Raw genomic sequence first — 576,716 nt, forward strand, 5'->3', positions numbered from 1 at the left:
TAAAGTGTGACATCAACATGAGACTGGAAAGCTGCCTTGCATCGTGGACAATTCCAGAAAGGGGACGACGGATCGGGTGAGGGGACAGCTGGAGGGTCAACTCGTTGCCCAGAGTGACCTTTTCTGCGGACCCAAAAGCCTTTGTCACCCACTAGCAGAGGAAGGAAGGGTAAGACACCAGCGAAATGACCCCAAGGCAGGCTTTGCATAACCAAACAATGAGCTGCGAGGTGAGGTCAGACTGCCCTCTGGGAGTGATTTTCATGTTGAAGGCAGACGCCTTTCCTTCGGGGTTTGGGGAGATGTTATTTATTTTGATGGCACCTCGGCACAGACGTACCACACACAGTAGGTCCCTAAACGGAGGGTGAGGAGACCACCTCCGTGCGTTGGATGTCTCAACCTTCTGATCTTTCCAGGCGCCTGAATCACAGCTTCGGAAAGCTCTGCGTTAGCTTTGAGCATTCCCGTGGTTCCGGGCCAGGCGTGGTTCGAGGGAAATTCTTCCAGCTTAGAAGTTTAAGGAAGGATGTGTGTGTGTGTGTGTGTGTGTGTGTGTGTGTGTGTGTAGTTACAGCCCGTTTGCCATTCCAGTTCTTCCTCAACAAGGTTACCTCTCTGGTTAGAGGTCTTGGGGATTTTGCACCGAGGACATGAAGCTCGAGTCTCAGATGTCAGATATGGGGAAGAGCCCACATATACCAGAAGGCTCCGCTCCTTTACGTCAGTGGGTACACAGGACTGGGATCGGGTGGGAGAGATCACAGTCCTGTCTGCGAGGGGGAGCACAGAGGATCTGACAGAAGTTTCTAGGGAAAAATGAACACTGGAAGGCAGATTCCAGGTTCCCGGGGGGGAAACGGAACATTTTCGAGGGCACCCTCCCCTCAACAGAGCCATGGCTTCCTCTCAGGAATCTTGCAAGCCTGGGAAGGTGGAGTCGGGTGGAGGGAATGAGAGAAGGCTCCGATGTTGAAATCACGCTAGGGGATTGAAGTTGGAATCCCTGAACTAAGCTATTGCAGAACCATCTATTACTCCGAGTCTCCCTCAAGCACTGTTTACATAATCACCGACTCGAACGCTTAAACAGTATCTTCTCCTGCTTGACAATGGGTTTCTGTCTCTGAGGGGGAGAAATCGCAAGAGTGGAAATTAGTGGGGAGACTCTCTCTGCGGAAGGGTGAGGGGAGACAGTCTCAGTCGGCGAGATGTCTCCACCCTCTGACCTTTTGGGGCGTCTCAGCCCTAACTTCAGAAAGCCATTTGTGAGTTCCCTTTCTCCGTGGGCTGTGCCCCGCTGGCGTGGCCTGCGTGGCAGGAGAGCGAGAGAAACTTCCGGTGAGAAGCCAAATAGGGATTCTCATCTGAAAGCTCTTCTAGGGAAGCCCCGAATCCTTAGGCACCTCGTGCTGTGCCTGCTGCCTTCTTTCCTCAGCATTTCTTCCCAGTTCATTACTGTCGCCAATGCATTCTCTAATCCGTGGGCATCGAGACCCGGGCCCTTTCCATTTCCTTACAAGGCAGGCAAAGGTGGTGTCTTTAATGTAGTCCACCCGAACTTGACCTGGTGGGGAGTTGGGGTGACCTGGACCTGACTTTGGGGTGACCTTCCAGGGGAGACTCCCTGTATTCGGGTCCTATCCCAAGCAGCACTTCTCCTCTGGCATCACTAGGGGCAGATGTCACAGGAGCTTCACTTACGAACACCCCAATCCTCCCAAATCCTGTTTCCTGAGATGTCGCCTACCTCAGTGTTTCCCAACCTTCTCTCATGATGAGAATCACCTGGTGGAGTTGTTAAAACACAGATTCCTGAATCCCAACTAAGAAGTGCTAAACTAGAATTTTTGGGAACATATAGGTAAAATTGTATACTTAACTAGTGCTCTAACACAGATGTTATATACAGAGCACTAAGTTAGGTATGCAATTTTACCTATATGTTCTCAAAAATTCTAGTTTAGCACTTCTTAATTGGGATTCAGGAATCTGTGTTTTAACAACTCCACCAGGTGATTCTCATCATGAGAGAAGGTTGGGAAACACTGGCCTACCTTGTCTTTGAATCTAGAACTTTAGATTCACCCCAAGAAAGACAGCTATAAAGGGCACCCTTAAGTGCTGTCATGGCAATTGGAGACAATCCCCAGGGCTTCGAGGTTAAGAAGGAGCTGAAGGAGCTAGATGCCTTTGCGTGGCTGACCTCCCGGTCTGCGGGCTCCGGGAGCACCGGTGGCCTGGGGTGGAGGAGGCCCCAGCCCTGTGGGGAGGCTCAGCGGACTGCTCCAGAGGCGAGAGCTGGGAACATGGAGTGGCAAGCGCCTGTCGGCACCAGGGGTGCAGACCACGGTCAATGCCGTTTACCAACGGCCTTTTAAAGACGAGGCCTAAGCCCGGCTTGCGTGGCTCAGTGATTGGTTGAGCATTAACCTATGAACCTGGAGGTCACAGTTCCATTCCTGGTCAGGGAACATGCCCAGGTTGCGGGCTCTGCCCCTACTGGGGGTTGGGAGGGGAAGTGCAGAAGGCAGCCAGCCAATTAGTGATTCTCTCTTATCATTGATCTCTCTCTCCCTCCCTCTCTTTCCTCTCTCTCTCTCTCTCTCTCTCTCTCTCTCTCTCTCTCTCTCTCTCTCTTTTTTTCTCTGATATCAATAAAAATTTATTTAAAAACAAAAGAGACGAGGGCCAGGGCGGGAGTAAAACTGCAGGACCCGTGGTAATGAAAGATTTCCGTGAATCTCAGAGACCAACTCACAAAGGGGCGGGGAGAGGGAACCGGGAGGACCAGCAGCCGGGGGGGAAAATGGAGGGTCCGCTCCCACATCAACAATGGATTCACCGGGAAAAACATGTCCTTATTTTTAGAAAGAAGGGTAGCTTGAAATTTCCTCAATTCTTCTCAGCTGATGGCCTTGTCAGGAAGACCGAAGGGGAGGGAGTCAGGGAAAAGGCCTTGGGAGCCTTACTGGATGTGGGAAGCAAAGGTCAGGCGGAGAGGTCTCTGTCAGCGATCGATCTCCCCAAGGCTGCTGAGGGTTTTGATGTTCGCCCAGCAGATGGCCGGCATGTGGTCACATCGGAAAAACAATTCAGGTAAGTGGCTCCTGAGAGACTTTTTTTTTTTTTTTTTTTAAAGGGGAAGTCACATTCAAGGCTTGGTTGAGACGTCACAGAGGTTGGCGTCTACGTGTTTGGCTCCTTCAGGTAGGCACACCGAGTGGAATGTTTGACAAGCACCTCTATGCACAGGAGGCTAGTTTTTATTTAAATCTGTATGCTTTTATTTTAATAGAGAGTTTCTCCGATAGGGAAACTTCCTAGAGAAGACACTGATTGCAGGACGGCCTTGGCCTTTTTTTTTTTTTTTTTAATATATTTTTTAAATCAATTTTTTACAGAGAGGAAGGGAGAGGGATAGAGAGTTAGAAACATCGACGAGAGAGAAACATCGATCAGCTGCCTCCTGCACACCCCCCACTGGGGATGTGCCCGCAACCAAGGTACATGCCCTTGACGGGAATCGAACCCGGTACCCTTGAGTCCGCAGGTGGACGCTTTCTATCTGCTGAGCTGAACCAGTTAGGGCCAGCATTGGTCTTCTTTTCTGGTGCCATCACATGCCACACACAGTACCCGGGAAGAGCTCCTTGAACTTGGGGCATGTACCTTGGGATTTTTGGGGTGATTCCTAGACAGCAAACGCCATCCACAGTCTGTACGCCTTCCCATACCGACGGGAAGACAGAAATGCGACCCCCAAGGACCGCAGCGTGCTTGCTGCCGTGTCCCCGCGTCCCTTCGCTCCGGAAACCCCGGGGCCCCTGGCTCTGCAGCGCCGGTGTCCGTAGGCCGGGCCAGGCCCGGATCCCAGGCGGTCCTCGGCTCCTCCAGCGACAGCACTTCCTGCCCGGGGAAAGCTGCAGAGGTGGTGGAAACAACTCTGGCCTCTGCAGACTGATAGCGAGCCTGAGAAGGAGAAACCGGGCTCCCGGCCAGGGACTCGGAGCCAGCAGCGAATTTAAAAACTATCAGCGAACTGGACACTGGCCTTGGTCGGGGAGGGGGTGGGGGATCTGATACACTGAATAGCTTTGTTTTCCGGGGGAGCTGTGGTCTGTCCAGGTCATTCGGGGACTGGAGGTGGAGGACACCAGCCCCGCCTCCCGTCCCCCCGCCTCCCGTCCCGGCTCGGCCACCTCAGAGCGGGTGCAGGCAGATGGCCTTGACCACGGGCCGGTTCATCACCGTCTCCGATGAACGTGGCCTTGAGTCGCTACACATGTTACAGAGGAAATCGCGGGTGTTGAAATCTCCTGTGTGCCACCCGCTCGCTCTGGGACCTCGGGCCAGTCTCTTGGCCTCTCTCTAAGCCTCATTCCCTTGCCTGTGAGATGGCCAGACTTGGTCGAACTGTGGGCATTCAGTAAGGGTACCAATGCAGACTCATTTCAGTTCATTTGAAACCACCTACAGGGGAATTCAGGGCTACCCATGGCTTTAAAGTTTGTTTGTTTGTTTGTTCGTTTGTTTTTAAATGTATTTTATTGATTTTTTTTACAGAGAGGAAGAGAGAGGGATAGAGAGTTAGAAACATCGATGGGAGAGATTCATCGATCAGCTGCCTCTTGCACACCTTCTACTGGGGATGTGCCCGCAACCAAGGTACATGCCCTTGACCAGAATCGAACCTGGGACCTTTCAGTCCGCGGGCCGACGCTCTAACCACTGAGCCAAACCGGTCTCGGCAAGGAGCTTCCTTTACCAGCTTTTTTGCATGCTCGCTCCCGTGGGAGAAGTACGTAGGGCTGGAGACAATGGAGGGATGCCCTTCCCAATGCCTCAACATTCCAGAAGCCCGGATGCTGCTCATTTTCCCCTGCTCCCTGCCACACACACACACACACACACACACACACACAGCTTTCGCCAAGGCCTTGCCCCTGACCTCCCGTCCCTTCGGCCGCCTTTGCTGTGTTTGTACGTTGGAGGGACTCAGGGCGTTGGGCATGGGCTGGCTGAGTCTGGACTCTGTTCCCTCCCACGACAGTCCACCTTCTTCCTCGGGGAGTGCCCGCCGGAGGACGGGAGACCAGCTTTCTTCCCTGTGCTTCTGGCGATTCTGAGTCATAACCTTGGGTTTCCGGAAAGAATGGGCGCCTTCACCCCATTATGAAAGCTGTGTATGGGTGTGTGTGTGTGTGTGTGTGTGGGAGGGAGGAGCAGAGGGCAAGGGGCAAGGAAGGCTGTGGTGGGGGTTAGGAGGCAGACTTCCCACCCATGTCCAGGGCGGGGAAGACCAGACCAATGAATGGGCGAACCCTCGGAAGTCACCCTTCCTTATTCTGTCTGGCACACCAAGGCCTTTTGCATCTGGTCCGGGGCTCTTGTTCCCTTTTGGCAAAGGCAGCACATACATGGAAAGGAGAAGTCTCACCAAGATTAACCTAGGGTGCTCAGGGGCCAATGCCCCGGCATTTGGGCGAGGCCGGAATGTTACGAGAAGCAGGATACGGGGCTGGGGTGTATGCTTCTACTTCTCATCCGTTTCTTCTCCCTCGGGCTTGGGGGCTGCAAGGGAAGCCATCCGGGGCCCTGGGAGCTCTGCGCTGACAGGAAACGTGTGGAAACTGACATATCCTCCCGGGAGGAGGTGCTAAGAGGGCAGCTGGCAAACCTGTGGGTTGGGGCCATCCGAGGACTCGGTGTGTGGGAAGAAACACAGACCTTTGTGGTGGAGGTTCCCATGATGGTCAGGGCTACGGGGGAGTTGGAGAAGGGTCTAAAATGTGCGGGGAACTCCAACCTTAGGGACCCTTTGGGGTCTCCAATGTTCCATTGGACTCCTGCTCTCCGAATGAGCCCTCTACAACTTGCCTCTGTGCACCCACCCCTTCCCCTCTTCTGTCAAGACAGCAAGCCTCCCACCCAAGCAAGGCCGCCCACCCTTGGGGTGTGGTTCGAGTCTTGGGGGGCTGTGGTTTTTGATGCCATTGATTCTCTGAAGAGGGCCTCCTCCCCTGAACCCCCAAAGAAGGCCACTTCCCTTTGCAGAGTGCTTCGGAAAGAGCTCCAGTGACCCTCCGGGCCCCAGCAGGGCCACGTGGCCTCTGAGCTGAAACACGGCATGAGCCGGGTGCTTGGTGAGTCCTCCTTTTGCACCCCTCCTGGTTGGGAGCTCCGGGCTGCCACCACAACCAGCGCGACGGGCTGCCTTCATTGTCTAGGAAAGTCGAATCAAACGAGGGCAAAGAGCCGTGGGCCCCAGGGCGTTGGGTTCCTCCCGTGGCCTGGCCGTGCGGGAACAAAAGGGAGGAACGAATGTGCAGGAGGAACAACCCTAACATTTATTCTCAGGTGCTGAGCAGGAGCGGGGAGGCGCCGATGGGGTTTCTCTCTAGTCCACAGAGTCTGTCTCCCTGAAGACAGGGCCACTGCTCCTGGTGTGGATCCGGGGCCCTGGAGTCTCACTGGCCGAGAAAGTCCGTCTTGTTATCCTAAAGCCCTGGCCTCTAGTCCCCTCAAGCCTACCTCTCCCGGGAAACACCGTCCTGTGACCAGAGAAGCACTCGCACCCCCTTGTAGGAACTCAGATGAGGCGGGAGAGGAGAGGGGACAATGCAAAGCATGGCGGGTGGGAGAGGATGAGGCTCATAGCCTGGGAGGAAAGGGGTGTGTCAGGTGAGGTGCTCCCCAGGTGAGGTGCTCGCATCCCCTCCTCCCCCACCTCCCAGGACACCAGTCTCTGATGGGGCCGGTCCCACCTCAGAGTTCAGAGGCATCAGTCCAGGGACAGAACTACAAGAGCATGGACACGAGAAACACGGAACATATTGGGGGTGGGGTCAGGCTGCCAGCCAGTGTGTGAGAGCTGGTCCTGTGGCCAGGCCATGCCTGGCTCTGGGCAGCAGAGGGCGCTGGGGCGCCGGGGCAGCTCCGAGTCCGGGGCAAGCCTTCTGCCTCCTCTTCTCCCTGGCTTTGGACAGGGGCACAGGCGCAGTGGGGAGAGCTTTTGGGCAGCAAGGGGCAGAGCTCACGGGGAGCCTGGAGAGTGATTGGCAGTTTTCACCAAAGCAAAGTTCTAGCTGCCTCTAGTGCCTGTGGGAGGGGCGCTAGGGAGGGGCCTCCAGGAAAGGGCTGGGGACCAACCAGCGTCCTGCAGGGAGCACGGGGCTCATCTGCGTCCTCCTGCCTCCCCTGGCACCCCCGTCTCTCGCGCCTCTGCCGAGGCCGCTGGGGACCCAGGTTTGTGCTTGATCGGGGCTTCGCAGGAGGGTGGTGAGGTGGCAGAGGCGCTCGGGCCGTCCTGGAGGCTGCCGGTTCGGGGGTCCTCTGCAAAGTCCCTGTGTAATCTGGAGAGCCAGGATGCGCAGTGACCCCAGTTCCACCCTTCCTCCCTCCCCCCTCCTCCCTGCCCGCGCTGGCTGGACCTCGCGACCCTCAGATCCTCAGACGTGAGTCTGCATCCGCCGCTGCAGGGGCCGGCTGGGGTCGGAGTTCTGCGAGGAGGACTGGGAGTGGTGGGAGGAGGAGGCCGAGGCCTTGCTGGCCTTGTCGAACTGCACGTAGCCGTCCTGCTTGCCGCTGCTGCTGACGCTGCTGTCGCACTGCGTGTCCAGGAAGGAGCTGCTGTCGCTGAGGGAGCCCCGCTGGAACTCGCGCTCGCAGAGCTCGATGGACGAGCTGCCCATGCCCAGCACGAACCTCTGGCTGTAGTCATAGAGGCGGGCCTGGCCGCTCAGGGTGCTGTAGATGTTGGTGAAGGACATGCCCGTGGGCACGCGCTGCTTGCCCGTGGGGCGCAGGTCCGGCTGGCAGCTGGACAGCGAGATGGTGGGCGTGGAGTGGTGCTCCTTGAAGGTGTTGACGCTGTAGTAGCCGTTGGTGGGGTCCTGGGGTGGGGGGCAGAGCAGAGGGGAGCAGCGTCAGGGGCGGGCAGGCTGGGCTGAGCTTCCTAGGCTGAGCCGGCCTTCCTTACCTGGGACCCTGGAGTCTCACTGGCTGAGAAAGTGAGGTGCTCCCAAGTGAGGTGCTCGCATCCCCCCCTCTCCCACCTCCCAGGACACCAGTCTCTGATGGGGCCGGTCCAACCTCAGAGTTCAGAGGCATCAATCCAGGGACAGAACTGCAAGAGTATGGACACGAGAAACACGGAACAAATTGGGGGTGGGGGGGGGGAGGAGGGAAAGGCAGGCTGCCAGCCAGGGTGTGAGAGCTGGTCCTGTGGCCAGGCCATGCCTGGCTTTGGGCAGCAGAGGGCGCTGGGGCGCTGGGGCAGCTCCGTGTGCCGGGACAGGGTGTGGACAGATGGGAGGGGGGGACAGCAGGGGAGAAAGGTGGGGAGGGGGGTCTGGAAGGGGTACCCCGGAGAAGAGAGGGCTGCCAGGTGTTCGGGTGGCAGCCCAGAGGGAGGGAGGGCGCTGCAGGGTGGGTGCGGGGCATCTTTAGTTATGTCAGCACAATGCAAGGTTCTTTGAGAACCAGACTCTGTGGACTTTTTTTTTTTTTGCTTTTTGTCCAGAACACGGATACTTAGTTTTCAGATGCATCTGTGAAAGGGCTGTGGGAGAGAACGGTGGTGGGACTTCAACCTGAACTCGTTGCCTCCTTAGTGTGGGGCTGAGACAGCAGGTGCTCATGGGCATGGGGGGGGGGTGTCCCCACCTTAGGGAGAGCAGAGGCACCTGTCCCCACGGTGACCGCTGCCTCGCTCTTCTATGTGCTGCCGTTGTCTGTCTGGACCGGGGCTGGGGCCCTCGGCGCTGAAGGCCGGGCGACACCCAGTCCCTCAGCTCGGGGCCACGCCTACCTTCAGGTTCTGGAACTCCTTCTCCTCCTCTTTGAGGACCTCCAGCTGCTTGAGGACAGAGTCTTGTTGGAACTCTCCCCGGTCCATCTGCAGAGACGAGAGGCCAACTCGTCTCTGCCTCCCACTGCCCGGCCCACAGGAGGCAGGAGGAGAACTCAGGAGTGGGGGGTTGGGGGGGAGGGAGTGGGGAGGGTGCGTGAGGGTCAGGTCTCTGAGACTGAGCTTACTTCCCTACAGAGCTCTCACTTGGCTGGTTCAATTCAATTCATTGAGCGTTTACCGAATTTTCAGGACAAGCATTGTGCTAAGGGGCATGTACCCAGAGTTTAAGACACAGGTGTTCTCATCAGTATGATGGATCTGTAGGAAAATAATTACAGAACCTCGCCCAGCCAGTGTAGCTCAGCGTCGATCCATGAACCAGGAAGTCACCGGTTCGATTCCTGGTCAGGGCACATGCCCGAGTTGTGAGCTGGATCCCCAGTAGGGATGTGCAGGAGGCAGCCAATCCATGATTCTCCCTCATCATTAATGTTTTTCTCTCTCTCTATCCCTCTCCCTTCCTCTCTCTCTGAAAAAAAAGCAATAAAAACAATCATTATAGAACCTCAACCAGTGGGCAGGGGTCGGGCCGCAGCAGAGCCGGGTATCCTCAGGGCCGGGCTCAGGGAAGGCGTTCAGAAGGAGTGGCAGTCAATCACGGTGACCGTGGGCCACACAGCAGTGACTCAGATGTACTGAGTGTTCTTCCTTAACCGACACCAAAATGCTGAAGAGAAGGATCACTTCCCGTTTCTCGTTCCGCCCTCCGCACACCTGGCACAGCGCCTTCGGTATGGCGGTCATGGACCTAAGTGCTTTGGAGGCGGAATCCTACTTAATGTTTTTGATTAATTCCTTGGTTTGCCGGTGCCTGATCTACGAATAGGGCTGTTACCAACCTTACGTTGGTGCTGGAGGAGTGAATGCAGTGGCATCGCTCTGAATCTCCGAGAACTAAGGTCATCTTTACACCGAAGGTGAAAAACAGAACACAGGCAGCACACAGTGGGTGCGTTAATTAACCTGAATGACCTCAGAAGCAGCTGGCATCTCTGGAGAGCTCGCTGTGCTCCGCAGGCTCTGGGAGGTTTGCCCCCGAGCCCTCAGCATGGCCCCGTGGACTCTGACTTTCACGCCCATTTCCCAGATGAGGAGACTGAGGCACGGAGCGGCCCATGATCGTTCCCCCTGCAGCAGCATACCACCGCGAGGGTTTCCTGGCCGTGTTTTCAGGTTTGTGTGCACAGCTGGGAGGAGGAGCAGGCGTGGGCTAGCTGGAGAAGTTCTGATTTGCTTACGGTATGCAAGTCAGTTTCCGGAAGAGGAAACTATGCCTCTTGCAGACTTTTTTTTTTTTTGAGGGGGGGGGGCGGTTATTGGGACATGGGGCATATACTGACTATCTGTGATATCTGTGGGGGTAGGTGTGTAGAACAGTGTTTCCCAAACTTTTGACATATGTGTACCCCTTCTATAATTTTCGTAATGCTGAGCACCCCTCGTACTCATGAGAATGTAGAATTAGGCCGCAGCTAAGCACGGTGCAGTGCATATCCCCACCAAACTCCGGTGCAACGCATACCCCCACCAAACTCTTCCCGTACCCCTGGGGGGACGCAGACCACACTTATATGTAGAAATATAAGTCCTATGGCAACATCCTGTGGCTGTGTAGGCATGGCTTCTCTCCTGACCCAAGGGGCAGGTGCTGTGCAAGCCGGGGCTGCCCCTAAGATGTTCCGGAGTCTTTAGAACCCAGAGCAGACGCAGGGCCGTTCTCTGAGGGCCGAGAGCAGGCGCCCGGCCTGTGATGGGAGCGGGAGGGAAGGGCATGTCATGATGGATGCGCTGCTTCATGAAGCACCTCCGGGGGCAGGGGGGCGGTGGGCTTGCCCTCCAGGACTTTGGGGGCACAGAGGTTGGGGCGGGGGCGGGGGCCGGGGGGTAGGACAGCATTCTCACCATCAGCTGCTTGATGGTGGGGTGCTCCTCGCCCTCCCTGCCCGAGGCGGGCTCCTTGTGGACGATCTCCACTCGGATGTCGTTCTTGGCCGACACCACGCCTTTGAGATCTGGACACGGAACAGGAACGCGGCGATGACAGGTTCCATCTGCATCCCCGGGCATCCGGGCCTGAGATGGCCAACCCCTCCCACCCTCCCATGGCCCCTCGGAGTTCACCCTCCAGCCCCGGATCCCCGCGGCTTCACCACGTCCTACCTGTCTAGATGAGCTGAGGGCTCTGGGCCTAATAAGGTGACCAGACATCCCGCTTTTGGAGGGACAGTTCCGAGTTTGAACAATTTGTCCTGCGGCGTTTTAAAAAAAAAAACTCCCATTTTTTGGAAAGATTCTTTTAAAATCTTTTGGACTTTTTAATTTTATTATTTTATTTTATTGATTTTTTTACAGAGAGGAAGAGAGAGGGATAGAGAGAAACATCGATGAAAGAGAAACATTGACCAGCTGCCTCTTGCACACCTCCTACTGGGGATATGCCCGCAACCAAGGTACATGGCCTTGACTGGAATTGAACCTGGGACCTTTCAGTCCGCAGGCCGACGCTCTATCCACTGAGCCAAACCGGTTTCGGCTCTTTTGGACTTTTTTTTTAAAAAAACGCTGCGGGACGTGGGACAAATGGTTAAAAATCGGGACTGTCCCGCCAAAAGTGGGACGTCTGGTCACCTTAGCCTAAGAGCTCTGCCCCTGTGAGCTCCGGGTTGCGCGCACCTCCGCCCGTCACTGCAATTTCTGGGGTTTATGAGGCTGTCCTCGCCCCTTTGTCCACCACACAGCGCCAGGCCCTTTCCTGCTACTGAAGTCTCCCCTCTTCTTGGGGGTCTTCTCTGACCCCATAGCAGGCTCTGAGCTCCCCTGTCAGAGCATCACACGCCTGACTGTTAGGAAGGACCTACTGGTCAACCTCCAGCTCAGAGCAGAGATCTCCCTGCTGTGCGGTGGGCCTGCTCCTGAGTCAGTGCTTTCAGGATGAAGGCCGGGCACATTCTAGAGGGGGCAGCCGATTTTCCGTGGGTTGGCACCTTGTTAGAAAATTCTGGCTCAAATCTGCTGCCTTAGAGTTTCCCACGGAGAAAGTGGTGAGGGAGGTCCCGAGACTGCAGCGCTGGGGGCGTCCATGCGGCTGAGCGTGGAGGGGAGGGGGCGTGAGGGGGGCACCAGCTCTCCCACAGCGAAGGCTGCCTTGGGGTGGAGGGGGCAGGCTTCCTATAATGACTCACGCCCGCCTTATGCTCATGGCACCGCGTGAGGGCTGCGTGGGGCCACACCAGTCACGTCCCCCACCCCCTGACTGTTACCCCCCACTGGGGGAAACTGAGGCTGGGGTCGTTGTGGCCCCGCCCACGCTCCCAGGTAGAGGAAGCGGGGCCGGAGGACTGTGCCTGCGCTCTCTCCACCTCTGCGCTGCCGTCCCATGGGACACGCCTGCGTGTGTCCGGGATGGGAACTTGCACATGATCTCCAAGGAAGATTTGATTGGAAGGCAGGCCCGTAAAAGTCTGCACAGAGGGATTCCTTTTTGCTTTTCCTGTGTGGGTGGCCAGTAGCTTTTCAGGTTGGACTCGCTGGCCTCGGAGGGTGGGGTTGCTAGCGTTCTTTCTGGCTACACTGGGCCATCCCCAGTGCTGGCCGACTGCCCTGTCGGGGGAGGGTTAGTGCAGGGCAGCCCCCTCGGAGGAGTGCCCACTATGTGCCCGATGCCTGCAAAGCACCGCTCCCATGGAGATGCCCACGCCCCATCCCTGCCCGCAGTTCCCAGCACCACCAGGGCGCCTCCTGCTCCCTTGCTCTCGGGGCGACCTATGCATGGCTTTCTCTCTGTCCCCCTCCCCCAGATCCCGGGTCCCCCCCCTCACCCCCCGTACTTCTCTGGGAGCGGGCACAGCAGAAGGCCACGATGGTTGCCATGAGCACGAGGAAGGCCACGCCGGCTCCCACGGCCACCCCGATGATGACGGCCATCGGCACGGACTCTGCGGGAGAGAAGCAGGCACAGCTGACCAGGGATTCCACAGCCCACGCTCCCTTGGGCCTCACCCAGTTCCCTTGGGTGGGTGCAGCCTCTGCCAAGCGGGGCTGGAGCGCCCTGCACAGGGCCCTTCCGGGAAGTGCCTGTAGGGGGCGCCGGGCAGGCCCAGGTAGAGTCCACTGGGGCAGCTCAGGTGGGACATGGGGAGGGGGAGAGGGCAGGAGGGAGACAGGGGAGCCGTGGTGGTGGGAGAGGGAGGCAAGCAGACATAGGAGGGGGGCCAGGGAGGGGACAGGAAGGGGACAGGGGGAGGTGAGAGGCAAGGCTGGCATGGTTAGGTCTCCAGGGGTTAAGCCGGGCTGTCACGCAGTGGCTGGAGAATGGTGAGCCCTGGCTTGTCTTTGGAAAATGACTGTGGTCACTGCCCTTGTCCGTTCGGTTTGCATTTTCCTTCTCGTCCGTTTCCCAGGTGCAAGAGGCTGGGCTCAGAGATCCAGCCTTCAGAATTAGTGCTCAGGTCGTAGCAGCGCTCCCTAGGGGCCTGCTGGGCATCTGCAGTTGCAGGTGTCAGAGGCCCGTCTTCGGGGCCAGGAGAGCAGGGTCACGGCCCTCTCCTCTTTAAGGAGAAGGGCTCCTTTTCCTTGCGGCCCTCCCCGCCCCCAAGTCCTGCTCCTAGGCCAGTCCTCTGGGCATCCTGGCAAGCTTTCTCAAGGGCCCAGGACTGCAGCGAGGCAACTGGTCTGTGTTACGAAGCTGTGCCCGTTGAGTCTCTGTGGCCTGTGCCTGCCCCAGCCCCGCAGAGATGAGGGTAAGGGGGGGTGGTGTTGGGGCAGGGGTTTTCGGGGTGCTCTTCCAGATAGCCTCGGCCTTTCTGTGGCTGTAGAGGGGGCCCAAGCACACGATTTGGGGCCCGGAATAGTCCATGGGGAATAGAACTAGAGACTGCAGGGGCCCCGAGACCCGAGGGCCCACGGAGTCCATCTCTCTCACCTACAGATGGAGACACTGAGGCCCAGAGAAGTCAAGTGAAAGACAGTTGGTCAAGGGCACTCAGCATCCGTGGGGCCGGGGCAAATCTGGGTCTCCTCTTGTCCCCCCCCCCCTCCCAACCCCCACTCCGCCCCACTCTGATCCTGCCCAGCTCCGTCCACTGTTATCACACAGCCGCCGCCAAATCTCCCGTGCGCTGCACAGCCCAGATGCCATTACTTCTGAGCGACTTGCTTAACCTCTCACCTGTGAGGTGGGATGGTGACCCCGCCCACGCAGGGCTGTGCTATGGGGTTCAGGGGAGGGAATGCAGCGGAAGGCCTCGGAGCTGAGCTGGGCCCCCGGCCCTAGTCAGCCTCTGGCCCGTTTCCCTACGGGAAGGAGGACTGTCCCAGATCCAGATCGCAAAGGGAGGACATTTCCTTGTAGCGTGAGTGCTGCCTCCCTCCGGTCCATGCCATGTTCTCAGTGTGGATGATCGGGTCAGCTAGCTGTTTGTCTCGGGCCGTGGGTTAGCCCCTCATTGTTAGTTTATTTAAAGAGAACAAGAGCCTGGCTGGCGTGGCTCGTGGTTGAGTGTTGCCCTATGAACCAGGAGGTCAGGGTTCGATTCCCGGTCAGGGCGCATGCCCAGGGTTGAGGACTCGATCTCCAGTGGGAGGGGTGGGGGACGTGCTGAGGCATATAGCCGACCAATGGTTCTCTCTCATCAGTGATGTTTCTATCTCTCTCTCCCTCTCCCTTCCCTCTCTGAAATCAATAAAAATATATTTTAAAAAAGAAGAAGAAAACTGCAACTCTGGCCCTTGGAGATGCTGCTTGGGGGAGGCGGCTGTTCCCTGCCTCCTGGCCAGAGAAGGTGCTGTTGGTTGGAGGTGGTGGTGGTGGTTATGCTGGTGCATCCTTCCAGCCCAGGACTCACCACACCAGCTCCTTGTGACCGGCCTGCTGGTGGCCGGGCCACTGTGGGAGGGCCCGGGAGGGTGGGTGGAGGAGGGTGGGGCAAACACTCAGGGATGGACAGTGCAGGTGCTTGGGGGAGGTTTCCACAGTCAGGAGCGAAGGACTTGGCCTCGGTGACCTTGCTCTGACAAACGGAGGATTTCCGTCTCCGGTTTCCACTCCATCAGGAGAGGGAAAGGGCTTTGGGAGCCCGTTGGCTCTGTGCTTCTGCATTTGATTGATTTGGGCTTTGATCTGGGTCCTGCTAGGACACCTAGCCAGTTTCCTTGGAGTGCCTTGGTCTTGTCTCAGCGGAGCTCAGAGCCCAGCTGTGAAACCAGAGAACCAGGGAAGCCCATTCTGCCTCTGGCATCCTGTGAGCCACCTGTCCCCCAGCTGTTTGCAGCTGGAAGGCACCATCTTATCTGGAGCAGGAGGGCAGGGGCAGAGGAGGGCCTGATGGAGGCCAGCAAGGGGGCTGGAGGGTGGGGTGGGTGGCATTCCTCTGTCTGGCCTCCTGCAGTCTGGCCTCTGCCCGCTGAGCTGGTTGTCCTTTCCTGGACACAGCACCCCTCCGATGTTCCCCAGAGAGAGAGGGACTGGAGGGAGGAGCCGCCCTCCCATTCAGCCTCCTCTTCCTCTGAGGAGGCGGAGTCCCAGCCGGGAGGGGGCAGGGACCTGTGGGTGAGGTTAGGCAGATGCATATGGGATAGAAACGGCAGGAGACACCATGGCCAGCACCAGGAGGGGCTCGGAGGGGCTTGTGGGGGGACAGCAGGAGGCTGATGACTTGGTCCTGAGCTGGCCTGTGCCCCACTGACGCGGGCTGAAGGAACTGACCGGCCCCAGCTCCTTCTGGCCCAGCGAGGTGGGGGATCAGGTTTGCAATGCCCTGGTCCTCTTTGCTGGGTTTCTGCTTGGGGAGGGGCGGGGGGGGGCGGGGGCATTTCCTGTGGGGCCCAAGACAGAGCAGCTCAACCCAGGGACCCTGACAGCCACTCTGGGGCCAGGTGCCTGGGTGGAGGGAGGTGCCTTGTGGTGGGACAGCGCCCCGGGGAATGGCAGGTGTGGGAGCAGGCAGCCACGAGCAAGCATGGATTAGCATGGATGGCGCAGGGTACAGCAGGCTGGGGGCCCCGGCCCCCGGAGGCCCCTGCTGAGCTGGTGATGATGTGAGAAGCTGGAAGGGCAGGAAGAGATGGAGAGAGAGGGAGGCTGCCCCACAGGGCAGGAGCCAGGGCTTCAGAAGGGAAGGGATGGGAGGAACAGAGCAGAGGGCACAGGTGCCTGGACCCTGCAGCAAGCAGACTGTGGCTCTGGGGGCCGTGGACTAGGAGGCTGGCGTCTGGGGTTCCTTGACCCGTGTGGCTGGGAACCCCTCTCCCTGCTGCTGCCATTGCACTGACCCCTGGAGACTGGGGAGGGCGGAGAAGTTAGCCGCCTGCACAGACCTCCCTACTCCCTTTGGGGCCCCTCCCCCGCTAGCCCTGAGGACCCTCTCCCCCGACCCAGGGAGCTCTCGTGTCTCCTTCCATACCTGCTTCCAGCCCGGCTCCCGACTTCATTTCCGAACCTGTTTGGAAATAAAGCAAGCGTCCACAGCCAGGGCCTGGCTGGGCAGGTGGGGTGGGACTGGGGGGAGGGCCGCCACCTGCAGGGGTCTGGGGTGAGGGGGCTCCCTCCTCAATCATGCCCTCGGGACTCCCCAGTAGACCCAGGCCATCCCAGCTGAACTCAGAGAGACTTAGAGACTCGAGGGGAAGGGGCCAGAGAGAGAAGTCAAGGCTGAGTGGGGTGGGGGGGGAGTGGGGGGTCTGAGAAGGGGGTGAGGGGGAGCATGGGGGGGTGGGGGCACCGAGGGGAAGGCATGGAGGGGAAGCAGCAGGCACTGGAGGTTCGGGATGACGTGTGGATGATGTTATGCAAAGTATGTGCAAAGCATGATGCGAAGCAGCACCGGTGAGGGGAGCGGTGTGAGGAGACGCTGGGACCCACAAGGTCCTGGGGCCCCAGGGCCCAGCGGGGACCACCTGCTTGGCACAGAGCCTTTGCCAGGGCCTGACAGCCTTTGGGGGGGGAAGACTTAATCTTGGAGGGGTCAGAGAGAGCCAGGGCTGAGGCCCCCTGGATGGCCCTGGCAGAGGGGCAAGGTCTGCAGCCCATTCAGGACCCCGTGTGCCGCGGCTGCGCCGAGCGCCTCCGGACCCCACTCTGTGCACCCTCCCCCCACGTGAGGCCTTGGAGAATGGAGTTCATGACCAGGGGCTGGGCAGTCTGCACCCAGGGTCACAGTGAACTTACCCCCTCCCTCCTTCTCTTCTTCCTCCTCCTCTTCCTTTTCTTCTTCCTCCTCCTCCTCACCTCCCCTGCCCCCTCCCTCTGAGCCCTTCTGCCCAGAACAGCCCCCTAACTGCCTCCTGCTTAGCCCCTTGGTCCAAGTGTCTCCCATGCCCCAGGGGAACTGCAGAGGGTCTGGGCTCCCCACCCAGTGGTTAGGGAAGCTCCGTCGCCTCCCTTTCGCTCAGCTTGGGTGCCTCTGGGGGACTTTGGGGTGTCTGGCCTGGCTTGTCGTGGTACCTGGCTAGGCCAGGTTCCTCAACCACACATCCACCCTGGGTCTCCCCGTGTCCCGCCCAGTGATGCAGGCTGCCCCCTCAGTGGATCACACAGGATGTCAGACCAGGTAAATGCTGAGCGCTGGCCAGTGGGGCCTTTAGAAGGTGCTGGCGGCTCAGCATGGCCATGAATGTGGCTCGCTCTGGGGTCCCTTTCCCTGAAACCTCACCCTGACAGGCCACCTCCCTGGGCAGCTTCCTACCCCTCCCAAGGCTGCGGGGCCGGTGAGAGGAACACTGTGTCCGGTCCTGTGTCCTACCCGCCGGCCGGTAGCCTCAGTAGGCCTTCTGTGCCCCCAGGGCCTGGGAGGCCTGGCCCGGCCCTGCCCCGGGGCGGGCGGGTCCCCGGCCCACCTTGCTCCTTGAGCCGGATGATCTCGGTGTCGGAGCCGAAGCTGTTCCAGGCGGTGCAGTTGTAGATGGTCTGGAAGTCGGCCCGCACGATGTTGCTGATGGTCAGCGTGGAGATGACGCCCTCCTCCGTGCTGACCGTCTCCACCGTATAGCGTCCCGACGTCCCCGACTCCAGCACGTTCTCCTTCCACGACCAGGCCTGCCCGGGGCGCCAGAGTCAGGAGGGGGCCCTGCCTGGGCCTCCCGCGTGGGGACCTTGAGCTGCAGGGCTGGTCTTGCCAGGCTCACGGGCATGCCCACTGTCACCAGCCCTGGCACACACACACACGTGTACACGCACAGCCAACACACCGCAGAGGTGCATGTACCAGGCACACACAACATAAGCCACAGTACATGCGCACGGTGCCCCACCCTATCCCACACAGGGTCAACGGGTGCACACACACACACACACACACGTACATGCACACATGTACATGCATCTGGGCCACCTCAGCATCGGCCCTGGACCCCTCTCCAGGCCAGTGAGAGAGTATGGGCAGTGACAGGAGCCCCCTGGACTGGCCTGAGCCAGTTCTCCCTGATGCTCCCACCAGCCTGGCGCTGCCCCCTGGTTGCTGGAGGCAGAGGCCCAGCCCAGAGAGGTTGACTCTAGTTTTGTTACTTTATTTTTTTTTTAACCCTCACCCAAGGATATTTTCCCCCCCATTGATTTCTTTTTAGAGAACATAGATGGGAGGGAGTGTGAGGGAGGGGGAAATATTGACATGAGAGAGACTCATCGATAGGCTGCTCGGGCACGTATGGGATTCAGCCTGCAACCAAGATACGTGCCCTGGACTGGGAATTGGACACAAGGCCCTTTGGACCGCAGGGGGGGGGGGGGGGGGGGAGGGGGCGGCGGTCTCACCGCTGAGAGGAACTGGCCAGGGCTGGTTTAGTTACCTTCGTGTCAGTCAGGTCTGGACACAACTATGTCCTGAGAGCTGTGACCACCTGAATCTAGCCAGGTTTCTAGGGGTGATGGCAGAATTTCCCCCGAGCTGTTTCACGCCCTGTTTGCTCAGGTTCCTGAGAATGTGGTCCTGCAGGTAGGACCGTGCTCCGAGGGGGGCCCGGGAGCGGAGCAGCTGCTCAGGCCCCGCACTTGACTTTCTCGGTCGTGGGCTGTCCTGTGACTTGTGGGATGTGCAGCAGCTTCCTGCCTCCTGTCAGAGCCAGCAGCACTCTCCAGGGTGACACCCACAGTGTGTCCAGGAGACAACACGCATCCCCTGGGGCCAAAATCTCCCCCTGAGAACCCACCTCTGGCTGGAGTTAGACTCTACGCAGAAGAAGACTGAGTATGTGCAAGAGTGAAGGGGATTGGCGACAATGGGTGTGTGTTGTGCTTATAATTAAAAAAAAAAAAAAGGGCCCTAATTGGTTTGGCTCAGTGGATAGAGCATCGGCCTGTGGACTCAAGGGTCCCGGGTTCCATTCCGGTCGAGGGCATGTACCTTGGTTGTGGGCACATGCCCAGTGGGGAGTGTGCAGGAGGCAGCTGATGGATGTTTCTAACTTTCTATCCTTTTCTCTTCCTCTCTAAAAAATTATATATATATATATATATATATATATATATATATATATATATATATATATATATATATATATATTTTTTTTTTTTTTTTTTAAAGGGTGCTGGGAACAGGGAGGCGTAGGTTCTACGTGTGAATTCTTGCAATCTTTGTGTGAGTCTTTCAGTGAGTTAACGAAATGCCCGAGAGAGTGTGTAAGAACAACACCCCCCTAGAAATACCTCCTGTACGGGGTGGCACCCCAAGTGGGTGCCGCCTCAGTGCCCCAGCCGGGCACGGGCCCCCAACCTCCCTGGCACTACTGGACCACGAGAAGTACAACTGCCCCTGGGAGTTGGCCCGGAGGACCCTCCTCAACCTTTGGCTTCCCAGCCACAATCCCTGCCTCGCCTCCCCCAGTGTTGCTCAGTGTTCACCCTCCTGGGTATGTGCCTGGGCTTCCACCGCTTCAGGCGGGCGGGGGCACAAGGCTCCCTGTCACCACGGCCAGTGCCCGGAGGGGTAGGCGTGGATGGGGCTGCCTCCGCTGCACTGCGTGGAGATTCGGCTAAGAAAGGGGGTGATGGGGGAACAAGGATGTTTTCAGAGAGGAAACTTGGTGCATGAGGCAGCTTCCATTCTCCATGACGGAGGCCGGGGGGGGACTCTGGAGGCTTGGAGAGGGATTTGACACTATACACTGCACTCTGCGTAGGACTTGGCCAAGACCTTAAACCCAGGAGGGTGTAGAAATCATGTATTTTTCTTTTCTTCCTGCTCCCCCACTTATTTCCCTGTTCCCCCACTTGCTCCCCTGCCCCCAGGATGCAGAATTCTGTTAGAACTACCCATGCCAGCGCCCAGCTCCAGGGCAGGGAGGTGTGAAACACACTTGCCGATGGACCCTGGCAGGACAGCCTGCTCTGCAAGAGGAGACCGCCTGCCTGTGACGTTTATCCTCCTGACGCCTCTCCAGGACAGCATGGGGGAGTGATTTCCCGGCGGGCTGGGCGGGCAGGCCGAGGAGAGGGCGCCCAGGTGTGGCTGACTCCCCGGGCGGGCGGGCGCCCACAGCTGTGGGCCGTTGTGATCCCCTCCCCACCCTGAGCACTCACAATGCGGTCCGGCGGCGGCGTGCTCCGGATGAAGCACTTGATCTGGCCCTTCTCCCCGTGGAGGGCGTGCTGGGTCTGGGTGCTGGAGATGATGGGGGGGCCTGTGGGGGAAACAGATGGCGTCAGGGGTTCGGGAAGGACAGGTCCTGAAGGCTTGTGGGAACCAGGTGAAGTGCAAGCATCCGTCACGGAACCTCTTCCGGGGCCATGAGCCGATGCTTCTGAGTCAGAAGGCCCAGGAGACATTGCAGGGGTTCAGAGTGAGTCACCCTTACATGTGCTCCTGTGGAGTGTGGGCCCCAGAGGAACTTCCTTCTCCCCTGAACTACCGGTAAGAATTTACATGAGGGGCCTTCCCTATAATGAGACATTGTCGGAGTTTGCATTTCTGACCTACACTGAGTGGCCAGATTATGATGATCTCTGAACACATAATAATCTGGCCACTGTGTGTGTGTGTGTGTGTGTGTGTGTGTGTGTGTGTGTGTTAGAGGCCCGGTGCATGAATTCATGCATGGGTAGGGTCCGGCCAGCTTGACCAGGAGGAGGGGACATGGGCCATGGGCAGTTGGCCGGCCTGCCTGCTGGTCGAAATCCTGGTCAAGGGAACAATTTGCAAGTTAGACTTTTAGGATATACACTGAGTGGCCAGATTATTATGCGTTCAGAGATCATCATCATCCAGCCACTCAGGGTACATGCACAGCAGGGCAGACTGAGGATCTGCTGCTCTTACCGTCCTGCCCTGACCTCCCCCTGCAGCCCCAAGGTGGCCCGCCCTACCTTCTCCTTAGCTCGGGGTGCCATGTTCACCTCCTTTTAACCCTCTGTCCCTCTCTCATGCATGTGGAGTTCCCTTATGTATGTATGCAATTAAATGAGGTTCTTATCTCTTGTTAATCTGTCACAAATGGACTCGAGTACTCCACCAGCTAAAACAACCAGATGGGAGACCGGGTGTGTTGGGGGGGGGGGACACACACACGACACACTCCTTTACTCCACAACAGAAATGACTGTGGGAAGAGGTGGGAGTGTTGGGACCCCAGGAGCGAACGGATGAAGTGCCAGCCAGCACAGAGGAAAGAGGGTAGTTCTAGCTGGCGGACAGGGAACGGGAACGCTTTGTGCAGGAGGTGGTCAGCCTGAGAAGGGAGTGGGGGGCTGCCAGGAGGAAGGGTATAGCAGTGCTAACGGAGTGGGCACCTCCGCCTTCGCCCTCTGTTCCAGTGCAAGCCGTTTCCTCAGGTCTCCAGTAGAGGGCGCGCTTGCCTAACAAACCGGGTATCCTGGGCAGGGCCCAGCTTCCAGGGAGAAATGGTGTGTGATGTTGAAGGGTTCTGAAGGAATCTCCCTGCAGAGGCACAATGCCTTCCTCTCACACAGGTCTCAGGAGATCCCTGTGAGACCCTGGCTCCAAAGCTGATCCCTACATCTTCTCACCCAGCTTGTGCATGTGTGTGTCCACGTGTGAGCACGTGTGTGCATGCATGTGTGCTTGTGCACGTGTGACAAGGCACGGTCTTGGAGTCCCTGTCTCCCTGGCTGCATCCGACAGCCCTAGCGAGTCTACCTGAAGTCCAGCAGTGCTTCTGGTCTCGTCTGCCTCTTATCTATCCCCAGTCTCCTGGCGGATGCCCGCCGGGCCTGGCCCACGGGGGAGTGGCTAGCTAGCCGGTCATATCTGCAGCCAACTCCCTGGCTGGGTGGGCAGTGGAAGCCGGGGGTAAGAGGGTGGTGGCCCTTGTGCCCTCTTCCCAATCCTTTGGGTAGAGGCCAGGGCTCGGGTGGCAGGAAGCGAGGGAGGCAGTTGGAGAAAGGGACCTCGGCACAGGTAATGCGATGCTGCCGGGAACACAACAAAAACCCGCTGCCAACGTAATTGCTGTTTATTAGTCGCCTTAATTAAACCGGATTTGCATTTCTATGAGTAGCTCTCAGCCGAGGGGGGGGGGGAAAGCGATTGGGAGACACTCAGGTGACTTACTGAGCTCAGGATGCAAATGGCTTGGAGCTGGGGAAGGCAGATGTGGGGGGACCCTCCAGACGAGGGGTTCCACACTCAGCTGGCTGTATGAGTGGGCTAAGCCCTCGGCACCCGCCGGGAAGAGGCAGGAGGGCCGGGCGGTCCGGGGCTCCACCGGGCTTTGTGCCGCGGCTGGGATGGGAGTGATGAAACCAGAACACTGCTTCCCCTCCTCCTCCCAGGAGCTAAGCATCCCAGGGGGGGGAGAGGTGCGGGGGGGGGGGGGGAGGGCGAGGGGAGGGATGAGGGACGCCTATCTGGCAAACGCGTCTGTTAAAGGGCTTCGTAAAAGAAACCGGAGCTCAGAATCCAGGTGGATGGGGTTGAGGGAGTCACCGCGCAGCTGTCCCACTGCTCGCCTCCCCTCCCTGAGATCCCGGAGTGAGCAAAGCAGCCGGCACCTGTGCCCGCCGACCCCCAGAGGGCAAAGGCTGGAGGTGCCAGCGGCTGGGATTTGTTCTGAAGAAAGCCCCATCCTCCCGCCCAGTTCAGGCCCCTTTGCCGGGGGCTGCACCGCCCCTCCCCGCTGGTCTGCAGGAGCCCCTGCCTCGGCGGCTGGCAGGCTCCTCTCTCTGGCCACTTCCTCCACCCCCTCCTCCTGGCGAGATGCCCCTCGTTCAGCAGCAGCAAACAGCTCGCTTGCTGCACTCCCATCTCTCCCCTGGGGCATTCTCTTCCTGGCCACCCAGGGGGGCTCCTGCAGGACTGGAGGCGGGAATGGGGGCTGGAGGGGGGGGGGGGTCGGGGGGCGGGGAGAAAGCCAGACCCTGGAAGGAGCAGATGGACTCCCGGGCAGACGCCCAGGCCCAGGCTGGGGTGTCCCATCCCAAGATGTGCGTTACCTCCCCAGAAAACCACTTCACATCTCTGCTGGGAATCCCCGAATGTCTGAAGGGACCCTGCGTTGTCAGTCCCTCCTTGAGTCACCCCGGTTCCCCCAGAAACAAGGAGGCTCCTGTCAAAGCTTCAGGCTTGGGGGACCCCCCGGAGTCTCTCTGAGTCAGAGGGTCGAGTCATGGGCCAGCACTGCCCAGCGCCCTCCCAGGGCTGGCATTGGGGGTTGGACCAAGGCCTGGCACCGCCTGAGCTGAGTGTCAGACCCAGAGCTGCTGGCAGGAAAAGGCTGCCGCCTGTTGCCATGGATACACGGAGGCGCCACCAGATGCTGTTATTTTTAGCCCTGCGGTGCCCGTTTGCTGGTGGCGTCCTAGGGGCACACGGGAAGGCAGGAGGGCCCCGAGGCAGGGCTCTGACCGGCACAGGTGGCCCGGGAGCACGCAGGGGTCTGGGTGGGTAACCCCGTTCTGGGGGGACTGCCATAGCCCGTGGGGTCATGGAGAGGAAAGGAAACAGATGGAGGGGGCCGGTTAGTGGGGACATTAGGGGGGAGGGTGGCTAAGGGGGCACTGAGCTGGTTAGTTTTCTAGCAAAGCAGACGCATCCATGCAGCTTCCTGAGTGGAGATGAAGCCACCTGGGACTCGGCTCAGCCCTGGCAGACGGGGGTGGGGGGAGGGGGGAGAGCAGGCTTGCAAGGCCCCCCCCAGGGCATGACAGACCCGAAGCAGGACACCAGGAACCTGGCGGTGGGAACTTTGGAAGAGGCACAGGGACGGGCCTTAGTGTTTCTCACCCTCTAAACCACCTGGGGTTCCTGGCCGCGGCCCCGGCTGCCTCACAGCAGGGACCCTGAATCTCTGTCCTGGTGCCACCACCGTGGTGGGCCAGCCAGGCCCGGTCTCAGCCCCGTCCTCTATAGTAAGATGACCAGATCATCCAGATTTCTAACAGTTTTTCCCCGCGTCCCGCGGCGTTTGAAAAAAGTCCCGATTTTTGGAAAGATTGGAAAGATTCTTACCAAAAATCGGGACTTTTTTTTAAAACGCCGCGGGAAGCGGGGAAAAATTGTTAAGAAATCTGGACAGTCCCGCCAGAAGCGGGACGATCTGGTCACCTTACCCTACAGGCTGCATGTAGCAGTCACCCGGTGCCTCCCGCTGTGTCCTGGGGAGGCATGAAACCTCTCCTGCTGAAGTGGTTTTTATATGCACCCAGGCACCTCCCAGCCCCTTAGCGGGGACCCCCTCCCTGCCTCCCAACTCCCCCCGCCCCCAGCACTTGGTCTCGTCCAGGGTGGCTCCATTGCAATGGGAAGGGGCCAATCCGGAGCCCAGAGACACGCCCTGAATTCCTGCCAGGGCCGAGGTCAAGGTAAAGGATGGGTATGGCTTTGGCTGCCCAGTGACCCCTGACCCTTCTTTCCTGGCCAGGACAAAGCTCGTCGGCTACCACTTGCAGGGCCGAGACCCTCAGGAGAGAAAGAAGGAGAGAGGTGTCTGGGCTCCAGCACAGACTCTGCACCCATAGTTGGGGGTGATGGCAAGGCCCAGAGCAGATGACAGTCCGTGGGTCACTGCCTGGGACCCAGACACCTTGGGTCCCTCTCCTCTCCCTCCCCTCTACCCCCCACCCTGGCAGGAGTGTGTGGGTGGGGGTTCTTACCATTGACAGTCAGGGTCACCTCTCGCTCCCCGGCCCCCACCCGGGGCACCACGGCTCGGCACACGTACTTCCCAGCATCCTCCTGGCGGACGGCTTTGAGGGTCAGGGTCTTCTCGTTGCTCAGGACCTAGGAGAATCGGGGAGCATCAGACACAGAGAGTGGGGGAGGGCAGGTGCTCTCTGTCTTTCGGAACCAGAGAGTCCTCGGACAGGCCTGGAGAAAGCCACACGTGTCCGGCATCTCCGTAAGAACAGGGCCAGGGGTGGAGCGGGGGGGGGGGGAGGGGGGGGAGGGAAGACCCTGCAGGTGGGGGGGGGGTCCACACCACAGAGGGTGGGAGGCAGCCCTGGAGGTGGGGTGCGGAGTGAGTGAGGAGGAGGGGGACGCCGGAGCATTGACCCTACAGCTGACCTTTGCAGGCCCCCAGACCTGCCTCTGCCAGTCACTTCCAGGATGGCTTTGGGGTGTGGTTTGGGGGGTAGGGGAGAAAAGAAAACACAGGCTGGCTCCGAGTCGGAGTCCTGGCTTCTGCCTCCCCACCTCCCGCCAGCTCTGGCCGGTCCTCCGGAGACACGCTCCTTTGTACACCGAGGAACAGGCCATCTTAGCAGAGGCACAGAGAGAGCAATGAACCCAAACGCTAACGGGTGACAACTCTGTGCCTCTCACTCCCAGGGTGTGGGTGACCCCCAGCTGTTCTTCCCAGGGTCACGGCGGGAAACCCACAGCGGCTGCTCCTGTGAAGGGCCGAGGAGGTCCCTGTGGGTACCTGGGGAGTCTGACACCCCAATATAAGAGTGACAGGGCCCCGGAAGGCAGAGCCCCCGGGACCGGGGTCCCCCACCCCAGGCAGAGGCCCCCAGGGTCTGAGCTGTGGACTCACCACGCCGGAGCCCCGTTTCATCCAGACGATGGTCAGGGAGGGGTTCCCGGTCCAGGCGCAGCTGAAGACGGCCTCTGAGCCCAGGTCCACGAGCAGTGACTGGGGCTCCGATGTTATCCGGGGCCCGACTGTGGCCGGTAAGGGACAGACAGGGCGCGGTGGGCCGGGGCTCTGGGGACCGCTTTGCGGCTGCCTCCCTTCCCCCATATGGTGCCTGGGCTGCCTCAGCGGGCGCCAGCCCATGCCCTCACACTTCCGTCCCCTGCCCTGGGGCCTCGGGTCAGGGATAAGGGAGAGGCCCGCCCGTCTGGACTCGGACAGCACCAGCCGAGGAAAAAGGTTCCGGCCCCTTGTGCCTAGATATGCCTTCAGGGCACTCCCATCCCCTTCCCCCACTCTGTCCTGGTCCCAGGAAGCCCCCAGCCCAAGGTGCGGGTAGAGGGGCCTTCCTCCTTGGGCCTAAAGACTTCATGGGCCTGCCCTCAAGTCCAGTGGCTGCTCCCTGAGCCTCCGGGCCCCACCAGGGGCTCTGAGCTGTGGCACGGAGTGGCCAGGCGTCTCCCTGGAGTCCCCACCTCTGCTCTCGGGCTGTCCTCGGTCCTTGGGCTTCCCAGCCTCTTGTTCGAGCCCCATGGGTTGCCCTGCTAAGTTGGGGGGCTAACGGAGGCTCTTCTCTGCACCCCCTTCCCCTGAGCCTCCTGCCCACCAAGCCTAGCCCTGAGCGAGAACGACGATGAACTTTCAGGCATCGGACAGAGGGTGTGCAGGGTGCGGTTTTCTGGGAGGGAGCATGAAATCTGGGGTTGGGTCGGGAGCTGGATGAGCCCTGCAGGTGTGGGAGGGAGCACAGTGCTCAGCTGAGTCAGGGGAGGCGGGTAGAGGGGAGGGTCAGATGCAGAGGAAGTGTGGGAAGGGGCTTTAAGGTTAGAAAGGGCCGTGGAGGAGCGAATGGTCATCGCTGTGATGCACCCAGCTGCCCATCGGCTGGGCGGGCTCTGCCAGGCCCCTGGTGGGGGAGGGCCAGCTCGGGGGTGGGGGTGGGGGCCCTGAATGGGAGGGGCAGGCTGAGGGGACGGGCAGTGATTTGCTTGGAGCTTGCTCTCAGGTCTCATCCTGCCTCCACACGAGGAGACTCTGCACAGGGCACAGCTCCGTGAGCTGGCGAGGCGAGGTGAGGCAAGGCACGCCTTGTGCCGGGGGCCAGCACCGGTCCCTGGGCCCTGAGCAGAGACCCGCCCCCCCCCCCCCCCGGGCCCGCGCCTCCAGGGGAGCCCCCAGGCCGGGCACTCACAGTAGACGTCCACGGTGCGGCTGATGTTGGTGCTGCCCAGGGCGTTGGTCACCTCGCAGGAGACGGGCTCTGAGAAGTAGGTGTAGTCCACGGCCGTGCGGTACACCTCGCCTGACGCCTCCTTGATGACCTGGCCGCGCTTGGCCCACCTGCAACGCAGGCCCAGGGGCTGTGGTGGCCGAGGTGGCCGGGGTGCCCCTCCCGCCGGGGGGAGGGGGCAGTTCTCTGGGAGCCGGGTCTGGGGCAGGGGGGCAGCCCCTGTGGGTCCTTCGGGGGAACTTTCCAGGCCGGGGAGCGGTGGGTGGTGCCGGGGGCGGGCTTCGGTCTGAAGGTCACCAGGCAGGTGGCCAGGGGCACTGGCCGAGTGGGTTATTCTGGAGGGAGGAGGTCTGGCTGTCTAGTCGGTCAGCCATCTGGCTGGCTAGGCGATGGATACCACACTGTCAGTCCTCAGACAGCGTGGCCACGCGCTCTGAGCCTGTCAGGGACCCTGTCCTGGCCACATTGGAAAAGAAGGAGGAGGCGAAGTCTGAGACCTCAGAGGCCCAGGTGTCATGGTGTGTGCCCACACCTGCAGGCATGACCCTCCTCAACACCCACCCACACACACACACACAGAAACGAGGCTCCTGGAAGTCAGGGTCCACGCAAGGTGAGAAGCTGAGGGAGAGGGATGAGCAGGGCTCCCTACCACCCCTCCCCTCGGCCAGGTCTCTCAGCTCTCCTGTCCCGGCTCCTGTCCCCAGAGCAGGTCCCCTCACAGTGCCCCTCTCTCCCTCCCACCCGCCCCATCCCCAGGGGTGACACTCGCTCTTTTTTCCGTGCAGTTTCCACCCTCCCTCCCTCCCTTGTCTCGCTCCTCGAAGGCCTCGGCTCCATCTGTCCTGGTTTTGTCAGGGAGGCAGGAGGCAGGCTGTGCTGGCTTCTTCATCAGCCAGTCATCCGACCAATCATAGCCAGCCGAGAAGGGGAGGGGAGGGGGGACCGAAGAGCCTCGGGGCTGTCTGGGTCCTGGCCCTGGACCGCAGAGCACTGTGTGGGCCAGGGACCGGGCAGCCCCTGCCCCGGGGGGCAGTGCTGAGGTCCTCAGAGGGTGTGAGTGCGTGTACGTCCGTGGGGCTCTCCCTCTAGTCTCCAAGGAGGACAAAACTCACTTTAAAATCACAAAGCTTCCCTAGCTGGGTTTGGCTCAGTGGATAGAACGTCAGCCCACAGACGGAAGGGTCCCGGGTTCGATTCCAGTCAAGGGCACGTACCTTGGTCGCAGGCTAGATCCCTGGCCCTGGTCAGGGTGTGTGTGAGAGACAACCAAATCCACGTGTCTCTCCCACACCACTGTTTCTCTCTCTGTGTCTCTCCCCACGCCTTTCTACTCTCTCTAAAAATCAATGGAAAAAATATCCTCGGGTGAGGATGAACAACAGAAATAAATTAAAAAATCACAAAGCTTCCGGCTGGCTCCTCCTGCAGTTCAAGCCCAGTGCTGACAGATCCTTTGGCCCCCACCACTGTCAGCCTGTGCCCACGAACCCCTGTGCCCACAGCACCCCTGCTGGCCCTGCTTGCACCCCACTTCCTCTCACTCCCAGCTCCATCCTGGGGCCACCGAGGCCCGTCCTCTGCGCTTCCTTCCCCACATCGGTCTCCTGCCCAGCCCGGCTCTCCAAGCCCGGAGAGTGCCATCCCCCAGGCTGGCACCATGTGGTTCTTATTGCGAATTAATATCGGGTAATTATTAAGAACACGATTAATAAATAACAATTATCGTTTTAACAACGGAGCCATCCGTGCTCCCTGAGAGCTTAAGGAGCTTCCCAACAAACCATTATGAGTTATTCATGAGTCACTTCAGTTTCCAACTTTAATTTAATGACCCGACTTAATTGGCACTGCCCCTGCCGGAGGCGGGTGCATCGAGGGATAAACGGGACGCGTGACTGGGGATCTGTGTCCAACCCCTACTCCTCCCGCCGGGCTGGAGCGAGGGGGTCGGGGCGGGACCCAGGCCGCTGTGCGCTGGGGGGGGAGGCTGAGGAAGCCGGATCCATCCTGAGGCGTCCTCAGGACTTTTGGCTAACCAGGCCACGGGGAAGGGGACAGATAAGGACAAGTGCCCACCTGCAGGGAACCCCCAGGCCCACCTGACAGCTCCCCCCGACTGTGACCCACAGGGTTGGATGGAGATGGGGCAGACACCCCGAGCCCAGGGCAACCCACATGGTCTCTACCTGTACGCCTGCTTGTTCCTTTGTTAACTTTTTAGTTAAAAAACAACCACTTTGTGCCGAAACCAGTTTGGCTCAGTGGGTAGAGCCTCAGCCTGCAGACTAAAAGGTCCTAGGTTTGATTCCGGTCAAGGGCATATACCTTGGTTGCGGGCACATCCCCAGTAGGAGGTGTGCAAGAGGCAGCTGGTCGATGATTCTCTCTCATTGATGTTTCTAACTCTCTATCCCTCTCTCTTCCTCTCTGTAAAAAAGTCAATAAAATGTACAAAAAAGTATTAAAGAAAACAACAACAAACAAACCACAAACCAACCACTTTGAAAGTATGGGGAAGTTGCAAGAAGAGTGCAAGGAACCGCCTTTCCCCTTTAGCGGTCATTCTCTTGCTGTCTCTGCGTCATGACCCCACCTCGTGTGTACCCTTACACCTGGTCACCATTGTTGTCATCACCGGGGTTCTGCTCTTTCCAGAGGGGGGGCCAGGCCTCAGGATTTTGCTCCAGACTGGCCCCTGGACCTCCTGGGCTGCATGACTCCAGGGATCCCCTAGCCCAGTGCACAGCTAAGCCACACAGGGCAGATGGATTTGCATCTGACTTAAAAATATCCTCGAGCCCTGGCCTGTGTAGCTCAGTGGTTAGAGTGCCAGACCGAGCACCAAAGGGGTTGTTGTGGGTTTGATTCCCGGTCAAGGACATGCACCTTCGTTGCAGCTTCAATCCCAGCCCTGGTCAGGGTGCATGTGGGAGGCAACCAATCCATGTGTCTCTCTCATCCAATCAATGATTCTCTCTCGTCATTGATGTTTCTCTATCTCCCTCTCCCTCTCCCTTAGTCTCTCAAGTCAATAAAAATATATTTTAAAAAATAATAAAAATTGATGGGAAAAAATATCCTCAGGTAAGGATTAAAAAAAAAAAAAAAAATCCTCGAAGGCAAAGACTGTCTCCTGGTTTCTGGCCCCCACGTTGTGTTTCATTATCTGCCCTGCAGGGGGCGATGCTTCGAGTCCAGCCTGAACCTCTGGCTGCCTCTCCGGCCCATTACCTTGGATTCTGCCTCTGTTTGGGGCGGCACTGCCCCTCTGCCGTCCCTGTCCTCCCCCTACACCGGCCAGCATTTCCTCCTCGGAGACCATCAGCCTCTCAGGCCCTGGCGAAGGCTGCAGCTTAACGACCCATTTCCATGGCAGAGAGAGCCTCCGTCAGGTCTGGGCTGGCGGGCAGGGACGGGATGGAGTCAGGGCCACAGTGAGATCCAGGAGGAGTGGAGGCGAGTCTGCCCTTGAGCACCTCTGAGGTCACTCATGGTCTCGTGGATGCCTCATGCGGGGAAGGTACGCAGGCAGGAGGGGCCCAGAGAGGAGCAGCTCTGAGCAGTTACCCCATCCGTCAGCCCGCGTCCCGAGAACAGCACACGCCACACGCTGTGCTGCACGCTGAGCGCCATATGCGACTCAAATAGCAGTGCCTGCCTCAGAGAAGCTCCGTCAGCGGGGACAGAGGAGCGTGGAAGCAGTGGTGCTGTGAGCCAGGGATGCTCTGGGCCACGGGCTTGAGCGGTCCCAGGTGCCTGCAGGACAGGGAGCTGTCCCAGAGCCCCCACCTGCCCAGGTGAGCAGTTTGGTGACGCAAGACCAGAATCCAGATGCTGACCTCACTGGATCCCCTGGATTTTTTAATATATATATATATATTTTATTGATTTCTACAGAGAAGAAGGGAGAGGGACAGAGAGTTAGAAACATCTGCAAGAGAGAATCATCGATCAGCTGCCTCCTGCACGCCCCCTACTGGGGATGTGCCTGCAACCAAGGTACATGCCCTTGACCGGAATCGAACCTGGGACCCTTCAGCCTGCAGGCCGGCGCTCTATCCACTGAGCCAAACCGGTTTCGGCCCCTGGATGGTTTTAACATATTTTTTTCCTGAGCCTCTCTCCCTCTTTTCAGAAAGAAGGGATCACAGAGCTGTCCACACCGGAGGGTGACACCTACCGTCTCCAGTGGAGTGGGAGCGCACCTGTGCGTGAGGGAGAGGGACTCTGCCGGCCAGGGTGTGTGGGTGGGGGAGAGGCAGGCGGGAAGGGGTCTCCACCTGGCTGGGGTGGGTGGGGTCGTGGGGCACAGAGAAGGGGGGGCACCCCCAGTGAACCAGCAGGGTGCCGGGTACCCAGGCCCACAGCGACAGCGTCTGCTCAGCATGGCCCTCACCTGTACTGTGTGACGGCCGGGTTGGCCTTGGCGGAGCAGTGGAAGGTGACCACGTTGTCCTCCAGCACCGGCTGTGGCTCCACCGACAGGTTGACCAGCGGGGGGTCTGCAGGAAGAAGAGAGCCCCTTGTAGGCCGGGGAGCTGTGTCCACGGTTTTGGGGAAGAATGAGCCTGGAAGACCCACCTAGTGACCTGGAGGGTACAGGCCAGAGTTCCCGCCCCCACGATCCTGGGGACCCTCAGAGCAGCCACCACTGCAGGACCCTCAGGGCTGCCCCACTCCCTGGAGGTGCCTGCTTCAGGCAGTCCTGGGCGGGGGGAGGGGGAGCCGGGGGCAGTGGGGCTCCCTGTGTAGGTCCAAAGCCTGGTGTGTCAATGAGCAGCCAGCTAGCAGGTACAGCTGCCCGGCCTCAGGGTCGTGCTGCCCACCATCCAGCTTTCGGGGAGAACAAACGGCTTCAGAGAGGAGAAGGGAGACGGGGGTGTCATGGCTCGAGGGGAGTGTGGACACTGAGGCTGTGGAAATACAAGTGGCCTGTCTTTGAAATGGCCGTGACCTCTGTCTGTGCAGAGGCTCCGGTGCATCCGTTCCCTGGACCATGGCATTCACACCCTTTCATCAGCCTAATCATCTCCCCGGCGTCCTGATGGGTGGCCCCCAGCCCCTGGTGCCCCCGATGGGCTTGGCGCCCTCCTTCGGGGTGATGAGGAGCTCACAGAGCAAAGTGGGGGGAAGGCAGAGCAGGAGGGAACAGAGAGAGGGAGAGAGACAGGGAGACAGAGCAGGAGGGAACAGAGAGAGGGAGAGAGGGAGACAGAGGCAGAGAGGCACTCTGGGGGGGCGGGGGGTTGACAGAAAGGATGGCAAGCGGAGACCTACCTGGGAGAGAGACGAGGAGGAAAGGGGGGCAGAGAGCGAGAGGTGCAGAGGAAGAATCAGAAAAAGAAGCGGGGAGCTTAGAGTCAAAAGCGTAGGTCACAGGGCCACAAAGAGGCGGGTGGCAAGGAGGAGTCACGAGAGCTCGCCTCCCGGGAGAGCTATGACCCCCAGAACCCCCAGACTCCCAGCCACTCCCGGTTGCTGCCCATCAGGTGAGCGCCGGCCCAGGCTGATGGTGCCACCCGGGCACCTGGAGACCCAGGGAGGAGCCTGCATCTCATGGGGTTTGGGGGAGCAGGCTCTGCGGGTATAGGCACTGGAGAGCTGCCCTCTGCGTCTGAATGTGTGGCTGGCTCCCGTCCCCCATTCCGACATCAATGTTAGGAGGCGAGTGGAGCGCCCCCATCCAACTCTTGGGGAGGAGGTGATGGCGCCGGTGGGACAGAGGCTAGAAACCCAACACGGAAACTGGGGTGGGGGGTGGGGGGTGGGGGGAGCAGTTCCGGGAGGCCCACCCCACCTTTGTCAAATGATGGGTCTTGGGGAGCAGGGGGATGGAGCACATACCTATGGGGACCCTTCTTGCTGCTTGGGCCCCTCTTCCATCACCCACCTGCCATGCTCAGCTCACCCAGTCTCCCCACCTCTTTGCCACACCCTCCACACCTGCCTTTCCTGCAGGGCCTCGGACCAGGAAGCCCGCCAATGAGAAGAGAGATTTCTCCACTCACAGATGTGCCCCCCTTCCTGGCTGCTGGGCCAGCTAATGCCCACACCCCCACCTTGGTCGCACCTCCACCCTGGCCGCAGCCCCCGTGCTCCCCCTCGGGGCCCCTCCTCTCGTTGTGCAGGGTATGAACTTGCAAGGCATCTACCAGGCTCCAGGGGCAGACATAGTGTATGCCACATCCAACCATTACACATGATTTCAATCCCACGCGTGATGTCGGCTGCGTCACTGGCAGAGGGCAGCTTTGATGGAGCTGGTGGAACCGAGATCACATGGAACAGATGTTACAGATGAGCCTGTTAGTGCTTCTATCAGCAACGTGTGTGTGTGTGTGTGTGTGTTGTGTGTGTGTGTGTGTGCATGCTCAGGGGAAGTATTCCAAGGAGGAGGGGGAAGGGAAAGAGCGAAATTCCATGACTTGGTGGTTTTAGAGCACATCCATTTGCAGCTTGGCAGCTGGATGCAGAGTCCAGATGCAGCGAGATGTTGGCGTGTTAAGCGTTCTCTCCCATTACCCAATCTGGGAGCTTTGTCTTCCGTTGGGTAACACGGAAAGACCGAGGGAAACAAACAACACATGTGCTTCTGTTGAGTGTGTGGCTGCTTCCCGGCTGCCTGAGAACAGGAGCAGGCTGGCGGCCGCAGCTCCTCCGGCCTGTGGCGTCCACGGCCCACACCTGGGTGCTTACCGAGCGAGCAAATGGAGTGACGGAGGGAGAGGGAGGGGAAGGCGGGTGGCAAGGAGAGAGCCTAGGAGAGAGCCTAATCTTTGCTTGGCACACACATGCACACACATGCAGACACTTTCGGGAGGGGACATGTGGATGGAATCCCCTGTCAGGGCTGTGGGGGGCCCTGGGCTGTGGTGGTGGTGGTGGAGGGATCAAGGGGAGGGGTGGCTGCACTATGTGCATGGTGACAACAGCTGACAGGTGCAAAGTGCAAAGGGGTCACCAGCGCAGGCCTGCAGAGTGAGGCTGCCTACATCTGAAACGGCTGTGGCCTTGGGCATGCTCATCAGACTTTGGAGCCTCAGTTTCCCCAGATGGGGCCATCGTCATACCTGCTCTGTACCAAATGGCTGTGCAGAGTGAATGAGATAACACATGCCAAGTACAGACGGTCTTTTCTCCCTTCTCTGCCCTTGACCGGCCACTCCACCAGACCCTCTGAGAGGGGCTGGCGCTATTCACCGGGTGTGGGACCCCGAGGGACTGCGTGGGGCCGCCTGGGAAGCCAGCAGGGCCAGGGGTGACTGACATGGACAGACGTGGAAGCTCTGCCTTAGGCAGGTGTAGAAACGCAGCTTAAATAGGTCACTTGCCAAGGACCCCCGTCTGAGACGTTTTCGCTTCCAGTGACAATAAGGACAAGCGGGCCCTTTGGGTGCACACACATTCAAATTGCCAGGCCAGGAGCTGTCTGACCCACGTGCTGCCCGAGGATGTCCCGCAGGGAGGCAGCCTGAGGAGCTGGTTGTGCAGGCCGGTCCCTTCCCAAACCCACGCCCAGATCGGGGTGTGGAGCTCCTCCATGCCCAGGCCAAGGTGTAGGGGTTCCTCCATGCCCAGGTCAGGGCTCCTCTGGGCCCAGGCCGGGCCAGTACTCACGCTGGATGTCGATGGTGACCGAGGTCTCCTTGCCCGCGGGGATGGCTTTGTTGGTGGCTCGGCACACGATGCTCTGCCCGTTCTCCACGTCCCCGGGGGAGATGAACAGGGTGCTCACGATGCTCTCACGCTTGCCGTCACGGAGCAGGGTCTGGGGGGAGGGAGAGAGGGAAGGCCCAGGTCACCTGGCTGGCAGGGCCTGGCAGCTTCAGGAAGAGGGTGCCCTGTGCTTGGAGGCGGGCAGCTCAGGACCCCAGGGCGCCGTCTCTGCGCAGAACCGGGATCCCCTGGGCTCCTGGCCTGGCTGAGCGCTGGGCTGCAGAAGAGAAAGGAACCAGAAAGCTCCCCATCGCGGGAAAGTCAGCCTGGACTGGCAAACCCCGGAGGAGAAAGGAAGCCCGGCCAGGCTGGACAGGAAGCAGGGGGCAGGCCCTGTGCAGTAATGCCCATTGCTCTGCCTTTTGTGCCCAGGGAGTGGGCTCCAGCTCTGCAGGAAGCTCTGAGGCCTGTGTGACAGGCACAGCTGCTGTCCCGCCACAGGAACATGGTCTATCAAAGGGGGTGTAGCTTGGGGCGTGGGGGTAAGGTAAGCTGACCAGATGTCCCGCTTTTGGCGGGACAGTCCCGATTTTGAACAATTTGTCCTGCATCCCTCGGCGTTTTAAAAATGTCCCAAGTTTTGGAAAGATTCTTTTAAATCTTTTGGACTTTTTAAAAATGCTGCGGAATGCGGGACAAATTGTTAAAAATTGGGACTGTCCCGCCAAAAGTGGGACATCTGGTCACCTTAGCTTACACGGCTTGAGGGCTGGGCTGGATGTTCTCCACCCCTGCCCTAAAGCCTTCGGAGGGAGCATGGGTCCATCAGCACTCCAAGTGCAGACTCAGGGCCTCCCCCCCTGAGAGACAATGACCGTCAGCTGTTTCGAACACCAGGTGTAGGCCCTTGTTCAGGCGGCCCTTAGGAAGCCAATCCCAGTCCTGAGGCTTCTGGTCTCCCGTCTTCTGTTCCTTCGTTTCCATGGGACCACGAGGTCATTCAGCAGCTGGGTCCCCCTCGCCCCTCCCCTGTACCCCCTTTCCGGGCCCTCCCTGTCAGTGTGGAGCCCCGGGAGGGGAGCCCGCCGCTGACCCTCGAGGTGGTGCGTGCTGGGACGGCATGTGGGCGGGAGGGCCACTCCCGGGCGGGACTGGCCAGTCCTCAGACACTGCCGATTCCGGGCAGGCGCTAAGCCCCTCCAGAAAAGGAGTGGCGGGTGCAGCCTTATGTCACCGGGGGATAGAATAAGAGACTTCATTTCCTTAATCCTCCTTTAAATGAAAAAGATGAAGAAGAAGAAGAAGAAGAAGAACAACAACAACAACAACAACAACGGCTTGGTTTCTCATCTTCCCAGACTCTGGAAGGACGGGAGCGCCATCCCTGTTCAGCAGGATCTGAAAACCGAGTTCAAAGTGAGTCAGGAACGTGCTGGGCGGGGCTGAGATTTGCCCTTGAGAAGGACCCTGAGCCACGACTTTCCCTCCACATCTTCTCAAGCATCGGAAGGAGGTGAGTGCGATCTCCATGTGAAGGTGGGAACAGTTAGGACCCCAGTGTAGCCTCCAAGGTCACAGGGCCAAGGTCACGGAGGCTGCTCTCTGGGTCTGCAGGCCAGTGTGGTCCTGTTTTAGCCGGGGCACAGCCTGTGGCCTCCAGCCCCGGGCCATGACCCGAGCCTCCGTCTAGGTCAGCTCATCCCCGTGTAGACAAGGCCGGACTCTGAGATGCCAGAGAGACCCCCGGGGCGGGGCAGATGTCCGCACTGGCTCCCGGAGGCCGGAAAACTGCCTGGGCCCCGGCTGGTGCTGGTGGCGTGAGGCCTTCCCTGGGCCATCATGGGGTGGTGGCCTTAGCCCTGGGCAGCAGGGTCCCCGGAGAGGGGTTGGGGGAGAGGGATGTGGGAAGTCCTAGCTAGCCACGGGGCAGTGCGGGCAGCGGGTGGGAAGCAGGCTCCAGGCCAGGAACTGGATGGGGACCGACAGAGGCACCTGCACCGAGAAGGCACAGGGGTTGGCCCCCAGTCCGAGCCCAGAGGAGGGCGCTGCCCCGCACCGCAGCAGCGGGCTGGCTCTGGTGGAGCAGCAGACAGCCGGCGTCTATAAATAGCGAAGCGATAATAAGGACGATTTCCTGGGTGGAAAGAAGACCTGGGGTGGAGCGTGTCTGTGTACGTGTCCGTGTGCATGTGTGTATGTGTGCATGCATGTATGTGTGTGTGTGTAGGGGGAGTGAAGTGGGGAGGGTGTCCATACTATGCCCTCCCCCTTTCTGTGCTCCCCCATTGTGCTAACATGGGGGTTCATTGGACTCGGCTGGCCCCTCCGCGGATCCCCTCTTCGCGGTGAGGGGCAGGGCTTGCCCGCGCTCCTAACGAGGCTCCGGGACGGCCTCCCGCCGCCTCCCCACCCGGGGTGCTCCTCTGCCTCCGAACGATGATTAATGACATATTGACTGTGTCCGGGCGTGTGCTTTTCTGGGAAATAAAAATTCTGGTTCAAGCTGTTTGTTCCACCTAATTAGAGAACAGGGAGATGAGTTCATTAAGCCAGGGAGAGAGGGGAAGGCGGGCTGGCGGCTCCCACAGGAGGTTCACCCCGGCTCCCAGCTCAGGGGGACCCCAGGCTCTAGGCCCAGGGAAGGGCCAGGTCTGCAGGCATGTCCTGGGGGAGCAGGCCGAGAGAGGCCAGGGAGGCCTGGGAGCCCGCAGGGTGGAAAGCTGGCTTGGGGAAGGGCAGGGAGGTGGCGGGGAGGGGGCGTTGGGTGGCCTGCTGGCTCCAGCCCAGCTTCCCTCTCTCTCACCCTCCTTTGTCTCCTTCCCTCATTCCTTCCTAATCTCCCCCCTTCTCAGCTTTCTTTCTTTCTTTTTCCTTCCTTCTCCTCTGACAGATCTCCCGTACTCATATGCAAATGAACCTTTGGGCTCTGAGGCCTAGAAGGTCCCAGCCAGGCCGAATGTTCCATCATTGGCTGATTCTTGTCACAGCCCACGTGGTCTTCCATCCCAGCTCCTCTCTTCCTTGAACTTGGCTCTGGGGACACGCTGGGGGCCCTAGCCCCCCACCTCTTAGTTCAGAAACCTTCGTTCCTATGCAAATCGGCTCATCCTGTGAATTATTAACGGAGCGAGTCTTCTGCTTCTGGGCCACTACTGCCAAGGCCCGGGGCAGCCCTCCCTCCCTCTGGCTGGGTGGCACGCATGTGCTGCCGGGTCCCTGCCCCGGCGGCCCCTGGTGCCCCTGATGGCAGCTCTCGCAGGTGCACGAGGACCAGGGCAGCAGCTGCGTGTGCAGGTTGTGCTGAGGCGGGCGTGCACCTGACCCGTGCACCGGGGTGAGGGCGCCGAGCAGTAGCCTTCGTGGGTGGGTTTCCAGCTCTCTCTGTGTCCAAGGACCTTCGGGCTGTCCCGGTGGCTCTGTGAGGTCTGGGGCTCATCTCCAAACCCCGCCTTCCCCGGGCACAGCTTCCTGTCTGTGCCCCTTACCCCATGCCTGCCCCTGAGGGCAGGCCCTTGGCCCTTGGTTGGCAGTGGTTCTGGGGGCCGGGCTGGCCAGGGGCAGAATGCGCTCTGGGAGCGGGCGTCCAGTGCAGGCAGCAGCCAGCGACCCCGCCCTCCCCGCCCCGCTCCGGGGGGGCCTTCGCTGGGCAGTGGAGAGGCAGGCTGAGCCTGAGAGAGGGGCGGCCAGGAGATGCCTGTCATGGGGTGGGGGTGAAGGGGACCCCATGTGAGGATGATGGAGGTTGTCAGGGGATGCAGTGGTGGGGGCCTCAACACCTGTGCTTAAAAGAGGTCTTGAGTGAGAGAGACCCAATGCTTGGCCACTAGGCCTCCTCTCCTGCTTCTTCACTCACCTCCCCCACCTGTGTCTTTTAAAAAAAAAAAAAGCCAAAAACATCTGATTCCCTTCTCTACAGCTGCCTGGGGAATCCGCGAGGGCCGGCTGTCTCGTGGCCTGAATGGGATGGATGGGAAGGTGGAGGCCTGCACGGTGCATTCACCCAGACCGTCTTCTCAGACACCTCCCTCTGTGCCCTGGGGCGGGGAGTGACGCCCGTCACAAAGATGCCAGGAAGAGTGGAGGCCGCCGGGTAGAGGCGCTAGGCCTGCTAGGCAGGTGGATGAAGGATGCTGGGGTGACAGGTGGGGAGAGAGTACCCGTCGGAGAGGCTGCTGGAGGGAGCTGGGCCCAGTGTGGGGCTGGTTATTCCCCAAGTGCTCTTAGCCTGGGCCCAGTGAGACCCAGGGTCCCGCCAGCAGCCTGAGGCCGAGGCCGGAGGGAGCAGGGGTGGGGCCAGAGGGGGAGGGGCTTTGAGGCAGGTACATACACACCGTGCTAAGACCCAGCACCTCTCCGGGGTCCAGGCCTCGTCCCTGCACCGGGCAGCAGCTTGTGAAGTAGCAGGTGGAGCAGGGCCCTGGCTCCTCGGGGAGATTTCTCTCTGGACTCAGCCTGTAGTGTCCCCCCTCTTCCTCAGCCTGTCCTGCCCACCCCCCTGGTTTGTGTATGATGCTGGTGCCAGGCCCAGGGAAGATGGCCTGAGCTCGGGTGTCCAGGACGGGGACTCGGGGAGGCTTTGTGGTCACTCCCATGTTGTAGCAGCCAGAGGCCCACTGGGAGCCCAGGCGCTCACCTCAGGCCAGGCCAGGGGGCTTGGAGGTATGTCTTCATAGCAGAGAGGTGTGGACAAGGAACTCGGAAGGCTGATGGCCCTTGAACTCGGGCAAAGGTCAGGGCTGTTCACTCACAACGTTTAGTCCGGACATCGGTAGCGGAAGCAACTTCCCCACCAGACAGTCATGTAAATCCTTCCTGATAAGATGGTCTCTCTGTTGCTGGAAATTGCCAGCCTAAGGGCTCTAGGTGGATCCCAAAATGAATAGCAAGGATGGCAAGGCTGGAGCCCAAGTGTTGGAGTCCTTCCTCTTGAGCTGGGATCCCGCCTGGTCCCCCCCCCCCCCCCCGATATTTCCAAATGATTGTTTCTTATCTCGGCTCTTTCATTTGCGTGCGGCTCCTCTTCCAGAGCCTGAACCCTGAACCACGCAGGACATGGGAATTCACAGGGGTACGCGAGGCCCACCAGCCGGAGGGGGGTGTGTGTGCATCTCCTCCAAGAGATAGAACGCTCAGATAAGCAGAGCCATAGAATGAGAGAGAGCCATGCAGAGAGCGACAGAGACAGAGGAAAAACAAGAGCGACAGACAATAGAGAGAGAGAGAGGAGAGAGCGAGTTGCAGATGTGGGGTGAGCTGCCCCCTCCCCAGGGAGCACCCACCCCCTGTCCCGCCCCCACCAGCGCGGCCCCCAGGCCTCACCTTGGAGTAGGTGGCCCCGTTGATGACCTCTCCCTTCCGCAGCCAGACGATGGTCGCGGCGGGCTTGGCGTTGTCTGCGTGGCAGGTGAGGTTGAGGGGGTCCCCTGCCCGCAGGCTGATCACCGGCCCCCCCAGGATGACGGGGTCGTCGGGTGGCACTGTGGGCAGAGAGGAGGAGGGAGGTCAGGCTGAGGGCAGCCTGCCCCTCCAGCTGGGCAGCCGCGGAGCTGGCGGGCTTCGTGGAGCTGATGACAAACAGTAATTACCATTCTTTAATAACCGTTAATCCCCGAGCATTGTCACAGTGATAACAGCCGTAATCCCGCACACACACGCGGCGTGTTTATTGGCAGAGGCTGTTCCCAGCAGTGCCTCATACTCTGCTTGCGAGGGGCCTGCGAGGGGACAGGGCAGGCCTTGAACCTGGCCACAGAGCAAGGAGCAGAGCTCCGATGCCCAGACAATATCTGTAGTCTCTTCCTATTTCACAACTTCTTCTCCTCCTCCTCCTATTCCATCTCCTCCTTCTCCATCTCCTTCTCCTCTCCTCCTTCTTTTCTTCTTCCTCCTCCCCTCCCTCTCCTCCTCTTCCTCCTCCTCCTCCTCCTCCTCCTCCTCCTCCTCCTCCTCCTCCTCCTCCTCCTCCTCCTCCATCTCTCAACGTCAGTACAGTGGAACCCTCGAAGTTGCGGCCTCTCCCAGGACAATCCGAGGGCAGGTCTCCCTAGAGATGCCCCGGGCACCCTGCTTCTCCTTGCTGGAGGGGCTGGGACCTCAGTCCTGGAGGCTGGGAGACGCTGACTGCAGTCTGCCAGGGAGTGGTCCAGGGGTAGCTGGGGACAAGCCAGGGCCCTAGAACAAGGACCCAGTGACCAAGAAAGTTCATCGTCCCCTTCTCCTCTCCCCACCCAGGCCCTGTGAAAGCCTCTGCGCCCGGGGCTGGGGCAGGCGGTCTCAGAGCTCCAGGCACCCCCACTTCCCCTACAGGTGCTGCTTTCCCCTCTGCCCTCCCCCGGGGGGCGCCCTGCAACCTGCCTGGCTTTCTTCTCCTTCCCCGGAGCTCCTGCATCTGGACTCTCCTAGGGCCCAGAGCCCCTCAGGGAACAGCTGGAGGCTTCGGGTCCCCTTCAGCCAACTCTCTGTCCTTCCTTCCTGCCTCCAGGCCTGGCTCGGGACCCAGCCCAGTGAGCACCAACCTCTGCATGCCCTTCCGCCCCCCCAGTTTCTATTCCTGACAAAGAACAAGCCCTCAGGGCACCCAGAAGTCCTCCTCAGCCCCAGGACTCCACCCGGATCCTGGCCCGGGGAGCAGTCGGCCTCATCTAACCCTGCCCGGTCTCCGGGGGGCCTGGGCACAGGCAGATGGTGGGTGTGGGCTGGACAATCAAGGCACCCTGCACCCCCTCATTACTGCCGGAGGATGGGGGTGTGGCCTGGGAGCCCAGGGAGGCTAATGAGGGCTTGGCACCATGGGGGTGGGCGTTCTGTTGGCCGAAGAGGGAGCTTCATCTCTGAGGGCAGGGCCTTCCAGCTGGGAGGGCTGGGCTGGGCTCCTGGGTCCTCTGCTGGCGGGGGCAGCTTTCTCTCCGGGAGGGGTCTGGGATGCAGGGGCTCCAGCCGAGTTTGCCCAGGGCCAGGAAGATGGGAAAGCAAGGCCCGGAGGGAGGCAGCTCCTCCTTCCGGTTTTATTTCCTCAGATCTGAAATGGGAGAGGTCACCTGGCCGGCGTGGCTCAGCGGCTGAGTGTCGACCTATGAACCAGGAGGTCAGGGTTCGATTCCTGGTCCTGGGTTTCGGGCTCGATTCTCAGTGTGGGGCGTGCAGGGGGCAGCCAGTCAACGGTTCCCTCTCATCATTGACTGTTTCTGTCTCTCTCTCCCTCTCCCTCCCTCTCTGTTTAAACAAACAAACAAACAAATAAATACATGTGAGAGGTGAACAGGGGGTCTGGAACGTTCTCCCCAGCACGAACATCCGTGGGGCCTGGCAGTGGTTGAAGCCAGGCCACGGCTTACAATCTTCGGGGAGAGGTTTTGAAAACCAAGGCCACACACCCTGACCCGCCGGACCGATTCCTGGAGCTGGACCCCCAGCAGGAGGGCTTTCCAGCTCCCGGAAGACGGTCCCGTGTGGCCAAGTGTAAGGACCGACTGTCTCTGGGCCTTCCTTGCTGCTCGTCATGCCTCTGGCCACCCCGCGGGGACTGAGCAGGCCTTTCCAAAACACAAAGACCGTGCTGGGAATACCGGATTAGGGAGGGAGGGGAGCGGAGAGGGGCGGGCGTGGGCTGCAGGGTGGATGCACACGCGCCCACACCGCCACCCTCAGAATGGGTGCTGATTACATCTTCCCAAATAAGCGGTTATCACGCCGGGTATTCATGCAGCTATGCATTATTGATTGGCCTTCGCCTGGCTGCACACCAGATGGGGTGTCGGGGAGGGGGGGGGATGGTGGTGGTGGTGGTGGTGCAGATGGGGCTGGGGTGTGTGGGGCGGATGGGGGAGAAGGGAGGAAGTTGGGGGAGCCCACAGGCTGAATAGAAATCAACGGTTTCTGGCAGCTGCAGCTCCCCAGGTACGGAAGGGGGACTCATTCCCTCTCTCTTTCTCGGAGGGACCCAGAGCTGAAGTGTTTGGGGGAGGGGGGCGGGAGAGTAGTGGTGGTGATGGTGGGGGAGCCTGGAGCAGCCTGAGCCTGGACATGCATTATTCATGAAGACCTCACAGGATTGGTTATTATCCCGAACCACTACAGAGTTTGGTCTCCTAATTTTTAATCACAGGGAAGGTGGGAGCGTTCGCCTTTTGTGATTAATCCGGAGATAAAAATAGTTGGCTGCTTTGGTGGCGTGCTCCTTGTCAGTCAGGACAGAATGCATTCCCTGTGGAGTGACGGAGGCCTGGGGGGCGACCAGAGCGGGTGTTTGGGGGTGAGGGTAGGGGTGATGGGGGGCTGGCCCCCAGAGCTGGAGCAGCCAGCGGAGGCCCGGCTCTGCGCTGTCCAGCACGGCCTTTTCTGTGTCCTCCTGTCTCGCTGGCTTCGTCTCGTCCATGAGGGCACAGCGTTCATTCACATCCTCCGAGAGGCCCATGCCCTCGCCCCTCCTCTGCTCTCCATCACACCACCCGCCTGATTTCCCCATCGGGGGGGTCATGTTGTCCATCTCCTTATGGTAGAAAGAAAGCTCCCTAATGACAAAGGGAGACCCTGATGTCTTGGTCGCCGCGGCGTCGCCGTATCTAGATCAGAGCAGGAGCGCCTAGGGCTGGTCCCGGCCAGGTTCTGCTTTCCCTCCCAGCACGTAGGACGGTGTCTGCCCTCAGTGAGCATTCTCCCTGAACGGCCGAGTCGGAAACCAAGCTCCCCGAGTTCCCCGTGCACCGCGCTGGGCCTTCCACCCGGCACTCAGCCCAGGCAGAGGGCATCCGGCTGTGGGCCCGTGTCAGGTTCCCTGCATCCGGAGCAGAGGCTCCGTCCTCTTTGCATTTTCCCATCTCCTAGCCCAGTGGTTGGCAAACTGCGGCTCGAGAGCCACATGCGGCTCTTTGGCCCCTTGAATGTGGCTCTTCCACAAAATACCACGTGCGAGCACGCGCATACCATGCGATTGAAACTTCATGGCCCATGCGCAGAAGTCGGTTTTCGGCTCTCCAAAGAAATGTCAATCGTTGTACTGTTGATATTTGGCTCTGTTTGACTAATGAGTTTGCCGACCACTGGGCTAGCATATTGTCCTGGATGTATAATAACAACCACAATAGGAATAGGAATAAGAGCTCACACTGATCCAGGGCCAACAAGACAGAATTCTAAAAATCACCATCCCACCATGTAAGGAAGCGACCCCATGTAAGGAAGACGGTGCAATGATGGTGCATATTTTGGAGATGAGGAAACCGAGGCACCACGGGGTGAAATTACTTGCCCCAATGAGCAGCCGCCTGGCTGGGAAATAGCGTTTTTCCGCCCTGGTTCCCCGGCCCAGCCTCAGCCTGGCCAGCACCGGCCTCGCAGCCCTGAGGGAGCCCCCCGGTGAGGAGGAGACGTCGGAGGCAGAAGGGCAGGGCCCTTCCAGGGCGGAGGGTCCGGGGTGGGGCGGTGAGGGCGGGGGCAGCTGCTGTCAGGGCCAAAGTCAAACCAAGCCGCTTGTTTCCCGCTCCAATTAGGCAGGGCATTCTGTTTATTTCAGATTAAAACAGGGTCGGAGCCATCTTATCAGCGAGGAGCTGTCTGTGGGGAGAAGGACATTTCATTTTAAAAAAATATATATTTTATTGATTTTAGAGAGGAAGGGAGTGGGGGAGAGAGAGATAGAAACATCAATGATGAGAGAGAATCATTGATTGGTTGCCTCCTGCACGCCCCCTACTGGGGATTGGGCGCAACCCAGGCATGTGCCCTTGGCCAGAATCAAACCTGGGACCCTTCAGTTCGTAGGCTTATGCTCTATCCACTGAGCCAAACCAGCTAGGACAGGACGTTTCATTAATGCTGAGCAGACGAGTCAATCACAGGATGTAGGCAAAGCCGGGGGGTGGGGGTTGGGGAGAGCGATGGCAGGGAGGGCCCCAGTCTGGGGCTCCACCCACACGGCCGTGTGTGTGTGTGTGTGTGTGTGTGTGTGTGTGTGTGTGTACCTGTGTGTGTCTAGAGGAGTCCTGGCTTGGGTGCTGGTGGGTGGGGTGTGGAGAGCATGTGTGGAGGCACAGGGAGCTCCCCGCCTTGGTGGGAAGGGGGTACCTGTGAGAGTAACGGGGAAAGGAACCGAGTGGCTGGTGGAGGAGGTGGGTCTGTCGAGTGTTGGGGGGGTGGGGGGTTGTCAAGCCCAGGGTGTGGGTGGCCCCCTGGGCCACCTGGGCGGTGGTTGTGCAAACGGCCACAGGACAACGTGACAGCCCTGCTTAGATGTGTCCAGGGCAGGAGTGACTGGCACGGCCCAGCCTCGGCTCCTCTTGACTTTGACTTGACCTTGGGGTTCTGATTAGCACGGCTGGGCCTGGGAGCTGAGCGTGGGGGCACGCGCTGCCATTTCCTTGTTTTCTCTTTCCTCTCTTTAATTGAATTATAATTGACACACAGTATTAAATTTGTTTCAGGTGTGCGGCGCCGTGATTTGATATTTTTATGCACCGCAAAACGATCCCCACGCCGTGTCTGGCTACCATCTGTCACTCCCCAAAGTTATTAAACAGTATTGACTAGATTCCCCTGGCCACACGGCACCTCAGGCGACTTATCTGCTTTTTAACTACGTGTTTGTAACTCCTGGTCCCCTTCACCTGTTCCGCCCGCGTCACTTCACTTGGACCTCACTGTAAATGCCTGCTGCGGGACCCTGTGGTGCCCTTATTTTATAGACGGGGAAACTGAGGCATAGAATGGCCAATCCCCTGGAGGCAAGCCACACGAGGCGCAGGTAGCGGGACCAGACACCTGACTCAGGCCCTGGTGAGTCCAGCGGCCCAAGACAGCCATGGGAATGAGACGCGGTCCCCTTGCCCCGGTGTGGCTCTCTCGGCTCTGAGGCCGCCGTCCTGACCCGGCAGGAGGCTGAACGTGTGACAGGCGCCTGGCTGGGCCCAGACGTAGAAGACAGAACTGATTTGCTGGATTTGGCCGTGACCTCTGGGGGCAGTGAGCGGCTTTCCCAACCAGAACCCGGAGCCTCAGCTGTGTGTGTGTGTGTGTGTGTGTGTGTGTGTGTGTGTGTGTGTCAGTGGATGTGGAGCCACAGATATGCTCTCGGGGCCAGTTCAGCTGCCTCAGACACCTCTGTGCCTGGCGACCGTGTCTAACTTCTCTCCAAGCTTCACAGTCTAAAGCACGCTCACACACAGCGCTTGCCTGATGCTCACGGTGACCCTTTTAGCTAAGCAGCTACTATGTCCATTTATCAGATGCGAACACGGGGCTGTGTGGCCTTGCAGGGATGCTGGTCAGACCAGGGCCAGAGAAGGGTGGCAGGGAAAGAGCGGGGAGAACTTGTCCGTTCAGTCCTTCGCATCACTGGTCAGTAGCAGGGCCTGGGCTGCAGGCCCGCTGTATGGTGGCTGTGGGGGTGGGGGGTGGGGGTGTCAGGCTGCCTCGGCTTGCAGGTGACCTTGGTGGCCATGCACCTGCCTGCCAGACTCACTGAGTGCTGCCGTCCTGGGGCCTGGGCGAGGCCCTTGTTTTTCTTTCTTTTCTTTGTTTGGTTAATCCTCACCTGTTTTGCATTGATTTTTAAAGAGAGTGGAAGGGAGGGGGGAGACAGAGAAACATCGATGTGAGAGAGGTGCTGGGTGCAGAGGGCAAGGAGACCTGGTCCCTGGCCACGGGGCACGCAGTCCAGGTAGGGGAGACCCCCATAGAGGGGATGCCACAGGGACCTGGAGGGGGTCCTAAGCTAAGGTGACCAGATGTCCTGCTTTTGGCGGGACAGTCCCGGTTTTTAACAATTTGTCCCGCGGCGTTTTAGAAAAGTCCCGAATTTTGGAAAGAATCGAGACTTTTTAAAAATGCCGCTGGACGCGAGGCAAATCGGTAAAAATCGGGACTGGTCACCTTATCCTAAGCCAGACTGGGGAGGCTGGGAGGCTGAGGCCCTGGGGGCCGATGCAGCATGCTGGGATATGTGTGCAGGGAGTGAAGAGAGAGAATCGTGTGCAAACCCTGGAGAGCTGACGAGCGAGGTGGGAGCGTGCAGGGGAGCTGAGGCCGGGGTGGGTGGGCCCTGTGTCGGACATTTTCTCCCGGGGCCTGTGTCTGCCTTGCCCAGTCCCAGCTCGAACTCTCTCGGCTCCATGACTCTGAGCCTGCTCAGTTCGAGGGTGGCACAGCCAGGTGCCAGCCCAGCCAGCCAGTCAAGGCCACATTTGAATTCCGGACCTTGGCAGCCTGACCTCCTGTGTGCCAGGCTGCAGTCCCTGACTCCCTGGAGCCCAGCAGGGGCAGCAAAGGTGTCTGCTGCCCAGGCGCTGCCCTCTCCTCCCCCAGGGGTGGGGTGGGGTTGGCAGGTGCCCACACATGGCTGCTGGCCATAGGACTTCGGGGCTGGTGGGAACCAGCAGGGCAGGCTGAGTGTCAGGGGGAGAGGCAGGGCAGGGCTCCCACACACAGATGGCCGACGGGAGGTGCAGGTGGCCAAGCACCCCCTCTACCTCTTCTCCCCCCCCCCCCACCCTCCTGCTCTGTACCCTGTGGAGGCCCTAAGCAGCCGTGTAAGACGTTCACTTCCATGAAGCCCATGCTGGAGAGATGCCCCCAGAGCCAGTCCAGCTCCTGCTGTTTGTGTCATCCCAGCCCAGGCCCAGACTTGAGAGGACAGGACCCTGCTCCCTGCTGTACAGATGCCCTCCCTGCCCCTCAGGGCCTGTGGGTACGTGGGGCAGGTGTTGGCCCGGAGGCACGTGCTCTCCCAGGTGGCAGACGGGGACCTAAGGCTCAGCGGGACCAGGGGACTTGCTCAGAGTCTGTTTGTCAAGCTCACCGCCTCCCTCGGAGCTGGAATTGGGCTGGGCCAGCAGTGGGGGCAGGACTTCAAGGTGGGGAAATGAAGGGTCCCTCGAGTGGAGTTTGCAGGTGACGCATCAGCTGAGACCAAAAGGGGACTGTTGGGGGGAAATTGGCATTCCCCCTTATTAATTACATCTAATTCGATCCCAACAGTGAACAGCAGCCTGCCTTCGCGAGGCCGAGCTCTGCCCGGACCCTGAGACGGTGGGTGTCCCTCACCGGCAGCTGTGCCTACCGGGAACGACGCTGCTAATTGTCGCGATGCCACATCCTATCCGGTGCCAGGTAAGGGATGGCGGCGAGAGATAATTATAATCAGATCTAATTAGCAATTAGAACAGATCCCAACTAGAAACTGTTTGCAGTTAAATATTCCCAGAGAGGAGAGGTGCTAACGCTCTCCAGGGCACTCCAGGCGCCCCAGACCGCGGGAGGGGGTGGAGGGGAACGGGCGCCTTCACACCCCATGACTTTTTATCCGGCGAGTAAAGGAGACGCACAGAGAACTCGTGGGGCAGGGAGCAGGGGCGGGTGGGGTGGGTGGGCCCTGGGCGGCTGGGCCCTGGGGCAGAGGGAAGGACATCGGGTTGCCTGGCTCCTGTGGGCAGCACCCTCCCCACATGGGCCCCGAGGCCGAGGTCCCTCCTCCCCAGGGCCTCCTGCAGTGGGCCCCGGGCAAAGGCCACTTATTAAATGGCTCGGGACCTTGAGGCCTGGGAACTCCTGGAGCGTTCGAGAAACTGCAAGAAACTGCACGTGGCTTAGGCATTGTGGGATATGTGCTGCTAGAAACACTGACGAGCCAAAACCGGGTTGGCTCAGTGGACAGAGCGTCAGCCTGGGACTAAAAGGTCCTGGATTCGATTCCGGTCAAGGGCATGTACTGTACATTAGTTGCGGGCACATCCCCGGTAGGGGGTGTGCTGGGAAGCAGCTGGTAGATGTTTCTCTCTCATCGATGTTTCTAGCTCTCTATCCCTTTCCCTTCCTCTCTGTAAAAAAAAAAAAAAAAATCAATAAAATATATTAAAAAGAAAAAGAAAAGAAAAGAAACACTGACGAATTGAAGGGGGGGTTAGAGGCATTGCATAGGAGTCCCCTCCTGGCTAATGACAATGCATAGGAGTCCCCTAGCCACGCCCACCGATGGGCCTACTGTCACCAGATGTTTACCAGAGAAGCCAGGTGTCTGCATTTTTAATACAAAGGCTTCCAGAATCTTAATTGTAGGCAACAAATTATCACCCCCCCCAAACAAAAACAAAAACAAACACACACACACACACACACACACACACACACACACAAAACTCCAAAGGAACTCTGGGAGCTAACCAGACCTGTCTGCGTGCCTGGCCTGCTTGCCACTTGCCAGCTGCCACCAGAGAACCGGGGTCCAGTGGTTCCTGCGGCCTCTGCCCTCGCTGGGGTGTGTGTGTGTGTGTGTGTGTGTGTGTGTGTGTCTCTCATCCTTTGGCAGACCCCTGCCCAGCACAGTGCAGGCATTTCACATGCCATGGGGGTCAACACATGCATTAGGGGAGGACACAGCTCTCGACACCCCACCCCCATGTGCTCCAGGCCCAGGGGCCCCATCCTGGGAGCTCTACCCCCAGGTCCCCAGCCCCTGGACCCCCCTCCTCCCCTCCACCCTTCCTCTGAGAGTCCTTCCCTGCTGTGGATTTTTCAGGCCGGCGGCAGCACGATCCCTCTCTCTCCCTTTTTCTTTCTTTCGGTGCCTCGTGTCTAGTAATAAGTAAGCGGGAAATGAAGGATGTGCGAGAGAAACTGGAATGCAGTCCAAAGGTAAATTGTGGGCTTACAGGCCCCTGGGAGACGGGCTCCGGCTTGGACATGTTTCCTCGTGTGGGAAGCCGGTCTCTCCTTCTCCGCCCGGCTCCCGGCTCTTCGATTTGCATCTCGGAAAGGCAATCTTGAGAACCGATTTCCCTCGGTTGCATGTCATGGGTGTAGAGACTACGGTTGTCCTATGGTAATGACATCAACAGCGCTCCTACCTTTGCCTTCATTATCTGTCTGTCTTGCCAGGGGACCCGTTTAATAAGATTTATTATAGGTGGTAAGGAGGGGGGTAGGTGGGCAGGTGTGCGGCTTTGATAATGGGCCAGCTGATTCCTCTACCTGGTTGTCTCCGTAGAAAAGCATGAACTAAAAGCGTTGCTGCGCTTAAGAAATAATAATGCCGACATCTCACCTGCCTCCCCCTTCATGATTTCTCTCTCTCTCACGTTTGCCCCCTGAACCTGTTTGGGTGAGGTGCTCTCACAGATAAGAACCAGGGGCTCTCGTTCTCTTAGGCAGATAAGCAGCTACGTGTTGATGATTCTGTGTGAAAAGGGAGCTGCGGCCTAAACCGGGTTGGCTCAGTGGCTAGAGCGTCGGCCTGCGGTCTGAAAGGTCCCGGGTTCGATTCCGGTCAAGGGCATGTACCTTGGTTGCGGGCACATCCCCAGTAGGGGGTGTGCAAGAGGCAGCTGATCGATGATTCTCTCTCATCGATGTTTCTAACTCTCTATCCCTCTCTCTTCCTCTCTGTAAAAAGTCAATAAAATATAGTTTTAAAAAATAAAATGATACAGACGCTGTGGAACGTAGTATAGCACTCTCTTAAAAAGTTAAGCTTCTTAGCTACTCCACTCCTAGAAACCTATAAAACCCATCAAAAGCCAAAACATATCCATCCGCCTACACCTGTATACACCTGTATGTGAAGGTTCATAGCAGCATTATCCAGAACAGCCCCGAACAGGAAATAATCCAAGTGTCCACCATGTGATAGAAGGATGGACAGAATGTGGTCCATCCATACAATGGATGCTACTCGGCAATGAAGATAAAGGAAATATTGACACGTTGCACCACACAGATGAATCGCACACACGTTACGCTAAGTCCGTGGTCGGCAAACTGCGGCTGTGTGGCCACCTGTCTGGTCCCCCTTTCTCGCCTTCCTCCATTAGGCTGTCGTGTGTTCCCGGCTCTGGCAAGGGGACTTCTCAGCGGCTAGCACCTTTCTTGACATGTTTACATGTGGGAAATCCTTCCTTTCGACAAACATTTACAAACACCTTGACAGGCGTGGGGACATGCGAACTCTGTTGGAAGCGGCGGGCCTTCCTGGGCCGTGGGGCTCAGCTCTTTAGCTTTGTGAGCGGGAGGCAGCTGTGTGGGCTGCTGGGGGCCTCTGGACCTCCCACGAGGCAAACCGCCTCCTCAGTGACAGGATAATTTAGTGCCGGGGAGAGGATGGTGGGCAGCCCCCTGGTGAGGAGACTTAATGGGGTGGAAAATGGATGCTGTGATCTCAGGGCCCGGACTCCCCAGGCGCATCTGGGGAACAGGGGTTTTCTGAGGCCTCAGTTCATCTGGGGTCCCCGGGCCAGGGTGAGGGCTCAGACAGGGCTCCCGGAGTCCCTGGGCTGGAAAAATACCGCATTGCAGTCCATCTGCAGGGAGAGAGGAGCCAGACAGCTGTGGGTCTGAGCGGAATTCTGGAGAAGGGAAGAGTCGACTTGGATGAAAGGGCTAGGGCAGCCTAAACCGGTTCGGCTCAGTGGATAGAGTGTCGGCCTGTGGACTCAAGGATCCCAGTTCGATTCCGGTCAAGAGCATGTGCCTTGGTTGCAGGCACATCCCCAGTGGGGGATGTTCAAGAGGCAGCTGATCGATGTTTCTAGCTTTCTATCTCTCTCTCTTCCTCTCTGCAAAAACTCAATAAAATATATTTTAAAAAAAAAGGAAAGAAAGAAAGAAAGAAAGGGCTAGGGCAGTGGTCGGCAAGCTCATTAGTTAACAGAGCCAAATATCAACAGTACAACGGTTAAAATTTCTTTTGAGAGCCACATTTTTTAAAAGTTAAACTATATAGGTAGGTACATTGCTATTAACTTAATCAGGGTACTCCTAAGCTGGTCTTTGCTAAAAACTCAAGGGGCCAAAGAGCCGCATGTGGCTCTTGAGCCGTAGTTTGCCGACCACGGGGCTAGGGTCTAACTCTGTTTCTCTCATCCTGTGTGACCTGGGGCAAGCTGGTAGGCCTCTCTGTGTGTCATCTTTTCTCATCTGGGAAAGGAGGGAGCCGTGGGGGTGCCTGGCAGAGGTGGGGAGCAGTGCATGAGGCCTGCGTGAGGGTTAGCCGGGCAGGTGGCACTGGGCCTGCCATGCCTCCCGCTGGCGGCATCTCCGACAGGTCCCAGCTCAGCACGTCGACAAGGAACAGAGCTAGGACCCGCCCCCCTCCCGAGGTAACCATGTGTCTGTCCTCTGCAGAGAGGTGCCCGCTGCCCAGAGCCCGGGGCCTGGCTCCTGCTGTGGGCACTGCCCGCTCTGCCCCGTGGTGTCCTGCGATGGTGACACAGCGGGTGCTCCGGGGCCCCTGCCCGCTCTCCGGCCTTCTCTCCGGGCCGCTCCTGGTCTGGGCTCTGTGACTTTGGCTCTAGACTCCCCCGTGAGGCGCCACCCCTGCCTGCTGCCCGTGGGCACTGAGGGAAGGCTTCCGCTGAGCAGCATTTTCCTTTCCCATTTCATGCTGTAATGGAGATTCATTGCGAGTTTTAAATCCATAATTCGCCATGAAACCCTCCTCTCGGGCGCGGGCTGAGGTCAGAGCGGAGAAGTTGTGAGCGGGAGGTCTCCCCGTCCAGCTGGGCCTCTCGGCCTCCCCGGCCGGCCTCAGCCCGCCAGCCAGCGACCTGGGGGTGACGCACACGGTGCCGAGGGGCCGGAGCCAGGAGAGGGGCAGCTCACCCCGCGGGACTGGCTGGCCCTGGCCTTTCCTCTCTGGTGGCCGTGACCCTCTGCCCTCGCCTCATTGTTCATTAGGGGAATCGATATAGGGAGGGGGCCTCCTGCTGGGGGTAGCGTGTGTTACCTCCTCCATTCTTCTCTGGGCCTGGCCAGGAGGGAGGGAGGGAGGTACAGTGGCCAAAGAGAGGGAAGGAGGGGACTCAGCTTCTGGACCAGGGGACACAGTTGTGTGGCCTGTGTGGGAGGAGGAGAGGGAGAAGCCAGCAGTGGGGTGGCGCCGGGGAGGGCCCAGGCGCCTGGCACGGCTCCCATCTAGAACCACAGGAGATAAGTGAGCTTAGCTGGCTCCCATCTCCCACCTCCGGCTTGTCTGCTGCACTATTTGGGGTGTTTGCAGGGTAATGAACGTGGCAGGAAAAGGCACACAGCATACATGAGAAGGGCACCCCAGCCTGGCCTGGCCCAGGCAAAGCAGCCTAATGAGGAGATAAGGAGATCGATTCCGTCTATCTTCCCGGGCACTGAGCGGGGCTGCTGGCCGCGTGCTGGACGGGACAGCTTCTCCAGGACCTGGAGCCTGACCCCCAAGAAAAAGGGGCCGCTCGTGGGTGTCCCCAACTCGGCAGGAACCTCAGCGACACCCACCACAGGTGTGGCGATCACTGTCAACGCCGGCACGCTGGCTGCGAGAAACGCTTTATGTATATATACCACCCTGTTTCCCCGAAAATAAGACAGTGTGTTATATTAATTTTTTCTCCCAAAGTTGCGCTAGGTCTTATTTTCAGGGGATGTCTTATCTTTCCATGCGCTAAGTCTTATTTTCGGAGGATGTCTTATTTTCGGGGAAACACGGTATTTCATGGCACGCTCTGTAACCCTGAGAAGACACAGGGTTATTCCCACTGTGCCCCCATTTTACACACGAGATAACTGAGGCCCGGAGGGTTGCATGACTTGCCCATGGTTATTGAATGGCTTCCAGAGTCTGGGATCTGAACGGCGGTGCCGTGCCACCTCTCTACCCACGACCCCAACGTACAACGGACTCTCACAGTGTAAACGCCCCACAGTGTGCCCTGATCCCTTTGACCACAGTGATCAGATGCACATGTACGTACTGAGCGCCTAGTAGGTGCTCACAGGCTGGGCTCGGCATGAGGATGCACAATGTTCCCCCCCGCCCCCCCGCCCCCGCCCTGAGAGACCCGGGGAACAGGCATGTGAACAGTTTCTTTCCATGCAACTGGGTTGAGTGTGGCAATGGAGGTGCGTGCAGAAAAGACTAAGGGAGCTCAGAGGGGGAGCAGCCAGGTCATGGGAGATCCAGGAGGGCTTCCCAGAGGAGGTGATGTCTAAGAGGAATCCTGGCAGCTGAGCACGTTCGCCAAGGGAAGAATGGCGGGAAGGGCATTCTAGGCAGATATACACAATGACGAAGGGGCTAGAGGTGTAGGGCCGTGGTCGACAAACCGCGGCTCGCGAGCCACAGGCGGCTCTTTGGCCCTTTGAGTGTAGCTCTTGCACAAAATACCACGGCATTTTGTGGCGAGTCTATTTGGAAGAAGTGGCGTTAGGAGAAGTTTAAGTTTAAAAAATGTGGCTCTCCAAAGAAATTTCAGTCGTTGTCCTGTTGATATTTGGCTCTGCGACTCATGAGTTTGCCAACCACTGGTGTAAGGGGGTGGGGAGAGCGGCAAGATGGTTGCTGTCCTCAGAGCAAGGGGGTGGCAGAGCTGGGGCTGGAGCGGAAGCAGGGGGCAGCCCTCAGAGGGCCTTGTGTACCCCGAAGGGCACTGGGCTTTGTTCATGGAGGTGCTTTCTCACCCCCGAAGAGCCACTCAGATGCCCCCTCCTGCAGGGTGATGGACGGGGTTTCTCACCACTGGTTTCTAGCACAGCTTTAGTAGCCAGTGCTCCTGGGGTCTGTGTCAGCCCACCTTCCCTGCTGCCTCTGTCTGCACCCACCTCCCCAGGTGAGGGGCTTGGCAGTCGGGGAGCTGCAGAGGGAGCTCGAGGTTTGGAAAAGGCACAGGTGGGGGTTCGGGTGGACCTTCTCTGCTGCCCTTCCCCCCACCCCCCAGGCCCCGGGCCGGACATCAAGGCGAAGACGCCTCTTGATTGGGATGGGCTGATTCTCCGTGAATAATTCATGCTGGCTTAGGAAGCTGTGTTTCTGATGGAGCGACGAGACAGCGGAGTTAATATTAGAACGGGCCAGGAAGGAGAGGGGAGGGGGAGGAAGGCTGGGAAAATACCTTTGTAAATAATTAATCTCACATCCACCACCCTCCCCCGCCTGCTCTCGGCCCTCCTCCCCCTGCTCGCCTTCCCTTCTCCCAGTGTTTATTCCGCCTGACACGCGACATAACGAGGCAGTTTACCTGTTTAACCTGTTTGCTATTTACGGCTGTCTGTTTCCCTGCTAGAACGCAGGCCCCCCGCAGGGTGGCGGCTGGCTCTCGCGTGCTTATGGATGAATCTCAAAGTGCCCAGGTCGGCGCTTGGCATATCATAGGTGCTCAATACATGTTTGTCCATCAAGTCCTGGGCACCCCCTTCCTCCCTGCTCTGCGTCCCTCAATGCCTTCTTCCCAAGTTTTCAGGCAAGATCCCCTTTCGGCTCTGGCCCTGGGAGAGGTTAGATATTTCCAACCTTGGGTTCCTGCAGGTGGGAGGAGCAGTCTGCATGTGTGCATGCGTGTGTGTATGTGCATGTATGCATATGCATGTGTGTGTGTGTGTGTGTTAGTTTGATGCTCACAATAATTCTAGGAGCTTGGTATTTTTATTATCCCTCTTTTATAGTAAAAACCAGAAACCTCACTCATTCACACATCCATTCACTCATGTATGAAAAAATCCTCAAATATCATTGCGTGCCTACTCTGTACTAAGTGCTGGTCCAAGAGACTTGAACCAGAGGCCCAGTGCCAGCCCTGAGGACCTGCCCGCGGTCACACGGTGAGTGAGCTGCGTGCAGGCCTTCCTCCTCTCAGGCTCTTCCTCTCGTACCCCGGCTCCACACAGGTGTCTGGTGGTGGTGGTGGGGCAGTCTCCTGATGTTCAACCTAGCAGTGTCTCTGCAGAGATGGCCCAGGAGGGTGGAGGCTGGGTCGAGAAGAGGCCTCTGGGTTCAGGTGTAGAGCCCATCGCGGATCCCGGGGCGGGGCAGGATTTGAGAGGTCCTGTCTCCGGTTTCGCGGTGGAATGCTGTCTAAAACACCCTCAACAGTCACCCCCTTTGCCTCCATCAGTACGTGAATCTCAGGTCCAGGGCAGGTCGGCGCATTCTCCTAAAACACTTGGTGGGCCTCTGGGTCCTAATGGTGGACGTCAGGTGTTTGGGGAGCTGGACAGTTCCTACAGGTCATCTTATGGACCACTGCCTTCCTTTTACAGATGAAGCAGCTGATGAAGCATCCATCTTATATTAAAAACTGCTGTTTGAAATTTTAACCCTGCTATTTGGCTTCTGTAGATGCTTGCTTGCTTAAATAATAAGGAAAATAAGATGACTCCCACTTCAGAGAGGCCATTAAACCTTCCCCAGACAAGGTTATCAGTGCTGGCACCAGGCCAAGCCTTTGGTTGAGGTCTCAAGGCCCCAGCACATAGGGGCTCTTTAAGAACTTGCAAAGGGGGCCGGAAGCACCCCCTATATGGGAGACAAAGAAGGTAAAAACATATAAATAGGGAAAATTCCTCCGTGTTGGGGCCCAGAATTCGAGAGACATTTTCCCCTGGACCCTCGCGTAATAGATGAAACTCCATCTCTCTAAGTATTGCTTGGTTCTTCTCCGGTTTTCTGTAACACCGAGACCTCGAGAGCTGAGTAGCAGAACCACGATCACACCGCCGCTTTAAGATAGGACCAGGGCTGTGGCCTCCAAGTTTGCTGCTATTTCCAAACACCATGATTTTCAGATGTTCTGGGGGTGGGAAGAAGCATGTCTGGACGTGGCTTGAGTCAGAGCATGGTCCCTGCCTGGCTGGGTCGCAGAGGGAACGGCCTGCCTACCCACCTGGGCCGGGGTCCCCAGTCTTGGCGTGGCTCAGCCTCCCAAACACAGCCTCTGACCCCCTTTTCCTCTCGGTTCCCCAGCTCCCTCCCTCTCCCTGCCTCCTGGGGTAGCTCGAATGCTCAGCTCCACGTTGCTCCTCGCCTGATTGCATCTGAGAGCTGGAGGCGCAAGGCTAATGAATCTGTCTGTGACTCTGGGCTTGGCCGCTAGGCCGAGTCCCGGTGCCCTCCCCGGAGCCCGGCAGGCTCTGTGAGCTGGCTCTTCGTCTTCTCCACGTGTGCGTGGACGATGCACATTTCCACAATGCACATCTGCCTGCTCTATAGCCTCTCTCTCGTATTTGCCCTCCCCACTCGGTGCTTTGATGGAAGAAGCCCAAGGTCCTGGGGCCTGGCTCTGTTCCAGCCAAAGTATTTGCTTTGCAGTGTGGCCAGAACACCATCTGATTCTGCTCTCCCGTCTTCCGCCAGTCCTAATCAGGCCCTTGCTTTATTTAATTAAAAATCGATCTCAGGCAAATACAGGCTGAATTAGGAAGCGCTCTCATTCCTGGAGCAGTACGGGAAGGGCTGCCACCCTCCCAGCCCCCTTGGGGAGCCGGCTGGGACATTTTCCCAGGCTGAGATGCCACCGCCGAGCAGATGGGGTCTTGGTTGGGAAGCTGGCTGGGCAGGGCAGAGACACACCTCTCCCCTCTGCCGGAGCAGCTGCTCTGTCTGGCCGCCACCACGAGCAGACCAGGGCTCCCTTTCCAGATGGCTGGTGAGCGTCTGCTTGCAGGGCCTCCCTCCAGGACAGTAGGTGGGGCTGTACACCGCGGAGAAACCCAGCCAGGCCTCAGCCAGGCGGGCCTCAGGCAGAGCCGGGCAGGCCAGTCAGGGGCGGGCACCTGCCTGACCAGCTGAAGGGTGGGGCTGGCAGGACCCGCTGGGGGCTCGGGGGTGGGGCCTAGTGTGGCCCTGAGGAGTCCGGAGGACTGTAGGCAGAATCCGGGAAAGCTCTTTCGGGCCCAAGGTTGGCTTGTTTTGGAGGAATTGTTTCGGTGGAGTGTGCAGGAGAGGCCCCTGCTCAGGCTCTCTTCCTGGCTCTCAGGAATTTTACCCAGAGCATCCTGCTGGGGCCCCTGACAACTCCCCCTTCTGCCTCTTCAACGGACCCCCATCTATATATATAAAAGGCTAAGTGACCATCCGTCCGTCCATCTGTCCGTCCATCTGTCCGTCCAACCATCCGACCGTCCGACCGGCTGGTACCTATGACTCGCACTGGCAATTTAAAAATAAATGTTGACTCGAGCATGCATGGCACATATAAAGCTCTCGCTGGGGCCAATCACACACGAGTGTTTTGATCTGTCATTGTCGGTCGTGAATTTGGCTGGCACTTCTATTATAGAGAAAGGGCGAATAGTGGTATTAAATTATTTCTTCTGATTAATTCCCTTTCAATGTGCAGGAATCCATGCACGGGGCCACTAGCACTTGGATAAAACATCATCCCTGCACCACCCAGCTCTGTGCCCAGAGGCAGTGCCAGGCAGTGGCACTAGAGAGGGAGGTGGGGAGGGCAGCTGCCATTTAGATGTGACCCCAGACAAAGTCAAGTCTGTTCAGATGAGACCCCCAGGCCCTGCTCTCAGAAGCAGGACCCCCAGCCAGATAAAGGGGATTCTACTGGCATTTAGGGACGTAATGGAGGGCAGGCAGAGAGCTTTGGCGTGGAGTTGGAAAATCTGGGGCTCATTCTGAGTGTCATTAAGCTGTGTGACCCCCTGCAAGGGCCATTGCCTCTCTGAGTCTTGCTTCCCTCACCGTGACACAGTGGGAGTCATTGGGACTTTGTTTTCCAACTTGAGATTAGGAGGCAAATCACTGGTGATGACCTGCTGAAGGCCTGCTACAAGGACAGCCACGTCAGGAGATCATCTGCACCTCCTTTAGGTCCTGCATGAGGCATGGGTTCTTCAGAGGATGGGGCTGAGTCCTCTCTGGAGAGGGAGACCCTACAGCTCCACTTAGCACATCTGTCCTGGCATTTTGCAATTCCCCCAGGAAAACTATTGGTCACCCAGTCCTCCTCTTCTCTCCCCTCAGTCCCCATACCTGTTCCCGTCCTGGGAGAGATGGCAATGGCCGTCCCACCCTTCCATGTCCCCGATCGCTTTCCGGAAGGCCCCTTCTTGACCACACAGCCCCAGCCTTTCTTTTTTTTTAATTAAAATTTTTTTTATTTTTAATTTCTTTATTGATTATGGTGTCACATAATTGTCCCCATTCCCCCATTTCCATCCCAAACCCCTCCCCATGTATGCCCCTACCCCCCTGTTGTCCATGACCTCTGGTTAGGCTCATATGCATGCACACGAGTCCTTTGGTTGATCTCTCCCCTTTGCCTCCACCCTCCCCTACCTTCCCTCTGAGGCCTGACAGTCTGATCGCTGCTTCTCTGTCTCCAGGTCTGTTTCTGTTCATCAATTTATGTTGTTCATTATTTCCCCTAGATGCATGAGATCATGTGATACAAGGAATTCCCTTATAAGGACCGAAACTGAGACAAGCCATAATGGTTATGCTGAGAGGCAAAGCCCCAGCCTTTTTACCCTGCCCACCTGCTGGCTTCCCTCCTTCCTTTCCTGGTGGGCAGAGGAGACCAAAGGCGGCAGGCGGCTCTGGGCCTGGTCCCGGGTCCTCCTCCGTCCCCAGCAGCCAGGCTCCGAGCGCGGTAAGCGGTCCTCCGGGGCCTGTCTGCTGGGCGTGGGTGGATCTGCCTGTACGCTGGCTGTGTAGATCTGAAGATAACCTGACACATGCGTAAATATTTCATGTCGGCGTGGCCACGCGCCTCGTCTGCTGGGCCGGGAGGCAGCGCCCTGACGCTGACCCCGTTGTTGGAGCATCTCAGCAGCTGCTGAGAGGTAGGAGGGCAGAGCTGGGGTCCCCTCTTCTGGCTGCCGAGCCCCAGGCAGCTGGCAGAGGCTCCCTGAGGAGGCAGTGAGGGGGTGCACAGAGCTCCAGCCGGCAGACCCTGGGCTGGGCTCTATGCTTCTTGGAGCCTCGGTTTCTCATTTGGGGCAACAGTCCTGTCCCACAGGCTTGCATCGAAAGAGGGAGGAAGGAGAAGTGGAAATGCTTTGCGAGTCGCTGTCTAAATGGAGCTGCTACGACTGTGTGCCAGGCCCTATTCCCAGGCGGATGGTCGCCAGCAAGATCTCGCAGGGGGAGGAGGTGACCCTTAAGATAAGGTGACCAGACGTCCCACTTTTGGCAGGACAGTCCCGATTTTTAACAATTTGTCCCGCATCCCTCAGCGTTTTAAAAAAGTCCAAAAGATTTAAAAGATTCTTTCAAAAAATTGGGACTTTTTTAAAATGCCGCGGGACTGTCCCGCCAAAAGCAGGACGTCTGGTCACCTTACCTTAAGAGATAGTGAGCTCATTCCCTGTCTGTAGGCAGGTCTGCCCGAGGCGGGGGGAGGGGCATGCAGGGGGCACCTGTTCAGGCAGGGTGTCCCAGGGACACTGGGCTCCTGGGAAGCCGAGATGAAGAGAGACCAAGAGCAAAGGTCTGATGTGGACTAAGAGCCTGAAGTGAGTTTTCCGAGGCAGCCCCCGGCTCCCACGAGCAGGGAAGGGGGAAGGAATGGGCAGTGGCGGTCCCTATGGATGCTGACATCACAGGGCCAGGCCAGCTCCAGGCGGATTCTGGTGGGGAAGTGGCGACCTGGGGCTGTTCACACCCCGAGGGAGGTCAAGTCCAGAAGGAAGTGACTCAACGCTGTGTCCCAGACTTCTCTGTCTCCGTCGCCCAGCCAGGGCCCAGATTCCACAGCAAACGTCCTCTGATCGATCGAATACGTGAGCCTCTGGGAGCCCTATGTGCTTCCCAGCGGATAGACACACTGGGGTGGACAAGGTCACAGGAAGGTGGCATTGGCCTTCTGATTTCCGGGGCCGGGGTTACTGACACACGGGGGCGTGGCCAGAGCCCTGGGGGACAATGCTTGGGGCTGTGCCCGGCAGGAGGCCCCGGAGGGAACCCTCTGGAACAGAGCACCAGGTTTTCCCAGAGCACCCTTGCCCCATGCGCGCAAGCGCTGGGTTCTTACCCAGGACGGTGAGGCGCGCAGGGCGGGACCGGATGGCGGCCTGGATGGCCTGGCACTCGTACACGGCATCGTCTTGCAGCTCTGCCCTCAGGATCTTCAGGTGATGCTCTCCCGACAGGTGGTTCCCCACCACCAGGTACTGCGGGTAACCTGTGGGCACAGCAGGCATGTCACGGGCGCTGGTCTAGGGGCCGAGGCGACATTTGTAATACGAGAGTGGGGGAGCTGTGTTTTTGTCTCTCACAAGGACAGCGTGAGCACTTATGGGCCCAGACCCAGGAAAGAGGACCCGCCCACCCTGACCGTTAGGTCATAGGGAAATGCTGTTATCGATAGAATACTGTTCACAGTCTGAGGTGTCCCACCAGGTTCTGGCCTGTCAGAGTGGTAGTGAGGTCTCCGTCACTGGCTGTATTCAAGCAAGGGTTGTAAGATCATCTGTCAGGGGGCACTGCAGAGGCGATGTCTACCCTGATTAAAACATGGATGCCCCTTGCCGAAACCGGTTTGGCTCAGTGGATAGAGCGTCGGTCTGTGGACTGAAAGGTCCCAGGTTCGATTCCTGTCAAGGGCATGTACCTTGGTTGCGGGCACATCCCCAGTAGGGGGTGTGCAAGAGGCAGCTGGTAGATGTTTCTCTCTCATCCATGTTTCTAGCTCTCTATCCTTCTCCTTTCCTCTCTGTAAAAAAATCAATTAAAAAAAATATATATAAACCTCCCCCCCCCAAAAAAAAAAACAAAAACAAAAAATACATGGATGCTCCAAGGCCCCTTCCACCTCCATAAGCTGAGGGCGGGGCAGGGTTCCCTGAGGCTGGGCGATCCTCTGCCAGGTTTCCCAGGATGCTTTAGGGGTGCTCCTTTGTGCTTCTCTTCATGGCTAGCACTGTCCCTGCCCTCCACAGCTGTCAGGCCTGGCCAGAGAGGCTCACAGCTGTGTCCTGCCTGCCCTTCCTGACCTCTGCTGGGCTGGGGGAAGGAACCCAGGTGAGTGAACGGCTGGAAGTGGCTCCTAGCCAAGTCCTCCCCCTGCCGCCGCCTCCGCCTTCAGTGCTACCCACGCCAGCCCTCCGCCTGGCCCCCGGATCCCGGTGTCCTGCGAGGAGGTCCGGCTCTCGGCTCTCCCGCAGGCGGCTTGGCTGAGCTTGTGTTTTTGTTGTCTTGCAAGCGAGCGATCAGCCTCGGCTTCGCTCTCAGGAGCTGCTGCAAACAGCAGTGACGGGTTTGTTTGTGTTTGCCTAATTAGGCGGCAGAGCTGTGATGCTGTCCCAGGGCCTGGCAGCATCTTCAGAAAACATCAGCCCAGAAGCTGAGGGGAGTGGGAGGACCGTTCTAGCATCCTCGCTCTCTCCTGCTCCCTCAGGGGATGAAAATGACTGGGAGCCTGGGGTCTGCAGTCAGATTGCCCGGGTGCAATGCCAGCTCGGCCACTTCCTCCCCGCATTGCCTGGGTTTAGCTGCTTTTACTCCTTCGTGCTTCTGCTGTCAGTAACGGGGACATGCTCGCACCTCCCAGGGTTCTGGTGACCATCACGCAGGACAATCTAGGTAAAGGGCCCGGCACACAGGAAATAGACTGTAAATGCCGGTTTAAAGGGAAGGGACCGTGAGGTGGGGCAGCAAATGTTCTATTAATATGAGTGAGGGAGTATATTTATACATCTCTTTGACTTTTTTTTTTTTTAAATATATTTTATTGATTTTGTACAGAGAGGAAGGGAGAGAGATAGAGAGTCAGAAACATCGATGAGAGAGAGTCATCGATCAGCTGCCTCTTGCACACTCCCTACTGGGGATATGCCCGCAGCCAAGGTACATGCCTTTGACCGGAATTGAACCAGGGACCTTTCAGTCCCCAAGCCGACGCTCTATCCATTGAGCCAAACCGGTCCCGGCATCTCTTTGACTTTTTAAAAAAATTAAAAAAAAAATTTTTTTTTTCAGCTGAAACCGGTTTGGCTCAATGGATAGAGTGTCAGCCTGCGGACTGAAGAGTCCCGGGTTCAATTCCGGTCAAGGGCATGTACCTTGGTTGTGGGCACATCCCCAGTGGGGTTGTGCAGGAGGCAGCTGATTGATGTTTCTCTCTCATCGATGCTTCTAACTCTCCATCCCTCTCCCTTCCTTTCTACAAAATCAATAAAATATATTTTAAAAAGTATTTTTTCAGCCGTGATGACCAGAGAGACAGTGAGCTCTTCAGTTAGGGCCCGGCTCCTGGTAGACGCAACACAGGCTGACGCAAGGCCGAGCCTCCGTTTCCCCACAGGAAATACTTGCTGATGTGGATTAGGCCTGTTTCTCTCACTTCCTCATCAGCACTTACTGGGCTTGCAAGAACCTGTCATTGCGGTCATGATGCGACCTTGGGGACAGGTGATCAAATGCAGGGGAAACAGCTTATGGGGAGTTTGAGCTCACAGGCGCTGCAAGGCGAGGACCTGCCTTCATCCTATAAATGGAGCCATGCCCGAGGGGCCACAGACGCCGGTTCATCAGAGCCCGCTGGCCTTCAGAACCGAGCAGGACCCGGCCCTGGGTCCCAGGAGGCCACTCATGGGCACCGATGCCAGAGGCTCAGGGGTCTGTGCAGGGAGGGCCAGTCCAGGACCCATCCAGGGCGACCTGGGCCCTCCGTGGCCACTGACTCACCGAGACCAGAGCTTCAGACTCCAGACTCACCACTGCCTGTGGTCTCCTTAGCCAGCATTACCCCTGGGACAAGCTCAGAGACACGCAGAGCAACTGGGAGTCCCATCTGGGAAGGACATACCCTCCCCCAGTATCCCCAGGGGGAGGGATCAGAGTCCCTGGACATGGCTGATTCCCACAATCCTTAGGTTTGATGGCAGCCCCATATATTTTGGGGGATATTACTGTGTTTCATCGATGCTCAGTTGGGCTGCAGCCCTCACACCCCGTGTTGCTATTGACCATGGCTGTCATGTTTCAATATCCGTTTTTTGGCGAGCTCATAACTCACACTTTAAAATATTCATCTCCCCTCCCCCCCCTGCTATCACGCTGCGGAGTGCGCTTCCAGGGACTTTCCTGAGGCTGTAAACCAGGGGAGGCCACCGTTTCCTGTTTCCTCTCCCCCTCCTCCCTCGCCATTCGCCCACCGCAGGGACCCCCAGATCCCTTGGCTGATTTTTACAGCTTCTGCCACGCCTAGCGGCCGTCACACGCCTCCCGCCTCCCCAGTGGCTGGTGGGGAGTGGCCAGGAGGGGGAGTCCACTCTTTTTCTCCCGGAGGAGAGGAGGGATCAGAGAGACATCTGTACGGGCTTAAGGGCTGACATTCACAACAGCCGACAGATGACAGGGCCTGGTGCCGCCCGATGGGGACGCCCTGATGCCAGCCCTCAGTGGCTTCAGGAGCCCACCAGGGCGCCCTGAACGCATCCCAGGCTGGGTGGGCTGAGCAAGGTGTGGACTTTGTCTCATCCACTCTCTTCCCATCCCACGGCGACCCCGGAAGCCGCCAGGTATCTCGGTGAGTTTTCCGTCCACTTGGCTCCCGCTGACGGACGGAAGAGCCAGGCGGTGACTGAAGAGGGGAATCTACTCTGGTCCGAGACACAAGAACACTTGACCTCTGGAAATCGGACTTGAATCATCTCTGATTTGGAATGGACCCTCCTGGGCGACGCTGTGCTGGGTTTGGACCCCTCACCAGGTCGAGGGCTTAGTGCGAGGTCAGAATCAGTTGTCAGAGGGGCCCTTAGAGCCCGTGGGACATCTCGGCCCGGCCTCGCCTGACTCTGCCCATGGCCCTGCCCGGACAGCTGGAGGTGAACGGGAGGGTGAGGCAGGGGCGGGGTCCAGGCCCTCCGGGGGAGGTCTGCGGGTACTCACTCGAGAGGTCCCTGCCCACGCCCAGAGCCAGGCCATCCTTGATCCACAGCACGAAGCCGTCATATTCCGGGATGGCACAGAGCAGCGTCACCGGCTGCCCCGACACCACGGCCTGGTCTTGGGGCTGCTGGCTGAAGGAGTACACGTGGCCTGGGGAGGAGACAAGCAGAACGGCCGGTTAGTGCAGGGAGCAGTGCCTGGAGGGCTTCTCCTCATGTTAGGGAGGCAGGCTGGCCCGGGGGACAGGTCCCCACCCCCCAGAGCACCTCCTGTCCTGCCTGGGGCCCAGCAGCGACTTCCTCATGCCCCCCTCCCCCCGCCCCCCTGGCTCAATCCCCTGTTTCAGAGCTGGGTCCCGACTGGAGCCCCATCAATCCCTAACCTCCCTACACCCACACCTGGTCCAGCCTTCCACCCCCACAGGCTGTGCCCGCCACTCACTGGCCTTGGGACACGCCTCTCCCTGTCCATCTGGCTAACTCTTAAGTGACACCCCTTGCTGGTACCCACTTCCACACAGGACAGAGACCCCGAGACCCTCCGTCCTGCAGCATTCTGAGTGGGGTGTGCTTCAGGGCAGCAGGAGTGGAGTGGTGAGCTGTGGTTAAATCTGAGAAGCCAGGAAACAGTATTGTGTTAGTGGCTCAGGATGGGCCTCAGGCCGAGTTCATGGAGGGGGGGGGAGGAAAAGAGGGGGAGTGGGGTGCAGTGTGGTGGTGGTGGTGGGGGTGTATGTGGCACGAGGGAGCAGGTCTCACATTCACACATCAACCTGTCCCTTTCCTTTTTGGAGCAGTCCCTACCGCATCCTCACTGTCACTGGGAGAAAGCCATGACTGTGACCCCATGCCCCCCCATATACCTCAGTGAGGTGGCACCGAGCCATCGAAGTCCTAGCACAAAGCCTAGTTTATCAAACACGCCAGGCTTGTGCTAGGACTTACAACGTTAGCTCACTAATGTTTTCATCCCCGAACCAACCAGATGAGGCACCAGGAGGTGCGAGGTAGTCACAGGGCAGTGGTTACTGACAGACCAGGTGCCGCCTGCACCTTCCCTGGATCGGGGGCGCCCCCCCCCCCCCGCCAGTGGCCCTTAATCACCCCATTTCACAGGGTTAAGAACCGGAGCCTCAGAGGCTAACCGAACTGTTTGATGCATCTAGGGCCATGGTCGGCAAACTGCGGCTTGAGAGCCACATGCGGCTCTTTGGCCCCTTGAGTGTGGCTCTTCCACAAAATACCACGGCCCCGGGCAAGTCTATTTTGAAGAAGTGGCCTTAGAAGAAGTTTAAGTTTAAAACATTTGGCTCTCCAAAGAAATGTCAATCGTTGTCCTGTTGATATTTGGCTCTGTGGACTCATGAGTTTGCCGACCACTGGTCTAGGATGAGGCTGCAGACACAAGCCTTTTGGGCTCCAGAGACATGTTTGCATCTGCTGAGCTATGCTGCGTGCAGATCCCTCAGCCTTGCTTGGAAGGGTTGCCAAGAAGGGGGTGCTGTGACTGCGATCCCGGGAGGCCCCGATGCATGGAAAACAGGGCAATGATAGTTACTGAGCTCCTGCTGCAGTGCGACCATGCCTCACATGCCTTCCCTCCTACGGAATTACATCGCAGGATGGAAATAGCCCCATGTTCCTGCAAAGACATCAGGATCAGAGAGGCCAAGGAACCTGCCTAAGGTCACACAGCAGATGAGTGATGGAGCAGGGGTTTGAGCTGGGGTCCTTTGACTCTCAAGCATCCCTTCTCCCCCACACCCTGCTCTGCAGCTGCTGACAGTCCAGGAAAGCTGGGCCTGGCTGGACTGCTGCCCGGCCTCTCCTCCCGCTGGAAGGGCCAAGGTAGCTTCCAGATCTGAGACACAAGGGCCCAGGCTCAGGCCACAGAGAGGGCGCTGCTTGGTGTGTAGCTCCAAGGGGAGCAGGCTGGGGGCATCACGCGTGGCAGCGCCCCCTGGAGGAGACGGAGTCCACAGGCTGTGGCAGTCCCTGTGCCTGGCAGGTAGCTGGGCCCACCACCTGATGAGATCTTGGCTGGTCTCTGAGGAGCCTCATTAACAATCACGTTGGCGCCGAATCGTGGGAGAAGCACTTTTTTATTCCGAGCTGAGCTTTACCAATTAGATTTCACAGGACGTTTTAATCAGCTGTGTGTGGCGGGGTAATTTCCCCCCTCCCCCTGTCTCTTCTGTTTCTCTGTTGTAATTAGACGGTCTCTGGCACCAAAACAAGAGTGAGAAGGAGGGAAGAGACGAGAGAGAGGAGGAAGGAGGTGGGAGAAGGAGAAAGAGGGTGAGGGGCCCGGTGAGGAGAGCAGGAGAAGAGGGGGCCTGGAGGGGAAGTAAGAGGAAGAGCAGAGAGAGGAGGAGGAGGGGGAAGCGGAAGGGGGGAGGAAAGGGGAGAGGAATGGAGGGGAGAGAAAGGGAGAGGAGGGGAGGGGAGGGGGTGCAGAAGCCACATAGTGGGAGGGGGTGGGGAGAGAACACGCTGAGGCTCTTCCCTGGGCTCTGATGATGATTTCTCAGCTCATCCTTTTATTCCAAAATCGTTCTCAAAAAGAGCTGCCGGCGAGTGTGCTATCAGAGAGAACGATCAAGCTGCCAGCGGGGAGCGGAGGGGTCAGACCGAGAAGGCCTTCTCCGAAATGGGGCTCAAGTCCTCAGAAATGTCCGTTGATGGGGACCCCTGAAAGGGTAACCTTCTCCTTGGTTCCCCCACCCCCCTCCCAGTCCTGCTTCTTCTTGCTGCTGGTGAGCATAACTAGAGAGCTGGGCGCAGGAAGCATCCCAAGGGGCTGGAGGGGCGGGGCTGGGTGAGTCCTGGACTGAGAGATACCCCAGCCTGATGGTGGTACCCCGAGGGAGAAGAGGACTGTTGCCATGGAAACAGGCTCCAGAGGCAGGCAGGCTGGGAGGAGAGCTGTGTGGAAGCAGGCCTTGGCAGGGACTCTGAGTAGTCCCTGTGTCACGGTGGAGGGTGTCTCCGGGCCAGGAGTTGGAGCAGGCAGAGGAGCCCCCCAGATTAGACCTGGGGACCACAGACCGCAGCCTGAGGGGATGGGAGAATAGGAGTGGCCCGCCTGGAGGGGCGGCGGTCTCCAGATCTCTCATCTCAGCATCTGCTGCTCACTCTCAGTGTGTTTGGGGTCCCCTAGCTTTTCTCTGGGAAGGGATGTTTAGGGGAAGGGGAGAAGAGGGACACAAAGACAGTCTCACAAAACCACCCAAAAGGCAGAATTTGCAAATTATTTTCGGACAGGCAATGGCTAGTGCTTTAGCTGACAATTTTTTAAAGTTTAATTTTAATTTTTACACATTCAATACAAGACATGAAAAGAAAAAAATACAAGATGCACCCCCCCCCCCCGTTTTTCTTTTAAATCAATGGGATGCTTTTTCAAACAGAATCGTAAACCGAGTGTCACTCTCCAGAGAGAGATAATTGAGGTGCTGTGGATGGAGAGGCGGGGGGGGGGGGGGGGGGGGGGAAGGGGTGGAGAGAGAGACACACTTCTCTTCACCCCTGGGACAGACCCCGCGGCCTCTGCTTCCAGCTCAAGACCCCAGGAACACAGATGCGAGCCCTGGTAAATGAAGTGACATGGCCAAGGTCACACAGTGGGCCCAGATGTAATTCAGAGTCACACTGAGTCCAGGTGTAATTCAGGATCACACGGAGTCAACGTATAGTTCAAGGTCACACTGGGTCCTGATGTAATTCAGGGCCAACAGTAGGTCCAGGTGTAATTCGAGGTCACACAGTGGTAATTCAAGACGACAAAGTGGTCTCAGGTGTAATTCAAGGTCAAACAGTAGACCCAACTGTAATTCAATGTCCTGGGTGGGCCCATGTCTAACTCAAACCCACCTTTGGCTGCAAACCCTGTTTTCTTGCCATTATCCTGTGTTAGCTATTGAATTAAGGGCCTGAAATCCAATTTTGATTCTCAAACAAGTACTCACCCCACAAAGCAGGCATCTAAAGGGAGGCAGAGAATCTTTGGACTGAAAAGCAATTTCTCGGTTCTTCCCTAAGTTTACATAGCCTCCTCCCTACAGCTCTGGTCAACACCACCGGCTAGGGCTCAGAGCAGAGCCCTGTACTGGCCACCATGGGGGAGCGGGGGTATGAAAGAAAGGAGGTATAATAACTATTGGTACTTTTTATTATATAATAACCATCCTATCTAATAAAGAGGGAATATGCTAATTAACTGCCACACCCTCAAAGATGGTGGTGCCCACTGCCACAGATGGTGAAGCCCAACCCCCTCAGCCCTGCCTGGGTGGCAGGCATGGCATGGCAGGTCTGGCTGCTCTGTGTGCCTGCCTCTGGAGTCCCCCCAGCCTCCTCAGCCCCCCAGCCACCCAGGGCCGGCCCGAGGTGCAGGCAAGCCTCAAATGGTGGCTGCCCAGCCGCTCAAGGCCGCCTGAGGCTCAGGTAACCAGGGCCGGCCGAGGCTTGCACTGTCGGCAATGGCAGCAGCAGAGGTGTGAGAGAGGGCAGGCCAGGCTGAGGGACCCCCCCCCTTCTTCAGTGCATGAATTTTCATGCACCCGACCTCATAATTATTTATATAATAATTATATTATCATATGCACATTATATAACTAGGTAATTATTATGAATAATATTTTTATTGTTCTAGAGCTAATAATAGCCAACTTTCATTCAACGTAAACACGTATTAAGAGCTTTCCATGGTTATAGGATTGAATTCTCTCCACAGTTGGTCCTGTGAGACGGGACCATATCAAACGCACGGGAAGATGAGGCTGTCCAGGGGCCCAGGGCACTGAATGATGGAGCAGGGACATTAGGCCCGGCAGTCCTGTCTCAGAGCCTCATCCTAATGAGCTTTCGTACAGTTCTGGGCCCCTGGTAACTCACACAACCTGCCCGAGACCTCCCGGGCCAACCTCTGCCCTTGCCTAGAATGGAGAAGTATCGCGGGAACTGCAAAGGAGCAGGCGGGGGGAGGTGCATGTGGAGTTATCCCTCCCGGCGCCTCACCTTGGCCTCCTCCCGGGGCCTCAGGGACACATTAGCATAGCCTGAACCGTCACCATTTGGCTCTGGGAGATCCCCTCCGTCTTCCAGCGAAATACTTAAACTATTAAAGACCCCACGATTCTCTGTGAACTCACACTCCCCTGGCCCCTGACCTGAGGTCGCCCCTCCATCTCCCTTATTTCCTGGGGAGGAAAGAGGCATTTTGCTGGGGGAAGACTGAGATGATAAGGGGGCAGAGTGATTTTTACAGCAGTGTTCCAGGGAACTGGTTGCCTGGTGTGTGTGTGTGTGTGTGTGTGTGTGTGTGTGTGTGTACAGTGTGTGTAATAGATGGGAAGGGGGCTCAGGGGCCCCATGCCTATAGTGCTTGGGGTTCTCCAGGCTAGGCTCAGAGGAGCCATGGTTCTCACCCAGCCCTGCCACTCATAACCGTCAGCCTCAAAGCTCCTGGAGACACATCCTGGTACTCTAGTGTCTTGTGTCTCATGCCACTCCCAGGGGCATATGTGTGTGCATCTCTGGTGGTCAGGTCCCTGGGAAGCCTCTTGTCCCCATAGGGACAGTTGTCAGTGCTTGCTTGGTGGTACGCGAGAACAAAATAGGATGTTTTATGTAAAGTGCACAGCACCCGTGTGTCCTCCACATGGCAGCTCTCCTGTCACCGTGAAGCTGGTATTGGGCGTATACAGGGCGTAAGCGCCCTGGGGGTGTATTTAGATGCAAACCTAGGGAGTCGAGGTAGGTCTGATGGTGCTGGCCCTCGAAAGCGTGCTCAGAAGTTGGCTCTGGATGAGACATCACCAAAGGCTGTGGCCACGTGCTCAGACCTGAGTTTCAGAAGGATCATGGTGGCAGCTGTGAGGATGGGTGTGGCCACCCTGAGGATGGGTGACAGAGGGCTCTCTGAAGGAGAAGGACCAAGCGGGAAGGTTTTGCTGTCACGGGGCTCAGGGTAATGCCGCATTGGGGGACGGAACATGAACTTAGGAGCATAGGGGCTCCTCTCTCTGGAGGAGCAGCAGGGGGCTTAGGAGGAGCAGTGGAGGGCTCAGGGGGTCCGGTTACTACTAGTCTTGGCCCTGTCACTTGTTGTATTGGTCAAGCTGCTCTTTCTCTCTGGGTGCCTCGGGTTTCTGAACTGCTCAGTGAGGGTGTTGGGTGAGGTCCGTAGTTTTCATACTTTTCATTTTTTTTAGTGCATCCAACCCTTTGTCAATGGCATCTCACACGGAACCTGGTGTATAAAGTGTGGCGGCAGAGCTGGGTGGAGCTGGAGGCTCTGAGTCCAGCACTCTGGCCCCTCTGCAGGGGACGCCATGGTCCTCCGGGGAAAGTGCAGGAATCAGAAGGTCCCGTGCAGCTAGGGTGGTCTCTAGGTGTCCATGAAGGGCAATGTGGCTTCATCCCACTGACACGTCCACGGCAGGCCTGGCCCAGGATGCACTGCGTGGCTCAGGCGGGCTGGCCCTGAAGCATGAGGCACTTTTGTGTCACTCACTAACCCTGCTCAGCATCTAGACCTGGTGCTCATAGAGGAATCTCCTGGCTGCTGGAGTCGTTCCCAATCGGAAGTAGATCATCTCATGGCTGGGCCCCAAATTTGTCCCCTCTCGGAGCCCCAATACCATCCACTCAATTATCTCTGTTAATGGAGAGGAGCAAGGGTGTGAATAATCCGAGATGATGGACATTCTAAAATAATGAATAATTCTTGGGAACATTTATTTTCAACTTTGCGATGCATTTTGGCATTCATGCTTGAATATGGACGGGTTGATGCTCTGGGAATGTGTAATACTTAAAGAAAAAGTGCCAGCCCGGCCAGCGTGGCTCAGTGGTTGAGCTTCGATCTATGAACCAGAAGGTCATGGTTCGATTCCTGATCAGGGCACACACAGTGTAGGGCATGCAGGAGGCAGGTGATCAATGATTCTCTCTCATCATTGATATTTCTCTCTCTGAAATAAATAAAAAATATATATATAAAAAGAAAAAGTGTCAATGACAGAGCCCCCTTTTGGGTCCCGCTCAGCCAGTGGGGACATCACCATTGGAACTGGCCCACAGCTGGGGTCAGGCCACCCTCTCCCATCCCCGGCTCGCTGTTTGTGGCTCACACCTTCCCTAGGAGGGGATGGGGGGTATCTGCTGATTTGCTTTTAAAGGACTTCCATTCCCTTTGGGCCTCATGCAAATAAGAAGCGACTAAGAAACTGTGAAATGTTAACTGAGGACTTCATTAAGCAATCTTGGCGATAGCATTTTCCAGGAATGGGGACAATTTGCCAGCAGATAATTGAGAGCGGACTATATATGTACTCTAATTAAAAAAGCGATTCTTCTCCCTGCCCTGGGGTTCTGGGCCCCGCCTTCTGCTTGCTGGCTTCGGGATATTAACCACAACTAACCCTTGCGTGTGCTTTATATGTCACAAAGCCGTTCACACATGTTATTTCGCTTGCTGCACCCTCACGACACCCAGTGGAAAGGCTGTCACGCCAAGGTCCCACCGCAAGCCGGTGCCTTCCCTCCCAGCCCCTTCCATGTCACGTGGTCTCCCCGTCACCACCTCACAGTGGCTCTGGCAAGGGCTCAGATTATTTGTGTCCACCCCGAGAATGTGCAACAAAGAAAACAGAATAAAACGAACTTGTAAATGCTACCCTGGTTTTTGTTTTCATTTAAAAAAAATTGATTTCAGAGAGGAAGGGAGAGAGAGAGAGAGAGAGAGAGAGATAGAAATATCAATGATCAGAGAGAATCATTGACCGCCTGCCTCCTGCATGCCCCACACTGGGGACTGAGCTTGCAACCCGGGCTTATGCCCCGACTGGGAATCGAACTGTGACCTTCTGGTTTCTAGGTTGGTGCTTAACCACTGAGCCACACCAGCCAGGCATACCCCGGTCTTTGTTTTGATAATTAGAAGAGGAAATATTGGTAAAGAGGAGATTTTGCGCAGGAGGAGCCCAGGGAGGAAGAAGAGGGAGCGTGCCCACTGCTGGGGGCCAGGACGGGCTGAGGGGTGTCCTTGATCCCGGGAGGCTGCGGCTGAGTCACTGAGCCCTGGCATCACTGAGGACGAGGTGGTGGGAAGGGGAGAGCTGGCACGCCCAGAGTGTCTGGTAGCAGACATCGCCCGGCTCTGGACTAGCTATTTCTACATCGACAACCCCGAGAGGCAGAGAATCACTCCCACTTTATGGCTCAGGAAACACAAGCTCAGGTCGGCTATGTAAGCTGTTCAAGGTCACAGTCAGGCTGGGTCTGGGCCCACTGACTCCACAGAGCCGGGTAAGACGGAGCCTGGAAGAGCCCTGTGGCTCCCTCTTCAGAAAACAGAGACTGACAATGCGTCCTCTGCTTGTCCCAAGCTGACAGAAGCTGACAGGGTAACCTGCAAACCACACTCAGCCAGAGAAAACACCGATGGTCCCGGCACCGGGGCCAAGATCAGCTCCAGGAACAACCATTCAGGGCAGACGTCACCCGGACGCCCTCAGAGGCATGGCCGGCCGTGTTTTGAACCCCACCTGCCTGCACCCCTGTTCAAAGGCCCTTGGCAATGCATCCTCAGCTCAGTCCTGGGCTGGGGAGTGGCTCCCATGGGCCTTTGCGGCAGGCACCTGGTGCCGAGACTCTTGTCTGTGGTGGGATGACTTAGGGAGGACCTGCTGTGCCCGGTGAGGCCCTTCTGCTGGGCACAGGATCTGGGGCTGCAAATGGGAGTCCTTTTGGGGGGGGACAAGGCCCATTCCTGCCTGCCCCCAGGATGTGTCTGTTTTCCAACAAGGACTGCCCCAGGCTGCTTCACCACTCCTCCTCCGACGACGGGAGAGCTACCCCGGCTTCACCAGAAAGAGCAGAGCCGCTCTCCCCACTTCCCCGAAAGGCAACCATATTCGGTACCACTCGGCGTCTTGGGGAGAGAATTCATGCCTGTAATTAGTTACTGTATATCACCGTGAGTACTCTCGCTCAGGATTTACTGGGCAAATCCCGTTTAGCTGCACAATAACTATAGGTCCTCGCTGCTTATTGGGTAATTTACTAAAGGCTGGGAGAATGGGGCAGGAGGGACTCCACAGGAGGCATTGTAACCCCTTGAATCAAACTTTATGAGTTGGGGTTTTGGCAGGGAGGCGGCTGCCGGTTGCCAGTTCTGGTGGCTTTGTGTTGCGGAGTTGGCGGGAACGACCGCTTCCTTCCCTTTGTTTATGGCAGGAGAGGTCTGGGACTGGGGCTGGGGCTGGCCCGTAGCTGCCCCAGGGGGGCGACAGGGCCTTCTGGTCCAGAGGGCCTTTGGCTGAACACAAAGCAACCTGGCAGGAACTGGCGGAGGTGGGAACCCAGGCGTGGTGTCCTGGGGGCTCCAGCCAAGCCTGCCATTTATTCATTCCCTCCACGGGTCTTCTTTGTTTCTGGGCCAGTGGGTGGAGCGCAGGGAACCGTCCTTGGCTGGCAGCATCGAGATAATCCTAAACCCTCTCCTTTTTCTTGCAAGGGCCGTGATGGTTGGGAAGTAGCCATTCCCGGGCACTCGGCCGACATTCCCGGCCTTAATCTGCTCCAGCGACGCCAGTCTTTGGCCGCTCGCGCTGTTCTAAACGCCTCTAACCTAGTTAGTCCAGCGAGAGGGGAAGAGGCACAATAATGAAAAACGCAATGTGCGAGCACTGCCTGACGCAATCTAATAAATTACTCGGTACCCGGCTGCCAGCTCCGATGAAGCCCGGTATTGCCTGCAGTAATTATTTGGATCAAATGTGGTTTATCTGCTTCATATGTGTGCTCCTGTGCTCCGTGGTAACTTATAAATGTCACCGCGGTGTTTATTTGTTATAATGAAACTTAATGGCGTTGGAAAGCCGGGAGCAGAGTTTGGTGGGGCGGCAGGTTTAAAACAATCTCTTCATCTGGAGAAGGGATGAGCCAAGATATCAGGAAGCTGCCCACAGGAAAGAGGCTGGCAGAGAGGGCTGTGCATTGTGCCCTGTGGTGGATGGAGGGTCCTGTCAGGAGGCAGGAAGACTTTGCCTGAGCACCATCCCATCCTCTCTCCACCCTCCAAGGTCACTCCAGGGGTGGGAGGGGTCCAGACTTCACCCAGCCTGATAGGTGGCCCAGATAACAGGTTTGGGTTTGTCAGGCTCTGGGAAGGCCAAGGTCGTAATGGTTGGGGATGGAAATCCGAACCCATGGTGACCGTGTGATGAAAAACAGACCATCAAGGAGGGAAGGAGAAGAGGGGGAGGGGATGGAAAACCCAGGGAGGGTATCTTAAAGGGCCAAAGAGAGGAGGCAGTCTCCTTTGGTGAGGAAGGGGCGTGGTTTAGGGAGCACCAGGCATGGACAGAACAGGGAAGGGCTGGCGGTGGGAGGAGGCAGGGTGCCTGCTGGCTCTGTGAGCAGCCACGGACAAGCACGGGCCATTTAGAGCAGAATAAAGGCCGTTGGCTCCAGGCAGCCCTGGATCCCGCTCTTTCCTCACTGCATGGCTTTGGACAAGAGATTCCTCTTTCCCCAATTTCACATCCTTACGTGGGACCTGGGAGTGATAGCGGATACTTTCAGGACTGTGGTGATGATGAAAGGAGGTGATGGGGCCTGGAGGGCATGGCTCAGTGGTTGAACATTGACCTATGAACCAGGAGGTCGTGGTTTGGTTCCCGGTCAGGGCACATGCCTGGGTTGTGGGCTCGATCCCCAGTGGGGGGCATGTAGGAGGGGGCTGACTGATATTTCTCTCTTATTGATATTTCTATCTCTCTATCCCTGTCCCTTCCTCTGTTTCTTTCTTCTTCTTCTTCTTCATACTTTTTTTACAGAGAGGAAGGGAGAGGGATAGAGAGTTAGAAACATCGATGAGAGAGAAACATCGATCAGCTGCCTCCTGCACACCTCCTACTGTGGAGGAGCCCGCAACCAAGATACATGCTCTTGACCAGAATCGAACTTGGGACCTTTCAGTCCACAGGCTGACGCTCTATCCACTGAACCAAACTGGTGAGGGCCCTTCCTCTGTTTCTAAAATCAATAAAAAAATATTTTAAACAATGAGGTGATGTACATAAAGGGGTGGACACGGCGTTTGACATATAGTAAATGATAAACAAATGGGTGTGGCTGTGATTGGTATGTAGTAGATGTTCAACAAACATCTACTAAGTGAATAAATGAATATTACTTCCCACCTGTGTGCATTGCAAAACCCTCTGCCAAACAGCTCAACTCAGACTGAGACGTCACAGCGGTGCAGGGCTGACCTGCAGTCACCCCTGGGTGGTTATAGAAACTTGCCCAAGGCTGCCCAGCTGGTGGGTGCAATGGGCACTGGCTTTCCAGCCTCCCAGGGCAGGATTCCCTCCCCCAGTTATGCTGGGCAGCCCCCCCATCTCTGCTGGGAGGCTGAACTCTTCCCTCTGGACCAGCTGCCCTGCTTCCCGGAGTCCAGTCCCAGAGTCTTGATGACCTTCCTGGCTGCTCAGGGAAGCAGAGCACGCAGGGGTCTTCCTGTTCATGCCATCTCAATACCATGTTCAGTGTGTACGCACGCAATAGTCATTCTCGCTCCTCAGTGACACGCATGTGCAGAGCTCCTAACATCCTATCTAATAAAAGAGTAATATGCAGAATGACCATCACTCCAACACACAAGCTCAAGATGCTGCCCCCATGTGGTCAAAGATCCTGCCCCCAGGTGGACACGAGATGGCCAGCAGGGGAGGGCAGTTGGGAGGGACCAGGCCTGCAAGGGAGGGCAGTTGGGGGTGACTAATCCTGCAGGGGAGGACAGTTAGGGGTGACCAGGCTGGCAGAGGAGGAAGTTGGGGGCAAATAGGCTGGCAGGGGAGCAGTTAGACATCAATCAGGCTGGTATGGGAGTGGTTAGGGGGTGATCAGGCTGGCAGGCAGAAACTGTTAGGAGCAATCAGGAAGGCAGACAGGCAAGCAGTTGGGAGCCAGCAGTCCTGGATTGTGAGAGGGATATCTGGACATATCCTTGAGGAGTCCCAGATTGGAGAGGGTGCAGGCTGGGCTGAGGGACACCCCCGGCCGCGCCTCAACCCCCCTTGCCCCCCCGCCCGAACGAATTTCGTGCCCTGGGCCTCTAGTCATAAATAACAGATGGAAATTCTTAGTCACCTGTTACTTCTCCCATAGCCGGGCCCCTCCCTCCACATACCTCCTGTCCCAGATGTAGGCTGGACCCACTGCGCTTCGTATGGAATGAATTATCTGGAATTCACTGCCCTGAGATTGCCAGAAGGAGAAGAGGCGGCCTGGGGAGGGGGCACGTTAGCTCTGATGGCCTCACAAGCAGGCTCTTTACCCTGTCCTCACCCTCCATGCTCTCCTGCCTCACCTGCTCCAAACTCACTGCCTCAGGAAATACGCCAGAGGAGGGGCCGCGCACCCACATCTCCCTGGAGCAGCATTGCTGCGGCGTGTTAATAGGTTTTCCGTGAAATACGGGCTCCGTGGTTAAATAAGGTGGAGAGAAGCTGGGTTAACCCTAATTAAACAAGTCTCTCCCACTTGAGTCCCCAGACTTTATTTGCCAAACGGCATGCCTGGCCCCCAAAATGGTGGGTATGGTTCTGGGAGCCTCCCAAACTCATTTGACCATAAAAACGTTTTCCCTAGAGCACGAACTACGACCAGCATTCCTTGGAACCCTCTTTGGGAAGTCAAGTTTAAGGCTCACACCGGCCCCTAACTCATTACGTGAGCAGGTCGGGGGCAGCCTAAGCAGCGGAGGGGGTGTGTGGGCGGTGCCATGTGGGGAGACAGGGGAGAGAGCAGGCCTTGGCCACAGGGGAAATCTATGTGGACATGGAGTGGGCGCTCAGTCATGTCTGCCTTTGATGGAGACATGTCAATTCCCTGCCTAGCTCCGGGGGACAGCGGAGGTGGGAGGACCAGGCCTGGAATCTTAGCTCTTCAGGTCAAGGCAGTAGCTGTGTGCCTTCAAGGAGATGCTTGGGTCTTTCTGAGCCTCAGTCTCTTCATCTTCAAAATGGAGACGACAGCATCTGCCTTGCGATGGGGAGAGGACTCGGTGGTGAGTGTGGAGGTGCCTCTCTAGCCCCACCCCCCTGCATTTCTCCCACTTCCTGGCAGTCCCCTGATATTACTCAGAATGAATGGCTTCCCCCACCTTTATGCTCCAGGAGTACGTCCCTCATCCAGTCCTCAGCTCCCCCGCCCGGCCTTCTGCTCTTTCATTACACGCCTGTGTCTCCTCTGGACTACACAGCCTCGCGGGGATGTGGCCGATGCTATCAGTGCCCACCTGCGTCCATCAGGCCCGACCACGTCAGGGCCCGCAGGAAACTCCCAGTCGCCAGGACCTGAAACCTCCCTCGGAGGCTCTCTCTGAAGCTGCAAAGGCCACCTGCCCTCACAAAGCGCAGCCCACACCCACCAGGGAACTGACTCCCACCTGAGCAGCCCTCAGGCAATGAGTGACAGGAGCCACCCTCTGGGTGGCCGGAATTCCACGTCTCTGGTTGCCCACCTGGTCGTGGGATTGAGGATGCCCCTCCCTCCATATTGGATGCTTTCCCTTCTCCAGGTCAGTTCTCTGTCTTCCATCCAGAGCTCTCTGCCTCCCATGTGGACATTATACGCAGGGGCGCCCAGCGGATGTTATCCACCTCCACGTCCCTCATAGCACCAGGCACATGCTAAGATGCCAGATAAACCTCCCAATCAGACAAAAACAAGCCATAGGGCCTGGCCGGCCTGGCTCAGTGGTTGAGCATTGACCTATGAACCAGGAGGTCAGGGTTCGGTTCTCAGTCAGGGCACAAGCCTGGCGTTGTGAGCCCGATTCCCAACGTGGGGTGTGCAGGGGGCAGCCAATCCAGGATTCTCTCTCACCATGGATGTTTCTATCCCTCTCTCCCTTTCTCTCTAAAATCAATAAAAATATATTAAAAAACAAAACAAAAAAACAAACAAACCAACCAACCCTAGGAAGGATCACAGGAGCGATTGTCCTACCACAGCTGGCCCAGGGGCTGGGGCCCGAGGAGCCCGGACCAGAATGGCAGTGCTCTCCCCTCTCCCGGGAGGCCACACCCTCTCCTCTGTGCCTGCCCCCCTTGGGCAAGCCTTGGCGGGAGCCAAGAACCGGTGGCCCGGCCTGGCGTCCTTCCTTCGTGAGAGGAGAGCAGTGTGGCTGAGTGTTTGAGAGCCTGGCGTGAGCGATGGCCGGGCAGTGCTGCTCTTTAAGACCAAGACTGGTGGTTCCTGCCGGGGCCTGTGGCTGGGAGGCGGGAGTGTTCATTGCTCTATTTATCCCACACTCCGTATGCAGTTACTGAAACTGTCACCGTGCCCCATATTCCGGGGGCTATTATGTGTATTTCAAACCATTATATAAATGCACTTGATTTGGTGCTTCTGAATGTCATTAAACCCCTCCCCTCCCAGTCACAACACGGTCTCCATGGAAACGGACGCATGGGAGACAGACGGGAAGGCCGAGGGAAGCAAGCAGGTGGGGCAGGGAGAAAAGGTGTGGAGCCCGAGGACAGCAGCTTGTGGCCTGTGTGGTCCCGGGGAGGCGACAAGGCTGCTTTATAGAGGGCCAGCTCCTTCGGGGTTTCATGGACTCTTCCTCTGAGAAAAGCCCCGGATAATTCATCTCAGCCAGAACCTGCTCATCCCAGCGTACAGCTCTAAAAACTCGGTGGCACACAGGCCATTAAACACCCTCATTTATGCCGACTCTTTCACCCTGAGCGGGGGGTGGAGGGGGGTCTCGGCAGACAGCGAGGGAGTCTTTGAGGCTAGCTGAGCTGGAGGGGTGGGGAGAGGAGAAAGGAGGCTTCCTCCAGGCACCGCTGGCAGAGGGTGAGACCTGGGGATTTTGCCAGGGGCTTCTCCCTCAGTCACCGGGTCCCACTGCCAGCCGTGCACTTTGGAATGACAAAACTGTAGACACTTGGGGTGGAAGGGGTGGTCTATGTGAAAGCCCCTTTGAGGAGCTGCCCAGGGCCTTGGTAGGTAGTGAGCTTCCTGCCTTTGGAGGGATTCAAGCATAGGTTGCAATGGCCTCTTATCATACGACTAGAAGCCTGGCACATGAAAGTGCGGAAAATGAACTGGGAGGGAAGGGGTTGGGCCTGAAGGACACGAGGACCAATCAGGAGGGCCAGGTGAGGGAAGGAGTGATGGGGACATGAGCCATCGGCTCTGAGATGGACAAGAGTGGACGGATTCAAGAGATATTTGGGAGGCCACATTTCTAGGTCTTGGTGAGGGCTGAATACAGATGTGAGAGAAACAGGGTTTACAAAAGAGCTCAGCAGGGAACCCCCCAGATCTTCTTAGATAGCAGGCCTTCCGGTAGGAATGGTGGCCAGGGCAATGGGCCTGGGGAAAGTTCTGGAATCCTCCATCAGATTGCAGCAGCGAGGGAACTGGCAGTGCCCCTGCTCTAAGACGCTGAGTTGAATTAAATAACAATCATGAGGTGCCCTGGAAATCCGAGCCTCGCCATCAATAATAAACAGGGATGTTATACAAATAACCCGCTCTGCAGCCCCAGTGGGAGAAAACACATCAGTAAGAAAAATGAAATAAGAAAAAAACGCACCCCAGAGCCCCAACTAACAAAATGACAATATTAGCCAACATCCTGGGGGCTGGAGCAGGCAGTGGAGGAATGGTCTCTGGAAAATGACGGGGCCCTTAGCATAAGCCAGACTGCGGAGGCTGCACAGCGAGAGGGGAGGGGCTCACAGGCTATCAGACCCTGTCTCACTGGTCCAGGGCCCTGGGCCAAGGTTCAGGCCACCCTCAGCTGCTTCCCCCTGCTCACCCCCTGCTCCTGTCTGTAGGCCTGTCCCCCCGCCTCGTCTTCCCCCTCTCCCACCCCTCAACCAACCAGTGAGTAGCTGAGCCAGCCTGAATTCATGCTCAGAGAACAGACAGGAAAAATCAACAAGATGCCTTCTGAGGCTGCTGAGCAAAGCGGGTCAGTCCGTTTCCTAGCGCTGGTTCCTTCGGTGACCAAAGCATTTACATTTATGGGATCAGTGGTGAGAATAGGGTGGGAGCAGACTGTTGCGAGCCAAGATAGATTTTGTGAATCATCACATTTTAAAGGCTTGTCGGTGGTCATAGTCCATTACTCAGACTGGAACACAAGAAGGTAGAAATCTGAGTGTGAGGGGACTCGCCGAGGTCACACAGCTGGCGCCCCCCTCTGGGTGCTCCTTCCACTGCACCAGCCAACCCGGCACCTCCCTCACCATCTCTGACAGGGGACAGGCAAGAAACAGAGGACTCTTTAGGCTCATTTTCATGGACTAAGGAATTGGGGTGCAGACAGATGGCTAGACTTGATGTTGTCAAGAGCAGTCAGGGCTGCTGCTGAGCCTGATTCCACCCACCTGGCTGAGGGGTGGAGGTGGAGGTGTGCTCCCTAAGCCTGGACTCGAAGGGGGGTACCACCCAGAGCCGGTATGGGGGCTGCCATCTGTGGAGGCCGCCTTCTCCCAGAGAGGTGAGGTTGTTTCTTCCTGGGAAGATGGAAGGGAGGGTGCTGGGAGGCATGTCTGCCTTCCCTTCACTGAGCTGGGAGGCGCTGTGATTCTAAAGGTCCGGAATCTGTGATTCCACCGCCTTCCAGAGGGGGCGCTGTGGGAGAAGGCCAGCTGGGTGCAGGCTCAGCTTGTGAAAAGGGCCAGAGCTTGCCTGACTCCCCCTCTCCCTTTACACCTCATCCTCACTGCTCTTCTCAGGAGTCCTAGGGCCTGATGGCATTGCTGGTTCCTAGGAAATGGGCTTCCCCGCCTATGTCCCCAGCCCAAGGCCCTTCCTGACTTTCTCCCCCATCAACTGGAAACTCACCTGTGTCCAGCCCCTCTTCCCCGGACCCCTCCCACTTCCTTTGTATTTTCAGCTACCCCAAAAAACACCAAACCAGCTGAGTGTTCGGGACTGCCCCTCTGTTCACGGTCAGAATCCCAGGGGCGCCGGACCAGACATCAGGAGGCCTGGGCTGTGGTCCTGGGTCTCCCAGTAATTTCCTGTTGATGGGGGAGGGGAGGCAGCGCTCATGCTCCTGGGTGCCTCCTGAGTCTCTGTGCTGCGCTGTGAGTGCTGGGGTTGGTTATGCTCTAAGCGGGTGTGTGTGTGTGTGTGTTGGGGGGGGGGGGGAGGACATGGAGGTTTTCAGAAAGGCAGGCAGAGTCCCACATCAGATTCAGTGTGACAGCTTTTATCTGCCCATGACTAGGATCAGCTCTGGGCAGGCATGTGCATGGAGAAGGTGAGTGGTTATGGGACCTCCAGGAGAAGGGGGTGATGGGAAATGCCAGGAGAAGAAGGGAGGGTGGAGGTGGAGGTGGTGTGTGTGCCTGTTGGGGGTGTGGGATGAGGGAACCGTGGGAACAACTCCCCTTGCAGATCTGGTGGAACACACCTTAGAGATGCTCTGGGAACCAGCCCAGCAGTACGTGGGGTGAGGAAGGAAGCTGGTGTGGAAAGAAGGGGGAGGAGCCCTTCAGGGGGCCACCCCTCCCAGCCCCCTTTTCTGCTGACCTGCCTAGGCCCTGGCCTCCCAGGAGGAGCCTTAGACCCGGACTTGGAGGAGAGGCCGATAGGAAGATGTGTGGACCCACTTTGCACTTTGGGTGACTTTGCTCGTCATGGCACTAATTAATTACTTAAATTAAACTTGACCAACTACTTCCTGGTGGGAGACACTGGGCCAGGGGAGGGAAGGAGTGGGTGGGATCCTTGTCTATCGGTCTCTTTAAGTGGGGCAGAGGGTCTAGTGAACTGGTTTAGGGTAAGCATCACACAACAAACAGGCTGGTTGCTTCAATGGAGCCCAATGGTGGAGGAAGAGGAGGATCCAACTTGGGGGCTCTCTGTGGAGGGAACAGTAACACGGAGAAGGCCCTGCGTGTCTTTATCCTGGGCTTATGGAAAGCAGGGGCCATGTCCTACTTAACTTGAAAAGCTCCAATGCTTAAAACCACGCCTGGATCTTACTATAAAAATGATTTCATTTTTAAAATGTATTTTTATTCGATTCATAGAGGAAGGGAAAGGGAGAGAAAGATAGAAACATCAATGACGAGAGAGAATCGTTGATTGATTGCCTCCTGCATGGCCCCTACTGGGGATTGAGCCCGTAACCTGGGCATGTGCCCTTGACTGGAACTGAACCTGGGGCCCTTCAGTCTGCAAGCCGACTCTATCCACTGAGCCAAATTTTAGCGAGGGCTAAAATGGATGTTATTTTGCTCGTAGGTATTCAATGACTGTTTTATGAATAAATAAATGACCTCCTTCCAGCAGTTCTCATTTAAAGCACCATGTTACTTAATCACACGAAGTCGATGAGGTCAAACAAACCTGGATTCTTATGCCTGGCCTGGTTTTATTTCCTCCTACCTCGTCTACCCTCCATTAATTTTTGTTCAAATCTCCATTTGAGGCCACAGGTGTGATGAGTCCAAACAGGAAAGAACACACACACACACACACACACACACACACACACACATGCACGCACGCATGCACGCACACATACAAACCACATATTGCTAAGCACCTCCATTCCTGCAGATGTTGCCCACTCTACCCAAGCAGGCTTTTAAGCACCCTCCAATAAAGCAGCTCTCCTCGACTATCACATGCCTTCTTAAATGATATTTGAATCGTGTTTTCCCTTTATTGCTTTGTGTAGTTTAACTGCACCAATTGTGATCACTCTAGCTTATGATAAACCCCAAATCTATAAAGCTCCTGCTCATTCATTATTTTTCTCAAGCTATTTTTTTTTTAGGGGGGAAGTAGCGAGGAGGAGTGGGGGGAGCAGTGGAGGAAGAAGAAAAGAAAAAGATACCAGATTAACAAAGAGGCATAAAATAGGAGGCCACTTCTCCCCAGGTGACAGACACCCTACGAAATACCGTTAAACAGAACAAATAAAAGTTAATACAGGACACGTAAGGCTTTTATGTCTCTTCTAAATTAGAAATATAATGATCACCACCTTATCTTTAATGGAAGAAGCAGCTAATTGTTCTAATATCTCACTGATTCCAGCATCTGGGAGAAAAATAATTATTTTTTACTGTTTTTACCAGTGGTTCCATTTATACCAAGGTGCAGGGTGCAGCATGGACAGAGATTTCTATTTCTTGAGCTATGTCATGGCTGCTATTCCAGTTCAATTATTAATATGTGGAAGTTATAATTATTTTCGGTATTGGTACAAGATAATTATAAACCATAAAACAGCTCCCCATGCTTGCCGATGCCTTTTCTCATCTGCAGGCGTGTTGGAGTTTGGGCACGTGAGTTTCAGAAAGAGAAAAAAAAAATGTATCATGTGGCTAGACTGTCCAGAATGGGAGCAGGGAGGGGAGTCTCACCCACTCCTCCAGGTCCCTCCTGCTTCTCCGCCGACCAAAACCGAGGGTGACCCACCTCATGCATCTCCTCCTCTGCCCCACTGTCGCACCCCCCTCCTAGCCTCTCTCCTCCTGGTTAGTTGAGACTTGTAACCATTCACACGTGTTGGTTTAGCTGGTTAGTCCCCCCGCCCCCAATCTCCTTCTACACCCAGAAATAGCAGCACCTATTGTGTGTGTGGTTGTGTGTGAGTATGTGCATGAATGTGTGTGTGTATGTTGGGGCATTTGGGAGGGGTGAGAGACACATGCAGAGAGAGAAAGAGAGAGAGAGAGAGAGAGAGAGAGAGAGAGAGAGAGAGAGAGAGAGAAAGAGAGAGAGAGAGACAGGAGTGAGGTGTTGGCTGCCCAAGCCATTAGTTATGCCTCGCTGCCTCCCTCATTCCAAGTATCTTGCTTGATTCTCAATTAGTCATCTCCAGGGGAAGGGTGTAGGTTGGAATAAGGCACCTGGGGTCTATCATTCTTAACCAAGCCAACCGTAATCAGTTGAAAGTAATGACACGCTTGTGCAGATTGTATGTGTTTCGAGGCAGGTGGGGGCGTGTGCTCTGAGAGAATAGATATTGTTATGGCATCTCCCCATTTTAAAAAGAAAGATATTATAAAAACGCTGTTTTCGCTTAGTTGCTGCACAAGGTAAGGCTAACTGTCCTCAGAGGTCACTGGTCCTGGTCTTGTGCCTGGGCCCTCGTCCAGTCCTCCCTGACCCCCTCCCTTCTTCTTGACCTTAGCAACATCTAAGAAGTTCCTCTCTATCAAATGCTGAATTTCTTTTTTTTTTTCCCCTCACCATTTTTCAAAGTCATGGTCCAGAGTATTCCCATGGTTCCTTTCAGCGACGGCAAATGCACCCAGATCCCTTGCCATTGATTGTATTGTGTCCTCTTTCCTCCCAATTTATATGCTGAACTCCCAGCCCCAATGGGACTGCGTTTGGAGAGGGGGCCTTTCCAGAAGTGATTCAGGTTACATGAGGTCATATGGGGAGCGCCTTGATCCAATGGGATTGCTGTCTTCATTACATGAGCCACCTCAGGTCTCTCTCTCTCTCTCTCTCTCTCTCTCTCTCTCTCTCTCGCTCTCTCGCTCTCTCTCACTCTCTCTCGCTCTCTCTCGCTCTCGCTCTCGCTCTCTCTCTCTGCCATGCGAGGACACAGTAGGAAGGTGGCCGTCTGTGGGCCAAGAAAAGAGCTCTCACAAGAACCTGACATGTTGGCACCCTGACCTCGGACTTTCTGTCTCCAGAATTGTGAGAAAATAACCTTCTGCTGCTTAAGCCTGGGCGTGGTTACAGCAGTTCGTGCAAGGTGGGGGGCAGTCAAATCATGCTTATGAGTTACGTGATAGGATTCTTTGAGGGCCCCAGGATTGAGAGTCAGCATCCTTCTCCTTGGTCAGACGCCCAGAGTTTGAGGTTTCAAATCCAGCCCAGCTCGGGACTTTTTAGCTTCCCCAGTCTCTGTTGCTTCTCTCATGGGCATCACCAGGAAGAGCCTGTGGCAGCCTAGTCAGCACCACGGACAGAGGCACTTCCTATGTCCCCACAGATGAGAAGCTACAGCCTATAGTGCTCTCTTGAAGGCTGTGTTGGGAGAGGAGGGGGTAGGCTGAGCAAGAGAAAGCCAGGAAGGGGGACTGACTAGAGGCTGGGATGTGGCAGACAATCCCAGTCCTGGGGCTCAGCCCTGGGACTCCCACAAATGGCAGTGGCCTCTTGGTGCCCCTGCCCTCTTACACAGACAGGTAGTAGAATGGGGAGGCGACACCCTTCGTGCTTATTGTGCTGGCCTGCCTCTTGTCACTCTGTCACCACGATGGGTGCTGGTGATGAACCTATAGCTGGTGAGGCACTAAGTTTGGGGAGCATAAGCAGGTGTGGGTGCCATGGACTGTGGGTTGGGAGGAGAGCCCACTGGGAAGCATTGGAGGGGTGCCCTGGAACTGTACTTTGGATAGCCCAGCTCTGAAAACAGGGAAAGTACAGGTGAGTTGCCTCCCCCAGGCCTGGAAGGGTGCCCAGGGCGTCGGGAGAGGAGGGGCCCGGTCAGAGCAAGCTGGGCTGGCTGCAGGCCAGGGCTTCATGTGTCTGACTTTAATGAATAAATGGCATCCCCAGCCATTGTTGATCTACTTTTGAGTCCTGACAAACAGTCTGTGGCATCTGATGGAAAGGGTTATTAGCTCGCAGAGACAGATGGCCGGGGAGGAGGGGATTGGCTCTTTATGACAGCGAGCCCAGGAGCGACAGCACGCCTTCCATGCCCCAGCCTCCGCGTCCATGTCAATGCCTTTCCCAAGCTTCCCGTGACCCGGTCTGGCCTCGGAGGAAAGACTTGGAGCGAGAGGAAGGTGGATGAATACGGGGGAGTTGGAGGGGGATGGAGCTGGTCAAGAGGGCAGGCCTGCAAGTGGGAACCCTCGGCCTTATGTCCCTTTAGTATCATCCCAAGTGCCCCATCAGGTGCTGTTCATTCAATCGGCATTGAACAAACGTGAGCGACTGAGGGGAAAGGTCAAGAGGTCTGGATTAGAAAAGATGATAGAAGCAGATTTAATTGCACCAGGTGGGTGGGTGGGAAATAAAAGGTAGGGAAGCCAGAGGAAGAGAAGGATGGGACACAAAGGGAGGAGGAAAGATAGCCCATAAGGAAAAGTGCTTCAGCGTCAGCATACTGTGTTTCAAGCACTAGCGACTCCTCTCCACGTTACCATATGGATAGCTTCGTGGAAACTGAACTGATCTGCCCGCTGTCCCTTCTAGATTCCCCAAGTTCCTTCTCTGTAACTACAGGGCTTAGTCTTCCCCGCCCCCCCCTTCCCCCCGCCCCCCCCCCCACACACATTGCTCCTGAGAGGATGGGTGTGTGATCACTGACCTTCATTCATTCTCCGAAACTTGTCCTTGGCCATGTAGCCCAGCACGAGACAGCATCCTCTCTTCTGGAGGCCCAGCTCTGGAAGAGAAAACATAGGTGGGTGAGTCGGGAGTGGGTCAGCTGTCAGAGAACCCCTTTTGCAGAGGATGAGAGAATCCCTTGTTGCTCTTATATACTTAGTCATTTCACAAGCCTTTGCACTGCACTGACTCAGCTCTAGGCATCATTGTCAGCCACAAATGCCTTATTTGATTTCCACACCCCTCTGAGGTACATATCATTATCCGCGTTATTATTTTATTTTATATACATCTATAATATTATTGATTTCAGAGAGGAGGAGAGAGGGGGAGAGAGATAGAAATATCTATGATGAGAGAAAATCATGGATCGGCTACCTCCTGCATGCCCCTGACTGGGGATCGAGCCAGCAACCCAGGCACGTGCCCTTGGCTAGAATCAAACCTAGGACCCTTCACGCTACAGGCCGGCGCGCTATCCACTGAGCCCCACGATTCTTTTAGACTCCCCACCCCTCCCTCTTTGTTTAGAAGTCCTACAAACGTGACAGCTGCCACAAACAGGGGGATGAATAAGGGGTGTGATTTCTGGAAGGCGGTGTGTGACTGCACCTTCTCCGGGGTTTTGCCAGCCTTTCGGGGACCCAGGCGCACCCTCCCTGTTTCTCAGAGAAGGACCTCCCGCTGAGTGGCGTGTGCAGCAATGTGTCCCCAAACACTGGGTATTTCCAGGCTGCTGGAGCCCCGGCAGGCTGGGCTCCTCCTCCTCCCTGTGTCTCCAGCCCCCTCTGGTGCCCAGCACACTCTCCCCAGCAGAGCATCGGGATGGAAGGGAGCCCAGGGCCCAGGAGAGACAGAGGAGTCAAGCGTGGCAGCTCTTGTCCTGGGGAAAAACAAAGCTTGGAGGAGGGGTGGTGGCGAAATGCCATGGCCCAGGGAGGTCCCTGGCTTTGATCTCCTGACTCTTTCAAGGGGTTTATTGACTATCAGGAAAGAGCCAGGGAGAAGCAGGCCCGAGCGTGCCTTATCCAAAGGCGCTTGCCTCCTCTTTCCTTCCCTTCACGGCCCCTCCTCTGAAGGCAGGGCTGGCCAGGTCTAGCCGCCCTCACTTCAAACAGCCTCACATCTCAGGCGCCCAAATTGACGGTGTTAAGTTCCCTCATCCGAGGCCTTGGCTCTTTCTTCGGGGGCTCCTGCGATATGGAGGGCGGGAGGATCAAAGCCTCTTTGATGTTTACTTACAGTATTTGTGGATCCTGCCTAACAACCGCCTGGCCTTTGAGAGCCAGGAATGCAGCACGCAGGGAGGGGGCCGGCGGAAGCACAAGCTGTGAGGAGGCTCGGAGCCCCCCTCAACAATAGCCTTTTGCCCCAGATTGTATTGTAACCACAGGCAGCGTTGGCCTGGCCATTACAGGTGCAATGCGATTGCTCATCATCAGAACCTGTACAATTGCTACAATTCTTAATATTGTTTCCAGTGACTTCTTATGTCCACCTCCAGCACATCAGCAGCGGCTGCTTATGAGAGAGGGAGTCTGAATTCCTGCACTGAGCCCAGGAGGCGATGGCAGTAGGAGGTGGGGGAGTGAGGGGGGAGGCACTGAGTCCTGGGGCAGAGGTGCTGGATGGGTTTAGGTCCATTTCTTGTAGGTCTTCCTGTAAAATCCCCTAAGTCCCCAGGCAAATGGAGCGGACATAATTTTCCTAAAAATTTAGAGTGTGGACTGAAAGATGAAATAGAGAAGGGGCCGGAGACTGGGAGACCAGAACACAGGCTTTATTGAAGAGAAGAGTACCACTGCCAGATGCTTCCAGAGATAGAGCGGAAGAGGACGAGGGCCGGGGTACAAGCACTTTTTAAGGGGAGGTGAGGGGACGGGGCTTAGGGCACTCAGCACATTCCTGTAAGGCCTATGATTAGGGACCTAGGGACTTAGAAATCCGGGGCTTAGGGTATTTGGCAGGTGCTGATTGGTGGTTCAGTGCTCAGGAATGTCTGGCTGCAGGTGGAGTTTACATCTGTCCATCAATTGGAGGGAGGGAGGATCTATCATGGACAACCTGTGGAATGGAGATTATCTTTGTAGGCCAAGCATGTCAGACTCAGAGGTGAACCCGGGCCCAATAAATGAGTTTGACATGCTTGCTGTAGGCTGTCTCTGCCGCCCCAGCTCAATCCATCCGATGTCAACCTAGGAGGCTGCCCCCAGAGTGACTGCGGGACGAAAGAGGCCACGTGTCCAGTTGTTTTAAGTGAGAGCATCACTGACCAAGTTTGAGTTTTGCAAATGACCAGGAAAAGAAGTAAAACAAAACAAAACACCCCACCACAACTTGATGAAGAAAAGAAGTGGAGGGTGAGGCAATTTCTCAATGTATTTGGCTCATTTAATTTGACACGTGTGGGTTAGTCTTAATTACAGAGGCAGCTACATTCCAAGGCGCGGATAAGCACACTGCAGGAATTTATTAAGGGAGAGGGCTCTCTGGCCTCGTCTTCATGGAGGAGTGGGGAGAAGCCACTGGGATCTTTGCAAAAGCAAGCAGGTTGGAGGCTCAGGGGCGTGGGCATTAGCCAGCCATTTGCAATATGGGATTGCTCCCGAGAGGCCTGCCAGAGGAACACTGGAGGCCACTGGGTCCAAGGGAGGAAGTGCCAGCAGGGCTGGAATGGGGGGAGGGGAGGCGAATGGGGAACCCAGGTGAGAACCTGGGAAGCAGGAACTAACTGCTTTGAGTCAGGGAAACTCTGCCAGGCCCCACTAACCTGGCTACGAAGGGAGAGATGACCAGATGTGACAGAAAGAACAGGGATTTATGAGCTCGGCCACCCTCCAGCCTGCTACCTTCCCTGCTACATGGCACTGGGACCAAGGGTGGAGCCAGATCACAGATGCTCATTTTATTTATTTAAAAAAAAAATGTATTGATTTCAGAGAGGAAGGGACAGGGAGAGAGAGATAGCAACATCAGAATCATGGATCGGCTGCCTCCTGTACGCCCCCTACTGGAGATAGAGCCCACAGCCGGGGCATGTGCTCTGACTGGGAAGTGAACCGGGACCTCCTGGTTCATAGGTTGATGCTCAACCACTGAGCCACGCTGGCCGGGCACAGATGCCCATTTTATTTATTTATTTATTAAAATATATTTTATTGATTTTTTACAGAGAGGAAGGGAGAGAGATAGAGAGCTAGAAACGTCGATGAGAGAGAAACATCGACCAGCTGCCTCTTGCACACCCCCTACTGAGGATGTGCCCGCAACCAATGTACATGCCCTTGACCGGAATCGAATCTGGGACCTTTCAGTCCGCAGACCGACACTCTACCACTGAGCCAAACCGGTTTCGGCCAGATGCCCATTTTAGAGAGGCAAGATGTGGGTGTCTTCTCCACATGGACGGGGGGCTACGGACTTTGGCCGAGCACTTACTAGTATCAGTAGCAAATCATCAGAGACACCAAAGCTGGCAATTGATTAACGTGAAATAAGTTGTCCCGGCTTAAAATAAAAGTCACAGCGAAGAAGTGAGGGCCACCTGCAGATGGGGGTGTGGAGGGTGCTGTCTAAGGAGAACCAAGGTTTGGGAAATACTGCTGAGCAAGGGAACATTTATTAGAAAATATTATGTTTCTAAGGGAGAAGGAGAGATTTCATCCCAGGGCCTCCTGGCCTCTAGGCTATGAACAACAGAGGGTCTGCCCTGTGCCTTTAAGAAAAACCATACACACACACACAAAAGCAAAAACTACCTCTGAGCCCCTGGTCCCCAGCACAGTCCTGCTGATTTAATGAAAGGGCCAGCTAGAAAATCTTGGGCAGTGATCAGTTTTCTGCCCAGGTTGGAATGGAATCAGGAGGCTTCTACGTGGCCCAGTGGATTGGGCGAGAGAGAGAGGGCGGTGAAATGAATGAAAATTGTAATTCGTCGGAACAAGAGTCGAGGAGACACGAGACTTCCCTCCTGAGGGGAATAAAAAGCTTTGGAAATGGAACGGCTTTTCCCTTTAGTTTCAGAGGGCGAGGACGGGACTTTTCTCCTAGCCCCGAGGTTTTAAAATTCTTATTAGTAATAACGGCGAGACCGCGGTATTACTTCGCTTTTGTGGAATAACGTATTTTCTCCTGACGCTGTCACAGTCGCTCTCTCATCAGACACTCACAATAGCTCTGCGATAGGCAAGACAGAAATGAGTTCCCTCATTCCGGTCTGAGAATCTGCGGTGCAGAGAAAGGAACGTGACCATTCCAGGAGAAGCACTGCTTGGGAGTGGTGCTCAGGCCCAGGTCCAGGTTGGATTCCTGGCTCAGTGCTCAGGGGAGGACTGTGATCGCAGGGCTGTCAATGCCGTGGATTGTGACGGGTTTGGCCTTTGCTGGGTGTCCTTCCCTCGCTCACAGGTGGTCGTTCAGTGATGCCTCACCCAAGGATGCTGGTCGCGTGTTTGCAAAGTTCTGACCTGCATGCTGCTAAACTGTGTTTGTTCTGCCGAGTCCTGTGTGCAGCCTAAGTCCTCACATCCCGGACATTGATGCTGCCCCTGAATCATGGGAAGAACCGTTTTCTGATGAACCTCCATAGCAGTGTTTTTCAACCTTTTTTGGGCAAAGGCACACTTGTTTCATGAAAAAAATCACGAGGCACACCACCATTAGAAAATGTTAAAAAATTTAACTCTGTGCCTATATTCACTATATATAAAGTAATTCTCTTGAATAGGAATCAAATAAACACAAAGAAAGTATTTTATAATTACTTTATTATGAAATATTAAGTAAACAAAATAGTGAAAAATTATAAAATTCTTGTCTTGTCTGCACCTACGGCACACCAGGCAACATCTCGCTGCACACTAGTGTGCCGCGGAATAGCGGTTGAAAAACGCTGCTCCATAGTACAGAGTCTGAGAGAGGCGGAGCCCGGGTTTAGCAATCCCCAACTGGCACTGGTTCACAGCCTTGGCCCTCCAGGGTGAGCGGTAAATGCTTAATAGCTCAATAACACCTGATTCATAATTTCTGACTCTCGTTGCTTGCTGGTTGTAAGTTTATGAAAGGGAACCGTAAACTTTACATTGTTGTAAAGACATAATTGCTATTTCATTGCTTATTTAATACGAGTTAATTATGTTAGAACTAAGTTTTCCCTCCCTGTTCGTATTAAGAATCAATTAGTTGTTTTAAACTATTGATTTGTATTTAATTAACTGTGCTGTTACACACCAATTAAATTCTTATAAGAGAAACGTGAAACAGCTGTGATCTCAAATTACGTTCTAAAATTAATGAATTACATGAAAAGCTGACGTGGAGTTAGCTTTGTTTTGGGAAGAGTTGACAATCATTGGGATAGTTCCCCGAAGTTTCTGTGGCCGCCACCCCAAACCCATGGGTTCCTGCCTCAGATGCCAGATGACACGCACAGGGCAGGTCCCTACGGCAACAGCAAGGACCACATGGGTGGAGCACTTTGCCAGCCCTGCCTCCCTCAGCTGCCTCAGCCAGGCCATTTCCTGGAGGGCACAGCCCTGCCCACAGTGTGCAAGGCAGGCAGCATATTAGCAGGTCTTCACCACCAGCTGTGGGGTCCCATGTGCCCGCAGGAAAGCTGGTGCCCATGTGGTCACCAGCCCTCTGGCTTCTCCGAATCTCTGCTCCACTGGCCCGAGCCTGTGGGTCACAGGCATGAAAAAGACAGCAGGCGGAGCAGCACTGGCCATTATTCTCCCCTCACCTGTTTCACCCTCACACTGACCTCATGTAGGTGGGTATTATTATGCCTGTCTTTAGTAATAGAGAAATGGACATTCCAGAAGTGCAAGGAGTTTGTCCAGCATCCTTCAGCTGCCATGGCAAAGCGTGGTGCATACCTGCGTGCCTAACTCCATGCCTGGCACACCCAGGTGCCTACCCTCAGACACTGCCTGGGGCCTTTTCTCCCAACTGATTCACTACTATTTAGCATCCTGATAAAGCCACCAGCTGACGCAGAATGTGACCTGCTTCAGGGTCACTCGGACATCAGTGTGGGCCCCATGGGTGGCGGAGTCTACACATCCCTCTGCACAATGGAATCGGGACACTGCCCCCCTCCAACACCCCTTCCAAAGTGGGGCTGGAACAGCCTAGCCTCCCCTCCATTGGCTGGTAGCATCACAGGCTCACCTGCTCAGGACCAGGCTCCCTTAATTCACCCTCACAATGAAGTTGCCACGTGCTGATTACTTACGATTTATTAGTCTCGAGGCTAAGCACTTTGCATAGATTATGTCCTTCAATCATAAAACCCTATGCAGTAATTACTATTATTATTCCTGTTTAATAGGAGAGGAAACTGAGACTCTGAAAGATTAAATAACGCTGAGGGCAGTGCAGCTGTAAGCGTGGGGCTGGGAGGGAGGAGGTAAGACGGATTTGTAGGCGTCTTACTCTGTGGGCTTCTAGTATGCTCTCTGCGAGGTGCAGGCCTGGGGCGTGGGATAATGTCAGCTGGAGACCTTCCCGGGTGACAGTTTTATCACATGGACACTGGATCCCCATGGGCCGCAGCTCTATGGGGACTGTGACCCAGAGGCAGGACCAGGAAGGCTCCCGCCCCGGCCTGTCAGCAGAGGGGACTTTTCCCATGAGGCACAGGGGCTATGGAAGGCCATTTACTTTGGAGGCTTTTAGACTTTTCCTGAGAAGTCGTTGGACATTGGTGACTAATGTTTGAATGGGGCCAGATGTTCAACAGCTGTGTGCCTGGCTCTCGGAGAGGCCTTGCTGGTAGGCCAGGCAGAAAGAGGCCATCTCTTTTCTCTTCTCTAGGGGGGTCAACATGGTCCCCAAAACTAAGACTGAGGGGATCAGAGGCCTGCCAAACCCCCACCGCCCCAGGCCCCCACCCCACCCCTGTAGTTCTCCAGATATCTGGGGAGGGAGAGGCCCAAGAAGAGGCTATACATTTAGGTTGACCTGTGGATTTTATTTTCATGCAGTGAAGATGTAAATTATTAGCTGTTGTTTCTTTTGTGCAGATGCAGCTCTCCCACTTGGTGTGCGGGGCAGGAGGGGGGAGGCGAGGACAGCAGGGAGCTGTGGTCAGGGACACCTCTAAGAGAGGGAAGGGTCATGGCATGGGCTGGGTCTACCTCGTGTTCTTGCCCAAGATGCCTTATGGAAGGAAGGTCCACTGGTTCCAGAAAGCACCATGGAACCCCCACTGGACAGGGGACCTTATGCTGAGGGGCCCAAACATGGTCAGAGAACATGGGTGTAGCAGCAGCTGACACCTCCCCCCACCTCTACTCCTCCTCCCCCTCTCCCCTCCCCGTAGCCTTAGAAGCGCCATCAAATACAAGTTCTCTCCGAATCTCACAACACCTGAGACAGTGTGGACTCAGGCATAGGGGAGGGGAGGGGCCTCACAACTTGCCTTGGCCAGCTGGGAATGGCAGGGCTGGGATCTGACACAAACTCTGGGTAAATCCACTCTTACTCCCCTGCCCCCTGCCTGCCATCTCCCAGGAGCCCCCAGATCCAAGCTGGCCAGCCCAGCATCAGAAATCAAAGAGCCTTTCTTCTCTTGAACGATAACCTTTTGGGGAGAGCGTGCGGAGGAGACCAGAGAGCTTTGATGAGGGAATCAACCTCCGACAGGTCTGGGGGCGCCATTCTGCACTGGCGGCCACCACTTAGGAAAGAAATGGAAGTTTGCTCACAGGAGGCTGGCCCAGCAGTGGGCTGATTGCTAACAGGCACGCCCGGAACCCACACATCCATAGGGGAGCCCCGGAGAGGGGACCGCATTGGGGGCCATCCAACCCGCAGCCCCGCGTGAGCCGAGGACGGGATGGCTGGGTGGCAGGAGAGGGAGACAGGCCCATCCTCGCCCATTGTGGTGCCGGAGAGGGAAGGAATTAGAATCCAGCTGACGCCTTAGACAAATCTCCCCTGAAGAGAAAATGGTCTCTGCTCCCCACCTCTTCCCTGCGCCCTCCCCCGACCCCACACACACCAACCTGCTTATCGGGTTGCATGTGAGCTGTTTATCCCAGAGACTGGCCATGCTGAGCCCTCCGCTCTGTTCTGGTGTGTAGGAGATGGGGGTCCCTGTGCTTCTGTGACCTGTTCCCCCATAAGAACCATCAGAGACCTTGGCTCAGGCTCTGGCCAGGCCACAGAGGACGTCACAGCGATGCAAAGGAGTCTGGTGGCCCGGCCTGAACTGCAGGAGGATTCGTACCTCTTGTTAATTTGGAGAAAGGTCTCCAGTGGAAGACACAGTGAGGAGGCCCCGTCTAAGACAGGAAGGGCTCCTCCCCCTCCCCAGAGCCAGTTGATCCCTGGCTGAGCTCTAACCTCAGAGGCCTTTCACCAGTGGGACCGAGGGTCACATCCCTCCCAGCCTCATCCTGTTTTGCTGACCCCTGAGCGCCAGAGAAGCGCCCTGGTGGGTGGCCATGACAGCTCCTGAGGCTCACGGCAGGGCCTCCTGGCGGGTCTGCTGCTCAGAAAGGTCAGGCTCTGACCTGCCTTTCAAATCTCCAGAGGGGCAAACCCACAACCTCGCCCCGGGCAGCTGGTCCTTCCCAGCGCCTCTCGGAGGCCTCCTGCTGCTCTCTGCAAATACTTGGGATAGTGAGTGGGCAAGGAGGGTTCTTCCCACCCATTGTGATCGGGGTATCAGCAGGTAGCTGGGGATGAGATTTTAAAGGGGAGGATCTATAGACCTGGGACCTCCTGGGCAGCGCGACACAAACAGCTAAAATGCATAGCCACTTTGGTGTTCAGTGCGTCGTATACACTGAGTGGCCAGATTATTATGATTTCTGAACACATAATAATCTGGCCACTCAGTGTGTGTGTGTGTGTGTGTGTGTGTGTGTGTGTGTGTGTGTAGTAGAGGCCCGATGCATGAATTTGTGCATGGGTGGGGTCCTGCCAGCCTGGTCAGGAGGAGGGAACACAGGCGGTTGGGCAGCCTTCTTGCTGGTTGAACTGGTTGAGGAGACAATTTGCATACTAGCCTTTTATTATATAGGATATACACTGAGTGGCCAGGCTATTATGCGATCAGGGACTATAATAATCTGGCCACTCAGTGTATAAACGATCTCATTTAATTCTCCTACCGGTCCTAGGGAGACTCCGGTGATCCTAGGGGGCTAGATGAGGACAAGGAGGCTTGGAAAGTTGCAGTCCTGGGCCCAACTGCAGCTACTCCATGAAGTGGTGGAGCCAGGATTTGCATCTGAGCCTGTCTGACCGCACCCCTGAGTTCTACTCAATCCTGGACACATACACCCCAAGTTTGTGCACACGCTTGCCCAGGGATGGAGAGTCACCACTCATAGATCCAAACCTCCCGTCCCCGGGAGGAAACCATTTCTGCAGTTTTCCCAAAAACGTTCTGTGTGTGAGACCAACGGAGCCTGTAGGCTGCCCGGGAGGGTGCCATCTGGGAGCTATCGCCCAGGTCCCTCCTCCGGAGGGGCCACAGGGATGGTGGGCAGCTATGGGCAGAGAGACAGCAGAGGTCCAAAACTCTGGGATCAGCCAGTTCCCTAAACTATTAAGTTCTCACTCAAAGGCTCACTAAGACCCTCTAGTTTGGGGTTTGTTGGATCCGAGGGCCTCCTCTCCTTGATGTCTGTGGCTGAGAAATGAAGCAGGGAACTGAGGACCCAGGAAAGGGTCCCCCTACTTGCGGCCACCCCACTTTTTTTGAGTGTCGGCAGCTCCATGGGACGAGATGCCATTTTCAGCTCCAGTCCCTGGCACAGCATGAAGGCCCTCCGGTCTGCTTCTTTCTGGAAGGATCCCGAGGGGTGGGGGCACTTAGCTCACACAGGGCGTGGCTCCCCTTTTGCTGAGGAGGACTCACGGTCTGGGAGCCAGGACGGGCCCCCTGGGGGGTGACTCCATAGGTTATTAAAGAATTGCCAGTTCTTACACTGTTTGCACTAGATTAACCCACACTTCCGTGTGTATTTTCTGACACCTCTGGTCTTGTGTACATATTGGATTTTGTGCATTAATCAGAAATGTCACAGAATGTCAGGAGTGGAAGGGAACTTAGAAATCACCCCATTCAACCTCGGACAGAGGAAGAGACTGCCGTGCAGAGCTGGGAAGTGACCTGCCCAGTGCCCCAGAGGGTTGGGGGTGGGGGCGGCAGAGCTGCGTCTTCCCATTCAGGCAGCCCCCTGAGTGACAGAGAGATGCCCCGCCCCCTGCCTTTCTCCCAGGTGTCTTTCCTGACCCCAAGGCCAGTCTCGTTGCATCGTTCCGAGCATGTGCCCTGCAGAGCCAGCTCTGGGCCCCGGACTGCGCTGCTCCCTCTTCCAGGCATTCCTGCACTCCTCTCAAGCATCTCATCTGATCTGTTTAGGACCTTCCTCAGAAATGCCTTTTACCCACCCATGCACGGGGCACCCCTCTTCTGAACCCCCCCTACACCTTGCCATGAGACCTCCTATGGATGCAATGATGGTTTAGTATCTTTGGTTCCTCCCCTGCAGACTGTGAGGTGGGGATCATCTATGTTGATCTTCCCATCTCTACTGCCTGGCACGGAGCCTGGCATAGCAGGCACTCCATAAACACGTACACGGGGTGAGTGGGGTGGGGCTGTCTACCCTTATGTCTGTCTGATGGCCAATTCATGTGGCACCTCGGGTCTCTTCCAAGTCTTGGGGCCAAGGTGAGGGCTCAGGTCTGAGAGCCTGTCTTGTACCCCTTCTATCGCCACGTGCCCTCCTGTTTCAGAGGCGCACCCCGAGTCAGCCTCAGATACAGCTTTGACTCACTGGTCCTAACGTAGAACAAGACCCACTCCAATTCCATGCAATCCCCCCAAAATCTCTTCTCCAAGAGACACAGGCCTGGGGAGTTGGGGGGCTGGGATGCTTGTAGCTCAGAAACTGCCCTCTGGCTTCCCTGTCTTCATTCGCGGTCCTTCCTCAGCGTCTCCTGAAACAGGAGGTGGGCAAAGTGGGAATTCGTGGAGGAATCCTCGTCTCACGTGTCTGGGGAGGAAAGAGGATGATGGCCTGGGTCTTGGTCTCGACTTCCATGTGGCATGGCGTGACTACAGGTGTCTAATAAAACTGGCAGAGTGTGCGCATCTGGGAGGAGGGGGTGTGCGGCCCCTGTGGGGTGCATATGCCGTGAACAGTGAGCACCTCGCAGAGGTGAGTGTGCGGGGCGCGTGGGGATGCTGCTCGGTGTGCGGGCCCTGGGGAGGGGCTGCACTGATGCTCACATGACTCGGAATCACCTCCCCCACTGGAGGGCTCTCTGAATATGACTCCCACTAGCCCCCCATGATTCCCATGGAGATCTGCTGAGGATTTCCCACGTGGGAGGGTAGTTAGCTCCTAACACGGGATTGACACTCACAGACGCCTCCTGGCTCCCCAGTCACATAAGGCACCTACTCACAGTCCCATTTTACAAACAGAAAAACAGACTCTCTTGGGAGTTCAACAACCTGCTGAGGTCACACAGTTAGTGGCCATGGGGCTGATGGCAAAGCCTGGCCCCTCCTTCATCTGGCCTGGTCTGCCCGGGTCCCCCTGGCGCCTTCTGGGTGATCTGCAGCACATCCTCGAAGCTCTCTGGGCTTCAAGCTTCTCATCATTCCATCGAGGAGGGGGGCTCTCATGTGACCCCTTCCCCCTGCTCAGCTCAGACCAGGGTCCCTCTCACAGGCTGCCCGCTCCGGGGCCAGGTGACCACGTTTTGCCAGCAGCCCATGGTGGCTTCGCCAGTGCACTGAGCCTGGGTTTGCGTTCTGCCTCCGGTGTGCTATGAGAGTCGGTGTCGACCCGCACTCCCCGGATGCCGCCGCCAGAAGCCATAATCCAGACACAGAGGCAGAGTTTAGCGGAAATCCGCTGCCACAGCAGCAGGAAACGAATGGGAAGCAAGGATTTCCGTGGCTGCAAAGGCTGCCATTGGCCTCCAAACCCAGGCGCTGGGCAGGAACAGCTGAGAAGCAGGTGGACATCTCTGTTCCGGGTCTCCCCGGAGTTTCTGGGGGTGTTCACCGCCCTAACACCCCCGAAGATGGAAGGGGCAGGTCTCAGGTCTCCCCTATTTCTGGGATCGGATTCTACCGAGGGCTGACCGTCCAGCAGGCCAGCACTTCCTGCACTCACACCCATTTTCATACGAAGTCACAGACGCAGGACTCTCCCTGTTTTTGATACGAAGCTCAGACAGCCCAGGTGACTTGTGTAAAGCTATGCCATTGGTGAATGATGGAGCCGAGAAGAGCCGCTCATGACAGATGGGGGATACTGGTACCTTTTTCCATCTCCCCCGGCCCCACGTCAGCTAGTGATCCTCACAGAACACTCCCCTGACTGGTCAGCCTGCTGAGCTGCCCGCCACCCACTGTGCACGCCCAGTGCCTCCTCCATCGGACACTCGGTCTGTGGTCACAGACCCTCCTGCTGGCCTCAGCCGGCTGTGGACGCTTCCGGAGCCCAGGGAGTCGTGTGGTCACGGGAGAACATGTGCCACTCTAGGCTTGCCAGCAGCTCTAGGGCAATAGGCTATCTTTCTAAAACAAGGCTTTCTAGCTCTGAGACTCGGAAACTCCAGCTTTGCCCAACTGCAGGCCTTCTGCCCAGCCCAGGAGAGCTGGGATCATGGCCAAGGTCCAAGCTGTTCAACCCCCACCCCCCCCACCCCCAGCCCATCAGTGATAACAGTCCTGGGCAGAGCCCCAGGGCCTAGGACATGCCTAACCCCTGGGGGGCTTCTGAAAACACACACAAGCATAATGAGCGTGTGCCTGCGGCCAGACAGTCCCTGCTTCCAATCCCAGCTCCACCGCTGAGTAATCGGACCATCCCAGACAAACATTGAACTTCTCTCTGGCGGCTTCCTTGTCTGTAAATGGAAATAAGATCTCAATCCACCTCAAGGAGCTGCCTTGGGGATGAATGAGATGAAGCACTTAGCACAGGGCCTGGCATGGAGGAGGGCTCCCTAAAGGGAAGTCCCACCTCCCCACCCCCTTCTCACATTGGAGATGGACAGCTGGAGGCTGCCGGGTAGGGGGGCTGCCTGTGAGCCGGCCACTGAGGAAGCTGCCCGCCAGTGTCGCCTTAGAGAAGGCTTCGCGGGCCATTGTTTTAATCAATACTATATTATTTCCTCGGAGGCATCGAGCCCCGTGTTTACTGTGTGTAAATAGGGTTTTCCAAGGATGTGAACGTGTTAGTTTAATGTCGCTGACATCCGGGCGCTTGCAATCTGGTGACTGCCCCTCGGGACCTCCAGGAAAATGAGATGATGTCCTGCCACAGAGCCGTCCTGAGGAGCGACACTGGAGAAATACAACACGGTAGCGGCCAGGGCGCCTGACGCATGCTGGCAGACGTGGGCTGCGTGCTTGAGAGAGGAGAAGGAGTAACACCGTGGGCCCTGGGGGCACGGTCCTTCGGTCCTTCTCCTGGGGAGAGGGTGTTCACAGCTGGTGGGCCAGACGGAAGGCTTGGGATTCTCTCCTCTTCGCTGTCCAGGCGTAGGTGCTGCACAAAGCCTCTCTGTGGTCCGGCCAACTCCTGGTGATGTCCTCCCCGCCCGCGGCCCCGGGAACTTGTCAAATCAGATGGTCCCTTCTCCCCTCCTGACACATGGCCCCACGGGCTGGAAATCCACTCAGTAAGTGTTTCTCTGGCTGGGCCCCCAGTCCCATGAACTTGGTCCTGCCCGTGGACTCGGTCTTGCCCATGGATTCGGTTCTGCCCGTGGACTTGGTCCTGCCCATGGTCCAGACAGGCCAAGTAAAGCAAAGGTGGCCTTTCCACATCTTCCAGGTGACCTTAAGTCTCTTCTCCTACAAGGATGCTCAGAGTCGCAGGTGTCAGCATGACGGACCCTTCACCCCACCGGTCCGGAGCTGACGCAGGAGGGGTCCGGTCACCATGACATCTCGACCCCGCGTGTCTCAGAACCAATGGGCCAGACCCTGAGGGTGGCCTCTCAGCAGCAGCAGCGGACAATGTGGTTCTCTGCAGTGCACCGCAGAGGAACTGGCTTTTACCAGGCGGTCCGTGGACGTCTATCACTCAGATGGGCGTTCACCCCTGATTTAATGGAGGATGGGGTAGGAAAATGCTTGGTGTTCCACTTTCATGCTGGAGGGCAGCGAGGGCTCAGGGAGGAGCTCGTTAGAAATGTGAGGACGATCCATCCACTTGCCCACGGTGCTTGTCCAACTCTGGGGCACATCTCAGGGAAAGGTTCTATATAAACGCCAACGGCCGCTACCCATAGGCTCTCCATCTGTGCGCCTTAAACCTCCTGCAGGGAAGGTGACCGGCTTTGAGCATCTGCTTCCCCTTGCTGCCTGAGAGATGCAAGGGAGGGGGCGTTTTTTTGGCCAATAAATATGATCTCATCAACCCTGGCCAGATTCCAGCCTGAGTAATGGCCGTCTGCCCTCCCAATTCCCTAGGCAGCCAGCATCGGGAGCATTAGTCTTCACTTCCTCTCTTTAAAAACAAACTCTCTACCTGCGAGCATTACTCAGCCACGGGACCCCTCCCTGGGGGCCGCATTTCCAGGACGGGACGGTGAAGGATGCGCTCAGATGACCGAGCACTTTTGGGAAAACGCAGCCAGACGTTCGGCCTGGAGAAGGCACCGAGGATCTTGAATCGGGAGGCCACGCAGTGCACGATGCACGCAGAGCTCAAATCAATAGGAATCCCATTGCTTAGCGTAGCCCTGGTCTCAGTCACTGAGCAGTAACTAGGTAGCGGGCAGGGCAGCTGGACCACGCATTCAGCTCACGTTCAAGGCCGTCTTGCTGAGCCCCGAGCTGCGAATGCGTGGAGGGGTGCCTTTGGGCTTCTCTGCGCACATGGGCACTGCCTCCTTAAAGTGTGTAACCGCCCCCCTCTCCCCCACTTCTCTTTGGTTGCCATCCAATATTTATAAGGACACTTGAATCCAAGTAGCCAGTATCATTACTTTCCATTTTATAAACCCGAAAACTGACACTCTAAGAGATGAATTAGACAAGTCGTTCAGGGTCACATAAGCTACGCAGCAGAAGGGGGACTTGAACTTGAACTCTGGTTCTTATGATGCCACGTGAAGCCTCCTCATTGTTTCTGGACTGTGAGGACGTTGGTGCTATTAAAAGGTGGTGCAGGGAGGCCCCGGGGTCACTCTCATGGCCACGGATGTGAGGGGGCTGAGCTCACAGAAAGGTTTTGAGGAGGGACTCGCCCAGCCTTCAGTTGTGCATGAATAGGAGGGGGTTGGGAGTGGGGAGCGCAGACAGCACCAAGCCCTGAATCAAAAGCGCCACTGCTTTTGTCTCACCGGAGGACTGGAACCTGGGAGATGTTCATTTAACATATTTCTGCCTTCTGAATGGCTTTTACTTGTTACTAAATTGGAACTGCAGTACAATATAGGTGAATGATGAGGCTGTGTAATACATCCCTGCAAATTCAGATTGGGAATGATTATGACTTAAGTAAAATAGTTGAGTACAATTCTCATCGTCATCTATCTCTTCTCTTCTTTCCCGTGTTCCTGGGGGCGGGGAGTGTGGGGAATGAATGACTCGCCGAGAAGCCAGGGTCCGGGTGCAGGCAGGGGCTCAGGTCCACCGTGCAGGCTTCAAAGACGGAGGGAGAAGCTGCCATAAGGAGGTGTGGGACCTGCGGAGCAGGGAGAGAGCCCTGGGACAGAAGGCCAGGCTGGGAGGGGCCCTGGCTCTGCCACTTGTTAGCTGTGTGGCGTTAGGTAAGTTATGTACACTCTCTGTGTCTTCCTTTCCCCTTGGCAACAGGGGCTTTATGATTCTTGCCTCCTGGGACTGTTTGATTAGGGATGAGATCATGAGATCAGGGATGTGAGAGCAGCACTGCAGAGTGGCTGAGAGCTTCATTGGCCCTGTGACCTTGGCTTTCCTCATGCAGCCTCTCAGAGCGCCAGGGTCCTACCCCCCAGAATGGGAGTGAGTGCACTTGGCCCCGGCTACTGGAGGGGAGAGACATCAGTGGGATTTTCTATGTTACAAGTGCTTTGCCAAGTTTCAGCCCCCTGGGAGTCCAGCACAGGCTGGAAGGGGTGGGAGCAGGCATCTGAGGGAGGCTGGGGCTCCCTTTTGCAGAAACAGCCTACAATCTGGACAGGTGCCCTGATCAGGAATTGAAACAGCAACTGTGTGGTACACGGGATGACGCCCACCCAACTGAGCCATACCGGCCAGGGCTCCTGTGTCTTACATAATAACAGACAAACATGTAAATTGACAGTACCTCTGCTACGCCACCAGCTAATCAGGAGTGATATGCAAATTAACCCAACAAAGATGGCGGTTAATTTGCATACACAGGCACCAAGTGACAGAGGCGGGATGCTTGCTTCATTGCCATGGTGATGATGCAAGTGTCCCGCCCCACCCCTGATCCCTCAGGGCCTCTGGGCAGCGTGGAAAGGCAGGGCCTGAGTGGAAAGGGGCTGAGCCAGAGTGGAAAGGCGGTGATGGCAGCATGGGAAAGGAAAGCACATTCTAGCACAAATCTTCGTGCATCGGGCTTCTAGTTATTAATATTATTTATTAACCACTGTATTATTTTCCATATAAACCACGGCAAACCCACTTTGCCCGCCATGTAAAAAGAACTCTCACAACACCTCGTCAGTATGTAGTGTGAGCACCGTCTTACGGATGATGCTGCTGGGACTCAGAGACGCTAAGCGCTTTGCCCCAGATCACACAGCCAGGAAGCAGCAGAGGCGGGACTAGAATGAGGCTCCCATCGCCAAGGAAGACCCAGTTGGCCAGCAACCCTCCTGTCCCTTTGAGCCGGGCCACACTGCCCCGAGAGAGTGACAGGATCATCAGAAGATACAAGACCCCATGGCACAAAAAGCCTTGGTGGGGCAGCCTTGGTGACGGAAGCTAGGCAGTCCTCCCTGCCAGACCCTTCCTGGGCTCCCAGGCTCAGCCTGCTTTCTCCAGGCTCTATGGGCGGGGCAAGGTCATAAATCATCGTGATGAATATGCGTTAAGAGCTGAGTCATGAGCTGGCAACATGACTCTCCCTTTAGGAGCTGAGGGCAGTGGCTCAGGTCTCTAAGGGGGACCCTGGCCCCCAGGACGAATCCCCTGTTCTGGGCTTGGGTGGACTGCATAGAAAGCCATATAAGCGGAGGCCTGGGATCCTGCCTCGTGGCTGAGCTGCCTTCTGCAGAGCTGTTTGCCAATCTTCAAGGTGACCCGCCAGAAAGCTTCCGTCACTGTGATGCCCAGTGTTTGCGCCCAGGCGGCAGTGTAGCAAGAATGTGCCTTATGCTCAGATCGAAGGCAGAGCCTGGCACGGGGTAGCTGCTCAGCAAACTCTCCAACAAAGTAACCAGGGGCACGGAAAGCCTACAAGGCCATCCCTCGAGCATGTTATTCACTTCACTCTACAGAGGTGGCACCCGAGGCCCAGAGAGGTCAAGCCACACGCCCACGGTCACACAGCCAGGGGGTGGTGGGAGAAATGCCAGGGCCGGGCCTCCTTCACTACTGAAGGGGGACGGTGAGGAACGTGAGGACCATGGCTGCAGGGTCTGTGGCCTATCTGACCTCTGAAAAGCTCTTCCCAGACGCCCTCGCTGCACGGAGTCTGCGTCATTGGATGCAGGTCTGTGGGGAGGAGGTGGCTTTCACCTGGGAAGGCAGCACTGGCCGAGGGAGCAGTCGCTTCTCTCCAGCGCCCTCCCCGTTGTCTTGGCAACACTCACCTCTTCCCAGCACCCCTGCACCTGCGCACCTGCAGCCCCACCTTCCTCTCTGGGGAAGGAGGAGGAAAGGCCACGGCTAATAAAGTAGGAAGAACAGAAACAGTCTCCCATCTGCTCTCCCCCATGGGCTTCATGGCTGCTGCTGATGGGGTCTGGGAGACAGAGAGAGAGAGGGGAGCGGGTAGAGGCCGGCTGCAGGTCCCAGGGCAGAGGGGGTGTGTGGGCACACCCATCTGCCAACTACGAGACTCTCTAAAGCCGGAGGAGAGAGCAGGATGGGTCCTTATATGTTAGAGCCCCTCCATGGAGCCACCAGAGGAGAGCTAGACGCCCTGTCACCCAAAACCCATATGTCCCCATTCTCTTCCTTTCAGGTTCCTTCCCTGCATGGCTGCCTCAGTCTCCCCAGGGGCTCCTCCTCTCCCCACAGAGTCCCCTCAGCTCTCAGAGGCGGAGCCTGGCTCTCGCCAAGAGCCTCACTGGCGGGCCTGGGCCTGGGCCTGTGCCTGGACCGGAGCCTGCCTGTCGCTCTGCGGCTCTGCAGTGCGGGCTGACAAGGCCGAGGTCACCTCGGTGCCGAGGAGGCGACGGGACCCGCGGAATTAAGTGGCCAAGTTTAGTTTTTAATTAAGCCCCCGTGGTCTTTAAGAAAGGTCACCGCAGCCGCCGTCTTCTTTCAGGCCGATACGAAAAAGGCGTCCGGAGTCAAAGTTCTGAGATGGCAGCTGTGTAACTGGAAATGCCACAGGAGGGGCTTGGGGGAGGGAGGAAGAGGAAGCAGATGGAGATGGTGGGGGTGCGGGGGCGGGACCCTGTCACACTGCTCTGCCATCAGCTATCAGCCTCACAGTTCCCATTTGGAGCTCCACAAAGGGCAGGTGGCCCCTCTACGCTCTTGGGGGCCTTCCCCCCACACGTGCGTTTGGGGCTTCTGTGTCTGCTGCGACAGTGAGCAGTGGGGCAGCGAGTATGAATGGGGCCGGCTGTGGCAATGCGACCCAGCTCTCTGGGACATGCATATGTCACTGACCGCCATTCTTTTGCTCCGACTCCTGCATACATTTAAAAAAAAAAAAATATATATATTTTGTTGCTTTTTCACAGGGAGGAAGAGAGAGGATAGAGAGCTAGAAACATCGACGAGAGAGAATCATCGATCAGCTGCCTCCTGCGCACCCCCTATTGGGGATGTGCCCGCAACCAAGGTACATGCCCTTGACCGGAATCGAACCTGGGACCTTTCAGTCCGCAGGCCGATGCTCTATCCACTGAGCCAAACCGGTTTCGGCCCTCATATATTTTTCTACAAACTTGACCAATACTGTGTCGCTAGGAACCACAGTTCTCATCTCGAGTGGCACACAGCAGCCACTCCATTCCTGGGCGACATCCTGGGATGATCCTACAGTGAAAGTAGGGGCATGCGCCTGGTTCCACATCGACCTAGGAGAGTAGAGGCTTGAGTTCCTTTGAGTAGACAGCGTAGCCCAAGAGAAGGGTGGTTTGGGTGGGGGAAGGTAGGGATGACCAGCATCTTTCTCATCTTTCTTCCTCTTGCTGGAAAGGTGTAGGCGATGGCTGTTGCTTCAGCAGCCACTTTATGCCTATGAGGTCTGAGCTGAGCAGGGAGGCCGGTATGTGCAGGATGGGCTGCCTGCCCGCCCCACCTCTAGCCTTCATGTCATATGAGAGGACAGGGGACCCCTCATTTGTTTGTGCCCCTGATACCCTGGGCTCTGAGTGACAGCTGGATGGCCCACTCTGCCCTTCACTCCTAGGGGAGTCACTAGGTGTCTTTGAGCTTCAGTTTCCTCACCTCTGCAATGAGAATGAGAACTCTTGTTTGGCCTTGAGAGACCTCATCTCTGCTTCTAGGGTCTGTCACAGGCCTCGGGGAATGCCCCGCCCCTCAGCCCGAAGGTCACGTGGTTTTACAACCCAGCAGCGGCCTCCCTCCCATCGTCCTGCGAATAATGGTTCCAGGACAAGGCACCTGCCTGCCTTCCGTCTTCAATGGCATGCTCAGCTGTGATCGAGTCCCCTCACTGGCTCCCTTTTATCTGGGGACACAATGGCTCTTCCCAGCTCACCCAGGCCTCGCCCCCCTCCTGGGTGCAGAGCTGGCTGCTGTGTCAAGATGCTGAAAAGGAGGCTTCAAAGAGTCCCACACCGGCCTCTGGTGGCCTCATGCTCACAGAGCCGCTTCTGGAAATCCTCAAAAGCCTTATGAACCTGCGGAGACGTCCCAGACGCGGGAGTCCGTGCCCCGTTTCCAGGGCTCCCAGCTGCGTCCATTGTCCCCTTGTGCCTGCTCCGTGACCGACTGGCCCCCGATGGACACTCCGAGGCGGTGCCTGCATTTCTTTCCCTCCCTCTTTTCTTCTTCTTCTCTGTTGCCTTGAACTCTTGGCGAGGAAAGGTGACTGCTTTCTTGGGCTGTGGATTCCCTCAAACTACCCGCCCCCCAGGTGTGGGTCCCCATGCCACCCCTTCCTCTCCTGGCTTTGGGCTGGGTCTGGGGCAGGCATGAAGGGGCATAGGAACGGGGACCCACTGCCTTTTCCTTCACACATGAGAACTGCTAAGTCTGTTGTGCCCAGTGAAGGTTCCTGGGTGACCACGAGCCTCTGCAGGGGACCTGCTCACAGCTGGTGAGTGCGGCAGCGGTGGTGGGAGCCTCTTCCTCCTTTGCTGCAGGCGGGTGGTAAGGAGCGATGTGTCCCCTGACTGCGAGAGCCCTGTCTGACTGCTGGCTTAGGCCCGATCCCTAGGGATATCAGGTCTAAGCCAGCAGGCAGACATCCCCCAAGGGGTCCCAGACTGCAAGAGGGCGAGGACCAGGCTGAGAGAACATGCTCACCCCAGTGCACAATTTTTGTGCACTAGGCCTCTAGTAGTGAGATAAAGCTCCAGGGAGGCGATTCCTGTTTCTATTAGTAGCCTCAGTCACATTGGGATTTCTGCTAGAACCCAAAGATCCAGGAGGGGCTTGACCCAGGAGGCCCTAGGCATCTTAATACACCTTGCCCCACACATTAATCCTAGGGAAAGTGAATCTATTTTTCCTGTGAGAATGACTGCTCCCTATCTAACCCCCCCCCCCTCAGTTTACATCTATATCAGAGCACAGATCACATTATATTTTAATTTTTTATATGCTCCCTCCTTACTCTCTTCTCCCTACTGATCCCTTAACCCAGGAAGCTCAGAATCCAATGACATCTATAGGAAATCGCCTGGGATTTCAAAACCATCATCTGAAGCAAAAATATAAAGCCTTTCATACCCCCTCCCCCCCACCCATCATGTTCCAGGAAGCCAACACACAGAGCAATTTCGCCAACCTAGGAAGTCATAAAGAGATGTATTTATGAGGCGGCCTCTATCGAAGCGAGGAATTTATGCCTCTTTATGCTCTTGTTGACAATAATCACATCAATGGTGATGTCATATAATTTAAGAACCCTTCGGAGGGAGGATCAGAGAGCGACTGGCAGGGCCCGAGCCGCGGCGCCTCCGGGCGGTGGCCGCGCCTGGGCCCGCTAATGGCCAGAGGCGACGGGAAGGCAGCCGGGAGCACCTGCAATCTCATCTCGTTTCTTCCCAGGCACCGGGGAAGAAAAGCAATTTGTTTGCTCTCCTGCTCCAAAGATGAACTTCCCGCGCTCAATCACACGTTATTATCCCGATGTAAGTCAATTTACCTTTGAATCTGAAGGCTATTTTCTTCCTAAATGGCTAATTATGGGAGATAGATGGCTGTAAACAGAAGCCTTCTCCTCCGCCACTCAGCAGGCCCTCCTCCCGGTGGCACCTGAGGGAACCTGGGAAGGCGGGCCTGGCTTTGCCCTGCCTCCTCCACCCCATCCTGGCATCCCGGGCCACACGTCTCCACCACCCTGCAGTGCCATGAACCCCCAATGCCATTCTCACAAGACATTCGGAGTTCCACCTCCCGACCCCTGCCTGCTGCTGAGCCCCTAATCTCAGCTTCCCTCTTGAGCTCATTATTTTGGGGCGATGTGCCCCTGAACCCACCACTCCTCCTAACATGACCAACCTTCCAAGACAGTAGCTGCCCATGCTGCAGACATGGGGTGTGGAACCCAGAGGAGAGAGCACAGGGAGCATGCAGCACCTCCGTCCTGTCTACTCTTAATCCCGTCTACCCTGGCACACAGTAGGTGCCTAATAAAGGCCAGCTTCTGCCCTCCCGGCTTTCCCACCCCTCCTCGGCTTCTGGCCCTCCCAGAGGACACTGTATTGTAAGTGGACGGCAGCCAGAGAGCTGGGCACACGGGCCGGCATGGATTTTGGAAGACGAGGGTTTCTCTGAGGATCTGTGAGGAAACAAGTCAGTGAGGCTGCCTCTTTGATTCTCTGGCAAAGTCAGGAGAGTGACCGCCTGGCCCAGAGGGGCAGCGGCTTTCCTGTTACAGGATCCACACCATGCGGAAGCTGATGGCGATTTGTTTACTAAGATGGGGGACGGCTTTCCTCCTCCTCACAAAGCGGAATATTTGCCCAGGGCGGTGGCAGAGGGGTCAGCCGGCGGCATTTCTGTTCACCGTTTGATGTGTGCTGAACCCACAGGCTCTGGAGACTGGCCCGGGGTGTGCGCGCTGCCAGGGGGGCCTCCAGCCAGGGGAGCTTTCAGGTATGCGGGTTACGGAGCCTGTGAGGTGTGGGGTTACTAGGGAGGAAGCACACCTTCTAGTCCTCTCCCCCAGGCCTGGCCTGGGGCCCTCTGCCCTTTCCGCCTGGGACACAGATGCCATGATAGCCTGGAGGACTCGACAGCGTGTCTTTATGCATTATCTCATGTGATCGTGTCTTCATGCATTATCTCATATGACCATGTCTTCATGCATTATCTCATGTGATCGTGTTTTCATGTATTATCTCATATGATCATATTTTCATACATTATCTCAAGTGATCATGTCTTCATGCATTAGCTCATGTGATTGTATCTTCATGCATTAGTTCATGAGACAGTGTCTTCATGCATTATCTCATGGGATCCTAACCATCATCCTGGGAAACCACCCTCAGCTGACAGAGGAAGGACAGGCTCAGAGAGGCCAGTGCCCAGCCCAAGGTCACACAGCTAGTAAGGGACAGAATTGGGACCTGCATCCAGGTCTCTGCCTTCAGAATTCCAGAGCAGAAAGGATGGACATTATGGAGAGCAGCTTCAGTGTTTGGACAGGTCCAAGCCTTAAACTGGGGAGAGGGCACAGTGCAAGTCCCAGCCTAGAGGGCGGGGCCCTCCCAGCACAATGATAGCCAACAGCTGTCCTTGTAAGCTTGAGCCTATGGTCCGAACATGTGGCCCGAGGTGCCTGAGTGATGGGGGCTTGATAGAGTTCAGGTGCATGTAGTTGAGTAGGATTGAAACCCACCAGAAGGTTGTAAACCCATGAGAATGTTGCAAATACCTTGACCATGCCCTTACTTTGCCTTGTGGCATCAGCTATAAAATAAAGACATGGCTTGTGTGTGTCCTTGCTGTCTCTCAGAGAAGCGGCATCCCACCGAGACCCAGTTTTCATTCTCTTGTCTGTCTTTTCTCAGTCCTTCACCACCCCCACTCAGGGTCACCCTTGGCCGTGCGGGCATGACACAGGATGCGTGGCTCCAGGATCCGTGTGGGAGCCTCCCCTTAGATTGACTTACTAGGCCTGGGGTTCTGACCTATGACCCTCACTTGGACCTTGGAACCATGTGGTTTGCCTGGCCAATGCTTGTTGAACGTGTGCTACGTGCCGGGCCTGCCCTAGGCAACGGGCACGCCCACCTCCTCCAGTCTCCTACGCAGGCCTGGGAGCATGCTCTGACCGCTAGGAGGTGGAGCCAGGGGCAGCTGTGGGCACTGCCCTTGTGGACCGGCTCCGATACCTGTGCTCTCGGTGCTGCTTCTGCACACAAAGGCTTCGGACGGAGGCCACAGGGTGGTGGGCAGATGTGCACCGGTGCTGCCCTGGTGCGTGGGCCCGAGGCTGCACAGAACGGTGCCTCCAAACAAGAGCGCCTCAACTCTGCCAGGCTTCGGCGTTCAGAACAGAAAAGGACTGCGAGGGGAGGTGAGGCCGGGCAGCAATGGGGGACACGGGGCCGAAGGCCCAGGCACTCCGCCGGGAGCGGCCCTCACCAACGTTGTGACCTCGCTCAGGTAGGTAACCTCTCTGAGCCTCCCCCCATCATTGGCAGGAAAGGGAGACCGGGCTGATGGCGGGACGAGGGAGGAGCCATGGAATGGCCCATGAAAAACTGCTTTGTAAATGGCAGAGTAGCAGACGCTAATATTATTATTGCTCCCCCCGATCCTCAGCAAAGAGCCATGAGCACAGACCATGCACAGCACAGGGGGTCCTGCCCCATCCCCCGCCCTGTTTCCAGCCCTCATTGGTCCTGCTGCCCTTTCTATTCAGTTCTCCCATCTTCTTGCCTCTTCTCCTGCATTCCTGTTCTTCCCCCTTCCCCTCCTGGGGCTCTGTGGGTAACTTGAACTAGTAACTCTGGTGGGCTGGAGACCTGGGACCCCACGAAACCACATCTCGGGTGCTGCCTCCTCAGCCCCGGCCAGGTTTGGGGTTAACACCGTGGATCTGGGGCTTTCAGGTGCTGGCAGTGGGAGTGTGGCAGTGGGAGTGATGGAGAGACCACGGTCTCCAGGCCTCAGATCACCTGGGCCCGGGTTTCTGCCTCAGAAGGGGGAGTCCTGTGGTGACTGCCGCCGGGGAGTGATGCCAGGGCTGGGGCCCGGTTCCAGGGAGATGATGGATGCGAGGCAGGTGCCAGGAGGGCGGCCCAGCTCCCACTCCTCGGCTGAGAGCCGCACACGGGGGCTCGGCTCGGGCCCGTGCCCGGCACTCCATTTCCCAGAGACAACCGGTGCGTTTTAATAATGTCTGCTTGGGTTAATGAAAGTTGTCGGTTTCACTTAATAAATACATCACCATTCTTGGCCATACCTATCCGTCATGCTGGGCCTGGCGCTGTGCACGCTGCCAGGGGGAGCAGAGGGGGACGTGGGGAGCTGGGGAGAGAGGCAGGGCTTGTGAGCACGGGGCAGTCCGTGGGGAGCCAGGGTTGGGATGGGCCCAGCGGGTGGGGGCAGGGGGGTCCCCTTGGGAGTTAAGCAGAGAGATTCTTCTCCATGCACCTTGCCTCCAGGGCCCCATGAGAGGCAGACAGGCAGAAAGGGACATCCAGACATGCTTCCGTTCCTTCTCCAGCTCGACTGCCCCCTTCGAAGGGGCACCGGGAGGTAACGTCTCCAGGTGGACTCAGGCCCACTCCGGATGGCATCCCAGGCCACCCCTGGCAGGTCCAGGTTCCCAAGCCCAGGAGACTGGCAGCGAGGGGAGGGGACCCAGGGCATGTTTAGCATTCCGGGGCCATTCTCAAATTCTGCGGGGTCCTTACCATCTCCCAGTCCTGCCCCAACAGGGAGGGAGGGACCCACACAGCTGCAGGTGATTTCTAGCTGGAGTGAGAGGCTTGAGACCTGCCCTCACATCACCTGGGATTCCAGGGTCGGTGACTTCACCCCCAATGTTGCCCCTCAGGGACCACTTCCTCGCTTTCGAGGGGTTCTCCTGAGCATCAGTGAACCAGCCATGGGGCTGTTCTCAGGGCTTGGGGGCAGCCAGGGCCTCCCAGGGCCATGGGCATGGGTGGGCCTCCGCCACAGGGACAGGCTGGGATCTGGCTTCAGGGCAGGGGAGTGGATGGAGGGGCTGTGCTGAGGTTGGCCCGTCTCCCCCTTTTTCGATGGGGGCTGGGGTGGCGAGGCCTTCAGCTCGCTCGAGCACATTTTAGTGTCGGACCAGATGAGTCTGTGATGGTCGGAGCGTTTTTGGGATAAAAATGTGGACACTCTTAGCTACAGAGGAAAGAGTGGAGGGGCGATCAGGAGGGGCAGGCGAGGAGGTGGGAGCTGACCCCGAGCATTGCTATCTGCTGCCAGGGGGTGAAGGGGGGATGGGGAGCAGGCTCTGCGAAGGTGGCATCCTGGGAGCAAGAGCTCTGGCTCCCACGCGCCTGGAGAGAAGCAGCCCTCCCCACTCAGAGCTGGGCTGCCACAATCATCTACTCGCTGTTACTGTCCCCGGGGGCTTCCTCTGTCATCGGGGTAGTAACTCTGGAGCATAAGGTCAAAAGAAGGCTGCACCCCAGCAACACCTGGCTCTCCATCCTTCCTTCCTGTGCCTCCTGTAGTCCCATTTTACAGATGGAGAAACTGAGTCCCCACTCCTCGCTCACAGGTCGAATCCATCCCGGATGGGCCACCCTTATCTCCCCAGCCCTGTAGGGTGCACGGATGAATAGAGAGGGGCCCTGAGATGGGACAGCGGCATCCCCAGGCACCTCGAGGACCCTGCAGCTGCAAGGCTGGGAAGAGAGACCAGGCCACGACACCACGCCAGCCTCTTGCTAACCAGAGGTCAGGGTGGGTGCCACGGCCCACCCCCACCCCTTTGACCACCCCCCAGGGCTGGGTGGCTGGTCCGGGCACAGGGCTGGCTCTGGGTGGGTGCAGACGCGGGTGGTCTCAGAGCCCCCACAGGAGCCGCCCACCCACCTGGCAGGTTCAATACCCACAGCCTCTGTGAAATCTAATTAGCGCAGCCTTCCTTCAGCCTCTCTGCCTGGGCTCCTCCCCTCGCCCCAGGCTACCCGGTGGAATGAAGCTGCGGACCATCACCTCATTAAATCCTCTAACCTTGCTTTCCCACTGCGTTTAGCTCTCGGTGCTCTCCTGTCTGCGGGAGCTTCATGTCTGGCCTCACCAGGGCGGTTCCCAGGCAGGTGTCTCAGGCATGTGCCTCCTCTCCCCACAAAGTGGCTTCTGTAGCCACAAAGCCCCTTTCTCCTGAGCCAGTGGCCACCCCGAACCATCCATCCACACAGATTCTGGCTCCAAGGGGAGCCCCCATGTCTCTGTTCTGCCTGCTGAAGGGGATGGTGTCTGGGTGGGGCAGGAGGTGGTGCAGAGCATCAGCAGAGAGGGCACCCTCAGGCTGGTATCGCACGCCGGTAGCCAGCACGGCGATTGCACTTTCCTGGGGCTACGACAGTGGCCCAGGACGCATGCTCCTGGTGCCCGATGGGGGACCGGATGCTCATGGGGAGACTAAGCCTGAGGCAGGAGTGGGGGAGGGGGAGCCAGGCTGAAGATGCCCCCTCTGCCTTCAGGCAGGTCACTTGGTGGCCCTGGTAACAAATGAGCACCCCAGGTTGGGCAGCAGAAACATGGGGCAGTAGAAATGCAAAGTGTTATATGTAGGAGACCCAGAAGAATCGTCCACAGACACAGGGAAAGATACTGCCAAGTCTCCCTCCACATTATCATGCTAAATCGACAACACCCATCCACCTGGAGTTCACATCACCTTTGCTGGGGCCGGGGCCCCAGGAAGGAAGAGAGAGAGGGAGGGAGGGGCCACTTCTGAAGGACTGAGGTTTAGCACAGTGGTGGGCAAACTCAGTCAACAGAGCCAAGTATCAGAGCACCTGCATGTGGTATTTTGTGGAAGAGCCATACTCAAGGGGCCAAAGAGCCTCATTTTGCCGTCCACTGGTTTAGCAGACACACCTGTATGGCTCCAGGTAGCTCTCTCAATGTCTCAGTTTAGCCTCTTGCCAAGAGGGCTAATGTGTGTCTATCCCCCCCCCCCCGCCCCCCCAGGTCTGGTGGCTGGTGCTGGTGGGTTAACTGCACGCTGTTTAGGTGGCATCTATAACTTAGGACTTCCTGTCGTCTGTTGCAAGTGTGATCACCATGGCCAGCTGCCTTGGGAGGTGTGTGAGAACGGACTCTCTCTCAACCTACCTGACTTGACTTGGAGGCTAAGAGTGGTTTCATGAAAGGCATGGACTGTCCACAAGAGACCGGGGAGAAGGGGAAGGATGGTGACTGCCAATGGGGTGCAGGAGCATGGGAAATCTTGTGGTCACATTCAGGGCGCTATCTCTTTTGAGCCTACCACACCCCTGGGTCCTTCTCTAGTGCCTTTGGCCACACAGTTCTTCCTCAGTGAAGGAGCTGTGTTCTCCTGCTCAGACTCACCTCCTCCAATCTAGAGCCCTGTGGCCTGGCCCCCTGCCCAGGCCCTGTCCAGCCCCGTCCACACTAGGTGGGCACAGCTCTCATCACCACAGTAAGTACCTACTTGTCGACCCCCCTCTGGAATCCCAGTCCAAGAGAGCTTGAGTAAGCCTCCCTTCTCGGTATGGTGTTGGCAGGGCCCGGGCGAGCCTGGCATATAATACGTGCTTCAATCCGTATTTCAATGACTACATCCATATGGCGTCCACGTGGATTAGTTTGTTCTGTCTTATGCTTGTTCTCACATGCTCTCTAATTATCTGGTGAGCTTGTAAGTTACAAGGAATAGTTGTGTGTGTTTTTCTAAGTACACGCGTTTTAAAAAAATGAGATAGAGCTCGCATAACATAAAATGTGCCCTTTTAAAGTGTACATACAGTCCGGCGGTGTTTAAGCATGTTTACAACCCCTTGCAATGATCACCATTCGTTAATTCGGGAACATTTTTCTCACAATAAACCCTGTACCAGCCAGCAGTCACTTCCCATACCTCTCCCTGCTGCCGGCCCCCACGATATGCCTGCCGTCCCTATGGATTTGACTTTTCTGGATCTTTCGTAGAAAGGGAATTATGAACACGGGGCCTTCGTGCCTGCTTCTGCCGGCATACGGTTCCCAGGCTCATTCGTGTTGTGTCACAGTAGTGCCTTTCTTTTCATGGTGGAATAATGCTCTGTTGTATGGGTATGTGCATTTTGCTGATTGGTTCATGGAAAGCTTTTGTTCTCCTGGGCAGATACCAAGGAATGGAGTTGCTGGGCTATAGGGTAAACTCTATGTCTAACCGTTTGCAGAACCGCTACACTGCTTCCTGAGGGCACTTTTACTTATTTACTTACTTACTAGAGGCCCGATTCACAAAATTCAAGCAGCAATGGGGTCCCTCAGTCTGGCCTGCACCCTCTCCAATCCAGGACCCCATCGGGGGATGTTCGACTGTCAGTTTAAGCCTGATCCCTTCGGGATCAAGCCTAAACCGGCAGTCAGACATCCCTCTCACAATCTGGGACTGCTGACTCCTAACTGCTCGCCTGCCTGCCTGCCTGCCTGCCTGCCTGCCTGCCTGCCTGATCACCCCTAACCACCTCTGCCTGCTGGCCTGATGCCCCTAACTGCTCTCCCCTGCCTGCCTGATTGCCCCTAACCACCTCTGCCTGCTGGCCTGATGCCCCTAACTGCTCTCCCCTGCCTGCCTGATTGCCCCTAACTGCCTCTCCTTGGCCCCCACCACTGTGGCTTCATCTGGAAGGACGTCCAGAAGGTAGCTTGGCTGTCCAGTCTAATTAGCATATTATGCTTTTATTATTATAGATATTTATTTACTCATTTATTTAGCTATCTAGTTATTTATTTAAAATATACTCATTGATTTCAGAGAGGAAGGGAGAGGGAGAGAGAGAGAGAGATAGAAACATTAATGATGAGAGGAGATCAATGATTGGCCATTTCCCACATGCCCCACCCTGGGGATGGAGACTATAACCCGGGTATGTGCCCTGACTCTGGAATTGACCTGTGACCTCCTGGTTCACAGGTCAACACTCAACCACTAAGCCACACGATCTGGGCTATTTTTATTTACTTTAAATGAAGGAGATGGACCAAGGTTGTGGTTCTTTGTTTTTTATTTTCATTTACTGTTGATAAAGAACTCCTTTAGAACCATTTTAAAAGCCACAGGGTGTCTTTCCAGATAAATGAATATGTGTGACTGCGCATAATTTCAGGGTGTAAGAACCATGAGAAACCAGCTTTGGATCCTCGTGCTCCGTGACCCAGGCTCACACACACAGCTCTTCCAGGTTCTTGCCTTCTCTCAAACACAAAGCTCCCGCGGTGTGTTTGGCTTTTCCTCGTGACTATAGGAAATGCATAATCTGACTAATGATTTCTGATCCATGTTCTGATTTCCATCTGGGATCCAAACATTCAGCAGCCAATCGCTTGCCCTCATTTTCCCCACCCGCTCTGTAATCATCTGATTGATGTGCAATTATCTCGCTCAGCTTCACCACACACTTTCCTCCTCCTCGTGTTTGCAATCCGGTGCCAGATAACCTTCATTTTCCCCCATTTATTTTGTGTATTGGCCACTGTTTGATGCGATTACTTTTTGCAATCATCTTCCATTAGGTGAGAGAATATTGCAGTGGAGAAAGAAGGAAGAGGAAAATAAATGCCTTCCCGACGAGCTCTAATATTTTATGTTCACAAATAATCTCCCAATAGCAGAGTAATAATATTATTTTCTCCATGTGCATTTATTAAAATGTAAAGCGGCTCCATCACATGGGGGACTGAAACCCTTGCGTTACTGTGGCCAGAAAAAATATCGTGTATTTATTTCAAAGCACATTTCTGGAATTTTAATATTGTTGCTTCCTATTTACCCATCCCCCCCCCCCTCCCCAAATCTCTATCTAGCAGGGGCGTGAACCTGAAGGGTTGATTTCCGAAGAGGCATTCATTGCTGAATGCTCAGGACCTTAATTTGGTTTTAAGAATTGCTTTTGGCTCTTGATTTACAATGAGGTTCTTTTCTGTGCGATTCTCTTGGCTGAAAACCGAATAGAGCTCTCCCCTGGTGGGTGGCTCTTTGACACCACATTTTATGACTGAGGTACGGAGGTGAGGGAGCAGCTGAGAAGACTTAGAAAGGAGAGAAGGTGGGTTTTAGGGGTTGGAAGAGTGTCTCCATTAGCTATTTCTGTAAGCATCTAATGGAATACCCCTTGGACTTTAGTTTGAAGTCAAGATGTGAACCTCTGGGCAGCCTATCAAAAAAGACACTAGTGCCCTAGCTGGTTTGGCTCAGTGGATAAAGAGTTGGTCTGCGGACTGAAGGGCGCAGGTTTGATTCCAGTCAAGGGCACGTACCTTAGTTGCAGGCTCGATCCCTGGCCTTAGTTAGGGCACGTGTGGGGAGCAAGTAATTGATGTCTCTCTCACATTGATGTTTCTCTCTCTCTTTTCCCTCCTTTATACTTTCTCTAAAAAATCAATGGACAATATCCTCGGGTGAGGATTAATAAAAAGAAAAAAGAAAATAAAAAGATACTAGGCTGATAGAAGCCCTTAAAGTAGCTCTCTGACTTTGGACAGATACAGTCTGCCCTTTGGACAGATTTCACAAGTGAAGAAGGAATTGGTGAGTAGACAGATGGGTTTTTAATCCTAGCTGTATATTAGAATACTAGAGGCCCGGTGCACAAAATTTGTGCACAGGTAGGGTCCCTAAGCCTGGCCAATGATCAGGGCTGATAGGGGCCTCTGGTTGCCAGCCAGGGCCTTCCTTTGTTCCGCCCCGCTCCCTGGTGGTCATAGTGAGTCCCCCCCCCCCACATGTCATAGCGAGTGACTGAACTCCCAGTCTCTCTGTGCAACTGGAGGTTAGGGGGGGACATGACACTTTGCATATTAGCCTTTTATATATAGAGATCCTGGGAGCTTTGATGCTCAGACCCATAGAACAATTAAATCAGAATTTCTTAGGGGTGAGTGAATGGATCTGGGCTTTGCTGTCTTTATGAAACACACCCCAGGCGAGTCCATCATAAAGCCCAGGCTGAGAACCCCTGGTCTGGATGATCTCAAAGTTTCCTTCAGGCTTCTGGTTGCCCAAGGCTCTGAGCTGGGCAGTGATGTGTTACCAGCCGAAGTTGGTGAGACAAGTTGGCAGGCGAGTGAGCCACAATCACTGGGTTGTGAAGCCGAGCTGGGGTTTGAGGTGTCTCAGCCGAGGGGCTCTGGGGGAGCCCGAGTGGAATGGAATTTCTCTCGGAATCAGGCCTTGGTTGGGCAGGTAAATATTCCTTTCTTTGGGGGCCCTCAGTGCTGAGAAGATGGATGAGCCAGGGCTGGTAAAATAGCTTCTGTTCCTTGGAGAAAGGCGTGTAGAAAGATGAGGCAGGCATGTTGTTTTTAGAGTGGAACCGGGGCTGTTTAGCCTAGAAACGAGGGACTTCAGGGGACGTGAGTTGCAATCGTCATGAGGCTGAAAGGTTGTCATGCGGAAGAGGGATTGGGATGGTTCTCGGAGCTCCAGGGGGCTGAACTCAGGCCAACCAGGAGAGGCAGGGAAACAGCCTTTGTTGCTTTAGAAGGAAGAATTGTTGTGACACAGAGCCGTGCTTCCGTATTCCCTGTGTGTGCCCCTGTCTTAGCAACGTCTTCTATGACCATCCTTCCACCTCGAGGCCATATCTTCTCCATCTTTGTATTCCCAGCACAAGTTCAGTTCCTGACATGGTCCTTGAGACATGTGTATCATTTCTGTGGTTATTAAGGACTGTCATGAATGCTCACTGTGTATAGAACATGTCTCTTGTGTTATTTCCTTTAGCCTTTCCGGTGCTCTGTGGGGTAGGTATGTTATCACCAAACTCTGCAGCCAAGGAAGCTGGCACTTAGGGAGGTGAAGGGGGATGCGCATGGCCACAGCCAGGAAGGAGCGGAGGCTGGCTGTGAAGGCAAGCTCATCTGCCTGAACACCTGTGCTTCCAGCTGCCTGCTGGGACCCTGGGCCGGCTCCCAGCCGAAGGCATGCAGGTGGAAAGTAGGCAACTATTCACTTGACCTGGTTTTGCCATGGCAGTGAGTGCTAGCTAAGTCAGAAGGGTCCCAGGTGGTGATGGAGCCAGAGGCTGGGCAGATTTTAAAGTCTGAAGTCACCTGGTTACTGCTCCCCCGGCCTCCTACCCTAGGCCCCACCAACAAGGTCCTGGCCTGGTCCAGACAAAGAGACTCATGACCTTCGGCCACACAGGCTCCAGGGTGGAACCGCTCTCTCGGCAGCTGTGGTCACCTCCAGGGAGTGGGTATTGTGGCTTCTTCTGCCACCTGCCTGTGTTCCTCATGAAGCCCCATGGTCACGTGTCTGTGACCACAGGGAGCAGACTCCTTCATGAGTCCCTGGTGACAGGACAGAATGGAGAGAGAGAGAGAGAGAGAGAGAGAGAGAGAGAGAGAGAGAGAGAGAGAGAGAGAGAGAGAGAGAGAGAGAAGGGGAGGGGAGGGGAGGGGAGGGGAGGGGAGGGGAGGGGAGGGGAGGGGGAGGGAGGGAGAGGGAGGGGCATGCTTCAAGAAACATTGTGTTAGCGTCTCTGCATTTCCCGTAGCCTCCATGAGAGCATTATTGCGTGGCTCAGGGTACAAGGCAGAGGGGTGAAGGGAGATGATGAAGGAAGGAGTGCTCCAGGGAAGGCTTTCATCCAAGCGATGGCATAGCTTAAGGCACAGAAGTAACATGCCTGAGATGGCACTGCCAATTAGCAGAAAGCTGCAAGGAGAACTGAGATGGGAGCTTGGGGGAACGAATGGGAGAGGGGCTGGCTTGAGGCAAGACAGACAGGAAAAGGAAGAGGGGGAGGGAAAGCTGGTGGGACTGGTGATTCCTTGAACAAGGCGTCCCTGCTTGGAAGGCGGTGGCGTTCTTCTAACAGAGGGTCAACATCAAGCGTAGAAAGAGGGAATTTAGTTGGATGCAGCCATGTTTGGTGGGTTAGGTGTCCCAGAAACCTTCTCCGAAGGGGTTAGGGAGGTCGTGATGAGAGTCTAAGAATGAGCAAGGGGGTGAACTTCGGAGAGCTGGGCATGGAAAACACATGGTCCCATTTGTTGCTGAGAACAAATGTCGAGTAGGTGAGAAGATCTCCATTTTGCATGGGTCCACACACACACACACACACACACACACACACACACCCCGCACACCGTGGCAGTGGCATGGATATGTATGTGCACATGCGCACTGGATGCCTTTCTGGGAGGAGGGTCCATCGCTTTCATTCGAGCTTCAAATTTTCATCAACGTTAAAAGCATAGAACCACTGGCCTAGAACGTCTAATCAGGGAATGTTTACACTGAGTGGAAGTTTCCATCAGCCCCTTCTCTGATCCCACATCACCCTCTTCCTGCCTGCTCCAATGGCCTTCCCATGTTTCTTGAATCCCTTCTTCCTGGCTCAGCCCCCCATGTTATGTTTCTGCTCTAGCTCCTTATATTTCACCCAAACCCAGAGAAAAGGACCCCTGCTTTTTGCTTTTTTTTCCTAAGAGAAGAGCGTAGTGAGGAAGGCTGCAATCAGCTAACAGGGACAGGAACCCATAGAGAACTGGGCACAGGGCCTGGGCCTTTCTCTTTCTTCTCCGGTACTCACGTGTCTTTGGAACTAACCTGTGCTTCTGACTTGCAGATTTTTTTTTTTTTTTTAAAGAGCAGAGCAGAGTCTGTGAAAGGGCTTGAATGCAAGCCGTTGCAAAGGGCAAAGTCATCTCCAAAGAATTATTATTCATTTCCCATTGCAGTTAATTTTGGCACCTTCATCAGGATTTAAATTCTAGTACCATATCATATCAAAGGGGGGAAAAAGTATTTGATGTACATGTTAATTACCGCTAAGATGTAGCTACTTAAATCAAGAGTTTAATCTTTATTTGACTATTCAGAACAGCTCTGCGTGGGGGGGCAAAGAGCGGTGAGCCCCTTTTGATTTGGGTTATTTAAATAGATGATGAGAACTTCAAGTAAAATGGCTTCTTATTTTTCAAAACCAACATCTGAAATTAGTACCCAGCTAAAGGAAAAATAGTTAGGAAAATCAATTTCCTCCAGGAATTCCCAAGTCTGCCTGCCCTATGAAGTGGGAGAAGGCAGGGGGGTAATATAATTTCATTAGAGGCCCCAAGCATGAAATTCATGCATGGGTAGGGTCCTTAGGCCTGGCCAGCCATAACGGCGAATCTGCAGGGTGATGGGGGTTGGGGGTGTGCTGTGGGGGGTGGAGAGGATGCTGGCACCTGCCTTGGCTGGCCTGGTGCTGCCTGCTCACTAGTCCTGCCCCCCTGCTGCTGCTGGTCACCTCCCTCTGCGGGGTGACTGGCAGGGTGACTGGGGAGCCTCCTGCTGGCACCCATCTTAGCTGGTCTGGGGCTTGGGGGCAGCTCTTGCACTGAGCATCTGCCCCCGGCTGGTCACTGCATGTCATAGCGACTGGTTGTTCCACTGTTAGGTCTATTTGCACGTTAGGCTTTTATTATATAGATGAGCTCAAAGACCTGTGAATCTGCAGAGCGATAGTCTAATGGTAAGTGAAATGTTAAAAGCTTGTTGAGAGGCATCAAGAGCAGATCTACGCAGAAAAGAATATTCTATTCTTTAAAGCCTAAATTGCCTAAACAATGCTCCTCTTGAATACATTCTCTCTAAGAACCATCTCGGATGAATCCCTAATGGGCCTTCTCTTTCCTACCATGAAACTATAAAAGCCATTGAAATACCAAGCCATTTACCAAGTGATTAAGTCATAGCCATTTGTTATAGTTTTGCTAGAACATTGTTTTCTTGAATTTCCAAGGCTGTATCGCCTCAGCTATAACATGCTGCTTCTAATAATGCCTATTGATTTTACTGTATCACCTTATATTTTTAGATCTGTTTTACTGCCTTGCATTAAATCCTCACCTTAATGTGCTATCTACAATGAGATATAGCCCCATGTTCCTCAAACGTTATGAAGCTAATGCTCTTGTCTGGCATGGGTGAAATATGCTCGTTTTTTGGCTGCTGACCAAGTTGGGGCCTGAAGGTGAGGGGAGTCCTTGGCAGTCCCTGGGCCTGTCGGTTGTATTGTTCTGGAGTGGATGGCCCTGAGGCATTGTCTTCGTGGCTGGGCATGGGGGCGGCAGGTGTGGGAGTCAGGGCCTTGGCACAGATTTGAGGATGTGTCCGGGATGGCATTTGTGTCACTATTTTGCTATAGTTGAATCTCTCTTGGGATTTGTGGTTCAGGCTGTATCTTCAAGGTGCTTTGCCTACTGTAATTGTTCATGCGCTAAACTGGCCATTGGAGAACTTGGTGTTCTTAGAAGAAGTTAGTGCACCTTTGGGTGCTATTAAAATACATATATATATATATATATATATATATATATATATATACACATATATATATATAGAGAGAGAGATTACAGACAATGGATGGGAGAGGGATAGAGAGATAGAAACATCCATGATGAGAGAGAGTCATTGATTGGCTGCCTCCTGCATGCTCCCTACTGGGGATGGAGCTCACAACCTGGGCATGTGCCCTGACCGGGAATCGAACTGTGACCTCCTGGTTCATATGTTGATGCTCAACCACTGACTGAGCCATGCTGGCTAAGTCCTCCTGATTCCTTAAGAGAAAAAGACAGACCAGCCAAAGGAGAAAGTCCCAGACTCAACATCAGGCCAGAAGACAAAGACATATGGTGAAATTCTAGGTCCACGAGAAAAGGAACAAACCCATTGGAAAAGCCCTCTTCCATGTATTGGGGCCTGTGTTGAACCCAGCGATAAAAGTTAAGTCTTTTTTTTCCTTCCCAGTTCAGAAGGGGCTGGCAGGCAGAGATGTGAGCCCATTGAGAAAGCCATAGTGAGTAGTCATCTGAATTTAATACATAATACTTGAGCTGCTCAGAATCAGAGATTCAGAAGCTCAGATGAGGAGAGAGGAACCAGTCTCTTCTTCACCTGCTATGATGGCTTTTCCATTTGTGGCCTCAGAAGGACCGTCCTCGCTGGTGAGGGACGTTGATTTAGAGCTCTGAGATGCCTGGAGGACAGGTCAAGTGCCTAACAAGGAGAATGGCATTTTGCGTCCAATCAATAGAAATGAAGCACAAGGACAGCAGGAGGAACAGAATGAAATATTTTTTGGGGGGGTTTCAGAGAAGGGGGCTGTTGGCATAGCTGGGCTCATCTGTTATTCTCATGAAAAAGATTATTCTTTTCTCTTTTCATTCCCCCTAGGAAAACCCAAATCAAACCAAACCCTGGGACCTTCTTAGACCACGAGGCATGAATCACTTATACGAGATAGAGGAGGAACACACCATTAGGTGCTTAAGAAGCAATTAGAATGGAAAGATCAAGAGCTTGTGTGGTTCATGTCTGGCAGGTAAACAAGTGCCTATCTGCCCTGGTGTGAACCCAAGCTCCCCTCCGCAGCCTGCGTGCCTTCACGGCGGGCTTGGAGCACGCTCCCATATTGTTCATCTGACAGATTGCGATCCGCAGAGGCAGGCTGCCTGGGCATGTCGTGTAATTCAGCATTAAGTATCCTATCGATTCGCCCAAGTGCTGCCATGGATGTTAATGGAGACAAATACTGTGGCTGTGATTTTTCAAAGGGCCGAGTAATTCCTGAGCATCAATAATAGCTGTCGTTATGGAATGTGGGTGACCTGAAGGTGCCTGACTTGGGGCCAGCCATGAGGGTGGGCAGGGGAAGGGGCCCTTGGATGCTGGCCCAGGGCTAGAGGAGGGAGCGTGTGCTTTTCTGGGACCTACGATGGTAAGGACGATGGGTATCGGGGTGGGGGTGGTGGAAGCAGAGGTATTGCTGACAGCGTTTCCCAGTGACCCTCACCACAAAGGTTATTGGCTATCAGAACGCAGGGCATCCTACACTCTTTTTTAAAAATGTGTTTATGGGTTTCAGAGAGAGGAAGGGAGAGGGTGAGAGGGATAAGAAATGCCAATAATGAGAGAGAATCATCCATCGGCTGCCTTCTGCACGCAGCCCCTGGGACTCAAGCCCACAACTCAGGTATGTGCCCTGACAGGAAATCAAACCATGACCTCCTGGTTCATGGGTTGACACTCAACCACTGAGCCACACTGGCTGGGCCCTGGGAAGTCTGTTCCAGAGAAGAGGGGGGTGGTCCCCAGCCACTCGATAGCCTTGATAATAATGAGTAGAACCCCTCTAATACCGTTGTAGTAAGCCCTGATACAACCATATCCTGTGCCCTTCTCTGCCTGAGCATCGTCATTCCACTGACTGCTTTCAGAGTTTCTTACTCAAGGTCACACAGCTAGGGACTGGGCCCCCGGGATTTCTTGCTCAGGTCTATCCTCAGTCATCGTTAGGTAAGATCTCCAGAAACTCTGAGTAAATGACCTGAAAGGAGTGATATTTCCTTCCAAAAAGGCTCCGTAAAAAACCTCAGGGTTAGTAACTGTAAGAGATCAATTACTCACCAATGCAATTTTAGTCAAATCCTGCAGGCTGCCCAATCTTTCCTACGTTTCCAATCCCGTCTCCACACGGCTGCTCACACGATCCTTCTGCGAGACACATCTGAGCCTGTCACTTCCTGATGGGAAGCCCTCCATCAGCCCCTCTTCCCCTCTAAGAGGAAGAGATACGCTCCTTGGCACCATCCTTACAATCCCGCCCTATCCCGGTCTTCAGGTGGATGTCCAGTGCCTTCTGTCCCCAGCCACTCCAGTTATCGCTGACCATTCTCCATCCTCTCCATCCCTGCATCCTTTGTACATGAAATTTCCCGGGTCTTCAACACCTTTCCCCCATCTGCTGCCCAGGGAACTCCTGTTCATCCTGAGAAAGAGCCCGTTCTCCTGTGTCCTCTGAGGACCACCCCGTCCTGTGTGGGGTGAGGAGCAGACCCCCTAGGAAACGGCCCCTCCCTCGGCACAGCTTTATTCTAACGGCTTCTGAGGTCCTGTGTTTTCTTGTCTACTTCTATTGCAATTTGAACTTCTGTGGCGAGGAGATGCGCCTTCTTCTTGGTTGTATCCCACTTCTTGGCGCACAGTAGGTGGATTCTGTGCTCTTATCCCATAAATTCAGGAAATGTGTTGTGGAACAGAAAGCCTTCGGGGTAGGCGCTGCCAGTAGGGTTTGGGGCACATACCTTGGCCCCATGAGACACACCTTTCTGTAGCCTTGGCCCAGGGTGAACCCGCAAGGGACTGAGACCGAGAGGCAGAAAAGCAGTGCCTTCACCGAGCAGCATGTCGGAGAACTGGGAGGGGTGTGCCCTCTGCCACCACGTTCTCTGAATACGGTGCCCCTGACCCGATGTGCAACCATGGGCCCCGGGGGGCAGACACTGACATTTAAATGGAATCAGAGCGCACAGCCTACGTGGGTCGTCACCAGCCTGATGCTGAGCAGAGGTGGTTTTCAAATATCTGATGATGGTGTAGCAGGTGCAGGGAGCAGTCAGCGGGCACACAGGCCACAGGGCTGAGGCGGAGTCCCTGGTGCCAGGCATGGACTTTTTGGGGCCGGACAGGGGTGGGGGTCTGGGAGGAGGGTCAGGGGACAATAGGAGTGTGCTGGGTGAGGGGCTTGGAACCGTGGCTTCTTACTGGTCAGGACGGCAGCGGGTCAATGCTGGTGCTGACGCTGCTGCACTTGTGCACACCAGCCTATTAAGAAGTGCCGTTAAAGACGAGCACACCATTGTGAACTCATTCGCAAAAGATGCATGTACATGTGCATGTGAAAGAACTAGGTGAGGCTTATCTATGGAGGCAGCATTCAGTTGTATTTCACTTTAAAGAGAAGGAAGTGGAAATGAGGGAATTGCAGGTCTGGACTGGGTTCATGGGAGTGGGGGTGGGCCTGTGGGGGAATGGCGACTGGATGGTGCTTGGGACGCCTGGCTCATGGGAGAGGGGAGGTAGGTTGAGGCCAGACTGTGAAGAGCTCTGAAAGCCCCGTGGAAGTACTGTGAACTACTAAGCCCTGCAGCTACACCGTACTGCTTGCCAGGCTGCAGGGCGGCCCTTGCTTGCTTCCGGTGGTGTTTGCTTCCCCAAGTCCGGGGCTGTCCCCGGGTGAGGGGGACGAGGGCTCTCCAGAATGAGCAATGTCACGGCAGCCTCCCTGGCTCCATGGTGACTGACTGACACTGTCCTCCCGCTGTCACGCGGCCAATGTGTCTATCTCGGTACATCGTCTCCTAATTAACTCCTCTTGTCGGGTCCAGCAGTTGGCTTCAGTCAACACGCTCCTAGCAGCTGTCGCTGGGACCCTGCGTGGGGCCTGCTGCCTCATTAGCTGGAGAGAAGGGGGGTGGCCCTGGCACAGGGCGCAGGAAGAGGGGTGTTCTTTGTGGGGGTGTTGGCAGGGCTAGAGAGATGTCAGACCTCAGAGAGAACTCACGGGGCTCCGGGGAGGATTTAGCTCAGAGTGCTTGGGCTTCTCTCCTCCTCAGTGCAGTGATGGGACAGGGTGGTCCAGTGTGCCTGGGTGGGAAGGACAGGGTGGTGCCAGCATGCCCAGGTGGGAAGGGAAGGACAGGATGGTGCCAGGGTGCCCAGGTGAGGAGGACAGGGTGGTGCCAGTATGCCCAGGTGGGAAGGGAAGGACAGGATGGTACCAGTGTGTCCGGATGAGAAGGCCTGACTCCTCATGATGACTGCCACCATCTAGGAAGGGCCAGTGTCCCCCTCTAATTCATATGATGAAGCCCTCCTACTCACTGCGATGGCATTAAGAGTAGAACTTTGGGAAGTAGTTGGGTCTAGATGAGGCATGAGGGGGAGCCCCCTCTTGGGGTTAGTGCCCTCTAGAAAGAGAAGGTTTCTCTTGCATACACCAAGAACAGGCCATGCGAGGACCTACCGGGAAGAGGCCTCCCGGGAGAATCCAACATGCGAGTTCCTACCAGCCTCCTGAGCCGGGGCTGCTGCCTAAGCCACGCGGTCTCTGTAAGTCATTAGAGCAGCTTGAATGGGCTAAGACAGAGGCTCAGCCTCCTCATTTGAAAAATGGGTCTGATCCCAGCACCCCCGACCTCACAGGCCTGTGGGGCGGGTCTAAGGAGAAAAGGGAAATTCCGAGGGATCTAAGATGCTGTGAACTGTTAAAATAACAAGGCCTAAGAAAGCACTGTTCTAACTTGGGGACCAGGGTGATGCTTGGCTCAGACAAGATGCTGTGGCGTTCCTCTGACTACACCTGGCCCATCTTTCCAGGGCTCCCTGCCCGCATTGTCCTATCACGCCTTGCTTTCCCTGGAGGGATCCTGCCTAAGCCCTCTCCCTCCTCAAAGGCCAGCCCGGCCTCCCCTCTCCATGAGGAGGAGCAGGAGAAGATTCCAGAAGGGATGCTCTTCTGTCTCTGGTTGCCAGCGCATGGACCAGGGCTCTGGAGGCAACCAGCCTACCTCCCAGGGACATGTAGACAGACACAGGCCTCCTTCAGTCTCTCTCCTGGCCCTACAATGTAAGTTCGTGCCTATAATCTGTGCCTGCAAGCACATAGTAGGCAGCTGATACATGCCTGTTGCATAGGAAGAGCAGTGCATCTCATTCTCGCAGCTCCCACACAATGGTGGGTGATCTCTCAGTTTCTTTCAACAATATGTTCTGTGTTTTATGGTCAACCTTCCTATGGATCGCCTTCTGAGATCTAGCCTCATCTCTGTTCAGGCAGGGCATCTGTGTTTCCTCTTTGTCCCTCCCGGAAAATAGGAACTCCATTGCATCCTCTCCGTCTGTCCTGGAGGGGTGATAGTATGCACCCCACCTTCCTCGAGTCCAGCCTGCTACCTGGACCCAATCCCATCCCAAGAGTCTCCCGCTAGTCCTTGATCCTGTTCAGGGCCCATCCTGGGAAAAGTCTGAGCGACAGAGGGTGTCATGCAATTGTCTGATTTAGACCAAGGAGCAGACTTTGCCAGCCAGCAGAGGCCTCACACCCACACAATCTGTAAATCTTCCGTAATGAGCACATGAGGCCTCATCCTAATGAAGGAGCCAGGAGTGGCTGGCCATGGAATTTAGCCTGCACACCTTCATTAAAATGCTGCTGCCCATGTAGTTTGCCCCTTTCTTCTCCTCCTTTGCCCTGCTCCCTGCCCAGGAACCATATTCCCTGCTGCTGGACCAGGCCTGTTCAGAGGCTTTGAGCCCCTCCTCAGCATGGGCCAGCCTGGGCTTGGTTGGATGAAGATGTGTCCATGTGAGTGGGGGCAGACCAGGAGTTTGCTGCCCGGAGCCAAGCAGATGTGTGCACCCCAGGGAGCACAGTGGGGATCCAAGCAGGCTCGCAAATGAGTGGCAGCTGTCAGCCTTGTGCACTTCCTGGGGTGCAGCTCTAGGGGGAGGGCCAGGGCACCAGCTGACGGACTTCTGGGCCAAAGGGTGTTTCTTGAGCCTCGAGTGGTCCTTTTCTTTCCAAGTGCTGGAGTGGGGAGCAAAGGCAGCTGTGAGGAAGGGGCTTTGCGGTGCTTTCTCTGAGGGGAAGGGGTGTGATACTGGGAAGTGCCTTCTATGTGCTTCTCCAGACCCGTCTCCACCTGCCCCTGCCCTGGGAATCTGCGCTGCTCAGACTCCACCCATAGACACCCTTGCCAGGGCTTTGGATTGGATCTGGCCAATGAGATGGCCTTGTCAGGAGATCAGAGGGAAGGAAGACAATGAGGCTGGACTGTTTATTTCCTGGACCTTTCTCTGAGGCCACCAGGGCTGGGCTGTCTCTCCCTGGAGTCCACGGTTCCTCCTTCAGGCAGGCCAACAGCTGAGTGTCCATGAGACTCTCTCTCTCCTGGATCTCCCACGTCCTCTAACCACCTCTCCCCTTCACCCTCAGTCCAACCCCTCCCTCTCCCCCTGGAGGCATTCTACCCTTAGGGTCCTGTGCTATTCTTGGCTACTCCTGGAGCACAGCCTTGCAAACAGCCCCTTTATGAAACTCTCCCGGGGTGACTCAGTGCAATGTGTCATCTGTTTTCCGCCCGGATCCTGGTCGGTCCATCTGGTCTCCTCCTTCTCACCACACGCCCAGTCAAAGGGACCCTACTGGTGTCAGGGTGCTCCTGAGGTGGCAGCTTTGACGTGGGACAGAATGCAGTCTTGTGGGTGACAGAGATCCCCATCTCTAGGTAATGAGTTGGGTTCAGAAAAGTGCCAGTGAGCTTGCTTCCCAGGACCCGGCGATGGCCCTTAGACTTCTCCAGGGCTCTGTGGAGGGTGGAGTAAACCTGTGCATGTGTATGTGTGTGTGTGTGTGGTAAGGTGGAGTAAACCCTCTGTGTGTGTGCGTGTGTGTGTTGGGTAAGGTGTGTTGGGTAATATTTTCATGCGGGCTATTGTCCTTATAAAGAGGCCACCCCAGTGGAGTGACTGGAGTAGTATTCATGGGCATGCTCTCTGTATCTAATATTTAGCCGAGAACTGAAGCAGGGCTTTTGGCATTTGACGGGAATGTCTCCCTCTTTCCTTCTTTCCCTCTTTTATTTGCTCCCTGCTGGCCATGAAGACTGATTTCAGGCATTTCGCTGGGAAGCGAGCAGGGCACTGACCCCAGGCTGGGAAAGACTCCACTGAGATACAGCCTCTGAGCCAGGCTCCCAGGATCCTTCTTACTGGCGATGATTTACCTCCCCACCTCTCCCTTGAGCAGGGTTGCTGATCTTGGCTCAGCTGACCGCCTGCCCCCTGCAGGAGCCTCACTCCAGGGCCCTGAACTTGGAGAAGCAGGCCTGGTCCCCAGCCAAGGGGCTTCTCTTTGATTTCTGATTAGCCCTTGTGCCCAATGGTTTGGGTTGGTGTTCTCAGCCCCGCAGGCCCTGGATTCCAATTAGCATGACCACCCACAGTGGCCCAACAAGGTGAGCCTGCCCTTGACCTGTCCCTGTGGCCAGCCACACTGTAGGTCTGACCATCTCTCAATACACCTCAGTTCCCACTCCACTCCACCGGCTGACTGTGAGACTGAGGCACTTCCTCCTTGCTGTGTCCTGCCTGAATGTCAGTGACCCACCTGCCCTGTATTCCCTGTGCCATTGTATGGACCGATACTTCCTTCTGGTGCGCAGTGGCATATGGCTACTATTTTCACTTTTCACTCAGTCATCTGTGCTCCAGTCAGTATTCACCCTTTTTTTTTTTTTCATTCATTCTTTCTGCTACTTAATGAGCAACCTCTAGGTGCCTGAATTGGCAACATCATCTCATTTAATCCTCACCTCTCTCTATCCGGTATGCTCTATTCCTACTGATGTTTTTCCTAGGAGGAAACTGAGTCAGAGAGAGGCTAAATGGCTTGCCGAGGGCCATGCGGCTGGCCAATGTTGGAGCCAGGCTTGGAAGCAGGAGGTATAACACTAGAGTTTGAACCTCAGCCATGTTCCTATTTGAAATGATTCATATGCTGCATTGGAAGGTCCTATGCAGATCCCCTCTTTCCTTCCCTAACACACGTCCATCAGCTCTGTCCGGAGCAGGTGTAACTGTGTGTGTAGGAAGAGAGAAGGAGAGAGGAGAGGAGGCCCAGAGGGAGAAGGGTGGGGAGGTGCCTGCCGAGCCAAGTCACCCTGACACGAAGCACAGGAGGGAGTGCGTGTCACGCTGTCACAGCCTTTTCCTGTGTTGACAGGGTAACAACCCCTTACTTTGTGTAGCACTTTGCAGTTTTCAAAGCACTCTGAAACCCATTAGCTCATTTTATTCCCACAACAATCTTGCGACGAGTCAGGAATTGTCAGCCTTATTTTGCAGGGGAGCAGGCTCAATGAGGTGATGTGGTTTGTCCCGAGTGGGGGAGCGGGGCCCACACCCTGGACCCCCCCCCCCCTTCCACCCGCTCCTGGCTGCAGGCTCTGTGCCACATGCCTTCCTTTCTTCCTACCACTGTCTGAGTCTGAGCATTTAGGAAGGAGTTGCTGGCTTCCCAGACTCCCCTCACTCCTGGGGGCCAGGCCACCTCGAAGGCATAAAGCAGGGGTTCTGTCGGGCATCAGCATCACCTGGGAGGCATTCAGAGCTCTCTGGGCTCCGTGCCTGAGTTTTTGCCTCAGGAGATCTGAGAGGCCTAAGCATCTGCATTTCTTTCTTTTTAAAAAAATATTTTTTTTTATCAGTTTCAAAGCAAAAAGGAGAGGAAGAGAAATAAAAATAGAAACATCAGCGATGAGACAGAAACATTGATTGGCTGCCTCTTGCATGTCCCCTACTGGGGATGGAGCCCACAACCCAGGTATGGGCCCTGACCTGGCATTGAACCGTGACCTCCTGGTTTATCAATGGATGCCCAACTACTGAGCCACACTGGCTATGAAGAATTTGCATTTCTAACAAGTTCCCAGGTGATGCTGCTGCTGGTCCAGGGCCCCCACACTCTGAGAACCCCTGGTGCCAAGCCAGTCTTGCAGGGGCATTTAGGTGGCTTTCTCTCACCTGGGCTCATCTCCTAACCCAGTGGTCGGCAAACTGCGACTCGAGAGCCACATGCAGATATGGGCTTAAACACAAGGAACAACAACAGCCTGTAATTATTGGAATTGAGAGTCTAGGTAAGTGGTCGGCAAACTCATTAGTCAACAGAGCGGCAAACCATGGCTCGCGAGCCGCAGTTTGCTGACCACTGTCCTAGGCTAACGAAACCCCAGCCAATGCGAGACTCCTCTGTGTGGGTCTCTCCTGGAGGTGAGGAATGTATGTCACGTCACCGCCTGCCTGCTGTGTGGCTCAGAGAGTGAGAGCACACCTCCGGCTTTTTGGTCCCTGCACACAAAAGGAATATGTCCACGCGAGATTATTAATTCATTGTTCCATTAAGTTATGATCTCTAAAATTATCACAATATTTGACTGGGAGGAAGGCAGAATTGAATAGCTTGTTCCAAGTAATGTGTGAATAATGTGACTTTATTACTTCTCTCGCTAGTGAGTAATTGTGACGGACACATTGGCAATAACACAGATCACCTTCTCCCCCTTCCCTCTCCCTCCCCTCCCCACGGAGCGCTTGCTTTCTTGTCTCTGCTGCTTTCTCACTCAGCCCTCCCCACTGCCACCCCTTCCCTGAGCTGCCTCACCTCTTTCCTGTTCTGCTTGACACCCAGGGCTGTGGGGACGATGTGCTGAGGGCCCAGGGGGGCCAGGAGACATGGTGAGCCCCTCGGCCAGCCTTACAGGCGCCCCCTGTAAGGCCTGCTTGAGCCCTTGCTCACATTGTTCCATGTACTTTCTCATCATCTGCCATTTCCTCCAAGACTCTTGTATGTCCATTCAGGGGGGTCCATGTCACACATGTGTGAGCTGGCTGGGGCACACACTCTGTGCAGGGAGGTGGTTGTTGTTGCAGTGTTGAGCAGGGTCTATACTGACAAAGGTGTGTTTTCTTATTTTGGATCCCCTGTAATCCTGCTAAATCTGGCTTCTGTCCCCAGCTGGCCAGGTCTGGGGCGACACTGAGCCCCTAATTTCTGCCCCTAGGTCTTCTGGACACTCAGGTGGCTGAGGGCTGAGGTCAGCACCTGGGACAGCTCCCAGCTGCTAAGAGCGTCCTCAACTGCACAGTATTGGCTATGGGTGTGAGGAATAAATAGTATATTCAAGATTCCTCATCAGCCCTTCTTTCCCTGGGCCGCTTGGGTCTAAACGTTATTTTAAAAAATCACTCCTTAGCTGTTAAAATTCAGTTTAAACACCATCTTGCCTTACTGTTTCATCATCCATCAGTGCACATGTTTGTACCAGCAAATATATTTATTTAGGCAGAACCCGGGTGCTTACAATTTCTCTACAGCATAGACACAGAAAGGACAGGAGGAATGGATGTATCCAATCGACTTGTTTCACACAGGTCAGTCATGCTCCTACTGCAGTGGTCCAGTTCAAACCCATTTCTAGGCCCCTCCCAACTCTTCAGAATGTAGTTTACTCCACGTGAGTCAGACCTGACCACTGGGGACCCTTCCCTCTTGCTCTGGAGGTCCGGTTGGGTGATTTGGTTTGGTGATCTGGCTTAGCAAAACTCCCGTTGGAAGGGAAAATAGTCTTGCCCGGCTGGAGTGGCTCAGGAGTTGGGAAGTGACCCATGAACCAACAGGTCACTGGTTCAATTCCCAGCCAGGGAACATGCCCAGGTTACGGGCTTGATCTCCGATAGGGGGCATGCAGGAGACAGCCTATTGATGATGTTTCTATCTCTCTAGCCCTCTCACTTCCTTTCTTTCTAAAGGTCAATCCTATATATTAAATACCTAATATGCAAATTGACTGAATGGTGGAACGACCAGTCACTATAATGTGCACTGACCACCAGGGGGCAGACGCTCAACACAGGAGCTGTCCCCAGTCCGCAGGCACCAGGCCAGCCAAGACAGGTGTGATTGGCAACTCCTGACTGCCCCACAAATCAGCCCTGATTGCTGGCCAGGCCTAGGCACACTACCTGTGCATGAATTTCATGCACTGGGCCTCTAGTATTCTCTGTTTCTGAGGCAACCCATGCAGAAGGCCAACTTGCCTTCAGGTGGTGCGTGTTGTTGATTCTGCTCTATCATAGGGAGAGTGAAATCGGGCCAACTTTTCTTTTCTTTTCTTTTCTTTTTTTTTTTTTTAAATATATTTTATTGATTTTTCACAGGGAGGAAGAGAGAGGGATAGAGAGTTAGAAACATCGATGAGAGAGAATCATCGATCAGCTGCCTCTTGCACACCCCCTACTGGGGATGTGCCCGCAACCAAGGTACATGCCCTTGACCGGAATCGAACCCGGGACCTTTTAGTCCGCAGGCCAACGCTCTATCCACTGAGCCAAACCGGTCCCGGTAGGGGCCAACTTTTCTTGTCAGAGCTTCCATTTGTGTAGAAACTTTGTGCTATTATTCCATTTAGTCTTCACAATAATTGGATGAGTAAGGTGGCTTGTTTTTCTCCATTTTACAGCTGGCCAGGGATGGAGCCAGGAAACCGCACCCTCAGCTGGGCTCTTTATAATACCAAAGGCCAGCCTCCCTGGCCTCACCACTGATATCTGGGACACCTCTGGGCCTGCTGCTCAGGTATGGAGAAATGGTGTGGTAGCTAAGCTCTGCAGAGTTGAGGGGAAGGTCCATTTGGTCTGGAGAGGCTGGGGGCTTTCTGTGAGATGAGGCTCAACTGTTGGGTCATGAGAATTAAAGCTTTGCCTTCTCAAAAAAGTACTATGGGGAACCAGGTGTCTGGTTAGTTTGGTCCTGGGTACGCCTGGCAGGAAGTGTGATTAGAGGGAGGAAAGTGTCACAGCTCTCCCTCACTCAGTCCTCCTCACATTCATTTTCACCAGCTGGTGACACCTGCTCCCTGGTCAGGAGTCAGGTTTCTAAAAAGAGCCACTCTCAGCCCTAGGCTGGTGTTCTTTTCTTTATGCCTCTTGCCTCTTTGGTCGCCAAAGGGGCTCATTGCTCTGTGGGAGCAAAAGGGAGAGTGTCTATGCACCCAGAGAAAGAAGCCAGCACCACCCCTCACACAGCCCAGAGGTATAGTCCCCACCAAGGTAGAAAGTGGGCTCAATTACAACTTCTGGGCCCTGCCTACCTCTACACTTCTCCGAGATCAGGAATAGTGCCAGGCCCAAGAGTGAGCACAAACAACATCTTTTCCTTTAAGGACTGACATTAGAAGAAGTTCTATTTTTAAAAAATATATTTTTATTGATTTTTTTACAGAGAGGAAGGGAGAGAGATAGTTAGAAACAACGATCAGCTGCCTCCTGCACACCCCCCCCCCCCCACGGGGGATGTGCCCGCAACCAAGGTACATGCCCTTGACTGGAATTGAACCCGGGACCCTTCAGTCCGTAGACTGATGCTCTACCCACAGAGCCAAACCGGTTTCAGCTAAAAGAAGTTCTAAATTTCAAAGGCAGGAACATGCATTTGCAGGAACATGCACCAGGAGGGTGCATGTTCCTGCTAAGCACTGTCTCCAATTTCCTCCCTCCCTTGTCCCATGGAGGTTTAACTTGACGGTGACATTGGGCTTTCGGGGGGGGGGGGGGGTAGTGGGGGTGATGGTGGTGCAGAGAACCCTCCTCATTAAAAGACTCGGTTGGTTGGGTGGCTTCAAGGATCTCAGAACCTCCAGGCTCTTGGGCCACAGGACAGTGGGGCTAGGGGGCAGAATAGCAGCCAAAGGCCTGGTACAGGAGATGGCTGGAGGAGAAGAAACCAGGAGGGTGGAGAAGGCTGCAGGGGGGAATTCCTTCTCAGCTGGGCATTGTCTGTCACCAGTGATGAGCCCTCTGCCAGCTGGGTGAGAGCAGACGCCTGGTGTCAGGAGTCAGACAGGTTGGAGACATGGCTCTGACACCAGCTGGATGTTTGGTGTTGTTGTGGAAACTCTTGGGACCTCAGTTTCCTCATCTGTAAAAATGGAGATGGAGATACCTGTCTGAAGAGCTAGGTATAAAAATGCCAATAAAGGCAGAATGTGGCCAGGGCATGAGGGGGGTGGGGGGGTGGGGGGGGGAAGAAGGCTGTTCCAGTTTCTTCTCCGACAAATGCTCCTTTTTTTCCCTGACAGGAAAAGTATGTGGACAGGGAATGTGGAAGCACCACCTTCATACTGATCTCCATTACAGAACCCTGAGTGAAAACCATAAAGTGTTCTGGGGAATAAGTTTAAGCTACATGCAGGGCCAGCAAGCCTGCAGGTAGTGGGAGGGACAGTGAAGGAAGTGCCCTGTCTCCTGTAAGACTCGAAGGCCCACCTGGTGTGGCGGACATGGGAATTGCCTTAGCTCTGCCACATTATTTTTATGACCTTGGGAAGGTCACATACAACTCCAAATTCCAGTTCTCTCATTTAAAGAAAAGGGAATAGTCATAGCACTAGGCTTAGAAGTCCACAGACTGTGAGATAAGGGCTATCCAGGCACAATCAATGTGGACCATTATACTTGTGGTTATTTTTATGCCTGAGCTAATTATATTCGCTTCATATGGAGGAAAACCAGTTTCTAAGAGTTGGGAGGATAAAATGAGGAGTGTGAGCAGCACCTGTCAGATGTCCTAGAAGTGAGTTGTCTTCCTTGTTCTCTCAGGCTGTCTTTGACTCAGGATGCTCAAACCTTGCACTTGTCCCTGACAGGAAAAGTGTGTGGACAGGGAATGTGGAAGCCCTACCTTCATACTGATCTCCATTACAGAACCCTGAGTGTCCACCCCACATCCTGCCTCCTGGGCTTGCTCCTCTTTGGTTCACACATCCTCTTTGTGTCTTTTGTGTTGCCTCCTAACCCAGCACCACTGCCTGCTGTGCCTCCACACCTTTCAGCTGTACACTCTTACCTACTGGTGCTCTCTTGGCCTGCCTGGGACCCTTGTTCTTTTGTTATTTATGGTCTTGGCCTCATGGACTGAGCTTTTTGTGTCTCTTTAGAGTGAAGAAATGGGATAACACCACACTGGGAATCCAGATGATCTAGGCTTGATTTTCAGTTCTGGCTTAACCACTTTCTGTGTGACCTTAGGCAAGCAACTTAATGTCATTGAGTCTGCCATCATCTATACAATGAGGGACACCTATCTCATTGCATTCCTGAGAGAGAAGAAGGGATGCTAATATGGACACACTGAGGAGGGTAGGTATTTACTAGGTCACTACTGGGCTACCTCTCTTCTTCCTTTTCTCATTTCTCCTGCTTGAAGTAGGATTTTTAGCTGAAACTATTTTCAGGGGTGAATACAGAACTTCCTCTTTCCACTTGGGCTGATTTCAGAGTAAGTGGGACATTCAATAATCAGCAGTAGCAGCATTAGCATTGCAACTGACCGATTTTCCCTTCTCTCTCTGCATACTTCGAATGCCTTTGCTAACACTGTCGTGCCCTCCTCTGGCCCTTGGCCTCGTGTTCCCACTGCAGATGGCATGCTCCCTGCTTAGCACGATGGGTCAGGCTCTGCGCAGCCTCCTCCCTTCTCTTCTCCAGCTTCCTGCTCAAGCCTCTGCCTTTCTGTTTGCCCAGAACCTGCCAGGCACACTTAGCCAGCTTGTCCCTTTGCAAAGTCCACCTTTGTGTTTATTTCAATTCCCAGTATTAGAAGAAAAAAAAAATTAATCATGTCAAAATCCTGATAAAAATATAGCTTAGTGTTGTCAGGGCTGATAAAATCCTACTTGAAGAATGGAGACCTATTTCTTTCCCAAAAACTGGCTACCTCTGAAGACTGGTCACTTAAAAAAAAGATAACAATGCAGAGAAGACTTTTTCTTAGCAAAAGCTAATAATCAGTGGTTTCAACATTTACTGTCTGTCCATCCATCCATCCATCTGTCTGTGTGTCCATTTGTCCAATAAATACTTAAGAGTGTCTATACTGTTCCAAGCCTAGTGCTGAGCTCTGGGAACACATAGGTGACTGTTGGGAATACTGACAGGTAAACCGATGGTCACTGTACAGTGTAATAGATGCCAAGAGCACAGTGGGAATGTGAGATGAGACATCTGAGTCAGTGAGGAGAAAGGGATGGCTTCTCTGAGCAAGGGGACTCTTGCATTGAAGACTGAGGCATGAATTGGCATTAGCTTTGCTGAGTCCCTTTCCCTGGCTTATGTGGTACCAGATTCAGTGAACTTCAGAATCTTTATAAAGTCTGTCCAGGACCTAGTGCACCATGTAGGAGAACTGTGATGTTCTAGCGATGGGGAGTTCAGAATGGGAATGGGAATGACCTTGGCTTTAGAGTTTAACAATGACTTCCCCAGAATCAGAGACCTCAGAACACTTAGGTTATATTACTTTCTCTTGACAGAATTCCACTAAACTACACTCAAGATTGGGAGAGAAGCCTCTTCTTTGTTTTTAAAGAAGCCAAAGGCCCAGCACATCCCCCTTCCAGTCCATCACCTCCTATTGGAAAAACGTACTTATCTGTCCACTGGCTGCAATTACAGTCAGTCTTCTCCTGGGAGACCCAGAAACTCTTCATGTTTCACCAACTCTTCTTCTCAGCTCAGCTCAAGACTACAAAGTTGTTCTATATTCTCTACTGGGTCTGGCCTGGGCTCACAGAGTCTACACAGACAGAAATAATTACTGTTATAATTGGGCAGCAATATGATCAAAAAGCAGAAACATTTAGATGAGGGCAGCCATTTTGCTGTAGACAGAGAGGGGAGATAGCCTCACAGAACGTGGAAAATTCTGCTTCTTCATTCCTCCTACCAAAAGAAATCCTATACTTAAAAAAAAAGTCATCCTCACCAGAGGATAGGCTTTTCTTGATTTTTAGAGAGAGATGAAAGGAGGAAGAGAGAGAGAAACATTGATTGGCTACCCCAGTAAGTGCTTCGACCAGGGATTGAACCTGCAACCCAGGTATATGCCCTGGCTGCAACCTTTGGTGCATGGGATGATGCTCCAACCCACCGAGCCACTGGGCCAGGACAAAATTCTAAACTTTCTTATCACTGCAGTCATTGGATCATGGATCAGCCTGGTAAGTGGAAGCCCAGATTGAGGACTTAGAACTTATGAGGTGTCAGAACCTTGGGGAGAAGGCTGCTATTGGGGGGGAGGAGAGGGGCAGTGTACAAAAGGACTTAAGTCCTGAAGAGCCAGGTAGTAACTGGAGTATCAACGAGTCTCCCACAACCCATCTCCCTTTCTAGATTATGGAAGCTCTGTTTTGCCCATCATTGTAGCCCCAAGGACTGGGACAGTACAGTTTGATTAATTTCTGGCGGATGAGTTAATGTTCCCAAGGCATGTGAGAGGAGGCTCCATTGGCCCTGCCAGCATCTCTCAGCCCTGGGCTGTGATTTCAAAGTCTGCAGTGTCTTTGCGCCTTGGCCAACTTCCAACCCTCCCAAGGCCCAGTCAACGGAAAGAGGTCGGTGCCAACGGGCCTGGAGACAAAGCTCTGGGACCACCTCTATCTCCTCAGCTTTGCCTCCAAAGGCCACTGCCTCTGACCTTCTGATGACATTTCAGAAAGAAACTGTATGTACTGACTGAATCAGCCCTCTCTCCAATGAAGGCCCAGGATGCTATTTGGTTTTCTGCTTGACTTTTTTTTTTTTGCTGCTTTTCTTTTTCTGCTTCTGGGTAATCATAAAGGGGAAAAAGTCCCTTTGGTGGACCAAACCTCATTTCACAGTTGTTTGTATTTATATATATTTTTTAATGAAACCCAATCCCTTAAGCTTTGAAAAGTAACCTTCACTGAGCTCAGTCAATCATTTTCAATGTGGCGGCTTCTAATCCGGGCGAGTTCAGAAGGCAGATGCTGAACCACCACCCGTGACATCCCAAAACAGTTACCCACAAGTCTCAGGGCTCCGTAAGATGGAGATCTGATCATCTAATCCCGACTCCATCCTTGCCTGATTTGTGCAATTAGCATTCTCTCCCGCGTTGATTTTGTTCAGATATATTGGGCCCATCAATCACCCACTTTCCAACTCATCTGTCTGGATCAGTCAATTACAAAGTTATTTTTGAGCCACTAGGATTCCTGTGGAACAGATACAAGACGGAGCTAAACTCATTTTCAGGTTTGACCTCGGGGGCCAGGATCTGAGAAGGCTTGGTTTGCTTACACTTCATGGCCATCCAATCCAATCTGGCCTGCAGAATAGAAAGGCCACTTGCTTAATTGGGAACACTTTAACATAGATATCCATTAACTTATGCTAAATTACAGTAAAACATCTATGGTGGAACCTGATGTGACAACTGCATGAATACTAAATCGCTTCATTACGACCAGGACCGTGACAATGAGCACAGAATGAACGTGCCCAGAGAAGACAATTAATCTTCCACCTTCCCGAACCACGACTGTTTTCTGTTCCCCTGCTCCGTCCTCAAAAATAAGGCACAGAGGCTCCATGAGACTTCCCTTCAGCACCTGTCATCTGCAGAGTGGAGATTGGCTTGGGCCACCCTGAAAAATAGCCATAGAAGTAGAGAGGGAGGGAAGCGGGGGTTCCTGGGGTCCCACTATGGTTTGGGAATGGAGGCTGTTAGGACCGACTGAACACCACACACACACACACACACACACACACACACACACACACACACACACATGGAATTGGAAGGCATCCTCATCTGGAACCAGCAAACAGACTGTCAATTCAGATTAGCAACTTCAAAAGTGTTCCAACCTGCTCCCTGCATACATTACATGCAAAGATCTGAGGGAAAATTTGGCCTCTGAATTAAGTCGGTTTCTCCTTCTGGGCTGCTGGTACCTGAAAAGCATGGCTAAGAGGGCCCAGCAGCCGGATAAACGCACCCTTTAGTGCTTGGTCTGAACCACACAACGCCTTCTCATACCACTTCCTGTAGGTTCTTCCTGACCCTCCAAGAGAACCATGGGGCCCCTCGTCTCCAGAACCATGTCCAACTCTGCGTGAGGAGCAGCCCACGAGAGGCAAACATGAGAACACTTCCTGGGTTCTCCACTCTGATCCTTTCCCTCTAGGTCACAGGCCTCTCCTCCCTGCTGGCTTCCCTCCTCTCCTTGACCCCAAAGTCCCCTGGCTCAATCAGTCCTTGGATCTCTTCTCTTGTCTGAACTCACTCCTATAGCTTTAAACATCCGCTCTCCTCTGATGTCTCACACAGCCTGGACCACTCCTCCTAACTCAGACTCCTCTATCCAACTGCCTCCCTGCATCTCCATGTGACTGTCTAGTAGGCACCTCAGATTTAACTCCTGGTCTGATCCTAGAGACCTGCCTCTGCCACAGGCTTCCTCATCTGTTAGGAGGTGGTTTTAGCCTTCCAGTCTCAACCCACAGGTTGAGAACCGCTGCTGTAGAGCCTAAGACCATCAGAAAACAACAGATATTTACATTATGATCCATCAACAGTAGCAAAATTACAGTTATGAAGTAGCAGCGAAAATAATTTTATGGTTGGGGGCCACCACAACATGAGGAACTGTATGAAAGGGTCACAGCATTAGAAAGGTTGAGAACCACTGTTCCAGTGACTGCGGCCAGAAATCTTGGAGTGATCTTAGACTCCTCTCATTTTTTCACACACACGTCCACATAGTGTATTGTCTGAAATTATATACACAGACCAACCGCAGCTCACCACTTCCTCCGCTAGCTCCTGGCCAACCCACCATCACCATCCCTGCCCAGATGATTGGCACAGTCTCCCTGTGATTCTGGGTTTCCCAGGGCCTCTACCCCAGGCCGTGTCTCCGAGGAGCCTCAGTGCTCACCAAGCTAGACTGCTACTGTGTGATGCCCCCCCACCCCCCCGCTCCGTTTCCCTGTTACACAACAAGGAAATCTCTCTCACAAATCCTCTGTCCTCCCCAGAGATCCCACCATATTTAAATGGCAGAAGCCACGTAAATGTTAATTTATAGAATGTTCAAGAACTCAGAGGAACTCCATTCTCTGCAGAGCCCCATGCTGCTCACTGACTCATCGCCACCAGTCCCCTAGTGTGTGCATAGCCCCAACGACCACCTTCTCAGGGCCGGAGGGTCAATTCTGCCCCCTTCCCCCCCCTCACTTTTCCATCACACACAGGCCAGGTGCCCAGGGTGAAGACCCTCCCTGTGCAAGGTGACGGGGGTCTGTGCCTGCCTCAGTACAGCCCAGGTCCCAGCGGGGCTGCTCACGGAGAGCCAGGAGCCCATCTTGAAAAGGTGATCTTCACAACCCACGGAGGAGAGCCGGTGCCAACCATCTTGTTAGCACACCAAGTAACAGATTTGGACAGACGCTTCCTTGCTTTCTAAGTCCAGCCTCCACATGCTCCCTGCACCAGTCTCCCTGGGGTTGGTGATTAGTGCTCACTGTTCCCTCTTCTGATAGCAGCAAGAGACTCCATTTGTGCCAAGTCTCCCTGTAACTGCCGTGGCTGTGCCCCCACCAGGCAAAGCGTTCCTGGGAGATGACACTGTGTTTGCTGCAGGACCCCCACAGGGAGCAGGAGGGAGCGGGATTGTCTCTGCGAGAGCTCAGGGCCACATGGCCAACTCGGGCAACACTCGCCAAGATGCGAATTCTGCCCTCCCCCTTCTGTTCCTCCCTCTCCTCTGCCTCTTCCAAGCAAACTCTTCATTTAAGCACAGGCCAGATCTCCTTGGGTGACCACCATTTCCAAGCTAACACCTGGGAACAGGCCACAGACAAGAAGCCTCAGAAAAGTCAAGAGCATCTGACAGGACGAAGTGCTTAGGGACAAACTGACGTTTTAAGGAGCGACGTTACAGAAGGGGGACTGGATAGAACCAGGAAGTAGCTCAGGAAGAGTCTGTCTGAGGCGGGGGATGGATGGCATAATGTCTGTTGTCCCTTCCAGTGCATGGTTTGTGGAAAATTCTCAGCTGTGCATCAGTTCAACAAAGTGAAATTTACTCAGCATCCAAGTGAAGAATTCAAAACTAAGATTTCCGAGTTCAAGGATTCTACAGTCAAGTAGGGTAATAAAAGAACATCAGAGCATCTCTCTCTCTCTCTCTCTCTCTCTCTCTCTCTCTCTCTCTCTCTCTCTCTCTCTCTTTCTCATCCCTTTCTCCTTTCTTTCCATCCAATACAAGGCAGACTGTACTAAAGCAGGGGTAACTTTGGTCTGATGTGGACAACTCTGGAATTGGTTTTGCAGACTGCCTCTTGCCAGTCCTGTGATATTGGGCAGGATATCTAAAACACATTGAAGCTTCAGTTTTCTTATTCCTAGAAAATGGACAGGAATGATACCCATCTTAGAGGGTTAGTGTGAGGGCTACTAGTCAACAAGATAATGTATATTAAGGTTCTTTGCATGTAGTAGAGGCTAACGGACATTCGTGGAATGAATGAATTATAAGTAGAGAAAATGTCAGGAAAACACAGAGGTGAGCGCATCCACGGTTGGGAGGAACTGTGTTTGAGACGGTCTTGAAAGGCAAAGAGGACTTTGGCAGGGGTAGTTGAAAGCTCTTCCAGAGTTTCAACAGTCAAAGTCCCTCTCTGTCCTCACCCATTTTCTCACTTCCTTTTGAACTTCTCTCTCATTTTCTCTTGGCCTTCATTCTATTTGTCCTTTGCTATTTCCTCACTTTCCTCTCTGGCTTCATTAGGTCTGAACTCAATGACCACACTTTTATTTTAAGACCCTCACCCCAGGATAGGGTTTTATTGATTTTTTAGGGAGAGGGGAACAGGGAAGAGAGAAGAGAGGAGAGAGGAGAGAGAGAGAGAGAGAGAGAGAGAGAGAGAGAGAGAGAGAGAGAGAGAGAGAGAAGAGAGAGTTAATGAACCAATTGAGTCAATTAATAAAGCAGAGGAGAGGCACTTAAACTGGGCTACCATGTTTGGCCTGAGGCCTCCCACATCTGAGCAGGAGGCATCATGGCACAAGGCGAAATCCTAGGTTTCTAAAGAAATAAAAAAGGGAACACTCTTAAAGCCTCAGTTAATTAAAAACACAAATAGCTCTTCGGGGACCATTCCTTGCCTCCCCTTCTCTCTCCTGGCACTGAACCCTGAGCGGCAGATAAGGTGGCATCTTTGTCTTCACTCTGGACCACAGTTAATTAAATGCCAAAGCTGACTGCTCCCTCGCACACCTTGCTTTATTTCCTCCCCTCCCCTCCCCTCCGTGCTGTGGAGGGCCAGGGCTAATACTAATGCATATGCTGTTCAACCTTTTTAATTAACTCCAACTTCTCCCCAAGATTTATGTTTAAACAGTAAATTTTTTGTTGATACTCAAATACATAGGCGGCACTCAGAATGATGCATGAGGACTCTTGTCCTCAAAATGATTCTTCCTAAGCTACCACCGGAGACGCTTTCATGAGCCTTTTTTTCTAAATTAAAATAATAATACTCTGCTGAGCAATAACGCTTTACAACCCGCAGATAATTAACCCGCCTCCCCCCCCCCCCCCAACACACCCCCAGGTCGGCCTTGGCATCTGCAGGTTGGTGACGCCATGGCCCAGTGGGTCTCTCGCTCCTCCGTGTCCACACAGCGGGGGGCTGAGTTTGTCCTCCCGCAACTGTGAGTAATGATTTTCATTTAAAACCCATCTTCGTTCTCCGGCCGCAGCTCCATCTATTATCCTCGTTATTTATTTCGTTCTTGTTGCGGACACAGGGAGAGTCAGCGTGTCGGGTCTGCAGCTGACCTCCCAAAACAGAAGCCAAGCACGCCTGGGAAAATCCCATGGGCTTCAAACTCTTGTTTAATTGCAAAATCCGTTGGTTTTCCTGAGATGGTAAATTTGTGCCCCGAGAGTTTTTAATCATGCCCTGTGCTGTCACTTGTAATTGCAACACAACTGCGCTCAGCCAACAAAACCAATCTACCTACCCAAGCTCCTGTCCCATTCTCCCCATGGAAACAACGCGTGTCTCCCCCCCCCCCCCCCCCCCCCAGCTGCTGCAGTTAGACTCCATCGACGAGCCAATTATTTCAATTTTGGCATCAGATTCAGAAGAGTTTCCTGATCCTCAGTAGCATCCACGGAACTTGGATTCCTACAGCTATTTAGTAGTGATGATGGCATTTAAACACTTAGTCTTTTCACCATGATGCACAGGAGGACAGATGATCATTTTAGGCATTTTCCTGGGCAGGCTCAATGGGGACCTACCTCAGCCTCACACCATTAGACAATGGTTATCTCTACAATTCTCTCTACAATTCTGCCAGGGGCTAGAGAGAGAAAAGCCCCCAGACCCATCTACTGGGCGTTCAGTTGGAAGTCAGAACGAGGTCCCAGGTCTTGCATACCTATTTCAATTAATTCCTTTATTCACTCATTCAACAAATATTTAATGAGTTGCTAGTAGGTAAGGAATCTCAGCCCCAGGAGAGAGGCTGAGCTATAGAAGATACTCGCTTTCCTCGCTAATCAAATTCAACACAACCCCTACCCGAGGTCCACGTTATTTGAAGACCGAGTTTATGCACATGTTTGCCATTCATTCTGCAAACATTGATCAGGCACCTTCTGGGAATGAGGGAGTTTCTGGGAGCTGAAAAGTTTACAAAGAAGTCTGATCTGTCAGTAAGTCCTGGTGGCTCTTTCTTCAAAGGAAATTCTGCCTACCCCCATTCCACCTACCCTCAGGCCAGGTACAATGATCCTGCGCCTAGGTTATTGCCAGGGACGCCAAACGGGTCCCCCTGCTCCTGCCCTCACCTCCCCACAGCTCTTCTCCACAGAGCAGTCTGAACGATGCTTTCAGACACAGAAGCCAGATATGTCATTTCCCTATCCCAAACCATCCCTGAGGAAAAGGCAAAACCCTACAGTACCCTGCCTGGCTTTGCCTCCTTGTTCCCTCCTTTAGCTTCATCCCTTCCTCTTCCTTTTTCTGAATCTCGGCTCCAGTCTCTTCCATCTCTTTGCTGTCCCCTAAACTCACCAGGTATGTTTCTGTCTCGGGGCCTTTGTGCTTGCTGTTCCCTCTGTCTGAGATGTTGTGCCTTTAGGTCCCCACATGGCTTAGTCCTCCACTTCCTCAGGACACCGCTCAGTGGGTCAGCTTCTCATGAACCGCCTGATTTAAAATCTGCCTCTCACCCCTGTATAGATCCCTTCCTCCATATCCCTCTCCTACTGTATTTTCCCCAAGAGTCCTTATCTCCACCTTACATATTATTTATCTTATTTGTTTCTTTTATGTCCCCGCACTATTTTTCAACTCCATGAAGGCTTAGATATTTGCCTGTTTTATTTAACGGAGTATCAGTGCCTAGCACACAGATATTTAATAAACATTTGTTTTATGCATATGTATATACACATTTATAATATATATATATCTTATAAAATAAAGAGATAATATGCAAAATGACCCTCATGACCTCACATCACAAGATGGCTGCCCCCAAATTGACACAAGATGGCCAGCAGGGGAGGGTAGTTGGGGGAGTACCAGACCTTCAGTGGAGGGCAGTTGGGAGTGACCAAGCCAGCAGGGGAGCAGTTAGGTGTCAATCAAGCCAGCAAGGGAGTGGTTAGGGGGTGATCAGGCTGGCAGGCAGAAGTTGTTAGAGGCAATCAGGCAAGCAGGCAAGGCAGGCGAGTGGTTAGGAGCCAGCAGTCCCGGATTGTGAGAGGGATGTCCAACTGCCAGTTTAAGCCTGATCCCACACCGACAGTGGGACATCCCCTGAGGGGTCCCAGATTGGAGAGGGTGCAGGCTGGGCTGAGGGACACCCCTCCCAGTGCATGAATTTTGTGCACCGGCCTCTTGTATATATACACAGTACTGTCATGGCCTTTAAGAAACATACAATCAAATAGGAGCAATGTCTGAAAATAAATAATGAGCTGTTTCAAGGAAGTTAGAAATAAAAAGCTACGATGGGTAGTTCAAAGGGTAGAACATTTCATTTGCCTGGTCAAATGAGCCTGTGATCACCCCAGCCCATACCATCCTACAGGCATGGAGTATTAGAAAGGAACCACAGACCCTGTTGACAGGACACGGCTCCTTGCTACAGGATCCCTCACCTCGACCAAGAAGAGCTTTTGGGAACTGGTGAGTATGTAGGATGTGCAGTGTTTTATGGGCCTTGATGGCTGTTCTATTAGGGATCCCTCTTGCCCCTCCCCAAATCAGTCCCAAACAAATCCCCCTGAAAACTGGACTCCAGTCTCAGGCAGGAAACCTCTGGGGCTTGTGGCTGCCCTCACCCATGTCAGTGGTGTGATTTGCAATGACTGGTTTTGACAGGCCACGTCAGGTTATTGCTCCTTTTCCCACAGCCTAACTGGATCTTGAGGATAAATCTCCTATTTTGATAACATTTAAAAATAAGTGGCAGCAGTTCATGCATAATTACTTTGGAATTATCTTGGGGATTCATCAGGTTTGATTATGGGTGCATAATGAATTTACCAAATTTGTGGGTATTAGGGAGATATTAATTCCATATGAAAGCTCACAATTCATTCATGTGCCATTTGTTTTCATTCCTTTTTTTTAATGGGAAGCTAATTAGTTTAAATTATTTGTACTTGTACAAGGTCCTGAAACACATATAAAGAATGATTATACCAGAGAACCCAATAAATGGGAAGCTCGAGAAAGAGCACTAATTGTGATGAAGGGTTCATAAAGCCAGAGATGTTCAATTTTCGCATTTGGGGTGGCAATAATAGGTTCCATCCTGACACCTCCATAAAGTCATGGGAAGGCCTAATGAACCCTTCTGGATTCAGGAATTTAAAAGAAGGTGGGGGAAGTGATTGTGCCAGCTGTAGAATGAGACACATAGGGAAGCTGACCTTGTTCTAACCAGAGAAGAAAAGATGAGATGGCCAGGGCTTGTGACTTCTGGGCCCTGAGCAAGACAGGCAGGTGTGGTCCCTTTAAGAATGGGAATGCCTTTAAGAAGGGGAATGCCTTTAAGAAGAACATCCATATTTCTGGAGGTCACTGGCAAGTTGGGGGACATCAGTCCCTCAGAAGGAAGGATGGGCATCTTTGGGTTAGGGCTCAAGTATCAATGGCCCCTTTTGGGTTCGTATGGGGAACGGGTGCCCTTTGTTCAATGAGCCTGGGCTGGAGTCTCCATGGGTTGGTGGGCAGCAAACTATCTTCTTTCCTTAGGACAGTGGTCGGCACACTGCGGCTCGCGAGCCACATGTGGCTCTTTGGCCCCTTGAGTGTGGCTCTTCCACAAAATACCATGGCCTGGGCAATTCTAAAGAAGTGGCATTAGAAAAAGTTTACGTTTAAAAAATTTGGCTCTCCAAAGAAATTTCAATGGTTGTACTGGTGATATTTGGCTCTGTTGACTCATGAGTTTGCCAACCAAGCCCTAGGATATAAGGAGGAACCAAGGCAGGATGGAGCCTGGATCACTTCTCCCTTACCCCCCCAACCAGGAGACTATGGTAGTAATAACAATGGCTACCATACCTTAGGCACATTCCAAGTGTCAGGCACAGTGCTAGGCACATTACACACACATCATGCTATTTCATCCTCATAACAGTGCCATGGTGTAAGAACTATTACTACCTCCACTTCACAGGCCAGGGGACTGTGGACAAGAGGTCGTGCAACTTTCCCAAAGTCATCCATCATTCAGGAAGCCGCAGAGCCGGGACCACCGGGCTGTCTGACCCCGAAGCCCTGTATGTAATCCCTATGCAACACGCCTCCTTCCTCCCGCTGTCTCCCAAACGCCAGTGCTCTTATTACAGCCCCATCACTCCTCCTCCTATGATGGCTACCCCAAATGGGGAGCTTCAAAGACTTGCTCTTTTGTGCAATTTTAATCTCCCATTTTCACTCCCACGGCAAGCCACCGGGTCAGAGGCCTTTTGATTTCCCACCCCCGAGGTCCACGCCTACAGAACAGAAACAAAAGGGCCAGCTACCTGCCTGTCCCCTACTCCCCTACCGCCACCAGAGAGAGCCCCACAGGGGTTAACACAGAAAGAAGCTCTGCTTTGGATGTGACACCGGCTTAATTTATATCTGATTAAAACAAAGTCATTCATCCATGCGTTCAGCAGCAGTATTTGTTAAATGTCTTCTACTCTCTTAATTGGGTTTTGTTGGGAGGGGAGGGGTGGGAGGGAGCAGGAATAATAAAGCTTATGCCAGACACCTTGTTTATAATTTTCTTGGGAAGAATGGATGTCCACACCTGAAGAATTAAGTAAACAAGAGAGTGATTGAATAACCGGGCGGCTAAGCGGTGCAAACAGTGAGCTTCCTACAGTCAAACTGAGGAGAGAGCAAGCACGGGGGGCCTGGTGTGGTCCAGGAAGGCTTCTAGGAGGAAGTGGGGTGAGAATTGCTTGTTGAAAGAAGAGCAGGGACAGCAAGGCAGAAGGGGCGCCGGCTGGACGCAGCCAGGACTAAGTTCCTGGCCTCAGCCGGTCACCAGGTGCTTGACCTTGGGGGGAGTCGCTCGCTAGGGCCTCATTTTCTTTGCTGAAAGATGAAGACAATGATACCTCTCAGGATTGTAATGAAATTCAAATAAGTAAATGGATAGGAAACTGCCCGGAAAGATGTGACATGCAGCTGAAAGGTCAGATCCTGCATGAGAAAAAGCAGCCCCAGAGACAAATGAACTTGAGTTCTTTTCAAGGTCACCTGGACACGCAGGCCCCGCTCTGGCCTGGCAGCATGCAGGTGACACGCTGCTGGCCAGGCAATGAGCAGAGCAAACCTGACCGGCGGGAGAAGCTAGGCCAGATGGGGTGAGACCAAGGCCCAATCCTGAAGGTGCACCGACTTTAAGGGGGTTCAGGGGGACACTGACCCAGGGATGAGAAGTAGTAAGGGGCAGGGAGGCACTAGAAGTTTCTCTTGTCTCTCGTGTTATCAAATGGGAAGTAGCATCTTGGCTCCATTGTAGGCAAAAAGGGTGGTTGAAAAAAATACCTTGTAAATGCCCGTATGCTGATCCAGGAGGAAGTCCCACAACTGTTTCCTATAGGGAACCCACCGAGGGTAAGCGGGGAGTCTGCCATGCCTTTAGAATCCTCCTGCAGGCCAGGCAAAGCCTTAGTCACAGTGAGGCCACAGCCCTCAGTTCCCGAGTGTAGTGTCTTGAATCCCCTATGCTCCTCCAAACCTCCCCTCTCCTGCCCCCAGCCACGGGCCTCTGGTTCCAAGGAGAGCCCAGACACATTCACGTCTACCTTGAGAATCTCTTTAACTCTCTCTCATCTCTTTTTTTGTTAATCCTCACCCAAGGCTATTTTTCCATTGACTTTTTGAACGAGAGAGACAGGGAAAGACAGAAGGAAATATCGATGTGAGAGAAACACGTCAATTGGTTGCCTCCTGCACGAGCCCCAAACAGGGCCTGGGCCGGGGAGGAGACTTCAACTGAGGCACGTGCCCTTGACCTGAATCTAACCTGGGACCCTCTGGTCCACAGTCCAATGCATTATCCACTGAGCAAAACGGGCTAGGGCTCTCAGAGACTCATTTTGGATCTCTGCGTTCAGTTTCCTTCAGCTGATGAATGAGGTTTTGCTGTTCAGATTTCTGGAGGGGGACCTTCTCTACTGGGGGAGGGGGAATACTGCTTCTATAACAGCGGTTCAAGGATGAGTTTTCCCATGAGCACCCAGGACTTTTACTATTTCAGGGATAGGACACAGAATCAACCCCAAGAGGGTGGGTCTAGAATACACCCTAAACTGAAAGGAATTTCCATTACACAATTTGCCTTTTTTCCCCTCCCTCCAAACACCTGTCTCTGGAATACTGAAGATGGAGATAGACTTGGCCTTGCTGGGAAGACCCCCACAAAGGAGCTTCCTGGGGGTAACTTTCCAAGATGAGGAAGAGCCATGTAACCTAGATGCTCCCTGGCTTCAGAGAGATGCCCTCTCTCGCCCTACCTAAGAACGTGATGGCCCTAAAATCCATTATGCCTCAGTCTGAGGGGGCCTTGAGTCTGACCACATTCTCCCAGACTCTCCAACTGGACGGCACACGGCTTGACATTGGGAAGGTTGGCCCCCTTAGAATATGGACTCTTTGAACTTCAGTAGAGTCTGAGGAATCTAACTCTGCACTCCAGTTCCTCCCTCCTCCTTGGTGCCTTTGGACTTTGTTCTGAACCTTGAGTGTTTTTCTTTTTAAATATTTTTATTGATTTCAGAGAGGGAGGGAGAGGGAAAGAGATACAGAAACATCAATGATGAGAGAGAATCACCGATCGGCTGCCTCCTGCACGCCCCACATTGGGGATCCAGCCTACAAACTGGACATGTGCCCTGACCGGCAATTGAACCATGACCTCTGGTTCATGGGTTGATGGTCAACCACTGAGCCACCCTGGCTGGGCAAACCTTGAGTGTTCTAAGGGTTTGTTTCTTTAAAGCGTTTGCCTACTCTCTCTCAATATTAGTAACCTGTTGGGTAACAGGCCAGGGGGTTACAGAGGGCCATTGTTCACTCAACAGAGGTCACTCCTCCGTCTCTCCTGGCCTGGAAAAGGCAGCTGAAACCCCCCTGATTTTAATTAGATGGAAAGAGACATTGGGGAGCCTTTCTGGCTCGCCCACTGGCAAAGGCTATGGAAACCTGGGTCTTGATGGCCTTTGATTGGCAGCTCTGCCAAAGATTCCTGGGAGGGAGAAAGTGGGTGAGGCTGGGCAAGGGAAAAGGGTGTAAGAAGGGGGATTTATCATGTGAGTCAGGATCATTCTTCCTGACGTCAAAGCCACATCCGGGAGAGCTTTGGCTGACACTTGCTTTCATCTGGGGAACAATATAAGCAGCATCTCTCGAAATTAGGTCGCTCTGGCAGAGGCAGGGGCTGGCCAAGGTGCCAGCTGCCCGAACTCTCATGGGTTCACACAGCGCTCTGCTCTGACAAACGGCTCCTTTGCTTCCCTGGGAAATCTGACTCGCTGAAGGCCCACACTGGCCTCTCTTCTTCACCCTCTCCCTCCACAAACAACTACCGTGGTTGGGAGGTTAAATCACTTCACCCTTCTGGGGGGGAGGAACGCTGCAGGGCCATCTCTCTGTGGCTGGGAGCCACTTTGGGAAGAGAAGGTGTGTGCAGTTTTCCGGACATGCCACCCTTTCCGGAGCAGGGTGTGCCCTCCCTGGAGCAGGATGTGCCCTTCTGCCCTGGTGAGCTGTATGGATGCCCCCCCCCCCCCCCCCCGCCCATGGTTTCAGTGGCTGCAGCATCAGGGGACAGTCCTAGTGGCCAGGTCTCTAGGCTCCTCTGAGCTCAGGTCTCTATGTGGCAATAACTCAATGGAAACCCTGCCCACCTACTCAGACGGGGGTGGAGGTGGGCACACCAGGGGCAGCAACAACAGACATGGACTCTCATTGGATTTTGAGGACAAAATTAACATTCATTCATTCATTCATTCATTCACTTTTGCATGGATACTGTTGCTGACTAAGGTTGCTTCATACCAAAACACTGTTACTGTAAAAGGGGAGTGGGGCAGAGGAAAAGGTGAGAGCAGGTGTTGGGAGCTAATTAAGAGTCCTCCAGATGAGGTTGGGAAAGAGAAGATGAGCTGGGTACCTCAGGAGGGTTCCTTGGACTCGGGGGCTGTCGAAGATCCCTGCTCTGCCAGGAGCTGCCTCTGGAACCAGAACCCCAGCCGGGCTCCCGGGAGCCAGGTGTGAAGGTGCACGAGGTCAGGAGGACCAGTGAGCTCAGACCCTGACCTCAGCAAGATGCCTGATCTTCCGCCCTCTGTACCTGTGAGAGGCTGAGCTTCTTTCTTCCCACGGTCTCGATGCTTCTTCCTTTGCAAAATGAACTTGTTCATTTGCAGAGAAGGTTGAACTAAGGTAATGTACTTAAAACCTTGGCTTGAAATAAGCCTTCAACAATGGTTGGTCATTCTTATGATTGTTTTGGTACGTTTTGTGAAGGAAATAGAATACAAGATGCTATCATCGGAGTCTCGAGAAAACCACGAATAATGACTTCCAAACCTTTTATCTTAATAGTTTTCCCCCCCCCCCTCCCGATGGGATTTCCCATGGAATCTCAATATATGCAATTGGTGTCAGTGACGTATAAGGCAGTGGGCTTGGGTCCTGGGCGCGGAGGAGCCCAATGAGAAAACTGCTGGCTGAGAGTCTTAGAGAAACAGTAGAATGTTTCCCAAAGAGGAAGGATTGATGGGGGAAGAAAGGGGAACATATGTAATACTTTCAACAATAAAGCTTAAAAAAAGAAGACCAAACCAAACCAAACCAAACCAATCCCTGAAAAAGGAGAGCCTGGCCTAACCCTAGCCCGTTACCATGTTTTGGCGAAACAAGCAAATCAACCCAGAGAGAAATGGGTCAGGAGAAACCACGGAGCGGGGAGGGGTAGGATACAGGTCAGATCTGGTGGAATTGACACCCAGGATGTGTGTGGGTTTTTTTTTTTTTTTAATATATATTTTATTGATTTTTTACAGAGAGAAAGGGAGAGAGATAGAGAGCCAGAAATATCGATGAGAGAGAGACACCGGCCAGCTGCCTCCTGCACACCCCCTACTAGGGATGTGCCCGCAGCCAATGTACATGCCCTTGACCGGAATTGAACCTGGGACCCTTGAGTCTGCAGGCCAACGCTCTATCCACTGAGCCAAACCGGTTTCGGCAGGATGTGCTTTTTGAGAGAGAAAGGACCCCATCTTTTTCCTTTTCTCATCCAGAGTGGGGCCAGGAATTGTGGAAACACAGGGCTTTTAAATGAACTGGAGTTAAGGGGTGGAGGAGAGGGCACAGAGACAGCCTGCCCTCCTCCCTGTCCGCCCCCCTCACCGCAGTGGGCTCAGGGAAGGAGTGGGAAGCAGCTGCCTGCTCCGGATGGGCTGAGTGGAGCTGTGGGCTTGGCTTGTGTGGATGCAGAACCCTGCGATGTGTTTGCTCACAGGCACGCTTCCCTAATCCCATTGCTTCTTTCCCTTTGTGTCTCCTCAGTTCTCAGCGAAATTCAAAGCTGGCCTGACTTCTACCTACTGGGAAGACAAGGAAATAATTGGACGAGACTGAGGCCAGCGACGCCAGCAGAGAACAGCTCACGATCAGCCCACCAAGCCCGCCCCCAGGTGCCCTGGAGTCTTAACAGGGAAGATGGGCCTCGCCCAGCGGGAGAATCCCGGTCCTTCTGCGCCTTGGCCACGGCTCCCACTCCCAGGAACCCGCAGGCCCCTTCTCCCCACGGGAGCCTTTCTCAGGGAAGTCTTTTCAGACCCACTGCTTTGATACCCCCATGCTACCACGCACACCACGGCAAAGCACAGAATGAGCAGGCGCTGTCTTCCAAGAATGAGGGAACTTCTGAGGGTCCCGAATAATAAGGATCCTGCCTCGCAGTGCACACCAGCAGGTACACCCAGCTTCAAGGAGATGGCTATTTCTATACATTCCTGGACGTGGTACCTTTGATTCTCTGGGGAAGCTCAGCCCCCACTTCCTGAGTTAGCCCTCAAGGAAAAGCACAGAGGCCACTGTGGCCCCATGCACTCACGCACACACGCTTCCTGGCCTCCTGTTCCTCCTCTTAGGGCCGGAGGTGACTCCGGGATGCACCCCGCAGTTTCCATGATCCATGGACGTCTCAGTAATGAGGGTTCACCACACGGGGCCCTCGTTTAGCCTAATAACTTCCATAAGGTAATATTTGATTTGTACTAAGCATCTGATTAAACAATGTATTTAACCTATTGATCTTTTATCGCCCGCCAGCCCTAGGCTCCTGGATCAACTTTAATTGCCGACTTGGAGAGCTTTCCTGAGTGGGATTTGCATCTCGTTAAGACCCTTTCGCTGTCTTCGAGTCGAAAGCTTTCTTGTTCGCTTGCCTGTGGGCCTTCTCCCACTTCCTGCTCTGCTAGCAGGCCCTCAGGACAACACAGGGTTAATCTACAAGGAGGAGGGTCCCTGAAGTGGCCACAGATCCTACTGCTTATTTTAGAAAGTCAACGACCCCCTCAGCAACTGGACTTCCTCCTTTGTGCAACTCTGGTATTTGCAAGACTGGAAATTGTCCAGCGTGACAACCCGTCTTTGAGGCCATTGTCACAGCTGTGGCATTGACCGGACCCTTCCATCTCAGGAAAACAGGCAGCAGGCACCCATCGGAAAATCACAGAAAACCAATCCCATTGGCCCATTAGCTAGCTAATTGCTCTAATCTGAGCGACCTCTTACACAACCACGGAAAAGCATACTTTGTTCCTCTTGCCTGCAAGGATAGAGACACGGATCCTAGTATTAATAACAATTAGGTGATTTACATGCTGTCTTTCCTTCAAGAATCCCAAACATGCTGCGTTTGTTTATTTTCCCCCCTCTTATTATTTTTTAAAATATATATTTTATTGATTTTTTACAGAGAGGAAGGGAGAGAGATAGTTAGAAACATCGATTAGCTATCTCCTGCACACCCACTTCTGGGGATGTGTCGCAACCAAGCTACATGCCCTTGACTGGAAGCGAACCTGGGACCTTTCAGTTCACAGGCCAACGCTCTATCCACTGAGCCAAACCAGTCCCCCCCCCCCCACCCCCACACTCTTATTTTAAAATTAGCTCTACAAAGACAGAGCTAGCTTCCCTGTGGGTCCTCCCAAAATGAGAATAACACCTTAGCTTAGAGGGTTAGGAGCATTCAATGAGAAAATCCATGTAGGAACCCTTACAATAATGCTGGCCACCTAGTAAGTGCTCATAAAACAGCCACAGCTACTAGTACTGTACCTTCTAAGAAGGCTCTGTGGCTCGTGGGTCGGCCATGGGAAGGTCAGGCTGGGGAGAAGGTACCCACCTGGCAAAGGCTGTCTCCTTAGGGTGCCTCCTGGCCCATCGCAGGTCAGACGTGCACGAAAACTAGCGGCCGGTGGAGGGAAAGGCCACGAAACGCCAACGTTCCTCTTCGCTCATGCCACTGCCCCCAGATGAGATGAGAAGCCAGCATGCTCTCCGAACAGAGGTTCCCAACAGGTATCTCCCACAGGGTACGTGCTTAACAGCAGAGCAAAGGAAAGACGCCACCACCAGACGGCCCGAGCTAGGGTTTCTGTGAGCAGCCCCAGGCATCTGCCGTTCGCAGAGCTTCCTGGGTGATCCCTACAGGTGCAACCCGAGTGAGAGCCACTCCCCCACGACGTGATTTCCTTTCCCTCAAGTTCCTTCACCTGCAGTGAGCTTCCGGGAGAGGCTGGTGGGGATGAGGTGCTTGTTCTGTAGGCACACCTGAGAGCGCCACATCCCAGGAGGCCTTCTGGTCCTTCAGGGGGCGCTACAAAATGTAGGGGAAGGGACAGCTGGGCAGCCTGCAGAGAGAGCGACTTGGGGTACATCTCCAGGGTCCTGTCAGGATCTGGGGCAGATCATGGGCACCTACGGGGCATCAGCACAAAGGGAGAAGCCCTACAACACTCCCCAAACAGAGGTCCTCTTCATACCCTAAGCCAGTGGTCAGCAAACTCATGAGTCTACAGAGCCAAATATCAACAGTACAACGATGGAAATTTCTTTGGAGAGCCAAATTTCTTAAACTTAAACTTCTAATGCCAATTCTTCAACATAGACTCACGCAGGCCTTGGCATTTGTGGAAGAGCCACCTTCCAGGGGCCAAAGAGCTGCATGTGGCTCTCGAGCCGCAGTTTGCTGACCATGGCTCTAGGGAGCCTTTAAACTCCACACCGGCTTCCCTCTGCGTCCCCTCCAGGTGATGCTGCCTCAGAGCAGGGGACGCAGGTGCACCTATCGCCCGGATAGCCACGGAGAACGAGATGCCACGGGGACACCCTAGTGCACACACTCTCACATGCGCTGCGCCTGCGCCCACGCCACCAAAGGTGACTGCAGATAATGTGCTCTTCCGCTCCATCTGCACCGCTGCTCACCTCGGAGAGCGTGGCTAATTGGGAACCGGCTGTGTGTCTTGGACCACTTCCAGGAGCGGAGCCCAGTACCTGGATGATAAGAGCTCCCCAGAGAGCAAAGCAAATGGCTGGAAACCTGAGGCAGATGCCCACTGGAGGAGGAGCAAATAAAAAAAAAATGGCTTGACCATTCCCAGGCCAGGAAAAGCAGTCTTGTCTGGCTGGTGTGGCTCAGTGGTTGATCTTAAGCCTATGAGCCAGGAGGTCATGGCTCAATTCCCGGTCAGGGCACATGCCTAGGTTGTGGGCTCGACCCCCCAGTGTGGGGCATGCAGGAGGCAGCCGATTAATGATTCTCTGTCATCATTGATGGTTCTACTCTCTCTCCCTTCCTCTCTGAAATCAGTAATAATATATAAAAAAATATTTATTTTTTAAAAAGGAAAATGTTAGAAAGCAGTCTTATTCAGCATTCACCTTGACTGCCAAGGCAGCAACCATAAACCCGTCCCACAGCCAGGCCACGCACTGGCTCTGAGAAAGCTGTGGCTTGGTTAGTATAGGCTGAAGCCATTCCAGGGACTGACCGGTCAACGATGTCACAGGATTTCCCCTGGGCTACATATTAACACCATCCGGGACGCTACGGAGGCCAAGGGTTTGGCAAACGACCCCTTTTGCATTGACTTCCGCACAGAAAAGGTGGGAGAGAGGGCGGTGGGGGACCGTCTGAGGGCTGACAGAGAAAGCCTTGGGCAGAGGGGTCCTCACAGAAGCCCAGGCGCTGAAGAGAGCCCCAATGTGTCAGAGCCATGCCCCCTGTCCTGTAGCCTCTGGCGAAGCACCCCAAACAGGTCTCCCCCCAAAAAAGCCCGAGCGAAAGAAGGAAAGAGGAGAAACACCGCACATGGCGGAACTGCCTTCTGGGTACCTATCTGTGGATGGTGTCATTTTTCTTACGACACCAGCTTCCCCAACGGAGCAGGCGCTGTCTCTTGGAATAAATCGGGCTGCACCGGGGGTCAGACCTCGGACGGGTTTCTGTTCGGTGGGACGCTATTTATCACAAAGGGAGTGGGTATGATCGTCAGGCAGGGCTCGCCGCCTGCCTTTGGCCAGAGGAACGACATGACACCTTTTATGATTCTGTGTTCTGACCCAAACGCTAATGAGCAATGGACCCCCTGGGCTGAGAGGTCATTGAGGGAGGTGGCCAGTTCCTCGGAGGGTCAGGGAGCAGACGTCGAGGGCTAAGGTGAACCATGGGGTCTCCTCCATGGGGCCTATATCAGCCAGAGACTCTGCGGACACTTTCTGCGGGTCACCCCCTGGTCCCCACCCCCTATGGGAACCCAAAGACATGAACCATGAGGATTAGAGACAGGCTTCTGAGGGCAGCTGTCCAGGGCGGGGCTGGACACAGTGGTTTTCCCTGCTGGTGCCCATTAGGATCACCTGGGAGAGCATGAGAAGCACTCAGTGGTTGAGTGTGGACCTGTGAACTGGGCGGTCATGGTTCAATTCCCGGTCAGGGTACCTGTTGGGTTGTGGGCTCCATCCCCGGGGGTGGGGGGGGGTTGGGGGGGTCATGCAGGAGGCAGCCCTTTAGTGATTCTCATTCTCTCTCATCACTGATGTTTCTATCTCTCTCTCCCTCTCCCTTCCTCTCTGAAATCAACAAAAATATATTATAAAACAAACAAACAAAAAAACAACACGAAAACAAACCAAACAAAAAAGCATGGGAACCCGAGCTCTGCCTCCAATGATTCTGATTTCATGGGTCTGAGGTGGCCCCAAGCTTAATGATTTTTAGAGGCTTCTAGGAGACTCGGTGCAGCCAGGGCTGAGCAAGCTGGAGCAGACACTGCTACTGTGATAAGAGGGAAGCAGGAGGCCCCGGTTCACTAATATGCAGATCGGAGGACCAAACCCGGGGTCTGAAACAGCGTTCCTCATCTTTACCGGGTGCCAGGAGACAGCCAGCGCGGGGCTGGAAGCCGAGGGGGCGGGAGGAGGGGGCGGTGTGGGTCGCAAGGAAAGGGAAAGGGAGAGACACAGAGAGAGAGTTAAAAGCCTGCTGGGAGGAAAGAAGTAAGATTGATTTCCTCTGTTTTTTGCAACCAGGTCTCCAGTGCAAATGGAGATGGTAAATGATGATGGTAAAAAATGCAAACGGCCCCAGCAAAGGTATACAGGCTGCCTCTGACCCTCCGATGGGTAAGAGAGGGTGGTAGATGTCTTACGGAAGGTGCCCCTGTCCCCCCAAAGTATTGTCACCTCGGAAAACGCAGTGTTTCCATCTCCATCCCAGAGGGGTCAGGACAGTCAGTAAGTACCGGTAGCACTGGGACTAATGCACCGCTCTGGCCAAGAGCCCATCCTAAAAATTGGCAATGACTTTGGGGAGCTGCTCATCGGCCACCAAAGAAACCCGAAAAGAGGCTGGCACCTTGGAGAACACAGTGATGTCAGAAATGGCAACACAAAGCCTGTGAGGGGACAAGAAGGGACTTCTGGGCCGGGAGACGAGAGACCCCGTGTGCCCCCTGCTTCTCAGGCCTTCTCAGCAGCAGGTCTTTCTTCCAGCTGCGTCCTTCTCGCTAATTTATTTCTTTTTTTTTTAGCATTAAAAAATTTTTTAAAAAATATATATTTTATTGATTTTTTTACAGAGAGGAAGGGAGAGAGACAGAGAGTTAGAAACATCAATGAGTGAGAGTCATCGATCAGCTGCCTCTTGCACACCCCCTACTGGGGATGTGCGGGCAACCAAAGTACATGCCCTTGACTGGAATCGAACCCGGGACCCTTCAGTCCTCAGTCTGACACTCTATCCACTGAGCCAAACCGGTTTCGGCTTGCTCATTTATTTATGTAAATAAATAAATAAATAAATGAAATAAAAACTTGGGCGAGATGCTGTGGAAGAGCAGGCAGGGAGGAGCTGTGGGGGGTGTGGGTGTGCCCAGTGTGGAGAGAGCCGGGGAGGGAGGGGCACTGAGGGAACCTCATACCAGGTGCACCTTTATTTAACAAGAGGAAGCCACTGCCTGCTCCTCTCCTAGGACTGGTTCTCCCCAGGGAGGGACCTGGCTCGGCTACACAGGGATTCGCTGAGCTGCTTGTCATCCAGAACACTTCTGGGAGCAAATGCCTTCGTGCGTCTTGGGAAGCTGGTCCCTAGGGAAGTGGGGAGGGCACAGCACTGCCCCTTGAGTGGATTTCTGCCTCTGAACTATTGCTCCGGTTCCTCTGTGCATCTGAAGGAGGTGAGAGAGCGTGGCCGCTCTGTATGAAGCCCTCCGGTAGTACATCCCCTCCGAGCCTGCTCTGATCATCTGGGCGAGCCACCACCATCCTGTAACACTCCAGGCTTAGGCTCCTGGGAGAAAACGGGAGGGTCACAGGCCTGGGGATCGGAGGGAACTTGCTGAGTGTGTGTGTATGCACCAGGGAAATTAACCCAACGCTGCCAAGTGTGGGAATTCTGTATGGCCACCCAATCAAGGCTTCGTTTTTCATTAACATTCTCATTCATACCGGAGCTGTTTGGAGCAAGTTGAGTGGGAATATCCGTAAGGCTCCTTCCACCCTCTCTTACCGCTGAGGATCAGAGAGAGGCAGGCTGCCTACGTTGGCTGGGGCCATTTGCATTTTCCGCCATCATCCTTAGCCTCACCCCCAGCACCTCTCAGATAGAGCAGGCGAATCAAAGAGAATCATGCGGAATCTCCGGTGGTCCCACGTGACAGGCAGGGAATGAGTAAAAGAGGAGGCATGTGGGGGTGGAGAGGGAGGCTTGGTGTCGCCTCATGCAGCAGACTTCATGTTTTCAGCATCGAGAAGCATCTACCTCCTCCCACTGCCAACTCCCAAGGAGACTGGACTGGAGCGATCTTAGAGGGAGGTGAGCCAGGTCTCGGGGGGCTGGGATGTTGAAAGGGATGACCGCCTGCAACCCTCAATCTCTGGGGTCATTTCCAAATCAGAGCTACCTGAGCATCTTCAATCCTTCTAGCTCTGCTGGGCCCTTTCCTTTTTTTAAATGCACATTTTTATGGATTTCAGAGAGGAAGGGAAAAGGAGAGAGAGATAGAAACATCAATGATGAGAGAGAATCACTGATCACCTGCCTCCTGTATGCCCCCTCCTGGGGATCAAGTCTGCAACCCAGGCATGTGCCCTTGACCAGAATCAAACCGTGACCTCCTGGGCCATGCTGGGCCCCTTTCACACCCTCATGGCCCATCATCCCGTGGAGACACCACGGTTGTTCCCTGGGTTGTGGGATGCTTTGGAAACTGGTCCCCCAAAGGCTGTTTCCATGACACCTTGCTGAGCTGCATCCCTTCCCATCCTTAGCTGCAGCTGCATGAAACTGCTCCCCAGTCCATGGACACTGCATTCTGTGACAGGAGTGCCCTTCCTGCTTCACTCATGGCTGCTGGACCTCATCCCTCTGTCCTGCATGGACCCACTGTCCTGGCCCCTACCCACAGCGTGAACTGTGGTTTTACTCTAGGTTTCCACAGACTTCAGTGTTATCCTATATAATAAAAGCCTAATATGCAATTTGACCGAAAGGCAGAACAACCAGTCACTATGACATGCACTGACCACCAGGGGGCAGATGCTCAATGCAGGAGCTGCCCCCAGCCTGCAGGCCCCAGGCCATCCAAGGCAGGTTCCAGTTCCCTCCCTCCCCCTGCCCCAGAGGGAGGCGACCAGTGGTGGGGGGTGGGGCTGGCCAGAGGGGGCACAGATCAACCCTGATTGCCCTGCCAGGCCTAGGGACCCTATCTGTGCATGAATTTCATGCATTGGGCCTCTAGTTAATAATAATAACATGATGTGGGTGTGTTTTTATTTTCCCCTTCATGCTGTGAGCAGAGACTATATTTGTTCAGCTAATAGCCTCTAGGACAGTGGTCGGTAAACTCGCGAACCACATGTGGCTCTTTGGTCCTTTGAGTGTGGCTCTTCCACAAAATACCACGGCCTGGGTGAGTCTGTTTTGAAGAAGTGGCTTTAGAAGAAGTTTAAGTTTAAAAAATTTGGCTCTCCAAAGAAATTTCAATCGTGGTACTGCTGATATTTGGCTCTGTTGACTAATGAGTTTGCCGACCACTGCTCTAGGAGAAATACAAGGTAACTCACTGCTAGTTTCTTGTAAAATCGGTCAAGTTCTTATACAATTTCCCCCAGTTCTCTGCCGTGATCCTACTCACTTTCCAACAAGCTGGCCAGCGTACATTCCATGTTGCCCAATCCAGCGGGCACCATCTGCTGATGGGGGACTGCATGAGGCATCCCATTTGTCCCACACATGTGGCTGCCACCTGAGGCTGCCAGCTCCGAGGGAACTGTACCAGGAGAAGACTTCAAACAGGCTCTGGTACCGTGGCCCCGAGCCAGGGATGCATTTTAGGGGACACGGGCGTGGAAACAGCCCTATGGGTGAGGAGCAGAGTTTGCAAGCACACTACGTGGGTTTGGGGCCAGTTTCCATCATGCGTCGGCTGAGTGACCCTGGGAAGGCCCCTTAAACCCCGAGGGTGTCCATTTCATTGTTTGTAAAATGGAGACCATAGTAGAGCTGACCACCTAGGGCTGTTCCATAAATTACACGAGGTAATTTCTAGAAGGGTGTAGACTAGTGCACAGCAGTGCGGTGTAAGTGCAAACTATTGTTTTTATCACTTAATCAGGTCCTGGTTTGGGATGGTAGGGCATTTTTATTTGGAAAAGGAGGCGGACTTGCCCCCTGGGTTGAGAACCATCTGCCTCCTATTTTCTAGAAGTCAAGGAAAATGAATCAACAATAAATAGGTACAGCAGGATGTGGGTGAACCAGGAAGAGAAAAAGCACGGATTCCTGGCATCCAGTTCTCACTGGCAAATTATTTCAAGTTATCCTGCTGTGCCCTCCTCGCTGTATCTCTCACACACAGTCCAGGTGCCACCCCCACCCTCCACCTCATGGGCACCCGCGCCAGGGGAAGGGAGAAGGAAGGCATGTGTGCAAGCGCCCCGCATAACCAGCTCCTGAGAAATAGCGGGCCGTCGGCCCTGAGAGGTTTACCAGGATGGGAAAAACCTAACGAGAAGAAAGTTGCAGCTCGGCTTATGGAACAATAACCCGTTTCCCTCACTTAGAAACAACGAGAAGACATTTGTCTCCCGTTCCATGGCACCAGGAAAGCCATCGGAGTGATTTGTGCCGCCTGCGTAGCAGTCTCTTTACCGCCCGGCTATTTCCCCGCCGCGCGATGTTAACACACTTAGGGCTGAACGCGGCTCTCTCTTTCTCTCCGGTGAGGTTTTCGCTTTCCCCATTTTTATTAGTGTTGACGGTGCGGTCTTTCATCGGGAGAATAAAACAGAGACCATGTTTGAAGGAGCCAGGCGTGCCGCTTGCTGATGAGTGATGCCGGTGTGGCTGTGCGCATTTGGGTTTGGAATAGGACAAGTCTGTTGAAAGATTCCTAAGAGTGGGGGTGTGGGGAGGGGGGCGGGCAGAGGAACAGGTCCTGACTGATAGCCTCAGGGTCAGGGACCCCCAGTCCTGGGAGATTGAGATCCTGACGTCGATCCTAGGAAACGCTGGGGTGACTAGGAACCTTATCGTCCAACAAGGCAGGTTCACGTGCCCGTAGCTCTGTATCATTGTGTCCAATTTATTTCAAGGGATGCTATCACTTAGGGTTAAAAAGCAAAGGGAAGAAAGATCCAGGTGACTCTAGGACGTTGGGCAAAGAAATCTCAAGGAAATAACTTTGAAAGTTGAGAGTTACAGGAAATAGAATGGAAAAAGAAACAAACAAAAAAAAAACACAAAGCAATCCGAGAGTGCGCCTGCCATGAATCCAATCACAGCAGAAGTCCATCTCCCAGCCCTTGACGCCTAGACAGGTTCCAGTTGCAAACATCTCCCCGAAGTGCTCTAGGCACAGGCTGGATACGAAGTCGCTTGACAAACATTTCGGATCATAACTGCCGGCCAGGGAGCGGCTGCTGGAACCATGATGGGCTGTCATGTCAGGGAGAGAGGGCTGTTTGCACTCAGGGACCGCTCAGGGTCTACATGGAGCTTCACAGAAGGAAATTGCCCGGAAAACAGCGGGGTTTGAAGGAGGAATTTTCCACTCTCCATGCGAGGTGGAGGGGAGATTGGGGAGGTGACAAGCCCAGCTCCTCGCACCTGGAGCGCTGTGGCAACAAGGACGGCTTTGCCAGGATGGACCAGCACCTAACCAAGCCCCTCTTTTGCTTGCCCCTGGGTTGAGAACCATCTATCTCCTATTTTATAGAAGTTGACCCTGGGAAGGCCTCTTAAACTCTTAGGGTGTCCATTTCTTTGTTTGTAAAATGGAGACCATAGTAGACCAATCTCAACTCCAGCTGGCCCCACTGCACGGCCAGGCTGCCTGGTTTCAGACACCCGTCTTGGGGAGAACTATGTGTGTGTGTGTGTGTGTGTGTGTGTGTGTGTGTGTGTGTGTGTAGGGAGGGAGGGAGGGGGGCTGCTTTAGAGAATAGATGAGGCCAATAGGGCTTAGGGAAGCCTCCTCGGTTAGGCCCGCTCCTCAGAGACCTTGCAATACCATCCACCCACCTGCTCATATCTAAAAGTCTCCCTTTGTTTCTCCCATGCCTTCTTCCACTGTGCTCAACATGCCACCAAGTCCTCTTGGTTCTTGATCCAAAATACACCCCGAATCTGATCACTTTCCCTCCACTGCCCGCATTCCGGCCCAAGCCATCATCAATCTTTGTTGGGCCTGTGTTAGTAGTCTTCCTAACTCGCCCCTCTGCTTCTTTTCTTGCCTCCTAAAAACCCAGACCCTGCCTAGCAGGCACAGTGATCTCTTGTTGTTAATCCTCACCCAAGGACACCTTTCCATTGATTTTTAGAGAGAATGAAAGGGAGGGGGAGAGACGGAGAGAGAGAAACATCGATGTGAGAAAGACATATCGACTGCTTGCCTCTGCACTAGCCCAGACCAGGCCCGGAGATGGAGCCTGCAACCTACGTACATGCCCATGACTGGACTCAAACCCAGAACCCATTCCTCTGTGGGCCGATGCTCTATCCACTGAGCAAAACTGGCCAGGGCCATAGTGATCTTTTTAAAAGATAACAGCATTTGGCAAAATTCAGTGACCCTTCATATGAAAAGCTATAAACTTAACTAAGAGTAGAAGAGATTATCATAATGCAATAAGAGGAGAATAAGAAAAACCTGGAGCTACAATTACACCTACTCAACCCCTCCTCTCACCATTCCTGTTTGACCTCTGCACCGGAAGTCCTACCTAGTTCACTAAGACAGGCAAAAGTAAAAATGTATACAGCTCATGAGGGAAGAAATAAGACTGTCTTTATTTATAGATGACATGATTGTCTATGTATAAAACCCCAAAGAATCTTTAAAAAGCTCTTGGAATGAATAATCAAGTACAGCAAGGCTGGAGAATAGAAATGCCAACTGCTTTCAAAAGGAAGTCAGAACCATGGAAAGCTGTCTACCTCATCCCACCCTTGAAGTCTACTTTTTAGTTTTTGTGGAATGTAATCAACAACTTAATGAAAGGAAATAAAAAAAATTTATGTCTTTAATGAAAAAAGAAAGAATTCACTGCCTTACACTATTCCTGCAAAAATTAGAATTTGAAATAAAAAAAATACACCAGCTGAAATACCACACACAAAAGAAGAGGGACTTAGGTATAAACCTAACAAAATAGGTATAGTATTTCTGTATGTGGAAAACTACAAAACTCCAATGAAAGAAATCAAATATCTAACTAAATGGAGAGACATTCCATGTGTGTAGATTGGAAGATTCAATATTCTTAAGATGTCAATTCTTCCAGACTTAATCTTATAGATTCCACACAATCCAGTAAAAAATTTCAGTAAGCTATTTTGTAGATGGAGACAAATTGAATCTAAAATTTATATGGAAAGGTAAACACATAGGATAGTCACCACAGTACTAAAAAGGAATAACAAAGCTACCCAATATCAAGACTTACCTTAAAGCTACAGTAATCAATTCAGCACAGGACTGGTGAAAGAACAGATGGGTAGATCAATGGACCAGAATAGAGAAGCCAGAAATAGAGCCACACAAATATATTCAACTGATTTTCTTTCTTTCTTTCTTTCTTTCTTTCTTTCTTTCTTTCTTTTTTTTTTTTTTTTTTTACAAAGGCACAAAGGCAATTTAATGGAGAAAGGACAATCTTTCCAAAACATGTTGTTGGAATAATAATTGGCCATCTTTAGGTAAAAAGAACTTAGATACATCTCACCCCAAGTTAACAAAAAGTAACTCAAAATGGACTGTCAACTTAAATGTAAAATACAAATCTTAAAATTTCTAGAACAGAAGAAAATCTATGTGATGTTGGGTTTGGTGATGAGCGTTTAGACACAACACCAAAAGCAGGATCCATAAAACTAAAAAACAAAACAAAAACAAAAAACAAAAAACAAAAAACAAACCCCACAAAGATAATTTAGATTTTATTAAAATGAAAAACTTTACTTTGTTAAATATACTCATAAGAGATTAAAAAAAATCACTGACTGAGAAAATATTTAAGATCACATTTTTACATAAAGAACTTGTTTCCAAAAATAGACAAAGCACCTTTAAAGACAACACTAAGAAGGCAAATGGTCCATTTAAAAAAAGGGCAAAAGATCTGAACAGACACTTCACCAAAGAATATAGACAGATGGCAAGCAAGCATATGAAAAGATACTCAATATCACCTGTCCTAAGGGAAATGCAAGTTGAAAATTCAATGAGATACTGCTACACACCTATTGGAATAGCTAAAATAAAGAAAAGCTGATCACACAATCCAAATATGAAGAGCAACTGGAACTCATTCATTGCTGGTGGGAATGCAAAATGACATAGCCTCTTTGGAATAGGATTTGTGAGTTTCTTACAAGCTAAACATACTCTTACCACATCATCCAGTAATTGTGCTTCTAAGTATTTACCCAACTGATTTCAAAACGTATGTGCACAGAAGACCATGGGAACCCTTATAGCAACTTTACCCTCAAAATTGGAAGTAATCAAGATGTCTTCCAATGGATAAATAGATGAACAGATGTGGGTAAATCTGTCTAATGGAATACTATCTATATATATAAAAGCCTAAGTGACCATCTGGCTGTTCAACCATTTGACCGATTGCTATGACAATGACCTCCGGGGGGCAGATACTTGACACGGGGGCTGCCGAGCAACAGCAACTTTGCAGAGTCCCTTCTCACACTTGGGGACCACTTGAGGGATGTCGGACTTCCAGTTATGGCCTGGTCCCCGCAGATCAGGCCAATCGACCCCACCTGCTGGAAGGACCGCACTCACTCTGCAGATGGCCTTTCGAGCCCTAGTGCTGCCCCATGACGTGCAGCAGGCTGGGGAGGGACCATGGGAAGTTGGCTCCAGGGCATGTCCGGCCATCTTGCCCAGTCCTGCCCTGCTGGAACCCTCTAATTAATTTCCTTTCAATGTGCATGAATCCATGCCCCGGGTCACTAAATGAGCTATCAGGCCACAACATGTGTGAATCTTGGATACAAACTGCTAAGTGAAAAAAGCCAATATGATGACACTACCTACAGTATGATTCATTTATGTGCCCCTGGAAAAGGCACAACTATATGGGATAAGCATCCCAGTGGTTACCAGGGGCTTGGTAGGGGAGAGGGTTGAATAGACGAAGCACCAGGAAGTTTTTTAAGGCAGTGAAACCATTGTGTATGATACTGTAATGAGTCCCTCAGGTCCTGGCACAGAGGTAGGAGGATACAGAGATAATAAAAACGGCCCCCAGAGTACTTAGGGAATTTGCTATCTAGTTGGATACCGGACAGAGTATTTCTCTTCTTGTATCTATAGCAATGAGTTCTTCCCTTCCTTGTCACCTAACCCAGCTGACTAACTGGGCTCACGAATTCTCTCACTCCTGTTTGAATCGCTGTCTCACGTCCCAGCTGCTTTGTGTTCACTTTTCCTTAAGTCACAAACTTTTTCAAGCCAAATTTCCAATCTGTGCTTCGTGAAATGATAGAAAGGAGCCAGCCTACAACACAGGCTTGAGTTTCCTCCTCTCTGAGCGTTCCTCATTGTCTGGGGGAAGTACCGAGACAGGACCTGCTCTGGGTGTGCATCTGGAGCCAGCAATGAGGGGTGCAGCCAGGGGCATGGAGACGCAGCCAAAGGAGCAGCAGCTCTAGCTCACGGGCACTTGGTTGCACTGAGCTCACTCAGGCAGCAAAGACCTGCAGGGAAGCCGGTGACCCAGACAAATGAAGTTCAAGGAAAGAAGGCCGCACTTGGCTGGGAAGGGCAAGGAGAGACGCTGGTCAGCGAGAGCTGTGCTGCGTGGGCAGAATCCGAGCCGGTGCCATCTGTTATCTGGTCAGGACAGGCGGATTAGAGGCAGGGCCCGGGCTCAGGCAGGCGGCACCGAGAGGAAAATTTATGAATAGACCTTTAAGGCTGGTCACCGTGCAGCCCGGCAGCTCTGGAAATTAGATCCAGATGGATAGGACTTCGATAGTTTCTCCTGACGAAGGAATTTATGTTAATTCTTGGGACCCAAGGGGGAAGGAGGAAGCATTTACAGGCAGGGAATCCATAATTGCTTCTTAATATGTTTTCCAAAATTCATCTGCGTTCTCACTCATTGCCACAGTCGGGGCTGGCACGGGGTCTGGGGAGGGGAAAACAAATGGGAGCCCTGGGCCTCCCTCCCCGACGGGCGCCTTCTGTGAGATTTCCTGGAGCAGAAATGGAAGCAGGCTCCCACTTGGGGAACAACTTTGGGCTGGGGTCTGTGAGATCTCCCTCCACGGGGACATGCATTAATCCTCGCTCTGCTAACAGAAGCATGAACAGATGCTCTAGCCCTGGCCAGGGTGTTCAGTGGTTAGAGTGTAAGCCCGTGCACCAAAGAGTTGTGAGTTCGATTCCCAGTCAAGGGCATATACCTGCATTGCAGTGTTGATCCTCTGCCCAGGTCAGGGTGTGTGTGGGTGGCAACCAATCAATGTGTCTCTCTCACACCGATGTTTCTCTCTTTCTCTCCCTCCCTTCCTGCCACTCTTTCTAAAAATCAATGGAAAAAATATACTCGGGTGAGGATTAACAAAATAATAATAATAAAAGATGCTCTATACATCAGGATAGATTGTTCCCGCCTCAACATTTAGCATTTCTTGAGTTAACTACTGGAAGGGTTGTGGGATAACAGAGCTCAGTAAATACCAGTTGTGTTCATGCCTTTAGAAATGAGTTTCTGTGATCCCACAGAACTGAGCGTGGTTGACCCCATGGGCTGGGCTTTCCTCGCTTTGCTCTGTGATCATACACTGGGCACATTATTAATTTTGGCTCAATTCTATGTTTTAAAACCCTACAATTTTAGACTTCGGCTCCAACGAAAACCATTTAGCACTGGCTTCCATCTGCCTTCCTGGTGGTTACAAATGGGGTAGAACCGTGGGGAGAGAAGTTTGCCATCATAGGACTGAAACCCGAGGGCAGCAGTGTTAGACAATGCTTCTCTAGTTGGGGGTTTGGAGGTGGTGGGGTCCGAGGGTCGATCACCAACGCGTAACGAGGGTGCATCCCTGCGCCTACTGTCTGTCTTTGTCACTCCTGAGAACAAAAAGCCTGCTTCCTGGCTGACTGGGACTGGGGCAGGGTGGAGGGAGGGAGTAAAAGGAGGTGAGCTGAGGGGTCAGTTCATGAAAGGTTTGGACTTTTCTGTAGGGAGTTCAACCTTGATTCTATAGGCAACGGGAAACCATTTGAAGCAGGAGACTGGTCCCTTCAGCAGCTGTCTGATCATGAACTAATGAGAGATTAGAAGCTTGGAGACCACTCAGGGGCCACAGCGGGAGACCAAGCTAGTTACCTCGCAGAATAGAGCAACCTGTGGATTGCAAGAGAGAAGGAGAGGAGGTGTTGACACCGTGCTTTTGATTTGAGAAATGGAATGGATGGGGATGGTCACATCAGAAGGAGAAACCCCGTGAGAGAGAGAAGTTTGAGGAAGGAAGAGGATGACGGCTTCCTGTTGGAGCATCCTGGATGTAAGATGGTTTGGGGACACCCAGGTAGAATTGTGTGAACTATTTGGCCATAGAGGCCTAGAGCGCAGGAGAGTCACCCCACTGGAGATACAAATCAGGGTGCCATCAGCATCAGGTGATAGTGGAGATTGTGGACACAGGCCCAGTCACCGAGGAAAGGAAGCACAGACCCCTGGGAGTTCCATATGCGAAGGGAAGGCAGAGGTAGGGAGGTGCTAGAAGGGAGGAGATTGAGCAAAGGCTGTTAACACCAGTTGTGTCTTCGGTCCTGTCCATCCCTGTCTCAGTCACGGAAGATTCCCTCCCATCCGGGGCCTCTCACGCCCCCAGAGCTGTGGGCTGGCTCTGAAAAATGGCCTCACTCATGCAGCTCCTAGACAGGGTTTCACGGTGCAGCGGGAGATGTTGTGTTTTTGTTGTTGTCCTTGTTGATCTCTTTGGAGGGGTGGGGAGGTCCTCTAAAGAACTGCCCCTGACAGTCTAGGGACATATATTCTTGAGAGGCCTTTGAGTTCTCAAGGTGAAGCTACTCTGACGTGGCCCTGACCTTGTGCACCCCTGTGGCCTGCTCAGATCAGAGATGAGTCTTGACTCTTATGCACCCACAGCCGCCCATGCACCAGGTGGTACCCATTTGTGCTACTGTGATGTTTTATTTGTATTAGAACTGATTTTTTTTTTTTTAAAAGAAATAGCTGCACTGAGTCTAGTTCTCACACCATACAATTCACTCACTTAAAAGTTTACAATTTTGTGGTTTTCAGTATTTTCACAGATAGGTATGGTCACCCCCAGAGTCAATTTTCATCACCCTGAAAAGAAACCCTACACCCTTTAGATCTCACCTTCCTATCCCTTTAACCTTAGCCTCTGACCGCCTCCTCCCCTCCCCACCCCACCCCAGGTAACCACTCCCCTCCTTTCTGTCTCTAAGACTTCCCCCTTCTGGACATCCCATGGGAATGGCGCCACAGAGCATGTGGTTTGCTGAAGCTTTTAAAGACTTCACTACCCTCCCTGGTCACTCTGGGGGAAGAATGTGGGTCTAGAGCAGTGTTTCCCAACCTTCTCTCATGATGAGAATCACCTGGTGGAGTTGTTAAAACACAGATTCCTGAATCCCAACTAAGAAGTGCTAAACTAGAATTTTTGGGAACATATAGGTAAAATTGTATACTTAACTAGTGCTCTAACACAGATGTTATATACAGAGCACTAAGTTAGGTATGCAATTTTACCTATATGTTCTCAAAAATTCTAGTTTAGCACTTCTTAGTTGGGATTCAGGAATCTGTGTTTTAACAACTCCACCAGGTGATTCTCATCATGAGAGAAGGTTGGGAAACACTGGTCTAGAGCACAGTCCGGGAGCCTTTCCATGATCTCGTCTCATTCTCTGCACCTCTGCAGGAAGGCGGACTCTTTAGCCCCATTTTACAGGAGAGAAAGCCAAGGTCAGAGTTGACATGACTCCCCGAGGGAGCGGTGGTGCTGGGGTCGGTGCCCAGCTCGGTCCGGCTGCCACAGTCCCTGAGTTGCTACATGCTGGGTGCGACTGCAGGGCTGGGATGGGGCCGGGAAGACAAATGCCTGAGCGGTAGCTTTTGAGAGACAGGAAGCGCAGTGGTCTGCGTAGTCTGAATATCAGGATGCTCTGGACCATACGATTCCACCCGGAAGCCCTTTCCTGTCATCAGTATCGGTGTTGGGCCCGGGGGCCCTGGAAGACCCCCACCCCCATGCTCACAGCCAGGGCTCTGCCACCCCCGTGGCGGCGGGGAACTCATCATCTCATTAGAAAGGACGCGGCACATTTTCTCAGTACGGTTATGTGTGGTAATGAAGCATGCAGCAAACCGCACAAGATAGATGGCAGCTTTCAGTCGTGGAGCCGAAAACTTGGTTAACTTAATAGTCTATTTATTACCTTCACTTGAAGCTTACAGTGCTGGATTAATATCACCCATTGTCCCCCTCGCTACACAATTAAAACTAGTAATTGGGGATGGCACTTGCTGGCTCCAGCACAGATGGGGACAGAAATTTGGGACCGGGGATGGGGGAACAGGGGGAGGGAGAAGCGAGAGATTTTCCCCAGGTCAGCGTGGTGCAGCCATAGCCCTTGCTGCTTGAATGAGAACTGCGTCTGAGGGCTGACCTTGAAGAAGGCATGAACTTGAAAAGAAAAGGACGCCTCTGCTAGCAGCTGCCTGCTTGTGCCCACTCCCACTCCTTCAGGCAGGAGAGAGGCAAAGCTGCCACGGATGGCCAGACACCCTCCCATCAGCAGAGAGGAAGATGGCTGGGTGCCCCCTTATTTACTGAGGCCAGAGGGGTGAGGCTGAATGACAGAACCATGAGATGCTACTCAAAAGCCACTCCTCACTTCCTGCTCCCTCCTCTACCTACTAGTGAAGAGCTTGGGAGACGGCCAACTTCTGACCAAGGAGGCCCAGGGAGAAATTGCTAGGGCAGTGGTTGGCAAACTCATTAGTCCAGAGAGCCAAATATCAACAGTACAATGATGGAAATTTCTTTGGAGAGCCACATTTTTTAAACTTAAACTTCTTCTAACGCCACTTCTTCAAAATAGACTCGCCCAGGCCGTGGTAGAGCCACACTGAAGGGGCCTCATGTGGCTCGAGAGCTGCAGTCTGCCGACCATGGCGCTAGGGAACTTCTGGGGGAAGCTATTTTGAGAAATGGAAAGATGATGATAATGGGGAGGCTGTGCATGGGCAGGGGCTAGGAGTGTATGGGAAACCTCTGTGTCTTCCACTCCATTCTGCTGCGAGCTTAAAACTTTTCTAAAAAATGAAGTCTATTAAAAAACCACAACAATATCTTTTTTTAAAAAAAGGTAACATGATAGGGATCGTAGAATAGTAACAGCGAGGGAGCCTGGGGTCTTGATTACAGGACTCAGCTGGCAGACCACCTCCATCCCCGACTTCTGTCAAGCAAACAATGCGTGTCCTTTGGTTTAAGCCACAGTCAAATGGCCATTGTGTTACTTGTAGATGAAAAACTTCCTCAGGAATATAAACGACTCCCACTTACCGAGCCCCGAGCCCATGCCTGTGGTCACTGCTGTGTGTCCATTCTGAAGCTTCCTTCAACAACACCCCTGGACGCACGTGCTATTATGACTTCCATTTTGTAAGTGAGATCATTTGGATTTAAGTGTATTAAGGTCATACCACTAGGAAATAGCAGGGTCCGAATTTGAATCCAAGTCTTTCTGATTCTAGAGCGTTAGTGATATTCACCATTCTCCTCTGCGACCTCCTAGGGGTTAACTTGGGCGCTGATGCCTGGGAATGAGTGTGGCTTGGTACTCAGCCTAAATAAAGAGCTTTGTCCACAAAGCCCACTGAGATAAGGGGACCTTCAGTCTAACCGGTGACTTGGCCTAGCATTCTACCTACCCCTGCCCCTGCCTACCCCAGACAGTCCTAACAAGCCTCATTCATTCACAGGTTGAAATTAGTCAAACTAGTCTAACCTGCCTCAGCTAATTGGATGGTCAAAGAGTGCCATGGGTACAAGGAGAAAGGTGCCCAGAATGAGTCCTAGGGTGAGAAGACCCCCTGTCGAGCCCGAGGAGCCCCCCTCACAGCTCCTTCCACGGCAGGTGAAAACAGAGATTGGGATGGCTCTGACATCCGGTCTGCTTCTTTCAGCAGCCCGTCTGTTGCCTACATGTGAACTACTCGAGACTGTTCCCGATTCCCCGAGGTGTCCACTCGGTACCGGCTGCATAGCTGATGCTCAGCAAATATATGTTGCTTTTGTGACCAGTCAGGGTAATACACAAAATGTGATCTCAGTGAATGTGACTCATCCTTCTATTCCCCAATGAAAAGGCAAAAACAGGTGTTTCCATTGGTAACATGGCAGCCAATGAAACCTGCCATGGGAGGGACTATTTATTGATCCTTTTCCATTAAGTCAATATTCATCAACCCCCTTATGCATATACATAGTATCGATATGTAAATATATAGTGTCTATATATAAACACATTATACGTAGTAATCTACATAAATATATAGTATCTATACATAAATATGCATAGTATCTATCTATAAGTATATAGAGTGTCTATATAAACACATTATATGTAATATTATATATAAATATGTAGTATCCACACTAATAAAAGAGAAAGATGCAAATTGACTGTATCTTCATGCCTACCAGCCAATCAAGATTATGCAAATTAACCCAACAAAGATGGTGGGTTAATTTGCATACATAGGCACTGAGCAGCCAGGGGTGGAATGCTATGGCAATGATGCAGGTGTTCCGCACCGCCCCAGCAGCTCCGGGCCTCTGGGCAGTGTGGGAAATCGGAAAGGTGGCTCCAGGCCAGAGCCATGACAGTGCTAGCAGCCAGGGGAAGGAAGGCCCATTCTTGCACAAATCTTCATGCATAGGGCCTCTAGTCTATACATAAATATATAGTATCTCTATATAAATATATGTAGTGTCTATATATAAACACATTATATGTAGTATTTATATATAAATATATAGTATCTATACGTAAATATACATAGCATCTACTGTATAAATATATAATGTCTCTATATAAGTACATATAATATCTATCTATCTATCTATCTATCTATCTATCTATCTATCAATCATCATCTATTACAGCCAGCAGCCAGTGCAAGGAGTTGGCCACACAGCTGCTTTCTCTCTCTCCCCTCGCAGCCAGCAGCCCACTTATTCGCCAGGAGGTAGGGGAGTTCTTCCCTCTGTCTCGACACCTCCAGGGTAGAACCTGCCCAGGGAGGGGGAAAACTCAGAATAAACATATGCAAGAACTGGGGCTTAAACATCCCATGAAGATTAACTTCTCTGCAGTAATTGCCTTAACTAGGGGATTTTGAATGCTTTGCAAAGTTTCTTAGAGGAGAAAAAATATGCAAAGTGAGTCTTATAGCAGCCAACAGAGAAGATACTCAGAGAGAGAGAGGGGAAAAAAGGTATCAACCGTAGGAAGCCCATAGCTAGGAAAATTCCAGGCACTGATTCTAAGGGATTTAATAAGAATGTAATTTGTATAATTAACCATTCATCAATGTCAATTTCATTAAATGAATGCCAGAAATATTACCTTCAGCAGCACGACCTAACAGGATTGGAATATATTATATGAAAAATGAACACTTAGTGGTCCCCCTCCTGCTCCGTCTGTCACAGCAAGATTTGCAAGGCTGAGAAATAATTTAAAGGGTAGTAAATGAAACTGGCTAAGGCAAATGTGTGCATTTGGGTAACTAACTTCCATCGCGATGTATGAGAGCACACGTCAAAACGTTTTCCTGCGGTGATGACTGAAGGCACTTGGGACTCCCTCCTAGATGGTAAAAGGTGCGAAATACTGGCAGGAGCTTGCCAAATGTGCTCCTGGTCTTAGCTCGCTCTCTCCCTAGACAGGCTTTCTAGGGTCCAAGCCCAAAGGTCGTGGATTTTTGTATCCAGAATTTGCAGACATTTCCTGGCACCTCTGGAGCAGCCTGGCACGGAACCACATGCCTATCTGCCCAGGAAAGTGATGATGGATGCCCAATAGAAAGAAATTATCCCGGGTTTTATTCATGCAACTGCCTACAGCCATCCGGCAAGCAGGGGGCTGGAGGTGGGAGGGCTGATGCAATATTTGTAAATAGGACTTATTTTCAAGCTTGCTCACGAGGGAGGCTGTTGACGAGGATTCAGTTATTTCGGTTTGCCCTGGGAAGAGTGGAGAACCGAGGTGGCAATAGCTTGCCCACATGTGTGCCAATGGGAACGTGTGCCAGACACAGACAGACACATACACAGACCACCGCCACTACCACTACCACCACCACCACCACCACCACCACCACCACCACCACCACCACCACCAGATCAGTCACGTAACCTGAAGGCTGATGTTTGAGCTTTGCAAATTATCATCCATGGAGCAAGCATGGTACCCCACACATAGTAGGTGCTCCATTTGTTTAATTGAATTTCTCTTAGCATCAGCCCCACTCCCGTTCTCTCTGTCTCAGAACACAGCAAGGCTAATAATATATTAGATCAGTATTCCTGAGGAATCTGCCTTTCAGAACCCCAGGTCCAGAGAGACAAGAAATACATCACAAGCAAACCAAATGTACTTAAAAAAAAAAAAATGAAATTATGCAACAGAAAGGCTTTCCGGAATGTTTTCTTATGCATTAGATTTCAAGCACTGCACAGTCTAGGAGGCACAAAGAAAATATTAGTTTGGCAAACAGGAGACCCGATGTCAAGATTGGACTAAATCTCCACGGCCATTTGCAGATCTAAAGTACTATGTTATCTGTTATTCGGCGCGAAGCAATAAAACATCCCTCCCCTATTTGATTGCTGGGAAGGACACCGGTCGGAAGAGTGGCTGTCACAACACCAGTGTGGCGTGTGTGCCCAATTCTGTGTCCTAGGCCCGTGGCTTCTGCAGGGCTCCGAATGACTGCTTAAATCATGTGCTTCTGTTTCTGGAGCATCTCTTGAGTGCACTCTCTGCTACCCAGCCCCATGGTCCTTTTCTCTTGTTTCTCGGGTTGGATGGTATTGGCAGGTGCTGGGTCCTCTCTGAGGCACACCGTTCTCATCTGTAGAACGGGCGCTTCCTCCCAGGGCTACCATGAGGATGACATGCAATGGCATGATGTGTCTGGTCCAGGGCCTAGGGAGGGGGAGCAGGTGTGTTCAATCAGCCTTTGCTTGTTCTCACTCCACCCTCTTCCCTCCAACTAAGGAGGGTCTCCGAGTGGTGTTCCTTCCTCAGTCTTCTCTGAGAGAACAGGTTATCTGGGCAATGGATTCCCCCTGAGAGTATGAAGTTCCTCTGCCATCTTTCAGGGGGAATAGATATTTTAATAAAACCCAGTAGGAGGGGTTCATGTTTAAGATGAAAAGGAAGAATAGAACTCATGATGGAAATCAGGTTATCTTTTCAGGAGGTATCTTTAGAGATGAGAGTCAATGTCAGGCCCTTCGATCAAATGTTCTGACCCTGACATTGGGACGAGGGCTCCTGGAGCGACTTCCCAGGGCATGGGCTGACCCTTGGAGGTGGAAGTGGGATTCTGAAGGACGGGAATGCTTGGATGGTTTGATGGCCTGTAAGCAGGACGCACTATGTGCCATCGGGAAAGTCCCCCAAATGGCTGTGGTCCTCAAGGGGAAACAGCCTGATATTGCTCAGAGCTCTGGGCTTGGGGGTGGGGGGTCCAGCTTTTTCCTAGACAAGGTCTCCGTGTGACTGTGGGCAGGTAACTGGACCCCTCGAAGCCACTGTGTCTTCTCTGCAGTCTGGGAAGCACATGGCCTGTCATTTATTTATTGTTTAATCTATTTTTATTGATTTCAGAGAGAAAGGGAGAAGGAGAGAGAGATGAAAACATCAATGCTGAAAGAGAATCATTGATTGACTGCCTCCTGCACACCCCACACTGGGGATGGAGCCTGCCACCCGGACATCTGCCCCAACTGGGAATCGAACCATGACCTCCTGGTTCATAGGTCGACGCTCAACCACTGAGCCACACCGGCCAGCTGGCCTGTCTTACAGAGGAGCTGGGGGATCGCAGGAGATGGGCTCCTAGCAGTGTCGAATGTACAGTGAGATGCAGAGCACAGGGGCTGGGAAGGCTGGAGTGGAGAACCAGTGCACTGAGCTGATGCAGCCCCTTCTCTGCTTTGTCTGTGAGCAGAGAAGCTCCAATCAGGCTCCATTCAGCAGGACCAGCGGCCTCCTCCCTCTCAGGAGGGAGACCTGCTTATGGGGTAGGCAGAAGAGGCATGTCTCAAGCACTGGCCGGACCCCAGCCCAGCAAGGTCCACCATAGTCCATCGGAGTCATGGGGTGATTCCTGCCTGGCCCCTTTCGGGAACTGTGGAGGGCGATGGCCTCAGGGGTCCTTCGCAGGAGAGTGGGAGCCATAGCCCAGGGTTTGATCTGGGCTTTGGGACCCTTCCTCTTCACTCTGAAGGCGGCTCAGCATTGGCTGAACTGAGCCTGATGCTGTGGCTAGCAGGGATACCCTCACCCGGGACCCTCACTGTGCAGCACCGAGGGGCAGGAACTGGAGGTGATGGGCTGGAAGGAGCCAGGCTGGCATCAGCAGATGCGGCCTCTGTGCCCAGCTCTGCCCCCCTCCAGCCGGAGGCCGCCCGCAAGCTTGGGGACCTCGCTCTGCTCTGAAAGAGGGAGTTGTACTAGCTCGGGTGTTTCAAAATGGCTATTACTTTAGACTGCAGAATTCTCTTCCCAAATCAGATCTAAACAAAGAACTGATACATGAAAACATGCAGAGGCAGAGCTCCCTAGTTAACCAAGCTGCCCCCACCCCCGTGTACTTCGTGGAACCTCAGGGCTCTGAGGAATAGGAGAGGGACCATCAGCATAAATCATGCCCATTATTCTGTGACTCCCTATGACCAGCGGTGTCCCTTCATTATTTTGATGAATGTCCCTGTGAGTTAATAGAAAACATATATTGGTCTCTGTCCCTGGTTCCTGGCACAGGCTCCTGGAATCCTTGTAGTTTCCCGGGCAACAGGAGGGAACTCCAGGTGGGCACCTGGGCGGGGCTGGTCACTGGGAAGACCAAGGCACGACTAGAAGGAGGAAGGGCAGTTCATGTGTCCTTCCTCAGATCCTTTAATGAACTGGTAAACATAAATATGTTTTCCTGAGTTCTGTGAGTCCCTCTAGCAATGAATCAAACCTGCAGGGGGGAGGGGGAGCATTCTGGGAACCTCCAATTTGTCGCCAAATCAGAGAAGTTGTGGGTCACTTGGGCACCTACTACTGTGATTGGCGTCTGAAGTGGGGGGCAGTCTCGTGGGACTGAACCCTTACCCTGTGGGATCTGAGCCATCTCGGGGCCCAGTGTCAGGATGAAGCTGGAGTGTAGGCACCCAGATGGCAATGGAGAATAGTTGGTGTGGGAAAAACCCACCCACACGTTGGAATGAGGCCCAGAAGCCTTTACCTCCCGACCCAGGCGAGCCCAACTTGGATGATCAAAAAAAAGAGAAACCAATTTAGAATTACGTTTAGGTCTTTGGGCAGGTCTCCTCTGTTAGTTTACATTCCCCAAGAAGGCATTTATGATGTCAGAGTGACTTATAGTTATCCCCGTAGGCACTGAAGCTTGTAAAGGCCACCTAATCGCCTTGCTTTGCTATTCATTAGTCATTTACACCTGTGAAGAATGGGGAGATGGCGCACAGGGTGTGTGTGTGTGTGTGTGTGTGTGTGTGTGTGTGTGTGTGTGTTCCTGTGTGCACAGGAGAAGATGAGGTACCTGCTGGCCCAGGCCTCTAAGGATCCTCAGCGGGGATAGGCTTTCTGGCATCATCTCACTCTCTACCTTCCTCTTCTCTTTGTCTCTCTCTCCCTTTCCCCACTTTCTTCCCTTCCCCTCACTCCTGCAGCCACTGGGATGGGAAGAGAAGCTGGAGGTGATGCAAAGAGAAAGGACACAGTGAGTCTCTTCAAGGAGCTCCTGCCTCCTGGAGAGTGAGCACTGCAAACAAGCCCATCGCAGGAAGGACTGGGGAGGGGTCCTCAGGGGAACCCCTGAGAACAGAGGCAGGAGCTCAGCTCAGCCCTGGGGAGTGGGGACCAGGCAGGGAGTTGGGTGGGCGCACAACCAAACGCAGAACCTCTCTCTGAAACCCAGCAGGTCTGGGGCGGGGGAGTTGCTGGGAGGAGCACTGGGCTTGGAAGTCCCGTGGGGAGGAGACAGATAGCTGCCTTGTTAGAGGGAGGGTTTTGCAGGCAGGGCTGGGCCTCCTGCCTCCACACACGCTGGCGGGACTGGCTCCGGAGAGGGGCTGCCCCCAGCGCCTAACAACATCAGTGATAATTAATAATCTATACTGAGTGAGATTACATTAATAATTATTTTAATTATGATGTGTTCTCCCGCCCCTCTTTCCTTCCTGCCTGGGCAGGCTTGGCACTTCTCAGGATTACAGTCATAATGGTAACAGATAAACCTTAATTAAAACATTCCGAAACACAATGGCTGAATTAAAATGCTGCGACTGTTCCTATCTCATTTTGGTCTCTGGCTTATGTCGATGAATGTTCCCCCCTGCCCCCCCTCATTGCCAGCATTTTGGCTGTTCCGGGAGCTGCCCACACCGCTCAGGACCCTGCCCCTGCACTCCTGGGGGATGGGAAACTCACTGGGGTCGGGGACCACTCAGGCCATCTCCTTCGGAGCCTCTTCCCACTGTCCGTGTGCCTGGTCAAAGCTGGATCTAGTCCCCATGTCTACCTCCATTCATGGCATCGTTTGTTCACATTGTCTTCAACTGAAGAGAGGTTCTCTGCTCTGGGCCTGTGGGCATGATGCCGGGGTTTGAGCCAAGCCAGCCTCAGGCAGCCCTCGACCCTTGATTGGCCGGGGTCTCTGCTCCCGTCTCACTCTGAGCTTCCCCACCATCATCCCATCTACCTGCCCATCACACAATGGCTCATGTCTAGAAGCAGATTGCCCTGTATCGTATAGCTTCTCTGAGATAATCTCTAGACGTGTTTACAGTGCTGAGCATTCTTCCATGAATTCATCCATGTATTTGCTCACCAGGAAGCACTTAGGGACCATTCTAGGCATTGTGCTTGGTGCTGAGCTACAAAGACAAAAGACATCATCTCTTTCTCAGGAACCGACAGGAAGAAACGGCGCACAGACATGGGGGTCCTGTGTGCTGGGCAGTGCGGGAGGCAGTGCTGGCTGCTGTGGGGGCATGGGGTCCCAGTGGGACACTGACTGGGACAGGGCTCAGGTTCAGGGATGGAGGCATGAAAGAGCCAGGCCAAGGAAGGTGCTGATGAATTTATACGACGTTATCTCACACATTTGCTAACCGCTGCTTGCTGCTTTGTGCCAGGCAATGAGCTGGTAGCCATTGCTCTCCTGGCTTTCTTGCCAAAGCTAATTTGTACGTTGCCTTGACTTGGGCCATTTGCATAAAAAAAATCTCCTGGATTGGCACAGAGAAGAAGGAATTCACACACACACACACACACACACACACACACACACACTCACACACACACACAGAGCCATAACATAATTTATCTAGTCCACAGTTACTTAAAAATATTTTTAGTTTTGAACCATTGAACCTTGAAAATAAGGCAACCCCACCCAGTTGGAAGTGCTCGTGTGGGGGATCCACAAGGGTACAAACCAAAGCATCTGGGAGTTCCTCTGCCCTTGGGGGCTGCCCAGCTCTGGAAACAATAGGGTGGAAGGAAGGTTCTAGAATTGTCTATTTGCTCCAAGCAGGCTCTACAGCTTACTGGGGCATTCTCCTGCTACCATCTCTTACACACTCACTTCATGGACATATTGATTGATTGGTTCATGCCTTAATGTATTAAAAAAAATATATATATTTTATTGATTTTTTTTACAGAGAGGAAGGAAGAGGGATAGAGAGTTAGAAGCATCAATGAAAGAGAAACATCGATCAGCTGCCTCCTGCATACCCCCTACTGAGGATGTGCCTGCAACCAAGGTACATGCCCTTGATGGGAATTGAACCTGGGACCCTTCACTCTGTAGGCCGACGGTCTAACCACTGGCCAAACCAGTAGGGCAATGCATTTTTTTTTCTTTTCTTAATTCAACCTACTTACACTGTTCCTACATGCCAGGCACTGTTTTGGGCATTGGGGGTTCAAGGATGAATGTTACAGGGTCTCTATTTCCAAAATGCTCACAGTTTAGCAGGAGTTGGAAAGTGTATAGAGGGTGGCAGGCAAGGGAAGCCGTATAGCGATGGTGTGAGTGGTGTGAGCAGGTGTAGAGGTACAGGCGGGCATCGGCAGACGCCACTGCCACCAGCGAAGCCCCTCTGCCTATCAAATGAGAAAAAAATCTAGAAAAAAAAGCAAGGATCTAATGCTGAGAAAAGGTATCCTGGGCACTAGTTAAATTGGAGAGAGAAATAATGTTATGTAGGAAAATGTCCAGTAGAAGGAGGTGCATAACTTCTTTAAGAACCACTCCTGCCTCTGCTGGTCTGTCAGTACTGAGCAACTGAACTAGATGGGCTTGAAGGGGGGTACAGCTGACTTTTCAGCATCAGTGCCAACCATGTAGAGCGTCAGTGGGCATAGTCCTCCCACTTGCCCCTTTCTGCGGTCTGGCTGCCTCCTCACCCCACTCTGGCTATAGCCAGGTTAGCTCAAGCGCGTTCAATAACCTCCCCTTTCCATTCAGAACATGATTGCTTGTGTGCTGTACATGGGAGTATTGATTGGGAAAACATCAATGACCGGAGGACCTACCTCCGTGGAAATGTTAGGGGAGGGTGAGGGGAAATGAAACCAAAGAGGGAGTGAGGAAGCACCCATGGCCTCCAGTTGGAACCCGCTCAAGTATTTGAAGCTAATGATGTTTAGTTGCCTTTTTCTTTCCTCCTTTTCTTTCTTTCTTTTTTTTTTTTTTTCCTCCCCAGGAGTTCTAAATGTCAATATTGCATTTATCACTGAACAAGCTAAAATCATAACAAATATAATGAAAGGAGAGAGTAAGCCTCGGCTCTCCTCCGAGAATGATTGGCGTGTTCGAGCCCTCGATTGGTTGGGCCTTTATCTCGGCGGCGTCAGCCCATAATTAAACAATAAAGGAAGGAATTGTCGCTGCTTGCTTTGAATATCTAGTGCCGGTTTTCTGTGGGGAGGACAGTGTGTGGTGTCTAAGCCCCGCTGCTGTCCCAGTTTCCTGTAAGGAAGGAAATGTGTGTATTTTAGAAGCTTTGTTCTCGTCTCTGTCGATGCTGCAAGGCTCAGAGGTGACATGGTGGCTGTCACAAGGAATGTTAGCTTAGTGACATCGAACACTAACTACCCAAACTCTCTAGGCCCCAGAGAGGAGTGGGAGGAAGATGAGGAAGGAGGAGACAGAATGAGACAATAGGTGACAGGAAGACATTTCTCTGCTCCTGATCTTGCTCTTGTTGACTGTGTGTAAAGAAGCTATTAGTGGGGAAAGAGAGAGAGAGGTAAAGAAGCTGTTAGTGGGGAAAGAGAGAGAGAGAGAGAGAGAGAGAGAGAGAGAGAGAGAGAGAGAGAGAGAGAGAGAGAGAGGGAATGAATGAATGGAGCGTAAGCTCCCCACCTTCACCAGGTGATGTGCTGACCTTCTGTGACCCTGCTGGACATGTCAGCAGTCTGTGATTTGCTATTTTATTTTATTTTTAAAATATATTTTATTGATTTTTTACAGAGAGGAAGGGAGAGGGAAAGAGAGTTAGAAACATCGATCAGCTGCTTCCTGCACACTCCCTACAGGGGATGTGCCCACCACCAAGGTACATGCCCTTGACCTGAATCGAACCCGGGACCCTTCAGTCTGCAGGCTGACGCTCTATCCACTGAGCCAAACTGGTTTCGGCTGATTTGCTATTTTAGTAACTGGAAAGAATCTTGGAAATAGATGAAGAGAGATACTTTTCCGATGAGCCAGTAGGCTCGGCCAGTGGCCTCTGAGATGAATACGTGGCATAGGAACTAATCCATCTAGACTTGGGGGAGAAGGAGTCCTCTGGAGGATGAGCCCAATCAGGGCACGGACTCAGGCATTCCACCTGCCATCTTCCCCCAAGGTGTGTGCACACCACAGGCTGGGCCACACAAGCTCTCCAGGCTCCAAAGACTTTGTCTCTTAGGTTCCGAAGGAGGAGACACCTCCAGATTGTCTAGCTGCCCGTCTTGTCCCCTAGCTCTGTCTCCCCTTGACACTCCCAGGTAGACACGTCTAATTATTCCATCCCAGCCCAGCTTGAAGATGGGAAAGGATGTCTTGTTAGCCAGTTCCCCTGGTGGCTTCTCTTGTGAGGGTCCAGAGTATAGTTAGTTTGGCTTCAAGTCTGTGCAAGTCGCTGCGTGTCTGCCTGTCATTTTCCTGCGGCTGCCTGGGTCTCGGCACAGGAAATCCTAGGACTGACAGGTGAGCACCGAAGGCATAATCTGCGAGTCAGATTTCTCCCTGCTGCTCAGGAAATGGGGACCCCTGACAGGCAAGCGAATAAACAGGGGGAGATGCTGGCTGTTAACTGCAAATGGCAAGCAACACCATAGAAAGCTAGTTAGGGAAACAGGAAGAGGAGCGTGAGTGCTGCCTCCTATTTTAGTTTGGATTTAGCTCTCTGCCTCCCTGCTTCTCTCCCTCCAGGGTGTCTCCTCATCCCTGGAGGAAGCCCGGGAAGGAAGCCTCAGCTGCACTCCAGACTGGACCTATTTTAGCCTTTTCTGCAGTGCAGACCACGTTTAAGATTATTGATGGCCTATGCCCATTCCTATTTATTTATTTATTTATTGTTAATCCTTATTAGAGGATATTTTTCCATTCATTCCCCCCCCCCCGCCCCCCCGGGGGAAGTGGAAGAGAGAGGGAAAGACAGAGAGAAACATTGATGTGAGAGATACACATCGATTGGTTGCCTTCGGCAGACACCCCCACATGGCCCTGACTGTGGAAGAGCCTGTAACCAAGGTACATGCCCTTGACCAGAATCGAAACTGGGACCCTTGGGTCTGCAGACCAACGCTCTATCCACTGAGCCAAACCAGCTAGGGTTCCATTCATTTATTTGTTGACATCTTGCACTTCTTTTCTGTATTTTTAAAAAATATACTTTTTATTGATTTCAGAGAGGAAGGAAGAGGGATAGAGAGAAAGAAACATCAATGATGAGAGAGTCATTGATTGGCTGCCTGCTAGCATGATCCCACTGGGGATCAAGCCCACAACCTGGGCATATGCCCTTGACTAGAATCAAAACTGGGACCCCTCAGTCCAAAGGCCGATGCTCTATTCAATGAGCCAAACTGGGTAGTGCCTTCTCTGTCCTCTTCACCAAACCCACACTCCATCAGGGAAGTCCTTCAAAGCCTAAAGACTTAACCTTTTCTTTGACGCCAGGGAATGTTTGAGAGACACTAGCTCTGTGTAGGTTTTTAATATCGTAAGTCATTGTGTCATGAACAGTTTTAGTGCCATGGACAGGGATGGAAAGATTGCCTGCCTCCTCTGCGGATCCTTTGGGGAGGTCCTGATTGGAATTTCTCATGGGAAGAATGCATGTTTTATGTATTAGATTTTAGGGTTTCTTAAGGCCTGTGTGTCCTAGACAACCATCTGGGAGGGTACCTTGGCTTTAAGTTTTTACTCCTGTGAAAACCTTTTCTGGACTCAGATGAAGTCTCCAGTTGGCAAGGGAGGAAGGAGCAGGCTTTCCTGACTAATCTCTGAACTGGCGAAGGACAAAGCCTTATAACGTTGTGTCAACACTAAAAGAAGTTTCCATTTGATGTTAAGAAAATCCCACTCTATGACCAGCTGGTGTTGTGAACACAAGCACATCCTGTGGCTAACAGTAATAACAGAGGATTTTCTGGGAAGTTCCTGCCTATGTTCTATTAGGCGAGTTTTCCTCCTCCTGTAGGTATTCTTCACGTGAATTCTTTGTCAGCTATGTGTGTGGCGAATAACTCGCCTGGGTTTGTAACTTGTTTTTTTACTTTCTTTGGGATGTCTTGATGAAATAAAGTTCCTAACTTGATTAAAGAAACACCCATGGTCAGTAAACATAAGAAGGAATGTTCACCCTCCTAAATGAGCAAGGAAAGGCATTTCAAGGATAAACGAGGCACCATGCTCACCCACTGGACTGTTAAAATGAAGGCGCTTGACACCATCAAGGGATAGAATGTGCACCTACAGAAACTTCTGTGCATTGCTAATGGTGTGAGATTGCACAGCCATTTGGAAACAGTTTAGTGTCATTTTGTGAAGGTGAATATTCTGATACTTTATAACCCAGCAATCCCACCCATAGGAGGGCAACTCATTCACACACACACACACACACACACACACACACACACCACCAGTGGATATATCTGAGAATGCTCCACCGGCACTATTCATAAGCAGCAACAACCTGAAGCCATACAAATGTGCTCTGATGGAAGAATGAATGAATACATTGTGGTGTGGGCATATAGAGGAATAATAAACTTCAGTCAAAATGAATGAACAATAGCTACAATGAAACAATGGATTAGTCTCAGTAATAGAATTTGAGTAAAAAAGGAGGCCCCACTGTAATAAATATTGCATGATACCCTTTGTATAAAGTTAAAATAAATCCAAACCAAAATATTATTTTTTAAAGAAACTATGTAGCTATAATAAAACTTTACTTGGAAAAAAGAAAGGAAAAATAAGGCAACGACAAACATATAATTCAAGAGCATGCTTAGTTACTTTGGGCAGAGAAAGATAGGGATACAACACAAGATGATGTTAATGCTTTAGCTTTCTTGTTTCTTGGTGATTACATGGACTCTTATTAGAGTATTAAAAATACTTAAATGTGACCCAAGATGTTTCCAGTGGCATTTCCATACAAATAGTTGGTCTTTACTCATGCTTCAGACTCCCCTAAAATCTCTCAAACAAGCAACATCTGGCCTCAGTGAGCCCTGTACCTCTCACTAAGTGGCCCCAAGCCTGGCATTAGCAGCAGCTGACCTTGGTTACCAGCTTGGCCTTGCCTGGGCACACCCAAGCTCAGCACAAGTAGCAGCCACCTGCAGATAGCTTGTAGCCCATGCCAGATGGGTCCAGGCAGATCACAGGCAGTGGCTGACCTTGGCTTATACTTTCTGGTAGGCCCCAGAGCCAGTGCACCCAATGAACAGCTTCAGACCACGTCAAAGTACCACCCCACCACTTCCACAAGCAACACCCTCCAGAGGCAGGCTCAGCAAGCACCAGAGCCCCACTGAAGTAAGTCCTGCTCTGTGGGGAGGGCCCCTGCACAGCTGATCCTCCATGATGATTGGTGGTTGCAGCCAATCCTTGCAGCCAATCAGCCTGGGGGTAAATCCCTCCCATTGATGTGCCAACAGCAATCAAGGCTCAACTCTAACAGGAAGCTGTACACAGCTGACATGAGGGAGGAGATGGGGCGAACCTGAAGTGCCCAGCTTGGGTAACTGGGGAGGATGTGCCACTGGACGCTACAGAACATCTACTAACTAAGGCCACTCTACCATGCCCGGGAGATGTAGCATCTCTACATCATAGAAACAAACATGAGGAGGCTGCCAAAATGAGCAAAGAAACATGTACCAAATGAAAGAACAGAACAAAACTCCAGAAAAAGAACTGAGCAAAATGGAGACAAGCAATCAATTGGATGCAGAGTTCAAAACACTGGTTATAAGGATGCTTGATGATCTTAGTGAGAACTTCAATAGCATAAAAAAGGATATGGAAACCATAAATAAAGAACCACTCTGAAATGATGGATATACTAAGTTAAATGAAGAATAATTTATAGGGAATCAACAGCAGAGTAGATGAAGCCAGAATCAAATCAGCAATTTGGAATATAAGGAAGTAAAAAAATATCCAATGAGAACAGCAAAATGAAAATGAATCATGACAGTGTAAGGAGCCTCTGGGAAAACTTCAAGTGCACAAACATTCACATCAGGGGGTTCCTGGAGGAACAGAGAGAGAGAGCAAGAAATTGAAAACCTATTTGAAAAAATAATGATTGAAAGCTTCCCTAATCCGGTGAAGGAAATATACATAAACACCCCCATGATCTAGCAATCCCACTTCTGGGTATATACCCCAAAGGTATATATTTTTAAGCAGGGGCTTGAAAAGATATTTGCACACTCATGCCCGTAGTAGCATTAGTCACAATAGCCAAGAGGTAGAAGCAACCCAAATGTCCACCAACAGACGAATGGATAAACGAATGTGATATGCGCATACAGTGGGAGCCTGTTCAGCCTTAAAAAGGAAAGAACTTCTGATATGTCATAAATGGATAAACCTGGAGGACATTATGCTAAATGAAATAAGCCAGTCACAAAAGATCAAATACTACATGATTTTGCTTATATGAGATACTTACAGCTGGCAAATTCATAGAGACAGAAAGTAGAATGGCAGTAATGGGAGTTGGGGGGGTAGGAGAAAGAGGGAGTCCCTTAATGAATATGGTTTCAGTTTTGCAAGATGAAAACATTTTGGAGACCTGTTTCATGTTTCACAACAATGTGAATGTCCTTAACACGGCCGAACTGTGCACTTAGAAATGGTTAAGATGGTGATTTTTACATTTTTTAAGGAACTATAATTAAAAAACAATAACAAAATATGTAGAAAGCAAAAATGTGGGAGGCAGTCTCTAAGTAGTCAGTAAATTACTGCCACATATTCAGGAGAGAGAGAGAGAAAAAAAAATCTCTGATTTAATTTAGCATTTAAAAATAAAAATCACACTGAACTCTCAGAACTCCAACATAACAACCTTCCCTCATCCCCTGCCTCCCTAAATATATATATATAAATGAACACACACATACATTAGGACATAGAATGAAATGAAAGCCTGTGATTAGCGGTCTATGCAATTCAATTGTGTCTTAGCTTGGGTCACTTATGAAATGGAATAAGGCCACGGATCAAAACCTCCCAGCTAGCCCTCCTGTGAAGGAAACCTTGGAGTCCCAGAATTACTGAGTCTGGAGGAAGGAGCATGGCCAGAGGCTGGAAGTGACCGCCCCTTCTGAGTCTCTTCTCCTTGATCATTGGGCTGCTCTCTGGGCCATGATCAGGACAGATCTTTGACTGCAGAAAATGTAAATGCTTGTTGATGGCTTATGAAAGGAGGTATTGAAACGTACTGAGTCCACAGTTGATTTACTACCATTTGAGGAATCCACAAGCTGGCTCATCTAATAGCAGCTGACATTCCTTTCTTGATCCTATTCGACTGGATTATCTGTTTGGCAGTAGCAAAGGCCTTCTCCCCTGACCTGCAGCTGGGCCCTGGGTTGACCACGCCATGGCCAGACCTGGAAGAACTCAGCGCTCAGGACAAGGGAGGATGAGAACATACAAATGGGCATCTTTACAACAGTGCTGCCTTTGGGGTTCTTTTTTTTTTTTAATTTATATTTTATTGATTTTTTACAGAGAGGGATAGAGAGTTACAAACATCGATGAGAGAGAGTCAGCCATCAGCTGCCTCTTGCACACTCCCTACTGGGGATGTGCCCGCAACCCAAGTACATGCCCATGACTGGAATTGAGCCTGAGACCTTTCAATCTGCAGGCAGATGCTCTATCCACTGAGCCAAACCGGTTCTGGCAAGGTTCTGTGTTTTTGTTCTGTTAGGAATTCACCCATTAGTGTTTGTGGTTGATGGATGCAAAGATGTCCTCAATTCTCTACTTTTCTCTGGATCCACAGCCATTGCAATGTGACTTCTGCATTAGTGTGAATCTAGGTAGGGTTACTTCCTAGTGAGAAAGTCACGTCTGACATGTGAGAGGAAGAGAGAAAGAGAAAGGAAACAAGAGAACTTTCTGACCAGGTGCTGGCCTGGGCTCACCCCTCACTACCATCCAAATGCACTTCTGTAAAACTCAGATTCTCCCAGTCCTGCCCTCCCCCGATCCCACCCCTGTCTGCCCACCTGGTCGCACTCTTGAAACTTGAGGACATCTTTATCTGCTCATCTATGGCTGCACAGAGCCGGGGCAGGACGGGCAGGGAGGAGGCAGCCCGGGCAGCGTGCTCAGGTAGAGCAGAGGGCCGCTCTGGGCCAGGAGGGAAGTCGAGGCTGGCAGGCTGCAGCGGTGATGGGAGCACAGGCGCCATCCCTGAGGAGCGACTTTGGTTTTTCCTTTTCGAAGCCGTCAGGCAGTAAAAGGAAATTGCAGGGATGGGGAAATAATGAAAAAGGCTCTTTGTTTCCCCCCTCCCAGTCCAAACTCCTAGCTCATCAAACCTTGGAAACACTCACTGCAAAGCGCCTGCTCCCATTTTATTGCTTATTTATGGGAATCCATTTAAAGGGAATTGCACTTTTCTGCTGTGTCCCAGCGCTTGTCGGAGTTGTGTCTCCCCTGGCTGCGGGGCTGTCTGGACTGGGTGCTCTGGTCTCACTGTGTCAGCATCATGCCAACCCTTGCCCTAATTCATCGGTGTTTCTGGGGTGTCTCTGGCCCGTTTGATCAGATGAATCAGGTCTATCATGTCGGAGGTGGGAGGCCTCTGAGGCTCAGAGAGAGAAGGTGTGTCCAAGATCACAGATTAGTGTTGGCGTTAGAATTGCATTCGGCTTCCTGGCCCATTGTTTTGTGTTTGTTTGTTTTGTGTTTGTTATTTGACTGTATCATTGCTCAGAAACCTAAAGGCCATTGGGGTTAGCTTTACTCACCTCCCACCCCCAACCCTCTCCCCCAAAGTCTCCAAGTCATGGCAACCCGAATTCCACTGGGCTGGTGTAGTTGGCATCAGCCCCTCCATACTTCCCAATGCCCCACCTACCATGCCCCTTGCCCTACACCATGTCCCTTGGAGCTCAGCAAGCCCCTCTAGAAGCACCGAGGGCCCCATACCCTGAGTCCCCTACCAGCCACCATGAGGGCAGGAGCAGGCTGGGGAGTCAGACCCACCAGGGTTCAGGCTGTGGCTCCACTGTGCCAATTCCTCTCTGTAATGGCGTTCCTCAGGGTGGCAGGTGTGAGAACAATGGCACAATGTACTGCAAAGGGCTGGACCAAGAAAAAAGTTGCATTAAAGAAATGTGGGCTCCTTCCTTTCAGCTCCTTGGTACACAACACTGTTCTCTTTGCCTTCACCCCCTGGCATGCTTCTACTCACCCTGCAGGCAGCTGCTCTAGCTTTCATCGCGCCCCCCCTCGCCCCCCCCCCCCCCCCCGCCCTCGGGCTCCTTGCAAATATCTAGTCACTTCCTCATACTGAAGACCTGCGTTCCCTGGTGGGTGGCCCGCCTCACTCACTGCTGTAATTATGGGCTTGTTTATCCAGGAGATGATGACAGGACTGGAGGGTGGGGGCTTCCTCCGTTTTCCCGAGGACCGAGGGTATATGGCAGAGAGCCCTGGCCTGGGAGCCAGAGAGCCAGGACCTGGCCCGTGTCTCTGACGTGGGCAAAACTCAACCTCCGGGAACCCCGTTTCCATCTAGACTGTGGAGACAATGATTCCGCTGGCCAGGGGCTGTGGAGCAGACACTGAGTAAACACTGGTTCTCTCCCACCTTTCCTGTGTTCAGTTCTGTGACCGGGACACAGTAGGAGCTCAGTGAATGAATGGATACATCCATTGGGATCCTCAATGAGACCCTGGGATGGAGAGTTGTGGGCTCATTGGAAGTCAGAAGGTTTGGAAAGAGAAGACTGTTTTTTCCCCCCTCCTTTCACATCCTAAATGTCCCTCCAGTCTCCTGTCCCTGGGGCTCCGCCTCTTCTGTGAGTTCAACGTGGGCCCCGGGACAGAAGACCGTGAGGCTTGTGGCTCTGATTGGGGTCCTATCACTTCATATTGGACCACGCCTTGCTCAGCCATGCTCTTGAGAGGCTTGGGATCTGCTGGGGGCCAGGCAGTTGGGGGAGGGGGGTGGTGGGGAGTGAAGGAAGAAGAGAGGGGAAGAGACGGGAAGGGAGGGCGACATTGGCTCAGAGACAGCGAGTCCGTGCCAAGGAGAGGAGCCGGGGACGTCGGTGAAGTCTGAACGAACGCAGAGTCAAGCACAATAATAATTTGGGCAACGTGGCAAATGGCACAGCTGAGGAGGAAATAGCATTGTGAACGTAAAAACTCCTAAATGGGGCGCAGATGGGAGGGAGAAGTGTAATCTTCTGGAAAAGCCTCTAATTGTCTGCCCACACCGACAATTTCAGCGCACGCTCCCTCTCTCCCTCCTGCGCATAATTACACCATCCATCTGTCCATCAGCAGGTTCGCACCGAGCCTCGCTGCTGCCACGGTGTCACCCTCACGGGGAGATGGGGGGAGGGGTTGTGGGGAGGGAATGCGAAGATTTAAGAAGCCTTCTGACACATCTCCTGAAGAAAAGACAGGAGAGACAAAGCTCTCTCAGGCCTGCTAAGACTCTACTCTAAAAAAGTCCTAATCTGTTCAAATGCTATTACGGAGTCCAAAGGAGGCAGGCCACACAGCCCCCCGCCCGCCTCTCACGCCCACTTTGGTGGTTCTCATCTGCCAGGTGTCTTGGTGGGTCCACCCCGTGGACACTGGCTGCAGCTGGGAGAGCTGGCCATGTGTCCTGCAGGTGGCAGGTGAAAGAACATCCAGTCAGGGCTGCCCCTGAAGTGTGTGTTTCGGGGGTCCGATCCAGGGCTCTGCCCCATGGGGAGAACGAGGGATCCAGATGGAAGGAGAGACGTGTCAAAGGCATTGCTCCTATGGGAGCAACATCATGAATGCAAGGCCCTGTTATCTATCCACCCAAGGTCTCAAACCCACGCTTTAGTGCTTGTAATTAAGGAACATGGGTCACAGTCATGGTCTTGTCAAATTCTTCTCCTCCAGCTGGAGACCTCATGGAAGTAGCCCACCCAGACTTGACGTTTCTAGCCCAGAGAGGGGAGAGTTGCTGAGAGAGACACATGCTCCTTGAACTGGTGTTGAACTGTTACGCGGTCGCCGGCCACGGTGGCCTGCATCCTTAGGCCTTTCTTGGTAAGAACCAGCACCGGGCCTCCGGGCTGCATGGCTAGGCAGCTGTGCGAGGTTCTCTCGCTCCTTTGCACGTGCCTTGGTCTGCCTTCACTAACTTCTCAGCAGCCCTGATCCAAGCTGGAGTGCACTAGCCCTCTTGTCAGGATGAGTCCCTCCTCCCCTGGCTGGACCCCGCCCTCGAGGGCACCTGGTGGGCATTGTTCTCAGAGGATGGGAGTGGGTCTCAAGAAGCAGCCAGGAGCCCCAAGCCCCGAGCCCCTGCCTGTGAGGGTCAGTCCCCCATTCAGCACATTAGATCTCTTTTCCTGCACCCCCCTCCCCAGCTCACAGCATCTCACCTGCATCAATGTGTGCTGGGCTAAGATCTCCCCGAGATATTTACTGGCACAGCCATTCATCCCCATGCTTTCCTCAGCGCTGCCGGGCTAATGAGCTCCGTCCCTTTAAACCCACCTCCTGCCTCAGCCCTTCCTAGCGGCTCCTTGCTTTGTGTCCCATCGTGGAGACAAAGCCTAGAATGAAGGCCCCCAGATTCATGTCATTTAGTGAGAACCCACAGCCGCCAGCTCAGCGGCCCATTCATCCCAAAATAGCCCCTGAAAGCCCGGCCCTACGTCAGTGTCTCTGCAGAAGCCATGCTGCCTCGTCATGAAAGGGCCATCTGAACACGGAGCTGCAGCGAAAATATCTCCACGCATTTCAATCTTCACCCAACAGTGGGGCCTGTTCCCTGAGAGCACAGTTCCTTTGCAAAAAAAGGATGCCCCCCCCCCACTCCCAATGACAAATTCCTAGATGAGCTGACATCACGGGCGACATCTCAACATACATCCTGAATGCCAACAAGGCATGCGGAGAGCACGGAGCCCTGGATCCCGGGTCCTGATGTGGGGGCCAGGAGGGACTGTGTGTGCTGCTGTTGTAGGGCGTCCAGGTGACATAGAAGGGAGGCAGCAGGCGCACATGCTATGGCCACATGGCTCCCTCTCCTGTGGCTGTGAGCTTGCAACCCGCCATCCTGTGGCCCGTTATCCTGAAGCGAAAGACTCTTGCAAAGCCACAGTTTGAGTATTTCTAAAAGTAACTTCTCTCCTGATATGCTTGGGAACTCTGAGCAACTTAAAGGAGAAGGAAGCCAAGGAGCACAGCCACCCTCCCCCCTCCGTCCCCTTTGCTAGAGGAGAAAGATGGGAGGGCAGAAGTTGGAGGGGATGCACTGGAGCCCCAGGGGCAGCTCCTAGGAGGATCCAGGCCACGTCCAGGCTAGGGAGGAGCCACGTCTTTTCTGGCTGAACTTCAGCTTTTCCAGCTGATGGAGGAGAGGCAGGCATTTGGTGAAGATGCTGTAGAGGAGAGAGCCCTGGACTAGCCAGTTCTAGCCAGGTCCTGGGTTCCAGGCCTGCCGTTGACTTGCTGTGTGGCCTTGGGCAAGTGCTCTAACATTTGTTAGACTTTAATTTCTTTCTTCATAGCAGGATGATAACATACTTCCCCATTTAACTTAAATATAAAGCATGGCAGCTGTGAGTGTGGGCTTGGAGCCAAAGACACCTAACACAGGAGCTGGGCTCTGCCTCCAATGAGGGCGAGCAGCACCTGCCCCCTAGATCTGTCGTGAGAATTAAAAGACAATGCGTGTGAAATGCTTAGCATGCGGTTGGTCAGGGGGAAAGTACCTGCAGATAAGTAGCCACAGGTGTTGTGCAAGCTTGAACCAAAAAAACAAACAGAAGAGTGCAAAATCTCCTTAAAAAGTGCAGAAACTCACACACACGACCTTATTGTGATCACTGTTATCTATTGCACGTGATGTACCTTCATGTGACATCCCAGTGTGGTGGGCATTACCCATCATTCAGTGCCCAGATGTGCCACCAACAGCTGACGTCAGGGGTGCTGGAAAGGAAGATTCTTACCTCCCTCCCCTCTGACACACACACACACACACACACACACACACACACACACACTCTGACCAGCCCTTCTCCCAGCAGTGCCCCCTGCTTCCATGGACAACAGCCTCCGTGGATACACTGACTTCTGTTCAGCACAAAGCAGAGCATAACAACACCTCGTGGCCTCCTTGTGCAAAACACTTGCTCTCTCCAAGTCTCAGCTCCCTGCCTGCTCCTGCCATGGCACCCACATGGCCCAGCCACCCAGCCCCCTCCCGGTGCACACGCTGGGTACACGCACATCCTAGGGCCAAGTGTGCCCATCTCACAGGGTGCACGTCATCCCCTGAGGACACCTGCAAGGACAGGTGCCACCCATGCCCCACGGGTCCCCAGGAGGGGAAACCTGTTACAGGGAACAAGGCCAGTTCTGTGTTGCTCGTTCATCGAAGGCCGTCCAGCTGCCCTCCTTTATCCCGCCTGGAGCCCTGGGGGACATGCGCTGCTTTTCCTTTGAGAAGCCTCTTTATGCTCAGTGTGCCAGCAGGATGGTTTATGGTGAGTGAGGACTGAAACTTGGATGGCACCCTCTCTGAGCTGTGAATGCTAGTCAGCCAGTGGCGGCTGGTGGGTGGAGGCCCCAGGAGGAGCTGGGAGAGCTGGTCTCATTCCAGCTGTGCCACTTCCTTCCTGTTTACGAGGTCCGGCCTCCTCCACAGACTGGACTGCACCCCGTACAAGGCCAAGGTTGCCAGTGTACTCTAGAAATTTGCATGTGTGTGTGTGTGTGTGTGTGTGTGTGTGTATGTGTAGCAGAAAAACATACTGGAGGGTGATAGGCGGCCACAAAGACATAGCTGCTCTGCTACCAGCATGTGGAGGGGCGTCTAGACAAAACCTTAAGGGAGATGCTGCTTTTGCTTTTAGAGGCTTGGGGTGTGCCCTCGTGAGTCCCGTTGCAGGATTGTGAGACCCTACATGGCACAGAGAGGCACTAGCTAGTCTCCAGTGCCAGTTGCTGGCCAGAGGGTGAGTCAGCTGGGGCCTCCGGCTCGGGAGAGCCTTAAGCTGACTGCACAGCCCTAGGTGAAATCAGACAGAGCAAGTGACTCACTGGCCCGCATCAACCACGCCACAGAGCCACGAAAGACAGTCAATGGTGGCTTTCCTGTTAGGGTCCTGCCTGTCAGGGTGGCTTGTTACCAAGAAAGAGAGAAGAACTAAAACATGTAGATTGATTGTATTCATTTTAATAACTACCTGGTAATTCGGCGATTGCTGTACTATGATTTTCTAAAACTGTTATGCTAAAGGGCATTTATGTCCTATCTAATTCCTTGCAGGGACATAGCAAAGGACATCCTGTATATATCTATTTGTGCATATGTATGAACATATAGGTTTAATTCCTAGAAATGAAATTCTCACAAAATGACACATGAATTTAAAGTTTGTGTAGATATGGCCAAATGGCCCTCTGAAGGGGTCGTACCTCATTTTGCATGCTCACGCAGAGTGTCTGAACCTGATTCCCTGTGCCCTTGCCCACAAGGGCATGGGGAGATAATCAACTTTTCATCTTTTCTTGTCTGATAGATTAAAAAAAACCACATCAGCCATGTTTTAGTTTGCTTTACTTCAATGATGATTGAAGTGCTTCGTCTTTTGATATGTTTATGAGGTATTTTTTCCTTTTCCCTTTTCCCGTGGATGTCCTTTGCCCATTTTTCTCCTGGCTCATGAGGGCTTTTATTCTTTATTGAATTTTAAGAACTCTTTTCCCATATTGAATTGTAAGAGCTCTTAGATGACAAATGAAAGAAATTAGCCCTTTATCATTGGTGTTACAAATACTTTTTCACAGATTATTTTTTAGCATCTGACTTTGTGCATAAGTATACACACACACACACACACACACACACACTGCATTTTCTCTTTTTTTTATTTTAATTTTTTTTATTTGCTATTTTCCATCCAGGTGGGATTTGTTTGGGTATAAGGAAGGAGGAAGAAATCTTGTTTAATGATTTTTCTCCCCAAATATCTAGCCAGTTGCCCAATAGCCCTTATTAAATAACTAGTGTCCTGGTGCACAGATTCCTGCACAATGAAAGCAAATTAATTTGAAGAAATATTTTAATATCAATATTCGCCCTTTCTCTATAATAGAAGTGTCAACCAAGTTCATGATCAACAATGACAGATTGAAACACACGTGTGCGATTAGCGCCAGCGAAAGCTTTATATGTATCTCGCATGTGCTAGTCAACTTAACCTTTTATATATATAGATTGATCCTTTCTCTACTACTTTGAAATAGCCTTTATCAGATACCTCCTCCACCCAGATATATCTGGGTTCATTTCTGTGCTTTCTGCTTTGCTCCCTTGATCTCTCTAGTTGAAGCCATGACTCCACCTCTTTCTATTGTAATCCAACCCGTTCTTCCATAAAGTCCTTGCAGGCTTCTGTAGAAAGTCTCCCTTCCCTGCATCATTTCCTCTTGAGAAGAAATACTTCCAATAACTGCCCTTAATCCCTTTCCTAGGGCCTTTCTTCCCAGGGCCAACACCTCCCTCTTTTTTAAAAAAAATATGTTTTTATTGATTTCAGAGAGGAAGGGGGAAGGAAGAAACATCAATGATGAGAGAGAATCATTGACTGTCCGCCTCCTGCCCACCCCACACTGGGGATCAAGCCTGCAACCCGGACATGTCCCCCAGTTGGGAATTGAACTGTGACCTCCTCATTCATAGATCCACACCGGCTGGGCAACACCTCCCTCTGGTTGCCTCCTCTGGGAAAATAGTTCCTATTTTGTGAGCCATCCATACTCTTTCATTCTCTACCTGTCACTCTCCTGCAATATACATGGGTAGCTGGGTGGAATGAGTGGTGAGTCAACCAGGAGGCTGATGGATTTCCTGCTGATGGGTCAGGGTTAGGGTTAGGGCTAGGAAATCCATGCCTCTGAAGGACCCGTGTGCCATTTGACGATCATGAAACCATATGGTCTCCCTCGTCCACCTCCTTTCACAGGTGAAGAAATCCCTCACCAAGGAGTCAGGACATGCCCGAACTCCCCGGAACTCACCTGCCTGGCAGGTTACGATGTCACAGAGCTAGTAAAGCAGGCACAAGGCGAGTGCGAAGGCAAGCATTGGAGAAAGCCCCTGACAGCTCAAGCCAACAATATTAGAGCCACAGCATCTCCCTCGCCGAGCGCATTTAGCCAGAAAGCACTCCAGCTTAGGAATTCTCTTTGTTTGCCTCTTGGAAGACTGGGAAAGCAGGTCTGTAATTCCGCTGTGAGTACACTGTTTTCCTTGTACAGGGAAGGGCTGCGGGGATTCCGCCCAGCACAGGAGGCCAGGAGGCATCACCAGCCTAACAACAACTTCATTAACAAGGCACAGTCCCCAGGTGGGCTTCCTGTGGCCAGGAAGGCGTGCGGTTCATGTCCAGGAGGAGCACTAGGGCGCTGAAAAACCTAGAATGGTCATGTAGCTGCACACTCCTTGGCGGATGGATCTAGATCCTCATCTCCCCCCAACCCCCCACCTGTCCCCTTCCTCCAGTGCCTCCCAGGCCCTCAGTTCACCCTCAGGGTGACCTCTGCGGGGGTCACCAGCTCCTGCTCCCTCTAGGCTCCAGCCCCCGTTTCTGTCCAGCGCACCATTCTCCACTAAGTCAGGTCTAAGACAGTGGGATCAACTACCGTCTCTCCCTTTCTTTCTTTCTTTAAAAAAATATATATTTTATTGTTTTTTTACAGAGAGGAAGAGAGAGGGATAGGGAGCTAGAAATATTCATGAGAGAGAATCATTGATCAGCTTCCTCTTATACACCCCCTACTGGGGATGTGCCCCCAACCAAGGTACATGCCCTTGACAGGAATCAAACCTGGAACCTTCCAGTCCGCAGGCTGATGCTCTATCCACTGAGCCAAACCGGTTTCAGCTCTCCCTTTCTTTTTTCATTCTCCCCTCCTCATAGCCACACTGTCCCTAAATTCAGCGTTTCTTCCTTCTAGTGTCTTTGAAATGCTTCTTCTTCCCTGCCCCACTGTTATTGCCCTGATCCGTGTTAGCCCTACCGTTTCTGCCTCCGCCCTCGTCCAGCCTATGTTCTCATGGCCAGACGGATCTTTCTCAGCATCTCGCTCCTGACATAGAGAAGGACAGCGATATTTCGATGCCTCCGTTCCATTGGGCACTGTCTTACCATCTGTGCTTGTTTCATTTGATACTGTCCACAACCTTAGGAACCATTTTTATTATCTCTAAGCAAAAGGATCATGAAACTATTGTAAGTCATTTGCTAAGCATCCAAAACTCTCCCCATAATCTGGCTCTGATTTGACTCTTGGGGTTTATTGCAGACTCTCTCCCAAGATGCAGTTGGTTCCGATCAGGCCTTTCTCTTTTCTAGGAGTAATGGGGGTGGCAGGGCAGGCCCAGGAGGTTCAGTCAGACAGGAAAGCCGGAGTTCACACCCACGTGAAATTCAAGTTCACCCAAACAGCTGCTAATGAATGGTTGTGGTGGTGGGAGGGAAGGAGCTGTTATAGGGTTCATTGCAAACCCTGTTAATTCACGTGTTAAAGTCCTAGCTCCCAGTGCCTTGGAATGAGATTGTATTTGCAGACAGGGCCCTTTAAGAGGTGATCAAGTTAAAATGAGGTCACTAGGGTGGGTTCTAATGCAATGTGACTGGGGTCCTGGTAAACAGAGCGCATGGATGCACGGGAGGGAAGACCCCATGAAGGTACAGGAGAAGTGGACATCTCCAAGCCAAGAGAGAGAGAGAGAGAGAGAGAGAGAGAGAGAGAGAGAGAGAGAGAGAGAGAGAGAGAGAGAGAGAGAGAGAGAAGCCTCAAAAGAAACCAAACCTGCCGATGCCTTGATCTCAGACTTCTAGCCTCCAGAGTGTGAGAAAATAAATTTCTGTTGCGTAAGCCACCTGGCTGTGCCTTGTTGCAGCAAATTGAGCAGTTTATACAGGGCCCATTGGCACTGGCTGTGGAAGTGGGGGAATAGGCATGGGGCATGAGGGCAGGGTGGGGGGCAGGGAGAGGAGACAATAGGAACTATCTTTACTGAGCATTTTCTATACACCACGCAGCACACACAGCATGCCGCTGTGCGGGCATTTCTCAGTTACTACCTCTAACCCCTAAAAGTACCCCTGCAAGTAGCTATGGTCACAGCCTTTTAGAGATGCAGGTGCCAAAGCCCTAAATGGTCGTAAGTGTCCCTGGAGCACAGGTAATGAGCGTGGGCTCTGGGATGTGAACCCCAACATCAGGGAAGCCTCTGCTTATTTTGCTGCATTGACTCAAGGATGGGCCTGCATTGGGCGGTCCCAGATCTGCCATAGGTGGCAGGGCCCAACCTCCAGGTGGAATCTAGGAGTAAGTGCTACGCCTAGGAGGGCCTGCGTACCATATTCAGGGGCAGAAACACGGGATCCATGGAGCTGAGGAAAGAGGGGCACCCACCTCCCTTCCCAGTTCTATGCAGCGTGGTCCTGGCAGTGCCAGGACAGTTGAGCATCACTCAGTGACCCTCCGTGGCATGCGGACAGGCCTCAAGGCACAGTTAGCCTGTGTGCAGACGGGCGCCGGGAACACGTCTCTGCACGGTGGGTGGTCTCCGTCAATAACCACCCTCCTCCTGCCCACCAGGGAGGGCGCCCTCCTTGGAGTCCCTGGTGCCCGAGGGGAAGCCCATTAGTCTCACTTATAATTAGTGTCTCAATGAAGGCTTTGGTTTGGGTTTAATGGGAAAAGTGATTCCGAGTTAAACAGATCACAATGGATTGCTAAGAATGGCCTTCCCGAAGTTCAACAACTGCTGCCAACAAGGAGTCCTGCTTCAGAGCGGCGGGGCCTCCTCCGTGATGTTAATCATTAATTTTAATAATTAATGAACCCTGAAGGCATGCACGGCTGCAGTCTCACCCTGATACGTCTCTTCACATGAGCGGGATGCAATGGGACGGAGGCTAGGGGAAAGGCTCACGTCGGAGAATGGGCAAGGGGTGCCCTGGGTGTCATCGCCCCAAAGATAATGGGGTCCCCTGGGAATCACTGCTCCAGAGATAATGGGGTGCCCTGGGTATCACTGCTCAGCTGATAATGGCCCAAGTTCACCTGTCCCCCACAAATCTGTGGTCTACATGATTCCATTCAAATTAACCAGTTCATTGCCAAACACTGAGAGTTCAGGTTTCCAACATTAACTGCTAGAAGCTGTCAAGTACTTTTATTTATTGTTTTTAAAAAATATATATTTTATTGATTTTTTACAGAGAGGAAGGGAGAGGGATAGAGAGCTAGAAATATCAATCAGCTGCCTCCTGCACCCTCCCCCCACTGGGGATATGCCCGCAACCAAGGTACATGCCCTTGACAGGAATCGAACCTGGGACCCTTCACTCAGCAGGCCGATGTTCTATCCACTGAGCCAAACCGGTTTCGGCCTGTCAAGTGCTTTTAGATCCTTAGAGAAAAGCCGTCTCCATCCTTTCCTGGACCAGAGGGGGCAGGGGCAGGGGGAGGTTACCACAAAATAATCTCTATCCTGTTTGATTCATGAACAAGTAACCAGCGACTTTAAGAAGAATTCTTTATATAATTTATTAAACCAGTGTTTCCCGCACAGCTGGCAGAATTAGCACCATGTTAGCTGTAAGGAACTAGTACCTTGTTAGCTATAAAGAACTAGTACCATGTTAGCTGTAAGGAAAACAAGACCTCAGTCCTGCCCAAGCCTCACAGAAATTTGGAAGCAATTGGAGTGGCTGTGAGTCAGCAAGGTGGGGATTTCTCACTCAGTCCCCGCTGCCTGGCACGCTTTGCCAGCTAAGGCCAGGGCTTCTGCAGGCCCCAGAGCCTCCCTCCCCACCTTGCTGGCTGGTTCTGATGCGTGCCCAGCTATGGAGTCCTCCTTACAGAAGCAATGACATCCCTGGGAATCTGAAAGCCCAGAGACACGGTAGAGCACCTACTCTGGGGTCCAGGAGGACCATTCGGCCGTGGCACCTGCTCGGGTACCATCGCTGGCCAAACCCTCTCCCAGTGGTCCCCTTTGGACGTGGAGGATGCCAGGGAAGAACAAAGCAAAGCGGGAGCCTGGGGTCCCCACGCCAGGAGCCTTTTCTCTCTGTGTTGCTGGTGAGTCAGTTTGCTTGAATGTGAATTATCTGCATTCACGAGAGTGACAGTCTAGCAGGCTGCGTGAAGCTGGAGGAAGAGCTGCCTGCTGCAGATAAGGTGTGTGTGTGTGTGTGTGTGTGTGTGTGTGTGTGTGTGTGTGCACCCTGCGGGGCAGGAACTGTCTTCACCCTCAGAGCAGGTCCTAGAGGCCTTTCTGAGTGAGGCAAGGGCTGGGCGGGATGAGCCCTGTGGAGGCCCCACCTGGATGATGCCTTGAGAGCAAGATGGGGATCTCTCAAGCCAGGGAGCTGTCTCTATTGCCTGCCCCGCCTCCCCGGCCATTGGATTTCAGCCCAATCTCAGCCCATCCCCTCTGCTTCTGAGGGATTTCTGAGGAAAGACAACATGGGGGCCTAGGATTGCTGCCCACATTCTCCTGGAGCTGGTTCCTGGGCCTGGGGAGCCAGGATGCAGCTGAGGCCGTGCCTGAGGTCCTGCACCAGGACATCGGGAGCCTGCTTCTGCCCTGTTGCTGTGTGGGGCTCGTGGGCGGAGAAGGGGTAGGAGGTCTGTGAGTTCTATACTGTGGCTTTCTGAGGTTGATGACACCCAAAGAGCTGCCAGCGGGGAAGAGAAGCAGGTGGGGACAGCACTCTTTTTTGGCCGAGACACCTCTCTCCATCCTGGGTCCTCCTAAAATTTTTGCTTTCTGGCTCTTTTAGGGGATGTTTTCTGTCCCTGGAGCTAGAGCAGCAAGAATGAGGGGGCACACGGACAGGCCAAGCACGGATGCTGTTGGGGTGCTGCCATCTCCTCTTAGCACGCAACTCTACACGCAGAAGCACCTGCTCACACACCTGTGCCTCTCTGCAGGGGGCCACCAGGGCGGGGGCACATGCATAGCCTGGGAACAAGGCAAGTGGGGGGTGCAGGGGAGTTTTGCCTGGAAGCAACTTATATATAGGGGTTTGTGGGCAAATATCCCAACCTCCTTGCCCCTCTGTGGGCACAGGCCATGCCCCCGAGATGCCTGGTGCGGCTGAGCACAGTTGCAATCAGTGGTGTTTGAATGACAACGAACCCTTCACTGGTTCCCTTCTCTCCCTTTCCTGCTCCCCTCCCCCACCCTGCCCCCCAGTGTGTAGGATCATCCCCCTCAAACGAACCGATGGCATGCATTTGAATCCTTGTCTTCAGCATCTGCTTTGAGGGGGAACTAAACAAGATGGTGGGATGGTCCCAAGTCCCCGAGGAGGGGGACACATGGACCAAGTCCCAGTGTAAGAGGAAAGAGGCCTTTGGACAATTAGCAGAGTTTCACTGATATGACTTATTTATTTTTTCCCCTCTGGGTCTTAAGCCACAGGAAGAAGAATTGGGTTTTAATTTTTTTTTTTTTTCTAAATTCACGCACCACCCTTTTCTCTGTGTGACTGCATTGTTAGGGTGTGGACACTCCCAACAATCGGCTCCTTGTGCAAGCCTACTGCCCCTCCCCCGCAGGAGAAGTGTCCGGACAACTGACTTGTAGTCTCTGTTTTGTCATCTGATAATTCTGTTTCCTTTTTCCTTAAAGGAAACTGTAGAGAAAGAATCACTTGAGAAAAGCAGTCTTGGCCGACTCACCCCATCCATTTGTCTTGGGGAGAAAAACACATCCATTCAGTGATTTTTAGTTGCCTTCCCAAGGATCTCAGGGCAGAGTTGGGCAGTGTGGGCAGTTGGTGTGCTTTCACCCCGCACCGGCCAGCCCCGCATGGCTCCCCAAATTAAAATGCTAGTTTTTAAGCACTTGCTCTCCTTCAGGGGGATTTCTGACAGCTAACGACCCACGTGGACCCATCTGCGGGATCTTACAGAGAGAAATGACCAGGACAAATGGCTCCAAATGGGGATGTAAACGCTTTTACAGTGACAGGGAAGAGATATTATGGGCGGCGCGATGAAATGCACTTTGGGAATCTAGGGAAATAGGGGCCGCTTTGCAAATCACAAGAGGAAAAGGGATGGGGAGCGCCTGAAACGGTGCAAAAAGAGAGAAGCAAGGTGAGCTGAGAGAGAGAGAGGGCAGGCAGGCAAAGGGAGGAGAGGAAGAGCAAGCAGAATGTGCAAATGTTAGCATTCAGATGAGCGCGAGGAAGGAAGAGCATCTTCAAACATCATCGAAGATGGAGATGGTGGTGGAGGGACTTGAGTCCCAGGATGAAGTGGGCGAGAAGGCTCTCGGGGCCCCTCTGGAGAATACAAGAGTCATTTGCAGTGTGATTGACTAACAGAGAAATGGCTCATCTCCAACTTCCCACAAGATGCAATTTTCCTTTGGAGAGCGCCCTTCACATCCTAGTGTTAGGTTTTAGATGCCTTGGCAAGAGGGTGGGCCTGAGAAGGTTCGAGGATAAGGTGTGGGTAAAAGAGGCGAGGGAGGTGAGGGGAAATGCTGGAGGTGGTGAGAAAGAAGAGGAAAGAAGAAAGAGGATGGAGAGAGGAAGGAAGACAGGAAGAAGAGGAGGAGGAACAGAGAGGAGGGAGCTACGAGCAAAGAGAAAGGATAGGATGGGAATTTGGGAAGGAGAGGCAGGGAGAGGAGAAGGGGAGGATGGGAGCCGGAAAGAGAGAATTTGAAAAGCTTAAGCTAAGAAGAGAAGAGCAGCTAACATTTATGGGAGAACCTTCTAGATGTCGCACACTCAGCTAGGTGTCATTTTGTTATCTTATTCCTGACACCAACACCATGTTGGTGAGATCAGACTCATTTTTTACAGAAATGGGCCTCTGAGAGTTGAATAACCTTGCCCAAATCCCAACGCTGAGAAAATAGGGAGGTTGGAATTCGCACTCAGGATTAAAGGAAGGTTAAGATGATTCAACATTGGCCCCATCCCCCGAGGGACAGGCCAAATACCTGTGCTCCGATCTAGAGTGATACCAATTTAGCACAGAAGATTCCTATGTGATCTTGCAACAAGTACAGAACATAGGCCTCCAACCACCAGGGGGAGCTATCTCCCCAGCGGAGACAAGAACTAAATTGACCCAAGAACCAATGAAGTTCTTTTTGCCAGCTTGAGTTTGCGGGGAATGGGTTGGTACTTAGGGATAGCCACTGCAAGAAAACCGATTTGAATTAGCTGATTTTCACTGCACCCTGGACCCCCTATTCTCAATCAGTATCTGTTTTGCCTCTTTTTCCTCAACTTGCGACATGGAAGGCGAGCCTGTGTCAATGCTGTTGGCCTTGGGGCGCAGAGCCTGTAAGTGTGGTACCTTCTTGATAAATGTGTGAGCAGTAAGAGGCCTTGCAGAAGCGTTCAGTTCTACTGAACCCCGTTCAGGTCCGGACCTCAAATCCCACTGTTCAACAAAGAGCACCACAAAGGGAGCTTCCCCCGCTTTCCACAGACCCTCATGTTGGACCTCACCTTCAGGACCCTTCTTCTTATTATTCTTTTTTTTTTTTTTTTTTTTTAATATATTGATTTTTTTTACAGAGAGGAAGAGAGAGGGATAGAGTTAGAAACATCGATGAGAGAGAAACATCGATCATCTGCCTCTTGTACACCCCCTACTGGGGACGCGCCCACAACCAAGGTACATGCCCTTGACCGGAACTGAACCTGGGACCTTTCAGTCCACAGGCCGATGCTCTATCCACTGAGCCAAACCGGTTTTGGCAGGACCCTCCTTCTTGAGTTGAGCTCATGGGGGTCTTTCTGGGGGCGTGGGCTGAAGGCAGGAGGAGAATGATGTCTTACTTTGCTCTGGTAATGATAGCAATAAGATCTCCCTTCCCAGGCGGTGAGATAGTCAGTGGGCACAGACTGCACGCTAACACACTGGAACATGTCACTATCCCCTGTGAATCCTCTATGGGGCTCACACTGCTGTGTGAACCAGCCATGACAGAATGTTCTAGAAGCTGGCAGCTACTAGACCTCACACTAGGCCTATCGAACCAGAATCTCTGGGAGTTCTTTCTGCAAACTGGCCCTTCTCTCACCTCCCTCAGGCAGGTCTGTGCTGGGCTTGCCCTTGGGGACCACCTTTCCTGCACTCCTGTTCCTCTGTCCCCACTCATCTCTGTCCTCAGGTTGCCCAGCCTCCCCACTTAATGCCCCCTTGTCCTTCTTGGTGATTTTGGGGTCATTGCGCAACTAAGAAATCAGTCTCCATCAACGCCATCCTTCATTTCGAGCCACAGTGGAAAACACTTCTTTGCGATTACAAATAGCCAGGTTATTTTCTGCCGAGCCTCAGCCTCTGAACTTAATAGCATGCCATAATGCCACCCGGGCTGATGTGTGGCATATCTAATATCCATCTTTCTCAGAAAGAACCGCACTCAGGAATTAGAAGGGACTTTAGCAGCAAAATAATTAATGTGGATAACCGTCATCAACGCCACGAACGGAAGAAATACAGATGGCAGTGAGCCGTGATGGCTGATGGGCTAACCTGTTTTGACGGACATTTTAAAAATGTTTTCCTCGGGAGGTTCATGATGGGAGTTAAAATGCCCCTTTTCCTCATGACTGGAGCCTGGTCTTTCTAGGTCAGGGATTGATGGATCTCCTTACCTGGGCAAGGGAGCGTCCCAGAGCCCAGGCTAACGGGAGGGCTTGCATCCAGGCCTGGGCCTCTCTCCCATCCTGACTGCAGAGGCTGTGCAGAAGGGAGGCTGCTCTCTCCTACAGTCGGACTTCTGCCTCCGTCTCTGGCTGCCTGGAACTGCAGCCTGATACTCTCTCCAGCCCTGGTCCCTGGGGGACACAGGGTCTCCCTGGCTGGACTCCCCTCAGTGGGAAGTAGCTCTTTAAAGATCCTAGCAAGCAAGCAGGTGCAGGTCACAGAACCCAGCTCCAAGAGGCTGCACAGCCATGAAAAGTCACCATAGAAAAGGGAATCATCCAATCCACAGGCAGAAGTCTACTGAAACATACGTGGAGAAGGGCAGCACAGCGCAAGGCTGCTCTCACTTTCAGCCCCCAAGCAGCACTGGAGGCAGAAGGGCCATCCGGGTTCTGTCTTCCCTGCTAGAGCGTAAATCCCTTGGGGCAAGAAGATTGTGTTTGCCTTCTGGATTACTGCACACCCTCCCCCCCACTTTGCCTAGAATAATGGCACAGCTTGTCAGTAAAGATCTGTGGAAGGAGTAGATGTTGAAAAGTCTACCCCTGGCCAGGCCCCGCTCTAGCATCACCTCCTCATCGAGCACCACTGATGCAGCCAGATCTTGCTTCCTTCCTGTTGGCTCCCACAGCCCCTTAGTTTACTGTGTGTTATGGTTATTTTTGCACAAAGTCTCATTTCTCCTACCAGCAAGCTCCAAGTGTCACCTTTGTCCCCGGGACAGAATGGGCCCTCCCGCCCCCCTCCAGTCCTCTGGGTGCACACGGAGTATAGTATTTCGGACACATGTAGGACTCCACCTCCCCATGGGCTGGGACTGGGGTTTAGCCATCTCTGTCCCAGCATCTCTCTTAGAGCCGGTGGCCCTGGCACATGGGAGGCACTCGGTGAACAAAGCTCCTCAGCTGTGTCCCTGGGATAGAATGGCAAGGTAACAGGACCAGGGCTGAGCCAGGAACTCCCCCGTTCACTGCGGGGTGAGGGATGGTGGTGGAGAGGGAGCTGGAAACGGTGAAGCAGAGAAGGGGGGGGGGGGGGTCATGTTCTGTTCATCCCCCGCTGGCAGGAAGAGGTAACGGTCTCTTAAAACCAATCTGCTCGGCCTCCTGATGTACATGCCCAGTGGCTCATGAAGAGCTGGGCTGACATCCCTTTGCACCTCACCTTCCAGGCCAGGGAGCATCTCTTGGACGCGTCTCACCCACGTTTCCTAAAAGGCCCGGGGAGAGCCACCGGAGCAAATGCCACATGTCACCCTCTTCTCTACCGTGAACTTTTGGAGGACTACGACGGTGCCTTGTTTATATTCTTAGTATCTAGGCCAGCGCCTGATTACACAGAAGATGCTCAATGTTTTTTTTTGTTGAATTACATAAATGACATGACACGATAGGAAAAAGGAGGGGGGCAGGGGAAGAAGGAAGAAAGAGGCCAGCACGGATGCTTGCTGGGACCTGGAACTTGGGCAACAAACCAACAGAAATACTCCAAACACTGAGAGAGAAGCTACTGTCGTGCTGGAGTGGGGACATCGCTGTTATCTCTCTGCTTGGGGCTCTCAGGGAGTTCCTTCCACTCAGGAGCATGGCTGCAGGAAGCTAGATGGCTAAGATGAGAGCTTCCAGAAGCTCCAGGGTGACTCGGGAAGAGTGGGACACCCAGGACCTCACAGGAGGCGAAGAGAAGGGCCGGGCTGCCTACTCGGAGCCGTCATGTTTTGTCAGAACCGAGCCTTCTGCTGAGGGTAGAGATGGAGACCATACCCTACTCTGATGGGGCCTCAGGGATGACCTGGGAGACAGGCGAGGGGCAGAGTGTCAACCCTGTCCCCCTTGAGAGTTAGGTTTCTCCTGCCGTCGGCAAGGTGGGGACTGGTGGCTACATGAGATGTCTTGTTTCCGTCTCCTTGAGGTTGATTCATTTTCTCTGGACCTCAAACACCTGTGCTGTGGGCCACTAAACTCATCACAGGACGGGCCCCCCAGTTCAGTACACACACACACACACACACACCCACACACCCACAGCAGACTTTCTGTCACAGCATATTCCTCTTATGAACTAGAGGTGGAGTGATCGAGCTGGCAGATGCACCCCCTGGAGGTCCTGGCCACGTTGCTCCCTATCAATCCACCCCCCTACCCCTAGGATCTGGGAGGGGCTGCCACTCGGTGGAGGTGGGCGGGTGCTATGCGTTTCCAGCTGCAGCAAACCATCCTCCCCCAGAGGGGTGGAGGTGTCTCCACAGCTGCTCAGCAGCTCTGTCCTGTGCGGAGTGAATCCAGGTGTGTGCTGGCTGCCTTCCTTCTGCGGGGGCTGTCTTTCCCCTGGTGAACTCCAATGCTTAGCGTGGGAAGCAAGCCCCCTCGCCCCTCCGCCCTGGATGGGGCTCTGAGGCCCTTCTGTGGAGCCCTGGAGCCCCCGTATACCCACTGCCAAGACTTGCGTAGGAGCCAACTTCTTCCCGGACTTGTGAGCGACCTTAAAGCCAACGCTCCTGCATTCCTCCCTTTTGATCACCAGCCGAGGAATCAAGGAACCGTGCCTTGGATAAGTATTGATGGCACCTTTTCCTGGTGCCAGGCAGTGTGCTAGGCCTCTGCATTCCTGGTTAAAGGCAAAGGGACAGAAGCTCCGAGAGGTGAGGTTTGTCCAGGTCACTTCCCTACAAGGTGGCTGAGGCAGAGGCCTGCCTAACAGGCTTTTTCCTTTGCCAAGGTTTTAACCCCTGTGGGTCCTAGTGAGGGGGGGGACAGACTAGGAGGACGCAGGCGGGTATTTCCCAAGCCTGTGGGTAACCACCGAGGCAGCGGGCCAGAGGCGCGCGCGGCCCCTGTGATGTATGGGAGAGGACAGCGTGGTGCCGCGCGTGCCGTCAAGAATTAATTTCAAGGAGATGCCGTTGAAGCCCCAGAAATGTAACATCAGCGCCGAGAGATCAAAGATTGCTGCGTCCGGCGGAGTGAGCTATCAGGAGTGATCAAAGCAAACGAGAGGGCTCAGCCCGGTGCCCTGTGCATTAGCGGCCTGGCTCTCCGACTCAACACAGAGTGACTGTGGGAACCGTGCCCACGCCACCCGGACGTGTTCCTGGCATGCCCTCACAGCTCCTTGCTGCCGGTCCGTAACCACGATCACACCTGCCCCTGGGCCCTTGGCCACCAGGCCGGCCGGCCGGCCTTCGCTGCTTCCGCAGAGGCAGCCTCATTCGGAGGGCATCTCAGGGCCCACCATGCCTGCCCAGCCCTTGCAGGAGGACGCAGGAGTGGAGTTCTGACCTGGAGTCCCTGCAGACCACCCTACTGGGTGCCCTTCTCATTCTTTTTTTAAATAGAAAGGAAGGGAGAGGGATAGAGAGTTAGAAACATCGATGAGAGAGAAACATCGACCAGCTGCCTCTTGCACACCTCCTACCAGGGATGTGGCCGCAACCAATGTACATGCTCTTGACTGGAATTGAACCTGGGACCTTTCAGTCCGCAGACCAATGCTCTGTCCACTGAGCCAAACCGGTTTCAGCCCTTCTTCCCATTCTAAACCCAGCACGTGGATCGGGCTCTGAGGCCCTTCTGTGGAGCCCTAGAGTCCCCGTGCACTCATTGTCACAACCACAGATTTGGTGTTTTTTGATTTTTTTTTTTTTAATCCTCACCTGAGGATATCTTTCCACTGATTTTTAGAGAGAGGGGAAAGGAAGGGGAGAGAGAAGGGAGAGAGAAGAGGAACACTGATGTGAGAGAGACACATCGATGGTTGTCTCCTACACATGTCACACACCCCGACGGGGGCCCGGGATCAAGCCTGCAACCGAGGTACCTGCCCTTGATCTGAATCAAACCCAGGACCCTTCTGTCTGTGGGGCGACGCTCTATCCACTGAGCCAGACCGGCCAGGACAACTTTGATGCATTTCTGTTTCGTAAAGCTCGGACATTCAGTGATTCTGGGGGAGACATGCAACCTAAATTTCCTCACAGACTTCAAGAAGGTCTCTGACATGCTCCCTGCAAGGTCCTCTCAGAAACGCCCATGCTCTTTGCAGATCTCTCTGGTGATAAACTTGGAGAAGTCCAGATTTCTCACGCTGCCTCTGATAGGGGCTCCAGCCTGCTTTCCAGCCTGTCTCCCTGCCATGTCCCCTCCTATCCAGGCACCCCGCATGGGACCACACCCCATTTCTGAACATGCCATGAGCTAGGAACACCTTTTTCCACCTTCTGCCCGGAGAACTCCTACTCATCCACTAAGATCTGGCTCAGATTCCCCGCCCCCCACTCTTTTTTAAAAAAAATATATTTTATTGATTTTTTACAGAGAGGAAGAGAGAGGGATAGAGAGTTAGAAACACCGATGAGAGAGAATCATCGATCAGCTGCCTCCTACACACCCCTGACTGGGGATGTGCCCGCAACCAAGGTACATGCCCTTGACCGGAATCAAACCCGGGACCCTTCAGTCCACAGGCTGATGCTCTATCCACTGAGCCAAACCGGTGTCGGCTGCCCCCCACTCTTGAAGGGCTCACCTCTTTCTCATGCCCTCTACAAGGCGCCTGCTGCTCTGGCTGAGAAGGCCTATCCCCTGGGACACGCCCCCATCAGAGGTCTGTTAAGGTTAATTAGACAAGCCTGCCACCCCACCCACTGGGAGTCCTTGGGGCAGGGCCTTAGCTCTGAGTTCCTGGTGCTCCACAGCTCGAAACGACTCCACACACATGCTTGTGAAATGAGAACTACAGCAAAGGCAGGTGTGCAATCAATGGGGTGTTTCCGTGTTTCCTTCCTGCCACCTTCCCCCCCCCCTCCCCCCCCCGGCAAGGGCTGGCTCCCACGTGACACAGCTGGACGCCCTCGGCACAGCAAGCTGGCTGTCCCCACCACTGTGAGGCCCCGCTGCAGAGGTGCAGGCTGCCCCCTTCTTCCTCTCCACCTTCCCCTGGGAAGGAGTTCTCCACCAGCAATGGGGACTTGCTTCCACCGGAAATGTCTCAAAAGTCACGTCCATACATGGAAGGGGCCCCGGCTCGGGGCTGAGTCTAAACCTGGAGGACTTGGCTTTCTCCATTCATCGGAGGCAGGGAGGCTGAGAATGGCTCCACGCCCCGCCAGTGCCTGCCCCTGCTGGCTGGCGCTGCCCCCTGTCCTGCTCTTCCTCTGCCCGCCAGAGCCTGGCCATGCCCATGGCTGAGCCGTGTCCTCCTGGCCCTCCCTCTCATCTGTCTGCCTGACAACGTGGGGAATTCAATTTAGCTCCCACAGAAAATCAGATTTGACTGAGCTTGATCCATTTCCAGGATTGCCGCTGAAACCTAACGGTCTCTGCTTTGGGCTCCCGGCGGGGGGCGGACAGGGGCACACCTGCATCTGAGCACCTAATCGGGTGTGTGCGGACCCTGCTGGGGCATCTGCAGGCAGCAGGGCACTGGCCGGAAGCACTGGGTCCGGTGACGAGGAGCCCCAGAGGGACGCTGTGAGCTCGGAGTGGGATCCCCCAGGGGTGAGCATTTCTCCTGCAGGCCCCACGCCCAACAGCCTGGATATCCACCTGCAGGCATTTATTTTTATTTTATTTTTTTAAATATTTTATTGATTTTTTAAAGAGAGGAAGAGAGAGGGACAGACAGTCAGAAACATCGATGAGAGAGAAACATCGATCAGATGCCTCCTGCACACCCCCTACTGGGGATGTGCCTGAAACCAAGTTACATGCCCTTTCCCAGAATCGAACCCAGGACCTTTCAGTCTGCAAGCTGATGCTCTATCCATTGAGCCAAGCCGATTTCGGCTCCACCTGCAAGCGTTTAAATGGAGCCAGGGCCATGGCAGCACATCCTTGGCGATGCCTGGAGACCGTGCTGATGGTCAGGACTCCATGGATGGAGGCCAGGATGCTGCCGGACTTCCCACAGTGAGTAGGATGCCTACTATCCAGGGGATCATCAGGGGCAAGCACGAAGGCTGGGAGGCTCTGCCACTTCTCCTCACTGTCCTCAGGCCCCCCTTCCAGCCACTCCCCTCACTGCCGCCCGAGAGGATTCTGAACCCACAGACCCATCACCTGCGCTTCTCCATCCCTGAACTTCTCAGCATCCTTGCAAACTCTCTGCACTCTGGCCCCTGCCTCCCACCTCCTCCCAGCCTCACCTTCCCTTCCTCTCTAACGCACTGCCCAACAGCAGCAGCAGCAAATAATTTTCACTTGGAGGAAATCATGCTCCTTCATGCCTCCAGGCCTCTGCCCGGGCCTGAGGGACCTGCCCCAGTGCCCATCCTTTAAGACACAGCCCGATGTCACCTCCCTCGCGACTCTGATGTGTACCTATCACACGTCAGCCATCACCTCAAGGTCACAGGGGAGACTTCATTTCTCTCTGGAGACCCAGTGCCGCCCGGTGCCTGGTGCATGGACAGGAACAGGAAGCCAGCTTAGACAGATGTCACACGCCTTGCTGCTGGGAGGACCAGGGTTGGCAGTCAGGTCTTCAGACTATAAGCTGGACCTGAGGCCACTTGTGGGACTCAGGCCACTTGACCCCTCTGGCGCCCCGTAGAGAAGAGCAAGAAGCTGAGGGGGCCTGGCTGCTGCCTCCCTAAATGCAACCATTGATTCACAAGCTGAAAGGCAAAAGCCAGCCTCCCCTCCCCCTGGCCCGTGTTGGATCAAAAGCAAAGAACAAAAAGGGCTATGAAGGAAGGATGCTGGAAATGGTAGCTACACTGATGCAGGCAACTCTTTGAGGAAGCAACAGAGGACTCAGTCCCGGCAGGGAGGAGAGGGTGAGGCAGTGCTCCCGGGCTGATAAAATCATTAAGGGGCTGGCTGGCAGCCCCAGCTGGTTTCCAGAGATCACCGGGAGAGGGGCCTCATTAATCCCACTGCCTGCCTCGTGCTCCGCCTCGGGGCCTCACAATCTGCCCCATTAGGAGACTGAGAGTTCCTACAGGAATGGTGATTGGAGCCAGAGATTTGGGAAGGAGGATTCTAAGGAATAGCTGGCATGATACAGCCATTACCATGAGACTGTTATTAACAATACAATGATTTCATAGTTTACAATAATGAAATCATTTAATCAGCTAGGGATGCAGGCATGCCCAAATCCTGTCCTTGAAATAGTCACTTCTGAGGTCACCCTGAAAAATACAGGCACACAGCGGAGAGCAAAGTGTTGCTTCATTGTCCCTGGGCCTGGGCTCGACCTTCTGGAGCTCGCTGGTCTGCTCGTGTGTGGCCAACCCAGCACACACCAGCCCCAGGCAGGGACCAGAATACCATCTCAGATTGGCTGCCACCAGGGAGAACACCAGGAGGAGAGAGAAGGCGCTTTGAGGAAGGTGACCTTGCCTTGCTGAGATGCTGCCCACCAGGAGGTTGTGCCTGAGAGGAGCCCAGGTGGAGAGCGCTGGGATCTGACCCCAGAAGGCACAGGGCAGACTAGGCAGCAAGTCGGAGTCCCTCTCTTACCAGAAAAGCAGAGAGCAAATCAAAGTCAGGACAGGCCGACCCCCGAGGGAAAAAGCGATGCCTACACATTTCAGTTGGGCCCGAGCAGCCAGCCTACCTGTGCAGTCACAGGCAATGTGGGGGAAAGCCACTGGCAGGGAGGCAGGGACCCCCGGTAAATGTGAAGAGATGAACCCTGGGCTCCAGGGGCATCTTGATCCATTGGGAGCATCTCACCTCTGCGGGAGCGGGGACAGCCTGCTGGGCCGGCTGTGCCCTTTCCTGAAAAGTCAGAGTATTTCACAGCCTGGCTTTTGGGTTCAGCCACGTGAAAGCGAGATGAGAAAGTATTTTTAGAGGCGGTGAGGACTCCCAAGGCCCCGGGCCCTGCAGGCCTTCAGCAGGAGTCTTGGATAAGGAGGAAGCAGATCATAGTCAAGGCCAAGGCTCCTGTCCACATGGCCTCTTGGACCTCCCAGGGTGGGACACGGGCTCGGAAGCTCAGGACACCTTAGTGGATTCCCCAGCCTCTGGAGAGACGCTGTGCTGGGAAGATCAAACCAATTTGCATCGTTGGAAGTATCTAGATTCTTTCCTTCTCCCTCCGAACTGTCACTTGCAGTAAACACGATCATGGACATTCTGCCATGATACGTCCACCATCATTAATATTCTTAAAAGGCTCTTGGAAACACATTTATACAAAGCTACACGACCAGCCCCTACATTTACTTTCAATGGAAATGAGGGCTTTGGCCAGAGTTTTGATGTGCTGTTTACTTTAATTACTGCTCTGCCCCTGTCTGTGTCTGGACGCCGCGCCATTTAATATTTTATGAATTTCCTTTAGCTCATTCCACACCCCCGCGCCCCCGCCTGCCCGCACTCCCAATCTGTGTGATTCTATGGGGCTGCTGATGCAATTTTTTTTTTTTAAACTTGCACTTTTAACTTCCCCGAGGCTCTCTGTAAACAAGCTGTGGCATGTCTAGGAGCCTCTTCCCCGGGCGATAATGGGAGGGAGTAAATAACCCAGCAGACGGCTGAGCACGGAGCGGGCACAGGGCTGCCAGGGTGTTGGGCCTAGCTGGGGGCTCTGAGTGGCATCCCAGCATCTTCAGGGGAGGCAGGAGGCAGCCCCCGAACCAGAGCTGCTTCTCAAAGTGTGGTCTGGGGGCTCGGGGGCACCGGAGCCCCACCCCAGACCTACTGAGTTGGAATGTGCATTTTTAGCAAGATCCCCACAGGATGTGTGTGTACCTTTAAGGTTGAGAAGCACTCCACTAACGGAAATCAATCCATGGGCGAGGAGAACACAGGCTTTTCCCTGTCTCTGTCTCAGAATTCCCAGGCTTTCATGGGAAAGCAAAAAAAAAAAAAAAGCTCTGTTTTTCAGGATCGATGGCAGATTCTCAGGGCCGTTTCTAAAGAACTACTTTAAATGTTGTGTTTGGGTTTTGCCTCTATCTTCCCACTCATCCATTTGTTCACTTGAGAAATCTTCATTTAGCCCTGTTACGTGCTAGGAACTACGGAAAGTGGTAGGACATGGAGCGACACCTGCTATCAGAGATGTGTGTGGTTTGCTAAGGACACACTGAAGTGGAGACCGATGGGGAGGTCAGAGAAGTTTCATTGATGAGGTCAATGTTTGAACTGATTCTTGAAGGATGAGTAGAAGTTCTACAGGGAGACGAGAGGGGAGGTCTGGGGGAGGATAGTGTTAATTGGGGTTAAAGGAGTGAAGACGAACAGACACGGATGTGGAAATGCTCCACAGGGGGTTAGGGTGGGTCAATGGCATTGCGTTCCCGCCAATGGCATGGTCCAGTCCATTTCTGGGCTCTGGGGCTGCACGCATGGCCAGAGTGCCAGCCTCTGCAGCAGGGACACTCTCAAGAGATGCTTTCCCATCCCCGGGAAGAAAGGAGTTCGTATCGGGACTGTAGTTGGCTGTTCCTGGATAGAGGAACAGACATCGAGACTCAGCATTGGAAGGAAGATGCTTCAACCAATTTCTAGTAGTGACTCCTCTTGATGGCTCCTCTTTAAAATCTGTGAAATGGGTTCCTGTGAGGGCTAGATGGGAGAGACTATAGAGGAGAAACGGGATCTGATCCTGAGTCTGAGGTTGATGAGTGAGCAGGGAGGTGAATAACAGTAAAGACAAGGGAAAGAGCAGGGCCAGGTAAGCATCGCTGGACCTGAGCCACGGGGACCACAGGGATGACCCACCAGGAGAAAGAAAGGGGGAGTTTCCAGTGGCCCCATTTCCAGCCTCCTCTGCTGGTACTTGATACAGAAACGAGACCTGTAACCAGCGACAGAGCAATACACACACTGAAGAGTAACCTCTGGCAGGGCAACCCCGACCAGGGATATCACCGCCATGATACGCCTCAGAGACAGAGGGCTCTCTGCAGAAGGTGGCTTTCAGATCACAGGCAGCTGTCAGGCCTCGGACATGGGAAACAAGAGAAGAGGGATTCGAAACCAATAACTCAAGTTTAAGGACAAATGTTACTTCCCTGGTTCTGGATGTACTGGAGTAAGTTGTTCTTTGGGCAGAACCAAACCAAAGAGAAGACATGGACTTGTCATAAGTGAACACATCCAGCTGAGACTCACTTTTCCATCCCCTACCCTTCTTATACATGGTATCTACCATGGGCCACAAAAGTGAGGGAAACCACCCCTGATACTGAAGGTACAGAATAAATACCCGACTATGTCTAGACCCTGCCCTTCTAGGCATCAGCATTCCAACAGGGATCTGGGGAGGTCCCTTAGATACCGTCCCATTTTTTAGATCTGAGTGCTTTTACATTCCTGTCTTAAGAATTTTTTTTATACTCACCTGAGGATATGTTTATTGATTTTAGAAAGAGAGAGAGAGGAAGAAATAGAGAGATAAACATTGATCTGTTGCCTCCTGTACATACCCCTACTGGGAATTGAACCTGCAACCTAGGTATATGCGCTGGACAGGAATTGAACCCAGGACCTTTTGATGCACAAGATGATTCTCCAAACAACTGAGCCACCCAGCCAGGGAAAGCTTGGATTTTTTTTTTTTTATGTAATTGTGAGCACAGTACCTGGCACAGAGTAGACACGGGTTAGTTTCTTTTTTTTGCCTAACCTCTGCTGCTGGCTGGCTATCTGCATGTGAATTGGTTGGAGTTTGGTCATAAGAGGGACAGTCTGGAGAAAACAGATGGTCTGGTTTATTTTCAATCATAATCACCACAGTAATAGCTCCATTTGTTGGGCAATATACCATGTGTCAGAAGTTTTACATACATTTCCCCATTTCATTCTCCAATTTACAATATGAACTAGGTAATATCATCTCCATTTTGCAGCTAAGCAAACTGAGGCTCAGAGAGGTGAAGCCAGTTGGCCAGATATAAAAGCTAGGCTGTAACTGCTAGAGCCGGGACTTGACAGAGGTTGCCTCTGGCCAACCGACCCAATCCATGTTCTTCTCTGTGTTCCTATCACCTTCAAACAGAGAACGTGAGAGTTGGGAGGAACATCTGCTATCACCTAGGCCAGTGGTTCTCTACTGGTGGGTCTCATGCTACTGGCATCTTAGTGGGTAGAAGCCAAGAATGCTGTCCAACATCCCAGAGTTTGGTCTCCATAGCGATGGGCTCTCCTACCTGCAGTGTCAGTAGTGCTGAGGTTGAGAAAGCTCAGTCCAGACCAACCTCCTGATTTTACAGATGTAAACATTGAGGTGGGGGTAGGGTTATAGGTCATGCTTATTGCACTGGCCTAGAGGTCCATGGGGAGCCCCATAGCTCCCCACTGTCCTTCCAGCACCCTGTGCTACCGGGAGCAAGAACTTATTGAGTGTATCCTCTGGCTATCGGAGAGCCTGGTAAGTGAGGTGCTCCCTAGTGATCCGTGGAGTGTGCAATCTGTTATCCTCAAGAGCAGTGCCCCATTTAGATTTCAGGGGGGAAAAAAGCTAATTTTTTTTCAAGTAGTAAGTTTCCCCACTCTGCCCCATCTGGCAGTTTCTAATGCAAACTAGGTGGGATCTGGTGAGTCTGCCCAGTGGGCGTGCTTGCCAAGGGGAGACAGAGGGGCTGGGGACAGCCTTGGAGGTGGAGGTGGCTGTCTGCACACTGGGCTGGGTCCGGGGGCAGGACAAAGGCAGGGCACCTTCAGGGCAGAGCATGTGCTGGCTGCTTTCAGCTCTGGCCACAGAAGGTGGGTGAGGGCAGGACACAGGGAGTACTGCCCTATAGCTCCCTCATTACCCGTCATGAGCATTACCATCCACACAGCCCCCACACTCCTGGGGGTCCAGTGGAGGGGGTAGGGGCCTCGGGGTCACCTGTGGACTCTGGCAAAGGACCTGGGTAAGTTTTCAGCATCTCAAAGTCTCGGTTTCCCTCCGGGATAATGAGGGTAGTCACAGGTCATACAGTGGTGGATGCAATGAAGTCACTTATAAGAACACGTAGCACATAATATGTGTTCCATGTTGCTGCCAAAAATGTGACTTCCATCAATGCGAGTTGCCTAACTTCTGCATAGATAGGACTTGCCAACATAGCATTTGATGACACTTGTGATCCTATTAACTTGATCTCCTATTGGCCTGTGATCATATTAACTTGATCTCATATTGGCTTCTTCAGAAATCAGTGTCTCCAGCTGCATAACAGCCTCATGCTACAGACTGAGCAGACATAGCTACTGAGTTTGCTCTCATTTCACAGATGAAGAAACCGAGGCTCCGTCTGAGGCATTGAGAGTTTTGAGGACACCTGGGACATGCCTGTGCTGGCTTCTTCCCCATCTCAGAGTTCTTGGTTGCTGAGGGCATCTGGGGACATGTGAGCTAAAGGCAGCTCTGTATGCAAAACATTGGCTGGGGCAGGACATTTAAAATACACACTATACCGAAGGCTTCCTATCTGCTAGGTAGGAAGGGTGCTGGGCAACCACTAAGCCCAGGATCCAAACCAGCATCTTTCAGGCTCAGGTGAGAAGCCTCTAACAGCCAGTCCCACCCCCACCTGACCTGGTCTCCTGCCTCTCCTTGGTACAGGAGGCTCACACTTGCCCTCCTTGTGATGGCAGCGGGCCTCCCGGAGGAGACGGAGCCAGAGCCTGCCTGGCATGCCCACTCTCAGTCCCCCATGAATGAACGTGAGGCAGGATTTATATGGAGCACTCACGGAGCCCGTTAGTATTCAGGCCGAGTTTCCAGGCTTTTCCAGGAGCGCAGCATTGTGGTTCAATATTTGCTTGCTCGTAATTAATAGCACTTAATCTGTAAATCTTGAGCTTGTTTCTCATTTGTTAAGAAAAGAAGTCAGCGTGGCCACCCCATCTTTGGCTCCTTCCCTCCTTCCCTCCTTCCCTTCCCAGAAACATCCTTTCCCGTGTCAGGCCCAGCAGGTCTTGGGAATACAGATCAAACCAAACGCTAATATATATATATATATATATATATATATATATATATATATATATATATATATATCCCAGAAGGAAGTTTCTGAGCCTGGCCAGTGTGGCTCAATGGATAAGTGTCAACCTATGAACCAGGAGGTCACGATTTGATTCCCCATTAGGGCATGTGCCCAGGTTGTGGGCTTGATCCCCAGTGGGGGGCATGCAGGAGGCAGCCAATCAATGATTCTCATCATGGATGTTTCCATTTCGCTCTCCCTCTCCTTTCCTCTCTGAAAGCAATAAAAATATATTTTTAAAAAGTTTATGAGAAAAGAAAATTAATAGAACTCTCCCACTCAAACCCAGGCTAAGAAAGAAACTCCTTAAAGTAGTATGCCGCTCCCATTTCCTCATTCTTCCAGACAATGTCCACGCACACAGCATCCTCTGTGGTAGAGCCATCATTCATCATGTGTAAGTGCGTTCCAGGTGCTTCAATACGTTTTATTTAATTCTCCCAACACCTCAGCCATCTTAAAAGGCAGGCATGCATTATCTCCCTTGGACAATTGAAGGAATTTGTGTTTCTGAAAGACCAGTAACTTGCTCAAGGACAAGCAGCTAGAAAGTAGCAAAATAGACCTAAAATCCAGACAGGTCTGGCTCCAAAATGGAACACTTCCCGCTGTTCCAGTTGCTGCTAAAAATGTGACTTCGCCCGGCTGGTGTGGTTCAATGGTTGAGCGTTGACCTATGAACCAGGAGGCCACAGTTCCATTCCTGATCAGGGCACATGTCCAAGTTGCAGGCTCAATCCCCAGTGGGGGACATGCAGGAGGCGGTTGATCAATGATTCTCTCTCATCCTTGATGTTTCTATCTCTCCTTCCCTCTCCTTTCCTCTCTGAAATCAATAAAATTAAAAAAAGAAAAGAAAAAGTAAATGTGACTTCCAACAACGTGAGTTGCCTAACTTCTACAAAGGACTTGCCCACATAGCATTGGATGATGATGACACTTGTGATCATATGAACTTGACCTCATATTGGCATGGTTCTCCATAAATCAGCCTCCGTCTATGTAACAGCCACAGACTGAGCAGACATTCTGAAGAGTTACTCTCATTTCACAGATGAAGAAACTGAGGCTCAGGGCATTGAGAATTTGGAAAGGAACAGCTCTTGAATAGCATGCCTCTGGACCGAGGGGTTTTGTGTGATCAGTGGCCAGTAAGGTCTGGAATTTTGGGGGTGGTGGTGGTGAGAAGAAGCTGATGACAGTGAGGGCATATGGGGTGGTGCACCACAAGTACCACCCCAGGTTGTGCAGCGACAAACACCGACAGTAGATACACAGCCAACACTGCAAACCAGGCAGCTTGTGTCAGATTTTACAAACCTCGGGGAGGTTAGGGCCAGCAAATAAAACGTGCTCCGTCCTGCCAGAGCTGGGGGGACTGGGCAAGAAGGAGCACTTAGAATTTTGACACTGCACTTTGATCAGTTTGACGGGTTTAATATTATAGAAATATTTCACTGTTTCAGCAGAGAGGAGGAAATCTAATCATCCATCCTGCCCAACTCAAGATTCATCACGAGCCACTGGAGGGGTGGGAGTGGAGGTGGGGCAGAGAGAGAGAAAGACAAAGAAAAGGCTGATTTAAAAATCCAGCTTAACCTGAGGTAATTGGGCCCATTAGTTCACACTCTGTTCCTCCCTTCTTCTTTTTTTATTTTTATTGAAGTCTTTGCTCTAGTTCCAAGATATTATTTTTAAGAAGTGGCATCTAATTACGGTTTCTCTCCCCATTCATTTGGAGCAGGTAATGAAGGCTGTAGTGGGGAGTTCTACTGCGATTAATGGGAGAAAATGCAGATGGGCTAGGTTGGAGCTGCGGTGTTAAATACAATTTTATACATAGGATTGAAAGAAACAACGTGCTCTACTGCTGAATTTAGTGGCGATGGGCCTCATTCCACGTTCGCCGTCTGGCAGTTGTCTGGACCAGAGCCCATCAGGGTGCCTGGGGCCAGCCTTCTGTGGGCACACGGTGCTCAGACTTGGGGGTTACGGGAGAACCCCCATTCACAGATCTCTCTCCTCCCGGGAAGCACTTTGCTTAGATTTGCCATTTATTCCTGTGGATAAACCATGGCTCTCTCCCAGCATCCTCTTGGATTTTGGGAAAGAAGATGAACAAGACCATAATTCCTCAGCTACACTGAGACTCCCTAGGTGGAGGGGCTGATTGGGGGAGCACTAGGGATCCCGACAGAGCATGGGTGCGAGGGAGTGGTTAGGGCGTGGCCATTAAAATGGGCTGAAAGACAACTTTGGCCACATTCGTAAACTTTCCTAGCCTGGCTCAGATACCTCCTTTTCCTGTCAGGAGCAGAGTGCTGGGCTTACATTAAAATCAGGTCATGCTACCTGGGAAAAGCCAGACTCATTGAGCAGAAGATGCGCATTGCTCCGCGCCAGTCCCCCATGGTATGACAAGTGACAAAAGCTCTTGGCAATAGCACCAGACAGTACTTCCTTTGGGGTTTGGGGAAACTAGGGGATGTGGCAGATCAGGGAGAAGGTTTGGCCACCAGGAGTTTGTTTCCACAGGCCCTGAATGGAAAACCCTCCCCAAGCATTACGTAACCAGCAGGCAGACCCTCCTATGACACGAGGAAGAGGTGACTCAGGTTAAAGGGAAAGCACTCTTCCCTATGCACAGGCCTCTTCTCTCTGCCCAGCTTCATCACTTGCTCTGGGCCTTCTCCTCCCCATCTTCTCTCTCACCACCTTTTTGGAGCATAGGTCTAAGCTCTGATGCAATCCCCAGGTTGCTACTCATCCACCACCTGCACATGCACATGGATGTTCATATGTGTGCAGTTTGAGAGAGGCAGTTGTGTTTGTTTCACTGATTAGTCTGCCGGCTTCCCCGGGGCAAGCGCAATGAGGTCTACAAGCGATGGTCTTACACCTCACCGGAGTTCAATAATTGCATCACGATTCTTCAAGGAAAACACCCGAGAGTCCACAATAGAGGCCGTAAGATGAATGGGAAGAGAGTGTAGGAGACACGTAGGGGAATAGGAGTTGCAAAGGGATCCTTCTGCAACAAATCACAGAATGCCAGAGGCAGAGAGGAGAGATCCCTGCAGATAACATAGGCTAGTGTTGTCATAGCAGGGCACGCATTGGAATTACTTGGGGGGAGGGCATGAGAGACACTGAGATTCTGAGGCTCCCCTCTGGGAGACTCTAGTTCAGTAGGTCAGGGTGAGAAGTCGAGAATCTGCTTATCAGGAAATCCAACTCTGCTGACACTAGGGAACCTGAGAGGCCTTGTGCCACATGAAGAACTGGAAACCTAGGAAGAGTAAGTAACTCATCCCAAGCCAGAAGGGTAGGGAGAAGGGGAAGAATAAGACAGCCATTCCCCAGTCTTCCCATTACTCCTAATTGCGCTTAATGACTGCTGTACTGTAGACACCCTCTGGGGGTCTGAGGACACCAGGGGGTTGAATGGAGGACACGTGGGCTGAGAAGGGAGAACCACTTGGAACACACGCGTGCTCGGAACTCTGTTTACACCAAGCTTTAAAACGAACTCCCCATTTCCAGCTTCGGCTTCCAGACTGTAACCTTAATCTAGCTCATTTGCATAAGCTTTAAAATAAGCCTTTAGAACAAATGTAAATGGATGTTCAAAGAACAATATTATGATGGGTTCAGTGTAAATGACACAAAAACATATGGACGGCATTTCTTGAGGATGCCTCAGAGTTCTGCTGTCTGTGTGGATGCAAGGGAGCTTATGATCGAGGCAAAGCTAGGGGTTTGGAGGAGGGTGGCGTTCATGAAAGGATGACATCCTGACCTCTCCGTGGTCCTAACGTGTTTTCATGCCTCAGTGGGCTGGACTGATAACTTGCAATGGCCAACACGAAAGCCCTTCTGCCAGCTGAACTTGGATCATAGGAGCAGCTCACCCCACACCGTGGAACACAGAACACGGATGCCAGAACTGAAAGGAACCAGAGATTTCCCATGAAACACCCCTCACAACAGGGATGAGGAAGCTAAGGATCAGAGAGGGCAAGTGACTTGTCAACATCACACAGCCATGATGTGGTTGAATGGAGACATCCACCCAGACGACATGTCTAACTCCCAATCTTATTTACTCTTGAATGTATCACCCAGCTGCTAAGGAATCAGCGAGCAGTGGCTTTCAGAACCAGACAGGCCAAACACAGTTTCAGGGAGAGGTTGGGAGCAGACCTTTATCGATCAATGGTTTTACCACGTCAATGACACACTGGTTGCCGGGCAACGGGGCTTCTCTATGAAGAGTCAAGGAGATTCCGAAGATGATGGATCTGCCTTAAGCAAAACCCAATAACAAGGCACTTTCAGGTCAAAGACTTGTTTTGCTGTGGTTTGGAGTTTCTAGGTCAGCTGCTCAGAGGCTGTCCCCTGCTCAGCTTATCTGAGATGAGGCCCTCAGTAAGGGCCTCCTCAGAGGGGAGCGTCAGGAAAACCAATTTAAGATTTCCTTAGACAGGGGAGATGGAGATATGAGCTTGTTTTTTTACCAGTGTTAGTATCTAATCTTACGGCGAGGCTCACTCTAAGAGGATCTGGCTATAAAAACCCCAATCAGAGGAGATGGCGTGGGGCTGGGAGGTAGGCTGCTTATCTCGAGCAAGTCAATTAACTACCATGGGCCTCAGTTTCTCCTTTCATAAAATGGGTGGTGGTGGACTCGTTTCATGACGTCAGTCTGTGGACAGGTGCTGGCTGGTTGCAGACTAAGAAAGCACCTGGACTCTGTGAAGAAAGCACAGAGACTCTTGGGCCCAGATCTCAGCCATTTCAACTCAGGTATGTCGTGGTGCTTAGTAACAATCTCATTCATTCATTCATTCATTCATTCATTCATGCACAGGTATTGCCGGCACATGCAGGAGATGGTCTGGACTCCGTGTTATGCACTGGGGAAGTAATTATGAATGCATGCTGCATAGAGAGTGCTATAGAAGGCAACTGGGGCATATAATTGTTTCAAGAAGGACTCTTGTCTGATGAATAGCTGTGTACTATATTTATCACAGAGTTGGGATTTGGTCAAAATCGGGTTTGAATCTTGGCTTTGCCACTGACTAGCTGAGCGGCCTTATTTATGTAACTCGACTAACCTTTTAGATCTGATTGTCATGTGGGGACATACAATGGGCTGTACTTCATGAGAGTGTCATGATGATTACAACAGATCATCTGGCTGAGCCGCTTCCCCGGAGCCTACCTCCTTATCCCGGCATTCAAGCCCTCCCTCCACCCCCATGGCTCACAAGCAGCAGGTTCACATGTGATTCCTGGGGTTCCCAGGAGCATGTGTGTGACGTGTCTGTGAGGGTGGGAGACACACGCAGGCCGGCATGTGCAGGGTCTCTGTACCTTGGGATGCATTCGGCAACAGGAAGGATTTCTGCACTTCTGCTTGGCGCATCAGGGAAGGCCTCGTGGGGGAGGTGACATTGGACTTGGCCTTCATAATGGGTGGAATTTTGGTGGAGAGGACACAGGGCCTGAGAAGACAGGAGTTGTGCTTGGGGAAACGGTGAAGAGCCATTTGTGGAGAGGGCCTGGGGGCGGGGGGTGGGGGGAGGGGGCTTGAGTGCCAGGCTAAGGAGGCAGGTTATGTTTGTATTTATTTATTTATTTATTTATTTATTTATTTATTTATTTATTTATTTATTAATTACAGAGAGGAAGAGAGAGGGACAGAGAGTTAGAAACATCAATGAGAGAGAATCATCGATGAGAGAGAATCATCGATGAGCTGCCTCCTGCACCACCCCTACTGGGGATATGCCCGCAACCAAGGTACATGCCCTTGACGGGAATCAAACCCTGGACCTTTCAGTCTGAAGGCCAACACTCTCTCCACTGAGCCAAACCGGTTTTGGCTAGGCTATGTTTTAGATTAGGGCCACAATCGGCATCACTTTCTCTTTCGAAACACAATCTGATTTTGGGGGCAAGGTAAGCCTTTTGAGAGGCATTTGTTGACTAAGTGACGACGAGGTTGGGGAGGAAGCAGCCTTTCTGGAAAATTTATCTGGAAGAGATGTGCAGACCAGAGAGGTGGGAGGGAGTTGGGTGGTGGGAGGGTGGAGGCTGGAGAGGGAGATGGAGGCCAGGAGGCCAGGCATGCTGTCATCTTCCAAGTGGGTGTCCAGACAAGTGGCTGGACGGGAGGAAAGCAGTGCCAACCTCAGTGACTTGCTGGAGGGGAAAGCATGGGAAGGAAGAAGGGGCAGAGACCTCATTTTCCAAAGTGTGTACCTGGGAGAACAGTGGTTCCCATGGGGCCCGTGAAAGGGGCTGAGGAAGAGGACTGGGTCAGGGCTCCCAGTCCCATGTCCCATGGTGCTGGCTATCGTCCGGTAGACAGTAAGGACTCAACCTACACCATTCTCATTACTGTTCTTTATGACATGACAATGTCCACAGCTCTCCACAGCTGCGTTCCCTGCTGGACTGTGAACTTCGGGAGGCAGGTACCGTGTATGTCTTGTTGCCTGCTGTGACACCAACACCTAACATTGTGTCTGCCACATAACAGATGCAAAACAGCTATTGATAAAATAACTGGGAACTGGTGAACTGAGGAACGCAATCAACTCTGCTCAAGACATATTAGGTCTGAGGGGCGGGCTCTGTCCCGGTGGACATGCCCACTAGGTAGCTGAATGTTCTGGGTTAGAGGTCCAGTGTCAAGCAGGGGCCCCTGGCATCTAGCAGGTATCTCTGCCACCCCAGGCAGTCAAGCTGGCCCTGGCCATCCCCTTGAGAGGATGTAATGAAGTGTCCTTCAGTATCACCTTCCCACCTTCCCAGCCCCTTATCCCGACACCACGACCAGACACTCTGAACTTGAGCTGTGGCCATACGTCTGTGACACAGAATGGCCTCTTTTGCCCGAAGAAAACTGTGGAATCGCAGGCTTCCAACAGAAGCTTTGAGATACCCCCCTATGGCGACTCAGAAGAAAGAAAAAAGAAAAAGAAAAGGAAAGCCTGAACAATTTCCCAGCCCATTAAAAACAGCACTTGGTTCGCTGTTCCACATCTGAAAAAAAGACAAAGTGGAATTTCACAATGTGGTCCCGGGGCCTGAGATCAGTGAAACAAGACCAAGACAGGAAAAGAGAAAAGAAAGAAGAGAAATGAAAAAGAGAGAACACAAAACCTAAACAAAACCCCAGATAACTGATCGTTTGACAGAACGTGCTTAGTATGCTTAGCCTGGCCATTTCCGGTGATTTCTGTTTCTCCCACTAAATTCCCATTTCATTCTGCATGAAATCACGCTTATGAGGCCCAAACGAGGGATCAAAGAGATAAGAAAAAAAGTATCCAGATACCTTGGGTGCTCTAACCACTGAACTTCCTCATCATGCAACACTATCTGGATCTTTGTGGCTTCACAGCTCACCTCTGTGATGGAAGGGCTGCTTGGACTTGCAAAGAAAGGACCTTCTGAAAGTTCCAGAGGCCAGGCTGAGGGTTGGGGCTTATTTTGGTGGCAGCTCCAGCCTTCCTCCCGAAAGGGACATTGTTAATGGTCCCCCTGACCAGCCAGAGCTCGCTTGGCCTCTCTGTAGCTGCTGATGCTGTTGGCCACCAACAGCATTTCTCTTTCTTCCTTGTCATTGTTTTCTTATGCTTTTCCTTCACCTACTCTAACCATTGGGTTTCTGAATAGCCCTGTCTTCTGCCTACCCCATACATGTTCATGGTCCCGCCGATGAGATCCTAACAACATTTCTCATTTTTGTCTCCATTCTCTATCCTCTTGCACTTATTCAGCAAAAATGTAAAGAACCTCAGAGGTGCCAGACTCCGTGCTGGGCATTCAGGGAAGTGGACAGGAATGGTGGGTCCTCGCCCTTCAGGAGCCTGTGGTTTGGGAGAGAAGCAGGTACTTAAGATAAATAGATATAGCACAGTGCAATGTGTGATGTGTGAGGTGTTATAGGAGTGTGGAGGGAGAGAGCCAGGACTGTGCCTGGTGTAGCAGGACCAACTTTATCCAGCAGGCAGTGCACCAAGACTCCAGATGCACATCCTTAGCCCTGAGCTGCCTTTGGTCTGAGCTCCTCTTGAGTCTAACCACTTGACAGCCTCCACTGGCATATCCCGCAGAGACATGGACCTCAAGATTTTCCAAAGTAAATCCTAACCTCCATGCATCGCCATCACCAGCCACCGTTCTCCAAGCGGAAGTTCTTAGAGGGGTCCTAGAGCTCTCTTTCTTTCCCTGCATCCCCCGCATCCTGCTGACTGTATCTCTACAAGAGTTCAGGCCTGTCCTTCTCCATCTCCATGATCACTGCCCACGATTGCCAATCATGACCATGACCTCGTTATCTCTAACCTGGAGGACTGCAAATCTTGCAGTCACTTCCCAGCTCCCTGGGAATGAATAACCAGGTGCAGAGAGTGGAGAAAGGGCCTGTGCCCCTTCTGTGTGTCGCAGAGTGGTTCTCTGCAGAGAATTCTCTCTGTGGCCTTGCCTCTGAGGGAGCCTGGTCAGCCTGAAGCCTTGTGGACGGAAGTGTATTGCCCTATTTTCCTGTCCCTCTCTGGCCCTTGGTGTAGTCTTCGCTGGTGACTTCCCGCTGTCCTATTTCTCAGTCTCCACCTGACCCTTGCCTCGCTCTGTGGCCCCTGAAAAGGGCCACTCCCTTAATGATCACCTCTCTGTGACTGATCTCTCTGCTCTTTGAATCTGGGCAGGTTGATCTTTATTTTATTTTTTTTAAATATATTTTATTGATTTTTTTTTACAGAGAGGAAGAGAGAGGAACAGAGAGTTAGAAACATCAATGAGAGAGAAACATCAATCAGCTGCCTTTTGCACACCCCTTACTGGAGATGTGCCCGCAACCAAGGTACATGCCCTTGACCAGAATTGAACCTGGGACCTTTCAGTCCACAGGCCGACGCTCTATCCACTGAGCCAAACCGGTTTCGGCGGTAGGTTGATCTTTTATGTCAAAACTAACACGTCCCTGCAAAGCTGAATGGCTTTATGCCATCCCAGTCCTGGCAACTCAAGGATAGGCCCAGGGCCTCTGACCCCAGGGTGACATGCCCCTTCGGTGCTATGGGGCCTTCTGGGCGTGCCATCTTGCTCTCTCACTACCCACTTCCTTCCCTTTTCCAATGAGCTGCTCAGGCTTCCGTGGCAGCAGGCAGTGCTCGCGCCTGAGGAAGCTGTGAAAGCAATAAAAGAACTAAATGTTTTCTAGGTCACTGCCTGATCAAGTCCCCACTTAAACAATAATCTTGCCATTGCATCTGCAAAACCCCAGACTCAGGCCCCCAAAGGTTATTTCATCAATAATTCTGGAGCGTGCCTCCGGCTAGAATGATTCCCAGCAGCATTTCAGGCCATCTCTAAGCAGGCTCTGTGGAGGGGGGTCCTGGCCCCAGGCAAGTGCTTAGGCAGGAGCCATTAATATTGTTGAGGGGAGGTGGGGCAGGAGGGCGAGGAAGTGCGTGCGGTGGGGAGGGACGGACAGGATTCTTCTAGAAGGGGGCAGGTAAGCGAGGCCATGGGGATTTAGCCCTTGGTTGGGGCCCTGCCACCTGGCGCGGGAAGCTGCTTTTCCCGTGTTTATAAATGTGGGCGAATCCAGGCCAAGTGTGCCATCCAACCTGATGATAAAGTCTCCCTGACAAAGCCAGCTCTGCACGGGGTCCCCGCCAGCCGCAGCCTCCAGCCGCTCTGGGCTCCGGGCTCCCCGCTCCTCTGCTCTGCAAGTCTTTTCTGATTTACTCTCCCTGTTTACCGGGCAATTTGCAAGAGCAAGTAATTACTCCTCAGCTCACTGAATCACAGGTGGGGGACCACTTAGGTCATGGTGTTTGACCTCCATCTAGCCTTCCCGGGCCTCCTTGGACTTGTGTTCCTATTAGCATCTCATCTCCTCCCGCCTGCGGTCTCTCGTGGTGGTGGTGGTGGTGGTGGTGGAGCGAAGCCACGGCCCCGGAGAGCCCAGCCTTTGCCCAGTTGCCTCTCTGAACATCTTACTGTGCATGTCCCACCTCCCTCTCCACACCCAGGGCTATTACACGCTGTCCTCCCAGCTCTGGAGCCGGTGATTAAGGTGATTAATTCCCTGACTTCGTTTACACTGTTTTCGTGGAAGCATTGATAGCTCCTGATGGCGTCCCCCGGAGCCAGACCCTTTCTTAACTCTATAAATGTGGCTTCCTTGCTCCCTGCTGATAGGACTTATCTGCTAATCCCTGGAACATTTGATGGTATTTGTTTAGCTTGGGTATTCTACATCCGTGTTAAATGGTGCTCCGGCTCACTTCCCACATCCCCCATTCTTGGATGTTGAATGAGGAAGGCTCACCCCCAGCCCCCCCCCCCCCCCCATTGTTGCTGGTTTTCTCTTGGGAACCCCAGTGGCGGGAACCAGAAGATCACGGGGAGAGGAGGTGAGCAGATGGCTCATCACTGCATCACACGGGCATCTCCCAAGGAACTAGGCTCATTTCCAAGTGATGTCTTCACCCTTATACTGTTTCAATGCTTCCTTCTCTGCCGGAGAGTCTTTCTTAGAAAAGAAGTTTCCAGTAATTTCTCCAAGACGGACACAAAAGAGAGCATCCAAATAGCCTTTCAGTGGAAAGGAGACACATGGAGGGGAGGGAGCGAGAGCTGGGACTTGGCTGCTGCGATCGTTTCCAAGCCCCTGGCTGATGTGCTGAGGCTGACTGCCCAGCCTGGGAGGAAGTCTGGACTCACAGTACACAACTGGGCTATGAGGTCCCCGGAGAGCTTAGTGTATAACTTCCCTTTCACATGAGGAAATCGAGTCAGGGCTGGGAAGCCCAACAAGGCCCCGCTTTGATGTCCAAGGGTCTTGGGTTCTACTGTCTGCTCACCTGTTTACTAGACACAGGTCCTGGAGGAGGTTCCCTGGCATTCCTGAACCTCAGTCTCCTCATCTGTAAGAGGAAGGATGTACTATCTACCTCGGGCTAACAGTGAAAACGACAGTAACAAATGGGCCCCAGACACAGAGCAGGCCTGAAAGAGACAATATTTGTCCCCGAGGCACAGAGCAAGGAGGTGAGCTGCCAGAAGTCACTCTGGTCACTCTGGAGCCAGACAGTGGGTCCTTCATGGACCGACTCAGGGCACCTGCCATGGTGTTACTTCTCCAATATCTACCCTGTTGAACAAATGCCTGCTCCCTGAAGGGGCCATGACCGTGTTCTCAGGATGCCACATTGGCTGTAAAAGTGCTAATGCTCTACCTACAGGGGCTCAAAGCTCACACTAAGCTTTGCGTGAGGGTAGCCAGAGACTGGCACGTCTATCCTATCGCATCCTCTTTGGAAATGAGGGCCCAGATCAGAGGGGTGGGGCAGAGAGAGCCTTAGGAACATGCTATGAACTTTGCCATGAATGTAGCAGCCAGGCCTTCTTGCAGGGCTGTGGCCTGGAGCAGAGTCAGCAGCCCAAGTGGGAATGGAAGAGTGTCCATTTTACTGGGAAAGACCCAAGCCCAAGAGCTTGGCCAGGTGACTTACAAACGCGATTGAATTAACCTCCCTCTCCCCATTCCAGGAAGGAGGTGTGATTTCATTTTATACATAAGGAAGCGGACGCTCAGGTACATCACACGAATTGTACAAGTGAGCAAGTGGCAGCGCGAGGATTTGAACCCAGGTCCTTGGTGACGGATGTGCATCTCTTTCCGTTGTCACGCGTGTGCTAATCAAACGGAGCGACCCCCGCTCTAGAGATGGCTTTCCTTGACGTGCATCTATCTCTAAGAAGCTAAACACAACTACGGATTTCTAGAAACCCAGTTAAGTTTGTTATCTTAATAGGATCATGTCTCATTTCTCCATGCGGACGTGGGCAGGCGTGATCTGGACAGGGGAAATCAATTTGGATCCTTTAGACCAAATGCATTTCATCTTCGGTCTGTGCTGTGACATTGATCAGCAAAAAGATGAAGCGTCCACACTCCCTGTTGACAGGGCAGACAAGCTGTGTGAATGCATTCTGTGGAGGGAGGGGTCTCAGACTAAAGGGCCCTTCTCCTCGGCTCATTCAGTCCACTCGCCCTCAGCCTAATGTGCCCGGGGAAGCAAACTGTCTTATTCAGAAAGGTCTCCAAGGACAGCCTGCCTCAGCATACATTTTCTCCCTGCCTGACAATTCCTCACAGCCAGAAAGTCCTTATACATAATCGGAATGTCTACTGCGCTGAGCGAAACCACTTTTCCTTCTGTTCCATTCTCACCAGCGATGGAGAACAGCTGGGGAGGTTTCGATATCTCTGTTATGAACTTGAAAGCGGCTTTAAAAACATCGTTCAAGTGTTTCTTCCCCTGGCGAAACAAACCAGATTCCTTTAGTATTTGTCACAGAGAGAGATGGTTTTCTATACACCTCGCTCTTTGAGAAGAGAGTTGCAATAATTTTGGAATGTGAGATCAATTGGAAAGGATAAGAATCACCAGTGGTTCAAGGCTGTCCCAAGTAATTATTATAATACTAGGTGCCAGTGAATTCACCCTGAGTATTTTTGTTGAGTGAAAAAGTGAAAAGAGTGAGACCTAGTACCGAATTCCAGTGTCTAGCCAAATATAGTGGGGGGGGGGGGGGGGGAAGACAGAGAGGAAACAGAATGGAAAGGGAGATGGATGGGAAAAGAGACACAAAAGTCCAAGCTCCTCACTTTGTATTTTTGGGGAGCAGAGTAGGTGAAGTCTTGCAGCCAGTCAGAGTGTGGGCTACAGAGAGAATTGGTTTGAAACCCCTTCTGTCTGGGTGTGTGACCTTGACCAAGCTACCTCTCCTTGTGGCTCAGCTTCTTCTTTTATAGAATAGGGCCAGTGGCATTTATCCCCGAGTTGGGAAGGTAAAAGAAAAGATTGTGTTAAAATATTTCCCAGGCTCACGGTAGGTGCTCAAAACCTGTAGCTCTTGTTCCCTGAGACCAAGCTTGGCTCTGGGTCTTGGCTTTTGAGAATCTCCAAGAGCCCCCTCACTTTGAGATGGTGCAGATTCCTTTCCCAGGCATTGAAAAGATGGCCTTAAAGAATGCTGGGATTAGAGGTGCATTTTTGAGTTCGTGGGCTGTTAGGGGCTAACTGGTGGGTGAGTTAATTGTGCAGCTGCAGAACGAACATGCTCATCACTGTGTTGATACTAACGGTTGCATTATAGCAGCATCCTCACAGCAGGACAAGCCCAGCGGGTGTTGTACCTGAAAATGGTCGCAGAACCACACAACACTCAACCCATTCAAGTTTGGGCACAATTTATCTGTTCCTATATAAAGCATCATTTTTGGCCCAGCCGATGTGGCTCAGTGGTTGAGCGTCGACCTATGAACCAGGAGGCCACAGTTCGATTCCTGGTCAAGGACACATGCCCAGGTTGGTGGCTCTGCCCCCAGTAGGGGCTTTGCAGGAGGCCACCGATCAATAATTCTCTCTCATCATTGATATTTCTGTCTCTCTCTCCCTCTCCCTTCCTCTCTGAAATCAATAAAAATATATCTTAAAAAAGTGTTGTTGTTCTAACGATTATTAATTATTTTTCCTGAATGGTTTATGTGACAAAGGGATGCAAATTATATTCCTCCTGACAAATCTGAATCCATGATTCTCCTAGCTTCTCTCTTGGAGGAGAATATACCCAAAGTGGAGAGTATTAAAACACACACACACACCACATACACACACACACACACACATACACACAATTGGTACTTTGTGTCTACCTGTGGATTTGAGGAGGAAAGGGAGGTGGGGTGAGTGGTGTTGGAAGGTGTGAGGGGATATTGGGAGGTAGCCCTCTGTTTTCCCTAAAGGTGTTGAAGGAAGGGGCAGGAGACCCTACGAAACTGAGCTCCCCCTTCTCTTCTACAGTCTCTTGTGAAAACACAGAATTCTGTTCCAGCAGCAAAGCTCTGGAGTCCCCTGCAGCCAGTGGACATGATGCACTAGCAGGGATGGAGCCCTCCTCAGGTGGTTCTGTCTTCTCCTCCTCACAGGAAGTTAGTGAGGAGCAGCATCTGCTCAATACACCTGCTCTAGAGTAGAAGAAAGCAAACCAGGCAAAAAAAGTTCCCGGGATAGACGTTGGTCAATGTTTGCCTCCTACTGTCCATGTCAGAAGAGGTCACTCAGATCAGGTAACCCGGTCGCCCAGCTCTGACTTGTCCCTCTGCCTCCGAGGGTCTTCTGGTCTTCCCTCCGACTCATAATAAAGATGTTCAGGCTTTCAGAATCAGATCCAGAGCCACAACCCATCCCAAACCTCAAGGACACCCTGTGGGGACTCAGCACCTCCACCCCAGCTATCCACACCTGCACAAGCAAGTTGGCAGCCTAGATTATTCGGGAGAGACAACAAACCAAAGACGCAATGACAGAAAAGAGGCCACTATGCTGTATATTTAGTAGAAATAGAAGGAAATCAAAGGCAACTGTGGGGCATGCCTCCTCCCTAGTATCCTAGATGGATTGTCAATGTTGATTCATTTACTCAGGAATGGGTCCACTTCCTCAGTTCTTGGACAGCGTAGACATGGCGAAAGGCTACAAATTGGGAGCCTAACCTGATAAGGCAGAAGGCTGAGAACCTGGGTCCACGATTGATTGGACCTCCTGCCTGTTCTCATCCGGGTTCCCCGAAGGAGGCCAGATAAGTCCCTTCACCAGCTGTCTCAGGGTCTATAGAATGGGAATCTTCAAATCTATTCTTCTCACAGGGCTCCGTGCATCTTCCTTACATGCTCCGGAATGATTAGATAGAAGGGCCCACAGGTAGTATTAGTCTTAACGACAATGGTCTTAATAAATATTAATGCTGCCCTACAAGGGAGTGACGGGTGTCGGAAGAATTTGCTTGTGTTCCACTTAAGACTGGAACTGGGAAATGAGGGGAAGCGCCTACCTTGTCACTATTTGTCTTTCTTACTTAACGATGTTAAGATAGATGATGGCTGCTAAACAATTTGGTGGCAGAACGTTATAAATGAAGTTCTGTTTTCCCTAGAAACTGCAGAACCATTTGAATTAATTTAATTTGAAATATCAAATTAAATTAAACTGTAGCATAATCCCCAAGGGAGAGCATATTTCATTTGCAATGTCTTTTGATAGAGTGCTCCTTGCCAAAAGTTTTGCTTTGCATCTGCCTACAGATCTAAATTTATTGCATTAGCTCAGAGAAGACTTTTTAATAGAGAGCAAGATTGAAAGAAAACTTGATGGAAAAATAAAGATGTTCGGTGCTGAAAACAGTATCCTCAGAAAATGCATCTAACTTGATGCTCTTGGGATGTCCCTCTCTGGCCTTCAACTTCAACCATGTAGCTGGTGGGTAGGGGGAGAGCTTTCTTTCTTTCTTTCTTTTTTTCTTTCTTTCTTTCTTTCTTTCTTTCTTTCTTTCTTTCTTTCTTTCTTTCTTCCTTCCTTCCTTCCTTCCTTCCTTCCTTCCTTCCTTCCTTTCTTTCTTTCTTTCTTTCTTTCTTTCTTTCTTTCTTCCTTTCTTTTAAAAAATATATTTTATTGATTTTTCACAGAGAGGAAGAGAGAGGGATAGAGAGTCAGAAACATCAATGAGAGAGAATCATCAATCATCTGCCTCTTGCACACCCCCACTGGGGATGTGCCCGCAACCAAGGTACATGCCCTTGACCGGAATCGAACCTGAGACCTTTCAGTCCGCAGGCCTATGCTCTATCCACTGAGCAAACCAGTTTTGGTGAGAGCTTTCTTTTGATGGTGCTAATTAACACAGAAAATATCAGATGGAGATGGGCAAAGGCTACGTGGTTTAAGGGCTGTCAACTGAATAACGCCTTCTCAGGTACTGGTGAAGGGGCTTTGTGTCAGCTGAGAAGCAAAGAATGGGGATAAGAGATAAATTAAAAAGGTCACCTCTAAAGTCAGGGGGAGCCTGTGTGTTTAGGGGTGTCAGGTGACTGCGCTGTGTCCTTCCTGAGATGTCTCTCTTTCTCAATAATCTCTAAGTGCCTTTTTGATGAAGTCTTTGGGTCTACAGGTTGGAAGAGAGGAGATGATGGTGAATCCAAGTTTCCTAAAATGTAGGTCACCACACAATGCCACTTGGGAAATGACAGTCTTTGCTATCATGGTGAGACATCCAAGAAACCACACCAGCAGCTGCCAGTGAGCAGGTGCACAGTAGGAGAGGCACCTGGGAAGAGAAGTGATTGCTGAAACAAACACGTCTGGCCCTTTAAGCAAGGTGTGCACCCAGTTTAAACTGGGCCCAAAGAATCCAGATAAGAGTCTCTTAATCAAATTTTAAAAAAAGCATTAGGCTTTAATCTCCAGCACTTTACTAACCTCCTGCTTTGTTTTAAATCTTGATTGGAAGAATTATCCTGACAAGAAAATTAGTAGTAAGTCAATAAGCCTGTGGCCCAAAGATAGGGTGTTAAGAAGAATATATTTTTGCCCCAGGCCCTGCAGGCTGCACACACAGGCCTGCAAGCGGTCCACTCCTGGCCTGTGTGCTGCCCTGGGTGGCAAAGTTCATTATGATTTAAGCCTTGGAAGCCCTGAAGGGCGGGTAATCATGTTTAAAAAGATAAGCGACATGGTGAGGGAAAAACCCTGCTCAAGAAGAAATTCTCATTTTCAGCAGCCATGGTGGGAAATCGATATTACTCTTTGATGCAAAATGAGAACTGGCCTTGATAAAACCTCCTTCTCGTTCTCTCTTTACAAGAGAAACATACCAGGGGGAAGACAGTGAGAGAGGGAGAGAGGGGGAGAGAAAGAGTGAGAGAAAGGAAGAAGAAGAAGAAGAAGAAGAAGAAGAAGAAGAAGAAGAAGAAGAACAACAACAACAACAACAACAACAACAACAACAAGGCGGCTCATAAGTAGGAAAGGGTCTGCCTACTGACATCCTCCCTGAGCACTTACACGCCAGCCCACAGCCAACACCATTCCTGCTTCAGAGCTTCCGGGGCAGCCCGCTCACTCCGGCTCTCCTTGTCAGAACTGGTCTCCGTGGCAGCTTCAAGTCACTTTTCTCCCCGCCTCTTATATTTGTTTTATATTTGGAACTTCCCCCCATCCCACCCATCACCCCACATGTGTGCTCATTGAGGGAGAGAGAGACATACAGATGGATGGAAGCTGGACAGATTGGGAGAGAGCCCCTCACCAGCTTTGATGACCCAGCACCCAATGCTGGCACCTCACTGGAGAATATTAAATCACACGCATCCAGTTATTATCTTGATACAAAGGAAAGTCTTGTGAATCCACTAGCATCCCACCCTCTGTTGTTAATTTAGGATGGCAGTTTTAGAAACATGGGGAGATTGCTGTTTTAATCACCAATTATGTTTTTGGCCAATAAAGCTCATATTGTACACATTAATATCTACATATTTATAACGTGATAGACCTAGGCATAATTAAGTGGCATGTTGATAGTTACCAGGATCGTATAATCATTCACATTCAGGTCTGCCTGATGCCTCCAGTGGTCTGCTTCACTCACGACCCTGCAGTGAAAATTGTGTGGCGTGGATACGTTCTGCCACCTCCCTCCCCCCCTATTTAAATGGAACCCCTTTAAAAAGGTCTGTCAAATGTGACATATGGCCCATAGATTGAACGTCTTAATGCACTGCACTCAATGTCAACTGTGTCCCACAAACTCCAGTTTTGGAGAAATCCGTGAAGAGGGAGGGCCTTTCAGGAAAATATGGCAGGTCTCGAGGGTGCCCTCTGAATGATCTGGCCAACAGCTGACCAAGTCCGGGACAGATTGTAGTGTCGGCCCAAGCCCATGGAATGCTGGTGGCATTATGGCACATCCCTGGAAGAGAGAGCAACCATCTGTCATCTTGGCTGCAACAGGTTCCCCAAGGAGAGGGGGCTACGTCTCTGCAGGGGGCAGGAGAGGCAAGAAAACAAAACCTTTCCGTGGGGTCACTCTGACATCTGCCCTCTGTTCCGCCTCCATTCCCAGCATGCCTGGCGGCGTTCCCCTTCCTTCGCGTTGAACAGCGCTGTGCACTGGAAATTCAGTTGGGGATGCATCCACATGCTCCTGCCCAATTTGCTGGCATCCTGGGTTGAGTCTCCCTAATTTGCTAAGTTTTTCAAGGTGCATGCTTCTCCTTTTTGCCCTCTAATGCCTAAGCAGATCTGGCAGGTGCTCAGCTAAGGCTTGCTGAGAGAAGAGCTCCACTAATGATTCTTCTAGAACTTTCTGGCAGGGAAAATTGGTGGTATTGTGGTCTGTTTCCTCACAGGTGCTGCCGGGACTCAAGGCATTGGTGTCTTGAGTGCCTGGCCAGACACAGCTACTGAGATGCCCAGGTCCGCCTCTCACCCAATGTGGCTCCGAGTGTCCCATTTTTATATGCCGCGTTACACACACCATTTCTGAACCTCTCCAGAGCCCATGCATTTCTGAGCATTGGCAATCAAGCATAAAGTTCTGGGGCAAGCTGTGAAATCTCTGAAATGAAAATCAATTCCATCTCCATTTCATGGGGACTAATGTGGCATTTACAACATAAACAATCACTTCTGTTAGGGAGGAAAATTAAAAGCTGTGCTACATAGAGGCACAGTGTTTAAAGTTCTGGTGGAAATGAGCACTTGGCTTTAAGATGATTACAAAGGAATTGGAAAAAGGAGGAAAAAAGAAAAGAAAAAAGGCAGCCTCAACAATTCAGAAGTGCACAAAGCTTCATAGCACAAATCTGCTATGACTGAAGCCATTGGCCTCGGCTCAAGACCTCCAGGGTTCCAAGGGCTCATGAAAGTCAAGTCCACATCCTTTCCTGATGGAGTTAGAAGACACAGGGATTTTTCTCACGGGAAAAGGCTGGAGACCTACACAATGGCAGGGAGCCCAGTGGCTCAGGGTCCCCCAAAGGTCTCCTGAATCTTCCATCTAGTGATACGTCATTACATCATCCTTGGTTTCACTGGTTTCTGGGTGCAGAATCCCAGCATTTACAAGATAAAATTAAAATAAAAGGCAGCATAGAAAGAGTCTATTAGAAGTTGAAAAGCAGGAGGTAAGCCCGGCTTTCCTACTAGCTAACTAGGGAACTCTAGACAAGGATCCTAACCTTGGAAGGCTCTGTTCCTCATCTGTAATTGAGAAGTTAGACCATGTGAACCTTAATGGAGATCCCTCTAAAGTTTTATTATTCTTTTAGTCTGCATTGGACTCCAACCATTCAGTTGGCCTCATTTGCATGGGTGGCAGGGAAAGATAGAAGCTGTTACCAATCAGGAGGCACTCATTTGCATAATGGCTGTGCTTCACTAATTAGCCAGAAAGACTTCCAGTACATCCTTGCAAGGAGGCAGGAGGGTTCCCCGCTGTGACAATATTTAACCCGGCTCCTGGCTTTGGCTATTAAGACTCTCAGAGTACTAGCCAGTAACGACCTGACTTTTCTAGGAAGCTGCCCAGGCAATTAAGAGCATTAATTAGCATAAAGGAATCTTTCTCAATTAGCTAATTCGAGAGAGGGCTGGCAATGCTGTCTTGCGGTCTGGTGAAGATTTTGATCACAGTTCTCTGCTGGTTGTATTACCCGTGTCACATGCATAGTTTCATTATTCTATTTTTGTTCTGAATCAAATAATTTGTAGTGATTCTATTTTGAGGGGTAGTGATTTTCATGTGATTTGAAGAGAAGTTAGATGAATCTTGGATACAGGCAGCCTTCATTAATTCTAACGTGAGCACCAACAACCCCGGGTATGGGCCGTTGTACCCATGTCAGCCAATCATCCCATCGGACCACTTGATTTGCCTTGATCAGAGAAGCAATTTGCTAGACATTCCCTCCATCACCCCCAAAGTGCTAATCACCTTTTCCAAGCAGAAGACAGGTGGGAACCCCCCCCCCCCCCCGAATCGCGTGCCAAGGCCCCCAGATGCTAATCGCTTATGAACATCTACATTACGACTGGAGACCTTGCTTGCCTGTGAGGTAAGGAAACATTGCCTGTGCCTGCAGGGCGATTATTTACCAGTGTCAGAAATAACCATCACATTTGCATAACTGTGGGCTGGATGACAATTTCTCCCTCAAAACTGCTTCTGGGGCAGGAAAAGCTTTAACCCATATGAAGTGTGGCATGCTGTTATTTTTTATCCAGGATGAGATGGACTGGGACTTTCACCATGGGCTGTTAGAGTGCTGACTCGGAAAACCGGAGCTACTGAAGGAAACAACTGAAAAATGCTTCTTGGATTATGTTTACTCTGAGTGCATGGGGTGCCCTCCTGTGTAAGCCATGGGACCTCTACCCCAGGAAGTCATGTAACCTGTTGGGTGGAGAGAGAATGAATTTTATCTCTTAATTCTATGTTGTCTATTTTTTTTTTGATATAGTGTATGATGCCCATAATACATTAGAATTTGGAGTGTGTATATAGAATTTATATAGACCTGCATATATGCATTCCGAGTGGATGCTAACATTTTTTTACAGATGGAGGCTGGCCATAAAAGAAAAGGCTTTGGCAATCGTTAGTAGACAACATGTCCTGTGGTGCTGGCCAGGAGGGTGACTAGCTTTGAAAGGGAATTTTCCAAAAAGGACAAGCTCATTAGCTGTATTTGCAAACATGCTGTTAGAGATGGTACTTCTAGACTATAAAGAGGCCCCACTGTGCGCATGGCACACCGATATCTTTCGCATCTTATACACCTTTCCATTCAGACTGTAACCAAACATGCTCTTCTAAGACACTACCATTCTCAATGTCGCCTCTCAAAGTGAAGCGTGATGTAGGTTCAATTCTCTTTGGGGAAGGAAGACATATCTGGATGAAGATAGGATGAGGTGCTTTCAGAGAAGAATGGCCACAGAGCAGAAGTAACAGGAAATAATTCCAGCCAAACAAGCCCTAGCATAAGTCTAGAGTTCTTGGATACCACCCCTACCTCGGGCCTCCTTGAGCAGACAAAATGACCACCAAGATGTCCCATGGCACTGCTCTCTATGCAGCACCCTTCTCTGGATCCCCAATAGCTTCTGCTCTTGGGCCTCGTTCATTCAATCACAAACATTTCCGGGGGTTTTAATAGGGTCCACTCAATCCTGAGATTCTCTTACCCTCTCTGCTCCTGCCTGGGAGGTCACCTACAGGTCTCCATGCTGGAATTCTGAGAGGCTGCCAACTCCTGGCTCCTGCTTATTGTTCACTGCTCCCCTACTGAGAAGTCTGGATCCTCACGCATGCTTCACACAGAGCACTAACAGCAGCAAGAGGAGGGAGGACTCAGAGACAGCGAGAGCTTCCCCTGCCCAGCCCACCTGCACTGTTCTTCCTGGTCACTGGATCCTTCAGCGTGTCCCTTCTAGCATGTTCTTACAGTTTGCTTTTCTCTGGCCCATAACAACTATTCCACGTGCTTTTGAGACCCTCCTTCAGGTTCATCCTTGAGCTTGATGTGGGAGTGATCCGAAGAGGCACCTAGGAATCAGTGCCTGCTCTCTAGGAGCTTGAGCCACAGTTGGAGGAACTGGTGCCACACAAGGCAGCACGTGTATAAGTGCTAGGCTCTGTTCAGGACCTGCTAGGACTCAGGAGGCAGTTGAGATACAACAGGGAAGTCTAGGACTCGAGGTCAGACCATCACAAATCTAGTCTTCACTCTATTACTTACCAACTATGTGACCAACCACTTGCATCTCTGAGTCTCTGTTTCTTCATCAATAGAATAGGAACCCTGGTGCCTACTGATAGAACTGTACAAGAGTAACTGAAGTGATGGGTGTGAAAATGCCTTATACACTAGGAATTGCTGTGTATGTTAAAGGTATTACTGTTAATGGAGGGTGCTCACTCTGGTTTGGGTGGTTAGGGAAGGCTTTATTCTGTTGCCCATTTACCCATCTAGGACCAATATTTTTTAAACATACACGGAAGTGAGAAGCTGAAGGTCACTTCCTCTACACATTCCTTGATGCTGGACCAGGGAATGGGCACAGCATCCATAATCTTGCTCCAACCCACCCCTTCTTCCAAAGAATCTTTTGGGGCTTGGAATCCCTGTCCTGACCAGTTGGAAACTTGGGGCAGAAACAGGGGCTCGAGGCCAATGCAAGGCCTACAGGAAGAGGAATGGTAATCAGCCTGTCAGGTAACCCCCCACTCTGCCCAGGCAAAGGCTACTGACAGGCCCCTCTGGGAGGCCCACTGCAGGGCACTAGGTTGCTTTGGCTTCTCCAGAGAGTTTCTTACCCACTGAGGTCTGTGGGGTAGGGTGACTTGCTTGCTTGTCACCAGCAGAGGGCAGTGTCCAGAGTTCACTCCTCCTGCTTCCTCCAGGCCCTTCCTCTCCTCCTTTACTCTTCAGTGGGAGGCTTACAGCTGACAATTCAATGTAAGTGTTAAGATTCATACACAGGAAGAGGATTTAGATGGTAAGCACAAGCCTAACTCACAGAGCACATTATATGGTTACACTGTTATTACTTTGGGACTGACTTTCTCTTCATGCTAACTCTTCTTGTAGAAATGTAATTACCATGTCATTTCTGTATATCACTAGATCTTATGAGGTAGACCAGTGGGCACCCCACTCAGCCCCTGGGGACTAGAGCAGAGTTACAATCTGTGCTGTTTCTTTTTTTTTGGTTTTATCTTCTTTCCTATAAAATCTCTTGGGGGATCCTCCCCAGGAGGTAGCTCCCTGCTTTCAATCTCATTTTCTGATATCGAGTTCTGAATTTCCCATAATTGAATTTAGTCTGGGTCCTCTGGCTGCTCAACTTGGCTGGCTCACCCTTCATTCTGTGGATGCCCCAGAGAGGGCTGTGTCCACAGCGGGACCCTGTGGCTGGGTACTGAGTTGTATACGGATGCTGAAGCAGATGGGCAATGTTTGTCAGAAACAGTGTTCACTAGACAAAAACTACTAGCTGTCCTTGAATATCCATTTCCTACCTCTTTGAAATTACTAAAGGACACCTTACCTATCAGTGGTAAATAAGGCTGCTCAAAATAAGCTCTACTTCCCCCAGCCTCCCTTGCAGCTATGCAATTAAGTCCTGGCCAATGGGATGTGAGCAGAAGGCATGGGCACAATTCCTGGACTGTGTCCTTAAAAGAAAAAGTGCTTTTAATTGACCAGAATCTGATCACGTCAGTGGGAGCTGGAGCAGCCATGGTGGACCAGATATGGGAGGCATGCTCTGTTGCCCATTCCCGACTGGCTGTGATAGAGAAAGGAGCTCTTTTTTGGTTGGCAACATAGTTAAGTTGGACCTCTGTCACATGGTCCTCAACAGTGACCTCTGCTCTGGAGGTCTTCCATGGGGGACCCAAGAGTTGGGTCCTTGCATGGTCTCCTTCATTAACCTGCACTCCATGGCTAAAAGCTAAGTAGGTGCTGGCCTGAAACACCACTGAGTTTGGGGCCGTCTTTGCAACACCCTCCTCTATGCTTGGTCCTGAATTCCTCCTCTGTTTCTGTTTCCCTTTGGTGGTGGCTAACGGCCCTGGAGACACCATCTCAGAGCCACCCACACTCAGGGCCTGTGGAAGTCCAGTCTGCAAGCATGACCAAGCCAGAGGACAGGGGCAGGAGCCCGGGAGAATGATCCCAACTTCCAAGCACATCATTCTCCTCCTGGCAGACAGGACACAGGGCTGGTCCGAGCTCACGAGCTGATGCTGGCTCGGCCATTAACTAGCTGCGGATCTTGAACAGCTCGCTTCCTCCTGGGGCCAGAGGATTTCTAGACTTCCTCCCAGAGTCAGCATTCTGTAATGTGACTGTTCTGTGGCCACAGTGTCATCTTCAACACCGGAAGCAGGTGACCTCAGGAAGGTGCACATCTGTACCGAGGGCTGGGCAGAGCAATTCCTCTCCCCTCCCCTGTCTGCTGCAGGGGAGGAGAGGGTGGAGAGGCATAATGAGGTGGCAGACCATCTGGGCCTTCTCTTGAAAAATCTAGTCCCTCTGGAGCCAGGTGTCACACTCATGCAATAAGTGAGAATTGCCTTGTAAGTTACTCAGGAAATGAGCCCTGGCTGAGGGACCACAGCATGGAGGGCTGGGCTGGGGGAGGAATGAAAAAGTAGGGAAAGACTCTGCAGGAAGCAAGTGGTGCCCTCAGCCCAGGTCTGAAGCCAGCTCCCCCCATTCTTCATGTATGACCTTGAACGACTTTCCAAGTGTTTGAGCCTCTGTTTCCTCACTTGAAAAATTAGGATGATAGAATCTCTCTGCTCCGTGTGCAAAGTGGGGCAGCAGTGTTTCTGAAGCATGCAGCACCCAGTAGGTGCTTAGTGAAGTCTAGGTGCCCACTCTCTCTTCCTCATTCCTCTTCTGCTCTGAACACATCAGACTGATGAAGCAGCCTGCTTAGTTTCCAGCTGACATTCTAACTCCCATGCCTTCTGCCCTCTGAGTCATTTCTCTCTTTTCCTTTATTTTCCCCCCTACAACTTTGTACCACCCTGGCAGAATTCTCCCATCCTCCTCCTTTGCAGAGGGCAAGGAAAGGTGGACTTACCCGCATGCCCAGTGATATTTCAGAAGCTCTCATTAAGGGGAAGATCATGCATGCCATTTGAGTTTTAAAAAAGATTCCCATCAGAATGAGTAAAATGCGAACTTTTCGCCAGTCTAACCCACTCACCCAGGGACCCTGGGGCAAAATGAAACACAACTTAGTTTCTCTACGAAAAGCTTCAGAGAGCAGGTCATTCTGGTCACCGGGCCCACAGCAGTAGAGTGACGTCTCAGCAAATATCGCTTCTGTCACGTGTCCTGCCTCTCACTGCCTCTCTCTCAGCTGCATGTAGATGGGAGAAAATGACAGGGCTGGGCCCTGGTCGGCCTTAATTGGAAGCTGCACATTTCTGTCCTGCAGATAGGTGGCGGTGTGGACAGGGACCGTGTGGCCCCCCATTGCTCTCTGCCAATGCACTGTCCAAGAGGTGAGGACCTCCGTCCATCTCTTATGCCCACCTTCATCTCTGTGGTATCCTCACTACTTTATGAGGTTTCTATCAGCCCTTCGGGAACCAGGGGCAGCTGATGTCAACCCCTAAAACATTTTCCCATTCAGCCTAGGAGCCTTAGTTTATGTGAATATTTGCTCTCTGGAAATGGAGACCTATTGCTGGTGTTATAAGTTACTAGAGGCCCAGTGCACAACGTTCTTGCACTGAGGGGCGTCTCTCAGCCAGGTCTGTGCCCTTTAGTGGTCCGGGAGCCCTCAAGGGATGTCTGACTGAGGGCTTAGGCCCACTCTTTGCATTTGGACATCCTTAGCACTGCCACGAAGGTGGGAGAGGCTCCTGCCACTGCTGCTGTGCTTGCCAGCATCAGCTATAAGCCACAAGTGGTGCTCCCCCTGTGGGAGCGCAATGACCCAAGGGGCTGCTCTTGAGGTGAGCGTCTACCCCCTGGTGGCCAGTACACATCATAGTGACTGGTCATTCCACTGTTTGGTCAATTTGCATATTACCCTGTTACTATATAGGATTTCACACACTAGTAAGACATACTACTTAGCTGCTTTGGGTTCATTCTAGCAGTCTCTGGGGCTCAGAAACATGGTTACTTCCATGGTCCTATGTCAGGCCTCAAAGGTCACTCTGTGTTAGACTTGGCCTTGGGCCTGAATCCTCTTCAGTGGGTCATCTAAGAGTCATTCTCATCAATACCTAAGCTCTTTTCGTCAAGCACAAGAGTTCCGTATTACAGTTGGAAGAATTCTGAAATACCAACAAGCAGTACACAGGTGATAAAGAAGGTGATGTCAGCTAAAGATGGCACAAGGGGACAGCCATGGCATTCTCAATGGAAGAAGGAAACCATTTGCGAGTTCAGAGGTTGATAAAAAGCATCCAGAACCTTCAAGCCTCCTGTGGCCACAGACTGGCAACTGAGAAGCAGCTGGTGGTTACCAAATACCCTGAACCATGTCCCATGGTCCTGTTAACTGTTTTACAACTCAGTTTTCCCATCTGTAAAATGGAGACCATGAGGATGGATAACCTTCTAGGTCTGAAATCTTGACACAATGGTTTTGACGCTCATCTACAGATTTACCCGCTTACTACAATCCCATTAGCTAAGCCCTGTGCCCTTGCTCACACTCTCACCAGCGTTTCACTTTTCCAGACCGATTCCAAAGGAGACAGTGTGAAGCAAAGACAAGGGCCGCACCACCATGTCAACCTGCCCAAGTCCCCCCTGAGGACCAGCGGGGACATCTTAAAGGCAGCAAGCATGTCACTGGGACCAAGAACCAGCCATCAGAGTCTCATCCTGCACTCTGCTCATCCTAGACACGTGAAAAGCTCTATCTTAATTTATCAGTGGTGCCAGCGTTCAGCTGTGGGATAAACATGTTCTGATCATTGCTGCTCACCGTGACTTACTTCTACCTTTACTTTTATTTAGGAAAGCCCTTTCTCTTTGGGCTCCAGAGAGAGGGCACCACTGCAACTTTCTTCACTGTCTCCCTTTGATGAGGTTAAAGGTCAGGCAAAGGGAGTCAGGCACTTATAGAAGAAGCAACAGGGTGACAAAGTTGGCCTTGGTCAGGAGAGTTAAATAAATCACTCCTGGCTCCTGCAGCTTATCTGAGGATGTGGTGCCCTACAGCCAGGCGCCCTACAGCTAGATGCAAGTTCGCCATATCTTTTCCCAATAAAAGCTTCCTCTTCCTCCTCCTCCTCCACCTCCTCCTTCTCCTCCTCCTCCTCCTCCTCCTCTGCCTCCTTCTCCTCCTCTTCCTCCTCCTCCTCTGCTTCCTCCTTTTTCTCTCTTCCTCCTCCTCCTCTTTCTCCTCCTCCTCTTCCTCCTCCTCCTCTGCTTCCTCCTCCTCCTTCTCTCTTCCTCCTGCTCCTCCTCCTCCTCCTCCTCCTCCTTCTTTTTTTAAATTTGCTATCTGGATAAGGAAGCATTCCCCCACCAAGCCCTATAATGCAGTGCTCTGTGACCTCCACTCTAACTTGATGCTAAAGAATCCACCTCCAGCCATCGGAGCTTGGCCACACTGGAGGGATGCTCTCAGGGGAGTAAATCCACCTTCGTGTTTTGCTTTTTACTTCCACTTCCTGTGACCCATTGCATTGGCCAGTCCTCTAGGGGTGGCATCTGCGATTGTTCCATCTCGAATGCTTGTGGGTTAAAACGATCCTCTCTTAGATGCATCTACTTACTGGAGTCTCTCTCCCACGCCTCACCCCTCTCTTCCTCACCGTCTTCCTGACTGTTGGTTGGCAGGGAACACTAGGAGCCCATAACAGACAGCATGTCATTGTCCCTGACAGCCTCGGTGCTCCAGGATGGGCCTGCCAAACCCATTACGGTTTGGCAGGCCCATCCTGGGTGGCCCATTCTGCACTGCAGAATCAGAACACTCACTCGTACACAGAGAAGAAAAAAATTGTGGAGAGAGGGAGCAGGGTTAATTTCTCTAGCTATTTTGCTTTCTTTCTCCCTCCCAGCATGTGGTGTGATTCCTCTTTCATTGTCTTTTATTACATTACAAAGATAAGCCAGTGCAAACCATATATCAGGGAAGGCAATGGCATCACTCGGGAATTGGGGAATGGTCCAAAAGAGCTTACTATGCCTCGTGGTGAAGCCAGCAGCTTCATCCCATTATCATGTCCCCACACGGGGCATGTTCGGGATGCTGTTTGCTGGGGTCTCGCAAGCTCAGTAGGCGCTCACAGGATTCACTTTCCGTCTCGGGTAAGGGGAGGGGCTGTTGTAGAACTTGATCATTTCTCTGACTGGGGATCGTAAAGTGCTGTTGATAATGATGATAATTAAAGTGATTTGCTAACAGTAATTAGTCCCTAGGACTCCCTTGTGGAGGTAAGAGATTGCTCCATCTGGAGGCCCAAAGAATTGGAGTCTAAGACAGAGCTAGTCCTGTCTGGCCATGAAGGGCTGGTCCAGGGAGGACACAGACTGAAGGCTTTGCACAGAGAAGAAGGGTATGGGGGCAGCTCTGTGGGGGACATGTTTAGCATGAGATAAACAGGATGTTTTAATGCAACAAAGAGATGTGCCCCTGCTGAGTGGGGACCTTTAAGATAAGGCTGGCAGTGCATCAGTGGAAGTGGTTTACCAGGGAGCGTCAGGTTCCCACAGAGAGATGGAGGGACTAGTCGCTAATACTATGTGGCTAGCAATTAGATTGGTGAGATAAGGTTCAGACACAGGAAACTCTCATAAGCCAGTACAAGGCAAGAGATAAGTGTTTGGCGAGAACGATAATTTCCTAGTGTCACCATTAGCTTTAGAAATAAGCACAATTCATCTGTACGGCATTCAACGCTTCCTGAACATCTCTTATCCTCACAACTTTACGGTTCCTCATATCAGCTTTATTCAAAAACGATCATTCATTCACTCTATCCATCCATCCACTCATCCACCCATCCACCCATCCATTCATTCATCCATCCATCCATCCATCCATCCATCCATCCATCCATCCATCTTTTTCACTCATAGATACTGAGTAGGCACTGTGTATCTAATCTCTGGAAATGCAAGTGAATTAGCCAGGAAAGCTGAGGATCTCATGAACTTATGGTTTAGTATGTTTAGAAGAAACAGACAATATAAAGAAAAAAAACCATGATAGGTTCCAATAAGAAAAAGTGAAAAGGAGAAAATAAAGAGGAGAATGAGTTGTTGTGGGAAGGTTGGAAGACCACTTTGGATGGGATGGTCAGAGCCGGACTCTTGGAAGATGTGACCTGAATATGAGCATCCTCTCCCCACAATGGTGGTGGGCGGGGAGAATGGAGCCAAGGCTAAGAATTCCAGATGGATGGAATAGCAAATGTGAAGGCCCTGAGGAGGGAACGGGCTGGGTGTCCTTCAGGACTAGAAGGAAGGCTGCCATGGCTGGAGCTCAAGGAGCCTGGGGGAAAGTGGCCTGGTGGTGTCTGAGTGTGGCGGGCATTGCCAGCCCTGGCAAGGCATCAAGATTGCTTTCTATGTGTGTGGGAGGTAGTGAAATGTTTCAAGCAGAGAAGTAATGTGATTTGCTTTGCGTTTCAAAATCTTTTAAAAACGATCGGTGCTTGTTGTTTCCAAAATACACATTTCCGTGACTCTGTAGAGGCTGTCCCTTGGGACCTACCCCTGCATTGTGTTCACCTGCCAGTCTCCCACGTGGCCTTTGAGATCTAGCTCAGGCATCTCTTCCTCCGTGAAGCCTCTCCCCGACCTCATGGCAGGCCCCGTCTTCTGTCAACCGCTCCTTTCTCTTGCTCCTTTGCTTCATACTTCTCACACGCGTCTACTCTCGCACAAGTCTAATACACTGCCACCACGTGCTTACATGTGTCTCCCCTAGTGAAGGACTGGGAACATGGTAGAAGCTTAATAGGTTTGACAAGGACCAGTAGTCAGGATAGATTCCACAAAAGCCAACCTTGAGAGATGGATCAAATTTTGATGGATGCCAAAGAGAGGCCAGAGGGTCCCAAATCCTGCAACACCTGCTCAAATCAACACAAGACACGATGGAGGGATTTTTGTCATTGGAAAGGAGTGCTCACCGCAGTGAACACCATGCGACCCTTTCCTCTCTCCAGGAGAATGCCAGCAGTCCGTTAATGAGAATGAGAGATGGTGACTTGCATATGCCACTCATGCATTTTGCATATTCCCATTTAACGCTGAAATGCATGGACAGACTTCTCAATCCCCTAGTTCGTCCTCTTCTTCATTTAGCAACTTTTAATTAAACGTCTCCTGACTACACTGCTTAGTGCAAGGCCCTGTGAAGGCTCAGAAAGCAGACATTTGTCTTTGCTGAGCTCATAGGCTACTGCTCCCAGGGCAGAGGCAGAGGCAATATATGGTCTCCAGCTCAGATTCTGGTCTCATACTGACTCTGACAAGTGCATCTTGGGAAACTGGCCTCGCCTCCTTGAGCCTTGGTTCCTCCTGTATAAAATTAGGGCGAGGATATATACCTGGGAGGGGTGGGTTGGCAGAGTTGGGCACAGAGCTACAGCTCTGTGAATCATAGCTGTTGGTTATCAGGGTTTTCCCAGCTCCCTCTATGGGAGGATTTGCAGGTCCTATTAACAACTACTGGTTAGACTCTATCTAGGGGCTCCCAGGTCCCTTCCTTTCCAAATACCAAGGCTGAGTCCAATGAATTGCACTTCAACATGGCACAGGGATTGAGCATGTCACTGGGAAGCCTGTGTTGGGTGAGGGCAGCAGGATAGAGGAGCCACACCCACCTCTTTTTTCTCCAATTGTGAGCAGAAGTCACTCATTTACTTCCTTTCTCTTCTCTTGCCTTCCTTATGGCTCAAAGAGATCATGAATTGATTGCCCCTGACGCACAGACACCAGAGAGCCTTCTGGTCTGCTCCACACACTCCTGCCCTTCTCTGCCAGCCAGACACTTTCTCTCCCCATCACTGCAGCCGCGGAGGCATCGGGGGTCAGCGAGTGGGTTGACGCGAAAGCGCAGACAGGAGATTCATTTGTGCCAGGGAATTCTGAACAGATAATAATCGTCGGCAGATGGCAATTAACAGAACCTTTTAAAAAACACCGTGATGGCTATAAAGTGAAAGGCGCAGCACAGCGACCCTCTTGTTACCAAGTCATTACAGAGATGGCCTGTTATGCCTGTTCCGCAGAGGTTTTGAAGGATCTGATATTTCCACTTGGTCATGTTAAATGAGAGTGATTCCCTCGACTTCCACCTGCCTCCCTTGGAGCTCGTTCTCTAAGATGGCATTTGAAGACCCGTGTTGGCATTTGAAGATCTGTGTTGGCTTCTTGGAACCCTAGCCCTGGGTCTACTGACAATCAGCTCCCTGTGAAGATGGAAGGGGGAGGAAAGAGGAACTAAGGGGCTGAGAACATGGTAGAAGCTTGATAGGTTTGACAAGGGCCAGTAGTCAGGATAGATTCCACAAAAGCCAACCTTGAGAGAGATGGATAGAATACCGCCAAGTGTCACACACCAAGTCTGTGTGAGCCGTTTTTGTCTCTATCACAGTCATCCTGAACACCTGGCAGGCAAGGAAGCTTTCTCTCCTCGCTTCATCATTTAAAATATATACATATATATTTTTATTGATTTCGAGAGGAAGGAAGAGGGAGAGAGAGATAGAAATATCAAGGATGAGAGAGAATCATTGATCGGCTGCCTCCTGCATGCCCCCTATTGGGGATCGAACCAACAACTCGGGCATGTGCCCTTAATCGGAATCGAATCTGGGACATTTCATTCTGCAGGCAGATGCTCTGTCCGCTGAACAAAACTGGCTAGGGCTTGCTTCATCATTTTTTAACAGATAAGAAAACCGAGGATTGAGAGGTTAAATGCCTTGCTTGAGGCCAGTGAGCAGAGATGACATGTGAACTTTGACCTGCCCGATGGGAGGCTGTGCCCTTTTCTACTCCCCGACACTTCCCGTACCCGCACGTCTTCCCCGCAGAGTTTAAATGGTGATTCATTATCCGTGTGTCTAATGATTTGTTTGCCTCTTTTCTTGACTCTGTGGTAGGCTTTTCCCAGGGCAGGATGTCACTGTCTTTTCTTACTCAGCACTGTGTTGCCAGTTAACAAATGTTTGCTGAATGAATGATTGCTTTCCTCTGTGGCCCTGAATCATTAGATGTGGCCAAGGGAAGATTATCTGGGGGTCAATCAATATCTTTATTAAAAGACATTTTCACGTGAAGCAATAGACTTGGTATAGGCGAACCCTCTGGCTAGATGTGGCTTTTTATCCCTGAATTAAGGTCTGAGACCCATCTCTACCATTCCTGTGTGGACAGGCTGAGCATGCATCGATGGAAAACAGTGCCCACTTGCCTAATTATATCCTAACTAGAGGCCCAGTGCATGAAATTCATGCACGGGTAGGGTCCCTAGGCCTGGCCAGCAATCTGTGGGGCAACCAGCAGGGCAGTCGGGGCCTACTCCGCTGGCACCTGCTTTGGCTGGCCTGGTGCTGCCCACTTGCCAGCCCCCCCCCCCCCCCCACTGCTGGTAGCCTCCCATCTGTGGGGTGACTGACAGTGCAATTGGGGGCCCCACTCGCACCTGCCTTAGCTGGCCTGAGGTCTGTGGGCTGGAGGCAGCTTCTGCATTGAGTCTCTGCCCCCTAGTGGTCAGTGTGCATCATAGTGACCCATTGTTCCACTGTTCAGTCGATTTGCATATTAGACTTTTATTATATAGGATTATGTAGGATAGCCTCAGATGCAGTCCTGCCTCCGTAAGCCCCTCCCTCCTCCACATGCTTCCTGTGCAAGGTGAAGGGGAGGGGCAATCTCAGGGAACCATGGTCTCTCCACCAGTCTGGAGAAACTCTAGCTGATTCTCCGGGCAGACAGAACAAGGCCAGCTCCCAGGTATGACTTGGCTCTTAGCTATTCTAGCCCCCAAAACCTGCCAGAGCACCTTGATGAAATCCCAAGTGTCAGCTGGAAGAAAAGATGCATTACACATTTAAAACAAAAAATAGCCAGCCTGGGTTGCCCAGTGGTTGAGCATGGACCTGTGAACCAGGAGCCGGATCTGCTCCTCAATGGAAACCAAGCTACTCCTGCCACAGCCTTCGAGGCCCCCAGAGGGGCTGTCCCTGCGGCTCACTGCTCCATAAAAAGCCTTGGGCATGGCCTGTAAGCTGCTCCGCCCCACGGCACCCCGGGAAGTACCCCCTGCTGCACCCCAGAACTCCTAAGTGTGCTTTATCTTCATAAAACAGTCACCGAGTTTTTCACTACATTATAGATAACCAGCTGTCCACTAGGCTTGCCTGTTTCTGAGCAATTAGAGCCAACGACAAGCACCTCCCTCCCCGGGTCTGAACAGCTCCTCATTCTAGAAATCACTGCAGGCGCCTGGTTGTTCTGGAAAGAATATGCGAGCCGCGGGAGGCAAGCAGAGTTGCTGCCTGCCAGATGGGCTCGCTTAAGGAGTCATCGGTTGAAATATTCAGAGGGATGCCTGGGAAGCTGGTCCCCGGCAGCAAAATGGAATTCTCCCCAGTCCCACGGAGCTAAGCACCGGGTTCCATGCCTCTCCCAGCAGCACGGGTGATCCTTCTGGAAGGTGTCCATGTAAGCTCTGTGCAGGGGACACGGGTGGTGGGAACTCCTGGTATCCTGGGCAGATGGAGGGGTCAGACTGGAGCTGAGTCTTGCCCATTGCTCTCTCCAGTCCCCCACCCCCCTCCAGGCTTCTGTCCCTGCCCCTCTGCAGACAGGAAAAGGTGTATTGGGGGTGGGGGGGAGGACTTGAGCATGGCCATGCAAGTCACCTTTTGTCACCTGCAGAGTAAAATTGCCTCACCTGTGAGCTCATGGAGTCATGTAAATATTTCTATCACTGCTTTACCTCTGACAGCTCCTTACAACTACTTATCTGTTCACCGATTTTCTGTTTGATGGCCAGCTCCTTGAGGAAGGAATGCTTTATGATCTGGTGTCCCTGGTACCTTCTAGGACATCTAGAAATAATGGTAGCTCAAGTGAATGAATGGGAGAGGGGAGACTGACCTACTACACACTTGTAAAGACTAGGATGGTTTGCCCTCCTCCTTCTACCTTCTCTCTCTAATCCTTACCAGAGGATATTTTTCCATTGATTTTTAGAGAGAGTGGAAGGGAGACAGAAAGACAGAGAGAAACATCAATGTAAGAGAAACACATTGATTGGTTGCCTCCTGCATGTGCCTCAACCGGGGCATGGGCTGGGGAGGAGCCTGCAACAGAGGAACATGCAGAATGAACCCAGAACCACTCGGTCCCCAGGCTGACACTCTATCCACTGGGCCAAACCAGCCAGGGCTCTCTTTTTTGTTTTAACTATAAGAAATCTGTGCTCACTGTACAAAGAAATGAAAAACGGAAAACAAAACTAGAGATGATCCAAAACAACAAAATATAAATTATTCAACCCCTATGATTCCCACCAGTGATAAATACATTTAACATTTCAGTGGATGGCCTGCCACCCATTTCTAGGGCTACGTATTAATGAAATTCACTTGCACATATTTTCCTTTTTAATTAAAAGGGGATCATGCTATATATGTTGTCTGCTTCTGGCTCCGTCGCTTCAAATGAGATTGGAAATGAGGGCCAGCAGGCCAGGGGATTTGTCTTGAAGCTGTGTTTGCACAGCAATCACCCACCTTTACTGAGATGCCATCTCTGACGAGGGGCTGAGTCGGTGTGAACACAGACCCATGGGTGAGCTGGAATGTACGAGGCCAGCCCTCAACTGTTGCAATTTGTATTACTTTTATACTTTTGCTATGCCAACAATGCTGCAATGACTATCCTTTGAGCCAAATCTTTCCACAAATCACCCATTTTTTCTTAATTTCCATTTCTAGAATATAAGTTTCTGGAACATGGTTGCATATTTTATGGCTTTGAAGAATATAGCCTTACTGGTCCTACAATGTCCAGACCCAGGAGCAGTGCATGGAGAGTCTCATGTCCACTTGAATGAAAGGTGTCAGGTTGTCCAGGCAACCCCCAAGATGAGCCACTCCAATTCCATCTGAAGACCGGTGTGTATCACTTGAGGGCAGAAACATGGGCATGCTTAGTATTTCATTGTCTACCAGGTGTGTGTCCTCAGTATGATGAGCTATGCAGTTGTTCACCTGCCTCTGGACACACCCCTGAGGTCACAGGTATGAACGCTCCTAGCCCAGTGCCTGGTCCACAGCAGTCACTCAGCAGATGCTCCCTCCATCTGTGCCATCACTGCTGCCGTGGGCACAGCCTTTATCAGCCCATGTCCCGTGGCTGTCTCCAGCCACTTGTCTTGAAAAGCCCCCCTCATCTGGAGGCCAGAGTTATTTATATAAACAGTGTAAGGTGGGCCATGGCATTCTCTTGTTTCACTGTCTTTAGCGGTTCCCCACAGTCCATGCGCTGAAGTATGGACCCCTGGGGGAGGCCAAGGAGGCTCCTGGCCTGGCTCTGAGCCCCTGCGGCTCCATTTCCCACGGATCTCCTCCACTTGCCCACATCTCGGTTATACTCTATGTGGGGTCTCCCAGCAGGATTCAGCCCTTTATTCCTCTGTGCCTGGGAAGAGGGTTAGGCTCTCTCCCCCGAACACATCTGTCTCCTTTCTGACCTTGTTTGTGTACAGAATTGGCTACTGGGAAATGGAAATGAGGGTTTTTCTGCCTATCCCACCCAAGTGATGCCATCCTGGCCTTCTATAGTCCCAGGGTATCTCGAGCACTCACTATGTGTGGTATGTCTCCCGCTGTACTGTAGTGATCGCTTTCTTGTGTATCTCACAACTAGACCATTGAGAATCACGCCTGTGTTTTACTTTACATTCTCAACATCAAGATTAACACACAGTAGGTGCTTAATAAATGTGTCTTGAATGAATGAGTGAGTGCAATGTCAATATCCTCCCATCCTTTCTTCTTTCTTTTCTTATCACACCCCAGTTTTCCTTTATGTCCACATTCTCAGCATCTGACAGCAAGATCCACACACAGTAGGTGCTTAATAAATGGGTCTTGAATGAATGTGCGAGTGAAATGGTAATATCCTTCCATCCTTTCTTCTATTTGTCCATCTACAGGGCTCCATCCACAACAGTCACTATGGCAGCAAATGAGTCATCCTGACAGTTCCTCTTATTCAGACAGTGCTGCCGGTTTCCCAAGCTCATGAAATGCCATCCTGCTTCCTTCTTAGCACCAAGCAGGGTTCTGTGAGAACCAAGAGCTCTGTACCCTCTGTACCTTTGGGAGGAGGCACAGTGCTGGTGGGGGCGGAGAAGACAAGTGTGAGGTCAGTTCCCCATGGAGGGAGAGCCGGGCAGAGTCTGCCTTCATGGCCTCCATGGGAAGCCCCGTAACATGTAGGGGAAGTAGGGCTGCTGTTCTGGGATCAGAGATAGGGGTTACAGACAAGGGAGGAGAGGGAAAGGGATCAGGAGAGGGGAAGGGGCAGGAAGCAGTGGGAGGGGAGGAGAAAGGGGGAGAGAGAGAGAGAGGGAAAGAGAGAGAGAGAGAGAGGTTCACAGGAACACAGGGAGAGACTGCAGTCAAGAGACTGCAGTCAAGAAGGAGACAATGAGGAAAGGACAGGAACCCACATTCGTGCGGGCTACGGTGTGAAGAGCAGCCTCTTTCGCCAACACAACCTGAGGGGTGTGCGGGAGTGAGCCTCTGCCTTCTCCTCCATGTCATTAATTACTTTGTGGCTTTAAATAAAACCCAGCGATTGGTGGGGAAGCCTGACAGGGTTTCTTTTAACTTAATGCTTGCTGAACCATCCCTTCTATCTCACTTACCTGATGTGGAACATATGCTGGGATCAGAGTGACAGAGAATAAATCACCAGATTTGCTTGGCTTCTTTGAAAAATGAATCCGGGGCCTGAGATTTCTCATCAGTATATATCTTCCCCGAGCAGCCTCCTGACAGCGAATCAAGCTCGGAGGATGTCCTGTGCGGGAGGAAACCGGCACCCAGAGGTGCCCAGATGCCCTCATCTGGCAACGCATCCATCACCTCGGGACGCAGGTCTGGCCACCTGTCCCGGACCGGCAAGTGTTTCCAGGTGAGATGTGAGAGCCCGCTGAGATGAGATGCGAGGACTGGGATACAGGGGCGGTCTTTAGGTGATTTCAACTAGTACGCAGGATGGAATTTTTACTCTGCATCTAAAATCCTCCATACAGGGAGGGAGGCTTCATGCAGGGAGGGTTAGGTGCGGGACCAGGGAAGCCTGGGGGAAGTGGGGTTCATCCCAGCTCTGCCACCTGCAGCATGAGTGCGCCTCAGTCTTTTCATCTATAAAATGGGGTGGAAGTAGCCCTCTGGCTTAGTTTTCTGAGTTCCAATGACAGTCATCTCCTCCCCATTCTCATTGCTGGTTCCACTGAGTTATAAGGTTCCAGCACCATCCCTGCCTGTGTCAGATGCTAAATAAATGCCACTTTCCATCTCTAGAGGGTGCAAGAACTCCCAGGCCTCTGGGCTGAACCAGAGGGAGAGCCTGGGAAGTACTTTTATTATTTATTTATTATTATTATTTTATTTTTTAAAAATATATTTTATTGATTATTTACAGAGAGGAAGAGAGAGGGATGGAGAGCCAGAAACATCTATGAGAGAGAAACATTGACCAGCTGCCTCCTGCACACTCCCCACTGGGGATGTGCCCACAACCAATGCACATGCCCTTGACCGGAATCGAACCTGGGACCCTTCAGTCTGCAGACCATGCTCTATCCAATGAGCCAAACCGGTTTCAGCTATTATTATTATTTTAAAGTATTTTTTATTGATTTCAGAAAGGAAGGGAGAGGGAGAGAGATAGAAACATCAGTGATGAGAGAGAATCATTGATCGGCTGCCTCCTGCCTGCCCCACACTGGGGATAGAGTCTGCAACCCCAGGCATATACCCTGACTAGGAATCATGACCTCCTGGTTCATAGGTTGATGCTCAACCACTGAGCCATGCCAGGTGGGCTGGGAAGCACTTTTAACTGGATATTTGCATCAGGATAAACGGGGTGTGACAGTGTGTGTGGTGTGGATGCCAGTAAGGTGGTGGCACTCAGCCCACACCTACTGCTCTCTGGTGGCACCTGTGGGAGAACACACTCTTGTGCCTGACCTTTCCATTTCCCATGTGTGTCATGTTGGACAAATGACGTATTCTCTCTGGGCACCGCTTTCCTCATCTCTACAATGGGGAGGTGAGCTGGATTGCAAATCTTTTAAATTCATTTTTCTAGCATTCATGTTCAGATGATAAAAGTCATGAATACTTATTACAGAAAGCTTAGAAAAGGCATCAAAGTATAAACAAGATAATTAAAACACACATTATTCCAGCACTCAGACAAGCCACTGTTAATATTTCGGCGACTCTCCTTTCTCTGTACACAGTGTTCTGCAGGGGGAAGTCAGACTGTGTTTATGATTTTTGTATCATGCTTTTTCTCCCCCTCAACATTGAATCATCATTAGCTTTCTCTCGGTGCCATTAAAACATTAGTGGGGCCTCATATTGAAGGTTCTTTCTGACACTCAACTTGTATCTCGTTTTCTAATGAAAACATTTGTCCTCCGACAGCAACAGAGCCACATGCAAGAAGTGCCCTTGAACTTGGACGAGGCCTTCCAGTTCCCACTGACCCCTCAAACCACTCAAAGCCCTCTGTGGCACACCTAACCTACCCACTATCCTTTGCCGCCTTAGCTCCAGGGAATCACGGAGCTGCATGGAATGAGTCATCAACAAGTGATGCAGCTTTTAAATATTAAATATCATCAAGAAATTTGACCTTGCCCAGCTGGTATGTCTCAGTGGTTGAACATCAACCTATGACCCAGGAGATCACAGGTCGAGTTCCGGTAAGGGCACATGCTCTGGTTGCGGGCTTAATTCCCAATGTGGGGCGTGCAGGAGGCAGCCAATCAATGATTCTCTCTCATCATGTTTCTATCTCTCTGTCCCTCTCCCTTCCCCACTGAAATCAATAACAATATATTTTTAAAAAGTTTGACCTAATGTATTAAGAGAACGGACATTATCTATAAGATAGATTTTTCAGGAGAGGGGCAAAATATGTCTTAAACCACCCTTTCCTTTCTTCCTTGTTACATTTAACTGCCTTTATCACAAAAGAAGGCTTTATGTTACAGAGTTAAAATAAAACGAATTCTGGGAAAATGACCACATTGGCCAAAATTCACACAAAGATTAGTGCAGAGACAAGGCTACCTCCTCAGCGTATGCCTTTTCCTCCTGGGTGCTCCCAGGGAGGCCATCCCTGTCCCACTTCCTAAAATTAGCTTCAGGCCACGAGACAGTGGCCATTGGCTGTGGGGAGAAGGAACAGAAGTGACTGCCAGGCCCAGGTCTTTATAAAACCCTGCATGATCTTTCAGCTTTCTCCTGTCTCCACCCTGGAGGCCACAAGCTCAGAGTGCTGAAGCCAAAGAGAGGGTGGGGGCCGAGAGAGGGGTGCCCAAGCTGCATCCAAAGCTTATGGGAGAGGAAGTAAAAGCCTTGTTGAGGTTAGAGAAGTTGAGACATTGGTGTCCTTTTGTGCTTGCCACTCAGCCCAATGTTTTCTCACCAGCATTAGGATATAAATAACTGATGACAGGTCCTTTGGAGAGACTGGGTTTGGAATTTGAGAAGACAGGGGAGGAAATGCAGAAGAGGGTGCAGGCTCTCACATGGGGCTGGGAGGAAACACAGCTCGGAGGGGATGCAGGGATGTTCCCAGCTCATACAACACCTTTCGTGTGAACTGCAAAAGGAGACCCCAGGCATACAATCTGATGTACTCTAAGGGTACACGGAAGATGGGCAATTAAGTGAAAGCATGGTGGGTGGGGGGAGACGTGGTTCTCACTGTGGGAGTGGGAGGGTCCAGATAAGCTGGAATGTGTAACAGATCCACGCGACAATGGGTTAGAGCTGGAGACAACAGTGTGAGTACATGGTTGGCTTAATAGAGATACAGATGGTTACATATAGAAATATCGACAGATATGTGTATGGAAGAGGTGAGGATACACATATATATTTCCTTGTTCTGTCTTCCGAGAGGGTCTAGAAATAGCCATCACATCCAGGAGCAACAAGCATATCTAGCATCCAGATTTTGGATCCATTATTATGGATCATTAATGGTAAATAATCAGTGTAGATTCTCTTCCCTTGGGGAGGTGCAGCACAATCTCCCCTCCTTAAGTGTGGGCTGCAGGTAGTAAGGTCCTTCCAGGTCTACATGAAATGTGGAATATCTTTGCAGTGGAGAAACCCAATAAGCATGACCACAGCCAGGTGGTCAAGGTTAACTTCAATAACAACTAGTCATGCTGATAGAAGGAGCCCTGGCTGTGATGTGATGAAAATGGCCCTCTAGGTCTGTGTTTTTCCCCCAAGCCCATTACCTCAGCCTAATCACGAGAAAACAGCAGACAAATCCCAATCGAGAGGCATTCTATGAGATACCAGATCAGCAGTGTTCCAAACTGTCAAGGTCATCAGAAACAAACAAAACTGGAGCAACTGTACCAGTCAAGAGAAGCCCGAGGAGACCAGACTAGTAAATTCTGGACAGGATCCAGGGACAGAGAAAGATATTAGGAAACACTGAGAAAATCTAAACAAAGTACAGCCTTCTATAATAATAAAGGTGTAATATGCTAATTAGACCAGACAGTTGAACGACCTTCCAGATGTCCTTCCAGATGACCTTCCTGACAAAACCAGAGCTCTGAGGGAAGCCTGAGTCCCAGGTGCCTGCCAGCAGTGGAGGGAAGCCCTGGTCCCGGTGGCCAGAGGGAAGCCAGTACCAGCAGCAGCAGGGGCGGAAAGGAAGCCCTACTCTTGCAAGAATTTCATGCATTAGGTCTCTAGTTAGATAATAATAGAGTATCATTATGGATCATTAATGGTTTTTAAAAAAGTAATACACTAATGTAAAACATCAATGATAGAAGAAGATGAGTATGGGGCATGTAGGAACACTGGCTACTATTTTGTAACTTCTCTGCAAATTTAAAACTATTTTCAAATAAAAAGTTTATTTTTAAAAAATGGCACTCCTAGAAAAGTAAAAAATGATACAGACTCATACTAGGGGATGTGGACTGGATAGCTGCTAGTGGGCTGGATATCAGGCTCACCTTACCCCCTACTGCACCCCCACTAGCCTGGCCCTCCTGTGTGGTAGCCCCCAAATCAGTTTCTCTTTATCACTGTTTTGCCTTGAGCTTGTCCTAAAACTAGCAGTCACCTGTGCTAGACATGATAGTCAGTTAAAGGGATATACTACAGAGGGTCACCATGGGTTTCCAGGAGAAAGCTCACGAGCTACTCATGATCATGGATTCAAATTCAAGGAAGTGCTGCCTTCCAAGCCTGGGGAATCATGGCTCTGGCTCCCCACCAGTTTGGAGGTGGAAAAGCCGAGTGTGTCCGGGGAGATGAGGTCCTTATGGAGAAGGCATTCTACAATGACTTCTTGCCTGCAAAGATAAAGTAAGGGGCCGGGGGAATCTTACACCAAACTCCACTGAACCTCACAGGGGCAGAGAAGAGTGGGTGGCCTGGGGCAGGGTGGTGGAAGGCTGGGGAATCATCCAGAGCTCTGACCTCAGAGAATTGCTTTTCATTTGTACACGTTGCCCCGTGACAGCTAGCCAGGTGTCTCTCTGCAAGGGAAGCACTTATTATAGCAGAAACAAGCATTTCGAGTCGTGCATAACATGTCCGACATGAATTTTCTGCTTTTCACCCTAACGAAGAAATGCACGGAAATGTTTCTTCTGAAGGCTGCCTCCACCTCCGGCAGGATAAGGGGCACACATTTGTTCCCTCCTTGTCCATCAGGTGCCCTGGTGTGTGACACGCTGTTGAGGAGTGGGGAGGGGCTTCTCAAGGGCCTTCTAAGGGACAAGATAGCTTAGACTGTTACCATAACAGTGCAACACAGGGGGTCATGTGCCCCCCAAAACATAAGAACAACACTGCTGACTAACAAGCCTTGGGTATATGGTTAGACTGAGATTAGTCAGCGATTTGGGATTCATATCAAGAGTCAAAAAAAATGTTCAAGCCTGGCTGGTGTGACTCAGTGGTTGAGCATCGACCTATGAACCAGGAAGTCATGGTTCAATTCCTGGTCAGGGGACATGCCTGGGGTTTCGGGCTCTATCCCCAGTGTGGGGTACACAGGAGACAGCCAATCAATGATTCTCTCTTATGATTGGTGTTTCTATCTCTCCCTCTCACTTCCTCTCTGAAATTAATTAAAAAATTTATTTAAAAAATGTTCAAACCTCTTGACTCATTCACCTCACTTTTGTGAATCTGTTCTATAAAATAATTCTAAACATCAAAAGATCTTTTAGCATAATAGCAAAAACAGCCCAAATGTTCAACAAATGGTCCGAAGACTTGATGGAGTATTATGAACCCTTAGAATGATGGTTTATAAGAATTATATAATATGAAAATTGCCTATGATAACTATGCTAAATGAAAAAGAAAGGAATGATAAAAAATATAAGTAAAGATAATTACTACTATGTTAAAATATGCATAAGAAAAAGACTCAAAGGAAATTCTTCCAAATGCTAATGGTGCTTGTATTAGACTGGTGGGATTTGAGTTGACTCTTTTTCTTCCTCTAGTTTCTGCTTTTTCTATGATGCGGTAATATTACATCCTTATGGAAGGAATTATTTTAAAATGTGTCAAGTCCTATCCCCATTGCATATAGATAGTAGAAAGGGATTCCGTTGTATTTCTATTGTAGAAAACATCATCAAGGACATCAATAATAAAAGAACCTTAATAAAAATTAACAGCATTAAAACAAACAGACTGGGAAAGAATGCTGTAATGACTTCCTCACCCAGGCACGCTAACTTCCTCCAGGATCAGTCTAGGGGTCTATTCTTCTCCAAGTGGTTGAGTTTTGTCCAGCAAGGTTGACCTGAGGAAGTGGGCCAACTCCAGGCTTGCATGTTGCTCAGTATCGGGCAGCCAAAGAGCAGCCTTTCCAGCCCTGTGCCCCCACTCCCTGCCCCAGTGCCATGGTCTGAAGGATGGAGCACCAGTTGTGCTGGTCCAGCTTGTAAAGCTCTCAGGATGGAGCCCTGGCTGGATCTTCTGATTGGACTGTAGCCCATGGATAGGCAGCCAGGAGTTGGTAGGACAGGTAGGACAGGGGATGGAGAACAGGAATGATGGAAGGACAGCAGTTAAAGGGATAGGAATGGAGCTGGTCTTTCTGAAGGAGCAATCAGTAGCAACTGTTCCTGCCATGGGGGTCTGAAGGGAGAGGCAGTGGCTCTCTGCAAACCCCTGTTGTAGTTAAAGAACATCTTAACTGATGCAGCATGGTGAGTTTTGGGCTTTTGCCCAAATAATAGCAAAGAAAAGGCCAGCATGGGACCAGTTATGTTATCAGTAGGAATATGGGCCAGAGGTAACTTTTTAAAATATATTTTTTATTGATTTTGGAGAGGAAGAGAGAGGGAGATAGAAACATCAATGATAAGAGAGAATCATTGATTGGCTGCCTCCTGCATGCCCCCCCATTGAGGATCAAGCCCACAACCTGGGCATGTGCCCTGACCTGGAATTGAACCATGGCCCTCTGGTTCACGGACCAGAGGTAATTTTAGCTGATCAAGGGGCTGCTCACAGGAGAGAACAGCTGACATAATGAAGGACAGGATGACAAAATGATGGTGCCCATCTACGTCCAGCTGCCTGGGTTTATCATCCCCTGTCCCACCTGTTCTGGGATCCTCTGTGATCAGCAAGGTGTGGGCCACAAGGCCACAGCTTCTTTGTGCAGGGTGAGTTTGCACAACCAATAAAATCCCCAGGGCCCTGGCCTCATGCTGTCTGCAGTCCCATCATTTAAATCCTGGCTGAAGGCTAAGAAGGATAAACTCAAACCAATCCCGCCCAAACCAATACCAGCACACCCAAACATACAACAGAACTTTCACCGCACCACTTGCTTCCCAAAGCTGAAGGAGGGAGACCCAACTTTCTGTGCCAGCTTCTGGCACCTTCATTTCATGTTTTTCACTGGAGGAAAAGACAGCTGATCCTTTTTGCCTGGAAAGATGCATTATTAATGAATATAAAATGTTCTTTGAGCTCCTTCCTTTGGGGGCAGATGGGGGTGGGTGGGCACAGCTTGGAGAGCCAGTCTCAGGGAGACAATGACTTACTATTTCCTTTCCTTTTCACACCTGTGGAGATGTGAAGCTCAAACTGTCTGCCTGGCCTTTGTTGTCCGGAGCCTGTGCCCGGGGCCAGCAGACACAGCTTGCTTAGAAGAGGACATTCCTGAGGAGTTGGTCTCCCTGGATTGTTTTGTAACAATGGAAGCTGGTCTACCCAGACACATCTACTCTTCACCCTGCTCTCTCTCGGCACTCACCCAGTTTTTATTTATTAAAAAACTACCACGTGCCAGAAACGATTCTATTTCATCCTCTTAACAATCCTAGGATACAGCTGTTGGCACTGTCATCATCACCATCCCCACCTCACAGATGGGAGTGAAGCACTGAGAGGTCAATGTGTTACAAACACTGCCATCCTTGTAACCATCACAATACTCTGCCTCCCCCAGTCCCCCACATCTGCTAGGCAGTGTGAGGATGTGGGGATGAGGAGGGTGCTGGGGTGGGGTAGAGGTGAGAAGTGCGCAGTTGCAGCCCTCCCAATCTGCAGGGAAATGTCTCTAACCATTTCCTCGCCCCGCCTACAGGACTGCACTGTGGGCCCAGTCCTTCCCATTCATCTTGGTCTCAGGGGGCCTCCACTTCCACAGGCTAAGACCTGATTCTTCTGCACTGACTCAAATGCATCCATGTTTCTGCAGACTCTGCAGCCCTTGGCCTTGAGACTCAGGCAGGACTGGGTTCCTTTTCTTGCCTCTCTGCCCTGCCCACAACCTAACAATAGCTCTGAAGAGTGCAAACTCCTGGTCAAAGAGGCCTGAGGGATAGCATGGCCACTTCTTGGGCTGCAGGGCTGTAGGGGAACCTGCGGAGGTAAGCTCGCCTTGGAGAGATCTGCTCTAAGGATGTAAGGAAGACCTATGCTTTGCCAGGCTACACTGCAGTTTCTAGAATGCTCAGGTTAAAAGCCAGCCTCAGACTCACCCAACCCATCATTACCAGCTCTCCACACTATTGATCACAGAGGACTGACAATCACTCTCAGAAGAATGGATTGCTTTGATCTGGAGACAGAGCTGCAGTGTATTATATGACTGGCATTGTAGAAAGAGGAGGAAAAAAATAACGGGCTGTTTTATAGATTTCTGTTCCCGAATCATGAGCTCCACTTGTAGAAAAGCTGACTTTTAAATAATCATCATCGTCAAAGTGGGATATCGGTTAAGCACTTACTAGTGTGTGAGGTTGAGCAACTTGTCCAGCAAACCCAAGCCACTTCCTTTGCCTGGTGATGGGCTGGGTTGTACCCTGCTCTGTACTCCATGCCCTGTGAATAATACTGTCTTGTAAAGAGGTTGTCTCCCCAAATGACCATGAGCTCTTTGGGACAAAGACTATTCTTCATCTTTTTTGCACCCTAGTGCCTCGTGGCCTGGGCACACAGTAGGCACTTAATGTAGGTTGGTTAAATGTCGATGACTTTCATATTGTATGGAGAAACTAGATATTGCCACCACTGATTCCACATACCTACACATCTGCATTCATCCTTTCCTTCTTCCATTCCCTCATGCCAAAAGCCAATTGTTCACAATGTGCTCTGTGTCCATCTCCTCCTTCAGTGATCTCTCTTTCTTGCATCCCGAAGTTCCTTCTCACTTCCTTGGATCATTCCCATTAGGCAAGAAGCAAGCAACCCCATGCTCAGTTATCTCCCGGTCCTGCAATCTCCCCTTGACCCACACCTTATTCTGGCTGTCACTCCAGTTCTCTGTATCCTTCCCAGGCAAACTTCCCCAACAAGTTGTATATGCATGTGAGTTCCCCCTTGTCTCCTCCCATTCAATCATGAGCTTACTTTCTCTGGTTTATAGCCTATGGTTACACAAACTTGTTTTTGTGAAGACCATTGTCAACCCTTAAGTTGCTAAATCTTGGGGTCCATCTGCCCACCTCCAACTTACTTGAGTCGTGGGAAACATTCCACATAGTTGTCTACTCCCGACCCTTCCAAATACATGTTTATCAGTTTCAATGACAAGGCACTCTGTAGTTCCCCACTTATGCCTCTATTTGGCTTCTTCTCAATCTCCTTGCTAGGTTCCTGTTCCCTAAACGTAGGACCCTAACCTTGACCTTTCTCTTTCTATGCTGTACTCTCTTTAATAATCTCACCAATTTCATTATATCTGGTTGACACTTTCTATGGTTATATCTCCAGCCCAAATTTTCCCATGATCTCCAACTGCCTATCTGAGACCCTCCCTTGATTGTCTCTCAAGCACCTTAAACTGATGCCATTTCAGGCCAACCTCTTCCATGTTATTGCTCCCCCAGACCACATCCTTTCCTTGTCTTCTCACTCTCGGTAACTAAGATCTCTGTGCACCTAGTTGCCCAAACCAGAATTCTGAGTGTCATCTCTAATTCTCTCACCCACTCTGTTTGAGTGGTCCCCTCACTCCCCTGATTGTTTGTTCATTTCTCTCTGGTCCATTGTGTCTCTTTCCTCACCTGAGATTGCACTACATCCTAGAAAGATGCTGATTAAATACAAAGACTTGGTGCACATGCACAGTAAATGTGTTGTGGATGATGAATAGATAAGAGAATGGGTGGACATAAAAGGAAAGGCCAGACTCCCAGATTCCCTGTCACACGTGTAGCCTCCAAGCCCTCCTAGAAAGAGGCTTGCCTCTGATGGGTTTGGTACCATTGGTCATGGAACTTAATCAGGTGAGACTAGTAATACCCAACTCACAGGGTTATTGCCAGGATCCAATGGCATAGCATACACATCTAGTTAGTGCTCAATTCATGTTTCATGGACAAAAAATCTGTAATACAAACAACTTAACCATTTGATTAATTAATTTTTCTTACTGTTTTGGCATGTTATACCCAGCCGGAGGTAAACCTAGACAGCATTTGAACGAATTAATAAATAATGAGCACATTATCAGAGGAGAGAGTGATTTCAGCCCTGATCCCAGATATAGTGAGACGAGTGTCAGTTGAATGTCAGTCAGGGGCTTGCTTGTCTTTTGTCCCTGCCCCTTTCTCCACCACTGCCCAGACTCTGCTTTTGTCTCCTGTTCATGCATCAGCTCCCAGAGGGGCAAGTGATGGATGGAAACATCATAAACAAGAATAATGACTATTGTACTCTGCTTAGAAATGGCCTGTGTTCTTCTAAAAATTATGAATAAAATAATATACTGACTAAATCGGGTATGGAGGATTTATAATTGAGAATGCAAATGAAAATGAGGTCACTTATAAAATTTGAAAGGGGGAAAATGTTCCCACAAAAGCCTTTTTCTACTGCTAGGATGCTAGGAAAAACCGTATTTGTGAACAAAGGATCAGAAATCACTTTCAAGAGCTGCCTGCCTGCTATAGAGGTAGGGGCTGTGTTTAGGAACCTCTATTGCAGAAAGGCTACACTTTTTTGGGGGCCTGCACTGACAGTTTGGGTGTTATTTGTTAACCTGATGAGATGGAAAACAGTAGATGTATGAAATCCTAAAGGGAGGGCAGAAAAATCTATATATATATATAAAAGCCAAAGCGACCATTACAATTAGTAGATGAAACGACCTGTCAACCAGTTGCTATGATGTGCACTGACCACCAGTGAGCAGATGCTCAATGCGGGAGATGCACCCTGGTGGTCAGTGCACTACCATAGCCAACCTCCCGCGCTGGCCAACCTCCTGCGGTCCCTTCACTCTGGTGGGCTGGCCCTGATTGGCCCCAATTGGGACTGGATGAGAGGGCCCCAATTGGCCCGATCACCAGCCAGTCTGAGGAACCTCACCTGTGCATGAATTCATGCATTGGGCCTCTAGTGTATAATAGAAACTCCAAGCTAACACTTCACTGGCTTCTGCCCATGGGGGTCACATCCAGGTTTTGGCACATAGGAAATAGAAACTGGACACTCCTTATGCTTATGGAATTGGCAGAAAATTGTATACATCATGTAGATCTATTTCCTTTCCTTCTGCTTTTTTTCCCCCCAAAAGCAATGAGTTCTTAGGGCACTTAGGTAATGAGCAGCTAAGGAAAGGGGGCCAGAGCCAGGCTTTTTGGAGGAAAAGGGATCTGGGAACAGTTTCTGAGCTAGTGGATCAGACTGTGGTTCTGGCCCATCAGCCCCACCCCTTCCTGGACCTGTCTTCAGGCCCCAGGCCAGTGCGGGAGGAGTGACTTTGCCTTTTCAAACCTCCCTTAGTTCCCTGTGGTCATGAAGACCCAGTTAAGGGTCCGATAAGTTAGCTGGAGGGTGAAGGAAAGAGAGAGGAGACCCAGATGCCAACAGGAGAGACCAGCCTCAGACATTACCAGGAGCTCAGCAGGAGGCTTATGCAACCCCAGGTGGATACCACTGCTCACCTATGGGTGACTTCTTAAGAAGACTAATGGGGAGGAGTTGCAGGGAGAGGGCATAAATTGAGAGACTAAACAGTTTTGCCCAAAGAGACTGAGGATTAACAGAGGGGAATGTGTAAATTATTGCACTGGACAGAGGATACTGGAGTGAGCCCAGCGTCCGCTCCTGAGAAGTTCAAATGAGAGTAACTGGTTCCTCTGCATAGCTGAGCTCTACTGTGAATCAATTTGTGATCCACATGCTTATGTCGCTTCTGTTCACTCTCAGCCACTATCTGGATGTTAATAGGTACCTACTGAAAATCTGGTAAGTTATTCAAAGGCCTAAAAAAAAAAAAAATGCATTTCTAGCTCTGACTGGTTTAGCTCAATGGATGGAGTCTTGGCCTGCAGACTAAAGGGTTCCAGGTTTGGTTCCGGTCAAGCTCAGGGAGTTCGTAGGGCAGTGGAACTCTTCTGTATGGTACTGCGATGGAGGCTGCATGACATCATGCACTTGGTAAAACCCATAGAACTAACTGTACAATCCAGAGAGTGAACTCTAATGTACAGGGCTTTAATGAATACCAGTGAGTCAGCATTGGGTTACCAACGGTACCAAATACACACCTACTGTAAGACATTAACAAGAGGGGAAATGGAGTTGGGGAGAGTATATGGATATATCTGTAACCTTCTGTTCGATTTTCTCATAAAATTACAAATACTTCTAAAACTGCTCTAAGAAATAAATTTATTACTTAAAGAAAATTAACGACAGAGCTGCTTGAACCACTGGCACTTCTTCCCCACTCTGATCACTGAGAGAATCAATTCTGAGGAGGGTCCATGTTAGCTGGGCCGCGCCTGCCCAGCCTCAGTATGCCAGGCTCAGTATACCAGGCTCGGCATGCCAGCTCATTGCCAGCCTGGGCGAAGGCTCCCACAGGCATCGGGAAACGCATGAATCAAAAATGACAGCACATAGTTCATGCTGAGTCATTACCTCTCCCGGTTATTCTGTTATTCATGCAGCCAATAATGAGCCGCTGTGCTATCATGTCTTCATTTCATTTGCTACTTAGACTAACCTTTCCCTGGGACGCCTTTGTTCCCATGGGGGACATGGGTTTTATTTTATTTTTGCTAATGTTATAAAGTTGGAATTCTGAAGATGCTGCTCCGTCACTAGAGGCGAGCGGTGAGGGGAAGGGGGAAAAATGGTGAGACACAAAATAAAATCTGACTGGTTATGTATTATAATGGGGAACAAAGCCCCAAAGATCTGGCTAAGGGGATAGAAGAGAGGGGCTCACTTGGGGTTCTGCTGGTTGGCAGGTCCTGCAGTGCTGGGGGAAAGCACTGCTAAATCCAGAGGGAAGAAGGGGGTGCAGGGGACCCAGTCCCGAATGCTGAGGAGGGCCCTGGACAACCTTGGGAGCAGAGCTGGCATGCACCATAGTCAGAGCTGGTGGCCTAAGTGGTGTGATTTGTTACTGACACTGAAATTCTCCTCCTTCCCATGAGAAGTGGGGGGCAGGCCCCCACTGGGTAACAGGGCCCTGGATATGAGCACCAGGTCTCTTTTGTGCTAAGAACTGCCCTCTCTCCTGCTCTTTTTAATTTCTTATTTGTTTTTAATTTTTTTAAAATTGATTTCAGAGAGGAAGAAAGAGAGAGATAGAAACGTCAATGATGAGAGAGAATCATTGATTTGCTGCCTCCTGCACGCCCCATGCTGGGAATCGAGCCTATGACCCAGGCATGTGCCCGACTTGGAATCGAACCATGACCTCTTGGTTCATAGGTTGACGCTCAACCACTGAGGCAGGCCAGCCGGGCTCCTGCTCTTTTTAAATGCCCGTGGTCCCAAGCAGAGCTGCAGCTCAGACCACACGAGCGTCACCCAGCTCTGGGCCTCTGAAAAGATGGCCTGATAGTGGGGTGATTGGCACAGGGTGGGCAGGGGAAGATGCCACAGACAATGATGCTGGGGGCGGGAGGTCACGTCAGGGCTGGGCCTCACGGCTGGCCCTGCCAATCTGCTGCCTCTGTGTGGGGCCAATGACAGTGCCTGTGGTGAAAGCATCATTCCGAGGCTCTGCAGCCCACACTGGGGACCACCCAGCAAACCACAGCTCTGGGTGTCGCTCAGATTCCCGAACCTCCAGTCACCAAATCTGGGAGGTTTGTGCTGGGACTATGAACCTCTGCCCTGATATCTATCCAATCCATATGTAACCCCTGACTGCCACTTACCTAATTCCCTAACACCCAATTTCTTAACCATAAAATAGCCTAATAATAACCTCATTTCATAGAGCAAATCTCCAGAACAGAGAAACCCTCGCTCCTGAAGTTTTGGTGGAGTGAGCGCTTGTTGGCAGGAAGAATTGCCTACTCACCTGCTACCTGAGGTTCAGCACACCCTGCTCCCTGCTGAACCCCAAAGCAAGCGCCGATGGGCACCCCGGTTTTACTAGTGGCCCACTGTGCAGCTGAGTCCCAGTGCATGTGGTGGCCTGGGGCAGCTGGGCTGTGTGATGGGCTGTTGACTGGCCCTGCCCTGCCCTGTCAGGCAGCCCCCCAGCCCGAGCCCCAACCTCCAGCACAGTCAGCGCCAGGCTGATGTGTATGAGGAAAGTGCAGAATCCTACAGTTGAAAAGAACTGTAATTGTAATGGAAATGCAAATCACTCCGCTGAACCTGTTTTCTGCACTCACATTTTGTTGTAAATCAGAAGCACAGGGAGCGATTTATTTCTAAACATCAACAATGCGGAGTGGGACAGAAAATGAAGTAATTTTATTCTGACTTACTCGAAACAATTCACCTGCATAGCCCCGGGGCCCATGGACACTACACAGCTCTGCGTGTGCTGGCATGTGTGTGCCATCTCCTGAGGGGTCTGGGGAGGAGGGAGGGCAGGTGGGTTTCCACCCAGCACTGTGCGAATCTGATGACTATGGAAGGGAGGGCTCATTGCACCCATGGCAGCCAGGTGGCGAGGGAAGAGTCCCCTGTGGGGGGTGAGGGAACTTCTGGCAGGTGTCTGCAGCTCCCTTCTGCTGTCCTAATTCAGCCCCCTACGGTGGCCTGGAGGGGCCCACAGTCACCCCATTCTGATTCCTCAGGTCCATAGCTGATTCCTCCTTTTCTGTCTGGCCTGAGATTCCACTGTGGTGGGTGATCAGAAAACGTAAACCTCCTTTTTTATTTAACTTTATTGATTTCAGACAGGAAGGGAGAGGGAGAGAGAAAGATGGCAACATCAACGACGCGAGAGAATCATTGATCAGCTGCCTCCTGCGTGCCCCACCCTGAAGACTGAGCCCGCAACCTGGACATGTGCCCTGATCGGAAATCAAACCGTGACCTTCTGGTCCAACCACTGAGCTACACCGTCCGCCCCTTTACACCTCTCATACGTGGCAAAAAAAAAAAAAAGAAGTGCTAGGATTCAGAAATACCTACAATACGCAGCTCTCCTGCCTTTGCTGTAGAAAACAGAATTGTGGGACTGTGACCTTCAGGATGACCTTAAGAATAATGAGCCCCAGGTGCCTTTCAGCTCCATTAGTGACTCAGATGCAGCCCTCTGTCCCTAGCGTACACACAGGCCACCTCTGAGGCCAGCGGGGACTCCAGGCTCCGCCGGGGGAAGAGAACCATTCAACCCAGGACAATGAGGGAGCAAAGGGAAGCCAGGCATCATTACCCAGGGAGGCTGCTGGGAGAGAGAATAATGGGATGGGGAAGCCCAGTGGCTGGTGCCTCTTCCAGCTCCAGTGATTAGGAGGGTGTTGAGGGCTGGTGAGCGACGGGTATTAGGATTGAGGGCTGGACATACTGTGTTAGCATCTAATATCTTTGGTTCATGCAGGCCCCCTCACCTGATATTTGCCAAACTTCAATTGCATTGCGCTTTTTGGTTTTTAGTAAAACTTTGATTAACTGAGTGCTTGAAAAGATGTGGGTTTATGGTTGACTAAGCTAATGCTGCATAACTGAGGATTACTAGAAACTCCACCGTTTTAAGTTTTGATTTTTATAGAGAATCTTTTATTAAAAATATTTTTATTGATTTCAGAGAGGAAGGGAGAGGGAGAGAGAGAGAAACATTAATGATGAGAAAGAATCACTGATCGGCGGCCTACTGCCCACCCCCTACTGGGATCGAGCCCACAATATCTGTTTACAACATAAATGAAAGAAAGACATAGCATAGGAAGGGAGACAAACACAGGAGAAAAAGGAGGGATGGAAGGAAAGAAAGAAGGAGGAAGGGAGGGAGGAGGTATTGGTGTCTTCAACCTTTCAGTTTTTCAGCTCAGCTTCTCCATCCAAGCCCCCACCCCGCCTCCATGAACCTCTGGGTCATTAGTGGGGTGGGTGGCACCTACTCCTTAGCGGTCTTCTTACTGTGCCCATGTCCCGAAATCCTCCCTCCAACTATTTCAACAAATTTTAAAAATCCACACGGACACTTTCAAGTGCCCAATTAAATGCCCAGATAGTCACCAGCCTGCAGTTGTATGAGCACCCAGACCTTGAGTCCCAATTTGAGTTCAAACAGCAAAAAGACACAAAGAGAAGCTGGGGAATGAGTAACATGAAAACCAAGCAAAGGTCTTCAGGGAAAGCTACTGTCTTGATTCTTCAGCTCTGATGAGCCTCATGGAGATAATAAAACCATGAAGAATACTTTCCCTCATGTACTCACAACAACAATAAGAGCGCTAATAGGGATGATCATAAAAAAAGAATATATTGCCTTCAAGTAGCATTGCCCCCAAGTAGCCTTGGTCCTGGGCTGGCAGCCACTTATTCCTGCAGATCTCCACGTAAACGGGGTAGGAGAATAAGTCCTTCCAGTCCTAATTGAAGAATTCTGAGACAGGGAGCTCAGATAGTGTTGGCGATGGCAGAATCTCTCACTGAGCCAGAGGTGGAGCTCCATGTAGCCACCCTTTTCATGGGCCTTGGCCTGCAGCTCCCGGAGTTGAACTCCTAGTTCTATGGTGCACTCACTGTGCACAACTTCGGGGAAGTTAAAGGACCTCTCTTATGCCTCTGTTTCCTGACCTGTAACAACGTAGGGATGATACTAGCGTCGTTGGGTAAGGATTTGGCATTGACCTGGTTGTTTTCTGCAGAGAGGGTCTCACTGAGACTCGGACTGTGTAGTGCCCCTTCCAGTACACGGGCAGGTTTGTGAGCAGGATGTTGGATGGGGGGAAGGAAGTCTGACTGCCCAGACCCCATCCCCCGCCAGAGTTCTAGTTCTTCTGACCTCACTGACCCCCACAGATAAAACCATGCACTTCTCCACTAATGAAGGACCTTTTCACACCGGAATTTAGAAAGCAGCCCTGGAATCCATCAGGTCGCTAAGGTGAGTTCTGGCTGCATTTGCATGCAGTGGGGAAGATGCCAGGAGAAAAGGTAGTCCTGGTAAGTGAGACTGCCCTCCTCCCCGCCCCCCCCCCCCCCCCCCCCCGCCCTCTGAAGCACACAGATGTTCTGAAGGCAGGTGGCCCTCAGTCCTACCCTTAGCCCCTCCTGTATATGTTTAACTATTCAAACTCATCGATAATTAATAAAACGATTAAAGGTGTTTCAGTCAGATTGGAATGGTTATCATCGTAACTCATTCGTTAATATTAATACAGAAAAGAAAGCAAAGGGAAGGCCAGACATAATGAGCATGGTCATCTGGTCAGCTTCACCAGGAAGGTGCAATTTCATTCCCCAGGGAACCACGGGTCCATTCCTTGCAGATCACTGGGGAAAGGGATCCAACCAAAGGGGACAGAGGCACATGCGCAGTGAAGTTGGGGTGATGTAGAGAAGGGGCTTGCCTGTCAGTCTAGCCTGGGGAACAATGGATTGGCAGTGGATGGATCCCATCATAAGCGTAGGAGATCTTAGAGACTTAATTGTTTCTCTGAAGAAGCGCCTGATTAAAATCCCTAGACAAAAAAGAGTCCCCTCATTCTTGCCCTTGGTTGAGCTTGCTCTCTCTTGCTCCTGACCCACAGGGGCCTCTTCTCTCTCCACAGCCCTGTGGCCTTAAGAAGCTGCATGGCCGAAAACAGTTTGGCTCAGTGGATAGAGCGTCAGCCTGCGGATTGAGGGGTCCCAGGTTCGATTCCGGTCAAGGGCATGTACCTTGATTGCAGGGACATCCCCAGTGGGGAGTGTGTAAGAGGCAGCTGATCGATGATTCTTTCTCATCAATGTTTCTAACTCTCTATCCCTCTCTCTTCCTGTCTATAAAAAATCAATAAAATATATTAAAAAAAAAAAGGAAGCTGCCTCGTCCATGGCTTGCAGACCCCACACACAATGGACTGCAGCTGGGAACACAAGCTAAACCAGCCTGATGCTGGACTGGACTGGGCTTTGATATGGAACAGAAAGCCTGGGCAGTGGCCTTCATTCTGGTCCCACTGAAGACAAGACTGCACTTTTTCCAAGGCGAGAGAGAGAGAGAGAGAGAGAGAGAGAGAGAGAGAGAGAGAGAGACAGACAGGACCTTGGAGGGGAACTCCCATCTTTTCCCATCATCAGTAAAGCTTTCCACAGAACTCCATCTTCCCATGGGTGCCTCAGGAATGATTTTCCTCCTGGCCACCTCTAATCAGGAGCAGCTTCAAGGAGTGATACTAGTAGCTAAGTCTGTCCTTGCCCCCAGGGCAGACTGACCATCAGCTCATGCTGGGGGCGGGACCAGGGAGTCTGCCAACTTGAAGTAGTTATGAAGACCTTCAAATAAAGCAAGATTTTTCATGGGGTTTGTTTTTTATCCCCATGACCCCCTGAGGCTAAGGCTCCCCAAGTCCACTGCCGCCCTCCCCAAGGGGGTACTTTATGCTCTTAGAGTTATAAATCCATTTTAATTGTCAGGGAAACAAGAGCAGCAGAATGGAGCCAGCGGGTGGGGGGGCTCTTCCCTGCACTCTCTAACTAGCTCAAATTAAATGCTGAATTGGATTTTGGGGTCTGAGTTTTGTCATGCAAACGAAGAAAAACAACCAGCTTTCCAATTTCCACATGCAAATATAGAGCGAATTGTTGAGACAGAGAATATATTTTGCCATCTCAGTGGTTCTGGAAAAAGATAAGGGGCTCTTGCAAAAAGTTCCGCCATTTGTCAGCTGGCAGCTTATTAAATACCCCAAACAAATGTTTACACAGCATTAGAGGGACACTGTCAAGGTCAGGAGGCTCGAAAATGGACCAATTTGGCTTTTTTCATAGCTGTTGACAAAATCTCTTGTTCTTTTTTCCCCCCATGGAAACAAATGCAACTATGCTGTTTTCGGCTGCCTTAGGAGAAAAACACAGGCCAGGAGCCAGCCGTTGTGTGCAGGCCTCTAATAATAACCCGAAAGCATGGCCAGTGCTCAGCAGTCATGAGCAACGCGACTATAACAGTTAAACAAAACCAGCCCCGGCTTCTGCAGAACCTTCTGAGAGGGCAGGATGAGGCTAATTCCTGATTCTCCATTTTTGTATGTCGCTGTAACTAGACCCTAGCCCTTACCCAACCAATCGGAGTCAGCCAAAGCAGTGACATCACCACTGCTCCCCCAGACCCCTATAAAACCCTTTGATCTGTTGAAGCTGGCTCTCTTCCACCTCACCACATGGGTGTAAGTGGGACAGAGTTCAGGCTAGCCTGATTAAACAGCTCTTTTGCTTTGGACTTGGCTCCCTGGTGGTTTTTGGGATCATGAAATCTGGGCATAACACTTCAACAAGGAGGGTAGAGGAGAGACCACGAAGTTCGGGGATCTTGCAAACAAGTCCTGACTTGCATGCCTTAGGAGCAAATCAAATTAGGCAGGAGGACGATGGGAAACGAGATCTTCTCTGCTCAAGAGAAGACACTAGAAAGGCCGAGGCCTTATTATCAGGTGGGGCCCTAATCCAACCCATAATCACTTATGTACGTGCAAACCAAGTGCAGTATATGGTGGGCAATACCGAAGACAACATAGAGGCACTGACCATGGACCCAATGGGTTTTATAATCTGATGGCAGGTAGGGGAGACAGACACTAGGTAACTACAGCGCTGGGTTGAATAGAAGGGTGTGATGCAATGATGAAGGGGTGGCAGGAGTTAAAAATTAAAACTTTTTTAAAAAGGTATTTTATTGATTTTTAACAGAGAGGAAGGGAGAGAGACAGAGAGTTAGAAACGTCCATGAGAGAGAAACATCGATCAGCTGCCTCCTGGACGCCCCCTACTGGGATGTGCCCTCAACCAAGGTACTTGCCCTTGACTGGAATCCAACCTGGGACCTTTCAGTCCCCAGGCTGATGCTCTATCCACTGAGCCAAACTGGTTTCGGCAGGAGTTAAAAATTAAATTGCCCCACTGCTTGCCTTTCAACGGATGATCTACTAGTAATTGTATTTGAGAGATTTGTCTGTTAACGCATTAATTCATAAACTCCATCTCTCTATGCTATCTGGAGAGGTGGCCAGCTGCTTAGAGGTCAAGGGGTCAAGGACAAAGTGTGTTGGGTTCTGCCTAGTACCAAGCTTTGCAACCTTGCCCGATCCTGGGGAAGAGCCATGCTGTCCCCCAAGACTGATCAAGTGGAAGACAACACATCCCTGAAATTGCCCCCCTTCTCATGGCCTGTCCCTCCCTCCCATCCCTGCCCAGCTTTTGAAATCCTTTCTCACATTCAGTTAACTTGAAATGGTCTCAATTTTGGCCAAGGAGGTTCCTGGAGCTCTAGGGACCTGGGTGTGAAAAAGTCTCTTTTCTGTGATGACATGTCAGTCGCCTCAGCTTGTTTCCCGGCTAGAAATAGATTTCTGTCACTCTCAAGAGCGAGCCCCCGTTGGGTTTGGGAAGGGCGACGTGTGAAGGGTGATGGGGAGAGGGGGAGAGCTGTCAGCCCCTCGCTCACGCTGGACTAAAAGCATGTAATTCACAACTTCTGCAAGCCCGGGGAAGTTATCATTTGAAAGTTGTTGCTCTGGAGTGCTTTGACAGCCTAACAATGCAAACTAAATCTTCCATTCACGCCTCTCCAGCAAGCAATGATTCCAGAATGTGCAGTCACAGCGGAAAAACGGCGCTAAGTTCCTTATATGTTGTTGAAACTCCCAGCCAAGGCGCGCTACTCCGCTTACCAGAGTATCGTTTTCTGCAGACACATGAGGCCTTTCCTAGGCCTTCTTTCTGGACAGCACTGGAAACATATTGTGCGTGAGTCCCATAGGTCCCTCCAGAATGTCTGATTTTCCACGTTTCCAAGCTGTAGCAGGTTTTCTCTCACCCACTGGGTTCAGGGGCTTGCAAACATCCCAGAAGTGGGAGTGGGGAGCCACATGAAAAAACAAGCCCTGAGATGGCCAGGAATCAGCCCCGCACCTGGGCATGGCTGGCATTTTGGAGGCGGGTTGAAATCAGAGGCATTAACGTGGAGAGGCTCAGGAATGGCTCATAAAAGGGACATCTGTCGGAGGAGTAACTGCAAGAGATGAAGACCACATGGGCTACTGAGTCTGAAATGGACAATTAATCAGGGAGGCTGATCAAGAGAGAGCAGTGTCCGCTTTTTGTAGCACCCAGAGAGTGGCAGAACTGTTCTGGAAGTTGTCTTAAGTCCCCCAAGCCCTGTGCCCTTTCCTTGACAGCTGTGGAGTTGGTATGCACAGTAATGAGCCAAATAGCTCACCTGACTAACTCCATCTGCTCTCTTCTACTGGCTACCCAGTCTCCCTGTCTGCACCACTAGGCATGCGCTGGGCCTGCTGAGTGTTTAAATCCCTGGTTCGAAGCTCCTGCTGTGGCCAGACGTTGAGAAGCCAGCTGTGTCCGGCTTGATTGTGGCTGGGTCTCTAGAACCTTACAAAGTTCCCGGCACAGAGCAAACTCTCAATAGGTAGCGTATGACTATTTGGATAGATGGATGGGCAAATGAATGGGTAAGTGAATGGGAACCAGTCAGTGTGTGTTGGACCGGAACAATGCTGGCTCCAGCTAAGTCATCTTTCATAGCCCTCAACATGAGCAACGGACTTCTCCATTCCTGAAAGAAGTCAGAACAAGCCCTGACCATGTTAGTTTACAGTCAAGAGGCTGTTTCTGCATCCAGCCCTCCCCCGGCTTCAGCACCACTCCCGCACTGATGATGACCCCTTGCAGACCTCTGCTGTCAACAGTAAATACGCGAGGATTAAGGCGCTTCCGAGATGGGAGAATTTCCACTCAGTTTCCATGAGAACCATTTATCCTGATGTTCTGACAGAATAGATTCTGCCCATTAAGCAAACAGTTTGTCATTTTATGCCATTTAACCTATTCTTTCTATTGTGATCATAAGAGAAGATCAGAGACCTTAACTTTCCCTCCCGTAGAGAATGACTGAAGAATGACTTTCCCTTGATCATTTATATAAAGTAGTGTGTTGTCAGGCTCTCATTAATATTGTTCTGAAGATGCAGCTGATGTCCACAGTGGCAAGGCATTGGGGATGGGGGAGAGCATGCTTCCCAGGCCACTGCTGCTGGGTCAGGTAGCAGAGCTCCTCCCAGAATTTCCTCGCACTTTCTGAAGGACTTCCTGTGCACTCTGACGGCACTGGTGATGGTTCCTGGTGATGCTGTCAAGTGTCCAGAAGGATGCTCTCTGAGTATCCTTCTCACCAGTCAGATAAGCCACCGTACCTACAAGACTCAATCCTGTATCCCTGATACTCAGCATACACATAACTCCACAAGTGCTAGCAACTATTTGATCACTAGATTCCAACCTGTGGGACTGCAGATGAGATGTGATGGATAGTTTGCTCTGACATTGGGCCTCGGGCTGGAACTTCAAAATCTTTTGGTTGGGATGAGCAGCTATGTCACTGTTTTACTGAGACTAGGCTCACACATCAGCCGATGTAGTTTAATCAACCTCCGTTGTCATCCAAGTTTTGACATGGGCGCTGTCTCTCGGGGCCTTCACCTCAAGTCTGATGGGAAGCTGGGGCTCTCATTGGGGTCCACAGCCAGGTGGGACCCCACTGCAGAACACAATAGGCAGATCGAGGTAGTAACACCTGGGTCTCCACTTCATTAGCCTCAGTCAGTCACTGTGGGTCAGGCCCTGTTTTTCCCAGTTCAGACACATGAACAGACTTCCACCACTGAAATGGAACTTGCCCCTCCTGTAATCATGGCAAGACTTTAGGGAGACAGAGACATTTAGCAAAATTAACTCAGCCATGGGTTTGAGCAGAAAATAACTGGCCTCAAGGACTGTGCCTGAAGACTTAGGACTCCGGAGATGAAGGCATTTTCAGCCTGCTTCCCTTTGTGGCTGGAGCATTCACAAGGATCTGGGATTCTCTTCGAAATCATTAAAAGCACACTCATTAGTCCAAAGGCCCTCTCACTATCTGTGTACAAAGGAAATATAAACATAAAAAAGTGGCGGGCCCTTTGATCCCTGTTGCTCTTGCTTCCTGGGTAGTTCCACATTTATCTCCTCATCACACATTCACACTGCCCGGCTAATATTTTGGGTGAGAGAGGGGTAAGTATTCTAGACCAAACTATGACCTTGAGGCATTGCCCACCTGACTTCCACTGCAGTGAGTGGGGATTCTGCCCCCACAAATGACCAAAGAATGAATTCCTTTGCTCCTTTGGAGCTGAACATCTTCACAACCATCTTGATTAACATTATCCTCTTTGCCATGAGGACCTCTGACCACAGTCCATCATTATTGAGGTGCGCACACATGAGTATGTGAGCTCTTATTCAGACCCTACAAATTGATCAAGCAAAGCCAAGCCAAAACAAAACAAACAACAACAAACAAGAGCGGGTTCTTTCAGGTTACCTTCCTGCGACCACACCCTCAATTTAGAGCAGTGGTTCTCGACCTTCCTAATGCCACCACCCTTTAGTACAGTTTCTCATGTTGTGGTGACCCCCAACCATAAAATTATTTTCGTTGCTACTTCATAACTGTAATTTTGCTACTGTTATGAATCGTAATGTAAATATCTGTGTTTTCTCATGGTCTTAGGCTCTTCAGCAGGTTGAGAACCACGGGTTGAGAACTGCTAGCAGGTCGCCTAAGACTATCAGAAAACACAGATACTTACATTACGATTCATAACAGTAGAAAAATTACAGTTGTGAAGTAGTAATGAAAACAATTTTATGGTTGGGGGTCACCACAACATGAGGAACTGTATTAAAGGGTCACGGCATCAGGAAGGTTGAGAACCACTGATTTAGAGGGTTAATCATTGACACAGAAGCACCTCACCTGTTGATCCCTTCCTTGCGTGGCCTTACAAACAGGGATGTCTCCTTGGTGGTGCTGGCTTACAGGAGACAGATAACAAAAATCTCTGGCTTACATTTGGTCATTCTTCTCTGGGACCGTGAGGAGCAAGTGGCCCTTATGAGTTCATTTCTACAGCAACCTTGAGCACAGTCTAGTTCCCAACCGAGTCTCTTCTGAGGCGCCAAGCTCCTGGCTCTGCCACTGACATGACTTAGGTCTAACTCTTGGTTCTGGGGAGAGGGGACAAGGCTATGGAGCCAGGCAGATCCTCCTTCTGCTCTTGGCTCCCAGTCCTCTTCCTGTGTGACCTCAGGCACATGACCAGCTTCTCTGAACCCTTAGTTTACGTCTCTGTAACATGGGGGAGGGATAGTGCCTATTTTTAGTGAAAGTACTGAGGGAATGAAGAGGACACGTTTTGAAAGCACATAATACCTGACATGATACGTGGGAGCTATTAGTTTTATTCTAAGATCTATTTCTTGTTCTAGTTTCTTTCGATACAGCTCTTATCAACTCTCAGTAAACAAAAGCCACAGGATAACAGCGCTTTTAACTGGCTTATGTAAGGTTCTTACAAAACCCAAAGCTGAGCTCACCCACCAAGGAGAAGAATTAGTGCGCGTTTTGAATATTAATGCCTAGACGACCTCCTTCCTTGTTATGTATTTGTATTCAAAATGCCGCAGCTAGTTCTAGTGACAATTAAAGAATTTTCAGCAATTTATAGAAAAACAGCGCATACAGTTTGGAGATAATTGCTCCATTGGATTCTTATGAAAGGGTGAGTTTTCTATAAATATAGTTTGGTGATTATCACTAGAGCTACTTTATAAAAGGAGAAAGCAGGTAAATAACAAAAAACAACAGTCTTTATTCTTTATCATTCAAATGGATGTCAGCTCAATTACCCCCAAATTGCACAGACAATAGCAAATTGTCTTTCTCCTTTGGGGGAAAGTCTTCTTTTGAGCTTGTTTCCTGAGGTTTTGTGAGGAGTCCATTGTTTGACAAGCCCACAATATTATAGCAGCCTCTGTCCTCAGGAGGGGGCAGATGGTAGGGTCTACTTCTCTGTGCCCTGGATGCTTTGGCTCACTCTGAATGGAATGTGTTAGAGTGTGCTGCAAAGTTAGAGAACCCACAGGAAGTCCTGGCTATGGTTTCACTCATAATCCCTAATGCTAAATGTCAAGGTCAGACCCAGAGTCTGGACCTGCAAACCAGGGGCCTCCTAAGTGCTCACAGGGTTTCAGGGAAGCTTGTCAATCTTCTCTTTTCACCCGCCCCCCATGCACCCCAGGGAGGGCAATGCCACACGAAAGCAATTCTACGCCTCCTCTGGGCTCCAAGGCCTGCTCTCCATGTTGTTACAGACTAAAGCCACTCTGGGGGCTGCGAGAGGCCCACTACGATCAATAATTGTCCAGGAAACAAACTCCGAGAGAAATCAGTGATTTATTGAAAAGGCACCCGGGAACGGCGTCCTTCTAATCACAGGCTCGGCACCTAAGAGGAGGCGCTGAGAAGAGCCTCCTTGAACAAACAGAGATAACCTGGGCACAATCAAAAGCAGTTACAGGGAACATGCGACTTGGCGACAGGGAGAGCCGGCTGCATGCAAAACAGGGCTCAGGTGAAGAGCACGCAACTGCAGGATTGCAGGGAACAAAAAGACCAGCCAGGGGAAAGTCAATGCTGCTCAAATGAACAGGGGAGAGGAAAAACAAACAACTGGACCATCCATACAGAGCAAGAATGCCAAGTGCATGCAACCAGAGGAGGCAGAGCAGACGAGCAGTTCATCTGTTGACCTCAAAGGAAGGAACTGAGGAGTTGCCTGGGTCACAATGGGTTTCCACGGAGGATGTGGTGTGCTAAGGGTGCTGGCAGTGGCAGCCCCAGGTAGCAAGAGCTGGTGGTGACTTAGATAACATGGCCATGGGGTGCAGATGACCCTGGGCCTCTGCCTCCTGGCCCCCAGAGGCAGAAGATGAGGTAGCAACGCTGCTTGCTGGTCCTATTCATGGAGGGGCCAAAGGGAGGGATGGACCAATTCTGCCCACTCCTTTGATGTCCTATCACTGAGACCATGGCATCAGTTACCACCCAACATCCCCTCCCCCAACCTGGAGGAGACATCGGCTCTCTCATTCTTGTAGTCAGAGGGGCAGCAAAATGACACTCACGCAGTGACATGCAGAAGAGCAATCAGACCCAATGTCAGATCTCAAAGGGATGGCTAAATTTTCCTGAGCTCCCTGTTCTGAGCTCTCAAACCTGTTCCTGTTGGGACACGTAGAAAATGACAATATTTTCATGTAATAAACAGTGATAGGCTATGTTTCTGAATTTGTCTCTCTGGGACTCTGTCTGTGCTTAGGGCTGAGGGGTCATGATATTGAGCCACCAGACACCCACAAGGAGACACTCTGACTTGCTTACCCAATCAGTCCAACGATGCAGACTGGGGTCTCGGTGCCACTTCTGCATGGCTCTTCGCAGGTGCCTGTAATCATGGCTCCAGCAGGAGGAGACCCTGGAAAGAGCCCAAGCTGCCTCAGGGACAGTCACTTGCTCTACACCAGTGTGGCTCCATCTTGCTGAGTATGGGACCTTTTGAGGAAGCTGAGACTCAGCAGACAACTGGCACAGCAGCTCTCAGGTGGGCAGGAGCATCTGCCAAGCGTCGGCTTGTGAGGGGAGTTCGTGTGGCGAGGGCAGGGACACTGCACAGCCGGGGAGCAGTCAGCCAAGTGCTGAGGCAATGCTTCCATTGTTGGGGATGGAGGATGGCCTCCAGCAGCAAAGAGGCACCAATTATAGCTGAGCTCTTTGCAACGGCCTTTGGTTCATCATGACTTAGGAAGGGTGAGCAACGAAAAAAGTGCTTTTGGGAAGGCAGTGTGGCCCAGTAGGAATAGCTCAGTTGGCTCTGGAGGAAGGCAGAGGACACTTACCCAAAGCCACACAGCCATCTATTGGCTGTGTGGCTTTGGGCAAGTTAGCCAAGTCTCTGAACCTCGGTGTTCTCACTTAATTATGATGGCATCTCTCGCACAGAGTTGCTGCATCTACTAAGTAAAAGCAACTGGGATGCCAGAGGGTTTCAATAAAATGTTAACTACTCCACTTGGCCATGTGAGTTGTATAAAGTAGACACTGATTTGAAGTGTGTGTGTGTATGTGTGTGGGCGTGTGTGTGTGTGTGTGTGTGTGTGTGTGTGAAGTTCTTTAGATTTACCTGGAATCTTAATAAATGCTACAGAAAAATTCATCCTTGTTGATTGACAGGACTCCCCTCACTGTATGAACTCTACTCAGTTATTATAATTTCTGATTGTAGGTCTGCCTCAACCTAGAGTCCCATCACTTGCTGTCTGGTTTCCAAATTCTGCAGAGATTTTTATATCCATTCCACCTTCTTAGCTAGGAACCATTATGTATTAGACTGTGCGCCTCCCAGTGGCAGAGAACGTATCCTGAGACACCAGCCCTGGTCCAAGGCCTGATCCATGGTGTACACTCAATACGCTGTTGAACTGAAATGAAGAGGAAAAACGCAGAGTGCCTGGTGAGGATGTGTGAGCACCTTTAGGGATCTAGACTCCCACAGCCCAGTGGGAGGGGGAGAGAGGTAGGGCCTCAAGCAGAAGAACAAAAAAATCTGAGGGGCTGAGTATACTGGGGAGCCTGGCAGACCTTCCCCCAGGGCTCCCCTCACTGTGCACTGTTCTCTCCCAGGTCCAGGGCACTCTAGTCCCCTTTCTGAGGCCAGGTCCAGTTCCCCGTGCCACTCAGGGCAACACAGGTCATGGGAAGCACCTGCCTGATATGGCTCCACTCTGCCTGTCACAATGGAGCAACAGGAACATGCATTTTGGGCACAATGAGTTGTGGACGTGCAGGGGTGGGCAGGCGTGTTGTGTGAGAGGCTGCTCCTTCCTGCTGTTTGTCTCTGGCAGGATTGATAGTTGGGTCTGCCGGGCAGATTCCGAATTAGACACACGCAGCGCCTGATTCAGAGCCCTACAGCGGGTCTCCTCCTGCACCTACAACGGCTCCGGGTCAGTGGGAGGGGATCCTGCTGGAAGACTGCCTGGAGCATCTGGTCCTCATAGGCTGCTCTGAGCATAGGATAAGGTAAAAGGGTCAGTTGTGCCAACCCGAAGTCCTATCCAAAGGATTCCACCTGCAGACCATTTAACTAGAGCCTTCGGCCAAGTTCAGAACCAGCTAACAATTCTCCTGTATGGCAGTGGCTCTTGCACTTAGGCCTGAATCGACTTGATCCAGAAGGGGGCTGAGATGATCGTTATCTGGACCCCACACCAAACATCCAGAGTTGAGCTCTGCACCAGATTGGGGTCTAGAACACTTGGGTTCCATTTGACCAGAGCTGACTAATAAAAGGATTCATTTGAAACTTACATTCAAAATATTTCCAACAACTTTTTATTCTTTCACTAGAAGCCCAATGCATGAAATTCATGCAAGGGGCTCAGCCCTCGTGACTCCACCCACTGGTCACTCTGGAAGGTCATTCACACCCGAACTAATTAGCATATTAGCTCTTTATTATACAGGATTCATTCATGCTATAATTTTAGAAGTTTACTCTGTACTTACACAGTCAGAGCCGGGTACTGTTCTGGGGGTACAACCAAGAACAGTGCCCCATTTTACTCCCATGGTTAATTTTCGTTAAGATAAAGATGACAGCCGAAACCTGTTTGGCTCAGTGGTAGAGCGTCGGTCTGCGGACTGAAAGGTCCCAGGTTCGATTCTGGTCAAGGGCATGTACATTGGTTGCGGGCACATCCCTGGTAGGGGGTGTGCAAGAGGCAGCTGGTCGATGTTTCTCTCTCATCGACGTTTCTAGCTCTCTATCCCTCTCTCCTCCTCTCTGTAAAAAATCAATTATATATATATATATATATATATATATATATATATATATATATATATATAGAGAGAGAGAGAGAGAGAGAGAGAGAGAGAGAGAGAGAGAGATAAAGATGACAGCTAGCCCACTGGGCAGCAGATAGAATGCCTAGTTGGGATGCCGAGTTTCAGGTTTGTACTGGACCTAGAGGTTGGATGTGCTCCTTAATTTTCTGAATGAAACCGTATAATAAATCTCTTACACTAAGAACCAGGCTGAACTAAAGGTAAAAGAGGTCACTCTGCAGACCCAGATGTTCCTATCGAACACCTGGGCGGCTAATCCATGGGCTTCTGTGATGCTCTCCAGGGAAATACTGTGGAAGGTATGGTTTCTGTCCCAGACAAGTTCACGGTCCATCCGGGGAAATATAAATGAAAACCAACAGTAGAGATGAATAAGACACATGGTTATGGGGCCCTGCACTTAAGAAGCATAGGCTTTTGGTAAAAGAAGGAAACACATTTAGAGCTGCTAGGCGGGCAGGTGCAGGCAGAGGTGCAGGGAGGTTCTGATAGATGGAGATGTGGTGAGAGGCCTCTGGGAGGACAAGTACTGAGCAGGACAAGAGGCTCAGCAGGCAGAGCAGGCAATGAGGGGTAGAACACCACGTGGCCAGGGCATGGGGTGGAGCCAAACAGGTCTGGGTTCCAATCCTACCTTTGACATTTATTGGCTGTTGACAGCTTACTGATCCTCATGTTTTAGATGGAAAGGAAGTGTCAGAGTGGTGACACATGCCTCAAGGGGTCTCTCTGAGGACTAAAGGTCCATGTCTCAGGAGCGGGGCCTGCCGCCCAGGCTCAGAGAGTGGCCCCTGGGTCGCGTAGCGATGCCTGCAGGAGGGGAGGTGGAACAGCTGGGCCGGCCCAGCTTTGAGGGCTGGGAGGAGCCCTGTGGGATAGGTGTTGAGTTTTCTAGGTCTGAGACACCTCGGGAACACACAGTGTTTTTAAAAGAACTCCAAACACTCCCTCTTATCTCCCCTGGGACCGAAAGGGTTGATGCACTGAAAGGGTTTGTAGCTTCGCTGTGAATGGAGTCCCCTGATAACAGAGTTGATTATCAGAGACTTCACTGGCTATGAGCAATGTTATTTCTTCAGTTCCCAGGGACAGATAAGCGAGCAATCCTGGAGGGTTCTCCTACAAAAGGTCCCCTCACCCCCTTCTGCCAGGGCTGCAGAGCTTGCAGGGGGACCCCAGCAATGCTCCATACCCCCAATCCCCCCGCCCACTCTAAGCTAGTAGAAAGTTATATTTGCATGTGTGGATGGAAAGGCATAGTAAACATTCAAATTCACTTCCAAACGACACGGCTGCCCTTGGGAAGGGCTTATCTGGCCATTTTCCAGAATATTCCTGCTTCTTAGCCTGAGCCCCTACAATTTTCAGATGGAGCAGCATTTGGTGGGTGTGACCTTGGAAAAACTATGTAACTAGCATGACCCTCAGTTCCGTCATTTATAGAGGAGGAGACAGAATCCGCCCCATCTTACTGGGTGTGACAGGCACAATAATGTCCTCCCCCCCACCCCCCCCCAAAAAAAAAAAAAAAAAGATGTCCATGTCTTAATTCCTGGAGCATGTGAATGTGTTGTTACATGGGAGGGAGAGCCGCTGGCCTTGAGATGGGGAGAGATCCTGTGTCATCCAGGTGGCTCAATGTCATCACAAGGGCCCTTGGAAGTGAAAGAGGAGGCAGGGAGTCCCTGTGAGGATGATGCAGGTGAGGAGGACTCAGCTGGTCAATGCTGGCTTTGAAGAGGAAGTGAGGGAGCCATGAGCCAAGGAATGTGGGCAGCTCCCAGAAGCTGGCACATGCACGGAAACAAATTCTCCCCTGGAGACAGACGAAGAGCTGGGCCCCTGGGCCTGCATCACTCCAAACGTTCTGGACTCAACTCGCATTTGCTGAGTGCCTACTCTGCGCAATGCATTGTGCCAGCTGCTTTCCTACTGGCGATTTCTTTTGCTCCTTCGAAAACAAGCTATGCTTAGCCCACCAGACCCTGGAGGATGCGATGGTCAATGGGAAGGGGCTTGTCTAACCTCCAGGGCCTCTGCTTTCCATCCCGGGCCCCACTAACTCGGGCTGCGTGCCTCTGTTTCTCGGACGCGAGGCAAACGGGACAGCCTCAGCAGTACTGTGCGCTGTCTCAGACGTGTGCATCCTGGGAGGATCCTGGGGTGTTTCAAATCCAGGTCAGAATGGACCCCCAAATGAGCTCCTGTTTCTAAAGTGCTTTAAGCTTCTCGGAGAACAGAAGCTATTTAACTCCCGAGCCTGGCAGGTCCCTCAGGTGGGTCCCTGCTTTGTCACTGTGAGCACCAGGCCGGTGCCTTGGATAAGTAGAGGCAAATCAGTCCCCAGGGTTCTCTGTCTGCTATCTTTTCAGCAATGATAAATTAATTTTCACAAAAAAGGAACTTAACAAAAGAAGTGGGTAGGGAAAAAGCCAAGCAACCTGATAAGCCTGCAAGGAAAAAACAGAATTTCGGCCGCTCCCAGCCGAGGCACGGGCCGAAGGCTGACAGCCGGTCCAGAGGGGCAGCAGTCCGGGCTCCCCAGTGCCACGCAGCCTCCAGGAGGCAGGGAGAATGGGCAGGGACCAGGTGCAGAGCAGAGGTGCCAGGCTGGAGCCACCTGTAGCCATTCTGGATTCACGAGCATCTCTCAAAATATGATCAACTTGATGCTAATTGGAGCTGAAAAAGCCCACACGCCCAGCATGCAAGCGGCTGACTCCAGGGCCCCTGAACAAATTGTTTTCCCTTTCCAAGCCCATCCTCCTGCACTCTCCAGCTCCCCAGGGTTTGCCGGTGGGGACAGGGCTGGGGAAGGGAGCACAGGTTTCTTCTTGGCACGGAGCTGTCAGAGCTGTCCCCGAGCAAATCAGAGGCCCCGTCCCAGCAGGAGGGAGACAGAACAGCATTCACATCCCACAAGCTGACGTCTGCTTGTGCAACTGGACTGAGGAGCTCACAGCCTTGATCAGATTCACACAACATTGAAGCAGGGCCTTCCTGTGACAGGTGTTTTCACATAAACCATCTCATTCATACCCTTGGCAACCCTGTGGGGCAGGTATGAAGCTGCCTAAGATTTGCTACGAAGGCCATTTGTTCAGAGAGGGTTCTTAACTTGCCCACAGTCACTCGTCTAACCCTGGGAGGTTTCCAGGTACACATATGGGCCCTCTGACTCTTGGTTTAGTTGCTTCCCACAATCCAGCAGATGCGTAGACTGTGGCTCTTGGGAGACTTAATCAAAACAGGACCCACCAGTAAGAATTACCCTCAGAATTATGTTGAGAGTCTGAACTTAACCCAGAACAGGAATTCCTAAACTTGCCAGTCCGGGCACGCTACGGACTTCTCAGAATAGACTTTTCAAATATAAAACAAAGTCTAGAGGATTACAAAAGAAAGCAATTACTCTGAAGTACAATTGTAAGAATACTAAAAGACAAGGCTGTGTAAGGCAAAGTATGTGCTTCTTTATCAACACACGAGAGGCCCAATACACGAAGTTTGTGCGAGGGGCTTGGTCCTCGAAGCCACGGAGGCTACCTCGGCTTTGTCAGGAAAGTCATCCGGAAGGTTGTTCGGCCATCTGGTCTAACTAGCATATTACCCTTTATTACTATAGATGGATAACGGTATCAAGCAAAGGTCTACAAACTACTGTAACAGTGACAAGGGTGAGTCATATTTTGAGATTTCCGCATAAACAGTGATGTGATAGGAAACCATCTGAGATTTTAATTGGTAACAAGGCCACGGGTAACTACTGTCTATATTTGTTATTACAGGGAATACTACAGTCCTGCTAGAATTCAGTGAAAATATAATATGATTTCCCCCCAGCTCACTGGGTGCCCTGAATTCCCCCAGGTTAAGCACTCTACATCTGTTTATACATTTAATCCCCACCACAACTCAAGAAGGTAGGTTCTTTTCCTATCCCTATTTTACAGATGAAGAAACTGGGCCACAGAAAAATGAAAGCCAATTTCACAGGTCATTGTCCTTGAAATGGGTCATCCATGTCTCTTCCTCTAAATGGGGACTCTTTTTGCAACCTCTTAGGAACTACCCTTTGAAGGAGAATCTTCCTTTTGGGTTTTCCCCGGTTGGGTTCAGCCAGGTGCATTTCGGGATCTGAGCTCACCAGACCTCCTCTGCCCAGGCCCTGCGAACAAGGGCCCATTGGGAGGATGACCAATGGTCTCCAATGGCCCTGCCTATGCTAGGTGGTACTGCCTCCTGCTCTTCCTCACAGGTCCTTCCTGTTCTCCACCTTCTTTCTTAGTCACTCCTACAGAGGTTGGAGAGCTCTCCCTCCCCGAAGCTGGTTAACTCCTAGGCACCCTTCAGATCCCCCTTAGAGAAGACTTCCCTGAATAGAGACCTACCCACCCATTGCATTCGTCCATAGCTTGAAGGTCTCCTTCTCTTAATACCTAACACCATGGCACAGGAATCCTATATAATCTAATATGCAAATTGTCCCCTAGGGCGTTCGACCAACTGGGAGTTCAACCACTCGCTATGATGTGCGCTGATCCTTCCCAAGGGGTGGCATGGAATGAAGGAAGGCCCTGATCGGCCCTGACACTGGCTAGCCCTAGGGACCCTACCCATGCATGAATTTTGTGTACCGGGCCTCTAGTATCTATCTATTTTGAGACCGTTAAGTTACCACCATTTCTCTTGCTAGATAGTGGGTGCCATGAGGTGGGGACTCTGCTTGGCTGAGATCACCCTTATATCCCAACCCCTAACCCTGTGCCTGGCCCGATGCTCAGTAACTGTGGAATTAATGACTGGAGAATGAATGAGTCATAGCCCTAAAGACCTCACATGTTTCCTCACTATGATCACTGTCTTACCCGGCCCCCTCCCACATTACCACATGACCAGTCACTCACTAGATTCCTTTACGGCTGTACACTAAATGGGTCCCTTTGTCTCCCTGGCCTTTGGGTCCTCATTTTTTCCTCTCTCCTCTGAATTTCCTCCAAGCTTTGCAAACATTATGTCTGCTTTGAACTTCCAGGACTTGGATGTTCTGGGAAATATCTGTTTGAGGTGTCTCGAGACATCACTTCGCAGGTGCTGGCTTCCTTCCAGAGCTGTGGGTATGGGCTATGAAAAGTGGGAGCCTGCGGGACTTCAGGCCGAGGCTGTTAGGATATGGTGGGAGAGGGGCTTTTGCCTTTGTTTGGTTTGGGGGTGCTCCCCATCCATGCTGTCTTCAGTTTTGACTAGATTTTCGTGTTTTACTGCTTGGCATTAAGATAAATAAAAGAGATGAACCCAATGCCATCCACCTCTTTGTGCCCCTGAACATTAAGAATGAATTCAAGGACACAGGTGACTGAGGGTCTTCCAGACCCAGATGCCCCATTACATTCCTGGAGCTGGACTATCTGGATAACAGTAAAGGGTGAGAGAATTGCTCCTTCTGGGCGTGAGGGAAACAGTGATGCACTTTAGAGGCTATTTGGTGTTTCAATCACTTTAACAAAATGCTTAGAGATTTCTAAACCGCTGTAAAGGTCTGACTGCACAGCTACATAGGAAGGCACATCCCAAAGAGATGGCTTTAAAGGGAATGTTTGCGTTTAGGTTCCTGTCATCCTTGACTTGCACCTGAAGTTAGAGGGGTGCCAGGTGTGAGTAGGTAACAAGAAGAACAATTTTCGTCCTGTTTTTAACTGAACTACTGCAAAAGAAGGGCAGGCACTGTCTTGCAAAATGGTCTCCACTGGACCAATTTCCAATAAAAAATAGTCAGTGGGTTGGGCTCAATCCTAGGTGACTTTAGACCTTGGGGCTGGTATCAAGAATCCTCTCCTACTGAGTTCCCCTTCTGTATAACAGGGAGAGTTCTAATTACCTTAAAGGATCCATATGGGCTTTGGATGAAATGAAGTATGCAAAGCATTCAGTCCAATGCATGGCCCGAGGTAAACACTCAGGAAAAGGCAATGGTTTTAAAATGAGTCAGTCATCCAATGTTTCACCACATATCCTGGCTTATACCGATAGTTCACCTAGTGTTTTACTACATAGGACCCGGGTCATCCCGACAGGCACTCAGTAGAGCAGACATTATTTTTCCACTTGGCCTTGAGAATAGCCTCCTATAAAGACATCTGGAAGTCATTGCCCCAAGAGTCTGGATTTCTGAAACTAGGACCATTTAGAATGAAATGAGACTCTCAAACCAGGAATAGTTGTCTAATGTGCTTTGCAAACAGCAGGGCCAGAACAAGGGGAGGCCCAGGGGGGACCAAAGGCAAGTCCCTGCTTCCTCTGCCCTGCCATTGGGCATCCTGGGTACTCACTGGATTCTCCAGCTGAACCCCAGAAGAGGCAAAGAGTCCAAGTCACAAGACGAGCCATCTGGTGTGAAAACACATCCATTTGTGTGTGAGTTGCTTATGACCTAACAGCCTTCACTGATCACCCCTCGATGACGGCAGATCTTGATCACTCTTTTTAGGCATCTACTAGACTCCACAGGCAGCAAGAATCCAGGGCAGAGTTTAGAGTAAGAGATTTGACTTCAAGGTGTAATTTCAAGAGCCTGAAGATTCAAACTTTCTTACCTAGTCCAGTGTTACTTAAAACTCGTGCCTTGTAGGTCAATTCCTGCATTGGGAAGACTACTTTTTCATTTGTGCACTGATACAGTTAACAGTTATTTACTTAAAAAATAGTTGATGAGAAGTACTGAGTGCCAGGATCAAGCATTGGGGGATATGATGGAGGCAAGATCCTGGAAAAGAGGTAAGAACAGATACCCTTGACGCAATTGCAGTATACACAGGAAGATAAGAAACGCACAAGTAAAAGGCTTTCCCATGAAAAGGCAAAATATGATTAATCCTAAATGCATAAAACAGAGTCAGATGCTTGTAATGGAAACTTGGGAGGGAGGGTTCCAGAAGGAAGATGTTGCTCCAATGGCTTCTGGGGAAAAGTTTGTACATGAGCCTTTTAAGATGTGCATGGGCTTTGTAATGTATTTCACTAAACATGCAGAACCTTCCATTTTCTAATTTAATGTTGTTGTTTTTTATTAATTTTTAGAGAGAGAGGGAGGGGGAGGGAGAGAGAAAAACACTGACGTGAGAGCAGAATGTTGATCAGCTGCCTCCTGCACATCCACTACCAGGGATTGAGTCCACAACCCGGGCAGGTGCCCAGCTAGGAATCGAACCAGCAACCCCTTAGTGCATGGGATAATGTCCAAAAAAATGAGCCACACCAGCCAGGGCCCCTTTTTCCTTCCAAACGAAGCATCTCAAGGTACAAACAAGAAAGCCAAGAGTGTATCCGTGACAGCCCCATTAAGAGCTCAAGCCCCTGGCTGCCTTGCCAAAGGGACATCCTGTTATTGGTGGCAATCAAATTGCAGGTTAGCTTGCAAGTCACGAATTAACAACCTTTGCTAATCACTCCTGGTTGATATTTTTTCTAGGCACATTTGACAGGATGAGTTCTGTCATCAACGCTGGCAGCTCCTCAGCAAGTCCCACCAGCAGCTGCAGATGCTCACTAATAATATTTTGTTTGGGTTCCCCCTTGCCATGCCCCACCCTCCTGTTTTACAAGTAGGTACGGCGTCATCACCAAGCGGCACCCACAGAATGGAACACAAAGGCAACTTCCACATGTTAAATGAAAGCAGATGTTGAGAAATGCCATTATCCCAGGCACGCCACAATAAATGGCATTAACACTCCGAAGTGACAGCTCTCTGAATTGGACTGCAAGGAGCACCCATTTACAATTAAATGAGGGACTTATCCTTTCGCGTCCCTGGATTCCACAGGTGGCGTGGTGACAGTCATTTCGTAGTGTTTTGATTTCGGTGCAGCTGTTCGGAGCCAACTAAGCAGGGATTGGACAGGCGGGCATTGAGAAAGGTGTTGGTGCCAGATGCACTCATTGTCTAACTGCCTGGATGCAAAACTAACTTAGCAGAGCAGCTGAAGTGAGAGAGCTCTTGAAATGACTTCTTCCCGAACAGCGCATCTCCCGGCGCCTGGAGCTGCGTTATTGTTCATGTCACCACTGTCTGGGGCCTCCATGCATCCTGTCATCTCGGTCCTTCACTACAGCATCAGGAATAAAGTTCACATTATAACGAAGGGAATATTACTTCATGGTCAAAGAGCAGAGCCACACACATCTGCACATCTGTGGGTAATACCACCCTGGGTATTATTCCATCAAGACTACAGAAGCTGCCCTAATCGGTTTGGCTCTGTGGATAGAGCATCGCCTGCGGACTGAAGGGTCCCAGGTTTGATTCCTGTCAAGGGCATGTACCTTGGTTGCGAGTACATCCCCAGTAGGGGGTGTGCAGGAGGCAGCTGATGGATATTTCCTCTCATCGATGTTTCTAACTCTCTATCCCTCTCCCTTCCTCTCTGTAAAAAATTAGTAAAAATATATTTTAAAAAGACAAAAAAAGACTTTATAGATGCTAAACTCAGCATAGTGACAAGGAGCATGGGGTCATGGATCAAACAAAACGGGTTGAATTCGAGCACTGCTCTGTGCTAGCTTTCTGGTCTTAAGCCAATTGTTTACTCTGTATGGGCCTTACTGTCTCTGGGGAGAGTGATATTCACTTTGGGAGAATCCTGACATGACACTGATGGCTCTTGGCTTAAGCTCAATTTTGAGGTCACCATTTCCCTCTCTATCCACTCTCACCAACATAATGCAGGGAGGCAAAAGTAGGCTTATGGCTGTGAGTATGTGAAACACAGAATTTATTCTTGTATTCTTATTTATTAAGTATCGCATTATCTTCCACAGGAAAACTGTAAACCTGCATTTGCCCAGCCTGTATTTTAGGAGCAGAGTGATGCCTAGAGAAATGTTGGACTCAGTAAAGTCAGGCAGAGCACAGCTTTATTGGAGGGTTTGCTCATTATTTGTTACATCAGTCTCCCCATCCATCCACCCTCCTCTATTCTGAATAGCCATCTAGGCTATTGGGTGACTTCTACCAGCCTGAAAACATTGTCTTGAAACTTCCCCACTGCCAAATAAATTGGTCCATATAATGTGAGGGTCCAAGACACCTCAGAAGTAACCGGTGCAACACTCCTTCACTGGCTCTAAAATTGCTTAATGTGTCCCTAAATAATGTTTACCCCTGACTTACATGTTGGGGATATATACCACAGAAAATATGTATTTTCTGGTTTGTTAGTTTGTTTTATGGGTTCTTTGCCTGGAATATTTCCTGAGGGGATCCTTATGCCTTCTTACTAAATCAACAATCTCATGGTATAGGTGAGAGAAATAATTTGAGGTGATGGTTAGATAGAGCCAGTGGTCAAAGGACTAATGACAAGTCCATACTATTGGCTGAGAATTTGAAATGTCTTGTTGCTTGTAAAACATAGAAATTGCCTCTATGGCATATAACTAGTTGGCATGCAGATAATAATGCATCCATCTCTCTATGTATCTATGTATCTATCTATTTATCCATCAATCAATAAATGTATCTATCTATCTATACAAATACTATGCTCCTTAAGTCTTTCTATTTAACTTGTTTTATATTGTTTAAACCTGGGAAATGCTAAAATATTCAATGTTATTTCCCCATCAAATATTTCTGCATTTCCTTTTACATAAAGAAAAAGAGCCACATGCCCCAGATTCCATCGGAAGTGTGTGGGGGGGTCAGAATAGAAGGATGGGGTGGAGTGATTGACATGCTCGCCAGTGTGTTCTGCATCATCGTGGGTACATCTGCTGTGGGATAGATGCATCTCCGTTGGCTCAGTGCCGCATGAAATGACAGCAAACAGCACCTCCTAATGGAAGGCCCAGGGGTCATTGCGTGTTTGTTTCGAAAGCACAACTCTTGCAATGATTACATGCTCAAGAGATGAATGGGATGGAGAAAATAAATACACAAACATGTGGCAATGACAGTTGCTTTAACACAAACCTGTTTCTCTAAGGAGATCCCTGGGAGAGCTTGTATACAAGGGCTGTCCTCCTCCCTCCCCCAGGGGCTGACATTCTCAGAAGGAGATCCTGAGGCCAGAGAGATTCCAGAAGAACCGAGTTCTTGCACGCTGGCTCACAGCTCCCACAGCCAGAGCGCATCTCACTTGGGTAGAACCAGATCAGAGTGAAACTCGTGGTGCTAGAACATGACTCTCGCAAATGCACGCTCCCAGGTCTCCCAGGGAGCACTGGGCTTGCATGCTGGGGATGTATTAGTGAGCAGGTGCGACAAGTAGGGGAATAGAAAACCTCTTTCTTTGGAGTCGGAATTCTATCTCACACTCTGACACATCAAGGACCTAACAGCCTTGTGTGTGTTTCTGTTTGGAGCACAGACCTCACATTCCTTTGCACCTGGACCTGCTCAAGTGGCTTCACAGATACGGCTATGTTAGAATGATGTGGGAGACATGCCCTGGAGCCATCCAAAGCTGAGAATTCTGAGTTTCAGGCGGCCATGCACCTTTAAATCACTGGAATGTGCCCACGTGCGGCTGTGCAAGATGCTTCTCACTGCTGTTATCCTTTTAGTAGGATCATTCAGGTCATCTGATCCAGTCCCTGAGATGCTCTGCTCCCACTATTTCTAACATAAGTGATTTGTCACATGGCACTACCCTCCCTGCTGCAGAGAGCAAGGGATGGAGCTGGCTTGCTCCAACGTGGGGCCTGAGTTTCCCTTTTCTCTGTGTAGTGTTTTACTTACAGAGGCAATGAGCCCTCAAAACCAGGAAATAGGAACACCCTCATATTTTGAAAAGACACACACAAGTGCAAGGTCAAATGTTATGGCAGTCCTGAGACAGGCTTGCCCACTGCAGGTCCACGCAGCCACTTCCCTGCTGATGGATAAATGCATTTAATGACCTCTACCTGCACAATCTTTGGTGTGTGAGCTCAATGTGGTCTCATCTACTCTTCCATGGGTCCCATTTAATAACCACCCTCTGAATATCAGCAGCATTCCATTCGGAGAGCCATAGAATGCATCACAAAGTGTCTCCTTACATGGAAAGATGCAAATTGGAATCCCTTGGGGAAGACAATTGATGACATGCTGCTATGCATGAATAAGGTCTGCCCTCATAGCTTTATCCCCGAGCACATGTGTCTCCAGGTAGAAGAACAGGTCCTCTCCACCATGTTCAACAGACCCTGACTTCAAGTCATACCCACATCACCACCTATTCTTGAGTTTCACATTTCTCTTTGTTTCTCCTTGAGTTTCTCCTTGCTCCATGTTTTTATGGGTCAAATTAGGTCTTATACTCTTGACAATGGCATTCAACCTACATGTGACTGTAGACCTGTGAGGAAGAATTAGCATTCTTTGCTTTCTGGGGTTTTATTCCCTTGGGCATCTCCATTTCCTTTCAGCCTTTAGGGTCCACCCCATATTTCTTTCCACATATATTGTCCTCAGTGTCTATTCCTCTTAAGAACCCACCCAAAGGTACAACTGTTTGAGAGATAATCTGTTTTCTGTCTATTTAAAATTTTTAAAAAAATGTTATGTACCAGGGGAAGCCGAAATGCAACATTAAATGGATGATTATATATAAACTAGAGGCCTGTTGCATGATATTCCTGCAAGAATAGGCCTTCCTTTCCCTGGCTTTGCTCCCAGCCACCTGGGAGCCTGCAAGTCTTTGCTCCCAGCTGGAGCATCACTCCTATAGCTCCCTCCATCTCCCCCCCTCCTCCTCATAGCAGGTGCCCTGCCCCTCCCAGCCACTCTGCGCCTGCATATGCAAATTAACCTGTCATATTTGATGGGTTAATTTGCATACCCACTCCTGATTGGCTGTGGGCATAGTGAAGATACTGTCCATTTACATTTTTGTCTATTATTAGGTAAGATAGTTTCAGATTGTGGTTTGAGGTTGGGTCATCTATAGTCATTGTAGCCACTTGGTAGGGCCTGTCATCCCATCAAATGACCGCCTATTATAAATTGGGTATTGAGGCTGCCATAGAGCACATGACCTGAAATTTGTCTGGGGTCACTTTCTTCAAAGAGTTTAGCAAGCAGAGGAGGTGAAAGCTACAGGGAAACCACTCATTGGTATAACAGTCAACACCCCATCCAATTTGGGGCTCAGAGGAAAGCCTGAGTCATAGAAACAGTACGGAAATTACTCTGCTTTCAGAAGTCCCATGAATCTGCTCCATCAGACACTGGCTTTTGGCAGGAGACACAAAAAGCTGATGATACTGTAGATCATCTCAGCAGCTCGCTGCTGAGGAAAAATTAAAAATTAGATCACTCAGGGGCAATTTGAACGCCATTACGGAATATTATTTTGAGATACTGTCTTGAAACACTGCCATCTAAGAGCCTTGCCCCATCCCCATTATAAAGAAAAGTGTTTTCAAAACAGGAGACTCAACAACCCCAGACTTGCCACCCTTCCACCAAGGACACCATGACCAGCAGCATGGCATGGCCCTGCCAACATTACCTTCACATGCACAGCTGGCAGAATGCCCCAAGCTGTGCCATCATGCCAGGCACACTGGGAACACGCCACAGCTGGCACATAATTAGAAGCTCGGTGCAAGCAAATCATTGCATTTTTTTTTTTTTTTTTTTTTTTTTTTTTTTTTTGCGATCCATCCTCCTTCCGATCATGCTCAGAGCATAGCAGCTCCATCCACATAACCAAACAGAACTACAGATCGTAGGGGGAAATCAACAGGTACCCCCAGTTGTATGTTTCTCACAGGCTTCACTACCACATCTTGATTTCTTTTATTTTGTTTGAAGTTTTCTGTTTCTGCCATAGTGGAATACTCTAAGCAAAGTCCTGTGATGGATTCTCAGCGAATCTCCTGCAAACTCACCTTGAATCACATCACCACATGAGGAGTAATATGAAACAAGGAGTAGCTGCTTTGCCGCTGTTCCTCCGGGGGTTTGGAAGTCATGTTTTTCTAGAAACATTGGCATGCCAGAAAGGGATGCTCTTTGACCATTCGTGTAAGTTGAGACGTGGCTGTGAATTTTAGAGGTTGATAGAAACTTCAAGAACTGTGTGCTGTCTTGCCCTTGGATGTGAGGGAAGCATTACATTCACCAAAGTAAATGTCATCCAGAAAGCCAAAGAAAAGCAGCAGAGAAGGCTAACTCCTTACAAATCCAAACATTTTCCCCAATCAGATGGGAAAATTCAATCCAACTAGTATTTATTAACACATACTATACGATTGAAGCTGTAGGATCTGAGTGTTAGAGGTGGGATGAGAATTCAGTCCTCAAATAACAGTTTCACTGTAACATGGATGAGAAGTAAGAGTGATTCCCACTGGGGGCACTGTCTGAGTGGGGTTTGCATGTTTTCCCATGTGTGCGTGGGTTTCTTCTGGGACCTCTGATTTCTTTCCACATCATGAACATGTGCATGTGTGTATGTGAGCAAAGGGGCGGGTCTCAGCTGTCCCAGTCTAAGTGTGGCTGTGGGAGTGTCCAACAATGGAAGGGGGGCCTGTCCAGGGTGGGTCCTACGTTGCACCCTGAGCTGCAGGGAGAGGTCTAGCCACCTTTGACACTGAACTGGAATAAGCGAATGACCTTACTTGTTTTTATTCATTTTCCTTAAATGTACGCATGCCTCACATTTATGTCAATGTTCAATGTTAGAAGTGTCTTGGGTCTTTATTTGGTGATTTTTTATGTGACCAGAAAGATGCCGTAGGAACCTAACTCTTCTGTATATCAAGTAGCCTATGGCAGTGGTTGGCAAACTCATTAGTCAACAGAGTCTAATAGCAACAGTACAGTGATTGAAATTTCCTTTGCAATGAGCAGGTCAAGGAGAAATCCCTGAACAGTACAGTGATTGAAATTTCCTTTGCAATGAGCAGGTCAAGGAGAAATCCCTGAACGTTTTTCCTTCCCCGCACAGGTCTACAAGCACAAAGAGGAAGTTGGTTCCTTGCTACTATGTTCTTTCACAAAGTTTAAAAAAAAAAAAAGAAAGACAAAAACGAAAAGAAAAACAACTCCATCCCACTAGGAGTTTCGCGCCGGCGTCTATACATCCTTGTAGAAAAGGCTCAGACCCGAGTCTTTTAGATGGTTTGGGAACCTTCCTGAACTTGCAGCTGATGTCAGAAGTGAGGTGGTCCATTGTGGGGACTGTTCCCTTTAAGTGGACAGTTGGTCGAACTCCTACCAGAACGAATGGAAGTTCGGTAGGCAGAGAAGAAAGGTGCCGAAAACCGACTTCTGTGCATGGGCCAAAAGTTTCAATTGCACTGTATGTGCACGCCCGCATGTGGGATTTTGTGGAAGAGCCACATTCAAGGGGCCAAAGAGCTGCGTGTGGCTCGCGAGTCGCAGTTTGCCGACCACTGGCCTATGGTAAAGTTGGTTTTGGAATATGTTGCTTTGCTTAAAGTTGCAGTTCTCAAGAACACATCGATGGCACAAGTGAGGACTTCGCTGTACAATGTAGTCAACACAGACGGAGGTAAGGACATAGCGCCGTGAGGCGCAGAGCGGGAAAGTGGGCCCCGCTTGGAGATGTGCACTTTGCATCAATGAGCCAGGGCTGAAGGATGGTGCTGGGAAGAATTCAACCTCGCCCCCAACGAGGCCTGGCCTTTGCCAGCGACTGTGTGCCTGGGGACTTTGCTTCACCCTGGAGAGTTTAAGAGTGTGATGGAGGGTGGGGCTCCGGGTGCACGGCCTTAGTGGACTGGAGGCCATCCATCCACCAGTCAAGCATCCCTCTGCATCGGGGCCCCATTCAAAATTTCTACTAAACTCTCAACCCCAAGGCTCATCCGAGCTCCCTGGTAGGTCTTAGAGTGTCTTGTGACATGAAAGTGACACAGGAGGGGGACACATCCTGATACCAAGGGAAGAGAACAGCGGAAGCTCTGCATTGCTTCTTCCCCTGGTTTGCCCCATGCTGTTCTTTCTGATTTTCATCCTTTTTCTGTAATAAACAGGAATCACCTTGGCTGAGAGGCTCAGTTGGTTGGAGCATCATCTTATGCACCAAAAGGTTGTGGGCCTGACTCCTGACCGGGCGCATATCTAGGTTGCAGGTTCAAGTACCAGTTGGGGAATTAGGGAGAGGCAACTCACTGATGTTTCTCTCTCCCATCAAAGCTTTTCTCTTGCTCTTTCTCTCCATTCCTCTCTCTCAGAAATCAATTCTAAAAAATATACCTTTGGGTAAGGATTAAAAAATACACACACTCATCATAAGCATAATAGCTTTACAACAAGGTCTATACATCCTTGTAGAAAAGGCTCAGACCCGAGTCTTTTAGATGGTTTGGGAACCTTCCTGAACTTGCAGCTGATGTCAGAAGTGAGGTGGTCCATTGTGGGGACTGTTCCCTTTAAGTGGACAGTTGGTCGAACTCCTACCAGAACGAATGGAAGTTCGGTAGGCAGAGAAGAAAGGTGCCGCAGACTAACTATTAAATATGATATCTTGAAAGTTCTTGCCTGTTACAAATCCCGATTGCAACAAAGCCTTGATAAACAGCCTGTGTTCTCGCCAGCAGGATTCCACGGCCCGGATAAAGATCTGAGCCGAGCAGATATAAGGAAGATGAACAGACCGGCTGAACTTAAATTACACCAAATAGTTCAAAAAGTCTTTAAGGCACTGACAATCTGCTTAAAGACGCCCGTGCGAAACTCCTAGTGGGATGGAGTTGTTTTTCTTTTCGTTTTTGTCTTTCTTTTTTTTTTTTTTTAAACTTTGTGAAAGAACATAGTAGCAAGGAACCAACTTCCTCTTTGTGCTTGTAGACCTGTGCGGGGAAGGAAAAACGTTCAGGGATTTCTCCTTGACCTGCTCATTGCAAAAAGGGTCACTCGCTCTCCTAACGCTGAGTCATGACCTCCGAGCGCATAATAGGGACATTGTCCAGGGGAAGGACATTGGCAGCATTTCTGGGCAAGATGTGACACAGGCCCTGTCCTCCAGGGGCCATGCAGACCTCGAGTATGTTTACATGACACCCTGTGCTCTTGTAACAGCACAGCTAGCTTATCTGTGTAAGTCCCCTGGAAAGACCTTGAAATCCCTAATAGCAGGGTGGATGTGTCCTTGCTTTAGTTTTCTCAGCACCTCAGACATTAATGGACCTGACAGAGAGAGGTATTCAGTAAATGATTTTGGTTAAATGAATAAATAAACAGAACAACAGCTATAGAGTAGTGTGGTGTAGAGGAAACAACAGAAGTTTTGGAGTAAAAACAAAACAAAACAAAACAAAACACGGGTCCAAATCCAATCTCAACCTTTAAAGGGGTGAATAACTTTGTCTAAAACCCAGTATCTTCAACTGTGAACTGGGTGTTATCTAATCGGCCCCGTGAGACTGGCCATACTTAGTTCAAAAAAAGATAACTTCCAAATATAGCTCAGATCACATGCAACCCCTCCCCACCATGAAAAGCTCTGATCCTCATACAAAGGATGCTCCTAGCCTTGGAGTAGGGACCTATTGGTGGGTTGCATTTTCATCACTGGGTTAACTCCATAATGACTACAAGGGAACCAGCCCCCGCTAGGATGTGGCTCCCTCCCACCCTTTCCCATCCTAATGATCATCAAGGAGTCATCCTGGTGTGAGCATATCAAAGAAACGCAAAGAGTAACGGTCCCAGCTCCTCTGAGCATAAGTGCAGGCAGGCTAACTAAAAGTAATTTTATAAAAGGGTCAGCAGTCTGACAATGGTATCTCCACGGCAAGCCATTGAGATGAAAGGTGATTCTTGTCCAAACGCAGCGCCATCACTCACATGGGTCAACAGCTTGCTATCCGTTTCCAACAACCTGCAGGCCCATCCTTTCCCTCCATACCCCTGAAGCCTGAAGGAAGTGCCATTTACAGAAATGCCTCTAGGACAGCGATTTTTAACCGGTGTGTTGCAAGAATTTTGAAAGCATGCGCCAAAACCAGTTTGGCTCAGTGGATAGAGCATCGGCCTACAGACTGAAAGGTCCCATGTTCGATTGCAGTCAAGGGAATGTACCTTGGTTGCAGGCACATCCCCAGTAGGGTGTGTGCAAGAGGCAGTTGATTGATGATTCTCTCTCATCAATGTTTCTGGCTCTCTATCCCTCTCTCTTCCTTTCTGTAAAAAATCAATAAAATATATTTTAAAAATAAAAGAATTTTGAAAGCATGCAATACCTGACTATTTAATCAGGGACACCGACTTCTCTTCCCTTAGATTGTCCAATAAAAAAACAAAATTGCAACAGCCAACACAACAATACCTGCACGGTGGGAATGAATCAAAATTATACCCTTATTATTATTTTTTTGTCAGGTCGGCAAAACATATAATATATGCTTTTCGGTGTGCCGCAGAATTTCAGTAATTAGCTTATGTGTGCCATGAGATGAAAAGGGTTTAAAATCACCCAGCTAGGATGTAATCCACCGCTAAGTGCACAGCTGGTTTATTACTGTCTTCCGTTATTTGGAATTCACGTTATTTATGTTCCTCACCCTGTGCCCAGACCTCTCAGTCGTTGCCCATTGCTCCTCTAACAAAAAAAAATAAAAATAACAAAATTGTACTCCACGTTATATTTGGACATCATCTGCCCAAAAGGTAATAAGATACAGCAACTACAATGATGGAAATGAAGGGAAGAGATTGTTAATATAATAGAGGCTTCTACAAGGCATGCTGTAAATCAATGTGCGGGAGCCATTTAAACAACCTATCCTGTCATCCTGTTTAAAACACATTGATTTCTCTCTTTTTCCTCCTTGTGCATTGTATCTCCTCAGTTGTTTCTCCCCTTCCCTGTGAATTTGGATAGCAAGCCAAAGGGAGAGAAACTTCAACCGAGGGACCGGCGGAAATAACCTGAGTGACAAGACTGCCCCTTTAAGAAGATTTTTAATAAATCAGGGGAAAACGAAATCTCCACCATAGTGCCATGTCTGACAAATTGAAATTAAATTGCACCAACTCCGGGGAAGCCAAGAGGGCTTGCTCTGACATTTCTTCCCCAGGTAAATAGTGAGCAGGTAAGAGCGGATGGGGGAAGGTTATGTTTTTTCAAAGGATCCCCCTGAACTCTGATCAAAACATGATTGTGGACCCCAAATCCATATTCAGTGTGGAATATGAGTCCACAGGCTAAGAATAAATATGGAGATTTCTTTTTTTGCATATAGATGCCTAAGTATATTTTCCCCTTTAATTCTAAAATCATTCTCTTGGAGAGAGTGGTAAATGGAATTTTTTTGCAAGCAGTGGGTTTTCGCAGTTATCAGCTGTCAGGTTGGAAAAATGCATGGCAGTAATAAAGGGGGGAAATATATGATCCATAAATAAAGAAAAACGGGACTTGTTTGGCATTATAAAGCTTTAATGCCTTCAGGTAGCAAAGTCTCCAAGCGAAGTCCCTTGCTGGAGAGACCTGCATACCAAGGAGGAGGTGCCCTGGGCTGGCAGGCTCCATATCAAAACCTGGCCTTTCTTTCCCACAGGTCAGTAGGAAAGCATGCCAGGCTCACTGCCAGCGATAAGTCATGTGAAAGTTCTCACGGGAAGTTACTTAAAAAAAAATTTTTTTTTTTTTAATTTATTTCAGAGAGAAAGGGAGTGGGAGAGAGATAGAAACATCAATGATGAGAGAGAATCACTGATCGGCTGCCACCTGCATGTCCCATACTGGGGATCAAGCCCACAACCCTAGCATATTACCCTTTTTAATACATAATCCCATATAATAAAAGCCCAGTGACCAAAGCTGCAGAATGACCAGAGACCAGATGGACCCTTGCCAAGTGAGTGGTTAGGGATAATCGGGCAATCAGGGAGGCAGGCAGAGTGTTTAGGGGCAATCAAGCAGACAGGTGAGCAGTTAGGAGCCAGTGGTCCCAGACTGTGAGAGAGATGTCCACCTGCCAGCTTAGGCCCTATCCGCAGGGATCCCTGTGGAATTGGGCCTAAACCAGCAGTCAGACATTGGAATCGAACCATGATGTTCTGACGAGGAATCGAACTGTGATGTTCTGGTTCATAGGTCAACACTAAGCCACTGAGTCACGCAGGGTGGGTGGAAAGCTATTTTTTAATCTCTATTTCTGGGAATGTACATATGCTGCTGAAACGATGATCAATATCGTTAATAGCATGTATGGATCGCCTACAATAATATGGTATCAATGCCTGCAGAGTTAACTCTCTCCTCGGGAGAAGGTAAGGGACTCTTATCCACAAGGCTGCTGAAACAGTCTAGAATTCTCCTTACATGCAACAAGCGGACGATGGACATGAGCTGAATGAATGAGTAAATGAGTGCTAATGGCACTTTGCCATTAATTAACTGGAAAGGCAGAGGACGTTGATAATTTCTGTTTGTTTTGTTTGAGGGCTGGAGAAGCAGGGGATGTCTGTATACAATGGAGGACTTATCTCTGAACCGAGGGGGGGGGGGGGAAGAGGAGCAAGCCCATCGGGTCCAGAACGCTGCTCCCCAACCTCCGTTTACAGTACACACATTTGGCTTTTAATGAGAAGCTTGCCTTGGGTGAAGAGATACTGATGAGTCAGCATATTTACAGGCACACAGTCCCAGGCCATTGTGTGAAGTCTCAGCTCTGCTGGAAACGTGTTATCGCCCCAAAACACGCAGGCGCTGCCACCGTACAATTTGCACGCTCCGGCGAGGTTGTATGTTGCATGCGACTTACACGCTCAAGTGTACTCGCACACTCCTGCAAATTTAGGTAAACGATGCATAAATTAAACCTAATCTAAATAAACAAGTGTCTCTTTGAACCAAAAGGCAAGCTGCCATGCATACTTAAGTGGACAAGAATGAGCCCCCTTCCAGCGGTGTGTCTTACAGAAGGCTTTCCGCCTCTTGATTTCAGGAAGGAGAGTGCGCAGGGTGAAAGCCACAAATCGGCTTCACCAGGGACAAAGACACGGAGAAACCTGCTTTGGAGGCAGCATGCATTAACAAACAAGATCCTCAGTGGAGCTTAAATTATACGGGTGTCTACTGACGCTGATAATCGCTTCTTTTCATGCGCTTTTGGAGAGGCAGAGTTTGAAGAGTTATTATTTCTATCCTTCCTCAGTGGAAAAAGCCAACTCCTGCAAACGGCGGCTCTAGAATTGATTAAAATCCAGACCAGTTCTTCACGGCGTATGTATTTTTTTTCTGTAGGAGTCTCATGAAGGCTGGTGTACTCTAATCGACACTTTTAAGATGGGCACAGGGCCTAGGGACATGCCTAAGGATCTCAGCGAATGTTTTCCGTCTGTGTCTCAGCAACACCGTTGTAGTTTCCGTGACTCAGCATCCGAGGATCTGAGCTGAATGGGCAAACGGAGAGGGATCCCAATATCATAAACAGGGACCTTTTCACACCTCTGCACTCTCACACTTCCTGCTCCTTCTGTGCAAAGAGCCCACATCCCCTCATCTTTCCTGGAACAACTGGAGCTCTCTCTTTTTTAGGGCTCAGGCTGCCTCTCCCATGGCCCCGTTTGAGCTCCCTGGGCAGAGTGAGGTGTGTGCACCCAAGTGTGGGCCCCTGAGTGTGGGAACCTGAGTGTGGAACCCAAATGTGTGCAGCTGAGTGTCGGAGTCCAAGTGTGGACACCCAACTGTGGGCACCTGAGTGTGGGCATTCAAGTGTGTGAAACTGAGTGTGCTCACCTGAGTGTCAGCACCCAAGTGTGGGCACCCATGTGTGTGCATCTCAATTTGAGCATCTGAGTGTGGGTAACCCGAGTGTGTGCACCTGAGTGTGTGCACCTGAGTGTGAGCACCTGAGTGTTGGTAACCCGAGTGTGTGCACCTGAGTGTGGGCACCCATGAGGACAAAGCCTGTATCTGCTTCCTTACCATGTATCCCCAGCAGAGTGCCCGGATATAGAAGGCGTTCAAAATGAACCCCACCTCTAATGTCCCTCATTGCAGATATCACCAAACCCCGATAAAAAGATTGTACTTCATTACTTGCTTACATCTCAGTCTGGCCTTCTAGAGGGCTGGGCCCTCCAAGGCCAAATTCCTGCCTTACTGATCTGTATTCCCAAGACCAAACATCACAAGTACTTAACAAATGTCTCCTCACTGAAAAAGTTATTCCATTATACCTCAATGAATTGCAACAATCAACCCGAAGCTTATTAGCTGCTGTGACCCCTAAGTGCCATATTTGTCCTTTAAGCCACACAAGTGACTAAGAATCCTCTTTTATATTTTCTATTTTACTTTATTTTTAAATTTGTGTAAATCCATTTTATTTTTAAAGTATTTATTTATTTATTTATTTATTTATTTCATTGATTTCAAAGAGGAAGAGGGAGAAAGATATAGAAACACAAATGATGAGAGAGAATCATGGATATGCTGCCTCTAACACACCCCCTACTGGAGATCAAGCCTGCAACTGGGGCATGTGCCATGACCAGGAATCAAACCCATGACCTCTTGGTTCAAAGGTTGATGCTCAACCACTGAGCCATGTCAGCTGAGCAGAATCCTGTTTTTTTTTTTTTTTTTTTTTTTTTTTTAAATATACATTTTAAAAAAATTGATTTAAGAGAGGAAAGGAAAGGGAGAGAGAGAAACATCAATGATGAGAGAGAATCATTGGTTGGCTGCCTCCTGCACACTCCACACTGGGCATGTGCCCTGAATGGAAATTGAACCATGACCTCCTGGTTCAACCATTAAACCACACCAGCCAGGCCAGGAATTCTCTATTTAATTATTTTTAATAGTGGTCTACCTGAGTCTCTCATCTAGCCCAAATGACAGTTTTTCTTACATGCACCTACCCAGCAATTGTCTTTTTTCTACTCAGGTCCTGCAGGAACAGACAAAGGCTGTATACATGGTCCAGGCGGGCCTTTGGGCGGAAACAAGGACTAAGAAGCAGTCCTATGAGTGTGGACTCAAGTTGAGCATGACTTTGCCTCAGTGTGGTATCCTCTCAGGCAGATTGAGAGCTGGCCTCTCCATCAGGAGAGAACCTGGGTCAAATTCAGAAGGACCGAGCGTCCCAGATTCTTCTTTTCTTTCTGCCAAAGCAAGGCCTATATTCGGTGCTACAAGGAACTTGAGAGCTGAGTTCCCCTGGTCCGCGGACTCCCTGCCTAAGCACACACTCCAGGGACCAGCTCAGGGCAGGCCCTCATTTCTGGGAGGCCGTGTCCTCTGCCCTTCGGACAGTTGCCTGCATGATGGGAGCCGCAGGAGACCACACTGAGCTGCTCCCTGGGAGGAAGACATGACACGGCCTCTGAGCAGACACAAACAAGAAAAAAACCCAACACGAATGGAAAAGCCACTGGTGCAGCTTAAGCTTCGGCCCCACTGCACGAATGACAAGCTCGCAGGACTGCACAGAAGAGCCGGAAGTCCAACGGGACTTGGCAGATGTGCACGTGGCATGCTCCCAGAGGGAGGGATTTCCGGGAGGCGCTGGGGGGTGTGAGCTCATTCACTCCATCGGTTAATACCGTGGTCAGCAAACTGTGGCTCAAGAACCACATGCGGCTCTTTGGCCCCTTGAGTGTGGCTCTTTCACAAAATACCACGGCCTGGGTGAGTCTATTTTGAAGAAGTGGCCTTAGAAGAATTTAAGTTTAAAACATTTGTCTCTCCAAAGAAATTTCAATCATTGTACTGTTGATATTTGGCTCTGTTGAGGAATGAGTTTGCCGACCACTGGCCTAGCACAACAGGGACCAACTCCAGACCCCAGTTCCTGCACTGAATTTGGATCGGCCCAGGCTCATCTCACAAGGACTTTTCACCCCCAGCGCTTTGAACACCAGCAAGGCAAACAGATAACTGTGAGCCAGACCCCAGAGCTGGAGAAGAACTGGGGGTCCTGGACAGCCTGCTCAGATGGAGTCTTTCAAGTCACCCTGTTCCTGACAGGTGGAACTCCTCAGCTGGGGAATGAGTCAGACATGAACCCCCAGACACGCTGTCCAGGGAGGAAAATTGGTGAGTTGGGGCCACTGGGGGAAAGGAAAGGGCACCACCTGTAAATGACTGGAGCTAAGAAGGCTGCTCAATGCATTTGGGGTGCCCATGTGTAGAGCCCCCGTGGGAGAGGCTCCTCCTTGGATGGCTGCATGAAAACTTCCTTGGCAGCATCACACTGATGCTACACAAACATTTCTGGGTAACCATGGGGACGTGATGAACTGTTGGAACTTCTGGGGGAGCTGTGGGAGTCGCTCTGGGTGATATCTACCCCCTCCCCATCCTTAAGCCACACAGTTTGCTTCACCCAGAGAGAATGTACCCCACGTCCTCTCCCATGCTGTTCCCAGACAGCCTTGCCAAACCCAACGCGCTTTTACTCAGCTCGCCACCCAGCCTCCAGGTCTCTCTCGTGGCTGCAGGATGCGAGCGAATTGTGGACTCGGGCCCCGCGGAGAGTGATGAAGATGTCCTTGGCAGGAGGCACGCTCTTTATGTGCACATTTTTGATGGGACAGCATAAAGCAGACCATTCCTCGGAGCTCTCTCAGGGCCATCCAGGTCCACGTGGGCAGGCAGCTTCAGTAAACTGCTCACGGGCAGCCGTAAAGCAGGCCCCAGCCTCTCAGTGCGGGCAGGCTGGGCTGGTGGCAGCCGCCACCTCCTCGCCAGAACCCACCGGCTTTCTCCATTTGCCTTTCTCCGAGGAAGCACAACTTTTCAGGGATGTCAGGGGCATAGGGAGGGGAGAAAATGGGTGGAGCTACCACTGGGCCTGGTTGGATTCAGAAGATTGCTATTTATTAGCTGGCTAGCTCAAAACCTCCTCTAAGCTGCTTTAAACCCATCTGTAGTATAAAGTGACACTCAATTTGCAAGGTAGGAAAGGGGTAAATTGACCGGCGCCGGGTTCCATCTGTATGTTTTCTCAGTTCTAACCAGAGCCGGGACACTATTCTTGTCTGGAAATAAGATGTCACTGGCCTAAGGTCACCAGCTTTGTGACTTCAGATCTCTCTCCATTAACAAGAGGAGTTGGGAGCACGGAGGACGTGGTGGCAGCCGAGAAAGGCCCTTAGTATTCGAAATCCCTATAAAAACGTAACGCATTATATCTGAGCTCAAAATATCTGTTGTACATTAACGAGAGGCCCAATGCACAAAATTCGTGCAAGGGGCTCAGCCCTCGCAGCCATGGCAGCTTGCCTCAGCTTCATCCAGAAGGTCCTCTGGAAGGACGTCGGAAGGACATCCGGAAGGTCATTTGGCTGTCCGGTCTAATTAGCATACTACCCTTTTATTATTATAGATTGTTACGAAAGGAAATGAAGCAGGAGGGCTAAGGCACTGTGCTGAAGGTCCCGCAGTGAAGCAATGGCCGGCTCTCTGCCCTGTCCCCCTGCCTTTTGCTCCTGGTCCAGTTCTGGGAGGCAGACGGCCTCCCTGAACAAAGGCAGTAAGTCCTGAGGCTGGACTGCAACAAAGACGCCCCCAGAGAATGTCCTGGGACAGAAGCTCATTCCCTGCCCTTTGCCGAGTGCACCCCCAGACACAGGAGGTCACTGCTGGGGGTGTCATTCCTCCGGAGCCCGGGTCACCTTTATCCTATGAATGTCAGTCAGCGCTCACTTGCAGAAAAGACCTCATATAACTCTGGCAAGTTTTCTGCATTGTTGCTGTTTTATTTTATTTTATTGTTTAATGGAAAACAATGCCTTTTTCCAAATGCTATCCATTTCAATCAAATTATTGCGGAATCCCCCCCAAAGGTTGCTTACATGGCTGGGCTGTGGGTTTTTTTTTGTTTTGTTTTTTTCCTTTGCTTCCTCTCAATCCTTCACTCAGCTTCTTGAAGAATTAAAGTTGGGTCCTTTCAAATGTAAATGAAGCAATTTACAAAATATGTATTTTGGCATGGAGGCAACTTGGCTTTGCAAACAAACAGGAGTTTTATTGATTCTGTGAACTGCCATCTCGGGGAGTTATCTTGTGGCTGTAATTTGAGTCTTAATGCGAGGAGACTGTTTTCATTTATCATAAGCGGTGCATTCTTCCTTTTATCTCACTGCACTCCCCATCGCTGGGCTTTTAAGTGTGTCAAAGACGTGATGTCAGTCTTAATATGCTTTTCATGCATTTAGATTCTCGAGAGCTTTCCTTTTTTTTTTATTTTATCATTTTGTCTATTTTGTTTGTTATTAAAACAATATCCCATGCTACCAAAGACATTAGACCATGAAAAACATCCGCCCACAGTTCTGCCAGCCCAAGACAGCATTTCACATTTATCCCCGCTCCTCCCAGGTTCTTGTCACCAGGCATATGCTTCTGATGGAGTTGGAACAATTTTGTCAAAATAATTTTCAAACACCGTTTCCACATGAACTTAAAAAACACACACACAACAAACTCATATTTACTGCACCTTCTATCAAGACCTCTGAGCCTGTTTTGCAGAAAACAAATGATTCAATGGTTCCATCTAGGTATAGGATAGGACTCTCCATGTCAGGGATCACGGATATGTCAGTCTTAGCAATAGTCATAATGGGGTAGAAAATAAATCCATGGCAATGGACCTCCAAGGCCAAGGAATCCAAGCCTCTGTGTCAGTCATGCACAGGAATTGCCTCACCCAAGTCTTCTCTGAGGGCCCCCCAGTCTCAGTGGGGGAGCTTTTTCCTAGTAAATAAGGCTCATTCCACCACATGGCCTCAACTCCTCATGCAGCCCAGTTGGGGTGTGTGTGTGTGTGTGTGTGTGTGTGTGTGTGATTTGTTCTTTAGATTCTGTTGCTAATGGCAAATGCAAACAGAAGGTTGGACCCAGGTAAAGACACTTCAGTCCTTGAGTTCGGCTGAGAAAGAATTCAGAGGCAAGGAACTCAAATACAAGCGAACGTTGACTCGGAAAGTCACAGAGCTGGATGAAGTGAGCCGTGGAAGAAGTGAGGAAAAGTTATAAGGGGGAAAAAAGAGGTCCTTGGAGCTTAAGACAAGGAAAGATCAAGAAATCACACCTGAGAGAAGGAACAGGGAGGTTCCAGAGAGAGGGGGAGAGACAGCTCATGCTGGGTCCTTCATCTTAAGGGCTTTATCTGGGGATCTCAGGGAAAGATCTCAATAGAATATTCATCAGCTTTCTAGGTGTGTCCCCTAAGGGCTGTGATCTCCACTGATTGGTCAGCTCCAGGGTATGGGGTCATTAGCCACTGCAGCTTGTCCTCATGGCAGCCACGAGGTCACTCTGCCTGCCTTTGCTGCTTTCCTGGGCCTGAAGCTAAAACACCGTGTGATCTCTAGTTTGACCAAAACTCTGACTGGCCAGCAGACCCCAGGCTTTGTTCCTACGATTATTTGATTTGGGTCAGAAACTCACTGTCTAGATAGCCCAATGCTTAAGGGAGTGGCCGTGCAAAGGCTTGTATGGGAGTCCCATGAGGCTATACTCTGGCCCCCTTTTCCTCCTCTAAGAGGGTCTGCCACATGCCTGTCGTCATGCCAGGGGAGGAAAGGTTACCCTGGGGGCAAGGTTCTCGGTTTCCTAGTTCTACCGGTTGCTAGGCAACCTGGACTTTCCGCTCTAGTGACCTCCCATACTTGGCCTATGGTCCCCACTCTGTTCATGCCTGTCGAACTGCTGACTACACAATTTTTCTCTTTAATGTTGATACTTCTCTTTTTTATTGTACAGATACTCAACATACATTTTACCATGTTAATGTAAAGTTCAGTGGCATTAAGTACATCCACATCATTGTGCACATTGTGAAACTGTACACATTAAACCCCAATATACTTGCTGTCTCTATGAATATGTCTACCCTAGGTACTTCATATGAGTGAAATCAACCAATATTTGTCCTTCTGTGTCTGGCTTATTTCTGTTAGTATAATGTTTTCAAGGTTTACCCATATTATAGCATGTGTCAGAATTTGCTTTTTTAAAAAAATCCTCACCTAAGGATATGTTTTTATTGTATATTTGTTTTTTGTTTGTTTGTTTGTTTGTTTTTGCTTTTGAGAGAGAGAGAGAGGAAGAGAGAGAGAGAGCAGAGAGAGAAACATCAATCCATTGCCTCCTATACACACCTTGTTTAACCTGCTGGCACCCCGCTGGAGCCACACTCACCACCAAACCACCCCAGCCCAACAGGCCAGCAGGCTCACGTGCAAAAGGCCAAGAAATTGCACTGTGGGCTCACGCTGGGAAGCAACGGGGTCCATTCCAGCCACCGTGTCATGGCAGCGAAATACACAAATACAGACCTGCCTTGTCCAAGGGACCATTTCCCTCATTAACCTCGAAGGAGAACGCACATCCCGGCGAAGGTGACTCTGCATCTGAGAGGCGGCTGGGCCAGAGTGGATGAGGCAATAGGGCTTAAGCAGCTGACATTAGTACTGCCAAGTGCACTTTCCCTCCTAATACACCAGACAGCCAGCATAGATGCTGCGGGGGGTGGGAGGAGGAGAAGAAAGGCCGACGTGGTGTGTTAAGGTGCACACTGCTTACCACTGAGCACAACGTGGCCTCAGCAAGAGATTAATCTCTGTTCTTTTCTCCTAAGAGGTGCGCACGCCCTCCCCCATGCTCACACAGCAAGTGTGAACCTTCCTTCATCCACAAGGCAGATGCCTTTGGGCTTTGATCTCCCAGCAGGTCAGGCCAGCCTAGCGGGCACGGGTGAGCGTGTGGACATGTGCGTGCTGATCTCTGTCTGGCTGTGTCGGGGGACAAGCCAACAGGCCCGCGTACACACAGCTGATCCAAACTATGTTCTGCAAAGTGAGGCTGAGGGAACCCCAAACTTCAAAACCAAAACCAGCTCGGCCATGGTTCTGTCTGTGGCTGGAGAGGCAGAGCATTCATCCTTCGGCTAGCTATCGGGCTGCAGGAGGAAGGGCCTGGGGTTTCTCCTGGGGAGGAGAACGCAGGAGGGAAGCCAGTTGGAACAAGGCTGCTGAGCTGCTCCTGGCTGGGCGCCTGGAGCTGGCTGGGAAGCCACCATCTCTCAGGACAGTGGTCTCAGCCACGGAGGAGTGGAACGTGGACGTTGGCTTCCCTTCACATGCATGAAGAGTTGTTGGGGCCCAAACACGCTTTAAAGGAGCCATGCAAGGACCCCTGTTGATTTTGGCTGAGCTATTCCTGCAGGGGGTGCCCTGTGAATCTGACAAAGTGGGGAGGAGGAGAGACACATAAGCTGTCTGCAGGTGAAAAATAATCTCTACCCTACGAGTTCATATTCACTCCCTGTGCGTCCTGTGGTAGGCATTGTTCTCAGCACGTTGACTATGTCAGCTCACTTAATCCGCACACTGGCCCATGAGGAAGCTTCTATCATCATCCCAGTTTGACTCATGAGACACAGAAACGTACACGAGGCCACAGAGCTGCATTTAGCGGAGCTGGGCCGGGTCCCGCAGCCAGGTGCAGAGTTCATACCTCCAACCAGCGCATGTATGAACCTCTCTGCAATCAAAGGGTGCATGGACCTGGACCACAGGGAGCAGGCTCAAGATCCGGAGGGAGCAGTGCTGAGGTGGGTGGGGAGAGGCTGTCTCAAGGGCCTCCCAGCTTGAGGAGATCACACGTGATCTAATGGGGGAACCACACCCATAAATGCACATGGCCATGGCTTAAAACTGTGGCTAACACATCCATTAGTCGTAGGGGTGTCGAACTCAATCAGAGAAGGGGCCAAAATCTAAAATCCAGCCTAAATCGTGGGCCGAATGGTTTACTGAACAGTCATAAACTGACAATGTCATAAACTGAAAGCGGAGTGCAGTGATGACAGCGCGGTGCGGGCCACATTGCAAGGCCTGGCCGGCTGGATTTGGCCTGCGGGCCTTGTGTTTGACACATGTGCTTAGTGCAACTGCCACTCGAGGTAAAACCACTGCCCAATCCTGAGGAGGAATACAGTTGCAGAAAGAAGGTCCTTCTTAAGACAACACCCAGTCCAGCTCCCTAGAAGAGGAAGTGACTTCCAGCTGAAACAGGAGAGGAGGGAGAATGAACCAAGAGACTATGGGATGGCTGAGACTTTGTCACAGCATCTGCCTCAACCTGAGTCGTGCTACTTCTCTTCTATTTTTATTTATTTTTTAAAATATATTTTTATTGATTTCAAAGAGGAAGGGCGAGGGAGAGAGAAACAGAAACATCAATGATGAGAGAGAATCATAGATCAGCTGCCTCTTACATGTCTGCAACCCAGGAATCGAACCGTGACCTCCTGGTTCATAGGTCGACGCTCAACCACTGAGCCACGCCAGCTGGGCAAGTCTTGCTACTTCTACTTTACATGACAGATCACTTCTTTGGGCTTAACCAATCTTACCCCATTTTTCCTCCATGTATCTCAGTTGAAAACAAATCTTATTCTTTTCCACATTTTCTCCTTAATTTCATCTTTCCCTGCTATAATGCAACCGAATAGCCCTGGGTTGAGATCTGGTGATGTGCTATTGTGTGAGCAGCACAGTCCCAAATCGAGTTGTGTTGATGTCATCACCCAACCCCACAGACACCCTGAGAGAGCCCCAAAGGGAAGAGACAGTGAGAGTTTAAGCAGATGAATCCAGGGAAGGAGTGAGGAGATGAGGAGGAGGGATGGCCCTGGGATTCATTTCAATGGAACAAACGTTCACATGTGTTTATTATCTGCCAGGCGCTTGGTGCTGGGAAGGCAGAAGACAAGCTCTCGCAAGCCAGGCTGGGAGCTCCAAGGTGTAGGAATAGACATGTAAATGCATCACGATGTGACAGCTTGATTAAAAATATTAATACGGGTGTGGGCAGTGGGCTCTGGGAGCACAGAGGAGGGTGTCTTGATGTGTGTTTCAGGCAGAAGTGCCAGGCAGCATGACAGCAGTGACAGCCCTGAGGAGCATCAAGTGATGGGAAGGGATTGCTGCAGAGGGAGCAAGGCCATTCCAGAGCAAAGGAGGAGGAAGGCGGGACCTACTCAAGACTCACTGCTGGCTCCGGTGTGGCCAGACCGCGTCTGCCCAGGGGACAGAGGAGCCCGCCTGCTAAGGGCCTTGGGTCCAGGGCTCTAGAGTTGGGGCCAATCCTACAGGCAACAGGAAGTCAGCAAAGATTTCTAGCCAGGAGAACTGGCTTGGTGCATGTATATTTTGTTTTATTTTTAAAAATATATTTTTATTGATTTCAGCGAGGAAGGGAGAGGGAGAGAGAGATAGAAACATCAATGATGAAAGAGAATCATTGATTGGCTGCCTCCTGCACATCCCCCACTGGGGATCGAGCCTGAAACCCAGGCATGTGCTCTTGACTGAAATCGAACCTGGGACCCTTGAGTCTGCAGGTCAACACTCTATCCATGGAGCCAAACCAGCTAGGGTGGTGCTTGTATATTTTAAAGAGACTCTCCTAACTGCAGAGGGAGAATGGATAGGCAGACCAGTGAGAAGTCCACTGCCTTTGAGAGAGAGAAACAGAGAGGGAGGGAAGGAGGGAGGGAGGGAGGGAGGGAGGGGAGAGAGAGAGAGAGAGAGAGAGAGAGAGAGAGAAAGAGAGAGAGAGAGAGAGAGAGAGAGAGAGAGAGAGAGAGAGAGAGAGAGAGAGAACGAGTTGTGGAAGCCACGAGGCATGAGGCGTAGGGACAAACACAGGACTTCTTGCTCAGGGACAGTGTGGAAGTGAGTGGTCCCACACTTGGTCCTTCTCTGCAGTTGGGAGATAGCGCCCCCTTCACCTGCTTTCAGCATCGTCCGAGTGTAACCAGCCCCAATGCCTCCTCTTGCACACAGCTCCCAGCTGCAAAGATGTTCTCCCTGCCCTGCTGCATGTGCTTTCCTCTTGGGGTGTCCTAGGCTCAGACTGCTCTGAATGTCCTGTCTTCACTTTCTCACGGAGTGGGAAGGGCGGGTCTGCAGTGTGAGGGCTCTTTGGCCCTGAGGACACCGCGCTGGGTAGCTGTGTTGCCCTGGGCTCAGTCTCCTCACTTCTGGGAATATATCAGGTCACGAAGAAGCCAGGTAAACCGAGCTTGTGCGAGGTAGCCTGGCAGGAGGGTGAGGGTGCTCAAAGCTGGCATCAGGGATAACCGGCCAGGGCTGGAGGACAGTTATCTCTGATGCGAGCCTTTGGGCAAGCGAGTTACCCCCTTGAACCCCAGCTTTATGTGAGCTTTTTTTTTTTTTTTTTTTAAATACTCTTGTGTGAAAACTAGAAATTCCATTTAAAGGAGGGGCTTCTTTCACTCACAGCACCTGACTAGAGTCCTTGCCTTTGAGGTGGGTATGTTCTAGTGCACTTTGTTTTCTAGAACTTTCCATGATGTTCTATATCCAGGAGACACAGTTGCCATCTTCAAGACCCCCATAGAGGGGTGTCATGCCCTGGTTCCTCTCTCCTCCACCCTAGCACCCCTGACAGAGCCTCACTGGCTGAACCTACACAGGAGCTAGCTGGAAGGAAGGCTGGGAGGTGCCGTTTGCAGGGAAGGAGAATAGATCTGAATGTGTCCACAGGCAAACAACTAATAGAGGAAATTCACAAAAAATTCCCTAGCCCTACAGGACGCTGGTGAGAATCAAAGGAAATGATATGTGTAAAAGCCTTTATAAATGACAGAACGCTCTCCCAAGGCAGCTCAGAACTTATTTTTTTCTTGCGTATTAGATCTTGTGTGGCCGTCAAAGAAAATCCGCATCTAACTGTTCAGTCATTCGCTGTCCCCCTGCCTGGATCTGGGCTGAGTGTCTCCCGGGGGGCCAGTCCTTCCAACCGGCTGTCACTGATGCTTTGGGGCACTCGGGTTGTGTCAGATAATATGACATCCTTCTGCAGAACATGAGACGCTAATCACCGATTTCTAAACCTTTCGTGTGAGAACTAGTTTAATACCCATGGGCAGGTGGGCATCAGGCTGGGGAGGAGTCTCGCCAGCCCCTGCCCTTCTTCTTCTTCTTCTTCTTCTTTTCTTTCTTTCTTTTTTTTTTTTTTTTTTTAAAAACACTTTATTGATTTTACAGAGAGGAAGAGGGAGAAATAGTTAGAAACATTGATGAGAGAGAAACATCGATCAGCTGCCTCCTGCACACCCCCTACTGCGGATATGCCCACAACCAAGGTACATGCCCTTGAATCGAACCTGAGACCCTCAAGTCTGCAGGCCGATGCTCCATCCACTGAGTCAAACTGGTTAGGGTGCCCCTACCCTACCTGTCAGCGAGCTACAGCCAGAGGAAGCGCTTTGATGCTATGCAGGTGAAGGAGGGAGGGAGAGGAAGGACTCCCACAACTGACTCTCCTGAGTATCATGTTGGGCCCTGAACTAAGTCATTCTCTCTCCCAATGGCGGAGGGGGTACCTGGGAAGCAGGGCAGACATGGGTTGCTGAACCTCTGGAGTCCTTCAGCCCCATTAACCCACATCCACCCGAATGGATTTTCAGCCAGGCCCATTAAGGCATCCCGTCAGAACCGTCCACGTCATTTGCAGAGTAAAGTGAATATCAATAAAGTCGTAATGAGTAATTTTCCCAGCTTCACCGACTCTTACTGGAAACCCAGCCAGCCCTCCGCGGTGGGTATCGACTAGCCCTGTTCCTCCCTGGGAGCTGCTTTGCTTCCACTGGGTGATCGGAGCAGACACCAGGTGTGCCAGCTTAATGGGCATGGGCACATGGCAGCAGGCTTGGCGTGGGGACTCAGAGCCTGCCCCTATGGGCAGAGCAGCCCTGATGAAGTGATCCCAGGCTCTCCACACCAGGTTCTGGAAATGTAAATGTGTGTGTGCGTGCGTGTGTGTGTGTGTGTGTATGTGAGTGTGAGCATGCGCATTGGGGAAGCAGGCATCTAACTTCTGGTCTTCAGGTACCTTCAGCTGCTCCTCCCAGCTACTCTGACCCCCTGCACATCAGTATTTCATCAGCAGCCCCAGGCCTGCATTCCATGGGTCCCAAGGATAGAGAAGGTGCTGAGAAATCCACCTGCCGGAGGCTGACGCATCTGACTCTGGAGACCCCGAGGCTGAGTTTACACTGCCAGGCACTCGAGGGGCAGACCGAGAGGGAGCTTCCTGGCAGTTTCTCACGGTGGCTCTGCCCACCAAGTCTGGGCATCACATCTGCTCGGTGGCCATGACAGCCAGCCCTGGGAGACTGGAGCTGTGAGTGACAAGGCGTTAATTCAAGGCATGGGAAGTGTGATGGTTAAGGACGGGCCCCATCTTTCCTTGTTCGCTCCCTTCTGCTGGAAAGGCTGTCAGCAGCTCCTGCTGATGCCTGTCGGCACGGCCTGCTGCCTCCCCCACTACATGGAGGTGTCGCGACAGCGCCTGTGTGTTCACTAACCCATTGGTGCTGGTTTGGTTCGGATGATACAGGCGGTGTCTCCCTCCCTGCCCCCTCCACTTTCTGTGCATCCTGCCTGAATCTGAGCACTGGCTGCAGAGAGCCTCTGACCAGATCATGTATATTACAAAACATAGAGAGCACTCTGTAGCTTACAACAGCCTTTTCTTTACCAGTTTCTCTGGGGAAGACAGGAAGATGGTGTGATTATTCCCATTTTATGGAATAGAAAACAGAGGGGCAAAGGGGAAATAACGGCCTAAGCGTGTGCCCCTGAGCTGGTGGAGCCGGGGCTGGCATCCTGGGGGAAAGGGGCGGCTCCAGAGTGCGGGGGCAGAGCATTCTGGATCCGCTCTCTCAGGGTACACACACCATTTGCTGCTCACCCACGATTCCATGCTCACCTGGTCTATTTGTAGCTCCTGCTGGCCTGCGGGCACAGAGGAAGGGCGGTCAAAGCCAGGAGTCCACCCCAGGGCCTAGCCCGGAGCTCCCCATCTCTGCAGGGAGTGCGTGAGAACCCGCCGGGCACCCCCGAGGCCCTTCAGAGGGGGCAGGGAGGGCCGTGACCTGCCTCCAGGCACAGAGTGGGTCTGGCTCCACAGGTTTCCAGTTATCCCGAGGCCTCTTTTCTCCTGGCCCGAGGCCGCACAGCTAAATATATCCCAGGATGAACCCATTTACCATCTGCAGCTAAAACGCCTCTTGACTGCTCTGTGCCCAGATTAGAAGTCTGTCCAAACATCGATGATCATTCCATTGGCTAAAAGCAAATTGATCCGGCCGTCCTCTCCCTGCAGACGGAGGAGGCTCTCGGTCTATTTGTAGCTCCATCAGAGAGCAGAGGCGGCCGCTCTGACCCCATGTCTGTCCCGAAGGCACCACAGACCGCAGCACGCTCACTGGGGATCAGTGGATGCTGCGTGAGGTCTGATGGACAACACCCATACTTGGTTGCCACAGTGACAACTGCCTCTCTACACCCGGCAGGGCCACACAGCTCAGGATGCCCGGGGTTGGGAGCCCATGGGGCAGATCCCTCAGGAACATCCCACCCACCTTCACCATCCCGAACGGCTCCCAGGTGCAGGTCCAGCTACAAATGTCACCGAGGAAGGGACAGAGATGCTACCAGTGGGACAGGATGCTGACATATTGGACAAAGTCTTTGTTTCTGTCCTTTGACAAAATTGTAAAATGAGAGCAGAGCCTTAGCTGTTTTGGCTCAATGGATAGAGCGTTGGCTTGCAGACTGAAAGGTCCCAGGTCTGATTCTGGCCAAGGGCACATGCCCGGGGTGGCGGCATGATCCCCAGTGTGGGGCGTGCAGGAGGCAGCCCATCAATGATTCTCTCTCATCACTGATGTTTCTCTCTCTCTCTCCCTTTCCCTTCCTCTCTGAAATCAATACATACATATATATTTAAAATGAGAGCAGATACTTTGGGTGGGAGAAGAATGCATGAGGAAGGAGAGGAAAAGTTTTCCTCTCCAAAAAACACCAGTAGAAATTAAAGAACAGGGTTGAAAGCGAGGGACAAAGACTTGAGCATGCTTCAGTAGACACACTTTTCTTTTTAAATTTTAACCTTGTTTTTGGTGATGCTGAGCTTCTCTCTCCTCCAAGTGTCTGGCCGCCGGAAGTTAAATAATACAGCAGCCGGCCCAGCAGAGACAAGCACTGCTGGGCAGGAGGCTCCCAGTTTACCGGGAAGGGATCTCTCATTTCATACATCATTTAGAGCGTGCTGCGGTCATTTGCCAATGCCGGGACGCCTTTGGGGCACACAGAGAGAAGAAAGAGAATCCGTGTGCCTTCCCTGCGCATCTGGATGGGATCCTAGGGGGAGTGATGGGGAGAGTGGTGGCCTGAGGTTCTGCCCTTGTCTCTGCAGAAGCCAAAGAGTGCCCAGCACTCAGGAAAAGAGAACTAGGGGCCATGGTTTGTGTCTCGCATTGAGAACCTGCTCCCTTTCCCAACCTGGCCTGGCCCGGCAGGGCGGGCCCCTCCCACGGTCCCATAGCCCGTGTGGTCTCCTAGCATCCCCAGGTCCCTGCATCCAGACCCATCCCACACGCCATCAGAATGAACTTGAAACCAGGTTCATTATACTAGGCCCTAGCTTAAGTACTTGCCAGGTGTGCCAGGACCTGCACTCCTGACTCTGCCCCCACACCCTGCACCCCGGGGGCCTTGAGAGGCCTGCCATACTTCATGCCAGAGCTATCAGGCTTCCAGTCGCTCTGTCCTCCCTGTCTGGAATGTTCTTTCTCCCATTTAAAAAACAACATTTTTAAAAAATTGATTTCAGAGAGGAAGTGACATGCAGGAGGTAGCTGATTTCGGAGAGGAAGTGAGGAGAGTTAGAAACATCAATGACGAGAGAGAATCGTTGATCAGCTGCCTCCTGCACGCCTCCCTACTGGGGATGGAGCCTACAACCCAGGCATGTGCCCTGACTGGGAATCAAACTGTGACCTCCTGGTTCAGTCAAGGCTCAACCACGAGCCACACTGGCCAGACCCCTTTCTCCCATTTTTACAAAAACTCTCTCAAGGGCCAACCTAACACCCACTTCACCCGTTACTCTTCCGTGACAAAGCCAGCCCTTCCTGCTTACTCACTTCCCCAAGTTCCCCTGGCACTTAGAACCAGCAGGGACCGAGTCAGGTAATAGATAACACTAATATTGGATAATAATCCTCATAAATTTCGTTGAGTGATCACCGGGTGCCACGTGGCTTCCGTGCAAATACTCTGCACTCTCACAGGAGCCCTATTGGGGGTTCTGTTAATATTTCCAGGGACGGAAGTGGGGGCTGCAACTCCGGGAGGCACTTACTGAATGCTGCATCCAGCGAGGAGCTGAGCGAGGTGGCCCAGCTCTGAACCGGGGCTTTCTTTCTGCCTTTTTCGGAGCCTTGAGCCACCTCTGCTGCCCCTCAGCCCCATATTTCTTCTGAGGTAATTGATTTTCAGGTTTCCGTTTAGTTCCGCCATAAAACTGTGGGCTCCCTAGGAGGCCACGCAGGCCTTCCATGTCTGTATCCCCTATAGCACCTGGCCCCAGGGCCAGACATGCAATAGGCACTCGATGTAAACTTGACCGTTCACTGACTGGCCGGACGGCTTCCAGACTTGGGCACCTCCCTCTCTTCTCCTTACAGAACAGTCTGGTGGGTGACATAACCAGTTTCCCTTTAGGATTGTCTCCTCTTGGGCCACTTCCAATTAGCCAATCACATGCCTACTGGCGTGTGCTACGATGTGCAGAAATATGGAGGCCAGGAGTGAATTAAAACCTCCTGGTCACGGAGGAGGCGCAGCTTAGCCTTTGGGGAGGGCTTGGTGTGAGCACTCAGCATGGGAGCCTGGAATGAAATGATTTCCCCATCAACGTGGGTCATTGGAGTGGCTGGAGGGGCCTCAGGAGCAGGTGGGGCTGGGAGGGGGTCTTTGCGGATGGGCAACCTTGTCTCTGGTGGAGAGAAAGGAGGGGCAAGGTCATGACAAAGAGATTGGCCTTGACCCACACCCCCTCCATTTTTCAGTGACTTCGTAATGAAGGACTTGGGATTTGTTTGTACTTTGCCATTCGTTACAACGACGACCAAGGTACAGTGCATGCTCCACCTTTCTTACAAGCTGGACGTGAGGATAGGGGGGAGAGAGCAGGAGAGCGAGTGTAAGTGCAGGCCCTGTGTACCAACAGCGCTGCTCATTATGCTCTGGGGTCCTGGATGCTGCTGTGCCCTGCCCATGCTTTTATTTATTTATTTTTAAATATTTTTATTGATTACAGAGAAGCAGGGAGAGGGAGAGAGATATGGAAACATCAGTGATGATAGAGAATCAGTGATCAGCTGCCTCCTGCACGCTCCACGCTTGGGATGGAGTATGTATCCAGGGCATATGCCTTGACTAGGAATCGAGCCATGACTTCCTGGTTCGTAAGTAGACGCTCAACCACTGAGCCATGCTGGCTGGGACCCTCTGCTGAGGGATGTTTCTATAGCAGGTCAGGCAGAAGCAGCCCTCAACTAAGGACAGATGGGGGTAGGTAGGCAAATACTCTGCTTCCTCGCCCCTTGGCTGGGGTGGCTCCGAGGTCTTTTCTGGGCAGAGGGAAGCTCTGGCTGCCCCAGTGGAGACCTGCTGGGTGGTGGACTCTATCGGCTGTCTTCCACTTGCCCACGGGGCCTCTAGACATGGCCTCCCAGTGGACTAATTGCACTCAAATTCCTGCAGGGCCTGTACCTGGGAGAGCCCAAAGCAGGGCCCTGCAGTCTTTATTCACCGCAGGACTATGCGTGTCTGTTAAGAGGTAAGCCCCCCAATGTCAAGTTTAGGAACCCAGGCTGATCCAGGCGCAGTGTAGGCTCTGAGCTTCTCAGATGTCCCAGGGGCTGGCGTTGGCCCTATTCTGGCACACTCATCAGGGACTTGACTCTCAGTCCTCACCTGACCCCACTCCCAAGTGGAACCATGACGTCTGGAAAGCAGGGGCTGTGTCATATTGAGACTTTCTGTACGTCTCTTCACAGAATAGGCGCTGGATGAATAGTCTTAAAATTGGATCCTGTTAAGCAGAGAAAACACCCCTCTGTCTGAAAGCGAGCTAATCCCTGTGCCTTTCTCCGGCTCCAAAGCGATGGAAGTTCAGCCCCAAAGCCACTTGCAAAGGGGTCATTATTTTATGTATCCTCCTGCACTCACCCCGAGTGGCCTTTCAAATGGTCTCACAAGCATCCTTTCAAATGCCCCTAAGCAGACCGCGGGTAAAGCTCATCCATCCCCATGTAGGCAGGTGCCTCCTTTGAAATTGAGGCCCAAGAGCACCACAGTGAATGGACAGGAGTGAGTTTGGCAAGGGTGTGGTCACTGTTCCGGGACAGGGCTCTGTCCACGGTCCAGAACTAAGGCCCACTTCCTCTCTGCCCCGGCCCCGTCTCTGCCAGGGCAGCAGGGTGTATCTCCCGGGTGGCATGACCCACACTGCACAGCCTACTTCAGATGCCAGGGCTGCCACACCTATCACTTCACATCTGGTCCATGAGATGGCTGGCGACGCCACTGATAGAATTATCAAAGGCTGCCTGATGGCCTGGGCCAGCTGGAGGGCCCATTGGTGAAGGGGTGGCCACTCAGAACCACTGGCCTCTGCCAGTTTAGAGCCAGTGGAGTGCTCTTTGTGCACATGCCACCTGGCCCTGGAGATGCATGTCCTTTGAAAGGTAGCTCCTTCATGAAAAACCAGACACCAGCTGAAAATGGTTTGGCTCAGTGGATAGAGCTGTTAGCCTGCAGACTGAAAGGTCCCAGGTTCAATTCCAGTCAAGGGCATGTACCTTGATTGCGGGCACATCCCCAGCAGGATGTGTGCAGGATGCAGCTGAATGATGTTTCTCTCTCATCGATGTTTCTAACTCTCTATCCCCTCTCCCTTCCTCTCTGTAAAAAATCAATAAAATATATATTTTTTTAAAAAGAAAGAAAAACCAGACACCACCTGTAGGAGGCCAACAGCTCACTAGCAGGTGGCCTCTGTGCAACCTGGAGAGGGTTTTGGGGAACCCACCCAGCCCATGCTACCCCTGGGTGGGCTCTCCCACACCCTCTCCTGGCCAGGAATGGCAACCCCCAACCTGGAGGGTCAGATGATCCCCCACTCTCTCTTTCACTGTGAAGGTGGCACCAATAAAGTGTGCAGGAATCACAGGAGGCCTGGTGGGCCTACCTCCACCTGTAACCTAACCAGCCTGCTCCATCAGGGGTTACACATACCATCCCTTGAGTGAACAGATTCCTCCAGAATCCCTATCAGATACCTCCTTATTCCGCCCCAAAACTTTGCTATAAATTGTAGCTTTTTAGGATGGCTCTGTCAAAAGGGTAATATATCATGCAACAGCGGATACAAGTTCAAAAGTACATATAATAATGTAATTAAGATCGCTTGACAAGAATGTATTTTAAAAAGTATAAAATACCTGCAGGTATAATAGCTTCATAAAGCCTGTCAGATTTACTTCTGCTGTGAAGAAATTTAAACTGTTTTACTTTAATGGGATGCAAATGAAGGCTGAGGTATGCATATAGCACAGTCCTTAAGAAAGAGGTAGAAGGAGCAGAATAGAAGTCAGACGCAGGCCAACCAGGGCCTTCCACTCTGCAGGTAACGGGATAATAGATCAAGCCCTCAGATCGGGTGCGGCGCTGGGCTGTTTGTAGAAAACACCAATTTCACATTTCCCTCCCTTGTTGGCTACAGGAAAGTTAAGAGTTTTTATTCAAAAATTAATGATTCCCTCCGCACATTTTTCTTCTTGCTCAAAAGGCTCAAGCATAATTCTTGTTTAAAGCAAAAGCAATTTTTGTATAATTACCAGCCCGTGAAAAATTGTTTTCCGACGCACAGAAAGCTGAGGAGAGGAGTGACTCACGCCAAGAACGAAGGCCTTGGGGAGACTCCCAGGTGTGTAGGGACAAACTGCCTCTCAGACCCAAGCGCCCGCCCAACCTAAGTCAGCGGCTACCTGTGCGTGTGGACAGAAGGCTTTGTCAAGCAGAGAAGCAATCACCATGTACCTAGTATTATATAAAGCAGTCAAAATGTCTACCTAATAAAAGAGTAACATGCTAATTGACCATACCTTGGTGATACCCAACGAAGATGGTGGGTTAATTTGCATACACAGTTGCAGAGTGGCTGGGGTTGAGGTGGGATGCTTGTGCTGTCGCCATGGCGACAATGAAGGCATTCTGCACCACCCACGCCACTCAGGGCCTCTGGGCAGTGTGGGAAGGCAGAAAGGCGGCTCTGGATTTTAACGGAAAGGCTGCTCCCACTAGAGTGAATACGGTGCCAGCAACCAGAGAAAGGAAGGCCCATTCTTGCATGAATCTTCCTGCATCAGGCCTCTAGTTAAATTTTAAGTTAAATCAATCAGCAGAGCCACAGATTAGAACACATACCCCCCCTGCTCCCTCCCCCACTCCCTCCAAAAAGGAGTCCCATCTCTCCAGCCTGGCTAAGATGAACCTAATAATGGCCATAGCTCCTCATCTCTCCACGCTGTGTATATCTGATGTACCAAGGTGATCCAAGGGTATTTACTCAAGCCATTACTTAATGGAACCTCAGACCTGGTAGCCTTTCCTGAACCTGAGTTTCAGTCTGTGCTTCTTTCAAATATATGTATTTTTTATTATGGATTTCAGAGAGGAAGTGAGGAGAGAGAGATAGAAACCTCAGTGATGAGAGAGAATCATCAATAGGATGCCTCCTGCATGGCCCCCATTTGGAGATTAAGCCCACAACCAGGGCAGGTGCTATGAATGGGAATCAAACCATGACTTCCTGGTTCATAGGTTGATGCTCAACCATTGAGCCACACTGACGTTGGAGAGGTAAGACTCTGAGATGAAGTAGCTAACTGGCCTTCAGAAACTCCTCTCACCTTCCTGGGCCCAGGCCATGGTGAGTGGGGCAAAGGTCCTGTATTTCAGATCTCTGACTATACTTCTGAGTAAGGCTAAATGCCTTCCCACGCAGAAAAGTTAACCAATGGAGTGGGGGGAAGCATTCAATTAAAAAGCGCCTCTTACTCAAGGTAAAATAACATGTTCAAATCGCGAAGCTGTGTTGTTTTCACATCCACAGTCCCTGTGCCTGCGACACAGAGAGCTGCGGCCAAAAGAATTTCCAAGGCAAATGTACTTTTTACCGTTTTCTTGCTCATTTGCATTCTGCTCCATTTGGATTCGGAAATGCGACTAGACACCTTATTCTCAGGGTGGGTCTGCATGATGGCAAACAAACGGGTTGGGAAGGAATTAGCCATATGGGCCTAGCACTGTTTTACGCATGTGGGAATTGGGTCAACCCTACAAAATGTTTCCTCAAACGCTTACCCTGGCACGTTATCTCTTTGAGAGGGGAGGTGCTCAGAAGTAGGCCTGCCAGGGGGTTGTGCTTAGAGTCATAGCCACATAGCCACAGTCCCTCAGTGGCTCATGAACTGTTAAAGAGGAAGCCCCTCAAAAAACACCCAGTCAGCCTCCTCAATTTTTTTAAAGACTTAATTAACTAATTAACTAAATAATTAATTTTGAGAGAGAGATAAGGGAGAAGGGGGGAGAGAGAACCATTGATGTGAGAGCCAACTATCGATCAGGGGCCTCCTGCATGCCCCTACCAGGGGTTGAGCACCAAGCCTGCAAGCAGAGCATGTGCCCTGAGCAGGAATCGAGTCGGCAACCTTTAGGTGCATGGGATGATGCCCAACCAACTGAGCCACACTGGCCAGGGCAAGCCTCCTCATTTTGTAGCTAAGACACAGAGGTCCAGAGAGATGACATGAGCAAGGTCACATGGTTAATGGTCTAGTCTACATCATCCAGTTATCATATTGCCCCCAAACTGACAGAGGTCCCTGCTGCTCTTATTGCTTCCTCCTTGTGTCTGGGAGCACCCACTGTCCTCCAGGGAACCCCATCTCCATTTCTGGCTCCTTTCCACATTCTGCCAACCCTGTGCGGATTCAGCAGTGGTGAATTTATATCAAGCAATAAGCAATTATCAGTCAATTCATTGATCAACCAACTAACCCATATGCTCCTCAGCACCTCCCCCCTCTCTCCCCATGTCTGACCCAACTTCAGGGTGCAGGGCCATCGAGTCACTTTTCCCTCAGCCTCTCTCCGTTCTTCAGGATCAGAGGCAAAGTGCAAAAGCACAGACGAGACCCCCAGAAATCACCCTTGTTCCCCTAGGAACAAAGGGGAGACTTGATATCAGAACGGCACTGTCAGGGGTGTCACAAGCGCAGGATAACAATCTAAGACACAGACCTTTGAAGGGCAACCCATTATTTTTGTAATTTGTTTAAACAAAACCAAGTGACTCTTTCAACTCAACTTCCCATCTCAGAAACCCAGCGCCGCTGTCCCTCGCTTCTCTCTCTGAAGTCGTGGCGATGATTTTAATGCTGGCAGAAGGCACGAAGACATCAGAGGTGAGCAGGGCAGAGTGTTCTGGCTTTCATCAGATAATTAAGATGCTACCAAAGTCAAACCTCTATCAACATTCGACTAAAAATAAGCTACTTCCATCTAAGTGCCTTCCCACAGAGCATTCTCAGTGACAGTGCGCTGGGTAAGGGTGAGCTTTTTAAAATGGTTCATTGTTTTTTCAACTTCTAGGGACCATCCATTCTCATTAGGCTAGAGGCATTTGTCTTCATAATGCGTGCTTCACAATTACAATATCAAACACTCGGTATCTCTATATGAAAACGGCCTATGGAACAGGACAGGGAAAACATAACAACGCCATGTGATCATGAGTGGGGTGAATGCTTTGAGAGAAAACACAGCCTCTCTCTCAGGGAGAACCTGTCCCTATACCCTAAGATGTTAGACTCAGGGACAGGCTTGGAGGTGAAATGGAAATGAAATCTCTGACTCCCTAGAGGTGAGGGCACAGCGGGGGGGGGGGGGGGTGCAGAAGTGGGGGGTGGGGGCATGCATTGCTGTATTTTGGAGACAGGAGGGGCACATGGGAGGCATGCTAGGGGACCTCATGTTGGAAAGAGTCAATCCGAAGTATTTTTGTTATATCCATCTTTCAGAACATTCTGGCCTAACTGCTTTTGGCTCGCAGACCACACAGAGCAACTTGCTTCTTAAGACAGTGTCAGTCACGTCAAGCACTAGAACCCATCTGCCTAGCATGTGGATAGCTTAACCTCTATTATACTCGGGGAAATACGGTAAGGGCATAGCTGGTCAGTTTGCACAGGCTATGCTATGCTGTTCAGCTCTCACAGTGTTTGGTTCACAGTATACACTCAGTTAATCTTTTTTTAATGAATAAAGACAAAAGAATGACTTTCTCCTTAAATCACATATTTCATCACTGATGATCCATCCCTATGAAGACCCTGGGACAGGAGCAACAGATAAGTGGTTTGCATAAACCTAACAATTGGTTGTGGTGCTTGTTCAAGGCAGGGCTGGAGACCCCTTGCTGGGCACTCTGGAGGCTTTGCAGGGGTGGATGGGAAGGGGGAAGTCCAGCTCTGTTAAGAGACCATGGATATCCCTAACCGGTTTGGCTCAGTGGATAGAGCATTGGCCTGTGAACTGAAGGGTCCCAGGTTTGATTCTGGTCAAGGGCATGCACCTTGGTTTTGGGCATATCCCTAGTGGGGGGTGTGCGAGAGGCAGCTGATCGATGTTTCTCTCTCATCGATGTTTCTAACTCTCTATCCCTCTCCCTTCCTCTCTGTAAAAAATCAATAAAATATGTATTTAAAACAAAACAACAAAAAAAGAGACCATGGATGGAGAAAGAGTGCTGCCTTGCTTCTTAGCAGAAAGCAAAAGGCACGGGTCCACTAACGAGAAGAGACCTCTACCTGGGACAGCCAGCTAGGAGCTGATTCACCTGGAGCCGGCTGGGATATGGAAGTTGGATTCCATCTATACACGCGTGTCCCACATTTTCCTGTGGCTTCTGTAGGTTCTAGTCAAATATATGTCTGAATGGACAGGGTTTCGCCAGCAAAGGGACAGACAGGGTAAGTAGATCACCTCAAGTAGGAAACCCAACAGCCTACAGTTAAGGTCTACAATCCTGCAGTAGAAAGTATCTCCTTCCTTCAGCCCACCCTTCCTACCTCAGACATGCACAAAGGGTCTACCCCCCAAATGGAGAACATTACATTGACAGCTAAAATAATTTCAGTATCAACTGGTTTAGAGAAAAGACTTTTGTGACTTGGCTTATTTGGAAAATCATTCCAATTTATCCATTCTAGCATCATTCATGTATAGTATATATGCAAGTATTACTTTGAACATGGAGAGAGCGTGGTTGAATTCTTGCTAAAATACCTCTGGGCGCAAAATGCTACACAAAAATGCAGGAATGACAGGAGCAATATAACACAGAGGCAGTGACATATGGCAATATGGAATAACAGAGAGATCTTGAATTCGCCATTCGCATTTCTTATGCATGAGAAAGCAGACTATTAACACAGAAGGTGCTAACCAGTTCCAATGTCAAGGGTGAAAATCTTATTAGATATACAGCCCGAGCTTCTCATTTTATAGAGGCTCAGAGAGGTCATAAGGACTGGTCTAAGGTCTCAGAGTTGGGATTAAAGTTGGGTAGCCTTTTAAAAATATATATTTTTATTGACTTCAGAGAGAGAGAGAGAGAGAGAGAAACATCAGTGATGAGAGAGAATCACCAATCAGCTGCCACACACTGGGGATTGAGCCTGCAAGCCAGCATGTGCCCTCACTGGGAATCAAACCCTGACCTTCTGGTTCATAGGTCGACAGTCAACCACCAGGCAACACTGGCCAGGCAAAGTCCGGATATCTTGACTCCTGACCCAGTGCTTTCCCACCCTATTCATGACCTTTTATTCATAGAGACATAGATAGAAAGGCATGTAGACAGGAGGTAGTGGGTAAACACATAATGTCCAGGTAGTGTTCATTTATCAATATAACTAGAGGCCCGGTGCATGAAATTCATGCATGGAGGTGGGGTTTCCCTCAGCCCAGCCTGCACCCATTCCAATTGGGGAACCCTGCCTCCTAGGCAGCAATTGGCTCCTCACAGTTGACCCAGATTTGATTCTGATTGGTCAGTTTCTATGCCAGTCAGCATCAAAAACTCCTCCTCCTAGGCAGCCATTGGCTCCTTACATTCACCCATTTTTGGTTCTGATTAGTCAGTTTTTATGCCAGTCAGTGTCTCTGGGCCTATCAACTGGGCCTGATCAGAAAGGCAGGGCTGATCTGCAGCCCCAGTGGAGGCCTAGAGAGAAATAAAGGCACAGCTGTTTGCCAGGCTGAGAGAGAAAGAGAAGCAAGTTCTCATCAACGGCTGCCACAGAGGCTACGGATCAAACCTTGCCCCTCTCTCTGCAGGCCTCTCTCCAGGCCTGATCCATAGCTCCCTAGGCAGTCAGTGCTGGGTCCTGGCACTAGCAGTGGCCTCAGTCAGTGCTGGGTGGCCATGGCAACCCAGTACTGATTTCCGGTCCTTTTGACCCTGGCTCTTTATTATATAGATTATTCTATCTTCAGATTGAGCCTCCTATAGGTGCATCAAAAACTCCCTGTAGGACATTTAAACTTTATTGCAGAGTTAAAAACAGTGGATATTTAAAAGTCCCCTGTAGCTGTTAAACTAGTGTGTAGTGGGAACAGTTGTGTTACAAGTCACTAATGGGGTTTCACCACCCACACCCCCATTATATTTGGATCCGGATATACAATAGAAATATAATGTCATATTTCTAAGCAAGGTGTCCAGTACTTTTACGCGTGGGGGCAGGGAGCAACTACTGACTACTTTCCCCCATCCCCATTCCCCCCAAAAAATCTGTACTGAAACTTTCTTTTGTAAGAAAAATGAGCAGAAAAAAAAAAAATCAATGGAGCATGAAAGGACATGAAAAATGCATTTTAGCCCATATTTATATATTTTCTAACAGTGCAATTTTTTAAAGTGCCCTAAAAAAAGAGTCAATGTGATTCTCAAGGAAAAAAAAAAAAAAAAAAAAAAAATTGGCAACACAACCCTGAATTCAGGAGCAAAGTTAAAAAAAAAAAATCACACAAAACACCAACCAAGAATAATGAAGATCGAAAGACCTGACCTAGTAATTTGAGGCGTGGATAACAAATAGTGTAAGCCTTGGTCCCCTCTGGGACGGGCAGGTCAAAGGGTGCATTGAATGTGAAGGTGAATTCAGTTGGTTTTGGGGGAGTGCAGCACATATCCACATGAAAGCGCTTGAGCCTCCCACCTCAGTGAAATCACGTCCAAGGAGCCAAGTATCCCCCCTTAAAAGAAGGGGCCAGGCAGGAGAATGGACTCCGGTGCAGAGAAAAGCGTGGGGGCTGGGGGGGGGGGGGAGAAAGAGTGCAGGGTACATGCAGTATTACAATCGACCTCTCCTAATCAGTGTATCTTTCCTCCTACAGCTAAGCGATCTTTGTCAATTACAGGGCATCAGTCCGCAGGCCCACCTGCAATCACAATGGCATCTTTCTTCCGGTCCCTGACAGCCAACGAGGAAATGCCCTGAGTCCTGCAACATGGAAAGCGGGAAGGGAACTCCTCTCCCAGGTAGCGCAGAGGGAACCTACCCCGGGGAGGCAGATGCTGCACGCAGCTGTTATGCAAAGAGGCGCCCGCTCCGAGAGCTGATGTGTTTATTTAGGCGAGCGCTAAAGCCGCGCTAATGCCACTTTCCAGGGAGAATTAATACACACTAACGTGAAATGATTGCACCGCCGCACACATCTGGAAATGCATGTTTTAACTGTGTCTTTTTTGTGGCTGCCAGCTGCACCGGAGAGGCGGCCGGTGGCATTGCCAGTGTTTTGTAGGCGCCACTCAAGACAGGGAACGCGGGTGGAACAGCGACAGGCCCACCTGAGCAAGATCGAGGCCCTTGCCACCTCCTGATCCTTCCACTGCCCCCCCCCCACCCCCATCTGTGTCTAAACGTGTTCCCCGCCTTCCCTTTCACGCTCAGAATCAGGCTGCAGTCTCTTCCATTTCCCCCAAGTCTCTGGTGGCCCAACCACTTTCCACACGGTCATGGGTTCTCCCCAAAGAACAGAGGAAAAAACAAACAAACCCGAGAATCAAAAGGTTTTTAGCTCTCACCTGGATTTCTGTAATCAGTCTTTTAACCTTGGCACAGTCCTGAGCGGGCTGGTCATCTGAGAAAACAATCCTTTGGCAACGAGACCATTTAGGCACAGGGTCCAGGCCAGCTCAAGGACTCGAATTAATCTCACAATCCAGGAGCTCTGTCTCCAGAGACCCGACAGCCTTTTGGTCCTGTCTGAGCAGCTGGCCCATTTTTTGTGCTTCCAACTCCGAATAGACCACTGTCCCTCCACTCCCCAACTTGATCTTTTGGGCAGGATGGCATGGTATTTATTAAGAAGTGTTGCCTGGCTGGTGTGGTTCAGTGGTTGAGTGTTTACCTATGAACCAGGAAGTCATGGTTCGATTCCCAGTCAAGGGCACAAAGGCTCGATCTCCAGTGTGCTCCTGCTGATCAAGGATTCTCTCTCATCATTGATGTTTCTCTCTCTCTCCCTCAACCTTCCTCTCTAAAATCAATAAAAATACATTAAAAAGGAAAAAAAAAAAAAAGGATTGTGCCCAAGGAGAACCCTTGAGGTGGAAAAGCTAAAGCTCTGAGCTACTGTGAAAGTAACCCCGCACACCCTGCTTCTCCCAACCCCTCCTTTGCACCTACCCTTCCTTGGAAGGAGGTTAATCCAGATGTGCAAAATGACCTTTCAGCATCCTGGAAAGGCTTTGTCGATTTGACCTTGGCTGCTGCTGAAAGGATCTGCTCATCAATAATTACAAAGCTCTCTACCAATATCAGCCATAAAAACAACTCTGATTCTGTGATTCTGTTGGGGCTTTCAATAGCTATTTGCTTGGAACCCTCCAAGCCCACCTTTTTGCTCAACAGGCAGATCCCACTGAGTGCACATCAGTCAAGCCACCCCTCCCTGTCCATTCCCCAAGCGCCCTGTCATCCTGTGTGCTTCCCCCCACCCCCAACGACACCCCTTTCTGTGCCACATCTGAGGAGCCCTTGACACGCTAACAGGAGCCAATATTTTAGATCCAACTGCTCGGCGCGCCAGCTAACTTCACTGTATTGTAAAATTAGGTGTCATTGGGAAAAGCACGGATATAAATATAAGAGCAAAAGGCCCTTTTCCTAACGTGGAAGCCAAGGTAACAATAGCCTATTTTACCTCGTTGTCAAAAAGTCCCCTTTCCTTGATAGCTCAGCCAATAGAATGTGCCTCGCACTTACACTTAGCATTAAATAACTGTTATGCAAAAGCACTCCCCGGCAATATCAGAGGATATTTATGGAAGGCGAAATTATATCGCCAAGTTTATTTTAGACCAAGGGAGCCCCTGAGAAGGGATATTGTGTGTTTTAAAGGGAGAAACGCAAACTATTAAGTGGAGAGAGGCTTTGTGGAACGTAACGCATGCCGCCTAGGTAAATCACAGAGCAATTACACGGCAAACTTTTCTTTGATGAAGCGCCGGAGAGATGACACGTAATTACTTTGCCAATGCTGCACCGTGTGTTTATCAAAATGTTAATGCAAGCGTAATAACAGGCTGCATGTTTGCTCGCGAATGTCACAGCCATCCAGCTGTCAATCACGGCCTGGAAAGAAAATCGCAGTGAAGCCGGCAGCTTGATCCTGGGAGTGACAGCCAGGACTCACACTCGGATGACAAGCACTTTGCTCCCCGTACCGATCGCCTCGTCGTCCATGTAATGGACCTCACAGGAGGAGTCTATCTTTTATCAGCCAGGACAGAAGCAAGAGGCACACATGGGCTGAACTTTTTTGGGAATCCCCTCCCACCTATCCCATGTTCTGCTCATAGGGCCCCTCCCGGGGTCAACTGACCCCATCCCCTTCTCCTTGCTCCTCCAGGGCAGTGCTCTTGTTCAAGGTTGCAGACCCCACAGACGAGCTGGCAGGATAAAAATGCTGTTGATACCCAGCTTCCCAGCTGAGGGCCTGGTTCAACCAGCTAAGCACAAACCCTCTGGCATTTCCTCGTGCCCATCCCTGAGAAAGGAAGTTAGGATCTGTCTCAGCAGTTGGCTGAGCTGGTTTAGATCAAAGCTCTTCACGCAACTAAAAAAGAAAATAGTGCCTGGTTTTGCAAAATACGTGCTAGGGGAAAGTCATTGATCACTTCTAACTCAAAGTAGGATGAGCTAAGCAGTGCTTGAAGAAGAGGAGGCACACTCCGGATCTTTCCTGGGGTGTGAGGGTGGGGCCAAGCCCTAAAGAAACCCCCGATCAGGTCATTTTCCATGTCATTTCCTCCCTCCCTGGAACATCTGGGGAAGGAGCACTTTCATTCTGAAGCTTGGGTACACCCTGACTCACACCCTCTTGACATTCTCTGAGAACCCTTCTCACTGAAGGGTCCTTTCCAATGCAGCTAAAAATTGCCAGCCACTTGCCAAAGTGTGAGCAGGTGCACCCTTGAACTTCCTGGTTCGGATGAGCAATGTCAGGCCTTTCCAGAAGGGGGCACACTATAGAATATCTCCTTGCTTACACACAGTAAGGTGGTCCGGTGGGATAGAGCTAACCCTGGAGCTGTAACATCCACTTCCCTTGTTCAGTGAGCTCACACTGCCATTCATATCTAGGAGCTTGCATTTTGCTCTTATAAAATGCTGGATGGCGTATCCCCCTGCCCTTGTGTGACCATGTGACTGTAACAGGTATAGAGAGAACCTGGGAGTCTCCCAGCAGAAAGCAAAATGTGGGGAGAGACTGTGTCTCTAACCCTTATGCTCTGAAACAATCCCACACCCATTCTTTTTCATGATTGCTGGCAATGCCAATGGGTGTTGCAAAGGCAGCAGCCAATCTAGGGCATTCCTGGTTCTTGACTGCTTGAAGGGCATAGAGAGCCCACTTCACCCTCCTCTGGGTCTACAGGGGCCAGTGGAGAAGTTTCTGTCACGTTCTTGGACTGACTCCTGCATGCATTTTGAGTGCAGAAACTTAAAAAAGTCACCCAGTCTAAGAAACCTTTGGCGTTTCCAGCATCAAGGACCATGGATTCAGAGACCCTGGTCTCCCTGGATGAGAGGTGAGCACTTTGAAAGAGCCCAGATGTCAGCCTGTGGAGCCCATTTGCTCACCTCCTCACTGCAGTGGAAAAGCATGCTCCTCCCTTGAGGGCAAATGTCATTATAATGAAGAGTAATGAATCTCCTCTTGTTTAAGTGAGCGTGTGCGGAGATAGTGACTTTAATTTACTCACGTCTTTACTCCCGAAAAGGGACTGAGTCTGATTCTGAATCTGGGCCTAACTCCTTGGAGCAGGAGGCAGGAGAATCATCCCAGGCTGTAGAGGGTCCCTGAGAAGCCAGCCATAGTGTAGAGCAGTGGTCGGCAAACTGCCACTCTGCTGACTAATGAGTTTGCCGACCACTGACCTAGAATCTTGATTCAAATAATTACAGGCTGTTGTAGTTCCTTGTGATTAAGCCCCTATCCCAGTGGTCGGCAAACTCATTAGTCAACAGAGCGGCAAACCCTGGCTCTCAAGCCACATGTGGCTCTCGAGCCGTGGTTTGCTGACCACTGGTCTAGGGGAAACCAAGGCAGCTGGGAAAGGCAATGCAGGTCAACAGAGCTTGGAAAAGAGCTATGTACAAACAGCACAGCATTGCAAACCTTGTACCACCTGTTCCTATCAAATGCTTCCTCTTCCTGTCACCCCCTCTAGTCCCCAAGGGCATGGCCAATGTCACAGTGTCCAGGGCTCTACTCATGCCGGCACCTCTGCTTGCAATCCCCTTTGCCAGCATTCTCCACCTGGAAACAAAATCCAATCTCTCTTCAAGTTCCGGGAAGGGTACTTTCTCTGTGGCTAAAAAATGCATTGTTCTCACTCAATACTCCCCAATCACACCTCCGTTTCAGCATTCACTTCCCTGCACACGTAGTTTCCCCCTCCCCACACCCCATTGTGAAAATCTCATGGACAAGTGTGATCCCTGAACTTGGGTTTGGAATTCCATGAATCAAAGGCCCTCAACAATGCTTGTTGATTTCAATTTACAGTTCAATATTAGAAAGCGTGTGGGTAAAAGAGGGGGCCGTTATATATGGCTTCCTTTCCCATGTACCTGGATCCTACAGTAGGAACACGGGGGCAAGCACATGCATCTCAGCACGGGTCCATGTTGGGCTTTTATCACACAGCCTTCCTGGAGAGAGGACTGAGATGTGAGGACGTGGCGTGCGTTCTTAACATGCTTAGAATGTGCCAGGCATATTCTTAACAAATGTGTTGAATTTCTTCGGAAAGACAGCTGAAGTGCGGATTGTTCTAGGACCCCAGCATCCCTCAGACCTTTGTAAGTTTCATTTGTATTGTTTCCAATTGCCAATCATCATATTAAACATTGTCACTGTCATTGCCAACATCATGGTTGGTACCATCACCAAACATTCTTCTTTCAAAATTAGAAAAATAACAGAACCTGCCTTGTTCCTTTCTGGCAGGTAATTCTTCCATGGTACCTGGGAGTCCCTCCCCCACCCCAACCCTCCTTTCTGAATAAGACAGTACGTATGTGAGCTGGAGCCCAGCAGAGAGCAGCTGGCAGCCCCTGAGATGCCCTCCCCCCACCCCCAAAACCTGCCATTGCATGCCTCACGCTGCCCCATTGTGTGGTCTAATTCTAGGGTATTTGGGGCTTTGAAACAAGGTTTCAATTTTCTGTTTGTCAACAAATGTTTCATCGAAAAATTGTGAGTCTCCCGGGGTAAGCATGATTTCACCACTGTCTTGAATTCACTGATTGTGGGTTATTGACGCTAATGAGGAAAAATAGGGAATGAGACTAAGAAAGAGCTTTCTTCCTTCCCATGTCCAAACTGTTTTTCTCACCTTAGCTCTGTGTCCTCTCTCCTCCCTCAGCCCTTGCTCTCCGCTCTTTTCCAGTTTGAGGTCCCAGTTCTTTGACATTCTCTCTTCTTCACTGTCATTTGACACATCTTGCCCTTTCTCATTCCCACATCCTAATGAAAATGCTAAGTGGTTTGACCCATTAATGGCATTCAGATAGTAGTGCAAACCCAGTTCCAAGGGAGGGAGCCAGATGTGAAGGTTGCAGGAAAATAGCAATTATGTCTGGCTACGGCATCCAAATGCACAGATCCTAAGCACTGCTCCCTCCATGACATCATCCATGTGCTCATGATATCCATTTTAGTAGCCCCTTTGCTTTCCTTCAGAATCTCTCCTGATGTCTAACTATATGGATATGCCATTTACTGGCTTCATTTGGCCTCAGCCCCCGCTTTGTCACCTAACATGCCAACAGAAAGGTATGGGTCATTAGACCACAACTGGGCTTCACTTTTCTCACTAAAGACAAGCCTTCTTCTTCAATGAATGGCCTTCTGCCTGAGGACACGGCCATGTTTCATTGCTACATCCCCAAACAGGTGTCAGATAATGCAGCAATTAGCATGCACATCTAACTCCGGGCAGCCTCTGTTGATCGCTCAGCCACAGAGACCTGGGTCCTCTGAAGTTTGCAGTCGTTAATTAGAGCCTTACTGAGCAGCCTAGCTGGAGAGCCAGATCTGCCATAACTGGACAGCTTTGGTCTTGTGTGCTGAGCACGGGCTGGTCATTGGCTGGGCAATGCCAGTCTGCAGGGTGACAGTGCCAGGAGGGCTTGGGTTGCCTTTTGAAGAACAGGTGGAGGGAGGCCTCTTTGATGAGCAGAGGATAATGGTCCCATTCTTCATTCTGTCCCCTCCTTGACAGGAACATGCACATTCCAACGGTGATCACTGTCATAAATGTCTCCTCAGGGGGAAGAAAAACCCTTCTACATTCACAAAAGAGACAGTGGACCTGAGTAGGCTCAGGAAAGTCCAAATCCAAGGTTAACATGTGAGTTAGAGGTCACTGTCCTTGTCCCACACTACTTCACCACGACTACTACCCAGAAGAACTTGGGAAGGGCAGAGAGTGATGATGTAGGGGAACTAGCAGGGTGAGATGTGCACAAAATTAGAGAAGGCGATTCAGAAACTGTTTGCTGCTGAATAATTGAGGCATCATGTCATCTTCGACATCTGAGTCTGACTTCCCCAAACTTCTGATAATTGCCTAGGTTTGGTGTTGAGTAGAGCCCATGAATATTAGAGTGAGCCTGCATTCATCACTCTGAGCCTAACAGACAAGCGTGTCTTGACAGTGGGATGGTGGAGAGGTACTCTGGGGATTGGAGGCTGAGGAGTCAGAAGCATTACAGATTACTGTCACGGTCAGTGTGCTGTCCACGGAGGATTCTCCGATCTGCCCACATTTAGCTTCTGTACTGTTCTCGCTCCAAGTTCATGAAGTCAAAAGGGTCACTGGTCTTTCCCCAGCAGGACAGGCTCTGAGACATGTTATTCGGCAGCCTGTCCGTCACTGCGGGGAGGGTGTGCAGAGGCAAGGATCTGGGCAGGGCCTCTGAGTGGGTTTTCATTTCCCAGCCCCTCTTCCCCTACCTTGGTCCCCAACCCTGGCCAAGAATGTAAAGGTGACTGAATCACACACACACACACACACACACACACACACACACACACACACACAGCTGACACAAAATCAACCAAATCTTGAAGATGTAGTTGGTACAGTGGGAAGAAGGCTGCAATTGGCAGGGCCTAACCTCTCACTCAGCTGCAAGTGTGACCTTTTGTCAGTCACATTACTGCTCTCAGTTTCATGTGAAAAGTGGGAACGGGCAGGGTTGCTTTCAGAATCAGTTAACCAGAGGTGGGGTCTTCCGTTTCCCTGAGGATGGCAGGAGGAGACAAAGAATGGGAATAGATGTTAGGCTGTAAAGCTTCGTTCTTCTCTCCACCCTTCGTTCAGTGAGGGATCATGGGAAAATCTTATGTGGACATGGGTGTCGACTCCTTTCATCATAAATAGGAGTCCTAACAGGACCTGTCCTATACGCCCCACAGAACCAAGGGGGCACTAAGTGTGATTCTACGGAAAGTGCCTTAAAATCTACAAAGAGTGGGGCAGGGGGAGAGAGATAGAAACACATGCATGATATATACTGGAGTGAGGCAGATGTGTGATCAAGTGGGCTGAACTGATTATGAGAGTTTGAGATGCTAATCTGGAGAGCAGCTACAATGTCTGGCATCAGACAGTTCACAAGTCAGAGCTGCCTGGGGCCTGGGGGAGTCTCTGAGGTGAGGGCGCTCAGTCCTCCGTTCGGCTCCCCCGCCTCAGTTCCACTTTGCTGAGCTGAGACTTTAAAGGGCTCTTATCAGGTTCTCAGCCGGCTCTCTACAGATCAAGTCCCACTAGGAAGCGTGCAGGAAAGCACACCCAAGGTCCCAGGCCTTTGATCTCCATCCCCTCCTCACCACTCCCTCCTCATGGAGCATCCTCTTTCAAGGCCCAGCCAGAGCCTCTGAGTCCGGTCCCAGATGTCATGAGGTCTCATCCATCTGGGGCTGGGAAGTGGTCAAGGTTCTCCGATTGCCTCCCATCCTAACAGGTCCCTGCCATTTCAGGATTCTGTGGTTCCCTATTAGAAGTTCAAGGAATCAATAATAATCAGACCCCGTGGTGTCAGTGGAGGCTAGTAAGTGTTAAATATCAGATGTCACCCTTCCCCTCAATTGAACAAAGATCGAGTCCCGGCCAAGTACCAGGCTGGGCCCTGGGACAATAGAACTGGCCCCTCTCACTTCCACAGCAATTAAAATTGATGAAATCCATTGGTGAATCTATGAGTAAGTATATACCTAGCTTATTTTTGCCCCATCTTTTTAAAAAAATATATTTTATTGATTTTTTATAGAGAGGAAGAGAGAGGGATAGAGAGTTAGAAAACCGATGAGAGAGAATCATCAATTAACTGCCTCTTGCACACCCCCTATGGGGATGTGCCCACAACCAAGGTACATGCCTTGACTGGAATCGAACCTGGGACCTTTCAGTCCACAGGCTGACGCTCTATCCACTGAGCCAAACCGGTTTCAGCTTTCCCCCCATCTTACCGTTCCCAACACTCCCATGGGGTAGGCAGAGAAGGCCTTATCATTCCCATTGGTCAGATGACAAAACTACTACCCAGACAGGTTACATTCTCATACTAGTAAAAGATGGAGCCAAGATTTAACTAAGGCAGTGATCTTCAACCCCTGTGCCACAAGCATTTTTAAAGTATGCAACACCTGACTATTTAATCAGGGGCACTGACCTATATTCCCGATTGGCAAATTTAAAAAAAAAAAATGACAACAGTCAACTCAATAATAGTCATCTGGTGTGAATGCCCTGTGTTGAGCCATAAGTAGATAGGTCATATAATAGAGTTGCATCTTACTGGCCATGTTGCAAAATAAGGCTGCATCAGACTGGTTAATTCTTGGTGCCAAAAATCCTTATATACAAATGTAGACACCTGATTTCTTTAAAAAATGTCACTTTGGAGCAAAAATAATAGGTAATTATTATTATTATTTTGTAAATCAATAAAAATTATATATCTCATTTTTTAAAAATCAGATTGTCAAAAATATAGTATATTTGCCACAGAATTTTAGTCATTAGTTTATGTGTACCATGAGATAAACCGTGCAGAAAGTCACTGAGATAAGGCCAGGTTCACGGGATCCAAGGATTAGGCAGTTGATGTATCTTTTGAAGAGCACCATTCAACCTGCTCTAGGCCCCTCTGAATGAACTCTTTTTCCCAATAGACCTATCAGTGAGGCTCACAATAACAGTATCTGGCATGGGGGTGACACTAGGTGCTTCATATGCTCCTTTAACCTTCCCAACAACTTTTTTTTTTTTATCCCCATCACAAAGAAAGGACAGACGTTCTGAGGTCCATACTCCTTCAGATTCACCAGAGGTTCTTGGTTTGTGTCCTTGGGGCCAAATAGTCCTCAGGGCCCCCAAGGGGAAGAGGAGAGGAGGAGAAGGACTTGGAACCCCTGATCTTTTTCAACCACAGCATTTCCACTCTGATCTTATTTATATGGTAGGAGGTTGCAGAGATGTCTTCCTCTCCCAAAGGGGTACAATGAGAAAGAGTCCATACTTCCCAGCCTTGCATCCTTTGGGCAGAGTCCCAGGGTCAGAAGCCCCATCTCTGGAGGAAGACATACCTGGGCTCAAATCTCTTCTCCATCCTGTCCTTGTTCTGTGTCCTGGGCAAGTTACCTAGCCTCTCTGAGTATCATGTTTCTCTCCTGTGCAACGGAAATGACCATACCTTAAAGAGCAGACATGAGAACTGTCTGATATAACTCACCTACCCTGTTTCCCTGAAAATAAGACAGTGTCTCATAGTAATTTTTTCTCCCAAAGTTGCTAGCATCTCATTTTCAGGGGATGTCTTATCTTTCCATGTGCTAGGTCTTATTTTCAGAGGATGTCTTATTTTTGGGGAAACACCGCAGAATGTGCTGACAGTGCTCAGTAAAGAATAGCTACTATTTTCATTGTTCTCTTCATTGGCCTGTGCATTTCTTCTACCGATCAGTTCCCTTGCTATTCAATCTGGGCCTCTTGAAAGTGAAAATGTTTATCCTGAGAAGGTAGGTCCAGCTTTCCCTCAGTAGAGCTTTTAGAGGAGGAGGTGGCATCAGCTCAGGGCGGTGACATCACTTCTCCTGGTTCATGTAAGAGGGTACTGTCATCCACACAATGCCCAAAGGGTCTGAGTCCCATCATGGCGATGAGATCCAGGCACAGGCTCTGTGGGAACCGGGAGGGAGGTTTGGGGCTTTCTTGACATCCTATATAATAAAAGCCTAATATGCAAACTGACCAAACAGCAAAATCACAGTTGCTATGATGCACACATTCCACTAGGGGGCAGACGCTCAATGCAGGAGCTGCCTCCTGGTGGTCAGTGTGCTCCCACAGGGGGAGCACCACTCAGCTAGAAGCCGGGCTCATGGCTGGTGAACACAGAGATAGTAGTGGAAGCCTCTACTACCTCTATGGCAGCATTAAAGTCTCCCAAGGGGTCCCAGACTGTAAGAGGGCACAGGCCAGAACCCGACCCCTCACCCCACTCCCAAGTGCATGAATATCGTGCACCAGGCTTCTAGTCTTTAATAATGACTAAGGTCTATTTACCTGCATCTGTGGGCTTCTAGATGACCTTGTGGTAGGCAACAGCTGCCTCCACAGCCAAGTACGACTCACCCTGAGGTGCTTACCTGCATTTGCAAAGGGCTTATTGTTACCTTTGCTTGCAGATGAATGGAGCATGTGAGTTCTAGGAGGCAGGCTGACTGACACCATGTCTTCAACATATTCCAAAACAGCTGCTCTAAGCACAGGCTCTGATGGAACTTTGGAGTGTGTCATAATGACAGCTTAGCGTTTATTGACTGCCTACCTACCACCTGCCAAGCGCTGGGCTGAGGACTTCATCCTCATGTTCTCATGTCCTCCCAAATGAACCTACTATTCCTTTTCATAGAGGAGACGTGGAGGTCAAGGGATGCCTGGAAGGTCACTTAGTCGTGAAGTCGAGGTGCATGGTGCAGACTGTGCCCTCAGCCCCTCCCAGGGCCCCACTCTAGGACCAGGGTGGACAGAATCCCACTGCCCTCTCTTGTGCATCTTCATTCTCCACAGGAGCTAATCACCATCATTAAAAATGAATGTCCCATTCAGTCGCTGTGGTAGCCAAGCAAAATCACACAAACAGGAAAACAAAGCCCAAACTCACAAGAAGGTGCTCTGGGCCAGAGTCTCCTCTAAGATCACACAAGTCTACAACTATCGGTTTTCTAAAGGAACAAACACGAACACAGACCTAGGCACATAGGTGTGCGCTCAGATGAAGGTGTCGGGGGCAGGGAGAACTTTCTGGGAAGTGCATTCTGAGATGCAGGATAGTTGTTCTAAGAAGAGGCACCACTCTGAGGTGCCTCTTCTTAGAACATGAGGAGGAGGAGAAGGAAAAGTTTCTAAAAGATGCCGGGGCAAGAGTGTGCCTGGCGTTGGTGGGTCCTCTGCAGGGGCCACCTGTAGACATTGTAGACTGAGGAGAGGAAGGTAACAGAACTGAGTGTGGAAGGGGAGGGAGGAGAAATGGAGTTAGGGATAACAAAAGGAGCATGCTTTCACTGTGGCCCTGGCAGGCAGCAGTGACATCGGTCAACAGCAGTAGAAGCAGCAGCAGCAGCTGAACGTCACTGAACGCTTATTGATGAGTGGTGTGCATGCTCATGGCCTCTTTGAACCTTCACACCAACTTTATAAGGTAGGAACAATTTTTATTAGCTCCATTTTACTGATGAGGAAACTAAGGCTCAGTAAGAGTAGGCAACTCGCCCGAGGTTGCCCAGCTGGAAAGCAGCAAAAACCCATTCAATGCACCTGTGCCTGTGCCATCCTAGAGTTCACGTCCTCACACAGCTCTCTCCTTGCCTTTCATCTGGCTGGTCCCTGCACTCAGTCTTCTGCAGGTGGTTCCTCTTTGATGCAGTAGGGATAGTCCTCTTGCATTGACTATATCTATTGCATCAGTGAGGCAATTTTCAACCATCCGATGTGCCACAGAATTTTTAAAGCATGCCATACCTGACTGTTTAGTCAGGGGCACTGACCTCTTTTCCTTGAGATTGCCAAATAAAAAAAATGACAACAGCCAACACAATGATAGCCGTCCAATGTGAATGAATCAAAACTATACCTATATTTTTTCAGATCGATAAAAAAAATTATACATTTTCTGGTGTGCCACAGAATTTTAGTAGTTTATTGCTCCATGAGATGCAAAGGGTTGAAAAATCACTGAACTTTGGGGTGTGCCTGGTTCTAACAGGTTTATTGAGGTGTAACCAGCTTAGAATGCACTGCACCCATGAGACCATCACCACAACCAAGATAGTGAATTCTGCATCCTCTGCCATTCCTCCCTCCCCACGAAGTTTTCTCATTCCCTTTGGCATCTCTTCCTTTTGGCCTCCCCCATGCAGGCAACTACATGATCTGCTTTCTGTTTCTAAAAATGACTTTGTTCTCCTAGCACTTTATGTAAACGAAACTGCACACTCCTTTTCGGCTGGCCTCTTTCACTTAGCACAACTGTTCTGAGGTTCATCCTCGTGCATTTTAGGGCTTCATTCCCCTCTGGTGCCCAGGTGTGTCCCCTTGTAGGGACGCATTGCATTGGTCCTTATTTGATACCCAGTGTGTATTTTTTTGTTTTTTTTAAACAACTCCTCTTGGGAGGTAAAAGTATAAAGGAAAATGTAAAAAAGTGCATTTCCGTTATTCCTGCCCCAACTGTAGATGACGGCAATTCAAGTCTGGCTTCCCAGATGTTTCTGGATTGGATGGAGCAGCCTATGTCAGGGGAACCACGTCAAGCAGGGTCTGCAGAGAGTCTGCTATTGAGCCCCTGGCTTCCTTGCTTACAGACAGGGAGAACTCACAGAGGCACAGGCAGCCGAGAGCTCCGGAAAATTACGAGAGCAATTTAGGAGCGGATAATTAGATATCTTTTTGCAGGGTGTTCTGGAAATTAAATTAGCTTTTTGTTTTTAAATGAATGGTTGGGCGGAGGGCGGAGGGGCGGGGGGGGGGGGGGGGAGATCACTTCATAAGAATATGGCTGTGACCGATTACTTTCTAACATTCTTTGCCTTTCTTCCTATCCCAGGAAGCAGCACGTTGGGCCGTTGGCTGTGGCAGCCAATCACGGGCTGTAATTGCATTCGCTGCATACACTGGGAGCATTGTGAAGAATGCAGTTAGCTCTAGTAAACCCCGCGCAGCTATTGGGTGGGGGATCGTATGCCCATTCATTCTGCAATTGTGATTGCTGTAGCTAAATTCTTGAGTCAAAATTAAGGTGTAATTTTGAGAGGGGAGGGCGGAAGAGAAAACTGGAGGGAGGGAGAGGAGGAGAACGAATGATGGCTGGGGCTCAGCAGGTTCAGGAAAGAGAAGCGGCTTCCCCACAGAGGCCCAGCCTTGAGTGGCAGCAGGGCCCGGGAAGGGTTCCTTGTCCAGTGACCTTGGCCCCCAGTGGGAGGGGTGGGAAGGGCATGGCATCTCTCCCCTTTGGCCTCCCCCATGCAGGTAACTACGTGATCTGCTTTCTGTTTCTAAAAACAAACAAACAAACAAACAAACAAACAAACAAACTGGTTTGGCTCAGTGGATAGAGTGTCGGTCTGCGGACTGAAGGGTCCCAGGTTTGATTCCTGTCAGGAGCATGTGCATTGGTTGCGGGCACATCCCCAGTGTGGGGTGTGCAGGAGGCAGCTGGTCGATGTTTCTCTCTCATTGATGTTTCTGGCTCTCTGTCCCTCTCCCTTCCTCTCTGTAAAAAAATCAATAAAATATATTTTTTAAAAATCAATAAAATATATTTAAAAAATAAAATAAAAAATGTCTTTGTTCTCCTAGCACTTGATGTAAATGGAATCGCACACTCCTTTTCGGCGGGCCTCTTTCACTTAGCACAACTGCTTCGAGGTCCGTCTCCTCATTGTGCGTCTCAGGGCTTCCTTCCCCTCTACTGCCCAGGTGTGTCCCCTTGTTGCACTCCTTCCTGCCTTCGCATTAAGGGGCGTGTGTCCTAAGGTGGTGTCTCCCCACTTTATCCGGCAGCCCCGACCTCATGCATAGGCTGGAAACTCCCTGCACAGGCCGGACGGTGGGATCGCCCGGAGTACGGGCCAGTTTGCAAGCGAATCTCACAAGGGGGTTTCCCCTTTGGCCGTGATTAGCCCTGACTTTCCTGCTTGCTGGCTGTGGACTGGAGCGCCAGAAGGGTGTTCTAGAAGTGTCTGCTCACCCTCTGTTGGGCAGAGTGAAGCACATCCTGGCCAAGGGCTTTAGGGAGTTTGTGTTGGTGGCCAAGAGGTTTCTATCTGTTCCCTCTTCCTTTGTGTGTCCTGCTCAAGCACTCTGCCTTCCATGGCCACTGCCCAAGCTGCTGAGTGAAGAAGAGGCGGCCATCCACGGTGCCTCTCAGCCACCGCTCCCTGTCCTGCGTGAGACCACCCCATCACCTTCTCTGTGGTGGCCGGCCTGGACTCTGGGCCCGCCCCGTGTCCTCTGACTACTCACCTTAGCACGGCTTCTCTTCAGGCCATGCGATTTTTCAAAATGTGGTCCAGCCCTAACCTGTTTGGCTCAGTGAATGGAGCATTGGCCTGCGGACTGAGGGGTCCCGGGTTTGATTCTGGTCAAGGGCACAGGCCTGGGTTGCGGGCTCGATCCCCAGTGGGGGCGTGCACGAGGCAGCTGATCAATGATTCCCTCTCATCATTGATGTTTCTATTTCTCTCTCCCTCTCCCTTCCTCTCTGAAATAAAAATTCGGTCCTTCCATACCACCTCTGCCCTTCCGACAGCCAGTTCTCAGGCTGATCCTGGTACCTGTCACCCACTTGCCTTCTCCCATCCCGGAGCCACTCTGCGGACTCTAATGAGGTTTATTGTTTGTGCTGAGTGCTTTTCAAAGCCCCGTCACCCGCTTTGAGCTCGCCCTTAGATCTCCAGCCTGCCGGAGAGGTGGGCTTTTGAAGCTGCCTTCATTAATGCAGGGCCCCGGCTTCCGCATTTAACCATGCACATGGGTTTGAAGTGTGTAGGAGCCACCGTGGAAACATCTGACGAGCGTCCCAAGGTTTGAGGATTAGACGGGGCGACGGGGAGATGGCCCCGTGCTCCAGCTTCTCCTGCCTCAGAACCTCATTCCCATATCAAAAACGGTCCTGGAAATCAACATGTCACTGTCTGACTCTGATAATGACTTCCCGAGTTCCAGACATCAGTGGAACAAAGATTTCATTTTAATTATCAGCAGCTCCATTTTCCCTTGTTTAATCTTCAGCCATTGTAAAGGACAGGGGGGCTGGAGGAAGGGCAGAGGAGGAGGAGGAGGAGGGAGACGAGGCTGCCGTGTGGTGAAAGCCCTGCGGAGGGGCTGCCTGTGGCAGGTCCCGCCTCCCTGTGTGGAGGTATTGGTGGGCTGCAGGTGCGGTGTGCACCAGCTGCCAATCTGACCTGCTGGCACTAACAGGGTCAAGGTAGCACATAGCAGTGGCCTTTCCTACGGAAGCCCAAGTGGTCTAGCAATCAAGGCAGATCACACTGAAGCCACTGAGCTTCTGAAATGCATCCCTGACTGGCTGAGTCAAAAAAGAATGGGTCCCAGGGTCCGCTCCCCCTGGTGGAAGTCACACTGGGGCAGTACAGCGGGCACCCCAGGGAAGCGCCTGTTCTCTGAAAGGTACAGAGGAGTGAGGTGCTAGAGCATCACCCAGGAAAGGGACACTCATCTAAGAAAACCTAAGAACATCTGCAGAAGGAAGGGTGGGGCTGGAAGGCCCATAGGAGGTTACCTAGTACGGGTTCTAACTAATCGCTAACTTTAGGAGCAGTTGGCACTGCTTACTTTCCTCTCCCCCCCTAAACTCGGAATTCCAGCCCTGTCCCTGCAATAGTCCAGGACTGAGCCTTCCCTCGATAGCCTTTTTGGCGATTTTCCAACTATTTCTAGCAGTGGAAGCTTTTTCTTGCCCAGATGAAACGTGGCATGCAAACTCAACACTGCGAGTAGCTGAGTGGGGCTGCCTGGACGGAAGGAGGCCCCGACCTGCTGTGTTGGTGTTTGCCCCGCTCCTCCCCTCCTGACGTAGTGCTGGCTGAGCGACCTCAGAGGGTCCCCAGCCCCTCACAGAGCCCAACATGAAACGAAGCTCTGAGTGATTTTCCCCACTGCACTGGCTGCAAATTCCATGGTCTGATTTCAATCTGCATCGCTTAGGATATACTCAGAAGGGGGCCTCGAAAGAGACACCGGTGGCACCCTTTTCTTTAAAACACAAAAACCCAGCCATCATTCATCCTTAAGGAGGAGGGGGAAATGGCAACCCTGAGAAATGCATTTGCCTCTCATAGCCTCTAGCGGATGCTGAGCACAGCTGGAAGCAAGGCACAGCTGCGTGTGTGTGTGTGTGTGTGTGTGTGTGTGTGTGTGTGTGTCTAGTGAGTGGGTGTGCTCACAGGTCCAACCCTGTTTTGCTATTTTTGGTTTTGTTCCCAGCACCTGGGACCTGCCTGAGTTTGGGGGCCCCTGGTGCTAAGACCAATGGCCCCAGGTAGTGAAGGGCCGTGGATGTCCTTCCAGTCCCACGTGTGTGCACGGAGCACACGGGGTCTCCGGGAGAGTGAACTGGAGAGAGAGAGAGAGAGATCAGCAGAGCACATCTGGGGGACCATCTACTTCTGGGCCTGAAGTGGGGTCTGTCGTCCGGCCTGCCTGAGGGACTGCGCTGGACAGGCTGAGTGTCCTCATGGTCCATGGCATGAGACAGGATTTCCGTGCAAGCCAGCACGGTGGAGTTCACACTGCGGATGGATGCTGGAGCCATAGCAACTTCCTCCTCCTATTTTTCGGCATTCCTGCCTTCCCCTTAGAGGAGCCTAGGAGAAGAGCAGTGTTCTCCGGGGAACATTCCAGTATTTAGGAGTCAGACAGATGCCTGTACCCACTGCCCCTGCTCCCCCCACCTGCCTCCATCCACTCACAAGGATTCGGATAAACACCTTTTCAAATGGCTCTTCTCCCGTGATTCCACTCCCTTTAAAACCGGTGCTGGGATGACCGCGGCTGCCCCGGAACGTCCATCATGCATTTATTTTACCCAGCTCCGTGCGAGGCGGCAATTAGCAGACGTAACTCTAATTAGGTTTTACAATGGAATATGTGTCCCGGTAAACTTAAGTCATAGCGTTTTAAGCTTCTAATGATTGCAAGGTCATTTTGCTGGTCTGCGTGAGAGCAGGGATGCTAATGAGTGCATTTGGTATGCATGGGGTGGCCCTGCTTCCCCTTGGGGCTTATTAGTGCTTATTGGGGACACTTTCCTTAATTCCTTGTTCAACTTGTGCCTTAACATGGAACCAGTGAACCAGCCAGCCACCTGAAAGGAGAAGTTCAGACTCCATTGGAATTGGCCCTGTCCAAGGTCTGGAGATCTGGCCTTGAATTATCATGAGACAATCCTTTGCTTTCTCCCTGAACTTAGAAACGTCACATACCCTTTGTCCACTGGTCCCAGCCAGTCAGCCCACATGCATCTCCCACCTCCCAACGCGGTACAGCGTGCTCCCTCCTGCTAAGAACAATGTTACGCTATTAAACTATGCCTGTTACAAACACCTTAACATTCCCAATTCCCCATCTCAATCATGCTGATGGCATTCTCCAGATGTATTTGGGATTCAGCTTCCATTTCTTAGCCTGCAAGGTCTCAGGTGGCGAGACACACACCCGCAAGCTCGTCTCTAGAAATGTCTACCCCAGACCACATGGGACCGGCTCAGTGCTCCGTGCAGGCGCTGGATCCCGCTGTCGGTAATGAGATGGTGAAAATGACAATGATGAGAGTCAAGCAGTCGAGAAAGCATTCTTCCCCAGCGCAGCTGGGAGGCATGACAAAACACATTTCCGGGGCCGAGCTCATCCTCGGAGCGACCTCCCAGGAAGAGGGTTTGAGAGACACAATAGGGAGCTGGACTTCCCACCTTCCTGGTGAGGGAGGGAAGGGCAGCGACAAGCGGAGATGCCAACCAGAGAAAGCCAGTGTGTCTTCATTTAGTTAGTCACTTGGTCAGTATTCATCCCAGGGTGGGGACACAGTGATGGGCAGGCATGAATCCAGCCTCCCAAGTCTACATCGCAAGGTGAGGGACCACAGCAAGCCATGCGTTCCCTAGAGATGCTTTCTTTGCTTTTTTCTTAAAAATATATATATTTTTATTGATTTCAGAGAGAGGAAGGGAGAGGGAGAGAGAGATGGAAACATCAATGATGAGAGAGAATCATGGAGTTCACAACCTGGGCATGTGCCCTGACTGGGAATCGAACTGCAACCTCCTGGTTCATAGGTTGATGCTCAAACACTGAACTACTCCAGCCAGGCACGATTTCTTATTTTTAATCATGTAAAGTACAATAAAGAGTGTAGGCACCCATGGAAGAAGAGGCAGCTCACCTTCTCAGGGGGCTGCAGGGGATAGCTTGAGTGACACTTCAGATGGGCTCTGAAGGATGAGTAGAAATTATTAAACAGGAGGGGAGGGAAATTTAGGTGGAAAGAGTGGCATGGGTGAGGGACCCAGGGCAGCGAAGAACAAAGAGCTAAAAGAACAGGAGGAGGATGGGTCCGGGGGTGGGGGAGGAGACTGTGCAGGTGGGCTGGGGGTGGGCACGGGGAGCCCATGCCACAGATCTGCATTGCCACCTGGGCCCAGGGAAGATGGGGTATGAAAGCAGGACAATGACATGGCAATTTACCCCTTCCTCCTGATCATTTCCTCCTAACCACTGATCAGAGAAGAGCTCTTGACCTTTCCAGGTACTGGTGTGGGGGTCACTTCACCCATGGAGAGTGGGATCATTCCCACTGCGCCCACCCTCTCTGGGACTCGGCATGTGGGGACTCCAATGGCCTGCAAAAACCAACAGATGGACACAGGGAAGACTGAGCTTCCAAGAAAGAACTCCCAGGAGCAGGGGCTCTCTGGGGTGGTGGCTCCTGGCCATTGCTAGGGCTTCCATGACATCTGCCTCCCAACCTGGCACTTCCCCCTCCTCGGGAGAGAAGTAGGGAGAAGAGGCTGGAGGGGAGAAGATGGGGAAGGAAGGAACTGCCTCAGCAATGCTCTCTGATTGGTCCTTGCAATGTTTCTGCCATCCCTTTAAGGAAACTCAATGGCAGATTGTAAAAGAGAGAGATCAGTCCCAGGTGGGAGAGGAAGCCCGGGCCCCAGGTAAGTCTGTTCTGAAAACTCACAGCCCATGTGGATGGAGGGCTGGTCTCTCCAGCCCTAGGAGCAGGTGGGGGTGGGACATGCATTCTGCCACTTCCCTGAGCCTCCCTTTACGGCTGTCCTGGGCCCCCTGCAAGAGCCCATTCTTCCAGAAATTGCCGTGGCCGCAGTACCCAGCTGCCCCCACTGGGCAGGCTGCCTCAGACCTCAGGCAACAGGCACTCCTAGCAACACGCACTTCCCACGACACAAAGGGAAGGAACTGCAGCGGCTTTGTCAGGAGAGCGAGTGGCGCATTCTCATAGCCAGATAATGCAGAAATAAAGTGCATTTGTAATAGACAACAAAAGGATTATCCCCCCATTCATTTCAAAGCACCCTTCACTCCACTCCAGGATTACATTTCTCTTTACTTATCTTGCAAATAGTTTTTTGATTCTTGTTCCCCCTGGAGAACACAGGCACGGCTTTATGGCAAATAGAAAATGGAGCCGGGCCGCTCCGAGGCCAGGCCTCCATTAATCACAGAGCGGGTGTTCTCAGGCCACGCTGAGCCCCTAATCCACTGCCAGGCGGATGTGCATCCAAGGCACCAGTCCCCCTCCGTCCCCTGAGGACCTGCCTCATCCGCTCATCGGCAAGGATGCAAGGATGCCCAAGAAACAGAGGCAGCTTAGAGCAAACCCCAGCTGGGCAGGGGGCTTCTCCGCCCTCCCAGCATCAGGGGTTCATGGCTGGTCCCTTCACATCCCCTCCAGGCACCCCAGTCCTTCACAGATCACCGCCAGGTTTGCTTCTTTAAGAAATCACCTGCTTTTTACTTGGATCAGATAAAAGATTGAAATCTGAGAAGAGGGCAGAGGTGAGGGTGCCCTCCCCGCCCCTCCTTCACCCCCTGCAGGTGGAATAATGGCACAGGTGCCCAGGGAAACTGGAGAATGTGGGGCCAATCCCTGGGCTTCTAGGCCCGCCCATTAGGTGTGGGAGACTGCTTGGGCTGGCTGAGGCTTCCATGCCTGCAAGAGCCTGGCTCTGCTCAGAGCTGGGGTGGGGGCGTGGCCATAGCCTTACTCTGACAGTGGCTGACTCTGGGTGGTCACTCTCACCATAGGTCTCGTCTCCATAATTATGTGCCTATTGTTTACTCCCTTGCTCCCCAACATATAATCCTGTGCCCCCCATACAATGGGTAATTTAATAAGCATTGCCATGGTTTTTGTTTGATGCTCTGCCTGCTTCCATTTGCTCCTCTAAGACTCAGTCCCAGGACCCTAGGGAGTGGGGACGGAGTGCTGGTGGGTAATGGCCCCAAGCTCCTTGACTATGCTGAACTCCCCAAAGTATGCTGCCTCTACCTCTTTCTTCCCTGTTCTTGCAACTATGCAAGTTATCAACATAGGGACTGTCTCACGAACATGACCCCGCACACAACTCCACACCTAAAACAGGCCGTCTGGCCACATTAGGTCCAATGAGTACAATGGCCCCAATGGGAAGAGCAGCAATTTGTGGGGGTGGGAAAAGCAACGATTTGCTCCTGGCCCACGGGTGGGTAGGGATGAAAAGAGCAGCGATATGTTCCCCTGGTGGGGGTGGAGTCTGCCCAGTCTCCACTGGTGGGCTCCCATGGCCAGACTTGGAATGGAAGCAGAGACTACACAGTTTAGGACAAGTTTCCCTTGAAGGGGTTCAAACCTTCACAGAAAATTGAAAGCCTTCCCCAAGTGTTCTCTTATTTCAGAAAAACACAGCAGATGAATGTGTGATTCAACTGGACCTCAGCCCAATTTTCCAGGAGCATTGGACATCTGTCACTCACTTCTCCGACTCCTACCCAGCCCCACTGCCTGCCCCAGGGCCAGGGAAGGAGAGTGAGGCCTCCAGGCACAGAGGGTTAAAGTCACGGCCGCCCAGTTCGCACATACGAGGGCCATTAGGGTGTTTTTATTTCTCCTCTCTCTGCGCTGCACAGCACCACATCAAAACTACATTTGCAGTGCAGCCTATTTTCTGAAGATGGATAATTTGGTTAAATCTCTTCCACTCTGTTTTCATCTCCAGTTTCAGAGGAGCAGTGGCACAACATGCAGCAGCAAACGTCCATTTTATTCTCATGCAAAAGAATGTAATGACCCTGTGATATAAACTTGAACCTGGGAGAAGATGGCACTCCTGGGCACCTTTGACAGAGATGTTCCCTTAAGCGAGTCTGCACAGATCCACTGATGAGAGACACCTGGACCTGCAGCTGGTATGGAAGGGCATGAAAGCGCCTCTGCTCTGCCCAGGGAGCTGGAGTGGATGCTTGGGCCAACCAAGCTGGTCCAACCGTATTGAGTTACTAAATTCCTACAGCCTTGGAGTGGCCTGCAGCTCACATAGGCTGGGATCTTTAGATAGCTGCCTTAGATAGCCACACTTTAAAAACACACACACAGTTTTACTTTGTTATTATTATGTTTATTGATTTCAGAAAGGACATGAGAGGGAGAGCTAGAAATATCAATGATGAGAATCATTGATCTGCTGCCTCCTGCATGCCCCCTTCTGGGGATGCAGCCCAGGCATGCACCCTCTATCAGAATTGAACCCAGGACCTTCAGTCTGAAACCAAGACTCTATCCACTGAGCCAAACCAGCGAGGGCCACACTTTTTATTTTAGGCATTTCCAGGTCGAGTTTGCCCTGGTTCTAGTATCTGGCAGCCCTCCTTCCTGGCTTGTATACTGTTGAGAGTAAAGTCTTAGCATTAAAGTTATTAGGAATGAGGAAAAGAAAAATAACATTGAAATACTACTATATACTGTGTTTCCCCGAAAATAAGACATCCTCCGAAAATAAGACCTAGCACAACTTTGGGAGAAAAAATTAATATAAGACACTGTCTTATTTTCGGGGAAACAGGGTATTAGTTAGATTAGCAAAAATCAGAATAAAGGTTAGGGAGCATGTGGGGAAACTGGAACCCCCAGGAACTAGTGGTAAGAATGTAAGCTGGTCATTTATTTTAGAACTAGAAATTCATGCACAGGTAGGGTCCCTAGGCCTGGCTGGTGATCAGGGCCAATCAGGGCCTTCCAGCTGCCATCCAGGGTCTTCCTTCACTCAGCACCACCCGTTGGTGGTCAGCACACATCATAGCAAGCAATCGAACACCCAGTCTCTCCTGGGCGAACTCCCGAGGGTGCACTTTGACAGAGACGATATTAGCCATATATATATATATATATATATATATATATATATATATATATATACACACACACACCTGCAATACTTAATAAGTTTATGTCCCCTAAAACTCAGTCATCTTGTGAGGTGGTATGAATGCCAGAAGTTTGAAACAGGTTTATGGAAGTGAGGAATGGAATTAGAAACACACTAGAGATCTATCCAAAGGGAATAGATAAATAAAACTTGGTAAATGTATCAGTTAAAAACAATAACTGGGTAAAATATCAGACAGTATAAGCAATTCTTAAAACAGAGCTGGACAGCAGAAGAAACAGAATTATATATGTAGCACAATGCCATTTAGTAAATTAAACTTTTTCACCTAGAAATTGCTATATACTTTATAAATATATTCAAAGACATATATCAAACATAGAATAGGTACCTAGGGATAGAGGAAGGGAAATAGGAGTGAGGACCAGGGATACTGGTAGGAAAATATAGAATACACAGAGTTCTTCTTAGATAGATGATAATGTACCATAAGCTGAGAAATATGACCTGCCTGAGTCTTTGCAGCTTGCGTTCAATTTTAAAAATAACACATCACTTTAGAATACAAAGTCAATGCCAACAGAAATGGAGATTTTGATGGTGACTACCCGGGTTCCCCTTTCCCACTGTCTTTTGAACCTACTCATTGGGAATGATCAGTAGGAATGCCGTAAGATGAAGGGGTTCAAAAGCAGGTAGAGAAGCTTTCCCATTCCTGAGTTCCCTGTGACTGTGGGTAATAAAAACTAACAGAGGTGGAAGGTCAATTAAAGTCAATTACACACTAACTGACCCACCAGGATGGAAGAAAGCCCAAGAGATGCATTTCCATCTTGTACAATGGAGATTTCCTATATATAGGGCTCTCATTTGAGAAGGGCATTGACTTTCTGACTTGGCTATAATGATCATCCGGAGATGCTGATCAAAAATGGAGCCTGTCTGAATCTTTTGTAGCCTTTCACTCTTTGTAGGCATGCCAGAAGAAGTGGATGGCGGCCATTAAAGTTGTTTGCACCTGCAAAATGCGACCCAGTAGCCATTAAACACAGAATCTCTGAAATAGCAGTAAGAAGAAGAAGAAAAAAAAGTACCACTTGTCTTGACAAAGGAGAGGAAGGAGCAATGGTCAGATGCTCCTGGAACTATGGAAGGATAACCAATGTGCAAGAATGTCCTGGACAACAAAACTTCCTCAACTCTGGCTCACCTCTCAGCCTTTGGAACGCCATACATTCTCACCCACTGCCATATCGGACCTGGGAATCCAGGGCTGAGGTTCTGGAAGCAGCTATAATATGTGCTATACAGGCTTGTTTTTAGGAGCAAGAGGCTCTCTCCTATAGCCTAGGTGTATAGTAGGCTATACCTCATGCTTGTGTACGTGCACACAATGATGTGCACACAGCAAGGAAATCAGCAACACATTTCTCTGTATCCTGTCATTAAAGGACATATGGCTGTAGTCGGCTGATAGGTCATTTTCTCTTCTCTCCAAACAAATTGAGGACACACCCCCAGAGTCAAGGGGCTAAATGGGAGTGTGTCTGTTCCCATGTGTGTAAACACACGGCCCTCAGTGGCTAGAGTATGAAGTACCATGATCTTGCTGAAAGGCCCTCCCAGTAAATGGGTTGAGCGGGGAGGGTGATGGAGCTCAGAGCTAGCAGGAGCAGCTGTCCCCCAAGATATGTAATACTTTTGCATTTTCTAGTTCACAAGGGCCCCCAAACCTGGCCCAAAGGGTGTCCACGGAGGCCTCGTGGTTGAGTTTTACATATTATAACAGGAAAAAAAAATGAGCAGGTAGAGACCCTAGAAGAGATCCTACACGTATGACGTCTTATGACATCTCCTTAGAGGCTTCTAGAGCTCAAATCTCCAAGCCAAAAGCACTTTTGAGTGAAGCAAATTTGCCTGTGGGGGAAGTCACAAGTCGTCCTATTAATTACTTGGTGGTTAGTGTTTTGCAAAAGAAAGACAGTCATACATGGCCTAATGATGTCTGAGTCAACAAGAGGTCACATATATGACAGTGGTCCCATCAGGTTATAATGGATGCTGGTGTAAACAAACCTATAGCACTGCCAGTCGCATACAAGTATAGCACATGCAATTATGTACAGTGTGTATTTACCACCGTGGTACAATTCCCTATAGGAGGCTCAAATATTCAGTATAGTGACATGCTACACAGGCTTGTTGCCAGGAGCAACAAGCTCTATCATCTAGCCTCGGTGGGTAGTAGGTTATACCCCATGCTTGTGTAAGCACATCCTATGATGCTCATATAACAAGGAAATCACCTAACATCACATTTCTCAGAACATATCTGTCATTAAATGACGCATGGCTGTAGTCAAAGGATAGATCACTTTCCTTTCTCTCCAAACCCATTGAGGACACACTGCCAGAGTCAAGGGGCTAAGTGAGAGTGTGTCTGACCCCATGTGTGTCAACACACAGCCCTCAAGTGCCTGACGTATTGCAAGCAGCCTAACACCAGAACATCACTTCCTCGGTTACAGGTGGCTGGCATTCTTCAATCCAAAGACCTCTTCATCACCCATGATCAAGGGCAACGTGAATTTAGTTGAAATTCTGGAACTGTTCAGAAGTTTCTTGACTACAGGGTTCTTGCATGTGAGAAATGCATAGAGGCCTAGAGATATAAGCGACAAAGAAAGAAAAAAAAAAGACAGCAAGTTTTCTGCTGGTAACCCAGTAGGAATCCACATGCAATGTTCCAGCAATGCAATCCCCCCTCTCTTTCCTTCTGCAAAGGGTTAAGCCCAAAAGTAATTAAACAATGATTTCTTTATAAGTGCTGGACTTCTGAGGCCTGTTTTCTCTGTTGGGGAAAAAAAATAGATTTAAGATAATGGCCCTATTCTCCTCAGAATAAATTAAGCTCGGAGATAAAGAATTCCATTACTAATGCCTTTCAGCAAAGCCCAGGCATCCTTTAAAGTCAAACTTTAAAGTATAATGTGCCGTGATCTTGCTGAAATCTTTCCTGTAATGATATTTAAGTGATGGGCAAGGGTATCAATGGTTCAGGCAACGTATTGATTGTATATCTTCAGGGCAGTTGAGCTCTTTCAGAGTATTTGTTGGAGGGGATGCGTGGCATTTATTTAAAGGCTCTTTCAAAATAGCTGTAAGTTAAGTCAAGTAACTGCTTCTCCTTCGAAATTATAGGGATAAAGAGCAAGTGAAGAGGGGAGGAGAAAGAAGAAAGGAACCTGGAGGAGACTCAAGGCAGGAAAGACCAGAATATGGAAGCGAGAGTCAGGCTCTGGGATGTTGGCTCAAACGAATGCATGATACCTGCTTTGAGTGACAGGTTCTTTTCGGTGTTCAACTCTCATCATTTTTATTTTCCATGAGAAGTGCTGACCAAGGGGTCATCCTCATCCTTGCAACAAGAAGCTGTCTCACTTCCCCTGGGGAGCAGGGGACCCCTCAAAGAGGAGAGAGCTAGTTGCTAGCTCTGAAAAATCCACACAGTGTCAGCACACAGAGCCCCTTTAGGAAGGCAATGCAAGGGTCAGAGGGAGCCCAGGGACCACTGGCTGAGCAATGGAATAGGATATTGACTGGAGAATGAACAGGTGATGGCTTGGGACAAGCAGGGCCATGTGGGGAACCTCTGAATGGGGCTACATACCCTTTTTGATACGTGTCTGATCATCTACATCATGGCCCTATTCAAGTCACAACTTGAGCATCTAAAGTTGTCCTCTGTGATGCTGACAAATTGATGGCTAGCCCCAAACATGGGTCCGGAATTCTAATGCATCTTCCTTATCATACCCGATGGTAAATGTCTTGAGTGTAGAGATTGAAAAAAGTCTTATCTTACTTGACAGTCTCACTAAAATACATGCACACGGGTGGTACCTATTACTTCTCCTATGATAACTGGTTGTCCTACTCAAAACAGAGAAGCAACCAATGGGTTTGCCTGGCACTGATGCCACCCTAGAGCTCACTGCTAAAGTGAGCCCAGCGGGTTGCCAGGCTTCAGGGACACCTCCACTGCAGGAGGGCAGAGCCTGTGTGGCTCCATCCTTCCCTTCCTCAGGACGATAAGGATCACCCCAATGCCCACACTCTGAGGTCCACAAAGCACATCCTGGCTCCTGGGTGTTAGCTTTACATCAGAAACACCCAGAGCCTTGCTCCTCGGATGCTGTCACTATGGAGCATGCCTAGGACTTTGGGAACACTTGGCCCACCCCTGGCCCACCTCCAGGTGCTGTGGTTGACACTGGCTAGGACACACCGTGTGGAGAGGCCTAGACAATAGACACAAGAGTCCCAGGGCCTGGCCAGATGGAACGGACATCTGCCAAAAGCAAGAGACCTTTCCTATTGCTTCAAATTTCCTGCTTCTCTCAGTTTGATTCTTTGCACTGAATGGCTCTGTTTGAAATATGTGGATATACACGATCTATGACTATTTATATAATATATATTTGTTCATGACTTTAAAGTGTGATATTTCTTACGAAATTAGTTTAAGGCTTTACAATAGGGAATGGAAAGAATGTACTCGTAGCTATCCCCACCCTAATGCAGCAAATTTAAAAATATATATATTTTAAATTGGCATCAGAGAGGAAAGGAGGAAGGGAGTGTGAAAGGGGAAGAGAGAGAGAGAGAGAGAGAGAGAGAGAGAGAGAGAGAGAGAGAGAGAGAGAGAGAGAGAGAGAGAGAGAGAGATCATTGATTAGAATCATTAAATGACTGCCTCCAGCGGGACCCACACTGGGGATTGATCCCACAACCAGGGCATGTGCCCTGACTGGGAATAGAACCATGACCTCCTGGTTCATAGGTCAACACTCATTTTAACAAACATGTGTTGGCTCCTTGCTATGTGTCAGGCAAGGTGCTAATTCCCATGGATGCAGGGGCACAGGAATGAGAACACGGACAACTACAGCCTATGGTGTTGGAAGTGGGCAGAATGCTGGGCACGGGAACGCCCCGTGCTCACACGGCTGTCATCCTGGAGAGGCACAATGTTCAATCCCATTCTCCTACCTGGGCCTGAATCCCATTTCCTTCTGGGTGTGTGTGCCTGTGCCTCCCCTCTCACAGGGCCACTTCTCTTTACAGAAACAGAAACCTGGTTACCAAAATGCGACTGTTCGATGTCTTCGCCTATATTTATTTCATGACATCATCTGGATAATAACTTTTTAAAAAGGGAGTCCAGCGTTCCCTGACCTTGTGAAATAAGCAGAAAATAGCATCATCGTTTGCGCGGTACCTCCCTCCGCCCATTGTTCCCTGGCTTGTCTAATTACCCCAGGAAAAATAGCTCTGGTAAAGAACCCTTTTAGCAGCAAATATGCTTTTGATTTAAGAAATTATTATCGAAAAACGCTGGGAGCCTTGTAGTCATCTTTGCTATATTTAGAAGGAAAATATCGTCCTCCTGCAATTACCATTTGGGATGGAGTTCAGTCGCTCACATTTTTCTCTCCTTTCATTTTTGGTAAACTTTTTTTTTTTTTCTGGGTTAACAATGCAGGGATCAGAGCCGGGCAATTATTTAAGGAGAGGCCACTCAGCGTCCACCCTCCGTCGACACAGTGTCCCTGGCAGTGTTTAATTAGAGACCGAAATTGAGGAATTGGATAATTGAGGTTGCTAATGAATTCGAAAACTCAGCAAAGCAGGGAGCGTCGAGCATATTTCTGGCTTACTTGACTTTCTCGATCCCTTTTCTCATCCCCCTTCCCCCTTCCTCCCCGCCCCATTATCCCATTTCTGGCCTTGATTGCTATTTATTACCACTCAGAACCCTGGCCTAAGTGGAAACAAAACAAAAAAAAGCTAAAAAAGCTGTGGCCTCTTTGCTGAGCTCCTGGAGCCGTTGGGGGCACTGGATTGATGATGTTTCCAGAAGGTGGCAATGGCAGGAGCCTGGCCATGGTGGAGAAGAGACCCCATGGGCCACCAGCACTTTCTGTAACCACCTTAAAGGGTCCACATCACGATGGATGCTGCTGGCTGGAAAATGGAGAAGGTCCTACATCCAAGAAAATTCTATATATCACAAGCCCTACTGCCTGCCCCTCCAGGAGGCCGAGTTATGTGGGCACCTTGCTGGGTAGTCTCACATCCGCCTCAGGTGCCCAACAATGGATGCAGCCCCTTTGTTCACCCTGCAGTAGGACTTGCCTTTCCCACCGTGGCCCCGTCATACACAGCACATTCCACACCCGGCCTGCAGGTGATGCCAGAGCATAGATTTCTGCGTCTGGAGGCGGCTGGATTAAAAGAGCCTGGATTGTAAGGTCCTATGTGACTTTAAAAATGCGACGGCTTTCGAAAGCTGGCATCGAGCGACCTGCCTTGGCTGGACGAGGACCACCCCCTTTGAAACCTCCTTTTAATAAAACGGCGCCGCGTTTAGGACTATTTTCATCATTTGAACACTATACTTCAGATGATCCATTTCAAGCTCCATCTGGCACAAAACCGAGGTGGTTTGAGTCAACAGTCAAGGTAAACATCTGCATTTTTATGGCCAAAGGCCCTCACACCGGTGATTACCAGCTCTTCTGCTGTTGCTGGTTAAATGGTGCTTTGATATTTATTGCATCCCTGACTCCAATCAGACTGATCGCTCGCAGGGATGTTACAGCCGATAAAAAGGACTTGGTTGGAAGCAGCGTAAACAGTGCAGACTCTGGGTCACAAACTCTTTTATGACTGAGAGGTCATTCCTAATAACATTTCCTTACAGCATCTCAGCCACACTTCTCAGCTGATGACTTTAAATATATGCTTTTGACAGCTGGGAAAGCAATAACCTGTTTTTATTATAAGACTATTCTTATGCGGGCCAAGAAACTCTGTTTCTTGCTACCGCAGAGAGCATCTATAGCGTAGGGCCGTGGTCAGCAAACTGTGGCTGTGAGCCATAGGCGGCTCTTTGGCCCCTTGAGTGTGACTCTTCCACAAAATACCATAGCCTGGGTGAATCTATGTTGAAGAAGTGGCGTTAGAAGAAGTTTAAGTTTAAAAAATCGGGCTCTCATAAGAAATTTCAATCTTGTACAGTTGATATTTGGCTCTGTTGACTAATGACTTTGCTGACCACTGGCTTAGGGGGAAGGGATCAGGGAGGAAGAAGGCACCATATACATGCTTATTCTTGCCTTTTCTATTTTTATTCCATGGTCCATTCGATATTGGTAACATTCTCTTTGTGTCTGTAAGCATCGATGCTATTCCCCTGGGACACTAAGACCCCAGAGAATAGAAATGGTGACGATGTTCTTTGGAGGTCTCTAGGACAGCTCCAAGTACAGTTAAATACAGAGGATGAGAAATAATGATGATACCGAACTGGCAGGTAACACAGCACACCATCCTCAGATGGGTATCTGGGACGATGTTTCAGATGGGACATCAACCTGGGTGAGTGAGGGTTATTCTCTGATTTGGCAGAAAGGGCAGGGTTATGCCTGGTGTCTGTGTGGTATTGTGAGCTCAATTTGTGTCATCGATGGGGGCTCTGATGTTCCACGGCTCTGTCTGCAGAAGGGAACTAAGCCTCATTCAGAGAGTCCTTGCCCTGAAGATGGGGCTTGGCTTACTCCCAGCATCTGCCATGAACAGGTGGGGGGATGATGGCTAATACCCGTTAGTGCAGGAGATTCTCATAAAGGGGTGGCTAGCTGCAGGGTCTGGGCCAGGTGCATGGGCTTCCTGTGAGATGAATGGAAAACCTCTAAAGATTCAAAACTAATGGCTGACAGATGGGAGAGGGGTCGGAGTGGCTGGGTGGAAAAGGAGAAGGAATCGGGATGTACGAATTGCCAGTTATAAAAACAGTCACAGGGATGTAAAGTACAGCATAGAAAATGCAGTCAATAATTTTGTAAGAGTGTTGTATGATGTCAGATGGGTACTAGACGTATCGGGGTGATCACTTGGTAAGTTATATGCATGTCAAATCAGGATGTTATACACCTGAAACTAATACCATATTGTATGCCAATGGCAACTGAAAATCTATATATATAAAAGCCTAAGTGACTGTTATGATCAAAGAACTGGTTGTCCAGTTGCTATGATGCACACTGACCACCAGCGGACAGACACTCAACACAGGAGCTGCCCCCCTAGTGGTCAGTGTGCTCCCATAGCCCCTCAAACTCTCCCCCTACCCCCTGCTGGCCAAACTCCCATGGTCTCTCCTGTTGGCTGGTCCCCCTGATGGCCCAGATCACTGGCCAGGCCGTGGGACCCCACCTGTGCATAAATTCATGCACTGGGCCTCTAATAAATTTAGAAAAAGAAAACTTTTACCCTTCAACCTCCTTGTTTTCTCATTTTCCAAATTAGTATTCTGGGTAAAGAGGCCTAAAGTAATTGAAATTCATCAACTTGGCTGAGGGGCACACAGTAGGCAGGCAACTTCCATAACCCCCTTTCTCACTGGGATGCTCAGCCCAGGAAGAGTGGGTGGCATCTACTGTTCATTGTCCAGGGGTCAGTGGGAGTGGGGGGAAAGGGAGATCAAGGGACAGTATTTATTTTCAGGGACACTGCAGGTGTCATCCTGCTGGATGGGTATGTGACTCAGGTGCTAAAAGGTATCTCACCCTTGTCCTCCCGGCCTGTCATGTCCTACCAGCAACACGTGGGATGAAGGTATGTCCACCTCCACGCCTGACAATAGAGCCCAGTTGCTGGCTGTCAATCCATGCTGGGTGGTGCAGGAATGCCCTGTGACACCCCAAGTGTTCTGGGGTCCCCTCGTCCGCACCCGACAGTGGGTGCAGGGTTCCTGGAGCAGCAGAGCGAGGCAGAGACGAAGCGGGGAGGCAGGCAGAGCGATTCTATTTGAGGTGAGTCCACACAGTTGTCAGTTCAGGTCTTCAGGTCAAAAATCATTTTATCTGCTAAACCAGATGCTTTGTAGAACAAAATGCCAGGCCAGCTTCAAGGCTGGGAGGTGTGCCGAGCCCCAGGCTCTGCTCACTCTGCAGCAGCCGCCAGCCTGCCAGCTGCTCTCCACATCCACTCATGGCAGGCAGACATGGGGCTCTCCACATGCGCCCCCTTTCCTTTGAAGCCCTTTCACCGCCCTCTTTCTGCTGCTGAGCACCAAGAGGCAGGCGGTTCAAAGCGGGGTGGGGGGATGGGGGGGGCTCCCGATCTCTGGCTTCAAAGGCCTGCCCGCCCTGCATGGCTACAGAGATGCTCCTTCTGGTGGGGCTGGTGCTGTTAAAGAGAAGAGTTAGCCTGTAGAGAGGCGTAGGGAAGGCTCCAGGTCCTTGGTCTCCCATCACTAGAGGGAAACTGAGGCTCTAAAGTAGGGGTGTCGAACTCAATCAGAGAAGGGGCCAAAATCTAAAATCCAGCCTAAATCGCTGGCCGAATGGTTTACTGACCAGTCATAAACTGACAATGTCATAAACTGACAGCGGAGTGCAGTGATGACAGCGCGGTGCGGGCCACATTGCAAGGCCTGGCGGGCTGGATTTGGCCCGCGGGCCTTGTGTTTGACACATGTGCTCTAAAGGGAAGCACTGACAGCAGGATTACTCCCGAGGAGACAAATGAGAGATGCTGCCAGAAGGCAGGGGCCTTAGACATAACCTCCCTGTGGCCCCGGCCCAATAACTTGAACCTGCTTCCAGCTGGGAAGTGGATGGGGACTCCCCGTCCAGGGGAAGCAGCTCTTCGGCTTCAGGTTTCCTCTCCTCACACTGTTGGTAGCAGGACTGAGAACATCATGCTCACCGATAAGTAGGGAGATCGCTGAGATGTGAATTGCACCCCTTCTAATACCAATGGGATCCTGAAAGTCTGCCATTCCTTCAGACCCCAACGCTTTCCTATGGAGCCCCAGGAGTGGGGTTTCCTCTGGGGATGCCGTGAACTGCATCCACGGTGGGGGGTGGAGGGGAGTCAGGTTGGTTTGGCTGAACCCCAATTTTCTGCTTCTGAGTTGTTCTATTCCACAGGAGAAAAGCAGGAAGAGCCTGACCCTGACGGGCATGGCCCAGTGGTTGAGTGTTGACCTATGAACCAAGAGGTCACAGTTCAATTCCCCATCAGGGCACATGCCCAAGTTGTGGGCTCAATCCCCAGTGGTGGGACCTGTTGGAGGCAGCTAATCAATGAGTTTCTCCCAACATTGATGTTTCTGTCTCTCTCCCCCTCTCCCTTCCTCTCTAAATTATATATATATATTTTATTGACTTTTTTTACAGAGAGGAAGGGAGAGAGATAGAGAGTTAGAAACATCGATCAGCTGCTTCCTGCACACCCCCCACTGGGGATGTACCCGCAATCAAGGTACATGCCCTTGACCGGAATTGAACCCAGGACCCTTCAGTCCACAGGCCTATGCTCTATTCATTGAGTCAAATGGGTTTCGGCAATAAAAAATATATTTTAAAAAAAGAAAGAAAAGCAGGAAGAATAGTTCCAAAGAGAAGTGGGAAGCATGCCTCCTAAGAACCCTGTTTCCTGATTTCCAAAGGAGGGTCCCTCTGGGATGCATGCAAGTTCCTCCACGTGGGGCCTGGCATACAGTCGCTCTAAATCGGTCAGTAAACGGGGTCGCTCTGATTGCTGCCGCTGATGGAAGACCTGAATGCCACACTGAGACTCTGTCCGAATGGAAAGCTACCTCTGTGCCATTTAGAAATGTCCCCTGAACTCTTTCTCCCCTCCCCCTACCCCCTCCCTCCCCCTACCCCTCCCCCTACCCCCTCCCTCCGCACTAATCAGACACATGCATGAGGTGAGTGAGTGTGAGCTCCTGTGCCTCCCACGTCTGCCCTCCCTATGCCCTGAACACTGCCCCTCCTGAGAGGGAGCGGTCTGCATAGTATCAAATCATCCTCCGTGTCAAATACAGATATGATTATGTCCACCAGAGAATATCACATTTGCCCCAGCACTTCATGACGGCCACGATGGAGAGGAAATTGAAGTGGAGGGTCATTCCCAATGGCACACAACAGTGTGAAATGCAAGAGAAAGTCTTCTTACAGATGCCAAAATCTTTTGCTGGAAGGGTAGATTGGAAAGCATAAGAAAACGCTGGCAACAAAATATTTTTAAAAGTATAATACTGTAGCTCTTGGCATTTGTTCAAAAAGTGATTGAGCACCAGCTGTGGGAAGCTGGGAGCTAAACTCTGGGGCCACAAAGATGCACACGCCTTTGTCTTAGTCTGGAGGAATGATAAACCAGACATGAAAACAGAAATTAGAATAAAGTGACAGAGATGAACATAAAGCAGGCAGGATCTGCCCGCTGCTACCCTTCCACCTCAGCTCTTCCTATCCCCCTCGCTCACTCTGTTCCAGCAGTTTCTCCAGCCCTTCCCTCCGCACTGGCTTGTCTCTCTGCCTGGGAAGCTCTTCCCTCAGGTACCTGTCTGGCTCCTTCACTGTCTCTAGATCCTTAGTCACGTGTCACCTTCTCAACAGAGCCTTCTTTGACCACTTTATATGAAACTAAAGGCCCGGTGCACCAATTTGTGACAGGTGGGGCTCAGGCTGCCCGCCCTGATCGGGGCAATCGGGTCAGGTCAGGGCGACCAGGGGGAGGGGATGTGGGAGGTTGGCTGGTTGGTCCTATCCCTGGTCAAACTCCTGGTCTAGCTCCAGATCGAGAGGACAATTTGCATATTAGCCTTTTATTATATAGGATCATGGGACCATTAAGAGACCCCCTAAACCTCTTCCCTACCTATTGTCCTCCATACACTTATCATTATCTAACATGCCAAACCTTTTATTTCTTTTGTTTACTATCCTGACTCCTTCCATCAGAATGTAAGTCTCCTGAAGACAGGGGTCATGGTTTATTTTTTACTCTATCTCCAGTTGCCAGACACATAACAGACACTTGACAAATATTTATTTATTTTTTAAAATATATTTTCATTGACTTCAGAGAGGAAGGGAGAGGGAGAGAGAGATAGAAACATCAATGATAGAAGAGAATCATTGATCAGCTGCCTCCTGCACCCCCCTACTGGGGGTTGAGCCTGCAACCCTGGCATGTACCCTGACCTGGAATTAAACAGTGACCTCCTGGTTAATAGGTCAACGCTCAACTCCTGAGCCATGCCAGCAGAGCTGATAAACATTTATTAAATAAGTAGATCTAGGTGAACATTCCAAGAGACAGCTTCTAAATTCATAGACACCGAGAGCTAAAGAGATCTTTGTGATCATTTTGTCCAAGCAAAGCAGGGGCTTTGAAGCCAGGCTGCCTGGGTCCCAACACTTATTAGCTGTGTGATCTTCAGCAAGTCATTTAACCTTTATGCTTTTGTGTTCTCCAATGTAGTATGGAGGAAAGAATAGTGACCTTCTTAGAGGGTTGTTATGGAGATCAATTATAATTATTATATAAAACTAGAGGCCCAGTACACAAGATTCATGCACTGGGGTATCCCTCAGCCCAGTCTGCACCTTCTCACAGTCCGGGACCCCTCAGGGGATGTCTGCCTGCTGGCTTAGGCCCGATGCCCCCAGCCTAAGTCAGCAGTCAGACATCCCTCTTTAAGTCCAGGGCCCTCACAGTCCAGACTCTCTCACTCCTTAATGCCTGCTTACAGTGGAGGCAGGAGAGGCTTCTGCCACTGCCACTGAGCTTACCAGCCGTGAACCCAGCTTCTGGCTGAGTGGTGCTCTTGCTGTGGGAGCACACTGACCACCAGGGGCAGCTCCTGCATTGAGCGTCTGTCTCCTGGTGGTCAGTGCACATCATAGAGACCTGCTGTTTGGTCAATTTGCATATTAGCCTTTTATTTTATAGGACATTTAGAACAAGCACAGCAAAAGGTAAGCATTATGATAGCATTGGTTATTATTGCTAAGAAACCTGAAGGCCACAGAGATGAGTAATGTTCTCAACATAACTCATTCCTTCATTAAGTCATTCATCCAGTCATTCTGTAAGTGTCTCCTTTATACCAGAAACTGTGGATTCTACAACAGACTAAATAAAATGGTTCCTGTACTTATGGCACTTGTAATGTAAATAGGGAGATGAATGTGGAACAAAGAGTCATGTAAATACATAATTACAATCTGGGTGAGTGCTATGAAGTCATAGGATCTCATGACCTTGAACGCTGGGAGACCTGATCTGTGTTCTCAAGGAGCCGCGGGGAAATGAGACGTCCTCATCAGAGAAATGACATGCATATTGAGACAGGCAGCTGAGCAGAAATGAGCAACCTGAAATTAGGGAAGGGGTGGGGTTGCAGAGGAAGGAACTAACTAGAATTGTGGAACTGAAACCGAGGTCCCAGCCGAGGGCTTTTGCCTCATAAGTATATGGCCACGGAATTGAGGTGACCCTCTTCATTAACCTGGTAGTTCCTCCAGCAAGATAGCAAAGATTCTCTGTAGTCATGAAAGACCTCATGGCTGTAGAAAGGCCTGGCCAGGTGCATAGCGCACCCAGGATGTCTATGGGGTGCAGGCAGTACCTGTTCTCCCAGCATCTGCTAAGGACCAACTCGTAGGGTGTGGCTCTGACGAGGAGATGGTGTTTCACGTTCATTCAGATATATGCACCACACACACATACACCCTCCTCACACTCACATGCACCCCCGCACACACATACCTCCCTTCCCCCACACACACGTACCCACAGGGTCATTTGCAACTGAGAAGGCTGAGCTGACTGAGGTCACAGCAGCACCATCTCTGTGGTGTCTTCCACTCTTTCATTAGACCAGGAGTCTCCTGGGAAGCCTGCCAAAGGAGAGAAATCTGCTCTTTGTTCTCCATAAACCAGGAAGTGGCAGCATCCTGACCTCAGAGATGACCTTCTGCTATTATGGCCTCTGCATGCATGGGGATGGCTGCACATGGGCCAAAGCAATAGCCATTATAAAACACTTGGCTAAAATATGGATTAATCCCAGGGAGGGTGTTATGCAAGATTCGGATATATGGTCTGTGATATGGATAGGATATATTTTTTTATTGCAATAATAAGTTTCTCAACTCCTAATGGACCCTGTATTAACTGAAGATGACAGGGAGTGAGGAATGGAAAAGCTGGCAATTTGTTAAGGTTGCATAGCAGCCGTTCCAAAGGTTGTAAAAAATAAAACATTTCAGAGTCATTAAAATCACCCTAAATTGTCCATCTGAACTCAAAGCAACAAACCTAGCTCATCCTGAGTCTCTCAGCAGATATCTTTTCTTTACAGTGTTTCCCTGTCCCCGGAGCTGACGGGCTCTTCAATCATCTGCTCCCAGAAGCACCCAGGCTTTGAAAAGGCCAGTCTCAGATCTTCCTGGAGGTGGTGGAGTTGGCATGCTCAACATGGGAAGGAGGCTGCTATGTGAAGGATACAACCCTTAGTATAAAAGCTCCCATTTAAGGAAAAAAAAAAAAAAAAAAAAAAGAGGAAGCCCTGGCCAGTGTACTCAGTGGTTAGAGTGTCAGCCCATACATTGAAGGGTCGTGGGTTTGAATCCTGATTAAGGGCACATACCTGGGTTGTAGGTTTGATCCCTGGCACAAGTTGAGGCACATGTTGGAGGCAAACAATTGATGTGTCTCTCTCACATCAATGTTTCTCTCTCTCCCTCCCTCTCTTTCTCACTCTAAAAACCAATAGAAAAAATATCTTTAGGTGAAGATTACCAACAATAATAATAATAACAATAAAAAATGTTCAAAGAGGAAGGAGTAAACAGAATACTTGCTCAGAGAGAGGAATTATCTAGGGAACCTTAAGGCCTTTGGGAGTTGGTGGCTAGAAAGTAGAAAAGGACTCTAAATCCTTGAATGGGACTTAGTTGTCTCTGTGGTGACAAGGGCCAGAATGAGGAATTAAGAAGGATTATGGTCAGACTCATGAGTCATTGGGTAGTTTTAATAATAAATCTCCCTACTATTTACTAAAAGCATATTAAAGCCTAGAGGCCATTTTGAGGATTTTTCATAAACTAACCCATTCAATTCTTGTAACAATCCCATGTGGTAAGTAATAGTATCCACATTTCATGGATGAGGAAATCGGTAAGTTTTTCAGCTTCTCTGAGACTCAAAATCACACGGCTAATAGGGAGCTGGGCTAGGGTCGGAACCCCAAAAACCCAGTCTCCAAGAATGCATTAGCCATCACATGCCCCTCTTCCAGGGAAACAGGCTGTGCATTGTAATGGGATGCAGAAAATGCTCAACATTCAGGCTGCACTCAGCTGACGGAGCAGCACCTCTGATGGAGTATCCTTGCTACCAGATTATGTCAACCTAGCCATCACTGACATTTGCCTAATTAAAAAAAAGAACAACAACACTTAATGGAGATTTGGCAGACAGAGCGAGGCAGCCAGTGCGTCCCCTGGGAAAGTCTGGCCAGCTCAGTATGGACTCTGCGGCAGAGACAGAGCAGGGCCCTCCAGGGTTACAGCTGTCCAGCTGCTAAGTGACCCCCGTGGCCATCCCACTGGGGACCAGAGAAGGGACTTCGGTTTGGCCCCATTCCTCTCCCCCTGGAAGTGGTAGGGTAGGAGGTGGGCTGGAGCGAGAAGGACTCTTGGGAAGGAATTCCCTTTTCTGGCTCCCAGCTTGCAGTGGGATGCTGAAGAAGAAGAACAGGTGGGATGAAGTGCAGAGTCTGGAGAGAAGCCCTGGGAGCCAGGTCCAGCCGCAGGCACCTGTGCGAATGTTCACACATCATTCAGACGCCTGGCAAGAGCGAGGCTAAGTCGGGAAGCCTGGATGGCATGAGTCAGACTTCCAGAAGGTCGGTCTGGAGCCCAGCTCTCCTCTCGGAAAGACAAGGTAAGGCAAAAGCACAGAGTCAGCAGCACAACCACCATCCCTGGAGAAGCACACACCATCTGCCTCCAAGAAGCTAGCTCACCTGGCCCCTAACTATGCTGCCCGCGTTTTTGAGCTCATTTTCCCTTCTCCCATCCCCCTTCTCTTCAGCTCTCTGAACCATGTCTTCCCTTCCCTGCATACTAGCTACCCCTGTCCATCCACACACCTCCAGCCAGTCTGTGTAAAGGTCCCAGCATCGCACTAGGCATCCTCCGTGGGCCTCATGCGTGCACACACGACCCACCATGAGCTGTGAGAGAAATAATGGATCCTGTCTATTCGCTTGGAATACGATCCTGATGAGCAGAAAAAGGGAGGACCTCGCCCTCCTCCCGGAGTCCTTGCTGTGCAGCCACGGGGCTCCTGCCTCTGCCGTTCATTATGTTTCCAGGGCCTTTGCTGCAAACTGGAGGCACTACTGAGCCTCCTGCTGTAGTGGCCTCATTACCAGCCTCCCCCTCTCTGTTCCTGCCAGCAGCTCAGGTGAAGTGTGGCCAAGAGAGGGTTGATGGGATAATGGAACCCGGTGATGCACTGCATTCATCATCGCAACCACCAATATTGTTTTATCCGATAACACACCAGGGGGTGCTGAGTCGTGACATCTGGGGTGCATGGATCAGTCGAGGCAGCACCTTTGGGAAACACCAGCTCCCTTGAAAAGCCTCCCAGCCAAGCCCATCTAGTTAACAGGAGTTGCCTGATAGGCAGGTGGCATTTAGAATGTATCTCTGGCTTCACTACCCAGAGACTAGAAGCTGCTGTTCTCCAGCCTCTGGGGTGAGAGGAGGGGAGGGGGAGAGATGGGGGGTGCTTATCTCTTCTGTCTTTTGCTCTCCTTTCTCCATGAGGTATCTGGGATCAACAGTGACTGCAGGTGCCACCAATTTTCCAAATGTGGTTGAGAATGCAGTTCACTGCCCCAAGTCTAGTCTATGTTTTCACTGAAATGCAACAGCACTATTTAGGGAAAAGCCCCTGGATGAGCCTTGACTGGTCTAAGGGCTAACTATCCCCCCCATCAGTCATCAGTTCTGAGCTGGACCAGCAACCCAATTTAGGCCAATGAGATGCACAGAGGATGTGGAAGGGTGTGTGGGAACTTATTTCACTCTCTGTGCACTGGAAAGACACACACACTCTCCCACAGGATGCAAGGCCTTGGTGTTGACTGATGGGATGTGGGAGAAAGGGATGCCTGCCATGTGTGAGCAGATGCTTTGCATACAGAGTCTGGTGTGGCTGGGCCAGTCTCTGCCTTCTGTTGTGAGAAAGAAATAGCCCAGGTTGGTGCTGCTCCTTCTTCTACACGGCCCCCCAAAGAAGAGTCTTGGGGAGCAGAGCCACAGATGACCCACAGCCCACTTGTGACACCAATGGGAGGTAAATATGTCTGTTGCAGGCCACTGAGATTCTGGACTTGTTTGTTATAGCAGCCAAGTTAATACAAGGGTCTATCAAGCAGGACTATATTCTTAGGATTCTAAGAGTGATTCAGAAGAAGAGAATTACGAGGCATGGTTTTCGTTTTCCAAAAGTTTACCAACACAGTGAGTGCCAGGAAGCGTTACAGAGAGTGCTAAATGCAAGGTTGCCTTGTGTACGGACTATGAGCCACTGGAATTTCAGACTATGAGCCACTGGAATTCCGAGGGAGGGAGACTAGAGCAACGGCATTAGTTGGGACCACCTTCATGAATGGATGAGACCTGGAATGCAGTGGACGGGGTTAACTACAGGGAGGGGACAAGGTCTGGACAGCCAGCAGAGACTCCATCAACCTTGACATCTGGCCTCGGGGAAAGGAGGGCATTGCAAATGCCTGGGAAGCACATGCCACTTCCCTTTCCTTCTGTCCGCCAGAGGCAAAGATGCTGAGACTTTTACTTCCACGTTGGAACGAAAATATCTGAGTGTACAAATTATCACTTTACAATTAATTATGCAGAACAAGCAATACACAAGAGACCTCAATATTGTGACAGCTTGGAAATTTACTGTTTTCGAGTTTACCAAGCAACAAGTCTTGTCGAGGGCATGTCGAAAAGTAGCACAAGCTTAGACAATTAGCATTTTAATCTTGTACATTCACGGCACATCTGTGGGTCAGCATAAGCATCGCAAAACAACCACCCCCCTTAAGACTCCGACCTTAGAAACCAATGTTTCTTAATTAGGCCTTTCCTTCCCCTTCTGCCTTTGGGGAGGAAAGGCTCTTATGAGGAAGATATGATTAGACAATATTGGAGTTTGCCAGGCATCTCAGATGGTTTGGGTTTGATAAATAACAGCAGATTTCATTGCTGGAATCTTCCCTCCAGAATCTGTATGCACCATGTGGATATCAAGGGGAATTTCATCGGGATGTTTCTGGTTCCTTTACACTTAAATCATTAAAAGATTTTTGAGGGTTTTTGAAGCCCAAAATCTCTCTTGAGCCACTCTTTCCACCCCAGGATATATTTTTTTATTTCTTTTCATATAATTTGGGAAATTGAATTTTTAGCTCTGGATTTAAAATAAAGCTTGCTTGTCCATGATGGTAGTAACTAAGGACTAAAACCGAAATTCTAAAAATGTGTCCTAGTCTCCACCCACATGATGAATCTAGGTCTATTCTCAGTGGTCCCAAATCTCGGGGGTGGGAGGGGGTAGAGATTTGGCCAATTGTGATTCTAGAAGGGACCCCAGGAGTGATGTGCTTTGCTCTCCTCTTTGTAGTGTACAGTTCTGTGTAAGACAAACCAGGATAGTTGACTCGGATGAAGAGGACAGAAGTCTACTGTTATAAGCTGGATGAGACCTGGAGTCCCATCAGCTCACGTCTCCTACCCCATCATGACTCAGCAGGACTAGTGTTAAATCTCTTCCTATGTTCTCACCTGGTGGTCCATATCGCATACTCAGGTTGTAGTCAACTCATTCTTTGTTACACCTGCTATAACTTGACTAACTCTTCTTAGTTAAAAGCATTTCACATTTTCCTATTCTTTTGAGAGATCTGACCCTAATCTTGAAATTAACTGTTTCAATTAACGGTTTGCAAATATCAAAAAATCTTTCCTAAAGGATCCAACAAGGAGTGTGGCTCCATGACAGCATGACCCTCGTCTGTCTTGCTATGTGTCATTCTTCAGACCTAGAACTGCATCTGTCACATATGGATGATAAATGATGTTTGTGAAATGAGTGAATGAATAAATGAATTAAAGTCTAGTCACAACTGTATTCAACCATTTCTAACATTTCTACACCTACTGATGAATTGCATTCTATTGACACTCATCCTGAGTGGGTAATAAAGTCATCTTTGAGGGTTTGGGCACCAGAATCTGCATTTCTCTTAAGTTCCTAGGTGATGCTGATACTGCTGGTCCTAGGCCACACTTGGAGAACCACTCACGAAGACCATAGCTTACTTATCAAGAGCAAAAGCGGCATATGAGAGAGACGACATTTGAGAGAGACAGCCACTTCTAAACATTCTCTGAGACTGCGATTAGATTAAACTTAACTGATCAGTGTAGAAAGCCAGGCTGTGAGGTTTAATTAGAGAAGGCTTTTTCCTTCTTCATTAAAATAAAAATAAACAAACACAGTTCCTAACATAAATCCTGGGATAGAAGATACCAGCTTAGGGATGAAGGCTAGTTGAAATTTTACTGAATATTAATTTAGGTCTTGAATAGACATTTTGGAGCTGGAAAGAACATTCAAGATCACCTGGCCCGACCTTCTCATTTTTACTCCTGTTAAAAGAAAATGAAGGTTCAGACAGGTAACAACACCTGGCCTAGCATCCCAGGGTCTCCTTATGTTGGGTGTTTTAGCTGCAGGCCATGGACAGAAGGAAGAAGGCTTCTCCCGTAGCTGCCCGTGCATCAGGGGTCTTCAAACTACGGCCCGCGGGCCACATGCGGGCCGCAGAGGAGTCTGATCCGGCCCGCCAGGTTTTTTGGGCAGTGAGCGCAGCCAAGGTGTTACAGTAGGGATTAGTAGTTCATATAGTCCGGCCCTCCAGCTCTCTGAGGGACCGTGATCTGGCCCCCACTTTAAAAAATTTGAGGACCCCTGCGAAACAGCAAGTCATTCTTACAGATATAAGTTGTATGGGTGATGAGTAACAATGCATGGAGCAATGTGGGTTCCAGAAAGAGATTTGGGGTATTTCCTGCAATTTCTGATGGAAGTAGATACTCAGTTTTGTGCCTTCTGCTAGTTTTCCATGCTTAGGGGTGGGCTTTGGAGTCAGAGTGAAGTTTCTGGACAATGGGATGACAGAGCAATCTGTGTTTAGACCTCCCTCCAACTGAGCTGTGTCCCTGGTATGCGGTCCTGGCTGTGTCTCTGGCAATTGCTAAATGCTATAGCACTTGGCACATGGCTACACAGCTCATGGGGACAGGGAAGAACTTAGATTCTGTGACTCGTATCCTTGAGCTGAGCTTCTGTTAGACTCCGCACTAATCTCTGGTACATTTATTGCCACCTGAGAAACTAGTTTTCTGGACTCTCTGAAACATGATATTCTACGTAAATAATATACATGCCTCTCTGAGGGAAAACACACACCCACAGTATAGCCACTGAAGGGTACATGACTTAAGTGTGATGAATATTACCAGGGGTAAAAATGAGTATTTGTCATTCATTTTGCTCATAATACTGTTCCTTCTCCCCTGTGTGTGTCCAGCTGAGTCTGCAGCACACAGCTGGATGCTGGGGACATCCAGTGAATTGTGAGGGGGAAAAATTTTTAAAAATGATTTAATAGAAGAAGAGCAGAATTTACTACACCACAAAAATGTCCCCTTATTTTGACAATTTGGTGTCTAATATTTATGACAGCGCTCCAACTGTCCAAGTAGTCCCAATGTAGGGTGTGAAGTCTTTGTAAAAGGAGTTGCTTAATCTCACTCATGATGAGCAAGCTCAGGGGACATAGGGCAATCGCCGGTTTCTGGCTAACTAGTTAAATTACTGTATTTCTGCATAAACATTCTTCACCACCTTCATCAATTACTCATGAGCTATGTTAGGTATGTTTACACAGAGAACTATATAATGATACATTCCCTGCCCCCCAGAATTGTGTGATCTAAGACAGGAATTGCAAATCCTGAGCAAGGACACATCCATTCTCTCTTCCTGTGCCCACAGCAGACAGTACTAATCAAACACAGAGTTCCCTTCCAGCATCTTCTAGTGGCCAGGCAGCCACTATCAAACTAGTGCAATGAGTGTGCGGGAGGCCTACCTGGTCTGTTTCATTAGAGAGAGTGGGGACTCAGACCTGTAAGACATTCCTATGACGCCAGAGAGCGGGGAGGGGGCCATTATCACAGACCAAAGGACATATAATTTTATAGCATTAACTTAAGTTTCCACACCCTCCAAGAAGTAAACAAACATGTCATGTGTGGAATTGAGGCCAAGGGATCTGTGGGTTTCAGTAAGTCCAGTCCCTGCAGTGTGGATGTTCCCGGGCTGGATGAGAGAGAGCACAGGGCTGGGTGAGAGAGAGCACAGTGCTGGGTGAGAGAGAGAGCGGTGCCGGGCAATGCTACCATTAGCGTCTTTGCCCTAAGACTGGAGAGTGCCAGGCCCTTTGGTTAAACGCTGATCACAGCCACGTGCTCTCCTCACTTCCTTCTCTCGGTAGTTCCAGTGGACTAATTAAAGTCACGGTTATTAAGCTAGTGAGGTTGGCTCAATAAGCCAAGGGCAAGTTTACCGACGGGAGGAGGAAACCATGTGAAACCTGGGCAGTTCTGGCTGTGGTGGGGAATGACAATGAGAATAATGGTTAACCAGGTCCTGGACAGCCAGCCACCACCCAAGGCCTGGACAGCTGAGTGGCGAGCCTGGGTCTCCGGCTGGAACAGACAATGGAGCTGAGCCCGGGCTGTTCTGGGGGCTCGAGCTGCCTGCAGTGGCTGAGGATGTGCTACTGTTTAGTGAGGCCAGTTGTGCAGAAGGTTTTTGAACTGACATGGTCAGCTATGGCCCGGAAGAGAAACATCTCCCCGGACAGGGACCACATAGCAATACATGCAGATTAGCTGCTGAGGACTTTCCAGTTAAGGGCTCCTAAGAGGACATATAGGATGGACTGAGCTGGCCAAGGCCAGGGTATGCATGATGCTGAAGCTAGAGAGGTGTGTCGAGTGGAACTTGTCTTTCCACTGTCAGAAGTATCAATAAATACCTCTAGTATCATTGATCTTCATTTATTGAACAATGACTATGTTTGACATGATGCTAAATATGTTTATAATTGTATCATTAAACTTCATCATTTCATGATATCATTTAATCTTTACATCAATCCCATGAAGCACTTTCATTCTCCCTGCTGTACAGATGAAGGCTCTGTGAGATGAAATCACTTTCCTGAAGTCAAACTGACAATAAGTGGCCAGGTTAGGAACGTGACCCCCAAACCCATGCTCTTAACAAGCATGCTTTATTGCCTCTGCAGATATACGGTCCCACCCCTGACTCTACCTGCAAAGTGCCTTTTTCATCACTCTAAGATGCATCTAGAGATGCCAAGAGACTCATGGATTAGACAGAATAAACACCCACACGGTAATAAGGTTAGGAAAGCATCACATTGATACACTGATGAACGGAAGGTAGCGCTACATCCCTCCTCATGCAAGGATCTTCACTTCCTGTGAAATGACTATATTTGAGCTGGACTTGGGATGCCAGGTAGAGAAGTCCTCACGGGAAGAGACACTACTGGCATTCAGTGTTTTTCTTATGGGGCAGTGCCATGGCCCTTTTCTTTTGAAAAAAATAAAAAAACAAATGTAGATTTTCTATTTCCTGCTCAGAGCTTCCTAATTTTCCTGATCTGGGTTGGCCATTCCTCAGAACATTTTTTTTTTAAATATATTTTATTGATTTTGTACAGAGAGGAAGGGAGAGAGATAGAAAGCTAGAGACATCGATGAGAGAGAGTCATTGATCAGCTGCCTCTTGCACACCCCCTACTGGGGATATGCCCGCAACCAAGGTACATGCCCTTGACCGGAATCGAACCCGGGTCCCTTCAGTCCCCAAGCCGACGCTCTATCCATTGAGCCAAACCGGTCTCGGCTCCTCAGAACATGTTTTGAGACATGCATGTTCTTGGGCATCATTGAAACGACTCCTCTCTCACCCCTTTACTTCCTCTCCATCCTGCAGACCCTGCACATTCACTTTATTCCTCTCCAGCTCACACCCCAGGGGCCATCACTTTACCTAGGGTCTCATCCTTCATCCTTACATCTCCCCTTCCTGGAAAACCCAATCCCTGGTCCCTTCAACACCTGCCTTCTCTGTAAGTCCGGGATGCCTGGAGTTGCTGGATACACCCAGCACACAGATGGGGCCCATTTTTGTATGAATCTGTAACCTCAACTGACCCCTCCTCCCCATCTCCGCTGCCTCCGTGCTTCTGTGCTTGGATCTGCCTACCATTTTCCTCACACCTCCCCACCCTTCTTAGCATTATAATGGCCTTCCCTCACTCCACTCCAACTGATAATCTCTCTCTGCTTCCCAGAGAAAACAGACATCAACATTTAAATGTTTTCTCAATGTCTTGTCTCCGGATCATCAAGTTGACTTCATCCATTCTCATGCTCTACCATCCCTCCTGGTGCACGAGTTGAGTGTACCAAGGCTGTAAAAGAAGATTCCTTCACCTGTGCTGTGGCTTCTCTTCCCTCCCACTTCCAGGGATCTTGTCCTACCTCCTTCTTCTTCCTCCTAGGATCAAAATGTGGTCCATTCTCTTCCATCTAAGCACCCAATAAAACATAGCAATGCCACCTCCCTCCCTCCATCCGCAATTCCTCTGCAGCTGCTTTCTTACTTTCTCCTCTCTATTTACCACCCGACTTCTTGAAAGAGCTGTCAGGATTCCCTCCTTATGTCTTACCCCCAACCCTTTCTCAACCCACAGCATCTGGCGTCCAGGTCTCCCCTTCCTCCCACACATTTTTCTTTCCCTGAGATTGAATGGGCTCACTGCTCTGGATTCCAGCGGTCCCTCTCTGTCTCTGCTGCTGCTCTCTCTTAGCGAGATGCTCTCGCCTTGGCTTCTGCCACAGCACACTCTGCCTGGTGGGCTGTGAGAAAGAAAGTGAAGATGAAGCCCTCCTAACACAGCACCCAACAGCGCCCTTGAAGCTAGTTACGCTCATTGGGGTGCCTCCTTGCACAACTGGCCTTCCAGTCTTGCCCAGGAGGAGCCTGGGCACTCAGGGGCTGCTGAGGGACTCCCCCGAGGCACTGCACAGTCAGGGGTGACTCTGCACTTATTAGTTCATATTTCTGCACGTCCCCTTGGTCCCCGCAGAAAGCCCTCCACTATGGCCATGGCTGCCCCAGTGACTCGTTGCCGGAATCATGCCTGGGAGTGTGACGGAAGCCACCTGGCCCAGGCCTGAAAGGAGCTGCAACATCTCCAGCGAGCATCTCTCCCCACCCTCGTTGCCATGCTGCGCACAGCAAGCATCATGGGAAACTCCGATATCTGGGTGGCTTCTGAATACTAAAGAGGGTAGGAAAATAGGAAAGAAAGGAAAGAGAGATGTCTCAGCCAGAAGTTTTTCTAAGCGCTATGGATCGTCCCTTGTGCTAGTGGGTTTGAGGGGGGGGGGGGGGGAGGACAAACAAGGGAAAAATCAAAAGCAGATTACTACCCCAAGCCGCTCTTCCCTTTCATTGGAGCTGTGACAGCGGCTCTCTGCCTGCCCATCGGCGCGAGGAAGGGGGAGGGACGTCCAGGCAAAATATCGACAGCTGAGCTGCCATCACAAGTTACTTGGATCCTAAAAGATACAATCAATTAAAATGGAGCATTCCATTCACCAGGTGAATTAGCTTCTGAGGGAGGAAGTCTGCTTTCCTCTCCAGAGTCCAGAATATACTAAAGACGGGTGAGATAAGGTCATACATCTCTCAAAGGAAAAACTCCCCACTGCGGTGCGCGCATACACACACACACAGGCACTTACACACACATGCCCACATGCGTGCATACACATGCACACTTGAACACATGCATGTGCACTCACATGCATGCATGCACACACACACACATGCACATACACTCTGCCTGGGGGCCCCCAGGGCCTTGCGGATGAGTAGGAGTTTGAGAGGCAGAGAGGAGATGGGATGGGTTTTCTTCAGAGAAAAGATGGGGCACAAAGGCTGAGACTGGGGGTGCACAGAGCATATGGGGGAGAAGGGATGTGTGTCTGTCTACATCACGGGATGGGAAGGGGGCCCAGAAACGAGGGTGGAGCCAAACTTCACTGGCCTTGAAATGCTTCCTGCTCCATGGTTTAGGCAACGTGAAACTAGTCCGTGTCCAGGCAGGCAATGCCCTCACTGGGTACAGGTTTTAGAAAGACAACTCTGAAATCAGCATAGAGCAGGGATGGGGAGCCTTTTATTCTGCCAAGGGCCGTGTGGGTAGTTATAACATCATTTGGGGGCCAGATGAGAGACTCAGGAAAACCACTATTAATAATAATTAAAAAGAGGATGCCTGGCTGGTGTGGCTCAGTGGTTGAGCACTGACCTATGAACCAGGAGGTTACGGTTCCATTCCCGTTCAGGCCACATGCCCGGGTTACAAGCCTGATCCCCAGTGTGGGGTGTGCAGGAACGAGCTGATCAATGAATCTCTCTCATCTCATCATCGATGTTTCTATCTCTCTCTACCTCTCCTTCCCCTCTCTCTAAAATCTACAAAAATATTTTCTAAAATTAGCTTGCTATATTTGGTCAAATGTTTCATTAACGCACCCCTAATGGCTTGGCAGGGCCAGACCAAGTGATTGCCAGGGCCTCATGCAGCCTCTGGGCTGGATCCACCCCTGGGGTAGAGGGTGGAGTAGGGAGGGGAGACTCTCAGACCGACGCTGTTTCTGGAACCAGAACAGACGGTGGCAGCGGGAGGAGAGAGTGGACTGTGAGCCGTTTAAGATTATCCGCACGCAAACTCAGGGGCCCTCACCGCATGCCCGGCTAGAAGATGCTACCTCTTAATGGCAATAAGGAATAAAAGGGAAGTAGGATTATTTTTATATTGCTTTGGTTTGTTTTGTTTCATTTGTTGGCTTGGGGAGGGGGAGAGTCAGAGACGAGGCCACTGAGGAGAGAAGGAAATTGAGTTTCCTTTGAAAACAAGTGGATTTGCAGCAGTTATGAGCTACATGGACAGTGATACCTGGCTGGTTCCTCTGAGCTTAGATAAAAAGTGAAAGCCAGAGTTTGGTTTGGGGAGTCAGGAGTAAATCTCTGATTGTGACATTAATGAGAATGAATGAAGGAAGTCAGCCTCAGACAACAGGGAGAGGGAAGAGGAGGACCCTTGGAGGGTAGAAAAAAGGAGTCCAGATCCATACACAACACCAACTAGAATGCAGACTTTCTGACTTGCCTCCAAAGAAGCCAAAGAAAAACCAAACAGATAGAGAACAATACACATTTAAAAAGCAACAACAGCCCTAGCCGGTTCAGCTCAGTGTATAGAGTGTCGGCCTGTGGACTGAACGGTCCCGGGGTTGATTCCGGCCAAGGGCACATGCCTGGGTTGTGGGCTCGATCCTCAGCAAGAGGCAGCTGATCCATGATTCTCTCTCATCGCTGATGTTTCTCTCTCTATCCCTCTCTCTGAAATCAATAAAAACATACTTAAAAAAATTAACAGCAACAGAAAGGGCAGTCAAATAAGACGGATCTTAAGCACAACCCTCTGGAAGGTGGGGGGCAGATGACCCAGTTCCAGGCAGGAGACTCAGCGCCCAGACGGAGGCAGCCAGACCCAGAAACCAGAGACCCAGCCTGCCCGATGTCCCCCGGGCACCGGAGCTGCCGGAGAATCTATTCACGGCTTCCAATTTCCCCTCCTCAGATTGCACATTTGCCTAAGAGCAACGCCACACTAAACATAACTCAGCCCAGAAAAATGGCCCTCTGTGCTTTCTTTGCAGAGCGGAATGTCAGGGAGGCTTAAGAAACGCCACTCCACACACACAGAGCAAGGAAACGCAAGCTCCTAATGGCATCAGAGAGCTGTGGGGGGCCGCCCCCCGCTCCCCTCCCCGACTCCTAACCACACTGGAGGGAGGAGGCAGGAGGGGCGTGTAATTTGTTCATTTCTTACATTTTATGGAACACTTCACTTTGCTTTCAGCGTAATTATTGTTGTACTTTTTTTGCTGTTTCCCATTTACTGTGGTTTTTTTTTTTAAACCCTTCACTCCCTCCTCTCCACCCCCCCCCCCACCACCCCGCACACTTTTCTTAATGCATTAAAATTAATAACTCGTAACAGTGACCTAATTTGCTTTGAGTACTGTAACTCGGGTGTTTTTTTTTTCCCCTTTCTTTTTTCTCTCTTTTCTCCCAGATCTGCAAACCCTTGAGATGTTACTGTGGCAACAGGAGCAAGTTGGAAAGTTCATGAATGAAACCCATTGTGCTCTCTGAAGTTTTGTCCCCGCCCCCCTCCCCCTCTGCAGTATTTGGACCTCCCCATGTCCCTTGAGCCCTGGGTCCAATGCCTGGGGCGTGAGGTGCTCCCAGCTGACCCAATAGCCACGCCTGATGCTCCTCACCTCATTGCCCAACTGCAGAGTTTGAGGTGGGTCTTTCCAGAATTTTCTGAGCTCTCCAAGGTTCCACGGCAGGATATCCCTTTCCTTCAATGTTTCTCCAGACTTAAAACTTTCTCTATTGTAGAGCCACTTTCTGGTTTAAATCTTCTGCCCTTCCCTACAGAGCTCTGTGGTCCCTACATTAAGAAGGCCTGCTATCCAACCGGTGTGGCTCAGTGGTTAAGCATTGACTTGTGGACCAGGAGGTCACGGCTCAATTCTAGATCAGGGCACATGCTGGGGTTGTGGGCTTGATCCCAGTGGGAGGCATGCTGGAGGCATCTGATCAACGATTTTCTATCACCGATGTTTCTATCTCTCTCTTCCTTTTTCTTAGTCTCTGAAATAAAAAAAAATTTTTTTTTTTGGAAAGAAGGCCTGCTGAGGATGAGGGACAGTCACTGGATCCTCATTCCCAGGCCACCTCTTGGCCAGGCCGCCATCTTTCTTCGTTACCGCCTGCTACCATCTCCCTGCATCAAGCCTTGTTCCCATAACCTATCCCAGACCCAGGGCAGTCAGAGGCCTTCCCTAAGTGTCCTATCTGGTCATGTCTTTCCTTTGCCTAAAAGCCCCGATGGCCCCCATGTCCCAGGATCGTGTCCTAGATCCTCCCGCAGCCTCTCCCAGACCTTCATGACGTGGAGACTGGGAACCATGCTGCCCTCCGGGCCCTGCTCTGCTCTACCCTGAGCACTTGGAATCACTGGACTCTGAGGTCATTTCTCTCCAGACTTTGCATATTTTGTTCCCTCTGCCCACCTCTCCCCCACCCGTCTGCTCTCTCACCCACGAGTGGAGGTGTCCCCTTCTCTCAGAAAAACATTGGGGAGTGTGCACCCTACCTCTGAGCTCCCAGCCTGCTGAGCTGATCCCAGATACAAGTGCTTGCACCACCTGTTTTTGTCTGGTTGCATTGCTCGTCCACTCCACAGCTCACCAATCCACTCCTGAGGGCAATGCCCTGCTGAACCATGGCGGTGCCCAGCACATGGCATGTGCTGAAATCAAGACTGAATGATGAGTGGACAGACTGGAATCTATTACCCATTCCCCTCCCCCGTCTCTCTCTCTCCTCCTTTCCTTGCTTTCTCCCTCCTTTCCTGCACCCTATTGGTTGTGTGAAAGAGAAGGGCAGACAAAGCAGACCTCCTTGTCCTCTGGGAGCCCACGGGGATGCGGGGCCAGGCTTGGGACAGTGTTACCAGGCATTCGTTTGAACCTCCCTACATAAAGGCTCCAGAACGGCCAAGGTGAGCAGGCCTGAGAGGGAGGATTCCGAATAGTACGCGCCGTCTAACCACACAATTCAAAGGCAGCGTGGAAGCCGTCACATGCCTGCATCCATACTTGCTTACAGCATCCTGGGGAAGACCGTCCCCAGCTTCTAAATGACAGCAACGAAGCGGGAAAGGGGCCTGCGGTCCCCTGCCAGCAAAGGAAGAGAGGGTGATAGATGCACGGTGCACAGTGCCTGGGTGCAGAGAGCGCATGCGTTGGTCTCACCTGCGTAGGTGTGGACAAGACGGGTTCCTACCCAGGACAGTACAAGGATTTCATTTCCACCGCTGCCCAGGGAAGGAAAGTCGTCATCACCCTCAGCAGACAGCAAGAAACAAAGAAAGTAGAAGAAGGATGTAGACAAGGCTTGGTATGGATTTTAAAATCCTGGTGGCAAGACAATGATGTGAGTCCATTTCCATTTTGTAGCCAAAGCCTGGGGGCTCTCCCTGCCTCTGTCTGACCTCCCAGAGCAGAATCCATAACAATGCCCCTGGCTGATGCTCTAGTTTTCCAAGAGCCTCTTGCCTGTTTCTCTAGGCCAGTGGTCGGCAAACTCATTCGTCAACAGAGCCAAATATCAACAGTAAAATGATTGAAATTTCTTTGGAGAGCCTAATTTTTTAAACTTAAACTTCTAACACCTCTTCTTCAACATAGACTCGCACAGGCCATGGTATTTTGTGGAAGAGCCACACTCAAGGGGCCAAAGAGCTGCATGTGGCTCTCGAGCCGCAGTTTGCGGACCACTGGTCTAAATAAGCAAGGGCAGTCAAATAAGCAAGGGCAAGCAAGGTCTGTGGGGTGCAGTGTGGCTTCCTGGATCTCATCTGTGCAACAGCCAAGCAGGCCAGTTTGGGGGGGGCCCACTTCAGGGCTGATTGAGAAGAATCCATGTAAAAATCCCTGCTCAGTCTCTCGCAGGCAGGTGTGACCATGGCTGTCAGCATCCCTGTCCTAATGGAGGTTCTGAGCCCACACCACGGGGCAAGGCTCTATGCATTGGACCTCCCAAGCATCAGGCGCTGGCTCTGGGCACTCCCAGCGAAGGCCTGCTCCCCGCCTTCCTCCCCACAGGAGCTGAGCATCTGCTGTGAGCTCCTCCTCTGTGCATGGCCAGCATCCTAAGCAAGGACAACAGCCCGCATATTTAATTTACTTGTAAGCGAAACAGCTTTGGTGTTAGAAAAAATTAACTCAACCTACAGATTTGTAATTGCCTGAGATTTCACCTCCTGGCCACGCTTCTCTTCCTATGGAGTTATTACAGCCCACGCAATATGCTCTAATAATTTATTAATAGTCAACATAAATAGATAACAGCTCACAGAGCCATAATAGTCAGTGCACGTGAAACAATGAGGGCTTATTTAAAAGGCATTTCGTTGGTGTGGAGGAGGCTGGGTTGTTAAAGTCTGGAATGCTGCTATGAGGGCATATAACCTCACGTAACCCAGGTCTTCTTGGTCATTAAACTGGCTGTCTTTTGTCACTATTAACCCATCTTCTTTTGGAGGAAGGGGCGGGGGAGTTCAGCCAGTCCCTGCTTAGCAGAAATGGACATCCAAATTAATGGGAAGGGAACCAATCACTTCTTCATGGGACAAAGTAAACATACGGAAGCAGTGCGATTTCTCTGAAGGGGGCTCAACAATAATACAACTTCTCTCTCTCTCTCTCTCTCTCTCTCTCTCTCTCTCTCTCTCTCTCTCTCTCTTAAATTGAGTTTTTACAGAGAGGAAGGGAGAAAGATAGAGAGTTAGAAACATAGATGAGAGAGAAACATCGATCAGCTGCCTCCTGCACACCTCCTACTGGGGATGTGCCCACAACCAAGGTACATGCCCTTGACCGGAATCGAACCTGGGACCCTTCAGTCCGCAGGCCGACGCTCTATCTACTGAGCCAAACCAGTTTTGGCCAACTTCTGGTTCTTCATCAAAGTTCGCACCCTTAAGCCTGAGCATGCCTTTCTCATGGCAGAGCCTTCATCCCAGTATCCTGAAAGTGAGGAAGTGAGCCTAACTCATTGCAGGGGCTCCCTGGTCCCTTCTGCTACCTCAGCCCCAATTTGCAAGCCCTGCTTCCTCCGTTTTCACATTGTCTTCCCTGGTACCCTCCCCTATATGATTTTTGACTATTTTATAAAATTGCAAGTTTAATAACAGATACTTGAAAGAAAGATAGAAGGAAAGCTGTCTTTATTTGTGGACGGTCCTATGTATAAAAAATCCTAAGGCATCTACAACAACAAAAATGTCTGGAATTAATATCTGAGTTGAACAAGGTCTCAGGATACAAGATCAATAGGCAAAATTAATTTTGTTTCTATATACTGACAATAATGCAAATATGAAATTCAGAGAGCAATTCCATTTATAAAAGCTTTGAAAATAATAAAACAGGGGCCAGAGTCCTTGGGATCAAGACCCCCTACCAAAAATAATAAAACATTTTGGAATAAGTTTAACAAGAGACGTGAAAAAAGTTATTCACTGCCAACAGAAAAACATTATTGAAAGAAATTAATAAAGTTCTAAATAAATGGAGAGATATTCTATGATCATGGATAGGAAACCTCAAAATTGTTAAATGTCAATTCTTCTCAAATTATTTTCAGATTCAATAAACTTCCTATCAAAATATCAGGAGGTTGGTTGTTGTTTTTTACAGAAATTGGCAATCTAATCCCAATATTTATGTAGAAATGTAAGAAACCCAGACTAGCTAAAACAATCTTGAGAAAGAACAAAGTTGAAGGACTAACATTTCCTAATTTATTTATTTATTAAATATATTTTTATTGATTTCAGAGGGGAAGAGAGAGGGAGAGAGAGGTAGAAACATCAATGATGAGAGAGAATCATGATTGGCTGCCTCCTGCACGCCCCACACTGGGGACTGAACCTGAAATTCTAGCATGTGCTCTGACTGGGAATCAAACTGTAATCTCCTGCTTCATGGGTTATGCTGAACCACTGAGCCACACCATCGGGCACATTTTCTAATTTTAAAACATGCTATAGGTAACCGACACAAAATAGTGCTGGCGTTGGATAGGCGATAGATTAATCGAACAGAATTAAGAGTCCAGAACTATACCCTCACATTTATGGTTAACTAATTTTTAAAAAAGGTGTCAAGACCATTCAATGGAAGAATAGTTTTCTAAACAACTGGTGCTAGATCAGTTGGATAGTCACATGAAAAAATGTAAATTTAGACCTTATCTCACACTACACACACAAATTAACCCAAAATTTATAGAGACCTAAATATAAGAGCCAAAACTACAAAACTTTTATAAGAAAACATAGTTGAAAATCATTGTGACCTTGGCTTAGGCAAAGGATTTTTCAATACACTTCAAAAATGTACTTCATAAAAAAATACTTTCAAGATTTGGACTTCATCAAAATTAAAAACTTTACACTTCAAAAGATGCCATTAAGAAAACAAAAAGATAAGCTATATAGTGGAAGAAATTTTGCAAATCATATACTTGACAAATATCTTATAAACAGAACACATAAAGAATTCTTTTAAAAATTCAATAATAAGCCCTAGCTGGTTTGGCTCAGTGAATAAAGCTTTGACCTGTGGACTGAAAGGTCCCAGATTTGATTCTGGTCAAGGGCATGTGCTCAGGTTGCAGGCTTGATCCCCAGTAGGGGGCATGCAGGAAGCAGCCATTCAATGATTTTCTCATCATTGATGTTTCTTGATGTTTCTATCTTTCTCTCCTTTTCCCTTCCTCTCTGAAATATATATATATATATATATATATATATATATATATATATATATATATATATATATATATATATAAAATCCTATATAATAAAAGGCTAATATGCAAATTGTCCCCTCCACCAGGAGTTTGACCAGGGGGCGTGGACAGTTGACCAACTGCCTACAGCCCCTCCTCCTGGCTGGTCCCAACCCCCAATCACTACCCCCATCGGGGTCAGGGCTAGCCTGCCAAGCTCCCGCATCCCTTCCTCCCAGCAAGCCAGGCCCTATGGGTCCTGATTGGGGCAGGTTGGCTGGACCCTACCTGTGCACAAATTTATGCACTGGGCCTCTAGTTCAATAATAAGAAAGCAAACACTGAATGAAATAAAAACCATTGACAAAAGTCAAGAGAAGACAAGTCACAGAGTAGGAGGAAGTATTTGCAAAAGACATCCTATATAATAAAAAGGCTAATATGCAAATTGTTCAACTAGGGGATAGAGCTGGCTGGCCAACCTCCCATGTTCCCTCGCCTCTGCTGGCCTGGCCCATGTACAAATTCGTGCACCAGGTCTCTAGTATTTAATAAAGTACTGTTATCTAAAACATACAAAGAACTCTTAAAACTCAACAATAAGGCAATGAACAATCTAATTTAAAATGAACAACATTTTAAGAACTAACCTCGCCTAAGAAGATATATCCATGTGGAATAAGCACATAAAAATGTCCAACATCATAGGTCATTATGGAATTAAAATATTAAAATAAGACTGAATACCACCACACAGTGATGAGAATGGCCATAATCCCAAACACCAAACCTTGTGCACCACTTTGGAAGATGGTTAGCTTCTTAGAAAGCTAAACATATTCTTCCTCTTGATATGATCCAGCAATCCTATTCCTTGGCATTCACTTAAATGCGATGAAAACTTAAGTCTACACAAAAACCTGTACACGGATGTTCATAGAAGCAACTTTATTCATAACTGGAAACAGTTTTTGGAAACAACCAGGACATCCTTCAGTAGGAATGTATAAATAAATCATGGTACATCAGACAATGAAATGATATTCGGGGCTAAAGAAAAACGAGCCATGAAGCCATTACAAAGTAAACTGAAATTCATATTACTAAGTGAAAGAAGCCAATCTGAAAAGTCTATATACTTTATGATAAACTGTATGACATTATGGAAAAGGCAAAACTATAGAGGTAGTAAAAAGATCAGTGGTTGCCAGGAGTTGAGGGGAAGAAGGGATGGATAGATGATAGAGGAAACAAATCATTCAGATGATTTTTAGGCCTAGAAACTGTGTGTGGCATTTTAATAATGGATACCTGTCATTCTACATTTATCAAAATTTCTAGAATGTACACGACCAAGAGTGAACCCCGATGTAAACTGTGGACTTTGGGTGATAATGATGTGTCAATGTAGGTTCATAGATTGTGACATATGCCCATAGGTAAAATGTAAAAAATAGTTGGGCAGTTTCTTAAAATGTTAAACATGCATTTATTATATGTCCCTGGATATCTAAGGAAGAGAAATAAAAGTATAAGTCCACAAAAAAGCAGGTGCATGAATGCTCACAACAGCCTGATTCATAATAAGCAAAAAAAGTGGGAGAAATTTAAATGTTCACCATCAACTCTATATCCATACGATGAATCACTATTCAGCAACCAAAAGCAGGTAACTACTGATACATGCCACAATATGGATGGGTGTCACACCAACATGCTGAGTGAAAGAAGCCAGATGAAAAAGACCACATCTTGTACAAACAATTCCACTACACGAAATGTTCAGAAGAGGCAAATTGAGAAAGAGAGGAAGCTGATTTACTATAAGGGAAAAGGAGAAAGAGATAGAAATCAAGTATATGATTTGCAAAATTTCTTCCGGGGCAGGTGGTGGGTATGGCGGAGATGGAATTATTCTAAAACTGGGTGGTAGAGATGGCCACATAACTGTGTACATTTACTAAAAACCATACTTAGAGAATTGGATGGTATGTAAATTACACCTCAATAAAGCTGTTGAAAACTAAGCAGATGCTGATTAAGAATGTCAGGAGGGTACACGAATGGGAGGGCACACATTACGGAGACTACCTATGATTAATGCGCCATTACAGGGTTCCTGGTGGATGACGCTGTCAGAAATGCCTCCTGCTGGTTTTGGAAATGCACTGCATTTATCTAGGACAGAGCCTCATATTTATTTTTCAGCAGAAACAACGGAAGCTACCAAGCCCGACTCAAACATCATCTCACCTGCAGAACGAAACTGGAGAACCCCCAGCTCACTCAATAAGAGACTCGTGCTGAAACAACCATTGCTTGCAGATGCTCCATCCATCTCTGCGTGCACAGTCTACTTAGCACTTCAGCCCGGTGGCCTCTCCTTTGAACAAGGGCTAAGGCAGTGGTCGGCAAACTCATTAGCCAACAGAGCCAACTATCAACAGGACAACGATTGAAATTTCTTTTTAGAGCCAAATTTTCTAAATGTAAACTTCTTCTTAACGCCACTTCTTCAAAATAGACTCGCCCAGGCTGTGGTATTTTGTGGAAGAGCCACACTCAAGGGGCCAAAGAGCTTAATGTGGCTCTTGAGCCACGGTATGCTGACCACTGGGCTAGGGTAAGGCACATGCTTTAACATAGGCCGCTCATCCATTCTCACAGCAACTTTATTAGCAGGCGTAGCAAACACTGCTACCTGACTGTCCCAACCTTCAGCCCGGTTGAGGTCAAAGAGATGTGAACCCTAATTTGCAAGGGTGGGTTTTGAGGGTGGCTTTTGCTTTCACAGAGGCAGATGTTCTGCCCCTGCCTGTCCCCTTCTCCATGCCTAGAACAAGAGTCAGCAGTTACAGGGTGGCCCTGAGGGAGGGGCAGGGAGAGTGGTGGAGCTGCTGGTTCTGTCTTGATGAGATGCTGGACCATGGAGCCCGCATCTCCCATGGAGGCTTTGAAGTGAGACCAGTGCATCCCCACTCGTTTAATCGACGGTGGTTGGTTTTCTGTTTCCTTTTGCCAAAACACTGCTGTCTGGTGAGGTGTAAGTTACCAGTCACACTTCACAGATGTCAAAACGAAGGCCTTGAAAATCTACACAACTTATGCAAGCTCCACCAGCCAGCAGGGCCCAGTGTGGGGTCACACAACAGTATGACCCATATGCTGAGCCCCCAAAAGGCGCCAGGTCTCTGACTCCATTGGTCACATGACTTGGCCATTTTTCTCTAATTCTTGCAACTCTGCAAGTGAGGCATTATGACCCCCATGTCATGGATGAGCACAATGAGGTTAAGAAGGGTCAAGTAAATCGGTCAAGGTCACCTAGCTAGTAAGTGGTGGGGCCAGGATTGCAGACCAAGGCATGGGTCTTGTCTGCTGTGTGAGACAAGTTTAAAGAAATAACACATGCTCCATGGGATCCAATGACCACCTGGTCTATGTCTCCACTGATGAAGAACATTCTAGAGTTCCAGGACATGGGTCTGGATGAGCCCTACTAGGACTCAGGTTCGCTAGTAAAACTCATAATGCTTTGGTGTGTACATGGTTTGTGCTCTAAACCATAACATAAAGGCAATTTGTAGACACGACTATCTTTTCACTGTTTGTAACTCCATTTGTACCGTGAGCGCACCTCTGCCCAGACACCCACCCTGGTTAGAGCACGCAGAGGGCATGAAGGGTGATCTCCATGGGAAGTATGCCTTTCTGCTTCTTTCTAGAGAGGGGGCAATAGTGGAAACACTGCTTTCCAGCAGCGCCAGGAACAAGGTCAAGTGGAGCCCAGCATAAGCTGCAGAGCGGGGTCTCTGCGTGGAGGGTGGAGAGCAGCCTGGGGCTGTGGGAACACGGGCCTGGGTGAGAGAAGCTCCATTGCTGGCTGCCGTCCAGGGGCACACTGCACTGTTGCTGCTCTAGGCATGGCATCAGCAGTGAGCAGGCCCGGGGGCTGTGCAGGTTGGATTGCTGGTTGGCTTGGGAGAGGGTGTAAAACTCGGTGAGGGTTGAGAGCTACGAGTGGCTGACTGCCATCTCTTCACAGGAAACGGCCCCTTCTAGAATGCCCTGTGGCAATGTCCATCCCTACAGGCCCATACAGTGGCTTAAATCGTTTTTTCTTCCTGGGCTCCCTGTCTCCCCAACAATGGCTGAGTGATCGCTTCACATAAGCACGGGGCACCCAGCATGGGGTCTTTGCAAAGGGCCCTGGGATCCGGGTCCAGGGAGAAGGTGGGCTCTCAGCACAGCTCAGCACCAGCTTGGCTGGGTCACCAGGAAGCCACCTCACCTTCCCAGGCTCCAGCCCTGCGACAGACGGGCCCTGAAACAGGCTGTCAGCCTCGGGCTGGTGAGCCCAGACCTAGTGGAGAGCTGCATTGGAGACACCTGCCTTTGTCTCCCCTTCCATCTGACACCAAGGTGAAGGCCCGAACTTGGCCTCGCTCCTCCCGGATGGTGCCGTATCCCTCTATGTGACTGAGTCTGCATTTCTACTTTACCAAATCGAGATTACAGCAACTCTTATCTCCATGGAAGCAATGAATCTTCCAGCTATCAGCCTGTCCTTCAGTGGCCTGCCTTCTTCCCCAGGGCCGCTCCCAGGAAGACACTTCCTTCCGCCTCCCCCCTGGGCCTGGAAAGTGAAACCCAGTAGAAGAAAAAAATCTGAAAAAAATAAATAAAAATCTCCATCTCTTCTGCCCTCCCCCCACCCGCTTCCCTGTCCCCACCCCTAACCTCCTGTCCCCTTGAGCTCAAAGATTTTCCCAGAATCCATCTTTTAGGGATAAAAATGGACTTTTTAAGCTTATTTAACAGATCACCAAAGGCCCACCCCCAGGACAGGAAGCAGTCTGGACCACAGGCGGGTCCCAATGCCCTAGCACTTCAAGGGCAAACAGCCTTCCCCAAAAGGCGAATCGAAGGTGACCCAAACCTGCCTGCTCACATCAAAAGCATCGTAACTTCATTTAACACGAAGGGTCTTTTTTAAATCCCTCTTTTTTGAGATGAGAAAAAACAATAGCTGTTTCTCTTTCCTTTCATTTCAGCGGGGTTCCAGATAATAAAAAGATTTATAATGAAGCCAGTAGATTTACTCTTGCTACGCTGCCCTAGATTATGAAAAAGTATAATTATATGCAATTAAAAAATGAACGGTATTTCTTACCCGAGTGAAGCTTTAAAAGTCATTATGAAGCCATTAGCTCAGCAGACCTTACAAATGGCCTTCACTACTCTGGACTTCACTTAGATTTACAACAGAGAGAAGTCACTTTCTTCCCTTTCTGTGGTGTGTGCCTGCCTGGGTGTGCGTGTGTGCTTGCGTGCATACATATGTGGGGTGTGTGTGTGTGTATGTGCATGTGCATGATCACCCTCTTCTGCGGCAACAGAGTGTGGCCAGAACATCAGTTCACATCCAAGGCCATGTTCTTGGTATTGAAATTGCCATATCCATTAATAGTGGCATTAATGCTTCACTTTGCCAGCTGGGAAACTGGGGAATGGCCTCAGAATTCTTCTCACTCATCCTGTCCCCACCTCTTTGCTGCTACGGGCTTTACTTTAGCCCTTAGTGCCCACAGCCCCTTTGTGGCCATGAAGCTGCTTGGACTGAGCTCTGGCTGCCTACCCCGTAGCTGCACCGGCTAAGTAGTCCCAGTGGACCCACTCAGGACTGGATGACATGGGTGGGTTTTGTTATTAGTTGCCTCTCTTATCCCTATTATGACCAAGCATGATGGAAGCTTTATCGATTAGCCAATAGATCACACGTACAGCAGAATCGATCTGGGGGATTCAGACACCATTGGTGATTTTATTTCCATTGAGCCTTTGTCTTTGACAAGAGATCCTAATTATTGAACTTTTCATCTGCATTAAAATAATGGATCGTACCCAGAAGACCCTCTTCTTTTGTTCCTCAGTGTCAATGTCAGTGTCATGGTTGGCAGTGGCCCAGGAGTTGTAGTAAAACAACAGAAACAAACAAACAAACAAACAAACAAAAAACCCATCCCAACCCCCACATTCTAAACCAGTTTCTAACATTGAATGGGCCATTGCTGTCATTTGCTCTCTCCGGCCTCTCCTGTGTTTGCCCAGTGACTAAGAGCCTTCCTTAGTGGTGTCAAGTCTGGCCAATAATCAGTCACCTGGGAAACACTTAAAAATATATAGATTCACCCTAACCAGTTTGGCTCAGTGGACAGAGCATTGGCCTGCGGACTCAAGGGTCCCAGGTTCGATTCCGGTCAAGGGCATGTACCTTGGTTGCAGGCACATCCCCAGGAGGGGGTGTGCAGGAGGCAGGTGATCGATGTTTTTCTCTCATCAATGTTTCCAAGTCTTTATCCCTCTCCTTTCCTCTCTGTAAAAAAAATCAATAAAATATGTTTAAATATATATAGAGATAGAGATAGAGATAGAGATAGAGAGAGAGAGAGAGAGAGAGAGAGAGAGAGAGAGAGAGAGAGAGAGAGAGATTCATCGCAACGTCATTTGTGAACCAGCAGTTCTGGGACGAGGGCTCAGGACTCCGACTTTAGGTTGTTTTTCTGGGGATTCATAGGCAGTCAGCCCAGTATGCTGTGTGAACTGGCATTTACATCACAGCCCTCCCAGCGCATGCGCTGGGCACACAAGGGGGAAACCCTTATCTCTAGTCACCGTGCTACTTCCTCCTCATTCATTTTTGGTCTCCAGGTACAAGCCTGGATGAACAAGAATCCCAGGACCAGAATCAAATACTTCCAACTCTGAGGGGGCAGGTAGCTGGCTGCACCTCAGCAGGCAGCGGGCATCCCAGGAAGCTACCCTTTGCAACTCTACCTGCTGGGTGTTTCCATCCTCCCATGCACTCAATTCACCACAAACCATCAACCAGTTACTTAAAAATAAAACTAAAACACTGCAACAGACCCTCCCAAAAGACAAAGAGATAATCAGTGGGCCAAGTGACAAGAACAAAGGCCTTGGACATAGAAGAACCAGCCTTGATGCCAGCTCTGCCCCTTCCTGTGGGTTCACATTGCGGAAGTCACTCCGGTGTCCTAGGCTTCAGCTTTCTCACTTGAGTAAACGGAAAGGTTGGGTCAGAGGGTCCCTAGATCCCCTTGCAGTTCGAGTATCTGTACCACCAGTTCATGTCCCACAGAGTTCTGAGCCTGTTTTTCCCATGACTCATAGTTTCCCACTTGACATCACTACGGAGCTTTGATCGGGTTAGTCCTCTCTTATGCAAATGGGATGAACAGTCTTGTCAAACACACAATTGAGTAAGGACTAAATGATGCACACATGACAACTTCCTAGTACGTGCTAAACACTGAGTCCATGTAATACAGTGTCATCACCATAATGATCACCATAATCGTCATATAAAACACCATCCCCATGTCCCGAAGGGCTCAGTTCACACTAGTCACTATATCACCTGGTCAAGATACAACAAAGTGACATCAAGAACCTGGTATCATGCCCTAACTGGTTTGGCTCAGTGGATAGAGTGTCAGCCTGCGGACTCAAAGGTCCAAGGTTCGATTCCGGTCAAGGGCATGTACCTCGGTTTCGGGCACATCCCCAGTAGGAGGTGTGCAGGAGGCAGCTGATTGATGTTTCTCTCTCATCGATGTTTCTAACTCTCTATCCTTCTCCCTTCCTCACTGTAAAAAAAAATCAATAAAATATATTTTAAAAAAAGAACCTGGTATCAAAGAACCAGGGCACAACCCGAACCTTGAAATCAGGAATCAGGAGGTGACCCATCCTATGAGCACCCAGGTCCCATCCTTCCTCGGTTCTCCCAGCTGCAAAAGGGTTATTCAAGCGCCTCAGGGTGTCAGCCGAAGGGGATAGTGACCCGCATTCACCCTGGAAGTCCCGTGGCATGTGCTGGAGGGGGCTCTGCTTATTGTTTTAATGAATGAAATCCTGAAGTGGAATGCAACCTCAGAGCCTTCCCCGGTTCCCTGTGTGGTCACCCTTGGGGGCTCTCCATGCCCCCCAGACCCCCAGGCATGCAGGCAGCCAGCCTCCTCCCTGGCCTTGCTGCTCTCCCAGCAACCCCATCCTTCTTCTGCTGAGCATCTCAGAGCCCAGTTGTTTGTAAACTCCCCTCACCGACTGGCTGTGCTACATGGGCTCGGCTCATTAGCATGCAGGCAGTAAAGTATGCGGGAGCTCCCGATTTGTCATATTAAGGAGGCTATATTGCTGTGGAGAGGAACATTAAAAGATTTTATTCGAAGAAATTCCCTCCAACCCCCGCCCTCTGCACACAAAGTGTCCTGGGACCAGCGTCTGCTCCAGCCACGCTCGTTTGCTCAGCTTTCTGATCAATGTCCCCATCAGTCCCTGGTGCCGCTCCACTGGGCTGCTCCCTGGGGGGTCTCGGGTTGGCTTTCCCGATGCCTCTGGACCTCGAGCAGCCTCTGTGGTACAACCTTCATCTCCATCCTTTCTCTCTTCTCACCTGCTCACTTCCTGGTAGAGAAAGCCCTGCCCCAGCTCTCCCGCCGACTGCCCCAGACTGGAACTAGAATTCGTCACAGCGTTGCTTAGCTTTGCTCAGTGCAATCTAATAGCAGTATCACCAACTTCATCCAAAGAAGGCCCCTTTACAGACTCTGTCGAGCACACAGAATTGCCCTGACATGATGGAGGTGGCCTCTGAGGAGAGCGGCACATTCCCAAGGTACCCTGGGCGTGGGTGAAGGACATTCCCAGGACCAGAGTAAATCAGCCACTGAGAGACAAATGAAGAGCCATGTGTGTGTAATGCAGACACCTCTGAGAGTTAAGTGCCACTGGGGGCAGAAGGCAGGGAGAAAGGGAGGACTGCAGGGTCAGCACAACCAAAATGACTGATGGGAGGGGTCAAGGGCAGGCACTTCCTCCGAGAGAAGCATTAAAGAGCCATCTCCCTAAGTGAGGGGAAGGCCGGCCATCCCTCCGTGTCCTCTGAGATTTATTAACATCCTGTTCCAAGGAAGGGAAGCCAACTGGGGAACCGGCCACTCTCAAGGTCTGGGTGGACACAGGGCCATTGAGTCCAGGCTGGGTGGGGCTGTCCTCGCTTACATATCAAGCAACAGGACAGGAACTTGGCCCAGAGCTCACGGGGAAGGAAAAAGCATGCGCAAAGTTGGAGGAGGAAGGCGGGAGAAAGAAATCAAAGCTTCTCTTGAAAAGGATGGGTTTTCTCTGCTGCCGAAATCTCGCAGGAATGCTTAGGGCTCAATGTGGGACTCGGGAGCTGGCCAGGCGTTTTTTAATTCTCACCTGTGGGTATGTGTTTTGTTTTCTTAAAAATATATTTTATTGATTTTTTTACAGGGAGGAAGGGAGAGGGATAGAGAGTTAGAAACATTGATGAGAGAGAAACATCAATCAACTGCCTCCTGCACACCCCCTACTGGGGATGTGCCTGCAACCAAGATACATACCCTTGACCGGAATTGAACCCAGGACCCTTCAGTCTGCAGGCTGATGCTCGATCCACTGAGCCAAACCGGTTTTGGCCCTGAGGATATGTTTTTATTGTTTTGAGAGAGATTGAGGAAGGGAGAGAGACAGAGAGACAGAGAGAAACATCAAAGCGAGAGAGAGAGATATCAATGGTTGCTTCCCATATGTGCCCTGACTGGGAATCGAACCCACACCTTAGGTATGTGCCATGACAAAACATTGAACCCAGACCTTTTGTGTACAGGATGATGTTCCAACTAACTAAGCCACCTGGCCAGGGCGCACTGGCAAAGCTCTGACAAGGCAGGACTGGGGTCCGCGCTCTGAGACTTGAGGGGGCACCCTGCACCTGCCACTGCTCCCAACACCTGCGTGCGTGTCGGAGAGAACCTCCTGAGCCTCTGTCTGGGCTGGAGCTGAGCGGAGAGGACTGAGTCCCTCTCCCGTTGCTCCTGGGGCTGCTAATTCATAGCTGCATTAGCTTTCATTTGGAAACAGCATGGGGGATTGTCAGATACTGGCTCTGACCAAGTTTCATCTATAGGCTGAGCGCTGCCCTCTTTCCACTCGCCTTTTATGCAAGACCCTGATGAAGAGAGGTGCCTGATTGGTTCTCATGTGGAATGAACAGCTCCAGCCCTCCACGCCGCCCCGCTCTGCTGTCCACTCCAATCAGGAAGGGGGCCCTGGCGACTCTCTTGGTTCTGAAACACATTTCAACTCCCTGACAGCCTCTCTCTGCTTCGAGTTCTCCATTAGGCTTCACCTTTGCTTTGCTTCCAGGTGACAAAACTGCTTTGACAGGCCCGTCCGCAGGCTCTTGGGCCCTGTTCTCTGCAGACTCCCCCTCCGCCCCCGCCTCGCTGTCCGGTGTGATTTCTGTAATGACAAAACCATCCTGATCTTTCTCAGGCATCCCGGCGCCCATAGCTTTGCAGGTGCTTGTCAGCAGCATTCAGCCACAAGATGGGCTGTGTGGGGCGGGAAAAGGCCTCCACTTCCTTCCCCCTCCTTCCAGCAGCACATCCAGGCCTTTTGAAAGCAGTCTGTTCTCCCCTCCAGTCTCCACAAGTCCCTAGAAGAATGTGGCCTGGGGCCACTCAGTAGCGTTTTAATCTAGACTTGCAATTTAGCAAATCTTCACAGCTGTTCCCCCAGGCTGTGGGGAAAGAGCTCTCAGGGTTCCTTGGGTGCCTTCAGGGGAAGCTGCTAGCCTATCTCCAACCTAATAGCCTCATTAGATTCACAAAAGCTGCACCACTGCACCCCTCCTCCCCTGTGCCCCTGTGCTAAAGCCTTGCCCAGTCTGCAGGACAGATGGAAAGAGGCAAGCAGGCATCCTGATGGTAACAGGAAGCATATTGATGCTGGTAGATTCTGCATTTTCAAGTTTGTGTCAGGGCTTTCAGCGTTGCTTTATTGGAATTAATAATTGTGACAATATTGGTTGTATTCATCACTTGAAGTCCATCAAGGTTCCTTTTTTGCTCTACAGTTCTATTCTTTCTGTGGGTTCATTCATTCATTCTTCAAACACACATCGAAGACCTGGCCTGCATCAGGGCTTTTGCTAAGAGGTCCTTGACGTCCCAAGGGAATGGGGCTGCATCAACCCAGGCTAGAAGGGGAGAGGAGACCAACGCTTCCTGAACGCAGGTCCTTACTCACCCTCTCACTTCTGTATCCTCTCCTCCCTGGTCCCTGTTTCTATACAAATTCTCTGAGATCCACCCAGCACATCAGCCATAAAAAGTAGGGAAGGGCTATCCCAGGAGAACCAATACTTCCTCCAGATATGGCACCCACCTCTTTCGTCTCATTCCTGGCACTTTTCATGCGCCCTTCCACAGCCTAGGGTGACTGCTGCAGAGCGGGGCCCAAATCTCAGATCCTGAGCTGGGTGTTTTAGAATCCACATAGAGCTTAGAATCCTAACCCAAAACTGCCAAGAATTCTGAACCGGAACCCAGTGCCCTAGAGCTAGGGTTTAGCCCCTTGTGCAAACAAGAACCCTCAAGCTTAGATGCCAGGACACAAGTTGTGATTCTTTCCCTGAAATGACAGTGAAGCCCCTAAAATTGCAGAATGAGAGGTCACATCTCAGACAGTAGCCTCCTGGATCTGCAACTGGCCAGCCCTCCACTCTCCACCGCCCCCACTCTCCGGATCCCTGGAAGGGAACGGTTGGTTGCTATGACATCATGCCACCATACTAAGAATTGTAAGGCCTGGGCTATAATTTTGTTTTGATCCCCATGCATTGGGTCACCTAACAACCAGTTGTCAGCAAACTCATTAGTCAACAGAGCCAAATATCAACAGTTCAATGACTGAAATTTCTTTTGAGAGCTGAAAACTGACTTCTGTGCATGGGCCACAAAATTTCAATTGCACTCTACGTGCATGTCCTCACGTGGTGTTTGTGGAAGAGCCGCTTGAGAGCCCCAGTTTGCCTATCACTGACCTAACCCAAACCCCTTATCCTCTCTGGACCTCACCTTCCTCATTAATATGATGCTGTTCTACTTTACTTATTCATATATGGTCAGAAAAGAATTTATAGGCTAACCCTATAAACCTACAGGGTAGACTAAATGTTCAGGAAGCTGATTTTCTCACTCAAATTCTACAGATTAATTAGTTCATTGATTTACTATATCTTGAGAACATGTTTGATATCAGTCACTATGATAAGAGCTCATAAAATATGTCCCAATATGCTCAGCAGGAAAGACATCTCTTAGATAATAAGATTCAATGGCTACAGAAAATCAAAGGCTTGGATATTCTAAAAGCAGGTACAATAATAATTATTGCCATTATTAATGTTACAGTTATTATGTACCATGCAATGCAATAAATCTTCTACATGATTTTTTGCTACTTATCTGCACAGAACAGCCATATAAAGTAGATGCTTTTGTACAGGCACTGTTTAACCAACAATTACCACTAGGATGACTAGGATGTGACTAGGTGTATAGTAGGCACCTGGTATATACCACACAGACATCACATCTCCAGGTGTAAAAGGGTTAAATAATTCTCTAGCCACACAGCTAGCAAGTGATAGAAAGAACCAGAAATCTGGTCTACCAGTATCTAGGGCCCACGCTCCATCCTACCTCAGTCTGGTTTAACCTTCCCCACAGAGGTTCTCTCCCTGAGAAAGAGCCATTTTTGTATTCTCCTGGCTTCACTGGTTCTCGTTTTCAATTGCCACCTGAACATTGCTATTTTCTTCTTATCTTCCACTCTTTGCTCTCTCCTTCATCTCTCCTACTACCCTGTAAAATATCTGTGAATTGGCTAAACTGAAGGACTGCGCCGTGGTATGATCCCAGAGGTGCAAGGTGTGAACTCCTTGGAAAATACTAGCCCCACATGGTAGAACTCAGAGCAAAAGTAGAGATGAGGAGTTCTAGTGAGGCCGGAAATGAGGGTGTCCTGGGAGGTTTTGAAACTGATGGCCCAACCACATTTGATTGGACAGCATACTGAAAAGGAAACCCATGAGTAGCAACTGAGCTGTGTTTCACACACACACACACACACACACACACACACACACACACTCCATACAAATAACATTTAAGATAGGGGTGGGGAACCTTTTTTTCCTGCCAAGTGCCATTTGGATATTTATAAAATCACTCATAGGCAATACAAAATTATCAACTTAAAAGTTAGGGTGCTATGAAAATGAGCTCCTAGATTTATTGAATTTCGAGGCCTGCCTGTGGTTGCCTTGGTAGGGCCAGACCAAATGATACAGCTGGGGACCGGGTATTCCCCACCCCTGATTTAAGAGAAAGAGCTCACATGAGTCAGGGTCTCACCTGTGGGAGATGATATGGCAGATAATAGAGAGACAGATCTTCATAGAGTGGGATGAGACTAAGAAAGAGTCCTATAGCTCCTCAATTACCTAAAGAAATCTGGAAATGCTAATTTTATTTATTTAGTAATTTTTAAAGATTTTTTTTTTATTGAGAGAGAGAGAGAGAGAGAGAGAGAGAGAGAGAGAGAGAGAAACATCGATGTGAGAGTGAAACATCCACCATCTATTTTCTACACACCCACCATCAAGGATGGAGCCCCCAACTTGAGCATGTGCCCTGACTAGGAATTGAACCAGCGATCTTTTGGTGTGCAGGATGATGCTCAACCCACTGATCCATACCAGCCAGGGGTAGAAACGCTCATTTGACAATGTATAGCATCAGCTTGAGTTTGTCAAAATAATGAGTTTTTCAAACTGATGACTTGCTCTTTCAGACCAATATGATGTCAATACAGCCTTTGATCCCAGACGAGAAGGGGGATGCTAAGGAGCTGGTGGGAGGCACAATGCTAGAATGGGAAGCGACCCAGCCTCACAGACCATCAAGCTGTGAGATGCTATCTGGTAAAATATGGCATCAGGCTCATCAAGCATTAGCTCAGATATTCCAACTGCTGCTTTGCTACCCCTAAACTCCAACACAGCTCATTATTTCATAACAGGTGTTAAATATAAATTGTTCATTAAAACACGTATTACTAGATGTGTAACTACCGTGTAATTGATTTTCTATCCATTGCTTAGTGGTTAACCCTCAATAAATGCTTTTTTGTAATCAACTTAAAGTACAATACCTACCACGCTTGATATCTTTCTCCTTTGATTTAATAAGAAATCCATTCTATATTATTAAAATTGTACTTGATCATAAAAAAAAAAAAAAAAACACAAAAAAAACCACAACTGGCCAAATTTCAAGAGCAGCATAAGAAAAACTCTCTGGCATGAATCTGTTGCCTTTTGTAGTAGGATCTCAGTGAAACAAGGTCCCTAGATCCTGTTCTGCACATTGTGATATTAGCTGAGATCCAGGACAGTCGCAGGCTAAACTCATGGCAGACGAGTGATAGAACTACCACACAGGAACCCTGGCTCCCAGACCATGTCCTGAAGGGGTACAGTTCCTCCCAAGAAGAGACCAAGCAATCTAGAAGGAGTTTCAGGCTTCCCCCAAACCTCTATATAACCTTCAATGTGCATGGAAAAGACCCATGGGATTGAGTTTTCCTTCTTCAGAGCTTTGCCCAAGGCTGTTTCCCCCTTTTCCCAAAGCCCCCCCTAACTGCCCCCACCTCCTCAGGGGGCCTGCCTTGCCTGGATGGAAGTAAAAGGTGACTGACGATGAGGCTAAGCCTAGTGGGGAAATGGTTGTTCAAGTCCAGGGAGGCACATGGCTGGGAATGGGGACAGCCATGTAGAAGCCAGTTTAGAGGATGTGAAGGAGGAGGTACCACTAGTTGGTCCTCCAAAACTCGGAAGAGTTCACAGACTCCCCAACCCTCACAGCTTCCAAAACCCCCTCATGTACACACACAGAACACACAGCACACAGGCTGAGTGAATGGTAAATGACATAACACATATAATGCTCTCATAAAAGGCACTGATGAAAATATCACCTATTACTGTGTTCTATGGAATATTTATTATTCTACCACATGGTTCTTAACTCACTTAGTCTGCTTACTGCTAGACACTGAGAGGAATATTATGCATTTACTGAATAATTCACTCATTCATTCATTTTTTTAAATTCCTGGATGTGAATTTACCAGGTGTGCCAGATACAATTTTTTTGGGGGGGTGGGGGGGAGCTTTTAAGACATATGGCTCACTCTCTCCAGAAGTGTACATAGACAGTGTATGAGTTTACCGGGTACCATGGATTAAAAATCTATGTGAGGGTGAATCTTTTGCCAGAAAAAGCTAGGGAGGAGCAGAACAGCTCCTAATTGGACCTGCTGGTGGGGAGTTTAATCATACTAATACCTAGGCAGCTGGACTCTCGGGTCTCGCCCAGTTCTGATTTTCTGATTCTGATTCTCCTGCAACCCTGAAACAGTGACCCATGTGGAGTGACACAGAGTTTATTTCAGACTCAAACCCTAATGGGCTTCCCAGCATCTTCCCTGGATGCTCTCACCCTTGGAGATCAAAGACTGCGACAAAGGACAGAGCCTGCCTGAGCAGTGTGCTGTTGCTGGACAAACGGGATTCCTCTTCTCAAAGGGCGTTCTCTTCTGCATTGTGAGTGGGAAGCCCACGCTATTTGGGACACATTCCTAAAATAAAATTCAGTGGCCACCACATGACTCAGCGTAGGAGTCTTCACTCTCCTAAGGAGGAGGGGGGCTGCTCAGAATGGCAGGAACCACCCACAGATGGTCTGGGTACCAGTTGCATCCACAGATGCACACGCAACACAGCCCTTCCCTCTGAAGCACCCAGCCAAGCTCACATCGAGTTCTCCACTGTGTACATGAAAACCAAAATAAATAATCCAAGAAAAGCTGCGCATGTCTGTGTGTGGAGGGTCCAGGATAAATCGGGCAACAGGCCCAAGAGGAATTGAAAACATTTGGCAAGTCTCTGCTTCTTCATTTCGCTTTGTTATTTATGGAAACTTAAGCATTAGCTCACTTCCCAGCTTTAAAATATACAAGGATGCCCAGTGTCCCTCACATCGAGGCTGATCCCTATTGGCAGGTGTTGGAGATCCTTCAGAATCCGGCCTCATTTATTTAAGGAACGTCATGTCTCCTAAAAGCTCCAGCAAGACCAGGCCGCTGGCTCTGTGACCACCTTCCTCCAATTACTCATGCTCATTTCTACCTTCAGGTCCCTACTCATGCTTAATGCACTCCAAAAGAAGTCTGCCAGCTCTATGTATCTCTAAGGGCTGATCTGGGCTGATCCCTCTCTTTTCCCATTTCACATTACACAGCAGAGGGAAGGGAGGATGTGGGGAATCACTGGCCTGCATGGTGATCTTTGGAATTTTGGGGTACCAGGAGGACAATTTGCATAGAGCACCTCAACTCGTTGGTAGAAAAAGCCCTGAAGCAGATCTGGGCAGAAAGGTCTCTTGGGGAACAAAGAGGACCCACTCCCCCAAATAAAGGGGAGTTTCTTTTTTTTTTTTTTTAAATATATTTTATTGATTTTGTACAGAGAGGAAGTGAGAGAGATAGAGAGTTAGAAACATCGATGAGAGAGAGTCATCGATCAGCTGCCTCTTGCACACCCCTCACTGGGGTTATGCCCACAACTAAGGTACATGCCCTTGACTGGAATCGAACCCGGGTCCCTTCAGTCCCCAAGCCGACGCTCTATCCATCGAGCCAAACCGGTCTCGGCTAAAGGGGAGTTTCTAAGAGCAGTCCAGGTCAGAGAGACGATTCCTGCTCCATCAGGGCAGAGAACTTAGATGTAGAAGACAGTCCAAAGAGATGTGTTCTGTTCAGAAAAACAAACAAACAAACAAACAAACAAACAAATCCCCAAATAGTTTCTGGAAGGCTTGAATCCACCCAGAAATGTTCCCAAGTTCAAATACAATGTGTCATCATTCAAATCATGTTTTGGCAAAGCTTTAGAATCACGATCCCAAGTACCTAAGATTGGGATGAGTGTAGACAAAAATGTCTAACTATACGGTTAGTGTCTTAAAAAAAAACAAACCCGTTCAGAAAAGGGCCATTTCTTCAGTGTGAACGTGGCTAGAAGATCCTAATGGGCATGGAGATGTCTCATTTGAGCACTGACGGAAGGGTAAGTTTTAAAGATATGCAGATATGGGGAGGCCCTCGCCCTGAGAAACGCTGGTATCTTCTCTTGGGCAGCTCATCTTTGAGATGCACACACTTCATACATTCACCCTGTGCTTTAATAACAAACATAGGAATGGTAATGAATGATGAATGTAAGCCCTCAGAGCCCTCTTCTCTCCCCCCCCCCCCGCTCCCCCCAAAAAAGAAGCTCTTGATATAGATTCTAAAAACTTGTCAAAAGGAGAATTGAAAATTCAAAAGGAGAATTGAAAATGCTGCCTCTTGCATACCCCCCACTGGGGACATGCCTGCAACCAAGGTACATGCCCTTGACTGGAATTGAACCCGGGACCCTTCAGTCTGCAGGCCGATGCTCTAGCCACTGAACCAAACTGGTTTCGGTTCGAGGACACATTTTGAATCTGCTTCACAGGGTTGGCCAAAACGCTCCCTGGACATTCTTTCACCGTACTGAAGTCAGCAGCAATGGACTCAAATTGAGGAAAGAGGCAATCGGCCAAAGGGAAAGGGAAAGAAGAACTGAAATCATGCTTTAAATTAAGGCCAGTCATGAGCCCAAGGCTCAGAATCAGCTGGGGCAACTGCACATAGATCTATCCTATATATCTGTCTTGGAAAAGGCAGGAGACAGGAACAATGAGAATTAAAGAAAAAATAGAATTCTGTTTATTTGTTTATGACTTGAACATGTTGATAGTCCAAAGAGAAGAAATGAAGATCAAAGATGTAAATGGGAGTTAAACACAAACACACCAGAGAGAGAGAGGGAGGGAGGGAAAGAGAGAGAGATAGAAAGATAGATAGATAGAGAGAGAGATTGAGAGAGAGAGAGAGTGCCCCACATGTCCACTAAGTATGATGATAAGATAAAAAAAAAAAAAAAAAAAGGCTGATGGCTGACAGAAAATAATCACCTTGGTCATCATTTTTTCACAAGAAAAGTAATCCTTATACATTTAAACCACACGCTACCAAGAAAGAGTTTTCATGATTTCTGCCTCTCAGAGGTCTCTCAAACAGCTTTTCTAATATACTGCTTTTTATATAAATTCTGCAGTGACTTTTCCCTGGTGTGATTAGTTGTTAGGGTTTTTCTCTGCCTGCCACAGGCTTATTTATGTGATCCTGATTTAGATCTTTCCTCAGCCCCTTTCTTTCTTTGCTGAGGCTGGGTTTCACAGCACAATCTGCTGAGTGGCACGCACCCAGGGTATAGGTCTGCCAGATGTTTGTGTGTGTGTGTCCATGCATTTATGCATGTCTCTGTGTATGTACATGTACATGTCTTATGTACATGTCATATGTGCAGGCTCATGTGTATATGTACATGTACATGTCTGTATGTACATGTCATACGTGCAGGCTCATGTCATGTGTGCAGGCTCATGCTCACACGGAGACATGCCCTCATACATGTGGGCATGTCTGTGTATGATCATGTCCATGTTTATGTTCATGTGTGTGTGGCATGCTTGTGTACATGTGCACACAGTGTCTAAACTCTCACCAAGACCTGTGAACAACTCTCATATATTATGTCAGCCCCATGAGAGGCATGAGGTGTGGAAGGTTCCAGAGGATGTAGAGTCAGCCATTGCCTGCACTCACATGAGGTTTAGAGAGGGATTTGGGAAATTGATACCAGGTATCTCTCTCTCTCTTTCACTAAAATAAAAAGGCATTTTATTTTATAGTCACATTAGAGTTGAGTTCAGACATAGTTTGTGCTACTATAGCTGGCTATTTATCACCTCAACGGAGACTTTATTAATTTACTTAATATTCACTGTTGATAACATGAAAGATCTCCAAATTACAAACTGTCTGGGGCTCCGGATTGCTTCATTCTGCCTAGCCTTCTGGTGCTCTCCTATCTATCTCCAACCCATTTCCCACACTCCCCTCCGGCCCTTTCCACAGATGGGGCAGAGCAGATGGCCCAGAAAGTGCACGCCCTTGACCGTCAGTGGAGAAGGGGAGACAGTCTCAGCTCAGTTCTGACCTCGTAAGACAGCTGGATCACGGCGTTGTATTTCAACTGAGCAAGGGCCCTTAGAGGTCATCCAGTGAGTCCCACAGGCAGCTCATTGGCACAGTCCTATCCTGGGCACCTCCATGGCAGGCTACATCCCTGTAGAATGCCTGCCCCTCCCACCCCCCAAACAGCTGTATCACAAACTCCTCCCTCCTATGATGCAGGAAGGCTCTCAGGTATGCTCCCTGTCACAGAGTAAGGGATGCTCATGTGAGAGATGCCAGAAAGAGGAATTGGCTGAGACATTAGGTAGGAAACAATGCTTTGTCCTCAGCACATGTGAGCATGGCTGACGTCAATATGTTACAGGGGCCTTAACTCAGCCAGAGCAGGGAGGCTGCTAAGAGCTGGGGAATTGACCACGGACGACCCTGGCCTGCTCCCCTTCCACCAGCACCCAGAGGACCATGTTGCCTGCGGGCTGCTGCAGGTGGGCCGTGGCAATCACTGCAGTTGTCCTGTTGGACTTGGTTTAGATCAGGAAGTAGGCAGTGTTTCCCAAAGTGTGGTACACGAACCCCCAGGGGTACGGGAGAGTTTGATGGGGGTACGCTCTGCACCGGAGTTTGGTGGGGATATGCACTGCACCGTGCTTAGCTGCGCCTAATTCTATGTTCTCATGAGTACGAGGGGTACTCAGCGTTACGAAAATCATAGAAGGGGTACACATATGTCAAAAGTTTGGGAAACACTGAAGTAGAGGAAGCAGGGCCATGAGGTGATGGAGGAGAAGGAAAAGGGAAAAGCAAGTTGCTTTAAACCCCCTACAGAAAGCATTTCTCCAGCAAGTAGCCATCGCTTTGAAAGCAATTGACAGAAAGCTGGCTTAATCCTTGTCCTGAAAATACTCAGAGCTGCCCGCAGTTTTTAATTAATACACAGAGGGGAGAGGGCTGGCAAGCCAGGGGAATGCTGTGGAGGAAATACCTGAATCTGCCTTTGCCTTCCCTTCCCTGTGTGCTCAGGCCCTGGGGTGGTCCTATGTGGACCCCAGATGGAAGGCAACTTGGCCTGCAGTTTGGGGACATTTCATTCCAATCCGTTCATTTCCTACATAATGTGTTCACTCATTCCACCAATATTAATTGAGTCGTTACTATACACAGAGCAGGCACCGTGTCTAAACTGACCAACTATGTTTATAGCAAACGCTTGAGTTAAGTGCTGAGGCCTTAATGCGGCATAAAAGCAAGCGTGGTAGTCATCCTCCCAACGCTTAGGTCTAGCGACAGAGGAACGGTCAGCGCTCATATTCGGGAAGACTGGGGGTTTTAGACGGGTGTCCATTTTGACGGTCTCTATTCAGGTTGATTGGTGCCATTGATACCAGTTCTTAAATATAATTTGATGAATACTCTGAAAACATGAATTGAATAATTGCACAGATAAAAGCAAAATGTGAAAAAGTTCTATGTAGAAGGGGTCATGGAACCTGGGTCCATATCATCACCAGGGACACATGACGAAGCCTCCATGCTGTGGTTGAGTCCCACATACACCCACCTGCTTGCACGTCCTACATCCCACAGCCACCAACTTTCCGACTCCCGCCTGCCTCTTTTTTTAAAAATATATTTTATTGATATTTTACAGAGAGGAAGGGAGAGTGATAGAGAGCTAGAAACATCGATGAGAGAGAAACATCAACCAGCTGCCTCTTGCACACCCCCTACCGGGGATGTGCCCACAACCAATGTACATGCCCTTGACCGGAATCGAACCTGGGACCTTTCAGTCCACAGACCGATGCTCTACCATTGAGCCAAACCGGTTTCGGCTCCCGTCTGCCTCTTGCTTCAGTTGCTCATCTGTCTTGTTTTTTCCTTCGTTCTTTTATTGATTCACTCACTCACTCACTCATTCACTTATTCATTCACCCACTCACTCATTTATTCACTCATTCACTTATTCATTCATCCAATCACTCATTTATTCACTCATTCACTTATTCATTCACTCACCATTCATTCACTTATTCACTCATTCACTCACTCATTCACTATTCACTCACCATTCATTCACTCATTCACTCATTCACTCACTCATGTGGGCAATGAGCACTTGCGGGAGGCCCGGCATAGAGTGATGCCTGGGAATGAGATGCCTTCTGGAACCTTAGAGACAGGGCCTAGCTCTCCTCCACCCCTTCTGGGCAAGATCTTTCTCTTTTGGTTAGGAAATCTGATGTCAGCCTCATTCCGTCTGACAAAGTCTCTCCTCGTCTGAAACTCCCTGTCTCCTCATATCTTCTTCAGTCCATTTCCACATGTCTAGGCATTTTAATGGCATATGGTTCCGGGGGGTGAGGGGTGGAGATCTCAAAATGAGAGAAAATTAGCAACTGTGCTTATTGGGCTAAAGAAAATGATAGGAGAAGATTTCCTTTAAAAATACCCACAAGCAGCAGCAGCCCCAGGAGATGCGACTGCAATAAAAATGATGATTTTTGTTAGGGGGGGTGCGGTTCTGGGGGTGGATTATCAACTGCATTTTCTTTCCCCTGAAATGCGTCACAGTCATTAATTTGTTTAATTTATTTTTTGCCTCTTCCCTAGCGAAGCAGCCCAATTCACTGTCGGCCCACCCATCAGAACAAATTATACTTTGGAAATATCCGAGTGCTTCTACTTTCCATTAAATATAATAAGAAATCACAATGCACTGTTCTGGCCTGGTGACTTCTCGCCAAGGATCTACAAGCACTTTTTACAATTGCTGCCAGGCAATTCCAGTTGTCACCCTTGGCAACACAGAGGCAGGAAAACAGTCCCAGGACCACCGGGCCCTGCACTGATTGACGTGCTTGTGTGTGCGTGTGTGTTTCTCTTGGGTGGTGTTCTTAATGCACTTCACGTGCACACCATCTGATCCTGCTACACAATTTCAGTCTTCACAGCAGACTCGTTCATTCATTCATTCGGCTTCTTTGGTGTCTCCCAACTGAGCCCCAGTCAATCCCATTGTGGCTAAGCCAATGGCTGCCATGGCTGATGCATTCACAGAGCTAGGCTGGGTGAGGAGGAGCTAGCCCATGTTCCTGGATGCCGGGCTTCTACCTCCTGGCCTCAGCTATATATGGCAGGGCTCACAGGCTCATCTCTCTTCTTCCTCTCATGCTCCTGCTCTCACTGACAGCCCTGGCTGAGACGGTGAGAACTGCTCACGCCTACAGATCAGTCTGTCCTGGGGAACTGCTAATTGATGATTCCATTTCATTTTCAGGATGTTATCTTACTGGCGCAGAATGGGAATTAAAATGTCTAGGGGTTACACATATGGTATATATGGCTCTTTCAAGTCAGAGATTAATTGTCAAGTATTAATATTTAATTTTTTTTTTTTATTGTGAAAGCCTGTCAAAGGCTGCTGGGGAAGGCAAGAGCTCTGGCCCATCTTACCTGGTGTTGAGCCTGCTCGAGAACTGAGGCAGGTCTGGCCATCATGGCTCAGTGGTTGAGTGCCGACCTATGAGCCAGGAAGTCACGGTTCAATTCCCAGCCATGGCACATGCCCGGGTTGTGGGCTCAATCCCCAGTGTGGGGTGTGCAGGAGGCAGCAGATCAATGATGTTCTCCCATCATTATCTCTGAAATCAATAAAAATATATATATTTTTAAAATTGAGTCACTACTCTGCCAGTCCTGCCACACCCAAGTAGAAGAGAGAGTGTGGGCTTTGGAGAAAAGTTGGATTGTGGCAGCCTAGTGAGTTATGCACGGGAGAGGTTTCTAAGACATAAGAGCATGGCTGGCCTGGATACAGGCTGCCTGCCGAGTCAGCGCTGATTTCCGCCTGGCCAGGAGAGAGAGATCTGAGGTCAGTTCCAATCAGTTGAAGGCCTGACTAGAACAGAGTAAGAGGGAACTCCTCCTGCCTGACTGTTTGATTAGATGAGAACACTAAGTATTCCTGCCTTTGGACTCAGACTGAAAAGTGGATTCTCCCTGGGTCTCATCCTACAGGCGTTTAGACAAGAACTCACAACATTGGCTCTTCTGGTCTCCAGCTAATCAATGACAGACCAGGGGACCTCTCAGCCTCCATAATCACGTGAGCAAATTCCTTATAATAAAGCTTCCTTCCCCTGTATAAATATCCTATTTGTTTTGTTTCTCTGGAGAAAACCCTGATGAATACACCCCTAAATGCTGGTTTGTACTGTGGTTTTGTCTTCCATTTTCTCTCCATTCCACATGCAGTAGCCATTTGTCTAATCTCACCCACTTCCAAGGCTCCAATCACCACCCATATGTTTAAAAAAAAGTCACAAACCTTTCTCTTTAGTCCAGATGCCTCCCAAGTTCAAGCTTCAATATCATCTCTTCACTTGTCAACTTGCTATCACTCTTTGGACATCTCCAAGGTCCCCCACAGTCAACCATCCGATGATGATGACAGCACTTTCTACACAAACCTGCCTGCCCTCCATTGGCCCCTAGTTCAGAGAGTGCCCTGTCTCCCACACTATTACCAACCTTGGGGTCGTTCGTATGACACTCTCTAAGTGTGACTAATGCTCAAGGACAGCAGATGTGACCCCTTGACTCCCCTCATGTCTAAGCCCTCCCCTCTGTGTCCATTAGCACTGCTTTCGGTCATTCTTCATCATCTCGTCTAAGTGTTTATTGCACGTGTTTATTTAGACCTGTCTTTCTATTCCCCCAGGTTCTGTCTTCCTTCTGGGTAGCAATCCTGATTAATCCACTTCTTTCTTTCTTTCTTTCTTTCTTTCTTTCTTTCTTTCTTTCTTTCTTTCTTTCTTTCTTTCTTTCTTTCTTTCTTTCTTTTTTCCTTCAGTTCCCAGCAAAGTACTTGGTAAATACCAGGTACTTAATAACTGGCTGTTGCCTGAATGAATGAATGAATGAGTGGCTTTGCTTGTGTGTCCATGCAAAGTAGAGAAGAAGGCAGAGCACCTGCTAAGACCTTGGCCTGATTCGGGGGGGAGGAGGGGAAACAAGAAACAGAAAGCGAAGTTCATTTATTTGTCAGACATAAACAAAAGGCAAATTCTCCTTGATTAAATCTGCAATGAGGAGAGCAGCCTCCAGCTGTTCTCTGAAGAGCAAGGTAGCTAATTCCCAACTATTCCCATGGAAGAGGACAGACTCTGCCAGGAGACATGATGCTGGTTTGTTTTTGTTTGTTTTTGTTTGCCGTTTTCAGGAATCACGTTGAGGACACTGAGGCAAACCCAATCTTTCTAAGGAGGCCCTGGAGTACGTTTAAAGTTCTCCTAACACACACTGCCTGTGGCCTGAAGGCTTTGATTGGAAGGATCAGTCCCGAACAAACTCCTGAAGCTCAATTAATCAAACTCATCATGATGGATTAGATTTGAATTGTGGTTCCAGGAAGCTGCTAACAGTCCAAAAGACCAGACTGAATTAGTACCTGGATGGAGACCACCACGTGGCTCAGGATTCCCAGCAATATCTAGGATGGGAAGCTGACAATGTAGCTGAAAATTTAAAGGACACAAAACCCTACTTGTGAGTAACTCCAAAACCTTTTTCCCTTCCTTCTATCACCAATCTATGTTTCTCGACTATTTGAAACTATCTAGGCCAGTGGTTGGCAAACTCATTAGTCAACAGAGCCAAATGTCAACAGGACAATGATTGAAATTTCTTTTGAGAGCCAAATGTTTTAAACTGAAACTCCTTCTAATGCCACTTCTTCAAAATAGACTTGCCCAGGCTGTGGTATTTTGTGGAAGAGCCTCACTCAAGGGGCCAAAGAGCAGCATGTGGCTCTTGAGCCACAGTGTTGCTGACCACTGATCTAGGCAAATAAAAACAGGCCCTTATAGATTGAATTACCGATAGGACTGAGAAAATAATGGAGAAGAGAGGAACAGTTGTGGGAGAGATGGAGCCTCCCAACAGTTAGCTTTCTAAAATGAATGAATTCCTCCTCTTCTTCCTGACCACCCTTCACCAAACACACACACACACACACACACACACACACACACACACCTTTGAAAATTTGGAAGCACTGTTCCTTGCAAATGGGCCCATTAAAAGCACATAAATCAATGGGAAATGCATAAAAAGTCTCATTTATCATTAGATGTGTTGGACAGAGTTTTGAGTCTTGCATACTTTCATTCTGGAAATCTGTTGATCTGTGCAACATTTCTGAACAAAGTGCTTTGTGATGAACCTCTCTCTCTACTAGAATCTATGTGGAAAGCAATTAAACTCAACCCCCCCAAGACAAAGCGTGATGAATGCTGCAGCCATGCTATTGATCTGGCTTTCACAACTGCCCTTTTCCCTCTTGTAAACCATCTTCTCCAGGGGCCTGGAAAGGCAGGCCCTCCTTTTACGAAACACCTGAGCCATGTCTTCAACTAAGGTTAATTCCTCGACTATTCCCTGAAGACCACAGAGGATGAGATTCTGGGGAAATGTCAGAAGGTGGTTAGAGGTGCTGTCCCTTCAGCCTACGACCCCAGTGCTGAAGATTTACTCATGCACCATCTCCCCAATCCGTACTTGTTCACAGTGGGAGAGGCTTGGGTATAAGCATTTGAGTGAGATGCGATAGAGGAGAAATGAAGAGTTAATGCATTTAACTCTTTCTATGCTATAGAGAACGCTCCCTCGGAGTGAGCACCATTGTCTGTTGCATTTTTGTATTCTCAGCCCTTAGCTAGCCTGCGCTGTGGGGACTGAGCAAGAGCTTTGTCTATGAAAAGGACATGGCACGGTGGCTGTTTTTTTTTAAAAAAAAAAACTCAATGTACACAACCACTGAATGATGAAATCTGCTCATATAAATCAATAGGTCCCAGCCCAGCTAATGAACTGTTCCAAGCATGTTCATGGTTTGGAGTGAAAGCTACATGGCCTCTTTGGTCAAGAAGAGCATTATTGATTGCAGTCAGCACGTCCAGATTAATGTGTTGGTACAACGTTTGCAGACACAAGGCCTGGCTACATGTGTACCATGCATCCTTCTTGCAAATAGATATATAGCCTTCAGACATTCAGTGACTGTCAATGGCCAGTTTGATAGACACTGTTAGGAGTTTGCCTCGTCTGCACTTTATTCCTTATTGGGTGGACCCTTCTGGAAAAATCCCCCACTCCACCCCCCACATGAAGAAAGTATGAACATAAGGTCAAGAATTCTCTTAGATCTTGGAAGCTCTCTAATAACTCCACTTCAGGATTTCTACAACAAAGGCCCAGGGAGGCACCAGCGACTTTACCTCTGAGGGCATGCCCACAGATTGTGTGATAAACTCCTGCAAACAAGGATTCATTAGAACAGAATCAATGACAGACTTGGAACTAAGGCAGCGCAGATGAAGAAGACCCGGAGGTTCTGTGGAGATGTTGACTTTTATCAAGGTCAACACTGAGAGTTATTGACCCAAGAGGTAAATATTGATGGAGGCTCAGGAGGTCAATATTTGCCCCAAGGAGAAAGAAATGGTCCCAGTGACCCCCAGACTGAAATCTGTATTCAGTAGACTAACTTCCAAAATAAATTAGCTGCAACGGAGATTAAGATACCATTTCATTAGATTGTCTAGGGCATTGGAAAGCAATATTAATACTGAGCACTTCATGTGCAAAATACTTTCCAAAAACATTCATTAAAGCATACTATCCCCTGCCAGATGCATACGAGTGCTATACTCCCAGACAAGCAGATGGGTCACTAAGGCCAAGCATAAGTTAAGTAATATTACCCCAGACCCCAAAAAAGTAGCAAAAGAATGCAAAGATGAATTGGAGACAAGGATGGGTTGGAAGCTCTGGGGAACTGTCTAGGGGACCGGACCTAAATGAAAGTTCCTGGTAAAATCTTCAGCCCACTTGATTTCATTATTTTGATTTAGTTAATTTATTTCCTTTTGATGACAAATCTACTTGGGCTGGTTAACAGTATTGCTTATTTACAGAGATGGTTTTGGGTGTTTATATATGATTAGCTCCATCTTTTAAACACTGGTACTCAGTCAACACTTGGGAAGTTCATGGTCACCCGGAGGGAGCTGTGTCAAGGGTTGCTCTTGTACTTGCACAATAGTTATCGTCAGACGCCAGTTCTCAGAACTTCCTTGGCTTCCGCAGTGGGTCCTGGGATGCCGGCACTGAGAAGTGCCATGAAATACTAACTAACATACAAGTCACTGGCATTTAAATGTACATATCCCATTGGCCTTCCTTTTATATTGTCTCAAAATTAAATTTTAGGTATTACAAAGTTTTGATGCTCTCTGTGAATGGAAAACAGCGACATGGGCAATCCAAAGCATCGGCCAACCCAGCCATCTTATTTCCTTCTGACTTCGGAAGTGCATTCTTTTCCCATAGCATGTTGGCCTCATTATGTTTTTCTTTGGATATTTAACATTGGGAAATAATGAGCAATTCCAGAGCACCAGCGAGTGACAGCCAGAGAAGTGACAGCAAGTGACAAGTTCTGGGTCTCAAGACGGTAAAGTAACCCACAGCCTGGGACTTGAGTTGACGGGGCTCAACTTTTAGAATTTTGAATGTTCAAAATCAATCAACTTCCCATCTGTTGGAGGGAAGAGGCGGGGCCTTCCTCGCCTGCCCATTCCAATAACCTGGAGAAGGAACATGTGGCTGGAAGAGATGTACATGCTTAGCCGAAAATAGAAATGTGGGAACCCTGCCCCACACCCTACAGTTTAGGTAACATCATTACTGTACCCTGAGATGGGATTTTGGAATTGCCCAGGGAAGACCGTGATACCAATATAATTGGATACTGTTATGAAAGGGTAATTTGACTGACAAGATAGTCCAGACAAATGAAGAGTGTTTACGGGATTTAATATTTAATCATGTAAAATGAAAAAGTCAGCGAGAGCGGGCGGGAGCGAGGCGGATTTCTGCCAGTTGTCAGTGCCGCATGCGTCTCACGGGGTCTGGACAAGCGAGGCGCTGCTCTGCAGAAGTTGTCATCCTGGGTGTATTCCTTGTATGTGTTCCCGTCAAGCTGTCAGCTCCTCCCTCCCGCCTTTATTTTATTCTTTACATTACTATTTTTAGGCATCCACCCAAATCCTCATATACCACTTGGCCTCCAAAGAGGGCCATGGAGTGCCCCACGCAGGAGACCCGGGCTGGTCCTGGACATGAGTGGCAGCTCAGTGGCCCTCCTCCCCAGGTGTCCCTGAGCTTGGAGTCAGAGGCCCTGCTCTCCATGAGTTTAGATGAGAAACTGACAAACTTGCTCTTGCAAACAGCACCCACTCGCTCTGTGGCAAGTTACTGGCCCTGTAAACGTGCTCATTTGCAAAATGGGGATGAGACCTCCCTTGCAGAACTCTCTGGAAGATTCAATGAGAGACGAAACCAAATGCTTGGCACAGTTTCCAGCACCAAGCAGCGAGCCGGCAGTGAGAGGCAGCTGCTGTCAGGAGTGCCCTGCTCAGAAATCTGGGGTTTCCATTGGCAGTGTCTGGACTTAGAATACCCGGCTGCTAACCTGGGATCCTAGAATTCTTGAGCTAGAAGGGCCTGTAAGAGGTTGTTTCATCCATCCACCTGCCTTTCCATCAACCCAGACTGCTGACAATCTCTTTCTTTTCAAAACACCATCAGGGAAGATTCTGAAACTCCCTCTGCACTGGAGCCAGCCCTGGGTTTACGCAACCGTACAGCAGATGGTGTGGTCCAAACACGTTTTGGCCAGTTCTGAGAGAAGAGTGGGGACCAATAGGAGCCCAAGCCTTGGCCACACACTTCCGCTTGTGTGTGAGACTGTCCCGTCCCTACTGGCCATTGCTCAGCAGGTGTACCTTCCTCAGCTCTCCCTCCTCAGCACAGAGATGCCTCAAAGAGCAATGCAATTCCACCTGCTCCACCAGCCGGGGATTGTGGGACAGCTCAGTGCGAATGTAGCCAAAGTCCTAACGGGGAGTGGCTTCCCACTGGGCAAATCTATCCCTTGTGGGGCCTCGCTCCCAACTGCACTTCAGGAGCCTTCTTGCAATAACAACAACCATAATAAAATGTTCATGACGCCCTTTTCCTATATTCGAAAGCTTCCACATCTCATGATCTTCACAGCAACCTGTCTTAGAGATGAGGAGGCAGGTGTGGAGAAGAGCCAGGGGCCTCGGTCAGGGTCACATCATTAGAATGAGGACATGCCCGCCTCCATTCAGGTCTCCCAAGCCCCATGCTCTTGTCTTCACGTTCCACAGCAAATGAAAATAACCATGGTTCTCAAGGCGGGTGATCTCTCCCCACCCTTTCCTCAGGGACATTTGTTAATGTCTGCAGATAGTTTTATTGGATGCAACTGGGGAGGGGATAAGTAGTGAGCAGAAGCCGAAGATGCTGCTCGACATCCTACCGTGCACAAGACAGCCCCTCACAGCAGAGAATTCCCCAGACCAAGGCATTAGCAGCGCCAAGGTTGAAAAGACCTGCCCCCATACCCTGACAGGTTTGGCTCAGTGGATAGAGCGTCGGCCTGTGGACTGAAAGGCCCCAGGTTCAATTCTGGTTAAGGGCGTGTACCTTGGATGTGGGCACATCCCCAGTAGGGAGAAGTGCAGGAGGCAGCTGATGGATGTTTCTCTCTCATTGATGTTTCTAGCTCTCTATCCCTCTCCCTGTCCGTAAAAAAAAATCAAAAGCTTTATATTGGGTCGGCAAATAAGTAATTGCGGATTTTTTAAAGAAAATCAAAGACAATTTTTTCATGGAACTAAATAACTTTATTCTGTAATGTATTGCCCATTTTGATCAATGACCTTTTGCCATCTTTCAGGCAGCATCATAATCCCACGTTCAAAAAACTTCTGGTTTTTATTAGCAAAAAACTGAATCAGGTACGATTTGACATCATCATCATTATTGAAATTTTTACCATTCAAGGAGTTTTGTAAAGATCGAAACAAAAAGTAATCAGATGGTGCAAGGTCAGGACTATATGGTGGATGTGGCAAAACATCCCAACCAAGCTCCATTAATTTTTGCCGAGTGACCAAAGATGTGTGTGGCCTTGCATTGTCATGATGGAATACAACACCTTTTCGATTTGTCAATTAGGGCCGCTTTTCTTCAACTGCATTGTTTAATTTCGTTAGTTGTTCAATGTAGACATCAGAATTGATCGTTCGGTTGGGTGGTAAGAGTTCAAAGTAGACAATTCCTTTGTAATCCCACCAAACTGATAACAAAACCTTCTTTTGATGAATATCAGCTTTTGATGTTGTTTGAGTTGGTTCACCTGGCCTGCTCCACTATCTTTTCCGCTTGATATTGTTGTAAACAACCCATTTTTCATCGCCAGTTATCAGTCGTTTTAAAAATGGATCATTTTCATTACATTTCTTTAGCAAATCGCAGCTGCTAATGCGTTGCGTTAACTGTGATTCTTTCAGTTCGTGAGGAACCCATGTATCGAGTTTTTGAACATAGCCAAGTTGGTTTAAGTGATTTTCAATGCATGTATGTGATACATGAAGCTTCTCTGCAATCTCACGTGTTGTACTGTGACAGTCTGAATTGATTATTGCTTTGATTATGGCGTCATCAACTTCAACTGGACGACCAGAGCGTTTTTCATCTTTGAGTGAAAAATCACCAGAACGAAATTTGGCAAACCAATTTTGACACTGCCGTTCTTTTAAGGCTTCATCACCATAAACAGCACATAACTTTTTATGAGCTTGCGATGCGTTTTTCCCTTTGTGGAAATAAATAAGCAAAATATGACGAAAATGTTCCTTTTGATTTTCCATTTTTCAACGAACGCCAAATGAAAACTACAAAACAGATCAAAAAACTTTTTTTACTGATTAACAGCTGAATAGCCAACTATCAAATAACAAAATGTGTTTTACATTTGTACTACCTCTGCAAACCTAAAAATTCAACTGAAGCCATATGTGTGTGAAACCCGCAATTACTTACTTGCCGACCCAATATATAAAGCTCTGCCTGGACTTTACATTGGGGGGCAAAACACAGAACTCAGTGGCCTGGCCGCCCATTCCTGCCTCCCTGACTACCCTACTGGGTCCACCTGCTCACCCCAAAGAAACATCACCGGTGTTTGCAGAGGATGCTGAGATGCGAGTGAGAAAGGGAACAGCTAAATGGCGAGTTGTTGCATCTTGTGAAGCCATTAGTAAAAGTTATTTTCATTTCGCTTTTCAAATTAGTTTGGGAGCTGGAGTTCTTTACATAATTACCAGCTGACAAACATGCTTCTGTATTTTTTTAATTAACGGATATTTGTATTCAAGTTCTCCAAATGACATACCGCAGCGTGCATCGTGCGGGGCAGCTGCCACGCTCCAGATGTGGGCAATAACCGAACACGGTAATGGCAGGAAGCAGAGAAACAGAGAGGGGGAAAGGAGGAGAACAAGTTAATGTATCTGGATGGAGAAGAGCAATTTTAGTCCATGCGTTTGGATTTTTTTTTTTTTATTTTTTTTTATTTTTTTACAGAGATGAATACCTTAGACTCTTCCCAAATTTTCAGCTTCCTTTGAATATTTGGGATGTAGCCATCTGGGTAATTCATTATCACCATCAAAATCTCACCAATGCCTTTTAAAAGCTGATTACAGCTCTGACCGGTTTGGCTCAGTGGACAGAGCGTCAACCTACAGAGTGAAAGGTCCCAGGTTCGATTCCGGTCAAGGGCATGTACCTTGGTTACGGGCACATCCCCAGTAGGAGGTGTACAGGAGGCAGCTGATGGATGTTTCTCTCTCATCGATGTTTCTGACTCTCTATCCCTCTCCCTTCCTATCTGTAAAAAAAAAAAAAAAATCAAAAAAACATATTTTTTTTAAAAAGCGGATTACAGATGAAATGGGACACGTGTAACTGCCAATGGCTCCTGCTCAAGAGCACCCTATTAAATGCACTGAGCTCATCCTGAAGAAAGGGGCTCTTGGATGGGTAAGCTACCATATTCCATTTATTTAGCCCAAGACTGATCCTCGTTAGCTCCCTGCATCCCAGGAGTGGGCTCTCAGGAGCCTGAGAATCAGGAAGTGAACACAAGAGGACTATGCAGAAGAAGACAAATATCCTGTCTTGGGCCTGCCCGCTAGCTTGATGTGTAAGTAGAGGGGGTGTGACTGCATGATCTCTGAGATCCCTCGGGCTCTAACAGGTTACAGTTAGATGTGTTTTTGGCAAGCTTATCAGATACAGGAAAAACTCTGCCTTAACCTTGACTGGATGTCTGAAGGGAGGGGGTGCCTTCAAATTGGGTCAGAGACCCGCCTATCAGAGAACCAGGCTCCTGCACTGCAAATGGCAAATTCTGCTCAGACAGAAGAGGGTGCTCAGGTGCCCTTTAAGCCACCACTAAACTATGAAAGATAGGTTGGAGGCCAAAGGGTCAGGGAGAGGAACCTCATTCACTTATTCAGTAGGCGCATGCTCAGTGTCTGCAGGGGCACAAGGAATGAGAAGATAGGATGGCCTTTCTATTTGCAAGAACACCAGTCTTCTAGTGAGACGGGGTTGTCTACCAGGGAAAATGCATTGGCAATTCAGGACCAGTTCGGTGTGGCAAGTACTAGGTTGGAGTGAACCGTGGAGTGCAATGGGAACTCACAGAAAGAGGGAAAGAGAGCTTTTGAGGAGGTGACACCCAAGCAGACACCCTAGAACAGTGGTTGGCAAACTCATTAGTCAACAGAGCCATATCAACAGTACAACAGTTGAAATTTCTTTTGAGAGCCACAGTTTTTAAACTTAAACTATATAGATAGGTACATTGTTATTAACAATTAGGGTACATGATATTTTGTGGAAGAGCCACACTCAAGGGGCCAAAGAGCGGTATGTAGCTCTCGAGCCACAGTTTGCCGACCACTGCCCTAGAAGAAGGAGAAGGTGTGAACCAGGGCAGAGGGAGTGAGAACATCTCACCAGGGTTGTGGGGCTCTGGGTGGGGGGATAATGGAGCATGATGTAAGCAATCCCATATTAGGATACAAGCAAGGCCCACAGGGATTAATTTTACTCAAGTGAATGAAGGGAAGAAAGTGTGGTCGTGCAAGAGCCCATGATGACCTGTGCTGGTGGCCTGATGCTCTTCTGTGCCACGGATGGAACCAAGGCCAACTTAGTATGACATGTTTTTGGACCTTCAGTTTTTGGACCTACCAGAGCAGGAAATGAGTTCCTTCCAGGACTCTCTTGTTGAGGGAGGAAAGAGGCAGCCGGAGGGCCTTTCCACTATTCTACTCTCTCTCCTTACTGTCGACTGCCTACAAACTGCAAAAGCCGAGCAAGGTCCAAGGACTTAACACAAAACCATTTTGAAGGGTTGGGGTTAAGTTCCAGCAAAACCAATGAGGGAAAACAAAACAAGTTTTGTGTTGATGTGCTTAACGGAAGACTCTGAGTTAAGACAAGATAATACCAAAGAAAACTTGGCTGAAATTAGCCTTCATTTACAAACCCAACCCACAGCAGCCAAGCTGCCCTCAGTTGACACTGCCACCTAGAGGTGGTGCAAGGAAATGCAGCCTCTTCTACCATTCCCCCTCTTTCCCTTGGGGGCTACTATGCTGTTTTTCATGTTCACAACTCAGTTTATCCCATTCAGTTTTCTATAGCTATACCCATTTCTCTTTGGCTCTTTTTTTGTTAAATAAATTTAGCTGAGTTTTTCGAGGAGTTCCTCCTTTCTCTTCAACCCTGCTAGTCTCTCTCTTCATTAAACAGCATTTTAATTACTACTGATGGATAAGTATAAACTTAAGTAATAGAGCTGTCCTAGTTAAATAAAAATCATAGGTTTGGAGCAAAATTAGACATAAAGAAACCAGAACCACCAATCGTTAAAAACTCCTTAAAATGCTCCGTCAACCTTTCAGAGCGTCCAGGAAAGCCATGTATTGCACCAATCGATTTCCATCTTAAGAAATCTGATTTTTATGAAATACCCATTACAGGATAGTTTTGATTTGACCTTCACGTATTCAATTATTAAGTTGCTAAGAAGTTTACTGATATTGTGACAGGAGTGTTTCCTAATCTATGTACGTTTATAAATAAACAGCATTTCCGCGACATTCCTGATTAAGTAAACTTTTGTGGATGGGCTAAGACATTCGGTTTAACACCGCTTCCAGGAAAACAATGTTTGCTGAGTTTCATATAAGTGGCATCCAAGGAACTGTAGGAAGACTTGAAGACTTGTGAGTTCATATCTGATGAGGCTCTCTCGCTAGCAGGAGTGTACACAGCAGTAGGGGAGAGACGGGCACAGAACTATGTCGTGGCCCCTGCCTGGGCTTTGACTCTCCCTTACCTCCCTCACACTGACTGGCTACCAAGGGCTGCTGTAGCTTTAAGCTTTAAAATATTAAACAATATTGCTTTCCCACATTCCTTTCATCCACTATTTCTTCCTGCTTATCTCTTTATTGTCATCTTCCTCTAAGAAGCAGGTAGCTATGTAGGTGGTTTTTGACTATTTATGAACAGAACATATTATCTACATTTCAGGGGACATCAATTCCAGGGACAAAGCTGTATAAACATCATGACAAGCGCGATGCTTCGGAGGTTAAACCATTAGTGAGAGATAACCAGGGTCTGTTTCTGACTTCTGAATGGATAGGGGTTGCAGGGGTGACTCATTCAGCACCCCGGTTCTCCCAGCTATAACCTGAGAATGATAGTCTCTGTCTCCAAGACCGTAATCTTTACGAATGGTGTGGAAATGCTCACGGAAAGAGCTGGATGTGATGAGAGTCAGAAGCCACTGGGAGCTGGTCTGGCTCTTCATGATGTCTCCCCACACTGCCACCTGACCTTGAGCTTGTCATGGAGACTCCTTTTTGCACCCATTAAAACAGGATCACATTACCTTAACCCAGCAATTCTAAGAGGGGTGAGAGCCTGAAAGGAAACCATGGAAGTGGAAAGAAATCCGTCTGCTTCTCTGCTCTGAGCTCAGTCTCCCCCTCACAGTCAGCTAGCCACAGGCACGGAGGCAGCCCTTCTGCCGCCTCTGCATCCTCTATCCTTTAAGGTGCGCAGATGAGAGGCAGGGAAATGTTTAGTTTAAAAGTCTCTAACGATCAACTTGCAGTGATTTCCTAAACAGGCCTGTCCCACATGCCCCATGCTCACCGCACTGTACAGAGAGGATGGCCAGCCACTGAACCCAGCCAGGTAAGAAGTTCGGTCAGTCCAGGATGGACAGACTCACAATAGAGAATGGAAGGGCCGTGCTCCGGTGTATGATTACAAGCCCGCTGTTGCAGAAGTGACACCGGAGCTCATCTGATTCTCTTGTTGGAAACTGGAGAACTCCAGATGAGTTAGTGGGATGACACGTCAGCCCCTTTTTCACAAGAAAATATCCCAGGGTGTGATCAATTTGTACACATACCCTGGACCTGGGGATTGGGCAGAGAAGGCTTGGTAGTGAGAGAGAATGGGCATGCACATGACTTCACGCTCTGTCCCATCTCCACCCCGTGTCCCCGTCAGAGTGAGAGCCATGCCAGGTGTGCTTGTGGTCGATACCTGTTAGTCTTTTTGGCTTCCCAGCTGCAGTAACCTTGTCTATTCAAGATGGGGCAAAAGTACATTTATAGTTGTGAGTGTGTGAAACAGAGTTTTTATTCTTTGTTATTATTTTCCAGACAAACCACTATAAGCCTACTTTTTACCCACCCTGCATTTGGGGCAAATCCATTACTCCTGGTGGGAAACAGTGGTCCCTTCCTGCTCCAGGTAGAACTTGGCAGAATTCCAGATCCTGGTTTGCCCAGCCTCCCTTGCAGCTAAACAGGCCCAGGACCCAGCCATGGCCAACCTGACCCACTTCCCAGACCCAGCCTCCAGAGTTAGTGAGATGCTGAGGAGAGGTTGAGCAGAACATTCCTTCCAGAGGGGCTGGCAGCTGTGGCAAGGTCATACAGAGGTCAGCGGCATCTCCTGACAGCAGCAGGTCTAAATAACCCACCTCAGAGCCTGGTTCATCAGCCTTTCTCCCAATTCCATGACCTGCCGGGTGCTCCTGTGGCTTGTCGCTAAGGCCTCTGCCTGAAACAGTGGTCGCACATATATGCCACATGTAGGCACACACCACAACGCACAGCACTCTCCTTCTCCTTCCCTACATATTCTTCTTTTCTTGGCTTGAAAATGTTAATGCACAGCCAGCTGAGAACAACTGCAGAGGGGTGATAAAACACTCCCGCCTCATCTATATAGAAAGTAACTAACAGAGGAGAAGGAACAATATACTGCTCTGATGGAGCTGATAGCCTTACCTCTACCCTCCCTCTCACTCATGCACAGTGCCATACAAAGTCAAAGGGAATTATATTTGTATAACTAAAGGCAGAGCTGAACCCATAGAGACTGGAGAATAATTTAGCATATAACTTATTCCACCGCCAACTCTAAGTTTTGAAAAGAAAAAAAAAAGAAGAAGAAGAAGAGGCAGAAATTGAGTCCCGAGGCCAATCTGCATGAGCATGTTAGTCACAGGCCTCTGAATAACAGGTCGAGTATCCTCTGGCATAAAACTCAGCTCATTTTTATGATGGGAGAGTAGTCTTCTTGGGACTTCTGCATCACCATAATTACCAGCATCGCATTGCCAAGTTCAAACAGACCCAACCAAGGCTGAGGTAGCCTGGGGAGTGGGGGGGGGGGGGGGGGGGGAAGGGGATCTACTCAATTGCAAATGGGGAATTGGCTAAGGTACAGGCACCTTCCTCTATGTGAAGGCTGGGAGTCTTGGGGGGTTAGTGGGGGAGCAAGGTAAGCTGCTGCCCTGCTGAAGTCACTGGAGGTTTTAGGTTTGGACCCAGTTCTACTACTGTCAAGGTGGTGCTGAGACAGTTATTTCATGTCTTCGGATCTGAAAACAGAGTTACCTAGATTAATTTGATAGGGTAGAAATGGCATGCATTTAAGAGACAAATCACTGTCATTGATGAATTTCATGACCCAGGGCAAGTAACTACACAGCATGGTTCTGATGTTTGTAAAACAAGGATAATAGTACTTCTTACAGAGTTTGGAAGAATTAAGGGGAATGATATAAACAGGCAATACACTAGCAAAAAGGAACTCAGTAAGTGGTAGTTTCATTCATTCACTGATTCATTCACTGGTTATTTGATCCATTCAACAAGTATTTATGGACTCTTCCAATGTGTCAAGCTTATATGACAGGTAATGCCCTTCCCTCAGCTACTCACAGTTTCTATCCCTACTAGAGTTAAGAGTCACGTACTGGGACTCTGGGGACAGACCTGGGGCTCATGTCTGTGAGCATTATCCTGCAAGTTCCTTGAGGACAGAGACCAACTATACCTCTGCTTCCTTCATGCACACAGTAGGTGCTCAAAGGAGATCTGGGGGTGAATGAAGTTACATAATCTGTAAAGTACTGCAGGGGCCGTTTCCACAACTGAACATTCTGTGCTTCGGGTTAAGTACTTCTTCAGACTTGATCACTTCTTCCTGTTCCAAATGTTTGCTTCTTACCCTTTGCCATGGTGCTCGTCCCACCTCTCCTTCCTGTCTATATCTCTCTGGCTCCCTTCCTCTGTACTGCAGTCAAACCACTGTTTCCATATAATTCTTCAATTGAGTTTTAAGAGTGCAGAAAGTGCTGAGGTCGCTTTAGTTGAATCTCTCTTTTGATACAGCATTATCTTTTATATTGTCCCTCACACATTTACTATACCATCTCTCATAAAGATGGTTATGGATGGCAGGTGGCTGCCTAACAAGACCACCTGCTTCATATTAAGAAGCTTTCACTGTGTATTTTTTTAAATATATATATATACATATATATACATATATATATATATATACACACACACACACACACACACACACATATATATATATATATATATATATATATATATATATAGAGAGAGAGAGAGAGAGAGAGAGAGAGAGAGAGAGATTTCAGAGAGGAAGGGAGAGATAGAAACATCTCAATAATGAGAAAGAACCATTGATCATTGGCCTCCTACATATCTCCCATTGGAATCAAGCCTGCAACCTGGGCATATTCCCTGACTGGGAATCGAACCAGTGACCTTCTGGTTCATAGGCAGATGCTCAACCTCTGAGCCATGCCAGCTAGGTGAGAAGCTTTTATTCTTAAAGGTACTTCCTCCAAACTCTCTGGTCATCTCAGTAAACACATATTTGCTGATCCCCTACTGGGTGCTGGACACTATATCCGGAACTGGGGACCCAGAAATGAGCCCACCAGCTTCGCCACCCTCCACTGGCTGACAAAGGGGTTGAGGACTTATTGATTAGGATCCTGCCTCTAACTTTTGTATCTGAGGGCGGTTATTTTTTCCTTCTAAGTCATGTTTCTTAAAATATGGCCGTGGACCACTGGAATGAGAACTGCCTGGAATGTGTGTTTGATTGTAATTTCCTGTGCTCCTCCTGGGATTAATGAATCGGAATCTTTATGAATCTAGGAACTGGAGTCACTGGCATCTGCAATTTAAACAAACACCCCAGGTAATTCTCATGCCCAATAAAGCTGAAGCATCCCTGTGTCTTGCCTTTCCTGCCCAAACTGGGCTAAGTCCCTCCCCCGTTCCTCCCCTACCCCCATGTATCCCATAATCCCCAGGCTCCTCACCCTCCCAGGGCCCCCCCACAGAGGCTATGTTTGTCTATGGCCCTCTCAGCGGGGGCTGTCAGGGTGGAGCATCACTCCGCTGTGGTCCCATCAGCAGAGAGGGCCCGGGACTTGCTTGCAACCCTAACACAATGCTTTCCACCGAGGGAGCCAGAGTCTGTTATTTGTAACCATGTCACACCATTAGCTCATATTGAGATTTCAATAAATAAAACTCTTTCAATTAAGGCTCTCAGAATACACCTGTTAGAGGGAGATTTGTTTACCAAATTCGTGAATAACACACAGGAGAGGCGGATGATGTAACCGTAATGCCAAATTGTTTTTCTTTCTTAAATGAGATGTGAGCATGACTTTGATGTTGTAAGCCCAAGGTGGCTTAAATGACCTTAACGACATTCTGGGTGTGTACAAATTATCAAATTACTCTCTTGCAAGTTTCCCCCCCACCCCTGAAGTTCTGTACAAGGTCTACCTGTCCACTGCTTCCAGAAGTTACTGACATCTGCTCCCCTACTTTTAAAAAGCATGGTGTTTTTCCAGACTCTTATTTTACAACTAGAGGCCCAGTGCACAAAGTCTGTGCACTTGTGGGGGGAGGGTGTCCCTCAGCCCAGCCTGCACCTTCTCCTATCTGGGACCCCTCCAGGGATGTCCTCTTACATCTATCTCAGGTGTCAATTCTTTCTCCATCAAGTGTATTCTCCCTCAGACATGAAAGCATTGTAGAGGAGACGATGGCAAAAGAGGAGTCTAGCAGTTGTCTGTACCTGATTCATGTGCTCATTTCTCCAGGAGGAGTACTGTCCCCTTTCCTGGAGCTTAAAAATCTCCCTTTTTTGGTTTCTCATGGCTCTCTTTTTCCCTTTTCTGCGAGCATGGCTCATTCTGGGACTTTAGGTGGCCTGGTGCCTTTCCTTCAAGCCCCTTCTCTCCTCTCTCTATCCTGTGCCAGGTGCCCGGCTCCGGTCCTTCCCATGTGTCGTTTTTTTTTTTTTTTTTTTTTTTTTAAATATGTTTTATTGATTTTTTACAGAGAGGAAGGGAGAGAGATAGAGAGCTAGAAAAGTCGATGAGAGAGAAACATTGACCAGCTGCCTCTTGCACACCCCCTACTGGGGATGTGCCCGCAACCAAGGTACATGCCCTTGACCGGAATCGAACCTGGGACTCTTCAGTCCGCAGACCGACGCTCTACAGCTGAGCCAAACCGGTTTTGGCCCCATGTGTCTTTTTGCTACCTGAGTGCCTGGGAGAGCTGTCTGCCTGGCCACGCTGGCTGCTTTAGATGCTGTCCCCTTGCCCTCTTCATTGGGGTGGTTTGTACTGTGCTGACAGAGTCTTGGTTCGGTAGCTCCCATCTCTCTGTGGTCACCTTTCCTTTCAATTGCCCCTCTTTTTCTATCTTTCCTTTCTGAGGATTTCAGCGATAGTCCTAACACCTAGGCCAGGGTGTTTGACCTGGCCCAGTGCCCTGTGTTGATGACAATTCCTGAGGTGAGTCACGGTTTTCCTTCAAGGCTGCCCTCCTTCCCTCCTGCATCCCTGCATCCTCTCAATGAACATGTACTGAATGCCTATTATGCGCTTGTCTGAGTCTGCACGCAGTGTGGGCCTCTTTGGCAACGTGCCTGGCGCTTATCGGGTGTTCGATAAATATTTGTTGGAAAAGTAAAAATTAGTTAGACTTGAGCCTCGAGTGGCAGAGCTCCCCATTGATTTTCCCAGCGCTCTGTGTGATCGAGCTGGACGATAAGGCAATTCAAAATGTCAGGATTCTGCTTGGAGCAGGACGAGCTTTCCGGCCAACATCTGGAGGGCCGGGCCTCCCTCAGAGGCTGCACTGAGTCCCGTGCCAGCTCATACTTGGCACCAGGAGAGAGCTTTCCTGTCCCATATGCCATGCAGACAGAGTGGTCACCTCAGTTTCTCTTTTTCTTTGCATCCTCACTGAGATTCCCACCCCCATACATCCTGATGCCCAGTCTGCTGACAGCCCTCTACCCCTCACACTCACCCACTCCTACCACACCTGTGCCTCCTATCGCATCCCTGGCATCAAGCCCAGGGGACAATTATTAACACGTGGGGGTATTGGACTTGAATGCCACCTTAGTTTATTAGTATGCACTGTTTGCGGGCAATAAATCATGGGTTCTTTCCGTATTGCTCCGCCCTCTTCCCCGTATTTTTTTTTTGAAGGGTTACCACGTACTTCCTCTTCCATGAGCATTCTTCCTATGACATACATGTTGTCCTCTCAGATGTGTAGGTTCCTCCTCCTCCCCTTCAAACTTAAGTTAAAACTACTGGTCACTTGGTTTTCTCCATGCCTTCGTATGGAACCTCTGCAACCAGCCAGATTCTTTCTCTTCCCTGTCCCTGCAGCTCTTACATCCTACAGGAAAGGCCCCTGGCCACCCCCTACCTGCTTCTCCCGTCCCAATGTGATATGTACAGTCATTGGCCCTGAAGCTCCCGACTTCCGGTTCTGTGCACAGTGCATTCCGCCACTGGACGCATCAGGAGACATAGGGGTTTCTGAAAGCTTGGCCCCTTTTCTGATCGGTGCTGAGTAAGCAGCAGGGGGTTCACCAGAGGTGGGGGGCACAACTGCAGGGAGAGAATGGCTCTCTCAAACAAAACTGAACTTCCCCAATCGCAGTTGAAGAGTGCAAACTCTCAGGCAAGCTGCTCTTGACAACACAGACCCCAGATTCACCTGGAACAGAAGACCCATCTATCACTACCTGCGTATCTCCTTGAAAACACTCTCTTTGTGGCCCCCTGTCCATGCCCCACAGGCCACATCTGCTTTGGGACCATGGGGGAGGAAGAGGAAGAGGAGAGGGGAATAGATAGAAAGGAGATCATGCATCCCATTTATTTATTTCTTTTCGCACATCCATCAGCTAATCTGTTTAACATTCATATTAAAGTTGTAATCACCTCTGCACACATTAAAATACGAACTAGCACGAGTAATAGGCCTTAAGAACAGCATTACAATAGCTATTAACACCTAACAGCTACCTTATCAACTTACAACATCCCTATAAAATAATAACTGCATCCGGGATTGAGCTGGAGGAGGCTCATTCTCCCCGAGCACTGAAGCCTGACAGAGCTGGGGAGGCTGGGGGTCTGGCTGGCTCAGAGGCAGCCGGGAACTGGGAAGCACACCAATGCCTGAGCCTCGGTTTGGCTCCAGCAGCCACTGGAGAGAGAAGATCTGGGGCCCCTTTCTCAAGCTCCCTGAGACTCAGTTTCCTCACTTGCAAAACGAAAACAAGGATCTTTTGCTCGAGGTGCTTTTATGGAGAATGAACTGAGATCACGGGAAAGCACCTGGGATATGTCGTTGGTGCCTAAGACATGTTGATGCCTTTTAAAGACAGCCGAAAGCTGGGGGGCGGGGGCCCAGAGCTGCACAACCAGTTCTAAACAGTCCGTGTCTCCTCTGCACATGTGTTTCACTGACTTATGAAACATTTGTTGAGTGCTCCCACTCGATCAGATGGTATTAAAGATGCTGGAACAAGAGATTCTCTCTGTATGGGGCTTGCCATGGAGCTGGTAAGACATCGTATACACAGCAAGCTGAACAGGAGTGAATACGTGATAGGATAGAATAAATACACCCTGTCCAGGGAGGACAAAGAAACGGAAAGTGACTTCATGAAAGATGGGACATTTGACCAAGCCTTGAAATATAAATAATGAGGAAAGAATATTTAGGCTGAGGAAATAACATCAGCACAGACCTGAAGGCATGATGCATCCAGGAAATAAAATATCCTATATAATAAAAGGCCAATATGCAAATTGATTGAATGGTGGAATGACCGGTCACTATGACATGCACTGACCACCAGGGGGTAGACACTCAACACAGGGGGAGTGTCCCTCAGCCAGACCATAGGGGGAGTGCTGCTCAGCTAGAAGCCAGGCTCACAGCTGGTGAGCTCAGAGGCGGTGGTGGGAGCTAAAGATATCCGACTGGGGAGTGGGCCCAAGCTGTCAGTCGGACACCCCCTGAGAGCTCCTGGAGAGGGTGCAGGGTAGATTGAGGAACCCCCGAGTGCATGAATCTCATGCGCCGGGCCTCTAATATATATATTTGGTTTGGAGAGCAAGGAGGAAAGGAGAGAAGATGATACGAAAAAGACAGTTGATGCCAGATTTCAGAGGTCTTTAAGTGCGGGATGATGGTGTCTACCTTAGCCAGACAGAAGCACTTGCACTCTGTTTTCTAGGCAAAGGGTAGCCATGGACTTGGCTGAGATGGGGAGAGTCAATCTGACCTGTATTCCTGGAAGATACAAGGACCTGAATCATGGTGATGATAAAGGACGACTTTGGGGGAAAGTGAGGAACTTAATAGGATGCTCTAATGGTTTGGGAGAAAAACGATAAGAATAAGTAGAGCGATAGAACTACAGAGGCAGTGCAGATCCGATCTGTCCTGACAAGAAAGCCGATTGGATATGGGAGAGGGGAAAGAGGCTGGCGCTGACTCAGGTTTCCGAGCAGGCACTGGGAATGTGAGAGTACCTTTCCACAACAGGAAATGAAACAATTTGGTCTTCAGATTGTTGACTAAGAGGCAATGATGGGGTACACACGAGAGCCTCAGGGAATAGGATGCACAAGGATAAAATGATGTGGGGATCATTGAGAAATGTTCATGCCTACTACTTCAGGTATATTTAGAGCTCTATATAATGAGCTACCATTAACCCAATTTAAATGGCTACCACGTGCTATTCCTATGTGATGAACCTACACATTTTGATACCGAGTTATCTATATTTGGAACTGGTGAGCTGTTACCCAGGTCTCTACACAAAGGGCGGGAAGATGACCAGTTGGACCCCAGTGGGACTTTCTTATGTTTACAAGCCATCCTATCTTATTGATTTATTTGTTTAAAATATATTTTTATTGATTTGAGAGAGGAAGGGAGAGGGAGAGAGAGAGAGAGAGAAACATCAATGATGCGAATGAATCATTGATCGGCTGCCTCCTGCACAGCCCCTACTGGGGATCGAGTGTGAAACCAGAGCATGTGCCCTTGACCAGAATCGAACCCGGGACCCTTCAGTCTGCAGGTCAATGCTCTATCCACTGAGCCAAATAGGCTAGGACCATCCTTTCTTATTTATTCTCAGAGCGTAGTCCAGGGCCAGGGCAGACTGCTGATGTGAATGCTGACAGTGACCAGTATTTCTGATAGAAAATTCTCAATTTCCTATCAGAGCCCTGAGAAGGGCTGGGGCCCTTTGGGCCCACTGGACTCACATTTGACTATCTGCCACTGTGCCACAGGGAAATCTCCAGGAGGTGTCGCAGGGCTGTGGGACTCATGAAGAAGGTAGTCAGCACCTTCCTTGACCACTGGGAAGCACCACCCACACCTCGGCCCCTTGGTTGAAATGTGACTCTGCCCCCTGCCACCCACTCAATGAGGGGAAGGTGACTGGGCTTTTTCCCATGTGGGACACAGCTTGTCCTTGTGACATTGCTGAAGCTGAGTGTCTGGGTGTCCGAGGAGACCACAAGCCACACACGCGTGGGAGACTGTTTTCAATGCACCCCTCAGGGGAGTAGGCTCCAGGCCTGGAGCTGTGGGGGAGGTCCCTATCTCTACCACAGAGGGCTCCCAGCTTCCTGGCCCCGGGAGTGCCCAGTGGTGCCCGGCAGTGCCAATGCTCCAGGAGATGTGTGACCTTCTGCACCACACACGCCTTCTCCAGGGGAATCGGCCAGGGATGGCAGCCATTAACCGCCTCATTAATATACAAATCTATGCAAGTCATTTCCATTTGAATTCTATGCATATTATCAGATAGGACAAAATGCAAATATATACAAATCCATCCATATGGAGAAACAAATAGGGGAGCTCTGCATAATGGGGTTGTAATCACGCCGGGGCTTGTCTCTGCTTTAATTCCCCAGAGCCCCCTGGGGACAGTTTAGCAGCCACATAACCTTCCTGATACAGCCGCTTCCAGGATGGAACATCTGATTTTAGAAACCTATTGAGAGATGCTGGCATTGTCCACTGATTGTCTCTCTCATCCGGGCTTCCAAGGCAGAGAGTCAGTGGATTTCCTGAGTGAGTGTGAGGTGGGGGCAGAATCAGACGCCCCTCTGGGGGCCTCATACATTGCCACTTCTGGAGGCCGGGGAGGAGCTGGAACATGTTACATCACTCCGGCCCTCACTGTGCCCCCAGCAGCCACGCCCTCTATAGAGTCTTGTTGCATCTGGTGGTAGGGTGGGCAGAGGGGGCTCAGCTTCCTCATTTTAAAAAATATATTCTTATTAATCTCAGAGAGGAAGGGAGAAGAGAGAGACAGAAATGTTAATGAGAGAGAATCACTGATCAGCTGCCACCTGCGCATCCCACATTGGAGATGGAGCCCGCAACCCAGGCATGTGCCCTGACCGGGAATCGAACTGAGACCTCCTGGTGCGTAGGTTGAAACTCAACCACTGCTCTACCCTAAAGAGGATTACATAAAGCCTTTAAAGTACAGCACTGGAATCTCAAAGCCCAAATGGTCCAGAAGGGGGCCCAACACTGACCTCATAGACCCTCTCCTGTGCTCTGGCACATGGCAGGACACACAAACTCATCCTTGAGCCTGCAACCCTCCTTCACTCCCAGGTGCTATTTATACTCACTCTCTAGTGCCTCCTTCCCAGCTAGATCCTCAGTCAGAGGCCAGAAACTCAACCAGGCTCTGAGGCAAGGAGAGAAAATCAAAAGTGCAGGCAGTGAACGTCTTACCCTGCAGCAAATCACCCTGAACAAAGCGCGGGGCCCATTTGTCCTTTGTTTTCTACAACTGTTGTTTTCTCTGTTTCATTTCAATTACACCCAGGGCTGGAGGAGGCTGGGCAGCAGGGTGTTTTAAAGGAGAGTTCCCACACTCCATGCTAATGAAGCCCAAACAAATCGCTACCAAGAGTCATTTCCAGAGGTTTCACTACAGGCGCCAATGGAATGGATGTCCCTTTGATTTCTCCCTCACGGGATCCAGCGACGGTTGCATCTAGTAGAAGCTCCATTGATTAGTGTCAGCATAACGGATACCCAGTGATAGTAAACCGTTATAATAACCATCCCATACTCAGCACCTTTTACTGGACAGCCCTCAAGCCCTTTATAAACAGAAAAGGGAGGAAGCTCGTTCTCTCTGATTTGCAGATAGGGACACTGAGGCACAGGTTCTCACACATGGAGGGAGACAGCAATGCTTACATTGCACAGTGCAGCAGGGGAGGGGCCACCAGCTCCCTTCTGTCTCTGGTCCCTGTAACATGTTTCAGTCAGAATAATGAGCCCCCAAGATGGTCCTTGAGTATGCTGCCTTCGAAGACAAAAGGACTCAGCAGGTTAATGAAGTTAAAAGGCCCCGAGATGCAAGATGATGCGGAGTTATGGACGGGGGGGGGAGGGGGGGATGGGAGAGGGGGACTGATGCCCTCACAGGAACTCTTAGGAGGGACAGGCAGACGGAGGCTCCGTTTCAGAAGCAGTAGAGGTGATGGCAGAGCAAGAGGCTGGAGCGATACCAGGAGGACTCACAAACCAAGGCGAGCAGGTGGCCTGCCTCTCTGGGGCCCAGAGAGCAAGGATGCAGATTATGCCCTAGAGCCCCCAAAAGAAGCAGCCTGCTACACCTTGGCTTCAGTCCAGGGAAGCTCATTTTAGACTACTGGCCCCCAGGACTGTCCTGGAAAACATCTGTGTTATGCGAAGCCACTAAACTTGGTGAGGATGTGTGCACCAGCCAGAGGAAGCTAATACGGTGCCCAGATGGCCTTTCTCAACGGAGGTTTCTCTTCTGCACCGGGGAACCTGGGAAAGAATAGGAATAACTATGTTTTCCCTCCTCCCAAGGACAGCACCTAACTAGCATCACTTTGGATGCACAGGGACCGATTCAATTCATTAACACAATGGAAGCTTTTGGGGGGCATATGTGTGGGCTTTTTTCTGATGAATTCTGCTAGGAAGGCTGCTAGGAAGGTTTCCTGCAGAAACTGTGGAGCATCTGGCCTTGAGAAGAGACCGAGGATGCTAAGCAAGTCTACCATGACCTTGGGCACCAGGCACCAGCGCCACACATCTGGCACCACTGAAATGGATGGCTGCAGACACTTCCCCTCTGCCTGACACCCTCCTAAGGATTCAGAACACTCCTCAGCAGTAAAGCATTGTGAGGCAGCTGGGAGAGGGAGTCTGAGTCCCTTCTGAATATAAGGGCCAAGCCCAGAACCATGCCACAGGCAGGGGACAGAGCACGTGGCCTCCTGGCCTCTCTCATGCCTGTGTCACAGGCCTGGAGGGTGCTCTGGACTCCCAGCAAATTCCAGACTGACATTTCATGGCAAATGCACAGTAAGAAGATCAAGGCCAACAAAACCATGAAGGACTGTCTGGGAGGAGCTTCCAGGTCGCTGTGAGGCACTATGAAGTCCTCAGGATAATGGAGCTACTATGTTCTCTTGATTAGGCCCCACTGGCAAGAGAGAGCCCCAGTCCAGAGGAGTTTCACCACAGCCTCTGCATAGAGACCCTTGTTCCTTAGTTGGAACCAGTTGTTGAAACTTTTCCAGAAGCCTTGCCATGCTCCCCTCACAAGCTGCTATCCTACCGCATCTTGCTCTCTGTGATGCCCCCTCTAAGTTCATCTCCTTGTGGGCAGAAAGCCAGCAGGAGACATGGAGGAGGGGGAGGAGAAGAGCCACTGAACTTGAACTTGGAACACCTGGGTTTTCATCTTAACTTTCACACTTTCTCCCTGGGACCTCAGGAAGGCCATTTAACATAACCTGGTCTCATTTCCCTAATTCTTTCAAGTGAGGATGAGAGTTATCATTATAGAGGTGCAAGGAAAGACCCTGGAAAACAACAAAGTACTACACAGATGCAAGGAGGGATTACATTAGTCTCACCTTCCCCCAGGAGTACATGGTGCCCACAGGCACTCGGTTGCAGAAGCAGAGCATGCTCTCTGACCACACACTTTCATGGGTTAGTTAGAGCAGAGCCACCAAATCACCGACATGGTACCACCTTTCCTGGATAAGACACACTGGTTGGGGGTCGAACCAACCTTGCCTTCCAGAAGCTCATGATCTAGAAGGGGAGGTAGGGAGAAGGGAGGAAAAGTCACTTCAATAGACTGTGACAAGCACCACAAGGGTTGCCACAGGCGGGAAGAGAGGGAAAGGACACCGAGATCTGCTTGTGAGGAGGGCAGTGAGGGCAACTTCTCCCAGGACGCAAAGTGCGCTGGTCCTTAGGGTAGAAGTTGGCCTGACCCATGTGGTGGGGAGGGAGATCCTTCCACAGGGGAAGGAAGTTAGGTGAAAAGGTGGGAGGCCGGGAGCAGAGTTCACTCAGAGGCCAGCAGCTCTGTTGGGCTGTAGCAAAGGGTGTGTGTGAGTGTGGGGAGGGGTAAGGCCTGACCTCGACCCTGAGGGTCTTTGTCCTGCAGATGTTGGGACACATGACCCTCTAATGCCAGAGACTCCTGCCTGGATCGGGCACATCTCGCTACCCTCTTGGCTAAGAGACTGAAATACTTCACTGATGGATGGAAACTTCAAAACCTTCTTGTTTGGAAGGAGTGTGCCTTCTAACCTCCATCTGGATCAGGGAGGGTTAAAGCTGTTCTGACCTCTCCAGTCTTATCTCTGGAGACAAAAATGTCTCCCTCTCTCATCTTAGCTCCTTCAATCTCTCTGTCTGTCCCTCTGTCTCTCCAGGTAGCCTGACAGCCACACACACCCGTGCCTCCCTCCCCCTTCCTCTCTGCTGTCACCATGCTGTCACTCAGACATCTGGGAGTGAGCACCTTGCCTGCACAGCAGCCCTTGGGGGTTAGGGCGCCTTTAAATCTGGCGCTGGCTCCGCCTCCCTCTCTCTCCCTCCTCTGTATGCATTCGGTTTCCCATTGGTGGACTGGGTTGAAGAAAGAGGCCCAGAGGCCTACTGAGGAGAAAAATCTTTTTTTATGAATTGGAAAAAAAAAAAAAATGACAGTAAGCAGCCAGTAGATTCCAGTTCACAATGAAGTGAACGTCAATATCTGTGCTTGGGTTGACCTTGGAGATTTTTTACAACCAGAACAAGAATTCTTGGGGTGCATTATTCTATACATCCTGACTCACTTCTCTGTGCAAAGCAGAAGAGCCATCAGTGTGGGCTACTGTCATCTCTGGTAGGCAGCTGACTACATTAAACATTCTAAAGTGCCGATGGGAGGGAATCGTGGACTCTCTTAGCCACAGTATTCCCTGTGAGTGAGTGGCCCACAGCTTTCCTGGGGAGACAGGCTGAAAGACACATGGGAAGGAATGACTGGGAGCTCCTCCTAGCTGTATGTTCTTGACCTTGTCACCTTTGGTTTCCTAGGCTTATGACCCTAGGGGTTCCTGAGTTCATTGTCAGTTTGAGTCGCTCTAGGACAATATGACATGAAACTCTAGGGGCAGCTCTCATGAGCCACCCTAACTCCTCTGGTTAAATTGCTCTTGGGCCCCTAGTTCATATAAACAGTGCAGTTACCCTTGAACCACATAGGCTAGAGCTGTGGGAGTCCACTTATCCGTGGATTATTTTTCAATAAATTCCTGTACTGGGATCTGCAGTTGGGAGACCATGGATGCAGAGAGCTGATGTATGTATGTTCTGGGCCATTTTATAAAGGGGACTGGAGAATCCATGGATTTGGAGGTCCTGGAGCCAATCTCCTGTGGACACCTAGGATGAGCTAGGTTACACTCTGATTTTTGACCTTGTGTGTGGAGGGATGCCCCTAACCCCCACATTGTCCAAACGTCAACTATTCAAGTGGAAATGAGGCCTTGGTGGGATGTGGAGGGGTGAAGGGCGATTCTCTTGCCAGTAAAGGCACGCCCCAAATGCTGTCTTCTTTCTCTGGACAAGTCTCCATTAAGGAGTTATTTTTTTTTAGGCACCTCCATATTTTCTGAGAGGGAAATTGTGACCCCCATGCACTGCTGCCCAGAGGATATTCAAATACTCTGAATGCTATGCCATAAAGGGAGCAACATGCCTTGGTGTGAAGGATGTTCCGATTTGCAATAGAAAATACCTCCCCCCCCCCCCCCCCCAGTTTATATAGTCGCAACAGCCCTCCAGAAGGATATAAACATTCGGGCCCTGGCTATGTAAATGTTTAAGGCAGATAGCGTAACATAAGAAAACTAGGACAACTGAACTTGGAAAACACGGCAGTCTGTATGTTTTTATATTCTCCTGGGCAAGAGTTCAACAGAGTGAAGCTTAGAAAATAAATATCCGTTGACACTGAGAGAAGAATATAGATGCCCCGTTATCATCAGCAAAGCAGGGGAGGCAAGGAATAGATGTTTCTGGAAGGTTTTTCTTGACTGTGCTCAACTCAGCATCGCCTATTAAGTATGCATGCTGTCGGTGAATGCCGTTGCCCTGGTTCGATGAGAACCCAAAGCCAGGCTCATGCCCAGAGAAACGGCATCGGGTGGATTTGTAGCCCCGGCAACGGAGGACGCCACGCCACTGACGAGGACGCGTGGTCCATGAAGGGGCTGCAGCTGCAAAATGAAAGGAAGGAGCGTCATGCCTTCCATGCGCTGATCTGCCTGCCTTTCACTCTCCCTCTGCATCCCTCCAATTCCATCAAAAGGAGCTTTGAACGCTTCAAAGAACTTTTACGTTTTGCTAGTTTATTGTAAGTGTCCCTCTTAAAGCAAGATTGTGATTTAAGCAGGGCCCAGGTAGGTGTGGCTGTCTTCGGAAATGATCGCTGACGCCAGCGAAGCCAGAGCAGCTGGAGCCCAGGCGAGGCGCCTCTGACCGGCGTCCCGACGCCTCCCTGCTCCAAGCGTCCTTTTATTTCTCCCTAACGACCGTTATTAATCATGCCAGAGCCCGGTGGTCTCCGTCATAGTTCCTATTCTGGGCTTGACAAAAGCGGGGTTTGATGTCCGGGATTGCCTCCCCGTGTCCAGCAGCTTTGTTCTCACGGCGGGCAGCTCACACCAGGCTAACCTCTACCCAAGCCCCGTGGGTTCCACTTGTTTTTTCAATCCGGGAAATGTAGGTGGGAAGGGGTTCTCCTTAGGAAACCAGCATTTGGCTTTGGAGATGTTAGGCTATGCTGGGGCTGGGGTATGGGAGGAACAGAGCAGCCATTAGCCAGTATCGGCTTCTCATTCATACTTTTGTGTTAGAAGAAATGGTGTTTACATTTTTTTTATTTTTAAGTTTTGTTTATTTTGAGCAGCTTTTCTTCCCAGGCCCTACAAGTCATGAAGGAGGAAGACTATAGGCTAGGAGAGGGGGTTTCTGTGGCCTTTTGAAAGACCAAAAGTCCTATGCCCAGAATCCTCTTGGAGGGATGGGCAGCCAGGGATATGGCGTCTGCATAGGAGTGTTGGAGTGGTGGTTCTGTCCCTTACCTGTGCTGTGACCTTCAGACAAGACATGACATCGGAGCCTCAATAGTTCTCATCTGCAAATGGCTAGGAGAGGCCTGCTTTATGTATCGGGTTGCTATGGGGATTAACCACTGGGCTACCCGCAGAGCTCATCAGAGCACTTGGCCGTGGGCCCCGGTCCCCCTTCACCATGATTGGTTCCAGGTCAGCCATCACAAGGCACAGTAGTAGAGAGAGGACCATAGCGAGGCCATTGTAGGTTTTGGTCCTTCTCTAGTCTCACGTCTTCCTCCCTTCCCTGTCAACTTTCTTTAAAAAAAGAAAGAGAGAGTCAAAGAGAGGGAGAGAGAGATGGAAACAGCAACGATGAGAGAGAATCATGGATGGGCTGCCTCCTGCATGCCCCACACTTGGGATGGAGCCCACAACCTGGGCATGTGCCCTAAAAATCTAACCGGTACCTCCTGGGCTAGGGCTGCTGCTGCGGCCTCAGGATCCGGGCCACCTTGCCTGCAAGACGCACTTCCAAACACACAGCCACGGCTCATAAAGACAAGTTCCTGGTGCCTGTCCCTGTCCAGAGGTGAAATCAGAAGCACTTCTTCAGCCCGCCCAGGGGGTTGGGGAGAATGAGGAGACGTGTTAGCATCAGTTGGTTTTGCTTTTTCAGCATGAGAGAGGAGCAGCCAGAAATGTTGGCTCCCGAATCCTAAAAGGGGAGAACACCTTGCCTGGGGGGTAGTGGGCCCAGGCCTAGGAGTGGGTTTGCTGGGGGGAAAGGGGGCGCTCGAGGATGCAGGCAGGGCCCTCCTGGGGAAGACACCCACTCATCACCCACAGGAGAGCATCACACAGGGGACTGCCTCGCCCCAGGGAACCCGTTCTGCTAACTGAGGTTTCTCTCACTCTCTTTGTAGCTCTCCCAGCCCCTTCAGTATTTCTAATCATGCCTACCTACCCCAAAGACACCCTGAACACTCTGCCCTCACCCCCATCAGAAAGAGGAGAAAGGAACCCAGTCTCCCAGGGAAGCCGCTGCCATTCGAAAGGAATGCACCCCCTTTCCTTGTCCCCTGCCTCATGCTCAGGTGCCCCAGCCGGGCTGTCTCAGGCAGAGAAGGGCCCAGGCACCCACCAGGGAGCCCAGCTCCCTTTCTGGGCCTCTAGCTTGGCAGCTCACTTCTGGGCTTTGCAAGCGCTGCTGCTGCCACCATCAGGCAGATGTAGGAATTGCATCTTCCCCTGGCTTCATCTCTGAAAACCTCCTGCTCGCTCCTGCCTGATGTGGTCCCCAGAGAAAAAACTAGGTGCTCCCTCTCTGTCATCCCGATGGTGCAGGGTCCTGGAGTCCACCTCCCTGATGCCACGGGACTCCCTGTGAATGTGGGGTGGACCCAGCCTCCTTAAGCGAGGGCCTCAGGACACGGAGAACAAAGCCAACTGGAGATCAAATGACAGTGTTCCTGTCATTGTCACCAGGGCAGCGAGGCAGGGGAGGCTGGGAGCTGCCTCCTGTGCGATCCTTTGCGTGAGTCTCCAGGAGCGAGCTCTACCTTTTCTGCCTCCTGAATGCCGGCACGATGGGTGTCACTCGCAACCTGTCATCGCTCCCAGCATTGCCAAGGGTGACAGGTGGACTGTCACACGGCACCCGAGCCGAGCCACCTGTGACATTTGCAGGTGACTGACGGGAATCGGAGCTGACAGGCATTCAAGAGCAGGAGGCTGGGACTGTTTCTCGCGGAACCCGAGGAGTGGGTGGCTCGCCGGAGGATGTTGCTCTTGGCAGCGTTCCTGGCCACTCAATGGCCACCCAAGGCCTTTCTCAGAGCCAAGCAGCTCCCTATGGGGCAAAGCCACACCTCTCTCCTCCTTGGTTTCTTTCCCCTGCCCTCCTGCGGGGGCCCTCGGAGCATGTGCCTGCGGTGATGTCAGAGGAGCCCCTTTTTCTTTCATTATTCCTTATGTTTCATTCCATCGCCTCAATATTTATTCACAGCCTCCTGTGTGCTGAATTGTGTGCTAGGCACCAGGGGGCACAAAAGAAATGGATATTTCATCAGCCAATTAAGAGAAGAAAAGTCCCTGCCTTTGCTTTTTTTTTTTTCTCTCGTTTTTTCAGAACAACCACAAAAGAAGCTGCCAGAGCCACGTCTGTCTCCTTTTTGCTATTCTGCCCGAAAGGCTGGCCTGTCATTTCCCCAGGCAGGAGCGGGGGTGGGGGGTTGGGGGGGTGGACATGTGGCCTCCAGCTAAAGCTGAAACAGGGAAGATGCAGGAACCCATCCAAAAGGGGTCTGGGATCAAGAGGGGACAGAGCTACAGTGCGGGGTCACTGTTCAAAGGTCAGCTCCCCAATTACATCCGGGACCCCTAACCCCCTCCTCCCTGCCTACATAGGGAGGATCCCCACAGGTCACAGGCACACAGCTTAGGGTCTGCTCATGCATGGCTCACTGTTGATGAGTTGGAGCAGCTGGATCTCCCATATCTGGAGGCACACAGAGCAAGCCAGATGGGACTGACTCTGGCCAGGTAACATCACCTTCCCGAGGGTGTGGCCTGATGATTGCCTCTGCTGGTTGCTGTCACGGTGATGTCAATTCTCATGAATTCTGAAAGTCACCTGCAGCCCGTGAAGCTTCATACATTGCTAATTATCATCATGGCAAGAACATACTAGCACCACTGCTGCCAGCAACAAGCAAAGGCAGGTGCCTGGCACTCGCAAGAGAATGTGCTGGGCAGAGACCTATAATGACATGTCACTGACTTTCTAGGCATTTACTACCAGAACCAAGCAGGGACCGTCTTGGAAATGTCCCTGGGTATTTCCTGCAGAACAGTGGAGCATTTTGCTTCACTATGGAGCTGTCCTTCCGGGGAAATGGAAGCAGGCCCAAGGGTGGGACCCATGGGTAGGTCATTTGATGTCCTTTACTCTAGAATGAAAAGTTAATGGTGCTGGAGACCTATACACACATCCAGCCTCTGGGAGAAGAACCACTGAGCCTGGAGCCTTGTTTTCCCCAAAGCCAGTGAAGCTTCGCTGCCTCTTGAGAACAAAAAACTCACCAGCAAAGCGTCCCTAGGCATCTCTGGCTTGTCTCATCCAAGTCCTGGTCTCTTGTTTCTGGTTTACCAGCATCTTCAATGCCAGGCTGCATCCCCCTCTGGCTAGTCATCCCCAGAAACAGGCAAATCTCATTTCTCAGCGATTCCATTTGCCTAAGAGTCCAGAGTGGACTCAGCCACGCCTGCTTCCGTGGGCAGCGTGGTCTCTTCCACAATTACCCAACACCGTCCTCTAATGTCCGCCTGCCTACCGCCCTCTCTGCCTTCCCCTGGAATGCAGCACGGCCGGCTTCCCCACTTACTCTACTGCTCACCATTCCATCCTTTTCCTGGAAGATGAGCTGGAGAGAGCAGCGAGTATATTTCCATTCTAGTCTAGCTGTGAAACTCAGGGAATACCAGGAAGAATAAATGACACGTTGAACCTGCTTTTTTGGGTGCCATGGAACTCATGGAATAGAGATCACTAGAACCATAAGTAGGCTACTCATAATGTTTCTATAGAGCAGGCTTAATTCTGACACTCCATCCTCAAGACGTTTAGCATGGCACCCACCACCATCCACAAGCTGGCCCTTCCCTTGCCAAGCTTTCTGTCACCTCCTCTTCAACACACTGGCATTCCAGCCACCATGGGACCCATTGCTTCTGAGCATGCCACCTTCTCTCCTGCCTTCTTGTGGATGTATGTAAATGTGTGCGTGTGTGAGTGTGTGTGTGTGTGTGTGTGTGTGTGTGTGTGTATCAGTGTATGTGTGAGTGTGTGGAGTAGGGTGACCGACAGGGTAAGGGCCAGCCTGAAACACTGCGCATGCTCCATGGGGAAGCCTCCAAGACATCTTCCCAAACCGAGTCACCTCCTCTGTGCGGCTTCCCCGATGCCCTCGCCCGTTCCAGCTGCTCTCAGAAGAACACTCGGACCGTTCTGAGCCCATCACTGTAACCACACGTGACAATGTCTGTTCCCTCACCAGACTGAGCCCCCCTGGCACAGAAATGTGACCCCTGCCATCTCTGCATCAGAGCCCCTGGCACCATGCCCACTGCATACACATAGGCCCTCAATGCATGCTGGCCAGCAGGCCCAGGGCTGAGATTGACGTCATCAAATGCCACTGGGTCACAAAGGAAGGGGTGAGAGAGGTGCCCTCTAAGACACAGGGTCCTGGAAAGCCCTGGGGGAAAAGGCGGATGGGAAAAAGGACAGTCCATGGCTGCTGCTGCAACACTGGGGCCCATGTCACGTTTCCATCTTCTGGGCCTGAGTGAGAGAAAGACCGTGAACTTGTAACAGCCTTGCAATGAGCACAGGTCACGTGGGCCGCCGTCTAGATCATTCAACCTGAGGTGCACATACTCTTCCAATACGTCACACGCTTGCCATTGCAGTGTTAGCTTCAATGCCCACAAAACCGCCTTGGGCAAACCTCCTCCACTGTTCCCACGAGGGAAATGCCAGGGGGAAGGTTAGCATGAGTGCTCCCCTCCCACGGAGCAAAAGGGCTGATTCGTTCTAGGTTCTGGACACCACTACACGGCAGCAACAGGGATGTGTGGGTGAGCGTGCATGTGGGTGAGAGTATGTAAATGTGTGTGTGCATGTGATTTTGTCAGTGTGTGTGTGTGCCTGTGTGTGTGTGTGAGCTTGCATGTGGGTGAGTGTATGTGTAAGTGTGTGGATGTATGTAAATGTGTGCGTGTGTGAGTGTGTGTGTGTGTGTGTGTGTGTGTGTATCAGTGTATGTGTGAGTGTGTGGAGTAGGGTGACCGATGGAAGGAGGCGTGGCGTAGCCATGACACGGCTCCCAGGCTACCAGAAAAGCCTGGAGATGGCGTGTGGGCAGGTGTCCCCACTTGGTCACATTCTTGCCTTTATTTCCAGGAAGGAGCTGGGGGAGTGCCCGCCTCCCAGCTTCCATGCCCAGCCAGGGCTGCCACAGGACGCCTCTGCATGGAGCAGGAATCACGTATGTTGGCCACTATTTCCATGGCTCAACGTGATGCCCAGGTGCCTAGGGAAGCTGGCATTCACTGGATCCTCACAGTCGGGATGACCGTGGGCTGGGAGCCTTGTCATGGCTACGCCACTGGGCTGGCGGAAGACATTGTTTCCAAGCCACGGATGCTACGTATACTGCAGTGATATAAGGGAACACTTCTCCAAGATTGACATTTACGGACTTCCGAGGAAGTTGTGCAGCCAGAATACTCATTTTCACCGTTTGGAGGAGAGGGAATGGAGAACATTTTAACCTTTGATCCCGAGCTCCTTCGGTGGGTCAGAAGCAGAAGGCAGTAAACATTCCTATTAAATGTGGTGGAGATGGGTCCTCTACAGTGTGGGTCCTGGGAGAGCGAGAGCAGGGTAGGCTCCCCTGTCTCCCCCCCTCCACCACACACACACACACACACACACACACTCTCCTAATCCCCAAACTCTGGCAGGAACCAGGACTAAGGCCTCTGCATGAACGTGCCCGAAGTGCTCTAATGACCTATAGGGACCAACCTTCCCATCTGATGGGCACTCCTACCCAGGTGGGTCCCAGCTTTCCCCTGGGAGAAGAAATGGAGCAATGACACATGGAGCAGCAGCCTCCCTGCACTGTCTGAAATCCAAGCTAACATCCACTCTATTTGGAACACAGGGCGCAGTTACAACAATCTGGGTGCTGGGCACAGGCTGGCCCTGCGTATTGATCCCTTGTGGATGGCAGTGACTGGCTATGAAACCTGAGGGAAGAGACCCCCAGAACAGCTGCCCCAGCAGGCCCCTGCTCTGTGAACGCTGGGTGTCCACTGCTCTTGAGGGAAGGCTGGCCCCAATCCCTCTGCTGCAAGAACCCCCAGTAAAGTCAGGGTCCTTGTGGAGGTGATTCCAGCAGCTCCCCATCAGCACTGCACGACTGAATTAGAGAAGCCCCGGGCCCAGGAGGAGGGAATTAAGTGCCTCCCTGCTTTGGGATTGAACCTGATTAAAATGCCTGCGCTGGCTTTTTATCCAAAAGTCACCCCAGCATATGACAAGGAGAAGGACTGCGGCTGAAAACTGACGCCCAGAACCATGGGACTGGCCCCCCTCCACGGAGACCCTAAAATGAATGATCTTGGCCCTCATCCCCACTCCTTTATCACGGGCAATTTTCTTTCCCTCCTTCATGTTGTTTCCAAAACAGTTTATCTTTTTATCTCCTTGGAAGAAAAGTGCTCTGCGAATCAAAGGTATCATTAGTATTGTTGTTATTTTGCTATTGAAATCTCTTGAATTCACTCCAGACTAGTCATGTGCTTTTCGGGGTCCTCAGTATAACGCCTCCTAAGTCACCCCCTCTGGGCTGAACAAAAACAGAAAAATTGCATCTTCAGGCCTAATCCCTTATGCCACCCCATCTCCTGCTGGCCCCGGCTCCTGTCAACACAGGGCACCAAGCCCAACAGCTCCCTGGTCCTGTGCCCAGCACACCCCGCCCAGCAGACCCTCCTCTGAGGCCAGCAGGGGGGCCCGGCAGTGTCCCCAGGGCAGTGTGAAGGTGCTGATCCCTCTGTAATTGGTCTGCTGGCAACTGAGCACTCCCCATTGGGCAGCAGACACTGTGAGCACCTCCATACCCACCAGGCAGGTCCCAGTGTCCTTCATCCAGCGCATTTGTGAAAGAAGGGGTCCCACACCCCTGGCAGCTGGGCACTGCCTTCTGGGAGGGGTTCTTTCTTCTCTAGGTAAGTCGCCACACCACTTAGGGTGCTGGGTGTGAGCATCACACTGACTCCTCGCCTCTTCTTTTATTTTATGGCATTTCCTGGTAAGGATCCATGTTTCCAAAGTCCCTGCTCATTTCCAACACCCTTTTCTCAGTGCAACCCCCCTGGGACTCCCTCTGTTCTTCGGGCTGACTCTGAGGAGCTCACGCTACCTTCTCGACTCCCCTTCCCATGCTTCTCATCATCCCCTTAGCTCCCTCCTACCCGCCCCCTCCCCCCTTCCACCCTCTGCCCCGGCTAATTCCCTGCACTCACTCTCTATTTTCCCTCTTGTCTGCTCTATGCTCTTTTATTCCCTGGGTTAGTGGTCAGCAAACTCATTAGTCCACAGAGCCAAATATCAACAGTACAACCATTGAAATTTCTTTTGAGAGCCACTTTTTTTTTTTTTTTTAACTTAAACTCCTTCTAACGTCATCTCTTCAACATAGACTGGCCCAGGCCGTGGTATTTTGTGGAAGAGCCACACTCAAAGGGCCACAGAGCTGCCTGTGGCTCTCGAGCCACAGTTTGCCGTCCACTGCCCTGGGCGATTCAGGCCCCCAGGAGCCTCTCCCCTTCACAAGGACATCTGACAGCCCATGTGGGGGATTCCTGTCAGCATGTCCCCAAAATATGTGGCTTCCATGCTTCCCAACACACATACGATTCCCCAGAGGAATCTTCAACTCAGGGATGTCACTGACACGGAAATGCAACTTGTCACTTTCACCCCAACCAAGCCCAGAGTGGTAGGTACAGGGCAACCCCACACAAGGTGTGGGTTCACCAGATCTAGAACTTTTAAACCCCCCAAGTTTTAGGCAGGACAGGACCCTGGGGGATCCTAGAGTCCGATGCCAGAAAGTGGGGAGACACCAAGTCAAGGCACCGAGCCTGTGCCTTCGCCCTCTCCCCAAACTCTCAGGACCGACCGCGAGCCGTGGGCAGCAGGGAGCCAGTCCATTACTCCTCCGCAGCTACTTAATGGGGGTGGCAGGCTGGATGCGATGGTCTCGGAGATGGAGGAGGAGGGCACGGGTGGAAATGGTTGTGGGCAAACTGAAATGGTAAAGGGAGGGGGGAAAATAGAGCCAGTTCTAAGTTTATGGATGACAAGAGAATCGATTCCTTTTCACCCCGGGGCAGAACATGCCTCTTCTCCGCGGGAGGCAAATTGTGCTGTGACATTATCCCTCTCTCTGTACAAGGCGGGCGGCCCTGACAGCCGAGGGAGGAGGCATCCCCGGCCGGAGGAAACCCACACAGCGCTCTGGCTGGCAGCCCTCCATCTCCTCCTGGGGAGTCGGGCCCGGCCGGGTGCGTGGGCAGGGCGAGGTGGAGGGATGCCACCTGCTCTTTCTCTGCCACCTCAGGAGAGATAAATAAATACACACTCTATCTCTATCTCTGTGAAAAGCCCAAACCTTGAAAGACGGAGAGCACTGCATAGCACGGAAGGGAATTACACCTTAATGCCTTAATTTCACTGTCTAAAGGGTGAGGAGCAGCAGGGGAGGTGAATATGTATTTGACATGCTTGGCAAGAAAAAAAAATGATGGAAATGGGCCTTAAGGGTTGACCTAGAGGGATCCCCTGTTCCGGTCATCGGAACTCTGTCTGGCCACCCCTCTGGAGGAGACCTGAGGCGACCCGGCGCAGGAGGTGTGGGCATGGGTTCCAGAAACTCCGAGAAGGCACGCAGGTTCCACCAGGAGAGGTGCTGGGCGGCAGATGGCTGTAGCCCTGGGTGTCAGCGCTGGCCCTAAATAGAACCCCGGACATTTGTTTTCTCCGAGTGGAGGGCCATCCCCGGGTCTCTCCACATTGCCTTGGAAAGCATCCGAGGAGGAAGAGCATCGGGAAGGTGGGGTTCTGGGGGGTGACAGCCGGAGCCATCTAGAGCGAGCTGGCGGGCTGGTCTCCTCCTGACCCCTGGAGAGAGGGTAACCTCTAGCCAATAATGAGAAAGGCATGGCACTAGGTAGGGGCTGGCGCCGTAAATGAGGGTCACATAGGTCCCTCTGGGGCATTCGCAAGACTCATCACAACGTCCACATGAAAACAAATGTCCTCAGAGCAAGTCAAAAGGTGCTCGATTGCAATGAAGTCCATAAAGCATCTTCCCACTTGACCTTTGCGTCCTCTAGGCAGACGCTGTCTATTTGAGGGACCTGGGACCGACAGTGCCCCGTGGTGTGGGCTACTCGGACCGGCTGGGTGCACTTTGGTCTCATCATCCTTCACGAGACCCGTTTCGGAGTCCCTGCCTCCACCATTGGACGGGGTACCCTGTCCGAGCACTCAGGAGTAACAAGGAACCCATGGACCATCGCCTGATGCTGTCTGTGGTTTCCTCCTAGTGCCCTCCGGGCTAGGGGTAGAGGAAACAGCCCCTTTAACCTCAGGCAGGTAAATATTTAAAGATTCAGAGGAGGCTGTCGAGAAATAACTCCTGCACCGAGGCAGGAATAAGCAAAGTGGAAGATGCACCCGATGACTCAGACGATCGGAGAGGCACTTAGACACCTCCAGACTCCGCGCGCCAATCTGGACAAGAATTGTTTTGGTGTGCCGCCAAGAGAAACAAACCGCAAAACACAGCGCGCCCTGGTCCCATGCACCGTGTGCAAGGGGGAGGGGGGTATGGCTGGATCCTCCTTTGGGGGATCCCGCATGCAACTTCCTGAGTGCACGGGGGAGAGGCACGGCGGAAGGACAGCGAGCCGCTGTATGTATGCCTGTGTAGACGCGTGCCCATCAGCAAGTGCACACACACATCCGAGAAGGAGGGCCGTCTCGCCAATGGTAACACAACCAGGCTGTTTATACCAGGGCTCGGAGGTACTTATTCATTCAGCCTCAAAACTCTGGGGAAGGCAATTTATCTTCCTGCTGCTGGAGGAGCCCTGGTGAGGGGCACACAGCCCCAGTGTGTGTGTGTGTGTGTGTGTGTGTGTGTGTGTGCGCACGCACACATTATTATTACACGCAGGCATGGAGAAGCGCCCCTCGGGTTTAATCAGGATGGTCATTAGCAACGTCTGATGAGGGGGAATCTGCAGGGACCACAGGACCAGGGAGGAGGTGAGGAAAAAGGCTGGGATTCGGCTCCCACTGGCTTCTCCCAGACCAGGGATGGCAGGGAGAGGTGCTGTTCGCTTGCAAAGCCAGCCCCCCAGAGCAGTGCTCTCTGCTTCCCCAAAAAACTTTTACCCTTCATTGCACCAACAGATGGACCTGCTCAGCTGTGGATTTTTTTTTTTTTCTGAGCGAGTCCCGTCCCTCTAAGAAGCACGCTGGCTGGCACCAAAGCTGCCTGCCTCGGATGGCAGAGCGGCCCTGGCATTCTGAAACAGGAAGGAGCCCACGGACTCGTGTCCCCTTTGAACTCAGTTCCACAGGTGACTCCATGTCCTGGGCTAAGTTGGGGCACTCTCCCGGACTCCCCTCCCACCCTCCCGCCCTACCCAAGCCCCATGCCGCCCAGTGGCAGAGAGCCTGGAGGTGGCAAAGTTCTTTCCTGAATGTCCACCCAGCTCCTCCGCTCCTGCTAAGGCTGCAGAAACGAAACAATCAGCAGCACCGCGAGCGAAATCCCATTTTATAACCCGAATGAATCTAGTGCCGTGCGGAACTCAGAATCCAATCTGGCTCGGGGAACGCGATTGCATTCGGTGAAAACTCTTCTTCGCCTGCGTTTCCCACCCCCCACGCCCTGCACATTATAACCCACGGTGCATTCGGTAATCGCAGCCCCGTTTGCAAACGCGCGACGCACACCACACACTCGCTTTTGGCATACACTCCCCGCAAGTCAGACCTCTTTTTTTGAGCTAAAAATCCACCGCAACAAAGCTCTCCTCCCCATCGCTCCCTCTCCAGCCAGGGTCTGGAGGAGGGGGGTGGTGCCCCCAGAAGTTCAGGGCTGCTGGTCCAAAGACACCGCCTCATTAACATACCGGGGCATAACGGACTCATTTGCATTGGAGAGTTGGGAGCTTGATGTTGACAACTGAGAGCAAAAAGTCGCCCCCCCCATCCCCTCCTCCCCCAAACCCCCATACCCCTTCATTCCAAAGGAAAACACAGTAGCATTTTGTTGCAATTTTTTTTTTCAAAGCAAAGGACAGTAGCATTTTGTTGCAATCTTCCAAAAGCAAAAAGGAGCAAAGCCAGTTGTGCATGGAGAGCGACCTGGCCAGAGAGGCGCATCCATCAGCCGAGTTTCCCAAGCCTCCCACCTCTCGCCCTCTGCCTCCCGCGTCCCCCGCGCCCCCACCCCGGCAGCTCCCCGCCACTTGCCCCGCAACTCCGGCGACCAGGGTCCTACCTTGGCCGAAGAGGAAGGAGCAGACCAGGAGCAGGTGGAGCTGAGATGGTTTCATTCCTCGGGCGCGGCGCGGGCGAGCCGGCGGGCAACTTGGGGGCTCACGGCGGTGAGTTTCTCCTCCGCGCGCGGCTCGCGGGGCTCAGCCTGCGCCGGGGAAGGGGGGTCCTCGCCAGGTCGTCCACCGGCCGGCCGTCCGTCGATCCGGCGATCCCCGGGGGCCTCCGGTCTCCGCAGCCGATCGGTATACGGAGTGGCCTGTGTCTAGCCGCCTCGAGAAGAAGCCGGGGTCTTCAGCAGCGTCCCCTCTCGGAGCAGATCCATCTCCTCCGCTGCCGGCCGCCTCCCGGGCGCGCAGCCTCCTCCGGCTCCTCCCACCGCCAGCCAGCGAGCGAGCGAGCGAGCGGGGGACCAGTGACAGAAGGGCTCCTTTCACTGGAGCTGGGGAGGGGCGAGGGAGGGGACACGGGCCATAATTAAAGAGGAAACACTTGGAAAAGGAGATCTATCTATGCAAAAACGGAGCAGGGGTGTGTGTGGTGTGTGTGTGTGTGTGTGTGTGCTCTGCTCTTTCTTTCTTTCTTTCTTTCTTTCTTTTTTCCCCCTTCCCCTACCTAGGAGGAAATTCAGCTTTTTCACCCTTAATGACCAAAAGGCATCTTGAGCAGCGAGTGGAGCTGTGGCTTTTTTTTTTTTTTTTTTTTTTTTTGTCCACACGCTATCGTGTTGTTTAATGGGCGAGAAGTTAAGAATGACGGTAGGCACGTGCACGCATGGGTATATGCATGCCTTCCCTTTGCTCAAAGCCTGCAAACCAGGCTGAAAGGGGGTAGGGGGTGGGGGGCAGGAGGCAGAGGCTGGGGAAGAAGCTGGTATCTTCCCCCAGAAAGGAGTTGGCCAGTGTGTGCAGGGAGTCTCCGAGTTGGGGAAGAGACAAGCATGCTTTGCATGTTTGAGACTTTTTTTGGGAGGGGGGGGGGGCGCAAGGTGGGGGAAGGTAGGTGATAAACCCTAACCCATGGACCCAAGTGTGCTTTGTACCACTCCTAGAGAACAGAATGAAGGAACTACTAGAGGGAAACCAGGTAGGTGTGTGGCACGTGCCTGGTATTATCCTGGATTGTGTGTTTCCTACCCAGGAGAAGGGAGCCGCCGGCCTTTGCATATGCCGCCTCCCCTCTCACCAGCACTCCATGCGTGTCTTTTCTCCTCTCACTGGCCTGTATGGAAGGAGAGGTCAAGGTCATAGGCAGCGAGCTGCCTCTTAAGAACCTTTAGGGCTTTTTTTTTTTTTTTTTTTTTTTTTTTTACCTGTCATGGAAGTCACATTCAAATCAAACTCGATTTTCTTCCAGGATATCAAAGGGAATGTATCTAGGTCTATGTACGTGATTGACATCTACATATACCCGGGGCATTGGGGGAAATAAGATCATAGGCACAGGCTATGCCTTCAGAAGCTCATCATGTAGGGTGAACGTAGGGGATGCCCATAAGATGCAAACTGGAAGGATGGTGACAGGGTATAAAGTAGGCAGCCTCATCCACAAGGGGAGGTAAAGCGTAAGAAGAGGAGCATGAGATGCTTTTTGGATTGGTGCCATTCCCCTATAAAATCCTTACTTTCTTCACTCCCTGGACTTCGGAGAGAGGTCTGTAGGAAAACCTCTGCCTCTCTCTCTCTCGCTCTCTCTCTCTTTTTAAAAAATATATTTTATTTTTTTACAGAGAGGAAGAGAGCGGAATAGAGAGTTAGAAACATCGATGAGAGAGAATTATCGATCAGCTGTCTCTTGCACACCCCCTACTGGGGAGGTGCCCACAACCAAGGTCCATGCTCTTGACAGGAATCGAACCTGGGACCTTTCAGTCTGCAGAGTGAAGCTCTATCCACTGAGCCAAACCAGGTTTTGTTTTGAGTTGGTATTCCATACTTTGGTGAGTTCGCTGACTGCAAGGCACGTTCCCACTCCCCTGGCCCCACGTGGATGTAGCCTTGGCATTCAGGAGCCAGGGAGCGAGAAGTGGGGGCACCTGGGGAAGGGCGTGCTGGTCAGAACTGACATCAGAAACCAAATGCATAGGCGTCAGCTGTGTTGACTTCTCTATTCTTAACTTAATAGGTTATTTAACTTGGTCCCTCAGAGGCTGTTACACATACCAAATGGCAGTTTGTAAGCAAACTTTTTTTTTGGGGGGGGGAAGCAAAAGAAATAGAGAACAACAGACACTAAGAGGATCTCAAAGAAGCACCTCACCAGCTCAATAAACAAATGCATTTTGGAAACAGCGTCCACCCAGCTTCAGTCCACTGGGTCCTTAGAGCAGAGGAGGCAATGGAAGAGAGGGGGCAAAGCAGAAACACGTGCGAAAGATGAAGAGGAATTGTCAACAACACGTGCCAGACAACCCGTTAGGAGTGACGCCATGGCACGTACAGTTACTTTCGTTAATTCCCTGGGTGTGGGGAGAAATTGAAGATCTGGGTACGAAGCCCAAGGCCAGGGGTCACAGTAAATAAGACGAATAATATAGAATGCCAATTGTACCCTACAGAGCACCACTGGATGCTTTCACTAACATTTATCCTTTAAGCTGTTGTTTCATTTTGGTTGCTAATTCCTAAGTGGCCTGGGGCCCAGACGGGCTTAATTCGGTCCGCAAGGGAAATATTTCAAACCGGAGTCAGGAGGCCGAGGAACTGTGCAGCACGCGAAAATCAGGTCCACTGCCGAAACGGGTTTGGCTCAGTGGATAGAGCATGGGTCTGTGGACTGAAAGGTCCCAGGTTTGATTCCGGTCGAGGGCATGTACATTGGTTGCGGGCACACCCCCAGTAGGAGGTGTGCAGGAGGCAGCTGGCCGATGTTTCTCTCTCATTGATGTTTCGAGCTCTCTGTCCATCTCCCTTCCTCTCTCTAAAAAATCAATAAAATATATTAAAGAAAAGAAAAGAAAGTCAGGTCCATGGCTGGCATGGCTGCACCCACACTCTCACTGGCGGACAGGAGAAGGTTGGTGGGAGTCAGAGGTGGGAAGGACCTTGTCTGGCTCTCTGGCTCTCTGGCCCTCCCTCTGGTCCCTGAGAGTGCCCTCCTGATCCCCAGCCACCTGGGGCCTGCTCTCTTCTCCACCCTCCCCACCCCACCCCACAGAAAGGTAAAAGCTTGGGCTAAGTCATGCGCTGCCTGGCTTTGAAAGGACCAGATAAACCAGGGCAATCTTAGGCAGCCACCACGTGGGGCAGCGAAAACACAGCGGTTCCTGCAGGACCTGCAGCCAGCCTGGCCCTGGCGCCAGCCAAGAAGTAGCCCAGCCATCTCCGCCCAGCTGGTCCTGTCCTGGCCTCACAGTGCCCCCTCCGGGGGAGGGGGTCTGTTAACCTCAGGGCGCTGTGAGGTGCCTGCCTGCTCACAGTTCCCTGCAAGGCGGGAGGTGGGATGCATGAGGAGGGGACAGCTCCACCTGATGGAGAAGCATGGAGAGTCTCAGACCCCGAAGCGCAAGGGGAGGGGACGGCGGGGGGAGTGAGTGGGGGTGTGGGGAGGGGATGGGGAGGAGGGAAAGGAAGACAGAGGAGGGGAGGGGCAGAAGGGAAAGGGAAGGGAATGGAGGCAGGAAGGGGAGGGAGCGACCCATGTTCTGAGCACGGAGCAGACAACAGGGGTCTCTGGGCACCTCTATCTGTCTGTCCTTGGCGGTGGCAGCCCTTAAAGAGACAGCAGAAAACCAGCAACTTGGAAAATGACCCGGCTTCTTGTTCTCTGCCCATCCAGGCTCCAGATCTCTGTTGCGCCCACCAAGCAAGCCAGGATCCCTGGCCAGCAGGTGGCATTCTCCCAGCGCTGCTCCTGGAATGTAGCCCAGGCTGAGTTTATCAGCCCCAGAGCCCTCTCCAGGCCTTGGTGCTAAGTGCTGTGTCCTCTAAACCACCCCCTTCCACCTCCCCCCTTCCCGCCCCCTCCAGAGCCTGGAGCTCCATCCCCACTAGAGTGAGGGCTGGCTCCAGAATCCAGTGCTCACTGGCCAAGAAGTTTCCGATGGGCCAGTCTCCAGCCCGCAGCTTCCCCGCCCTGCTCTGCTGGCCCCAGGCTTGCCCCAGAGGTTTCTGAGGTCTGCGGCAGAGAGTGAGACTTGGGGTTGCTGGGGTAGGGGTAGGAGTAGCATGCACCCTGCTCATCACTCCTCTCTGGTGACCTTCCTTTTGGCTGTTTGTCCTCCGTCGGTAACATTTATTATCCCCTTGATTTGTGGAAAGGCCCGTTTGGGGCACTAAATAAAGATGTGGCATGAACACGTACATTCCTATTCTTGGACACTTTGTCCTGGGGCTGGGGAGGTGTATACATGGAAAACATTATGAAGCATCTTATGAGCTTTTTCGTAAGAAAGAAATTGCCCTGGAGGTCATCTGTGATGTCCAATCCCCTCACCCCCACCACTTCACCCCAACCCTCCACAGGAAGGTCCTGAGATGCATCCAGGCCCCAGCCTCCCCCGGGGCTTCTGCTGGCCTGGGCTCTTCGATCTCCTGCCCCATCACAGGGCCCTGCCCTCCCACTGTCTTCCTGTGCTCGTGGGTAAGGTTCTCACAGACAGGGAGAGGGGAGGCTGTTGCGCTGTTGCATGCCCTGTGCGGTCATCAGGAGTGGAGGACTTCCTGTTTAATTTCTCTTCACAGTGTCAGTTGCACAGACACATTATAAACCACATTTCCTTTCTTTCTCTCCAACCCCCCCCCCCCCCGATATCCTGCCAGTGCTGGCTCCAACCTCCGTGTCCAGGGATTTGAACACATTTTGCCCAGGCTCCTCCTGGGAGTTCGGGGCAGCTGGCTGAGTGAATAAGGGCTTGAGGCTACATATATGTCCGGAGACCCAGTGGTCTTCAGAGGTGCTCCCTGGGTGGCGGCCCGCCTGACCTGGGCGGTCACAATCATCCGGCCTATTTCTCTTTCATTCACCTGAGCCACACTTCTGCTTACATCTGTGCACGTGGATTATATAGCTTTCACCTGTGTTCATTGCGATCAGTTGTGGAAAGGACCCCAGAACCAGGATCCAGCTTTCAGAGACATCCCCCTAAAAGGCAGGGCTAGCCTACAGCATCCATCAAACCCAGGCCAGGCCTCAGTTAGGGGTTAGGGCTCTGGCCTGGACACTGCCAACTTCTGTAGACACTGAATGAGCCCAGGTACATCTTTCTTCATCTATAAAAGTGACTGGTTGAGCCCTAGCTGGTTTTGCTCAGTGGTTAGAGTGTTGGACTGTGGATTGGAGGGTTCTGAATGCGATTCCTGGTCAAGGACATGTACTGCCGTTGTAGGCTCGATCCCCAGCCTGGAACAGGACATGTGTGGGAGGCAACCAATTGATGTCTCTCTCACGTTAATGTTTCTCTCTCTCTCTCCCCCAACCTCCCTCCCTTCCATTCTCTCTAAAAAAACAATGGAAAAATATTCTCCAGCGAGGATTAAAAAAAACAAAAACAAAACTGGAAATGACTGGTTGAAGACAGTGGCTCTCTGGAATCCCTCCCAATCTGAAAAACCCTACCATCTCCTTGCCAGAGGGCACCTCTCAGTCTAGGGAGACTGGGAAGCCCTTTCTTGCTGCCTTCAGCATCATGGCCCATCAGGGTCAAGGTTGGAGTCCTGGAATCTGCGTGTGCCCCTCTGCTTTCACTGAGACGACCTTTTCCCAAACCAGCTCCTGTTTATCATACACAGAGTGGCCAGATTATTATGGTCCCTAACACATAAAAATCTGGCCACTCAGTCCATACCCTATACAATAAAAGGCTATTATATGCAAATTGTCCCCTTGACCAGGAGTTAGACCTGCAGACAGGCTGGCCAACTGCCCATGTCCCCTCCTCCTGGCCAGGTTGACCAGACCCCACCCATGCACAAATTCATGCACCAGGCCTCTGATACATACATATCTATATATCTATATATCTATATATCTATATATCTATATATCTATATATCTATATATCTATATATCTATATATCTATGTCTATGTCTATGTCTATCTCTATATCTATATCTATATCTATATCTATATCTATATCTATATCTATATCTATATCTATATCTATATATGCTGAGTGGCCAGATTATTATGTGTTCAAAGATCATAATAATCTGCCACTCAGTGTATATGGAGTGCCCTCGGTTTTTCCCTAACTTGTTTTCCTTGTAATCTCTCCTCTCTCCTTCCTTTCCCCAGAACCATACCCCCACATCCAGCTTGGATTCCCGGTTCCAGGGCAGCTTTTCTTCCCTGGACACTCATAACAGCAGTGGATGCAAACCTTTTATCAAAGGACCCCCTTCAGAGCAGCGAGGACCACGGCACCTTGTATTTTAACCGGATCTTCACAGGAATCACGCTCGACTTTCAGATCTGCCTGATTGTGCATCCTTCTGGAGGCCACTCTGGAGCTCACAGCTGTCCCCCCTCTCTCACCCCGTGAGGCCGTAGGCACTCCACGGATAATGCTGAATGAATGGTAACGCTTTACCTAGTGCCCCACATCCCATTTCCTGTTTTCAGAATCCAATTTAACTTCTTCTCCACTCGGTTATTAAGCCATTGTCAAACATCTGGCTCGTGCCCGCCACTGCTCCGGCTGTATTTTATGGGGTGGGTAATGAAGTGCGCCTATATATAGTCTGCGAAATGTGGAACACACACTTTAAGATGCACGGCACTATAGAAATGAAAGATATTTTTATCTCCTCAGCATCACTCTGCACAGGAGACAATGCTCGCCACAGCTTCGTGGGAGAACAATAGGCCTGTTTAGCCCCCACCAGGTCCTGCCTGCAGGGCACTGGGCATTCACTTTGTAGGGGAGCAGCAATATCTCGCTCTGTGAGGCCTGAAAAGTGCATAATTCACCGGGGAGAAAAGGCTTGAGAAACATTCTGAAGGGCCATGGCCGTGACCCCGGGGCCTTTTCCTGTCGCTGGCTGAGGGCACAGGCCGGCACCTTCATCGTGCTCTGTGCTCTGGGGATGGCCCGGAAGGCAGCCTCGCACCCCTGCTCAGCGCACAGAGCCAGGCCTGGGTCCGTGAGGAATATGCTATGTGCTTTCTCTGTGGATATGACTAGGCTGATTGTGTGGCAAATATTGAGAGACAGAGTGAAATTCCAGTTTATGACTCATTTGTGGTATTCAACGTCTTCGGAATTAGACTGCATTTATTCCTTTTCTCTGTTATGCTTTCTCAGAGTCTCCCCTCCGTGCAAACATACACACCCCCTAGCCTTCCTGGTAAACCAGTGAGCCTCTGCCGCAGCCCGCAGCAGCTGCGGCTCACTTGAGTCCCTGTAAGTTTTTTTTCTCCAGATGACAAACTTGACTTTCTCTTGTTTTGTTTTTGCATACAATTTCCTTCCTTCCTTCCTTTCTTCCTTCCTTCCTTCCTTCCTTCCTTCCTTCCTTCCTTCCTTCCTTCCTTCTTTTTTTCCTCTTTCTCTCCCTTTCTTTCTTCTTTCCTATAATAAACTTGCATATATATCAATAAACATATATATATATATATATATACTTATATATAGTTATATATATATAACTATTAATGTTGCATTATAATTATTTATTTTATATGTCTACCTTCTGAAGCACATGTGAGATCTTCAAGGCCGGGGGCTACTCTGTGGAATTATTTTGGCATATCCCAGTGTATTGGTTTGCAGTAATTGTTTGTTAAAAGGTTCCTTGGATGAAATAAAATGAGTCCGGAACTCCCAGTGTCCTTCTTGTGACAGTCAATCTCAAGCTGGGAATTTTCTTTCTTCCTCCGCAGATGCTTTTAGATCTAATGAGATCTAGGAAACCTCATGTCCATGTTCTGGAATGAGACGCACTTGAAGGACTAAGGAAGATTTCTGACTGTGCATGTTGAACCCAAGCCACGTCTCAGCAAATACGGGAAGGGTGCTGTTAATCTGTATAGATCACAACCTAACTCCAGCACTTGTGTGACCAGAACAACAAGAAATCCTGCTTCTTCCTGTTGCTAACGACTCAGTCCCAAACCAGTTGAGAAGCTAGATACTCTATAATAATGATATGGACACAGGTTCAAAGTAAATGAGAAAAGCCAACATTAATATTTCCCCAACTCAGTCCAATTTGAATTGAGTTGATGGTTCAGTGCTTTTTTTGTTGTCTCTGTCTTTTTTTCTTCTTTTTGTTGTCTGTCTGAGAGTGTGAGCAGGCAGAAGTAGACACTCCCTCTCCTCCACTTGGCTTTGTTGTGCCAGCCCAGTTAGGCCCTGATTGAAAACAGAATCTGTAGTATAATCCCTTGGTTCTCAATGTGGGGTTCCTGGGCTGGCAGCATTAGCATCCCCTAAGAACTTCTTAGAAGTGCAAATCTTCAGGCCTCGCCCTAGACTTCCTGAATCAGAATCTCTGATTTGGGGTCTAGTTACCTACATTTAACAGCCTTCCAGATAATTCTGAATCATGCTAATATTTGAGAATTACTGTTATTAAAATCCCTGTGTACAACAATGGTAAAGCCATGGCTACTTCTTTTTTTAAAATACGTTTTTATTGATTTTAGAGAGAGAAAGTGGGTGAGGGAGAGAGAAACACTGATGGGAGAGCAAAACATTGACTGGCTGCCTCCTGCATGCCCCCTACTGGGGATCCAGCCAAAACCCTGGCATGTGCCCTAATCAGGAATATAACCTGTGACTTCTTGGTGCATGGGATGACACTCAACCAACTAAGCCACCTCAGCCAGGGCCTGGTTACTTCCACTGAATCTATCATCCTTGTCTTCTTTCATCTCACTGGATTATTTTAAAACAAATTCAGACATTGTATCCTTTCATCCACAAGTATTTCAGTATGTGCTAAGGGCCTTCAATGTAGATGAAAATAATATTTTATAGCATAATTTGTTAGCTACCTTGGCCAGACCATTCATCTTTAGACAATCTATTCTTAGAATACCCTCACCAGCATTAATATGGTAGTTTTCAGACAAAAGAGACAGCTCAACTAAAGAACACAGAGAACGATTTTTCCTTTTTTTGTATTAAGAATATATATTTAGAAAAGAATGAGTCTGGTTATGATAATGGGGAAGAAAAACTAATATCACAGAAGCAAGCCCCGGTTGAGGCCCCAAACAAAATGACACATGCCTTCACCTTGAAAGAGCTGACTCTTTATAGCTTACTAGATGCTCAATGCATGAAATTTGTGCAAGAGTAGGCCTTCCTTTCCACAACTGCCAGCACCAGCTTCCTTCTGGCATCTGGGACCTAGACTTCCCTTGCAGCCCTAGCTTTGTCTGGAAGGTCTTCTGGAAGGCTGTCTGGTCTAATTAGCATATTACACTTTTATTATTATAGATAAAGTTTCCTATGTGGTCTGATGGCTTTCCTAGGACAATGGTAGACTAACAACATTTTATCTGTACTCTTGGCCTGATCTTATTTCTGGTCCACTTATCTTTGTTTGAATGTTGGCCAGAGGTAAGATGCAACCCATGCCCATGATCTGACAGCACCTGAAAAGTAACAGGAAGCACACCCCTCACCTCGTTCTAATCGGCTGAGTGTACAAGACCTGAAAGTTACCCAGTTAGTCTCATCAGGGGGCCAAGCCATTGCCTGGTCCCTGAAATCGCATTGTACCCCATGTGTGCTTAGCCCACTGAGAAATCAAGAGAATATTTACACACACACACACACACACACACACACACACCCTGCAGATGTCCGTGGCAAAAACTGACGCTTGCCTGGCACCTGATTTGATAGCACTATCTGCAAAGTGTCAGAAAGGGGAGGCGATCGATACACTTAATTTACTTGGAATAATTCATTGCCTAACGGGAGTTTTCAGTGAAGGCAGACGAATTCCACACTAAACCAACTCACCCACCTGGATCCAGAGGAGAGCAGTGAATCCGTCTTTTGAATGAGATGTAAAACTGAGTTTCTGGCTTTCATGAATGAGTCCCTTGCCCTTCCTTCCTTGAGACAAGGTGTTCATTCACTCAAAGGGGGTGAAGTTTGCAATTGACTGAAGGTTCCCTTGCTGCTCCCACCTGCGCTGGCTGTTTTCACACTGCCCTGATGTTTGTGTGTGTGCTGCTTGCTCAGAGGCTGCTGGTTGGAGCTCTACTGCACCTCAAGAAGAAGGAACAGTATGGGTACTTTTCTGGGCTGGTGGCAATTTTTCTTTCCTTTCAAGGCTAAACCGATAGGAAAATAGCTTGTCATGGGACTGGAGATTATAAATTAAGAACTGCATGTGGCAGTGAGGTAAGAAACTCAGCATGATGCACTGAGGTCACAGAGTCCCCTCGCGATAACTAGTAAAGAGGCATCTAGACTCGTTGGCTTCACAATGATCTCTCAAGCTCCCAACTCATCCATCTGCTATCACGTGCAAAATGCTTTGAAGTAGGATTTACCACCAATGCTCACCCATGAGTTATGAGGTTTTGAGAGAATCTTTGGAGTGCTCCTCCCTTGTTATGATGCATTCAGATCTGGTAAATGCTTACTGTTGGCCCAGTGGCTTTGCCTTGACCCAGGACAGGAAGGGGACAGAATCAGAGATGCCCGTTGAAGCAGCTAAAGGAGCTTGGGAAGGAGATATGCAATTATAAGGAGCCTTCCATTAATTCTGTGATTGCTATCTAATTATGAAGGGCCACTTTCTACGTCAGCTACCTGAAATTCGGAGACCACTGTGCCATGAGCTCTCTACCAAGCTTTGGGGTACTCCCTGAAGGACAGGGAAATACGGGGCTCTGGAGGGGTCAGAAAGGTCCCAAGAGAGTCGCCTGGAAATGTCAGAAGGTATGTTTCCTTTCTCTTCATTTGTCAAAACTCCTCTCTTTTTGAGTTCTCTACAAAAGGAGGGGAAGAATTCATCTCTCCTCCCCTTTCTTGCTAATAAGCTGACACACAAAAAAAATCAAGATCTAAATCTCTATGAATCTTTTTTATTATCCTTCAAGATAGGAGAAATCGATCAAGAAATATTTGTTGAGTGCTTGCTTTTCTCAGGGGCTGGAGGGGATGCATAAGATTGAATACACAGGAGCCTTGACCTCAGGGACCTTCCCATACATTTGAAGACACAAAACAGACACCTTGTTTGATTCAGGCAACCACTTATTCATTCATTTAAATGTCCACGAGACATATTTATTGAGTACCTACTTTGCACCAGGCACTAGATGCAGGTGCTGGCAACACAGAGTTGACAAAGATTTATATTTAGTCCTCAAGGAGTCTCCTAACAGCCTCCTGGGACATAAAAAACAACAGCCTAAGCTTCTGGGATGAGCTGGAGGTGACTGGTGATCTAGGTCCTCTGAGAGGGGCCCACTCACATGGCCTGGGCAGGGCAGGGAGGGACCCGGTTTAAATCTGATGGGAGCCCCAGTTGAATTAGAGACCCTGACCTCTTCATCTCCACCACATGTTCCATTTCCTTGAACACAAGCAATCAGACTTGATCGGAGAAGCATAATTGTGGTAATGGAGGAGGAGATTAATTCCTAATTTTGATTTCTTTTGAACCATTTTTACTTGAGTCAAACTTTCCGGGGGAGATGATTCATTACCATCTATTTTAAATCTCCACCAGGAAGCACAATGACACGCCACAATGATAGAGAATGTGTTTCAAGTGAAGGAATCTCATTTTTTAAAAACTTTCAAAAAAATTAATTTGGTTCTTCCTTGTAGAACATAAGAGAAAGAAATGACCTAAGACATTGCTAAGGGACTCACTACTGGTGATTGGATCCATACATTACTTATGTAAGCGAGGACTAACCCTGATACTCTCTTAAAAAAAAAATATGTGGAAGCACACAGAGTCCAATGTGAATGTTGTCTCTCACCAGCCCTCACCCCAAACTTCCTCCCAGAGGTACCACTGTCCAAAGCTCTGTGTGGATCCTTCGAGTATCTTGTATTTTTACAAACATGGAAGAACAAGCACTTTACATACACATGCACAAATGCAGTCACACATAATACATGTTATTATGCAACTGTAGCTTCTTGGATGTTAACATATCTCATAGATCTTTCTAATGATGGTCTGCTTTGCTGGGCCTGAAGGAAGCAGAAATGGAAGCATTCCTTTCCTTTCCTTTAAAAAACAATCTTTATTATTGAAAGTATTACATATGTTCCCTTTTCTCTCCCACTGACCTCTTCCAGCCCAGTCCTGGCCCCTCCCCAGGTCTTCACCACCCTATGGTCTGTGTCCATGGGTTATGCATATGTGCATACATGTTCTTTGTTCATCTCTTCCTACCCACTCACGATCCCCCCGCCTTCCCTCTGAGATTTGGAAACAGCCCAAGTGCCCATCAACAGATGAGTGGATAAAAAAAAAGCTGTGGTACATCTGTATAATGGAATACTATGCAGCTGTAAAAAAGAAAGAACTCTTACCATTTGCAACAGCATGGATGGATCTGGAGAGTATTATGTTAAGTGAAATAATCCACTCAGAGAAAGACAAGTATCACATGATCTCACTCATAGGTGGAATCTAATGAACAAAATAAACTGAGGAGCAAAATAGATCCAGAGTCATAGAAGCATGGAACAGACTTTCGAGCATTCCTTTCCTTCTGTCCTCTGCTATCCAAGGACAGACTAGCTCATTTTACCCACCTCTGACCCAAGCCTCCAGTGAAGCAGCCATTGCCATCCTGGTGGGGAGAGGGGGCAGAGGGAGAAGCGAGGGCACAAGAGAAAATCTGAGCCCAACTGAGGCACCAGGTTTTTAAATCTGGTCCGAATAGAGGGAATAGCAACAGAACCAAAAATTAACTCCCACAACTTTTAGGCTAACAATGATGAGCTGATTTCAGGGAGTGAGACACCCATGATCTCACACTAATCACTATCAGCCCTGCGTTTCTTTATCATTCCTATGTGCAAGCTTGTCCAAGTGCTTTAGTGGTTTTCTTTCCAGCACTGCCCTTTTCCAAAGGAGGAAAGGAGGGGAGAGGGAGGGACTGAGTGGGGAGGTAGGGAGGGAGCAAAGGAGGAAAAGGAGGAGGAAAGGAGGGAGGGAAAAAGAAAGGGAGGGGGAAGGAGGGGTGGAGGGGGAAGAAAGAGTAGGAGGAAAGGAAGAAAGGAGGAAAGAAAGAAAGAAAAAGGCAGAAGTCAGAGGTCTCTGCCCTCTGCAGGCCTGAGGCTGAGCTACTCTGGGCCCCTCTGGGGAAGAGTTTAGAGGCTCCATTCTCTCAGCTCACGGGGGAGCCACAAACACAGCAGAAAAGGCTTTGTCTGAGTTCACAGCGTAACTCTGTGAGGCTCAATGAGAACAGTTTCCCACACTCAAACTTTCCCACTCTGGAGAGCGATGAAGGCTTGGGGCAGTATTCTTTCATTTATTGGGGTTTACCTGCAATTAATCAGAGAGGTTAATATCCACTGGGCTCTTATTCCCCCCCCCCCCCCCCAATCTCTCCAAGCATAGCAATCAGGTCAGACTGGGGAAGCACCATTTTTGTATCAGAGAGAACTAGTTGTTGAATGTGCAGGTAGCAGTGCAGTTGTAGAGACAAACAGAATCCTGGTCTTGGTGAAGGTTTACTCAGTCCTCTGAGAATGCAGCTGCTTGGCAGGGCACGGCGAGCTCAGGGATGCTGGACCGAGGACCGTGACCGGGATGCTCAGGAGTCACTGGGTGGGATGCAGAATATCTGAATGTCCACACTAAGGCACTTGGGGTGAGCTTGCCAGTTACCTGTTCAAGGCTCAATCTCCTCTTGGTCACTACGAACAGAACCCCAAGTTTTTTCAAAGTGTCTTTATATCCATTTAAAACTATGGCCCGACTGGCATGGCTCAGTGGTTGAGCATGGATCTAGGAACCAGGAGGTCACAGTTCGATTCCTGCTCAGGGCACATGCCCGGGTTGCAGGCTTGATCCCCAGTGTGGGGCATCCAGGAGGCAGCCGACCCATGATCCTCTCTCATCATTGATGTTTCTGTCTCTCCCTCTCTCTTCCTCTCTGAAGTCAATACACCTATATTTTTAAAAAACCACAGGCTTTCTCAGAAGGTCTCTGCAGGACCACTGAGATCCATGACTACCTGGCTACAGCTGTGTATTTGTAAGATGGCACCAGGGAATGTGGAGGCTGCAGGAGAGGGAAAGCTGAGAGCAAGGAAGCCAGCGATGTGCTTGTGAGATTTGGAGAGGAAGGAGGCAGCGAGGGCTTGACTCAAGGACATGGAGATGCAGGAGGAGTCAGTTGTGCAATGAGTATCTCCTGAATGGACTGACAGAGGCTGTGTGATGTAGAGGGAGACATTGCTGACTGATCCAGAGGGGATCCAAGAATGTAAGGGGACTGAGCATTCTTCAGTCTTCCAAGGATTTCAAACAGACCTTTGCAGGTTCTGAGACAGTGTGGCCTCATCTCACACTCTGAGGTAGTCCTAGCTGCCAGAGCCAACAATAGTAAAAATAACTGTGCTCATGTCACACTCTCCCCCTCAGGAACCCGGAGCGTGTTGTGTAGCTGTCTCAAGTTCGTCGCTGGGATGCCCTTGCTCGGCAAAGAAGGGACGAGTGTGTCATCTCTCCCCAAAGAGGGACAGACACACTGCTGTCTGGAGGCGTAGGGACCTGCTCCCAGGGCCCAGGCAAGTCAGGGACAGAGCAGGCTGGCCATCTGGCCTGCCTCCAGCTGACCTGGGTTCCTCAGGGCCTGTGAGGCAGGGAAAACCCAATTGGGGGTACTGCCACCCAACACATGCAGACCAGGACCAGAACGCATGCTCTGATCACTGATCTCCTTCTTCTTCTTCCTCTTCTTCTTCTTCTTCTTCTTCTTCTTCTTCTTCTTCTTCTTCTTCTTCTTCTTCTTCTTCTTCTTCCTTCTTCTCCTCCTCCTCCTCCTCCTCCTCCTCCTCCTCCTCCTCCTCCTCCTTCTTCTTCTTTGTCATGACACATTGCATTTCTCTCTGGAGGCTCTGGGGCCTTGATGTCTCACCCAGAGCTTGGAAATTCTGCATGGACAAGAGGAACGAGGTGTCCTGGCCTTTTTATCTTTATTTTTTTTTTTTTGCAGACTGATGGGGCTGAGGAAGTACTGCGCCCCCTGGAGGGGTTCCTTCTTTGCGTGTGCTTCCAGTTGGCTTTTAGGGGCTGGCTTTGCCTCCTCTGAAGACTCAGGTCTCCATCTCCAATTTTGTGTAACCTACATTTCAATTTGGTCCGATCTCAGACACAATTCCTTCCCCAGATCGCTCTTACAAACAATGGGGCATAACTGGTATATTTTAATCCCAAAGTGGCATCTGAAAGCATTCTGCAATGCCGCCAAGCCAGCACTTTTAGAAGCATCTGACGGTATTAATTTCAGTCTATTTCCTGAGGTTTGCAGGAAACGAAAAAGTAGAAAGTGCTGTGGCAAAAAATTTCAAGCTTCACAGGGGAAAAAAGGGAAGATTGACAGGAAATGAGGCTCGCCTAGGACAGCTTGGACGAGTCGCGCTGTACTCTTTTCTGCCCATCAGCACAGGCGAAGGGAGAGCTAGGCCCTGAAATTGGCATGGCCTTGCCCTGACACTGGAGGTGGGCAATGACCTGGGCAGATACTCACGGGAGACCAGGCAGTGGGCCCTTAGGACTGGGGTGTGAGTCACGGCTGTGCCAGACTTTCCCATAAAATCAAAACTACATCTTATTTTTATTAGAGTAAAGACAAAAATGGAAGGAGACAATAAGATTAGTTTTTCTAAAGCCCGTGATTATGTTGTCCGCCTTGATTTCCCCACATCCCTTTTGCTTTCTACACTGGCATCTGATGTTTTGAATTCAGGTCTTTTTGGAAAGTAATTCCTTCTAAATGTCCCGAGAGCGATGATAATCTGAAGCAAATTCTTCCTCTAAGCACACCATCTTTCCTTCCCCCTCTGAAAGCCCTTTCTTTGTCGAGTTTAATCTTTCTTTTGGTGATTCCAGAACAAGTTCTTCCTTCCTTCCTTCCTTCCTTCCTTCCTTCCTTCCTTCCTTCCTTCCTTCCTTCCTTCCTTCCTTCCTTCCTTCTCTTTCTTTCTTTCTTTCTTTCTTTCTTTCTTTCTTTCTTTCTTTCTTTCTTCTCTTTTCTCTCTCTCTCTCTCTCGCTCTCTCTCTCTCTCTCTCTCTTTCTCTCTCTCTCTTTTTCTTCCTTTCTTTCTTTTCTTTTTCTTTTTTTGTTTTTTTTTGAATTGAGGAGTTGACATTCAATATTGGTTTCCAGTGTCCAACAATGATTTCATGTTTGCATACACTGAGAAGTGCTGCCTCAATAAGGAAGCCCAGCTTTCTGGTCACTCTGCAGGCGGTAGTCAGAGTTGCACTGGTGACCTGCTGATCTTGGCTGTTTCCTGCACCACCTTGTAGGGGGGCCACTGCCCGGGTCTCTTCCTGCTTCTCACCAGCAGGTGGACGCAGTCCTGCTCAGCACAGCAGCGTTTCCTGCACGTTCACCAGTGAGCCCTGCACAGTCTTAGGGCTCTCCAGGAAGGATTACCATACTCCCTGGGGGCGGGGAGAGGAAGGGGAGAGTGACCCCTAATGCCTATAATAGGAGCTGGGAAGGACACGTGCCAAGTCTTCCAGCCCCTGGCCTCTGCTGAGACATGGGCTTTAAAAGTAAGGCCTGTCACTCCCCTCATCCCCAGCTGTCCTCACATGTTGCCATGAGATGAGTGAGGGCCAGAGGACAAAGCCCAGAGATGCTGGTGGGTGTGTGGAGCTGAGGGGGAGACAGGGTCACGTGGCCTTTAGGGGAAGGCTAAGGCTTTGGGGTGAACCCTGAAAAAGGCACGGGGCCTTTCAGGCTGACTCTCCCAGGCACCCACATCGTCTTGCAGGTAAGATTGCAAAGCAAGTTAGTAAGGCATTGGGGAGGGGAGACATGCAGAAGGCGCCCAGCCTGGGCTCAGTCTAGACACCCCCACCCCCATCCCCTCTCCCCCCAGCTCTCTGTTACAGCCCAAGTGAGACTTTCTCTTTTCTTTTTTCAAATTTCTAGGTGCAAGACATGCCCAAATCCAAATGTCTTTTAATACGGATAGTGTTAAACCTGTTAGGACTTGTTATTGGGAGGAGGTGAGAGTTGAGGTGGTGAGAAAACAGGCCACCTTGCTCCTGCTGCAACTTTTATTTTTTTTAATTAAAAAATATATTTTGTTGATTTTTTACAGAGAGGAAGGGAGAGGGATAGAGAGTTAGAAACATCGATGAGAGAGAAACATCCATCAGCTGCCTCCTGCACACTGCCTACTGGATATGTGCTCACAACCAAGGTACATGCCTTTGACTGGAATCGAATCTGGGACCCTTGAGTTCGCAGGCCGACACTCTATCCACTGAGCCAAACCAGTTAGGGCTGCAACTTTTAATATAGATGGATTCAATGCAGCAAACCTTTCAGGAAAAACTCTTTCAAACATTTGGATTACCCCCCAACCCCCAGTCTGTTATTATAATGATTCCCATGGGATAGCTGAGAAATAAAGGCTGCAAGATTCACCCAGGCTCCCCAGGCCAAGTGAGTGGAGACCCATTCACACAGCATGCTGTTCATTGTAGATCCCTCTACCAATTCTACTCATTACTCTTCTTAGATCATCGCCAGGAATCACAAGAGCAACTGGGCCAACCCAGTGAATGTCAGGACTAGAGCAAGACTTTTGAAAAGTCGCTGGGGTTCCCCCCAGCTTTGTTCCTCTCTGATGTGAGTCCAGATTAAGTCCATTATGTCACTGCGGTCACTTGGATGCTTGGCATCCCTGTGGAGAGCCATGATGATGTGTGAGACCCAGGGCAAGGGGCAGGGATGGCCTCAAGGTATCAGAAGAATGAAAGAGGGAGTGGATGAGTAATATCAGTCTGGAGCGAGTGGATACTTTAGAGCAAGCATGACAAACTCTTGGCCAAAAAAACGAGGCATGTGGCCCGCCTGCCGCGAGTTTGATATGCTTGCAGAGGGCAAGGCTTCCCCTGGAACCTTGGAACTTTTAACATTCTGGTGAGTTATATGAAGGTGTACCCATTTTTGTGGCTCCTGTCCCACCTCCTTGATCCAGCTCTGGGTCAGTGAGTCTTGGGGTGTTGGTTATCGGCACAGATGCCAAAGATCATTTAAGGGGGAAAATGGAAAACTTTTATAGCTTGGGTTTGGCCTATGGATATGAGCACGATAGATAGGTCTCTTCCTCTGAATGCCCATGTTGTGAGACACACGAAGGCATTTGCTAAGTCCCACGCACAGGAGGCAGAATTCAGGGGCCTGTGAGAGGCAGCGGTGAGTCAAAAAGAAGAGACAGTGAGGGAACGGTCAAGGTCAGGGTCTGAAGAAGTAGCTTTCAGGATTCTGAACAGGATTTTAATGCTCTGGTGTCAAGCCGAACTTTCCAGAGCAGAGATGGACCACTCTGTCTTCTGTTTTGAGGGATAATTCAGAATCCTGACTTCCGTTGATTATCTTTGATACTGTTCTCTCTTATCAAGGAGCCTAGGCCCTAGGGCAGTGGTCAGTGGTTGGCAAACTCAAATATCAACAGGACAACGATTGAAATTTCTTTTGAGAGCCAGATTTTTTAAAACTTAAACTTCTTCTAATGCCAATTCTTCAAAATAGACTCACCCAGGTCATGGTGTTTTGTGGAAGAGCCACACTCAAGGGGCCAAAGAGCCACGGTTTGCCGACCACTGCCCTTGCCCATTGCAGCTACAGTTCATTTGTTAAGCTTAGTGGGGAAGTCTAATGAGATATGGAGACGGAACATGGAGCCTGAGATGGACAAGAGCGGCTAGGGCAGGTCTCCCAGTCCGCCAGTGATGGAATTAATTGTCTCCGTTCTGTGAGCCCTGGTTTGAATTGCTCCTATTTGGGGCCCAAAGAAAATAATTTAAAAAGCTGAAACCTTTTGAGATGAACAAGTGGCAGCTTTTCCCCCTTCTCATTTCAGGCCTGCAGAGTGTTAGTCCCGCGTGCTTGCAAGAGACCTTTTCCATCATAAATCAGGAAATCCTCAATCGTTAAGGATTATTTCACAGACTTTTTCTGAAAGCAAAAGAAAAATGGGAAAGGTAGAAACTTGATGTTTTCCAAATGCCTGCCCTTCGGAGCATGTGCTTTTAAGTCGGAGTCTTTCCCTCTGAAGTCTTCCCTTCCTTTCTTCCAACGTCTCTGCCACCCTCTGACTTCCTAAGCCTTGGCCCCCTCACACCCACCCCCCACTTTGGAATTCTGGTGTGAGCTCCAAACTTCCTTCCTTTTCTTTTTCTCCCCCCACTCCCCCCCCCCCACCAGATGATCCTGTTAGAACCCAGGGAGACACCAGATGCCATCCAGTACCAATGGATTAGAGCCTCTAAGACCACACAATGAAAGAGGAGAAGTGAGCAGCTGGATGCAGCAGCCACACTACCCACCATGCTCTTCCCATTAGAGTTAATGGAACATAAATAAAATGGAAAACATTCTTCTTCGGTCAAACTAGTCATATGTCAAGTACCCAGTGGACGAATGGGGCTAGCTAGTGGCCGCTGTACTAGACAGTGTCCATTTTATGGACAATTTCTAACATCCCAGAAAGTTCTATTGGGTAGTACCGGCCTGGTCTCTCAATTGGTTTTAAGCTGGCACTGTACTAGAATAAGAAAAAGATGGCAATAAGGGCCTTTTCCCTTATGAAGGGTGGCCACAGAAATGATCAGACCTTAGTTTGATAACAAGAATACTTTTAAATTGAGCAAGCCAGGGATAACTTCACAGAATTAGTGGTGTTCCCATTTATGTCTCTAAACCCTGAAGAAAGGTTAATAAATTTAGATCCTTTTGGGAATAAACGAATGGAACCTGACTGCTGTGGATGAGTTGCATTCTTATGTTCAAGCCCTAACCTCTGATGTGACTGTACCTGAGATAGGGCCTTTGAAGGTGTGAGTGATAAAGATTATATAAGGTCCTAAGGATGGCACTCTAATTGGATAGGGCCAGTCCCCTTATGAGAAGAGGGGGAGACACCAGCGCTCTCTCTTCACCATGTAAGGACACATAAAAATGGTCAACTGTAAGCCAGGAGGAAAGTTCTCACAGAAGGCAACCATGCTGGAACCTGACCTTGAACTTCTAGCCTCCAGAACTGTTGTTTGATATTCTGTTATGGCAGCCCACCGCCTAATTCAATAACCTTGTATTTGAATTGCCACTCTTAATAATGGCTAAAATGTGTATAGTATTTTCAAAAGTGATTTTATGGTTCTTATTTACTTTTCACAAGAGCCCCGGAGGCTGGTATGAATATTGTGATTTCAAAGATGAAGGGAAAAGAGTCCTGAGAATTCTCAGATAATCAAGGGTCAGAGTAGTCTAGAAGCCAGGTCTTCTGCCTCCTAGAGCGGTGCTGTAGCCGGACTGTTTTAGAGATGATAGTGATTGCCCCATATACACTGCCCCTGGGCAGCTCTGAGCACAAGGACTCATTTATAACTACTCTCACTTAGAGTCTGCCCAGCAGAAATAACTGAGATTCTGGCACATGGGGATCAGTATTGCACACTCAGCAAGGGATTTGTGTCCAGACTATTACAAATATTTTTCTATAAGTGTGTTTAAAAAAAGTAAGAGACATTGACAAAGGACATGAACAAGAAATCTGCAGAAGAGAAAATTAAAATAGCCAATAAGCACTTTTAAACATGTAACCTTGTTAGTAAAAAAAAAAAAAAATGTATTGCTCTAGCTCCATGGTCGGCAAACTGAGGCTCTCGAGCCACATGCAGCTCTTTGGCCCGTTGAGTGTAGATCCTCCACAAAATACCACGGCCTGGGTGAGTCCATTTTGAAGAAGTGGCGTTAGAAGAAGTTTAGGTTTAAAAAATCTAGCTCTCAAAAGAAATTTCAATCATTGTACTGTTGATATTTGGCTCTATTGATTAATGAGTTTGCCAACCACTGCTCTAGCCCGTTTGGCTAAGTGGAAAGAATGTCAGCCTGCAGACTGAAGTGTCCTGGGTTTGATTTCGGTCAAGGGCACATGCCTGGTTTGAGGGTTTGATCCCCTGTAAAAAGTGTACAGGAGGCAGCCAATCAATAATTCTTTCTTATTATTGATGTTTCTATCTCTCTTTCCCTCTCCCTTTTTTTTCCTGAAATCAATAAAAATATATTTAAAAAAAGAAAATATGTTCAAAAAGGTGATTTGTATATGTATCAATTAGGAAAAAAAATTTATATATCTCAGGAACCTCCTGAAGGTCAAGGGTAGAGCTGGGGTGTGACATCACAGCCTGGGACCAGGCACAGCACTCACCCAGTGGTAAACAGAGTCAGATTGGAAATTGAGATCTCAAATTCAACAGTGTGCAAGGGTCGGGGCCACTCCCTCAGCTGTGCCTCTACTCCTCTGAAGCAGGTGTCATCACTCCTCTACTCCCCTCCCACACACACACTTAACATCTCGGAAAATAAAACAAAACTAAACTGAAAACTAGTTTTTAAAGTAATTAATGGTAGGCTTAGGCAATTGTTTTCCTGGGTCTCCAGAAAGCCTGGCATTGTGAAAAGTGCTTTGTTTGTTCTATAGGGATAAAAAGAACAAAAAAAAATGTAATTAGTGTTTCATGAGTCACTCAGCTGACACACACCTTTTCCTTTAAAAAAAACAACACACAAACAACTGAGACACCTTCACATTAGATATCTCTGCCTTCCCGGCTTCCTTCCTGCTTCCCACGCTGGTTTCAAGGCTCTCTCAGATCTTCAGACACGTTGTGTGATTAGATATTCAACCTTATAGTCATCTTCTTAAAATATGTCTCTTTTAGATTCTTTGGATGTCAGCTGACGTAACCATTTGAGTGAGTGGATGTCTATTGAGCAACTATTGCGTTAGATGCTTGTTTCTCTACTTATTTTATTTGACTTTATTCGATTCTTATGACAATCCTTCATTTCAGTCTTACTAAGAATCATAAATAGATGCAAATGGACACAGTTCAAGGGACTGCTTTTTGACTTTCAAAGCGATATCCTTCAAAACAGATGCAATTATTAACATCACCTTCCTTGCAGAATTAAGAAAACTGAATCCCAGAAAAAGTAGCTTGTTCACGTGTATAAGGTTATAATCTACTAAACAGAGCCAGGATTTAAACACTTTGCTGGGACTCCAAGTTCTGGGTTGCAATCCCAGACCTGCTACCAGTAATGTGTGAGTCACCTTGCAGAAGGATAAGAAGGAGGAGGAGGAGGAAGAGAAGGAGGAGGAGGAAGAAAGAACAGAAGAGACATTTGTGTTTACCCTTTTTCTTTTCCTGCTTCTCTCTGGACAACAACTTAAGGGATGACCAATGGGAAAGAGATCAGTGAGCCAAAAATATCCTATTGAACCACATGCTTCCCTTGGGTTCTGACTCTGTTCTCTGAAAAGCTAGCATATTTTAACCAGCCTGTGTTTTTATAATTATGTCTATTATACACAAAGAATAGGGATCTGAAAAGGCATACAAAGTCAAAAAGCAGTCCCCGGAACTGTGTCCATGGGTATTACTTTGAAATGGTCTTCATTTGGAGACGAAAGCACCTCCTGTTCACAGGGTGGGGTGCCAGCATTTTTCCTCCTAGCTCCGGGCCTGGGCAGATAGGTTTTACATCTGGAAGGACAGCCATCTCTTTGCTCCAGTGATGATTCAGGCTTTAGTGACACTATAAGGGGTTGCACTTGAGCTGGGTCCCAGAGGAAAGACACACTTTGGGTATTGTTCAGAAGGTGGTGTGGGCTGTGTTGGAGGGGTTGAAGTTCAAGGCTCAGTACATGCAGGCATGACACTCCTCTTTTTGAGAGGGGGAAAAGAAATAGAACAGAAAGTAGGGAAATAGAACAGAAAATAGAACAGAAATTAGAAATAGCAGGAATAGAAAATTTGTCAATAGGCAGGGTGGGGGCAGTATAGAGAATAGATGTTGGCCTTCGGCTGTTTGGGATGGGAGTCTGGCTCTGCCACTTGCCAGCTCTTGGCCAGCCATTCACTTAACCTCTAAAGTTTAATGTGTTTTTGTTTGTTTGTTTGTTTTTAAATATATTTTTTATTGATTTTTTTACAGAGAGGAAGGGAGAGGGATAGAATTAGAAATATCAATGAGAGAGAAACATTGATCAGCTGCCTCCTCCACACCTCCCATTGGTTATGTGCCTGCAACCAATGTACATGCCCTTGACTGGAATCAAACCCAGGACCCTTGAGTCCACAGGCTGATGCTCTATCCATGAGCCAAACCAGTTAGGGGTAAACTTTAGTTTCCTCATCTTTTATGAGGAACCCAATTGTTCAACATAGGATTGCCATGTGGGTTAAAGAAAAAAAAAATTCTGCCCTACCTGGGTTGGTTCAAAGGATAGAGCATCCTCTCTTGTGGACTGAAGGGTCCTGAGTTCAATTCCAGTCAAGGGCATGTGCACGGTTTGTGGGCTCAATCTCTGGTAGAGAACGTGCAGAAGGCAGCGATCAATGATTCCCTCTCATCCTTGATGTTTCTATCTTCCTCTCCCTTCAATCAATCAATCAATCAATCAATCAATCAATAAAAAGGAAAAAAGAAGAAAAATTCTAAGTGGCTTCTAGCACAAAACCTCAAACAATGTTAGTCAGGATGAGCAGGGCATAAGGAATCTTGGCCATTGCCTTCCGGGAAAGCTACCGAATGTTGTGAACACGGGAATGATGATTTTTGAGCAATAGCAGAGTGCCATTGAACTCAGACAGAGACAGGAGGAGAGTTTGGAGGTCATTTTGATGATCTGGGTATGAGGTAATTGGGTCATGGCTTGGAATGATATGAACGAGGATAAAAGGGAAAGAGTAAATGTGACAGTCACTTCAGAATTTAGAAATCTAGACAATCAAGGCGACAAAAGAGAGAGCTGAATAACGGATGATGCCCAGTAGTTGGCTTGAGCTACTGAAATAGTGGCATCATTGAACAAACTGAGCCACTGGCTTTGGTGGAGGGGGGCATCCACTTGAGATCTATTTATTAATTTTGAGGGTTGGGTGAAGCATCCACATGGAACCCTCTGGGTGGGCATCAGAAGTATTTGCTCACTGAGTGACTGTACTTATTGTTTGAAGGTCCATACTTATTCCTAAACTTCACTTATGAATGAATTACATTCCCTCCCTATTTTATAGCTCCGATGGTATGTTTACTTAATATTTTACTTTAATTTGACTTAAACTGATTTATGTGGCTTCATTTAAGTAACAGTATCCGTGAAATCTCAGGCTTTATGTGCTAGTTATAGTTTGTCTAATGTACATTAAAATAAGATCATAACTGTCAAAATAGAAGCATTTATCCATATACTAGTACCTCCTAAAAACCATTCCTGGTACCATCATCGCTATACATATGTTTTGTGAAACGTGGATAAAAATGAAAATGAAAGCCATGAGAAGGGCTGATTTTCTCATGGAAATAGACTAGCAAAAAGATCAGGAAGCGAAAGAGAGGGGGAAGAAAGTAACTAGCAAAGTAGCTAGCAAAGAAAGAAAAAAGCATAGGAGAACCCAGACAATATAATGGCATAGCAGTAGGTAGGGGCAGGGTGAGAGGGGGTGAGATAAGAAAAATTCAAAGAAAAGGTGGTAACGATGCTAATATCTAGAAGAATACATTTCTTAAAAGGCCACAGTACCGAGAATTTAATAACACAAGGAGGGTCAGATTCTGGATATATTTTGAAAATATAAAAAATATGTCAAAGTAAAGTCAGCATGCATGATTTGTTGAAGGATTCAATGTGGGGTATGAAAGAAAGAGAAGAGACAATAATATAGTATTTCCCAGGCTGTCAGCCTGAGCCATGGGGACTCTGTCGCTGCTATTAATTGAGGTATGGAAAATTATGGGTCGCTCAAATTTGGGGTGAGGGAAGATCAGAAATTCCATCTGCACTGTTTGAGATGTAGATTACTTTTTCGGGAAGATTTAGAGCAAACAGTAGGATAAATGGGTCTGGAGTTCAGGGCTCAGGATCAGCCAACAGATAAAACTGGGGAACTGATAAATATAGGTCATAACTATATTTACAAAACGTAATGTTCTTATTGTAATGGTTGGAATGGGTGTGGTTATGCTAGGTAACAACTATTCCTCACCTGCCAAATCTTAGTGGCTCATGACTTCAATATTTTCCCTTCCTGTTTATGTTATTTGCCCACTGTGGGTCGGCTGTGCGCTCTGCTTCATGTCCCCTCACTCCAGGACTCAGGCTGGCAAAGCAGACAGAGGTGAGAGAGCTCCAGGCAGACTTGCATCAGCAGTGGGATGTTCTGGCTCAGAAGATATGTATGGTTTCCACTCACAATCACTGGCCAGAATAGCCACACAACCTCCTCCCTCCCTTGTGGGTCCCTGAAAATGCCTTTTTTGAGACCCCATAAGAGCTCCATTTCCCCCAGCAACAAGCATCTATAATGATAATAATGTATAATAGTAACAGGGTACCCACCATCCAGAACTGAAATATCATTGATGACATGTACACATAAGGAACTGTTTGACATTGAAATTGGGTCTCAAAAGAACTGGTGGCCCAGAAAGCTCACTACAGACAGATTCATATGCCTTTCAGCATAACGATTATTACTTGTCTTGTTTTTGATTCTTATAAGTATATTTCCAGTAGGACACGATCTCACTCATCTAGGGGAAATGGTGAACAACATAAACTGACCCAGAGATAAGAGCCATGCGTCAGGCTGTTGGGCCTCAAAAGGAGGGTCGGGATAAAAGGGAGAGATCAACCAAAGGACTATGTGCACACATATGAGCCTAACCAGTGGTCAAGGACTATAGAGGGGTGGGAGCATGAGTGGGAGGGTGGGGAATTGAAATGGGGGGTTGAGGACAAATATGTGATACCTTAATCATTAAAGAAATTAATTTTAAAAATAAAATAAAAAATTAAATAAAATAAAAAACAAAAGGGTAATATGCTAATTAGACTGACATCTTCTGGACATCATTCTGGACATCCTTACTGACAAAGCTGGGGCAGGAGGGAAGCCAGCCAGGTCCTGAGTGCTGGAGGGAAGCTTGTGTTGTCAGCCGGTGGAAGGAAGGCCTACTCTTGCAGGAATTTTCATGTATCAGGCCTCTAGTTGAGAACAAGAGCTTCAGCTCTCAGGGGACAAGAACTGGGTTGAAGAGCTGCTACTTTGTATTGTCTGGGCCAGCCTCTTAATCTAGGTTTCCTCACCTGAATAGGGGGCTGTTGGGAAGATTAAATAACATACTTCCCAGTCCAGGTCATGTGAGGAGCATTCATTGGGGCAGCTAGCGTTGGCATGCTAGTAGGAGGGTGAATTGCTAGCGCCATTTTGGAAAACCATGGCCATATCTACAAAAGCTGAACATGTGTGTAACACATGATTCAACATTACAAACACGTTTGCCCTTGAGAGCCTGTGAACATATTTTACCAAAAGGCATGTCCTGGAATGCTAATGGCAGCCCCCAACAGGAAACCACTCAGTTCCATCAGCAAGCTGTGGTGTGTGTGTATAAACATAGTCACACGTTTCTGCAGCCTAGCAATCAGAGAGAAACAAGCAATGTCTGTGAATCTCACAAATTGTATTGAGGAAAGAAGACAGACACTTAGCAAACACATTCCCTGTGATTCCATTTATATCATGGACATGAGCAGGCAAAACCAAGCTCTGCAGATGGGAGCTCGGACCATGGTTACTCTTGGGAAGAAAGAGGTGAGTTTCTGGGAGGAGACAGAGGTAGACCTCAGGGGTGCAGGAGATGTTCTGTGATCGGTGCAGTAATGTGTGTCCTCCCTATGAGGAAATTGATCAACCTGCACATTCATGATGTGTCTTTTCATTAAAAGTTTAAGTTTTTTTTTCCCCTAGCTGGTTTGGCTCAGTGAGCATTGGCCTGCGGACTAAAGGGTTTTAGGTTTGACTCCTGCCAAGGGCACATGCCCGGGTTGTGGGCTCCATCCCCAATAGGGGGCGGGGCATACAGGAGGCAGCCGATCAATGATTCTCTCTCATCATTGATGTTTCTATCTCTCCTTCCCTCTCCCTTCCTCTCTGAAATCAATAAAAAATATATTTTAAAAATATTTTTAAAAAGTCTAAGATTTTTTAAGGAACATAGTAAGATCAGGTGTATTATAGTCGGCAAGTAAAACTAAGCTACTTGACTGGGTGGAGACACCGGATCTCACTTGCTTTTGAATTGCCAATCGCTGTCTCTTTTGCCGAGGGGCTGGCTCCAGCCTCAGAGTAAACTTCAGTGTAAATAGGATGTGTCTCCTCTCGGCTTGATTGATAGTTCAGACACTTGTCCTTACACTGCCATTGTAATTAGATTGGTGGAGAACCCAGAAACTCTAGGTTGTTACATTTGCCTCTTGATCGCTGGGCTTTTTAAAAAAGCAACATGTATTTATGAATATGATGGTTGCTTTGGCTTGGAGGAAGCCATGCTCACTACAGTTAGAGGCTAATCTTAACAGGTTAATGAGCTGACTGTGATGCTAAGCAAAGAGGTACAGTGGGGCAAAATTGCCCCCAGTTCCCTACTTTTTCTTTGGAGTCAATCAGTAACAAACAGGGCTCCTGGACCCTGAGAACTAGCCTTGAATTGAAGAGCTCCAGCAAAAAAAAAAAAAGAAAAACAAAACATAAACACACACACACACACACACACACCCCACAAAAAACAAACAAACAAAAAAAATCTCACAAAAAACAATGGAAGTCCTTGCCAATTTGATAAGGCAATCTGCGGTTCCCTCCTGCTTGATGAGTTCTTCTTTTACCGCAGCTGGTTTGAAGTGATGCAGGAACTCTCATCATTACTAGAAATAAACAGCCCAGATCCAGCAGGGCTTAGCCAGGAAGGGCAAAAGTGCATCCAGGAAACACTTGTGTCCCTGGTGTGGCTGGTTGCTTGGGGATCATTGATCAGGACCTTCTGTGACCAGGATTTGTTCTCTCCCTTTGCCCACTCTGACCAGTCAGGATTCAGCCTGGATTGTCTCAACTAGATCATTTTAGTTTATTTTAAAAAATATTTTATTGATTTTTTTTTTTAACAGAGAAAAAGGGGGAGGGATAGAGAGAAGCATCCATCAGCTGCCTTCTGCACACATCCTACTAGGGATGTGCCTGCAACCAAGGTACATGCCCTTGACCAGAATCAAACCTGGGACCTTTCAGTCCGCAGGCCAACACTATCCACTGAGCCAAACCGGTTAGGACTCAAGTAGAACATTTTAGTTTTGCCTAATTAGAAAGTGCCTTTTTATGTATGTATGTATGTATGTATGTATGTATGTAGGAATTGCCTTCTCTCTTAAGCATTTTTACTTAATTCAAGGTAGGCCATAGGAATCCCATTTTCCCCCTGATAAACTAGAAGGCATTTGCAATGTCTATGGAGACTTCAACTCAAATCTATACACCTGACAAATATGCTTCTCAAATATTAGTCACCATGTTATCAGTGAAAGTGGGGGTCCCTTTTCCCCACTGAGTGCTTGGGGGCAAGGTCCTTACGATATCTGGAGAAGAATTTTCTGAGACCCTCACGGGAATAGGAGCGCTTTTGAATTGCATGGACTCATATCTTGGGGACTCTACCATCCCATTCCCTGCATTCAGCCCTGGACGATGTGCTGCTGGGGAGTTTGCAGAGCTAGAAGCAGAACCAGCATCCGTTCCACAGTGGAGCGCAGTCCCATCCAGCATCAGGCTAGTTGCAATCCATTAGTCCACTGTGTGGGGTCCACATGCCGCGAGCCGCGTGGGCAAATGTAGGAGAGCAAGAGGGTGAGAGCCCCTGAGAACCCAGGAGCCTAAGAGGACAAGACAGCAAACTCCTTGGTTTAGAACATTAAATATCTCAAATCTTCCTGCACTTGTAGTGGCCATGTCTGTTCTGGTCAATGACCTGGTCCCAGGTGTGGCTGACAGAGAGAATCTTCCCTATTTACCTAGCCCAGTGGTCAGCAAACTCATTAGTCAACAGAGCCAAATATCAACAGTACAACGATTGAAATTTCTTTTGAGAGCCAATTTTTTTTTTAACTTAAACTTCTTCTAATGCCACTTCTTCAAAATAGACTCGCCCAGGCCATGGTATTTTGTGGAAGAGCCACACTCAAGGGGCCCAAGAGCTGCATGTGGCTCGCGAGACGCAGTTTGCCAACCAAGAACCTAGACTTTACTGGGCATGTGTCTCTTCTCCTTCTGTCCAGTCCCTCCCTCCATCAATCTGTAGGAATAGGCTGGGCCCCCTGGAGAGTGCTAAATTGCACAAATGGTGAAGCTGCACAAATAGCATGCCTGTGATATTTTACCTTCGCTTTGTTCCTTTCCAGTTATTCATAACTAGGCTAATGAGAACAGTACCAACAATATATTACATTTAGTGAAACGCTAAACATGTGAAGGCTTACTTATTAAATTTGATAATTTTTTGGAAAACAGTCACATGTGGGTAAGCATCCTCACTAATGCTTAGCTATTATCAGCTATTATCTGTCACAGCTTAATTCTGATCTTATCCCTGATTATCTGTGTGCTTCTTTCTCAATCACCATCAGCACAGATTAGGAAACTAAGGCAATCAGTTCAATCCATTGCATATTTATGAAGTGCTTACTATATGTCAGGCACTGTACTTGGTATTAGAGACAGGAAAATGAATAAGAAACCGGCTGTATGTTCAAGGGGCTCACATTTAGACAGAAGGGCCAACATCAGAACAGAATGTTAGGGAATAGAAGCAAGTGGGAATTATGCATAGAGTAAGAGTAGGATGGAGTTGGCGTTAAAGGTGGGAGGGTTCTAGAAAGGGCTCCCTAAAGAAGGGGGCATTTGAATTTGGTTTTAGAGGACGAAGAGGCTTTAAGACAGAAAGAATGCAGTGAGCACTGGCACAAATGCGTGCAACAGCCTCGCCCGCACTGGGAACTAGATGCAGATACACTAGATGTGGAGGCTTGATATGTAGATGGAGACAGAGTGTATCTAGGCAGAAATCTTGTACCTCCTTCTGTAGGTGATGGAACAAGTATGAAGACTTCTAAGTAGGCACATGATGGATCATCTGGCAGGAGAGCAGGGGTGAGGGAGGATGTGCCTGGCGGTAGAAATGCTACCTGTTCAATGTATGAAGAATGTTTCAAGGTTGTTGCACTAGTTCAGACAAGGGACGATGATAATTTGGACACAAATTTAGGATGTTTGAAATGACAGGACACTTGAAGACACATTTAGAAGGGCCAACACTGTTTGATGAGAGAGACAGAATTTGTTTTAAAATCCTCCTTTAGCTCACCTCACAGCCTTTACAATACCTTGTTGGCACCTCTTTATTTTTCATTCCCAATAACACAGCGATACTGGCCTGAATGTGCAAACTCCAAAATCAGGCTTGCAAACCTAGAGGGTCTCTTGGCACCTGCTGGGAGATGAGTGGAATGGTCTGGACCACTTCTCTCCACCTGCTCCCTGAGCCTCCAGCTGAGCCTCACGGAGCGCAGCATCAGTTCAACACTTTTCTTGAGCTCCTGGCCTGACAAACTTCACAGAGTTCCATTGATATGCCCAACGACAGCATAGAATCTCTAACAAACACAGTCTCACACAACAGGAAACCAAGCAGTTCATGAACAGGTGTTAATGGGTTTAATTATTCATTTTAATCACAAAAGGAAATACTCCTAGAAAAATCCATTTTTGGGTGCAGCAGTGAGAACATGACGGGTTGCAGATAATAGAAAAGCTAATCCGGACTGAATTGGGCCCTAAAGGGAATTGATTAGTATACGAGCAGGAATGAAGGCATGGCTTTGTCCAGGCAAAGTGTCTGCAGACCAACCCTACTTCTTGGCTCTCTTTCCCAGATTGGCCTAATCTAGTCATCGGCAAACTCATTAGTCAACAGAGCCAAATATCAACAGTACAATGATTGAAATTTCTTTTGAGAGCCACATTTTTAAAATTTAAACTTCTTCTAATGCAACTTCTTCAAAATAGACTCACCCTGGCCATGGTATTTTGTGGAAGAGCCACACTCAAGGGGCCAAAGAGCCGCATGTGGATCATGAGTGGCAGTTTGCTGACCACGGGCCTAATCCTTTGCTTCTATTCATCGGTCATGAGGCGACAGCCAACAGCTCCATGTCAACGTACACAGCTGGCTTAAGTCCAAGGGTAACACTGGAGCTCTGCCAATCTGATGTTCTGAGGACTGTAGGGGAGATTCCCCAGACCACATGGGCTGACAGTGGATGAAGCTTTTTCCCCAAGGAGGTCCTGAGTAGCAGTATCAGAGGGAAGAATGGATGGCAAGCCGGTGAAGTCAAGAATTGCTCCCTTACTAGGAAACCCAGAGGTTCCGAGAGGAGCATGCAAGTTGGAGTTGACTAAGTCTACTGATTTATTTGCAATTCACTCAGCTACTAACTCCATGATAGGTGCTCCCTGAATATGTGTTGAATGAGTGAAAACAGCACGCTCTTCCCATCTGAACTGCTACCTGGTTTCCTGAACCTGAGTTGCTAATTGTACCTCAGATTTAGGGCTCTGTGTCACGTGCCACTTTCCTGTCTGCCGCAGCATGGCCACAGCTCTGTCACGCTCTACTTCAGTTGTCTGTTTACATCTACCTTCCTCTACCCTCTGAGGGCAGGGCCTTTGAATTGGGAGGACACTGCAGAGCACTAGCACGAAGTCTGTTCTCAGTAATTATTTGTTGAATATGTGCATACAAGCATGCATGAGTGAGTGAATACACACACAGATTAATGAACAATCCATGGAGAGTCAGCTCTTGAGTCCTTCAGGATAGTAGTTTCTCTCCTTCCTCAGTCCCTGCAAGTAATTAATATACTAGCCTACAGCAGTGATTCCCAAACTTGTTGGTATAGTAGTCTTTTTTTAAAAAAGTTTAAAACCCAGGATATACCTCAGCCAGTGGTCAGCAAACTCATTAGTCAACAGAGCCAAATATCAACAATATGACGATTGAAATTTCTTTTGAGAGCCAAATTTTTTAAACTTCTTCTAATGCCTCTTCTTCAAAATAGACTCGCTTAGGTTGTGGTATTTTATGGAAGAGCCACACTCAAGGGGCCAAAGAGCCGCATGTGGCTCGCGAGCTGCCGTTTGCCAAACATAGTACTAGCCTACGCAATGATTCCCAAAATTGTTGCTATATTAGTCTTTTTTTAAAAAAGAAAGTTTTAAACCCAGGATATACCCCAGACCAATGAAATAACAATATTTTGGGGTTATACCAAGAAATGGCAACAAACTCCCCAGGTGAGCCCAGGATACAGACAAGCTTGGCAAGCACAGCTGTGTGGGCTTACTCAGGACCTTGGCAAACCTTAAAGGATGCCTGAGATGGCCTTTTCTGGTGCGGTCCCTGGGCAGCACTTCCAAACTTGAATGTGCACACAGGTCACCAGGGAGTCTGTTAAATGTGGGGCTGACTCACCAGGTCTGAGAGGGCCTATGCTTATGCGTGTTCAGCGAGCTCCCAGGTCCTGCTGTGCTGGTGCTTCCGTGGGCGGTGCCTCCAGAGCTGTGGCTCTCCATCAGCACCACCTGGGAGCTTATCAGCTACACAGATTCCAAGGCCCTCACCAGATCTGCTGAATCAGGAGCTGTTGGGGGGAGGGCGGGGAAGGGAGGGAGGACCCTAGCAATCTGTTTTAATAAGTCCCTGGGGTGATTCTGATGCATGTTTACGTTTGAGAACCTCTACTCCAGAAAAGAAAAAATTTTAACCTTGTTCTGCTTCAGAAATGAGTTGTGTAAAAAGGCAGATTGGCCCTAACTGGTTTGGCTCAATGGATAGAGGGTTGGCCTGTGGACTGTAGGGTCCCAGGTTTGACTCAAGGGCATGTACCTTGGTTGCAGGCACATCCCCAGTGAGGACTGTGCAGGAGGCAGCTAAATCGATGTTTCTCTCTCACCGATGTTTCTCTCTATCCCTCTCCCTTTCTCTCTGTAAAAAAAAAAAAAAAAAAAAAAAAAAAATCAATAAAATATATTTAAAAAATAAAATAAAAAGGTAGATTGACTGAATCAGCATCTCTGATGACTGTCCCTGTGCTTGGGGATGATGGCAAGGCAATGAAATATCTATATTTTTCTTAAAAAATAGTCCAGGGTAATATTGCTAGGCAGCTAGGTGTGGAAACCTCTATTTTTTAAAAAATAAAATATATGTTTTTATTGATTTTAGAGAGAGAGGAACTTTGATTAGAGAGAAACATTGATCTGCTGCCCCCTGCACGCCCCCTAGGGATCAAGCCCACAACCTGGGCATGTGCCCTGACCAGGAATTGAACCTGGTGACCTTTCAGTGCATAGGATGAAGTGCAATCAACTGACCATTCTGGCCAGGGCAGGAACCACTGTTCTTGACTGTCCCCCAGAACCATCCAGTTGAAATCAATCATGTTTAAATGTTCTATTTATAGCCAGCTGCCCAGCGAGCCTTTTGATTAACTGAGAGGACTTCCTTTGTGCTCCAACCCTAAGCCCCCAACCCTCTCCTCCTTTTAAATGGGTCACTCTGGACTTCAGATAACGCCTGCCATTAGCAGAATGTCATCGAGCTGAATTCCATTATGTCTTGACACCTTTTGCTCTGCAAGTCTGTGAGGCTCTGTACCTCTTTTTTTATGTTAAATTAGTCCTCATCCCCCTGAGTTATTAATACCTTGCCCTTGTGCATTCTCTTAGGTCACATTCGGATGGCTCGCTTACACTGAATATAGCTGGGCATCTTTTTTTTAATGAAGGCAGTGACTTCATCCATACCATGAAGATGAAAAGGCTTGATAATATTCAGTGTTGGTGCAGTGACAGGGAAACAGGCACTTTGTACACCATCAGGCAAAGCCAATTAGCCTGTTTGAAGGCAATGGGTAATATCTATGAAAATTATTATTTTAAATATTATATGTTCTTATTGATTTTTAGAGAGAGGAAGGAGAAAGATAGAGAGATAGAAACATCAATGAGAGGAACATCACTGATGGGCTGTCTCCTGCACGCCTCCTACTGTGGGATCAAGCCCACAATAAGGGTATGTGCCCTAACCTGGAATCAAAGTGACAATCTCTTAGCTCCTGGGTCAATACTTAACTGCTGAGCCACACCTACTGGGCTCTAAAAATTACTTTAAAAAAATCACATACTTTGGTCCAGGCAATGCTATTTCTGGGAGTTTATCCTGCAAACATATCACATAATGCAAAAAAGATGGAAGTGTGCAAAGTTCCCAGAACTATGATCAATGGCCCAGAAGGATCTACAGAGAGAACATTTCAGAAAGTCTGAAGAGGGGACAGAAGCTCAGAATCTTCATTGCTGGGTTTTCTGTAATGCCTGAATCCTAGAAACTACTACAATAATGGCATTAGGAGGGTGGTTAATTAATGGTAGTATATTTGTGCAATGACATATGCTAACTAGGAGCAGAGCTGTGTAAGGATGGGGCCAGCTAAAAGGCTGGATTCTGCTGAGACCATTGCCCAGAGTTCTGGACTGAGGCCTCCCCTGCCAGGTGGTCTCTGAGAAGCTGGATCTCTCAGATGGTAGCTCAGGGCTTTCAGAGAGAGTGTTGTCTGAATTAGGTAGATGTTGTGTGGTCCTTCATGCCTAGTCTTGGAAGAAAAACACTGTCCCTTCTGCATTTCTCAATAGGTGGGTGTAGTTATAAGCCTACTTGGATTCAAAGTGGAGGAGGGGATAGTGTCAAGAGTTTGTGGCCATGTTTCATAACCACCACACCGCTGTTAGCACCAGGGAAAAGGGGTGAAGGAAGAGGATTTTGCCTTTCATTTTATGCCCTTTTGCATTCTTTGAGTTATTTAAAGACTAGAGGCCCATTGCATGATATTTGTGCAATAAGCCTCTGGCTTCCCTCCCAAGCCACCTGGGAGCCAGCAAGTCCCTGCTTCCCACCCCAGCTGCCTGGGAGCTGGCACTACCCCACTCCTAGGGTGCCCACAGCTGGCAAGTCCCTGCTCTCACCAGGAACCTGCAAGTCCTGGCTCCCAGGCTACCTGGGAGCTGGCACCTCCCTGCTCCTGAACCATCTGGATCCAGCAAGTCCTTGCTTCTGTCTGGAGCACCACTACAATAGCTTCCTCCACTACACCCTTCCCCTCTTAGCAGGCTTCACACTGCTCTGGCCAGCATATGTAAATTAACCTACATCTTGGTGGTTTAATTTGCATACTCACTCTGATTGGCCGTGGGCAAAGCAAAGGTACGGTAAATTAGCATTTTCCTCTTTTATTAGTGTAGATTGCTTGCATTATATTTGAGATTAAAAGGAATAAAATAAAAAGAAAGTAATAGGAGGAAAAGGGAGGCCAGTGGTCGAAATGTGCAAGTAGAGGCAAGGGAGGAAGGAGAGGAAGAGAGGCCAGTAGACATGGGAGGTGAGGTACAGAGGGAAAGCAGATGCAGGATCCAGGAACATGGAGGTGAGCCATTTGGTTTGGTGCTTGCAGGGTGCACTTGGGCTGGCCTTCTGTCAACAATCCCGCATTATCTGCCCTTGGAAATAATACTCATCCTTTAAGAAGCAATTCAAATATGTCATGTCTTCGCTGTAACCTTCATAGTTCCCTCCCAGTTAAAGGGTCCCTTCCTCCTTGGTCTGTCCATTGCATTTGTGTGAGTTGACCTGCACGTAGCCCTCGCCAGTCCTACTCTCCATTAGTTGAGTATGTTTCCACGTCTCTCCAGAAAGGACATATTCAAAGGCAGACATATTTTGTTAATTTCCCACCTTCCACATTGCTTAGTACTGTATCTTACAGGGGATCTCATTTAACAAACACTTACACAGCACTTACTATGCGATTGGCAATGCCTTCAAATATTGGCCCACTTTCTCTCTCATAACAACCCTGAGAGAGGAACCAGTGTGACTCCCATTTCACAGAAGACAACATTGATGCGTAGAGGGCTGAAAGAGCAAGGTCACAAAACCAACACAAGAACTTGGCTCTTGATCTTGTCCTCTTTCCACTTCACAATCCACTTTTCTTCATCCATGCATGAAAGAGCACACTTCAGGTTTCCCCATTTGAGAGTCAAGGAGAGTGCCTCATGTATTTTGTAAAATGTAGCCGCAACCTGAGAGAATTGAAATTCCATCTCCACACTGCTGTCTGGACGACCATGCATAAAAGGAGCAGGATGGCACTCTGGGTAGCTGATGAGCACTTTCCTCATTTAACCTTCTCTGTCTCTTCACTGACTCCAGCCAAGAATTAACAGGCCTCCCAGGAAGCGTGCAGAGCTCCCAGAACCTTGATCAATGGCCCAGAAGGGTCCACAGAGAGATCATTCCAGAAAGTCTGAAAAGGGGTCAGAGGCTCAGAAACGAGCTTGGATGTGGGTAGGAAATAATTTGAAAGAAATAATGATGGGGAGAACGTGCAACAGTCCTGTGGCTGAAAAGTCCAAAATAATGAGGTCACACATTGGTTTTTCACTGACCTAATCTTTTAATGAAATAGCAAAAATAATAAATTTCAATATTTGTTATTATGCCCTGGATTAAAATAGAGTGGGGGACTTGGGGAAGCAACTCATTTTCAAAGAGTTATAAAGCTGAAGGAAATACAGTAGTCAGTTTTACTGAGCCCAACTCAGCTTCATTTGGAAGAGAAATCAATTAATTTATTTTTATTTTTTTATTAAAAATATATACTTATTGATTTCAGAGAGAAAGGGAGAGGGAGAAATAGAAATATCAATGATGAGAGAGAATCACTGATTGGCTGCCTCCTGCAACTCGGGCATGTACCCTGACCAGGAATCAAACCATGACCTCCTGGTTCATAGGTCGATGCTCCACCACTGAGCCCACCAAGGCCTGGCAGAAGGAAACTTAATTCAGAGGGAGGGGTTGGTATAAAGGTTATGTCAAACCCAAGGTGTTTTGTATGAAGTTTTAGTTCTGCTTTGCCATGAGGTGCGGCAGAGAGATAACACAAATACAGGAGTGGTGAATGTTAGCCCGCTTGCTTGCTCGCCGCTTTTTATTGCCTAAACAACTCGGTGCTAATTCCTAACATTCAACATTTATGGACTTCCAGGAACTCATAAATGTCACATCAGGCTGCCTCTTGGTGAATTTTTAATCAAGGGGGAGAAATTCAGCTACAAATAGACCAAGAATCAAGAGGCCCGATATCGATTGGTCAAAGTGGCACTTAGGAACCTGAGGTTGAAGTAGTTTGGATGAAAGGAGTCTAGGCTTTCGATGGCTCCAGAGCCATCTTTTTCCATCAACACCACGTGAGCATCAGATATTTCCTCAGAGCGGCGATTTCCGGCCTTTTTCATCTCAGGGCTCACATAAGCTAAATGCTAAAATTCTGCAGCACACCAAAAAAATACATTTTTTGCCAATCTGACAAAATAATAGCTATAATTTTGATTGATTTTCAAAAATAATAATAGTAATAACCTACTCTTTTTGCTCCAAAGTGGCTTTAGAAAAAATCAAGTGCCTATACTTGTAAATAAGGAATTCCAGTACCAAGAATTAACCAATCAGTCCCAAACTTATTATGCAACCTGACCAATAAGATGCAGCTCTATTATACAACCTATATATTTATGATTCAAGACAGGGCATGCACACCAGATGGCTATTGTCGTGTTGACTGTTGTCATTTTTTGATTTGATAATCTAAGGGAAGGAGGTCAATGCCCCTGACTAAATAGTCAGGTATTGCCTGTTTTTAAAAATTCTGTGCACACTGGTTGAAAATTACCACCTTAGAGTTATTGAATAGCCACAAAGAATGTGAGGTGTATTGAATACCCATACTAATAGCTGTAAACACGAGAAAGAAAAGCTGACCCCTTATTGGCGTGGCTCAGTGCATAGAGCCTTGGCCTGCGGACTGAAGGGTCCCAGGTTCGATTCCAGTCAAGGGCATGTACCTTGGTTACAGGCACATCCCCAGTAGGGAGTGTGCAGGAGGCAGCTGATCGATGTTTCTCTCTCATCGATGTTTCTAACTCTCTATCCTTCTCCTTTCTTCTCTGTTAAAAAAAAAAATCAATAAAATATATTTTTAAATATATTTTTAAAAAGAAAAGAAATAAAAGCTGAAACTCTGGGCCAAACCAAATGTCATCTCAGACAGAAATCCTCTAGATCTCAGTCTCAAAGCAAACTGTCCCATTCTTCCCCACGTGGACAGACGGTCTTGGGTGGAATGGGTCATGGCCAAGATGCTCTGGTTTTCCTGCTGTGTCCAGGGTCTGGCCTCGAAGTCTGAGGCCTGGAGTCGTCCCCAAGGAGATTCAGAGCAGTGCTGGTTATGTCAGGGATCACTCAGCCCGGTGAATGATGTCTCTCATTGATGCCCAGCCATGAATCATCCGTCTGTGGGACTGTGAAATTAACATGCGCCGCTATAAATAACTCATCTGTAATGGGCTGTCATCGGTGGCTTTTTGGAAAGGCTTGACTCAGGAGTAAGGGTTTTAATGACGGTAATTGAAATTAGATGAAAAGCATCAGTATCGGGCTTTCTTCTGACCCACGAGGGAACAAATTTCATCCTATGTCAAGACAATTATGCTGTGTCAGACCCTAGGAACAGGATGCCGCAGCGCCGCTCCTCCGACTCCTCTGCCTCCGGTCCCCTGAGATGGCCCCTGGTGAGTGACAGCACACGCTAGTCCTCCTGGGTGCTGGTCCTTCACAGAGGGCCTACTAGAGCGGCAGTGCTGGAAGAGCAGCCCCTGAAGAGTCATTATCATTGATCACAGGACCTTTCTTTGCACAGCAGACTATGGTTTACAAACATCTTCCACGTCCATTATCTCATTTGGTCCTCATCCAGGCCCTGGGAGGTTGGTCTGAGGTTATCGCTGTTACCATCCTCAGATGTCTGAAGAAAGGGAGGCTCAGAGAACCAATGACTTGCCCAAGGTCACACAGTTCACAAGTGTTGAAGCAGAGAACAGGAGCCTCTGACCCAGGCATGCCCACCCTCCAGGGCCTCCTGCCCAGGTCTAGTGGCTGGTGGCCAATGTCTCCCTCCTCCTGTCTGACCAGCGTGCTTCTTGTTCCCCTGAAACACTTGACCTCCATAATCCTGAAGGCCATATTTCTCCATCTTTAACAGGAAGGTCAAGGCATGTTTTCAGGGACTGCCCCTAACCCTAAAGTGCTTTTTCTAGTACAATTTGAGCCATGAGTGGAGGTTCCGATCAGGTTAGTGAAGAGTTTTTGAAACAGGCCAGATGGTGCTTCAGTGCTGTCTTTTCATTAATATATATATATATATATATATATATATATATATATATATATATATATGTTTGATTTTTTACAGAGAGGAAGGGTGAGGGATAGAGAGTTAGAAGCATCGATGAGAGATAAACATCCATCAGCTGCCTCCTGCATACCTCCCACTGAGGATGTGCCTGCAACCAAGGTACATGCCCTTGTCCGAAATTAATCCTGAGACCTTTCAATCCGCAGGTTGACGCTCTATCCACTGAGCCAAACCGATTTTGGCTGTCTTTTCATTTTGTTTGTGGTGTAATAGAGAACTTCAAGGTGATGCTGAGAATTTGGGGAGGCAGGGTGTGGTGGTGGTCAGCCTTTTTCAAGGAAAAGCCCACACCTGGAGCTCAAGGCCCTCAAGGACTCCTATTCTCCAACAACCAGTCACCTCTTCCTTTCCTAAAATCAGATCTGCCCAATGTAGCGACTTCCTGGTCCCCTGCCTGTGTCCTAGGAAGGAGTGGCTCCGAAGTCACTGCCATGTCCTTCAGTCCGTGGCGGCTGCTGCTGGCCTTGTTTTCAGGAGGCAGAAACCCTTACTTAAAAGCAGCAGAGACCATATGCTTCAGCCATTGCCTTCTGGATCTCCGGGCCCTAGACAATTAGTCGGAGGAGCTGAGCCCATGTGTCCCTCCAGCCCTAACATCTCCCCAGTCTAGCCTGCACCAAGCCCGTGGAGGTTTGCAAATGAACATGCAGCATACCTTTGTTCCTCCAGCATGTCACCGTTCTCCACCTGGAGATGGCTCCGCAATCCTCCTGTGCCCACCTAACAAGTCCCACGTAGCCTTGCGTACATGGTCTAATTACACGCAACAAAACATGTCCTCTCAGGAGACAAGCAGTGTTTGGTAGTAAATGAAGAGAGGCAAAAGCCACTGCGAGCCATGCTGATTAATCCAGGGCTCTGGCCATGGGGAAGGATCCTTGAGAAGTGGGTTTGTGGTTTGATGACTATAAGCCCTTTATGGGGGCTTTGCACGTGCACTGATTTTGCGCCAAGGGCAGGAGTGTGACCAGGATGGAGAGTGCAGAGCTGAGTCATTTAGTGTTGTTTGGATGGGATAGAAATGGCTCCAAAAGCCAGGAGTACTTGTTAAATGGGTAGAGCACCAGGGAGTCCACCAGCATGGGCCCCAACACTCACCGTAGTTTCAGATGGGACAGCATCTGTGCATGTAAGAAAGCTTGACCCAGCTTTGCCCCTAAGCACTGTGGGTTTGCCCTATCCAGTTGGGCTCGGTGGATAGAGCGTCGGCCTGTGGACTGAAAGGTTCCAGGTCTGATTCCGGTCAAGGGCAAGTACCTTGGTTGCGAGCGCATCCCCAGTAGGTGGTGTGCAAGGAGGCAGCTGATCAATGTTTCGCTCTCACCGATGTTTCTAACTATCTTTCTCCCTTCCTCTCTGTAAAAAATCGATAAAATATATATTAAAAAAAAAAAAAAAAGAACTGTGGGTTTTCTAGACTTGCCTTCCCTCTTTCAGCACCAACCTTAGAGAGCCCCTCTGAGCTCCAGTTGGTGGGCACCTTATCAACTAAAGGTTTGGTTCAGTGGATAGAGCGTCAGACTTCAGACTCAAGGGCCAGATTCGATTCTGGTCAAGGGCATGTACCTTGGTTGAGGACACATACCCAGTAGGGGGTGTGCAGGAGGCAGCTGATCAATGTTTCTCTCTCATTGATGTTTCTAACTCTCTATCCCCCTCCCTTCCTCTCTGTAAAATAAATAAATAAAATAAAAAATTTAAAAATTAATAAAATATATTTTTAAAAATAAAGGAAGACAGAACCAACACATTGGAAAGCATGCTTACAACTAATTACCACTGTGTGGATAGACTCTGCACATGTGTGTAGGAGAAGGGTTGGAGGAGGGGTGCATGCATGGGCATGTACATAAAGCTTTATGGTTAAGTCACAGTGCCTAAACTTTCCAGTAAGATTTGTGTCACTTCCTAGCATCTGCTTGGCCTCTCGGGGCTTTGATTTTTTAATCTGCAGTGTGGGATTATTAATTATTTTTGCCCTTCTTACTGTAGGGATCATATAGGAAAACCAGTGTGACAATGCCTTGCACATTGTAAAAAGCATTACACAAGTATCCTTTTCCCTCATACTAGCCCAGAGCGTCTAGCACAGAGCAAGTGCCTATTAAATAAGCTCATTGATGGATGGGTAGGCTGATGCTGAAGAGTGAGAATCTCAGTTATTGGAAACATTCAAAAGGCTCAAGGGAGCTTTGCTATAAATCATGGATTTTTACGAGGATTTTTAAATGGGAAGGGTTATGGAGCTTTGCTAAGGTCAGAGGAATGTCCAGACTGTAGAGATTAGGAACACTGAGTGGGGACAGCACATTTGCTTGGATAGAGTCTGAGTAGAGAAGAAGTTGAAGGAAATTAGGCAAAGAATGGAGAAAAGGAGCAGAATTCATGGAAGGCTAAGAGGTCAGAGGTTAGGTGCTGGGGTGGGGCTCGTCCTTGAGCAAACAGCTGATTGCATGAGCTTTCCTACAAGAATGGACCTCTGCAAACATGGGCACCTGTGCTAAAATGGGAAGCTATGCAAGGCCTATAGCATCCTTGGAAGGGAAGCACAGATTTGCAATCGGTGATCACGAAGTAGAGAGAATGCTTTCTAGTGCATCTAGGTCAGGAACAGAATTCTAGTGCCTGCAGGATCTTTTGTGGTGGTGAGAGTTTCTGGTAGTGAAAAGGGTGGGAATAGATGGGATGGATGATGAACTCTGCCATGTACCCATCCAGTGGCCATTGGACAGTCCCATCCCAATCAAACATTCCAGCGTATCAAGGAATGGAGCTGTTCAAGGACCTTTGTTAAGAAGCAGTAAAATCCCTAGGGACTATAAAAACAGCCAGTGAACTTTCTGGGGAAGGAGCACCCCTCCCCTGCCCTCGGAGTGTGTGCAGTTACAGAGCTGTAATCCCCGGAGACCAGAAAAAGTGCATTTCCATTACAATAGAGGGAACGGCTGTGGAGAACAGAGCTGTGTTTTGAATGTTTTAATATACCGAAATTGACACCCATCTTCTTCAGCATTCAAAAACCTCCTCTCCGGAATAGAATAACAATGCTTCCTTCTCTATATTTTCCTTGCAGGCTGCCCTCAACTGCTGTTGTGAAGCAAATCTTCCTGTTGCGAGCCTTTTACCTCCCCCCACTTTGTAAATCACTCTTTCTCTAAAGGATTGAAGTGTCCTAAAAGCTGCTAAGTGACTAAGAAATGAACCCTTCTGAGCCAACGGATATACCCCCCATGTATGTTTGAGCCATAGCTGCTAACGCTTCTTGACACAATCCAGTTTTTCTTTTGATTTTTTTTTTTCTCTCTTGGTAGCAGGGCTTGCCAAAAAAAAAATAAATAAAATAAAATAAAATAAAAAATGCCAAAGTGGTTGGGAATGGAAGGGTTTGCCATACATGAACCAGCCTTACCATCCTGGGGAGCTCCTTGTCAAGAGTCCCATTCACTGCCGAAACTGGTTTGGCTCAGTGGATAGAGCCTGCGGACTGAAAGGTCCCCGGTTTGATTCCTGTCAAGGGCATGTACTTTGGTTGCGGGCACATCCCCAGTAGCGGGTGTGCAAGAGGCAGCTGATCGATGATTCTTTCTCATCATTGTTTCTAACTCTCTATCCCTCTCTCTTCCTCTCTGTAAAAAAAAATCAATAAAATATATTATAAAAAAAAAAAAAAAAAAAAAGAGTCCCATTCACATGTGGTGACCGCCCACTCCCTACGTGGGCACTTCATGGCACAGAGAGGATGGTGTAGGTTCAAGTGCAGGTCCTTTCCTTGCCAGCTGAGCTCTTTAGACAAATCACTTTACCTCTCTGAACCTCAACTTCTCATCTGTAAAATGGGATGAAAGTATAAAACCCCGAGGAATGTTGGAAGATAAAGGGTGATACTTTAGGTTTCTCAATAGGTGTGAGCCGACTGTTCTCCCCTTTCATTTAAAGCATTTCTCTCCTGTGCCGCACCAGCACAGCCAAGGGTGAACCTGAGTGGGGTTGTGAAAAGCTTAGAAAAGACATACAAGAGGATGAAAGCTGGGTCTTGGTGGGACGCTGCTTCTGTGAGAGATAGCGCTGATACCCATAAGCCGTGTCTTTATTTTATAGCCAATGCCAAGAGGCAAAATAAGGGTGTGGTCAAGGTGTGCACAATATTCTCATGGGTTTCAGTCCCACTTAATTACATGCACCTGGTTAAGCTTTGTTTACTTGCAGACTATATCACTTAGCCTCATGGTCGGCAAACTGCGGCTCTTGAGCCACATGAGGCTGTTTGGCCCCTTGAGTGTGGCTCTTCCACAAAATACCACGGCCTGGGCAAGTCTATTTTGAAGAAGTGGTGTTAGAAGGAGTTTAACTTTAAAAAATTTGGCTCGCAAAAGAAATTTCAGTTGTTGTACTGTTGATATTTGGCTCTATTGACTAATGAATTTGCCGACCACTGACTTAGGCACATTTGATCAGCATGCATTTCTTAAAAATGTTAGAGAATATGTATATTTTAAAACTCTGAGTATCTAGCCCTTGCTCCTTTATTGTCAATGCCTTATCAGTATCAGACTGAACAGGCACAGAAGGAAACTTTGTCCATGTAGGCATGTAGATGTCTGTGTGGACACACCTAACCTTGACTGCAGGGTCCACGGAGTGCAGAAGGCTCCCAATTCAAGAAGCACTGGGGAAGAAATGAACTTCTTCATGAAGGCTTGGACAACTTCATGGGCATTTGGGAAAAGACAAAAATGGAGCCATATCTCACACTAGATCCTAAAATAAACTCCAAATGGATCAGAGATTTAAATGTAAAGAAAAGAAACTTGACAAGGACTAGGAGAAAAGATGGGCGAATTTCTTTGTAATCTGGGTAGGGAGAGCTTTTCTAATCATGATTCCAAATCCAGATTTAATGAGAGAAAAGATGGATACACTACTTAAAAAACACACACAAACTTTTGCATGGTCAAAGAATCACAAAGTCAAAAGACGAGCAAGAGACTGAAAGTATATGTGGTATACATCACAGATAAAGGCTTAATGTCTTCCTCACACATAAGAAACATTTGAAAATCAAGAAATGAAAGTTATCAAACCTGCCAGCACCGGTTTGGCTCAGTGGTAGAGTGTCGGTCTGCGGACTGAAAGGTCCCAGGTTCGATTCCGGTCAAGGGCATGTACCTTGGTTGCGGGCACATCCCCAGTAGGGGGTGTGCAAGAGGCAGCTGGTCGATGATTCTCTCTCATCGACGTTTCTAACTCTCTATCCCTCTCTCTTCCTCTCTGTGAAAAATCAATAAAATATATTTAAAAAAAAAAAAAAGAAAGTTATCAAACCTGAAAGAAACCTGAGAATTAAAAAAAAGCCACTTCACAGAAAAATATGCACAACTGGTCTTCAAACATATAACCAACTGCTCAAACTTACTCTCAATCAGAGAAATGCAAAACAAAATTATTCTTTGATACCTTTTGCCACCTATCCCTTTGGCAGAATTAAAAAGGTTGACAAAGACACACTTTCTTTATGAGACTATGGGGAAACATGCTCTCATATTGCTAGTGGGAGAGCAACATGGTCCAGCTCCATGGGGGGGGGGGGGACAGGAAGGGAGTACATTGCACAGTGAGCAAGACTATGCCTTGACCTTGAGAGTGAGCCATTATTCTTTTTAAAAAAAAAATATATTTTATTGATTTTGTACAGAGAGAAACATCGATGAGAGAGAGTCATTGATCAGCTGCCTCTTGCACACCCCCTACTGGGGATATGCCCGCAACCAAGGTACATGCCCTTGACCAGAATCGAACCCGGGACCCTTCAGTCCCCAAGCCGACGCTCTATCCATTGAGCCAAACTGGTTTCGGCAAGCCATTATTTTTGTTGGGATTTCCCTGAGATACTTTTCCACAAATATGAACTACTTGTGATAAATTCATGTGCTGTGATGTTATTTACTGTGAGAAAACATTGGAATCAACTTAACTGCCATTCAATAGAAGATATGTTGAGTTACTTATGGTCCATCCACAAGAGAGAGCACACAGAATGGAGACACTCTCTACAAGCTGCTATGAAACGATTTCCAGGATATTTTGTTAAGAGCAGATAGAGATGCGGGATAGAGAACACAGAGTACATTATCTTTGATAAGAGAAACAAACAAGAAAATGGGTACTTGTTTATTTTTGCAAAAGGAAACTGATGAACATGGTTGCTTATAGGGGAATACATGGAATGGGCAGAGGCCAGGGTATTAGGAAGGTTAGTGGGACTTTTCTGAGGATACTTGTCATGTAGTTTTTACTTATTCATCACAAAAAAATTTCATAGATTTTAAAATTAAATCAGTAACGATGTGTAGAAAGCTAACTTTAAAATAATATAAAATGAGCCCAGCTGGCATGGCTCAGTGGTTGAGCATTGACTTGTGAGCCAGGAGGTCTAGGTTTGATTCCCAGTCAGCGCACATGGCTGGGTTCTGGGCTCAGTCCCTAGTGGGGGAAGGAGGGTAGCATGCAGGAGTCAGCCAATCAGTGATTCTCCCTCATCATTGCTCTTTCTATTTTTTTCTCTTTATCCCTTCCTTTCTGATATCAATAGGTATATAAAAAAACAACCCACAACAAACATTTAAAAAAACACACAACATGAAATGAAACAAAGGAAGCTAACCACATATCAAATTGGTAACATGACTATACAGAAAAAAACAATGATCGCAAGAACCCTGTAGCACAGTGGTCCAACTGTATGTTCTGAGCAGGTTATAGAAAGAACTGTAAAGGCACCTCCAACTTAGTAGGTTTGTTGTTGGTAGTGGTATTGATATAGTAATTCCAATAATTTTGAAAATATTGTAGGACCAACTTAAATACATAAGTGACAGGAACCAGGGAGAAGGGTCTGGAAATATAGAACAGAGAAAGAATTCTGCAACGTGGGATTTGAATTAGAAAAGTGCGAACTCAGGTTTGTCCATTGAAAAAGACTTGAAGCAATAAACTCCTGCAGCACCCAGCCAGTGTTGCTTAGTGGTTGAGTGTCCTCCCATGCACCAAGAGGTCACCAGTTCAATTCCCAGTCAGGGCATATGCCCCAATTTCCAGCTAGATCCCCAGTAGGAGGCACTCAGGAGGCAGCTGATCAATGTTTCTCTCTCATAGATGTTTTTCTCTCTCCCTCTCCCCTCCTCTTTCTTTAGAATCAATAATAATATATTTCAATATAAATAAAAAGTTAACTCCAGTAGCAATTAGCTTAACTACCACCCAGACCTTAGCTTCTAAATACCATTCCCCACTAAATGAAACAAATGGCTCCTTAGAGAGATGGCTACTTTCAGGTCTGAAGTCAGGGACATCTCGTAGCAGAAGGCCAACAATAGCTCAAAGACTGATAATGCCTTATCAACAAGACACGTGAGCTGGCTTGCAGGAGTTCTCTCTAGTGAAACGAGACAATTTGAGCATCAAAAAGAATAATGATGTTAATAGATTATAACACGATGAAAGAAAATGAGTCCAGAGTGATGCTAAAAAATTGAAACAAGAAAGAAATTTTAAAAGGCAGCGAAATCCAAGTAAAGTCTGCAGTCTAATTAATCATACTGTGTCAATGTCAATTTTCTGGTTTTGATCATCTACTATGTAGAATGTTATCGTTGGGGGAAGCTAGGTTTTTGGGTACACTGAACCTCTCTGTAATATTTTGCAACTTTTATTGGGTCTTTATTTCAAGGTGAAATTTTAACAAATTAGCCTAACCTGTGTGGCTCAGTGGTTGAGCTTTGACCTATGAACCAGGAGGTCACAGTTAGATTCCTGGTCGGGGTACATACCCAAGTTGTAGGCTCACTCCCCAGTAGGGGGCATGCAGGAGGCAGCTGATCAATGATTCTCATCATTGATGTTTCTCCCTCTCTTTCCCTTTCCCTTCCTCTCTAAAATCAATAAAGTTATATTTAAAAACAAACAAACAAAAAAAAAAACACCACACAAATAAGCATGTGTGTGTGGGTGATGGGGTGGTGTTCTTTACAGAGGAATTAATACTAGGCTATATTTATAGAAAAAATGATTGAACCAGAAAATCACCTATATTGTATTCACAAATACAATACTTCATTATCAATAGACTAGAGGCCTGATACACAAAATTTGTGCCAGGGGCTCAGCCCTCACAGCTCCAGCTTTATCTGGAAGGTTGTCTGGTCAAATTAGCATATTACACTTTTATTATTATAGACTAGAGGCCCGGTGCATGAAAATTCATGCACTGGAGGTGGAGGGCCCTCATCCTGGCCTGTTCCCTCTCACAGTCTGGGAGCCCTCAGGGGCACCATTAGTAAAGACTGCTTGGCTCATCACTGAGCCTAAGGGACTGTCTGGGGCCTTTGGAGCCTCTTGCCTAAGACTTGCTGAGCCCTTTAGCTGGTGCCTGAGACTAAAAACTGGCATGACACAATGGACCTCCTTTATTTTTCCTTTTTAAAAACAAAAATTTAAAAATTGATTTCAGAGAGGAACAAAGAGGGAAAGAAAGAAATATCAATGATGAGAGCAAATCATCATGGGCTGCCTCCTGCAGCCTCCCTACTGGGGATTGGGCCTTGTCTGGGAATGGAACCATGACCTCTTAGTTCATAGGTTGATGCTAAACCACCAAGTCACACCAGCCAGACTGGACTCCTTTCACAATGGGACCTTCCGGTGGAGTTGATTGTTCCCGGAAGGGGCCACATTAGTTACTTTGGAGTGGATCCATGAGTTACTGTGGAATATTCCAATGATGAGTCACAAAAATCCAACCACCAATAAACCAACTAACAAATGCATCTGTTCTCTCAGAAATCAGTGCTGGGTGATTTGAACTGGTTTCCATAACACTGGGAGGACAAATAGGGCACAGTCCACACCAGTGAAGAGTTTGAGAGCTTAGGGAACGTCGACTCAGATCAGCACCACTCGATGACTGGCAAGTGCATGCCAGCAGTCTTCGTGTGGTAGCACCGAGGTGGTGCACTGAAAGTAGGAGGGGAGGCGTGAGAGAAAGCGTCTTGGAGATGGTGGGTGAGACACTTTCCTCCATTTGGAAAACCAGTGCCTTTCTCTTCAAAGGAGAAAATAAATCAGGACCCGGGGGAGCCACACTAGGGGAGTGGTGGAGAGAGGTTCCAAAGGGTTCATGGGACTCCTCTAAGTCTTCTCTGTCTCTTCGCCAGGGTAGGGTGACTGGCTCACCCCCATTTGCCTGGGACTTTCCCAGTTTTAGTACCGGAAGTCCAGACCCCTGAGAAACCATCCCTTCCAGGCAAACTGGGACAGTGGTCACCTATGACCCTTTCACCTAGAACCCAGAGTCTTCAGTTGCGAAGGTTCCCATGTGAAGAACAAATCAGGAACACCCCAGCTCTGAGGTTTCTGACTTGGATATTAAGAGGAAGAAGGAGAAGAACCAACCTAATTTCTCCTTTTTCCATGCTGATCAGAGACAAGCCTGGCAGCTGGGATGGGGTAGGAGTGAGGGGGTGCAGGGGGGGAGTGGCGCTGCTCTTTCACAGCTCTGCACCTCCCTGCTGCTCTGCCCTCCTGCCTCCCGAGGGTCCCCCTCTCTGTCAACACACCCGAACGCTGCTCATTCTGCAGTCCCAGCTAAAATCACATTTCCTCTTCGCAACCTCTCCCAACTGTTCTAGCTGAAAGCGATCTTTTGCTCCTGAGAAATGTAATAGCACTTATCATCTGTGTGCTCACGTGACACAGAAGAGCCTCAGAGAAATTGTAGGAGATGCAGAGATACATGGATTCATGTGAAATGCCCTCATTCATTCACTTGCTAGTAAAAAGGTACCAAGCACCATGCTGGGGGGAAGGTTGGCCAGATGCGTGAGTAATGATCACACAGGTGCCACGTGCTGTGACAGAGGCTGAGCATTAGTAAGCAGTGTCATTGGAACTCCTGCTCAGTGGCAGACACTGTGTTGGATGCTAACAGATGACAAAACCCTTGAGAGATTATAATGGGTTTAGTGTCAGGAGCACACTATTTTCATATTGTGTGGTACGTGCTACAAAAGCTGGAAAACTCGGGATCTGTGAGGACACAGAAGAAGAACATTGAGCCAGGGATGATGTCTTCCTGGAGGACTGGGCGCTGACCTGAACTGACCAGTTAGCGGTCTGGTAGAAAGATGATGAGGCCAACGGGGACAGGGAGGGACTGGCAGATAGGAGAAATTCAGCAGAGCAAGTTAGTAGGGCTTTGCGACTGATCCTGGTTGCAGAGAAAATGATCTCAGACCTTGTATGTTCCAGAAAGTCTTGGACAGGACACTGTGTGTGCTAGGCCTTTCACACACACCTGCACATGGGTTTAGGTGAGACACCAGGCAGAATCCACACGCTGTCTGACTGGATTATCCAGGGGAGTCTTATAGCCAGGCTTTCTGGGAATAGGTTCCTTCCACAAGCTCTAAGATAAAAGGTTAGACCAGCAATGTCTCCGAAACTGAGAAATGTTCCTGAATTGTTGTGTGTATTCCCTTTGTCTCCATTCTCTACAATGATTAAGAAACAATAAAAAAATTAAAATATGGAGGTTCCCACCCAGCCAGAAGGCTCAATGGTTGAGTGTTGACCTAGGAACCAGGAGGTCATGGTTGATTCTTGCTCAGGTCACATGCCCGGGTTGTGGGCTTGATCCCCAGTGTGGGATGGGCAGGAGGTGATTCTCATCATTGATGTTTATATCTCTCTCACCCTTTCTCTTCCTCTATGAAATCAATAAAAACATATTTAAAAATGTGGAAGTTCCCCACTTTTTCATTCCCTCTGCCCCAACACATGCTCACACACACACACCATGCATGGACACAAACACATACATGCTTACACTCACAAACACAGCTGTGCTACATGTTTGTTTTGAACTCACCTGTGCTTTCCACATCCAGATCTTGAAATCCTGTAGTTGGGGGGGGGGGGTGTGGACTGCACCCTCCCTCCCCCATTTTTAATAGCTATGCTTTCATGTTGACCTCCAGCGTCACAGCCTCGATGGCATGTATTTGAAGGGGAGGTACGGTTGGATCAGATGAACAGCTCCAACCTTAAACTCCTGGCCCCTCTCCTTGAACTGCTGGGAGGCAGGAAGATGGAGCACAGGGAAGAATTTCCCGTCTGTCGTGGCATCTGTGCCAGAGACTTCCAAGGCCCCTCTCAATCTGTTCTCTCCGGTGGGTGACTGCCTCCAGCCTGCACACCTGTCTGCTGGGCCAGTCTGCAGCATCAGCAACCCTGGAGGCTGGGCTCCCAGACACACACACCCAGGCCCAGCCACTCCATCCCTCCGAGGCCTGGCCAGGAGGGGACAGAGGACTGGCTCTGGAGCTCCAGCCCAATTTGGGTCAGGGGAGGGCAACTGCTTTTATTGGATCCTCTTGCTTTTTTCTTGGAAAAATACGGAAGTCTTAGCTTGCCACTGTAATCTTTGTAGCCTGGGACACTGTGGCTAAAGCTCAGGTGCAACTAGAGAGTCTGGGGGACTTTGAAGAAGAATAAGTGCTGATCTAGGAAGCTGAGGGGGCCCAACCCTCCCGGTGTACAGCCCACGACTCCCTGGGTGACTTCCCATCACCCCTCCCGTCAGATGCATGACCCAAAACACACTCCGGTGGGGACATTGCTATACACAGGGCACATGTGCCCACTTGAGCACCTCATTAATTGCACCAGCCCCCCAGGACAGATGTTGTTATCCCAGCTTCATGGAGAAGGATGTGGGAGCTCAGAAGCAGAGGTGCCTTATTGAAGGCCTCGGGGCCAGGGAGCCGAAGAATGAGGATTGAATTGAAGGTTGGCCTCCGCCCTCCATTCTGCCTCAACATGCACAAGGCGGTGTGAGCAGGGGCATGTGGAGAGTGGCTTGTGTCACCTGGATCTGACTGGCCCTCTTGGATGGTCAACTGGTTGAGAGAGGAGACCACGCCTGCATTGGACTCCTTTTAGGACATAATCTCCTTACCCATGACGCAGGGAAAATCTTACTTCTCAAATGAGTCTGTTCCATGACAGCCTTTGGAATTTGGGGAAGAAAATAGGACAGGCCCTGGCACAGGGTGTGCCCTGCCACCCCCAGCCCACCCGCTGCCTTCTGAGCGCCTGTTAGACTCGTTTCTGTAGATCGTTTCCGGAGCTCGGTGCCAGGTAACAGTCTCTCAAATTTCTTACATGTTATGAAGCATCGCAGATGACTCTGTGTAATCAAATATGCCATTCCACATCTCATTTGTGATTTCACAATTTAGCTCTCCGCGCCATTTGAGCACAGATAGGGCCTCCGGAGAAATCCTTATTTTTTAATTTTTTTTATTTTTTTCCCCCTGAAAGCTTTGCTGTGTGAGCTTGGTGCTGATTTTGGTCTTCACAGTATCTAATGAGATTCTCGCAAAGTTTTCTCACTGCGAAAGGCTTTAAAGAACTTAAGAAAGCATGGAAATAAGTCCCAGTCTAATGGAAGTCAAGGCAGGCCAAGGAAGCATGGGGCAGGAGGCCGCGAGGAGGGGTGGATGTTCTCTCGCTCTCATCTAGTCCCTTTATGTCTGGCTTGACTGGGTCTCTGGAGAAGGCTGGGTCTGCCTTGCAATCCTGCACTGCTTGGCAATTTACAAAGCACGTCTCATGTATCAGATTTGATTTGAGCTTGACAGCTGCCCAGTAAGTGAGGCTGGGCAATTAGGATGATGATCTGCATTGTATAGATGAGGAAACAGAGACTTGGGGAGGTTAAGTGACTTGGCCAAATCCATGAAGCTAATTTTAAGTATTAATGAATTGCAAGGCGAGGCTTTAAGTGCACCTCTTTTGATTAGCAGCCCCGGGTCTGCCTGCTAATCCAGACCTCCTTTGCAGCTGCTGAGCAGAAGGTTTGGGGATGAAATTATGACATGCTGATGCTGTTGCCATTTAGTCCTAGAATCTATCTACCTCTCTCCACCCCAGGGATGCTTGCTACACCTCGAGCCCTGACCGCTGCCATTTCTGGGTCACTGCCACAGAGCCCTAAGTGGTTTCCTTGCTTCTAGTCTTGATCCGCTCAAGTCCAATATCCACCCCGAAGCATAAACAACTTCCTTTTTTATAAAATAGGTTTTTATTGATTTCAGAGAGTGCAGGAGAGGGAGAGAGAGAAAGAGGAACACCAGTGATGAGAGAGAATCATTGATCAGCTGCCACACACTGGGGATGGAGTCCACACCCCCCGCATGTGTCCTGACTGGGAATTGAACCATGCCCTCCTGTTTCATAGGCCAATGCTCAACCACTGGGCTCCACTTTCTTAATTGAAAACTATCACAGTGATCCTCTGCCTAAGACATTTTTTTTTCTTTTCTTTTTTTAAAAAAAATATATTTTATTGACACAGAGAGGAAAGGAGAAAGATAGAGAGCTAGAAACATCTATGAGAGAGAAACATCAATCCCCTACCAGGGATGTGCCCTCAGCCGAGGTACATGCCTTTAACCAGAATCGAACCTGGGACCTTTCAGTCCGCAGGCTGATGCTCTATCCACTGAGCCAAACCAGTTTCAGCCTGCCTAAGACATTTCAATGGCTCCCACGGTCTTCAGAAAGCCGCCAGCTTCTCTAACTTGGCCTCCAAGAGTCTGCATGAAACGATGCTACTTCCATCCCTACACCTGCCTGTTGTTACTCCTACTCAGAGAATCTGGGTGCCAGCCGCTTCCCATCCCAAACTCTCTTGTCGTGGGACCGCTGTCATCTTCTCTTTAGGACCCCTGCTCCCTCCCCTCAGCTTTATCTTCCCTTTGTAATGCTTAATCATTTTGAAGCAGTTCATACGTGTTTATAACCTGTTACTATTTTCAGAATCTCTAAAATACCGACAGTACTTCCGATCATTAACATACGAATGCAAGTGGGTGGGGACCAGCTTCCTAAATGAAAACATGGAGGAGGTTCAGAGGTGTTCAGTAACTTGCCCACCTCCCATCACCAGCAAGTGGCAGGCTCAGCACTTGGAATTCAACTCTCGGAGATTCTAGTTTACACACCATTATGCCACCTGTTCGCATCATTTGTCAGCGCCTGGCTCCCGGTGAGCGTGTGGGAACGCGTAGTGTAAAGAGGCTCTACCGAAAGCTGAGCTGCATCACACACATTAGAAGGACCCTTGCAGGACAAGTGTGCCCGGCAGGAGAAGAGGGAGAAAAAAAATAAAGGAGAAAAATGATAATGCTGGAGCAGCCAGCACACAGGCTCATTAGCCTCTTCCAAACAGCCTCTCTCTCGCTCTCTCCCTGCTGACCAGAAATAAGTCTGAGGGGAATTTGTGCGGTAAACTTTCACCTGCGGGGACATGGTCTCTGGAGAGATGAAACATCGCGAGCAGACAGCTTGCTGGTCTGTGCTGAGTCATGGCGGTAGTTCTGCTTTCTCGGAATAATTGGGAATTACTCTCCCGGGGGAAAAATATCCGTGTCCCTAGCAGTGTTGCCTACATGACATAAATTCCCAGGACAGTGTAGCTCTGGTTAAAAAGTCTGTTTATCAAGAGCCTTTCCTAACTCAATCCCTCATGCGTCCCTTCCTCCTGCCAGTCAATCAACAACGGATAGTGATACCCTGTCAGAGTCAAAGACCATTGGGACAATGAAGGTTGTTAGCAATAAACCATTCAGGAAGAAGAGGAGGAAAGTAACCAAGCAGGGTGAAGATGTGTGGGGACACTGAAATAGCTAAAAACATGGCAGATTCTACAGCAGTTTGTAGAATGGACTTAAAAACTGATTGAGCTGTAGGAGGGAGGACGGTTCCCAGGCATCTGGCTAGCACAGCTGAGAGGTGACTGTGTCATTTCATGAAATGGATTAAAAAAGAAGTTCCTTTCTCCTTTCTTTCTTTTATTCTTTCAGATCTGGCCAGGGCAATTAAGATCACCTTGGACTTGATGTGCCTGTGGATAGTGGAGTCAGGAACAGAGAAGCAGTTTGGAACATGGAGATACAGGTTTGGGACATCTCAGCACAGAGATGGTGATGGAAACCATGGGGTGGATGGGATCAGTTGGGAGAGGGTCTAGGGTGGGAAGATCCTTACCTGAAGTGGCCTAAGGACACATTCCTCATTCCAAAGTCAGAAATGGAGAGAAGAGAAGCTAAAGGTACACGGCTGTAATTGGGAAGGCGATCATGAGTCAGATCCAATGAATGAAGCAAGGACAACAAAAAGAACAACTAGGAAAATCTAGGAGAGAAAGAGGGAGTTCAGTTTCCAAGAGGAGAGAGAGAGATTAAATGAAAGGTGGGGGAGAGGGGAGCTAGGTGAATTAAGTGGTTCAGTTAATTGTTGAGAATTCTCTAGACTTAAGAGGTTCTCTCACAGGGTGCCTGGTGTATGCTTGGAAGGTGACCATGGGAGCTTTGAAAAGCAGTCCTGGTCTGGGTACTATTATTCCTTATACCAGTGGTCTGCAAACTGCGGCTCTCGAGCCACATGCAGCCCTTTGGCCCCTTGAGTTTTTAGCAAAGTCCAGCTTAGGAGTACCCCAATTAAGTTAATAACAATGTACCTACCTAAATAGTTTAAGTTAAAAAAATTTGGCTCTCAAAAGAAATTTCAATCATTGTACTGTTGATATTTGGCTCTGTGGACTAATGAGTTTGCCAACCTACTGTCGGGTAACACTGTGAGGCCAGTTTAAAGGGAAAGGGCCTACAGGTTTGTCCTCCAGTGAACACCTTGTGCCCTGCCTTCGTTTCTCCAAGATCACCAGTCTTTGAGATGCTGTTGACAAGGCAGTGGTTGATATGAAAAAGTGAAGAAAACATAGGTTCTCTGAGGTCCCTCTGCTTGGGAGGCCACTTGCAAGGAGAACTCTCCACAGGTCTACTACACAATGAAGAGCCAATGCTCACAGACGGTGCAGTCAATGGTGCATCTTGGAAACCATGACTCCAGCTGCTCTACAAGTTGGTTTTGCATGGGATCCATTTGGTAGTAAGCTCTGACTTCAGATGTACATCCAAGTCTCGGATTGGGAACCTTTGGAGATATAGGGATCAGCAATTTGAAATGTCCCAGGGTATCCATCTAGGTCCTTTTTGCACAACTGATCAGGCACTAACACACATGCCTTCAAATCTCAGTTGCTTGACCCACTCCATGCACATTTGCCCATGACACCAGGATGTAGGTACGGTCCAGGGACCAGCGGCACCTGCCCTGCCTGGGTGCTTGGTGTGTCTCAGCCTTACCCCAGACCTACTGAGTTAGGGTCTGCATTTTCATAGATGACCAGGAGACATGTATGCACATTGACATTTAGGAAGCACTGCCTTGGGTTACCCAAGTCCCCTTGATGGGTAAGTCCTTTGTAAGAGGGAATCAGACTCAACTAAATAGAAATAAGGAAAGAAAAAGAGACAGCCTGTCCTGCCAGGAAATCATTCAATAATACCAAAGTACGTAACAAGTCTAGTTCTGAGACCCCGGCATGTTGGCACATGCCACCTGGGTTCCAGGAGCCAGCCTTGGTTCATGGCCCATTGCACTGTTGAGGTGGGCGGCTGTTCCCAGGCCTGTCCCGGGGAATGGGTACGAGGGCAGGCTAATTGTCATTTGCCCAGCTTGCCTCTTGGCAGTTGCTGCCTGGGCACCCAGGTGGGAAGAGAAGGACTAACTGGTCAACCACAATAAGTCCTATTAGGAAACTGGAAAAGCCAGTGAGATTTCCCCCTTCCCCCCCACATGGCAGCCTTAAGTGCTCACGTTAAAGGAGTGATTACTGGCCCTTTATTATCCTCATTTTGGTAAAGTTGGGTTTTGTTCTCTCCCACACACCTGTGTTTAAAGTTAATTCCGTGTTATTTTCTCCCCAGGGGCCGTGCTGAGTGCCATAGGGAACAGCATTTAGCAACACGTAGCAGGAGAGGCAGAGAGAGCAGCGTTAACACCACGCAGGATTTGGACACGGGCTGAGTCTGCTGGCAGGAGAAGGTGTGTTTTTATGGTGGTAACTGTGAAGGGAAAGCAGCTGGTGCTCAGAGGTGCCTGGCACCCTGAGGTGCCACAGGGTGGCTCCTGGCTGCTCCTGCTGCTGGGAATTCTGCTGGCAGGAGGGCTTAGGGGGAGGAGAGAGGCTTCGCTTCAGTAGGATGAGCTCTTGGGGAAGCAGGTGAGAGTGAGCATGCAGCCGGTTTGCGCTGAGTGCCCAGGATGAGTGGGGAACGCATCGTCTCAGAGGTAAGCAGGAAAAGGGTGAGGTGGGTGCCTCCTGCTTCTGCCTCAGAGCCACTGAAACCAGAAACAGCCCAGCACATAAAGGGCCGCCAGCAATCACATAGCCCAGTGGTCAGCAAAATCATTCGTCAACAGAGCCAAAGATCAACAGTACAACGATGGAAATTTCTTTGGAGAGCCACATTTTTTAAACTTAAACTTCTTCTAATGCCACTCTTGAGCCACAGTTTGCCGACTAACATAGCTAGTCCAGGCAGCATCTTCTGATCCAAAACCACATTCCCTTCCTTCTTTTAACAAAGGCTGAGTTTCCCATGGAGTATCCTTCCTCCTTCCTTCTTTGCTTACAGAGCCTTGATTGTGTCCTGAGTAGCCAGGTGCCCAGTAAAAAGGTAAGGTGTTGGGGTCTCCCTTGTGAGGAGGCGTGGCCCTCAGGGGGCCAGGCTACCGACAGCCCTTCCTGGTGCTGACTCAGTTCTGGGTACCTCTCCTTTTCTTCCTCCTCCTTCTCTTCTCAGCCTGGAATGTGGACCTCTGTTTGAATCTGGAGGCCAATTTGACCACCAAGTCACATGCTAGAGAAAGTGAAACAGAGAGACACTGAAAAAGAAGGGGTGGGAGATGTCTGGGGTCAGAGCTCTGTGAGAGGGACACTGCTTGCTCCATTCCCAGTGTTGCATTTTCTCAGGGGAGTCGAAGGGGAGCTGGTGGGTAGGGACAGAGGCTGGGCGATGCCAGGGGGTGCCAGGAACAGGAGCCACTCAGGTCACACTGCCAGCTCACATTTTCCCGTGAGGAAGAAAGATGGAAGGAGGAAAGATAAATTCGTGTAGGCTCTGGGCCCAGAAGTCAGTACTTCAGCCTTTCCAGACGGAGGCTGGTTTCCTTTAAGGAATCCTCGGTATTCTTTGCTTTGATGGTTCAAGAGTGAGTAGCTCTGGTGCTTTTCCTGGAAATATATTAACATTCCAGAGCAGGAAACCCCTCCTCCCTCACAGCTACCCTAAGCATATAGGGACCTTGTCTCTAACCCTCACAGGTTGAAGCAGTATGTGGCCACAGGGCTGGGCAGAGGTGATCAGAACAATGCCTGGATCTGGTTTGGACCCAGAATGGGCTGCATTATTCGCAGTGCATGACCCTTGACCTCTCCCTGTCTGTTCTGCACTCAGCCCAGGTCAGATGAGCTGTGAGGTGAGCTCAGCAGGCAGTGGGGTCAGGCCCAGGGAACCCCAGCTCCTGGCTGGTTGGCTGAGGTGGGCAGCTGTTCATGTCAGGGGCCCTGGGCACCCTGACTGTGGGCCAGTGTCCGCTGAGGCGGGTCCTGTGGTAATTGCCATCATCACCTTGGTTTTCATTGTAGAGGTCAAAGGTGGAGGGTTGAGGGAGGAGAGACCCAGAACCCTAGGATGTGGTGAGAGCCTGGATGGGTGGTGACTTGCCCAGAGTGCCCCATTCCCTGCCTGCTCCCCAACTCCTTCCTCCCCAGGCCAGGCCCTTGAAGCCTGAAAGCAGGCCCCCCCCCCCCCCCCGTGTCCCTCTCTCCTCCACCTTCTGGGAAACCCACCTCCTGCGACTCCTTTTGATGACTTCTCTTTAGTTGCCGTGAAGAAGTGCTCGTATCAGCAAACAGATGGTGGCTGAGGCACAGAGCACAAAACACATTTATCAAAGGCCAACAGCTGTAGCCCATTGCACCCGCCGATTTCTATTAAAAGTCCTCCAGGGCCGCCAGCCCCTCCGAGGTGCAATCGGAAGGCAGCCCAGGGCTGGCTTTGTGCGGCTTCCCTCCCTGGCCTTTCTGCCCGGGGCCTGAGAGAGAACGCTGCCTCCACAACCCTTTTTGCAGGCCTCCATCAAAGCGCCTACTGCAGCCGAAACCGATTTGGCTCAGTGGATAGAGCGTCGGCCTGCAGACTGAAGTGTCCCAGGTTGGATTCCGGTCAAGGGCACATACCTTGGTTGTGGGCACATCCCCAGTGGGGAGTGTGCAGGAGGCAGCTGATCTATGTTTCTCTCTCATCGACGTTTCTAACTCTCTATCCCTCTTCCCTTCCTCTCTGTAAAAATCCAATAAAATATATATTTTTAAAAATACGCCTACTGCAGCCACACCCTTCTGCCTCATTTGATGGGTGGAGGCCCCTCCACAGTGTTCCCACATCTCAGTAACCATACAATGGGGGCTTGGTGGACATGTAATTACCATGTGCTGTGAGGGCAGAGACACATCTCTGGGAGGGGACCCCAATATACTGGGCTCACTAATTGCCTTTGTTCACTGTCTCCAGTCATCCTCAAACTCTCTCACTGTGCTTCATGATTTAAAAAACAATATGTTTTTATGTATTTCAGAGAGGGAGGAAGAGGGAGAGAAAGATAGAAATGTCAATGAGGAGACAGAATCATTCAGTAATCAGCTGCCTCCTGCATGCCCTCTATTGGGGATGGAGCTTGAAAACCAGGCATGTGCCCTGACTGGGGATCGAACTGTGACCTCCTGGTTCATAGGTTGACACTCACATAGGCCCTACATGATTTTTATTTTTATTTCTTCTGATGGCCAGGATGCTGTTGTGGTTCTCCCTTGGTTGTGATCTGGAAGAGCACTGGTCGGGGAGATGGGAGAGCTGGTATCTATTCCAGACTCTGCCATTATGTAGCTTGAACTTGGGCATTGTTCGAGGGACAATGGCCTAGCCATTGAGCAACACTGGCTAGGATTATCTGCCTTCTTAATCGCTATGTGACCTCTCACAAGTTATTTAACCGTCCCTCAGTGATACCTTGGGCAGGTTATTTAAATATACCTCAATTTCCCCAACTACACAATGGCAATACAAGCAGTAGTTCTTACTCGGAGCTGCTGTGAGGAGTAAATGGGTCTATCTGAGTAATTCATCCAGAACTCTGCCTGATGTGGAGTAAGGGCTCAGTCAGTGCTAATTGCTGGTCACTGAGATGACCTCCCAGCTCGGCGTGGATAAGCAGGTGATGACTGGTTTTGCGGAGCTACTGTTTACAAATAACTGGCTACTGTGCAGGCTTCTCTCTCCCATCAAAGGGATCATCTTCTGGTGTTTGCTTCTATTCAAGGCATCAAACCGAAACTCTCTCCCCTGGGTGATCCCCTTTCACAGGCAGCATCTAGTTGAACTTCCCAGCGAGAAAGAGGCGAGTTAGGCCTTCATCTTCACAAAGGCAGAAGCACAAGTTCGAAGAGGTCGTAGAATTCGTTCAAGGCCACCCAGCGAGCAAGTGTTTGAGTTAGGATCTGCGCTCTGGGTATTACATTCCCTTGACAGTGCGCTGTCTGGCTGTGGGGCTGTTTTCCTACGTGTTAAGTAGCTGCTCCTAAGGACGGCCGGTTGACATGGCCGAACCAAGGTGGCTCTGTGGATTCACAGAGTTTCTCAATCTAGCCCAAAGCATGATTTCAGGTGCTTATTCTTAACATTGATTTGTGGAATCAAGATTCCCAGAGGAGCTGAAACCGGTTTGGCTCAGTGGATAGAGCATCGGCCTGTGAACTGAAGGGTCTTGGGTTCGATTCTGGTCAAGGGCATGTACTTTGGTTGTGGGCACATCCCCAGTAGAGGGTGTGCAAGAGGCAGCTGATCAATGATTCTCTCTCATCGATGTTTCTAACTTTCACTCTCTCTTCCTCTCTGTAAAAAATCAATAAAATATATTATATATATATAAAAAAAAGATTCCCAGAGGAGAGACCCAGTTGCCTGTATTTCATTGCCGGGGATTCTCATGATGGCCATAGCCTGGGAAACAAACTTTGGGCCAGAGAATTCTGCCAAGAAATCCCACCAGGCAGCTTTGTCCCAGACGTCGGAATAGCTGTTTTGGGAATATGTGGTACAGTCATGAGCAGGTAGGCAGAAGAATGTGGCTAGCTTGAAGGACCAGAAGAACAAAGTCCAGGACTATTCAGTTTGCCAAAGAGGGATCCAGACCTTATTTTAGGAGTGAGGCATCTTGTTAGGTCCTGCATGCTAGGCCAGAAAGGTCACAAAGCAGCCAGTGATTGGAGCTCTGAACTGTTAGTGGCTGAAACAATGACTATATGCCCTTGCCTGGCCTATGTCCAGGGAAAGAAACTGGCACCAGGTAAGGATGCTGTCATCTCTTAAGGTCTGTAAGATTAGCTTCCAGGCGAGGGGCAAAGGTGAGTCCTAGCACCTCTGGGCTTATGTCCCACCCACTTGGCAATCTCAGTGGAAAGAGAGAGTCCTAATGGAAGGCCAAGCCTGTCCCTCCTCAGGGAGGGGACCTGATTGGTCAGCCACTCCTCAATCCCAAGGTGATTGGTTACTAGTTCCAGTAGAGCCATAAGAAGGGAGAGCCGGACAACTGAGCATTTTTACACAGAAAAAAAGTGGGGGAGGGAGGAGACAGAGCAGGCTGAAACAACAGACGTCCAACCAGGATTATTTAGCTTTCCTTAGGCAAACACTCAACAAACAAATGACTTTCTCAAACACTGATTGCATTCCCGGTGTTAAGCAGGCATTGTGAAAATGCACGCGGTAATCAGCAGACCAGTCAGTCCTGAGCACAGAGAGAGCCTGGTGTGAGTTGCCTTCACCGTTGAATAGACACCTCACACCGTACCCCATGCAAATGTATTGCACGGAAGTGATCCGAGGTGCACCTCGAGTCAAGGCTGTTGATTCCAGCAATATTTACATAGGCGAACCAGCAACCTTGGAAATATACATATGCAAAATAAAGAAATGTGACATGCATTAGAGTACATCCATACAAAGTGATGTTCTTGAATGTACTCGCTACAGCAAAATGGGCATTACAGGAAAAGCCCTGTGAAACCAAATGCCCAGATTCCAAAGTATGTGTGTGTGATGACCCCAGATTGGTGTGAGTAGACAGTGGCCATTAAAGACGGAAAAGACATACACTGAGATGTTCACGGAGTTTTGTTTCTGAATGTTAAATGACCAATGACTTTCCCAACCTTTATGCTTTCCTGTTCCCATTTTTTTTTTTTTTTGCTGAAAAGTAGTATTATTTCATGATAAAACAAACAAACAAACAAACAAACAAAAAAAAACACCACATTTTATATTTCTAAGTTCATGCCTCATTGTCGGTGGAAGTAAAAACACATCCCCTTGAGTTATGGGGACTGTACATGGGGGTGACGCCTTCTCTCTGGGACAGAGCCCAGAACACACGGGGGTGGGTCGCAGCTGGCCCTGCCCCAGGAGAGGCAAGAGGGCAGCCCTAGCTCTGTGTCTCCCGGGCCAGGCCCCCTGTTATCTCCATATGGGCTCTTCTGCATTTGCTGCCCATTCAGCCTCTGGGCCAACACCCACCACCCTCCTCCTTATTTATGAAGAGATGGAAGGAGAGAGGGAGACGAGAGAGAGAGAGAGAGAGAGAGAGAGAGAGAGAGAGAGAGAGAGAGAGAAAACCGAAATCTTTGCCCTACAGGACTGCAATAAAGGAGCATATGTATCCACACAAAAAATTCCTTGGCAACAAAAGCTTTTGAATTGAACACGGTCTCTCCAGCCAACTTATGTAAATTCTATCCCAATTTTGGGCATCTATTTTGAGCACAGAGAGAAACGGTATGAATCTTGCCCTAAAATTGTACTCGACAGAGGGGTGACGCCATCTGGATGCCACATTACAGGAGCCTGTCACCTGCTAACTGAGATGAGAGATGACAGGTTATAATCGCCTTCCCGCTGCCTGAGCAGCCCTGGCGGGCAGGGAGCACTCTGGGCATCAATGTGTCGCGTGACAACCGAGCACTCCACTGGGGCTTTGCAGCCACAGGTGGCTTGGCTGGCGCCAGCTGGAGGGCAGGGAAGCAGCGGTCTCTGCATGGGGGAGCGTGAGTTCTACCACAAGAGGGGCTGGGTTTCCTTAGCTTCAGCTTTAGTGGGAATCTGGCCCCGCCCCTAAAATGGTACCCACTGAGAGTCAGAAGGTGATCCTCTGGGGACTGACCTTGAGCAATTGTCTCATTGGAAGCCCGGGAAGTGGGAGGAGCGGTGTCCCTACCAGTGGAGAACGTGGGGAGAGAGACACAGAGGGACTGTGCATCACTCAGTGGGGATTTGGAGAACAAACACCCCCTCCCTGCATGTCCTAGGAGAAGGCTGTTTGATCATGTGGCCATGGGATCTGCAGGAGGGCAGGCCTGCCGGCTGCCTGGCCTTAGTCTGTAGGTGGCTTCTAGTAAGTCTGGGTTCGATCAACATTTAAGAATATCTAGTAGGGGCTAGTTGCCATATTAAGCCCTAAAGAAACATGCAGTCTAGTAAAGACTATGCATTTGCCAAAAGTTAGACGGCAGAATTATATGGACAAAAAGAGAAATATAAAAAAAGCTGGAGAAGTGCTTGAGGAAGGAGAATGCTTAAAATAACTAGGATCATCTGAAAAGGGTTTTTAAGGATGGATAGGAGTTTTCACATGGCTATGTAGGAAGAAAGGGCATGGCAGGTGAAGGGACGAATCAATGTGGTGTAGACAACACATTTCCAGAGAATAGATGAAAATAGGTGTTGAGGGTGGAAAGCCTGTCAGCAAATGAAATTACATTTTTTAACAAATTAGTCTGCAGGAAGGGGCCCTTGGATGCATATTTCTATTATCAGACTCATCCATCTGTATGGGAAGTTTTCCACATTTGTCTCCCCTACAGGACTGTGAGTACTTTGAATGAAAGATGTTACTTCTTTTTTTTTTTTTTTTTTTCCTTCTTTTTACCTCTAGTGCTTAGCACAGTGGTTGGCAAACTGCGACTCTGGAGCCACATGCAGCTCTTTGGTCCCTTGAGTGTGGCTCTTCCACACAATACTACAGCCTGGGTGAGTCTATTTTGAAGAAGTGGTGTTAGAAGAAGTTTAAGTTTAACAAATGTGGCTCTCAAAAGAAATTTCAATCGTTGTACTGTTGATATTTGGCTCTGTTGACTAATATAGGCCCTAACATATACTGTGTGCTCAATATTTGTTGAATGATGGATCCATTAAATTGAAGTCTTATGAGGAATCCCAAAATTTCCTCTATCTGCTTGGCATTTCAGAAAGCTGGGCACCCCTCCAGGGTTATCCAATGAGGATGCTAAGTGGCTACTCTCCATGTTGGAAGAAAAGCAGACCAGGCCTAGATGCCTCCAAAGCCATAGGGAGATTAGCTATTTAATAGCAGATCATCACCTACCAAGAGGTTTTATGAGACTCAAATATGAGACTATTGAAGGTGGCCAAGGGTTTTCCTCTTCTCAGTGTTATTTTTTCTAGTTTCTTAGAAAAAAATTTAAAAAGGTTTATTGATTTAAAAAAAAATTATTTAGAGATGGAGGAAAGGTGAGAAAGAGAGAAACAGTGATCAGCTGCCTCCTGTACACACCCTGCCCAAGATTTGCGCCCTACAACCTGGGCACATGCCCTGACTGAAAATTGAACTGGAAACCTTTCTATGCACTAGACGACACCCAACCTGAACCACACTGGCCAGGGCACAAAGGACAATTTTACTGAATGTGTTGGGTTGAAGATTAGTTCTAGGTTGAATGGTTAGAATCTGGAGGCCTTGGTATAAGGTAGTTTTTAAATAGGTACATGTGGGGCTCTAACAAACAGGATAGGCTTTCAGGGTGAGGGATTAGCTTTGACCATGAGTACCTTGGTGAGCCCAAGACCAGGTTTGGAGAGCAGGTCCCCTCCTGTGCCTCTCAGGCAGAGGGCAGTCTGAGCAACCCTTCTCACACACCAGCTTGGAAAGTAGAAATTGTGTGACTGCTCTTCCCCCCTCAGAAGGCAGGTTTCTGTAGAGAAGGTGTAGAGAAGGTTACTAAGAACGCCCGTGGATTCTGCACAAAGAGTCTTAGCATCTTGAGCGCTCTTCCTTGCTCTCTGTTTCATCTTCAGCACTGGACTCAGTACCTGGCGCATAGTAGGTGCTGCCTATCCGGTGAATTTAAGCATTCATTGGATTGAATGAATACGAACAACAATTAATACTTGTAGATAGCTCATTCTGTGCCTGGCCCTGCTTTCGGGACTTTGAATGCTTAATTTATTTTATCTCCACAACAAACCTATGAGGTGGATACAATTGTGACTAAATGCCAGTGAGCAGATGGTAGATGAACCAAGCTGAGCATTGTCTGAGGCAGCCACAGTGGCCCTGCTGCCCATGACCTGGGGCTTCCTTTTTGGGTAAATAAAGGGCAGCCCATTGAGGAGATGACATCTTTATGGTTGCTCCTTGCCTCTGACCACTGACAAGTAGAGAAGGGTTATCCAATGGCTCTGGGTGACTGGGCCAGACAGAGAAAGGTTTATGACAGCCATTTATGAAGCTGAAGCAACGCCAGGTAAGTCCCAGGCTCCCCGTGGCATCATCACATCGAAGCTAAACACTCGTTCCTTGAAAGGGAAGCCTCCTCTGAGCTGAGCTGTGGGACTGAGTGTGCACGGGAGCCTCTGGAGAAGGCAGGTCCCCCTAGACAGTGAATGCAAACACAGCTCGGGGCCCCGGTGGAGAATGGTTCCTTAGCAGCAATTGCTGGGCCAGCCTCACAGCAGTCTCTTGCCCTGTAGCTGGTGGGCGAGCACCAATTCTAAGTGTCTCCTCCTCCAGGAGAAGGCCCTCCCTGGACCTGAGGACCAGCTCTGAGCAGGCTGCTGGAAAAAAACACAGGCTTTGGGTCTTGTATCTGATTCCCCCTCCCCAGGAAACCAGCGGATCTCAGGGAGGCTTGAACCATCCACGTCTGGTACAAAGGCTTTCTCTCTGTGGTTGACCTCACTACTGTGACGTCAACTTGATGGACAGTAGAAATATGCTGAGAGTTTTTCATTGTCCAAACCCAAGGAGGGAAGCAGAGGTATGTTACCCAAGAATGGGCAACCTAAGACTGGTTTTGACTTTGGGAAGCTTTAACTGTTTTATTTCATACTAGAGGCCTGGTGCATGAAATCCATGTACAGGTAGGGTCCCTAGGCCTGGCCAGCAACCAGGGCCAATCTGTGGGGTGACCAGCGAGGTGATCAGGGGCCCCACTGGCACCTGCCTTGGCTGGCCTGGGGACAGCTCTTGCATTGCCCCCCGCCCTGGTAGTCAGTGCGCATCATAGCGACCAGCCGTTCCACTGGTCGTTCCCCCATTTGGTCAATTTGCATATTAGGGTTTTATTATATAGGATATACAGCACAGATATTCAGAGATGAATGGCACCATTGAGAACATTTCTTCCAAAATTTTTAGTTCACAATAGAGAAATGGAAAAGTTAGGAAGGAACTGATAGAATAAGATTGTTTCAGTGGGTAATTGCTGACTCAAGGCCCATTGAGTTATTCTATTTTCTAGATAAAAACAAATGTGTCTTTAGCAAACTTATTCAGGATGACAGCCCTAGATGATGGGGATGAACAAGGGTCCCTGGATTCTTCAGCTGGAATGATCCAGAAGTCTGCATTCCCCTTGTAGAGAAAATGGGCTTGCCATCTGGGCAGAGATGGGCCAGAGAGTGGTGCTCCTGGTCTACAGAGCCCTGGGTGGCACAGAAGTTCAGACAGAGCCTTCAGAGTTAGCTAAGCCCAGGTTTGTATTCTGTTCTGCTACTTCCTTACCTCCCTGGTGACTTTGGGCAAGTGTCTGCATTTTTCTGTGCCTCAATCTCTTCTGAAAAAGTCATGGACATATCCTTTTGTCTGTAACACGGGCCATGTAGGACATAAGACACTGAGCTGGACTATCTTCTTTCACCCTCATACCTTTTCTAATGAGCTGGTATTATTTAAACTTTTTTTTTTTATTGATTTCACAGAGGAAGGGAGAAGGAGAGAGACATATAGAAACATCAATGATGAGAAAGAATCATTGATCTTTTGCCTCCTGTGCCTGGGCATGTACTGTGACAGCAAATTGAACCATGACCTTCTGATCCATAGGTCAATGCTCAACCACTGAGCAACATCATCCAGGCATGAGCTGGTGTTCTTGTCATCTTCATTTTACAGAAGAGGAGATCCTGGGGTGTAGAGAACTCAAGGTCAGAGCCAGGTCTTAGAGCAGGTCTGCATTCTAACCTAGAGTTTCTTCTTGGATGCTCCAGGCCCTGGGGCTCCTGAGATGACTGAGAAGGCCTCTGTTTGAGTAACTCACACCCTAGTCAGAGAGACAGAGAAGTAAGCAACGGGTCATAATGCAGCATGATAAGGACTATGTACAGTTTTCAGAATTAGAGGAAGAGAACCTGTCCCAGAATGGAAGATCAGGGAGGGCTTCCAGAAGTGGGCGGTGCCTATAGACTTGGAGTACAAGGAGAAATGATCTGGCTGCAGAACTCTGAGACTGATATTACAGGTAGTCCCAAGAGATGGAAGAGTTTCAACAACCTGGAGGTGCAGCCACATAGCTAGAGGACCCACAGATAGCTGTGAGATAGGAGTGGGGAGCGGGGTGTCGGGGAGTTAGCCCGTGGTTGATCATACAGCAACATATGGTATATATTGTGGTGAGGAGGGACCTGGACCAGGAGGCCCTGGGGACCCACAGCAATCGTTAGTAGTGGTATCATTAGATTGGAGCTTTAGAACACTCACTGCCTCACTCACAGGCAGGAATAATCACAGCCTAAGCACCAGCCTCTTTCAACTTATGGCTGAGTCTGAAGCCAAGATAAAATACAGGCCGCTAATGAACAGTGTTGTCCAAATCTCCTTCCCACATGCTTCTACCTTAGCTGCCTGAGATATGGCATCCTTTCCCGGCCTCATCACAGACACCAAGCCCAGCCCGAGCATGACTGTTGGAGGAACCCAGGCTGGATAGGGATGAGCAGGAGGTGAAGAGTCACTCAGGGGACCTTGACATGGAGTAGGTTTTCCCCTGGTGTAGGGAGAAAGCCTGAGGCCCCGCCCCCCTGGAGGACTTCCTACATCTGGGCTCCCATCCACTCTACAGGGACAGCCCGAGGCCTACTTGCTGGAGCTGCATCTGCATCTCCGCTTAATTGAATTCTCATCCTTTTTAAAAATATTTTTACCATTGCCCAGAGGCATTCAGGCAATGGGTGCATTTTTAATCAATCCGTAAGTAAATAACCGCATTTTCTCCCGGGAAATCCAGAGGGACTCGCATTCTGTGACAGGTGACACCAATGATGCCAGGAAAAGGACTGAGAGACGTACGCTGGCTCCCTGGGTGGTTCACATTGTTGTTCTGAGGTCACGCCAGGCTCAGCGGTCCCCGCACACAGGCTCCGGTTAGCTGGGGATACCTCACCCAGACACCTGTGGGTCCACACGCTGGCGGCTACCCCCCTCTAGGGTTGACTGAAATAGATCATTCCCAGCTGTGAGAACAGAATCAGCACATTCAGTGGGTTTCCCCACCCCACACTCCATTCCCTGGGTCTCCAGCACACAGGAGTTAGATGCCTGGTGTGTGTGTGTGTGTGTGTGTGTGTGTGTGTGTGTGTGTGTGTGTGTCTCAATTATGCATCCATGTGGATGCACCACATTTCTACTGACCGGCCTCTGATTGCTTGCTCATACCTGAGGCCTCAGCCTCTCCCTGCTGTGCACCTGGACATGTCCACCTCCTCAGGCTGCACCACCATCCATGTCACCCCATCCTGGTGCACCTATTCTCTTCAACACACATCTGTTCATGCCCTTCTTCCCATCCCAGAGCCCTCTCCTACTTCCACTCTGGGTCCTGGAGTTCCCGGTGGTGTCTGCCTCCTCTTTGCCCCACACCGTCATGATTTCTCTTTCCCTTGAAACTCTCAGCACTCAAGGCCGACATCAGACCCTGGTGTATGCCACCCTGTGCTTCTGTTGAGGTCTCGTGGCTCTGTAACCATCTTGAGGGTGGAGGCTGACTGGTGGATGCTTGCATATGGCAGACACTATTGGCTTGCTTACCCCACAGAGCTGACACTCTGCAGCAACCTTCCCTTGGGCCCCTTGAGGTCAGAGCATTTTAGAGAGAAAGTGGCCTCTCTTGCCCTGGCTGGTGTGGTTAAGTGGTTAGAGCATCAGCCTATGGATCAAAGGATTCTCAGTCAAGGGCACGTACTTGGGTTGTAAGTTCGATCTCCATCCCTGGTTGGGGCATATGCAGGAGGCAACCAATGATGTGTTTCTCTTACATAAATGTTTCTCTCTCTCTTTCTCTCCTCCATTTTTCCCTTCCACTGTGTCTAGAAATCAATGGAGAAAATATCCTTGAGAGAGGATTAACAAAACAGAAAAACAAACTAAAAAACAACAACAAAAAAGAAAGTGGCCTCTCTTCCCCACTCTCTTCCCCACCCCAAGCTAAAATCTTCTCTGCAGCTTTCCAGAAAATTGAGTTATCAGCACTCTCAAACCCAGTGGGAACAATAAAGCAATAGCAAACAGCATCTCTCTCATTAGAGAGAAACACTTCAGGCCTGGCACCTCAGATGATGGTTTGGATCCATTTCACAGATGTGCCAACCAAGGCAGCCATGGCTTGATCCCATGGCGGGAGACTTCTTGGGACCAGAAAAGTCAAGAGACTTGGCGTGAGAGCTAGCCAGGCTGTCACCATTGCATACTGAGCCCTGAGCCTCCACATCTCCTGTTTGGCTAATGGAAGTAGGTTGATTGAAAGTCACGGAGAACAATTGGAAGAGGAGGGTTGTCTGAGAAGGGGGTCATAGATTTTATTTTGTTTGTTTCTTTTTAAAAAATATATTTTATTAATTTTTTACAGAGAGGAAGAGAGAGGGACAGAGAGCTAGAAACATCGATGAGAGAGAATCATCGATCAGCTGCCTCCAGCACACCCCCTACTGGGGATGTGCCCACAACCAAGGTACATGCCCTTGACAGGAATCGAACCTGGGACCCTTCAGTCCGCAGACCGATGCTCTACCACTGAGCCAAACTGGTATCGACTGGGGTCATAGACTTTAGTTTCTAATGAACCCTAATGAAACCCTTCTCCTTGAGAGGTGGTAGAGCAGCCTTTCCAAAACTCAACATCCAGACATATGCAATAGCGGCCAGCCATGGCTATAGAAGCAGGTTTAAGCACATTTATTTCTTTGTGCTTTTTGTTTGGTGAATGCCCATCCTCCTCCCCCCTCCTGGCTCCCTTGCTCTCTCCTTCTGCCTAAAGCCTCTGCTCCACTTGAACCCCCGCCATTCCTTTTTGCTGTGTTTAACAATGCGCTTCTGGTCCCTCCTTTCAGAGACAAAGTCATCAGCCATCGTCCGCAGAACCTCTTCAGCTGAACCCCGCAGAAAGCTCGCCGGCTGATGGGAAGTGATTTATAATCCCAAACACAGTTTCTTTCATCCTCGGTTCCGGTTTCCTGCATCACCAATCGCTTTGCATATTAGCATCACATTGACGACATTCAAAACAGGTGCAGCTGCCTATACAGAGCAGCTGCCGTGGCCCACTGACAGCTCGGAGCCCAGACCCGGTGCGTGAACCCTCCGTCTGATAAGCTTCAGAAACAGGCAAAATCATCATTAAAGGGGAATTGACTTGTAAGTGCGGCGGGATTCCAGTCATTGCATCTCTCCACAAAGAAAAGCGAGGTGGCGGCTGTCAAGGGAATCTTCCTGAAGAATGTATTCAACAGTACCACAGAACAGAAATCGCCAGCTCAGGAGAGTGGCGGGACACAGCTGGAAGGTGCCAGGAAACCAGACTGAGGGTCCTCTCTTGGAATCTGGGATCACAGCCTGGAGCTTGGAAGGCCAGGGAGAGGCAAGCTCCTACTGAAAAAAAATAAAATAAATAAATAAATAAATAAATAAATAAATAAATAAATAAATAAAAATGGGGCAAGAACTTGTATTTGGGGGGGCGGGGGGGGGGGGGGGGGCTGAAGGCAGGGACCACAAAGGAGCCTGGGACACCACATTTGGAGTTGGTCTAGCTAACATTGAACCCAACCTGTTACTTTCATGATGTTGGATCTAGCTAGAGGAATAATTTTGAAGATTTTTTTTTTTTTTACATCTAAAATGACATACACATTTTTCCCCCAAAAAAAACAGGCCTAAACTCCAAAGTAGAGTAAAACTGAAGGGGGTCTGGGTGTGACTTCTGCCTGCAATTCCGACCCTGAATTTAATCTCTGAAACTACCACTTACTCAATGCCCCCAGTAGGCCTAACATAAGGATATAACTTAATCCTCACCAACTCACATTTGAATGGTGTGCGTGTCATGGTCTTAACCAGTGGTCGGCAAACTCATTAGTCCACAGAGCCAAATATCAATAGTATGACGATTGACATTTCTTTTGAAAGCCAAATTTTTTAAACTTAAACTTTTCCTAATGCCACTTCTTCAAAATAGACTGGCTCAGGCCATGGTATTTTGTGGAAGAGCCACACTCGAGGGGCCAAAGAACCGCATGTGGCTCCAGAGCCGCAGTTTGCCGACCACGGCCCTAGGGCATGATCCCCACGGTTCTGGGGAGTTTGGGGGTCTTGCAAATGGTGCCCCCGAGATGAAACTGGTGCTGTGCTTTCCCAGATCCCTCCTGGATGGGGAGAGGAGGTGATCAGGCGATCAGAGAGGAGGTGGGTCCTGATCACCTGATGACATAAGCGCAGGCCTCTGAGCTGTCCCCATGCCTCCTGGGGCCTTGGGTGCACACCTGCTTATCCCCCCTCTCCTCCCCCAGCAACTTGCCACAGGCCACCTGAGCTCCGTGTCTCCACCTTGTCAGGGAGGCAGGCTGCCACCGTGTAATTATGCCATCCTGGAGGTAATTTTAACCACGGTCTTTCTTCTGAAGCAGCCAGCGCCATCCCCACTTGCGGGCACAAAGAGAAGATTCTCACTAGCCCGGACTCGCTGTCAAACATGCCAGGAGAAATAAAAAGGTGCTAACGCAACGGAGCCCAGAAATAGAAAGTCAGACAAGAGGCGATGCTGGAGACTCAGGCGGTGGGGCTTCAGGGAGGGGGGTAGCATGGGTTTAACTCCCAGCAAAGCTGCCAGACAGCAAGCCTCCGAGGTCATTACTTACTGGAACTTTCCTTAAGCTGAGTGGATGAAACTAAAGGGCGTTTGGTGAGGACTTAATTTTTCCTGGAGGTTTGCTGGCTCTGAAGGGCATTTGGGGCTGGTGATGAGGCAGAGGCAACAGGCCCAGGAGTGGAAAGTGGGGATGTTGGGGTTCTCCTTCTTGGTCATCTCCTTAGCCAGCTCACCCAGGATGGTGGCCTAGGGGCCTAGGAAAGCCTGCTTAGCTCTGCACGCTGCGATGAGGGTGATCCCAATCTCCCTGCCTTAGCCACGCCCTTGGAAATAGCACGGGGGCTCCATGCCCCACAGCCTGGGGTGGGGGTCAGGGGAAACACAGATCAGGCCTCGGAGCCTTCAGAGGCCACAGGAGTTGAGGTCAGTCAGGCACCTCAGGGCTCACCCATATTATGACTTATGCCAGAACTTCCTTCTTTCTTTGAGTCTGAATAATATTCCAATGTATGTTTATAGCACATGTTGAAACAAAAACAGATTTACAATCCCGAAGGGATATGCTGTCCATGGTGGAAGTAGGCACTGTGTGGTCGGGGAAGACAGAGAGGGAACTGGTCTACTCCCTGTACCAGGAACTAGAGTGTGGGGCCTGGGTGCTGGGTGAGACTCTCCTGCCCTGTACCCGCCTTCCTCAGGGAGACTGCGATTATATACCTGCTGCTCTTACCCTACAAGGGGCATGAAGGTGGTGACAGAGTGTGTTGAGCTTCTTGCAGGAAAACATGGAGTCGAGGTTGCCTTGCATGAAGTCGTAGTCTCAGCCTTCCAGGACTTTTGGGGGCTTTGCAAGAGCCAAATCCATTTTAACAAGGGGACTCTGGGCTCCTCCAGAGGGGCCATTGCTGAGGTACAGGAGAGTCTGGGCTTTGCTTTTACCCTCAGGGAGGAGCAGACCAGAGATGGTCTGTGACCTTTGCCCAGTCACCGAGTCAGGCAAGGAGAGGCGTCTCCTCTGGTGATGAGAGATAAGACCACTGGGTCCTCACCGGGAGCTCATTGTGACAGCTGGTCTAGAACCTTCCTAGTCCAGATTCAATGGTATCCTCTCAAAAGAAGAGCCAGTAGCCTGGCTTTCACTGAGCCAATCCCTTCAAACCCAACTCCATGGACGTGATGTTCAGAGTTGTGCTGCTCACCATGAGATTCTGGACCAGCATCTTTTGCCGCTCCTGGGACCTGTGAGCATATGGAGTCTCGGGTCTCTGCTCAAACTTGGGGGCTTAGGATCTGAATTTCAACATGTTCTCCAGGAGACGTTTACCTTAAAGCCTCCGAGGGGCCAGCCCCAGCCCTGGCTTAGCCCTAGAAGAGGTGGAGGCAGTCTGGGATCACCAAGGGCTCAGGTAAATTCTTGGGCAAGGAGAAAAAACAGTACCTAGGCTGCGTTTCATGGGGAGCCTGGAGGGTCAAAGGTCACAATAAACAGAGAAGCACCCGGAAGCACAAAGTGCCTGGAAAATGTATGGCCTTTTCATGCTCATTGGCGGCTGGCTTGTTCCCACCCGCTACTTGGTAGGGAATTCTCTATCTCGCTGGCCAAATTAATCTCTTTCTCTGCTCTCACTGCTGGACCCTCTTTGAAACAACATCAATTTTGGTTGCTTTCATCCAAAACTGCAAAGTGGATTATCACAGCACTATCTTTAGTGAGATTCTCTTCTTTGCCTCCGTGTGTGTGTGTGTGTGTGTGTGTGTGTGTGTGTGTGTGTGTTTGTTTTGATTTGTTTTGTTTTTTAGACATACATTTGCTGTGGTGCCCAGGACCCGGTGCAGAGAGATTAGCCTGGTGTTCAGCCTCTGGCTACGCCACTGAGGAGCAGAGCTTTCTGTTTATCTCTTAGAAGCAGACTTTTGGATTTGATCCCAGGGGGAGTTTATCTGAATTCGTTCATTCATTCATTCCCTACCCCCACCCCAAGCACATGCACACACACAGCCATGTGTCAGCCATATCTGTGTGTTTTGCTATGTAGTTGGGAGGCTTTTAATTATATATATATATTCATATATTTAATATATATATTAAATCAATATATATATTGATTTTAGATAGGAAGGGAGAGGGAGAGAGAGAGATAGAAACATCAATGATGAGAGAGAATCATTGATTGGCTTCCTCCTACACACTGGGGATCGAGCCCAAAATCCAGGCCTGTGCCCTGATGGGCAACCGAACGGTGACTTCTTGGTTCTTAAGTCGAAGCTCAACCATGGATCCATGCTGGCAAGGCCGGAAGCTGTTTTTCATGTTGAGCCATTCTAGGATTGTTGAGTCTCTTCCCTCTGAGCACATCTGGAGTTGGGTTTCCTTATCCCTTGGCGGCAGCTGGGGTGGCCCGTCCTTCCCTCTTATCTGCCCAATGCACGTGGGCCTCCTGCAGTCCCAGCAGCTCTGGTATCTGGCTTGGCAATGCCAGTCACACCAGTGTTTCCACCTCTGTCACACAGGTGCCCAGGCTAGGAAGACTGGCAGCACCCAGAGAAAGAGTCATCACCTGTTTGTGCAGTGTTAGTTTCCCTGTCTTTTTAAGCACAAGTGCACATGGGCATGCACCACGTAAGCATGCACAGAAGCACTGTGTCTATGTGGTTCAGCAGCTGCTTTGAACAGGTATGAGCATCCCCATGCCTATATTTATTCACATATGCATTCATGTTCAGCACTTCCTGTGTCGAAGGCACGAGGTGGGAGTTGTGTGATAAACAGCCCTTGTGAGTGTGGAGATACTGGCTTTGCTTTCAAAGACTTCCCATTTCCTAAAAGAGATGAAACACGATCGTGAACTTTAATTCACAGCGGAAAGGGATAAGGGGCACGAGAAAAGAGCCCAATCAATGAGATTGGATGAATATAACTTTGCTCTCAGCTGGAGACCAGGGACGACTTCCAGGAGGAGATGGCATTTGAGGAAGGGATTTGCATTGCTGTGTGGCAGGCCCGGGAGCCCCAGGAAAGAGGCCCAAAGAAAGGGCCGTGTGCATTGAATAGCACGTTGTTCTGTGTGGCTGAACCCCTTAGGGTGGGAGAGGTGGCCCGTTTATGTTGGATTGTGGGGGTTGGTGGCTGTGGCTCAGGACATTTATTTTTGGATTGAACAATGAGGGAGACAAGGAAGATTTTTACCCAGGTAAGAGGACCAGAGAGGTGCTTTAGAGAGATCACCCTGGCAGGGATTAGTGAGAGGAATTAGAGATGGAAGGCTAGAGGCATCAAAAGCAGTTAAGAGGCTACTACAGTGACCAGCGTGCAGATGATGAATAGGGTGGTGGTAGAAGCAGATAAAGGCAATACCATGGAGCTAACATTGACAAAGCTCTAAACATATTAACTGTGGAGTGGAAGAGGAGGTAGGAGGAGGAGGGTTTTGGGCCTGAGGCCATGCAAATGATGTAATAGACACAGGCAATGCCCCAGAAGCTCATTTTTTTATGGGGGGTGGGTGGGTAGGACCAGTTGTTGAGTTTAGATTGGGTGGGAACATCCATATGGAGAAGCTAAGGGAGGCATTGGATATTTGGACGGGGTTCTTGCAAATTGATTTTAGGACTTACGTTAAATTTGATCATTATGTTTATGGGGGTGGTAGTTGATGACCTTGTACATGAATGCAATTGTTAGGGGAGAACACACAGAGAAAAGGGAGGGAAATATGCAGGAAGAGGGAGGAGAGAAAGGAGAACAAGGAGGGTCCCACTCACAGTTTAGCTTAAAATGCACAGTATCCTCATTACCGGTACCCTCAGCATCAAATAGTTGAAAGAAAACGGGAGAGATAGTGTCTCAGTAACCAAGGGAAGAGAGATGGTCAATAACATGAAATCCAGGGGAAGAGCAATGCAGGAGGCTGGATAAATAGCTGGTCTGTAGGTGGAGGTGTGGTGCTCACAGGGGGTACAAGCACATGCACACATGTGGATGTCTATCCAGGTGTTTGGAGGGGCAAGAATCATATATGTAATATATAATATATACTAGAGGCCCAATGCATGAAATTTGTGCGAGAGTAGGCCTTCTTTCCCCAGCTGCCAGCACTGGCTTCCCTCTGGCACCTGGGACCCAGGCTTCCTTGTAGCCCTGGCTTCATCCGAGGATTTCCGGTTTAATTAACATATTACCCTTTTATTATTATAGATATACCAGAGGCCCAGCATATGATTGAAATCACATGAGGAGGCGCCCCAGGACCCACCATGTAAGGAGGCACCTGTGGAGGGCAGGGACCTGTGCCTGACCCGTGTAGCACTGGCTGCCTCATTGTGTCCGCTGGGGTGGGGGCAGGTGCTCCTGTGTGTTGTGTCTCTGCTTCGGCCCACTCCCAGCCCCAGCCTCCCCATGGCCGCTGGGGCTGGGAGCAGCACACAGTCCTCTCCTGCCCATCTGCCGAAGGGAGTGGGCCTAAGCCTTCAGTCCGACATCCTTAGCACTGCTGTGGAGGCGGGCTTCTGGCTGAGCAGCGCTCCCCTATGGGAGCACATTGACCACCAGGGGGTAGCTCCTGCATTGAGCATCTGCCCCATGGTGGTCAGTGTGTCCTCCTGATCCATCATTCCACCGATTGGTCGATTTGCATATTAGCCTATTATTATATAAGATAATCAGGGACTAAGAAATAAGTGCAGTGAAACTGTTAACGGGGAGAGAGCAGTAAGTGGAAGTAATAGGTATCAGAACAGACATATATCCAACTGAGTATCATCTTGTTTTGTTGATTCCTCAAACCCTTACTTTGGTTCTGAACCTTGATTGGATTCTATCTGATGTACTCAGCTAATTTCGCTTCATTTGGGGCTCCTAGTCTTTCATTATCTCTGGGATTGGCAGGTCACTTGCTTTGTCCCAGTTCTCATGTCAATGAGAACCTTTCAGTGATTAGGCTCTTGATTATGAAGTTCACTTTACATAGAAAGCTGGTCGGCATAGGTAGCTTGTTCTGGCTGCATCCTGAATGGTGGGATAGTAAGCTATTGCCAATTTTTAAAAAAATCTATTTTTATTGATATCAGAGAGGGAGAGAGATAGAGAAGAGGAGATAGAGATAGAAACATCAATGATGAGATATAATCATTGACTGGTTGCCTCCTGCATGCCTCCTACTGAGGATTGAGTCCTCCACCTGGGCATGTGTCCTTGACCAGAACAGAACCTGAGACGCTTCAGTCTGCAGGCCAAGACTCTGTCCACTGAGCCAAAACAGCTAAGGCTCTACCACCAATTTGAATTATTCCCTTTCAAAAGGAGTGGTTGGTTCTATTTTTTTTTTTTGGGGGGGGGGGGGGGAATAGGAATCTCCTTGCCTAAATGTAGTCAAGTACACAACTCACACTCACTGTGGAGAGGGTCTATTTTTAGAACAAGAAACCAAGGCAAAGGATCATTATTAGCAGCAAATAGGATAATGGACTTAATTCTCATACTGTCCCATCATTTTGCTCCCATTGTATTTCATCTGATTTCATACTCTCTTTCATACTCTCATTTTCTTAAAATGCAGTTAACATTGTGCTCTCAGAGACAAATCCCAGTGAGCACTGGCTCAGGGGGTGTCACTGCAGTCAATGCTTAAATGCCACTGCTCCCAGATGACAAGAGAAGGACATGGTGAGGCGATTTGCCTATATACTGGTTATATGCACTTTATTCCCATCATTATTATTCTCCATTTAACAGCTTTCTTATGGCACTCCCACTCCTCTGCCTGCAAGAGTTTCTCCCCTCCCTGCTTCCCTTGCTTTCTCCCTTAATTATGAACCAGCATGTTAAAGATTCTGGTCCTGATATCTCATTCCAGGTTGTAGAAAAACTAAATTCAAAGAATCTTGATTTTTTTTTCTTTCAGAGACTTTTTTCATGAATTCTTAGCTGATTTCTCTTGTGGCATAGGCAGGGTCACGTGGTGTGTGTGTGTGTGTGTGTGTGTAGATGAAAACTATTGATGAGGTATAGAATAGGTACAGTATTTCACAGCAGGCTGAATTAGCAATGGAATTCTATTGGAAGTTCCTTTCCTGAATTCTGGACTGATTGGCAGATGCAAATCCTACACTGCATGTGGATGACACTAAATCACACATGTCTGTGACTCTCTAGATGGCCCAGGCATGTGCACACACATACCCTGAGCACACTTCTGGACGCTCCTGGCTGGGCCAACACTCACATGAGTCATTGTTATATGGCCAACCCGCGCTAATGTGCTCATTCATAGAAGCACTGAGTCTTGACTGAGGGAGATCATGTCCATTTTCCAACGTGAGAGTCAGACTATAGCCATTCACATATGTTAGGGGAAGAGAAAGCAGACTAGATTTCCTTCAGCCAACAGGATGCTAAAGGGATACAAATGCATTCTACATGAGAATGGAGAAATGGTTTGGGTGTCTGATACCACCATGCTCATTGTTAAGCATCAGATAGGCCCCATGGAAGAGATTAGCTCCATTTATGGGTAGAGTAGTGAGGCAGGGGGTGGTCAGGGAGCAAGCTACTCTCCAAGTAGCAGATTTCAGCTCAGTGTGAGAAGCATTTCCAGTAGTTGGAGCTGCCCAAAGAGTGCCTCTCAGGGGCAGTGTCTGAACACAGGCCCCATGCCCAGTTGACAGAGACATGTGTATGACAGCTGAGTGACCGGGCTGGGGCAACTTACACTGCTCTCCCAGTCATTGGAGTCTAACTAAAAGAGTCAACAGCCACTCAACCCAAAGTACAGACACACACCTGCCACATCTTTCGATGGTCATCATACTCATTCCCAATGAGCTCTAGAGATGGGATTTTCATTCCCTTGCATTTCAGGTCCTTGAGGAACTTATCTCATAGTTAAGATTCTGGTCTTTTCTAAGACGAACCCACAGAAAGACTTTGCCAGAGGGGCAGGACCAAAAATTAGGTGGCAGAGGTGAGGCCTGATCCAGCAGGCTCCGCGTTCCAAAGTGAGGCATCAGTGTGCGGAGCTGCAACTCAGAGCAATTAGCCTTTGTTCCCAGATGTTCTCCAAGAATGACTTAAAGAAGCCCAAACAAATATGTTTCGAAAAGAGAGCAAATTTGTATTCCTTAACCCAAGAATGCAAACAAGTGTAATTAAAGCCAATACCCATAAATAAAGCAAATACATTAGTTAGGAAATGAATTCATTAGTGTTTAATTACTATCAATTACCAACATCACTACAGAATTACTTGTAGAATGGATTGCATCTCTTGCTCCTATTAATAATTTCCATTGCTAATTGTATGCAATTGTGTTTCCTTTTCTTTGGGTGCATCTTAGCAGAGCTAATAGGGGGAAGGAGCGGCACAGTGAGCGATGACAGGGCCATTTTTTTTTCTCTGTTTGGAGAAAAAAAACACAAAAGTGATTTGAAAAACATCTGCCTGGTTGTCAAAAGCCAACACGGGTGAGGAGGGTGCACAGGAAGGAGGCTGTTCCCCTGGCATGGGGTCACGGCACCACCCAGGTGAGGGGAGCAACTGGCATCTGTGGTGTGTGTGTGTGTGTGTGTGTGTGTATGTTTGTGTGAAGGTGTGAAGTGGAGAAGGGTGGGTGTTGGGGGGCTCCGTGTCTGAGCTCACTTCCATCATACTTTGAACACCCCACACACTGACTGGCAGTGGCTGTCTCCACGGGTTTGATAGGTGAGGGAATAGGGGTGACCTTTACCTGCAAGACAGAGCCCACCCTCTGGATGGAGAGCACATCTCTGGTGTCACGCTCCCTCACAAGCCTTACTCTAGTGAGGAAGAGGACCCAGATGCACAATGATGAGAAATTGGGGGCAAAGAGAGTTCCTCTCCAGGGGCTTGTGCTGCCAGACCACGGACAATTCTCTTTTTCCTATTTGTACATCACCCCTCTCCCATCCCTGCCCTCTCTTCCTCTGTCTCCTGGGAGCACAAACCCTTGAGCCAGGGTGTTTGGGTTTAATTGCAGGTTTCTCCACCTGTGTGACCTTGGGCAAGCTACTTAACCTCTTTGTGCCTCAGGTTCCTCATCTGTGAAGACTCCACCTTATTCAGTGCGTAACCCTGGATGTGTTGCTCAACCTTCATGACTGCACAATGTGATATCTGCCTCGGAGCTGTGATGAGGATTAAAAAAAAAAGAGAGAGAGAGAGAGAGAGAGACAAAAAGGGAGGAAGAAAGATGTTTGGTGAGAGCTGAGCAAGCTCCTGGCACATTGTAATTATTCAATAGATGAAAGATATCATTGTTGGGGACGCTAAGCCTCACTCTTGGTCTCTGTGGGTTGTCTAAGCTGAGCTCACATGCAGCCTGATAGGCACCGGCTGGAAGTTGCATTTGCATTTGAGACAAAGCTGCCTGAAGATTACCATGTATACTGCCCCTGGGTCTGGGGGAGGGCAGCCTTCTCCATCCTTCCTTGAGTCAGAATCCACAAGGCTGGACACACCCATGCAGTGGGGTCATTAGAAGGAGGGAAGGTGTTTTCAAGCTTTCCAAAAAGAAAACCCAAAGAGGTGACAAGGCCAAGGTGATTTGCCATAAGTGCAAAAGCCTGAAGGACACCCCTGGGGGAACAGTTCCTGAGAAACCCAGGCTCCCACCTTTACACCTCATCCACCCTTCTGGGATGACTCACAAGAAAATAGGCCCCAGTAAGGAACTTGCCCTTTGACCTCTCAGCATCCAAGAAGTTAGGCTGAGTTGCCCTGAGGCTTGAGCACCACCAGATGTGCAGCCAAACCCTCATCCCCTTCACGCCCCCTAGTGGGAGGCTGACTTACTCAAGATATGTTCCCTGCAAATCGAAAAGCACACTGGTCCTTGGTTTTCAGTTCCTAAAATCAGCCACGTGATCCCTGCTTAACAAGAGCTGGAATCTCCCCTCCCAGGCAAAGGTCCTGCTGGACTCTAGCAGCTAGAGAATGGCTGAATTTCCCCGGATGCAATAGGCAAAGGGCTTCTGCTGGATTAGGCACTCAACTCCCAGGCTTATAAGTCACCATCCTGGCTCTCCAGGTGAGAGAGGTTTCCCTTCCAGGTCCCTGCCATTTCCACAGCCTCTCCAACTGAGGGGCAGACCCTATCCAATACAGCCTCTCCAGACTCAAAGTCCAGCAGGAGCCTGCTCCTCATTCATAAAACCTGGAGCAGCAGGAAGTTTCTTTTACAAACGTGCACCCACATAGCCAGGTTGGGGTGTGCGGGTAGGCTCTGGCCTACTGTTTCTGCTGCCCCTGCTGGGCCCAGGTAGCCAGCTCAGCTATGCTCAACATCACTGGCAAATAAATGCATTGATGAACAAACACAGTTGGCTTGGTGGCCATGAGTTTCCGGTACCTGTCCCAAGAGAGAGAACTTGTAGGAGGAGAAGCAAGTGTGAAAAATGTCTTTTTTGTGTCTCTAAGAAAAGTTGCTATAGTGTAGATGCTCTGTTGTGTCCTCCATGAGCCCCCCCCCCCCCCATGCCCAAGACTATACTCCCCAGAGCCTCAGCTGACACAGCCTGATGAGGGTGAGCAGGAAGCAGAGGACCTGAGAGGGGGGTGGGGGTGGGGCTCAGTGTGCTTCCTTCTCCCCCCAAACCAAGTGAGGCATCTCAGCAGGTGTGACATCTCTACTGTGATCTAAGCCCTAAACAGAGAGGACAGGGCTTAGCAGAACCCTGCATGAGAGGAGGGGCCAGGGTGCTGGTACCCTCCCCTATGGCTGAAGGGCCTGGGGGAGATTCTGCGACCTCGTGGGACCTTAGGAACCTCAACTGGAAAGTAAAAAGAATCAGAATAAGAATCTTTCTAGCCTGAATGCAGGCGCCGTCCTGTTACCTGGCTATGAGATGTGCTTTTAGCCCAGCGTGAATCCATGGGACTGACCACCCCCACCCTGGAAATCTACTTATCTATCTACAAATACTGAATTCTAGCAATGGCCGACCAGGCAGGGAGTGGCAAGGATATTAAACCTCCTGGGACATTCCAGGTGGGCTCCTGTGTCCATCACTTGACCAGTCTCTGGCAATGATCCTTTACCCAGGCACTCCTTTGCAATCCCCTTTAAAAGTCCTCATCCTATGTAGCAAAGACAGAGCTCAGAGTCCATGTCTCAGGAGAGTGGAACAAAGATCTCTATGGGCCGAATAGAGTGATACGAAATGCTGAGAAGGTCCTGGCTTTGTGGTCATTTTTCCAAGCTGTTAGAGATGGGCCACCATCTGCCCTCCAACTTCTGTCCCCCGGGAGCTCTGATTCATCTCTTCTGATAGCCAGCCTTTGCCCTCCCCAATCTACCCTGCTGGTCTCTAACAGTCACTTGAGGGGAATTTAAGGGAGATCCTGGACCCCGAAAGTGCAGGTGTGTAAAGTGTTATCCCTAGGACCCGTGGTGACAGGAGAAGGTCAGTCAGCACCCGACGGAGGCATTTGTACCAGAACCCATGCAGGGGCCTGCCAGGAAGAGTAGGAGTCTTACTGAAAAGGCACTTTCCTGGTTCCCTGTGTGCTGACCAAGGAGCCGAAGGGAACGTTTTAACAGGACAGGCCTCTCCTTTGGTCAGTGAAGCATCCAGGGTAGGGGTGGAGGAGATTTGGAAAAATAAACCCTGGGTATGAGTATGGGACAGCCCTTTCCCTCCCTATCTGCTCTTCTCCCAGGGACAGGAGGATAAGGCCAAGTGCCTTATATCCCCAGAAGCCAAGGAGGGGGCCATTTTTCAGAGACAGGACGAGCCCATGTCAAAATGGAGAATCAAGAGCATTGGCCCGGGACTGAAGTGTTCTGGGTTCAATTCCAGTCTAGGGCACCTACCTGGGTTGCAGGCTCCATCCCTGATTCTGGTGGGAGGCATATGTGGCAGGCCACCAATGGATATGTCCCTCTCACATCGATGTTTCTCTCTGTGTGTCTCTTTCCCTCCCACCCACTCTCTGTAAAAATCACTGAAAAAATAGCCTTGGATGAGGATTGATAAAATAATGATAAAAATATTATAAATATGTGTATTAACAGTGCTCCACAGCTTGCTTTTTTTTTTTTTTTCTTTTCTCCATCTCCCTTCCATGGAGTTCAAGTTCTCTTTCTCCGCTTTGTACCCCTTACCTTACCGTAAGCAGCAAAACCCACCAAGCATGGATTCCTTTAGGCCAGGCCCTGAGTGCTCACAGAGGTCATCCTGGAGACTAGATGCTTTCCAAATACCTGCTAAAGGGATGGAGACCTCTTCTCAAAGCTCCTGTTCTATCTGGATATAACAACTGATACAGGTAAGAACCTTACATCTGTCGGGACACTTGTAGTTTAAAAACAGGTCCAAGTGCCCAGCTGGCATGGCTCAGTGGTTGAACATGAACTAGAAGGTCATGGTTTGATTCTGGTCAGCATACACACCCAGGTTGGAGGGTGTGTAAAGGAGGCAGCCGATCAATGATTCTCCCTCATCATTGATGTTTCTCTCCCTGTCTCCTTCTCCCTTCTTCTTGGAAATCTCTCAGAAAAAAAATCTATCCTTTCCTTTAAGCAAAGGTCCTTCTACATTCCCAGGACCAAATCACTGAGGAGTGTCCAGGCCCCTGGAAGTGCGTGAGTGTCACCCTCTGCATGTGTGGGGAGCAGCTGTCAGTTTTAGTGCATCTGAGACCTCCTGGGAAGGAGTGGGAGGGAAACCCACACTCTGTGCTGTGCATCCTGAAATCACTCCATTTAAATGCAAACCAGGGTGCTCTTCCTCTGCATGGTCACAGAAGAGCAAGGTTGAAATGATAATTTCCTTGAGGAGAAAGGGAACAGTGGACCTTTCCCCAAGGTGCTGACTCATTTCTCCTCGCTGCGGCACATCCCACCCTGATTTACCCCCTCACGCCTTAGGCAGCCTTTTTCATCCATGGGACTGAAGGGACCCGTGGATGAAATACAGCCAATATTTGTATTCATAGGCTGCTTTAATTGTGCAAATCCTATAAGCAGTTAAGCATCTTCTTATTTATTTATTTATTTATTTATTTACTTATTTATTTTTAATGGATCAAAATACTATCCATTTTTTTTAATTGATTTTTTTTAAGAGGAAAGGAAAAGGAGAGAGAGATAGAAACATCAATGATAAGAGAGAATCATTGATCAGCTGCCTCCTGCATGCCCTCTGCTAGGGATTAATCCCGTAACCCAGGCATGTGCCCTGACCAGAAATTTAACCATGACCTCCAGGTTCATTGGTTGACACTCAACCACTGAGTCATGCTGGCTGGGTTAGCATCTTTTTATTTAAATGGAGATAATCCAGCCAAAGTCTTTAGTTATCTTCCTCCTCCTCCTCACTCCATCTTCATGGGATCCGAGCCCTTTCCTACTGAACCCCATGTGTGATGAAAGACCAGGTCGCTGGGGAGTTAGCAGGAGGGGGCTGAAATGATTGAAAAGAAGACCTTTCCCAACTTTTGATTTTTCAAGACTTATTGGAACAATCTCTTGGGCTTGAACAGCTCACCAAAGAACACCTCTCTGAGCAAAGCCCTGCTTGCTCCGCTGCCTGAGGACCGGACTCTGTTTCTGACTCTCCCTTGAACTTGTGCTGGAGAAGGAGCCTGCTCATTCCCAAGGGCTATTTTCATAATGATCAGGAGCTAGTTGAGCAGTTTGGCCCCATGTCTTTCTGCCAGGGAGCTGCTGAAGACTCTGATGCAAGTCGGGCCCTGGCTGAGACACCCAGAACCAGCTACTCTGACACTCAGCTCATGATGGCTATGATGTAAGAACTAGACAGGAGTCCAGGAGTGGAGACAGACCACAGAACCCTTTATCTATCTGTCTACTGTCAGCCTCTCTCTGGGGGAGGAGCAATAACTCATTTCCTGGGAAACTCAAAAAGTTTGCCATGAGGCACCCCCCCATCACAAAGCCCTTCTCCTCTGGATCTCTCTCCAAAGCTGCAAGAAGGAAGGAGGTCATGGATCAGAGGGAGTGCAAAAATAAAACCCTTCATATTCCCATCACCCTCCGTCCCAGTGGCTCTGTGCTTTTCTTGGGAGCATGACACTGAAAACAGAAATAGCTGCAGGAAGACTTCAGGCAAGTTCACGGATAATGGAGCCAAAAAACGATTACTAAAGGGAAAGGCTTGGGGCTTCATTCCTAGGTGGGTAGTGCAAAGCACACAGAAAAGAGGGAGTCAGAATGCTTGGAGTCTGGTCCTGCTTTGAACTTGAGCTGTCTGTAGGATCTGACTCCATCCATATTGCTTCTTAGGATCTGCATCTGCAGCATGAATGGTACTGTCTGTATGATATTGTACCTTTCCTACTCTGTCATTACCAGAGTCTATGAGATGTGTGTGTGTGTGTGTGTGTGTGTGTGTGTGTGTGTGTGTGTGAGCATGCGCATAAAACACTGCTGTTGCTGTAGGAGAGGAAAAAGAATTTAATGTACACTCTTATTTCTGTGACTGGTACCTATGGATTAACCTGACAAAAGACAGATTAATAGAAGAAAAACCTCACATTTTAATATTTTTTACTAGAGGCCTGGTGCACAAATTTCACTCACTGGTGTGGGGGGGTTCCTCAGCCTGGCCTCTTTCAATCCTGGAGCCCTCAGGGATGTCTGACTGACAGCTGTGGGAAGTAGGCCTATGTCAGCAGTTGGACATCCTTAGAGCTGCTGTGGGGGCAGGAGACACTTCTACCATGGCTGCTGTACTTGCCAGCCATGAGCCTGGCTTCTGGTTGAGTGGCATTCCCCCTGTTGAGCATCTTCACCCTGGTGGTCAGTGCACATCATAGCAACCAGTCATCCCACTGTTTGGTCAATTTGCATATTAGCCTTTTATTATATAGAATGTGCACATGGAGCCTCCATAGGAATAAAATGAAGACTCCAGAGAGTGATGAGTCCTGAGAGTTTATATATATATTTTAACCAAGAAAAATAAGCTTGTGCAATAGTGACAAGACAAAGGAGAAAGAGGTTAAGCATCTAGGTAGGGTTGGAAAACTGTGGGAAAGTGACTAAGACACATATGAGGAAACTCATGGGAGCTCAGGGCTATTTCAGCAGGTCTGCTTCTACTGATTCTTCTCAGCATCAACTCCCAGCCTCTTCTCTTCCTGGCCCAGGGAGCACAGCTTCCCCATGGGAAATTTCGCGTCCTGCTTTCAGGGAGGAAGAGCGAGGGCAAAGAGCCCTTCTGGCACCTGCTGTTTCTCAAGTGCCTTCAACTCAAAATAATCAATAGGCCAAAGTGGGCGACATATTCTGAACTTCTTCACTGCCCTCTCCCCACTCCCACAGGAATAAAAGGCCTGAGCTGCCCAGACAATAGACAGGACTTTCTCTACAGGCCTGGCCTTTCTACAAATCTTTTCTTTTCTTTCCTATTCTCCTAAGCTGGATACCCACCATCAGACTTGTGAAATAGAGAAAGGGGAATGAAAAGTCTCTGAAATGCTTATTTGGACAGTGTCAACATATCAAAAGAACATTTGACACAAATGGGGTATCTAGCTACCACAGATCTTAGGAAGCTCATTCAAACAATGTAATGGGGGGGAAAAAAAACCCTCCAATAATGAAGCATTCAGGGACATGCAAAGGATCTCTTCCATTCTCATTCTTTTGTTCTCTCTGCTTTCTCAGGTAAGAAAAACAAATGGAAATGAGAACAAGAAGTCGGGGAATATTGCAGAAAAGAAAAGGGCTGACAATGAGAAGGATGAAAAAAGATCCAAGGTTAGGAGGAGAGCAATGCAAAGGTCATGGACCTCTAACAAAACAAAACACTGGTGAAAAGAACGAAGGTGAACATTTTCCTTTAAAGGAATAGCAGGGAGGGAGACCAGTAGGGAACAAGAGGATGGTGAAATGAACAGAGAGAGACACCAAGTTCAAACTTTCCTGCTTCGGGATTTTGCTGAAGGCAAAAGGATCTTTGGGTCTTTGGCCAGATGGCCATCAGGGTGACCAAACAGGGTGCTGCAGTGTGCCCAGGACACGGTTGGAGACACCTCAGCACTCTGCCGACGCCTTCTGCTCAGGAAACAGCTCCACTTCCACAACACAATTCAGCCTATGACCAATGCACATTGGGACATCCCTGTGCCAGAGTCCTCTTCAAAGACCACTAGATCTTGTGCCCCAGGACCAGTGTACTAGTCTTTGCAGCAGGCTGTGTGGAAAGTCTGGGGTGTGCATCAGACTGATCTGACCTTGAGTTGAACCCCAATTTTAGGCCGGGAAGTGTCCTCCTTGATGAAGGAAGGGTGATAATAATACTGTTTACCCTAAAGGCAAGTAGTAAGGACTAATTGAGATCACCAGTGTGGAAGAGTTTCATGCAGAGGGGTGTTCAGTAAACCTGGGTAGCCTTCTCTCCCCAAACCAGGCCCAGCTACCAAGATAAGGAAGTAGCAAGAAGCACCATGGGCATAACAGCTGTTGACATATATTAGTATCCAGAGCTCATATGCAGTCACCAGGGACCCCGTGGGTTCCCAGAGGATTTTCACCTATAATCTTTAAGTGCCCCTGATTACGTACATGTGATGTGGGAGGTTTTCAAGTGAGCGTTTTACAACCTGTGAGCTCTTGGGTAAGAGTGGTTCTCAGGAGAGTGAGAATCACTCTCCCAAAGCCACAGAAGTCCCTACCCTTCCTGGAGCCCAGGCAGCAGGGACAGGCTTGCTGCTTACAAAATGCAGAGCCACACCAGCATCCTCCATTACCATCCAAAATCTCCTTGCAATGTTCATTCCCTTCCTCAGAGGTGACAGGTTTGAGCAAGAGAGAGACAGTCTCATGTAGAGCCGATGCCATCATACATTCACCTTTTGTTCTTTTTCAAGGAGTCGGCACGTGTACAACTTGCAAAGCAATGTTGGGACAGAGACTTGTGTTCTGCCTGTGTCTGCTGCCAGGCTCTCCTCACCTGAGCTTGAAAGAAGCCAGGACAGGGAGCCAAGGAGGGCAGAAATTCAGCCTTTGTCCTGGGGTCTTCTCCTTCCCCCTCCAGTAGGCCTCCCCAGGGGAGGTGATGGGAAAGAAAAAGGCCAGGGAGGGAGAAAAATGTAGCAGCACATCCATAGGACACCTTGCATTGTTTGCTTTAGTTTTCTTTTATTAATGATGACTATTTATTTGTCCTCCGCTAAATTGTAAACGTAATCAAAACTCACGTCCTATAATCTTCCCAATTCATTACTTACTTAATGATCACTTCTCATTGTGGGGGCATTCATTTTATCTTCTCTCTCCTCCATTCAAAATCTGCTCACAACTCATTTTTCCCCATAAGTAAAACTTCTTTAAATAACTTCCTGTGGCTATCATTCCTCTATATTGTCCCATTCTCTTAGTACATCTGCACATTTTTAGTATTTATAATACAAATTTATTTATCATGTATGTGTGCTTGTATATACATTCCTTATAGGCACTGATAACTCCTTGTATTGTGTGTGTGTGTGTGTGTGTGTGTGTGTGTGTGTTTTATGTATTTGCCCTCCAGCAAAGTAGACCCATTTCCAGCAGATTATGAGGGGCCTGGGAAATTACCCAATGCTCTTCTTATAGGAGAAATCTGATTAAACAGCCGTGGCTGTCTTAGTCAAGGTTGCCTGGAGAGCAAACAGCAGAAAACCAGTTATTTGGCAAATGTGCCGGAGGAAGAAGGAGGTATTACAAAAGGGGAGGAAGCTTGAGGGACTGCCGGAAGGGATGAAGGTGGCTGCTACATCTTCAAGTCCGTTAGCTGGGCGGCCCCTTCCCTTTTCCATAGGGCAGTGCCACAGGGGTGAGAATGGGTGAAACCTTGCCTGTCACTTGCTTGCTTTTTTAAGGATAGTTTTGATAGTGAGTTTTTTTGTTGGTTTGTTTGTTTGTGTGTGTTTTTGTTATGAGAGATGACAGCCTCTGGAGCTTTCAAGAAAGCTCTGAAGATAAGTGCACACCAGGTACTTTATATAGACTCATGCATGAAAGGGCACACCTCTCTCTGGAAAATCTCTAGAATATTCTGTTGACTACACAGAGAGGTCTTCGATTTGAGAAGAGTTGGGCATTTCTCAGGAAGTACAAGAGCTTTGTAAGCATGCATATCCTAAGTGGATTTCAGGTCTTGTAGTTTTCTAGCTTTGACTTAGATCATGTAGCTTAATCTTTCTGGGGTAAATGAGGTTAGAGAGCGTCTATGTTGAGGGGGTGTTGAAAGAATTAGACATAATGTATGAAAGTGCTTGGCTCACGCATGGCCCATAGTAAATGTTCAGTGGTAGCCATTGGTGCTAATGTTTCCCCATTGTATACCGTCCCCACCACACTTCATTGTATTGACGGCCTTCCATCACCCTGACACATGAATGATAGTAACCAATGCTAAACTTGGGTCTACCCCAAGTCCTGGGTCTTGTCCTCCTGGTGTTGGTTCCACCCTGTTTTCTCATAGGCTTTCCTGTGCCTTCACATTTCACTGCCCACATGGGACCCTCTGAGAAGTAGGGCCTGGCCTGGTCTTCGGGGTGAGGAGCTGAAGGCCAAGGTCTCTCCAGGGGCTACAAGAGGTCCTTCTCAGACCTCAGTTATTCTTCCTATGGTGTCTACTCTCTCACACCTTCTGCAATGTCTCTCTGATCATTCTCTCTTTAAAAAAAAAAATCACATTTAACATGAACTGGAGTAAAAGCGGGACAGTCGATGACAAACCACGTGGAGGACAAGAGCCTTGTGCGAGCTCTCCTGCTTGCTGGGCTGTTTGAGTGGCCGGGCTATTTCGGTCCCATCTCAGACCCACTGTAGTGAATAAATTGGATTGCTGAGCGAGAAAAGAGAAATATTCCTCTCCCCCCACTCCCTCCCTTGTTGTGGAAGGAACTAAAAGGCTCTTTTCAGATTTTCAGATTCTGGTCATGCAGCCAAAACCTCCTTTTATCTGCTTTTGTGTATTTTTTTTTAACATCTCATGATTAGGTTTGATCTTCTTAAAGGCTTTGATTAAAGAGTCTGCACTCCCGGATGTGCAAGTTCATCATTTTTCTATGGGAAGACGTCTCAACGCCTCACAGAGACTTTAGGATGAAAATGTTACTTTCACCCTCCAGCCATAATGAGCTTTTCATCTTAAACATTATTATTATTATTTTATTTTTTGACAGAGAGACAGGGCGGAACGCCTCTCCCCGCTCTGCTGGGCCCTTCCGGTTCCCCTCCGCAACCCCCGGATGGGAAGGCCAGGGCTGCGGCGTGGAGTCACGCGCCACCTCTGCCCCCCGGTTAGACCCCGGGCCCGTTAATGGAACAACCGCAGCACGCAAGTTCACGCGAAGATGTGCGCCCTCCCAGCCGGAGGCCATCAGCGGCCCATCCAGAACGCCTGGGGTCTCCAACTGCACCTCTCAGGGGCCATCAGCAGTTTCCAGGACACACGTGTGTCCTTGTGGTATTCGGGCTGGAGGACTCAAAAGCACATCAAGTCTTGAGAGCAGTTCCTGAGTCTCAGAAAACCAAGCCACTGGACTCTGGCTCTAGTTGAAATCATCATGGCAGTTCCTACAGCAGCTCATGCTCCCAAAAGGTGTGTTTGCAGCATTGAAAGGGAACACAGATCTTGGCTAAGGAGCTCAGGTGGTTAGAATATCCTCTTGATACACCAAGGTTGAGGGCCCCATCCCCAGTCAGGGCGCATACAAGAATCAACCAATGAATGCATGACTACGTGGAACAACAAACCAGTGTTTTTCTCTCTCTCCCTTCCTCTCTCTCTAAGATCTCCTACCAAGGCCGGGCTTGAGGCCCGAGCACAGAAATTGAGCAATATAGCCCAGCTCTCCCTCCAAGTTGCCCTCTTTTCTTCTCCAGTTACTTCCTATGCACATCTTGCTTTATTTCCTGGCCTACATGTGTTAGATCCTCAAGAAGAACAACTATACCTCCCAGTTTCCTAGTATGCCTTTTCCACTCATAACAGACAGACAGACAGACACACACACACACACACACATACACACACACAGTAGGGATTTAATCTATATCTGTCAATCAGACCTTAAGGTGTCAAAGGAAATGACTCACTAAGCACTGGTGACTTTCTCTGGGTTTTTGCACAAGGTCCACTTTTGCTCTTGATGTTCAACACATGCGGAGGAGGCCTTGAGCTTCTCACCTGCCTCCCTGGAAGCCCTGAGGCTGCATGAGCTAATGTCTAAGAAACACTTAGTACATTTAAGGCAGACACACCACACACGCACACACTCAAGCAGACAGCAATGAGCTATTCTTGTCCCCTCCTCCTGGGCTTGCTGAAACGGAAGTTTCACCAGCTCTCTCTGGCACTTTCTCCTGGAAACAGTCTGAGGATAGGCGCCTGCCCTTCACCCAGCTTTCAGCTTCAGATCCCATTGTTCACAGTCAGAAAGCAGGGTTCAGAGATAATGAAGGGAAGGTGAACCAGACTTCACTGAACCTCAGGTAATTAAGGGACCCAAGTATGAGGAACTATTAATCTCTCCAATTTCCATCAAACACCAGGCTATGCATTTTCTCTATTATCCTTCCACCGTAATTGGATAAACAAGGTTATTGTGGTTTTTTTTTCCTAGCCTTCACCAACTGTCTCTCCCAACACCCCAAAGAGGCTGACTCAGCTGTGGTCATGGGAGAAAGCAAATGAGCAGGCTAGTCTGCCCCTTTGACCTGGGCCTCCCAACCTTGTCTCTCATCCTCACTCCCAGGCTCATGTGAGGTGTGCCTTGGTTTTCCAAATTATCAGTGTGCCTGGCAATCCCCAGGCCACAGGGAGACATGCACCTGAGCGATCTGAACTCTTGTTTTCCTAGTTTGTTTCCTAACTTGGGGTTCAGACATGACTTGAGGTTCAGAGAAGTTCAAGAGTTTAGGTTTGCTGACCCACATACTTATAAAATACCTATTGCCCAGCATCATGACAGACTCTGGATAGTTTAGTTCCTGGTCCATGTGTGCCCGTGTGTGTGTGTGTGTGTGTGTGTGTGTGTGAGAGAGAGAGAGAGAGAGAGAGAGAGAGAGAGAGAGAGAGAGAGAGAGAAAGAGAGAGAGAGAGAGGAGAGAGAGAGAGAGATGATTGCTGGTTTGGAGCCATGTAAGGCCGTGGCCTTTTATCCTGGCCTGTGTCTCATACAGAGCACACAGCTGTTCTGAGCCACAACTTGAACAGATGAGCGGATTGAAATGCTGACTGTACACCAGACGGGCAGTCAGGCCCACATGATTGACAAAGAAAAAGGTCCTTCCCTGATTTTCCTACTGTTCTTATTTTCCCCCAAACTATTTCTTTCCTTCCAGAGGAAAAGGAAATGTGCAGAGAAGCAATTAATTATAATTATATCCATGCTGGAGTAAGGGAGAACTAGTCACCAAGAATTTTCAAGTCCCAAAGTTGTCTAATAAAAACTACCCAACAATGTCATAATTTTGGGAGGAAGTTAAATTTTTATAGATTTTGGAGATAAGAAAAATTTTGCTAAAAACGAGCATTCTTAATCACCGCACTGTCACTTTGCAAAGGTATTGTGGAATTAGGAATAATTATACTCTAAAGGTAGAAAAATGAAACAATCTGCCTTAGGATATTTTAAAATAGAATCTCGATTCTGGTTTGTCCCATTTATCAAAAAGAAGCAATGCAGGAATCATGGGTGAAGTTAATATCTGGGGTCTTGGGACCTTGGTTTAATACTTAAAGTGCCCGATGTTGGGACTTAAGTTACTGAGTTCTGGGTAGCTCATCTCTTGAGAAAACAGGGAAGAACTTGGTATGCAGAAATGTGGAGGATATTAAGCATTCAGGATGGGATGCACAGCCTTCCAGAGAGCACTGGGGTACCCACTTAGACACATAGATGTGAACTGTATGACTCCTTCTGCACACTGTTTTGGTCACACTTCCCTATCTCAACCAATGAAACTGTACTCTACCCAGGCCCAGCCATTCCAAGATGATGAGTTAGTATTAGTCAGGAATCTTCAGAGAAACAGAACCAGTAGGTTATATTTATGGAGATTATAGGCATTGGCTCATATGGTCATGGAGGCTAGAGATCCCTTTGCTGCCTTCAAGGTGGAGAACCAGGTAAGCTGGTTGTGTGCTTCCGAGAGAACTGAGGGGCCCCGGATGTCAAGTCCCAAAGTCCAAAAGCCTGAGAACCAGGAGGTTTTATGTCTGAGGGCAAGAGAAGATGGTCAACTGCTCAAGAGGAGAGAGAGGAAGTTCTCCCTTCCTCCGCCTTTTTATTCTATCGAGGCCCTCATCGAAGTGGATCTTCCTTACTTGTCTACTGATTCAAAACTCACCTCTTCCAAATACAACTCGGTGTGACACCTAGAAACAATGTGTCACAGCTCGCTGGGCGTCGTTTATCCCAGACAAGGGGACACAAAATGGGCCATCATTTGAGTTACAGTCACAACAGTGTTGGGAGTCTTCTGAGGGTCCCTGTGGATAGACATTTAAAAAAATCAATTTGTTCTCACACTGTGAAAATGACATAATAAATATTGTAGGGATTATTTCTAAAATAAATAAATAAATAAATAAATAAATAAATAAATAAATAAATAAAAAATCCCATCCTTAGTAATTACCACCACTATGGAGTGAAATCAGGGCCATTGAGAAACCTGGATCTGTAGCACTTCCACCTGGACATTATTTCTAGAAATCGCCCTAAAATATAGCACTGACTCTTGGTAATCAAGGTGGAGAAAAGTAGAACTGTAATCTGGTCAGCAGAAGACAAAAGGTTAAAAGTGGACCAGTTGGCCCATTGAATGAAGGCCTGGCAGGAAGAAAGGGACTAAAATACAGGCATTAAGGGAATAATAGCTGAATTGTAATAATAATACATTATGTCAACAGCAGTGACAAAAGAAACACTCAATGTATTTATAGAGCTAAAGAAAAAGACAGATCCAGGTCCCACATTTTGACTCTGAACAACCTTCTCAGTTGGATTTTGCTCCTGCCTAAGGATTCTTTTGGAAAGAGCTATTATTACTCGTGGTTTATCAGGCTGCACTAGGAGGAACTCATAGCTTCCACAGAGACAATTATTGAATTCTCACTGGAGGCCCTTAAAGGAGCCAAGACCAGTTTCAAGGGTTCAAGTGGAAAAGATGGTCTAAAGGGATGGGACCTAGAACCACCTGATCTAGAGTGATGTACAGAGTGGACTCCTACCCCTGCTTCCAGGCCTCAGGCCCTGTCTCACTGAATGCTCTCTTTATTCCCCTCATTATGATAAGAGAACAGAAGAGGAATTCACAGTTCTAGTAAGTCTCCTGCAAGAAGTCCCTTCAGCAAGTGCCCATTATCCTGAGGAGTCCCGGTCGAGGTAAATTCTGAGGCATCATTGCAATGAAAAACAAGTCAAAGCCATGACCTAGAAAGACAAGAGTCTTGGCAGAGTTCTGGAAGTAGAGTCTTCATTGGAGTAGGCAGGTACTTGAACACACCCGATGGTACAGCTGTGTTTACGTGGAGGCCATCGGGGGTTTAGAAAAATAGAGAAGCTGTTGGTAGTTAATAATAGGAAAGAGCTCTGACACTCTGGAGGAATAAAAAACGCATTATTAGGTCTCAGCAATAACTGTGAAAATAAACAATGATAAATACCATATTAAACCCAAAGAACTACATTAGTAGATAATAACAAGTATGAGCCTTAATAGCCAGCCCTTACTCCGGGCCAATTTATTATTTAAAACATTTATTGAGATTTAACAGCAGCTAAATAACTTTTCCTTAAAACTGTTATTAAACTGAAGTCCTATATACATTAATCAACTTACACTTATCATTCAGAGCGTGTCTCATTACATCCAAAAGGCTATCTATTCTTCCAGAACAAACTTAGAAATTGAAAATGAACTGGGGTTCGCTTTTGCCAAGTGTGTATGTCTAAAGATTGTTGTGTCTGCCAGCTGGGTAGCCAGACAGTGGCGTGGACTTTCTAATTAGGAACAATTTGCTGATAAATCAATTCTTTCTTTTTATAGGACAATTAGAATCTCTCTGTGTGTCTTTTCAATTTTAATTTGATTTTGTACATTGTTCTGCAACCAGGTTAATTCCTCGAAGCTCCTGTAGTTCATGTACATTTTCCATAAAACATACGAAGGGTTATTGCTATTACCTAATTCGTGCACATAATCCAAGATCCATCTATTCGTTGATTCTCATAACTCAGGCATCAATCACAGGAAATTGCTCATGGGATGCCTTCAACCTGGACCCGAACATGACTTTTAATTATTCACCTAATATTTCCTTATCTGTGCTATTTCTCTCCCAGGAAGGACTCTCTTGATCATCTTTGTCTTTTAAAATCCTTTAAGCGTAGCTCCAATGTCACTTCCCTGGTGTCTTGTATTTAGAAGTCATCTCTCTAACACTCGCATCCTTACTTTTATCACGTCTCAAACAGTGTTCTGCATAGGGACATTAACATAACAGGCATTTTGACTAAATGTATGCGTGAAAAACAACAAGTCCCTACCTTGTTCAGCCTCCCTGCTCTGGCTACCCTGGAATTGAATATTGGGCACAACACAGGTGCTGAAGGGAGTTCAAGTGCACATGTGGCCAGACAAACTCAGGGGAGAACCATTTGCTCCCATAGAGAGAGGGGGTGCCCTCATCCTCTTTCTCTTAGGGCCCATGATTTCACTGGCCCCATTGTCCGGAGGATGTGTTTTTATTTATTTATTTTTGGTCTGCAACTCTCAATGCTCAGCAATTAACATCTACTGCCCACAATACGGGGCCACAAGGTGTCTCTGTGAGGAACGGAGTGCTGGGTCTCCCTGGGAGTGTGGGCTCACCGGAGGGGGTGGCTGGGAGCAGTTGTTGTGTCCCAGATCCAGGTCAGGAGGCCTGAAGAGCCTGCTGCCCGCGGAGCAATTAGACTCATAGCACCACATGCTGGACGGTGGCCAATTAGTCTGAGAGAGAGCAGAGGCCCAGGACTCTAATTGCGGAAAGGGCCTGTTTGTGTACTACGGGGAAGACGTTTTAATTAAATATGGCGTTTGCTTTGCAGACCTTTGAATTCTAAGGGAGTGGTGTTTTGGGGACCCTCGCAGATGCTGCCAGCCACACTGTGGATTGAGCCTGCAACCCAGACATGTGCCTTGAATAGAATTGAACCCAGGACCCTTCAGTCTGCAGACCAACACTCTATCCACTAAGCCAAACCCGTTAGGGCTGGTCTCCATATTTTGTTTTTTTTCTGACAAAATTTTCCTTTTAGGGTGCAGATCAGACCCTGCTCAGTCCCTCTAACATCTCTTGGTTGTGGTTTTTAGTGTTCCACTCAACCTCTCTGACTTTGCTTCCCTTGTATTGTCTATAAAGCGATTTCAATGTTGCCAAACCTACTGTTTCACAGTTTTGGCTTCATTCTTCCACTGGTTGGTGATGGCCTTGTCACCGGGAATTCTCTTGCCTGTGTATCATTTCCATTATACACATCTTCCATCCATCCCTTAGGGCCCATCTTAAATCCTCCCTCCCTGGGAAGCTCTAGCTCCCCACATCTCACTGACTAGAACAGTTGCTCTCTGCTTAACGTTTGTAACATATGGTGTTGAGACATTTGTGGATTTGTGGAAGTTCTCTAATCCGGTCTCTCCCAGACTGTCTTTCTGGAGCACTAGACCTATGAGATGCTACACTAGTAAAGGGTTTTATGATTAAATACATTTAGAAAGTGCTGCAAACTGTTTTTTCCTGTTACAGTTTTATAAATTGAATCAGCAGTAGAAAGGCTCTGGGAGGTTATATGGTTAAGAAACCTGTTTACTTTTGTTTAACAGAAGCTTCTAAAATTTATTTGTCCACAAAACATCTTTTTTCATGTAACACCTACCAATGAGTATTCTATGAAAAGAATTTATTTTGGGAAATCTGCTCTGGTACCCCATAAGCTCTTTGGAAGTGGGGAATCTCTCTTATCTTTGACTCCTTCATAATGTCAAGCAAAGTACCTGTACACAGTGTTCAATAAAAGTTGATATAAATTATATGGATGCCGTAAACTATTTGGGCTCCCTAGGAATAGAATTTATAATTCTGGTTTTGTAATTCTTTCATTGCATTAACTTTGGCTAGGTATTTTTAACTTCCATTCTTAATTCTGTGGGATAATTTTTCAATAGAAACTAGTTATACAACAATTATAATAGTTATAATGATGTGCTGATATGAGACACGAGAAAGATTGGGGGAAAGGAGTAATATGAGATACTAAGTAAATCATGCATTACATTTCACAAAGATGATCTATTATTATTATTAATTGATCATTTTCTGGTTTAGTGGTAAGAGCAGTAGCTACTGTTCACCGAGCAACTGGGATGAACACAATACCAAGCTGGGCATCTTACATATATTATCCCATTTATCTTCTTAAGAACCCCAAGAGATGGGCCCGGGTACTCTCATAAATGAGGGAACAGAGGCTCACAGTGTTAAACTAATGCTGCTCAGAGTCACAGGCTCAGGAAGGAGTAAAGCCCACTTTCTTGACCATATTGGATCCGGGCCTGGTGGACATCTCGGCTCTGTTCCCATTCTTTCCTGTCATCGTGCTCAGCCTGAACCTATTTCCCACCTGACTCGCTATGGGAACCCTTTAGTTGGAAACCGGTCAAGCACCAATCCCCCTTCTAATCAACTAGTGGTCAGGCAGTGGAGAGGGAGGATGGAAACACCCTGTCTTTGTTATTATAATGTAACTGCATTCTAGACTTCTGAATAGTGTGAGATCCCTACATTGGTGCACAAAGCAGATCTAAGTTTTGTGATGTCTGAAATGTATGCAATTGGGGGGACTCTCTTTAACAAAGAATACAAAGTTATAAACAAAAAGTCAATTGTAGGGCCTAGGAATGGGCCCTTGCAAATGAGAGGCACTGAATTTTAAGATTTATGAGCTTCTCTACTTCCTTGCCTGCCCCAAAGACAAAGCCTGCCCTGGGAATTCCACAGAGTTTTAACACGTGGGCCATTTCCTTTGTCTGTTGAGAGTGAATTTACTGGCTTTACATGAACATGATTGGAAAAGAGCTGCAAAGCTAAAGGGCAATGAGTGAGCATTGATTTAGTGCCCTCAGAGAGTTGAAAATGGGGTAATCTGCCAGATTAGATCATTTCTCTGCTAAGAATAGAGCTAATCCATGTTAGACGTGGGTGGTGGACAAGGAAGAACATAAGGGAAAAGACATCATAGCAGTGCAGTAAGAACTGGTAGTCTTGTGTTAGCCTCTTCTGTTTGTGATTATAAAACTTGGGATCACAATCAGAAATGCCAACCCTTGACCTCATATGCAGTCTTCTTAGAGAAATTTGCTGTTTCAGGGGAGAGGTGCTGGGGTTGGCTTTCCATGACTGTGCTGCACCAGTACAGTGATCCTGAGTGGGGGCAGCTGAAAGGCTTAGAAAAGACAGACAAGAGATTGAAGGCTGGGACTTGGTGGGACGCTGTATTCTGAGAGACAGCGCCAACACCCACAAGAAGTGTCTTTATTTTATAGCAGATGCCACGAGGCAAAGTAAGGGCGTGGTCAAGATATTTACAACATTCTCCTGGGTTTCAATCCTATTCAATTACATGCACCTGATCAAGCTTTGTTTACTTGCAGCCTATATCACTCAGGCACGTGGGGCCATGTGTTCGGACCATAGGTTCAAGGTTACAACGACAGCTGTTGGCTATCATTGTGCTGGGAGGGTTCCATCCTCCAAATTGGGACTTGCGTGGTGCAACGAGAGGACTGTGCCCTCTTATCAGTCCAAGGCTTGAACCTGTCCATACACTGTAGCCACACTCCACACATCCCTCTGGGTAGAAACCGTGGAAGGTGCTTAAAGCCTGTAGGAGCTCCATGTCTATATAGGGTAAGGCGACCAGACGTCCCACTTTTGGTGGGACAGTCCTGATTTTTAACAATTTCTCCTGCATCCTGAAGCATTTTTAAAAAGTCCTGATTTTCATAGGGGCATCTCTAAGACAGCATCAAGTTTCCCACTCTAAGCCATTCCCATCAATGCCCATGTACACTCCAAACCTCATGGTAAGAGCTCAGGCTGCAGTGGCAACTGCCAACAGGGACAGTTCACTGTGTATTATTGTTGCCAAGCCTTCTCCTAAATCCCCATGACCTTTCTGTAAGGCATGGAAATGTCACAGAAGACAGATCAGCGTAACAACAACCGTTTCTACTCTGGAGGCCCCCACTGCAATTTTTCCAAAAAGTCTCTCATGTCCCTCCCACCCGCCCAGATCCCACAAAGAGTGAGTTCTACAGGCTTGACATGTATTCTGTGGAGCTTTAGTCATTTCGGCAGGATTGCTTTAATATTAAAAGAGGAGAGATAGAGAGATTGACATCAAGATTGTAGACTCATAAAACATTCAAAAGAACGTGTAAGATGGGCTCACCCCTCATTTTGCTTTATTTTTAAAAATTTTATTTGATTGCTTTTATGCTAAAAAGATGTAAGTTCAATCTGGCCATATTACAGAACTTCAGAAGATGGGGAAAATAAATAGAAAAGCATTCGTCATCCTAATGTCCTATTATAACCAACATTATGAATTACCATATGCATATTTTACCAACTTGCAATCCTAGTGTACAGATAAGATTGTGCCCTTTCATTTTTATTTTTCAATTTACCAAGACAGAGGAGGTCATGGAGGCCCTAGATCTCACAACTAGACAATATCCACCATTTACAGCATTTATTTTTATATGGTCTAAGAATACACATCTCCATTTCTTTTATTTCCCTCCTCAGGCTTCCTCTACTGTAGCTGTCAAGGAGACAGGTTCCAGAATAAGGCTCTCTGGGTTTGAATATACAGCCACTTCCAGTGTGGCATGGTGCAAGTTACTTATATTAGTTCAACTGTTTACCCATCTGTAAAATGGGGATAATATAGGGCCAGTGTAAGGATTAGTGATATAATACCTGTCAATGCATGTCTGCTGGATTTATGAGCAGCTTCCAGGCCCTCTGGCTTTCAGTTGAGTTTGGTGTCTGTTGGACCAAACAGAATCTAACTTTGTATTTAGTTGGGAGCTCTGTCAGGTAATAGAGGAAGCGGGGAGGGAGAGTGTGGTCAGAACAATAATTCCCTGAGCTCTCTTCCTGCCAGGGAACCTATAGCTGGTTGTGTTCCTTAATCAAAGATCTCTGCTCTCAAAGCAGATGACTCAAAAGAATTCTTTCTCACCAGGCTCCAATAACTGCTTGCTCCCTCCTCCCTCCTTCTGGCCTTGGAGTAATATCAGCTTAACTGCTATCAAGCCCCAGGTTACTGTGCCATCCCTGTGGTACCCCAACACCCACACGTTATCAACAGCTCTTTGTAAATAAACCCTCCTGGAACTTGCCTATTTTGAGTGTACCATCTGTTTCCTGTTGAGACCCTGACTGCTACAACATGTTAGTATTACTTCACTCCCTTTGCAATGAAAAAAATAAAGTGATAGATCTCAGCAGACATAAAGTGAGGATGGTCTTTCAGCCATTGCCAACCGGTGGTCCACAGACTACTGGTGGTCCGTGAGGTCCGAAAGGTTGGCAACAGCTGGTCTAGGTGACTCTTGTAGGATTTGATGGTAAAGCTCTGGAAAGGACCCGACGCTGGGTCTGCGGAGAGCAGGGTGGCCACACACAATAGCCCCCAGGGCGCTTCCTATGTTCCAGGTCTGGGTCTGAGGCCTTTTCATGAGTTATACTGTTTTACCTCAATGGAAAGTCTACAAGGTTGATGGAGACACAGATAGAGACACAACTAACAAGTCAACAAGGGGCAAAACTAATTGGTTCTAAGACCACACTTAAAAATATTTTTATTGATACATAGAGGGAGGGAGGGAGAGAGAGAGAGAGAGAAATAGAAACATCAATGACGAGAGAGAATCATTGCTCGGCTGCCTCCTGCATGCCCCACACTCGGGATTGAGCCTCAAACCCGATCATATGCCATGACCAGGAATTGAACATGACCTCCTATTTCATAGGTTGAGGATCAAGCACTGAACTATACCAGCTGGGCTAAGACCACATTTTTAGTCACACACCAGTAGTGCTCCATGCATAGTCCTAGCAAACAACAGCAGCTTCATCCAGGGACCTGGGAGAAATGCAAATTGTCAGGTCTCACCCCAGACCTATTAAAGCAGAAACTGTGGGGTGAGGCTGGGTCATCTGTACCTCAGGGGTGCCTCCAGGTGGTTCTGAACTAGGCTGAATTCTTGGAGCCACTGCACAGCACAAAGTCACTTACCAGGGTCTCTTGGTCCTTCCTCTCTGAGGGTTTATTTTGAGGTTACTTTGAGAGCTTGGAATCAAACCCCAGATGCCATATATTGATGAAGACAATACAAATAACCACTTTGGACAGTCCTTTAGGCTTTACAAAAACCTCTCACACCCAACACCGTGGAGGGCAGTGTATTCGGGGTAAGTGCTTGGGCAAACCCCAGATGCCATATATTGATGAAGACAATACAAATAACCACTTTGGACAGTCCTTTAGGCTTTACAAAAACCTCTCACACCCAACACCGTGGAGGGCAGTGTATTCGGGGTAAGTGCTTGGGCTCTGAAGTGGACCAACTGGGAGAGGGCTCTGCCATCCTGGGCACAGTTACCCAATCTCCGTAAACCCCAGCTTCCCCATCTCGAGAAATGGGGATAACAAGAGTGTGTCCTCTAGGATTGCTGGGGGCATTAAATAACAGACTTACATAAAAGTCAGTGCTGTAAAACCTGATATAATGGGCTAATCCAGGTGAGCGGGTGTCTGTTAAAGCCGAAAGTCCATTATATAATTCTAGAGGCCCAGTGCACGAATTCGTGCATGCTTGGGGTCCCTTGGCCTGGCCGGTGATCAGGACCAATCAGGGCTGTCTCACCCAGTCTGGGGGGTGGGACCACAGGAGGTTGGCCAGCTGTGGGAGGTTGACTGTGGGAGCATCTGCCCTCTGGTGGTCAGTGCATGTCATAGCTACTGGTTGACAGGTTGTAATAGTTGCTTAGGCTTTTATATATAGATAGATAGTAGATTTGGGGAGCAGGTGTGGGCCTGAAGGGGTTAATGGGAAAAATAGGGGACATCTGTAATACTTTCAATAATAAATATAAAAAGGTAGATTTTCTGAATGTGTATGTTAAAAAATGGACAAATTAATTAGTTTACCTGTTTTTTCTTATGTAGACACGTTTGTATAATTAAAATTAAGTATGTATGAAAAGTTTCATTTCACAGAAAAGTTTTCTATATATATTATAGTTATTTTAAATGCATATGAATAGATCTAGTAAATCTGTGCATTCGCAGTCACCGTGAGTAAACAAACACACAGGTGATGGGAACATATACCTACAAGTGTTAAAACTATTACAGAAAATCCCACCATAGACAGCAGAACCAATCACCACATGATGCAGTGTGATTATATTCTATTCATTCCCTGAACATGGTTTATAATGGTGACTTTTGGACTTAAATATATAGACGATAGTTGGAGAAATGTAATATTTATTTATATAGGTGAAATTACTACGGTGTTTTTTCCCAACATATGGCCTATTCACAAAAAAAGTTAAAAATAACAGTGAATTGGTAACAAAAAAATAATTCAATTTAATTGTAAGCAAATCTTGCTTAAAATCTTTTTAGTCCATTAAATCAAGGCCTGCAGATTCGAGGGTTTACTGTGCTTGCCACATAGCAAGCCCTCAATAAATATCAGCTATCATTATTTCATGAAAACCTAAGATGGAGATTATTATCCCCACTGCATAGATAAGGAAACCTAAGCTCAGGAATATAAACTGGAGCTGGGCTTCCAAAGCAGATAATCTGATGTAAAATCCCTATTCTTATCCAGCCTGCAGGGCCCAGTGGTTGAGAATTGACCTATGAACCTGGAAGTCACAGTTCAATTCCCAGTCATGGCACATGCCCCGGTTGAAGGCTTGATCCCCAGTAAGTAAGAGGTGTGCAGGAGGCAGCTGTCAATGATTCTCTTTCATCACTGATGTTTTTTTCTCTCTCTCTCTCCCTCTTTCTTTCTGTAATCAATGAAAATAAATTTAAAAGTAAAATAAAATCCCTACTCTTTTTTCATACTCTTTCCAAAGCTGCCTTTATGCATCCAGTTTAGTAGTATCCTTATTAATGTTGAACAAGCAATCTGAAGGGCAACATGAGCAAAGTCACTTTAGGCTTGAATTATGACCTTCATCCCACAGGAGCAGCATCTGCTGTGAGTTGGTGTTTGGATCCTGGGACCCCTGGGCCCTCTGCCTCCCTCCCAGGAGGCTGGCAGCTTCGGGTGTCCTCTCTGAAGTCTGTGCTTCTTCCGACCCTGCCCTTCGCACACCTGGTCACCTTTCTCCTCGTGGAGAAAGTGGAGGCTGAGTGCAGACAGTCATGGAGGACAAGGTTTGCCTGGCAGCCTCACTGCTGGGGCTTCCCGGATGTCTAGTCCCCACGAGACTTCCAGAACCACCGAGAAGGTGCCCAGCAGAAATGGAAAAGTTAATAACGTTCCGATTTGAAAGCTAAACCTTTCCAAACCTATCGCTCACACTTTTCCTCATGGAGGATTAACGGCCTGACAAGGTTGAACTTTGAAAGAAAAGCTATTTGTGACTTACGGGGAGCTGGGGGAAAAAGGTCTTGACTTTTTAACAGCAAAACAAAACAAGCAAACCAAAACACGTTAATTTTTCTCAGACCTCTGCAAAGGGCACCTCCGCTTCGGCTAGAACTTTCCAAGTGGCTCCTCTCCGAGCCAAAGCGAGGTGGTTGCAAGTGGCGTCCCCACAGGACTTGTCCGGCAACATTGACAAGAGTTGAAAATAAAGGCTCCCGTGGGAATCATTGCAAAGCCTAGAAAGCAAACCACTTCTTCAGTTCCAACTAGTAGCCCTGCCCATGAATCCGTGCGCCAGTAGCTCTCTGCGGGGCCTGGCCACTCCGCGCCCACTGCCCAGAGGCCCATCTATGACGGAGTGTGGAACACTTGCCTTGTCGCTGCAGTGATGAAGCAAGCATTCTGCCAGGCCACTCAACTGCACGGGCACAGTCAGTGCCACTCTGGCTTTGACACCTGAAACCTGGGGTCAGACTGAGAGGAAGTGGAATGCAACCCTGGTGGGACCTGGGAAACTGGGGAGTGAGGTTTTACTGGTTGCGTTAAGTTAGCAGCCCTCTACCAGGGGTCCTCAAACTTTTTAAAGTGGGGGCCAGATCACGGTCCCTCAGAGAGCTGGAGGGCCGGACTCTATGAACTACTAATTCCTACTGTAACACCTCGGCTGCGCTCACTGCCCAAAAAACCTGGCGGGCCGGATCAGACTCCTCTGTGGGCTGCATGTGGCCCGTGGGCCGTAGTTTGAAGACCCCTGCGTCAAACCCTGCCACGGGTAGGTTTTTTTCCATCAGAAGTGCTTGAAGCAGTTGCACCTCTTAATTCGAGCCTGTTTTCTAAATTCTGAGTTTTTTTTAAAACCCCAGTTTTGTTGTGTCCAGTTGCTTGTGAATCCTGGACTAGCAAACTGGGCTCTCAGGGTTGGTGACTCGCTCAGCCTTGAATAGGCTGCATCTCATTATTAGGTCACCAAATTAACATTTATGGGTTTTCACTGGAATATTAATATCTTTAGGACAATTTCCATATTTGGTTGATATTTGAATCTCCTCATATCAACACTGAATTTAATATTAATTGCATTTCCCTTGATGTATGTACATGTAAAATATATTTTACAACGCAATGCAAAATATATTTCTTCCTGTGGGTCATGGTAAAAAACAAGTTTGAGTTCTCTTATGTAACAAGAATATTTAAAAATTAATTGATTAGAGGTTTGAATAAATAGAATGCTGGTTCTTGAAAACAGATTGTATTCCGTTTAAACAGAGCGATTACAAATTATTTATGCTGTTATTGTATGTACTTGTCCCAGCTCAGAGCTGGGCTGCTGGCATGATAATGAAGTAGGAGTAGGTTTAGAGCTTAGAGTGAGGCTTGGTAGTTCTGGGTTGATTTCCAGGAATCTGTATTTTAACAACTATCTCAGCAATTCTGATACCTGACTAGGGCTGTGCACCTCACTTCAGCAAACACTCTCTGCCAATACAGCCGGACTTCCATATCTGCATTTTCCCACCCCCAGATTCCACCAACCAGGGATCAAAACTATTTTTAAAAAATCACAGACATCTCCAAAAAGAAAAGCTTGAATTTGCCACATGTGGAGCACTGCACTGAATGGAGGAATGTGGGGGCACACCCTGCTGGTAGCCCATATGCAAATAGGGGTGATATGCATACATTATGCCATTTTACATGTTTTACATAAGGGACCCGGCATCCTCTGCTTGTGGTACCCCCGGGATCCTGGAATCAGTCACCTGCAGGTATGGAAGGATGACCATAAAATGATAAAGTGAACATTATCCTGGAGCATTCCCAACAACTAAAGTTGATTGAAGCCAAAACTGGTTTGGCTCAGAGGATAGACCATCAGCCTGCGGACTGAAAGGTCCCAGGTTCGATTCCGGTCAAGGGCATGTATCTTGGCTGCGGGCACATCCATGGTGGGGGGTGTGCAAGAGGCAGCTGATTGATGATTCTCTCTCATCGATGTTTCTAACTTCTATCCCTCTCTCTTCCTCTCTGTAAAAATCAATAAAATATATTTTTTAAAAAAATAACAATAAAATATGTTTTTTTTAAAAAAAACTAAAAATAAAGTTGATTGAAGAATGTCCAAATGAATAAGCTGCAATGTTAAGAGTAAAACCATTTACAGATACGTGGAGTGAAGCTGAGAAAGAGGGATCAGGGCTCTGACGTAGGCCTGGAGTTACCCACAGAGGAAATTCTGCCAAGCTGACCACAGCCTCCACCCTTGGTGACTCTTCCAGTTTTCCATTTGGCCCACAAACTTCCCATTCGTTTGTGTTTGGAATGATTTATACCTTTTCCTAAGTTTCATCAGCTTTCTGGGAGAGGTGAATGATGGAGGTGAATGGAAAAGAGCATAAACCAGCAGTTTGCACAGATAATACTATGCAAATAAACATGAGGTGCACTCTAGAAAAATGTCAGCAAATCCCAGCTGGGCTGTGAATGACTCCAATTTTGATCGCTAAAACCTACATCAGTTAAAAGTTGTTTTCTCGGTTTCTGGCATCGGATGTATCTTCCTCCTGCCACAGAAGGATGATGTCCCCCGAGGCCCGTGTCTCAGCCACCCAGAGACAGGAACACAGGGGCTCTTAGCTGAGTCAGCTGAACTTGTTCATAAAAAGTCAAGGAAATCCCTTCTGGAACCCTAAAAAGCCAGACGGATAGAGGTGATCGCAGTCCCTGCTCCATCGCTTAGCTAGGGATCGTCAAACTTTAGGGTGGCTAAACCCACATGGGAACTTGCTCCCAATTTAGGTTCCCAGCTGGTGTTTTTCAACAAACACCAGGGGTGGTGCTAAGTAGTCCTAGAACTTTGAGAAACTCCATTTTCCTCCTTTACTTCCCAAACTGTATTTTCTAAAAACAAAATAGAGGTGTGTTGTTTTTTTTGTTTGTTTGTTTGTTTGTTTGTTTTTAATAAAGTTGTTTTCTTATTGAAGCCCAACATTGGTTATTTAGGGCTTTTACTTCTTTTTCTTTTCTTGTTTAGTTTTTTTTTTGTTTTTGTTTGTTTCTAAGTTATAAGTCAGCAAAAACACTTCAAAATAACAACGCCGATCACACATCAGAGTAATGTCTGTACTGGTACAATGTAAGGACATTTCTATTAATTGCTATTAGTGCAGTTTCTTCATGGTTCAGTGGATTTTGATTAAGTGTCAGCTTTGGATTATATACTGTTCTAGGGTGCAGCGGTAAAGAGGACAGGTGAGGTCTCCATCCACCTGTGGTGGAGCTACTGTCCAGTGAAGAGAGACTGAAAGTAGTCAAGGCAATGGCAGACAACAGACAGCAGTAGTCGCCGTGAAGTTGATAAAGCAGGTGGTGCATTGGAAGGTTCTAGAACAGCCAGGGAAACCTCCCGTTTGTGTAATGGGACAGTAATACAGGTGAGAACTGGGTGGAAGGACCTGTGCCAAAGCAGTTGTCACTTGGCTTAGTTTCTGTGCTTCTCCCTTTCATGTATTTACTCGTTCCTTGCACAGCACAAAGCAGACAGCAAGCAGCCTGGTCCTGCCGTGGGGTAATTCACTGTGGCAGGAGAGGCAGACTCCTGAAGTCCCTCCGAGCCAAGTATTGTGGATGACGTGTGCATGGTGTGCTGAGAGAGTATTTAGAGGAACCCAATTGAGAATGAAGGGTTCAGAAGACTTAAAATGAGGTTAAGAACTGAACAAATAAGTAGATGGATTTTAGATAGTGAGAGAGAACTAGCAAAGAAAGAAGTTCCTAGGAAGTAAGGGGACAGGAAGGCTAGAGTGAACCCTGTGGTCTGGATGCATGCCAAAGACATCAGAATTGAGTCATGTTTATATATATATTGCTCCTAGGCTATAAACCTGTATAGCATGTTACTGTACAAAACAATATGCGATTAAGTCAAGGCCAAGAGAAAATGGTGCGATCAAGAGAGGGGGTAAACAGGACATGTATGAGGATGGGCAGGAGGTCTGCCACTCCTTAAAATGCTCAGAAGGCTTCTGAATTGGCCTCACTCAGCTGTAAGACAAGTGCCGGATGAGACCCAGACCATTGCCTAGTTATGCAGGGAAGGTCATGAAGTGCTAATGCATCTGAGTGGCATGTGAGTTTGTAGCCGGAAATTGGGCTTTCCAGGCTGGTGAGCTGTGGGGCCAGGCCTGCTGCTTCCGTCCTGTCCAATACCCTCCTACATATGCAGACACCACAGGACTGTTCATATTTGCAAATAAATAGCCTAATGTTATCTAGGACTTCCTGTTTGTCTGCTCAATCATCTCCTTCCAAAGAAGCAAATAGCTTCTACTGGGCTCAGGGAGGCAGTCCCCCCAGATCATCTCCCTCCCCCCCCCTTCCATCTAGAGAAGTGGTGTCTGTGATGTCACTCTCTTCTCCCACAGACTTGGCTTTCACAAGGTTATGTAGATTTTTCTATGATCAATGTTTTCCTCTCTGGGTTTATTAGCATACAGACAGGATTTGAGTACATCTGTTCTTTATATTTAACAGTAAATTGGAGAAAGTGGAACCATAAAAAAATAAGAGCCTTGATTAGGTCACAGAGGGAAGTGTTTAAGTGAAGAAGGCATGTGTTTGCCTCAGGCCTACTCTCTCTATTTGCCATACCCCATCCTGCCTTTCTTTGTCTTTACAGGTGAGGCTGATTCATCTTTATTTTGGTTCCTATGATTTGCTCATCCCTGTGGCTCTTAAAGATGTACGTTCAGTGTGAAGGGATTATGTGTTTCTGGTCCCCAGCCCAGTGGGTAGTCTACCTAAATATTAAATGTTATTTGAGGCAATAAGAACATTAATGATGGTAATGGTGGGGAGGATAATGATGATGGTGATAATGGATCCTACAGAACTTTGATACAAAACCATTGCCATTATTATTATCACATTTGCCACAGCACAAAAGTGATTTCAAGGGCTGCCACTTGGGCAAGGTCCCCGTTCTCCCCTACTCTGAGCAGCCAGAGAGAAACAGAACAAAAAGGTGTTGAAAGGAACCACTCCATGTGGTCCCATCTCCACACACACAGACTGCAGAGCTCATCTCAGTGGACTTTCAGTCCCCATGTCTCCATGACCGGTGTCACACTTGGTCATGGCGGGGGAGGTGGAGTAGAAGAGTGGGACACTCAATTCTCAGAGCAGAAGTGAAGGAAGAACCAAAGGAAGTGAGAAAACTCAGGAAAAGCTGGAGATACATGGAGTTTTCAACAATAATTACATCCTCTCTTCCATCTGGTTCAGGACCGACTCTCTAAGTTACATAGGACAGCTAACAGGTCCCCCTCATGCTGCATGTCCCTGCCAGGGACACTGCTTCATGTTACCCTCACTTGTGACTTGGGGCTGATGGTGCTTCTCCATCCAGAACATCTTCAGATGTAGGGACAGGAAGGTAAGAAGGCACTAGGATTTGTGCACTGGTTCTTACGTGCTCTCATCTGGAAGGTCACATGTCATTTCTATATGCATGCCATTGACCAGAGTGAGTTACCTGGTTGCACCTGTCCCCATGCTGTGCAGTGCTGTCCCTCTATGTAGCCAGATGGGGAGAAGAACTGGGAAGATTGAGGAGCAATAGTACTGCCTTCCCACTCCCTTACTCTGTGTGTCTGAGACAGGTGAGTGATAGACCAGTTGTGGTGGTGGTGGTGGTTTTGGTGGTGGGAAGGGGTCCTGCCTGCCTGTCACTAATTGAGCCACTTCAGTAGAGACAGGGTTGAATCACATATGAGTGTTTATTTCAATAATGCTGGCAGTATGGGAGAGCCGCAGCTCATCCATAAAGAGCTGCGTTGCCCCCACCCCCCATCAGCCAGCTGCTTGTACTGGGTAGAAAAGATAAAGATTACTTGAGGAAGTAGGCAAAAAGGATAAGAATGAGTACAAAATGGGTATGCAGTTTACAGGTGATGCGGGCTGGGGATTAGCAAAGGCCTGCAGGTATGCAAAGGGCTAGCAGGGGTCCTCAAACTTTTTAAAGTGGGGGCCAGATCACGGTCCCTTCAGAGAGCTGGAGGGCCGGACTCTATGAACTACTAATTCCTACTGTAACACCTCGGCTGCACTCACTGCCCAAAAAACCTGGCGGGCCAGATCAGACTCCTCTGCGGGCCGCATGTGGCCTGTGGGCCGTAGTTTGAAGACCCCTGGTAGGGCCATGGTCGGCAAACTGCGGCTCGAGAAGCACATTTGGGGCTCTTTGGCCCCTTGAATGTGGCTCTTCCACAAAACACCATGGCCTGGGCAAGACTATTTTGAAGATTAAAAAAATTGGCCCTTAAAAGAAATTTCAGTCGTTGTACTGTTGATATTTGGCTCTGTTGACTGACGAGTTTGCCGACCACTGGCCTAGGGGTTTTCAAAGGGCTGGTGCCTCTGGTTTCTGCAACAGGGTTGTTAAGCTTTCAATGATAATAGACAGCTCCCGGATGTGGAGAATGGGCCACATTTCCAGGTGAGCTCCCAGGTCCAGCCTATGCTCTCTTTAATCAGAACAAAACAAGCACGGTTAACAGAGCATGATGAATATTTTTATAATTATAGTTGGTCCCCAATATTTCATTTCTGCACCTAACAGTTGGGGTGGTGCACGCTTCAAGTGCCCAGGCTCCTGGCAGATGTCACAGCGCCATCTCAACGCCCTTAATGCTTTGCCTCCTTTTCACAGAGGCTGGGCAATGGCACACTTGACTTCCCCGCTTTCTCCTGTGGCTACGGGTGACCAAGTGCAGGTTCCGGGGCAACCAGGTGTAGATAGAAATCTGCTGGAGGGATCTCTTTCCTAAAAAAAGATAAAGCCTCCAAAGAGGAGATGCGGGCTGGGCCCCTTGTTCTTGGATGCAGCGTGAACGTCACACCTGAGAGACAGCCGCCATCTGGGTGAGCATCAGGTGGTAAGATGAGAAAAAGCCCCAAAGAATCGCAGAGATGCTGATCTTGGTAACTACAAACTGCTGAACCAATGTCAACAGCCACTTATCTCTGGGTTTCTGGTGATATAACACAAAGAAAGCCATTTGTTCTGCTACTTGCAGCAAAAAGCAGTTCTGTTACAGAGTCAGCAGGCATGTTTGTGATCGCAAGGACCCCATTTAACAGACAGGGAACAGATAAGAGAGCCAAGAAGTCAAATAGCAAACCCGAGGCCCACAGAAAAATTACGGAATGTAGGCGGAAGGTTAGAAAACGTGTGATGCTTTGATGGCATTTGCGTCATGTTCTTCTTTGTTCTCCGGGTCCCAACCCCTCTGCCACAACAGCAGGCCTCTCTCCTCATCTATTGCAAGTTTTGCATTTCTCTTCCCTTCTCTAGTCTCCCCACCCCTGGACCTCACCAATCCGGGTAACAATGCATCTCTAGGAGAAACCCCTTCTTCCCGCTCAGACGCAAAGCCCTGAGTGGCCACCTTCCCACCAGGCCAATGCAATCCGTCTGAGACAGGATGTGCCTCGGGGGCTCGGAGAAGTTTGCCACTTGCAAATCCCTGCAGGAATGTCAAGGGCAAGGAGAAAAGGCGGCTGAAGTCAGCGTGCGGAGGGGTAGCTCCCGCCACAGCAGCGAGGAATCATAATTGATTTCTGATGGCGGAGACCATTTAACCTGGCCGAGCGCGGAGAGGACCGCGGCAAGGAGGAGAATAGAATCTGAGCGCCAGCCCCCACTTGAGAACTTCTTGAAGTCTAAATTAATTTGGTCCTATCTCACTTACAGGGAAAGTATCTATTTCACTTGCAGCCGAAGTGAGCGTTTGCTTAACCTCTTGGGGGATAGGCAATAGCGGCCCGTAGACCTTTGCAAGAAGTGGCGCGGCTATCCAATTTCCCTCTAATTGCTCTAACAAGGATGAATTAGGCCTTTCACCGGCAGGCCTGAGTGATCAGGCTGGAGCCGGCCATGGGCGGTGAAGCCAGTTATTAAACAAAACTGCAGTGTTAACTCCTAATAATACACAGGGAGGGCGAATTAAGCAGAAGACAAATATGCCATCCTGATGGCACTGGAGAAGATGTTCTCTCGACTTTATGTTTCAAAGTGATGCTATTCTTAGTGATGTCCCAGTTCATTTCTGAAGCACAATAGGGAAATAAATGTGCACTTGGGCTTTCTAGGTAGTAAAAAGGAGACCATCAGACAAGGGAACACAGTAGACTGTTTAAAAATCCACTTGGGCTGGTATCCACTGTGATAAACATTAATTATTCCAATCACATCACATCTGTAGAGCCTGCACAATACCATGTTTCCCAGGTAATTGCATTGTTCCTGGCTGGAAGGACCGTGGCCACAACTGACACTGTTGTCTTTGCTCAAATGTCACTGTGCTTATCCAAGATTGCCTGCAGGTAAACATGTCTGGCCCTGGTCGGTGTGGCTCTGTTGGTTGAGCATCATCCTATGCACCAAAGGGTGACCAGTTTGATTTCCAGTCAGGGCGTGGGTTTGATCCATGCTCAGGGCATGTATTGGCAGGCAACTGATTGTTATTTCTCTCTCACATGGATGTTTCTCTCTCTCTCTCTCTCCTCCCTTTCTCTGTCTCTAAAAAAAAAAAAAAAATCAATAAAAACTAACAACAAACAAACAAAAGCACTTCTGTTTCTCCCCAGCGTATCTCCAGCCACCACACCCTGTCACTCTTCCCTTTCTCAAGTATAAGTTAGAGCAGACGTGCTGACTCTGGGGAAGAGAGGGCTATTGAAATGCAATTTGAGTTAAATCAATTAATCATATGTCATGAGGGGGGAGAAAGGGAGAGAGAACTTTCAATGTCTCATCAAAATCTCAGAAGCCCATTCTCATAGAATAGTACCTGGTTGTTTGCACTGAGGGCTGGGATCCACTTGACTAATTACTGAGCAGTGAGCAGCATGGAGTAGAGCGTTTGAAAGCAGACACAATTTAGAAAGGAGGGATCATGGATCAAACAAATGGACCTTGTTGTGCAATTAAAAACCTTCTTGAGCACTGACTGGAATGAAATCCAATAGCACAATAAGCGCTTTAATAATAACACTTTCCAGAATTTGGTCTAGTGACAAGTTCAAAGCCTTTGGGAACTAGCTTCTCTGTATATTCGACTTTGCCCAACCATCGAGTCCCTATTGACCTTCCAACACTGACTGGTCTCTCTGGGCCCCTCATTTTTAGCCTGTGAGAAAAAAACAGGTATGTGTGTGGGAACCTTCTTATTTTCATTCTACTTACTCTACTTTCTTCATGAATTGGTGCAGGGAGAACACTTTGAACTTGGCTAAGTCAAGTATATGCAGGAGGCTATTCTCTAGAGATTATATTTCCTTTCTCTCTTTTTATTTTTTTTTTATAGCCCCAGAGAAATTGGGATTACAGTTGTTTGTCTGCTGCAGACACACCTGCTAGTCATTCACCACCTGAACTCACAACTGGGTATTTGGACCCTGCAGTGAGCTTGCCACAGAGGCGGTTATGATTCGGCCAGCAGAGGATTAGCACTTCAGGTGGGAAAAAGCAGCGGGAGCAAATGAAAATCTTCAGTAGCAAACATCTTGTTTTCATCTCCAGAACTCAAGTAATAAAGGCCAGTGGCAATACCCTCACTAGTACCAATGTCTTGAATTGAATTGCTTTCCCCCAAAACATGTGGTTCATCATTTAGCAATGGCGCTGTCTGCCTTCTCCTCCCACCTCTTGCATTCATTTGTGTGCATACACTAGGCCAGGGGTCAACAAAGAGCTAGTCTGTTACACACAAAATGTCACGTTCCTGACCCTAGTCCAGTACTCCTATGTTGAATTCTCAACTTCCAGAATTGTTCTGGGCCAAGTGCAGGCAATGAGTGGCATGTGTAAGCTTCTTGGGAGTAGGTGTGAAATCCATTGGACTTTCTAGATACTTAATCAAGCATCATTAGAAACTGGGATTCTGTGGGTGGGGGGGAGGGTTGATGAAAGAGAATTCTGCATGCATATAAATTTTCAGTGCAGAGTGTATATCCCCTCCCTACTGACTTTGGGTTTGGACCTGTAACATACTTTGACCTGCAGTATGGGAATGGATGTGACATGACAGAGGATTTAATGTACATGTGTGGTATAACTGGACCTCTTGCTCCCCTGCTATTCCCCAAAGGGAAAGCTTGCCCCAGGTTGCTGCTGTTTCTTCCCCCTAAGTTCTGGATTGAGGGACCAGTGGAGCAGACCCAAGCTCAGCCTCTGGAAAATTTGCCCTGATGGTCAGACCCACAAGTGAGGAGAATCAATTTTGGTGGTAAACCAGTGAAACTTGGGCATGTTTGTTACACATTATTAGAACAGCAAACTAATACCTCCCAAACCTGACTAATACAGGAAGTTACCAAAATAAATCAGATATATAAACTGTCCTTTATAAGCAAGGAACATAAAGCAAATATATTTAAGAGTAAAAGTAAGAGAACATAGTGCCTAAGAGAAGTAATGCTTAAGGAAGGTTTCTTCCAATGTGAGAGGGTGCACACACTAGACCAGGGGGTCACCAAGAGCTAAACTATTTCACACAAAAGGTCATGTTCTTGACCCTAGTCATGGACTCGTGTGTTGAACTCTCAAATATCTCCCAGAATTAGATTGAGCCAAGTACAGGCAATGGGCAGATGCTTAAGCTTTTTAGGAGTAGGTGTGAAATTCATTGGACTTTTGAGGAAATAGGTTATGAGAAAGCTGCATGATGACCATGGTATTAGAGCTGGATCATGAAGCATGGAGGGGTGAAAACATATGGAAAGGCAAGGAATGGCACCTGGGCAGAGAGAACAGCATGAATTCAGTGAGAGCTATCACAAGGGTAAGAAATCCCTAGAAATATTGTGACTCCCAGTTCCATTTTGACAAAGAAAAAATGGTCAGTCCAATGCTTCACATACATACTGTAACTACATGCCTCCTTTGGCATTCAGATTTCCTAAATAATCTCCTAAGTTTTAGCCCAAATCTCATTTAAATAAAGAAGTGGGACAGAAATAGAACACTTTAGAAGCCTAAGTTGTTATATCTTTAAAGAGAAGTATTTTTTTCTCTTGCACTTTGTTTAGGGTAGGGAATATGAAATTCATCTCAGAAGGCCCCAGAGATGACTCTATCGACTGTCCTTTAAATAGAATTAAAATTGACTCAAGACATATCTGCGAATCTATTGAATTAGAGACCAAATTGAGCTGCAGCTGGTCTTGCAGGAGGAAATTAAACAGACAGGGAGAAAAATCGAGTGGACAGGTTGCCACTGGAGCTGAGGTTTCTTGTAAAAAGGACGGGAGAACCACCGTGTATGCCTCGCCAGCACGGTCAAGGGTGAACTCGAGTGGGGGCGATGAAGGATTGAGAAAAGACCGACAAGAGAAAGAATGCTGCAACGCGGTAGGACTCTACTTCCCTGATGGAGAGCCAGCAGCGCAACAGACTACAAATGTGTCTTTATTTTATAGCCAATACCACAAGGCAAAGTAAGAGTGTGGTCAAGGTGTTTATAGCATTCTCCTGGGTTTCAATCCTACTCAATTACATGCACCTGATTAAGCTTTGTTTACTTGCAGTCTACATCAGTTATACATGTAGAGCCACGTGTTGGGACCATAGGTTCAAGCTCACAACTACAGCTGTTGGCTATCATTGTGCTGGGAAGGTTCTGCCCTCCAAGCTGAGACTTGTACGTGGCCATGAGAGGACTGTACCCTCTCCTCAGTCCAAGGTGTGAACCTGTCCAAACACTGTAGCCGCACCCCACAACTGTGAAACGTGGAGCATGCTGGGAGAACAGCTGAGCTGCTGACCTGATGGAGCCGGGTCATTTTATTTAACTTACTTGAAGAAGCATAGCATTCATCACATTGGATTCTTCCAGTCCACTGTCGGGAAGGTATGGTTGAGTTTAGAGTACAAATCTCCCCAACATTTTCCCTTTGCATCACTGCACATGTTACAACATCTTACTCCTGGGATGGGACTGGAGACACAAAACAAGATGTCATTTCTGTCATCATTTATTTTCTTCTTTCAATCATTGCCTTTTATTATGCCTTTTCCACTCTCTAGCAACAAAAATTTCTTGAACCCCTACTTAGTGCTGGGGTTTGGGGATGCTGGCCATGGCAATGCTTACTTTGGGAAGAGCTCCGTCCTGGGCTTGCAGGTCGTGCTTTTCACATCAGCATAGAGACAGATTGAACCTCTTTGGAGTCAGTTCAGCCAGTCTATTCTGTTGACTGATGTCATCATAGAGGTGAACAAGCCTTTCCCAAATACTCTTTGCTGTGATAATGGTGGTTCTGCATGAGTTAGGATGGAACTTCCACTTTATCCAGTATGGACACAAAGAGAGTACTCCAGAGCCTGGGAATGGGGCTACAGGATGGGGTGGGCAGTGTTTGCCTGTGAAGGAGCCACTGCATGTTCTCTGGTTGCCTATTGGTGGAGAGGAGATACACTTTGCTGGAATGGCTCAGTTTAAGCACTCCCAGCACTATGCCGTGACATCCTTGGGTTTATCTTCTTAATTTATTCATTTCATGGGACAGATATTTATAGAATGCCTATCATGGGTCAGGCACTGTCTCAGGCATTAGGCACAAACTAGTAAACAAAGCTGTCATGACACCTTGTCCTCATGAAGCTTACACCAGTAAGTGACAGATGCTAAGCATCGCGTGTGCAGACGAAGATCATTAACTATGATGCTATGAAGTATGCAGCAAATGGTTGAAATGCAGATGGTGCCTATTCTCTGTGCTTTTGGCTCTGAATGGAACTCCACCTGCATGACTGGGCGACACTTCCCATGAGGAGGACATCATTGGCATGGCACTTCTCTGGGAGAGTCTCTATGGTACTCAGCCTTTTTCGATGAAGTAGGGCTTGTTAGAGAGGCCTATTGGGGTGACCAAGTGTCCTGGTTGGCCCAGGTCTAAGGGTTTTCCCCTGACACAGGGCTTTGAGTGCAAAATCAGGGACAGTCCTGGGAAAACTGTGACAGTTTGTCAACCTAGTATGTGTATGTGCTTATGTTCGTGCACATGCATGCATACGTGTGTGCACATGTGTGCATGTATACTTGGTCATGCATACATTTTGAAGTCTCGGTCTCTCCCCAAAAGCACCTCTAGCTTTTGGTGCAAATAGGTTGGGGGTTTAGGACAGCCTGCATTCACACAGGTCAGTGTAATATAAAGTGTGTGTGACACAGAACACAACATTTCCCATCATTTCCTATGAATCACACTTGAATTTAACTTCTATGGGAGCGTTGAGCCAGATGCTAAACCCTCTTTGTGCCACACTAATCTACGGTACTCAGTTGCAAACGGGCTGCCATTAGCCTTGTTGTTAGAGCAGGGAAATCTGTGCAATTGTTCAGTAATTCTTAAAAACTTCTGAGTGGTGTGTAAGCATGAATGGCTGTGCGGAGCCCATCTATCTATAGGCTGTCTAATGGGTTCCAATGGGAGCGTGCGCAGCACACCTCAAGCCCGGCAACTCACAAACTCATCAGTGCTTCGGGCAAAAGTGGCCTCTTCAAGGACCTTTACCACGAGTGGAATTAGCAGGCAGCGTCCCTCTGGAGCCTGTTATCTTTGCGCTTCTGACCCCCATGGTGAAAAATAAATGCATGTAATTTAGTTGGAAAAAGTATCTTTAGGGCATTTTTGCTACCCCAGTTTCTGCTCTATAGGACAGATGCTTCCCCCCCTGCACCCCCCCCCCACTTTCTTTCATCTTTTTTTTTAAATAGAGTTCCCAAGTGATGGTGGCCCAAACGAATCTAGGTCATCATTCAGGAGCATAGGGATTTATGGTACACCCTCGGCCAGGGCACTGACAATGGCCCTTGGGTTTCTGTCACCTAGCTTCCACAGATTTGGGCCTCTGCTGATATCTTTCTGTGTGGGATACCAAATCTACAGCTGCTTCCCAACTAATGGGTGATGGGTACAATTTGTCATGGTCAACAGCGCAGAAGGATGCTTCGTTTCAAAAACAGATTACGTCCAAGAATGCTTAGGTCTGGCATCAGGACTAGGCCTAATGGAATTGGTACCATTTAGGATTCAGCTTGAGCCTCCATTCTCTGGATCCCTACAGTGATTGTGCTACTTATTTAGCACATTTTCATAGATCACCTTGTGTCAACTTTTATGCTCTTATTGAGAGCTCATAATATTTTACTGCACAATCTATGCCACACCTTGGAGCCACCTGCCTCTTCCCCAGCCTTCTTGAGACATTGGGACATCCTATCTATTACAGACTGGAACATGAAGTATGTCAGTTATATTCTCAACTTTTCATCCTCTTGTTAATACTTTATTGATAAAATGATCAAGGAGAAAGAAAATAGCAGATGATAAACAGCTTGGGACTCGCTTCCTCACCATAGGACAAATGCTTTCCTGAACATATTTTCCCTAAAACTTTCTATGGCATTAGGGAAAACAAATGCAACCCACTGTGATTGTGTAGAATCCCTGTTATCCCAAGGTTTATTGGCACAGTCACCAAGGTAGTACTTACCCATGATATCTCAGAATATTGCACAGATTATACCAAAATGGCCATCTAAGGCTTAGTATTTTATTTTGATGCAATTTATCAATAACTTTATTACCTTTTCCCCTCTAACTTCCTTTGCCCCATCTGGACTATAATGGAGGGAAACAGGGCTAAGATTACAATGCATCCAGATTTATATCAAATGCCATCTAGCTGCATTTGGAGCCCCAGAGAGTCAGTCAAGGCTATTACTGGCTGCCAGGATTTTTAGAAAATACATAAATCTCCCTTTGTGCCATAAATACATTTCTGCATTCCGAGCTCAGAGAGAGCCCTCATTATACCACATCCTGAGAGAGGGAGAAGCACATCTCATTCCGAGTGACAGGTGACATGTTCTCTAGAAACATGTAAAGAGATGGCAAGCTAATTGAATTCCCTCATTTTTAACTGTTGTTGAAATCATGGTAGCCATGCAAATGATTCTGGGTAGCCAGGAATATAGTTTTGTGCTGGATGTGTCCAGAGCCCAGGTTGACTTTGTGACCAGACCTTGGTGGCCTGTGTCTTGGCCCTGTTTTGAAATGGCCTACCGATCCTTGGATGCAATTTTGTTTAGAGGTACAGGAGAGCTCGGTCTACAAAAACTAAGATGATTCAGCATGGGCTTCAGTCAGTGGCTGCATATTGGTGCCACCTGAGGAGCTTAGTGACTGAGAAGCTTGGGTGCCTCACCAGTGGATTGTGTCTTAATTTGTCTAAGATGGAACCTGGCATGGGAACTTGTTTCATGTTTCCCATGTTATTCTAAGGAGGTTGCAGGACTGAGTGCCATGGTCAAGTGCAATAGTTCTCAAGTACATCTACACTAATAAAAGAGTAAGATGCAAATTGACCATACCTTTGTGATGCCCACCAGCCAATCAGGAGTGAGTATGAAAACCCAACAAAGATGGCGGGTAAATTTGCACATTCAGGTGCCAAGCGGCTGGGGATGAGGTAAGATGCTTGCATTCCGCACCCTCCCACCCAGCCGCTCTGGGTATCTGGGCAGCATGGGAAGGCAGAAAAGCGGCTCTGGGCAGTGCTGGCAGCCAGGGGAGGGAAGGCCCATTCTTGCATGAATTTTCATGCATTAGGCCTCTAGTTTGCATCATAATCACCTGGTTAAAACACAGACTGCTGGGCCCTGTCTCCAGAGAGTTTGTTTCTGTCTGCGAATTTGTGTTTCCCACAAATTTCTGAGTGACACTGATGCGCTGCTCAGGGGTCCATCCTTTGAGAACCATGGATACCATAGGTTAAGTTTTTAAGGCAGATATTCTAGTGCATATGTGGGCTGAATTATAAGATATCTTGATCATTCCCTACATTTCATTTTGAGTTACGTCAACCTGTTCTATTAGTAACAACTCTAATCAAATAACCAGTCATTTTCCTAAAAATGGACTTTCTGGAACACATCTTCCCACTCTATCAAAACAAAACCCCATCTTCCAAATGTCTCTATTTGGTTATAAATTAGAGATGCAGATGACAAATCCTGTAATTTTGGGAACATATATAAATAAAGTTCCTGTAGAGATAAAAGCGTTGAAATGTCACACAGTCTGTCTGCCTTCCCTATATCAGAGAGGTGTCCCTGCAGAAGTAGATAGCTGGCTCTGACTCAAGGTCAGTCACTTTTGATCCTTCTGCAAACCTTAGCATCAGGTTTTCAAGAGGCTGGAAGAAACCCATCTAAAATGTAGAATCTTATCTGGCCAGTATTGCTCAGTGGTTGGGCATCATCCCATGCACCAGGAAGTTGCTGGTTCAATTCCCAGTCAGGGCACATACCCAGGTTGTGGGCTCATTCTCCAATGGGGGTCATGCAGGAGGCAGCTGACTGATGATTCTCTCTCATCATTGATGTTGCTTCTCTCTCTCTCTCTTTCTCTCTCTCTCTCTCTCTCTCTCTCTCCCCCCCCCTTTCTTTCCGAAGTCAATGGAAATATATTTAAAAATAAAAATAAATGAAATGAAATGTGGAATCTTCCAAGGCAGTGTCTTCATTTTCTTATAGGGTGTTGTACCTCTCTCTACCTTTTCTCATTCGGGGCACTGTGTATTGAAGTCATGACAGTCAGGGGAACTGTTTCATATCTTAGTGCATCTTACTATCTTTTTAAAGTCCCTCTAGCGCTCTTAATGTTGCCTAGCAGCAGGGTCCTCCAATAATAGACACCCTTTAGCTCCGAATCATAGCCCTGATCGATGTTGTAATGTCTTCAGTAACTGCAGTCCAGGGGCTAGGGCTCAAGGATATTTTGGAATAAAGTAGGCCTCTCTCTCTACCTACCCCTCCGGAAAGAAATTAAAGAAGGAAGAGACAAGCCTGCATTTGCAAATCATGATAGGGTCTCTGGAAGCTGCTCCCCAGTTTAAAATGCTTTGATAACCTTTGAGTTTCTTGACCTGCTTTGGATGGGAGTCACGAAGGAAGGTGAGTCCTTTAGGATTGCAGTTGTGTTTCTTGTGACAATCTCAGAGGCCTGCCCACATCCAATCAAGGGCCAGGAAAATGGACTTGAAATAACTGGATAGCCTCATTTGTGGCTGAGTGACTCACAGCTGAAATCAGATTTAACATTAACCACCGATCAATATCAGGGGCTGGTCAGGCAGTGGAGGGGAATCCCGGGTCATTGATTTTGTGCTCCATGTCTATCTTTGGGGTGGGAGAAGGACAGAGGGATACACATTGCTTGCGGCTGGTACTGACCTTAGGCCCAGGCAAGACAGGCTGCTTTTCAGCAGCACACTTTACAGCAGCGCTTCTGACACATCTCTGTGCATCCAGTTCACCTGGGGGTCTTGTCAAAATGCATCTGAATCTCCCAGGTGATGCGGACGATGTTAATCCACGGATCACTTTTTGAGGAGGGAGTTCTACCTGTCCTCACAGGACAAGGAGTTTATGGGTCCCTGGGATACTGCATACCCCGAGCCTTTGCCCCTTTTCTAGAGCATTCTCTAGCTACCCAAGATGCACAATTCCTTCACCCAAATGCCCCTCAGCTCACTTATTGCATCTGAAAGTGCCTCTTTTCTTCCTGGCTTGTCCTTCTGAGGATGTTTGCCACTGGTGTGTACATACTAGACCTGCAGGGGACCAAGGGAGGCTGATGGCAGCTGGGGAAAATGAGACATGGGTGTGCAGGCTGGGGGTCTACAGACTTGTTCTGTTTGAGGCTCTTTGTGTCGAGGGTAAGAGCCAGAGGTGGGAAGAGAAGGAGTACAGGCTAGGCATCGACTGGTTCTTTCTTTGCTGCTGGGTTGCAATGCAGAATTCAGAGGAGTCCACAATTTTCCTTTCAAATCTGATTTTGTAGGTTATATTTGTTAAGGTAAGAGGATAAAATAGATTTTAACTAGTTTATTCTTTAACTGGTTTAAAGCATTTAAATATTTATACATAACAATGGATCTCATTTTGCATAGCGCCCCACAGTACTTAGAAGAAAGACTACTGTTGGCTGATATAATTTGCAGAGTGTGTGTGTGTGTGTGTGTGTGTGTGTGTGTGTGAAATTGACATCTATATCTAAATAGTATTTTCCTACTAGGGAAGTAAAAATAAACATAACTAGTATTTTCTGACCTGTGCACATATCTCACACTTATTGGTAGAAAATAAGTTGTCATTTTCTCGTCTTCAAAATCATCCTCTTAATTGTTCCTTAAAATTTCTCTCTGAGTCACTGCCCTAGTCTAACAGACCCTCTTTGTCCTTCTGAAACTCATCTTTATTAGACTGACTTATTTATTTATTTATTTATTTATTTATTTATTTATTTATTTATTTGGAAATGTGTAGGCACAACACAAACCAAAGTGAAGAGAACTGCAGAGAAAAAAGCAAATCTGGTAAAATCTGCCCTTTACCAGAAAAACATAAAAGAGAGTCCGGGGAGGCATTGTGGGAAAAACAGTGTGGTGTTAAGAGCTCCGTGTGCTATGCTGATCTGAGTTTGCTGATGCTAAACAAGTGGCAAAGCAATCAAACTTGAGCCTGACAAACACGTGAACAGAGTAAAGGAAAGACACAGCACAGACAACAGCTGGAAAACATCATTGGACTGACTGGGATATATCCCAGAAAATGACAGATATGTGCCAACATGGGCAAAGACTCAAAGAATAGGGTAGGTGAGTGTAAGGGGCTGGTCTGGTGGACCAGAGAGGGGACCAAAAAGTTTGTTTTTGGGCAATGTAGGCCCTCTCTGTGGGAAACTGGCTTAACTAAGTTGGATACCTTGTCCAGGCTGAGTATCAGCTTCCCCTGTCTCATCCTGTGATGGCAAACTCCTTGAGGACAAGGACTATCTTCTTCTATCTTTATATTCTGATAACTGTGTTAGGCTTAATAAATGCTTGCTGAGTTGAATTGAACTGAAACTAGAATTTGTCTCTACTTTTTCCCTCTGGGCTTACTGACAGAGCTAATGCTTCTTCTAAATCCCTCCGAGATCATTCTTTCTAAAGGCAGCTCCCAAGGGGGAATCAATGACTCCAGTCCCTGTGGGGAATTGATGATTTCTTAAGGATTTCTAGGACTGAGAGCTCTCCATGCTTTATTGGCATTCTGCTGTGTATTATGCAAAACTATGCTAAGAGAGAGGTCTTGTCAAAGGAAGCCTAAAAGGAAGATAAGCAGATTAAAAAAAAAATCTCCTACAATACATATACAATAGGTTATAATTGCCCCCATATGAAATACCTACCATCACTCCCCTGCATCTAAATATAGCTGGCTTCTGCATTTCTTAGTTTGTATCCTTATGTGTTACAGAACATCACAGTCTCACATTTTCTATTTTCTTTAAGATAAACCAAAATAAGAGAGAGAGGAGAAGGAGGAGGAAGAGGAGGAGGAGAACAACAACAAATAAAATTTAGCTGTTGCTTATCACAGAGTGATATTGTAATGGGCTAAATTATCAGGAACTGCCTAACTTAGAATCAGGCTTGTATATAGCATTTAATATCTAATCGCAGCCATTCATGTCAGGGAGGAGTTAGTTGTGACCAACTGGCCTGGATGTACCCATGCTTAGCATTCCCCAATATTACTGAGTCCTGAGTCTTTGCTTGTTTATTCACACTTCAAGATCTTAATGATTAGGAAGATAGACTGGTTAGCAATTTGATTTATGTCTTTTATTTACTTAGGTCAGTTTAGCATCAAGGGATGTAAAAAGTTATGGTTAATCTAGAATAATTATAATGCATGCATTGTTATTCTGGATCATTCAGTTTCCTTTTACCATCACTATTACCCATGCCATTTCTGTTGATCTAACACCATTTGAAAATTTCAGGCCAAAACAGCTTAGGACAGATTCCAATATATTAAAATAAAATCTGGCTCCAAATCCTGTCTTCCATGTTTTAGCCATGCAATTCTTATTAAGTTGATCTTTAGGTTTATGGTGTGTGTGTGTGTGTGTGTGTGTGTGTGTGCGCTCGCTTTAATCAGAAAATGAGAAAAATAACAAGATCAAATTCATAGAATTGTCTAAAGAGGCCATGCATAAAATATTGGGTGTTAAAGCATTTTGTAAACTTTGATAAGCTGCTAAAGAAAATGTCAGCTTATTATTGTGGTAAATATTTGTCAGGAGCTAGTGTGTCTTTAAAAGACCTTGATATTGCTAAGAAAGTCGTTTCACATAAAAACAAACTCTCCTACTATCATTTCTTGAGTTTGGGTCATAAATTCATCTGAGACAAAATTTATTTGGGGGGAGGGTTCAAACATCCAGCCAATTTTTGTCACTAATTGGTTGACATTGCTTGTGTTATCCACACTTTCCTAGTTCTCCTGCCTGGATAAATACCCTGGATCTGATCAGAATCATTTAGTGAATGTACACACAGAAATATAAATTCCTTGCAGTGGGTGTTTTTTTTTTTTTTTAAATCACATTTATTTAAACCTTTGAAGTGACTACTTCTAATAAAAGATGATTCCCTTGGGAAAGCGTGAAGTTTGAAAGTTTAGTTTTGTTTGAATTATTTGTCTGCAGAAACCCCTGTGGGAGAAACAGAAAATAGCTATTTCTTGGCATGTTATTAGATGGAGAAATAATATATTTTCCATAAGTCCAAGATAACTGATTATACCCAAGAACACTTTTTCTCCCTCCCCATCCAGGTGTGGTCAGCTCTGTAGGTACTTAACAACTCTCTGAAATTAATTAGCTAATCGTTTTGGATTTGTTTGTTTTTTATATAATATATTTTATTGATTTTGTACAGAGAGCAAGTGAGAGAGATAGAGAGTTAGAAACATCGATGAGAGAGAGTCATCGATCAGCTGCCTCTTGCACACCCCCTACTGGGAATATGCCCACAACCAAGGTACATGCCCTTGACCAGAATCGAACCCAGGACCCTTCAGTCCCCAAGCCGACACTCTATCCATTGAGCTAAACCAGTCTCAGCAATTAGCTAATAGTTTTAACCCCTACTTCTTTCAGCATCCAGACAGTACAGCCTCTGTGTTATAAAATTTTAAAGGGTTTTAGTTCAGTACAAAAAGATACCCAGTGGTTGCTCCATAAATATTTATTGATATGGATGACAGTAGCAATGATGACACCAATTAAATGGCATTATTAAGAATGAGAAGCCTGAAATTAGACTGAGCAACATTGAAAGAAGTATTCTGCATTTGTCTAAAAATGAATACAAAAGATTGAAGAAAGAAAAGAGGGGAGGTTACACATTTGGCCAGCTGAGATTTTCAATAGAGGAGGCTTGATTTCATCAGCTGATGGTTTTTGATCAAGGTCACTGAGGAACAAGACTGTATGAGTGAGTATTTTGAGTTTACAGGCTCAATAAGTATTTGTTGAGTTAATTAATTAGTGAGAAAATGCTCAGTGTTTTCCATGTTTCCTATTTCTTCTTTCTTCTGGCACCTTCATAATACCCCACCGATAATCCAGTCCTGAGAAAACACCCATGTTGAGTGTGTACTCTGTGTGTGTAGGCGTGTGCATGTAAGTGTGTACAGTCTCCCAAACAAACCAAGCAGGTAAAGGCCAGGATTTCTAGTGTCAGCTCTCTTGGAAACCTTTAGTGATACAGGAGCATAAAGGTTACATTCCTGGATGTAGGTTACTATTAGAGATCAGGATAGAATCTAATTGGCAAAGACGAGGTCATGAGACTACAGTTGGGGAAAAACACACCACTCTTCAGCGAGAGGTGAAGGGCATTCTAGGTTAAAATGGAAGCTTCAGAAGTGCAAGGAAATCTGGCTGACTAGGAGCTGGATAGAAAAATAATTACCCCATAACTTAAAAGATGATGGTGACCTTTTGCAAGAGGTCAGTGTTCCTTGATACTGCTTCTCTGACTTCCGGCTGTTGTGGCGCCCAAAAGCCTAGTTCATTTCCCGGTGCTACAAATGGGAGGAAGTAAAAGTAACAACTAGCAGGCCATTCATCATCCTGTTTCTGGGGGAAGGAGAGCTGGTATGTCCTTGAGTGGAGGTTTACATCACACCAATGATGAAGGCTGCTTTGAGGAGCCACAAGCCATGTATAGGACATCCAAGGTCATATGTTCATCTAGCTGAATTCTGTGTAGTTTCTCCCAGATTTTTTTTCAACCTCCCCCTATGAGTCTCACTCATCAATCCCTCTGCTTCTGGCACTGGCATCTTTGGCAGGTCTCAGATAATCACCATTTAGAGAGCTGCCACACACACATCCCTCTGTTACTCTCCCCTTAGAAGCCAACTCCTCAATCTTTGATGAATGTAGAGAGGATTGGCAGCATTGACCTTGGGCCAAGTCATAGTTCCTGTCTCTCTTTGCCCCAACTGGATAGAAGCTCTATTGATTTTTTTCTTATAAAGCACTTTGCAATCACTGAGTAAAACAAAACAAAACAAACAACAACAGTAACCAAAGAGCTGCATTGCTTCAACTGCTCTTATGATGATAGCACTTTAAGAAAATGGTACCTGAACTCTGATGACTATTTACCCTTTAAAGTTTCTATGCTTAGAAGGAACATTTTCTTTCAATGTTAATAATTAAAGTAAATGCCAACTGCATAATACCGGCTCTTCAAATAAGCCTATGCAGAGAGGGTTTTTAAAAACTTTTCTTGATGACTTCGTTTCTTTCTCCTTTCCCATTTTCCTATTCTGTGGAGCACTCTAATCTTTGCATAGTTCTCTTTGAGATTCAGAACTTGCCAACAGTTGGAGAAGATGAATAAAGTCTCTTGGTATCGAACCCTGCTGACACAGGCACTGATCCAGAGGAGTGGCAGAGAATGACAGTCTTGTAGTTGAAGGTTTACATTCTTTCCCGGAAGTCGAACCCAGTACCAGGGATCTATTCCAGCTGCTTACTGCCTCTGAAGGAAAGAGAAAAGTCTAAGGCTCCTCATTTGTGGGAAGAGAGGCAGAGACAAAAATCACATGGAATGCAATTTCATTTTGCAGATGAAATAGCTGATCTTCTAGGCATTGCTGTTATCTGTTGATAAAACATATCTTGAAACAGGAACCAGAGGAGATAAAAGAAAAGAAGCTATAAAGCCCCAACCCCAGATCTTTCTCCTTAAAGGAGAATTAGAGGGAGTGATTACTAACCATCTTAGCAGTGGATAGCTGCTACTGCCCTCAGGTTGGCTGGATTCTGAATGTAAAGCTGGTTTGCCTTCTGGGGCCCTCTACTTCCCTGTTCTGTGAGCCTTAGGCTGGGCAATCCAAGGGACAGCCATCCAAGGGTCTGTGATCGAGTGCACATATGGAATTCATGGCAACATCTTGTCGTCCAAACCAGGCCTTCTTCCTAATAGTATTTACTTCCCCCAATAGAATCCTTTTCCTCTAACACCCCACATTTGAAATCTTGGCATTGTCCTTGAGATTCCCACCTTCTTGCCGTGTGATTGTTTAATTTATCACTTCATCCTGTGTGAAGTCCCACACATTCTCCCCTTCCTATTCTATCAATATCATTCTTGCCTCCCCCCCCCCCACTCAGAATCTCATGATAGGATTATTAAATGTTTTCTAACTTTTTTCTCTTCTTCTCGTTTTGAGTTTCTCCTCATCTCATTGGTCCTGGACACCCCTACCTCTGTTCCTTTCTTATTGGTAGGCCAGTTCCCCAATTACAGGCCTGCAATGGTTTTCTATAGCTCAAAACACTAATTTTCAGTTTTCTTTGTGTGGTAGAATCTTTATAAAACAGCATATTAGCACTGAATATTTTTTTTTTAATGCAGTGCTGTTCTGTTTAGGGAATTTGGAGGGGAAACCTGGAGTATCTGCTGCATGGTGGATAGCCTCCACTCTCTCCTGTCTCTTCAGTGGTTACTGAGATCCTCGAAGAACCCAGGAACTTAAAGATGATATGTGTGAGCACTATTGCTCAGCCAGGGGTCAACACACTTTTCATAAAGGGATTAACAGTAAGTATTCCAAGCTTTGCAGGCCACCTACCCATACTATCGCTCTGTCATCAAGGGGAAGAGTAGGCTTACTGTTGTATGTAAAACACAGAGTTCATTCCTGTGTTATTATTTATTAATGATTATATTATTTTCAGTATGAACAACTGTAAACCTACTTTTGCCCACTCTGTATGTTATTATTGTATGCATGTATGTATATATGTATGTATGTATTTTTACAGACCCTTTAAAATGTAAGGATTTGTGGCCTGTAATAAATAATAGGACATAGTTTGCCATCCCCTGAGGAGGACAACCCTAAACTTCTTATGGCACAAGGGGTTTCCAGAGTCTGCCCCTGAATCCCCACCACTTTATCTATGAAAGGCAGATGATGCAGATCTTCCAAGCTGAGGCTCCGGGGCCAGACTGCCTGTTCTGTACTTGCTACTAACATGCGTGACTTTGGGCAAGTGAGTGAGATTCTCTGGGCCTTGGTGTTCTCATCTAAAAAATGGACTCAGTCAGTAGAGGCCTCCTAGGAGTGCCGAGGGAGTTAAATCAATGCATGTAGGGTGCCCAGAGCAATGTTCTGGGAAATGCATATTTGATAAAAGTCAGCTCTTAAGGTCTTATTGCGCTACTATCAGATGTTGTTTTCCTATCCATCATTTCCTGCCAGTGATATTGGCTTTTTACCCAAGAGTCTTGCTCAGATTGTTTTCTGCTTTCGTACTTCTCTTTGCCTTCTCGATCTAGAGCCATGAATGCTAACCCCACCTGGTTGGCGGTTAGGAGTGTGGACTCCACTGATGCTCAGGTGCAGACAATCAGCCTCGCCTGGGGAGCCCTCTGAGGCAGTTCTTGCCTGATATCTTTTGGGGGAACAGCATGATAAGGGCCAGGCAGTGCTGCTCCAGAAGGGCACACAGGAGCACCTGTGGGGACCTAAGCTGCTTCCTCACACGCAGGGGTTGCCTTCATCCAGCCAGTGGAGCAGTTAGGATGGAGAGGCTGGAAGAGGCTTTTAGAGTTTTGAGGCACTTCTTTCTTCTTATCTCAAGGTATATGAGAAAAGCTTCAAGGGGAC

General features: G+C 49.7%; 1 protein-coding gene across 4 annotated transcripts; it reads right to left on the reverse strand.

Moving 5' to 3' along the window:
* Positions 1 to 6,331: 6,331 nt before the first annotated feature.
* On the reverse strand, positions 6,332 to 448,629 carry KIRREL3 (kirre like nephrin family adhesion molecule 3). 4 transcript variants are annotated; one of them, XM_084867577.1, is made up of 17 exons: positions 448,211 to 448,626; positions 86,740 to 86,817; positions 64,396 to 64,545; positions 60,536 to 60,685; positions 40,143 to 40,300; positions 34,785 to 34,935; positions 31,564 to 31,669; positions 27,126 to 27,274; positions 25,835 to 25,962; positions 24,951 to 25,077; positions 20,424 to 20,524; positions 17,747 to 17,945; positions 16,315 to 16,350; positions 12,742 to 12,849; positions 10,817 to 10,926; positions 8,813 to 8,899; positions 6,332 to 7,895 (listed from the first exon to the last, which is right to left on the reverse strand). In XM_084867577.1, exons 1-17 carry the CDS (start codon positions 448,263 to 448,265, stop codon positions 7,452 to 7,454), a joined length of 2,337 nt encoding a protein of 778 aa, XP_084723703.1. In that variant the 5' UTR covers positions 448,266 to 448,626; the 3' UTR covers positions 6,332 to 7,451. The 4 variants fall into 4 exon arrangements, with proteins under 4 accessions (XP_084723703.1, XP_084723704.1, XP_084723705.1 ...); XM_084867579.1 differs by having other exon boundaries at positions 7,583 to 7,895; positions 25,019 to 25,077; positions 448,211 to 448,629; XM_084867578.1 differs by lacking the exon at positions 16,315 to 16,350 and having other exon boundaries at positions 448,211 to 448,625.
* Between the last annotated feature and the right edge of the window lie 128,087 nt (positions 448,630 to 576,716).

Source organism: Pipistrellus hanaki (genome assembly GCF_964339955.1).
Source record: "Pipistrellus hanaki genome assembly, chromosome: 19".
NCBI lineage: Eukaryota > Metazoa > Chordata > Mammalia > Chiroptera > Vespertilionidae > Pipistrellus > Pipistrellus hanaki.

What these genes read in the sequence shown, in the direction of transcription:
- KIRREL3 (XM_084867577.1), bottom strand. Translation starts at nt 448,265, where the DNA reads ATGAAACCATCTCAGCTCCACCTGCTCCTGGTCTGCTCCTTCCTCTTC. An exon ending in GGTCACCATCGACATCCAGC is followed by an intron (nt 31,670 to 34,784) that starts GTGAGTACTGGC and finishes TTCTTCCTGCAG; the next exon opens with ACCCCCCGCTGGTCAACCTG. An exon ending in GGTGACCCTGACTGTCAATG is followed by an intron (nt 20,525 to 24,950) that starts GTAAGAACCCCC and finishes TTTCCCCCACAG; the next exon opens with GCCCCCCCATCATCTCCAGC.